Below are 576716 nucleotides of genomic sequence, written 5' to 3'. Positions count from 1 at the left end.
ACTCTAGATCTGGCCAGGGCATGACCTTACACTCCAACCTGACCCAAATCATCTGGACTTTGGGGCTCCCTATGGTTCAGCTGGGGAGCTATGGCAGTGTTAAATGCTGCAGCTCTGGGATCTGGCCTGCAGGTCAGAGGTTGAACACCGCTGGGCTAGATGACCTCTCAAGGTTCTTTCAATCCCTATTTTCCATTAAACCAACTGGATTTTGTGACTTTGGATTAAACTAAGGACTAAGATATGCAACAAATATAAGCAGGCAGTTGCTAGTCTGAAGGACATGCAACCATTGCCCTTATCTGTATTAGCTCATAACAAAAATTTCTAGGCCTGGGACCAGCACAGTGAAATATATTTCTTTTACAAAGCAGAAAAAAGATGGAATGGAGAGAGTCGAGAGATTTCTCTGAAGAGCGTGAGATATTCTTGAAGAAAGGGAGAAGAGAAGTTGAAGAAATATGTGCTCCACTACTTGATTTTAGCACTTTTATGTGTTCAAGGCCAGAACTGATTTAGACCATCACACAGCTGTCAAAGGGTAATGACTTTCAGTCACTATTGACTTGGCAGAATTTTAACTAGCGACCTAGAAGTGAGGCTCCTTGTCTAATTACCAATCTCCTAAACCATTTATTACCTTGTTGTAATAATTATTGGATTTCTATAATGATTGGTAGCTATTACTTTATAAATATCACATGCATCATGCTGTTATCTATAGAAGTGCTGATTTCTTTTCATATAAAAATGCAGTAATTATCCTTGCAGCAATTTATTCAGAACAAGAGCAGATAAAAAGGAGTGAGGAACAGACACACTATTGTCATCAGGGACAAGCAGAAAATAAGTGAGCATTTTAGTTAGAAAACAGACGTTTCTTGTAATAAACCCATTTCCATCCTGCTCCATCTGTAGGAAGGGATGAAGCATCAAGGATTGAGTCCAATGAACAAAGGCTCATATCTGTCACTAAACATTACTATTACCTGTGTTTCTAAGGAAGCATAACAGAGCTATTAAAAAATGTGCATTACGTACAATAAATTTCAATAACATTTCAAAAGATCCTGAAGGTTGAAATGGTTGGTTTGTAGTGCTCTTTTTGATGGTGGTAGAAAACACATACAGAATACAGTGGGTCCAAGAAAAAGATATTTTCTACAACCTATGCCAATGTTTTGTATGTTCCCTGTTTGTAAAAGTCTGTTAGGGAAGCACGAGATTAAAGAAGGCATTTAACTTTTCTTATGAAATAGCAATTTAGGGTGTGATGCTTATTTATTGACACTAGAAACAATTTCATCAATGGAATCTTTTAAAGATAGCATGAGAAGTATCTTGCTTTGAAATACTGTGGTGATAAGAGCTGAAATAAACCCGATTGTGAGGTTGTATTGTTCTTTAACAGTCTCAGGAAAACAGTCACTCATTTCTGGAAAGGGGAACTCTTATATCTCTCTGAAAACTATTAGATGTTTCTTATTAAATGGCTGATACCTCTGTGAGCATACCTGAGACAATGGCTGTCTAAAAATGCCATTATTTGTTTCAGAAGAAAGCTGCATCCAGTGTTTCCCAACCTGATAGAGAAAACATAATTAACAATATTGTTACCTCTCCATCACCAGGTCGGGACAGTAACCTGGTATTAGCATGGGGGATCACCTGTTTTTCATCATTTAGTTCAGTATTAGCTGAAGGGTGCAGTCTACTAGATTGGTGCCAGGGGCAGGCACTCAGATGAATAGCATTTACCATTCTACTATGCAGCAGATGATGATTTCAGGTATATCCCTTATTATTGCTCTCTAAAGGACCAACATATTCAATGCTCCAATACCATCCAATTTGCCTGCATTTTCAGGCATTTCCTGATCCTATGCCATGTGGGGAGCATGGCTCACCATTCTTCCCTACCACCACTGTAATGACAAATAGCCAGAATGGGAATTTGACTTTTCACATCAAAGAAATGTGTGTTTGCTTAAAACACCAGGGTTTCAAGAAGGGACTTAATGTTAGGGATTTTGGAGTGTCATAAGAGATAACATGTCCCTTCTGAATAGTCTGATAGGATCAGAGTCAGGAAATACTGTCTCTTGAAGGAAAAAGTGATCTTTGCTTTTCAGAGAGGAAAGATGTTCTTTATACCTTACCATTTTTATCTGTCCCATCTTTACATATTTTCATGTGTATGAGAAATAGGCTTAGAACTAGTCTCATGAAATATACATTTTTGTGTTGACGTATTTCTTCTCAAGGTTTTTTAGTTGTGCAATTTAACCTTGTTCTGGAGATATCAATAAAATAAGTGCCAATATTTTAACAGATATAGAATGCCTGAGTCTGAATATTAGACTTTCTCTGAGCACAGTAACAAAAAGAATATTGCTTAACTAAAACAATATCTCTTTGCCTCAAAATCATCTGGCATGTACCTAGCTGTACCAAAAGAGCTACAGCTTGATACTTGAGAGCTACCAGGAGGTCAGAGAATGGACTGGAGGTTATGTCTGTGGTATCTAAAGGCCACCTGACCAAAATAAATTGGTATAATCATCTGGGAAGAAAGAATACAGGTGAGAACATTTACAATAGAAAATCAACATCACAGATATAGTGGAGCAGGGAGGATCCTGTGAGCCATGCTTTGTGCACAAATTCTGCTCAAGATTGAACTCCATATATAAAATGTGCTCATGTTTTGCATTGCATTTTTGATTGAACAAAGATTAGCTCTTCATGCAAAGACATTCTGTAGGCAAAAAAGTTGAAGCCAAAGTATGCAAATTTATTTTTAGAAGGTTCCTAATCAGTAACAATAGTTTATTCTAGCAATAAGCCCTTTAGAATCCGTTATTACCACTATTGATGACTTGCTAGTTAGAGTATTAATGGGCCATAACCAAAAACTGCTGGTAATGACCAATTTCAAAAGGATTATTGCTTAATTAATGATACTCCACCTATCCTTAGTCAGTTTTGTAGGTATCCATTTTATTGTCTATTTCACGACACTAAAACTAGTTTATTACATGTGCAGAAACGTCACACGGGCAGATAAAATAGATGTTAATTTTCTGGTTGCTGTCAGCTTTGCATTTAGTAGCCCATCAACTAAATTGTTTCTGAATTTACTTCTCTGTTAGTAATTCCTATTGGGAATTTTATGAGAATGTTGTACAGAAATGTATTGCACTTTTTTTTTTGTGGGAAGGCTGAAAAATTTAACATATTACAAATTTTCCCATTTTAAATGTTATATCTTATCCATACCTGACTTGGATGACAGTATTTTAAAATATATTACTTTAACATGTCAGAGTTGTTGCACATTTTAAAAGATTTATGTTAGATTTATTTGTAATCTACACTCCTCTTCTGGTGAAGAACACAGCTAAGGAAATGACCTGAACCTAAATGCTATGGTGGTGAGTCAATAAAAAGGCTTACTGTAGGGAGAGAGATGATTTCCTTTCACTAAATAAAGTCCCTGTATTTTCTTTTTTCTGAAGAAGGTTTCGTTTCTCTTGCATTCTAGAGGGTTGCTGAAATGCCTGCCCCATGCCTATGTTGCACCTGAAGCATTACACAATCTGGGCATTTTCTAAAGGCCTATCCTGATCTGTTGAAATCAGTTGCATGGTATGTGTTCCCTTTAATACTGTAAAATGTGGTCTTACACACTGATCCTGCAAACACACCTATGCTTCATTTTACATACATCAACCATCTCTTTGACTTCAGTAGGGCTTTTCATACATGTAAAATTAAACATATTTGTGTTTACAAGCCTAGGGTCTTACTTCCCCTTATCTATTTGCATTATTTCTCATATAAATAATCTTTTTCAACAAATACTTCTACTGACAGTAATGGGATTCCTCAGGTGAATGAGGTTTATTACTCATGTAAATATAAACCTGGGTATGAGCTAAAGATTCAACTGAGAGAATCACCAATGTTCCATTCCTTTTCGATGGAAAACTGCAGACAGTGCAATTTTAACTTCTGCAACTTCAGAATGAAAAGCAATGTACATTAACCACCCATTATAGTTGCCTATTAAAGTCCATTTTGACCAACATTAGTGACTATCCTACCATATTCTTGTCTAAGGAAAGGGTACAGCTATGAACCGCAGATTTACACCATCTGTTGTCATTTAAATCAGTTATCTTCCAGTCCCATGCTAATGGTGCCAGATTGCATAGTGAGTTTGGCTAGGGACAGATATTACACATAAACCAGTTTAAGTGATCAGAAACTGGTTTAAATCTGTAACAGAACAGATGTTCAGTGCACGTAAACCAATTTCAAAATGTTTGAAACCGGTTTGAGAGAAACCTGGTTGAATGTAGTAATCAGACTTAACTTATTTGGCTCAAACCAGTTTGTGCAATATCTGTCCCAGACCTTTTGCTGGTTTAAGATAAACCAGATTCCTTTAGCATCCTGGCATGCTTTCTGGGTTGGGTGGGAGTCTCTGCTCCACAGAGGGGTTGGCCCCTCCCCTCTACTCCCTGACTGGAGCTCCAGCAGAGACCTGAAGGCACAGCAGGACCTGCTTGGCTTCCCCCTGCCCTGCCCCACCCCCTTGCTGTTTGTTGCTCAAGCAGGAAATCTCCCCCTCCCTCCCTTCCATCTCCCAGAGGAGGGTGGTATGCTAACCAATGCAGACGTGTGTGTGTCTCCAATTTCACTGGGACAAGCAGACAGAACAGTGACTACTTAGGGCTGTTTGGAGCTAATCAACAAGTCAGCTGGTAAGCTGTTTAAGAAGAGTTTGAAGTATTGGAGAGAGGCTGTTGTTTTGCTGATGGAGTGATAAACACTGTTATTATCCCCCTGCTGGCTTGCTCGCCTGTCAGTTTGCTGCGGACAGTATAAAGAAGCAGGGAGGGAGATTGAAAAGCTCCGTGTCATCAATAGATGCATGCACTGCAACCTCCCCCCTTGCCTTAGAGTGCTAGCAGGGGCCTGGGGTCTGGCAACACTCCTGCCCCTTGAGCAGCTAGTAGGGAAAAGCCTGGGATGGTGCAGGCAGACCTCCCTAATCAGAACATTCTGCCCAGGCCTGGCCACACCCTCCCTCAGCTTAGCACTGTGCAAGGGAAGGAAGGGCTGTCCTAGTGCCCCCCAGCTTCTAGCCTGAGCCACTGCAGGCATGTGCCTGAATTTCCTCTGTCCAGAGAGAATGTCTGTCTGGTTAGAAACAGGTTCAGCCTAGCCAGGTTAGACTAACCTGCAAAGATTGAATAAATTTAGGCTCAGGCTTTTTGAATGTCTGTCCCTGGCCTTTATGATTCAAGCAGCTGATGAAAAAGGACTAAATGTCTGCTACTACCTCAGCTGGTTTTAATGCAGGTCTTTAGGAGCAGGTCTACACAAGATGTTTACTGTGGAGTTGAATAATTAGCTCCACAGTAAATGTCTCAGCATTTCCATGTGTGCCCCATTAGGGTGCAGAAAACTAATAAACTCCACAGCAGGGAGTTTACAAGTATTTACAAGGCCTACCCTGCTGTGGAGTTGTTTTTCTGAGCAGCAGCACATGTGCAGACACTGACCCAGCTGGTTGGGGCATGAGAGTGTTTCAGTTTAGGAGCTGCCTGCTGACTAACCCCACATTGAACACCCTCTTGCCCCAGTCAGCCACTCTGCAGTACATTGAATCCAGTCAGAGCAGCCCTGGGCTGGCAGGCTGACCCCTGCCAGCTGGACTGCTCCAACCCACTCAATGTGCTGTGGTCTGGGTGCACGTGTAAATGGCACACCTGGGAGCTTCCTGGGAGCACTAAACTCCAGAGCAAGAAGCTCTGCAGTTTATTGCTGAGCATTAATGGCACATGTAGATGCACCCCTCATGTGAAAGGATACTTCTGAGCCCTATTAAGTCATGTCATCTAGTCTCTTGCATCCATCAGTCCTTCCTGTATTTCATTCTTTGTTTTTCCTGTGCACAAAGATTTTAAATTAAAGAGATGGAGATAAACAGTATGTAGATGTTTTATCACAGAGGATGGCAACCTATGGCCAATGGGCCAAGTCCAGGTCATACAATCATTTGATGAGACCCACAGACATAAGGCTTTAACAGCAGTCACTTTCCCCAGCCTTTGCAGGGAAAAGTGTTGGCTGTGGAAGCTTTCCCCATGATGCTGCTGGGAAAAGCAGAGGCATGTGGCTCCTAGCACTTGCTTGCCCACCCATCTCTGACCCAAACCGGATCTATCCGGCACACAGCCTTAAAAAGTTGCTGACTACCATTAATAAATTTACTTTGCTCCTTGACACCAGTACCACTGTATAATCTATAACTTTAGTTTTCACATATAGAATAAGTTATATTAATATTCCCTCCCATGTGGAAAGTAGCCTTAAGCTGATTTTAATTCTAAACAAAACATATTTTGAATCCATTTTAGTGAGATGTTTTACTTAACTAGACTACTTGTTTTATCCCTGTGTACTCAATGCAAATTAATGGAATTTAGCACACATTCTCTGTGCTTTGCTGCTGTTTGCAGCCTATGGTCCTATCTCCCATCCCACACCTTGCTCTCGTGCAACCTAACTATGGGTGGTTGAGCCCAATCTATTCGAGTAGGTCGGGGACAAAAGGGTTCGGGCCTTTCCTCCTTCTTCTGTCTCTCCCTCCATCGACAAAAACACACCGGGGAGGCAGTGAGATAAGAAAAAATCACTTTTACTCACTATTCAGGCAACAATCTCGTACAGCTGTGTTTGGAATCTAATTCACCGATTCCTCGGGAGCTCTTGAGCATACTCGGGTGGTATACCAAACTGTGATGGGGCCGTCCAGGTTTTCGTGGACGCAGGACCTCCGGCGAGGGTGATCAGTCCTCTCCAATATTACGCGGGTCCCCCCCGTTGTTTTGGCGCACTCCCCTTTTAACCGGGCAGCGTCTGCCCGCCCCCTGCCAATCAGCCCGAGTGGGAACGCTGCTAACCGCGCCCATCACTCCTCCTCCCCATGCTATGAGCACGGCTTGCTCTCATGTTGGTATTTGGTCATATCTTTTCTTATTTCTTTACCACATGCCCCCTTGACCAAATGCCAATCTCGAGCATGGTTGGGCTCAAGAACTCCCTTCAAATACAGACAGCTGATACAGGTATACAATAAAATACTAAACAATGACTAAATCTAATCAAGTCTATCTAGATGCAGCACGACGTTTCTGCTGGGAGGTCATTGCCAATGGGTTCACTTGTGGCGACGAACCTCACATCGTGTTATGCATCGACGACTTCATGCCGCTTCGGGCTGGAAAACAAAACTCGGGGTTCATTAATAACATGTACTAAACTGTACTGTGTCGACTTAGCCAATTATAATGAGCTAAGACGGTGCATGTGGGTGTGACTGCTTCAAGGGAAACAAGATAGGTGTTTGGGTACTCGCCGGGCTCGAGTACGACACCGGGAACTGGAGTCGGACGCTTACTGGTAGCCGTGGGGATGGTCAGCCACACTGTTTCTTGGGATGAGTAACATGGCTTCCAGGCCGGACGTGGCACTGGGGTATGTTCATCCCACAAAGCTTTAGTGGCGTTCATGGCAATTAGTACATCGTTATTGTACTTGGTCCAGTTCTTAAACAATCCGTTTTCCCTCAGTCTTTCCTTGTACAGTCCTATCTGGCGCTCCACGACACCATTCGACTGCGGGTGGTAAGGTAGATGATGATGCCACTGAATATTGTGCTCCGTCACAAACCGCTCTAAACTTCTGGAGTTAAAAGGTGGTCCTCCATTGGAATGTATGACATGGGGTAGCATTATGTGCTGTCCCCGATTGCCATGGTCCAGTGAATCATGTGCCTAAAAACTTGATGTCCGAGGACGGCTCACTCATGGACTTTGTCGGATTCACTGTCCATCCTTGATTGCTCAAGTGGTCTTTTAGGTCTGCAGTAGTGATGTGGACCGCGGCACGGTCATGCCCCATAATAACAACATCATCGACATAAGTCCAGATGTGGACATCTGCAGTCTTTGGGCGAATACGGACAAAACTGTCGATTGTCCCATTCATTGCTGCAACTGCTAGGGCTGGTGCATTGCGGTAACCTTGGGGACAAACCTTCCAGGAAAACATCTGTCCGCCTACACACATATTAAGAATCCCATACGGATCATGTATAGGAATCGAGTAGAACATGTCCTTTAAATCTAGCGTGGTGGCAAACCACTCTCCGCCTCTCTGTATCTCGGCCATGCCGTCGAGGATGTCCGAGACAGTCTGCATGGTGGGCATCTGGAGTGGCTTACAGCGACTATTCGCTTGTCGGTAGTCCACCACTAGACGAGCCTCCGTCGGCTTTCCTGGTTTGGGGATTCCCCATCCGGCTGAGAGGTAGGTGGAGGACTTCACGGGCTGGATGCATTCTCGCTTGCACAAATCAGCCAGAAGATCTTGGATCTGGAGCTGCAAATCAGTGCACGTCGGGATTGGCTGATACCGCCAGGGTGTAGAGCTTGCTAATGCTGGCTGGTGTTGTTCCCCTGATGTCACAGTCAATGAGAGTGCTAGATATATGACCTTTTTTAAGGCTAACATCTTTATCGCAGGGATACCCAAGATATTTATGCCCCCTAAGACTCCATGCAATACCCTTTTGTTGATCCAAAACTTGACCACAAGCGCAGATGTCATGGCATTCAGCCCTTGTACGAAGATGACCTTGGATGTCTTAACGTGGGGTGTCTCAGATCTCAACACATTTACTTGAGCTCCTGTATCTAGCAAAAAGCACACAGGGGTAGGGGTAGAATCTGCGGTCGTGCTCGCATCATAAGTTGCATGCAGGCTTTCATCATCGGTAGGTCAGCCGTTGTTGCCCGTCTCAACGGCCGCTACTTGTTTTTTTCCCTGTCTAGCTCCTGCTCCCTAAGCTTGAAGCCTAGGTTCAGTGCCAGTGTCCTTTGCCTCTCATCTCCTAACCCACAAAGCTGATTCTTTGTCAGACCGCTCTTGCTCAGCAGGAAACTGAACATAGCACGTTCCTTAAGTGTGCGGTCTGGTGGTCGTCCACGCGGTGAACGATCAGTTCGGGGTTTTCTGGGCGTCGCTTTCCACGTTCCTATGGCCTGTACCTCCTGTACTATTGCTGGTGAGGTAGGCTTATTTTCTGCTTTACGCGCTGTGGTGAGCTTTCCCAAACTGCTAAGAACATTCCCTATCAGCCCCCCTACCAGTGGGTGTAATAACAAGCGGAACATGGGTGTATTCGTACCTCCATAAATCTCAACGCAGGCTTCCACTGCTGACGCTGATACAGGAACCTTACCAGGATCCCTGCACCAGCGATGCGGCCAGACATTGCTCGCCTGAAGTGAAGTCAGGGTTAGTGGGTCCTGTCCGGCGTCCCAAGTCAAGTAACTGACCCCCACTATTGTGTACAGTAGCTGTGCGGGTGATGGATCATCGGGCGGGTCTGCATGCCAAGCATGAGTTCGGCTCAGCAGTGCTGGAACCGTGGCGGCACACAGAGGGATTGGCCAAGCCTGATTGCGCAGTACTTGAGTCGTGTCGCTACACGCTCCTCCACTCCATGCGGGCTGGCGCATTAGGATAGCACACTCCTCAGGGTCTACTAGGTCTGCCCCGTGCTCTAGTATCAGTCGTCCTAACCATACTGCCAGTGTTTCACCCAGATTTAGTCGGGTATCCTTTGTTAATTCTTGGAGTTCCCCTCTAGTGCGCATGCAGAAGGTAGTGAAGGTGCGGGTTCCCGCGCTATCGATGACAGTCTTCACTAGGGCTGCAGGGTTCGCATGCAGAACGGATGTGCCTGTGTCGGTGGGGAGGGCTGAGCGTGGCTCCGGCGGGATGTTATATGGAGGCGGTTCCTCGGGCGGGGCCGATGGGGTCTCTCTAACGTCGGGGTTTCCCACCCGGGGCTCTTTGGCCACGCCTTCTTCTTCGCCCATGGTGCCACCTTTAAGCGGCAGCTCAGGCTGTGCGGCGTTCTGCTGCTCAGCCGTTCTAGTCAGTGTATCTATTATGCTGGCTTGGTTTGCCACATGCCGCAGCAAGGTAGTCACTGAGTGAAACGGGATATTAATCATTTTTCCCTTGTTCCACATCTGTCCCATCCACCCCACGGCATCCCGTCCATTGACCTCAAGACTCTCACGGAGTGCTGTTAAGATTTCATTCTCGGTACCCCCGAGATCGAGATCGGGGCAGCTGAATTTATCGGGAGGGGTTTCGTAGCCGCTCCCTTCCTTTAGGTACTGTATACACTTGGCATACCCTTTTGCGGGAATACAGTCATCCGTGCCTGCGAGCCTGACACGGCTAAGCAACGCCTTGGGCTTTTTATCGGGTGGATGATAAAGAACTGCGGGGCTGGAAAGGAGACATCCTAGGGCCACGGGACTGAGGCCCGACACAACCCATTCTTTAGGCGGCTCCTCACTATCTTCAGTCAGGCGGATGGAAACATAGCCTCCCATCTTCCTGTCCTGCCCAGCTTGATGATACACCACATGAGCCCATAAATCGTCGGCGTTCGTGGTTGGGGGCTGGTGATGGTTTCCCCATGGGCAATGCCTAATTAACTCGTCGGCATCTCCTTCATTTCCCCTTTTCCCCAAGGATCCCATCCTCGTTGCCATGTGCAACCTAACTATGGGTGGTTGAGCCCAATCTATTCGAGTAGGTCGGGGACAAAAGGGTTCGGGCCTTTCCTCCTTCTTCTGTCTCTCCCTCCATCGACAGAAACACACCGGGGAGGCAGTGAGATAAGAAAAAATCGCTTTTACTCACTATTCAGGCAACAATCTCGTACAGCTGTGTTTGGACTCTAATTCGCCAATTCCTCGGGAGCTCTTGAGCATACTCGGGTGGTATACCAAACTGTGATGGGGCTGTCCAGGTTTTTGCGGACGCAGGACCTCCGGCGAGGGTGATCAGTCCTCTCCGATATTACGCGGGTCCCCCCCGTTGTTTTGGCGCGCTCCCCTTTTAACCAGGCAGCGTCTGCTCGCCCCCTGCCAATCAGCCCGAGCGGGAACGCTGCTAACCGTGCCCATCACTCCTCCTCCCCATGCTATGAGCATGGCTTGCTCTCACGTTGGTATTTGGTCATATCTTTTCTTATTTCTTTACCACAGCTCTTGCACAAATGATTAACTACCTCAAGAACTTATTTCATCATAAGTGGCCTTGCAAATGCCTTCTACACCAGAGAGAAGTGGTGGGTGAATCAGCACAGAGCCATTTCCAAAGGTGTCAGTAATGTTATTCCAAAGCCATTAATTCTAGTAAATACTTTATGCAATAATGGAAGTTAGCAAAAAGAAAGCTAATTTATTCTTAAAAATTCTATTTCACTTAATACGCTATCCCTTTAGCAGGGAGCAAGAAGGGTAACTGGCTACAACTAGAAATATATAGTTTACCTTCTCAATGAAAGAAAAGGCAGGAGTTTAGGGATGAGGCAGACTGAAGCTCATTTCACAAGAGAACCTAGGTAAAGACATCTTAGTGTTAGAGTATGAGAAATGATATTCTGGGAACTGGACTTAACTCAGAAGGCCCCATTCCATTCTGTTTCACAGCTACAATATACTGTACAATATTCCCTTTGACATCATATTCCCTACAACCTCTTGTTCTGAAAGTGTTAGAGAGATTCCAGCCTTTAATGCCACATCCACTCAAATTCTTACATTGGCCCAAACATCCTGCTGCCTAAAGGGAGATCAATTGATTACTGGCTATTTAACCAATTGACACTCTTTTGCCAATTAGTTTCATTAAATTAACTGTTCAGACCATGCAAATGGACTTTTTTAGCATAGCACTATTGATTAACCCTATTAACAGACAGAAAAAGAGTTTGAGGAAAGAAAAAATATAAGTTTCCTACCAGGCTTCCTACCCTATTTATAGTATTGCAGAAGATAGCCATAGTGAATTTGAAGTCTGTTTATCAAAATGAGTGCTTTTAAGGATATAATCACTAGAGATGAGGTGTTACTGGGAGAAACTGAGACACCATTTCTTAGCATCTCTGAAAAATTGATCCAAACCAGGTTTCCTTCGGAAAGATCAGTTAGATAAGATTCAACGTCCTGAGAAATTTAACAAAGGAGTCTTTATATCTAGTCTCATTGTTAACTGGGGACAACTATTTTGGATGGTGCCTACTGGCCCATAAATTGGCTTCGTCCTGTACCTGAAACACTTAACACATTTCACATCTCACATTTCATAACAAGGATTTTAAAAATTCACTAGCATTCCTATTTGTTGCGTCTTAGACCAATGCTTAAAATTAAAACTACAGCATGTATACACATTTGATTGTCTTCAAATAGTACAATACCAAAATGAATCAAGTGCCTATTGACTGGTGTGCATACTGAGGTGGTGGGGCCTGGTGAAACTCTTCCACAACTTGTGGCACTCTGGAGAAGTCCTTGAGGACTGGAAGAGGACCAATGTTGTGACCATCTACAAGGGCAGGAGGGAGGACCCAGGTAACTATAGGCCAATCAGCCTAACTTCCACCCTAGGGAAAATCCTAGAGAAAAATTCAAGTAGTCTATCTGCGATAAGCTTGCAGAAGGTAAGATTCTGAATGACAGCTAGCATGGCTTTGTCATGGGCAGATCTTGCCTTACCAACCTCATCTCCTTCTATGACCAGGTAACTCACCACCTGGACATGAGAGAGCAGGTTGATGTTGTATACCTTGACTTCCAAAAGGCCGTTGATCTAGTATCCCATAATGTCCTCATGAGAAAATTGGAGGATTGTGGGGTTAACTCCGAGACAGTCAGGTGGGTGAGAAACTGGCTGCAGGATAGGACCCAGAGAGTCATAGTGGACATCCTGGTGAGAAGTGGACCGTGGTGTCCTGCAGGGGTCAGTGCTTGATTCAGTACTTTTCAATATCTTTATTAATGATTTGGATGTGGGGGTGAAGAGCTCACTGTTCGTGGATGACACCAAGTTTTGGGGGCATGTGGTCACACTTGAGGATAGACTACAGACACAGGTGGACCTAGACAGGCTAGTAAGTTGGGCGGATTGGAATCTGATAAAGTTCAATGTTGAGAAATGTAAAGTGCTCCACCTCAGGACAAGCAACCCCCAACACACCTACAGGCTTGGTGGCACCAAACTGACTAGCACCACGAATGAAAGGGACCTGGGGGTAATAATAGACCATAGTATGAATATGAGCTGGCAGTGCGATGCTGTAGCCAGTAGGGCAAATAATACTCTGGCATGCATCAATAGATACATCTCCAGCAAAATTAAGGTGATTATTCTGCTCTACTTAGCATTGGTGAGACCGCAGCTGGAGTACTATGTCCAGTTCTGGGTATCATACTTTAACAAGGATGTGGATAAGCTTGAGAGAGTCCAGACAAGAGCTACTCATATGATCAGAGTCTTACGTGGCAAGCCATACGAGGAAAGGCTGAGCGATCTGGGATTCTTCTGCCTCAGGAAAAGAAGGCTGAGAGGGGACCTGGCAGCAGCTTACCACTACGCTAGTGGAGTACATCAAGGGCTCAGTGAGCAACTGTTCCCCAGGGCACGCAAGGAGAAAAACCAGGAGTAATGGCCACAAACTCCTGGAAGATCAATTCAGGCTCAGCATTAGGAGAAACTTCTTCACATTCAGGGTGTCCAGATTGTAGAATAAGCTCCCTCCAGAGGTGGTGCAGTCACCTACCCTGGAAATCTTCAGAAGGAGACTAGGTAGTCACCTTGCTGGGGTCACTGACCCCTAGTTGTCTTTCCTGCTTGGTGCAGGGGGCTGGACTCAATGATTTTCCAAGGTCCCTTCAAATCTATAAACCACTACCTCAGTCTGATACACACACACTGTTTTGTGGGAAAATTCCAGAATTGTGAATGCTTTTTCAAAAATGCAGTGAAAAGAAAATTGGTGAAATTTCCCATAAAATAAAATTCTGGGAAAAATAATCTCTCTGCTTGCATAAATCAGATACATTACTAAAAGTCAGGCTGTAAAGAGTACCCAGTAGGTTACTTTGGAGTAGGTTACAGAGGGAAGGTTGTAGAACCATATGAGTAACATTAAATCCCATTCTTGGATTCTACTCTTAACCTAATTGATTATTTCTTTGGTGGTAGTGCGTAAAGACTCCTATTGGACCAGGGCCTCTTTGTGAATGTCTAGATTGCCTCCATGTTACCTAAAAAACAACACTGGGAAGTATGCCTCTCCTAGTTCTATACTGCATATGCCAAAGCTTGGAAGTGAAGAAACTACAGACCAATCATTCTGAATCTATATCTAGAAAGATCATGGAGAAGGTCTTCATGGAATCCATCGTGAAGCACCTAGATGAGCACAAGGTGATCAGGAACAGCTAGCAGAGAATGTGATATACCTTGACTTTAGTAAGGCTTTTGACACTGTCCGTCACAACATTTTCATTACTAGAGAGCCTAGTTTTCTAGGATCTGTGTGCAGCACTGTGGACTGCCTGCTGCAGGCTCATGCTCCCTGCCCTGCTGCCCTCCTTCAGGGCCTCCACAGCCTGGTGGGTGGGACTGGCATGGCAGGGCAGAGTGGGGCCAGGTGGGGAAGCTTGTTGTGGCTGCTGCAAGTCCTGTGCTTCCCTGGCAATGTGTCCCCTTCTGATCCTGGCACAGTGGGGGAGGAAGCACTGGCTTGTGCCCCTCACTGTTCTTAGGTAAGCAGTTGTTGTATCTCTAGGGCAGTGCAGAGCTTGCAACATCTGCAATGAGCTTCTCTGCCCAGCCCCGCTCTGCCCTACTGTGCTGGTCTCACCCACTGGGCTGCAGGGAGGAGGGAAGCAGGGTGGGGAGCCTGGGCCTGTGGTGGGCAGCCTGCAGCCAACCCCTACCCTACATGCGGATGTGGGGGGATGTGCCCCCCATCACTCTGGGAGTTTGTGCAGTGGCAGGGATCCAGCCCCTCCCCACACCCCCAACCTCTGGATGAGCCGCCCGTGGCCCCATTCCACTCTGCACTGGGGCCTTGTGGCCATGCATTGTGGTCTTGGGCCCCAAGCCCCACTCACTGCCCAACTGGGCAGCAGCCCCAGCCCTGCCCTGCCTAACTCCCTCTCTTCCTCCCTATGAGGACCTCAATTCCCACTCCCCCACACACACACACTTACTTGTGGAAGCTGCTCTCCAGGCTGCCTGGTGGCCATGTGCGTATACATGTACATGGCACCCCCTGCCTGACCAACATCCTCCCACTCCCCCCAGCCCCTTGCACACTGGAACTCTCCAGCCTGCAGAGAGCTCTTTGCAAAAGAGCAAAATACATGCATTTCTCTGTTAAAATGAAAAAATACATGTTTTTCTCGGGGAAAGGGGAAAATCCATGGTTTTTTTCTGTTTTTCCATGGGAAATGAAAAACCCAGATCCCTGCTCATTACTAAATTAAGGAAATACAGACTAGATAAAAGCACTGTAAGGTGGATACATAACTTGTTGGATCATCGTACTCAATGAGCATACTCAATGGGCAAGATGTTTACCGTGAATGACTCATGCCTCTGGCAACCGGGGGGGCACGACAGCAGGAGTGGCAGGAGTGTGGCGGCAGTAGATGGGGGAGCTCCTGAAGATGCCGCTGGCGCTGTTGGCAGCAGGGAGTGGGGGGTGGCGAGCGCTGATCAAGGGTCAGCAGCCACCCACAGCCACCGTCAGCAGGGATTGTGGACCACCTGCAGATGCAGCTGGCAGTGCTGGTGGTGGGGTGACAAGTGGCAACTGCCTGCCGACACTGTTGGCAGCACCTTTTTGTTGGGGGCGCACTGCCACACTCGGGGTGCATGTGCACCTGTGTGTACCTCCTACATGTTGCCCCTGCTGTTTACTGTGGAGTTGACTAATTAGCTCCACAGTAAATGTTGCACATCCACACATGCACTCCTATTAGGCCACAGGAAACTAATTAACTCTGAAGCAGGATAGTACTTGTATTTATAGGATGGTTCTTGTATCCTGCTTATCTATTTCAAATACTATCCTGCTGCAAAGTAAAAAACTCTGCAGCAGTGCACATGTAGATGCTGGATGGACTGCCTAGGATATGAGAGTGCTTCAGTGTGGGGGCTGCCTGCTAGCTAGAACTACATTGAAGCATCCTTGTGCCCAAGCCAGCCCCTCCACAGCACATTAAACTGGTGGGAGCAGCCCTGGACTGGCAGGCTGACCCCCCCCCCCCCCCCCCGCCTCCCGGGCTGCTCTGATCCACTTCAATGTGCGGCAGTCCTAGGCACATGTTCAAACAGCATGCTCAGCAGCAATAAACTCTAGTGTGATATGTGATAGAGTTTGTTACTTCACATTAATTGCATGTGTAGGTGCATCAAATATGTAATCAATGGCTTAATTTCTAATTGGGAGAGCGTATCAAGTGGGATTCCTCAGAGGTGTGGCCTGAGTTTCACCTGTTTAGTGTCTTCATTAATGATTTGGATGATGGGACTGAGTGAACACTTGGTGTGGATAACACCAAATTGGGTGGAGTCACAGACACTCTGGAAAGTAAAGCTATGATCCAGAGTGACCTGGATGGAGAAATGGTGTGCAAGCAACCAGAGGATATTCAACAAGAACAAATCCTGCACTTGGAATGGAACAATTGCATGCACAAATATATACTGGAGAATGACTGGGGGTGGGGGGAATGCTGACAGCATACTGGGGTATCACTTGCAAACCAAGGGAAGTGATTCTTCCACTCCATTCAGTACTGGAGAGGCCTCCCCTAGAATACTACGTCCAGTTTTGGGCCCCACACTTCAAGAAGGATGTGGACAGTTTGCAAAGAGTCCAGCACTGAGCAACTAAGATTATTAGGGGCCAGGTAGGCAAGACTTAGGAGGAAAGGCTGAAAGAGGTACAATTATTAAGTCTGGAGAAGAGAATCTTCAATAACTAGATTTTATACCTGGAAAGTTATAACACATTTATAAAATGTCCATATATAGAATCTAATTGTTGGGTGGGGGGTCATCTTATATTTAGGGTTATCTTATATTTGAATAAATATGTTAATTCAACCTGGAATTTTTACTATAGGAAGGACTGAGTCATTATGAGTCAAAGCAACTTTTGTCTGTCATTTAGGCTACAAAATTATAGAGCTTTTTTGCAAGCAACATATAAGGAAAGCATGTGATGGCAGCAAGGGATTTACTTTTGTTTGTTTGCCAGTACTCTTTTCCAAGGCAGAAAGCAAATATATTCAGGAATATACACATGTGGGGCTTCATGATCCATTATACAGTGTGCAACAAAGCTGAGCTCTGTGGAAAAGAGCCAGTCATGGGCTAGGGGACTGCTGCTGCTGAAGAGAACAGCTTCCTAAACTACTCTGACACTAAAATTAAAAATAGACAAAGCTGGGCTTTAGGCAGAAGGTAGTGTAGGGTAGAAATTTAGAGACTACCTCATTCAGGCAGCTTACAATGTGCTGTTGTATAGCACACACAAAACAGTTGGCATATTTCTTACTAGGGCTACTTATTCGTTGTAAAATAAGAGCAAATTCAGTTACATTTCATAAATATTATTGAAATACAATTGTTTACAAGACATAAGAACAGCCAATAAAGGCAAACAAAGCTAACCCACTGAGTTGGGCGAGGCAATACTTATATTTTTAGTGATTTTTCTTCTACAGGTTGGTGGAGTAATCTACCTACCTCTAAGGCAGTGTAAATCAGTGCAAGTTGCACCTTGTAGAAAGAGGGAAAGGATGTGGTAGTAGCAGGAAAAGCAATCAACAAGATGGGTGGAAAAGAATATAAATCAGGATGCTTTATGCCTTCTTCCACCTGGCTCTTGATTGCTTTTCCTGCTACAACCCTGCCCTTGTGCCCCTACCAGCAACTCAGCTTGCACTAGCATATAACTCATTTGAATGTAGCAAGAATAAAAATAAAAATATAGTTTATAGCTGGTGGTTACAGCCTGGGCTGAATGCTGTGCATATGTGACGTAGAGTCATTTCCACATTAGATGTTACTCATCCTTTCATTCTTTTCTTGACAAGGGAATGTCACACTCTAAGGAAGTTTCAAATCAATAACCAGTCACTTTGAATACACTCAGTTGCTGAGTTATGCTAGTTCTGCACAAATGCTAGCTGGGCCTTGCTTTGAAAATCTCTGAATCTTAATGAGGCCATTTCACTTGGGAGCAAGGTTGAAATGTCTTCTGAAGAAACCCCATGACTCCCGTGACAAAAATCAACCCAGCTCAAACTGTAGGCATAGTTTGAACAAAAGAGATTATACACAGCAAGTAGCTTCCGATATAGATTGTTTTAGCACTGAGACAAAGAGTGAAGGTGGTACTGCCTACTACCAGATATGCTTTGCCTTTGAATTACTATATGTTAAATGCTTGCCTTAGGCCCAGGTGCAAAATTTCATATTTTTTCTTTTTAAGGAAAGTTGAAACACCTGCTCTGAAGAGGAATACCAGACAGAAGTTTTGATGGCACCTTGTTTTAGATTTAACTTCTCCCACTTCCTCACGCTCTGTTTTAAGAATTTGGGCCCCAGGAACTAGAACACAGCTCAGACATGGATCTCTGAATACCTGTATAACAGGGTGTGGGGCTGTGTGTGGCAGCTGCTAACTCTGTTCTAGTAACTCATTCTAAAAGTTCTAAGAAAAGGACCACTGATCCTAAAGGTAACCCTCTGCCACTAAGAGACTCCACCCCTTTTATAAACAAGTCTGATATATTTCCAACATGTATAGTAACACAGTGTCTCCATCATACTCCTTCTGATTGTACTATAATGGAAAACTTTAATTCTGTCCTTATGGGAAAAATAATATATATTAGTTTATCGAGACAGCAAACTATCTTACACACACACACACACACACATTTTCTGGCAAATGGATTTAAGGGTTTGCATTGCAATCCAATAGCAAAGACCTTGATGCATGTAATTATGTTATATAGATTATGTTAGACGTATATTGGACTTCATTTGTAGAGGACTGTATGCAGTCAATTAAAATGGTGAATGCGAACTATAAGGAGTTAGGAGGGAGCCCTGAACTGCAAACTTCCTTTTCTGTAGGTTTTGGTGGGGCTCTGAATAGTCTTAACTATTTTATACAAAGTTATTTCTATGTGGAAATAAATATATAGAGGTCAATTCACTTTAGCAGTATGTTTTGAAGCAGAAGATCTAACTATTCCAGGTCAGTTTCTTTCTCTACATCGCATGGCCACTTCATTTCTCAATGTGGTTTATTGAGATCATATTTTAGAAAGCTATTTAGGTGGTATCACGGTTTTATGTTGAAACACGAACATCGCTGTTGTAATGTAGCCTGATTTACAGAATGTCCATGAGGACAAGAGAAAGCAACATCACATTTCATGGATTTTTCTGTGGGGAATCAAATAGGTTAAAGGAAATGAAATATAGTGAAGCCAGACATGGGATTGTGGAGTTCGGTCCTTTGTTATAAATCATACAGTAACCTCTTTACTTTGAGGAGAAGAGATCTAGTTTATTGGTGATCTCTTTCCAAAATGATGTATTCATCTTTGCTTTAAAACATGCTGGAAGTCTCACATCACAGGGAAATGTGTTAGGTAGCATCTGTCAAGGGCAATTTTTTGTGTTTGGGTTGGCTCTTAGTTCTTGGCATTTGGATGAGTCTGAATCAGTTTAAAATCATAATACTTGGTATATCATCTGGGTATCTTATAGTGCTGAAATATGATTGGGTTTAGCTTTTAGCTTTTGTATGAAGCAGATAAGTGCTTCATTCTCATTTTATGAATGAACTTATTGGGGTATGGAAAAGTTACATGATTTGCCTATAGTTCATATAGGAAGGTTGGGCAGAGCCAGGCGGAGAACTCAAATGATACAAATACTTGCTTCTTGTAGATTTTGTCCTTACAGGAACTCAGCATGTTCACTTCCTAGAAACCTTTTGTAGAAAAGACCAAAACATTTTTAAAAGATAAGGAAATGTAGCACTCACATGGATTTTCTTATGGCACCCAAAATAGGCAGAGCATTTCCTTTTTACATTTTTTTTTTTTTAAATACAGACCAGAAAAATCTTCCCAAACTTGAGTTGCATTAGAAGGTAGTATTTACCCATTGATATTTTCCTCATTAAAAATATAGTCTTGTTAAAATCATGTCTTTTTCACTTATCCCTTGCTATCACTTCAGCTGTACAGCTTAGTACAGAGAAACAGCAGAAAATGGACAAGAACGAATATTTCTTTTATTTTTTTCTATGCATACTCTCAAGGGTATGACATAAATTACTGTGAAGTTAACAAATACAGAGACCCTTTGGCATTTGACACAAGAGCCTTTTCTCTTTAATTTGGCATCCTAATAATACTCAGTGTCCCTTCCTTTGAGCAAGTCACTGACAGATGCTTTATTGTGTCTGTTGTTTCTCCTCTGGGGCTGTACATTAGGTTAAAATATCACAAATAGCTGCTATTAAAGTGTGAGTCACAGTAGCTATAATTTTTCATGACAGCCAGAGGAAATGTGACATGTTTAGGAAACCCTGTCATTGATGCTAACACTCAGATCTTCAGGCAAATGTTTAATGACATACTCAGCATGCTGTGCAAACTTTGCTATCTACCAAACAAAAGGTTACTACTAGAGAACTATAAATATTCGGAAATGTCACTAGACAATAGCATTGCAAGGTTCTTTTCTTCCTGATCACTGAAGGCAAGATAAAAATCAGACAGATATGAACTGTGAGAAAGAGACTTTTTGTATATCCAGTTATTTTTGTTTAGTTTGTTTGTTACAAATATTCTGCTGTAGAATATCCATGCCTCTATCTGTGTTTATTTCAGAGCTATGGGCTTCCTCATTTATTCTGATAGAAGCTTGTGACAGTATAGGAGCCCATATTTACTATCATGCATCTGCTTTTATTCAGTTTAATGAAGTAGCAGATAAATAAAATATATTCCTAACCAAGGGCTTAAGAGAGGAGGAGAAGGAATCCTTTCACTCTGGAAATCACAAGTTAAATCCTATGTTAACTTTATGCTGCAATGCTGTTCCTATCCAGACTGTGAACCCTGTTATCCTACACATTCATGGAATATGCCAGTTTACTCTTAGGGTCTCCTGGACCCCTGACATTTAGGGGCATCTACATGAGACGTGTTAATGTGCATTAGCCTAATTCAATGTGCATTATGGGCGCGCATCTACATGTGCGTGCCCTTAGTGCACATTAAAAGTGGCAAAATTAGGCTAATCATACCTAAATTGGATACCTGCATTAGTTAAAGCTCATTAATGCACATGTAGACGTGACCTGGCCTGCCCAGCTGCTAGGGGACACATGGCAGGGCTGCAGGGACTTTGCACTAACTTTAGTGCCAAGTCTCTGCACATGTAGACACCTGCCAAGAATCACTTAATGTGCATTAGCTTAATGCACATTAAATTTAGTCATGCTTAAATACACATGTAGATGCACCCTTATTATCTTAAATTAAAGTCTGCATATTTATGTAATTTTTATGATAACTCTAAGGCACCAGGGCTATTCTGGTAATAACCAAATGAACACTAATGTTTTCAGAAGACCTTCACTATGACTGATGGATTTTAACATGACTAAATGAAAAGTGCTCCATTTTGGATATAAAACCATAAGGTCTTGTATACATTAGTGGGTAGAAATGGGCATTTATGGGCATTTAATGTCAGTTAAGGATTTAAATTAGTAGTGATATGAAAAGGAAAACTAATTATTCAAGTGGCTCAGAGAAGGTCATCACACTGTAGACTGCATAAAGAGGTATGATAAACAGGGCAAGGGTAATTATGCTGTCATAGTACAAGGCCACAGGGAAGGCTCTTTTAGTCTCCTGTTATGTCAGGCAACTGGCTGCATCTTTATACACAGGATCATTTCTGGTTCAAAAGTTTAGGAGGGTCTTCATCATGGTATTATTACAGGTCAAGAGTTTAAACTAAGGTGACAGTGCATTCTGGTTTGGCCAGGACAGTCCCAGATTTCATAGGCCACTCCCAGCCAGTTGGTGAAAATTGAAACAAAAGTCCTGGAATTGTAGGGCCATAGGGTGCAGTCCAGCAGGGAGACAGAGCAGAATGGTGCACCAGGCAGGTAGGCAGGCAGGCACCACAGCTGCTATGCAGGAGTAAGGTGGGCAGACTGGAGAAGTACCCAGCCTAGCCCTCCCCCCGCTTCCAGCCGCTGCTCAGGAGGAGCCAGGCTGGGCACATGCAGGCAGGGTGGCACTGCTCCTATCCCCCTACCTTGCTCCCACACAGCAGCAGCAATGCCTGCCCACCCGACTCTCTGGCACATCATGCGCTCCGTCTCCCTAAGACTGTGCCCGGGCATCTCTGCCTTCAGCAGCACCACTGACTTGGGAGTAGAGCAGTGTCCTGGATTTCCTTAAAAAATAATATGGCCACCCTAGTTTAAAACTATTCAGCTTGGTGAAGATAAAACTGCCCAGGATAGGAACTCACTGCAGTATGGTTGCTTGCAGACATTAAAAAAAACCCCAAACCCATGCTTTACCGGAAGCAATAGTGCATGACTTCAACTCAGCTCTGCAACATCTGTAAAGATTGGGTACTTCAGTGGGGCTTTTTGGTGCTTTTAGCTAAAGCTGATTCAATTATCTATTAGATAAAAATGCCAAAAAAGGCCCACTAATATGCCCAAACTTTACAGACATTGGGTGAGCTGGGTCGAAGTAAGGTGCTGTCTTTTGGCATGTGCGGGGCTCGGGGTGGGAACACACCAAGTTTAAAGTAAAGTTCTGGGGTGGGGGGGGGGCAGGGGCGGGAAGCATATGGATCTTTCTGGAAATTAAAGCAAAGGAAGTAAAGGGGTTTCTAGAAGGCAGTGATCATTTATTGGAATCCTGTGCTCCCAGAGACAATGGCAATCTTCACTTCACTTTCATTCTATGAAAAAAGATACCTTATTCACAGGATTCACATTCTCAGGCTCTAATCACATGGGTGTTGCCCCACCATACCTCCCAATGAAAGCTGGAAGAAGATGCTCCTCCTGCTCTCATTCTGTCCTTCCTAAATGGACCAAAAAGTTTGACCTCTATATGATGGAAGGTCTTACCATGGCAGATTAGCAGAGCTGGTTAAATAAGATTTTGTGTTTTCAGTTGGGTTTTGTTTTAAACCTAGTTGTAACATTGTGTGTATTGTTCATCCTATGTTGGGGCTACACACAAACCTAAAAAAAAATAGAAATGGCTTTGGCACTTAAAGAGGGATTTAAGTAGAACTTAGGCACCAAAGTTTATCCTGAAAACTACTACACAGCTTCTGCTTAGCCCTGGACTTGCCTAAACTCTGTAGGCACCTTGCTTTGCTTCTGCATATACCTAGAAGCATCTCAGCCTCCATAGAGCTGAGCAGCTCAGCACCTCTGCAGATCATTATGTATTTTATCCAAATTACTTTCATGAAAGTAATGCCAGAGCCTCTGTCTTACCACTCTCAGATAACCCAGCAAAAGGGATCCCTAACCTTCTCCCTTTTGATTTGTCTCATTTAGTGGATTCTGAATTATTTTGTAGAGAGTTGAACAGTCTCAGCAACAAGGATGGAAAGTGGCTATGTTCCATAGCCCTCTAAAACAGCCTACAGTGTGGTGGCTGTGGAATCCCCTAGGAGATATGTTATTGAAAGCAGTCAAATAAAAGAGGGACTTGATGTGGCACCCATATACCAGACAAATACTCTCACCAAGAGGTGGTTGCTTAAAAGGGGTATGGGAATAGCACCACCACCACCCAACCCTGTGTTTTAACAATGTGGCTCTTGAAGGCATAGGCACCTTCTATTGGGAGAGGGTTTGGGGCTCTGGATTCCATTGGGTGGATGGAGGTGCCTCCCTGCAACCTAGAAAGAGCTGAAAATTAAATACACCCTATTTGCTAGCTTTAGGTGACTCCATGCTAAGTGTTCTGGCATTACAGAAGTATATAATCATAGAAAAGTAGAGTTGGAAGGGACCACAGGAGCAGCCTAACAGCCTGGGGCTGCTTCCCATGCCCCCCCAGCTCAACGTGCTGCAGAGGGGATGGCTGGGGCATGAAGGGGCTAGGTAGTAGGTAGCAGAGAGCCGCCGCACTGAAGCACCCATGTGCCACAGCCAGCCCCATCAGTATCTACCCATGCATTCCTGTGTAGTGAATAACACTGCCACAGCATACTACTTGTATTTACAAGTACTAATCTATGGCGGCGTTATTAGTTTACTGTCACCTAATAGGGCTGCACATGTAAACATGGAGACTTTGCCAATTAGGCAGCTCCATAGTGAACATCTTGTGAGGATGCACCCTGACAGTACTGTCCTACAGTGGAGTTAACTAGTTTACTCTGTCCTAATAGCACTGCATGTGTAGACGGTGACATTTTACAACAGAGCTAATTAGTCAGCTCCATAATAAATGTCTCCTGTAGACACTATCTGTGTGGTGATCTCATGTGTGCCCTGCCCTGCCCATTCCCTCCTGCTCAGTGGCTCTGAGAGTGTGCACCACACAGCACACTCAAGACAACCTGAGAGCAACACTGGGCACACTAAGGCTTAGGGCTGCAATAAACTAGCCACACTGCTGAATTCTGGGCTTTGCATTTATATAGCAAATGTAGTAAAGGTATATGGAATTATAAGCTCAACCACAGTTTTCTTCCTTGTTTGGAAAACATTGAAAAACATGAGCATTAAACTTTTCTTTATTCACTTACCCCAATTTTCTGTCCCATAGAAATGCAAGTGAGGTCTCTTTTTCCCTTCTGCCCTGAGAAACTACAAATAGGATTGTTGATGGGAACCTAGAAAAGAGACACCTTTACAGGTTTCTTTCATTCTTTTTCAGTAACCTACTAAGTTTCAAATGGTGTATCAGAGGGGAAACATGGAGGAAGTTGTTCATGGGTAAGAATATACCAGAAAGAGGGCTGCTCCATAGCTGAACTCAATGCAACGATCTCTAAAACTCTAAAAATTGGCACACACAAAGAACTGGGAGAGCCAAAGCCCACCTGCTGAGCCTGTGGAGATCTCCAGTGCCCAAATGCTTATAAAGAAATGCACTTCTGATATTAAGAATTTTTTTGAAAGTAATGGGGGGGGGGGACAGTAAGGAGAGCTGAGGACCCACTGAGCAGAAGTCCCTGTGGCCCAGTGTTCCACTTGCAAACAAAGTACAGTGGTGAAAGATTGGCAGACGTTAGAGAATTACTGTCTCGAATAACATCAATAGAATCTTTGATGCAAGGCTCTTTAAGGGATTTACAAGAAAAGGTAGAGTGACTGAAGTTGAAGCAGGCTTACACAAACATTCAGATGTAGTTACTTATTTAGAGATGAGAGATTTCACTTGCTTGAAAGCAAGGAGATAAAAAATAGATGATTTTTGAGAATTGGGTGAGAAGCAGGAGCACAAGATTGAAAAGACTGGACTGACAAGGGGAATGAGGAAGTCTTAGAAGAATATTGAGCTCCTGCTATAGGGAAAAAAGGAAGGAAAGGGAGGAGAAACAACCTTATGTATATGGAAACTGAGTTTATTACATACACTGCAATCAGCTGTGAGGTCTCAATGTGGATAAGGTTCTTGTACAACATGAACATGAAGATAGTGATCACTTAACAAGAATCATTAAAGAATGATATGCCTTGCTGGAAGAGCAAGGACAAAGCATTGCTTTAAAATATAACACCCATTAAAAAGGAGCTGTGGAACTTATTAGAAGGGAGGAAAGCTAGTTAGGTGGAAAACAGTTCATGGCCTGTAAAAAAGGTTGCCCAGAGGTAGGGAACTAAGATTCGGCTTCAAGACCCTAGTGTTTCACAGATTTCTTGTGCAAGTTTTTTAGAGTGATAGCCACTAAACATATAATTACCTAAAACCTGAGTAGAGCAATGCTTTGTTTTTAGGCACCAGGATCTAGAGTGGAATCCAGACTCCTTGTTAGGTGTGTAGGTTTCTTAGACAGTTCATGTATTACACTAGAGCCATCATGTGGTCAGAGAACTGCCTAGGGTAACCAGTGAGAAATACTGAGTCAATTGTTAGAGTACTAGCCCAAGAAGTGGGAATCCTGAGTCCTTTCTCTGTTTGAGGGCATTCAAACCTATGTCCTAACTCCTGGTAACAAACCCTTACCACCTGGTCAAGGCTATTTAGGGGGCAGAGAGAGCATTCTCTACTCCTGCAGAAGCTGTGCTGCTATAGAGAAATGAATTCAAGATTTATGGATGGAAAAAGAGAAAGGAAGATAGAGTCCAGAACTTTTTATTCAAATATTTTACACAGAACATATTGGATAAATAGAGATCAGTTCCTCTCCATAGCCCACACAATCTTAATGCTTTAACACAAGGGGCAGAGAGTGCTGTCTTGTGGAAAGGTCTATGCCTGGTTTGTTAGAGCATGCTCTTGGAAAATAGGAACCGTGGGTTTGAATCCCAACAGACAGAGGCTGGAATTGAACCTGGGCTTCTGACTTGCTGTACAAAAGTTTGAAACATTAGACTGTGGCATAAACTGAGTGTAAAAGGAAGTAGCAGCTGCCACTGTATTTCTGGAGGAACCCAATCCTGATGGTGGATATTAAGCCTATTCTGAGAACAGTCACCCAATTGTGCTCTTCAGAGGATGCAAAAGGAAGGGTGCCTAGTTTCTGGATCCTGAGCAGCCATGGGTCCTGGGCCAGGCAGCCCTGTCTAGCTGGAAGAAGTTCTGAATATGCAGAGGAACACATTTGGTGCTTGGGGATCCTTGAAGTCAAAAAGCAATGAATTTATGGAGATTGGGTTTCTCCAGAATCAAGCAGCAGCTAAGCTGGGGTGTTCAAATTTTGCAAATTCAGATTTAGGTGCATAAATTCCTCCTAAATTATTCATCAGATCTGGCCTCTTATTCTGTCTGTGCCTTAGTTACTTATCTGTAAAGTGGGAATTGCAGTTTTTCCCTACCTCACCATGGTGTTGTGAGGTGCTCAAATGCTTTTGTATTTAGGGTACATAAGAAATAATCACCAAATCAGATTGTGATTTAATTATTTCCATTAAATTTAAGATTGTGTGATTAAAATGAACTAGCAGATGATCTTCATTGATGTGGCAGAAAAATCAAGTCCTAAGGGTCCTTTAACCAGCAAAGCCAAATGAAATAAATGTTGAACAAGAGATAAGGATGTGGTAGAAAAGAAAAAGTAAGAAAGAGAAGAACTTTGGTCAGGTATTAAACAAACGAGGGCTTTGACTCCAAAGCTTGTTAATTTTGTTTCTTAGAACCTTAGTGAATTTTGAAATCAATGGAAGCCCACACTTAATTGCTTTGAAACCTAACAAAGATAAATTTGATTTTGCTAATCATTGGCCTATCTGTTAAATATTGATGAATAGATATTTGCCAAAATGTTGGCTAATAGGCTGGAGTCTCTGCTGCCATGATTAATAAGTAGAGACCAGACAAAGTGAATTCAATGTTGTTAATTAGTAGATAGTGTATGAAGAGTTTAAGAGTTATCCATTTAGCCCAGTCGAAGGGCATGTCTGGCCTATTACTGTCCCATGATGCAGGGAAAGCTTTCAATAGGATTGAATTAAATTATTCAAGAAAAGTACAAAATTATGTAGAGAATGGGAAAAAAAACCCTAGATCAATAGATACAATCCTTTTATACAACCCCTGTGGACAGAGTCAAAGCTAATAATAGTTCCTTTGAGCCTTCAGAGATGCACCTGGCAGGGACAGCTTCTCTGGTCAGAGAACCTTTTGCACAACAAGCTAAAAAATAAAAGGCAATATCCAGGAGGTTTGAGAAAGAAAGTCACACTATATATAGATAAAGTTTTAATGCTGATCCTTTTCCCTCATATGCTCCTATTATGACATATAAAACTTAATAAAGACTTGGGGTTTAGAGTCAGTTAGACTAAATCTCAAGTACTGTATTTATTCACATACCACACACACCTCCCCCCCCACAAAAAAAAAAAAAGCCTTCCAAAACTGAGGTGCGTGTCATAAGAAGGAAAGCTGATTTTCTATGCAGAATAGAAGCAGGAAGATGATATAAAACAACTGCTGCTTCTTTTTTGTCCAGTACCTGCATAGAGGGAGGGGTAGAGTCTAGCAGAGGCAGATCTGGGGGTGGGGTCTAGTCATATGTTTACACACCCATTAATTTCTGTTCCAGCCAAAGTTTAAAACCAAATGCCCAGCAGCAGCAACAGTGGCAGCAGCAGCAGCAGCAGCAGCAGTAGCAGTGACATTTCTATTCAGGTAGCACTTCAGGAGTCAATGGACTTCATGGTTCATTATAACCTACTTGATTCCTGCTAATCATTCTTCATTTTACGGGTGCTAATGACCCCCTTTTTTTTTAATGATCTTGATGGTCCACTAACTCAGCCAGCCTTTGTTTGGTAATTTTGCTATTTGTTAGCTACTCCAGGTCTCTCTCCTCTTATTTCACAGCCTTGTTTCTAGCTCTTTTCAAAATCCTATGTCTGCCCATAGAATCTAGTCTTTGGCAGCAGCTACAGTTCCTGCTTTTGACTGAGCAGCCAAGAGCTACTGATAATTTAGCTGGGACAAAGTTAAAGCAGTAGCTTTTGCCTAAGTAGGAAAGGGAAAGTGAGTGATCTGTCGATTGGGTTCTTTCCCGGCTTTATAAGCCCATAATTCTGGAAATTTCTTTTTCTTTATTCTGCCTTTCCACAAACAAGATACATGTCTTATGGGGGGTCTGTAGGAAAATATGGTATTAGTATATGGAGTGAATCCAGATACCAAAAAATCATTATAAATTTTAGATGGGCAAAAATCTTAATCAGATACTTAAGGTCTGTAAATCCCAGATACATTGATTCCCATCTGGGAAGATGACATGATGCAAATTACAAGTCTCTAGTGGAAAGATTTTAAAACTATTTAATGAGAAGGGACAAGCTAATAACATTTTAGTGTTAGAATCAGAATGGTAGAAATAATCCTTCTCCATAAATTTACCAGTATGTTCTTCCTGATACTTTCAATGACACTTTAAATACTCCAAATATTTAAAGACTAATACTGTTTCCAGTTCAGATATTATTTGAAGGGGAAAAAAAGTCTTCTATGGTCCTTAAATAATCTAAAATAGACCAGAATTGGAGGAAAGAACAAAAGGCAATTAGGTGCTTGATTATCCTGACTGTCAATTAATTAAGCATCTACCAATTATTCACCCCTTCAAAAATCTCCTCTGTATGGAATAAATACAGCCCCTGAATCAGCCATAACTGTGATACTTTTCACAGTGCTATAATATAATTAAAACATAGCAATGTTTTTTTTTCATTTTTTATCTACTCCAAAATCTGCAAAATATAAGAATGATGACCCAATGAAGAATGTCTTGTATTTGAAAGCTTGTATTCAAACTCTATCATAAATCTGCAGGTGGTCCAATACAAAATTTCACCTGAAGAAATCCTTGCCTTTTGAAAAGTAGAAAGAAGGCATGGGCACTTGTACTGTGCACATCTGTATTGTATCCGCAAGAGTCCTGAGGGTACCATTGAGAAGTATGCTTCTGTCAACCTATTCCTACTCCACAAGTGCCAAATCTGGAAATGTGGCGGTGAAGCTAACTTGAGGGCACCCCATCCCTCCTCTCAAGCAACCCTGCAGCAGAGACCTGAAGAGCAACACTGTGGGGCTTCATGCCCACGTTTACAGAAGTGGTAAGTCTACAGCAGGAGAGGGTGACTTTCCCAGTGGGTCTCTCAGGAGCATTGTGGAAGCAGTATAGGTATACTTTAAGAAGCTCCCTCAGCAGACATTATGGAGCTGCCCAGGTAATTGAACTTCACTCCTATGTAGAAGTTAGAATCATAGAATAACAGAAATTAGGGTTGGAAGGGGCCTCAGGAAGTTATCTAATCCAACCCCCTGCTCAAAGGAGGACCATCCCCAACTATATCATCTCAGCCAAGGCTTTGTCTAGCCAGGTTTTAAAAACCCCAAGCATGGAGATTACATCACGACTCTGTGTACCTTGTGCCAGTGGTTTACTACCTTCCTAGTGAGAAAGTTCTTCCTAATATCTAACCTAAAGTTCCCTGCTGCAGCTCAAGACCGTCGCTCCTTGTTCTGTCATCGGTCATCACTGAGAACAGTCTAGCTCCATCTTCTTTAGAACCACCCGCCAGGTAGTTGAAGGTTGCTATTAAATCCCCTCCCAGTCTTCTCTTCTCCAGACTAAATAAGCCCAGTTCCCTCAGCCTCTCCTCAGAAGTCTTGTGCCACAGCCCCCTAACCATTTTCATCATCATCCACTGGAATCTCTCCAATTTCTCTTACATCTTTTCTGTAACAGGGTCCCAAAACTGGGCACAGTACTCCAGATGTGGTCTCATCAATGATGAACGGAGGGGATTAATCACTTTCTTAGACCTGCTGGCAATGTTCCTACTAATGCAGCCCAGTATGCTGTTAGCTTTCTTTACAGCAAGGGCACACTGTTGGCTCATATTCAAGTTCAGAGACTTTGAACTTATTCATTTAGGTTTTTTTACAAAAAACCTGAACACTTTATATATAAATAAAAATGTGCAGTATTTTGTAGTAGAAATAGTAGAATGGTTGCAAAGTGGAGACATTTCAATGGTTTCAAGATGAAATGTGTTCCTCAGCAGCTTGCTAGAAAGACTGTCACAGAGCCTGGGAGTCTGAAAGTTTTTGAAGACAGACAGCTGAGGGATAGGCCAGCATCAGAGCCAAATGTCTGGGAAGTCAGTCAGTCACAAATCAGGCTGTCCTCAGGAACCAGCTTCTCAGCTGTGTGAAAAAACTCAGAGAGCCCCCAAAAATCATCAAGGAACCAGGGAGAGGATCTCAGAGGGTACCTCCTCACATAGGAGAGGATCTTAGTGGGCACATCTACACAAGACACTTTATTCAAGATTAGAGCAATTACTGTGCAGTAAGCACCACCGAGTACACATGCAGACTCTTACTGTGCTGTAATTTTCTCTAACCCTCAGTAAATTTGCTACCTGTAAATACAAGTAGCAAATTTACTCCCAATTACTTAATGTGCAGTAGCACACATGTAGACAGCCAACCGGCATCAAATGTGGGGAAATTACTCCCTGCTCCGAGGAGCTGCCTACTGCCAGGCCTGGGCAGAGACAATGTTCCCCTGTCCCAGCAGTAGGGATCTCTCAAGCCCTGCTTCACAATCCGATCAGGGAGCAGGGACTGGGAGATTCTTATCACCCAGCCCTAGCTCCACAATTGCTGAGAGATAAGAATTTTCCAGCCCGCAGAGCTAGGGCTGAGAAATAAGAATACCTCATCCCTGGCACTGTGATCATGGAGTGGGGGCTGAGAGCTCCCTGCTATTGGGGCACAGGGACATTGTCCCCACCCAGGCTCCAATGGTGGAGCCCACCTGGCAGCAGGCAGCTCCCAGGGACAGGGAGTAGTGTCTCAGCTGTTGTCAGGAGCCAGTTGTCTCCTGGCCCTGTGCTCCCTGCCAGCCCCTGAGCTAGCACCTGGGGGAACCTAGAGCTCCCCCTGGCTGCTGCAGGGGGCCAGTGCAGGGCCAGCAGGGGCAGTAGCAAACTGCTGCCATGAGCAGCAAATCTGCTACTGCTTCCCCACACATGTAGATGCTTGCCCAAAGTAAATTACTCTAGTAAACCCACCCCAGAACATTTGCATGCATAGACATGCCCAGTGAGACTAGGTGCCCAGCAGCTCACCATGGTGAGTTGCCAAAGATGCTGGGTGCCCGAATGCTGGATGTTAGTTCTATAGCAGATTGCTACATAAGTTGCCTAGGAGCTGTGAGGCAAGATGACTTGAGAGTCCTAGGTCCCATGCTGCCCACTAGGTTGACTGTTTAGAAACCACGGAAGTCCATTAGAAGTTCACTGAAGTTTACATGTTGTTGGGTACTCTTCTGATTTTGACAAACTAACATTTTCTGGTAGGACAAAAAATATATACTGTAAAAGTTCTAAACACCTGTAAGATTCTATAAGATCACTTGTAAGATAACTATGTTGTCACAGAGCATCACCACCTGCTTTTTCTGCAAGTTGTTCAACTCTCTTGTCTCTACTAGGATGGTGCTTCAGGAGGTCAGTGTTTGATAAATATGACCAAGGAAGCATTGAACTTTTTTGCATTGTAGCCTAAAGCTTCAACCTTTCTCTGGGCCATTTGGGTGGTAGAAAGATATGGGTGTGACAGGCTAATCACCCACCTGAGGAATTTGCCCTCCATTTCCCCAGGGAAAGAAGAGACAGAATACCCTGTCTGAAAAGGAGCACTTTGAGTTGGAAACATCTCAGGGGAGTGGCCATGAGCAGGTGACCTAATAGACTCCAAAACCAGAGTGGTACAAAGCTGATGCCATAGCTATGGCTCCAGTGACAAAGGCCTTTAGTATCTGTGATGGATAGTGCAACATGCACATACTATTTCTTAATTGCCAGGACATTAAATATACAGTTTGCCACAAGATCATGTCCTTTATGCATAACTGTAAACTAGAATTTAAGACTTTATTTCAAACACATATTAATATCCCAGACCTACAATTGGGCCCATGCATGCAGAGCCAGACATAGTTCTTTTCAGTACAATTTGGTTCTGGGTGGGCCCAAATTGTGACTAGATTTAGCGCATGAGAAGTAAGGACCAGATTCAAAAAAATATTCAATCATCTATGTCAGGATTTCAGTTTCCTAGAGTCAAAACTGAAATCCAAAAAGGCCTATGGCTTCACAGCCACTGAACCCTGGAGAGTCTTAACTCTCTGGCACTGTTTGTTAGAGCTGTAAGTCCCCAAGATTCCTGTAGTCCTGGTTCTGCAGCAGAGGTAGAGGAGGGGTAGTAACATCCATATAATAGTCTCGTGGAGAAGGCACTCATACAGGAAGAGGGCGTCCTGGATTTTGTTTTATGGACCCACCACTTGTTTTGCATTTTATGTTAGATAATCCTTGAATAAGGCCCCAGACATACATTACACTTGAGATGTGATTAACTGTTAATCATGTCACAAGTAGTGACCTAGCCACACATTCATTTAATTAATGGTGTGATAAAACCAGGAATAAACAACAAAATTATTAACCAAAACATTTAGTTGGTTCCTGTCAGGTCTTTAATTGACTGTATGGCCAGTGCTCCCAGCCTCCACAGCACACTCCTCTGTCCACTCCCATGTGGTCTAAAGGCTAGGAGCATGGGTCAGCTGATTAGAGCTCCCAGCTGGAGGACCACAATGAGCTCTCCCAGCTGGGAGGCCTGATCAGCTGACAGAGTTCCTACCCATGGGAGCCCCATCAGTGTTGCAAACACATATTGCACCCCCATGGCTGGAGGTCCTGTCAGTGATTGGATCTCCCAGCTGTGTAGGGTCACACCATGTGCTCCCATGGGTAGGGGCTCCATCAGTCCATCAGGCTCATGAATCTGGGCTCCCCTTGCACTGGCAATATCACATGATGGGATCTGATGTTTGATACTACAGTATTCCCAACAAACTATTGTTGGGATCACACATCAGATCCCATCACACCTTCTTTTTAATGTCTCTTAGTGGCCTAAGAAACAAAAGTAGCAGGGGCCAAGAAATGAGCTAACCAGTACCACTAGGCTATACAGCCAGCTTCTTACTTGTTCCAGGCTCTGGGTCCCAAGTAAACAGAGGCCTCTTTCTGCAACCCTGACTCAAATTCCTAAGTTTGAAGAGGGGTGGGATTTCAGACACACCCCTGTGCTCAGTATTCCCATTGGGCATCTGGGCATGGCTCCTCCTCAGGACACTATTTGTGTTGGCTTTGAGGCTCTGACCTGACCTTGCCTGTGCAATCTACAGGAAAAGTAGTTGTCTAATTTTGGTGTTTGAAATCCACTCTGTGGGCTGGTTGCTTTAAACTTAGGCTGTCTAAAGTTAGGATTTATTGCCTATAGACTCCTAAAACCAATCTATAGTCAGCTGCTATTTAAGTGGCTGCTAAGTTTTCATCATCAGTCAAGTTCCCCAAGCACATAAATATCTGCTTCTTCATGCAACCAGCACTGACAGTGCTAAGCATAGGAGGATCTAGGATTTTGAAAAGGAGGGTGCAGATGGTGTGGTGCACCAGCATATATAACATAGTATGTATTTTTCTCCAGTTAAGGAGAAACTGGAAGATATGCTAAAATGCTAGGAATCCAGTGCTAAATTACTCATAGATTTCATAGATTTTGTAGACATTAGGCCCTGAAGGGACCTTGTGAGATCAGCAGGTCCAGCCCCTTTCCCAAAGGGAAGGAAGTTAGCAAGGCTCAGATCACCCCAGCAAGATAAGCATCCAAGCGTTTCTTAAAGGTATCCAGAGTAGGTGCTTAAACTCAGTTTTAAATCAAAGAAAAAGAAATACCACTTCATTGGAAAGTGCATTGATTTGCTAGATTAAGTTTTAAAACACAATAACCTAGGCAAAAGTAGTCAACAATATTGTTTTATTATTGCGGTGATGACAGTTAAATATACAAAACTTATTAAGACTTGTAAAACTCTCATCTTCTTCAGCATCTTCACAGATCATTCAACACTTCACTGTTTATCATTGTCACACCTGAGTTAATAATTACCATTAACACCTGTGAGTTTATCTTTTTAGCTAGAACCAAAAACAGTCTGAATTGCTATGAAATGGAAGAGAGATTACTCTGAATGGCTAACAGACTGCTAAGCTCCAGAATAAAGGATATTTTGATTGATCAAACATCAAGACCATTAAAAAGGAGAGAGGGTTGTTGACACATGTGAAGTGAAGTGAGATTAATGGGAACCAGGTAGATTATAATGAGCCCTGAAGTAAATTGACTCTATTAGCCCTGCCTGAATAGAAATGCTGCTGCCACTGCTAGGCATTTGGTTTTAAAGTTTGGGTCAGACATATTGGATCAGATCCCACATCAAACATCACTTTTACCCAGTAGCTTAGTAGTCAGAGACTCAGTGCTGTTATGGAAGACATAGAATTCCCTCTTTTTCCAGAGGGGATATGAATCTCTACTTCCCACTTATCCGTGAATGTTCTGCCCACCTTCCCTCCCCATAGCAGTGTATATGGTACCAAGAGTTCTTAAACCCTCCTATTCCACTTTGCATGGACTAATTATAGATTCATTGTCAGGGAAGGAGAGAGAACAACTCTATAATCAAGTAGGTAGGACAATGAAGAGACCTGCATGCTGGTTTCTGTCAAAAAATTATTTCAACATTTATCAGAGTACAGACTGGCACCCAGCCCCCACCCTTCCAAGAATAAAGCCCCATCCATTGGGTTGAGCATTTGATGAAGTAGACTGTAGCCTACAAAAGCTCATGCCTCTTTGAACAAGTTAGCACACTTCATAGCAGACTCAATTAATCAAGTCTGCCAGAGTGTGTTAATTAATGTGTTCCAGCAGCCTCCGTGTCACGTCTATTCAGCATTCCCGTGCTTCAAAATGGCAGCAGGGCTGCTTGAACTAAAGCTCATTGAATGAGTTTTAGTTCAAGCACCCCAGTGTAATGTTGAAGCACAGAACACTGAATATATGTGACGCTGTGGACACTTTAATTAGAGCAGCTCTCAGAGCCACTCCAATTAAAATACTCTGCCCTCCATCCTGGAGCATGTGTATAGTTGCTCTAAGGTGCCACCTTGTCTCTCCTCATGCTTGCTTTCTCCCTCCAACCCACTGAATATGTAATTATTTTGTGCAGCATTAAAGGGAGCATCCCTTAGAGTGTAAACAGACTCATTTGAAATGGTCTTGGTTGTCCCAGGTCTTGACTTTGATCAGAACACAGTCCTCTCTACAGACATAACCCTTCCAAGCTGCATTACTGTTCCTCTGCCAGTAGATGGTCAGGGAGAGCACACAGCCTGACACCCTTGTTCTTTGAATGACCCACAATTAAGTTCAATGAGCCACAGTTAACTCACATGCCCAGAAGGATACCGAGGAAGTGGTGGGGAAGGTATGTTAGCACATTTAATCCAGCATACTTCAATTGTAGTTGAAGTGGGACAATGAGTGTGAACATCTGTAGGATCCTGAGACAAAAGACTTTCTCCTGGGGGAAATGCAACATCTTTTTATAGCCTTATTGTAATACCCTAGAGAAGAGCCATTCAACTTCTAAATGGCTGGAGGACACATTCCTTGCAAGCCATACCAGCAAGGGCCACACTCCACAGAGGCTGCAATAGTATGAGCTGTAGGTCTCACCATCCCAAATTCACTATGCGTGCAGGTGGCCCTCCATCTCTCTGGCAACAGGCTACCCCACTACACGGCATTGCAGACTCCCCAAGCACTGCAGGCTGCACCAGGTCACACCACCCCCTGGGAAAGGTGCCAGAAGTAGAAGTCAGAGAGGAAGCCTGGAATATGTCTACACATGCAATTTATGGCCACATGAATAAACTCCAGAGCTTATTGCTCCAGAGTTTTTTGCTCCCAGGTGCAGTTTGAACATGCACCTAGGAGCAATTAACTCTGGAGCAATCAAACTCTGGAGTTCATTCATGCACAGCACGTGGAGCCCAATCAAAGAATCATGAACTGGCAGGGGACTCTGGGGGTCAGCCTTCCAGCCCGGGGCTGCTGCCTCCAGTTCCATGTGCTTCAGAGAGACTGGCTGGGGCACGAGGGAGCTTCAGTGTGGGGCTAGCCAGCAGGCAGTCACTGCATTGTAACATTCTTTGCCCCAGTCAGCCGGCTCAGCTTCTACACATACACTGCTGTGCACAAAAAAAACTTCATAGCAGGGTAGTACTTGTTTTTACATCCTTTAGCATGTAAGTAAATACAAGTACTATCTTGCTGTTGAGTTTCTTAGTTTCTTGTGCCCTAATAGGGGTGCACATGTAAATTCTGAGACATTTACTGAGCTGTTAATTAGCCAGCTATGCAGTAAACATCTAATGTAAACGCACCCACTATTTCCTATCCAAGGATGAAGTGGCTTCATACCTCTCACTGTGGTTTTACTGGACTCCATTCTTAGATGCATAATGTTTCCTCCAAATACATATATGAGGAACCTAGGTGTCTCATACAATGCTGCAGGTCCTATTAGGCAGTAAGGAGCCTAAAAGTTAGGTACTACAGCACTCAACACTGTGATCCCTAACCTTTTGAGGATCTAGTTCTGTGTTCTTTATCTTTGCAGTGGCAAAGATAATCTGCCAGATGTGTATCAAGTGTCAGCCAACGCATCACTTTCATCCTAGGTGCAGATAGCTTGAAACAACAGATCTGAGGATTGAGAAGTCTTACTCATCACAGAGGAGCAATAACTCTGACAGTGTTGTCAATTAAAATGTTAATATGTTAGCTCTTTCACTGGCTAGTCTTTTTAATAAAAACATCCACCAAATGTGCTTATTCCAGAGTCTCAAACCACTTCCAAGCCTTTCCTGGTGACAAAACTATACAGTTGCTTAAACCTCCATCTTGCCCTGATAATGATTTTTTCCGGTGTAGTTATGCCAATGCCAGTACATTGTAGCTGCACAGAGAAAATGTGGGCACAGTGTAAAATAAATTTAATTTACTATAGGAAATAAGGTAAGGTATTCTCTCTTGGATTATTCATTGTTATACTTAATGCAATAATAATCTCAATATTTAAAATTTACTTGAAGCTGCAATATTTCCAGTCTGCTACAGTAAAGTGTCACAGAATCCAGGGGACCTTACTGCATTATTTAGGCCCCATTTGTCAAAGAGTATACGGGCTTTAGTTATAGTTGGAATTATGGGGAAAGAGATAATTAGTGAGATCTATGGTAACTTCAAGGTGGTTACTACATGGGAGCTGCCTTATAGCAGGCACTGAAAACAGGGGCAGTGAAAATCTAATTAGCATTCAAAAATACTATAAGCAAGGGATGTCATAGTCACTCTAGGCAGGAAGCGGGGGATACTAATACTTCAGCCTTGCTATATAGCTACATAAAATAGTCATATAAATGGTAATAGGCTATATTCTGCTTGTAAGAAGCCATTGAGTAAGAAAGACATTTAATTGCACATGCATCTTTTGATGTTAGCCAATATCTTTGGAACTAGTCAGCATCTCAAAAATGCATATTGAGGCCCAAACTTCTGCATAAGTATATTGTTAATACAGCAGGTCTTATGCTATAAATTCATTTTGAGGAACTGAACTAGACATTTTTAACATTGTCTGTAGGAGGATACATACGGACGATGTTGTGGCTGGCATGGTAACCAGCTCACAATGTTCACCACTAAAAATTAAAGTTATGAATTCCTCTGAGAGAAATGTGAATGACTCAAGATTCTGTGATCCCACAAAGAAAGAGGACAAAACCTAGGAGAGCCCCTGAGCACAAGAACGTAAGTGAATATTTATTCAAATCTCTCTAACTACATAATATATCCTGTCTTGTGAGACTGCTACCTGGACCTCTCACAAGACAGGATGTTATATTATTTATTTTTAATTGACCAGATTAACAATATTTTTATTTAAGATTATTTTAGCATCACACTGTTTGTGGTGGTAACAACTGCAGACTATTATTGGAAACAAGAAAATAAGCCTACAACCCTTGGCCAGAGATAGAAGAAGACAAAACATAGTTGACTGGGTTGGATCTAAAGGCCACTGAAGTTTCCACTGATTTCAGGGGCATTTGGATCAGCTCCTTAAAAAAGTCACTCAAATGCATATAGCAAATATGACTGGTTCTAGCAAGCTCTAGTTAGTGTCTGATGCCCATAAACAGGGCAGGAGCAGCAAGGGGTCAATGGTTATACCTTGCCTTCTGAAGGAACAGGTGATCTACCCCTGCCTTAAACACTGGAGCTCTTTCAGATCACTGAAATGTAGCCATTTTTGGCAATGTGACAACAATTTAATCATTCTGAACACTCTTACATGTTTGAGCAATTAGCAAATAATAATAATAATAATAATAATATCATGTTTAACTAACTGACGGGGCAATTAGCCAGGCAATATCCCAACAAGGAAAGGTTTGTAATTTAAAATGTGGTCTTGGTAAAAGTAAATGTGATGCAGCTTCAGGTGTCAAGATCACCATGTCCTCATTGCTCAGGTGCGTGGTGTGACAAGGACAGAGAAGAATATGCTGTTCCAAATGTTTTGCTCAGAATTTCTTAGTTCTAACACTCCTTATTTGAAAAGCATCGGAGTGTTTACTTTGACATTAAGAAGCTTTCTAACACCGTTACAGAAAATGTAACCTCAACTACATGTAGCCTGACCAAAGATAATTGAGTTCACAGGTCCTGACATAGATAAGGCCTCTAAACTGCTAAGTGCTTTAATGCTAATTAAATTATTTACTCATTAGAAATGCCTGTTACTTAAAAAGGGTCAATGATGTGTGTTCATAAAAGCCCCTTTATGTGTACACACACACACACACACACACACACACACACACACACACACACACACAGACAACCAAGATGAATGGGACTGCCTGCATCTTTCAGGCACAGGGGTTAGGAGTAGCTGGAGCAGCCAGGAAAAACTGAACTAGCAACACCAGGAGAAAGCTGCTAGAATGGGAGGACTGGGATCTTTAGTACAAGGGAGGCTTTTGGCAATGTGGGGCTTCTTGACTTTGCTAATAATGCAGACAGGATCTCCTGGCTGGGGTTGAAGCTAAAGAAAGTTGTCCCAAGGTGAGATGTGGGTTTTTGGCACAAAGCCTCGAAGCAGAGTTTGCTATGGGAGTGGCAGGCTTCTAGCATCTTAGGGTTTGGGGGATGAGTCCTTTCAAGGTCACAGTTTAAATTTAGATTATGGGGAATTCTATGGTTTGGGTGTACAAGTAAAGAAGGCATGGCAAAGTAGTTGTGATGGCCCTGTCTGGACAAAGTTTCCTCCCCTTGTTCATCCATCTTCCCCTTGAGGGTACAATGCTTGCCTTACTAGGTGCACCTTATTTATGTTATACTTAATTAGTCTCTGCTTCAGGGCTGCTTTTGCAAACCTATATTGGCATTTTTAAAAAAGATTTCCCCCTTCCTCTAGTGCACAACTGGGCTTCTGTGTGTTGTGTTTTGCTGTGTTTTCCTTGTACTGTCCCTTTAAGGCCAAAGCTCCCATGCTCAGCACTGCAGGGTTCAGTTGCTTTATGCCAGTTTTGTAGCACTGGGTCTCCCTGTTCTCTGCCATGTGGAGCCAGGGGCATCCTTTGTTCCTCTCCCTCCACAGGACCGGACTGGGTCAAGTCAGAGGTGAGCAGGTATAAGATCTGCATACATCTACTGATGCAACTGTTGAGATCCACCCTGGATGTGATTCCAGAAAACTGTAATAAATAACCGTTAGTTCAACACAGCAGTGTCCAGAGTGTTGTTGCTGAACTCACAACATATCACTGGGTTTGTTTGGGGTTTTTTTGCCTTTTTCACATCCTTCCTCCTAAGAATCAGAAATTGGCCAGAGCTAACAGTGGGAAATTGGATAGGATACGTTGGTGCCTCTTATGGTACTGGTAAATCTCTCGAATGTCTGGCAATTATTTCTTGCTTGCTTACTCAGAGTGAAATTGAGTTCTAGATTTGGAATCAAGAAAGAATCTGCCTCAGGTCAGATTGTCAGGGATCACTTGCCTAAGCAATGTTTCCTCTAAGGAGCAGCAGTCCGTGAGTGCGCTGCCTCAGTCTGGCTTGAGACACTTACCGAAGGGGGATGGAGGCCAGGGGCCGAAAGCTGGAGCTGGGGCCGAGGGCCAGGGGCCGGGAGCTGGGGGCCAGGTGCTGGAGCCGGGAGCTGGGGGCCAGAGGCCAGGGGCTGGAGCTGCGAGCTGGGGGCCAGGGGCTGAAGCCGGGGGCAGTGGCTGGAGGCCGGGGGCCAGGGGCTGGGGGCTGGAGCTGAGGGATAGGGGCTGGGGCCAGGGGCCAGGGGCCGAAGCCAGAGCCTGGTGCGGGATCCACCAGCTCCAGGGAAGGGCTCCACTCCCCTGCATCAGGGCCAGGGAGTGGAGCCCTTCCCCAGAGCTGGCAGAGCCTGCACCAGCCCCCCCTCCCCAGCCTCCATCCCTGCCTTGCTTCACCTCGGGGAGGAGCTGCTGTCTTCCCCAGTGAGGCTCTGGTGGCTCCGGGGAGGTGCTCCACTCCCCGGCCTTGATGCGGGGGAGCGAAGCACTTCCCTGGAGCCAGCAGAGCCTGCGCCAGGTTCTGGCTCCAGCCTCTCCTGGTAAGCGGCCTTGAAGAGGCTGTGCATGGCTGCACTTTTAGTTGTGCGCGACCATGCACGTGCTCACCTTAGAGGGAACCTTGTTCTTAGGAGCCCCACCTGTTCCTATGAACATATTTTTCATAAAAAAGGTTTTACCTTCCTCCCCTCCCCTCTGCAGGGGCCCATTGGTAGCAGTCTTAGTGTCTTCTACTTCTTTCTTGTGGAACATTCTGGTTTTCCAGGGCTTTTGTGTTTTTGTACTAAAGATCCTATATTTATCGTAAGCTGCAAGGGATACATTTATCATAGGGTGTGGTTTGTGGTGTGAAGAAACATCTAGAGTGAATGTTTTTTGTGGCCATTTTGGACTTACCGTCTACTACACAGTTGCCTGTGACTGCAGGGGAATAGACTAGGTAACTCAGATGGTCCCTTCTAGTCACTTGCTCCTGTGTTGTGTAAAAAGAAAAATGATTTAGTAACAAATTAATTCTGAGTATGAGGGCCACAACTGTCCTGGAAGTGGGAGGGAGGCACATACACTCTCAGGAGACCTCAGGTGCCTCTACACTAATGCTCATAGTATGGGGAGTAAGCAGGAGGAACTGTGCCTTCTGATTGCAAGTAAGAACCCAGACTTAGTAGGGCTCACAGAAACCTGGTGGGACCCTACTTACGACTGGCAGTGGGCATTTGGGGATACACCCTATATAGAAGAGACAGGACAGAGAGGAAAGGTCGGGGTTGCGCTCTATGTCGAAGAGCACCTCACAACATCAAGGATTAGTTTTGGGTTAGAGGAGGGCTGGGCAGAGGCACTATGGGTCAAACTACAAGGGGGGCATGGCGAAAGGGACCTTATGGTGGATGTCTACTACAGACCACCCAACCAGGGGGAAGAGCTGGACCAGGACTTCTTCAGTCAACTTATGGAGGTGGTTAGGTCAAGGGATGTTATTGTCATGGGTGACCTAAACTACCCAGACATTTGCTGGGAGGAGCAGACAGCCAGGTCTGACTGCTTACATAGGTTCCTGGCTGTATTACAGGACCTTCACCTTATCCAGGAGGTGCACAGCCCCACTAGGGGTAATGCCTTGCTGGACCTGGTCCTGGCCATAGGGGATGACCTGGTGAGGGGACTGTAGGTCCTTGACCACCTGGGCAATAGCGATCATCACCTGCTGGATATCACTATCTGACGCAAGGCGTCAAAGGCTCACACCAAGGCTAAAGCCCTTGACTTCAGAAGGGCCAACTTCAATGAGCTTAGGAGACTAGTGGGGGAGGCGCTGAGGGCCCAGAAGGTAGAGGAGATGGGAGTCTGTGAGGGATGGTTGTACCTTAAAGGGGCGATCCTCCAGGCCCAAAGGATAACAGTCCCTGAGAGAAGCAAGGGCGGTAGGAGTGCTCAGAACCCCCCTTGGCTCAGCAAGGGGATTCAGCAATGCCTGAAGACTAAAAGTGGGGTGTACAACCAGTAGAAGGGAGGAACTATCACCAAGGAGGCGTACTCCTCCTCGGCCCGGGATTGTAGGAGGGCTATTAGGAAGGCCAAGGCAGAGATGGAACTCAGGCTAGCGTCCAGGATTAAGGACAACAAAAAGTCCTTTTTCAAGTACATTGGGAGCAAGAAGAGGGCACCAGGCAATGTAGGGCCCCCGCAAGACACAAACAGTAATCTGGTGGCTATGCCAGACAAGAAAGCTGATATTTTTAACAGTTTCTTTGCCTCTGATTTCTTGAACAGGGACCGGGATATCCCACCTACCAGAGGTAAGGACAATCTTGGGGATAACTCTATCAGGCCTTCAGTCAGTGCAGATGTAGTTAGGGATCTTCTGGAAGGGCTAGACATTTTTAAATCTGCAGGTCCAGATGCCCTCCACCCAAGGATGTTGAGGGAACTGGCAGGGGTCATCGCAGAGCCCTTGGCCTGGCTGTATGAGCATACGTGGTCATCTAGCCAGGCGCCAGGGGATTGGAAACTGGCTAATGTGGTCCCAATTTTCAAGAAAGGGAGGAAGGAGGACCCAAGTAACTATAGGCCTGTAAGCCTCACCTTGGTGCTTGGGAAGCTCTTGGAGAGAATCATCAAGGAGCACATCTGTGGGGGGCCTGCACGGGAGATCATGCTCAGGGGCAATCAGCATGGGTTCATCAAAGGCAGGTCCTGCCTGACCAACCTGATTGCCTTTTATGACCAAGTAACTAAATACTTGGATGATGGTGTCACCGTGGACGTGGCCTTTCTGGACTTTAAGAAGGCCTTTGACACTGTCTCTCACCCTATCCTCATCAATAAATTAAGCGACTTTGGCATTGATGCCTGCACAGTTGGATGGGTAAAAAACTGGCTGATGGGGCGCACCCAGAGAGTAGTGGTGAATGGGTTGTACTCAACCTGGTGAGATGTGAGCTGTGGGGTACCCCAGGCCTTGGTCCTTGGGCCCGCACTGTTTAACACCTTCATCAGTGACTTGGACGAGGGGGTGGAAAGCACGTTGTCCAAGTTTGCTAATGACACTAAGATGTGGGGTGTGGTGGACACACTTGAAGGGAGAGAGAGGCTTTAACTAGATTTAGACAGACTACAAAAGTGGGCAGACGAGAATAGGATGGGGTTCAACGTAGACAAACGCAGGGTGCTGCACCTTGGGAGAAGGAATCCACAGCATACATACAGGCTGGGGAGTTCCCTTCTTGAAAGCACAGAGGTGGAATGGGATCTTGGAGTCATTATTGACTCCAAGGTGAACATGAGCTGCCAATGCCAGACCACAGCCAGCAAGGCCAGCCATACCTTGTCATGCATCCAAAGGTGCATCTCAAGCCGGTCCAGAGAGGTGATACTCCCCCTCTGTGCGACTTTGGTCAGGCCGCAGTTGGAGTACTGCGTCTACTACTGGGCGCCGCACTTCAAAAGGGATGTGGCCAGCCTGGAGAGGGTTTAGAGGAGGGCCACCCGCTTGGTGAGAGGGCAGCAGGACAGGCCCTACGAGGAGAGACTGAGGGACCTGAATCTGTTCAGCCTCAGCAAGAGGAGGCTGAGGGGGGACCTGGTGGCTGCCGACAAGCTCATCAGGGGAGATCAACAGCAAATAGGTAGAGTCCTTTTCTCCCCGGCACCACCTGGGGTGACAAGGAACAATGGTAATAAGCTGATGGAGAATAGGTTTAGGTTAGAGATCAGAAGGCAATATTTTACAGGTAGGGTGGCCAAAATCTGGAACCAACTTCCCAGGGAAGTGGTCCTCGCCCCTACCTTGGGTAAATTCAAGAGGAGGTTGGACGATCACCTGTCTGGGGTCTTGTGAACCCAGCATTCGTTCCTGCCTGTGGCAGGGGGTCAGGCTAGATGATTTGTTCAGGTCCCTCCTGACCCTAGCTACTATGAAACTATGAAATTATGAGAAAAATGTTGTAGACCTCATCCAGCCACTAGCAAGAAAATCTTTAGAGTTTCTTGAAATTATAATGATAATTTTCTAGCATAAAAGATATTGCACCCAATATGCACTCAGGGCTTTGGTCTCTACTGCAGGAGCCAGAAACCTAAAAGTTGGTTATTTAAATGGGAAGCATTTGGATGCAGCTTTATATTCTTACAGAACAGATCTGACAATAGTTTTATTTAATTTATTCTTTGTTCTGTGCATGCTAGCTGCGGGGAAAAGAATAAAATCAGAGTAAAATAGTCCTTCTTGGTTCTATTACTGCTGGTTTCTTGGGGGAAATTAATTTAACATTTTTTCTCTTTTAGTATGCTTCTTGTAATCCCTTTATTTCCTTTCACAATTTGTGGATCCTTCATTCTGGAACAGCACCCTTTGCTTGATTGTATTTTTGATTCCACTGGGATCTCAGGCTAAATCGTGTGGAACATGTGCTGTTGTAAGATTTGGCTGAGAGGTATAATGAATACAATATTCTCTAAAGTCTCCTTACTGTCATAAGTATACTGAACAAAGATATCAGTAATTCAGCAAACAGTTTTCAAATTGTACACCATTGTTTAAGTAAAAAATCTTATTTTTAGTGACAAAATGCTATCATTCTATATCGGGGCGGGCAATTATTTTGGGCAAAGGGCTGCTTACTGAGTTTTGGCAAGACATCAAGGGCTGCATGACAGGCAACCCAGTGCAGATAAATATTAATTTTGTAAATTTTTTAGGGGCCCCACAGGCCAGACAGAATGGCCTGGCAGGCTGCATCTGGCTCCAGGGCCGCATTTTGCCCACCCCTGTTCTATATGATTCACAGTGGAGACAGAAAATAAAGAAATGGCATTTTCCTAACTGCCATCTACTTGATGTATAGAGTCAAGTGGTTAGGACTGGGTTTTGGAGACTGGGTGGCAGAGAGAAACAAATGTTGCATGAGCATTTTCTTTTAAAACTTTACTTTTAAAAGTGCACTTTACTTTTCTTTACGTAAAACGTAAGTTTCACAAATGAAGTGTCATTCTTTTAAATGAAAATAAGAAGTCAATTACAACTTCTTCTTGCCTGTACCTTCTACCCAGAGATTTAAAAACATTAGTCTATTAACTACTATACCATGCCAGTGAGACCAGTGAGTAATTATTATTATCTGCATGCCAAAGCTGAAGAAAATGGGGTATAGGAAGATGAAGGCTCAATGGTAAATGCTTTCAGTATTAATTGACTTTATTTTTGGTTGATGGTACTCAGTGGGTGTGTCTACACATGCATTTGTTCTGGGAGCAGTTTTCTCATGAGAAAACTACTTGTGAATAAACACTCCCAGGCAGGCATCTACATGTGCAGGGTCTCAGAAGTAGTTTTGCTGCTCGTGGCAGCAATCTGCTCCCATACCCGTCAGTGTCCCACCAGCCCCCTGCAGCAGGCAAGGGGAGCTCTAGGCTTCCCCTGCATGCTAGCCCAGGAGCTGGCAGGGAGCACAGGGCCAGGAGACAACTGTCTCCTAGTTGGGGCTGGGACACTGTTCCCTGCCCCTGGGGGGCTGCCTGCTGGCAGTGTGAGGACAATGTCCTCCTGTCCTGGCAACAGGGAGCTTCTGGACCTGGCTCCTTGATCAGGGGCAGGGAACTTAGAGCTGCAGGGTTGTAGCAGGTCCCAGCCTCCTACCCCAATCCACCAGTGGAGTAGCTAGCAGTGATCCCTGGCTGGGTGGGGATTCCCCGCACAACTGGGGGCTTACTGCTACCTGCCCCACCAGCAGATGGAGCAGGAAGCTGGTACCTGCCTCACCCTGCAGCTCTTTACAAGTCCTGTGCCTTGATTGCCTGATTGGGGCACGGGGCTGGGACCTGCCCCTGACCAAGACAGTTCCCAGACCTTGCTTCATGATCACGGGATGGGGGCTGGAGAGCCTGTTCCCTGCCGAGCTCCACAATCAGGGAGCTGGGTGGGGAACACACTGGAGATCCCAAGCTCCATGACTGTAGAACCCAGGCTGGGAGATCCTTATCTTCCAGTTCCAAATGCATGGTCATAAGGCTGGTGCTGGGAAATCTTTATCTCCCAATGCAAGCCCTGTGGACTTGGGATCTGGGCTGGGAGACAAGGATCTTCTAGCCCCGGCCCTGTGATCACAGAGAGAGGGCTGAGAGCTCCCTGCTGCCGGATTATGGGAACATTGTCTGCGTGCCTCAGCAGCAGGCAGTTCCCAGGGGCAGGGAGCAACCTCCCCACTCCTCACTGACTCTGCTGCCCAGATGACTGGGAGCACATTTGCTCCTGATTAGGGGTCTACATGTGCACTACTGCACAGTTACTACTGCACAGTTACTAATCTCAAGTAAATTCGCTACTTGCATTTGCAGGTATAACATTTACTCATGCTTACGAGCCAATTACTGTGCAGTAAGTGCCTATATGTGTAGATGCAGATGCTTACTGCACAGTAATTAGCTCTACTGCACAATAAAGCATCTCATGTAGACACATCCAGCTTCTAGTAGGTTTGGAACTTATGATACCTGCTCCCTGTTGAACAGAAACTTCCCCACTGTACTCTATCCATTTTATGTACTGAATATTAAATGCAAAGTACAGTGGCTTGGTGGTTCAAGCACTTGCTGGAAAGGTGCCTGTTAAAATCCTCACTTGAACATGGATTTCCTTCTTGGCTGAATGACTGAACCACTAGGCTACTGGGTTGAAATACGTAAGGGCCCTGCTCTTCAGTTATGCCAGGCTACAATTTTGGGAAATAGAATCATCAAATCATAGAAAGTTGGGTTGGAAGGGACCTCAGGAAGTCATCTAATCCAATCCCCTGCTCAAAGCAGGACCATCCCCAACTAGATCATCCCAGCCAAAGCTTTGTCTAGCCAGGTTTTGAAAACCTCCAAGGATGGAGCTTCCACCACCTCTCTGGGTAACCTGCTCCAGTGTTTTACTACCCTCCTAGTAAGAAAATGATTCCTAATATATAACTTAAACTTCCCTTGCTGCAACTTGAGACAGTTTCTCCTTGTTCTGTCATCTGCCACGGCTAAGAACAGTCTAGCTCCATCCTCTTTCTAACCCCCCTTCAGGTAGTTGAAGATTCCTATTAAGTCCCCAGTTCCCTCAGTCTTTCCTCATCAGACATGTCCTCCAGACCTCTCACCATTTTTGTTGCCCTCTGCTGGACTCTCTCCAATTTGTCCACATCCTTTCTGCAGTGGGGGGCCCAAAACTACACGCAGTACTCCAGATGTGGCCTCTCCAGTGCTGAATAGAGAGAAATAATCACTTCCCTTGACATGCTGGCAACATACCTACCAATGCAGCTCAGTATGTTGTTAGCCTTCTTGGCAACAAGGGCACACTGCTGGCTCATGTTGGAGCCATATTCCTTCCTGGTCAGAGCTCAGCCTGATACGTATGCTCAGTGGCCATGTAAAGACTTGTTTTTCCACACTGCATATGGAAAAGGGTTGTAAACTGCATTTAAGTGCCAAACTGGCAGTTGGGTGGGTAAGTGCCATTAGGGGATGTAAAGCAATATAATATTTTGCCTCGATAACATGAGTTGTTCTCCAAGAGACATACTCCTCTTCCTGTGTGCAATTGAATCTCCTGTGACTAGTGTCTCATCATCAGACCATTACTCTCCAAACATATAACACCGAAAAACTATTGGGGTAAAATGAATCCAGACTACGTATCAAAGGATTGAACTAGAGTAGAATGGCATGTGTAGAATAAATAAAGACTAATCACAGATTGATGAAAGAGTTTAAGAATTCATAAATGATATGGAGTAAATAGTCCAATAATATAACTTTGGGTTGGGAGAAGCAGGGCACCAGCTCAAGGCACTGAATCTTAGCGGGTGCCAGAATTATACTCCCCTCAGGGAGTCTGAACCGCTGCCACCACTGCTGCTGCAGCAGTCCCTGTTCAGCCCAAACTAGTACCACAACTGTGGCAGCCCCTATGTAATAATATAAGTGCCTGATTGCCCTTTCCCCAAGGTGTCCAAGGCTCCAGAATGTCAAGGTTACCCCTCTGGACTAGTGCACAGATAAAGTTAACACCTTTCTCTTAAGACTGTGACTCACAGCAGGCTTGGCCTGAGTCCTTACCTCATGAAGCAGGATTTCCACAGTGAGAACTTTTGCAAAAGTTCTAATAAACAGTACTTCAGATTTTCTTCTGGTGTCTGTTTTGAAAGAGATAGGCCTGGCAAAGTTGGTCAGCACTGTCAGAAAGGTTGCTGCTGGAATTTTACCCACCCTTTGATGACTAGTCCCAATATCTGGCATGATGTGAGCATGCTCTCCCCCTCCATTTGCTTTAGGTTAGGCATTCATCTCCTGTGCACGGCTTCATAAAGCTGTGGAATAGCCTTTCTCTGAGAGAACTTGTGAAAAAGGAACATAGTAAAAGGGGTTAGTTGTAGCCATAAATATGATGAATGGCTTGCTGGAAACTACATTAAATAGCAGCAATATCAGCCCAGAGATGAGTTCTGCAACATTCTTATTGCAAGCCTGTGTAGATGGATGATTCACTATGTGCTTGCTTTTCATGGACATCCTTTAATGGGATGTTCTATGTCACCAGTCATTTGCACTCCTGCTACAGAAGACTCATGTGCTGCTGTTTAACATTTCATCACACTTTCCTCATCCGTCAGACTTTTATTAAATGATGGGGAAGGATATCAGAGATGGTACACCTTTTGCCTCCCATTCCCTTTATATTCTTAATCTCTGGCCTAACCATGCTTTTTGTTCTTTGGTCTGGGCAGGCAATGAAGAATTTTTTCTTGTTTGTTTGTACACCCTAATCCTCTAGAATCACTATGGAATCATTAGTATCCGTTGACTGACACGTGGCAGGCAGGGTGAAATGCCCAACATGCAGGGCATGTGTAAAATCACTGAAAAATAAAGCCGATATTCTGGATACATCTGGTAGCACTGCAGGAAGAACTGTTGACATTGTGTTGCAAGGACTGCGCACTCCTTCAGCAGGGAAATCAAAAATAGGAAAAGGTTCTGACCTGTGTCTCATGTTAAATTCCTACAGTGTCTATACTGCTGTGTATTTTTGGACAGGAAGGTGAAACAGGTGGGGGAAATGTTTCACTTGCTTGCTGCTGAACTCATTCATACAATATGTAATAAGAGAGCACCACATAAAGTACTGAATGGGAATGAAATGAAGAATGAAAATTAGGGGAAAGAACAAAACAATCAAATGACTAAACCTAATCTATGCTTGACAAATTCAGATATCTTATGGTGAAAGTTATAAAAAGAAAAGCAAATCTTAGCATGTACAATGAGTCAGTTCCTCTGATGGGTACAGTAAAGTGCAGGAAATATTACAACAGCATTTGCTCTCGGTTCAGTCTTATCATAATCAAGTGATTGTAGTAGATGGTACTTTGGGACATTTGTAGAAGAGGAAGTTCAGAGGCAGATACAGTACTGTAAGTTATCAATAAACAGCCCCAATGTGCCTGATCTCCTCTCTTGAAAATCCCAGTTGTAGTCAGTCATGCTTGTTTACATTAATACAGACCAATTTTGTTTGTAGTAGTACTAGTATCCTACATTCATATTTACTATATGCTGCTTCTTTCAGCCAATCTTTGACCTCAGATTGACCCAGGTGTTTGTATGCTGTACACCAAGGTGTTATTATTTCTGTGGCTAACATTATGTGGCTAACATTAACTTAAACAGACCTGAAAAGGCACCAGGGGCAATCTAGAAAGAACTGGAACAGCCATATTTAATCACTGTTAAAGGCAGTTATATTATTTACAACATTTCAATAAATATTTTTATACCTCAAGGCATCCATAGCAATTACTCAATAATAGTGTGATTATTATTTCAATCCCTCATTACAACATTTTTGACAGCATAGGTTATTGCATAGAAATTATCACTAAGTAGATCATAGGCCTGTTTCAATATGTGCAGGTGACATGGCTAAGCTTTGGCCCCTGAGCCCTATTTGTAAAATCAATAGGGTTTATTGGCTGTGATCCTTTAGAATCCATCTATCTATCAGGACTTTTATATAAACCTCTTGTCCCCTTAGTGTCTAAGCATGGTTCATGGAATAAAGCAAACTGACAGCTGCTCAGATGGGCAATTGGCTTTCTATATTTTTTTGGATATAATCTGAATGCATTGGTGGTAATGTTTTGCCCTTCTGGGAACTGCATAGCAGAAAGAGTTGTATGCATGAACATGGTGAGAAAGGAATTCCTCCTGAATTATTTTTGGAGAGTTTCAGGGTGTTCCAGGGTACTGTTTGGCAGACTCTTTATCTTGCCCCTCCAATCTATTTTTCAGTTTGCATAAATGGAGTAGGCTCAATAATCATGAGACAGTGATTATCATACAGGTTGCCTGGGGTGCTCTGAGATCTTTTTAAGGGTCCCACGCGTTGCTACGCAATGTTTGCACCGTTTGCACAAGAAGAAACCACAGATTTCAAATAGGAATTCATAGTTTCAGAACATTCTGGCCTACTGTGGTCTTTGTGCATAGGCGGTGGAAGGCAGGGGCTAACAGGGCTGAGCCCCCCCAAATGCAGGGCAGTGGTAGGGTCACAAGGCAGCCCAGCCAAGGGCTTCTGGCAGCTTCAGCAGTGGTGGGGAGAGAGTGGGGCTGGGGCTGAGGCTAGGGGAGGGGCAGGTGCTGCATAGCCAGCGGGGTGCAGGAATGAGTTGCAAGCGGTTCATCTGGGGGGCATGGCTCTTGCTGCTACACCCCAGGAGTCATGGGGGCTCCAGATCTGTGCACAGCAGGATGGTCTGCCATTGCAGGCTGGGGCCAGGGCTTCAGTGCCAGCACTGGGAGGGGACTATGGGGGGGTGCAGTCACCTCAAAATACACTGTAGCCCCCTGAACCTATTCCCAGCGCCACCCCCCCCCCAGCACACCACTTTCCCCTCCCCCCTCCCGGGAAGAGCCCAACATTGCCCTGGTCGCAGCCCACAGTGTGCCCCCCATAAATCCCAGGATGCATGTAGTGGCAGGAACCACCACCACCTCCCTGCACCCCCTAGATGAGCCACAGCTTTGTCCTGTGCTGGCCTGGTGGGCATGTGGGTCCAGGGAGCTCCATCCCGTCTGACCCAGTGGCACAGCCATAGCTGCTCTGGCCCTTGGCTCCAGGCCTGCCCTCCCAGGCAGTGTGGGGCTGAGGCCATGGCCAGGGCCAGGGCCAGTGTGGGGTGGCAACTGGGTCCAGTGCAGAGTTGAGGGGAGGTAGATTCATTGGTGCTGGGGGTGCTGGCATCAGGCAACAACCCCAGGCACAGGGGAAGTGGTGGCTGCACAGGTGCCGTGGGCTCCAGCCCCGATCCCAATCCTGTATTGGCTCCACTCCCTCTAGATCCCTGCCCAGCCCCAGCCCCACTCTCTCTCCCACCCCCACCCTTCACAGCCCCTTCCCCTCCCCCTGCTCCTTCCCCCACAGGCTTTCCCAACCAGGGGGGGCACACACACATGCACACACATGCTCAGCCCACCCCACAAAAAAAATCTCCCTCTGCCTATGTCTTTCTGAGTTCTTTGCAATGGAAGAATTGCTCTATTATTCTTTTGCACTCAAGAAATGAGTGAAAACAAGGTGCTGGCATTTTCTGAGGAGTTACTTGAGTCTACTGATGTGTGCCTAGAGACTAAAAAGGTTGAAAACCACTATCATAGGAAAAGTTAGACAAAAGAAGGTCTTTGTGAAAAATGGGAGCTTATCTCATTGATGAGATTGTACATCATATCCATTTATTTTAACTGGATTGTGTGGGGAGTGAGCGTGGCCAGACCCCGGCCCCGGGGAGATGCCAGCCTAGCATAGCCCCCTAAGGTGAAGGGGGCAGAGAGGGGGTTTATTCCCCCCCCTCCCCACTTGCCACCCAGGGAACCCCAGCTGGGGTCTGCCCAGCCAGGGTGTAGCAGCCCCTGTCAGGGTCTCCCCATTTGCTGATCCAGTGGCAGGGGTGGAGGCATGGCCAGATGCAGGCTTGCATGATCCCCTAAGGTAAAGAAGTCAGAGAGGGGGGACCACATCTGGGGTCTGCCAGCCGTGCCCACCACCTCCACCACTCATCCCCAGCCAGGCAGATCCCAGCAGGGGTTCCTGAGGAGGAGAGGAGAGGGAGGGAGGAATAAATCCCCTCCCTGCCCACTTCATTTCAGGAGGCCATGCCGGTCAGCATCTGGCCATGCCCCCACCCCAGCTGCTGGAGTGAGCAGATTAATTGTGTCTGCTCCTATGTGTGCTAATTACCATGCATCAGAGCAGGCACTGGGTACATGTATAGGTGCCCTGTAAATGCCTAGTGTATTTATATATTGTTTTGTAAAAGTACTTAGTGTAACTTATGTATGACTACTGCTATGTAATATGACATTTTGTATTACTGAGGTACTTGTCAAATGTCCTTATATCTAATGGAAATATGGCATGTGATTTTGGTCTATGTACATTTAAAGGGTATTGATAGACATCAAAGAAGGACATAAGGGTAAAATAAAGGAAAGGGAAGTTTAGGTTGAATATCAGAACACATTTCTGTAGTGCAATATCCAATCTAGGTGCTTCACCATCCTGCACCTTGCACAGTCCTTTGTATCAGGGATCAATAACCTCTAAGGAGTGGTGGGCTAAAATAAGGCAGCTAGGACCAAAGGTGGGCTGCATTTGTGACCTGCTGCTGCCATGCCAGCCTCTGTGCTCTGTGCTGAGCTGCTCTTGCACCCATTACTACAGTTGCTGCCACTGCTGACCCTTACCTCTTGCTGCCAATTCCCATAGCCACTGACTGCTACCAACAATGAATTTGGCAGCATCAGTGGCGGCTGAGAGAAAGAAAGGGAGTAGGGAGGGCTGTGCTGCAAAAACAATAGTTCAGAGAAGAGGAATGCATGGAGCAAGGTGGTAAAGGAGGAAACACCATATGAGCTGCACTGCAGAAAGCAAAGGGAACCTGGAGGTATTCTCTCTAGGTCAACACTGGTGCTCTCATTACCTACCCCTACTTACACTACTGAGCTCACATCTTGGGCTTGTGGGCTGGATACATTCTCTTGGTGGGTCAGATCCAGCCTGGGGGCCATAGGTTGCCAACGCCTGCTTTATGTTCATGCAAATTGTAAAGCACGTATACTTTGCTTCCAAATCCAACAATGTTTTACATTTGCTTTATGAGGTTTTATTGACTACACCAATCATTAATCTAGGCCAAGACTGAAAGAATCTTTTAAGGGAAGTACTTGGCACATTTTTAAAATGAGGCTGGATGAAACATGTCACACTATACATCAGAGAACAATGCTACAGAAAACAGGTTGGTAACCTCATGTCTTCTTCATCTCTAAGTTCAGTGATTCAGGAAACTGGGATAGGCACTGAATTAGGCCTAAGAATGACAAATCCTGGAGCTGATCACCTCTCTGGGTAAAATACCAGTATAAAAGCTTTTCCAATAGTTCTGACAAATAATTTTGACATGAAATTCAGGAGCTTCTCTGAACTCTCGCTGATGTTACTGATAATCTTTATTACTGCAAATGTCAAGGTACTGTCCCAATCTCCTTACTCTGTGTGTATGTGCGTTGGGATGTGTGTGAGTTAAAAAAAAATTAGTTAAGGGAATTTATTTTTCTTGTATGACCTTCCACAAGATTATTAGTTTGCAGAGGTCTGCAATACTTCAGAGGGTCCAACACAAGCTCCCTGTGGTGACAGGACAGTAAATGATTACAAATTCTCTATCTCCGTAAGCCATATGGTAGGTGATACGAAGACCCTTAAAATTGCTCCGTCCTAGAGTTTCTTTTCCCCTGATGTTCCTCTTTAATCTTTGACCTGATCATCTAGGAATGAATACTCTACCTGTCTTCCTGAGAGGCTTCTGGGAGCTATATTCAAATGTCGCTAACCCATCAAACTCCTGTACAAAAGGCTGATACTTAGTGTGCATCTGCAGAAACCTGATATATTGATACTTCTTTTGAATTAAGGAAAGTATAGGATCTTTTTCACTGCTTGCTTGGCTATCAACGGTATCAGTGACTTTATTGGTTTATTCTGGTTCCCAGGGATTCAGATTGTATGTTGGGATCTTAAGAATATTTCTTTGAAAACCTTAGGCAGGCTTTAAGTGTGTGGGGGGGTATATTTTCCTTTATAAAATATCTAATATGCCTTTATGGAGGGTAGTTGAGGGCTTCCTTTACCACTGCCTTGCACTTTCCTTAGTAATTTATGCCTGTGCAACAGTGGGTGAAAATACTAGGCCTGGGTATTTGACCGGTCAAATAAAGTTCAATCAACTGATCAGTCAGATATTGGTCAAGAATTCTAAAATTACCAATAGGTCCAAATAATACACAGAAAAAGCACAAATTTTCCATTAAGGAATGTTTCAACAAACAATAAAAAAATCATATTTCTGTCAAGAAACTACTAAAAATGTAGGCTTTTTAAAAATGTTTACTATAATCTTTGATCAGTCAAAAGAATGTAGTCAATAGGCTTGCCAACCCTAGAATATACTGCTGTTCTGATTTTGTAACGTTTGTGTGAAAATCTCACAGTCCACAGGCAAAAATGACAAAACAAGGTTTAAGAGAATGGAGAGCAATGTCCAGAGCATGAGTAAAGAGAACTCTGCCACTTGTCCTGATTCACTCAAGTGGGAAAAATCAACACCAGGGCATTGGGTAGCCTGGTGTCTGTCACTACTTGCATTGACTGGCTGGCATAGTTCACAAGTTTCATCGGTGTTTTCAGGGAGCCTCCAGATGAGGCAAATATCAGAGATCAAGAACAAGCCCTAAATATCTAATATTTTGTGGTGCTTCCTCAATTCTAACTTCAATAAGTCTCACATGCATTGTCTTTATCCCTTTGACAGCTAATACAGTTAACACAGTTTCTTTAGTTCCCGTGTTCTTAATACAGGACTATCATATTCAAATGTAATTCTTAACCATTAATATGCACAGAGTTGAAATATTAACCTATTTCATCTCTCTAAGGGTATTATAATCAGCAAACCAGAGAGGATTTAAAATGTATGTCTTATCTGCTAGCAAAATTGTAGAGATTGCTGCAGTGCACAACATACTGACTTAATGACTTAAACACGTTTGGTAAAGATGCATTCTTTCTGCAGATAATTTGTAAACAGAATTAGAATTAGAAATAGCATCTTTAGAGATTTTTCATAGTGGCACATTAAAATGTAAAAAAGCTACCTGTGCAATACCATGCATTGCTTTTCTCCAATACTCTAATATGGAAGAAACATAAGTTAAAAAGAAATATCATAATGAACTTCCCACATACATGGGCTAAGTTGAAAGAGAACTTACACAAATATGTATTATGCAAATCCTCTTATTCACGTCTCCCATATGCTTCTGCACAAAACACCAATCTTGTTGCCCTGTATTGTTCTTCCATTTGTTTCTTGTAAACAGGAAAACATATTGTTGTGGGAAGCATGAACTTCAAAGAGCTAAAATATCTCTTCAAATCTTTGGATTAGGACTTCATAAAAAGTTCTGCTTTGTTGAGAAAAAAGGAAGACAATGAGCTTGGTCACTTGGATACCAGAATGCTTTTGTGACCGCTGGCAGGGGCAAGTAATGTGTATTGGAATTTATATAAGTGGTTGAAGAAAACTGTTTTAAATGTTGTAAATGCTAAAATTGTAACTCTGTTATTAATGTCATAAATAAAAAGGCATGAATAAAATTTAAGCAGAAGAAAAATTCTTGGAGACAGTCTTGATGTACTTATTTGTGTATAGCCCCTTGTTGGAGTTGGCCAGACACTAGCACAATATGGACACAGCCTGTACACTACAAAAAGTAAACTAGAGAAGTATGCAAACTCTGTATCCTGTTTGTTAGCTTCTAAGTGTGCAGGGTACTGGGTCGCCAGATAACCTTGCAAGAAAATTAGTTAAAGCATAAGGAACACCACCATTTATACATGTTTTTTGTCTTTCATGTATCTGCCAGTGTTTTAGATGTCTTCAGATACCATTATTTCTGGAATGCCCATGACACATGGTCCTGATAATTAAAAGAGATATCTTGTCCTCAACCTATCATTTTCCCAGTGAGTGTGTTAACATGAAACATTACCCAATTGTTAAGTTGAGATATTGATTATTTCAGGCCGTACATGTGCTAATATTGTTTTCATTGTGGACCAGACTAATGTGTTTATCCACAACAAAGGATGAACACAGATGTACATCTTTTGTTTGTGGCCTAGAGATTAATTTTCAGAAGGAAAGTGGGCAAATGACTTGTGATACCATTAAGTTTTTTTTTTCATTCTTTTTCCCCTTGAGTGCTTTAGTTACAAAACAATACTTCCATTCTTAACATGCTAAAGGTAGGAGCAGCTGCTTCCATGGAAGAGGAAACACATGCTTTGCAGAATAAAGAAAGCTTGTGCTCTTTTTATTAAAAAGTGCTTTTTACAACTGAAATATAATCTGCAGATGGAGCAGCTGATATGGCTATTTTGCTGGTTGTTAAAGAGTTTATACCACATTAAATTGACTCCCATGGGTTTAATTTTTCAGTGCTGTTACAACCACCAACCTTTCTTATTGAGAAGGTCAATAGGCACAATATGAAGTCTTGTAAATCATTGCCTCACTATTTCTGTAATATCTAATGTGACCCTATTCACACACCTTAAAAATTATAAACCACAGCACATACTGTATATCAAACAAATAAATCAGCTGCTATAAATATAGTCTTCCTTTTGGTTCTGGACAGATTAATTCTACTGCATTTCATATGTTTTAAATGTTTTTGGCTTCACAGGCAAGATCTCCTTTTGTATTCAGAAAGCAGAAACCCTGGATTTAACCTATTTAAAAAACTTAATAGAGCCAAAGTGACCCCTAAAGCATTTTAAAAAAAATCATTCCATTAAAATCCTTAATGATATCAGATAAAACCTTTGAAAGGTAAATTTTTGAAAGAGGATAAGGAAAATGAGAGTTATATGTAAGGATGACCTAATATCCATTCTATATCTCAGATACATTAATTTATGATGCACATTTATTACCCCTGCTTCATATTTGAATGGAAAGCATTACAAATATGACAGCCTTTTATGTGGATTGTTTGAGAGCATTACCTAGTTCACTTTTCCATTTGTTTAAGCCAACTGCAGAGTACTGTAAATTTTCTGTTACGGTGTTTGAAGTAAATTCTGCATTTGGCTGAACAAATATAGACACACTATGGGCTTGCTGACATTAAAAAAATACAAGGTACTTGACTAAAATATGAATGTACGTGTATATGTATACATGGAAAAAGAAACAACAGAAATGAACATCCTTTACCTGCACAATCTAAAGACATTTTGGGTTTTTTTTTTTAAATAAAAGATGGCCTTCAGAACCTTTTGGCCTTACTTTGATAAAAGTTGAGGACTAGCATTTGGCAACACTTAGGGAGTTGTTGCATGTGCTAAAGGCCCTTTGAGCTTCCCCTTGGGACTCTTCCCCTTTCTCCTCTCTGTCCCAGGGTTCCCCCTCTGCACTCTCACCTCAGATCCCCACTCACCACTAGGGTGGCCATCTTAGAGGACAGTCCAGTCCGGTTGTCCTCAATTGATATGAAACCAGATGCCTTTAGGTCCTCTGTTTTTCAGGACATAAAGGCATTGTGTTTCGTATCAATACAGGACAGAGTAGCAGAAAACCAGAATGTCTTCTATGATGGCCACCCTACTTACCATCCCCCAGCAGCTCCCAGCTTATCTGCAGCTTCCAGCACTGTCCCGGTGAAGCAAGCAAAGAAGAGGTGCCATCACCTCTGTCTGGGCTGGGCTCATCCCAGAGAGAAGCTGCAGCATGGCAATGGTGGTGGAAGCAGGAAGGTTCCCCTTCCCTACTTGCTGCTCCAGGACAGTACCAGGAGCTACAGGTGAGCTGGGGGACATGGGGGATGGGCACAATCAGTGAGGGCTAGGGGGAAAGGGGGGGAACCCTGAATGGCAGAGAGGAAGCCCAAGGGGTGGGAGGGACAGGGGTGCAGTGACTGGTCCAGACCAGGCTGGCAGAAGGGGTGGGAGGGGGAAAATAGGCTCTATCCAGGTGGTGGGTGGTAGCCAGGACCCAGATTGCAGGCAGACAGGTACTGGCCGGTCCAATGAGATCCTACCAGCACCCAGCTGCCTACAGTCTGGGCTGCCTTCCCTGCCCCTGAAAGCAGGTGAGCTGGGCAAACACAGAGCCAGATTAGCTTTGAGCCACATCCCAGGTCACTGACCCTCAAACAGCAGGTCAGAGCAGTGCAGGTTACAGGAGGCATTAACCCTCAGTATGTGACTGCTCAGTGCATTTGTTAATTTTAACACCAATTAAATTAGCACATGCTAAGTGTAATATGTAACAAGGCCCTTATGTACTGCCCACTCTGAATTGTGGTTGAGTGATTTCCTGGCGATACTACCTGTGCAGTAGGCCTATGTGAATAGGGAAGCATTCGATTTGGATTCGGAGTCGGACGATTCAGAGGACCGTGATTCAATTCGGTGATTCAAATCACTGTCCCTATTTGATTAATCTGAATCGGTTTCGAAAGATTCAGCACTGATTTGGAGAAATTTCGTGATTCAGATCAGCCAGGAGAGGCTGGGGCTGGGAGGCTGGGGCCAGGCAGGGCAGCCATGAGGGCTTCCCCCATGGCTCCCTCTGCCCAGGGAGAGGCAGGCACAGAGGAGAAGCTGTGGGAGAACCTGCAGCTGCCTGGCTATACCTGCCTCTCCCCGGCCAATCTGATTCTTTGAATTTGTTCTGAATCTTTTCCAAATCAATTCGGATGTTTCAAATCAAGACAGAGCTTTTAATGGGTCTCTTGATTCAATTTGAATTCATAGATTTGGCCCCTGAATTGGGCCGAATCTCCTCCAAGTCAAATCGGTGACCGAAGCTTCTCACAGCCCTACTGGGCAGTGTACTATACTATCTGATAGGGTTAGTATTCTTGAGGGATTTGAAATCAAATGTTATCATTGGCAAATTGACTAGGTGCATCTGGAAGCCATAAGGAATCAATTTCTTTATCAAGGTTAAGGTTTAAAAAGCTGTGGGTCTTATTATTTTGCTTTGTGTGTGTGAACCTGCACATTGTACAGGCAACACATGGCAGCTGGAGAAAGTTCACTGGCATTGCTTGGGTTGCCCCTGAGGGTCAGATGGCTTGCCAAGTATCTAACACCAAGGTGTTGCAACACAGATTGATGGGGATGGTGCAGCTCTGTTGGGTTGGCCATGTCATACATAAGAGTAATGAGCATACACTTAGGCAGCTGTTGAATGGAGAGCAGCCTGGTTGAGGAAGTGTTTTGCATGTCTGTTTGTTCAGAGTAGGATACCAACTGACTCTGGGATTTCAGTGATCACTGTGGGCAATCTACTGAGGACCTGACTTATTAGCTGTGCAGTAAAACATCCCTATCTACACATGTGGTGCTATTAGGTCAGAGTAAACTAATTAACTCTGCTGTAGGATAGTACTGCCTGACAGAAGTACTATCCTATGGCAAAGTTATTTAGTGCACCACAATGCATGTGTAGATGGTGACCAGAGCTGACTGGGGCACAAGGGTGCTACAGTGTGGGGGCTGCCTGCCAGCTAGCCCTGCACTGTTGTACCCTTTTGCCCCAGCCAGCCCCTCTGCAGCATGTTGTGCCACAGTGGGGCAGCTCCGGGCTGGCAGACTGACCTCTTGATCCCCCTGCCAGCCAGGGCTGCACTGCTCTGGCTCAATGTGCTGCAGTCCTGGCCACATGTGTAAATGCTGTGCCTGAGAGCAATAAATTCCAGCATGAACTGCGCCAGAGTTTATTCAGCCACTCTAATTACACATGAAGGTGTGTCCACTGGGTTCAATAAATACAGGCATATAAGGAATGAAAAGAACTAACAACAATGAACTTTATTGTGGAACAATAGGCAACTTCTGTAACTAACTAGCTACTTAACTGAAGAACCATCTCCCAATTATCAGCTTCTTTGCTATGGTGACATATCTGCTAAAAATAACTGTGATGCCGGGATGGCACGGTAACAGCTGTTACTGCACTGTCATTTAGTATTTCCTAAAGTAAGTACTAAATGATGGCACACTAACAACTGCTCCATAGGGGCCACATGTAGATGCACCCACTGAGTGTATTGCATCCATGAAATGTATTCTAATGTCAGGTCTTTGTTTCTTTTCCGGATAGATCAGACTGTTATGGACCTAACCTTAAATCAGTTTCAGTTTTGTGGGGAGCAGTTTAGGATGGGAATTTGTGTTCATTTTTTCATTTTACATCTTTCTGTTCTTTGGCTTTTTTTTTTTTATTTCCTCTCTAGTCTTTTTTTCTGAAATAAGGTTTTCATGGGAGGGATTCTTTTGCACTTAAATAAAAATCATGCTTAACCCTTAGGGCAGATCCCATTTACTCATCATGCAGCTAAGTGGCATTTATATGACCACATTGCTACAGTTTTTGGCACATAGCAGGTTTTGAGTCTATTTTTCTACAAGGGGAAATCGGATTGCCCTGCTCTTAGAGAACGACCCTTCCATCTTTTAGCCCAGTAGTACACTAGTTAGAGCATTTGCCCAAGGAGCAGCTTCTACATCTTTGAATCTACCTTTCTTGGGTCTCAGTGAAGTCCTCTAACCAGGCCAGATACTATGCATTATCAGCCCCTTCTCCCTCCCTCTTTTGAAGTTTGCTCCATAAAAATGGATTAATAACTGGTAAACTCGCTCCCCTATTGGGAGCAACAGGCAAGACTAGAACTGTAGCCCTTCTCCTTCTGGGGAAGCATTCTTCTCACCAAACCACACACCCTATGGTTTGTATTTTTCTGCCTGACCCCACGTATGTCCCTATCTTGGCTGCCCACTAAGCTATTGATGTACAAGAGGTAAGTCTTGTCATAATCCTCCTCTGGAATCTAGCTAGTGATGATTTTTCTCCAACTAAAATGTTGGGACTTTCCTAGTTTTCACACATATACTTGGACAATTATCTTTCCCTTGGAAACCTGCCACATCCTGGACTGTGTGTAAGTGCTAAAAACTGCAGCTAAATAGCTATGTACTTCTTATTTAGGCACATGAAACATGGGAACTACCTCTTACTGTAAACTGCTCTTTTCATCTTCAAAAGCTTTGAATGGTGGTGGACTCCATTGGACTCAAGCAAGTCTTTGGGAAAAGGAAAGCAATGCCATCTCCCATATTTACTCAAATCTAAGACAATCCTGAATTTAAGACAACCCCAATAATTAGATTCCATACACGGACTATTTATAAATGTTATAGTTTTCCATGTATAGAATCTAATTATTGGAGGGTTGCCTTTAATACATCCCTCCCACCACTGCAGGGGGGCAGGCAGTGGGGGGAGGCAGGTGAGGCAGGGATATCAAGCAGCTTACCCCTTGCTTATGCCTGCCCCCCTGCCATCTCAGCCCCTGGCTGCTCCCCCACCCCCTCCACAGCCTCAGGTCTCACTTCCCATCAGCCTCTACTCTCCCCTTCCCCTGCCAGCTTTTGGCCTTTGCCAGCAGACTCCATCCCCATTCCAGTCTGAGGCACTGAGCATGACCCCAGCCCAGCCCCCGTAGTAACCATGAAGGCTGAGTGCCCTGCTGTGGGGCGAGGCTGGGGCTGTGCTTAATGCCCCAGGCTGCAGTGTACATGGCACCTGCTGCCATGGAGAAAGGTAAGGTGGGGAGGAAAAGAGGCAGAGAGGGGAGAAGAGGTTGCAGTGTGATGGTAGCTGAGGAGAAGAGATTTCAGGGGGCAGTTGGCCAGGTGTAGAGTTGACAAGGGAAGCTGGGGAGGCAGGCAGCAGCTGTAGCTATGGCTCTGACCCCAAGTAGGGGCTGAAGCCTGAGTCATAGCGGCCGCCTACCCCTCTACCACCCTTGTATTTGATTCTAACACAAGGGGCTTTATCCCCATGCTAAATGAGGAGAAAACCTTGTCTTAGAATTGAGTGCATATGGCAATATGCATGGGAAAGGTGTAAATGGACTCCCCTGTACTGTTCTGCAATGCCCCACACACTTGGGAAAAGTAGCATTTCTGTGACCTTTGAACTTGCCTTGTCTTTCTTCAGTGCAAGGATTGTGATTGTGTCTGGCTTCCTGGCTTGGTCTGTGTGGCTTCATATTCACTTTCCTGTACAGGGCTAACCAAAATCTGACCTGTGATGTTAGAACGCATTCATATAGGACTGTCATTGTATGTACATCTAAAGATTCCTTATGGGCTGCTGGTTGCATGGTAGCTTTAATAATTTTCTCAGATAAACTTAGTTTATCTGGGAAAACCATTTACAGTAAAAGCTTTGTTATCTGGCACCCATGGGGCATAGGGGGTGCCAGATAACAAAATATGCTGGTTAATTGAGAGGCCTGAACGGGCGTCTTTGCACTTCTCCCGCTGCGTCCGGGGTGTCGCCCCCCCTTTCCGCTGCATTGCCGACCCTCCCGCCACATCGCCAACAGTCTCGTGGGTCCCACAGGTGCTAAGGAACAAGGAGGTGGGCCCTGCACAGCCTACTATGCCCCCAACCATGGGGGCTCAGCAGCGCAGGTTGCTTTGCCCTGGGCCGTGGGGGCTCAGAGAAACAGGAAGTGCCACGGTGGGCGCTTCTGGTTTCACTTTACCTTTCAAGCCAGCATGCTGGTTAATAGAACATGCCAGCTTGTAAGGTGCTGGTTAATGGAGCTTTTACTGTAATATATTACCACTAACTGTCCTACAAAGATTAGGGACACATAATCATTATGCAACTATAATGAAACTTTATTTCAGGACAACACGGCTTCTAATAATTCCTGAGGTTTTATACAGGTTTTTTTAATGAGAAAATTTTAATTCAGTGTTCTTGTCACCAGATCATGTTCTCTTGCATTACATATTCTTGTTGTTACTAGTTGGATTTTTTTTTTTTTAGGTAGCACCATCCCGTTGTTCCTCCCTTTTCTTCTCTTAAGATAGCAACCTCAGAAGAGTTCATATAAGCCCCATCCATTCTTAGAATTTTCAGTAAAATTCCTTAAAATATGTAAATTAAAACTGGGTCACAATCTGATTTATGCATTATATTTAATCTCAGAACACTTTCAGTAGGGCAAAGCTATAATACAAAATGCTGGGAGTCCGTGAATTATAACACCTGAAACATAGATGTGTTAACCAGAGTTCAAAATATCTATTTTTTGTCACATTGTAAAATATATGTATTTTACAAAGAGAAATAAAACTTTCTTTACTGAACTTCTACATCTAAGATCTGGAGTGCAACACTAAGTATTGCTTGATTTCAGTCATATTTGGAGAGTTAACATTTTAAATATAAATGTCATTTTTTTAGAATAAAAATTTTCCTTTTAGTTTAGGAAGCCTAACTAGACATTATATTTTGATGCTTATCTCTATGTGAAAAGGCTTAAGTGTCCTTTGGCCATTTGACAGCCTGTACTATGTTTTTTTTGAGTCAATAGATATATTCCTATTTATAATGTAAATGCCTTTCCATATTTGATTGTAATCAAGCAATCTTTCATTATGTGGACTTAATCTTAGTAAGATGAATTCAGTAAAGTATATTTTATTATTATGTATTATTTGTTTTGCAGTAGTACCTGGAAATCTCAGTCATGGACTAGAACTCTATTGTGCTGGGCTATTGTGGCCCCTGCCCTCAAGGACCTTAAAATCTGAGTACAAAACAAGAGACAGCAAGGAAATATGACAGATAGATGAGGAAGCACAAGAAAACAGTAATATAATATGGGTAAGAAGATTTGGAAGTAGTCTCAAAACTCCAACTGCATAACTTTTGGCAAGGCAATTGTTGGTAATTGCTTTAATTTAGAAAGGTGGGGGGGGAGAATAGGAGACTTTTTTAAAATCCTGAAATGCATTTAGAAATATTGACCCTTATTCATGACCTTACCTACCACTTAAGTTTTGAAGAAAAGATCACTTTTTTATCAATAATTTTTACCAAACTAAGACTTGGAATGATAGGCTTAATTATAGATCAATTTCGGTATTAAAAAAATTCTGGCATATCAAGAGCTTCATTTAAATATTTGTGGAAATTTTGAAAAATGTTCCTTCAATATAATTTCCCAGTGGAACAGAAAACAGGTTTAATCACATCACATAAAGAATAAAAAGAATAAACAAGTGAATATATACTACAATAATAAAACTCCATGTAGGCTTTCTGGGAATATAAACCATAAACATTAAAATCAAGTTCTTTATTAACAAGAAACTGAAGGAAAATATTTAATATTGTCATAATATATTTTGTATATCGCAGTATAGTATAGCATAATAAATACACTATTTGTGAATCATTTTCTATTCACATACTATGTATTTGGAAAACTATATTGAACATTATTGCCATACCAATAAATGAGGTAATTTTAGTATTCATATGGTTTGTTTGGTTTTTAGCTATTCTAAGATTTTAGAAGCCATTGATTATAATAGTATCATTTTGGTTCTTTTAGTTATGGAACAACCATTTGACTTTGAATTACATTTAAAAATTTGAAAGCATGAACAATATTAAAATATTCAGCTCTTAGGGCTTTTGAAAATGGAATTTGAAAACCCTGCTGAAAAGAAGAGAAGATCTAATACATACAATAGTGTTACTAGATTATTACATAATTTAAAAATGCAGTTCAGTATCCAATCTAACCTGCCCTCTCTAATCCTTGATTTAAAGGCTGTTGGATGTTAAAAGAACTTTGTTAACCAGAGCAATGTCATATTGATTGAGCATAATAGTCTTCTGGGAAATTTCTCAGATGTTTAATCACAACAGCAGATCCCAAAGGCATGGGACAGAACAGAACCTCTGTATCCTGCTCTGTACAATGGTCAGAGAGGGGTTCCTTTACTACTCCAATGAAGGATTCACATAGTGCCATTGATAAAGTTTTCTTACATTACATTTTTCTTGTTTCCTTGTTTTTTCTTCTCCATCATAGCATTTACTAAGTATAGCCTGAACCTTATAAGGTGCTGAGTACTTTCCCTGAGCTTGTGAGGGCCTGATCTGAAAGGATATTGAAGTGCCTAGATCTCACTGAACTCAAGTATCTTTGAGCAGAACTGTCCATCTTCTTCAGACAAACAATGCCAGACCCATCCACAGGCGGGCCGCGGTCTGCCTGGCAAACTTCCTGCTGGGCCAGGCCAAGATGGCCACCCTGAAGAGCTGACGAAATCAGCTCACCGGGACCGGGATGGTCGACGCCCTGCATCTCTTCCGTCTGCTGGTGCGGGCCCGCCTCTCGCTCGAGTTCAAGCATGCTGTCCTCCGGCGGACGGTGCCCGCCTTTGAGGAACGCTGGGCCCTCAAGGGGGCGCTGTGCTGAGTCGAGGCAGGATGCCTGCTCCTTGCCCTGTAACATCACCGGCTGCTCAAGCTGCAGAGACGCGTCCAGCGGGCTGAGGCCTTGGACTTTGTTTCACGCGGGTCGACCCCTGAGGCCCCCATGGGTGTCCCCGCTGGCAGAACTGTAAATATGTAAATAGTCCTCTTGTTTGCTGTGTTTTTTTAGTCTAGAGTGTACGGGCAGGCCTTGCAGGCTGTGAGCCCAGGACCATGTCCGTGAGGCCCAGGTGTTCGGGCCAACCTGTACATACTCTCTACTGGCCCCGATTTGTCACCCTCCCTGGAATAAATGCCTCTTAAAAGTCAAAGTCTTTCTTTCTTTCTTCCTTTCAAGATGGCCGCCGACAGCTGAAGCCCTTCTAAGCTCCTTCAGCTCGGGTGCTTTCAGCTCGTTGCCCCGCACTCCCTGCCCCCCTTTTCCTGTCCCCCCCCAAAAAAACCCTTGCCTTTCCCCACCCTGTCCCTGGGGACCCCCTCCCTGCCCCTTCCCCCCACTTTCTGAGCCTTTTTCCCCTGGGCTCTGGCAGCCTTGTTTGCCTCTGCCCCTCCCCCACCCCCGCCTGAGTTCTCCCTTTGATTTCTGCTGCCTCCCTCCCCCAGGGCCCCTTCCCTTGGTCCCTGCCATCTGCCCCTGCCTTGGGGCTTGCCCTGAGCCCCTGCGGGGTTGCTTTACCCCACCCTCAGGCCGATTTTGGGGTGTTTTCAGCCCCCTCCCAGTCCCAGTCCCCTGTGTCAGCCTGAGGCTTTTTTTTTTTTTTTTGCGCTTTTCAGTTTAACCCTGTCCTGGTGAGGAATGGCTGCTCCTACACCTGGCAGCTGGCATGAGGATGTCTCTCGGGACCTCCCACTGACTCATGGCCTGAGGGTTCATACCCCTCTCCATGTGGGGCTCGAGGTTTGCGTGGAGGCTCTGGCCACGCTCCTGGGATGGCTTACCATCTGCTATGCGGGGTGTGTGAACACGGTCCCGCTGATTTATTTGAGCAAGACCGCCTTGGTTGACAGGGTGTGTGCGGAGGGCCTGGACATTGTGGGCGTCCACTACCCTGTCACGCCCCTAGAGACTCAGGCAGTGAGGGTGCTGATCTCCAACGTCTCACCTCACGTTTCTGATCGGGAGCTGGCCAGGGGACTCAAGGCCTATGGGGTTCCTGCGAATCCTTTTCGCCGCCTGCTGATGGGAAGCAAGGACCCTCAGGGGAAGCACGTCCTGTCTTTTTGGAGGCAGGTCTTAATGCTCCTCAAGGAGGGCCCCCAGTCGCTACCTCGCTCCCTGAGCCTCACGCTCGAGGGTCAGAGGTTCATTATCTATCTGTCTGTGGGAGAGACCACGTGCTTCAAGTGCGGGGGCTCCTCCCACCTGCTGCGCAGTGCCCTCAGGGCAAGGTGGTCGGATCATCGCCACCTGCGGCAGTGCCGAGAGATGGCGCGTCAACCTCTGGGGCACGCGGCAGGCCCAGGGAGGCTGGGAGCTCTTCCTCCCAACCTCCTTCCACCCCCATTCCATCTCAGGGGACCAGGGTCTCCAGTGGGAAGCCATCGCCCAGCCGAGGGGCTGGTGCTACTACCATGGCCCCACCACCCCCTCCCCCATCTGTGGTGCCCCCTGCCCTCTGTGCGGCAGTCCCACCGGGTGGAGGGGCAGACGCTTCCCCTTGCCCCCTGCCTGCCCCAGCCGAAGTGGCTGGGGTGGGCGGGGACTGCGGCGCTGGAGCCTCATCGGATGATGGGGCTCGGGCCTCCTCCCAACCACCCAACAAAGAGAGGGAGATGAGGGGGGGCCTCTCAGGACGCCCCATCCGTGACAGACCCCTCCTCGGCCAGTGCCGAGGGCCCCCCCACTACAGAGCCGGACCCCACTCCGGCTGCCACACCACCCGCCCCGTTGGATGTAGCCATCGACGGGGCAGACTTAGCAGGGGGGGAGGGGCCTTCAGGGGTCCCCCTCCCCTCGCCTGTCCCCCAGCCTCCGGAGTCGGGCGGCAGCAGGGATAGTGGCGAATGTCTCTCTTCCAGTGGCCTGGCCCCGGGGGTGGCGGGAGAGCCTGCTGCCCCTTTGGTCACGCCCCAGCCTAGCGGATCAGATGGGGAAGTTAGCGAGATGGAGATCCAGCTCTCTGAGTCTAGCAAGAGACGTCGTGAGCGGGATGGCCCCTCCCCCCCCCAAGAAGACAGGGAATGTCCTCGCGGAGCCGGTCCTTGACTCGGACGAAGAGAGGCAGCTGATGTGCCTGGACATCGAGGGTGTCGACGCTGTAGTTGCAGGCGAGCTCCCGCCGGGGGTGCGGCCTCGCCGCTCTTCCGTAGGCAACATCCACCCCAAGCTGGCAGAGCCCCCCTGAGTCCCTCCTGACTATGGGGGACTCCTGTCCTTGCTGAAGCTAACTAAGGGGCAGAAGAACGTAGCGGGGCGCATCACTCAGTGGTGTGCAGACCCCAAAGTGTTTGTCAAGGCTGCCAGGGAGGCAGCCAAGCTCATGCAGCAGGATCGGGGCACACGCCAGATGGCCTACTGTTTGGAAAAGCTTGCCCAGAGGGTGAGAGTGGAGTGGGGCCTGGGCGGGTCCCTCGACTAGAGTAGGACACGGTAGGCCTTCCCTGACCTGTCTGTATTGCCTTGCTCTGCTCCAGGGTGCTCGCTCTTCCACCCGCACTTTGCTTTGCTCTTCCTCTCCCACACCCACACCCATGGCAGCCACAACCATTGGCACCTTCAACATCAACGGCTGTCGAGACTCGGTGAAGCGTGAGGCCGTCCTGGAGCTCCTGCGACAGAAGAGGCTGGCCGTCGCCTTCCTACAAAAGACGCACTCTGACAGGTTCAACCAGGCGGCCTGGCGGGCTGCCTGGCGAGGACACGTGTTCCTGAGCCATGGCACCAACCTCAGCGCTGGGGTTGCGACACTCTTATCGCCGCAGCTGCAGCTTGACGCTGCGGTGCTGTGGGAGGTTGTCCCCGGCTGCCTGCTGACCGTCTGCGTCACCCTTGCACAACACCGCCTGCTGCTTGTCAATGTCTATGCGCCCTCCGATGGCCAGCAGAGGGTCGCTTTCTTCGAGACCTTGGCTGCCCTCCTGCGCGACGCTAGCGAGGATGATGACCTGCTCCTCCTCGGTGGAGATTTCAACTGTACCACTGCCCCGCGCCTCGACCGCACAGGGCCTGAGCCCCACCTGCCCTCCACTCGCAAGCTGCAAGCTGCCCTGGAGGGGGCAGACCTCGTGGATGTCTGGTGAGCCCTGCATCCTGATGCGCACCAGTACACCTGGGCCAAGATGGGTGCCGGTGGTCTCACCATGGCTCACCTCAACCGCCTTTATATCACCAGGCACCACCTGCCACTCCTGCGCAGCAGCCGCATCACTCCCTCGGGTCTATCAGATCATGGCCTGGCCTTCAGCGAACTGAGCCTGCCGGGGAGAGCCTGTGCACGGGCACTGTATTGGTGTTTCAACGTCAGCCTGCTTCAGGACTCTTATTTCCGGGACTGCTTTGCCCACTTTTGGCAGAGGTGGGAGGCTGCGAGACCGAGCCACTCCTCCTGGAAGCTGTGGTGGGACGTGGGCAAGGTACAGATCCGAGCCTTCTGCCAGCAGTACACCCAGCTGGCCGCAAGTGAGACGCACCGCCGTATCCGGGAGTTGGAGGAGGACGTGGCAGAGCTCGAGGCTGCTCCGCTGGCCACTGGCAGCGACGTGGCACTGAGCGAGAGCCTCCGGCTCCACAGGAAATGTCTGCGTGACTTGGCGGAGAGCGCGGCCTGTGGCGCGAGGGTCCGCGCCTGCTGCCAGGAGCTGGTGGAAACTGACGCCCCGACCCGCTTCTTTTTCAACCTGGAGCGGTGGAAGGCAGCGAGCAAAGTCTTGGATCTCAAGACTCCTGAGGGCCGGGTCATTACAGAGCCGGGTGAAATACGCGAACGTGCCGTCGCCTTCTATCGCGACCAGTTCGCGGCCGAGCCGTCGTGCCCCGAGGCCACGTGGGAACTCCACGAGGGCCTACCGCATCTCAATGCCCTGGAGGCCGGCGAGCTTGAGCAGGACTTGTCCCTGGAAGAGCTGGCAGCCGCCACGGCCGGCCTCGCCTCCGGCAAAGCGCCGGACCTCGACGGGCTGCCTGCCAAGTTTTACAAGACCTTCTGGCCTCTCCTCGGCCCCGGCCTCCTGCGCGTTTTCCAGGAGAGACTTGCCGACAAGGTCTTGCCGATCAGTTGCTGCTGAGCGGTGCTGACCCTGCTGCCCAAGAAGGGAGACCTGGGCTACATGAAGAACTGGCGGCCGGTTTCCCTGCTGTGCGCGGACTATAAGATTCTGGCCAAAGCGCTGGCCACCCGCCTCCGCGCGGTCATGGCTTCTCTCACCGGGCATGAGCAGAGCTACTGCATGCCGGGCAGGACCATTCAAGACAACCTGTTCCTGCTGCGGGACCTGCTCATGGCTAGCGAGCTCTTTGGCCTCGACGTCAGCCTCTTCTCTCTAGACCAGGAGAAGGCCTTTGACCGCGTGGCCACGCTTATCTCTTCCGGACACTGGAGGCCTTTGGTTTTGGGCCCCTCTTCACCGGGGCCCTCCAGGTCTTGTACCGAGACATTTCCAGCCTGCTCAAGGTGAACGGGGTGCTTTGCGCTCCGTTCCCCACGTGCAGGGGCATTTGCCAGGGCTGTCCGCTGTCGGGCATGCTCTACGCCCTGGCTTTGAGCCGCTGCTACACGCGCTGCGCCGCCGCCTGAGTGGCGTGGCCCTGCCATTGGCCACAGGCCCGTCCGCTGGCCCTCGTCTCAGGCTGTCGGCCTATGTGGACGACGTCACCGTCTTCCTCAACACCCAGGAAGACGTGAGGGCTCTGGCAGATTGCCAGCGGGCCTATGAGCGCGCCTCCTCTGCCCGCATCAACTGGGGCAAGAGCGATACTCTGCTGCTTGGTGCATGGACTGGCACGCCTCCCCCAGACTTGCCGGGGGGCCTCGCCTGGCGCCATGAGGGCCTCAAGGTCCTGGGCGTGTTCCTGGGGCTGACAACCTTCATGGCGCGCAACTGGGACGGCCTCGAGGAGGGAGTGGAGGCCCGCCTGCAGCGGTGGAGCTGGCGCCTGCCCAGCCTTTCCTACTGGGGGCGCGTCCTTGTCATCAACAACCTGGCGGCGGTGACCCTGTGGCACCGCTGCGCGGTGCTGGACCCTCCGCCGGAGCTACTGGAGAGACTGCAGCGACTCCTGGTGGATTTCCTGTGGGACGGACGCCACTGGCTCCCACGAGCTGCCCTCTACCTGCCCACCGGCGAGGGGGGCCAGGGCCTGATTGATCTGGCCAGCAGGGTGGCCGCCTATCAGTTGCAGGCCCTCCAGCGGCTCCTGTACATCGAAGGCCACCTCCCATGGCGACAGCTGGTGTGCCGATTCCTGTGGCAAGTGGGGGGCCTCGGCTTTGACCGGGAGCTGTTTCAACTGGACGTCACCTTCCTGAACGGGGCGGTCCTTCCCCCGTTCTACTGCAGCATGGTGCGGGCCTGGCGGGCGGCCTTCCATCTCTGTCCCCAGGCCAGGTGCCTGCGGTTCCTGAATCTGCTTCGAGAACCCTGGTCCACAACCCGGCCCTGCAACGTGTCGTGCCGAGCCTGGCCTCTGCCAGCCTCGTGGCAGCTCTCATCGAGGTGCGCTCCACCTGCCTGGAGCACCTCCTGGACCCTGCTCGGTCAGACTGGCTGTCACCCAAGGCCCTGGCTGCCCGGCTGGCGATGCGCTCCATCCGCACCGCGGAGCGGCTTCTGTGGGCCGTTAGGGCCGCCCTCCCGATGGGGGCAGCGACCGCCCTGGAAGTCCATCTCCAGACTCGCTGGCCCCTCCCCGCCACGGACGCCGCAGAAGACTCCTTCCCACCACTACCCGTCATCCCAGCGGTACTCGGCTAGCTGGCCGAGCGGCCCAACACGCTGCTCAGGCTCCCGGTGCCCCCCAGCAGCAATACAGGCTGCCCTTTTGGCACCCTGCCCCGCAAGGGCCTCTACATGTGGGTGGTGCACACCTGGCACGCCCAGGTGCTCGCCGGCCGCCCTGACACCGGGTGGCGGTGGCGCCTGGCGCGGCCCAGGACCCCAGCGTGGTGCACGCTGTATAAGGTGCCCACCGCCAAGAAGACCGGCGACCTGCAGTGGTGACTCGTGCACGGCATCCTGGCCACCAGCACCTTTGTGCGTCACCTGGACCCAGCGGCCTCAGCGGCCTGCCCCTTCTGCCCGGAGGTGCTGGACAAGGACATTTTCCACGCGTTCCTCGACTGCCCCCGGCTGCAGCCTCTCTTTGCCACCCTGGGCACACTGCTTCGGGTGCTGGGCTGAGACTTCTCCGAGGACACCTATATCCACTCGTTTCCATACCAGGCGGCTGAGCGGGTCACGGTCAGCCTGGCCAACTTCCTGCTGGGCCAGGCCAAGATGGCCACCCTGAAGAGCTGACGAAACCAGCTCACCAGCACTGGGATGGTCGACGCCCTGCAGCTCTTCCGCCTGCTGGTGCGGGCCCGCCTCTCGCTCGAGTTTGAGCACGCTGTCCTCCGGCGGGCGGTGCCCGCCTTTGAGGAGCGTTGGGCCCTCGAGGGGGCGCTGTGCTGAGTCGAGGCGGGATGCCTGATCCTCGTACTGTGATGCCACCGGCTGCTCAAGCCGCAGAGACGCGTCAAGCGGGCAGAGGCCTTGGACTTTTGTTCATGCGGGTCGACCCCGGAGGCCTCCATGGGTGTCCCCGCTGGCAGAACTGTAAATACTGTAAATATTCCTAATGTTCGTTGTGTTGGTTTTTTTTGTCTAGAGTGTACGGGCAGGCCTTGCAGGCCATCAGCCCAGGCCTTGTCCATGAGGCCCAGAGATTCGGGCGTACTTGTACATGCTCTTTACTGGCTCCGAGTTATCACCCTCCCGGGAATAAAGGTCTCTTAAAAGTCGAAAGTCTTTCTTTCTTTCCCTCTCTCTCTCTCTCTCTCTCTCATTTGTATTTCCTTAAAAGGTATGTTATGCACTGAAATAATACTTGTAAAGTTTTGTCACACTGTATTTCTTCATCCTAAGAGGAAATTTGCCTTTCCTTGGACATTTGTCCTTTAGTCACAGCTGTGTAAACAGGGAGCCTGTAAGTTGTGAAATTGAAAGTTCCTCCCTCGGACAGTATTTCTGAGAAAATTAAGAGCTTTAATTGTGGTTCATGTGCCAGTCTGCCTTTTTTCCATGGTAAATCGTGCTTTATTGAATTCAGTACCATGTAATAATTATGAGCTTCTTCATGACAGAAAGGGGAGCTGAGGTTTGTATGTGTTTCAGTGAGGTATGTTATAGTAGATTTCACAATCAACTTCAGTCACAAGGGTGGGAGGCAAGGAAAGCCTAGCAGAGATAGCCTTGCTACAGAAAGCTGTAAAGAAAACAAATTAAAAAGCCACCTCCCTCGCTTCTAAGAAGATTCAAATCAGTGCTGCACAACTTCAGACTGAATATTATTAAAAAAAAAAAAAAAGATATACACATGGCTGGAGTTCTGACAGCTTTTTCAAAAACAATTTTTATTTTATTTATTTTTAGATTCACAAAAGGTGCCCTATTGACATATCTCAGAGCAGTTTAATAAAACACATACAAATCTGCCTCTTTTCAAAGACAAAAGGTGAAAAGATAATCACCAATAAACCTCTTGTTCCCTTCCCCCATCTCGGAAAAGAGATAGCTTTACCTTATAGCTCTGCAGACTACTAAATGCAGGTTCTGTCTGACTTACAGCAGAACTGCTCCTAAGGCCTCTTTCCACAGAAAGAATCCTCTGCCACCATTTAAAGACAGGGACTGTTAATCTGAACACACTTTGTATGACTTCCATTGCTGCGGTTTATTGTGGGACCACTTCAGGTGACTTCCACAAGGCGGTGGCACCCAGGGCACGAGCCCTGGGTGTTCTCTTGGAGGGGTTGCAAGAATGGCAGCTGCTGCTGCTGCTGTCACAATTATCCCAGGTGCTGCTGCCACTGCCATCACCCACGGCACAGAGACTGAAGTTACACCACTGGTGATCTTCCAGGCAGTTATGGTCAAATCCATATATGGCTTTAGTATAGATCATTATGTAATACTTAAAATTTCACCCAGAATTGAATAGAAAACCAGGGCAGTTGTCGAAGAACGGGTTTCTTGTATTTGAGTTAGATGCTACCAATGACCAACTGGGCAGATACACTTGCAATTGTTAGGCTTCAGGAATTACCCTGGTAGACTGCATTGCACAAACATAGGCAAAATCTAGAAAAGACGACTTCAGCAGTTAGTGGGACACGGGTGGAATTTACACATATACACTCAAACAGTTATCTTGAAAAAACATGCCCAGCTGTTGTCTAATTCTGCTGCCACATACATTTTTTTGGTTTTCCAGGTGTCGAAAATTCTGGATCTGTGCCTGCAAAGCAGTGCTTCAGTTTTGACAACTCTGAGCAATTTGCCATATAGTTCATTCTTAACCCAGACTGCCATCCAGAGTAGGTGCTCATCTGACTCAACAGCCTCAGGGGCTTGTTCTCATAAGTGATCTTCAGAACACACCTAACCCACAGCTACAAGATTTGGTTCTACACAAAATGCAGTGGTGGCCACCCCTTTCTTTTAAAAGCCAGAAAAACTTTCCCTCCCTTTAGACATTAGTTCACTGTATAATAGTCCAAGAAATAGGAACAGTGGTGATGCATAAGGAGTGCACAGGGGGTGCACGTGTACCCCTTGAGAGTGCCGGTGCACTCCCTAACTGGCCACGCTCACCACTTAGGCAACGGGGGTGGGGGCAGGCAGGAGCGCTGGAGCCCCCACTGCAAGCACCGGCCGGGGAGTAGGAGCACCACAGCACTCCCAGAAGCAGCTGCAGCCACTTCCGGAAGCAGCTTCAGCAATGGGCCGCTTTGTGATCGGCCACAGGGTACTGCCTCCCCCCCCAGTCGGCAGGATTGGCCACAGGGGGACCATTGGCTGACTGGTCACTGGGGGGGGGGCACATGCCCCCCCTGACTAAGGCAGCATCAGTTGCCCATGAATAGGAAGCCAGGTTAAAGTCCTTCATCTGTCTAAAGAGATTCAAACTTACATTCAAGCCTATATCTTCTACCTTCTAGTACTGTTTTCTAACCACTACATTTGTATGGTATTTTGAGGTGAGGAAATGGCATATTCCATCCTTCCTGTTGAAACTCTTCCACTGTGAAGCACAAATTCAAGACTGATTGGGCCAGAAAGAGGGCTGCTTGACTAGGCAGCTCATTGTTTAGGGAACTCAATGAGGATGTGGAAAACCTGGATGCCAGTCTCTAATATAAGGGCAGTTTATGCATCTCATCCTATAATTGCTTCATGGAACACACACAGGCAGCCTTTGTAAAAGGAACGAGAACTCAGGACTATCCCATACCAGATAATTTCCCCAACCATTAGGCTACAAAGACACGCTCCCTCTTCTGTTCTTTTTCCATATCAATGAATCTTAAATACTGTCATGTACAGTGACACTACTTTAACAGAAGTGGGGGTGAGTCGGTCCTGCCCCCAAGAATAACCAGTAATTTAGTATTCAATTCCCACCTCTAGGTGGGCAGTCAGGGTAGGTTTGAATCACTTCGAGAAGAGGAGAGAATTGAATCTTGGTCTCTTCCAGCTTTGCCAGGTTCTCTAACAACTACACTGTTGAATGAAATACGTTGGCATCTCAAACGGTCTTCACCTTTTTTTTTGAAAGAAAGGTCAAAAGAAACTGCTTTTTGGAAGGGTTCCAGTGTTGATTCCAAGTGGCAGGGCACTATTCCCTGCAGCCCTGAGTAAGGCACCTGGGCCAAGAGGGGCTGGGGTAGGTGAGGAGGGATATAAGGCAGTTAAGATTTAAACTCCCCTGTTCTCAGTATTGCCTGTTGACTAGCTGTAGGTATTCAGCACCCAACTTGTTGGCTTTAGAAGCTCCTTGCTCAGAAACCAAGTTGTTTGGCATCCCATTCTGAGGTGCATAGTTGTAGGTCTGTACATTGCAAGACTGTACTGTGTGAAGATATCCAGGCTTGCTCAGCATTTGCTAGGTCCTGAAGCAGGTACAACTGCTCACAGAGCTTTGTGCGAGCATATCTATTCTTCTTCCGGTACAGGAGCTGGACTACACAGAGTCAACCTGTGTACCACTACATAGGCACCTAACTCAGAGCTCTGGATTTCACTTGGGGGACCATGTATCTATAAAGCACTGTTGCATTTATTCCCCTTTCTGGATCTGGCACATAATCTAGACATTACGAAGGTGTCAGTAAAGGCTAACTTCAAAAGAAACAGAACAGCTGTTGCACTAGATGCAGACTGGAACATTATCAGTCCAAAATGTTGGGGTTTTTTGCGGGGCTGGGGGGCAAGGTTGTTTTTTTTTACACGTTTCAGAAATAAAGGTCTAGGAACCCCCTCCCCCCACAAATTGTGATGCTCTTAGATAAAGATGAGGGAGTTATCCACAATATCAGACCAAACCTGTTACACATACCCTTTCCTGCTCGATGTATTTTCCTTAACTCACTAGTATCACCTTTAACTTATCTAAGTCTTAAATTCAAGACTTAAAACTAAGTCTTCCACAGAGCATCACTCAGATTGCATTTGATTTATGAAAAAATCAGCTTTCAGCCTTGTAAATAAGTGTAGAGCCAAGCAGTATGTTATTGAAAGGAAGTTCATACCCAGTTCTGACCAACTACCTTCCCCCCTGCCCTCCTGCCCCCAAAAGTATAATCCACAAAGTGGAAAGACTTCCCTTATATGACTGTACAAGAATGCAGCTGCATTTTGTTTCATTCTACTTAATATAGTGTTTAAAAGCAGAGTTTGTATGCAGCGTGGTCTGATGTTTATTGTAGGGTACTGCCTCTTCCTGACACTCAAAGCAACAAACTTTGAAAACCAAGCCACTTATTTAATGGGCAAAATAGATTAGATGCTTTATTTTAAGTCATTGAAATTTTAAAATTTCAGCCTCTTTCCTTGAAATCTTTAGGTTTTAGTTTTCCCTTTGATAAAATAGAAATGCTATTTTCCCAGGTATTTGCAATTTATTCAATGAATGTCTGTGAAATGCATTAAGACCTCTATTTTCACATGATTATGCATTTATTTTATGTTTATGAAATCACCAATAATATTATAATATGCAGCTCAAAGACACTTCTACTGTTTTGAACTTCCATGTTTTGGATTTTTTTTTTAAATTGTATATTTACAATATATGTGTATGTTTATCAAAGTGCCACTGGGAAATAAAATAACACGTGAAACTCATTTTTTATTTTCCAGTAAACTTCATAACACTCTCCCAGATTCCATCCTTCAGATGGATTTCTAGTTTATCTTATGTGTGAGAAATGACCTTATAACCTACGTGTGACAGTTGTTTGGGTTTTATTAAGTGCCCTGTTCGCTAGCAGCATAGGGGCATTACTCATAGATATTTGTGTGCTACCATAGTAAGCCATGGAAAATTATTTCTATATATTTAACTACAGTGTCTTTCTTTTCCTACATGTCATTTAAAAATGGCTCATATAAGGGAAAGTTTGCCAATCCAATTTTATGTTATGAAAGAAAATAGGCTTATTTTTCTCTATAGTGTGTTTTGGTCTTCATTACTTTAGAACATGCACTTTCCAGTCCTGAAATGTGGCTCTATAGCTATTTAATTGGCTTCTGTTTAAATGAATATTTATATGCAGAAGCTGTTTCTGGTGCATGGATATAAATTGATTTCTATGTGGTGTCCAGGGAAAAAAAGTCAGGAGAGGGAAGAGTAAGAGGGGAAGCCCTCCTAAGGGTTTCAGCAACTCTCCAGGGGAACTGCAGTAGGAATTAAATCTAGATGGGCGTATTAATAATGTTAATTTGAAACGTATTTAAAAGATTCTTCCTGCTATTATTACAACAGTGTTTTATTGTAGTTTTCCCTGTTTTTGGTCTCAAATGCCAGCTATAATAATACCTTTTATATCAATGATACTCATTATATTGCTCAGGGCTAACATACCACTTTTAACTTCATCTCTGTCTCTCTTGCTGTTTTTAATTCAGCATTAGGTACAATGTGATTGTCCTCATATGCACAAGACTCAAGTCATTACATTCATGCTCTGATTTTTTAAATAAGCTTGAAATCTGCATCTGAAAAGGCAACTTTGGATACAGTGATGATTACAACAGCAAAATCACCAAATTCATAGCACCATAGTTGTGAGTAAATTGGAAAGGCTAATGGTCTAAGCAGTGAATGGGGAGGTGAATAAAACCAAAGTCAATTATTATTCCAAAAACTAATGGTGTAAAACAACAAACAGTACAATATTGTACCCCAAATGAATAAAAGGTACTGTGATAAGGTTGCTACTGCAAACACAAAGCCAGCTTTATGCAGAACAGGCCTGCAGATAATTTATATTTCATGCCCTTTATTAACTGATATTTAATGAGAATTATTCACGTTTTCTTTGTATCTTATCAAGAACTGCTAATAAAAAGCCCCACTATTTTGCATGTGAGTTGCATCATTCCATAAATTTTTCAGCAGCCTATGACTCACTAAATAAAGTTGTCACTCAAGCCTCATTTCCCATCTGAGTGTGAGGAATCAAAATGGACATTGAATTAATGCTGCATATTGTCTGCATTTGATAAGGTCTCCGCAAGAATCTTTGTTCTGTCACCTTTAATGCACTCTGCTTGAGGGACTTGTTATCTGATTTCTTATCATTTTCAGGGAAAGATGAGATATTACAAAGCTGTCCCTGGCCTCATCTAATTTATGCCTTTGAATTTTTTTGCAGGAATGAAAAGAACATTTAAAAATGGGGAACTCCATCTTTGTCTTTTCAAAACTGTGAATCAAAGAGGCCTTAAAATGGGGAAAGGGTTAGCATATTGTATTTATGTGAAATCAGGTAATAATTGAAGTGGACATCACAAGTCATGTTTTAAGCAGGCACCTTAGCCCTTGAAAAAATGAAAAATACAACCTAAAGTAACAGATATCTCTTTGTATCATATATCTGTGAGCACAGAGAGACAGATAGTATGCTAGGCTTCTTATCATCACTGATAATCTCTCCCTATGCTCTTTTGTAGGTCTGTACATTGCATTTGCACCCTGTATTTGAAGTCCAGAAACATATTCACTCACTCGATGTTCCCATACATTATAGAGGAAGCCAGCTGGGCACTTATATTTAGGTTACTTAACCCTTTTCATTATAAAAGATTTTTGCAGTGTTTTCTTAGAGAAGCTCTCATATCTGTATTGTTTGCTGCAGGCTTTTGATATTCTGTGGGGAAAACATCCTTAGGCTACAGAAATGCCGCTTATTTGTTATGAAATTCTGTTCAGCTTTTGTTGTTGAGATATAAACTGCTAAAATCACCAGCTCTCTGCTGTGCCTCAGAAAACTTTCTGGCTTGCTGCAAAACAGCTATACATATTAGCATTCTAATGCTTGGCCCACAAAGCCGCAAAAACAGCAGTAGTACATGCTCCATGAAGAACTCCCACTGATCACCTACTTCAAAAGCCCATAAGTCCATCATCCCTCTCTTTTCCTGGTACCACCTAATGTCACTAGCCCTGGAGTTCTCATGGTAGAAGTCACTGAGCTGAAGCCTGTGAGGGTCAGCACCGCATACATAAGAGAGAGAGAGGCTGTTGCATTTTTCTCCTGGAAATTTTTTTCCCAAAGAAATGATATTTGGGAAGGCTCTGTTAAAATAGTGTTTATTAGGCTACAATGTCAAGTAAATACTTGGTTTGTGGATAAATGTTTGGTTTGTGGATAGATGAGGTGGGGACAGTTAACAAGCTTCCCTAAGAGGTGCAAAGTTTAACATTTCAATACAGTGATATGGAGCTGGGTTGAACAAAAAAAAAATTAGTATTATAAGCATCTGCTTTATGATCTTCCTACCAAAAATGCTGCATTGTCTCCAGCCTTTATTTATCTAGAGTGCTTTTTCTAGGAATCATAGCTGGAGTTCACAATTAAAACCATGTTCTACAATGTAGGCAATTTCAGCTAATAATAAAAATATTTGATGACACAGGCCTTATCATTGGATAATATACACAAGGGGGTTCGTTAACCATCCCACGTTTTGCCTCAAGCTGTGTAACTACCTTGCAGAAGATATTAATTTAATATGTTAATGTTTGTGTCATCAGATGTTCTTATTTACACACTGGGACCCTCCTAATTTGCACACTATGCTTTCAAGCATTGTTTTTATAGGTTTTTTGCATTAAACATACAGCTTTGCTGCTTTCATTAATGAAGGCATCTTCACAAATAGAGTTTGGCCAGCCTTATATGGTATTTGGACCTGGCTAACTATAAAAATTGCTTGTGGTAGCTTGGGAAATGTATTAGCATGCAGTTTATGAATTCTGGTTGAAGAAATGCTACTGTTGAACCAAAAAATACCAGTAGATAGGGAGTCAACCATCTGCTTTCAGGACTGTAGCACATCTCATTCATACCAGGTGCAACAGTGGTTTGTTAGAATTCAGTAGCTGTTTGTTCAGGCAAGAATGCCTTGGGATAATGGCAACAATAAGAGAACCATTTTTTTTCAACCTGTCTGCAGTGAGAAACAGAAAATTCCCAACCATGTAGGATTGTCTGGATTTATATTTTTTCTGCTATTTAATATATGGTAAACTCCTATACAAAGCCGTGTGTGTGTGAGGTCACACACTAGTCAGCTGCCCATGAAAGTGAAACTATGAAGGAAAGTACCTAGCCAGTTGGACTGTGGTAAGAGCTGTACTTAAGTTACTAAGGCATCTTGAGTACAAGCACTAGTTCTGGGGACATAAAACAGTTGGGCCATGGCTCCCATTTCTGTGAAAGAGTAAGAAAGTTTGTGCTAAAGATGTGTGCTGGAGAGGACCTAGGAAGAAATAGTGCTGCTGTCCATTTGAGCCAAGAGAAGCTTAAGAGCAGTTGGATCCAGGACACTGGGACCCAGTACAGCTGCCTAGTAAGTATTTTGCCTGAGAAGCTCTACTAAGGCCATGTATGTGTGTGAGAGAGACATAGTACAAACAGTATAATCACTGTGGGTGTGTCTATACAAGATGCTTTGCTGTACATTAAACTAATCTAATGCTCAATAAAGCATCTATCATCTACATGTGTGCATTAATTATTGCACATTAAATTAGTCTAATGTGCCGTTTGCTAGTACCAATACATATAGGTACTAGAAAAATGGTGCATTAACTAATGCACCAAAGCACATGTGTAGACCCTAGCCAGGAGCACTTTGCTCCTAGGCATCCCAGGCAGCAGGGTGCTACAACTGTTGCCTAGCTAAGCCCTGATCTATGCAGGGCAGGAGGAGCTGTCCCAGCTCCAGGGTATTTCCCTCCCAGCCATGCAGAAATTAGGGTGGGGGAAAGCTGTCATGGCTGGGAGGGAGCTGTCCTGCAGCCAGAAGAGCTTCCTCCAGCCCATGGAGATTAGGGCCAGCCCCAATCTCTGTGCATCTGGGAGGGACCTGCCCTGGAGCTGGGACAGCACCCCCACCCTGTGAAGCCCAGGCCTGACCCCCATGCCTCCTGCCAGCCTAAGGATGGCATCTGGGGGAGCCTGGAACTCCCCCTCACTGCTGCAGTGGTGTAGAGCACGGCAGGAGCAGCTCTGGGCTGAACTGCTCCTGTTGAGAGCAAATTTGTTCTCATTGGGCACACGTTCAGATACAGCCCTGGGCACAGTTTAATGCACCTGAATTTTCTGCACAGAAAATTCAGGCACATTAACTGCATTCATAGACATGCCCTTGTGCTAGCATGTATGCTTGTTAAAAAGATGCTTTGGTATGGAACCAACCTAAGTTCTAGGAAGCTTTAGAGTTTATGGATCCAGTGGAGCCCGAATACAGTAACCTAGGCCATTAGTGGGATCTCTGCTAGGACTGTGGCATGACTACATGCTGAAAAAAGTGTAAAATATAATTACTTTTCAGTTCATGATAAAAAATTTGAGATCCTTAGCTTTTTCCATGCATATAATGTTTATTCCATTAAGGCAATCTTATTGACTACCCAATGGGACTCCTCATGTAAGTAAGGATTACTTACACATGCTAGGTTTCACAGTAGATGAGGCCCTAGGTTTCTAGATTGTGTTGTCATGAGCTCTACAAATATCTGAACATGATTTGGGTACTGCTGGACTTAGAAAATTGAACAATGTCCACACCTAATTTGATTTGCATGCAATCCCCAAGGTGGAACTTAAGCTGCATTTGATGTGGCTCTCACAAAGAAGAGAATTAATATGCCGCTAATCACAGATACACACAGATCTGGACAGTGTTCAGATTTAATGCTTCTCTGTTTCTAATTTATTAATCCAGCATGAATACACCTGTTTCTTTTCAGTAAAATTCTGTTCTCTATCCAGGTTTCCATCTGCATCGCCAGAGGCACAAGTAGGTCAAATGGCTTGCCAGAATTTACACAATGCACAATGGTTGAATAAGGATTAGGCCCCAGAAACAGCCATTCTCAGTCATAGCCTTCTTTTAAAAAATATCTTACAACATCCTACAATAATGGCTATGACCTTTACATCAGGGTTAGTATACAGCTGGAATTGTGTAAGGGAGGGAGATTCTTTGTTTTCTGTTCTGGATTAGGAGTCACAAAACCAGCATTTATTTCCTGGTTCTGCCTCAGAGTTATTATGTGACCTCAGGTAAGTCATTTTGGCCAAAAACTTTCAAATTTGTATGCAAAAAGATACCTAAATAGCCTGAAATCTAAAGGAGTATTAGCTAGTCAGCATCACCTAACTGACAAACACAAGCTTAGCCATGGCCAAGCTGTGCTCTTCGAAAGATGGTGTGTATGAAAGAGAGAGACAGGGGGCTTCTATACACATGCAAGGAGGCTGCTCCAATGTGCTGTAATTACAGTGCATCGGAGCAGATTTAATTAATCAAGTCTGCTGGAGCGTGGTATTTACTGCACTCCAGCAGACTCCAGCATCACATGTATCAGTGTCCCTGCGCTGAAAAATGGCGGTGGGGCACTTTAAAATAAACTTGTTTGATGAGCTTTAGGTCAAAGTCCCCCACTGCCATTTTTCAGCACGGGGACACTGATGCACATGATGCTCTGGGCACTTTAATTAGCACAACTCTCAGAGCTGTGCTAACTAAAGTGCTCCCCCCCACCCTCACTTCCTGGAGCATGTTTATAAATACTCGGGGAGAGGAAGTGACTTTGTAAATCCTGTAAATCCTGGGGCAGTTGAGAATGAAAGTTAGAACAGTCTCAGGGCTTGCTTATTACTGGCTGCTGAGGCTGACTGCTTCCCTTTCCTTGTGTGAGCATTCCCAATTTAAACATAAAATCTGCAGGGCAGGGAACTTGTCTTTATATCTATCTGCAAAGTGTTTAGCAAATGATGTAGGTGCTGAGTTAACAAAAGATACACTCAGATTTGTGTTCTGATGACCTCTCAAATTTACAGTGAAACTCAGCCCAAACTGCAAAATTTCCATTTCAGCCCTCAGTGGGCACGTGTCAACAAGTGCACATGTGCAGTTTACAGTGCCTCAGAGCAGTCTGAGGCACCACAAACTGCACGTAGTGCATGTGCACCCATTCACCATGCTGCAAACTTGTAGTGCAGCAGGTTTTTTTGACACCTGGCAATTTTTTTTTATCCCAGAGTCAAAAAAAACCTGCTGCTGAAAAAAGCAACATGGTGCATATGACAGCGCCATGCACCAGCAAAAAGGGAGCCTAGCTGGCCAGAGCCACATTTTGGCTGCCGGCTAGGCTCTATGCCACTGCTGCCCTGGGAGGCCTCCAGGACTCCAGGTTAGGCTGTTGGGGCCAGCACAGGTCTTGGCCCCAAGTTCCCCTATCTCATGAGGTCACTTTGCTGCGCAGTGGCACTCACATGCAGAGGCATGCCTGGGGACAATTAGCATTGGCACAAATATGTGTTGCTACCATTTGTCCCATGGGAAATACGTGCCCCTGCACGTGTGTGCTCAGTGGGACATTCCCAGTGAGAGTATTTGACCTTGTTCTCACTCAAAACTCACCTAAAAAAACATTCTGATGTTTAAAAATTTACAAACAGCTCTTGTGACGAGAATGTCTGTGCCTCTTTGGGATGCACTGTGCACTTTTAGAGGCATGACTAGTACAGGTGTAGAAAATGAATTAAAAATATACATTAAATCCTTTAAGGATTTAATTCAATTCCAGTTTTACAGACTGCAGCCAATTGCATGAAAACCTTTGATGTACTGGCCAGGAATTTGAGAGATCCAGTCCAATAGCTACATTGATTCTGTGGATAAACACTGCTATTGGGCCTCCAATTAGGCTATGGTGGCAGAGCAAGGCATCTTGTTGCAGCTCCAGGGAAATGAGTTTGAATGCTCCTCTGGACTTATACGAAAGGTTGGTCCTAACTGACAGAGCTGTAAATGGGTATCTGATCACTCAGGCTGTAGAATCAAAAGGAACTGGACGTGATCGTAGCTTTTGTCATCATTACTTATAAAAACTGATGTTTCTTCACCATGGGTTGTTTGGCTTTGGCAGACCTCCAACTGTTCTTATTTGCCCTCTAACTCACTATTACCAAAATAATCCCCATTACTTTTGTAAATTCTACAAGTCACTACCTACCTCCTGCATTAAATGCACAGTCTTAATGTTTTACAAGATTATGTAATCAACAGGATAACTAGTAAGCCAAAGAAAGACCACAGCAAAACAATAGGAGCTTGTTCTTTATGCTTTCACCCTTTGTCAGATTCCATGCTAATGAAATTGCAATTTGTTTTAAATAAGGACATGATCAGTAAGCAAACTTGCAATGAAAATCAGCGTGGAGTGTTTAAACCAGAGTGGATTAGTTACATCAACTATTGAAATAGGAACTCTGAACAAATAATCTACGTACATTTTGCTCTTGTGAGTAAAAATATTCTGCCCCTTAAAAATATGAATGTTATGGACAGCAATGAAATAAATACAACATTATGCTAGCATTGTAACTAAAGAGTTTCTGAAAAATAACAAAATGAAATGCATTAAAAAAACCTTTGCCCCAGGCTATTATAATGAAGAAAAAGTGTTCCAAATGTGAACTAATGAAGTACAAAGTAATGAATATTTAATTTGTATAATTTACCGAAGTGCAGTTAGGAACCAAAGCTACATTCTTCATAAACATAATGTTCATTAGGCCTTTAGTACAGCTTGCGTGTAGTTATTACATTTTTCCTGTACAGCTACTACTCCAGTATTATACAGAGGTGAGCGAACATCTCTTGAGAGTGCCTGGAAAGTTCAGGGGAGAAGGGAAAAGAAGTGGGCTGCAGTGTCTATTAAATTTGAATAAGCTACCTGCTTACAGTGAAGAAGATAAAAGACTATGCACTGGCAGAGGAGCAACAGAGAAAAGGAATAGAAAAGGTAATTGAGTTTTACCTTAGCAGGCTTCTTCACTTGTCAGTATGAATATTATTGAATTAGCCCCATTACTGGAAGGATTACACAAAAGCAGAACAGTGTGAAGGCTTGGTATGAAACTTTAACAATATCAATGGAGGTGAGATAAGTGCTACCAAAACTGTGCACGGTAACATATCAGATAAAGGATATCACTAGTTTTCAATAGAACTAAACTATGATGTGATGTGAATTTTAATATGGGCAAAAGAAAAAATGAAAATTTAAATAGGAAAAGAAGCCCATGCACAAAGTGAACAGTTCCACAGACACATCTTGCATAGTAAATATTAAGTGGCAATTTTTTTGTATAAAGGAAATGTTCTTTATGCCACCATTTTATTTAATAGAATATCCTTTGCCACATCTTCACACTCCCCAGATTGCCAATTGGATAATGACATAAGGTCACATTTTCATTTGAAATAAGAACTTCACATTTTTATAGACTCAAAGATGAATGAATTTAAATCATCAAAAGTGGATCTAAAAGTCACAGCTGAACCTTTGTTTTAATGCAGTAAATTTAACTTGTTCTGTTTTGTATTTCTCTACATTCTCTCCAATCTTTTTTTTCCTTGTACTTCAATCCTAAATTATTTCTGCTATCTATAACTTATTTGTTGAAAACCATTAATATACATGGCTACAGAGCAGCCCTTAACTGTATTTGAAATAAGACTACAGCATACACAATATTTCACCCTCCTCTTCCAAATGACAAGGGGGAAATAATGTAAAATCCACTTCCTTGGGGATCAGTGGTTGCAAAAAGGCTGCTTTTTTCCACTCTGCAATTCAAAATTAAGAGTGATATTATTGAACAAGAGAAGTTACCCTGACACCAGGGGGCCTGAATTACCATAAGAACTACTGGCGCCTCAGGCTGGCAAAGCAGTCTAATAAGGTATTAAGGAGAACATGATTTTGACAAATTATATATTCTTGGAGTATAACTATGCATCATGCTGCGTTCCACATTTTGTCTTCTTCCTTCCTGAATGAAAGGGTAAATTGCCCTTGCTATGGGTCACCCCCATCTATTCCCATTCCTTGTGTAGTGTTGTAAGTTAGCAAAGTAGTCCAACTGGAACTGTTTTTGGACAGCTGGCAAGCACAATCCAGAAGGAACCCCCTGCCTGTTTGATATAACTCCTGCCCACTTGAAGATAGAGTGGGCAGATATTTTTATAGCCTCCAAGGAGATCAGCCTTGGCAACCTCAGGTATCAGCACATAAAGAGCCTGGCAGGGTTCTGAACCCAAATCCCTCCATTTAGCAAGTCATTTGCAAGAAGCAGCAGGAGGCGAGTTTACTTCTGAGTAGTAAGAGGAGGAACTGAAAAGGGAGAACATGACTTCTGTTGTGTGATCTGTGAATTGATCTAGGGAGTCTGTTCAAGTTAAAATATGCAAATAATGAGCCAGGAGGGATTTTCAGCAAAGAGTAAAACAATTAAAAATACTAAATAAGAGAACAAACTACTGCCAAACAGACAGGTAAAAGTAAATGACAACTCCTAAACTTTAGCTAAAGATAAGAATTTCTCAAAATTGCACAAATTAATCTCTTGTGACCTACAAAGAATGAAATAAAAAGGTGTTTCCCGTTCCTCTGATACTCCCATTCCTGCTTGTCCTTTAAACTGTTGACTCAATCCCACTCCTGTGTCAACTAATGGGTAAGAACAATATAGAGCACAATTATTTTAGGGGCTGAAACCATGTTTTTGGAAGTTATTTTAGAAATGGTTTTCTAAAGAATAAGTTAAAAATCTCCATCACTAAGGAAACAAAAGAGAAGCACTAATGAATAGTAAACAATAGGTCAACATAGCACAGAGGAAATGAGCATTCTTACTTTGTAATTGGAACTGGAAATCAGCTGACTTCACTAATCTCTAGAGCATGAAACATTTTGGCACACTAATTGCTCAAAAGCAAAATTGTCAGATACCAGAAGACTTTTTCAACTCGTTGTCCCAATTTACAGTCAAGGATCATGAACTATGTGCATTGAGACCAAATGTCTGCTCTGAGAAAGAGTGGGATTCTGAACACTTTACTTAGACATAATTTCATGAAGATAATAGGAAATATTGCCTTGGTAAAAAATATGCAGGATCAGTTCCATTATCTGGTGTATTCTGTTACAGCAGGACTGTCAGTGTCATTTTTTTGAAAGCCTGATACCATTTTTAATTATGTTCCATGGGCTGTGAAATAATTCCAGACTTAATACTCCTCTCCATCCATATCTGATTTCCTACATATGTTAATGGTGAGTCTGCACAAAGATCAAGGCCCTTTGTACTCATTACTATCTTTGTTGTTGTTATTTCAGATGTCTCCGTCTGCATTATTTGGTAGGAAAAATATTTTAAGTTTTCTCTGCCTTTTGTTGTTCTTCCTTCTACATCCTTTCTGTCTCTGTTTTCCTCCCCATCTCTCCAGTCTTTGATCTGTATCTTTCTCTTTTTTTCTATCTTTTCCTCTTCTTTGCAGCAACTCTAAATCCCATTGTCTGGCCTTTGCTCCTATTTCCAATCTCCATTCTATATGATACAATGATGAGTATGGCTAAGAGTAATATCCACAAAGTAACTTCATTAAGTCTCTGAGTTAACAGTCCACTGGTGGCATCGAGAGCAGAAGAGTACAGACTTCCCAGAACCATTTCTTCACATTTTATCTAGGGTCAACTCTACATTATTTAACACTTATGTCATAATTGATAGCCAGGCACCTAGTCTTTTAAAGACAAAAAGATAGATTGCGGGTCATGCAGATCCTAAAGATACTATGCAAGATCTCACTAATTGGCTGGGTGTTTATAACTTCTTATTTATATCATGCACACAGTGTTAAGGAAGTTATGCTGCTATCATTGGTGGGGAGGAGTGGGGGAGAGAGAGAACAATCTATGTCATACTCCCTTTATATTCTTCCTTTAAAATAGTTTGTGGATAGTAGCAAAATAACAGTTTAAAATACAGCTTGCAAGACTGAAGAGTAAGATAATTAGTCTCCTCAAAACCTACACACTCTTCTCAAACCTGCACCCTCCAGGTACAAAGCAGGAATAGAGAGGAAAAGAAATATGTATGTGAATAACAGCCACAAGAAGGTCTGACATGAACTGGGCATAAGGAACAGGGAGAAGTGGATCCAAACCAGCTGGTGCCACATACAGAAGGCAACTCCTCCTCCTAACTACTTGGCTTCAGAAAGGGATTTGAAAACACATTTTTGCCAAAACCAAATGCCAGAATTTGGGCTGAAATTCAGCCAAATGCCTATTAGTAGCCCAATTCCTATTGAAATAGCAGACGAACACTGATGAGGAAAATAGCAGATGAGCACTGATGTTGTATGGTATCCTAGACATGTGATCTCCTGAGAAGAATATAGTACAACATGGAAAACTTCATTACTGTAGTTGGTCTAGCTATTACTGAAGTGCCAATATCAGATCATAACAAAAGGAGTATCAAAATTACTTGCTACCACATGTACTGTGCATTCACTGTATACATTGTTTTCTTACAAGCTTGTTATATTTCATTTTTCTTGTAAAAAGATATACAATATACAGATAGAGTGGTACATTTTAGGGTGGAGGAAGGTTTTTTTCCCTTTTCTTTTGAAACTGATTCACAGCCATTTATGTTGGAAGAGTTAGTGTCTGGGCATATTAAGGCAATGAAGGTCCATTTCTTCCACCCTGACACACAGTGAGAAGGATTTTGTTCCTCAAGTAATTCCATTGCTAACTAAAGGGCTCAAATGTGATCCCTTCAAATGGAAAGGTATTTACACATGTGAGTCATCCTGGTGGACTACTTATCTAGGGTATGGACAGATGTTATTTGTGTTGGGAGAAAGACCTTTCTTCTGGCACAGAAAGAGAGTACCACCATTCAAGGACTTTTTTTTTCCAAAAGAGAACCAGCTCTTCTGAGAAATAAATGGGAGTGCTTCCTTCCAGAAAAATCTCTCTTTTCCCACCCCAGCTTGAGCAGCTGTATGTTGCTCCTACGAGTGGCAGTTCCCCACCACCCAACTTCTCTCAGGAACTGTAAGTAGATGAATGGCTGCTGCCCCCGACACTGTCCCCAGGCCACTCTGGGGAAGATGCAGCAGGAGCAATTCCCTGAGACTGGAGCTCAGTCGCTACAGGCGGCAGTGGCTGCAGTCTGGGATGCTGTTACATTTGTCCTTTTGTCAGGCTTCCTAGAAATTTGCAGGATAAGAAATAAGCACCTATCCCTAGCCTAAATAAATGCCTGAGAAGAGCGTTCATAATTTGGTGCAATAGGCTGCTTTGGGTAGGTATTTGCAGCAACAGCTAAGGTGGGAAAATTTGACTTCTTCCAGTTGCAACCATTTTAAAAGGATGTATCATTACCATAACTACAGACATGGAATAAACTAGATTAATGATTTTTAACCTTTTTCGTTTGCAGACCCATAAAAAATTTCAAATGGAGGTGCGGCCTCCTTTGAATTGTAAGTGTGGGAATTCACATATTTTTGATTGATCATAGTCATTTTTCATGGACCCGGGCCCCTTAGACATAGGTCTGCAGACCACAGGTTGAAAACCACTGAACTAGACTGATGAGTAAATCATTTGTATTGTAACCAGTGTCAGTCAGGATGGTAGGGTGAACCATTCACTCCTGTTCCTCTTCCCACGTGGTAGAAAGTGCTAGGAATTCACTGCTGAAGAGATGGAATAGGTGAAAGGAAATGAGTGTAAACTTAGGGTAAAAATGGCTCAGATAGAGCATTTTTCCTGGAGTCATTTTCATATGAATGACAAATTGGCTTTAATCTTCATATCAATATTAGAAATTTCATCAGTTTATTTTTATCATGTATAAGCATATTCCTTCTCCTTCCTGGCCATAAATGAACTGGTTTAATCCCAGCCTTTTAATTTAATAGAATTATTATTCCTTGTGCATCTCCCCTGCTGCTTCATATCACCACTGAATGTTTGTTAAGTACAGACAAAATTAATAGTTTTTCCCCACCTCTTTTTTTGCTTGCTTGCTAGGTACAATATGTGGTAGAAAGGATGCTAAAGAAATATGTTCGTGCTTATTCAACAAAGAGTGTTTAGGTAATACAGTGGTCTTAGATCTTACAGAAAAGCATCACAATTGTTTGCATGGAACATTTTTCACAGTGAATGAGCCCGGTCCTGCAAAGTCCTGATGTTCTTGACTTCCACTGAAGAAAATAGGATATTCAAATGTGAAGACAAAGCATCCTTATGCAGCACCTCAAAAGAAGCAGTTGGCACTAATAGCACGACAAAGCATGTAAGTTGGAGCCCAGTTCCTCAAAGGTGTTTAGTTGCTTAATTCTCACTGAAAGAACCTGGGTCTAGGTTACCAGGTTAACTGCACTGACATTCCTACAATTAATACACTTCCAAACCTAAAAACCGCAAAATTCTTTAAAGAAGGGATTGTGCTTTTCAATATATGGAAAATATCTAGTCACTCATTGTAGGTACCACTGGAAAACAGATCAGCTTTTAATATTTAAGTGATTTTACATTAGTTTTATGGCCGGGTTTAAATGATATTTTATGTATATTTAAAATCTTAAGTCTGTAAAAAATACCCCAGTTTAATTTTAAAATACTTTATGAAGCTCAAGAGTCAACTGAATGGCCAAAAATGTGCCTGAAAGATCTCCAGTTAACATAATTTAAAAAATCCCCACCTCAGTCATGTGAAACCTAAGCAAATCATCAGTTCAAATCCAGGTGAAAATGATACTGCATCCTCAAATCTGATCCCCAGCTCCATAAAAAATCAATATTTGAAAGTCTTTGTCTTTACAAGAATTTTAAACTGTCAGTCCAGAAAGAAATACAAGTTTTGTAGGCTACTTGAAAAAAATGCATCTTCCTTTCCAAAAACCAGAAAATGACCCAGAATGTGGTTATCGTTACTACTTTTTATGACAGATGCACGAGCTTCCTATTTTGCTCTAGACTCCAGCAGAAATAGAGCTGCACATATGAATTCAGTGGCAGATCTACCCATGAAATTAGCCCTGCTGAATAAACTCCAGCACAGTTTGCACCAGAGTTTATTGCTCCTAGGCACAGTGTTTACACATGTGCCCAGCCCAGAAACACAAAATATTGAGCCAAGGCAGAGCAGCCCTGGCTAGCAGAAGGCCTTGAGGGGTCAGCCTGCTGGCAGGGGCTGCTCCGACCCAGCTCAACGACAGCCTGCTGTCGAGGGCCTGGCTGGGGCACAAGGGGTGCTATAATGTGGGGCTAACCAGCAGGCAGCCACTGTAGCACCCTCATTCCCCAGGCAGCCCCAGTCAACATCTACACATGTATTGCAGCAGAATAAATAACTGCCATCGGATAGTACTTGTATCAACCAGTACTAACCTATGGTAGAGTTAATTAGTTTACTGTGGCCTAATATCTCTGCACATGTAGATGGAGACTCTTCACTGCAGAGCTAATTAGGCAACTTGTAGTAAGCATCTTGTGTAGATGCACCCAGTGCAATGTATATGCTTCTATTACTAAGGAAAGATGGCCTAATGGTTCAGGTGCTAGCATGTAATAAAATTGTAATAACAATTAGACCAGAGGGAAGCTCTGATAAGATTTAGAGCATTATACTTCATTTAAATTAGGCTTTTTACACACACACAATGTCTGTATAGAAGTGCAAACAAGCAATTATGATGGATTTTGTTCATGCTTTTTTGCTTATATAGGGGCACACAAATATGAGCCTATATTTAAATATCAGTGTTATTGACTGCAAGTACACAAATATGCATATATTAGTATTTAAGTTTTTTTTCATTCTCTGATGGTGGAGCAGGCTATCTATTTTTCTCTTTATTTTTTTGATGTCATAAAGCAGATAGAGGGATAAGACATTAGCCACATACAACCCCTGGTTATAATGGCTATCCATAACACAGAGAGAGAACATGCACACACACAAGGCCTGTCTGATAAATTAGAGGAGATACAATACTTTATCTTCATCAAAGTGGTTCAAAAGATAGTAAGATTTGTGACATGGTGTTTGGAGGACAGATATAGAATATTTTATTAAGGGAGACCATGTTGCAAAACAATACTACTACTTTTCCTTTTTTCTTCTTTGGGAGGTGCCCAGAGGTATGACCAAACGATGCTACAGAGGTAATCCCAGAAGGTCTTGTGACCTAAGTGGTATACAAGACAGATATATGCACCATATATAGGGGGAAGGAAAGGAAACACTTTGATTATAACTATGTGAGTACACAATTACTAACATTCAATGGGGTTCTTTTAATTAAAGGAACAAAAATACTTTTTCATCTAGGGATGAAAAATTAAGTTTTTAGAAATGATCTGAATGAGATGGATGTGGAGGCTTGCAAATCTGGTCATAGAAGGGTCTTCTAACTATAAAGACTAATCTGGAAGATGAAAGGGTATTGAGAGATGTATCTTTGAAGGGAATAAAGGGCTGAAGTGATGAAAAAGAGATCTCAATGAATGTATAGGTAGGAGCAGTATGTCATAGGGACTTGAAACTGTAGACTGTGAATTTGATGTTATGGGGAGGCAATAAAGTGACTCAGAGATATTTGAAATGAAAGGTAACGGGCTCAATGGGGAAGTAAGGTAATTTCAACAATGGCTTTTTGGAGGAAATTAATAGTTGAAGGTGATGTCATTGAGACCAATGAGTTAGCTATTGGAAGGTAGAGAAAAGGAAATTTTATTAACAGCAATAGAGGAGAGGGAGGAAGAGGTAGTTTAAGGAGAGATATTAGGAGTCTGGTTTTGGCTACTCTGAGTTTAAGAACATAAGAAGTGCCATGCTGAGTCAGACCAATGGTATATCTAGCCTAACATCCTGTCTCCAACAGCGGCAGAAGTGAATGCTGTAGAGGAAGAGCATTGCACTGGATATATCTACAGTGATCTATCCCCTACTCAGTGCCCTCCCTGGCATCCATTATGAGTTTAGAGATGCCAGAGGAAACATCTCCAACTGCTCTGTTCCATAGCTATTAAAAAAATCTATCATCCATACATTTATCTTGTCCCTTTTTTGGATCTGGCTAGGCTAGCTGCCTCTACCACCTCCTGTAGCAATTAATTTCACATGTTAACTATGCATTGCTTAAAAAGTACTTTCCCTTGTTAATTTTAAACCTGTCAAGTTTTTTATATGATGGCAGGCAATCTAAGATGAAATGTAAGAACAAGGAAACGTGAACTTGAACACAGAAAGAGAGCGAATAGGCAATTTTGTGTGCTAAGGTAGATTTGAGATTCGTCAGCACACAGACAATAGCAAAACCCATCCAAGTGGATGAAGTCACCCAATTATATAGAGTAGACTGAAAAGAGTTGAAAGCCAAAGCAAGTTTTTTACATTTCCTTTGTGTTCCCAAAATGTATTCATTTGCCCATGATAGAGGTCTATAAGCTATTCAGCCAATAGCAAAAAATGAAAAGGGGGGAAGAGATTAAGGATACAAAATAGGGCAGCAGACAAATGTATTTTTAAGAAAAAAATAATACCTTACTGTATGGATCTTTGAATATGTTCCCAAAAAATTAAGCTGTAGTCCATGCTCATCATCTGAGCTTGCAAAGGCCACTAGCAACATGTTGTCATTGGCATAGGTCCATGTCACGATGTCCTATCTGTGAAATCCTTGTGGGATCAGATCTGACCCTGCATGATATTTGATTTTGAGGTGACTATTTATTTTTCTCATGTTCTATTGACTGAAGTCACCTGCTAGAGGATTGACATTTTATTGCCCTTTTCATTTCAACCAGGTATTTAAAAGCAAACAATTCACCAGATGATAGCTGGATCAAAGTGCCATTTATAATGAAATAATTGAAACGATTAAAAGTTTTTTAAAAACCCAGAAAAACACACATTTTCTCTCTGTCTTTAGTTTTCACCTCTTTAAAATTAACCAGTTTTAAACATCTCAAACTCTAAAGTAGAGCAAATCAGGAAAGAAAAGCAAAAAAGGAACTGAGAGAGACTTAAGAGGATGGCACCAAACCAAATGACAGATCACAAACCCAGGAAATCAAGCAATATGCAAATAGAGGTAATCAAGAAGGATAACAAGAAAAGCATGATCAAAGCTAAACACTTCTGATGTGAATGGCTCCTATGGTATTCTAGACTTGAACTGACACCCTGTAACCACACTAAAGGAGCTTAATAAAGTAATTCATATCAAAGTATATCACATAGCAAGACAGAGTGCATAATAAAATAACAAATGGTGATGAGACTCCACCTCCTGCTTACAATTAACTCCAGAAAGTACAGAAAGCAATTACAGAGACACTTGCCATTTAAAAAAAAAAGGATTTTAATAAAAGAGTTGCAATATTTAAAGGAGCATTGAGAAGAATGAAATATCCCTCATGGACTCTTGCTGTGCTTAGAAGGTTTTCCAGCACCAATGAACATTTTGACAAACCAATGGAAAGCAACTCAAGACTTACTGGGCATGTCTACATGAGTTGGTTACTGTGCATTTAACTAATTAACTGTGTAACGTCTCAGCAGGGCCAGCAGCTCTGGTTGGATTACAGGGCTGGGTCAGGGGTGCAGCAAACTGCAGCCTTTTGTGGCACTTACCTGTGGCCAGACAGCAGTTTGGGAGGGGGACAGCCCAGGCCCACCGAGTCTATGGGCTGTCCATAGGCTCAGTGGGCCTGGGCTGTCCAAGGGGCACATGGGGCCTGTTGGCCTCCTGGACAGACAGCAGCTCCTTCAGGCTCCCTGTGGTGTGTGCCCCAAGGCACAAAATGGCTGCAGGCTTTTATACCTGGCAGCTAGGGACTACCAGAGCGCAGTCATCCCAGCCACAGGAGAGGGGGCCAGGCAGGAGCCCTGTGGCTGGGCTTGGGCTGGCCCGCTAGTTGCTGGGTGGACCCAGCCAGGAAGTTCCCACGTTACTGCACAGTAAAGCATCTATACGTGCATTGTGCAGGTAGCAAATTTACACCCAAGTCAGAGTAAACTGACATACTTACTGCACAGTACAGGAGTGCACAGTTAGACACGCACCTGTACTGCACAGTAATTGTCAGTTATTGTGCAGTAATTTAGGTTACTGCGCAGTAAATGTTCACATGCACCCTTTATTTCTCTATTGTTCTGCAAGGTAAAATGTGTAAGCACTTTTTTCCCCAGGAAAATCACAGCTCATTCAAGTTAACTGCCATTCATTCCAGGGGTATCTATGCATGGAAAGGGATGTATTACTATTGTTTTGTCCCAGGTTTTAACTCAAATCAGTCCGTACTGCCTCAAAGGCAACATCTGTTTTTAGCCATAGCAACAGTAGGAATCATGGCCAAACTCTGTTATGGGCACTGTACATACGTGATTGAAGGGCAGGTTAATGGAAGGGTAGATATATATGTATATATGGACAGTCCAGATGTCAAAGGATGACAGGACACGTGAGAGATGTAGGATGTAAGTGTCAGGGTATATTATGGCTGCTAGGAAAGTATGGATAACTGGAAGTAAAGAAACAGTAGAGTATATGCCAGTGTAGCTCAGTATGTAGTCATTTTAAGATGAAAGATATAGAATCATAGAAAAATTGGGTTTGAAGGGACTTCAGGGGGTCATTTAGTCCAACTCCCTGCTCAAAGCAGGATCACCCCAATTAGATTACTCCAGCCAAAGCTTTGTCTAGCTGGATCTTAAAAACTTCCAAGGGCGGAGATTTCACCACCTCTCTGGGTAACCTGTTCCAGTGTTTTCCTACCCTCCTAGTGAGAAAATTCTTCCTAATATCTAACCTAAATTTTCCTTGCTGCAACTTGAGACCATTGCTCCTTGTTCTGTCATCTGCCACCACTGAGAACAGTCTATCTCCATCCTCTGTCGAACCCCCCTTCAGATAGTTGAGGGCTGTTATTAAATTCCCTCTCAGTCTTCTCTTCTCATGACTAAATAAGCCCAGTTCCCTCAGTCTCTCCTCAGAAGCCATGTCCCCTAGCCCCCGAAACATTTTTGTTGCCCTTTGCTGGACTCTCTCCAATTGTCCACATCCTTTCTGTAGGGGGGTGCCCAAAACTGAACACAGTACTCTCCAGATGTGGCCTCACCAGTGCTGAATAGAGGGGAATAATCACTTCCCTGGACCTACTGGCAACACACGTACTAATGTAGCCTAGTATGCTGTTGACCTTCTTGGCAACAAGGGCACACTGCTGACTCACATTCAGCTTACTGTTAACCATAACCCCCAGGTCCTTTTCCTGCAGAGCTGCTGCCCAGCCAGTTAGTCCTCAGCCTGTATTGGTGCATGAGATTGTTCCATCCTAAGTACAGGATTTTGCACTTCTCCTTACTGAGGCTCATGAGATTTCTTTTGGCCCAATCCTACAAATTGTCTGAGTCACTCTGAATCCTAGGCCCTACTACTCCCCCTAGTTTGGTGTTATCTGCAAACTTACTGAGGGTGCACTCTATGTCATCTTCCAGGTAGTTGGTGGAGACATTGAACAAAACCAGCCCCACGACCAAACCCTGGGGCACTCCACTTGATGCCAGCTGCCAACTAGACATTGAGCCATTGATTATTACCTCTGAGCCTGATGCTGCAGCCAGTTTTCTATCTATCTTATAGTCCATTCATGTCAAGTTGTCAAGAAATGTCTGGTTTTTTGGAATTCTAGGGAATAAACGAGTGGATGGTATGTATAAGAAGTATCTAGGTATGTTTAATGTATATAATAGCATTATAACCAAGTATGAGAGCACTTTGGATTAGGTGTAGCTGTGCCTCTAAGAGAAATCAATTAAAAGGTTTGGGGATAAGGATATGTATCAGACAGCGTCTGAAAAAATGGCATTAATTAGAAAGCTGTTATTTCCAGAATTTTCAAATACATAGAATGTCTCAAGTAGATTACAGGGGTACTTGTCAATGAGCATTATTTTCAATCTTTTTGGCTTGCTTTTAGTGAGCAATACAAGATTTAAGGACAAGAAAAAACTGGGATACAAATTCCCAAACATATGAAGAATACAAAAAGCAGAATTGAAAGACTTTCTCAAAAATGTCAACTGAATATCAGTGGTATGAACTAATTTAATAACACTGAAAGATATTGCAGAAACCAGCTTCCAGCTGAGACAAGCCAAGAACATTTCCTACTGGCTTGGTATTTTGGCTCACCTAATGAAGCTGCCACCAGGGTCCCAGGTGGAGTTTTGGTTGTGGCCATGTGCAGGACACGCATAAGAAGTCCAGCTACCAGATGGGGGACTTTACTAACTGCTTACATCTGCTCATGTGTCTGGCCACCAGCTGGCAAGCACAGTAGTATCTCCAGGACTTTTATTAAGCTCAAAAAATGCAATGGCAATAAGAAGGCAAAACACACAATAGAAAAGTAACTCTGGTTTCTTTTTTTTATAAGTATTTGCCTCAAATACAGATTGAGACCATCAGCTTCCTCTGTGGAATTTGCAATAATATTTGTGTGTGCCACTGTCAGTGATTGAAGCTTGGCATATAAGGAATAATATATACACACACTTGTCTATTTTTAACTAAAATTACTACAATGCAGAAAAAGTTGTTGATGGCTTCAGATAATTCTTTGCATTCCTAAATCTCAAAAGCTATTAAGGAAGGATAAAATCCAGATTGGTAAATGAATTGCCTAAATTCAATGTAGGCATAATTTAGATACCTAATTCCCGAGAAGCAATTCAGTATCAACCCTGCTCCAATACCACAATACCCCTCAAGTATGTATGTTTATCTGGCATTATCATTTTGGACTGTTTAGGCACCTAAACTTAGGACCTTGTTACACATTATGCTTAGCACGTGCTAATTTTAATAGGTGTTAAAGTTAGCAGGTGCTTTGAGCAGTCACATGTTAAGGGTTAATACTGCCTGTAGCATGCACAGTTCTGTGCCCGCCCAGCTCATCTGCTCTCAGGGACAGGGTAGGTGGCCCTGCCTGCCTTGCCTGGGTTCTTGCTTCCACCCAAATCCCAAGCCCAAGCCCACTGTCCCTATACCCCTCCCCCCCCTTCACCAGCCTGGATTGAGCCAGCTGCTGTCCCCGCAAACCTCTAGCCACCCAGGGCCTCCCAACCCTCCCCGCCCCCCATGTTCACCAGCTTACCTGCACTGCTGACTCTGTCCCAGGGGAAGAGGCAGGGAAAGCGAACTCACTTGCCTGGCCACTGCCACCACTGCTGAGCCACTAATGCTCCCTAGGCTGAGCCCAACCCAGAAAATGGCAGCAGCACCAGCAGCGGATCTGTTTCTCTTCCCTGCTTGCTCCACTGGGACAGTGCTGGGAGCTGCAGATGAGCCAGGAGTTGCTAGGAGTTCAGGGGGTGGCATATTTACTGAATTTTGCTTTTCTGTTCAGCTTTCTTCAGCTTTCCATTTCTTGTTTTTGTTGTATTGCTTGTGGTGAGTGGCACAGAGCAGCCTACACTCCCACACAAAGTAGGGTTTTCATATACTGATTTTCTGTTTTTCACATTGAGAGAGGCTCTTCAACCCAGCAATGGCTGCTTTTTATAGAGAACAGGATGTCCATGACTGTGTTCAGACTGCTCCTGAGCTCCAGTACCAAACTGATTGAAAATTTCACAGAGAGCAGGATCTACAATAGGTGTGTCCACCCTCTAAGTGGCAAAGGGCCGAATGCCCTGCAGGCTGCATCAGCAGGTCTGCATGTCCACAGGCAGGGGTGAGCCATGGGCCCCTGCCTCTGCTGCAGTATGAACCCACACACGCCCTCCCACACCATGTACCCATGCCCCTTCTTGCTGCACTGCACACCTGCGCAACCCCAGGCTCGCCCTCAACTCCCCCGTCTATGCCATGCTGCGCCACTGTGCCCCCTGGATGCAGAGGCAAGGCAGCAAAAGCTGGAGGAGAGAAGGGGAGTCCAGACACTCCAGCTGCTGTGTTAACCAGAGCACTGGGGGTGGGAGCAATGACCGAACAGGACCCCAGGAGCTGCAACTTAGGCTTTTTTGTGGGCTGCATGAGACCCACAGGCTGGACAGCTGGACAGCCAGGTGTACAGCCCTGATCTACAACCTGGGTCACAGTTGTGTTTGCAAAGACAGGACCCTCAACACAATAACAGTTGCTTTACCCAAGGGGCTGCCCTATGGGAAATGGTTCTGCCATTTCAGGAACTTTGCAGCTGGACAATTTCACAGCTCTTAGTCATTGACAACAGCAGCTGCTTTGGAGGGGACCCTGGTCATGAAACTGCTCACATAAACAGTTTCACAGAACTTGACAAGCCAGCAGCTGCTCTTATTATACTACTGTGTAATAGAGAGGATGCTGGGGGTTTTTTTCCTGAAGCTTTCCTATAGGTTCAGGAGTACCTGGTCCATAATAAACTAACAGTTACTAATTCACCAAAGATCTAGGTTATCAGAAGTTATGATCTCCCGCTGGATTTCCATCACAAAAACCAACAATATGATTCAAAACTCTATAAATGTTACCATTTTGCTAATTAACAACATAATTACACAACCCCCAGATGGTCTGCCAAACTCTCAGTAGGTTCCATTTTTGACCAACCACAATTTGCGGGTTTTAAGTTAAAGTCTCAGAATGCAAATATTTTGAGGGCAATTATTAATTCATTAGAAATCAATTAAATAATTCATTGACTTTGTAGAAAAACTTCTGAAAATTTAAATTTTAGTCAGATTATTTGCTGAAAATGTATTACACTGCAATTTGCACATAGAAGAAATCAATTAAACTCCCACCCTAAGCACAAAACTGAACATCACTTTAACTATGGATATAGAACAGGTACCAGTATTGTATACTTTCTAGCCCATGAGACACACTCATATTGAAACAGAGTAATACAGAGAAAACAGTAACTGAGTTTTTCCATACAGTGTTTAAATGAGAAAACATAAAAGGATTTGCCTTTGAGGTTTGAAAAAAAAATGTTAAAAGTGAATCAATTTAGAAGATCACTTTTACCAGAACAGAAAATACAAAGAACCTTTGCAAATAATTAAATATTGTAATTCTAGATTATCTTTAATTAATGAAGAGAAAGGCATGGCACCTCTAGAGCTTTGGAAGACTGCGCTGTGATTATGTCACAATTGATCTTTATTTAATTGTTCTGTTTGAGGATTATTTATCTTCTTTCCTCATGATGGTATCCTTCCTGCTCATAAATCAGAGCCGGTTATCAGCAATAGTTGCTAATTTCCCCTAAAGATGGTCTGAATTTTCATACTGAAATACTGAACATGCCGTATTGTTGATAATTTTTTTATTGTTGCAAATTATTTGTTTTAAAATCCTTTTTGCAAGCTTCAAAATGATCCAATTCCATGTCTGAGACTAAAGAATTAATCTGTTTCAAAGGGAAGATAAATACATTTAAGTAACGCCTCAGGGACGGTATACAAGTTCTAATAAATGATTCTGTGCAGCTAAAATTAAATGCTCTTCTGAAAGGCCTGAAGAAACTGTAAGGTGCATAGTCATGAGGAGGCCAAGTTGTAATGTTCACATTCGGAATGAACTACAAATTTAAATGTCCTCAAAGTCTCAAGACACTTTAAAAAATATATATTTTTTGCAATTTCTCAGTTGGTCTAATAAAAGGTATTGTGTCTGAACGAAGAGTTTGAGGTTTTTGCATTTCTTTTTGTCTCAGACCAACACAGCTACCAAATACATCCCTGAAACATGGAAGATGCCTTATTTTAGCTGATTTTGGATGATAAACTTCATTGCTGAACAACACATACCTGCCTTCCATCTGACACCACCAAGAAAGGAATCCCGCTCGATCTGCACAACAAAGAGCAACCCCACAAAGACACTCTCATGGACCCAGAGGACCAGATTTCTAGCTTCTGCTTCCTCTGTGCAAAAATGAAGTTTATTTTCTACTTATAGGACTTTTTACCATCTTTAACTTTCCCTGAGCCCATTGATGGGCATGTGAGCCCAAAAGCTTGCTGAAATATATATATATTTGCAATTTCTCACTTGGTCCAATAAAACATACCATCTCTGAACCACGAGTTCTAGATTTTTGCATTTCTCAAAGTCTGAGGGTATTAGCATTTAGTGTTCCAGTACAAATTACTATAAAGGTAGCCAGTATCTTCAGTTTTGGATGCTGATTCAAATTTTCCTGACATACGTTTGAGTTTTGTAGGAACTGTGGGGAAAAGAGGTAATAGGAGCTTTTTGGTTTGGAAAATCAACATGCCACCCATTCCATTGCTTTATCCAGAGACCCAGGCTGTACTGTTAAAATCACTACATGCAAAAGAGGAAACATCCTGCAGAGGGCTGGTCCAAGGGTAATTGGCATCCTAGGTGAGCTGCATACCTTGGTGCCTCCACCACTTCCAATATAGAGGAAAATAAGAATTCTAGAATGAACTTTTACAGCTTGGTAGGGAAAGCAGCCAGGAGACCATCCCCAACAGCCCCAGCGCTGGCCCTGACTCCAACTCCGGCCCTGCCGGGTGGGTGTGCTGAGCAGAAGTGAAGGGCACCACTGGCCTGGGGGGCAGGGGTTGCAGGTTGAGAGTGAGGGGCATGAGCAGGGCTGGGGGTAGGGCTGGTCCAAGGTGGAGCCGTAGCTGGCCAGGGATGTTATTTAGAATGATGTTCCTGTTATTTTTTCTGTGTATAATTTTGGCACCCTAGGCAGTCACCTAGTTCACCTAATGGTTGGACAGGCCCTGATCCTGCAGCTTCCACGCTGGCCCGGTCTACTTTCCAGCACCCTTTTCCAGAACTGTGCAGCACAGAAAACAGGAAGACAAGGCAAACTACAGGTTGCTAATAGAGGCAGGGATTTTATGGAAGGGCATGCTCAGGTAACTACTAAAGTCACCAGAGTTATGTGTAATACTAAAGATGTAATATACTGCAAAAATGCACCCAGTGGGTGCTCCTACACATGTGCCCAACTTCACAGGTGTTACTGCTCAGTCGTTTAGTACTTGCTTTACCATCTGACTTTAAGTAAGTACTAAACGACTGTGCAGTAACTACCAGTACTGTGCAGTCCCGGCACTGCATGGGTCATTTCCGACCCTACTGTGCAGCAGTGGCAGCATCATAATTCGTGTTTGCTGATGCTACAGTGCCATAGTGATGACCTACGTCACCGTAGCTTGTCACTATGGCAACATAGCTTCTTGTGTAGACATGCACGCTGATCATACATTCTCTATTCTTGTCCTCAGCAGCACCATCACTGCTGTATCAAACCAATGACCTCTCTAGGTCATCACAGGTGTGCTATCCAAGAAAAAACATTGGTATGGGCATAGGTATGGCAGAAGCAAGAAGTTCAGTTCAAACACCAACTGTATATACATATTGGATTGTGACCTCATAGCATATAGTTTTAAAGTCACATGATCTACAAACCAGCTGACATTTTCCTCTGTGCTGTTTTGGAAACATGGGGATTTCAAGTGCAACCTTCTTATAGCTGGCCAGCCATATTCCCTTGAAATCCCATTACATAGTATCAGGAGCTCCCTAAGAAATGCACGTAAACTGAAGTGTATGGTTTTATTAAAATGTACATTACCTTGTAGTCTTCTTATGCTACAGGAACAGTTCTATATTTTAATACATCTGAAGTAAATATTTTATTTATCTTGTTTAACGTGTTAAACAACTTGTTGTAATCTTATTTATTTATTTATAGAGATTTAGAGGTTTCATTTTGCTAGCACATGCACATTCTCCTGGTTTGAGTGCAAATGTTTGTATTTTCCATTACAAGAAAAAAAACAGTCAATCATATAATAAAGAAATTCCTCCTTACAATGCATATATTTCCATAAAATACCAAAAAATGAATTTTAATATATATATAATATTTGTATTTTCTGTTCCATTAAAGTGAATCAGACCTCTAATCTCAGCCTTGTCTTGATTCATATTTTAGTGGAATGCACATAAATGAACATACATATTAACTTTGCACTTTCATCTTGCATTGTATGCATATTTTCCCATTTCATCTCTAAAGTTCTCTAGTTTTATATTTTTGCTGTTTTCCTCATGAAAGGAACAAAAGTTCATGTATAAAATATTACAGTACACTAAATATACCAAGATTCATTTCTGCTCTCTACTTATTGGGAAACAGAAATGTTTCCTCCTTATTAACATTTTCTGTAACACAGAGGAAAATGGAAGAATAGCATTAGCTAGTATTTAATAAAGGTTATAGATGGTCATAAGAGAGTGCACTGGACATGTACGCCATTATTATATTAAAAAGTGGCTGAATGACATTTAGAAACAGAAGGAAATGGAATTGGAGGAATAGGACTTACTTGGCAGGCTAACTAGAAAAGTGCAAAGCTTTGGGGAAAGTAATAGCACCAGAATTAATGTAACCAACCATACTGCAACAATCTGCAACTGTGAAATGGGTTCTGGAAGAAAGGGGAAGGATTGTATATGTTTTTTACATATAATGGCAGTTAATTTCCTCAGATTGCTGTTGGAGCAGAAACCATATTTCACACTAATATCACTTAATATGTTATTCATTGCCCTGGGCTCCAGAAACAAGTAGTGAATTAGGTCATGGTGAATAAATGCCTATCATTGTCCATCAAGTGACATTCCTCATTCCTTTTTCTCTTTTCTTCTTTTCATGTGGCATCAAAATCTCATGCTTTTGTTTATTAGGCTCTACATGACAGACTACACCTTTTAGGAGTAGCTATAAATATATAGTTGTAGCCAAATTATAGTTGTAGCCAAATTTAGCATAAACATAAGACTGATATAAAACCCAAGGGAGGATGATGAGGATTATGGATTGCTATGTCAAATGAACATGGTTTTTGAAACAATAATCTTGGACTAGGTGCCTGTCAATGAGGGCCTGATGATCAGCTGGTGTAAATCAGTGTAACTCCATTGATTTGAAGGGATCTGTACTAATTACCAAAAGCTGAGAAGCTGGTCTCTAGGACAGTGAAGCATCAGTCCTTCATTTGCGGTCCCCAAACTCAACAAGATGACTTTGATTTAATTTTGGCAAATATTGTCTAATAGACAAGAGCACTACAGCTGCTCATCAGACTGAGTCACCTGCTCCTTATTATTTTAAGAAATGACCCCGTTTTCTTTTTATGTGGTGTCCTTAGTCTCAGACAATTGTTGATATATTGCAGTTTTGATGTACATTGACATATTGCTCCTGAAGTGCTAAATAAGTGCAGCAGGCTACAGCAACAAAGTTAATTTATACCCTGAAGACACAACCTTAATGCCTGGCAATGACTGGGTTGCTCTCAGGTGACTCCTCATGTTGTTTCAGAGGTATTTTGTCTGACTGTAGCAACTTTTGACAATGGATGTTTAACAATCTAGCTAATCAAATATTAATTAGAACATTAGTGTTAATAGTATACTGGAATAATTTAATGATAATTAGCCATTTAGAATATTTTAGTTGTTTTAATCAGATTTATAACAATTTTTAAACATTTATCTTTTAGGAGTGTCCAGAGAAGATTGGTGCCTAAGTGTAGTAATCTTGTGTCCGTTGATCAGTTGCACACATAAATCCCAGTCTTGCAAACATTTTTGTGCTTAACTCTATGCTACTAAATCCCAATAATTTTGTTGGGATTGCTGAATATGCTAAATGTTTCAGTTTATCAGAAATTGGATTCTCACAAAATTACCAATAAGAGAACTAACTAGTGTCCTTTAAAATTGTCTGGGATTATAGATATCCTTGTTGTCTTCTGGACTGAAAAAAAATACTATGTTCTTTGCTTGATGCTTTCAAGCAGATAAGCACATAATTGCTGTACCTCTCCCTCAAGAACTGACTTTAGCTGTGTGGTTTCCCTATAAGGACAAAGTCACTTTAAATATCTAGTTACAGACCCATTACTATGTTAGAGAAATGCCCTGAAGACCCTATATTTTCTCTTCTATTTATGCATTTATACTGCTTTAGTTAAGGCTGTGGCAGCACTTCTATCATGCCCACTTTATTTTCCAAGGCTGGTAAGATTTTTTTTCACGCTGTAATGAGACCATAAAAAAGAGCTTTGGGCTGCAACCTGCATTACAAGATCTCAGCCTGCAAGAAGACTCATTGGCCAAAATTTAAAAAAAAAAGAAGGTTGGCTGCTTTTAAATTACATCCATGGTTTACTAATTTGGATGTGCCAGATTATCTCTTGATGTGAGATATTAGAAAGTCTCAAAAGGATGCAGAATAGCTTATTAAGGGATAAAGAACAACCAGCTTTGCAAGGTGTTCCATTCTTTAATTCAAGGATATTAAAGCCAAACATATATTTTGATAATGACCTTGTAATTAATGTAAGTCAGGAAAGTCAGATGCTCTGTATTAATTTAACTTATCCCAAAGCTGGAATCAGATTCTTGTGTGGGGAGGGTTTGGTGCCTATCTTCCCACGCTACTGTTAAAATATAAGCATTCAATTTGCATTTCTTTACTTTTCAGCTTCTTCTACAAATACTAGTGCTACTTAATGCTAGATAAAAATCTGTACCATGTAGGATTACATGGACCCACCACCGGCTAGAAGTTTTTCAATGCCAATAATATTTTTAAGTACCCATGATGATAATCTTACTCATATGGCAGATTTTCAGGGGGCTTCAAAGAGGAAATATGATGGCAGTATCAGTTCGGATTTGTGAAATATCAGATATTGGTTTGCTTCACTCATTTGATTTGATTGGTTTATAGTTGTGCTTTTCAATTTGAGATTCAAAAAGCTGACAGTTTCTAGCACATAGTACAGCATTGTCTATACTGCTTAGGCAAATGTTTCATTCCACTCTCTCATAACATGTAATGAAGACAGCCTAAAATCTTCCTCCACTTCACTCATAGAGTCTTGTTTTTAAAGAGGTTGTTAGGAAACTGGTTGTATTGACCAGACACTCTTTAAAAAGTTAAGATAAACCAATTAAAGTTGTGAAGAAACTGCATATAAATAAATGCACATTAAACCCTCCTTTGAGTGTTCCAATTAAAAAGTAAAGTCCTCTTGCTTCAATATAGCTTAATCCTTAAGGAGCTTTACATTATGAGTACTGGCTTCACACCTTTAGTTGATTTGCTTTAACTTCCCTGAGTATTCCATATAGACAAGCCGTATTTGACTTTTCCTTGCTTATGAGAGGTTGTGAATCCAGATGATGTATTTGTGGTTAATAAAGGTGGTGTGTCTACATGTGCTATTAATGCATTGTAAGCTGACTGCGCAGTAAAATATAGTATTGTACTGCACAGTAAGCTTTTCAAGGGAGTGCATTTACACATGTGCCTGTAGGGAGCAAATTTGCTCCTGACAGGAGAAGTTCAGTGTAGGGCTACTCCTGCCCTGCTATGCTTTCCTACAGCTGCTAGGGGGAGCTCCAGGTTCCCCCAGGTGCCAGCCCCAGGCTAGAAGGGGCACTTGGGTCAGGCTGGGCTCCAGGAGGTGGGGGGAGCTGTCTTACCTCTGAGGCAGCTGCCTCCCAGCCCTACACCCCTGCCCCAGGCAACTGCCTCCTTCCCAGCTCCTGCTCTGAGATTGGAGAGGAGGCAGGGACACCGTCACCTACCCCAGGCAGCTGCCTGCTGCCCAGCCCCCACTCTGATCAGTTGATTGATGGGAGCGGAGGCTGGGACACCATCCCCTACCCTGGTCAACTGCCTGCTGCCAGCCTCTACTCTGAGATCAGAGTGGAAGCTGGGACACCATCGCCTGCCTCAGGCAGCTGCCTGCTGCCCAGCCCCCACTCCGATTGGCTAGTTAGAGTTGGGGCGAGGCACCAGCAGCTGCCCAGGGCAGGGGACGGTGTCCCAGTCTCTTTTCCAATCTCAGAACAGGGAGTGGGCAGCAGGTACCAGCCCTCCCACCCCCTTTGATTGGCTGATCAGAGCGGGGGGCTGGCTAGCAGGCAGCTTCCTGGGGGATGGGACAGTTCTCCTGCCCCCTGCTGCCTGGGCTGATCAGGAGCAATTTGGCCCCGGTCAGCTGTCCACACCTGTGCTACTGTGCAGAAACTACTGCGCGGTAAATATACTACCTGTATTTACAGGTAGTAGCCAGGAGTCAGGAGGGACCATGCAGTAGACTAATTTACTGTGTAGTAAATGCTGCACTCATGTAGATTTTGATGCTTTACTGTGTGTAGATTAGTCCACTGTGCAGTAAAGTGTCTCGTATAGATGTACCCAGTATAGCTAGAAGCTGTGATAATGAACTGCACTTTTAAATGTGTCCTGGTAAAGAGTCAAATCCCTTACTAAAGGCAAACCCCATTGAATTGTAAGGGAAAATATTAGGATTTGATCTCAAAGGGTATATTTTTAAGGATAAAAATTTTGGTCCAGTGACTGAATACATTTTCAGATGTAAGGAAGTAGATGAAAAAGTGAAATAATTGGGGTAATGTTTGGCCACATATTTCCTGGTAAACAAAAATCAATAGAAAGGATTGAATTTATAAAAAGTCAGTGTGGCTATTCAACACTACTGAAATATCTACATAGAACAACATGGAAAGATCTGCTTCCCTTTACTTTTTTGTCCTTCCCTGTTTGATTAAAGATAAAGACCTATGTTAGAATTCGCATGGACGAGGCCAGATGCAAAGGCTGTTTGGGAAATTCAGACTGAGACAGAAACAAACCCTGCAGTTGGGGGTCAGAAACGGTTATTTTTCCCTAAACTTCCAAAGAGGGTGGGAAGACTTAGATGAGCTAGAACTGCAAATAGACCATTTTTGGTTTACCATCCTTCTTCTCTTATGCTATGCTAAGAAAATGCAATGAGTTTTAATGAAAGTTACTGTGGTCTATTAACATCCAGTCACAGTTTCTGAAGGGAAGACTTTTAGGTTCTGAGCCAAGTCAGACCTCACAGTAGGTATCCCACAATGCCATGTAGATGGCAGGATTAGTGAAGTTCTACCCTACATCAAGTAAAGCAAGGGAGTTAAAGATATGGCCCGTGGATCCCTGTCACCACTTATGCCACCCCTGGGTCTGCTTCTCCCAGGACACATGGTGCCTGCTGTAGCCAGTCCATGACCTGGGGGTATGATTTGGCCTGTGGACTGGCCCCATGCCATTCATCCAGTCAACAGGGCCAGTTGAGTTTGACCCACCTGAGCTAAAGGAAAAGTCATGACATGGTAAGAGGGTACACTCAGACAGTCCAGAGGGAGGCCAACAGTGCAGCTAGTCCTGGAAAGTGGTATCAGATGTGTTGTGCCACCAGTTAAACAGGGATACTCTATTAAATAAATATCATAGCTTCTGGTTTCCCTGCAGTAATTAATTTTTTTTTAACATCTCACCACAATGTTTTGCAAGTAATCTGCTGGTTCTATTAATTTTTGGTACCCCAGGATATAAAGTTATATAAGGGGATTTTGACTACGGAGCATCTCCAGCTTATACATATGTTTTCTATACATCAGTACAAACATATTCTTTAAAGACATTGACAGCATAGGCTTGGTGAGCTTGTCTGGTTATGCTCTTTACACTGTTATCATAGATAATTTGCATTTCCCTTTGTTTCAAGAGCTTACTCTCTGCCTTTGAAGGACTTTGAGCCTGACAGGGTTCAGGCTAAGCTTCTTGAACTTAAAACCAGCATGGCTATCCCCTGACTGACTCAGCTTTACCTTGAATTGTGCCTCTCTAATATTTCATACCATTTCAATTACACTCTATAGCAGCACAGGACTATGTGAATTCTAGTGCTAAATTTAATCAAGTGTTCCTTCAAGGTGGAAAAGAACATATCTTTGGAATTAATGGAAAGAGACAAATGAAATCAATCCCCAGGATCTTGGTTCTGTCCACTCTGTATCAGAGGACATTCCAGAGAAAAGACCTTCAGTAGTAATTGAAGCCTGAAGCCTGATAATGTAGAAACTTAAAACTGCAAAGTATGAAACCTATGAAAAATGGTACACTTCATCTAGACTGTAGAATCAACAAGAATTTAATAAAGTTAATCAGATCATCGTCATCTGAGTGCACATAAATTTGAATTGTTTCCCCATTATGAAGTGCTTGTCGGTAAATTATTGCAGAGAAAGCCATTTTCAAATTAATGTTTGAGCCATTAGAAAATACAAAGGGCATTTTCATTAATTAGAGACAGCTTTCCTTCCTCTTGCTTTATCATTACCTTTGCTACCCGGAATCAGTTTAGTGCTCAAATTTATTGACATGTATGATTCACTGGCACTATTTGTTTAGAATTCATCCTATACCTGGTGGAATAACCTAATTAAATGTAAATGAATAGTTATGTAGTCATCATCTAAAATGAGAAAGTGCAGTCCTCTGAAGTCGTTATAATGCTTGGGAAAACAGCTGGAATAAGAGACCCTGTGAAGGTTATAGCTTCTCCCACAAAGCTTAAACAACATTCATCTCCCTTTCTGTCTCAGAGTGGAAGCCCACTCTGTTAAAGACAATGGGTCTCTTTCTTCATCAAGAGTCAGATGCTCTCTGCTTTACTGGAGATGTGTAAGTAGTGGGTGAGGTGGTCTATAATCCTGCTGTCACACAATATTAATATGGAAGCCAGGGTACTAAAAGATAATACAACCAAGCATTATATGGATTTATAACTAAATATTAGATCAACATTTCTGTAGTGATACAGATTCTCATCAGAAAGACTTTGGCTGTAGAACTCTGTGTCACTGGGACTCAGGAGATTAGGTCTTGTCTTTAGGATAAAATGAAAACCTCATCTCTCTTCCTTACCTCAGTAACATTGTTTACAAGGGAGATCCTACTCAGACAGGGAGTATTAATTAAGGTGTGAGGAATCTGGCCCTTTTGGGCACACCCAGGTGAGTGTGCACGTGCATTTCTCTGGGGAAAAATAGCAGAGGCGCATAGTTTCATAGTAGCTAGAGTCAGGAGGGACCTGAACAGATCATCTAGCCTGACCCCCTGCCACAGGCAGGAATGAATGCTGGGTTCACAAGACCCCAGACAGGTGATCATCCAACCTCCTCTTGAATCTGCCCAAGGTAGGAGCAAGGACCACTTCCCTGGGAAGTTGGTTCCAGATTTTGGCCACCCTAACCGTAAAATATTGCCTTCTGATCTCTAGCCTAAACCTATTCCCCATCAGCTTATAACCATTGTTCCTCCTCACCCCTGATGGTGCTGGGAAGAAAAGGGCTCTTCCTATTTGCTGATGACCTCCCCCTCAGTCTCTCCTCATAGGGCCTGTCCTGCTGCCCTCTTACCAAATGGGTGGCCCTCCTCTGATCTCTCTCCAGGCTGCAAACATCCTTTTTAAAGCGCAGCGGCCAGTACTGGACACATTACTCCAGTTGCGGCCTGACCAAAGTCGCATAGAGGGGGAGTATCACCTCTCTGGACCAGCTTGAGATGCACCTTTGGATGCATGACAAGGTATGGCTGGCCTTGCTGGCTGCGGTCTGGCATTGGTAGCTCATGTTCAATAATGACTCTAAGATCCCTTTCCGCCTCTGTGCTTTCAAGAGGGGAACTCCCCAGCCTATATGTATGCTATGGATTCCTTCTGCCAAGGTGCAGCACCCTGCATTTGTCTACGTTGCACCACCTCATTGGTTGCACTACGTTGCACCACCTCATCTCCACATGCACCACCTCATAGTTGTGCTGCTCCTACTTACAGATTCATAGATTCATAGATGTTAAGGCCGGAAGGGACCTCAATAGATCATCGAGTCCGACCCCCTGCATAGGCAGGAAAGAGTGCTGGGTCTAGATGACCCCAGCTAGATGGTTATCTAACCTCCTCTTGAAGACCCCCAGGGTAGGGGAGAGCACCACCTCCCTTGGGAGCCCGTTCCAGACCTTGGCCACTCGAACTGTGAAGAAGTTCTTCCTAATGTCCAGTCTAAATCTGCTCTCTGCTAGCCTGTGGCCCTTATTTCTTGTAACCCCCGGGGGTGCCTTGGTGAATAAATACTCACCAATTCCCTTCTGTGCCCCTGTGATGAACTTATAGGCAGCCACAAGGTCGCCTCTCAACCTTCTCTTGCGGAGGCTGAAAAGGTCCAGTTTCTCTAGTCTCACCTTGTAGGGCTTGGTCTGCAGGCCCTTAACCATACGAGTGGCCCTTCTCTGGACCCTCTCCAGGTTATCTGCATCCCTCTTGAATTGCGGCGCCCAGAATTGCACGCAGTACTCCAACTGCGGTCTGACCAACGCCCTATAGAGGGGAAGTATCACCTCCCTGGACCTATTTGTCATGCATCTGCTGATGCACGATAAAGTGCCATTAGCTTTTCTGATGGCTTCGTCACACTGCCGACTCAAGTTCATCTTGGAGTCCACTAGGACTCCAAGATCCCTTTACACTTCCGTGTCACCCAGCAGGTCATTCCCTAGGCTGTAGGTGTACTTGTCCCTGGGAAATGCTTGTTCCTGGGGCATGTGCACTCTGGTACATAGAAAGTTGCCCCAGGTGGGCTAGGGGAGGCTGAGTAGCCTTACCTGGGGTCCTGGGGTCTTTCTGGGGCTTCAGCAGCAGCAATCCAGCATGCAGAGCCTGGCCAGCAGCCACAGCATGGCCCCGACCAGCAAGGCTCTGGTTTAGGGGTGGCACACACTATCTCCACATGCATTACCTCATTTTTTTCAGGGGCAGGTTTTTTTTGACATGGGGGGAGTGGAGTGGGGAGGGAACCTCCCCATGTGAAAAAAACATACTGTGCTGCAAATATGCAGTGCAGCAAACACCTGCGTGTGCAGTGCATGTGGTTTGCTGTATGTGTCTGTTTGTCTGGATGTACCCTTTATGGAAAAATGATGCTGTTTTTACCTATATAAGTCTGGTATAGATATTTATGGTTCTTATCAATTGAAATAAAATAAGGTAAGTTCGATACTGGGAAAACATGTTTTACAACCTGCATATTCATCGGTGAAGAGGAGCATTTTTCTAGAGGAAAATGACAGAATACAGGGCAGAACACAGCATTTTCTAGATCCATATTTTAACCGTTATAGGTGCTAGAATTGTTTCAGTTTACCACTAGGAAACAAAGTAAGGAACCCCAAATGATGTTTCACCTTGACTTGGAATATTTTAAGGCACCAAATGCTAACATGTTTAATTATATAACTTATTTAAAAACAAAATGAATTCCAGTGAAATATGCATACAAATGTTGGGATGCCTGCTGCTGGGAAGATGTTGCACTCAGTGGTCTGTAGTAAAAAAATGAAAAAAAAAACAGGCCTGCAAACCTGTTTCTGTCCAGTTTTCTTTGTTCACAGCTGCCAGCAGCTCCATTACTAATTTCTCACTTGAACATCCTTAATAGGTTTAGTAAGCATGCTGTACATGATCCTTTTTCTATCATGTGCTCACATACAGAGATTTTTTTGTGACAAGTCCAGAAACCTGTGTGTAGGAAATATCTGATATTGGTGGTGTTTGTTACATTGCCTGCAGAACCCATTCCAAAATAATAACTCTGTGGCTCATTCCACCTGGATTTGCAATCTTTGCCAAGTAAAAGTATGGCAGTTACCTTGTAAATATAGAACCTGATCCAAAGCTCGTGGAAGTCAGTAACAGTTTTTCTGTTTTATCACTGATAACTTCCTCTGGTTTATTTTTCTGGCTCAGGAATATGGTAATCAAAGACTTAAGGAGACATTTAGAATGCAACCAGTGAGACATTTTTATGACCCCAGTTACATTTGCTTCAATTAGGAATGGAGAATTGTTTTATACAGAGCATTAAATGGCACATTAGCAAATATAAATGCTTCCATGAAATTAAAAAAGGTTACTTTCTTGTTGCAATGTTTTGGAGGGTTTTTTTTAATTATTGTTTTTTACCACAGTTCTTTTGCAGTTGTATGATTTTTCAACCAAGCAGGCTGGAACTGAACCAACTTCTTTTGTGCTCAGAGGGCGCATTTACACGTGCCCCTACAGCGTTGTTGTTACTGCACCATCATTTAACACTTCCTTTTGAAAGTACTAAATGATGGTGCAGTAACACCATCATTACTGCGCCATGCTGGCAGAACACAGTTATTTTTAGCTCCTGTGTTGCTCCTATACCAAGGGAGTGCGTCACTAAAATGACATAGCTGCAGCATCATGGTTTGTGCCTCCCAACATTACGTTGCTGGAGCGTCACGTGTAGACACTCCCAGTAGGTGGGTTTTTAAGTGGTGATCAAATGTTGCTTTTTTCTGTGAGCAAACAGAATCAGAGAGGTGAACTGTTGTCTTTTGAGACAGCACAGGTCAATTTTGAGCAAAAATATTTCAAAATCCTATCTTCTAAACTATCCTGGCAATAGTTAATGATCTGCTTTAAATTCTGCTCCAGCATCATAGGTTTTGTGTTGTGAGAATGTGTCTTTGCCTCAGTAGTAAGAAAAGGAAAATTGTAGAAAAATATAATAGATATTTTTACCAGTTGGAAGAAAGAAAGATGCAAGCAGGTGCAAAATGGGTGGCTGTATTTGGCTGCAAAAGGTAAAGATCACTCCCAGAAAGTATTGGTGCATAACTACCCTATTAGAGAGTAGTTCTGCACTGAAGAGACTTAGTAGAGATCAAAAAGTCAGCAAGACAGGTGCTGTTGGGTGATGTGCATGGCAGACAAAGGCCTGGGAGAACTCTGTTCCATAGTATGGCTTGGAAAGAAACAGTTATTTAGCGTAGATCACAGTAGTTAGACCTCTCTTACAGTTAGACCACTGTTCTGCATAAGGATCCAAGGCCAACACTATCTCTAATGGGCTATGTGTGGGTACTGTATTATAAGTCTGATGAGTTGATAGCTCCTTTTAGAGAAGGAGTCCTTCTCTGGACATTCAGTAACATAGGAATTGGGAGTGGGTTTGTGGAAGGTGTACAAAGGCAGAGCTCAACTGCTCTATGACCTGTTTCTGAAAGAGCTTTTCCAATCCTGGAGGAAAAGGTTAGTATCATAGGATATGGACACATGGTGCATTTACACTGGTATAATTTACAACAGTTTGTATGCTGATATAATTTACTCTAGAGTCACTCTATAGGGCCTCTCTCCTGTGGCAGCTGCCTGCAGTAATCACTGTAGCAGCTGGTCAGTAGGTAGTGCAGAAACCAGTAACAGCCTGTTGACATTGAGCTACCACAGGCTGGCATTGCCTAGAGCTACAGGCACACAATTAACTCACAACTGGTATGTGTAGTTGCTCCTAATCTTACTGTGGGATAGAGTGAAAGTAATCAGGGTAAAGGCAGATCACACTGCTGTATTTCCATCATATGTCCACCCACACAATTACTTGTATTATAGTAGTGCCTGAAAGCTCCATCTGAGCTTAGGGGTCCTGTGCTTATATGCACATAAGAGGCAGAGAAAAATAGAGGACATAAAGGTGTCAGGTTTTGTATCAATAGAGGACAGAGTAGCAGAAAACCAGAATGTCCTCTATGAAGGCCACTCTAGGTGGAGCAGTGGCAGTATTACTTGCTACAGCTGCGGAGCATGCAGGACAGTGTGCGGGGTTAATGTGTGGCTGAAGTGCCAGGTCCATGGACCCAGATCCAGCACATGGTTCCAGGTCAGTGTGCAGGGTCAAAACCAGCAGGCAGCTGGAGCCTGCATGCCAGATTGGGCCCTGCTCTGCCACATACCCATGGAGCTGGTGTTCTGGATTGGGGCAAGCTATGCCTCATGCTCTAGTACCTGGACAGCCCTCAGCCCCACTGTGAGTCTCTCAGCCCCCAGCCCTGGAGACCCCAGAGCTCTGCTACTAACCCATACTCTGTAGTAAGATTTTTTTTTCTTCTTCAAGCCTTACCAAAATATGATGTGTGTTATATTTGGGGGTATGGTATATTAAAAAAAATATGGCACTTCTCTGAGCTTTTTCTTTGCTTGCTGACAGGAAACAAAAAATGATGGTAAGCCTGATGTTTACATTTTTATGGTTTTCTCTTAAAGGCTCAATTTAACACTTTCTGTAAAATCCAGTGGGAGCCTGAAAATGACACAGAGTTAGTCATGAAGTTTGCCTAAGGATTTTCTATTATATGGCTTGGAAAATGGTCTTACTGCAATGCCACAGAACTATCAAGGTGACAAGGGGAAGTCAGGGGAAAGGAAAACTGAAACATTGAGTTGGGAGGCTGGGACTGGAAACCAGAAGGGAGAGAGACAAGGACTTGGGTGAGAAGAATGAGTCTGAGAGCTGGAGATGGGAGGGGGAGGCTGGAACTGGCTAGGCAGGGAGGCCAAGAAGAGGGGCTGGAATTGGGAACTGGGAACCATGAAGTCGGGGAAGGGCAATAGGAGCCACATTGGGTGCATCTACATGAGATGCTTTACTGGGCATTACGTTAATCTAATACACAGTAAAGCATCACTGTCTACATGCACAGTAGATTAATATCTCTAGATACAGGTACTAGAAATCGGCACATTATACTAATGTGCCAATGCACACGTGTAGATGCTGAACAGGACCAAATTGGTCCCAATCAGCCAACAGCGGGCCACAGGAGCAGGGAGAGTTGTCTTGGCTCAGTCTCTCAGCCATGTGGATCCCACTTTCCCTGTGGCTGAGCGAGCTGTCCCAGCTGCCAGGCAGCTGCATCCCAGCCACATGAAGATCAGGATGGGTCTTGATCTGTGTGGGGCTGGCATAGAACAGCTTCCACCCCCCTGACCCATGCAGACCTAGGGCAGCTAAGGGCCGGCACCAGGGGGAGCATGGCACTCCCCCTGGTTGCTACAGGGGGGCAGAGCAAGGCAGGAGCAGCCCTGGACTGGGCTGTTCCTGTCATGTGCAATTTGATTCCAACACTGGCACACGTATAGATGTGTGGCTTGGAGTGCTCTAATGAGCCTGTATTTTCTGCACATTATTTGCATGTGTAGATATGCCTATTGTGTAGGGAACAGGATGCCATGACGAGATCACAGATGCACCCCAAACAACCATGGTGTCCTCAAACATACATTTAGATCCATGCAGTTTACCACTCTGACTAGAAACAGAGTGGACACATCTACACGTGCAAATACTGCTGGATGGGTTTACGCCACAGTAACTTACTGTGGTGTAAACCCACCCTGGGCAGGCATCAACACATTCAGGCAACTGGGAGCAAATTTACTCCCAATGGGAGAAGCCTGGAGAGGGCTGCTCCCACCCTGCTCTGCCCCCCTGCAGCAGCCAAGGGGAGCTCTTGGCTTCCCCTGGGTGCTAGCCAAGGGTCTGGCAGGGAGCACAAGGCCAGAAGACATCTGCTTCTGGTGAGGGCTGGGAGATTGCTGGTAGGAGCCCACCTCCTACCAGGGTGGGCTCCAGTGACAGAGCCTGGGCGGGGACAATGTCCCCCTACCCCAGCAGCAGGGAGGTCCTGACCCTGGCTCCCCAACTTGAGGGAAAGGGCTTGGAAAATGCTGCAGGGGCAGGGCAGGTCCCAGCCCCCTGTCCCAATACATGGTGGTGCAGCTAGCAGCTGGGACCTGCCCCTCTCCCACAGCTCTTTCCAAGCCCTGTGCCTTGGTCACCCAATCAGGGCACAGGGCTGGGAAAATCTGCTGGGCTGAGACCTGCCCCTGCCTGGGAGAGTTCTCGGCCAGCCCTGGGCTGTGCAGGGAGGTCAGCACATGCAGCCCAGAGCTGGCTGAGGACTGCCTGGAATGGGACAGCTACCAGTCAGTTCCGGGCTGCACATGTAGACTTCCCCGTGCAGCCCAGGGCTGGCTGGGTACTGTCCCAGTCTGCACATGCAGCCCAGAGCTGGCTGGGAACTGCCCAAAATGGCACAGTTTCCACCCAATTCCAGGCTACATGTGCAGACTTCCTTATGCAGTCAGGGCAGGAGGACATTGTTCCAGCCTGGACTTCAACACCAGCGCCCACCCTGGCAGCAGGCAGCTCCCATGGGCAAGAAGCAATCTCTTGCCTTCTGCTGCCCAGCTGACTGGGAGCAAATTTGCTCCTGGTCGGCCATCTATATGTGCATTACTGCACAGTAACTCCTTGGCAGGAGTAATTTGCGGAGTAGAGCAAATTATTGTGCAGTGACTGCATCTACATGAAATGCTAACTGCTCAGTTGTTACTGTGCAGTCATTTAGTACTGGCGTACACAAGTACTAAACGACAGCGCAGTAATCAGTGTTACTTTGCAGTAGTGTCCCCACATGGCTTTTTGGTGACGCTGACTGCGCAGTAGCTCATTACCACTGCAAAGTAGCATCGTGTCAAACTTCATGCCACATGACACTGGGTTAACTCAGCTTGTTCTCAAGGTGGGCCACCACCACGCTGGCACCAATGCACTGCTGACCTGGATGCCTCCCTGCTGTCAAATTGCCAGTGATTTCCCCTGACAGTAAATGCTACTGATATCCCAGTTTCACAGGCAGGTTGGAATCACTTGGCAGGCTGAATACCGCCAGCAGCCTGTAGTTTGCTGACCCCTGCTTTAGAGCAGCAGTCAGAGCAATTGAGAATGAGCTAATTAGCACTGTGGTGTGTCAGAGCCAATTAGGCCTCCTCTAGTGCTGTGCAGAAGCAGTTACACTCCTTCCAGTCCAGGAGCTAGTGAATGCAGAGCCACAGCAGTATGTGTGAATGCACTACTGCTGAGCATGGTGAGCTGGTAAGCTAGACATGCCCTGAGATTGCATGAGGAGCTAGGAGAAAGGGACAGAATTGGGACCGGTTGGACAAAGAGCCTGGGAAGATGAACCCGATTGGGTAAAACTCTCTCTTTTGTATGGCATCAGATATCAACTTCCAAAACTATGAGCCAGTATCTGGTATTATCGCTCAATTTGTGGATTCCATCTGCCCTGTCTGCAGCTTTTTTATTAAGTGCTGTGCTGTTTGTTGGACACTGCATTCACACAGGGGGCTGTCCAAGAGGTTCATCTTGTGAAGTGCTGTTCTGAAGCGTCCATATCTAGATCTCAGTCTGTTCAGCTTGATTCACACTTCTCTATCAAGGTGATGCCCACTGTGGGACTTGTTTGATGTTGGTATAAATCACTGTAGGAATAGGTCTGACATTTCCCAGCAGTCATCTCACTCCATTGCTGCCCATAGGCTTGGCTCAGCACAGTGACTTCTCGTGATGCCTCCTAAAGTTTAGCTGTAAAGCAAAACTTTGTCACTACCAAGTCAATCAGATTTCGATAGGGTGAAAGTGAAACTGGGCGAAGAGCCTGAGGAGGGACTCTGGAACTGGGAGATACTGTTATTCAGGCAAGAACATGGGTTGGCATGGAGCCTGGAGGCAAGGACTTAAGGATCTTGTTTTGCTGCAGGAATTGGAAAGTATATTATTAAGAAGACAGGGATGGCAAAAAGAGGCATAGTTCAGACAGTGGTTAAGTAACTAAAGGCTTTATCACAATACATATGAACAAAGGGCCTAAGTAAGGCTGCTTATGAAGTTTTAAGTCTGGCACATGCTCAATTTTGAGTACTTGACTCTGAAAACTTAATAATATTCTTTAAAAGTTGTTTTTGTGTGTACAATATAGGAGTGTGATAATACATATTGCTATATGCATAAAACTATCTCTGTAGTTGGAAAAAACCCCCACCCTGATACAGTTGTCCAGATGTTTGTCATTCAGACAGTCCTGATACTTGGGTTTGATCATTTTCACTGAGAACATCTTTATCACAGAGTGGAAGACAGTTTTCACTCACTTATATAGAGCACTTGAGTTGTTTAAAGTCTGAAATACAGAATCGTGGCTTTCAAGTGGATGTTTGTTAACATCTCCATCTCTAATGGACTGATATTGAGATGTAATAGTTCATTCAGGTCATAAATATCATTTATTCAAAAATGTCTGAAGAAAAGCTTACTAAGTGCATCAGTTTCTTAAAGCAGTTATTTTTTAAACAACTGTCCTGCTCATGTGTATGAAGCTGCTGTTTGATTTTATTCTTTTCACAAAGATTTTTCCATAGCTGTCATGTTTTCTTTTCATTTTAGCTACCCACATATCCAACTTCACTTTGAATGTTTTTATCATGTATTTTTCATTGTATTTATCATGCATGTCTGTATTTTTTTTCAGTTTCTTGGCAACTTTCATGTTAATTTATGTTAGCAAAGTCAGCCAGAGATCACTGTGGCACCTGAGTCAGGAACTAAGGTAGTATGGTTTTCATTTCTAGGTTTGAAGAATGTTCTGCTTTCTGATAAAAGGTGGAAAAAAAACCTTAGTAAATGATAACTTTACCCTGCATCTCATTCATCCCAGTGTACAGAATCAGACTGTTAAAAGCTGAGCCATGTTAATCAAGCAGCCTTTGAAACAAATGATGATAGAGGCTTCTGATTCAAATGGAGTTAACAGTTTTTTTTACCTCTGCTCCCATAACATGTTTCAAGTCATTCCCTTTTTCACAAAGTGCTCACTGATGATTATGAGCAATGAAGCTTTGGATCCAATCATAGCTAGTATTTCCATCTGTTGTTACAGAAACCAATTTTATCATCATTACTTTCTTGTTAATGACTTACTTCTTGAACTCATTATAGATACCTGTCCCTTTTGTTTTCTTCTTCATCAGTAGTGTCATCAAAATAGCTGCCTCTACGTTCCAACACCCTGAACATAAAAATTACTGATTGAATCACATCAGTCAGATGTGCTGATTTGCCAAAATGGAGAGAAAGTAATACACATCTATACAAATCATTCTCTGCTTGTTGACCCACATCATCTGGCAATAATTCCACTCTTCTAGTCACTGCATGTACAGAGTCTCAAGTCACTAATGACATAATTTATTACTTATTAGGGGAATTTCTGGGTAGGCACTCAGCTTCTGTCAGTACTTTCTTTAGCACAGCACTACTATTTAAAGTCTTCTTATGGTTTACAAGTACATAAGAAATGCTGAAACAGTCTGATGAGCTTTCAAGGATCCCTTAACCTCCTCATTCCTTCAGGGTTCTTTTTTTAGGATACTTCTCTTTACATTTCTGGTGAACTGTGGTGAAGCAGTACTCCAAATTACCTGGCTGCTTAGCAGTATTACATGGCATTTGGGATTGATATGTTTGTCTTTAACCATCACCAAAAAAATTTATAATCCCACTATCCATAAAAATGCTGTATTTTCTCTTTCAGTAGCAGAACTCAGAGTGAGGGACCAGGGCATGAACATGGGCATTGACTATGAGAAGGGTGGCCCCAGAATGGAGGCGAGAGGTAGGCCACTCGAGTGGTGGCAGGGCGTTGTGCTCTACCTAGACTCACTCAGGAGCGTTTAACTCTGGCTGTACAGACCTCATTCCTCCTGCTATGCAGCCAACATCTACCATATTAATCTTTTCATAGACGCAAACAAATTAAGGCACAGCCAAGATCTACATACAGGTTGGTTGCAGCTGTGAGAGGTTAATGCAGAAGCTGTTGAAACAGCCATGTCTCCCACAGGAGAGGGAGAGTGAAGCTGACAAGGGGACTCCACCTCCAGTCTGCATGGCTGAGTTAACAGCCCCTGGGTGAGTTCATGCCACAGCAGATAAGACTGCCTGGCCCTTGAATCTCTCTTCTCTAGCCTTCAGCACAACTCACTTCCCCCTCCTCAATGCCCTCTGCCCAGGGAGCCAAACTAGCGAGCTATACCTATGCACGCTAGATATGTGTCTTCTTCGGGACTTGAAATGAAAGCTTCTTTTTTCTCCGTTATGTAATGCATATATACAAAAGAGAAAGAACTAGTATCACTTTCCCTCATCTTTCCATGCACTTTCCTGCATCTCCTTCCTCATTTTCAATGTGCAAGGGATCAAAAAAAGAGTCAGGAGTCTGTAACAGTAAGGTCTTTCCTACTTACAACATGTGGACAGGGGCAGCCTTTTCCCCTTCAACCTGGACTTTCATCTGTTCCCTCCACTATCCCAAAATGTCTGCATTTAGCAGCACGGTAGCATCTGTATGACTTCCTCGTGATACTGCAACAATAGGAGGCAGTACTGTAAAAGGAGGAAAGAAAGCTGTTGACCTGTCTTACATAGCTAGGGACTTACTGGAAGATCCTAATTTATTTTTGAAAACCTTGACCTGCACTACATGCTTCATAACTCTATTAAACTGGAGCCTGTATCTTCCTTAACATCTGAAGGGAAAAGAAGGGTGAACTTCACTGATACATAGTAGCTCTGACATGACTGACAGGATTATTTTAACTGGGTAGATGAATGCATTTCTCCTTCAGAGGCAACAGGGAGAGGAGGATTTCATGTGATCTTTCCCTTTTCCAGTTCCATTGAAGCATAGGGGATTATTGTTTTCAGACAAAGAAAGAAATATTTGAGTCTGACAAATCAGCAATCAATTTGCCTATAATTTTACATACACTGTGTTGATCTTGTTTGGATGCATGGTAAAGTTTGGTCTGAAAATGTCATTAAAGATTTTAAAATAATATAAAGAAGAGGCCTGTAACTACTTTTGCTTATTCACTCCATGCTTAGGATGTACATAAAGCTCTTCCTTCAATTTTTCTGAAAACAAATTGACAAAGACTAGGCTGGAATGAATTCAAGCCAGATCATACATATGGTTAAGAAGCCTCATAATAAAACATAGAGATAAGGCCTTTCATCACAGAGATGCAATAGAAAGTCCTAACGAAAAATAGAAAAATCATTTCTTGTCTCTTCCTCCTTAATCCCCTTCTGAAGACTGTACCTATTTGACCTAATCTAACTAGGTTTAGCTCACTTTGTTGTTACTGGAACATATTACTCTGGATGCTAATACCAGTACATCTACTTTATTGATATAAGCCTGCACTATGGTGACAAGAATGCCCGCCTCTCTTATCCTACTGATAATTTCTCTATTTCTTAATCCTTATAGGTTGGGATATTGTTTTCTATCACATTACTTGTGAATGTTGACTTCAAAAATACTATAACAAAAGTAGCAGAAAGTTCATTGAAATCTCATTTTTTTAAAAAGCAGCACAGAACATTTGAAGGAATTTGGGGCTGTGAACAACAATACTATTTACTCAAAGCTTTACCCTGATGGCTAACATAAATGAAAGGACTGGGTTGCTTTGTGCAACCATTTTTATCATGGTTAAAATGAAATGGGTAGTTTCAGGTACAGTGTATGCACATGATTGTTTCTTACACCTTGGTAAAGCTGATCAGAAATTTGCCATTGGAAACATTTTGGGATGGAAAATACCCTTCTCTCAAAACCAAAAATTTCCATATGAAAATTCAAGTTTGCCAGAAAACTGTTGATTTTTCCATCAGAGATTTGAAATGCTGCTTCTTCCTAGAAATCCCAGAGGACTGGAAGAGGGCTAATGTTGTGCCCATCTTCAAGAAAGGGAAGCGTGAAGACCCGGGAAACTACAGGACAATTAGTTTAACTTCTAGTCCAGGGAAAATCCTAGAAACGTTCATCAAAGAGGCTATATGTGACAAACTTGCAGAAGGCATGATACTGAATGACACCCAGCTTGGCTTCGTCGCAGGCAGGTCTTGTCTGACAAACCTCATTTCCTTCTATGATTAGGTAGGTGACTCATCACCTGGATGAGAGAAAAGCGGTTGACATCATATACCTCGGCTTCCAGGAGGCCTTTGACCTGGTATCCCACAAGGTACTGATCAGAAAACTGGAAGATAGTGGGCTCAACTGTGGGACTGTCAAGTGGGTGTGAAACTGGTTGCGGGGTAGGACACAGAGTCCAAATGAATGGATCGTTGTTGTCCTGATGAAATGTAGGCAGCGGTGTACCCCAGGGGTCTGTACTTGGCCCAGTGCTGTTCAATATCTTCATCAATGACCTGGGTGAGGGGGTGAACAGCCCATTGGCCAAGTTTGAGGATGGCACCAAGATATGGGGTTGTGTGGACACACCTGCAGGTAGGCTACAGATACAAGCAGACCTAGACAGGGTGGCATCTTGGGCAGAACGGAACCAGATGAGGTTCAACGTAGAGAAATGGAAAGTGCTGCATCTGGGAAGGAAGAACCTTCAGTACACCTCCAGGCTGGGCATCACTAACCTGACCAGCACTACAGATGAAAGGGATCTGGGGGTAACAATAAACCCCAGCATAAGTATGAGCTGGCAATGCAATGCAGTAGTCACTAGGGCCAATAAAACTCTGGCATGCATCAATTGATGCATCTCCTGTAAATCCAAAGAAGTGATTGTCCCACTTTACTCAACATTGGTGTGGCCGTAGCTGGAATATTGTGTTCAGTTCTGGGCACCGCACTTCAACAAGGACGTGCTAAAGCTCAAGAGGGTACAGAGAAGGGCAACCCATATGATCAGGGACTTGCATGGCAAACCATATGAGGAGAAGCTGAGGGATCTCGGACTCTTCAGCTTAAAGGAAAGAAGGCTGAGAGGGAACCTGATTGTGGCTTACCACTATATCAGAGGAATAAATCAGGGGCTCGGTGAACAACTGTTCACCAGGGTGCCCTGAGGGAAAACTAGAAACAATGGCCACAAACTCCTGGAAGATTGTTTCAGGCTGAACATTAGGAAAAATTTATTCACAACTAGGGTGTCCAGACTATGGATCAAGCTCCCCCCAGCTGTGGTGCAATCATCTACCCTAGAGGTCTTCAAGAGAAGACTGGATGGTTACCTCGCTAGGGTCACCTGACCCCAGATGTCTTTCCCTCTCATGAAGGGGGCTGGACCCAATGATCCTTTGGGTCCCTTCCAGCCTTGTGATTCTATGATTCTTGTATGGAAGGTTCTCTTCAATTTAACTTTCTATCTACAAAGCAACATTGAAAAGAGCTTTCCAAGCAGGCAGATAGTCAGGGAGTCGCAACGGAGATGAGAGGGAGGCACAGAGGGATTTTATTTCCTTTTGCACACCTAAAAGTCAGTCTTGTAGCCACATACTTGGAAGTGTTTGGTGCATACTCCATACACTTCAGGACAGCAAACATGCATGTGTGGACTGCTCAAGGACCAGGCACATAAGTGACAGGGAATGGGTACATATACATGTCCATTCTGGATATGCAAGTCAAAGATGTAGCAGCCTAGAAACCCACAGCTAACAGGAGGAGGAGGCTACAGCACTTATCTAGGTAGCAGAAGACATAGATTGCACAGATTTCATAGACATTAGGGCTGGAAGAGATCTCCAAAGATCATCGAGTCCAGCCCCCTACCCCAGGGGCAGGAAGTCAACTGGGGTCATAGGATCCCAGCAAGATAAACATCCAAATTTCTCTTGAAGGCTTTCAAAGTAGGTGCTTGAACCACCTCTGGTGGCAGGCTATTCCAGACCACGGGGGCTCAGACAGTAAACAAGTTCTTCCTTATGTCCAGCCTGAAACTGTCATGGAAGAGTTTGTGACCATTTGACCTTGTCACCCCTTGGGGTGATCTGGTGAACAGATGTTCCCCCAGATCCTGGTGAGCACCCCCTATAAACTTATAGGCAGCCACCAGATCATTCCTGAGCCTGAGCTTTTCCAGGCTGAAGAGTCCCATAACTCTAAACCTCTCATTGTAAGGTCTGTTTTCCTGACCTCTGATCATGCGTATGGCTCTCCTCTGGACTCTCTCAAGCTTCTCCATATCCTTTATAAATTGTGGACCCCAAAACTGGACGCGGTACTCCAGCTGTGGCCTCATCAAGGCCAAGTACAATGAGAAAATGACGTCCCGGGATTTGCTTGAGAAGCATCTATGGATGCAAGCCAGCGTTTTGCTCGCTTTACTAGCCACAGCATCACATTGATGGCTCAAGTTCATCGTGTGGCCCATCATGACCCCCAAGTCCCTTTTGTCCATAGCGCTAGCCAGTGTAGCACTGCCAAGCCTATAAGCATGCTGCGAGTTTTTCTTCCCAAGGTGGAGAACCTTGCATTTTTTGGTGTTGAACACCATTGTGTTCTTGTCCACCCATTTCCTGAGCCTGTCAAGGTCAGCCTGGATTTCCCTCCTGTCCTCAGGTGTGAACCCTTTACCCCAAAGTTTGGTGTTGTTGGTGATGTTGGCCAGTCCCCTTCTGATACCAATGTCCACATCATAATGAAGATGTTGAATAGTGTTGGGCCAAGGATAGAGCCTTGAGGGACCCCACTGGTCACAGCGCACCACAATGATTCACTTTCATCAACCACCACCCTCTGGGTCCAACCACCAAGCCAATTCCCCAGTTAGCGGATTGTGGTGAAGCCAAGGCCGCAGTTGGCCAGTTTTACTAAGAGATGATCATGGGATACCAGATCAAAGACTTTTTTAAAGTCAAGATATATCACATCAATCTCTTCTCCCTTGTCCAGGTGATAGGTCACCTAGTTGTCGTCCCAGCCACCTGCGGAGGGTTCGGGATTGAGAGTGTAGTCAAGGGTAGAAAGGTAAGAAAGGTTTATTGACTTAATAAAAACACGACTACGCACAGATAACAAACAACAGACAGACAATAATAATTCACGTTGGTAACTTATCGGCAGTCCCCTCTGATGCCTGATGTACAACAAGTTTCTCTTCTGCAAAGCTCAGCGAAGTCAGGTGTCCCTGATCAGCGCTGTCTGAGGGGTACCAAGGACCCTGGTATTCAGTCTTTGGGCTCCTCGAGGTCCACAGGCCCACTGATCCAGGCCAGCAGCTAATCTTATATCAGTACTTCTTTCACAGAGCTACATCTTCCTTCAAAATGATTTCCAGATGTGCCAGCCAATTTATAACTTCTGAGCTATGCTGATAAGTTACAGCCATTCAGATTCTTTTTACTTCAACTGTCCTTAGACTGACCAATAGCAGTACAAGCCTTGCATTCTTTTGATAAGGTTAATTTTAACTACATCGCAGAGCCTTACTACTTTAAGGCTTTGCTAAATTTACTAGGCCTTACTTCATACAAGGCCTTACTACATCTTAAACTTAGCAACAACATATAGCTTAATATCTAAACAAATGACAGAAAAACACTTGGTCTAATCTTCATAGAGCCTTCAGCAAGCACCTTTATCACACAGACAATATTTTCAGCTGTCACAGTCGTAAAAGGAAATAAGATTGATCAAGCAAGACCTACCCACAACAAACCCTTGCTAGCTATCCCTCAGAGTGCTGCCATCAGCCAGTCTGGTAAGAATGGTCTCTTCGATAATCTTTTCTAAGACCTTCTCCAGGATACAGGTCAGGCTGATGGGCCTGTAGTTTGCCAGATCCACTTTCCTCCCTTTCTTGAAGATAGGCACCACATTGGTCTTCTTCCAATCTTCAGGCACTTCATTAGAGTGCCAGGAGTTCTTGAAGATCCATACCAGGAGTTGAGCTATGATGCTTGCCAGCTCCTTGAGTACACTGGGGTGTAAACTGTCAGGGCCGGCTGACTTGAAGGTGTCCAGCCTCTCAAGGAGCATTAATGAAGGGCAGGGAATCTCAGCATTGATGGAGGGCAGGGCATCTTCCTCACCTGGGCCTCCCTGTCCAGTAATGGGCAGGGGCATCCCATGGGACTGGTGAAAAACCGAAGCAAAGTACCCATTTAGCAAGTTTGCTTTTTCCTGGGTATTGGTTGTCAGTTATCTCATCTGGTTTAGCAGGGGTCCAATGTTACCCTTGCTTTTCCTCCGGCTCCTCACATATCTAAAAAGGGACTTTTTATTGTCCTTGATACTTGTAGCTAGTTGGAGTTCAGTTGCAACCTTGGCTTTCCTGATTCACTCCCTACAGGTCCAGACCAGTGCAGAATATTCTTCCTTGGAGATGGATCCAGTCCTCCATCCTTTGTAGGTCTTTCTTTTTAGACACGGGAGGTCCGCTAGTTCCCTGCAGAGCCAAGGGGGCTGCTGTGCCCTTTTGTTGCCTTTCCTCCAAGACGGAATAGACTTTGCTTGTGCATCCAGGATCACTGTCTTGAGAAGCAACCACTCATCCTGAACTCCCTGCCCCTTTGGGTCTTGGTCCCTTAGGGCCTCACTGACATGGATTCAAGATACGTCTTCCATAGTCAGGGTTTAAACTTGTATCTTTCTAACTTCTTATTACAGTACTCTAACCGCTTTGCTGTTGGTTAGGCTTTTCCTTGTGCTAGCTCCAGTGCATCTTTTCAAAATGGCTACCCTGGGCAGCCAAAAGAGGGAAATATGAGGAACCAGGAAGAACAATGCAAACTTGAGAAAAGGCAGTGGGTTCTACCCTGGACCCTTGCTCTCAATGAGGCAGACATGTCTGCACTATTCTTCATCTATTTTATCCAATGACCATTAAATATAAGGGAAAATGGCTCCACTTTCAAAGCAGTACTCCTCTTTCTCCTCCTCCTTTGCTCCCTCTATGTTTTGTTTTTTTTTGGACAGATGGTTATTCACATATGCAGCCATATATGTGACCAGCCAGCACCTAGCCTACTGTACATACTGAGTCGATGCAAGCATGCTTTATGCGTTCATGCTGCAGGGGTAATAGAATAACAACATGTGCACCAGTGCCAAAAATGTGATGTGCATTGTGCATGCTGGAAAACTGCCATGTAGGTGCGCAAAATGAAACAATTTCATGATGAGTCTCTGCCAGTGCATCTAGAAGGTTTCTTCCTGTAGGAAAAAAGGGAAATTGACAATAGCCCCTGGATGGGCAGCCAGTACACCTTGTAATTCCCCTGTTCCCTCCCCCATACACCTCTAATGTGTTTTTTGGGGACAGAACATTTTTTTAAACCCATACAGTAAATTGAGGAACTGATTTCAATTTTCTGGACTGAGGTGTATCTGCCAGAATGGGAAGCTTAAATTTGATTTGGGAAGCTTACTTCCTTGTCTAGGTTTTGCTGCATATGCTTTTGTAAAAGGAGTTAGGTGTTTTATCCAGGTGAACTGTATGGAATTCAGTCCGTGAGGTTAAGTGCCATCTTTGGAATCTAGGGAATATGCAAGGAGTTCTTACCAAAAGAGTCTAGACAGCAAGGATGAGCATTCTTCTCTGTGGGAGCTCAAGTGTCTCTTGGAGATCCATGGTGGGAAGAAGAGTACATCAATGCACCACTGCCTTACCAGGGCATTTATAAGTGTAACCTGGGTACACCCAAGGGTGTGCCCTATTTTCAATAGGAAGGGATGGGTAGACAGGAGGGGGTGCTGTGAGAGGGATGCCAGAATTTTGAGCAGATCCCTCTTTCCTCTATAGAGTTAGCCCAAGCCCAGAGTTCTTAACTATATACAATTTATTGAGTTATGATATACATAAACATAAAACTAAATATCATATACACATATTGACAGTGAACATTAACCAATAACCAAGGTCAAACCTGAAATAACACTATTTACAACATCACAATACAACATTTCAATTGCAAAATATAAGGCGCAAACATGAACAATCTTAAAAATATTTATTTCCTTAATATAGTCCCTGACCCATGGCACGAGATAGCCCTCTTTCCAATGGAGTCCCTTGGGGGGTGTCCAGGAAGCACCAGGGGCCCCTCCCCTTAGGGCCTTGACTAGGCAGGGCGGGGGGGCTGCTCATCCAGCCCGTTCTCTGCATTTGTCCGCCCCAAAAATCTTTCCTATGTGGGACCCAAGGGATCAATGAGTCCCATCCCCTCAGGTGGCAGTGGTCAGGGCACAGCTCAATGGGGTCTCTTCTGCTGGAGCGCCTCTCCAGGCCTCCCCTGCACCACTGGGATCCTCTCCACCTTGTGCCCCGTTGTGGGCACTGAGGGCTCAGCTCCTCTCAGCTGCTGCTGACTCCTGGGTGCTGAGCCTCACACTGCAGCACTACCATTTCCCTATGTCCTGGCTTGGCACTGAGGGCTCTCTTAGCACAGGCCGGGCCCTTCAGGCTCTGACCAGCTGTCCTCACGCCAGGTGGCTAACCCAAGCAGCATCTGTTGCTCCCTGGCTCCCAAGGCTCGGGCCTGTGTGCTGCCCTGCACACCATGGGACCTGGCTGCTTGCTGGGAGATGAGGCTGGAGCTGCCTCACTGGGGGCCCCAAGGCCCTGCCAGGGTTGCAGGCTCAAGCCGCCGCTTGCAGCTCCCAAAGCCTGGGCTCTGTGCACCAAACTGTGCACCGTGATGGGTCCAAGCAGTCTCATACTAATTGAATATGTCTGCATGGCAGAATGCAGTGCTGGGACAACTCATGTGATTTAAGTTAAAGCAGATTGGTACAAACCGGCCTTTTCTACACAAGACGTTTACTGCACTGCTGACTAATTAACATCTCAGTGTCCACATGTGCAGCCCTATTAAGGTGCACCAAACTAATAAACTCTGCAATGGGATCCTACTGCAGAGTTTTTTGTGTGCAGCAGCACATGTGTAGAAGCTGAGCTGGATGGCTGGGAGACAAGGGTGCCTCAGTGCCAGGGCTACGTGCTGGCTAGCCCCACACTGAAGCATGTTTGTGTCCCAGCCAGCCCTCCCCAGCACATTGAGCCCAGTTAGAGCAGCCCCAGGCTGGCAGGCTCACCCCCCAGGCCCTCTGGCAGCCAGGGCTGCTTCAATCCAGCTCAGTGTGCTATGGTTTGGGTGCACCTGCAAACCTCACACCCTGGAGCTTTATGGGAGCAATAAACTGCATATATGAGACACTTTATTGCACAGTAATTGGCCCTAATCCTAAGTAAATTTGCTATCTGTAAATGCAAGTAGCATATTTACTCAAGATTAGTAACTGCAGTTGCTCATGTGTAGACCCCTGACCAGAAGCAAATGTACTCCAGGGAACCAGGGGGGAAGAAGATTGAGCCCTGCCCCTGGGAGTTGCCTGCTGCCAGGGCACAGAGACAATGCCCCCTGCCTTGGCAGCAGGGAGCTCCTAGGCCCTGCTCTGCAATCATAGGGCTGGCACTGGGAGATCCCAGCCCAAGCTGTGTGGTCGTGGGACCCGGTCGCTCCCCACAACTGGGGAGCTTATTTCTTGCCCAGCACCGTGATCATGGGGCCAGCACTGGGGCCAGTGCTCCTTCTCTCCCAGCCTGAGCCCTGTAGTGGCGGAATCCGGGCCGAGAGATCCTTATCTCCGAGCACCAGCTCTGAGTTTTGGGGCCAGTGCTGGGAGATCCCCAGCCAGGGGCTCAGTGATAGTTGCCCCACTGGTGGATCGAGGCAGAGGGCTGGGACCTGCCCCTCCCCTGCAGCTCTTTCCAAACCCCCTTCCCCTAGTCAGGGAGCTGGGTCCCTGCTGTCAGGGCAGGGGGACATTTTCACCACCCTGGCAGCAGGCAGCTCCTTAAAGGCAGGGAGTAATGTCCCAGCCCCCACCAGGAGACAGCTAACTCCTTGCCCAGGGCTCCCTGCCAGTCCCTGGGCTACCACCCTGGGGGGGGGGGAGGGGCTAGAGCTCCCCCTGGCAGCTGCAGGGGACCAGTACAGGGCCAGTGGGGGCAGGAAATCTGCTCCTTAGACCCTGAACATGTAGATGATTATCTGGGAGTATTTACTCATGAGTAGTTTACTTGCAAGTTAACTGCTCCCAGATTAAATGCACATGTAGACACTCCCACTATGGAACAATAAAGTCTGAAGTTTATTGCTGCACATTAATGGCACATGTAGACACACCCACTGTGCTTCCTGTGTAGTAGGGGGCATGGTCCTCTACCTGGGATCTCTTGAGCCTATATTAACAACTTTTTATAGAAACAGGATGTTGACTGCTGTGGTCTCCCTGCTTTACCTGTGGGAGGTTAGCATGCTATGTCTTGTGTTATGTCAGGGTTGACAGTAGTTTTATGAAATGTTTCTATTATGGATTCGTATAGGATGGTTTGGACAGGGATGATCCTGTTTCATGGAGTTGGTTGCACTAGAAGACCAATGGAGGTCCCTTCCAGTCCTATTTCCCTATGATTAGATGATTTTCTATGTGCAGGTTTACAACAGTGGGGCCTGAAATTTCAAGTACGTTCTCAAATACTGCAAAGTGCTATGTTTTCAGCTATCGCTGTGTCAAAGAGAAAACTCATGTTTGCATTACTCCATGGTTTCAGGTTTAGGAACTAATCTACAGTGAAAAAAAATGTAGTGGAGGAACACAGCAAGGGTCATCTCTGGCTTTTGTGATGTTATCTTTGATCACATAAATGACACATTACATGTTAATCTTCCACTACATCTTTGCAGTTAACAAAGAGCAGAGTGGTTTATAAAAGGTTTTTCAGAGATGATGGTAGAGATATTTTAGTAAAAACAGTTATACTCAAGTAGTTAGTCTGTATTTGTTAAGATTTGAGACACTTTACTCAAATTCTCAACCATCTTCACCCAGGTAATGGTCATTAAAATAGTAAAACAGCTACATCTATAATATTTGGTCGGGTTGTGAATGGTTATATCCAGAGAGGATGACAGTCAGTTTAGTAAATTAATGATCATTGGTTTTAATTTTTCAGTGTTTATGTTTTCCTCAGTTTATCATAATATTGTAGAGAATAATTCTTTGTGAAGGGTACCAATCTCTTAGCTATGTGATAAGTGTATTTCTTTACACATTCTTAGTTGTAGGCATTTAGTGAAAATTAAAAAAGGAAAAAAAACTCTAGCAATATCCCTTACCACCCGAGTGAACACAAAAATTAATAATCTCAGAGAGTCTGTATTAAACCTGACACAGCGAGCAAGGCAATATGGTACAAAGTCTATCTTTACATTTATTTGCAAATGTGTATAGATATGCTTCATATAAATTAATCCTCTATTTCATTATAAGGAAGGAATTATGTCTGTGGTCAAAAGGGTGGGGTACAGTTAATCTGATTTAGCACAGCATGTGAAAAATTAATTGAAAGTCAGAACTCCATAGTGTTTATTATAAAGTAATTTCACACCAGTTCAGGATTAGCATGGTAACAGGTGACAATAGGTCATTACTATGTTAATTGAAAGACAGCATGCTTTTGTAAAAAAAAGGAGAAAAAAAAAGAAGGAAAATATTAAAATGCAATATTTTATCTTAGATTCAGTTGTGGTTCTGTGGGATACATAAGAAAGGGAATATATCTTCTAGAAAGAGCTGGTTGGCTTTCTGGTGATAACCTAGCATTGTTCACAGTGACTTGAAGCATGGCAAATATTTGTGTGACACTGTTTCTTTCTTCATACCAGTTAGCTGCCTTGGCTTCCACAAGAGAAAGAGAAAGATATATCCCAAAAAACATTTAGAGCCTCCAAATTTTGGCCATGAATCCAGTAAAGCTGAGCAGAAGGGAATATTGACTAAGTTTTCTCATCTCTTGCTTACTTGAAGCCACTATAGTTCCAATAGGTGCAGACAAAGCTCCTGTCACTAGGAAGCAATGCAATTTGCACTAGTGTTTAACAGAAGGAAACCCCATTTTGCTCCTCGACAAGAGGATTAATAAAATAAAATGACTGGCAAACCACCAATGGAAAATAACCTGTCACTTTGACAGCACACTGAAACATGAAGCTAAGGCAAACTCATCCTTCCACTTCAGCTGTAATTCCATTATACTGATTCTGAATGGGAATGGGTGCCTCACCATTCTCTGCTGTAGTTCTTTTGTGAAAAATGACAGACAAGGATGTATGGGCATTTCCTATTACAGGCAGAGGATCGGCATATGCAGCACTGAACCACATGCCTCATTCCATTGAGTGAAATAGGGTAGCTATTTTCCTATTTTATTTGCATAATGGTGAAAGGTGTTAAATCAGTTTCATGGACAGAAGATCATTCCACAGGTCCTCCTGGTTGACAGAACATAAAAGACGGTGTGTGTGTATGTGTGTGTGTAAGAAGAAGAAAGGGCTCTCTATTAGCTGCGATATCATAAAAAGGACCTTTGCTAATGGCCCGTTATAATTTAAACAGGCATCCACTCTGGAAGAAAATAATACAACTATCTAATGAAGCCAGACACCTTGCTCAAAGTAAATGGAATTCAGAAGCACAGCTGGGACCTGGAAATAGGGAACTGTGATTTTATTTCTTGGAAGAAGAATTTAACTTCTTCCGATATACTCCTGCAGCCTGATATATGAGTTGCTGAGGAATGTGACCTTTCTGCTCACCCTTCTTCTGAAAAGTTTGCAATCTAGCCTGACACAATGTGTTGTAATATGTTAATTTCAACACGGCACTGCCACAAATACTAAGCATGATCTCTAAGACCTTTACCCTGAGAAATATAGTCCTTTCAGACATAGCTCTCAGCTCTAAATATCCCGATTAAAGGAGCCCCTCCCTCCCTCCCTTTCTAAATGAAGGTCAAATTGAAAAGAAAAAGGAAAGGAAAGCATTAGAAGAAAAATGTAAATGCCACTCTTGCCCTTTACTATAACGAAAGCAACACCGTTAGAAAATGGTGCCTTGGCTTTTAATGGAGTTTAATGTACAGTACAAAGTGATGGGGTCCTCTGGGAAAAACATCAAAAGATGAGAGCTGTCATAGAGTGTGTGCACCATGCAGCTAAAATAGCAGTCCAATGCAAATCTCTTAGCAGCAAGGTAGCTGGGGTAAGCTTACCCTCTATGTTTAGAAAAAGCCTACATGATAAAAACTTGCAAAAGAAGCTTACAGAGGAAGTTAGAAAGAAGTTGTTTTGGCTAGAGATCTGAGCATAGCTAGATTTGAATTTTTCTGATAAGAGGATAGTCTTTACTGAAGGAGAGATGAAAGGGACAGGGCTCTACCTTCAAGGCACTTTTCAAGAAAGTGTGTCTGAGCCCAGCATGTTTGTCCAGTTGTAATGGTGAGCTTTTATAACAATTTACTCAGGTATTTGTTTGCTTGTTTGGAACAATAGGTTGAGATGAAGAAAAAGTAAAAAGACAACTACCCCTGCCAGGAATTATAGTTAGCATCAAATAGAAGAAACATTAACTAATTACACTTCGCAGCAGGTGAGCAGGTCAGCCTTATCACCATCATCTCTCTGTGATGGATAGAGAAACTCAAATAGGAAGGTGAAGTGCCTTTCCTAAGGTCACACAGTCATTTGGCAAAGCCAGGATCAGAATCATCAGCCCACTGATTCCCAGCTCTGCAGGCATTCTTCCAGGTTACTCATCTCTTACAAAAACCATTACATTAGAGACAAGAGATTGTCTTGCAGCCTCCCTGCCAGCAGGGTCATAGAAAGCAGATGGCTCAGAATAGCAGCCGCCCCTTAGAAATCCACAGTGTCTTTTGTAGTTCTCTAATAAGTATGCCCTGAGGTGAGATGGCAAGCAGCTCAGAGTAGCAGCTAGCTGCTAGGCTACATACTGAGAAGCAGCTTAGATAGTATTGATGAACATCAGGCAGCTCTGAGTGGCAGAAGGTTGGGAATGTTTGAGAGTTTTCATGCAGTGCAGCCAAGGAGAAAGACCTTCAAAGTCTAAGGGTATATCTTCATGGCATTAGCCAGAGTCCTCAGCTCCCTGATATGCCTAGTCCAGATGTGAGTAGTCACCTTGCAAAGCCATACCTTAATGACTGTGTCCTTGTTCATGCTGCATTCATTCATGTGCTACGAGAACCTTTGGGAGTATATTGCATGGCGTTTTGGGTTGCAGTAAGCTGAGCTATGCTATGATTCTTTCCCAGTGAATGATGAAAGAACTTACCTGTTCTTCTGGTCAAGAAACATGTAGTCTTATTCATTACACAGCTGGGCTGGGTAGCCTAAACTGAAAGCACTAGTGAATTCAGGTGAGAGATTTCTGTGTGTGAACGGGAAGGGTGTTAGAGGCACCGCCTCGTAATAATTTAAGCAACATTGTATGGTATTCTGTGTCAAAGATAACCCAGAGCATCAGGTCCTCTCCCATTTGGTCTGCCACTGTGAGGATTGTGTTCTGACAGACACATAGGGCATGTCCAGATGAGTATGCATGGGTAGTATGTGGCACTGCAGACTGGTCTGCGGCTCTGCACACCACATGCACTGCACACATGCAGTCATTCCCCATACGGCTAGTTTCCAGCACAGGGAGGGGGAGGTTTGACAATGGGAGATTCCAATGTCAAAAAACCCCACACCTAAATGCAGGGCAGCACACATGGCATCAGCACGTGCTGCCCAAAACTGGAGCCTGGTTTACTTGCTTTAGGCTTAATACCAGAAAAAAATCCTTCACAGTCAGGGTGTCCAGGATGGAATAAACTCCTTCCAGAGGTAGTGCAGTCACTTACCCTGGAGATTTTCCAAGAGGAGACTGGACAGTCACCTCTGTGGGGTCACTTGACCCCAGTTGTCTTCCTGTCTAGCACTGGGGGCTGGACCTGATGATCTGCAAGGTCCCTTCCAGCCCATAATAATCTATGAATCTATAAATCTGACTGGTTGGAGCCACACTTCAACTACCAGCCAGGCTTTCTGCTGCAGGATCACTGTGGCTGCAGTCCCTGGAGGCCCCAGAACCACACATGCTGGCTCCAGCCTCCCTTTCCCCACCCAGGGCAATGTGTGGTGTGTCAGAGCACGTGTGCATGGGAATTCCCCAGGGACAATTACCAGTGACACATATTGTGCTGCTGCTGTTTGTACCCAGGGAATTGCACATTCCTGCTCATTGGGATGCACCCTCAGGCAGCACCTAATCACCAAAGGCAAGAACCAAGGTTAAGAACTTTACATTGGGCAGGTCTACGTGTGCACTTTACTCTACAGGGGCGCTTGTGCACATGATGAAAACTGCCCTTTTTTGCAATGTAATTGTGTTACAGTTTTCACATATGTGGGGTTTTTTTGGTGATTTATATATCTTCTTTGTGATTCAAAGTAAAACACATCCCAATGTATTTTAGTTTCAATTGTCGCAAATATTAGGTGACTAGTAGGGGAGGCATGGGGTGGGGGAGAGGGGAATGTACCCCCTCAACAGGGCCGTCCCCACCGCTGCCGTCTGTGGGTGCTTGCCAGCTCCATCCCTGCTGCCGCTGCTGGCTTCTGCAGGTGCCCCCCCAGACTCAGGAGGCACCAGTCGCTCATGCCACAAATTAAATTGATGCATCCGTGTATCTGTCATGTGAAAACAGAAATGTACTCAATGACATGTAGTGAGCCCCTTTGTTCACCAGATGTTGCTTCAAATTGCAGATAGAAGGGGAAGAGGATACCTACAGTTTTTAGGTACTTTGGTGTAATGTGTTCTTTCGGATGCATGCCAGGTGTTGTGGTACACCCAGCCCAACATTAATCAATCTTCTGTTCTCCTGCATTGACAACTGTTCCCCTCCACCCCCGGTCATGGCCTGGACTGGGTGACAATGGCCCCATCACCATCACCATAATCTGCATGCAGCCTGTAACCGCCACGCAGTCGTGATTGTACAGGTTTACCCCACAGTCAGACCCATGGGTGCTTCTGCAATGGCAGTAGGCAGCCCTTTACTGACAACATCACCGCCACTAGTGTTAACACATTTCCAGTTCCAAAAAAGTACTGCACAGGCCCTGCCCATTCCAGTGTGCCTCACTCCCAAGCCAGACACCCCTGGCCCTGCCACTGCCCCTCACTCCCAACCTGCAGTTCCCTGCCCCCCTGTGCCATGTTGGTGCTGCTTGAGGTATTTATTGTGTACTGTGTACACATGTATGACAATTACATCAGAGTCGACTAATTTACTGCACTGTCAGATAGTCCCATCAGACACAATTGCTATCTGACAATGGAGTAAATTACTGTGCTTAATCACGTGTAGATGGTGACATCTGGATTAATTTACTCTGACTTAATCTGCACTGGAGCTTATTCAATTGCATTAATTTTACACGTAGACATGCCCAATGACACCAAATCCCCATAGGCAGAAACACATCTTAGGACCTGAAGGTGACATAGGTTCTTCCACCCCCCTTAATTTCACCCCACTTTTTATCTCAGCTCTGGTATACACTGCTCTCTTCTCAGACCCGCCTCTATTTAAAAAAGACATGAAAAAAAAAAGATTAACAAATGTTCAGCAATACTGGCACATAGATGGTGGTAGGAGTGCAGTATAAATATGCTAGGGAGATCAATGAGATAAAATAGATCAGGAAGCTGCAACAAATATGAAGCTGCCACAACAAATGTAACGGTGTGCTTTCCCAAGGGTAATATTTCCCTACACATTTGTTCTCTGCTGTCTTTCCTTATCTATTTTGCCCTCCCTTAATCTTAGCACTAATGGTCTAAATTAGACTCTAAACTCTTTAGAGAAGGGCTTATATCTTCCTACCTGTAAAACATAATATATCTGTGTGTGTCAATGGTACTACATCCTTTATAGATTTGGATAATATCAATACCTGTATGTGGCTTGGCTTTAGCTCAGTGACAAAACCTGAAATGGAATCTGTTAAACTAATATCCTCAGCTACATTGGAGACAGTTTCTTCCTGATCAGGGGTTGTTTTTTGTTTGTTTTTTTTTGTGGTGGGGAGGGGGTTATTGTTTCAAAGTGTCCCAAAAAGAGCAGACATAGCAAAGAAGCTTAAGAAGGTGTGGATTTTACTTCATGGAAATTGAGAATCCATGAGCTGACTTCTCTCCTGGGATAATGAAATTTCACATGTAGCATTTGTTGTTCTGGGATTCATAAAGGTTATCAGGCAGGCATTTATAATAAAAGTTCTTCCTCCTTTTCCTGGTATGCATTGGGAAGATGGGAGTGCTATCAGTTTGACATTTCTGTCAGAACTGGTATTTGAACTACTGGATGATTCTGACAAATGCCACTGCTGTCATCTGCTGCTCAGTTTTAATTATATTTGACTGAAGCTTTCAATGGCAGCAAGCAGAAAACTTAATTAGTTGGTGTAAAGGCTGATGTTCAGAGTTTGAGGAATCCAAACAGCTTTGCAGCATTTATGTACAGTATCTGCCATTTTCAGCCTGACAACGCAAGTAAGAAGAATTAATGGTCCTACTCAGGAAAGGAAAAACCAGAGAAAGATTACAGGAATATACGTCAACAAAAGACAGCATTGCTGTACACAACCTGTCAGGGAGCCTGCCCATTTTACTTTTAAAGCAACTTGGTGAGTAACAAACTGCTGTGTTGGCTTGTGGAGAGGTCCAAGACAAATGTTAATGGAATGCAGGCAAAATATTATGAGCTCCTGGGATCACGCAGCAAATGAACATCTGCTACCTTAAAAAGAACGTATGCATCTATTCGGCACCTGATGGCAAGTATCACACTCTGGAAACATGGAGAAGCAGGCATTTTCTCACACACCAATGCACTGTTCACACAGGCTGCTTTAAAAGATTTTATTAACAATTTATAGCCCCTCACTGTTTGCTTTCAAGGTGCTAATGTGATTAAACTGCTATATTATAGTTTGGAAAAAACAAGCTTTAGCAAGAAGCAATGTCAAATTGCTAATACGATGCAATTACAAATTAGCATAACATTTGCATGTTGGTTCCCCCAATGTTGCCTGTGGTGGGGAAATATTTTGTTTCAGAAAACACAATGCTATTACGGCTGCTTTGGACACTTGATGTAGTTGCTCCAGTAGCTCCAGGTAGGGTAGATGTGCTCTGAGAAGAAAGCCTTTTTCTCACCTCTTAGGCTGCACATTACCCTAGGGGCCAGCAACAGTGCTGGTTGCAGCAGCCTTCTGGGGACCTCAGGGAGCTGCAGCTGCAGTGCTCCTGCAGTAGGGAGCTTGGCTGGCAGCAGGACTGTGGCTCCAGCCAGCCAGGCTCTAGTTTTGGGCAGTGTGTGCTACTGCCAGGTGCACCACCCTGCTTCTTTTGGCATGAGTTTTTTTTTTTACCCCAGAATCTCCCAGCATCAAGAAAGCCCCCACGCTGCAAAGTAGTGTTGTGGAGAACACTTATGTGTGTGGCATTGCAGATGGGCCTGTGGCACATACCACCCATCTGTGCTCACCTGGACATGGCCTTAGGTTGCATGGTTGGAGCTGTACTGCTGTCTGTTTTATCTTTGTAATCATACATATGAACAAAGCATATTGTCTAGGTGATATTGAGGAAGACTGTTTTATTTCACAGATAAAATGTGACAAGGTTCTACATCTGTGTGCTACAGTCATAATCCCACAGTGCAGTACAACTTTTATAGCCAACAGGATTGATTTGCTGTAGTTGGACTTGTCTAAGACTGTTGCAATACATTACGTTTGTCACACGTTAAATGAGTATTGTGTGACAAATCATAACATGGCAGATATTAAACTAGTAAAACTGGCCATTTGTACACGCCACAGGGGTTTACTTCAGTTTAATTGTCCCTAAATTAAAGTGGTGGGTTTTTAAAAACAACCCTTCAATTTAGGGCAAAGTAAACCACCGTGGCATGTACACAAGGGTTGGGCCCAATCCTTACCTGCCTCTCTGGTGACAGGGAGGGGAGGATGAGTTGCTGGCAGGCTGAGTGGTCCCTGACCTGCGTGGGGGGGGGCTTCCCTCTGTGGCAGTGGCAGTGCCCCTTAGGTGGCATCTGCCTGCAGGCACCTAGCCTGGGTGGTCCCAGAGGGCAACGCAGCCGTGAAGGGAAGCACCGAGCCCCCACAGAGCTCAGGCAGGCAGGCAGGCTCCGGGGAGAAAAAAAAAAGACCAGGCTTGCCGCTTTTTTTTCCCTTCCCTTCAGTGGAGCCTGCCTACTCGGGCTGCTGCTGGGCGGCCTGTACAACCCCTGAGCTGCATGGTGCCTGGTGCTTCCCCCCGCGGCTGTAAGGTAGCAAACTAAAACACTTCGGACATGTTTTATTTCACTGCATCCCAAAGTCATTTAATGCACATTACGTTGCCGACGTGTAAACAGCCATGCCATAAGGGCATTACACTGCCAACATGTGTAAACAGCTGCACCATTAAAGTGGTGCAAAAGGGCATTAAGCAACTTTAAAGGCCAATTTTGTGGTGTGTACAAATGACAACTCTGGATAAAAATGGTGGATAAGCCACAAAGTTTATCACTGAAACAGTAAATTCTTTTTGGGGTGAAAGCATCCTACAATAATTTTAACATGTGACCAGTTGGCATGTTACAACTTGTTGTGCAATACTCACATTTCACACTCAACAAATGTGATGTCTGTCAGGGGCCTAGAGTTGCAAAACTTTTAAGCTATAATTTATCATTGATGGTTTAAAAAAAATCTGGATAAGGTTCCTATATAACACCCTCCCCCACTGCCAGCTCTGAAATATCTGTGTCACAACCTTGTCAAGCTCCTTCTGTTTAGACAGTAACCAAGCTACTACATTGTACTAGACAGTAACCAAGCTAGTACAATCTACTAGATCCATGTGATCCATACTATCCTTCCCCATACTACCTTTTCATCCACACTGAAAATCCCTACATTTTTTTCAGGGGCAATTACAGCTCAAGCCCATGCCCCTTGCTTAGGGCAGTGGTTCTCAACTGTTTAGACTAAATGCACTCCTCAGTAGACTCAAGGCAACCTTGGAAAATACCACCTCTTAATTTTTGCTAATTTTTTGACTACAGAAAAATAATAGAACAATTCTTCTGTTGCAAAGAACTCAGAAAGACCTCAACAGGTCAGCATGTTTTTAACACTATGGATTCCTATTTGAAATCTCTGGAGTTAGCTTGTAAATCATGTTTTCCCATCTAACAGGGTTAACAGGGCAGGGCACTCTGCATCACCCTTGAAAGGATCTCAAGGAACCCCAGGATGTTACAGCATGCTAGCTGAGGATCACTGACTTAGGATCTGAGTGGGTGCATCTACATGAGATGCTGACTGTACAGTAGCCAAATAATACTGCACAGTAGTACATCACAGCACCAACAATGCTAATACACTACTGCACAGTATTATTAGGCTACTGCATAGCAATGTCACTTAAAAGGTGTTCACTGGTGCTACTGCGCAGTAACTATTGTTACTGTGCATTTATTTAGTACTTGATTATACATTATACATATAGTATACATATTATTAGCTGTGCAGTAACCTGATTATACAAGTACTAAATAAATGCACAGTAACCACTGCACAGTAGAGTCTTGTGTAGATTTGCCCAGTATGTACCTACCTCAGCTGCTATCCACCTCTCTACATGATCAGTAGCAAAAAGTTATTGCTGCAAATACAAGCAATCCTCCATTGGCATTCCCACAGTTCCTGCAACTAGTCTTACGGCCCTTCTGCATACTCCCCTTATAATTTAGAATTTCTTGGCCGTGTCTACAGAAGACGCTGACTGCACAGTAGCCTATGACGACTGCGTAGTAGCCCATGACAACTGCTCAGTAGCCCGTGATGACTGTGCAGTAGCGTCATGTAGCAGAAAGTGGGACATGACGCTATTGTGCAGTAGTCTTGGATTACTGCACAGTCCACATCATGAGAAAGCCATTTGATGATGCTACTGTGCAGTAAGTCTGGTTTCCGCACAGTCATTAGTACTTGTTTATACAAGTACTAAATTACTGCAGTAACTACTGTGCAGTTAGTGTCTTGTGTGGACATGGCCCTTGAGCATCTGTTGAGAACAGCACTAAATAGGATCCATATTCAGAAAGCTGTGGACCTATATTTCTCTATTCAGGTCCACAACTTTCTAAATCCTTGTTCAGAGTTTAATCCCTCATTTTCCTTGTGGACTACTGTAGATGGGGAGCAGAGCCACTACCAGCTTCTGACTGCCAGTTATCTCCTGTTTTGCCAGGCTGGGGCTCTGCTCTCAATGTGCAGCTAGCTGGCATAAACAGCAGTCACATATTGGTGAATATCTGAAGGAGATACTCTAAGTGCTAGGATTTCCATTGCAGCAGCAGGGTTATTCACTGTCACAACATCATGCTGAGCCAAAGTGCTCTGTAGGGCATGCATAAGGCTGAATCAGTGTACCAAAACCAAATAAAATGATTGTTGAAAGATAGAGGATGCCAACTAAAAATGTAGCAGTGCCTTCAGCCTGTGCCCCTGATATTCACAGCTTGCCAAACTGGTTTCCTGAGCATCAAACCTGCTGCAACTCCATCTATGAGAAGAGGCCTTTGTTTCAGAAAGGAACAGTGAGAAGATGCTCTCACAGAGGTGTCCCAAATGGGAGGGTGTTTATGATGCTGTAACCTTTGGGAAACCCATAGCAGCCTGCTTGGCAAGCTGTCACAGCCAGTATCCTCAGAGAATTCTTCCAGGATCTGTTCAACTGCAGAGGTAGAAGCAGAAAAGTACTGCCCACCATATTTATTACAGTTTTGAGGGATGTTTGGGTATAAAGAAAAAGGAATTTTCTGTTAGGCCAATCAATTCACACTTAGTGGGTACAGCTACATGAGACTCTGCATCACAGTAGTGACAAGCTGAGGTGGTGTAGAGTTGGTAGGCACTAACCGTGACACCACTGCTATGTTGCTGTAGTGATGAGCTACATCACCATAGCTCATTGCTATAGCAATCTAGGGTAAGAAATGACCTGTGTGCCACTGAAACAGTACAGTACCAGCGGATACCAGCTATGCATTTGGGAGCACGTATAGACATACCCAGTAAGGATTTTCGGTTCCCTGTGGTGGGATCAGCTTTACATAAGGATGCAGCTACTTGCTCTCTCACTGCTGTACCTCCTCCCAGCACCATCAGACTACATTTTTTCCAAGATGACCACCAAGAAGAAAAAGTATGTAACCACACAAGCTGAATGCTAAATGTTTCGTGGTGTTTCAGTATTGATTTTGGGTACAGCTAACAGTCACGTGGCACTTGAGCAGCTTATCATTCTTTTTCCAGATCTGTGCCCTACTCTTTTGCACAACTTGCAAATTTGTCATACACAAGAAATTGTAGTCAGCTTATCAGATTAGTTTGTAGGGAAAGCTTTGCTACCCCAGCTCTGTAACCAAGAATCTCTCATTCCCTTATATATTTTGCTGTCACCTATCTCTTAAAAAATCTCCTCTGTCCAGACTGAGGGAACTCCTCCACTGTCCTGGATTGTCATGTTTCTTTTGACTTCAGTAATTTCCAAAATGTTTATACACTGGACAGCTGACCAGCCTAAAAAACAAAATTAGGGAACCCATCTGGTAGAAAAAGCTTCCCTCCCGCACTGCATTGTGGGCAGGCAGTTTGATCTCCACTTAAAGGTTCTGAACATTTAAATTTTTTTTTAAAGAAAAGCAGAAGGGGAGGGACACTTACTATCTGATCTTGCTAATTTTTTGCCTACTTCCTCCAAACATGTTCATAAACAAGAGGATGGCATACAAAAAATGAGAAAAAAGGCCAACTGTGGCATCATAGTGGAGTAACAAGGTCATTCCTTACACATGTAAAATAATACTGAGCAGATTTTTTTTCTTTGCAGGCATTCTGAGATCTGAAGTGCCAGCAATCCCACCCAGGAGCCTAAGTACAGATATTGCCATTGAAGGCAAAGAAAGGCGCACACAAGTAATACCATTGCAGAGCTGCACAGCAGAAGTGACAAATCCAGGGAGATATTGCAAAGAAGCTGGGAGAGGTTTGTGGAATGGGAGACTACAGGAAAGGAGTGGAACAAGAAACTTCTTGAGCATCTGTTGAGAACAGCATGAAATAGGACCCAGTGCCTATATTTCTCTGTTCAGGTTAATGACTCTGTGCAGACCTCTAAGTAGGGCAGGACCTTGTACAGTGTCCAGCAAGTATCTCTTGCAACTCAAAGGGCACATCTACATGTCACCCTGCGGCAACATTGTTACTGCACCATGCTCATTAACTGCCCATACTGCACAATACATGTGGCACATGGTTAGTTTAAGCCACTACTTCGCCATAAAGGGACTGTACTACTATGGTGAAGTAGCTGCCAGTCACGTGTAGACTCACATGATCACTATGTAACTGTAGCACATTGTATGGTGATGTAGTGCATCTCTATGGTGAGGTAGGGTGACACATAGAGGAGCCCAAAGCCCTCTCTCTCCAAGAGCTTAGTTAAGCACAGGGTGCTTTCCAAATGCCTGTTTCTCTGGCATATATTGTAATCTGACGACTATCCAAAAGTTGGAATCGTTAGTGATTACCTTGGAGCTGGACAAAGACAAGCAATTCCCTCTTATACAACCCTATTCAGAACAACATCTTAAAAGCAGAAGGAAAAGGAATTGTAAAGGGTGCAAAGTGGGCAAATATCATTACCACTGAAGATCACAAAGTCATAGATTTCATAGATTTCATAGATTTCATAGACATTAGGGCTGGAAGGGACCTTGGAAGATCATCGAGTCCAGCCCCCCGCCCAAAGGGCAGGACGTCAGCTGGGGTCATAGGATCCCAGCAAGATAAGCAAATGTCAAAGTCAAATGTCTGCTTAAGCCTAATGGCCCTTCAGGCAAATGTGGTTAAGACATGCCAGTATCTATAGCCGAGGGTCACGATAGAGGCAGTGATACAGCCATCAGTGGCAGCAGTCTCTTGAGACAAGGATGACAGTCTTTTAGTAAATAAGGAAGTCATCATAGAGTTGGTAGATGCCTGAGGAGGCTGATCCAAGATTTACATGTTTGACTGCAGACAGTAAATAGTTCTAGGAGAAAGGAGTAGATCCTGGTGATGTCAGGTCACAGCTCCTTCCCTTTGTCTCTCTCATCTTTCTACCTCCATAATAAGGTGAGTGGAGATACAGCCAACTCCACACTTTCAACCCCCCCCCCCCCCCCCAGCCTGAAAGACCAGGTTCCCAATTACAACTGGGTTAATTCAGCACTACCTTCAGCGTGAATGCCAAACAGACGTCAAACTCATGCCCCTGGAGTGATAGCGAAATATTTGAAATGCTCTGCTACTCTACCCAGCCCTACTGAAGGTGTCCGCATTTTTTTCTGCAGACCTCACTATTTAATTTATTTTGTATTGTGTTTGAGTGCTAAAGCAGCACATTTACTCTGTGTTAGCATTTGCATTTCTTTGTGTGTATATTTGTGAGTTTAATAAAGTCCTCTATTTATTTCAGCACTTCTTATTGGTTGCCTAACTGTAAGGAAAAGGGAAGTGGCACCAAAGGATTTCCTGACATAAAAAAACCAGCAAGCAACCTACATAAGCCAATAAAATGGCACCCTGTGTCTCCAAGCACAGAGAGTTACATTTAAATTGATATTTAATTTGGCAAATAAATCACCCTTACCCAATGCAACCCATAAAATTAATCAGGCACAAAATACACCCTCCAGATTTGCATCCCTTTACCTCAGAGGTTTAAGAAACCAAGCACACCCAGTCTTTAAAACCCTGTAACATATCAGCACAACATGTTCCATAGTATTTCACCAGTTCCAAAATAGCACATGCATTAACAATTGTTTTGGCACTGGCAGCAATCCCATGATTTGAGGATGATACGTACCATGGCTCATTGATGAGTTTTGAGATGACTTAATAGTGCAATCCTTGAGCCCCAGGTCTGGCAACAGAAGTTGCAGGTCTTTCAACAGGGGAGAGTAGGTCACCAGCCAGGATTTCTCTCCTTTTCCTTCCTTTGCTCTCTCATCTCTGCTTCAAGGGCAAAATCCCTTACCTCAAAGTAGGCTGCCATGAGACTGTGGCACTATCGGAGTCAGTCAGCAGCCAGCTCCTCCCAGTTCTTGATGGCCATTTTCTTTAGGCATGCCTTCAATCTGTCCTTGTAGTGTTTCTTCTGGCCATCGCTAAAGCTCAGGCCACAATCTGGGTATAGAGCATTATTTTGGGAAGTAATCATTTACTCATTAAATTCACCACATGTAACACAGATGTGCATGCATCTGGCATCCCTAATTTCCCTTATTTCCCTTGACCCTGGACCCATATTATCTATGGAGTGCTTTCTGGTTGGGCAAATCAGTTAAGAAGGCTATTGGTATCCAGGGTCCACTCCACAGAAAAATACACTTTGGCAGAGGAGGTCAGGGCAGGCCACAATTAAGCACAGAGCATTTTCAATGCTGGCAGCCCAACAACCCTGCCTTCAGGCTTCAAATCTGCACAGCACCACCATGCAGCAGCTGCTAGGAGTGTAAGACATGTTCTGAGTGATTCCTTGTTGTCAGGAAATTCATAAGTTATGACAGAAGAGAATAGGCAGGGTCTCCAAATCTTGGAGGCACCTAAAATTCAGATCTCTGGGGCTGGGGGAGAATAAGGTCCCAGCTGACCTAAGCATGTAAATGCCAGCTTTATGCTTTATCCTTGCTCCATATTCCTTGCCACTGCTATTGACACTGAACTTCCCTGTGTGGTCCATCAAGCCCTATAGAAATGTGGAGAGGGACCCCCTTACAATAAATGTATTTATTGCCTCTGTTAGGGGAGCAATGAAATGTTGTGTGTGTTATCAATGGCTGAAGTGTGGTTTGGAATCCCTTTTCTCTGAAAGCTAGCTATTATTACAAGTGTGGTCCTGATGCTCACAAACTATAACAACCTCTGTTATAGCAGCACAACCCTCCACAATTGCCAGTCTGACAGTTTACTGATTAGAGAGGAGCCTGCAACTGTCTGAGGAAGCTAGTTTCCAGATTAGTGATAGCAATCCGCTTCTGCACCATTGTAGATTCTTTCAGTCTCTTCCTCTACCCTGTCCACATCCAACATCCTGGCACATTTCTGTAATGCCTGAAAGGACTGCTAGCATTCCTCTAATGACTGTTTCACATCATACACTGGCAGAAGGAGCTCCTCTATCAGTTATATGGTTCTGTATCACTGCTACAAATGCCCAAAACTAAGTGCAGTGTTGCCAAGAGTAATTAGCACTTGGATCTCATAGGCATCAGTAGGCCTGAGGTAGCATGACTTATACCATGGAGTTCCTGGTTTGGACGGCTTCATGAACAACCAACTCACCTGCTGGGAATGCATGGGTGAGGCTAGTTCAGGGTCCTCCCCAGTGGCCACTCTCTAGCACACTGTAGAGAGAATGCCAGAGGTTGGCTACAGAAAGCTGTCCCAAGGTGCCTCCCTAAGGCTCTCCTTCATCTCTGAGTCACATTTTGGGTTAGTCTGGCTGCTCATTATGCAGTCTTTTCTCTCTATTCCAGAGAAGGTCAGCACAGCTGTTAGCAGTCTGGCAGCATGCTTCCTTAGGCAAGGTATCACTCAAACTGTCAGCATCAGTCAGTCCTTGTCTAACCTAACTTTCTGCTAGCCATCATAGCCCAGACAAGAGACCACACTGTTATCCCCATTGATTTGCTATCACCATATCAGGAACTTCCAAAGAGTTCTGGGTTCTATGGACATGACATGCTAACAGACAGAGGAGGAGTGCCCATGTCTATGTGAACTGGCGAAGAGCCTAAATAATCAAGAGGACAGTGCTTCACCGTCATGGAGACTACCAAAGTGGGTGCTAAGGGCAGAATTTTATTTCACTATTAAGACATATAGGTATTACTTATGCAATTTTAAGGTATCTAAGGCACCTAACAACATTCTGCATCATCTTGCATAGTTGCCTGAATCATACGTATGTATCTATATGATTTATGCTTCTATAATTTCATCGTATACAGTATGAATGCCCAGAGGTATCTAAGTCCATTTATACTCTGTTGTAATTCAACTTAATTATGGATGCACAAAAGTTCTGTATAAATACCCAAATTTTTGGGTGACACAGACCATAAATATTGACTGACACTGATCTGAGACTGCAATGGTGGTCAGTATCTTAGTGGTTAAAGGCTCTTGCCATCGACAGGGTGGACCTGAGGAATCCAAGGGTACACCAAACACCCCCAAGAGGATTTCACCCTGGCTTGCTGTGTCATAGAACAGCATCCTAATCACGAGGCCCCAGACTACCTTCATGTTGAAGTTAAGCCACTAGGCAGCCAAGAGTGAAAGCATCCTGTGCACAGGAGGAGAACAAGCAAGAGGGAGCCTTACTCTGTGGCTCAGAGAGGGAGTTGCTATGGCCTGGGTGGGATTAGCCCTATCTTCCAATGTTGCTGTTCACCTCCCCCAGAATCCAGGTTATCTTTATGCTATGCTTGATGCAAATGATGTTGCTATTCCCTTTAGTTTTGGCAGGTGACCAGCTACCACCTCCAAACCTTACATCCCCAGGTGGATTCACACCTGGTATCTACAGATGGAGGCACACCCACTGCAACTATTCATTTTAACTACAGCTCAGTAGTAGGCAAAGACTTTGGCATCCTGAAAATATGCTGGTGATGCCTTCAGCCTTCCGTTGATGCAAACCTGTATAGCCCCAAGAAAGTGAATTGGATTTTGTGCTGCAGTAGGCACAATATAATCATTCAGCTATATGCCTTAGGGCCTAAAATGAGTAAAAAAAGTCCTGTAGTTGGAGTCTGGGGAACCCGTTATGCTTGTGGAAGAGTGAAAGAGAACTACATGAGACAGTCAGTCAGTCAGTGTGTGCATAATTGCTGAGCCGTGTGATAACATCCTCAGTGGCCATGTGCAGTTCCTGTAGTGCATCACTGAACTTAGTCAGCAGGCAGTCATCAACAATATGTAACATGGTGTGTGTTTTACCACAGCTACAGTCTGGGTTGTCACAAAGATCCCAATGGTCAAGGTTAACCATGCACAGACCTTGCTCTGTCTGGAACCTGTTCAGCAAGGTCCACTGACAACATGGCAGGTTGAATCCAGGTAGGCAGACTGCAGGATTTGTGATAAGGAATATGTTTGGTGGTGATGCTGACCTCCATTCCATGCAACAGAGGGTCTCTGCCATGTGGTCCTGGTGCAGCAGTTTGGACCAAAGTGGGTGTCATGATGGTAGATGTACAGCAGGTGGATTTAAGAGATTATCGTATAGCAGCAAACTGGATTGGCATAAATCCCCAGTAGCTTGCTAGTGACAACTTCCCATCAGATATGAGGGGGAACAATGTTGTTCAGGAGTGGGAGCCACGGTAGAGGGGTTAGTCAAAGAGTTCCCGAAATGATGCACATTGTCGAAGATAGCTGCACATCAACGAACTTGGTGTCTAATGACCAATTCCAGACTGGTGCACAGTCCTCTACTGCAGAGTACGAGATGACAAGAGCTGACATCTTTATGGTTGAGGTTTTTGCACCCCATGATGACCCTGCCAGCTTTTTAAAGTGGTTGTTGCATTTTTTAACTTTCATTGCTGTTTTTTTCAAGTGTTCATGATAGCTCAGTGTCTGGTCTAGCATCACACCCAGGTAGGCAGGTTGTGCTACCTGGCCTCTGGCCATCCAGGTAGATGTTCAGCTCCCAGGAAGCATTGGCATTGTGTAGGTGGAAAATGCTAGAAATTGTCTTAGTGACACTTGGCTAGAGATGCCCAGCCTTGCAGTAGTCAGCCAGCTTTGCAATGTCACTGTTCAGAATGTGTTCTAGCTCAGAGAAAGTCCAGGCCTGAAATGCATAGCAGATGTCATCAGCATAAATGAATTTCCATGACTGTGCATGAGACGTGTGAAGCTGCAATTCTCTGTTTCCATCTATGGCTCTCCTTCATGTGTTGCTGCTTTACTCTCCCCACTGAGTGATGATCACCTGTCCCTACTCCACATCTTGGCAATATGTTCAGCTCACCAGCTCTTGTATCTGGATTCAAAGATGTAACCCATACAAACAACTTGCCTTAGTTCCAGCACTAAGAATTTCAAGGAACTAGATTGAGAATGGGGGCTTATGAGCTTTCCAGTCCCTAAAAGGAGAATTACACAGACACCACAGAAGCAAACTTTTCAGTCAAGGGGCATTAGAAGATTGCTTCTTAAGTTCCTCCACCCCTAGGGCAGCCCAATAATGGACAGCCTGCATGCTCTCCTATCGGGGAAGAAAGCAAGCTATAAATGAGCAACTGCCAAGGAGAACCTCTCCACCCCCCAAGTGTGGAAGGGGGTGGGGTGAGAAAAACTGCTCTCTTCACCCCTCCCAGCCCCATCAGATTCCTGATGCCCCTTGAATAGTCCTAAGGAGTCCCAGACCTGTTAAAGGATAGCAGGAATTGGTGCTACTGCTTGAGTGGCCATGGGACTCTCTGAGGTTGCTCAAGTGGCAGAAGCCATGCCACTATGCCTCCCTAGTGCTATTCAAAGGATGGAGGGAAGTGAGGCTCTTTCTGGAGTTCCTGCAGTATAGCGAGGCAGCTCTGGTCACTGACCCCACTCACAAGAACCAAATTGTTCCTGAGCCTGTGGACAGACTGATTCTTGCCCGTGTTCTAGCTGTGGAGGAGGGGCTTCTTGCCATCACTGTCAGAGCATGGGCAGCCATGGTAGCACTGTGGGAGAGTCCTGCCCTCAACCAGAACACTAAGCATGTGGCAGATGACTGGCTAGAAGAGCTGGAGCTCTGCTTGTTTGTACCTAGGACACCACAAACTGCTTGAATGCCTGTGTGCTTACTTTTTACATCGAGAAAAGGGCATACTTCCTGACACAAATATAATAGCTACCCAAGGCCTCTGTCTGCAGAGTTGGTGCAAAGGGGTGATCTGTAGGAGATGTGCCTGCCACTGTATCATTTTCACCATTTTCATATAACAGGTGTACTTAGTCTTTCTTCAAATGCATTTCCCAACAGCCACCTAGAATATCTATGTGAGGCTGCCCATCAGTGTGTGGTAGTCTCCTCTTTATGTCTGTTGCAGAAATGAGTTCAGTATTCCCTGCGTCTCCAGGCTACCTACAGTTGCATTCCTGCTTGGCACTAAGATACAGAACACCTGCCCATGGACTGAAACAGACAACTAGGCATGTACCTGGGGTGAGATGAAAGCAAGTATTACCGCTAAGAGTAGGCATCTGAGAGGCCAATTGGGTTCTGGGCCAGTATCCTCAAGACTGGACAGCTCATCATCATACATGTATTTCTCATCACCAAATAAAGTAAGGAAGCATTATCCCATTGTACAGATGGGGGAACTGAAGCAAAGAAAGATGAGGCCCAGATCCTTACAGATATTTAAGTTTCCAAGTCACTAAATGCCTTTTGAGGATCTGGACCTAAGTGACATTTCCCAAACACAACTCTAACCGATGACCTATCCTTTCCTTCAGCTGTGATAGTAAAAGTCTGAACCCTATTTCCACTTCAGAGTTACCAGTGGAACTGCACCAGTGATGAATGATGGCTATGAAGTTTGCTTGTGCAAACTCAGCCTTTTAACTCAACTGTCATTGTCACTCATCCTGCTAATGCAGTTACTTCCTTGTAACAGAACACCATTTTACACGGAAGAGTGTCTGGGTAAAATATTAGCTAAGGGGGTCCTGAGAATAGTCTGCCTGCCTCTAGCAAAGGAGACTGTATGCTTTTGTCTTTGAAAAGTCCCACTGGTGCTTCCTTTGTGAATGGTTGTAAATTGCTTACTGGAACCAAAATGCCACTTTTTTGTCCAAGTCTTCCTTATTTTACCCTGGAGGTGCATAGCTTAGGTTGATTAAATTGCTTGTTGTGGCTTTCTGACTGAAAGACTGTCTCTACATGCTTGTTTTGGCATAAATATTCAGTAGCTGCTGAGAAAAAGGAATTATTCATCTTCAGTGATATGGACATTCATTCTCTCTTTGGAGAGGTTTAATACATGGTAAGTCTGCAACAGCCTAATTCCCTTACACATAAATCTTTTAATTGTGGAAGAAGATAGGAAAATCTTATGGAACATCTTTTTTTGTCCTGGGGAATCCATTGCTGATGATGTTGCTTTAATAGGACACTTAAGATGAAGACTAATTGTGATTCCTGGAAGTTCATTAGAAATCTTCCCAGCCTTTACCAATGTTTTCACTAAACACCTGTTTTTCCATTTCCTGATCTCCACTGAGCAGAGATATAAAATGAACAAGGTGTCTTGTTCCTTTTCTTACCACTATGAAAATGGTGTGGCATTAGAAACTGCACTTGAAATGGCAGGTGAAATAGCAAGCATCCAGTAAATATAAAGCCTTTAAAATAAAAGGATATAGATAATATTAAAGTACAAAAACTGTTACTGACATGAATAATTCACTGACTATAGCATGGTATAAGTCACCAACTAATGTGCATTACGTGCCAGTTAAAAGTGGATGTGTCTGAAGAAATATGGAAATTGGAATACTTTAATAACTTTCTATATGAAAGATGATGAGACTGCCTAAATGATTAAGAGGAAGATATGTTATAATGAACTAAAGCCACTCGAGTGTAAGGTAATTTTAATTTAAATCTCCATCTGCTTATGTATAATTAAGACTCATTTAACAAGTTAATGCCTAACAGAGAGAACTGATAAGTTTGGTATTAAAGAGCTTAAGAGAAGTAAATTAAACTGTCGAGTTTGAGGAGATTTCGATTTAATTTCTTACACCTGAACCAAAACAGTGTTCCAGAGGGTATTTCTTTACTCTAACCATGCAGCCAAGTGCCAAACTTGAGGAGAAAAGGAGGAACAAAACCGAATATCTTCTTTATATTTAAATTTTTGATATCATGTCAAGCCAGGAGTTTGACAGCATCTTTGCTGACATGAATATTTATACCTTTCAACCTGCTCACCGTATAGCATCCATACACCATTAAAAAGACACTTTGCATGCCATCAAAAATATTTATGCATTGGAGAGATTGCCAGCAGGGTTAAATAACCTGTGAAAATATGAGGGATGCCTTTGAAGTGCAAAAAAAGTAATATTTTGATCTCTGGTAAATTTCATGTGATATTCCCCCTGCTTAACTTCCTATTTCATTCTTTCTTCAGACAGCTCCTCTAGAAGGTCCAGCAGTCAAAACAGTGGCTTCAACCTTTTCATCTTTTATCATACAATTTTAATTCTCTTTTTTGGCTTCTTATCCGCTATGGAGATGAGTTTCTTACATTCACTTTATACTTAAAATTCTCTCTACTCTTGAATTTTTGTCAGCAGAGCCAGCCATTTATTTCTGAATTGCTCCTAGCACTTGTCAATATGTTAAACCTGGTTAGGAATGCATTTTTACAGCAAGTGCTACTGTACACCCAGTTATTTCCTTCTGAATTAAGACAAAATGGTCATTCACTGAAGTATTTAAAATATAACAGAGATGTGGGATCTGCATCTTGTTAGTTTTGCATTGGCAGACTTGGCTAAGTCACTTTGAGAGAGATTAAAATCAGGAAAATTGCAGAATGATTTATTAAAAAATAAGTAATAAATCCAACCTAGTAGAAGGAACACATTCTGGTTTAAGTCAACAGAAGGTATAGCAGACTGACACCTTAGATACTAACTGGTTCATACAAGAGCTTTTGAAGGCAACAAGAGCTTTTGGACTTCATTTGATGCTAGGGCCCTGCCTTCACTTTTGCCTGACAACAGACTAACTTGGTTAACCAGCACTGTAAAATTCAACAGAAAATAAAATGTTCATATATAAAAATGTGCAGAAGGGACATAACACATAACATATTATTAACATTGTATAGCCAACTTTTACATTACAGCAACTTTAGTATTTTCTATGTCAATGTGCCTAGTACAACAACACAACTTAGATATTTAAGGAATTCTGGGCACATCTACACATGTGCTTTAATGCGCAACAGCCTATTCTACTGCACATTCAAACAGCATGTAAAAAACCATGCTAACACACTAATGTGCAGTAGAATAGGCTACTGCACATTAAGTGTCACCTGAAAAGCGTGCACTTGCACTATTGTGCATTAGCACCGCCTAATGCACATTTATTAGTACCTCATACTGAAGGTACTAAATTTAATGCGCATTAGGAAAAGTGCATTAATACATGTGTAGACATGACCTCTGTCTCCTTATTGGTTCACTGCTGTAGGAAGAGGCTACATAAAACATTGGTTGTACTTGTATGGTTGAATTCACCCAAAATGCAGGAGATAAATGCAAGCAATTCTCAAAGGGGTAAGAGGTACACTATCTGACTTTTAGTAAACAACAGTCAATTTAGTCTATAAGGCAACCAACTTTAATATTGATGAGTTTTTCCATGCCAAAAAATTCCCCTTTTTCTGGAATACCTTAATATTGAAGATCTTCAACTCTTTTGAACTTTAAAAACAAATTCCAAACATTTATAAGCAACCAGATCTGACTGTATCACAACCCAAAGAGGTGAACAAAGAGATAAGCTTAAATGTGAACCCTGAATATGCCTGCACATTAGACTATGGAGGATTTTCAGCACATATCTTAGTTTTAACTAATATTTATATAATTCTTCACCTTTGTGAAACCATGCTAGTACTTCCTGTTATCACTGAAGATATTCCAGAATCCATTCTTTCATGCAAGCTATGTAAGCTACAGAAGTATTGTTTATATGAAAGCATTGTGAGGTGGATACATAATTAGCTACATCATGAGTAAAGAGTAGCCATCAGTGTCTCAATGTCTAACTGGGAGGAGATATCAAGTACGGTTCCCTGGGTCTAGTGCTGTTTAATATATTCGTTAGTAATTTGGAGGATGGGATTGAATGCACACGTGGCAAATTTTCAGATGACATCAAGATTGTTGGAAATGCTTTGAGGGCTTGGATTAGGATGAGAATAACATTGACAAATTGAAAAAATGGTCCAAAATTGATTAAATGAAATTCAACAAGGGCAAGTGCAAAGTCCTGCACTTTGGAGAAAATAACTGCAGGTACAACTACAGACTGAGGAATGACTGGCTAGCAGTACTGCAGGAAAGGACCTGGGGGACTACAGCAGACTTTACACTGAATATGAGCCAACAATGTGCTCGTTGCAAAAATGCTAGTAGCCTACTAGGCTATAGTAACAGGAGTGTCACCTGCAAGTCAAGGAATGTGATTCTTCTATTCTATTCAGTACTAGTGAGACCTCACCTGGAATACCATGTCTGGTTTGGGGTGCTACAATTAAAAAAAGATGTAGACAAATTAGAACGAACCAAGGTTGACATGAGGTGGATTTTGCCAACAGTCTTCAAACAGAACAAAGCAGCTTTACTGAGGATGGTGACAGACTAAAATTACAGGGGGCAAGACAAGGAGCAATGGCCTTAAATTGCAGTAATAGACATTTTGGTTAAAGAGTAGAGAGAACTTTCCTATCATGAGGATGGTTAAGCATGAGAGTAGGCTACCTACAGCATGTGCTGAATAGCATCAACTTAACAGTGAGATTTGCTGCAAAGCATTTGATGTGTGGCAATTGTCCATCTGGCCATACTTATTCTTAGGTAAATGAAAGCTAAGCCATGGCAGTTTATCTGCAATTATGCAAGGTCAAGTTGTCCTTGTTTAATTTTCAGTTACCATGAGGCAGGAACAGTGAGATGGATAGTTACCATTCATCAGCAGCTCTACAGTGAGCACCTTCTCTCTGTTAACTCACAGAAAGTTGATTATTTGTCCATACCCTTCCAGAGTAAGAAAAAAGTTACATATATTTTATCATCTATGTACATAAGATATTTTGGTAAGAAATGATTATTGTCTATGTAGGAAGCTTCTAATTTTTTAAAAAGTCCCAAGGATCCTACAAGTTTTCCCCATACCCATGGCCAATATTTCTCATTAGGCAGTTGAGGGATGTTAGAGGGCATGTGATACTCCTTCCCAATAAGGTTGAGTGGCTGGATTTGGATATTAAAAAAATAAAATCCCATGATTTGGCATCTTTTTAGTTAAAAGGCATTTTTATTTAGGTTCCTTTCCAGAAGAAAATTGTTTTTTACTAACAGAAAAGTCTGTGACAACATGACAAATATTTTCTTTACATTTTAACGTAGCTTCATGCAGACATGTATTTTAACAATAAAAATTATGACATTTTTTGCTTAAAGAAAAGTTCATGAGTAATGTCAGTCTTTCATCTCATTGGACAAGAATTGTTAATATGGAGGGAAAAAACAGAGTTCAGATTTTTATGGAGACAGAGTGAGTCCAATAGGGCAGCAACTGGACCTCCTAATGACAGCCCAAAATCATGTTATGCCTCTTCACGGTCAGTCTGATTTAAAGTTAGAATTTAGCTTTGCTGGCTCACTAAATACTATCAAAATATTTAATTAACCCCCCCCCCCACACACATACACTTTTCTTTTGCCCTTCAAAGACCTGTACAAAAAAGAAGTTAGTCAATAATCTAAATTAATTATACTGCAGAGAGGAAACTAGAAGAGGGACTTAGGGAACCATGAACAGGCCCTAGTGAGGCTTCTTCCATGTATTTTGGAATGGATGTTTAGGAAGAGTGGGTGGAAAACAAGACAGAAATGGAAGGAAAAGAAGTGAAGGGAATCTGAAGAGGGTAATAGATAAAAGGGGAGGTGTGCTTGTAGGAGGGGAGATTGGTTATACATTTTCAAATCTAATCCATCTATCTCTCTTCTCTTCTTTACAGGACAATTTGTGAGGTGCCCTGTGTTTGCACGGGCATAGATGTCCTATCTGAAAGGAGTGAATGAGCCAGGGTTCCAAGGGCAAATAAATATGGCAGTGTGTGATATTGACTCTACCAACAGAATCAGTATTACCTGGGCACTTTTGTCTAAGCCTAGTGCTGGACTTTGTGACCCTAATAATGTTTTTAATGTAGTTTTTGCAGCTAATATTGATATAAATCTCAACCAGTTTTCATGCTGTTGTGTGTAATTCTCTAATATGACAATATAATCCTTTCTGATCTTGCTGCTTTTCTCTTCAAGAATCAAATATTGCTGAACAACACCTTAGCTTTCCATTTTATCTCAACTGATTTTGGTCCATTTCTCTTCACTTAAAAATTCTTCATACATTATTCTGCATAAACATTACTTATTTGCTTCTCTGAATGGGCAATATTAGTATAAAAACTGTCAGATTTTCCTATTTCTTATCTAATAAGTCAAGTTATGCAAACCTTTTCAGATTTTCCTCATTTTCTCTCAGTGATTAAATATTGATATTAAATCACATTAAAATTCACCAGATTTCTATTCTAATTATTGATTGAAATAGGATTTCCTCAGTTTTAGGGAACTATTGCCCTGAATCATTGACTTGGTTATGGGGAGAAAAATACTGGGTGCTAAAAACCTAACAGAAAGGCATAACAAGGATCAATGGCTGGAATTTTAAATCAAATAAATTCTAACTGGAAACAGGGACACTTTTTTAAGAGTGAGGGTGACATATCACTGGAATAATCTGCTCAAAGGAAACAATGACTTCTCCATATTTTGATATACTAAAATGAAGACTGAATGTGTTTCTGAAAAGCTGTGTTTCTGTCAAGCTCAACTTACTGGGCTGACTATAGACTTGATGAAATTCTCTGATCATTGTTAAACAGTAGACTACAGTAGAAGTATTAATGGTCTCTCCTGGCCTGAAAATAATGGTCTCTCCTGGCCTCCATCCTTGGCAAAGTCTTTGAAAAAATTATCAAGGCTCACATATGCGAGAGCCCGGCAGGACAAATTATGCTGAGGGGAAACCAGCATGGGTTCATGGCAGGCAGATCGTGCCTGACTAATCTAGTCTCTTTTTATGACCAGGTTACAAAAAGCCTGGACACGGGAGGAGGGGTGGATGTCGTATACTTAGACTTCAGGAAGGCCTTCGATACGGTATCCCACCCCATACTGGTGAACAAGTTAAGAGGCTGTGACTTGGATGACTACCCAGTCCGGTGGGTGGCGAATTGGCTGGAGGGTCACACCCAGAGAGTCGTGGTGGATAGGTAGGTTTCGACCTGGAAGGGTGTGGGCAGTGGGGTCCCGCAGGGCTTGGTCCTTGGACCGATACTCTTTAATGTCTTCATCAGCGACTTGGACGAGGGAGTGAAATGTACTCTGTCCAAGTTTGCAGATGACACAAAGCTATGGGGAGAAGTGGACACGCCGGAGGGCAGGGAACAGCTGCAAGCAGACCTGGACAGGTTGGACAAGTGGGCAGAAAACAACAGGATGCAGTTCAACAAGGAGAAATGCAAAGTGCTGCACCTAGGGAGGAAAAATGTCCAGCACACCTACAGCCTAGGGAATGACCTGCTGGGTGGCACGGAAGTGGAAAGGGATCTTGGAGTCCTAGTGGACTCTAAGATGAACATGAGTCGGCAGTGTGACGAAGCCATCAGAAAAGCCAATGGCACTTTATCGTGCATCAGCAGATGCATGACGAATAGGTCCAGGGAGGTAATACTTCCCCTCTATCGGGCGCTGGTCAGACCGCAGTTGGAGTACTGTGTGCAATTCTGGGCGCCACAATTCAAGAGGGATGTGGATAACCTGGAGAGGGTCCAGAGAAGGGCCACTCGTATGGTTAAGGGCCTGCAGACCAAGCCCTATGACGAGAGACTAGAGAAACTGGACCTTTTTAGCCTCCGCAAGAGACGGTTGAGAGGCGACCTTGTGGCTGCCTATAAGTTCATCATGGGGGCACAGAAGGGAATTGGTGAGTATTTATTCACCAAGGCGCCCCCGGGGGTTACAAGAAATAATGGCCACAGGCTAGCAGAGAGCAGATTTAGATTGGACATTAGGAGGAACTTCTTCACAGTTCGAGTGGCCAAGGTCTGGAACGGGCTCCCAAGGGAGGTGGTGCTCTCCCCTACCCTGGGGGTCTTCAAGAGGAGGTTAGATAACCATCTAGCTGGGGTCATCTAGACCCAGCGCTCTTTCCTGCCTATGCACGGGGTCGGACTCGATGATCTATTGAGGTCCCTTCCAACCCTAACATCTATGAATCTATGAATATAGTAATCTATGAATTTAATATAGAAAACCGGAAAAAATTCTCAGTATATATGAACAGGCACATGTTAGCAACGTTTTATATTTCAGAAGAAAAAATCCTTGTATGATACATAGATTGCTATGATAAGTGTTTATTTTTCTGATTATTGGAGTAAATCATTAAACAACAAGGAGTACCATTAAAATTGCTTAAGGGACATATTTTAAAAGGGTTTAGGCATCTAAAGGTATAATCTAATTTGCAGATACCTAGTGGGATTTCCAGAACTGATAATCTATAATCAGTTGTTGATATAAGTGGGAGTTAGGAGTCCAGATAATCTTTGAAATTCTACAAGATGAATCTTTATGACATAAATATCTTGAAAAATCTAACCCTAATTAGATGACATGCCTAAATCCTGTTTTGAAGAACACCTGAATTATTTCAGAACCAAAGTTCAACTGATGTTTCCAAATGACTTAGGCAGATGTGGATATAGGACTTAGATTCTAAGGGTATGTCTACACGTTGCTGTATGGCAATGTTGCTATAGCACCATTCTTTAGTACTTCCTTTTGGGTGAGTGGCACACTGGGGTCATGCTGTATGCAAGCGGCAGCCATGCTGTACAGCCCTGCAGCAGCTCTGGCATTGTGCTGCACAGCTCCATGGCAGTGGTAGTGGCAGTGGCTCCAGGGCCGTGTTCTGCAGCCTTGAGGTGGCTTGGGCATCAAGGCTATATAGAGCTGCTCTGCAGCAGTGGTGGCTTTGGGGGCATACTGCACAGCTCTGGAGTGACTGCACCAGGACCGTGCTGCATGTAGCGCCCACTCCAGAACTAGACTGCAAGGCTGATCTATGAGTCCCAACTGGCCCATGGACTGGCCCCATGCCACTCATTGCCAGATGAGTTTGACACCCTGCCCTAGGGTAAAGAAGACAGAGAAAGTATGTTTGATGAGCAGTTATGACTTACTTGTTTGAAAGATCGGAACACACTGATTGTACTTGTTTAATTAACAACAATAACAATAACAAAAACAACATCATGGGGGAAAGTAGTAATAACTTGGGCTCTTATGTGTGTTCTTATAGGTATACTCTGTTTTCTTACTAAGCAAACCTCCTGAAGTTTTGTATGAGGAAGAAAAGCAAGACTAGGTCTACTGAATAAAGTTTATAAGAAAATAATGGTAGGAAAAAGCTGTATCTGCTTTATAGGAAATACTGATTAGTGCACTGTGTCCTTTAATTCTTCATTTAAAAAAATTACATGTGGAAATAAAGTAATCAATTAAACTCAAGGAACTCTTGATATTTTTTCCCCTTAAAGATAAGCAATAATTTATTTCTCTTTCATCTTCACAATTATCACATATTACCTAGCTACATGAAGAATGCCACTACATACCACAGGAGAATTGCCCACCTACATTTACTTGGACAAATACAATTGCAATTTACAGGTTAAATGTACTGTACAATGTGTTGGTGGAAAAGGTCATTCTGATCCATATGATGGGATGTAGGACATGACTTATTAACAGATGCAATTTAACATGTAAAAGTTTAACAACTTGTTATGCCTAGAAGCAAGGATACTGTATAAAACATTTTGTTTTGGTATTGGATTTTTACTAAAGTAGAAAAAAGAAAACTATAGAAATAAATCCAGATCTTAACTTACAATACATACATTAAAGTAAGAAATTGAGTGGCTCCTCCATTTTTTAGTTTTACTTTTCTTTTTTTTATACAAATGAATATTATGAATATATTGCATGGTAAAGAAAGATTGCCCACTAAGGAAGGTACCATTATATGAAAAACAAATGAAAATTACCAAGTTATTTTGCTTACAAAAAAGGCCAAACTATAAACAGTCACAAAATATATAAAAATGCCACATTGAACGAGGCAATCAGACTCTACCTAAACTGGTAGTATACTCTTTGAAACAGTTGTGTTCATACAGTAGTAACTGATAGAAAGGCATTGTGCACCCTTGTGCCATCTGGAGACTTAGCACCATGTGTCATTAGTTCTTGGATTGTCATCCAGTTGTCCAAAATTTTCTTGTTCCTCTTTTTCATCATCTTTTTGTGACTGAGTTCAATAATGTTAATTTCTTTTTTGCCCTCGCTGCCACTTTGTGGACTTTCCTTAAGACACTCTAACCTGCTCCGCATCATGAACTCTCGCCGCCGCCTCTGCTCCTTGGCTCTCACCAAATGCTGCTTCCGCTCCTCTTTGCTCCAGTAACGTCCCATTTTCATTTCACTCATCGTATCATCATCCGTTGTCATTCCGCTGCGCTCCTCTTTAATTTTTAAGGCACGTTCCTTCAGGATTCTGTCTCGTACTGGTCTCTTTGTGATATATCTTGTTCCATCACTTCTTATTTTCACTTTCCATTCCATCTTCGGTTCTGTACACTTCGATGAATCTTTGCACATGCTCACTAGGCTGAGCTGACTTTGGGCATACTCTACAGCAGATTTCTGTTGGATCAGCTGCATATAGCTTTGATAATGTTTTGCATGTGCAGGTATATTCCCATATCTGTATGATGAACTGTGATATGGAGATAGGTAAGGAATGTGCTCAGTGCTTTGCTTCTCCTGGTCTGTGAATTTGCTGCTTTCTGAAACCATTACCTTGTCTTCAACAGTACTGCTTTGCTCAGTAGTTTTGGTTTTGGTTGGGGTTGCCTCCCTGCTACTCTGTCCAGAAGACAACTGGTTAGCTACAATTGTACTTCTCAGGTTTTTCCTATTGGTGATGCTGATCATTCTCTGGAGTGAGCTATCAGGAGATCGGTCAACAGTCAGTGGAGTGCTCCTGCAGCTTTCTGCTGTGTTGTAAGCACTGGAGCTATCTTTGTCAGATTTCTCAGGGTGCTCTATGATATCATCCAGTTTACCTCTTTGTACATCTATGCTGGTGTTATAATTCCTGAATCCTCCATCATGTAAGGCCCAAATATCTCCATACTGATCCCTCACCTTTTGAAGCCTGTGAGCCTGCATAATGTTCTGACACTCGAGTTCAATATTCCTCAATTCCTCATTGAGTAACTGTAGCTCATGCTCCACTCCATCTTGTTCCTTTCTGTTACACTCTATTGTACTGCTTGAGTAATATAGGTCATATTCACCATGGTTTCTAATCTTGCATTTGAGTTCCAGGAGTTGCCGAAACCTTTCACAGTCCTCATCTTGGTTTCTAACAAAATCTGATTCAATATATTCCCCAGACACAAAGCTTTCATTGCACTGGAGTTCAACACTTCCTAAAGTATCTTGGCTCTGGCCCAGCTCCCGCTTGCTTTGTAGGGCAGCAGTGCTCTGCTCCTCAGGTGCATTCTCCTGCTCCGAGCTCTCATCATTACGTAGACTCTCATCTGTGGGCCCCACTCCACTGTCTTTCTCATGGTTGTTGGATGATGAAGTTGCAGTGTCTGTTGTGCCATCCTCTTCCTCATGCTTCTTTGGCTAAGGAAAAGAAGAAACCAAACAATGACAAGATACAAGCCATATTAAATGTAAATATTTTCGATCTGAGTTTTGCTTAAACAGTTGAGTTCTAATTTAACCTGAGTGAAAATGGTTGACTGAACCGTATCCCTACTTGCTTATTCCTTTTAAACCTCTCTGAGCCTCATGCTTCAGTCTCCAGAGCCCACCTGGATTTCTGAAAGTTGGGAGAAGAACGGTGGAGGAAGTAGAGCACTGTTAAACCACTGACATATCTTCCAGAGACAGGAAATAAATACTTCCCTCCCCAGCGAAGCCAATTTAGCTCAATGCTTAAAGATAATGATCACCATACAGTGCATTGCTTTTAGCTCTGGATTATGGCCAGACACTGGTGGAGCTAAGCTCTTCTCAAACCTAAGGCAAACATTATGCCTGCATAACTTCAAAAATTAGATTAAGCTGCTCTTACGAAACATAGGATGTTACAATAAGGATTATTTTTACCAGTGGGGCTATTATATTGTGTCTACACATACTGTACTTCACTACCAGCAAAAAAAAATATTTTTGCTCTTGGCTTTTATTTCACTCCTGACTCATGGTACCTTCTTATTTATTATGCACTTTAGTGCCAAGAGTATTAGCAAACATTGTACTGAAGGAGTGTATGTATTTCCTTTTTCTAACTGAATGTGCTACAGGCATTCCCACTCCTCCCTTTTCTCTAACACTATCATCCAAAGTGCAATTTACATAGCCTATTTACTGTATGCCTAAGTGCACCCAGTATCAGCTTAAAGTGCTTTCCCCTTTTAAAGGTGTAATTACATAATTAAGCATAATGGTTAGCAAGATTAAAGAGAGAAAAAAGGTACAGTGCACAAGTAACAGGAAACAAAATTCAAGAGGGCACACAACAACAGCTGATTCTTCTAACGTGAAAGATACTAGAAGATACAAAAAAGGCCCCCACCTACCCAGTGTGCCATTAGTACTTTAGAACAATGAACCCTTCAACTATTTTCTTTTCGCTTATTAGAAAAGAGGGGGTAAGTAGGTGGCACAGTTTTAAAAAAATAAACAGGTATAAAGTGTCAGGAGTGAAGCAAATTCAGAATAAATCCCATCACCAGCAGCAAGCAAGCGGTCATAACAGAGTTATCAAAAATGAGAAAAGTTTCTCTCTTACTAGCTGGAAAGCCTTGTTAGGAAAGTGCTATCCTTACAGCAGTATTGCATATTTTAAACATACACATCAGCTCAAAGAACATATGTAGCGATAGTGAACTATATACCAAACATAGCCTTGCCTTTACCCACTTGGCCACCACCCATACCAATTGCAGAATCAGCCTCCAGAATGTAATTTGTTAAGAGGTTAGGGTAAGTGTCATTTAACCCTGAATAGGTGAGAAATTAAAAATCTGATATTTCATGGCCTTTTAGGCCAGGAAACTTTTGGAAGGCTCCCAGATACTAGAACTTAAAACTGCAATGTTACTGTGGACATGAAAGGTGCTTGCAAATGTAGCCCCCCCCCCCCAAACTGCACTTTACCGGGAGAAGCAGTGCATTACTTTTACCTAGCTCTGCAGCATCTGTATAGGTTGGGCACTTCAGCAGGGCTTTTTCGCACTTTTATCTAAAGCTGATTCAACCAGCTATTAGATAAAGCACCAAAAAAGGCCCACTAAAGCACCCAATCTATACAGATGTTGAGCGAGCCGGGTCCAACTAACACACTGCCTCTTTTGCGCATGTGCTGGGTGCAGGGCAGGAGTGAACAGTTAAGTGCTGTTTTTGTTCTTTTTTTTAATGTCTGCAAGTAGCCAGAAGTATTATAGTGTAATTGTTAGAGGTTTCTAAAATTTATAGCTATGCATTTTTCTCTCTGAGGTCTTTACAGTTCTGCTTAGAGCAACTAAAGTATTTTGGCTTTATAGGAAGAAGGAAAATGAAACACAGTATCAATAACATTTTAAATAGCTCTAAAACATTTCTGAATTAGTTCCTTTAAAATGTGAGGCATACATACAGAATATATGCTGGCATGTTTCAGTGGTATATAGAAGCTTTATCAATAGTCTGAGATGTAAGCAACGTTACCGTTCCATGCTTATGACAATAAATTGTTTTTACCACACAATGTTTTCTTTTTTTGTAATATTCCTTTATTTCTTCTTCCTCTGTGTGGCAGATACATTGCTGTGAAGGACTATGAACCTCATCTAAAGACTTTTTAAGATTTCATACATTTTTCTAACATACCCATGGAACCTTAGTTTCAGTTTCAAAAGGAATTCTAGAATTCCGGACTTAGTAGCAGTGGTTTTTCAATCCCATAACCAATTAAAGATTTAAAAAATATTACCTGTCTGCACCAGAACAAAACCATCATCTTTAGAAAGAAGAAATGAGGAAGACTCACTCTGAAATAGCCTAGTGCTTAAAGTACTCCCCTCAGATGTGGGAAATCCATGATTAAGCTTCTGCTTTGCCATCTCCCTCATCTTGGTAAGTACCCTAACCACCAAGCCATTGGGACGGGTTTCTCTCTGCCTCTCCTATTGGACACATCACACTTTATGTGAAAATAAACCTTCGTTGGGTTGTTAACAAGGCACTGGAAGGAGGAAATATGCATTTCTGCTTTTTCAACTCCTATTCAGTTTGTCAACTTTGAAGAAACTAAATCATAGAAAAAAGATATTCTTTCTTCACCTGCTGGCACTAAAAACAAAAGTAATCAGGATAAATTTAATTATATTATATATATATATATTCTAAATAACAGAGACTGACATTTGTAAAAAAAATCTAAATGTCACTATTTGCTCAGTTGTAAAGACTGAAAATAATTGAAGCGGGGCACTTCACAAGCATGGTAGGGGACCATGGTATTTGCTTAAAATGGTATTTGCTTAAAATGCAGTACATGATACTATGACATATTTATAAATTACCCTTGGGACTTAGACTTCTGAGTAACAAAGTTACTTTTTAAAACTTTACACATTATTTATTGAAAATTAATAATCCTGTTTTTTAAATGCACATTGACTGTTGCTCCACAATTACTTCTGTTTGAAAGACCAAGGAACTCAGTAAATCTCATCTATAGAGAAAGAACTACAGATGATGAGAATCCTAACCTGGTGGTACATATAATCTAGCAGTAAGTGAACCTCAAAAAATTCTGTATTTCAACTTGGATAAGCACTCATTCTTGTAAGAATGGCTAATCTTGCAGACATTGCTCTCACTCTGGCTTTACAATATTTATTCTCTAATCTAAACTACAACATTTATTCTGTAACCTAACATCTAGAGTGCTGTTAAAGTTTGAAAGTAGAGAGTCCCAGTGCAGAGACTGAATCAGTCCTGTTGCTCCAAACCAGGAGAGTGGGCTATCTTATCAGCCTCTGATGGCGAATGCAATAGTGACAGAGGCGTAGAGAGCTGCCAGGAAGATAAAGAACAATGTTGCACATGCCACTTACATGTGTTAAATGCATTTAAAATTTTAGTGTCCATGTGATCAAGCAGCAGATAACATGTTAAGTGTGCTTGCAAACACAACTTTTTGGGTAATGGGTATCTATAGATTGTATTATGTTCAGCTACCATCAGCCTGCTCTATAGAGATAATAGGAGTAATTTGTGTTCCTCCAGTATTCCAGAATGTATCACTCCCAGCCCTGGCCACCCAACAACTCTTGCTCCAGGGAATGATCTATTTACCCACCCAAGCTCTACTGCTCAGGGGGGTGGTGCTAATCCCAAAGCAACACCTGTACCCACTCCTAGGTGTGACCCTGACCCACATGGCATCACTTGAGCACCCACTGTAAACAGCAGTATTTGCCAAGGCCTGCCACTTTTGTTTGGGCACTTTGGTGCAGACAGTGAACACTTGGCTTCATGAACCAATCCAAACCAGAGAAGGTCCTCCTCAGACTCATCAGGAGGACTGTGATCTGGACTTGTGATGAGGTGCTGGACTACATTGTGATCTGGGATGAGGAGAGAATCATTGCCAGCACTGCCAAGGTCAGGAAGGACAGCTGACAAACCAGATGGTTTATGAGTTCATCATTGCCTAGATGGTGGCTTGGGCATACCAGCAGGACTAGCAGAAGATCCACATTAAAATCTAATGCTGGAAGTCACAGAATGATTGGAGCAGGGATGTCTTGAGTGCTGTCAAGCATGGTCCCCTACCATGCTTGTGAAGTGCCTTGCTTCATCCCCAAACTGGCTTGTCTAGCAATGGCAGCTCACTGCCCCACTTTGCCCATGCCCTGGTCCCTTCCTCACTCTCCAAATATTCCGTGCACAGTGGGGGCTGCCCTGGCCTGTGGATATTGGTTATTGCCTAGGGACAGGCTCCCACCCTCACATCCAGGGTCTAACCCCCTGGAACAGCTTTTTGGGGCACTAACACACAGAACTATATAATCAAAGACTCTTCTTTAGCTGTATCTGAGCACAAGCAGAGATGCAGAAGAGGGGGTAAAGCCCTGAGAGGAGAGCAGGTGTTGAATAGACCATAGGCCCTGCTGCCCTGCATCCCTGCACCCCCAAAGGCACTGCTGGTATGGCCGGGGCAATCCCATATTTTCTTCTGTGGGGGCCCAAGACTGGTTCAGTGCGACGCTGTCATTGTTCAAGTCCTGGCGTGGTAGCCACCTCCATCACCCCAGGGGTACCAGGCACAGCCACTTCAGGTGGCAGTTAAAGCTGTCATTTGTCAAGATTTCAGGTGCCTCTCACAGCTTGGAGTCTCAGCAATAGCTAGTTTGGTGCATTGGGGCATGGTATGGGATGGGGCATTATTCTTCAGGGGAGAGCCTGCGAGTGTGGAAGAGTGAAGTGATCAATGCCTGATTGATCATTGCTTTCATTGGTAGGAGGTCTGGCAGAGCTATGAAGCTATAACACAGGCACAGGAAGGTTTCCAAACTTCACGCACATTCCATGGAATCACTATTTTTCCTGGGGAAACACCAAAATTGGCTCCTCTCTTCCATGATTCTAGGGACTGCAGAAGCAGCAAGGCATATCTTGCAGGTTGCCACTTTCAGGAACACTGATCAGGCAGGCCAGCCTGGGTCAAATTACCACCTACAGCATAGATCATAGATCCAAGGGTCAGAAGGAACCTCAACAGATCATCGAATCCAACTCTCTGCCTAGGCAGGAAAGAGTGCTGGGGTCAGATGACCCCAGCCAGATGACTATCCAGCCCCCTCTTAAAGACCCCCATGGTAGGGGAGAGCACTACCTCCCTTGGAAGCCCATTCCAAATTTTGGCCACCCTTACTGTGAAGAAGTTTTTCCTGATATCTAGCCTAAATCTGCTCTCTGTCAGTTTGTGACCATTGTTCCTTGTTACCCCACGAGGGGCCCTGGTGAACAGAGCATCTCTGATCCCTTGTTGCATCCCCCTAATGAATTTGTAGGTGGACACAAGATCACCTCTTAGCCTTCTCTTGCAGAGGCTGAAGAGGTCCAGGTCCCTCAGTCTCTCCTCATAGGGCTTGTTCTGTAAGCCCCTAACCATCCACGTGGCCCTCCTCTGGACCCTCTCGAGTCTATCAACAGCCTTCTTGAAGTGCGGTGCCCAAAACTGGATTCAGTACTCCAACTGCGGTCTGACCAGTGCCACATAGAGAGGAAGTTTCACCTCCTTGGTTATATTTGCTGATGCATGATAATGTGCAGTTAGCTTTGCTAATGATTTCGTCACACTGACGACTCATGTTCACCTTGGAGTCCACTATATCCCTGTCCGCTTCTGTGCTGCTGAGAGGGTCACTTCCCAGCCAGTAGTTGTGCTGGATATTTTGGCGCCCTAGGTGCAGCACTCTGCATTTGTCCTTGTTGTATTGCCTCCTATTGTGTACTACCCACTTTTCTAACGTGTCCAGATCTGCCTGCAATCGTTCCCTACCCTCTGGAGTGTGCACTTCACCCCACAATTTAGTATCATCCGCAAGCCCCAGCTAGTGAACTCTACCCTAGCTGTGCAGCAACAAACATCCTGATTGGCTGCTGGGAGCAACACCTTTTCATTTAGCATAAGCTGGGCCCTGGAGTCTGAAGGACAGTCAGCAGTTCTGCGGTGGCAAGCTTCCTGGTTCCTGACCCCAGTTTTTGGTTTATTTCTGCACTTTGATTTGGGATTTTAATGTCTTTAAGGTCTTTATTAACAATGTGGACATCCATCACCGAGGATAGGCTGGTGATCCAGGCTGACCTTGATAGGAAGATAAAAAACTGACATTCAATATGGAAAAATGCAAGGTACTCCAGCTTGGGGAAAAAAACCCTCATCATGCTTATAGGTTCAGCAGTGCTACACTCAGCACAACGACTGAAAGGGATTTGGGGGTCATGATTGACCACAAGATGGACATGAGCCACCAATGTAATGTTGCAGCTGGTAAAGTGAACAAAACCCTGGCTTGCATCCATAGATGCTTCTCAAGCAAATCTCAGGATGTCATCCTCCCACTGTACTCAGCCTTGGTGAGGCCGCAGCTGGAGTACTGCATCCAGTTTTGGGCTCCACAATTCAAAAAGGATGTGGAGAAGCTTGAGAGAGTCCAGATGAGAGCTATGTGCATGATCAGAGGGCACGAAATCAGATTATGATGAGAGGCTGAGAGCCATGGGACTCTTCAGCCTGGAAGAGTGCAGGCTCATGGGTGACCTGGTGGCAGCCTATAAGTATATAAGGGGTATATATCAGGATCTGAGGGAACAACTGGTCACCAGAGTGCCCCAAGGGATGACAAGGTTAAATGGTCACAAACTCCTCCAAGACCATTTTAGGCTGGATGTAAGGAAAAACTTCTTTACTGTCCAAGCCCCCAAGGTCTGGAATAGATCCCCCTCAGAGGTAGTGTAAGCACCTACTCTGGACTCCTTTAAGAAACATCTGCATGCTTATCTTGCTGGGATCCTTTGACCCTAGCTAACTTCCTGCCCCTGGAGCAGGCTCTAGGACTCGATTATTATTACTGGACTCGATGATCTTCCAAGGTCCCTTCCAGCCCTAATGTCTATGAAATCCCCTGTGGTTGTTTCCTGGCTTCTGACCTTGGTTTGGCTTTGTTTGTACTTTTCCCTGTGGACTGCTCCTTGGATTGGTACTTGGCATCTGACCCCCTGTATCCTGACCCTGGGCTGGGTTGTGGACTCTGCTTCTGGATTTCCCTCTGGCTTTGGTACATGGCTGCTCCCTTTGACCCAATTCCAGTCCCTGCTTCCCCTTGATGGCCTAACCATTAGGCAAGACTACCTGTGCCCTGGTACCTTACAGCCACCTTGCAACTCAAAGAGCTCTTCTCTGCACTGCTGGGACACTCTTGCCAGGCAGATACCGGCCAGAGAAGCGGTGTTCTGAGACAGTGACAAACAGACAAGTTAGCATGGGGGGGGGAGCTCCCCCTAATGGGAACTTCTTGGGGACGAAGAAAGAGGAGGCAATAGCTAGCTAAGAGCAGATAGCTGAGAGACTGCTTACCATGGCAGTTCCAATTTTGTCCTGGTTGCTCACAGAAGTGAGTCTGGTGGGACAGCAAGACACTCAAGCCTTCCCTCACAGTACCTACAAATTTGTAACCATTTCTAGGTCTGCCCTGCTTTCAAAATACTGTTGTCTGCACACTTGCAGAGTATGTGGGAATCCAGAACTGGCATGTCATCTGCTAACTATGGAAACCCGGTCAAGATCATGTCTACTAAGTTAACCCCTCAGAATTAGGTCCAGCTGGTGACACCTCAGGAGGGTCTAATACTGATGCTTCCCCAAGTACACAAAGGGACACTCCTACTCAGCGGATGTCCTGTAGCTAAAAATGTCAGTGGGACCAGTGAGATCAGATGCTGGCAGACATCATGGAATCCTCCACACATTGAGTCCACAGTACTGAGAGCTGGTTTGCTGCCTACAAGCACTGGCAGAACTGGGTGGAGGAACTGCTAAGAGCTCTTCAACAGACTTTTGTGCCTTGGGACTGCTGGCTCCTGGATTTGGTGCAGGGACTGGTAAGGGATTCAGAGAGGGTCCAGGAATTTGCTCTCCAGATCCAAGCAGCCCTCTGGTCCATTGTGGAGTCATGCACATCCTTCCTGGACAGGGTGGCTACCACTGCAGAGTCATGAAGGTCCTTCCTGGTAGGGTAGCTGTCACTGCAGAGGAGTGTGTTCATGCCACAACAGTGAGGCAGCAGGCACCTGTAGCCACCTCCCCTCACCCACCCAGCCAGTGGCAGTGGCACCAGCCTCATACCAGCTTGGGCTACCATGAAAACTGGCCACCTCTTGCCTGTGCCACCCACCACCCTTGTCTGGACAGTAACTGGTCAGTGGGAAGAAGGGGAGACTGGCCAGGCACACCATGCCATATGCATGCCTCCCCATACTCCAGCTGCTCTGGCTAGCCAGAGCCTTGCACTCACTGGCATGGCTGAATGCCAAGCATAGAATGCCAAGCACAGGTCTGAGTGGCAGGTCCACTGAACATCACAGAAGGGGCAGCCCATTTCTTGCCTGGGGCAGCAGGGAATGCTACCACCTCCCAGGTGCCTGAATCTGAGCAGCAGGGGGACAGTGCCACAAAAAGGTACCTGAAATTTGATGATGAAATGGGAGGAAGGTCCTTGGTGCTACATGCCCCCCTCCAGCTCCCCAGCAGCGCAGTGCTGGACCTGCCCAGGGAGATGCAGCTTGGAGCCATCTGGCTCAGAGTTGAGGGGCATACTTCCATGCCATAGTACCCTCAGGGACCCTCAAAGACAGCCAAGAGACCTGCGGATAAAGGACTTGGGTAGACCCAAAACGACAGCACATTTTGTGCAAATGTGCATTTTGCTCAGTTTGCATGGTTCATTTGAAGAAATAAAGCTTGCACAGTTATGAAATCTGTCCCTGGTGTGTTTGCTGTCCAGGCCTTAGCCTGACCTAGTCTGCAGTCTGTACCTTGGTTTCCCCTTCTCAGGTAACCCTCTCAAACTGAATGCAGCATCTGCACGAATCTTCCAGCTCTCCTGTTCCTTGGTTTCCCCTCTCCATTTCCCTCACCGAGGCAGCGTTAAGTCCAGCAATTAATATGAAAGAATTTTACCAATATTTTGGAAAAGCACATTAAAGGTACAGCACAGTGAATGAAGGGTTCATAATTGCTCAGAGGTCCCCTCACCCCCTCCCACCCAGCAGAATGCTGTCCCAGAAAGCAGGAAGCCAAGGCTTCCCTTATCAGTATCGCTTGGTGGTGATTTTGTCCTGGACACTCTGCTGGGAATGTCACTTTAGCCTGGGCACCATCTAAAGTGCTAGGGGCTTCCCTCTCCATGGGTCCATCTGGAGCTGGTCTGATTTCCAGGAAGGCTTCCTCTCTCATCTCACACAGTGTGGAGAATGTAGGCAGCAGCCACAGAGCTGGGAATGTTCCTTAGCCTGAGTTCAGGGAAGACCACTAGGGATCTCCAGTGTGCCTTTAGGTGCCCAAAGGTGCACTTCACCTTCTGAAACATGCTCAGCTGATAACTGAAGAACTCCTTCCTGGGGAGCTGACCAGTGAGTGGCTTTATGAACCTGGGGAACAGCAGGGTAGCCAGGTCCTTATAATGATCAATAGGGAAACAGTTGGCCCACCCAAAACCATGGTAGGAGCCAGGGATAAACTCCCCCACTCCATTACCTTTGGGAGGCTGGAGTTCCTGAATACATGGTCATTATGTACCTGGCTTGGCTACACAACACTGATGTTAGTGAAGTGGTCCAAAAACTCCCTGAAGTATAGTGGAAAAGAACCCCTATGATTTTTGTAATAAGAGGCACAGTGAGGTGTGTACAGAATAGGTATGTGGATCCCATTGATGGTGCCCACACAGTTCATGAAGCCCAGCTCTTCAAACCCAGTGATAACCTTCTGTGGATCCTTGAGCTAGATGAACTGAGGCCCCAGCTCCTCTAGTATGGCATCACACACTTTGTACACAGTTATCACTGCTGTTCGTTGGGTCCATGGCAAGCTGGTTGGTGACAGAACAGAGGCTGACTCTGAAATAAGCAGGGCCACATGTCTCTCAATGGACATAGGGTGCTGAAGCCCAATGTCTTGGTGCTGGAGCAGAGGCAGCTCAGTGAAAAGGTTCATGAACATGCCACGGGACATCCTAAAGTTTCACCGCCACTGCTCATCATCCTAGGTTCCAAGCATGAGCTGCTCCCACTAGTCCAAGCTCACCAGTAGCACCTAGCAGTGATGAGGTGGCATCTGATACCAGGCCAACAGCACTTCAGTTTGTGTGGCATTGTGTCATGCCTCTTTCAAGTGGGCCAGCATGATGCCCATGGCAGCATCATGGTCCTCAAAGCAGCACTTCATTAAGGCCAGGAGCTCGTGCTTCCAAAATGAAGAAGACCCATGGATTAGAGCAGTCAGGGCAAGGATTTGCTTGGTTCCACCTCTCATCATCTCCAAAAAGCCCCTGGAGATCCGATGCCAGCAGGAACGGCCGGTCAAGGAGAGATTGGAATTTGCATCCTTACATCACCTCAGTCATTTGGTGCTTTTGTTTCTGCTCAGCTGTTTTCGGCCACTGTCAGAAATATGGGAAAAAGTCGCTCCAACACTGTATGCTGGAAGGCCTGCTCACTGACCTTCTAGTGGCAGAGCGCACACTGTGCATGCAGGGTGTGTAGTAAACCTTGCTGTATGACTACTCTGAACATGTTCTAACTTTAATACTAGATACCATTCCACAGACCTAACACATACCCTGTGTGACAACGCCCAAAGATAAATACCATTGCTTTGACTGAGGCTGGTAGAATAATTTAAATAATGCAACAAAAGGGACTGAAGGATTCCTCTTTCATATGAAAATTGAATTTCTGAAACAGGTCTTTTCTTTCAATATATTTTTTCTCTCAGAAATTTTAGCTGTTTGTACATTAGACCAGGGATGCTCCACCCCTGGCCTGAGGGCCAAATCTGGCCCCTGATGCTCTGTTAACTGGCCTGCAGAGATCCCCAGGGGTCCGTGGGGAGCCCCATGGGCCATGGCCCTGCACGTTCAATTGGGTGCACAGGGCAGCCTGCAGCCTGGTCCTGGTGTACAGGTCTGGGCAGTGTGGGCTCCAATCCTAGCTCATGGGGCTGGGCGGGGAAGGTGTAGGGCTCCAGGGCGCCGATACCAGCAAGCAAGCACTGGCAAAAGCAATTCAGGGCTCAATCCTGGCGTGCAGGGGTGACATGGTACCCAATCCTAGTGTGTGGACACCAGCTGAGGCCGCGAAGGGCCAAATGTGTGTGGGCCTGATTCTGGTTCATAAAATCTGATCCAGCCTGTGGACTGCCCCCAAGGCACTCATCTGACCCATGAGGCCAAAAGGTTGAGCACCACTACAATAGACATTTATTATTTTAACCAATGCTTTCCTGTACTGGACTTTTACTTAGGATAATTGCTTTATTCTACATATAAGGGTTTGGTGGATATAAAATATGTTATATTCTTTTGAAAGTTGTTTCCAACTGTCCTTATAGAACTTGACATGGATGAAGCCAACTAAGTTCCACAAAGATAACTTCATGAAGAACTGAACTGAGATTATAACCTTCCTGTCAGTTTAGTGAGTTGTTCCATAGGATTCTAAAACAGGGATACAATTCTTTACTACATTCCATAAAACTTTTCAAAAACTATTACAAAAAATGTAATTCTCCAGTCAGTTCATTTGCAAGATGGTTGTTTCCTATTATAAATTCTGTATAGAAATTTTCAAAAACAGCCTGTAGTATAGGTTAAAGATGGCATCTTATAACACAGACTCACATTTAGAAGTGAAACTTCAGTATGTATGGATTCCAGGAGCTAAGCAAAATTTGTAACAAGGGCCACAGAGGGTTATGGCTTGGCTTTCTCCACCAAGTGCCTCTGAGGTGAAAACTCTTTAGTCAACCTGTAAGCTGATGCCCCATTACAAACCAAGATCCATTTGTCCTAGTTTTGCCTCAGACTCCTTCAAAAGTTGAAGGGACACTTAATCAAGCAGATACACCTACATTTTTCCATAAAATCTGTGCAATTTTAAAAGCATCCGTGGTATGTACCATCACTACAAAGTTCTTGCCACCAACTAAGAACCATGTCAGGTCAACAACAAAGTTGGTGATGAGATTAAATCACGCATAAGCCACAGAATGGGCTATCAAACCTCTCATTAAGCAAACCCAGCGGCCTTAATATACCGTACAAGATCTACAAAGGGATTGCAGTCAGAACTGGTCAGAAGTTTTCCAACAAAATGTCTTTTAACTGGAAAATACTAATTTGTCAAACATAAAACTACTCTCAGGAAAGTATGTACCATTCTTGGAAGAAAAGACTTCTCTTGTTCAGGAATTTCTGGACAGGAATTTCTGACCAAGATTTCTGGTTTCTGATCCTGCCCCAGAATACTATTAGTCCCATACTTCTGACTCTCATCTGGAATATGGAATAATGAGGTTGAATTGCCTAGTCCAAGTCTCAGAAAACAAGTTCTTACCCACCAAGCTATTAGCAATTCTGAGACTGGGCTCCCACCCTCCTTTACTGGGCCTTTTTTCTACTTCATATAAACATCTAAATAGACCTGGTCTCTGGCTGCCTCAGTGCACTTACCCACTTACCTCCCTAATGCACTTCTCACTAAAAATTGTTTGTAAGGTCTTCATTTTTTTTGCCAGTGGAAGATGAGAACATCTTTGAAGTCTTAAACACTTTTTGAAGATGAAATATTCATTTCCTGCCCAGCTCTACATGTAGTCACTATTCAAGCCCACAGATGGGAACAGATTTCATATCTTCTATACCACTGACCCTTTGCATACATATCCACAGAATAGCAGGGTAGCATATGAGCAAAGACATTTACCTCTTACACAGTTTATTGTCACTGTTACATTCCATTCATCTATTTTAAGTATGTATTACTTTTTAAAGTAAGTACCTATTACTATTTTAAGTACCTATTACTACTTGCCTTAAATTCAGATTGTAAATTCTCTGGGGCTAGAGCAGTCCTGATAGTAAGTTTTATGTCTTAGCCCTACAAGGCTGTGTCTTAGTTAGGATGTCCAAATGCAGCTTTTAAAGTTCATAAATTTACGTGAGAATGCTTCAGACTGACAAATAGTTCTGTATTTTAGACACTAGTCTAGAAATATGAGAAATCAGGGGGAAACAAGAAATCAGTGCTTTACTTTCTTCCGGTCTTCAAATATCTTCCCTGTTACAACTGGCTTTAAAAAACTATTGTTCTCATTTTCCTTCTCTAAAATGAACTGCAGTTGATAGAGCTTTGTCACTAAGATGCGATCAAAGCCTTTAATACAAATTTTCAACTTAACATTTCATTCTCTATTAATAGAAAAGAAACACCTAGAAAAATTTCCAATGATACATTTAGCATGAGTCCTACCTGCTCCACCTCATTGGCTGTGTACTGCATTGCTTCATTATGCTGTTCTTCCAACATTTCTAAGTTTAACTCCTCTAAGAACTCGTTCCTTTCATCATCCAGCCACCCTTCCTCCAGCTGTAAAGAATACATTAGTGCTTTATATTATGTTAGCAGGGACACATGCTAAAATAGGGTAAACCCAAATGGCAATGCCTGACTAGTTCTTTTTATCATAATGATTCTTTTCAGAATGCTAGGCTCCTTCAGTTTGGTTCTCTACAAAGAAGAAGAAGAAAAAATTATAAAAAATGGAACTCTTAGGCCTTTTATCCTTTCTTGAAACAGTATGACTGATTTTCTCTCATAATGAAGGAGATTGCGCAGCACAGAACATTATTTCCTTTCAAAATGTATGAAAGGCATACTGCATAATCCTGGTGCTGTCATGTTCATTACCTCCAAGAGCTCCAGTGTTAAAAGAACTGCAATGATACTAATAGGGCCATGAGACAATTGGGCTCTTTCCTTTAACAACCTCTACCCCGGTGTTTTTCTAGTGCCTGAACTTCAATAGTACCTCACTCAGTATTTCCATCACATTTCTTGCATTGTTCTTTCAGGTAAACCTACGTGAACAAACAAACAAAAAAAGGATGATCGAATGATGGAATGACTTTTAGAAAGTTATTTTGTTCTTTGGATGTGTCTTTGAACTGGCTTCTTTTAAAGAATATAATATTATTTTAAAATATGTCAAAGACAGCGCTGTAAAAAGAAAAGGGCTGATGCTAAGGTTTTCAATTAAGTGAATGGATTGTGGCTGTACACACCTGCACACTATAGTGTATATACAAACTGTGTGTCCATTTGTGCTTATAATCTCTTTCCAAATATCATGCTGGATGGATTAAAGAAAGAGAAGCCTGTTCACTGATGTTTAGGACTATGATTGACAGGGAAGTATCAGCAGGATACAGGCAGCAGTGTTGATTCCTGCCCAAGTCCATATTTTAGGGGTAATTATGAGCAGTACAGAAGGGAGGTGACACAGAGCTGGTGAAGGATGGAAGCTGAAGTATTAGACAACAGTGATACTCCTAACTATGCTATGCTTAGAGAGAATATTGTTACCTGTAAACTTTTATGGACATCAAAGAAGCTACAAAACATGTCATTGTATGTAGCATGATTAGGGACCTACTGAAATAGAGGACACAGGCAGGCAAATTCATAGGTCAATTGCAGCACCTGCTGCCATTTTCGTAGTGTTTTGCAGCAAGATCCCTCCCCTTGCTGCTCATTGGCTGAGAGGTCTGCCCTTCAAGAGGCCCCATCCCTCATTGCTGGTTGGCTGAGGGATGGGGGCGGTTCCACCATTCATGCAGTTCCACCCCTCGCCACAGATTGGGGAGGGGGCTACACAATGGGCAGCCCTCTCAGCCAATCAGCAGCAGAGGGAGGAGGGCCAGCCACCATCTTGGCTTCTTTTTTGTGGGCCAGCAGCCGTGAGAACTGCTGGCTCCCAGTGGGGAACCAGCATTTCATTTTCAATAAGTTCCGCCCCCCGCCGGCAAATCTGCTGAAAATCGTGAGGAATATTGCTTTTCATGGAAATTGCCTCAAATCTCCATTTCTGTGAAAAACATGAAATAATGATTTAAGTAGGTCCCTAAACATGATATTCAGTTACTTTGTGGAGCAGGCATGCACAGCTCTATTGAAGCCAAATCCACAAATAGCAACATATAGTATAAAAAACTGACTGACTTTTACCCTATTCTAGTATCTGCTTAGAACAACTATACAGGTATCTTTAAAATGATCCTTAAAATCTTTTTTACTTCTATTTTACAGTTAGCTTTTTGACCTTATCAAGAGTATGAGCCTCCAGGCTTCTTAGCACAGAAAACCACTAGGGTTAGGGGGAAACTCTCCCTCCCCACCACCAAACGGCATTAAATTTTACAATTGTTGTTAATGAGTTTTTTTAACCTTCATCTGAAGTATCCAGCAGCAGACAGTATTGGCTCCATGCAGCCCTGATCTGACTGAATACAGCAATTCCTAGTATGCTCCTCAAACACAAATACACACGTGCAAATGTGTGTGCACACACAATAGTTTATAGGGTTATTTGTATGTGCTCTTGCAATACTCAGTTTTTAAAGCTAACCCATTAATAAGTAACACTGATGGTATGAAGATATTGTAAAAGATGCCTTGTTAGTTACTGTATGGTCTGGCAATGAGTCCATGGGAGCACAGCCATTATCACATTCTCTCTATAAATAAAAGGCTGAGGCCACAGGACTTGATCACACAGATGTTTTGCCAGGTAAATAGGAAGAATTTTACTAGTTTTACCAATTAATCTTAGCAGTGGTGACCTGATACAGTTCTGCCAGATAAACCTTGGTGGTCCTGGAATAAGAAGGCTTTTGCTTACTATCCCCTTCCAAGGTTAAATAATCTAAACTGAAAAGGGCTGTTATACCAGAAAAAGTGTGTCCACATTTAGAGTTATCTTGGATTAATGTGGATCACATTTTAGCTTATACTGATATGATGATATAAATAATGTAGACGAATACTAGTGAAGGCAGAAAATGGGCTTTTGTTTGGCCCCACCTTGCAAATAGATGACCTCTGTGCTTGTTGAGGTCCTGCTGAGATGAAATCTTTTAAATACCTTAAGTTGAAGGCTCAAACAGATCTTTGAAAAGCAGTGGAAACTTCCTTAGATCACTAAGGTTGTAACCTCGCTACATAAACCTCTGATGAATAGCTCTACTCTATAGCAGTATATAGCCAGTTTTATAGAAGCTATTTACAATGGCTAAGAACATAAAAAGAAATATATGCTGAAACTGTTATCTTGTATAACGACTGGATTCAAGCAGGGATTCCAAATGACACTGAATTACACTTGCTCAATTTAATTTATAGAGAGTATGTAGTTACCAAGCCTGAAAAAATATCACATCAATAGTATGGGAAACAAATGGCCACATAACCAAATTTGTTTGAACTACTGACAGATGGTGAGAACAGTGACAATATAATGTCCTTTTTGCTTTGTGGTGGGGTAAAAAAAGAATATAAAAGGAAGTACAAATAACACTTTTCTTTCACTATTACTTCTCCTTTACCGTGATGACCAGTCGAACATCGTCCACTGCAAAGGTATAAAAAATTTCTTTGCAAGGCATCATTACTTTTTAATTCAGGAAGATATTTTTGCTACACAATTTCTATTATATGATCTGGGTTGTTCTTACATGACCAATTTCCCTTGAAAAGACCTAGGACTGGTTTTGCTAGTAATCTAACAATGTCCATTATCAATATTTAAATGGATAGTTTGCTGAAAGGCTGTGTAAAAAGAGCCATGGAGCCCACTGTATTAGTAGTATAAGCAGGTGAAAACCAGAGAGGGGAGGACAAATGCTTTGCCTCAGAAATCCTTAAGAATTGTCCACCAAATACTAGGTATTTTAAGGTTCCACTTATGCTGATTTAAGCATCATATTAACAGTTAATAATCAGCTTTGCTTATAGGTACATCTACTATATTTACTTGAATAATTTAGCTAGTACAATGTGTAATAAGCCCCAAATAATTTAGCTTTTCTTTCTCCTTCAGTTACAGCTTGGCAAAGATTCTTTTATTTTACTGTTTTTGGCTTTTTGACACAAACCTCTGGATTCCTATTTTTCTACTGTTCACTACTCATAAATGCAATGGACGTACAGGATAAGCTAGTCCCTGACTCAGTGCAGCTATTTATTCTAACCTGCATCTCAGGTCTTGCAACCAGCAACACAATTTTCTTGCATTCATCGCTGGAGAGCAATGCCACTGCCTCCTCTCGATTCTGGATGTCTTGGCCATTTATCTAGAAAACAAATGAAAGTGGCACATTAGTTTCTATTTCCACAAAGCAACACACAATAAAGGGCAAATATCAGCTCATTTGCGGTAAATGTATGGACAATACAACTTGCACAATGGGCTCATCTTCAGCCCCTCAGTGGTAAGTGCCTTCACTCAATTATGCGCTTACTGTAAGAGCTGTATCGATCGCTGAAGGATGGCGGACATCAGAGGAAGCAGTTATGTTCATAAATGTCCAACCTGCGCCCTGACAACATACATCTAGCAACACAATTAACCAGCCCCTGACAGGTGACGTTCATCTTTCTCCGTTCAGAGTAATGGAAGTGTCATTCTGAGATAATAGTGCTGGTGGAAGCAAGACTGGTAATACTACAGCTGAAATCAGTCATACTGTATGCTTGTAGAGAGCCAATTAGAGGGCTACAGTATTATCTCTCACCAGGCAATACTTACAGGCCACTGCTTATTGCTGTTTCATTTAATCATTTTATATTTGTGTGTGCAACTCAGTGTCCAGGACCCTACAATCACAAAAACATAAGCCCTGCCCCCAGTGGGATAATCAAAATAAAAAATAGATCATCAATAAAAATCTGCTTTCCTACAGCTTCTCTTTGTATTGCTGTTAGTGTTTTAAAACAATCACACTAATAACTACATGTATTTTATAGCCCTTTTGAAACACTACCATAGATGCTGCTTAAGAAAATCAGATTTCAAGTACAAATCATCTTGTTCTGAAAATGAAGGCTTTTTTTTTTCATTAGTTGAATGACGCAAGAAGTGGATTTTCTTTGTGATGCCAAATAGCATCATCAAAAAAGCGTTTGGCTCATTTGAGAATTACTGGGGATAGAGGTAAAAAGGGAATGATTTTAATATTTTTGTGGAATAAAAATACTTTCCAATGCTCAGTCCGATTAATCTATTTCCCCACCAATGACACTCAGTTTCAAAGCTTGTAGCAAAGGAAGACTGGGAAGGGGTGAAATGCATAGCCTCAACAAGTTGCTTTGAAGACACAGTTTTACTTAAGACTGAATAAAAAGCCATATATATACTAACTGTCTGACTGACAGAATGCAAGATGTAGATAAAGCAAATTGTGGACTGTAAAAAAATGACACCTATTTAGTTGTATACAACTACCCTGATCTTAAATTCAGAAAAGCAACCACAGAGACCATGGACCAGGTCGTCAGCTTGAGTAAAATGACATAGTTCTTGTGAGTTCAATACAATTGGTCTGGTGGCTCAAGGTAGATCACTGTATGTGCATACCTGTAGCAGCTGGAGGCTGCCCTATCATAGTGAAGGTGAATGGGACTGCAAAATACTCCATTTCATCACAACTAGAGACACTTATTTGTGCAAAGTTTGGATGTCCATTAATAAAAGCCAAACAATATTAGGCAAATCTCATCACAGTCATCCTTGCAGGGTCCTTCCCTTCATTTTACAGATTTTGCTGAAAGGTAATTAGGCTATTCTCATCTGCTTAAGGAAACAATATTGGCTGTGTGCAGTATGTGAGTTTCTAAGGCCCCTGGCACATGTTCATTTAAAGGCTCCATGGGATCTGATCCTCAATCCCAGCAATCCCACCTCCTGTCATGATACTTGTGAATGGAATCAGGGAACAGTTCCAATTGTACCCTTTCTCCTTGCTAGTGCGTGGGGAGCCTGAGATCATGATTATAATAATGATTGTGATCCTGTGTTCCCCCTGTGCTGGCAAGCTGCAAGACAGGTGCCCACAGTCCTGCATGACCAAGGGCTGTCCCAAGGCTGGAGCCCAATAATCAAGTTGCGATGGCTGCTGGTTTGTTTTAGGGCTTTCTCCTCGGAGTTTAAACCCTATGCCTGGCAGCCCCACTGGATCTCATCAGTTTCATCAGGGGGAGCTAAAGGACGTTCCTTGCCAAGGAATTGATAGTGCATGGGATTTAAAGTCTCCTGTGGAGGAAACTCTTCAGCTCCCCTGCTGGGAGTCTATGATATCTCCCCTGTTGGGAACCTGTGATGCCTGGCAGTTCTGGAGGAGCTGCCTAGTGCAGGGCTTTAAACCCATTGGTAGGCAATCCCAATGGCTCTCTGTGCCTGACAGTCAGTGTATATTTGGCTTTTTATTAAATTTCAATTAAAACTGAGCTCTAAAAGCAACAGTTGAAGATTGTTGGCACTGCCTGCTCAGGATTGATTGCTGAATACCAACAGCCCTGGAGTTTGGACACACCAGAAATTCAATTTAAGGTACCATGCAAAACAAACATAAACATATTCTACATTATATGTGGAACATTTTTATAGCTGGTTTACCATTTTTTGGTGCCTTAAATTGGGTGCATGTGTACCTTCCTTGTAATTTATGGTGCGATTAACACATTAATCAAAGCATAAATGTAACATGTAGAAAGATCTAAAGGAACCAGTTCCATGCTCTATGAGGAAGGCTGCTATACGTCTCTGACAAATGCTCAAACAAGCATTCTCCCCCATTCCCTTAACCAGAGCCTCCTACTACCTACTCAGGGATTATGCTTTTCCAAACTTGAATGTAATCCCTATATAACGACATTGTCATCTTTCATTTCTCTGAGTTACCTCATCAATAAGAGTATATAGAGGGCCAATGCATTTTCAGATAGAAAAGAAAACCCCACATAACTCACTTAGTGTTAACTTTAATGATCAAATTCCTGGCTATATATCAGCACTGGAATTACAGTAATGCTATTCAGCTACAAAAAATGCAACAGAATCTTCTTTTACTTCTTGAGCCTTGAATTATGAGTGATATGAATGTGATGGTCTCAAACTACTATCTGCTGGATGACTGTCTGCACTGTACCTGGCAGTCTAATTCACCCAGAAACTTTTAAAGGAATAAAATAGGATCAGGAATGAATATCATATACTATCCATTTAAATATTTCAATATGCCTTAAAATGGGAAGGGTTTTTCAACTATGTAGAAACAAACTAGAATTTAATATCAAATACACTGGTTTTGATTTAGACAGTTAAATCAACATTATACCCTGTTTCCTTTTCATGGAAGACATTCTATAGATACATGTGAAACATAATTCATTGACTTTTCAGTTTCTAAACAGATCTCTCCATAATCCCATCAAATCAAAGATCTGTTATCTTTTTATAGCATGAAATGAGACTTCTGTGGGCACAGTTTTTGTGGTGTGAAAAATGTGTACCTTTTGGACTATAAAGAGAATAGGCCACAGGCACCTGCATGAGGCTCAACGCATTAAAATGTAACTTATTTCCTTTCTGAAATAAGGGCCACTTTAGACAGCTACCTTGTAGATCCTATTGTGCTCAGATTAGTTTTATTCCCAAAGCTGATATTGGGGTACAAAATACAGCTATGTTTTTAAGCAAAGATGTTTCCTGAGGAAATTAAAAAGACAGGCAGGATGGAATCAGATTGATCTTGCAACATGTCCCTGAAATAATGATTGGCAGTTACAAAGCTGGTTATTGAGAAGCAACTTGCCATTACCTGCAGTTACCACTGGGGCTTCAGTGAAGAGAAGTCAAAATGTAAGGGTGGTTGGTTAGAAAAGTGTGAAGGGAGCTCACAAGCAGCAACATGAACTGCAGAGGGTTACTGAAGTCCTGAGTTTGGGTGTAGTGATGCATAATTTCAGTAAATGTGCTTCTCTCTGCACTGAAATCTGCTTTCCTTCTCCTCTCTGCAGTTGAATTACATGCTTTCCTTTCCTGCTGACCGTACCAGCTATAATTTCCTTCTGATTGAACTGGGAAACTGAAAGCCATGAGGTTCACAATTAAAAGGACACCATCAGGTTCCAAACTATTGCCTGGGAAGGGAACACAGCTTTGTACATGCTTGAAAATGTGGAACCAAGTCACTATCTCTTCCTAGCTCTACCTTCCCCAAGGTCAGTTTTCAGTTTCTCTCACCCACATACCTGGTGGCTTCTCAGCTAAAAGTTCTGAATCCAAATAAGGTGTCTTATATAAATATGAGGTTTGATCATAATTTAGTGTAGTAGCCCATGACAATTCTATTTTAATGTCATCTTGTTAAAAAGAAAGAGAAATCCATTCCTTTTTGAATATCCTGTTTGGCTAACTAACACCTCTCCTCCTTTCAAACCCATGCTTTTTCAATCAGTTCTCTGAAACATGTGCTTGTGGGTGGATACTCTCAAATACAGACTGTCTTGTTGGTTCACTCCTCAAATATTGCATACACAAGTCTTAATACTGTTTGATGAAACACTTTCAGTTGAATGTGAACTACATTGTACCCACGAGCACCTGAACTGAGGTGGCCAAGGTTTGTTTGGGCAGACAAAGCTGAAGCTGTTCATTATCTGAGATCTTTATATTGCTCATTTGTTTGCTAATCCGCTGTTATCAGTATAACCTCCTTTTTCTTTTCCATTATACAGCAATCTGTCTTGTTGTTGCTGCTGTTGAAGGCACTGCTGGTGTGGCCTGCTGAGAAGCACTGTGCTTTATTGGAGGAACCTATCTCAGATCTGGAGGGTAAATAAATCTTAGATGCTCCTTGAATGGATCATTAGAAACCAAGAATAAATAAAACAATTGTTTTCATGGTGGCTCACCAGAGAAATCAGGAAAGTTCAGTTATGAATGATGGAGGCAAAAAGGTGTAGGCAAAATTAGCCAAGCTCCTATCTCCAGTACATTAAATAATCTCCTTTACAATTAGTCCTTCTTTTCTATGAAAAGCTTCTTAACCATGCTAGGTATTACTTGAAGTTTTACCCAGATTTATGCTACTAATGAATAATCATCAGGGCACTGCCTCCCATATTTATGTTTGCAGCAGCCCTATTTAGAATTTGACAATGAGAGGAACAAATGAGAAATAATATTTGATCATAAATATGGCAAAAAAGATGCAGGGTAGAAGTACATCAGCCAGAACAAGTTTGTCATTCTAGTTTTTAGTGCATGCCCTTTAACTCCCACCCATAGTGTGTAAAAGACAGACATGAATTTTCCCATCTCTCACACTAACAAAGAGAATTATCATCTGTTGTTAGCAGTCCATAGAAAGATGATAGCTATGTACATTTTTTTTAGGAAAGAGTTCAGGTAAAAGTTTATCAACACACACCTGCAAAATGCGGTCTCCTTCTCGGATCCGGCCATCTCTAGCAGCAATACTGTTTGGATCAACCTGCACAGAACAATATTCAAAAACCAAACATGAAAAGATTGTAACCTAAGAACGATTACATTTGGAGGACATGCTATTGCTTACCTTATGCAAAAACAGATTACATTTTTCTTCAGTCAGATGAACACACAACCTTCCCTGAATAATCACTTTGTTTTAGAAAACCTTCTAAAACCTTGTTTTAGAAAAAGCCTAGACAGTAAGAGGTGAGAGCATATGCTTTTCAGACCAATATTTTTCCACACGACTGTCAAGCACTAACCTTCAGCTGTCATGGACTGAGTATTAATGATTGAATTCTTAGGCTCTGGAAATTCACTTTGGACTGCAGTGATTTTGGAGCCTCGCTAATGAACAGTTGAGATCTCCACACAGACAGGTCTGTTCGCTTAAGAAAGGGCATTCTCCTTTTATGAACATATTTTCTGATAAATTATTCTAGCGGTTACTAATTTACCTTTTTCTCTAGATTTTTACATTCCTAAATAAAATTAAAAATAAACCCAAAGAAGCATCTATTGTACACAGATTATGCATTGATGCAGTATACAGGTTCTGGTTGGAATCCATTATTTTAAGTTAGTTTAACCTAAGTAGATGTTTAGGGATCCCCTAACAGTCTATCAGAGATACAATATCGCATCCCTGAGCAATGACCAACTATTCATAGGGGTAATACTATCTATCTCCTTTCACTTGATGGTTATCTTAAATCATTTATTTTGCCTTGTCATGCCAAGAACCATTTTTCAAACTAAACATTCTGAGTGTAGCATTTGGCTTGCAGGTTATGTCCTCTAAAGATGTTAGATATTATTTTCTTATTGTGTGTTGTCAGAACAGATACTGATTCTGAAGGGCTTAATCAAGTATGAAAGATAATATAATTACATTCCCTTAAAAGGAAGGGGCTGAGAGATTTGAAGCAGAGCAATGCCCTCCATGTAGGAAAAACAACACATTGTAGATATAAGGGTATGTGGTATTAAAAGATTTCTTTACCTTTTTCCTCCTCACAAGGTCAAACAGATTTTAACAGTAGTGCTTATATACCTATGGGAAGAGTTACTCTCAACTAATTTTGTAGCAATTCCTTATTCTTGATCTAAGGCTGTTTTTTTTAGCTTCTTTGACACTGCTTTTACACTGTTATAGAGCAATCTTTTTCTCCATTGCCATTTTTATATGATTCATTTTATTGCAATACAGAAGAATTCTTTCTATGAAATTCACTCTCTTCACGATCTTCAGAAATCTGTGATATATGTCACCTGCAGGTGACAAACTGTGCATCAGATTCAGCCAGGACAGCCAATACCAAACTGAGATTCATAAATATTTTTCCTTTTTCATACAGGAAAACAATCCTTTTTAAAATGGTTGGAGAACAAGGCAGCTGAAAATCTTTTTGGGTTTGATACTACAAAGTATTATATGTGTTCTGGAGAATGAGAAGAAGGGGAATTGAGGGTGTTCAACATCTTTCAGGATCAGATCCTCCATTTGTTAGTTAGTAAATTTGTGAAATGTGACAGGATAAATCAGATTTTTTGAAATACTCAGTCCCTCTCTTCTTTGAGTATATAAGTTAAAATATGCAAGAGGCAAGGACTTCTTAGGGTATCTTTCATTGGAACAACTGTGTAGCAAAGCTAGAGAAGTTTCTGAATGCAAGACATTCCTCATCAGGTCAAAAAGAAGGCATTGGTATTGTTAACACGACTGCAGTAATGGGAGGGCACAGAGGTGTGGGGATCAGAAGGTTTGCTGATTAAGAACTCTGCCTGATTTTCTCTGTACTTGTGGGATTTCATTCAAATCGCAGACAACTGTCAGACTTCTTTGCACTTTGCAAAACTGTGATGTTGTATTTACAGCATTCATATTAAACAATCAAGCTGGTAATAATTACATTACTTGGATAACATAATTTACTTTCCTAAATTTATCTGACAGGTGTTGGTTAAGGGGCCGTATTTCTGCAGTTAGGTCTCAGAACACTTGTTCTTATTTTTCTATTGAGTCCTCCCAAAAATCTTTACCTCACTGACATAGATTCCTGTATCTTCCTCATCATCCGTTCTGTAACAGACAGTCAGCCCCAACTTCTCTTTACTGCTTACACGACAGAGCTCAACCTCCTACAACAAAACACAGGAACAGTGTGGCATTTATATTGGAAAGAAAAAAGTATGCAGCAGAAATGGAGAATTAAGTCACTAACATTGTCTTGGTCAGCCACTGAGGAATTTAAATATTAACAGCCTCATAAAATCTTAGTGTTAGCCAATTCCCTTTTTCTAATAACTAAAGCAAATCATGAGAAGGTAGACTGTACCATGCAGCAGCCACGTAAGTACACGGGAGTGTGTATTTTATGAGTAAAACAACACTTTGAAAATTCAGGAAGAAAGTCCAAATGCATAAACGTTTTAAGCTACGTAGGAACAGTTTGGTAAGTCATGCCTAACCTCAAGAAATATGGGTGTGCATTGATTTTGCAGTTTTTTTCCTTTTGGATAATAGAAGCTGACTTACAGTATATTACATAGTCATTTTGTTCCTATCACACCAACTATGGATTTATAGGAGAGAGGACAGACTGACTACTCATCAATCAATCCATCACACATGAATGTCATTCTTCCAACAGCAAGCTAAATGATAAAGCAAAACCATAGCCTTCTGTTAATAGCATAATTCATCCCCTAGCCAGTTCAGTTCCATGGTTTCATTGTGGGAGTTTTAAGAGGATTATAAAATGTTTCAAGGAACCTCCTGTTGCATTGGACAGCCATGGCAGAAAATGGCAGCCATTTCTTGGTGCAGAAAATATAATCTGGGGGCTGGATGCTGCTGCAGTTGTGTCTCTTGAAAAGCATCAATTTCACAGGCACCTGACATATTACAACTGCTACACTAGTAGGACTTAAGCATCTCACAACTTTGTGTGGGTGAAATATCTTGAAATAAGTAAGTTTAATAACAATTAATCCATCAGAAAACAGTGTCCTCAATTGTTTGAAAAAGGGTATCCTTAAGGCCTTATTAATATTAAATAATAACAACATATTTACAAACAAAAAACATATGCACTTGATTTGTAGCTGGCATTTTGTGTGCTGTGAGAAGAAAAGAGAAGGTGAAAAGAAAAGCTATAGAAGCCTCTCCTCCCCTTATAACTTTGCATGCAACACTAGTCATTGCATTCATGAAACACAAGGACTACCCCAGAGTTGGTACCTACAGTAGCAGTAAACTTCCCAAAGGGTGAAGGAAGGATAATGTTAATCTGTGTTCTCTTTATTCATCTGTTCTTGCAGTAGCACTTGGAAACACCATGAGAAAGATGAGAATAAAAGCTGAATGTGTGAGGCAGTCACTATGGTCCAGAGATACTGCACTGACCATGGATGCAATTTTTTCCAAAGAATGATTTTGTGGCTAGGTCACTGGACTCAAACTCAGGGAACTTAAATTCTCAGTTTAGCCACATACTTCTAGCGTGGGCTCCAGGACAAGTCACTTAATCTAAGTTATACTTCAGTTCCCACTATGAAATATAGGGCTAGGATTGCAAGCCTTTACTAGAATATCACAAGGATAAAATTCATTAATGATTGTAAAGTGCTTAGATACTAAGCAAACAGCCAGAATTGTTCCAGCTGGGATAACAAGGCAATGGCTCAAAATCATGATTTAGTCAACGATCTTCATGTCGTCTTCGTTTTTCTTAGAGACATTTTATAAAAGGGCATGGTTGGGCCACTGTTTATTGTACTCCTGTGCCTCCCCTTGTATACAAGCATATGGGGGCTCAAAACATGAACTAAATCTATCTAAAACCATCTTAAGACATTCCATATTTTAAAAAACTTTTAGAATATGAACAAAGCCCCAAACATGTAGGACCCCCCTTCTCCCCCTGACCTCCTGCTTTGAAAAGCAAGTTAGGCGCTGAGAAGTGGAATTAGTCTATATTCCATGGTTTGTATGGTACATTTTAAAGTAGAAACACAAAACCTTTTTCACTAAGAAAGAATCACAAATAGTGACCTGATTTTGGCATTGGGAGTAAAAGTAGGTATATTGAATAGAGGCCTATTTAAAACCCATAATAATTGATGCCTCCAGAGGGAAAGAGCACTTGACTAGAACTGTAATATTAGGAAGGAATTACAGTAACAAAATGGCTTCAATTACAGCAACAAGGTATACATTTAAGGACTAAAGAAGCTTGTGGTCCCTTAGAGGCCTATAAGGAAGCCTAAATACACCATAAAGGACTGAGACTGGGACCTTTAAATCAAGGCAAATGAGAAGCTGTGCACAAGCTGAAATCCATTGACTTTCACTGTCCTGCCAATAGAACCTCAGAGTCTCCCTGAACTGAGGATGGACAGGGACCCTAAGGACTGCTCTGATCATAATTGCTTGAGTGTATAGTGACCTTGAAGTTCTTTTGGATGATTCGTCTCAAGATGTTTGCTATAATAATGCTGCATGAATAGTTTACATTGAAAATGAACCGAATCCTTCTGGATGATATTGGTTACAAGAGCAGAATAATTTATATATTTAGCTATTTAAAACATGAAACAAATGAGCATAAATGGCCCAAACTATGGATATTCCAGTCATGCAGTCTATAAAGTTTATTTGGACTGGCTGCTTATGTAATAATAATTTGCATATATTTGATTTTCATTGCTTACAGGGTCAAATGCATCAGGTCCACTTGTGTACAACACTTGAACTGCTAAAGCTGGCTGAGTGAGGAACCCCAAACTCCCTGCTTATGGAGAGGCACCCGAGATTCCCCAGGGTGCTTCTCTGTAAGGGGGGAAAGTGGGCAGGTGCTTAGGTGGCTTGAGGGCCCCTCAAGACTGCAGAGCACCTGACTGTGGTGGCAGGAGAATGCCAGCAGCTCAGGTTGCTTGTATTCTTCCAGCACAGAGGTAATAGATGTCCGCTGGGATAAAGCAATAAAGAGTCTATGAAGCACCTTTTGTTGTGCTGCTGATTTTCCTTTCATGTGGCACAAGAAAGGTTATGGATGTTTATTTGCTCGGTGTTTGTGCCACCATAAAAATGTTTGTGGAGGCACAAATGTGATGTCAGGCGATGTCTATTTCCACCCTTATTTTCATCAGAGTTCCAGTGTCTTAGGAATCTTGTAAAAAAATAATGTAATATTTGGGAATTTGTGATGTGCATTAACCTAAGAGGTGGTATCAGAGGAGCAGAAGATGGAAGTTGGAGAACTATTAGGTCTGTATCCTTTGATGGGCAGCTACGTCTCCCCACAAAAAGTCTTCTGCTGAAGTCACTTTCAGTGACTGAAATCAAAATAACACCAGGTTATTAAATTACTGAGTGACTTCTGCTTTTCTTTGGGTGGGCAGGACAGTAATTCAGTCCACTGGTACATTTAATTTAGTGAAAGCAGTACCATTCATTTCTGCCATAAGTGATGTTTTAAATGCATTTAAGTAGATTTGTTTAATCACTCCATGAAACATGAGAAAGTGAATTCCCAAGGTAGCTCACTTCTTAAGCGTGGAAAAGATGGCTAAGGGGAGGAGGTCATTCTTTTGAAGGGCTCAAGAACAGGTTAAATTGGTCATCCTCCAAAATGATGGACTAGTGGCTTCAGGGCTATAACCTTCTGCCTCCAGGTTAAAGGCCACCATTCCCTTTAGTGATGGAAAACCAGTTTAAAGGCTGTCAGCCTGGGGAGACAGAAAACCAAGTTAGGAGCTGTCACTTCTTTGGGAGAAGTAAAGCTAGGTTAATACTGTCATTTCTTCAACTGATAGGAAACTAGGCTATAAATGTCATCAACTGGATTGTTGGCTTTCTAGAAGTGATGAAAAAGGTTAAGGGCTATTAAAGGAGACCTTGTAAAGTTTGCACTAGTTTGCAGGTCACCGAATTTTCATATGGAGAGGTACAAGGTTAAGAAAAATTTTCTCATTGAAAACAAGTGAACAGTCCCAAAACAAACTGTCCCTACTGGGACTTTCTTCAAAGAGACAAAAGCTCTGGGCCTTGCAAGCTATAATTCACTTGAGAACATTAGAATATATGTAAGAAAAAATCTTTTTTCCCCTCCTTGCAGCTTCAGTTCAACAAGAGTTATTAATCCAGGGGAAACTGAAACGGAATAGTAATACATATGGAAAAAAATAATTCTTTCCTTTTTGTTCGTCCCCAAAAAATGGTTGGTCAAGTCCTGCCCCCATTTTGTTTGGAATTCTCCAATCTCCTCTTTTCGGCATTAGTTATTTCCAACACACTCTTCTCCACTCTGAATTAATGTAAAATGCTGCTGCCAAAATGATCTTCCTAGCTCATCATTCTGCCAAGGACACTCATTACCCTTTTTCAAAGTTTCTCCATTGCCTCCCTTTCTTTCGCAACCACAAACTCCTCATCTCTGTCTTCAGAGCCCTTCACTAACTCACCCTCCCCCTTGCAATGTTTACACTGTCTGATGCCAGCCTCAGTCACCCATTTCTCCAATTCTCTCCCAAGCATTTTCACACTTCATGCCATTCTGATCTAGTGACTAGGACTCTCTATCTGCCAAGACACCTTATTACTTTCCTTTGTGTCCCACTTTATAATCCACGTTTGCTCTAATGGCTACAGAAGTCTGCCACCTCATATGGCGTATTTGTTTTGTCTTTTTACAATATAAGCTGTACTGAGTAGGGCCAGTCATAGTCTGAAGTGCCTAGCAGAAAGGGTTATCACAAGTTAAGAAAATAAACTCATACATAAGTTCATAGTAAAATAGAAATCTTGTAAGTATACTAGGGGTTTGCAACATTTTGGGCAGAGTGCCGAAATCATTTGCAACCTTGACTTGTAAGATGTTGATGTGCCAAGAGCAGATGCTGGGGGAGATACGAGGGGCCCAATCCTTTATGTGGCAGCATAGCCTCAGCCTCTACCCAAAGCATGTGTGCCAAGCAAAATGCCTTTGCATGCCACTCTCTGGCACATGTCGGGGGTTGCCTACCCCTGACCTATACAATAGAAGTTGACTGAAACAGTGGAGCTAAATATAATGAAATTACAATATACAGTTGGTTTGATGCACTCTTGTTGGCCAAGAAGAGGCAACTTGCAACACTCGGTATCAGTGAAAGTGTCTTTGCTATAGAAAGGGGATGGCAGGTAGAATTTGAGCTGTGACTGGGTGGTTCTGCAGATTAAAATGCATTCAAGTCTCCATGTGAACTACAACTGAAGCAACTGCAAGGAGAATGTGCTGAATTAGAATGCCACTTAGCTACTATGGAATGACCACTTCCAGGTCCCACAGCAGACCAGGAGCTATGGGTGCTTTATGGCTTCCCATCACCCCTTCTGATAGACTGTGCCCTGTTTCATGGGTAAAGTCATTTTCTATCAATGTAGGCCAAGCTGAATTAATCCCATTAAGGGCAACTTCACTGCACAGAACAATTATAGTTTATTCAATATTTAAAATAATTGGAGATTTTTAAAAACTTTAAAAATTATCTATGATGAACTGGACATATTCTGTTGATAAAGATAGCATGGGTAGCAATGCTGTTCTACTGAATTCTTGTCAATGACAGCATACTTCCTTGGTTGCTCTGGTGTAATTCTAGTAAAAGACATAAAAAAGAATGAAATTTTTCCTTCCGATCACTATAAATTTTAATGTCCTGCCTTACATTGCAGATACTGAATCATGTCTCCTTTTATGTCCACTTTCAGTTCCTTCCACTTACTACTTAGGCTTCCATTTCTGTTTGTGAAATGCATTAAGTCTAGTGTACTGTATTTGCAATAAAACTAAAACATGCATTTCAATCACTTAGGAGACATGGGATGGCTCCTGTTCTGATAATATTCCATGGTATGACAAATGGAAGGTCTGTATTTGTCTATTTCATATCTAATACATGGCATTCTAGACTGGAAGACGCCTGATACAATGTTGACAAAATAACCTTGTCAAACCCCTTTCAAACTTTTTTCTGTATGAAAACACTGGGCCCATTTCCAGCATATATTATTTAGGAAATGTAGAAAGAACAGATCACCATAGCAAAAGTAAGAGGAAAGACTTGTGGACAGAAGTCATCTTCTTTTATCAACTGGTGACTGAAGCAAGAACTAAGATTTTCTGATAAGGCACTGGCCACATTACAGGCAGCTGAGCATATGCATGTGTCTTTCTTTGATGATATACTAAAATGAACTGGAGAATTTTCCCCTACTTTATCTATGACAATTTGGTTATTTGTAATGAAACTGATAAAACCCAATTTCTCAGATGGCTTTTCAACAAGTTTCCAGATGATTAATTTTTCCCCCTAAAATAAGGCCTTAAATAAGGCATTGAGCAAAGAGCATTATTAATATCTACAAAATAGTCCTTTTTTTATTTCAGTTTAGAAATTAAATATTAATGGGGAACAATTCAAGAACAAATCTGAGATGCACAAGATCTGGGTTCTAATCCTTTATTTCCTGTAAACTCTGTGGGTGTGATACTTACTTTTCTGTGACTCGACTGCTGCTGTGTAAGGTGATAATTCATAAATATATCACAGGGATGTTATGGAGCTAAGTTAATACATGTTTATAAAATGCTTCAAGGCAACTGGTTAGTAATGATATGGAAAGTTCTTTAAAAATATTTCAAATAGTGAAGTTCCTAAAATATTCTTCTGATATCTTTTTAACAAACAGGTGTGGCATGACAAAAAAAAACCCAACCAAACCAAAACCAAAATTATAATTGCTGCCATGATCACTCAGTCTGTACTACAATATTTTACATCAATGGTACTAAATGCTGTAGCAACTTATTATAGGCTATAGTTTTGAGGACAATATCAACTTGCACACAATGTGTTAAAAGGAGGAAGTGTAAACCATATTAAGTAATACTAACATTCTTTTTATTTCTAAATTGAATTAAGTTAGTAAAATCTGGTTCTCATCAAAATGGCAGAACGATCATACTGACTAGACCCCAAAGCTTCAATATCCTTGATAGCAGCTGGCCTTTCTACCGAGGACTTCACAACAAAGATAAGATGCTCTGGAATAGGGCTGTCCAACTGGTATGGAGGTGCCCTGCACATGGTGCAGTGGCAGGGGCATCTGGGTACACAATACAGTGTGTGTGTGTGTGTGTGTGTGTGTGTGTGTGTGTGAGGGGGGTGTGTGTGTGTGAGGGGGGGGGTGTGGTGGAGGGAGCAAAGGGGTGCAGCAGTGGCAGGGGCATCTGACTCCACAATACAGTGTGTGTGTGTGTGTGTGTGTGTGTGGTGGGGGGAGCAAAGGGGTGCAGCAGCACAAGCACCTGGGCCTACTGTGCAGTGCAGGGGACATGCAGCTTTCACTTACATAGCCCTGGCTAGTAATAACCCTGCTAGTGGGACCCAAGGGGCATGCAGCCTCTGGCCACTTACACATTGGACAGCCCTGTTCTGGAGCAAAGAGGAAGCTGGAAGGAAATGGAATGTCAAGGGTGACTATGTTCAGATACATTTTTATACCTTAGTGTGCTTATTCAAACCGCCTAACTTTAAACTCATCTAATAATTAATGGTAGTTTTAATATAGCCTAATCACTTTGTGCTGTCATCTTGGAGTGTAAGAATTGCAATTCTAAATTAAATCAAGGTCTGTTGAGTCCTGAAACTATTTTGCTTCAAGTACTGGCCCAATACCTGATGTTTTAGAGAGAGAGTAGTAGTTTTCCCCACAAAGTTTAAGAAGAAAATATAAAGAATACAAATGAAGCAAGATGGACATTATTACTGGTATTTCAGCTCTTCTTTCCTAGCTGAAGTAAAGCCTGAGAAGCTGATTTAATGTTCATCCTGCTAATGGCATCATTGACTAAACTATTAACTGAAAAAGAAAGGGCCAAGAGCAGAGTAACTTAAAGAACAACTGATGGAAGAATGAGCTGAGAATATTCATTTCTATGTATTTTAAAAATTGATTTTTTGTTTATTATAGTGTTTCTACTTAAAAAGAACTTCACAATGCAAAATACATTACTACATAGTACGGGTACTGAGGAATAGATGAAGTCAATCGGACAATTCATATCCTTAAGTCAGGCATGTGCATTAGTACCTTTCTTGGTCAGTAACAATATGGGGTAAGATCATCTTCTAGGGTCAGTTATGATTTGACTGTCCCCCATTTTTTATCAAGATTACCAAAAAGGGTTGCCATGAAACAGGCAGCTTAATGTTATCTGCTTCTTGCAAGTGGTCTCTATAAACCTGTCAAAACCAAGTTTTTGGTTCTTGAGAACTAAGGCTCTCTGCTAGTCTCAGAAATTTGTCCAGTAATCTTATGCTATTGTTACTTCTTCTATTCATGCTTTGTAATGGTTTGAACACACTGATTAAACAGCCTTCTAGGTGGAACAGTTATTGATAATATCGCTCTAATGACACACTGCTTCTCTTTTGCCCACATGATTAGAGGCTACCTTTTTCATACTGCAGAATCACCTATCATTTAGGTGGCTGCTTCTTGCAGCACTTAGCCTTCATATCCTGCTTCTCAATCATACAAGTTTATTCTCATTCTAATAATCATGCTGATAAAATCAAAATAGATATCACAAACACTATATGAGATGCATTCTCCTTCTGAAGGCAAGTAAAATGAGTGGAGAAAAAGATTGGGGAACAGGGCTATCTGTTCTTCTACAATGCACCCTATGCCAGGGGTGCTGAACATACAGCTCAGTCGTTCTCAGTTAGGGAGGTGCAGCATCCTGGGGTGCCATGAGACCCCCTTAGACATGCTGCAGCAGCAGCAACCAAGTGAAACTGCCCCACACACTTCTCCTGGTGGGCAGCAATGCTGCCTTGTGGTGTGCAGCGCTTCCTGGTCTGCAGTCCCCTTTTTTAGAAATGTATCATTCTTTATAAGAGCAACTTCTATCCATGGAGATAAAGTTGAAGATATAACAAATATAATTTATTAATTCTATTTTGGGGCTAATATTTTAGAAACCTTTTAAAATATTTTCATGAACCTATATTATTGGTCAGTTCTGTAAAATGTGCCAGTGAGGTTATTTATAATATGTGATGATCTCCAAAGGCAGTCAGCACTTGACTTATTAAAAAAAAGGATTGTACAGACATTTAAAACTACATTTTGGGGAATATTCCTAAATTGCTAGACAGAGAAGGGTGGATGGCCTAACAAATTTACTGGATCACCTTATGTGATCTATATATCCAAGTCTAATTTCTATTATTATATGATAAATCCATCTCAGAAATACTAAGTGTTTACTAAAAATCATAATATCAGAGACAGCAAAAGGCAACAGAAAATTTTAGTCCACTGGAAAGGCTCATCATTTATCACCTGTAAGATCAGTTAAAGATGAAAAAGCTCTGTCTAATACTTCAGCTCTGTCAGAACTGTTTGTTCTGTGTGGGCCAGGGTAAAGAAACAGTTTACAGGAGAGATTATATAGAGGAAATGACTATGAATGGAGCTTTCTTAATTGGTCCAGTCAAAAAAACCAGAAATGCTTAAGATTCTACAGGGAAGGTGAGGTATAATGAATGCAAACAAAGGTTCCACAGATCTAAGAACTATAGCAAGGCTGTTTACACATATGATGTCTTGTTAGAGGATTTTCTATGAAATAAATTAATGTCTATATGACAGAGGCTAATTGTAGGATATGCTTAAAAATGTTTAGTATACAAAATTGTGCAATGTATCTAGCATCTGCTCAGGAGGTCATCATATATCTTTTATTTCATTCTTTCCCCAAAGAGTAAGTTTAAATGTAAATGTATTCTGCAGCTTTAATTTACAAACACTGGCCCCTGTTGTGTTTAAAAAGCAGTACTCTTAATCACAAAAGCTGCACTCTTACTCCTCCAACACCTTAATTGCAGAAGGTAATGAGTATCATAGGATTTTAGCAGCACCCTTTCCATCCACCCCTTGGGCTTTTCTATTTCACAGAATTTACAACCTATTCTGCTAAACGCCTACAGAGAATTGGTCAAGTTCAAGATTTCTCTTTTAAAGCTATTGAAATTCTTCAGTTGTGAAAATAAGTTAATGAAATAGCCCCCTTTTCCCTCTCTAACACTCTCAATGTGCTCTGTTATGCAGATTTTACATAGACAGGCACATCCACAATGTATTTGGGGGCTATTTGGATGGAAATAGAAAAAGCTATGGAGCAAGACAGAGCCAGTCTAGATGTAAACAGGCTGGAACTGCTGGCAGCTATACTGTTACAAATAAAATTGCATTCCCTACTGTCTTCTCACTTATCAATTTTGACAGAAGACTGTCCTGACTTCTCATAAACTGCATTGAAAAGGACAAATCACATTGGATGTCAGATTTGCTGGAATGGATTTGGTTGGTAGCTTACCACAAAGAAACTGAGGGTTATCTCCATTCCACATGGTGGGGAAAGACAATACTCTGTCTAGGCAGTGGGGGCTGTACCTCATAGGATAAAGTATCATTTAATCCCTATCTTTTTTTGGTCAGGTCTAGTTTTGGGGATATCTGACATGAGAGATATAATTTTCTTTTACATCCCAGCAGAAGTGCCATATTCCAGCATGTCTTTTGCAAATACAAGATCCAAATAGAAACATAATCTAGCATGGAAGACAGATTTAAAAAATAAGATTACTTTCCTCTCTCTCATTTCTCTAGGTACAATTAGGGTCACAACATTGCTTTGTCTCCATGTGCAAGATTCCCTCAGATGTCAGCATATGCTAGAAAACAGTACCAGTGTTAGAAAATTGGTACCAGAAAAAAATACAGCATTTGAGTGCTTATTAAATTTTTCATTCCACTATTTTGGATGAAGAATTTTAATAACTTTTGACCTAGACAAATAGGTGACAAATCCCTGGTAATAAGCATGCAATACTATATCGGTAGCTATTATCTTCCTGAGGCTTTTGTAGAACAAACTGCCAGCATATAGCACTGTATTACACAGAAGAGCCAAACAATGAGGTATCCCCTGAGGAATGGCTTCTGCAACTGGCATTGTTATATGGTTTTCTATTATATAGGAGATGCACCTGTGTGTCAGCTGTTTGCAGCAAAAGACTAGCAGGTTGGCTTGCTGGGCAGGGGCAACAGGTGGGCAACACCTGATGGACAGGTAGCATGAGGGAGAAAGTGGGTAGGTCTGGTTAGAGAGAGAGAAGCTGTGGAGCTAAGTGTGAGAAGAGAGCCACAGCTACCAAGATCACCAAGCTATTCCTGATGCACAAAGTGAGTACTGCAGTAGGTTCAAAGTGTTAAGAATACAGGAGAGGAACACACAAAATGTGAAATGCTGTGAGCCCTTGTAGGGCTGATGAGGCCTTGCTAGCCTGCTTTTAAATTTAAGCCCTGAGTTTGAAGAACTCATGACAGACTTTCAGGGAGTGTGTCTCATAAACAAGTCAAACAGAAGGAACATTGTTTCAGGATTATACACTAACTGGCTACAAAAGGCTCAAGAGCTGTCATCACATCCTCTAGTAAATCACAAACATCCACTTGAACTCCATTCCCCTCCCCCCCCCATTAGCTGACAGAAGTATACTAAATTTCCAAATCCTTGTCAAAAGACTAAATCTCAATAATCACTCCTTATAGCATGTATTAAACACACAGCACCTTAAACTCTCAAACAAAAAGCAAATGCATTACATTACCTTCTGGACAGCTATACATACTGAAAAATAACATGCCCTCAGCTTATTTTGTTATCTTAAATAAAACGAATTTATTTTTAGCTTTCATTATCTCTCATTTTACCATCTTCACTAACACTCCATCTCAGGAGCTACTGCAGTCTTTGTTACTTTTTCACATTAACTTCTTTTTCTAGATTTTTCTTTTATCCTCAGGCAATTTTCCTTGTTTCTGACACTCCACATGGCAAAATGCCCACGCTGTTTTTATTGAAACTAACTTACCTGGGACATAAAGTATTTAGATCCACTTGTGGGATGCCCTAGGATTGAAGGGCCCCTCAATGAATTTGAACCTTCCTGTAAGAAAGAACCGGAGGGCAATGCTGGACTACTGCTCACATGCAGCAGACCCACAGCACTATAGCTTGTACCACTGAGCAGCTTTTGCAAGCATGAGAAAGAGATGTTTTGGGCAGAGGTGCTCACGCCTTGGAGTCAGGACAGCTCTCCTCTGCCCTGTGGAGATTACCAGCCCCAATCGCCATGCAGCTTGGAGGGAGTTGCCCTGGAGCCGGGACAACTCCCCCTACCCCGCCATAGCCCAGGCCTGACCCCCGTTGTCCCTCGCCAGCCTGGGGCTGGCACCTGGGAGAGCCTGGAGGTCCCCTTGGCTGCTGCAGGGGGGCAGAGTAGGGCAGAAGCAGTCCTGGACTGAACTGCTCCTGATGGGAGTAAATTTGCTCCCAACAGGTGCACATTTAGATGTGTGTCCAGGCACAGTTTAAGTCCTGAAAAGCAATGCTTTCTCATCAGATTAGAGGAGTGTTTTGGTAATGGCAGTATCTATTATAGAAGTTATGAGATGTACTTTAGTCAAATTGATTTAGATCCTCTACATCCTGATGAAGTCTTCACTGTTCCTGGATGAAGCTTATTAGAAATTGTTTCTACCCTCCTAAAAATTTTGATGAAAACAAGAAAAAATCATTTTCAAATAAATTTATTGTGAAAAATATGACTTTTCAAAAAAACTGTAAAACCTGCAAACTGAAATTGCTTTCCCTTGTATTTTGAAAATGAAAATAACTGGCAAAAAATATGAAAAGTTTAAACTGAAAGCAAAAACTACAACTTATGCCTTTCCTGAGTGCTACTTTGATCTCCCTCCTCTACCCAATCTGCTGTTCTGCCTCCTGTTTCCTACCTTGTGCTTCCTGCCTGATCTGCTGCTCTGTTTTTTTGCTTCCTGCCCTGTGCTTTCTGTCCAATCTGCTCTAGTTTCTGCATCCTGCTCTATCTCCTCCCCTGCCTGCTACCTGCCACCTTGTTCTAAAGCATCTACTACTGCTGGAGACTGGGCTAGGGGGACCATTGTTCTGAACCAGTATGGCACTTCTTATATTCTAGAGAGGATAGGAAGGATTGGGGTCCAAAGTACATACCAAACACTGCTTACAGATGCTAAAAAACAAAACAGTGCTTTACTTTAAACTTGGTGCAGTCCCATGCTGGGCCCAGCACATGCCTAAAAGAGGCAGCACGTTAGCTGGACCAGGCTCACCTACATCTGTACAGACTGGGTGCTTTAATGGGGCTTTTTGGGCACTTTTATCTAATAGCTGATTGAATCAGCTTTTGATAACAGCTGTGAGAAATTTTCTTTTACAAGGTACAAGTGTGTGGCAGCTGTTCCTGAAACAAATTCCCAGCTCCATTCAAGTATATTTAAAAGCCCAGTCCCTTAATCTGCAGGTTTCTCTAAACTGCAATATGTGCCCTTCTCTAAGTGATGAACTTCAGATGCACAAAATCCTAAAGTCTATGTGGCTCTCAGATTTCAAATTTAAATTAACTGAGAATCAATGTGACATAATTAGCTTCATTTTTTACAATCTATTTCACTTGTAATGCATAAAGTCACACTTTATCTTTGCTGTATTTCAAAATGTTACTGCCCAGCACTTGGCTCTGTAAACATCATTATTACTGCTGAGTGCCTGCCTTGGATTTGAAATGAGTGAGAAGATTTATTTGCCTCATCAGCACATTCTAAACATCCATCCAGCCAATCAAAATGCAGAAGATACAACAGATGTTCTAGCATCTGCTACGAAGAACATTTATGCGGCCAAAAGACTATGCAGCTAAATTTTCAAACCTTTACAGTTTCACATTTTAATATTCTTGATCTAAAACTGTGTAAATGGTATTTGGAATATTAATTAAATCAAGTTACTGAACATAATGATTCAATTCTAGACAGATACAAAAAATTAACATACTTGCCTGTGTTACAGTTTATTATTTAAATATGCTAAATGCAAAAGACTATGAAAAGGCAATGTTAAGACTGTACCTTCAAAAACCCATGGAAATGTGTAAACCGAAATTCTAGAAGCAAAACAGCTCATTTAGATTCCTGTCTACCTTATACAGATACAGGCACACAAAATGATACACAGTGGGCATGTTTACATGTGCATTAACGCACTGTATTTATGGCGCATTAAGTTTAGTACCTGTGGGAATTTTTACACGTGTAAGTGCTGTAGCGCCAGGCACTTTGAAAAGTGATGCGCTGTGACGCTTGCAGTTATATAAGCGGCGAAATGCATGTCAGTGATGAGAAAACTGCAGTGACAAGCTTTTGAACTAAAACACATTGGAGGTGCTTTAGTTCAAAAGTGCACCGCTGCCATTTTTAGCGTGCTGATGCACATTTTGCCGCTTATACAACTGCATGTAGCACAGTCGAGTCTACTCCGAAGTGGCGGATTTTCGGCATGTCACAGGACAAAAAAGTATGTGTATAAACGCTCTGTAATAACAAGTGCTAACTCAATGCACAGTAACTGGCACTACTGAGCAGTAGCACTGACACACTATCAGTGCTACTGGTGCCAGCAGTAGCACAGGTGCATGCCTTTTTAGTGCTGTGATGTGCTAATGCGCAGAAGAATTAGTCTACTGCACATTTAGCATCTTGTTTAGATGCGCCCAGTGATTTTTTAAAGTTACTTCCATTTTTTTCTTAGTAGCAATATGACATTGATGAGTACACTGTCCATGCTGCCTTTCAGCTGTCTAAATGTCATCCAAATATGCTATAGCCCTCACTCCAAAACACAGAGGTTGATGGTGACAGTCATGAGATTAACTATAGAGGAATGTTATAAACAAACCTTTTGTGTTGTATACCACTAACTATTTCACTTACACTCTACCCATGTCCTCCAAGACTGAGTAAAATATCCAAAACTCTCTGACAAGTTGCCTTGGTAAATAAATTAATAAACAGTTTTTCAGAAAAAATCTCTTTTGGGATTTTTCCTTTGTGAAAGTGACTTTTAAGGCCCAAGGCATGCCGTTTTTAATCATAGTTTAAGGTTAATCTCATTGGCAGCCATCAGTCTCAGGAGACCAGAGAGATTATGTCTCTGGTGGGTTACTGAGTACCACCACAACTTCTTGAATGGCTGAGGAATACAAATGCATGACAAGCAGATCCTCTGACAAGTTGCACATACAAATTCAGTTGAACTTGCACTGGCATACCGAGTACCATTTAGTCTTGCCTGCCTCTGACACCTCTTCTCTAGATCATCATTGACCCTCTCCCTCTCAAAGCGATGTAGCCCTGCTTTATGGTGGCTTTCTGTTTGCGGTAGTTGGAAGCGATTGTTTCCTAATGTTGTCTAATGATGTGCAGCTCATGAAGGTTTTTCTTGCAGACAACAACATGGAGTTAGGACCATCCAAGTTGATGTTTTCCAGTGGCCAGCTCACCATAGAGTATGTCCTTGGGGATTCAGCCATGGCTCATACAATTCACATGTCCTAACCAACAGAGGAGTCTCTGTCTCAGGAGCACAAACATACTGGGTATCTTGGCCCGTTGCAGAAGACCAAAGTTGGGGATTTTGTCACACCATGTTATGCCTATCATACAGTGGAGACACTGAAGATAGAAACTGTTCAATTTTCTTTCTTCCTTAGCATAAGGAGTCCATGTTTTCCTGCCATACAATACAGAGCTAAGTATGCAAGCACTGTAGACAGTAATCTTTGTCAACAGAGTGAGTGCTCTGTTTTTACAAACTCTCTTTTGAAATTTAGCCATGGTGTTGCTTGCCTTTGCAATGCGAGCATTAATTTCAGCTCCAAGCCAAGATTCTGTGAGATGCTGGAGCCCAAGTAAGTGAATTATAACTCTTCAGGACTTAGTATCATAGGAAAGGAGAGTCCCAACTTCCCAGGAGAAGTACATACATGTTTCTTGGCTTGGAAAGTCCCAATACATTATTGACCAATGATATTATTCATACACTGAAGCTATTTAAAAATGTTTGAGTTATATTTTAAAGTTATGTTTTCTTTCCTTTTAAGTCCATGAAGTTGAGTTACATGATACTGGGCACATCTACATGAGCCAGCCACTGCACAGATGTTACTGCACAGTTGTTACTGCATAACCAAGTACTAAATGACTGTGCAGTAACTGGTGTTACTGAGCAGTAGTGTCCTGGCACAGTTGCCTAGTGATGAGATGCGTCTACTGACACACATCAACTTTGATAGTGGAAGCGAGTGAACAAAAATACTGAAGTACTTAAAAATTCTTGAGCTACCTAAAATAATTTTACTGTAAAATATGGGCATATAAAGACTACATAAGGGTGTGGTATAATGATAAAAAAGTCTACAGATAAAACATCATTAAAATGGAAGATTTATAATCCACAGAATCTCACAAACATGAAAATAATTCAAGCACCTTGTTCTTCATTCTCCAAATGAAAAATAGATGCCATATATTGTAATGCTGCCCAACAATAAGGTGCTGAAGAACTAAGCTCACTTTTCTTCATTTTCTTGGGAAAACATAAGCTGTGACAACAATGAGGAAGAATTTTTATTACCTTTCAGGTGAAATGAGGAGTAACCTTGTGTTTGTTTTATGAAATCATGAAACAAAATGACTATCACTGACTAGATATATTTTCCTCCTATTTTAAACCACAATGAATGGCAATAACTTTGATAAATTTGCCAGTGTCATTTTTGTGTCCTTTCTTCCTCCACGTGTAGTGATGCTCCTTAGTTAGGAGCACAATTCAAGTCAGTAAATTGGGATATTCATTACTAGTGACAGCTACAGAAGACAGCAATTTCATCTGGTTTGAATGTCAGCATTTTGTGGTGAGTTATGCTAAATACATAAAAAAATATTAAGAACAAACAAGCACAACAGCAAGTGGCCTGACATCCTACTTTATCTAAATGATCTTCACATCAAAAGAAAAGGTGGAAGTGTGATTTAGGGGCTAAAACAAAAATGCAACTAGTCAGGACTTCAGGGTTGTATTGCCAGTTCTGTCATTGACTGGCTGTTTTATCTTGTGCAAATCATTTAACTTGTGGGCTAGGGACAGACATTCAAAATCCTGAGCCTGTATTGATTCAATCTTTGCAGGTTAGTCTAACCTGGCTAGGCTAAATCAGTTTGTAACCCAGACAGACATCCCAGAAATGTAGGCACATGCTTGCAGTGGCTCAGGCTAGAAGCAGGGGGGGGAGGGGGGAGGCACTATAAGAGCCCTCCCGTTGCTTCCACAGAGCACAGCTGAGGAGGGTGTGGCCAGGCCCCTGCAGGACACTCTTATTACTTCCCCACCTCCTGAGCTGCCCAGTGGGGATGTTTATCACCCCTAACTCAGTGTGTATCAACTCATTAAGAAAGCAAAGCCTCTCTCCACTAACTAACGGAGCTTTTCTTAAACAGCTCTTCTAAGGAAGGACATTAAGCTACCTGTTGATTAGCTCCAGAAAGCCTGTCTGCTTCTGTCCTTTCCCACAGCATGGACTGTAGCCAACATGTGGTCTGCTAGCTAATACACAGACACCTCTCAGCAAGGCAGAGGGGACAGGGGAATTCCTGCTTAGCAGGGAGTGGTGAGAGGGAGAGGGGGAGCAAACAGCTTTTCTTAAAGAGCTTTTCCAAGGAAGGGCATTAAGCTACCTGTTGATTAGCTCCAAAAAGCCTTTCTGCCTTGGATGTCTCCCACAGCATGGACTGCAGCTAGCATGTGGTTTGCTAGCTAATGCTGAGGTGTCTGAGTAAGGAAGAGGAGAGGGGGGGAAATAATCCCTGTTTAGCAGGGAGAAGCCAGGCAGATGCTTTGTGCCTGCAAATCTGTGCCAAGCTCCAGCCAAGGAGCAGAGGGGAGGGGCCAGTCCTGCTGTGGAGCAGAGAACCCTGCCCAGCCCAGAGAGCATGCTGGGATGCTGGGGGGTGTCTAGTTTATCTAAAACCAGCAAGAGCCAAATCAGTTAAGTCTGATGCTATATTTAGCCAGGTTTATTTCAAACCAGTTTCAGCCATTCTTAAACTGGTTTATGTGCACTGAATGTCTGTTCTGTTACCAGTTTAAACCAGTTTCTGATTACTTAACCAGTTTATGTGTAATGTCTGTCCCTAGCCATGAAGCTCAGTTCACCTACTTATAAATTACAATGTTGTAACAACAGTGGCTATACTTCATTAGGGTTGTGGTAGGTTTAATTAATTCACATCTGTAAAGGGAGTGTGCCATTCTAAACTCAAAGGTGACATTTTAAAAGTAAAGCATTATTCTGTTATTACCTCTTATGCAGTGTTCTACTGGCCATATTTAGCCAGAAATTATATGCATATTACTGTCTTTATGTAAATCATGACTATTTAAACCTCAAGAGCCTTCTTAATACGAAAATATCTGAAAAGTGTTTCCTTGTGCTACTGGGCCAGATGTGTGCTAAAAGCCGTTCATTTTAATTACTATTCTGGATTATTCAAAGAACTACAGTAAAACCTAAGGCCATGCCACTGTTTCATTTTTAACAGTCACCCTTCCTTTTTACAGTCTGCACTGGCAGTCAGACAATTCACAGGATAGGCATTACAATTATAACAACACAAGACTCCTCTTGAATCAAGGAAATATTTTTCTATAAGAAACCTTGAATGGGAACTATGTAATATTTTCATGTGTACAACTGAACCAATTTATAGTATGCCATTTACAAACTAAAAAAGATTATTTAAGATGATTTTTAATAAATATATTTAAAATGAAATCCACCTTTTTCTGTACCTCTGTATATTAAAACTGGTAAGACTGGCACGGAAAAAAAGAAGTTAGTAAAACCAGAAAGACTTTCTTGTGACTGAGATTACAGACATACTCATTATCTGTCATATCATTCTTAATACTGTAGATTTAAAATGAAAAATTTACATTCTATACTTAAATAACTGTGTTAATAAAATGCCTGCATAGAGTAAGGTTTCCAGGTTTCAGTATTAATTTTTGGGCTATTTTGAACGGTTGTTCGGCAAATACATGGAATATTAAAAAGCCTAGGTTTTCCAAACCCCTTCTGACCTGCCTGTCAGTTCAATACCACCCCCTCTCGTCAATGCGATTAGCAGCTGCATAAAGCTGACAACTATGGGTGTAGAGATGAGGCATGTGGTAAAAAATATCACTCTTCCATTAAAAGTCTACAGTATATTTACCAGCAAGTCTGATTTATATCCTTTCATCCCAAGAAACTGGTCTAACTGCAACAGAAAGTTACAACATTTTTCCTGACTTTGGCTGTGGCAAATACATCTTTAGAGCAGGGGTTGGCAACGTTTTTCGACAGAGTGCCAAGAACACCTGCAAAATCAACTTGCAAAATGTTGGTGTGTCAGGAATGGATGGTGGGGGAGCCACAAGGGGCCCAATCCTTATTGTGGCAGGGAAAGGCTGGGGCTGCACTGCCGTCTGCCCTGAGGTGCACGTGTCATGCAAAATTCCTTTGTGTACCAGACTCTGGCACCTGTGCCAGGGGTTGCCTATCCCTGCTTTAGAGTCAAGCTAAAGAGCACTGTATTTCTTGAAGTTTTCACTGTTTGATTATTTCTGGTGGCTGCTGAATTTGAAATTTGCCTCCTATTTGCTAATGGCTCTTTTTGATTTATTCCAACTTTTAGAAGGTTCAAGTGAAAAATTGATCCCCGGAGGAAATAAAGAAGGAAAAAGGACAGTACTACGGGATGTAAATAAGGTATTATAGTGACTCTGTTCATTTATACCACTTACAAAGTCCCTAGCAAGGCATGATCTCTGTCTCCCCTTCACTTTTAGAAAATTAAATGTAAAATATGATTTAATGCTTGTAACAAGATATTTCATGCTAAATCAACAGGCTTTATCACAAACCCCTAAATCAGAAATAGCTCCCAGTTTGGTGGCCACAAATTATTATATAGGTTAGTTTCTTTACATAGATACTGTAGTTCAAGAATCAAACAAAAAAGTTATGTGTTTAAACAAAAAGTGACTCTGCATGTACACTAACTACTTCTATGAAAATGGTATTCTATTTTTAGCATTCATGAGCTCCAGTTACACTGAGAGCCTTGTTACACCTTACACTGTGAGCTGCACTAATGTTGATTGGTGTTAGTGTTAGCTTGAATTTGGAACAGTCACAGTTCTTCCAGCAGGGGCTCAGAGGACTGAAAGGTAAGAATACCCTCCACCCCGACTTTCCATTATAGGCTTTCCCACTACCGCCTGGAGTTTCCCCTTGGTGCCTGGAGTTCCACATCATCAGGATAAGGAGGGCAGGTCAGGTGTTTACACTAAGATGTAGCCTAGTGTGGCTACATATTAGATGTGGCTATGCCTTAGTGTAAACATGAGCTGGGTTACACAGATCAGAGATAATTGTGCCCTGGAGTGGTATAATTTTGAGCCTCCTAACGGGTGCTTAAAACCAGTTTCAGGTGTTAACGTGTGGACAATCCAGGTTTTAAGAGCTTCAGAACCCACTTAAAATGACTGTGCAACAAGATTCTGACACTGACTGTAATGTCTGTAAAAGAGTGTTTGCAGGCTATCACAGCTCTGAAGGGAGCTGTTATAGGTTATCAGATCAGTAATCCTCATGTTAAAAAGTCATGAGGCAGCTCTCATTTCATCTAGTGTGTTAATAATAGACCATTCAGAAAGTCCCTAAATACTTACAGAGTTCACATTTGACCAAATCCCGATATATCTATATATCTATATATAGATATATAGATATATATCTATATAGGGCCTAAGCCTGAAAATCCTTACATATGCAAGTGACTTTACTAGGTTTTCTTTGACTTCAGTGGGGTTGCTTCAATGGCATAGTTTCTCACATATATTCTTGTATTTTCACATCTTTAAATAATAGCATTTGAAAGAGACGGAAATCCCTTTCTGGCAATGGGGTGGGGAAAAAACAGTAAAAGAAATTAACCCCCAAAATATTAATGTTAAACATGTGACTACAACAAAAATATGGAAATTTACATTTAGAGCTGATGCTTCATCCTCATCTCATCACGATGGCCTTAGGGGCCCCAAACAAAAGGAATATGATATTGTTGAAACATTCAAACACAATAAGACAAATTAAGGACAGAGAATTAAATGCTCTCCCTATTGTATGGAAGTCAATGGAAGCTTTGCCACTGACATCAAGGCTAAGGACAGAAGTTACACATAAACTGGTTTAAGTAATCAGAAACTGGTTTAAACTTGTAAAAGAACAGAAGTTCAGTGCACATAAACCAGTTTCAAAATGGCTGAAACTGGGTAAGATAAACCTGGTTGAATGTAGTATCAGATATAACTGATTTTGGTCAACCCGGTTTATGAAACTTCTATCCCAGACCTTTCCTGGTTCAAGTTAAATCACAGTCCCCTCAGCATCCCAGCATGCTTTCCAGCCCTGGTCTGGGGTAGGCTGTGCTGTCTGCTCCAGCAGAGAAGGGCTGGGGGAGGAGGGAAGACAGGGACTGCCCCCCCCGCCAGTCAAACCCTGGCTGGGGTCTAGAGCCAGGGAGGGGGGTTAAACCCTGCTTCCCCTGGCTAAACCTCATTTCCCCTGAGTACAGAGCTGCCCTGCTCTGCTAAACTTATTGAAAATTACTGCTGGCTGTCAATGTGGACTACAAATCCCAGAGGCACCTGGAAGCAGGAAGAGGACGTGATGAGCAACCCTGCAGAGTCCTGTTTCTATGATTCTCGACCACAAATCGCAGAGGCCTCAGGGACAGCAGGAAGAGGAAGTGAATACACAGCCCGTGCTGGCTACATGTCAGAGATACATGAGCTAGCACCCTCTAGCTTTTGGTCTGAGCCACTGCAGGCATGTGGCTGCATTTCCTGAATCAAAAGTGAATGTGTGTCCAGTTGGTTCTCAATTTAATCTCTGCAGTTTAGACTAACTTGCACAGACTGAATTGATTCAGCCTTGGGCTTTTTGACTGCCTTGTACTTAGCCCAAGTGACACAAGTTACACTCCTCCTACTTTAGTGAAGGAATATAAAAAATAGGATTTATTCACATTTATATTTAACAGATTTGTGCATGCACATACTTCCCTACACATTTAAATGAAGGGTTATATGTCCATAAAAGATTGTTAGTGCCTTCCAAGACGCATGTTCCTGTTATGGATGCAGCTGAAAAAGTGTCTATAATTCACATAGCTGAAGCTCGGACTTAAAGCTGTTGTCTTTTGTCCCGAACAGTTAGCTACAGGCTGCTTTGGTTAGGAGGAGAAACTGATGATGGAGTCAAATATCTCTGATAAAATTATGTATAGTTGTCATGATGGTTTTCCTCAATGCAGGCGTAATCAAACATTAGGAGACAAGCCCTTTGTTCACATTTGATACTTTTTTCAGCCAGCACATCACAAAGTCTCTTATCATAGATTCATAGACAATTAGGGTTAGGGGACCCCAGGGGGTCATCTAGTTCTAGTCCAGGTGTGGGCAATAACTTCGGCTGGAGGGCTGCCAATTTTTCTTTGCACCACAGGTGACAATGACATTCCTCACTTTTGAAATATCTTGATTTTCCACTAATAAGCTATCTTTTCTATGATTTGCTTGCCTACTATCCCTGGTCAATGTCTTCTCCAGTTTCACAGACTTTAATCCTTTTTGTAACTGCACATCTGAAGAAGTCAGTGGCACATCTATATGTGTCCCTAATGTGCCATGGTTACTCTGCTGTCATTTAGTGCTTCCTCTTGGAAGTACTAAATGATAGTGCAGTAACAGCCCATACTGCACTGTATTGGCACTGCATGGTTATTTTTACCCCTACATCACCATAGCAATGCACTATAAGAAGGAAGCGCGTTGCTATGGCAATGTAGCGTCACATGTAGATACGCACACTGTATTCAAAAGTTTGACTCAGTCTATCCCAACCATGCATTTAGTCCAATAAAATATATCACCCACAGAAACCCTCACATATTTCCTGGACCATCCCAGCTACAACATCTCTCCCTAACTACCAGACTCCAATTATAATTGCCAAGTCCCAAACAAAAGACACTGAGACTGGTCCATCCAGCTAAACTCTATCCCTTTGGCTTGGTGTCAGCACCTCTTGCCCCATTTTCTGATATGGGAAAGCAAATTTTGCTAGGCACTTGTGACACACTTTCCCAATGAGCCTTAGAAGTGTAACTGTCCAATTGTTGTGGTAAATTAAGTACCAACATTAAAATGAACTACTTCACTTACTTTTTGCACTACTGACATTTCCCCTTGTTTTACCAACTAAATTTATCGCTTTTTCCTAGACATTAAAAAATGTCATGAACCACATTAGAATCCTGTTATTAAATATGGAACAGGGCTCATAGGGTGTGTCCAGACAAGTGCAGCCATGCGGTATGTGGTACCGCAAACATGTCTGCAATGCCACATACTGCACAGCATGCGCTGCTCCATTTTTTTCCCCCACAGGCTTTTCTGACCCCTGGATATTCTGCAGAAAAAAAAAATTGGAGCAGCGCATGCACAGGCAGTGTACACTGCTGAAAAGCGGAGCCAGGCTGCCCAGAGCCATGCTGTGGCTGCCAGCCAGGCTCTGCCTGGCAGGATCACCACTGCTGCAGCCCAGGGAGGCCCTCAGGACCCCAGGTAAGTCTTTCCTACCACACCTGGGGTAACTTGTTGTGCCACAGCTACTTGTCCTGGAGGAACCAAATGTCCATGCTTATCTGGACGTGGCCATAGAGATAAACTTTCTTACTCCTCATTAGTAATTCATCTTTCTTCAGGTGATCTAGTACAAAGAAAGATTCAAGTTTCATGTAAAATCCTGCAACCTCTCTCTATGCATCTGGTTTATTTTGCTTATTTAGATTTTCAAGTTCAAGTCCAGCTGAAAAAGTTTAATTGATCTATTGCTACTTTATAGCAATAGATGTCTCCTGGGTCCTCTGACAGATCAGGATAGTTCTCTTCTTTCCCATTCCTTCTAGCTTTCTGCTGTGTGCTGAACAGATCAAAATTATGATGGGCTCTCAACAGCATCTAGGAGTATATACTAAATCTTGCTAATTCTTGAAAGAGGGGTACAATCCTTTTCTAGGCACAAATTCTGCAGCACTTCCAGGGCTAGGCCACACAACACAACTAGTTAATCTCAACAGCCATTCATTTAAGCTGTGATGTTGAAATGATCCAATTAAGTCTCCAACAGAGGTTATTTTCCTCCCACAAAGATAGTAAACTTTAGCAGTATATGAATTACCTGAACTGGGAAAACCTGACCTCACTCTTCTGGAACTCTGTGGATTACAGAGTAGAAAACTACTATAAATATCCAGTTTTACTCAAGGCCATTGTCTGGCCTAAAATCATATCCAGGTGGCCTTTGATATTATTCTCCAGAAGACTGTTCAACTCTTTACACACTTGTTGCAGCTTATCTCTATCAGCTAGTACCAGTTTAAGCAAAGTTCTTCTGACCTTCTGAATCCACAAGAAATATTCTGGTCCATGACAGTCAGGTTACTGATTACCTCATTTATCTATCTTGCCATTCCAAGTCATCTTGGAAGGCAAAATAGAGGCCTCCACCCAGACAGAACTCATGGTTCCATCCCATGAAGCCTCCACCTAGATGGAACCCATGGTTCTGGCCTCCATTCAGGCGGAGCCCTTGGCTCTCAGCTGTGGGGGCTCCATGGCATGACTCCAGGCACATGAGATGAGGAGCATAGCAACCTCCCCTTGTGAGGTTTGCTCCATAGTGGAGTGTTTAGAATCCCAGACAGTGGAGTTCCAGACCATGGTGCAGAGGCTGCATGCCATCAGGGATGGTGAGCAGAAGACTGACTCCTACTGCCAGGCCCTTCACCCCAGGAAAGAAAAGGGAAGATCGAGGTTGCTTGCTAGAAGCAGGGAAGCCAAGAGGCACTCCCATACTGTCCAGCCAGGGGGTTGGACAAAGGTCGTCTCTGGCCCCAAGGCTTACTGTACTAGGGTCACCACCCCCCTGGATCTCTGCAATAGGTATGAACCTCTTGCAGCACCAATAGAGACTGCAGAGTTGCCAGCTACTGCAAGTGAGGAAGAAACACGACCACCTATCATCCCTAAGATGAAACACAGAGTGGTCATTGTGGGAAAAGGGGACAGAGGGAGAAATCTGTCACCCCAACCCCTTAGCTCAGGAGGTCTGCTGCCTCCTAGGAGCCCATATCTGGGATGTGGCTGAGAGGATCCCAAAACTTATCCAGCCCCCCGACCACTACCCTATGCTCCTTATCCATGCGGGCACAAACGACATGGCCCAGAGCAATCCCAGCTGGGTCATGAGTGGCTACAGGGCTCTGGGAGCGGGACTCAGGGGTATAGGGGGACAGGTGGTTTTTTCCTTGATCCTTCTGGTTATGGGTCATGGGCAGAGGAGGGAGAGACGAATCGAGGCAGTAAACAGAAGACTGCGGCTCTGGTGCTACCGTGAAGGCTTCGGCTTCTACAACCACAGTCCACTCTTCGGAGAGAGAGACAGTAGTCTGTTGGGAAGAGATGGCCTCCACCTTATTCCATTGGGGAAGAAGTTCTTCTCAGCCAGAATGGCTGACTTGCTTGATCTGGCTTTAAACTAAGCTCACTGTGGGATGGGTGGACTACCACCAGAGCAAGCTCACCAAGCATCAACCACAAAACCAGCAGGTTAGGATGCTCAAGGGAACCCACTCCTACCCAAGCCCAGGAACAGAGCTTCTCCATGGGTATAAGGAAGCCTAGGGCCTCCAACAGCACACTGACCTGCCTGCACACTAAAATGCTAGGAGTTTGGGGAATAAACAGGGAGAACTGGTCCTTCTGCTAACAAAAACTACTACAATCTCATAGGGATCACAGAGACCTGGTGGGACTCCACCTATGACTGGACTACTGCTATAAATGGCTATAACCTGTACAGGAGAGATCGTGCTGAAAAAAGGGGCGGGGGTGCAGCTCTCTATGTGAAGAAGAGCTACATGTCCCTACAAGCTGAGACTGGCACCCAAGGAGGATAACTGGAGACCCTTTGGGTTAGAATACAAGGGGAACATAGTGAAGGGGATACAATGGTAGAAGTCTACTACAGACCACCAAACCAGGAACATGTGCTTGACCAAGAATTTACCAGGGAGCTGGCTGAGGCTGCACGCTCTCAGTGCATGGTCATGATGGGCAATTTTAACTACCTGGACATCTCATGGGATGAGCACTTGGCCAAATCCAATTGGTCACAAAGCTTCCTTACATGCGTGGATGAGCTCTACCTGCCTCAAGAAGTTTATGGGCCAACAAGAGGAAAGGCACTGTTGGACCTGGTACTGGCCAAAGAGGGTGATCTAATCAGCAACCTATGAATCAAAGGGAACCTGGGCGATAGTGACCATGAGCTGATCATTTTCACCATCCATCACAAAGCTGGCAAGTCAGCCAGTAATGCAGCAGACCTTGACTTTAGGAAAGCTAACTTTCATAAGCCCAGGAGGCTTATTCTTGAGGCCCTGAGAGGCCATGATTTCACAGGGAGGGGAGTTCAGGATGAGTAGTTGCTCCTTAAGGAATTGATCCTAGAAGCACAAGGGGAGTCCATCCCAACCCGTAGGAAAGGTGGTAAAAGGGCTCAACAACCCCATTGGCTCAACAGGGAACTCATGGATCTCCTACATCTAAAAAGAGAGGAGTATAAAGGATGGAAGAAAGGAAACATCACTAAGGAGGAGTATACTGTACTGGTCCACACCTGCAGGGAGCGAATTAGAAAAGCCAAGGCTGCAACTGAACTCTATCTGGCTATGCGAATTAAGGACAATAAAAAGTCCTTCTTTAGATATGTAGGGAGTCAAAAGAAAAACAAGGGCAAAATTGGACCCCTGCTAAACCAACACTGGCAACACTCAGGAAAAAGCCAATCTGCTTAATGATTACTTTAAGTTGGTTTTTCACCAGCCCAAAGGGACTACCCTGTCTAACATGATGCGGGATGACCAGGGTAAGGATGAATATATGCCCATCAATGGCATGGATCTTGTGAGGGAGCATCTTGAGAGGCTGGAACCCCATAAATCAGCTGGTCCAGATAGGTTGCACCCTAGAGTGCAAAAGGAACTGGCAGACATCATAGCACAGCCACTGGTGAGGATATTCGAGAACTCGTGGCACTCGGGTGAAATACCTGAAGACAGGAAGAGGGCCAATGTGGTGCCCATCTTCAAGAAAGGGAGGAAAGAAGACCCAGGAAACTACAGGCCAATCAGTTTGACCTCAATCCCTAGGAATATTTTGGAAAAAAATATCAAAGAACCCATTCTTGACAGGCTAACAAAAGGCAACATTCTAGGGGATAGCCAGCATGGGTTTGTTGCGGATAGGTCTTGCTTGACCAATCTTATTTCCTTCTATGACCAGGGGACGTATCACCTGGACTAAAGGGAAGAGGTTGATGTCATATATTTGGACTTTAAAAAGCCTTTGACCTGGTGTCCCATGATGTCCTCATGGAAAAATTGGGCAACTGAAGCCTTGACTACTCCACAGTCCAATGGCTGGGGAACTGGTTCCAAAGTAAGACCCAGAGGGTGGTAGCTGACAGAACTGAATCAACACAGTACTCAGTGACTAGTGCCGTCCCCCAAGGCTCTTTTTTTGGACCTGTACTCTTTAATCTCTTAAGAAATGATCTGAAAACTGGTGTCAAAAGTGGACTAGCCAAGTTCACTGACAACACCAAACTTTGGTGAAGAGTGCTCACACTTGAGGATAGGCTGGTGATCCAGGCCGACCTTAATAGGCTTGCAAGGTGGGCTTATGAAAACCTGATGGCATTCAATACAGAGAAATGCAAGGTGCTCCACCTCAGGAATAAAAACCTGCATCACACTTATAGGCTTGGCAATGCTACACTCATTAGCACCAGGACCAGAAGAGACTTGGGGGTCATGATTGACCACAAGATGAATATGAGCCACCAAGGCGATACCGCAACTGGCAATGTGAATAAAACAAACTCCTGCAAGACCGTTTTAGGCTGGACACAAGGAAAAACTTCTTTACTGTCTAAGCCCCCAAGGCCTGGAACAGGCTTCCCGCAGAGGTGGTGCAAGCACCTACTCTGAACACTTTCCAGAAACATTTGGATGCTTACCTTGCTGGGATCCTTTGACCCTAGCTGACTTTCTGCCCCTTGGGCAGGGGGCTGGACCCAATGATCTTACAAGGTCCCTTCCAGCCCTAATGTCTATGAAATCTATGAAATCCCTCTGTCTTTCCTGGAAAAAATTCCAGATGCTATTCTAGCTCCTTTTAGAAATAGTTTCCAGCTGCTTTATGCTTTGGTCCAATTCCTGTTGTGAAATCCTCAGCTCTTTTTTTAGGTATTATTTCAAACGCTCTTGGCTACTTCTGACTTCCATGAATGCTTCCATTATTTCTGACATCTTGGTTCATCAGGTACAGCCATTCAGTATTTGAGAATCGCACTCATCTCCTGATACCAGTTTTCTCTTTTTGACACAACTTGTTGGCCAACATTCAGAGTCCTACAGTTTTCCATTATTAGGAAAAACTGCTAATAAAGTCCAGTATCTTTAATACAATTCTGTTTATTTACAAAGAAAGTAAAAAGGCATGTTTCCCTGAACATATGCAGAATCAAACAACAAGAAATATTTTCTTTGCTCACAATTCACAACCCATTATACTAATATATACATTTAAAAATAGGGGCTGTCTTTTGTGTTGGGAGGCTCATTAGCTACAGGGTGGAAGATACAGGCATTTCTACCGCAAAAGTTCCAAGTTTTGAAGAAGAAATTCTTCTCTGTAGAGGCCAGACAACTTTCCTATTTAAATTTCATGTGAAATATTCTTTATTTCAGTCACTCAGTGGGTTTGCCTGGGGCAAGTGAATCACAGCTGACAGTAAATTAATGACTACAGTGGTGTGATTAGTAGAGATTACAGGCAACTGAGAACCTGCCTGAGCATTTACCACTGTCATAATACTTATGCCGGCTATTATTATGGATTAATAATGGTCATAAAGAGGACATGATTCCACTGTGGTAGACTCTATATAAATGTAAAATCTGTCTGCATTTTAATATCTCACTGATATTCTGATTAAATGGGGGAAAAATCTTTAATTTTTATAAAAATTAAAATTTTTATTATGTATTTTTGCTAACCAGCTATTTTATTAATTTATCTAAACCTTAATAAACAAATAGTCTCTCTCAGCTATAAGGCAGCAGCAGGGCAAATAAACACATTCAACAAAGAATTTGAAATTATATAAGCCTCATAAAAGCAAAACCAAATTTAAGATGAGAGACACTTTCATTATTGGAAACTACTCTGAAGGGCAATTGGAGGAAATAATGATTTCACTAATCCCCAACAATGATTTTTGAAGAGTTCAAACAAGAGTTTGTTTGTTCTGAGTGAGGTTCACCAAGTAGATGTTATTTGATTTTTCAATTTCCTTGGGGAGGAACTTCGGATTTCCTTGGTTTTAAGGGGGTAACAAGAACATTTGCTGAACTTGTATGAGAATATCTTAACTGTTAAAGGACAAAATAAAAGTGGACTCTGTGCTTGTTTACCAAAGCTTCCCCATCCATTTCATTTCTAAATATCAAACAGTAATCTGAAACCTTTAGAAAATTATTATGTACTATTAAAGGACAGCAAATATTAGGAAAGGATATTTTCATACTTTCATGTAAGCTACTGAATAATTTATATACATGTTATTGAAAAGACTAAACTCTATAAGGTTATGCAAAAGCTGAATATAATTTAATAATAAAAAATACCATGTACTGTTTATGGTTTCTACTAGAAACATTTTACCACTGTATCATAGGAAGGATGAAAAGCTAATGACTGACAAATAAGAAGAATAGTTAAACTGTGAAATTCAAATCTAATGAAGGGCAACATTACAAATGACAAGTTATCATTTTGGGAAGATACACATTACAGTTTTTCAGTCACTCAAAAAACCTTCACTCCTGTCATTCAAGTGTATAATGAATGTACAAGTACATAGTTATAAATAGTACAGAGCACAATTTGTTGTAAATTCAATCCTTACAACTTCAAATATTAACAAACAAGTTACAGAAATTATACCCAGTTTCAAAGTCAGAGCCTGATCTCTCATACATTGAAGCATGTGCCTAAGCATCTGCAAGACTGCACTCTTAGGTGGTAGAAAAAAAGCCAATTAATTCTGAAAATGAGAAGAAAAACCAATTAAGCTTCTAGTAACAGTTTTTTGATTTAGGAAAGGCTTTCTTTAAAGTGTCAAAACTGCAAAAGCAGAGAAGTTGAACTATAATTTCCATTGCACAACCATGATATGTGTGTAATAAGCTTTCTGAACTCATAATTAGGCATGCATAGCAAAATCTTGCTTTCATTTATAACCATACACTTTACTGAAGTCTGGGATATTGAATAGGTATATGTGATGGCAGAGCTTGCTACTTTATTTTTTTGTTTTAAATGAGCACCCCTGCTAGTATTTTTCTCGCAGCAGTTGGTTATCAGCAGTGCAAATACAAGATCTGTAAATGTAAAAAGAAATGCTGCGGTATGCCAGTCATCTTACCTCATACTCAAAGTCTTCTGTTCTATCTGCATCAGCAGGCATGCTGGAAAGATAGTCGTTACCTTCGTAAAATTCATGCTCCACTGGGTGAAGCGAATGGCAGCTATGTGAAACAAAGCAGTACAACGGAAATAGATGAGACAATAGTTTTTCAAATTAAAAATGATAAAAAAAATTTTCTCTGTAGTTTTCTCATCTCTGAAATTCTATTTGGAATTATCTGACAGTCCAAGAAAATGGAACTAGGAAGGATCTGGGGTTCTTTCAAATGCACAGAGACCAGTTAACTACATCTTGTTGGGTTCAGCGACTAAATACCTTTTGTCAGATGTATACATGATTATTTCTGAAAAGTGATTGAAGCAGAACATTGTTTTTGGCAATGTGCTTCAATGATTAAAATATCTGTGATTTCTCCTAGTTAAACATACCTAAGCTGTAGGTACGAAGGCTATGTCTATGTGCACCCAAAAACACACTTCAGATTAGAACAACACTCCCCTTATTACCATTTTACCACCTTAAATCCCTTAACTGAAGTCTCAAATATGTGCAATCTTAAGTGAAGTAACATGCACTCTATACCCTTCTCTAGGAAGAGTCAATAGGTAAATGTAATGATACTCTTCAAAGCATCAACAAAGAAAACATTTGCATTGGTTGGATAAAACCTACACAGAGCTTTGTGTCTGTGTGCTTGTGAGAGGTGGAAAAATGATGTAGAGTCTGCAGCTGTGCTTCTTGGAGGCCCACAGAATACGGGGCCTTCAAGGGGAACACTGTAGTATCACTGCAGTTTTGCCTGTAGCACAGTGCAGGACTAAGGTGGAAGGGAATAAGTGACAAACTATTGCAGTAACTCATGGAGGTGAGGATAGAGTATAGAGGACGAATCACAGAAAATTAGGGTTGGAGGGGACCTTGGAGATCATCTAGTTCAACCTCCTACTCAAATTAGGATCATTCCCAACTAGATCATCCCAGCCAAGGCTTTGTTTAGCTAGGTCTTAAAAACTGCCAAGGATGGAGAGTCCACAACCTCTCTGGGTAGCCTGTTCCAGCACTTTACTACTCTCCCAGTAAGACAGTTTTTCCTAACATATAACCTAAACTTCCCTTGCTGCAACTTGAGACCATTGCTTCTTGTTCTGTTATCTGTCACCACTGAGAACAGTCTAGCTCCATCCTCTGTGGAACCCCCCTTCAGGTAGCTGAAGGCTGTTATTAAATCCCCACCTGAGTCTTCTCTTTTCCAAACTAAATAAGCCCAGTTCCCTCAGCCCCACTTCAGAAGTCATGTGCCCCAGCCTCTGAACCATTTTTGTTGCCTTCTGCTGCACTCTCTCCAATTTGGCCACATCCTTTCTACAGTGGAGGGCCCAAAAGTGGACATGGTACTCCAGATGTGGCCTCACCAATGCCAAATAGAGGAGAAGAATCATTTTCCTTGATCTATTGGCAACACTCCTACTAATGCAGCCCACTATGCTGTTAGCTTTCTTCCCAACAAGGGCACTTCACAAGTTTTGGCTTATATTCAGCTTATTGTCCACTATAATCCCCAGGTCTTCTTCTGCTGACCTGCTGCTTAGCTAATCGGTCTCCAGCCTGTACCACTGCATAGGATTTTTCCATCCTATATGCAGGACTTTGCATTTGTCCTTATTGAACCTTATGAGATTAGCATAGATAGGATGGATCCCTATTTTAGCATAACTATTCTAGGCCAACATTTAAATCCAGTAAGTTTCAGGTAGAGATTTTACTAATAATTTATTACATTTTGTTTGCTATTTGGCAGGTGAGATTCTAGGTTTAATATCTATACTTTCAGTACAGTTTTGTTGTAAGAAAGCGAACTTTCATTCATTTCCTTGCTTCCTCTTTTGTGAGACATAAATAGTAATAATAATGATGATGGTAATGATGTATGCAATAACAACAAAACAATTCTTTATCAAATTTTATGAACCTTTTGGCTTTCTCCCTAACTAGGATTCAATTAGTATGAAGTCTTTTTTTTTAAAAGAATAACTATGAGTATGAAATAATCAGAACTGGGTTCCTCTAGTCTATGAGTGAAGTTCAGGACTGAAACAGACACTGCTCTAGGCCAGTCTAGAGCAGTGGCTATCAGTAAGTGTTGTGTAGAATAAGATGAAAATGCTCCAGTGGCATTTTCCAGAGAACTGTGGAACTAACACTGCAACTAATTCTTTGGTAGCAAAAAAATCTCTTTGAAACAAATACAGCAAAAACTGTGTTAACCGGCACTTTATTAGCCGGAAAACTCTATTAACCGGCATCCAAGGGACGTGTCAAAAGCAAAACCGGAAGTACAACTTCCAGGGGACTTCCCGTTTTGCCACCGTGAGCTGAGTTTTTCTTTGCCACTTCTTCGGACCATGGCCCAGGGCAAAGCAGCCTGAGCGGGGCCCCCCTTTCTGTCCCCCGGTACACTGACGCTGGGGAGAACACCAGATGGTGCATATTTGATTAACTGGCATATCTGATTAACTGGCATCCCTCATTCCTGGCGGATGCCAGATAACAGAGCTTTACTGTACCGAATTTTACTAAAGATAGTATCTGACACTGACTGGAAAAATGGGAGAAAAACGTAAATCATACCTGTCTGAAAGTAAAAAAGGGCAGATATCAGGTACTGGAGGTGTGGATGGCCTAAGCTTGGCCAGAGCCATAATGTGCTCGAAGGTGATGTCAGTCTGGGTGCTAGCATCCACAAGCTGCACATCCTGTGGGCAACTATGTGCTTTATTAATGGGTGCTCTCCGTAAAACCTGAACTACAATTGGCTCCCTGGCATTGCGAAAAGCTTCCACCGCCTCTTCGTGTGTGGCTTTGGAGAGGTCCTTCCCATTGACCTAATGGAAAAGAGAATATTATACAATTAGTAGTCAGAATACAAAGTATTTTATAATAATAGAAACATAAAACATATTCTATAAATTATTTGTAAAGTATATTAAAACATATTCTGATGTTTATTGTCCTCTGTGGCAATTCATGCAACAGATGACATAAAGACTGGGTAGGAAAATAACTTCTTTGGTCTTTGCTGAAAAATGAAATGCTAGAACTATTAAAGCAATGTCCTGCTAGAATTAGAAAGGAGCAAAATTAAGTATTTTTTAATTTAAATATATTATAAACTCTCCTTGTAAATTATTTTTCTGGCTTATAAAATGTGTATGTGTATGTGTGTATGAGAAAGAGAAACAGAGTGTATAAACCAAGGTCTTATTTTGTTTGGCATTTCAGAATCTTCTGTAACATGAATATGACACTATTTCTGGCAGATATTCTTATTAATGCTGATGTCAATAAATATGTGAAGGGCAATGAGGCCAACTTTAAATGTTTCGTCACTCATCTATTATTGTTACACTGTCATTAAGACTTCAATCAGATAGAAGATCTAACTGACATAATCTGCATTATAAATCAAATGTAAACTTAAGTTACAAGGTAAAAAAACAGAGGGTCAATGAGTAAGGGAACTGTGTACAGTACAAGGTAAAAATTTTTTTTGCCAGCATAGTTGTATCAGCAAATTGTCTAGCATAGCTAAAATGAGAAGTTTTAGGCACCCCTCCACACATTACAGGTCGGCAGCAGCAGCAGCAATCCCTTAAAGTTGAGGATGATCAATTGACCATGGGTCAATTGAAGGGTTGTATATGAGTCCATTTTTTCTATCACTGCAGGACTTTGTAGAAGTTATGGGTATTGGTAATTGGTTATTGTGGTAGATGTTGGATCCAGTGAAAAAAAAACTGTGTGTAACTTGTTTTACATGAGGAGGCCATTATGCGGAGGATAAACCTGTGCCCAGTGGCAATGAGATCCAAGATGACTGGGGTTACTCTTCCACTGAAGCCTTCATCTGACTACTTAAGCATTGAGAAGAATGCCTTCTTCAACCACCTCCTCCACCACTGAGGTCTTTATGTTACGTTATGCTGGACTGCTCTTCATCTGATACCTTACCACCATGCGTTACCATTCCAGGAGTACAAGACTCCTGATGGTGTTGCTCTTAGGGTCATTGGTACATGCAAGTCTCTCCACACTGGGAAGGTGGCAGTCCATGGAGAGGACATTACAGGTATCACACAATTAGCTGGTTAACTATGCAATTACCTGGAGACCAGCTACATGGGCAACCATAAAAAGCTCCAGCCAGCTATAAAGTTAGACCTCAAAAATGTGTACTAATTTTATAGTTGGCTGCTATAGAGTTTGATTTGTACATGTTGCAGGCTCTCCCCTGCATCTGAAAACCCTGTCAGCAGAACGGGCTCCCAGGTGCAGGGGTGTACCTTGCCCAGCCAGGGCTGGGAGTCTTGCAACTGAGGGGACTCTTAGCTCCAGCAGCTTCTGATTCTAGGTCCCTGCAGCACCCTGCAGTTTCCAGGACCCAGAGTCTCATAACTGCAGATGCTGGTTCGCACAGCATGCCTCCCTGTGCTTGGACCCAGCTGGGTCCTGGCTGCTGCGAGGCACGGCTGCCATCTACCAGCTCCGGGGGTGTGTGGAGCCCTCAGTGTGTAGCAGAAAGCCCCCTTTTCCTCTTGCCTGCAGTTGCTCTCCCCTTCTTGGATATGTTTTTCCTCTTCTACCTTTTCTTCCTTCCTCTTTCTTTCACTTTAAGATAAGGAATTGTGTTTTAAAATTTGTATGTGTGCATTTTGTATCTCCCCTTGCATTTTGGTATTTTTATCTATTTGTGTGCCATGGCATTACTTTGGTAGCTTATATTTTATACTCCTCACCTTTCAACTAAGTGTGTTTAGTTTCAGAAGTAAGTTGTACATTGTAACAATGTTAACAAGGGCAGGAATCAAACTGCCGCTTCCCTGTATCAGGCAGGCCCCTGAAAGAGCGAGTAAATCAGTGATTGAATGCGTAACACAGTAGCAGGCAGCAATTAACACCTAGGAAAACCGCAGATCCACCAACGGAAGAAATCAATAGAAGACAATGTAGCAACCGGGAAATCTCTAAACGTCACTGTTCAAGGGCTAGAAGCCCTGGTCTGAGTTAATCAATGCCGGGGACCAACTTCTGGGATGAATATCTCCAGATCAACCGCTCCCAGAGCATTATTCAAAATTCATCAACGGACTCCCAAACCTGCACATACATGCGGAGGACCCCTGGGACTGACAGATGCCGTCCAGTAGCCACAGAGGGGGAAGTCTCACGAGGGTCAACGACCCCTGGATTGGGCAAACCTGAAAACTGGGGAGTCACCAAAGTCTGCCAAAGACAGATAAAAAGCAGTGAAAAGTGACCCTCAGCGGCACCCTTTTGATCTCCAACTTGACCAGCACCCGACCTGTCCAGCCAGAAGGACCAGCCGGCAACCCCCTTCTGGAAGATAACACCACGCTGAAAGAAGCCTCGACGGCAAACTCCAGCGCCTGTGGGATAGGTATACCTGACTCTTGTAGCTCGCTACTGTGTGCGCGCATATGTGTGTGTGTGGGGGGGGGGGGAACCAGCCCCAAGGTTTATGATTTAACTTCATTACAGTGTTTCAATCCGCCTAATAAACCAGAATATTAAGGATCCTGAGTTGGACATTTGTAGCCAACAAGTGCTGTGAAATGCAGCTGCTCTGATGTCTGAGCGCCAGGGGTTTCTCATACTCTCAGGGCTCATCTCTGGAAGGCCATGGCAACTGAGGAGCTTCCAGCCACAGGTGTGCCCAATGAAGTCCTGTGGCTGGGAGCCCCTCAGCTGAGATGGGGCCCCAGCTGTGGGAACTTGCTTCTTGCTGGTAGGGAGCGGCTTGATCTTACTGGGATCAGGCTCCCCCTGCACTGGCAATAAGACACAATGAGATCTAATGCACAATCCCACAATGATTCCTCCTGCTGTGCATGTGTGACAAGCCAGGAGGCACGACTGTGTGAACTGCACACTAGATCTCATTGAGCCTTTACCTACACATGGAGAGGGGCCCCAAAGGCTAGATCTATTTTACTTTATGTACCCAAGGCACATACTAAGCTTTGTAGCTGCACTTATACTCACTTTGAGATCCTAGTGTGTTGCAGTGCGGATGTCCAAGTGTCTACTCAGCTAGTGCATGTTCAGTTGTCTCTACTCTGAATGGGTAGGCATGCAACACCATATACACACCTACTTAACATCCCAAAATTGTACTTGGGAAAAATCCCACAAATGGTGCATATTAGACAGAGAAGAAAGGCAGCTCTCCCACAATTTAGTTGAATCACCTAGTGTTAGGCCACTCACACAAGGAGCAAGAGATCTAGGTTCTAGATTTCCTTCACCTAGAGAAGTTTCAAAACTGAATCTCTTGCTTCCCATCCCTGTCTAACCAATGGGCAAGGGCAGATCCAGAGCAGGTGTGGCAGCACAGCTGCACCCTCACTATGGCTGTATTGTATGTGAGCTCTCAGCAGGGGGTCTGGACAAAACCCCTGCTTTCATGTGGCTTCAGAGCCCAGGGGTGAGTGCTGCCACTGCTCATCACCTCTCATGAGCTAGGGACATATATTAAAAAAGCCTGAGCCTGAATTGATTCAATCTTTGCAGGTTAGCCTAACCTGCAGAGATTGACCTGATTTACAAGTGGACAGACATCCATATTTCATTCTGGAAATGCAGGCACATGCCTGTAGTGACTCAGGCCAGAAGCCCGGGGATGCTAGAGAAGCCCTCCCTTCCCTTCCACAGGGAAGCTGAGATGAGGCAGAGGTGCATTCCCAGGCCCTGGCAGGCTTGAGTAAGATTAAGGAGGGGTTTAAACCCCAACCTTCACTTGTAGGGTTCAGAAGGTGAGGGAAGAGGGAGCCTGGCCAGACAGGGGTGTGGGAAGACCCCTGTAGCAGGGGAGGATGAGGAGGGGGACAGTCCTGCCCACAGCAGCAGCAGCTCCCTAACAGCTGGGAGAAATTTGGGAACACAGCTCCACTGCCAGCCCCGGCCCCTGCCTCCACCTCCGCAGCTCACCTGCAGACATGCAGACCCTGCTTGCAGTTCAGAGGAAGAAGGGAAGAATTAACACCTTCCTGTCCAAGTACTTAACAGGGTTAAGTTCAGACACATCTGGCCACACCCCCACCCCTGCTTAGGCCCTGAAAGCAGAGGGGCAGGGCCAGCCCTGCTCTCTGGAGTAGACAACACAGACCAGCCCAGGGCTCAGATAATGCTGGGATGCTGGAGGACTCTGGTTTAACTTAAACCAGGAAGGGGTCTGGTACAGGAGTTGCATAAACCAGTTTGACCCAAATCAGTTGAATCTGGCACTACATTCACCCAGCTTTATCTTAAAACAATTTTGGCCATTTTGAAACTGGTTTATGTGCACTGAACTTATGTTTGGTTACAGGTTTAAACAAGTTTCTGATAACTTAAACTGGTTTATGTCTAACTTCTGTCCCTAGCCCTAATCTGCTGCTGAATTCAGCAGGGAGGGGGAAGGAGGGAAAGATGAAAAAGCAGCAGCATTAACCCTCTGGGCTCCAGAGCTGCATGAAAGCAGGGGCTCTGCCCTTGCCACAGTTCAGGTGATGAACTCAGAGCTCACTGTGCATCTGTGGGATAGCCAAAAAGCTTGTTGAACACCGCCTTACTTCATTCCTCAATCTGTTACTGCCACCAGGCTACAGGTTGAGCATTTTCCAATCCCCTCACCAGAGATCTTCTTAAAACTGAGCTACTGCATTTACTATGTATTGGCCAAAACAGATGGGAGAGCAGTGAGAGCTTTCTGAGAGCAAAGGTCTCTGGGGCCTCTCCCGTTGAGAAACGCATTCCACTGAGCCATACTCACAGTAGCTTTTTCTCTTCTTCCTCATTTCATGTCTGAGGCTGCCTAGAAGGACAACTAAAAGGAGAGGATTTGGAGAGTATTCTGGATAATGCCTAACCTATGATCTAGGGGGTCCAGCACTGTGCTGGGAAGTAGGAAATGTAGGTTTAATCCCCCACTGTGTAAGGGGCTGGGCATTAGAATCTGAGTTCCCAGTAACAAACCACAAGCTTATTCAGACAAATAATGGAAGGGCACCTAACCCTTGGATGAGTTTTTGCCAGCTACTATTTCCAGACTTATATGCATACCCAAGTGAGCATATAGCGTGGAGTATCTGCCTGGCCAGACAATACCTTACTGAGCATGCATAGTAGTTGTGCAGATGCTTGGAGGTCTATACTGTGCCTGGAACAGAATTCCAAACTGTGTGCAAGTGCTAAGAAGAGGAGTTAGGCAGCTGGATAATCCCATCTGGACCCATAACCTGAAAGATTCTAGTTCTTGGTGTTTGTGGTGTAATGTAGATTGCTACAAAATCTGTGGGTTGTTAAATTCCTAGGTGTTCACCTGTCTAGAGGTGAATTTTCAAAAATAATATGTTAAAATAATGGGTGAATTGGGCAGTGGCAGTCAAAGACAGAACATATGACCTGGAATTTATTATATTACCCTACAGAAAACTTTATTGTGGTCACATTCAGAAATCAGGAAAATATTGCTGAATGTCATTAAATTGCTATTAGCCAAGGGAGGCTTGATGTGATCTAATTTACACTGTGACATGGTAGAAGATAGGTTTTTGTTGTAAAATATAAGATGAGCTGAAGGGTATTAATCCCAGTCTTCTGCTTTATTTTACAGCGTCCTTGACTGCTTGTGTTGATATGAACCTTCACCTTTCACCATACAAATATTTTTCAGCTCCTCCAACAAGTTCATTTAATGGCATATCATTTATACTATCACTTAGGTCATTTTTGAGTGTGTTATCGACACAGCAATAGAAACACATATTGTTAAGGTGGCATACCATTTTCCATTACAACCATTACATTTCATTTGCTTCTACTCTTGCCAAATAAACTGTAGACATTGTCACTTCCCATGATTAGTTTCTGCTTTTTCCTTTTTTTGTAATCTCAAAAATCAGGACAACTTAAAAAAAGGAAATTGTGCCCATGTAAAAGCATATCCAAGCACCAACAGACTGTACATGTTCACTCCGTCCAAGTAAATCCACCCGGAGTTACTTGAGTTACTCAAATATCACCTTTGCACACTCGTAGAATAACTTCTGCTTTTTTCCCCTAGTGAACTGAAACTGTGCCATGCTGCATGGAGCATGCTTCCAAACCCCAGGGTCAAAGAATCAGAATTCCAAACTGGGTCAGACAAATGTATCCTCATTCAGGTTTTCCTATCAAACCCTATGATAAAAATTATAAATCCTACCCCTTCATGAATATGCATTATGATACCATCTTTAATCCCCTGGCAAACTTGTAAGAACGGAAATGTGAGGCAACCACAGTCTGATGTAGTTACCCTCTCTGATGGGGAAAATTTATATTTTTAGCTAACCTAGATGCTACGCCATTGTAACCTACTTAAGCCGATTTCTTGCAGCTGTTTCTAAGAGTGAAGGTATTATGCTGAGTATCTAAGAATTTCTGAGGTGGGATACCAATGTGAATGAAACTGGGATCAAATAATATCAACAGTTAGCACACAAAATAGTCTCTTGGACTCTGAACAACATGTTCTACATCACTACATACCCAATATTTTTCTGATAATTTAAGCAAGAGATGCTTAAATAGTGGCTCTATTAAAACTGCACCCTAGAGGGGGGGAACTATACACAAAGGAATTCTGTGAGTGGCATTACTGGGCATTAGGTGGGGGGGATGGTTCGATGGTGCTCTAAAATATATAAAATGGTAGGAAAATCTGAGAAACTTCACTAAATAGCAAGATGCTCTAAATGCTTTTGCAAATGGATAAAACTAAAACCTCTCTTGGCTGCCCAGGAGGCTGTAATCAGTGCTTGTGAAGAGACACTTGGATTCTCTACCAGGAAATATCAAGACCGGTTTGATGAGGATGTTTGGGAGATTCAAGAGTTGATCATTCACAAGTGCAAGGCCTTTTGTACTTGGCAAAATGACACCAACATAAAGCAAAGAAATTGAATCTCCAACATGCCAAGATAGAGGTCCAAAGGAGGACCCGTAATATGAAAAAAAATGGTGGGAAGACAAGGCTTAGGAGATTCAATATCTTGTTGGCATTCATCTTAAGGATCTGGAATGAGGCAACAGTATGCCGCAGACCAAATCATGAATTGGACAGAAACACATGTGCAAGCTGCATTAGAGTCTGTCAATCCCACATAGGCCTCATCAGCCATCTTTGGACACACAGATAAGACAATCAAGGAAAACAATAATCTTTGACTGTGAGGTACTGCTGAATAAGTTGAAATACTAAAATGTCAGTTTAATCTAACAAAAACAGTTCTTAGTAATGCTTTAGATCTGGATATTTTAGCCACTGCTGAGTTTCACCACTCTAATTCCTTTTTTCTTTCAGGGACATAGATTTATATAGGCCCCTACTTCTGTATGTGAGATTTCCCCATTTAAAGTGCGGGGGCTTACAACTGTCACTTCAGAATGTCATGTAAGTCCTTAGCATAACGTTCACCCCTCATGTCCCTAGTCTACCTTTAATATGTAAAGCAGGTTTTCCTAACTTCTCATCCTCTTGTCTAAATAGTTTTGATGTTTATAAAAGTCTCAGGTTAACACATTCAAGATTCCCCATTACAAGTCTATGTCTGGAAATACATGCTATGTTTCATAGTTTCATAGTATTATGAACTACTGGCTGTATTACAAGACCTTCACCTTATCCAGGAAGTGCACAGCTCCACTAGGGGTACCACCTTGCTGGACATGGTCCTGGCCAAGGGGGATGACCTGGTGAGGGGACTGCAGGTCCTTGACCACCTGGGCAATAGCGATCATCACCTGCTGGATTTCACTATCCAATGCAGGGCGCCTAGGGCTCACACCAAGGCTAAAGTCCTTGACTTCAGAAGGGCCAACTTCAATGAACTTAGGATACTAGTGGGGGAGGCACTAAGGGCCCAGAAGGTAGAGGAGATGGGAGCCCATGAGGGATGGTCGTAACTTAAGGGGGTGATCCTCCAGGCCCAAAGGATAACAGTCCCTGAGAGAAGCAAGGGGGGTAAGAGTGCTCAGAAACCCCCTTGGCTCAGCAAGGGCATTCAGCAATGCCTGAGGACTAAAAGGGGGGTGTACAACCAGTGGAAGGGAGGAGCTATCACCAAGGAGGAGTACTCCCCCTCTGCCCAGGAGTGTAGGAGGGCTATTAGGAAGGCTAAGGCAGAGATGGAACTCAGGCTAGCGTCCAGGATTAAGGACAACAAAAAGTCCTTTTTCAAGTACATTGGGAGCAAGAAGAGGGCACCAGGCAATGAAGGGCCCCTGCAAGACACAAACGGTAATCTTGTGGCCACGTCAGACAAGAAAGCTGATATTTTTTACAGTTTCTTTGCCTCTGTTATCCTGAACAGGGACTGGGATATCCCACCTACCAGAGGTAGGGACAATCTTGGGGACAGCTCTATCAAGCCTTCAGTCAGTGCAGATGCAGTTAGGGATCTTCTGGAAGGGCTAGACATTTTAAAATCTGCAGGTCCAGATGCCCTCCACCCAAGGGTGTTGAGGGAGCTGGCAGGGGTCATCACAGAGCCCTTGGCCCAGTTGTATGAGCATTCGTGGTCATCTGGCCAGGTGCTGGGGGATTGGAAACTGGCTAATGTGGTCCCTATTTTTAAGAAGGGGAGAAAGGAGGACCCAAGTAATTATAGGCCTGTAAGCCTCACCTTGGTGCTCAGGAAGCTCTTGGAGAGGATCATCAAGGAGCACATCTGTGGGGGGCCTGCAGGGGAGATCATGCTCAGGGGCAATCAGCATGGGTTCACCACAGGCAGGTCCTGCCAGACCAACCTGATTGCCTTTTATGACCAAGTAACTAAATCCTTGGATGATGGTGACACTGTGGACATAGACTTTCTAGGCTTTAAGAAGGCCTTCGACACTGTCTCTCACCCCATCCTCATCAATAAATTAAGTGGCTGCTGCATTGATGCCTGCACAGTTGGATGGGTAAAAAACTGGCTGATGGGGCGCACCCAGAGAGTAGTGGTGGATGGGTTGTACTCAACCTGGTGAGATGTGAGCAGTGGGGTCCCCCAGGGCTCAGTCCTTGGGCCTGCACTGTTTAACATTTTCATCAGAGACTTGGACGAGGGGGTGGAAAGCACCCTTTCTAAGTTTGCTGATGACACTAAGATGTGGGGTGAGGTGGACACACTTGAAGGGAAAGAGAGGCTGCAACTAGATTTAGACAGACTACAAAAGTGGGCAGACGAGAATAGGATGGGGTTCAACGTAGACAAACGCAGGGTGCTGCACCTTGGAAGAAGGAATCCAGAGCATACATACAAGCTGGGGAGTTCCCTTCTTGAAAGCACAGAGGCGGAAAGGGATCTTGGAGTCATTACTGACTCCAAGATGAACATGAGCTGCCAATGCCAGACTGCAGCCAGCAAGGCCAGCCATACCTTGGCATGCATCCAAAGGTGCATCTCAAGCCGGTCCAGAGAAGTGATACTCCCCCTCTATGCGACTTTGGTCAGGCCGCAGTTGGAGTACTGTGTCCAGTACTGGGCGCCGCACTTCAAAAGGGATGTGGCCAGCCTGGAGAGGGTTCACAGGAGGGCTGCCCGCTTGGTGAGAGGGCAGCGGGACAGGCCCTACAAGGAGACACTGAAGGACCTGAACCTGTTCAGCCTCAGCAAGAGGAGGCTGAGGGGGGACCTGGTGGCTGCCTACAAGCTCATCGGGGGGATCAACAGCAAATAGGCAGAGCTCTTTTCTCCATAGCACCACCTGGGGTGATGAGGAACAATCGTCATAAACTGATGGAGAATAGGTTTAGGTTGGAGATCAGAAGGCAATATTTTACAGTTAGGGTGGCCAAAATCTGGAACCAATTTCGCAGGGAAGTGGTCCTCACCCCTACCTTGGGCAAATTCAAGAGGAGGTTGAAAGATCACCTGTCTGGGGTCTTGTGAACCCAGCATTCATTCCTGCCCCTGTGGCAGGGGGTCAGGCTAGATGATCTGTTCAGGTCCCTCCTGACCCTAGCAACTATGAAACTATGAAGTAGCTAGGGTCAGGAGGGACCTGAACAGATCATCTAGCCTGACCCCCTGCCACAGGCAGGAATGAACGCTGGGTTCACAAGACCCCAGACAGGTGATCATCCAAACTCCTCTTGAATTTGCCCAAGGTAGGGGCGAGGAGCACTTCCCTGGGGAGTTGGTTCTAGATTTGCCCACCCTAACTGTAAAACATTGCCTTCTGATCTCTAACCGAAACCTATTCTCCATCAGCTTATTACCATTGTTCCTTGTCACCCCAGGTGGTGCTGGGGAGAAAAGGGCTCTATTTGCTGTTGATCTCCCCTGATGAGTTTGTAGGCAGCTACCAGGTCCCCCCTCAGCCTCCTCTTGCTGAAGCTGAACAGGTTCAGGCCCTTCAGTCTCTCCTCAAAGGGCCTGTCCTGCTGCCCTCTCACCAAGTGGGTGGCCCTCCTCTGAACCCTCTCCAGGCTGGCCACATCCCTTTTGAAGTGCGGCGCACAGTACTGTTGATGTTGCTGCTGTTTACATTTATATCTCATCCTATCCAGACAGGCTCAGGAAGGCTTACAATAAATGACAAACATCCCACAGACAACAAAAAGGCAACCTCCCCAGTGCTATATCAAGAGTTTTTTCCTGTTACAATTATTGTGATTATATCTTAGCTGTGTGGTAATTGAGAGCAAAAGCTGACTTTTAAAAATTGACCATTTTCCATAGATCTGTGTCAGCAGACACACAATAGTATGTGTATAATATTTCAGGGGGTGACAGTGTATTATAGTATTCTCATTAGAATTCTTTGGGAAACCTACAACCTTTTTAATTGATATAAATCAATACATATTGATTATTTTGAGGATATAGATATACATTTACAATAATACTATTTACATGCAAATTGTACTGCAAGGAACAATGTTATTGCCAAATCACATAAACATGAACATCACAGCTTGCACAAGATGTATATTTTGATTTCTCTTGGCAATTAACATGCGACTGACCTCTACTGTCAGAAAATGTTTTTTCCTCAAAGAAGTGAGAAAATCCATGACCTTTAAAACACTCCATCTTGAACTCCTTGTAAGATACAAGTACTTGTAAGATATACAACACTTCTTTTAATTGTCACTTGATGTCATCACCACAGCTAGTTAGTGTGCCTAAAAGGTCACCCATTTTTTAAATGCTACCTTCCCCTAAAGAAAGGCCATAGTTTAACTGCCAGATGCTAGTAGCTGTGCTGGCCACTTACATCACTTGATGTTGGGAAGAGAGAAATGTGTTTTTAAAACTAAAACCAGTGCAACAGACAGACCCCTGTTGGAGATCTCTTCACTTAGCTTCTTTAAGATCTTTTCACCTCCTGCATTATCCCCCACCCCAGCACTCAGATATAATCACCTTGGGAGCCCTAGACAGTTGAGTACTTATTTACTGCAAGCCATTTACAGATTCTTAGCTGGATGATTAAATAAACTCCTTGGCTTGGAAAGGTTATTTTCAATGGAAGCCAGGGTACTATTGTAAGTGGATAGGGAAATCAGTCACTTTTAACAATCAACACAAAAGACATGGGAATACATTTGTTGCAGCAGATGGGCTAATTAATCCATAAGCAACTTGTGAATGTTAAGTAAAGAATATATCTTTTCACATGTAAACCATACCACTGCCCTGTTTGATGAAGCTTCTGTTTAATGAACATTCTCCCCCTTTGGGGTAAACTGCAAAGTCTGGGCCACTTGTCAACAACTTCCCCAGAGTGATTGGTGGCCACTGTTTGGACCTGAGCCATTGCCTTTTGATTATCTCTCTAAACCCATCCACTTGCAAAAATTCAGCAATATCAGAAAACAAGCAAACAGGGTTTTTTTTTTGTCTTTGATGCATAAACAAATGCTTGAAAAAACAACTGACACTGGCTGACTGCCATTTCTAAAGCCATCACTGACTGCATACCAGTTTATTTCCAAGCACACAGGAGGATGGCAGGGGGAGTGGGGGGAGGCGAGGTGGGGATGGGGCGGGGGGAGGGAAGGGCAGGGGCGGCTGGAGGAGAAAAGATTATCCATTCATTATATAGGGAAAAAAAAGATTTAGATTATCCTTACCATACTTATTCTAAAAATATTAATTCCAGATACATACACTATTCCCAGGATACAAGCACTTCTGATCTAGACATAAATTGCCTGGAACTGTTTTTCTGCTACTACTGATTTTCCTTAGTACTGGGGGTCAAAAATGTTGATATCTGTCTCCTGCTTGACAGCCTCAGTTTTATTTCTCACTGTATTTTTTAAAACAAAACACAAACATGTGAATTTAGTACTCATGGAAGGCATCACATTTACAGCTTTGAAGACTGCAGTCTGTTATCCACAAAACATATTTGGCACAGGCAACCTGAAAAGCAAGACACGGTCTACTGAAGCAAAATCCTTGGAGATCATCCACTTAATCAGTGAGGCCAAATACAAGACCACCTTGAGAATCTTGTTAATCTAGAGACCTCCAAACACATAGACTTCCCGGAAGAGCTGACAGAGATGCTGTTTGACATAATGCTGAAGTTTACAAGGCATGCTGTCTTAGGAGGCATCAACATCCACACAATGTCTCTGAATCAATGGCACTAAACCTCATATCTGATCTTATTACTTCACATATTTTACTCAGAACCTAAATACACACAGATGACTACAACCTGGACTGTATCCTTGATAGAGTGGATGTACTATTGATATGTAGCCATAACTGCAGGTGGAATGATTATTCATCCACTATATAGAAAAAAGCCTTTATATTATTATAAATGAACACAAATTCCTAATCTGATGATTCTTTATTGTGGGTGGAAATTTGAATCTTCCCTTGAACAATTTGAAGAGGAAGTGAAGCACAGAAAAAAAAAATTCTTTCCTTCTAAAACATGGCCTTTGGCAAAAGGAGCAGTTCTAGAAATATGAAGGACATGACATGGTATTCTCACCATTTCCCTTCATTAGTAATAGAGTGTGGAGAACATCTGCAACCATCTAGGAGACTTCTTTTGAAAGAGGGATACTAATGCTAATGCTAAAGCATACAACACTCCAAGCAAAGAAATAAACCAAAGGTGACCTGTTCATTTACTGCGCACATACTGACTAAATCATGGTTTCGGAGCAAGCTACTCTGGAAACTAGCAAATACAACCTCTAGTGCTGACTGACAAACTTAGTATCTGGGTCAGGGCTTAGGCCAGGATACAGTCAAACAGACACAGCATTTGTTGATCTGGTCCATGACCAGTCACCATTCTCATTCCTGGAGTGGTGAACTACATCATTCCTTGTTTCCACTGGATCTCTTAGTCACCTGCTCCTATCTTGCCCTATCTCCTAAGGTCTGCAAAAGTGACTCAGGTCCTGTTCCAAAAACTAAACCCAAAGTATTATGGTGGAAATTAAACCTCCACTCCCTGAATGCTATTCCACAAATGTTAGTCCTATGCAATATCTACCTGAAGCCAGTAAGGCAGTTAGTTAGATAAGAGCTATCCAACTGGCAGCCTGTAAGGAGTTAAATTGTAGCTCCTGGATTCCTGCTCCCTCTTGCTCTACTCATCACTTCAGGTTGCAGCTGGAGACTCCAGGCTCCCCCTCCCTCCTCTGGATGCCATTTCCTGAACCTCCTCAGAGGGCGGAGCAGTTTGGGGAGCCGACACGGTGAGCCTGGGGTGTGAGGTGCAGTGGGGGATTAGAGGCACCAGGGGCTGCACATATATGTTGCAGGGGGGAGGGACTGCAAGTATGTGGTGCAGTATGCGGTGCCTACATGTACCAGTGGTGGGCTCACAGGCACACAGTGCAGCAGTAGGAAGGGATCATAGGCACCTGATTCAGTGGTGGGAGGAGAGGCATGGGCATGCAGTGCAGCAGTGTGTGGGCTGTGCAGCCTGGGTGGGCGGTAGGGGGAGCTATGGCTCACCATAGTGCAGTGCAGAGGGCATGCGGCCCCCGCTGGTGCAGCCCATGGGGTGTGCAGCCCCCAGCAGCTTGGAAGTTGGACAGCCCGGGGTTAGATAGTGGAAGAAATACAAAATGAATCATTCTATAGTTTTCTCCTGGTGGACACCCCACCCCCCCAATGCCCTAGTGTATAATTGAAATTTGAAATCCTTCTAAGCAAGCTGGCAAGACAAAGCTATGCTGGTGTGCTTTCTATTGGTGTAAAAGTTGCCCTGCCTGCCTCACCTAGGTGCCATCAGCCACCAGGTCAACCTGGACAAGGAATGGTGGAAGAGGAGAATGGTGGAACACTCCCTGAGGAAGGGTTGCCATTTCTGCCTTCCCCCACCAGCCTGCCATCCTCCTGGGGCCCTTGTCCATCTCCAGGTGGGATGAGCATGTGTAGAGACCCCAGAGAGGGAGAAGTGGTGGTTTGGGGATCCTAGACAAAGGCTTGTGTCAAGTGCTGACTTTCATGATATCGCAGTGAGGTACATGCTCTGCTACATACAAAAACCTGACTCAGAATCAGATTATTTATGAATGATTTACCACCAGGTTCCCCACGAACATGTGGCATGCTATGGGTGAGAGGCGGCTCCTTTCTGTCCATGGTCTGGTCCTGACATGAATAGCTCTCCACACCAGGCCCTGCTGCCTCACTGGGGGCAGCCAGCTACCTAGGGTGAACCAAGGCTTGACAGTGCTGCGGTATCATTACGTTTAGGAGGGGTTCTGATTTACAGGTATTCAGTCATAATCCCACAGGTGGTAGCTTCACCCACTGGATCCTCAGCCAAGCACATACACCAGATGTCTGAACCTGCAATTCCTCTTGTACTGAGCAGGATTACTACTGCAACAACACATCATTAGTAGGGTAAATCTACCCTGTCTCATGACAATCTAAAGCCAGCTCATGTTCCCTATTAGCGGGTGAACAATCCAATGCTTGGTGAATTCTGCTTCACACCAACAGGAAGAGCCGACCGCAAAGGATCAAACAGTGACATCGCTACAAATTCTTGGCCACCACAAGCCAATTATCCCTGTGGTAGCTTTTCTGACACGTCCTGCTTTAAATCCATAAAATTAGAGGGATCATGAGGCCCTGCTTTCACGGTCTGTACTCCGTGAAAATCAAGATCAAACAAACTTTTGCCCTTCTGCTCCACAGGAGTTTTCTGTCTTCCCTGAGCTCGCCTTAGGACACCTCATTACAATCTGACAGGTCTACTGCCCCAGTCAAACTCCCCACCTCACACTGTCGCTAGGTGCTTAGAGCCAGAAGGATGCATCTGCATCAGGTTGGGGTAGCAGGGGTGTCCCCAAGATGGCCTCCTCCCTGTTCAGTTGGTTCTACCCCTTCCTCAGAGGGAGGAGACCTAGGAGGTGGGAGACCTGAGTTATATGCCCTCAATCATAGAAATTAAGGACTGGAAGGGACATCAAAAGATCATTGAATCCAACCCCCCTGCTCTGGCCAGGAATACTGCTGAGATCAAATGATCCCAGCAAGGTGTCTGTCCAGTCTCCTCTTGAAGACTTCCAAGGTTGGAAACTGCACCACCCCCTTGGGAAGTCTATTCCAGATTCTGGTCACTTTTACGGTAAAGAAGTTCTTCCTTACATCCAGCCTGAAACCATCCTCTAACAGTTTATGGCCATTGCTCCTTGCCCTCCCCTGAGGCGCCCTAGTGAACAACTTTTCTCCCAGCTCCTGATATTCACCCCTTACAGACCTGTAGACTGCCACCAAGTCCCCCCTCAGTCCTCTCTATACCAGGCTGAACAATCCCAGATCCCTTAGTCTTTCCTCATAAGGTTTGTCCTCCAGGCCCTTAATCATTCTTGTGCTTCTCTGGACCCTTTCAAGATTCTACACATCTTTTTTGAAGTGCGGTGCCCAGAACTGGACGCAATACTCTGGCTGGGGTCTCACCAGCACTGAGTAGAGGGGAAGTATCAGTTCCTTAGCCCTGCTTACAATGCATTGGCTAATGCATCCCAGTATGCTATTTGCTCTGTTGACTACAGCATCGCACTGGTGGCTTATGTTCATCCTGTGATCAGCCATAACCCCAAAGCCCCTTTCAGCCATCATGCTGGCCGGGACATCTCAACTAGTATCAGGAAAGCAAATCTGAAGAGATACAGCCATGTCCCGATTTCTTCCTTCCTCAGAGAGATTTGTTTCTTCAAATAATTCTTGTGCACTGAAATCAATGATGTATGAACAGTTACAACTTTGCACAGTACTCCCAGCTGCACAAGGAGTTTGCCTTTATTGGTACAGGGCCCAATCCAAACTCCATTGATTTTAATGGAGTTTGGATTGGGCCCTCATTTTAACAAGTGAATGGAGATTCAAACGCACATAGCCTACTGGGCAAGGGATTGGCCTAACTGGTAGGTTAAAAGCTATTCTGGGTTAGGGGCGCTGTCCTCACCTTTTATTGAAACTGTCACTGTCTAGAAAGGAATTCTGGATTAGGTCAGGAAACGAAAGAGGGCAGAAGAAGGAACATAAACTTTCTCCAAGGACCATTGGTGCATTTTGCATTGAACAGTCACTGTATACACATACAGCGGTGACAGCATGGACATGAACTCAGGAACCCACGCTTCCTGGTTGAGTGCCTTCAGCACTAAACTGCAGAGTTAGGTTTCCTCTAGTGTTCTCTTTTCTGATCCCATGAATCTTGCTTTCTTTCTTTCATTGAAGGGTTAGAGGGTGCCTCTCCCCAACCAACCTAACTCATGCATTGTAATTACAACATTCCCCTGGGAAGTGGTTGCTAGATCTTTAAAACTCCTCAGACTAAGAGTGGCATAGAACCCAGATCTTTCATGTCTTGTCTGTGCTCTAACCAGTAGAATATTATGTAAAATATGGGTAATCATACTGCTCCAGTACTCATGTTTAAAAGAAGAAGCAATAGCTATAGGAGTACCTGAGGTCCATAAGCCCAGCAAGGGATGGAATTTCAGATATTCCCCTCTCTTTGATGTTTCTCATTTGCTAATTTAGGCTTCCCCCAAATCAGCATGCTAGCTGTTGTCAATCCCATGCTTAGGAATCCAAATACAGGTTTGTGGCAATACTGAGTATCACCATACCTCAGCTCCTTTATGGATCTGGTCCCAAGTGGTTATAGGGCTCAGCAGATATATGTAAAAGATCTTTCACCTCTAGGCTCTTGAAATATCCAGTCCAGACCATATTTCATAGATTTCATAGACATTTGGGCTGGAAGGGACCCTGGAGGATCATCGAGTCCAGCCCCTTGCCCCAGGGGCAGGAAGTCAGCAGGGATCATAGATTCCCAGCAAGATAAGCATCCAAATGTGTCTTGAAGACGTTCAAAGTGGGTGCTTGAACCGCCTCCAGCGGCAGCCTATTCCAAACCTTGGCAGCTCGGACAGTGAAGTTCTTTCTTATGTCCAGCCTGAATCAGTCGCGGCGGAGTTTGTGACTGCTCTATCTTGTCATCCTTTGGGGCGCTCTGGTGAATGGACGTTGCCTCAGATCCTGATGAGCACCCCTGATAAATTTATAGGTGGCCACCAGATAACCCCTGAGCCTGAGCTTTTCTAGGCTGAAAAGCCCCATGGCTCTCAGCCTCTCGTCATAAGGTCTGTTTTCCTGACCTCTGATCAGGTGCGTGGCTCTCCTCTGAACCCTCTCAAGCTTCTCCACCTCCTTTTTGAATTCTGGAGCCCAAAACTGGACACAGTACTCCAGCTGCGGCCTCACCAAGGCTAAGTACAATGGGAGAATGACGTCCACAGATTTGCTTGAGAAGCATCTATGGATGCAAGCCAGCGTTTTGCTCGCTTTACTAGCCGCAGAATCACATCAAAGGCTCATGTTCATCTTGTGGTCAATCATGACCCCCAAGTCCCTTTCATCTGTAGTGCTAACCAGCGAAGCACTACCAAGCCTATAAGCATGCTGCAGGTTTTTCCTCCCAAGGTGGAGAACCTTGCATTTTTCAGTGTTGAACACCATCAGGTTCTCGTTCGCCCATTTCATGAGCCTGTCAAGATCCAACTGGATCACCCTCCTATCCTCAGGTGTGGATGCTTTACCCCAGAGTTTGGTGTTGTCGGCAAACTTGGCCAGTCCGCTTCTGATACCAATGTCCACATCATTGACGAAGATGTTAAATAGTATTGGCCCTAGGACAGAGCCTTGTGAGACCCCACTGGTCACAGCACACCAAGACAATTGGCTCCCATCGACCACCACCCTCTGGATCCTACCATGGAGCCAATTCCCCAGCCAGTGGATCATGGTGAGGTTGAGGCCGCAGTTAGCCAAGAGGTGATCATGGGATACCAGATCGAAGGCTTTTTTAAAGTCAAGATATACAACGTCAATTTCTTCCCCCTTATCCAGGTGATAAGACACCTGGTCATAAAAGGAAATTAAATTGGTCAAGCAAGACCTACCCGCAACAAACCCATGCTGGGTATCCCTCAGGATATTGCCTTCAAGTGGTCTGTTAAGGATGGTCTCTTTGATAATCTTTTCTAAGACCTTCCCCAGGATAGAGGTCAGGCTGATGGGCCTGTAGTTAGCTGGATCTACTTTCCTCCCTTTCTTGAAGGTAGGCACGATATTGGCCCTCTTCCAATCATTGGGCAATTCACCAGAGCACCAAGAGCACTCAAAGATCCATGCCAGGGGCTGAGCTATGATGCAGGCCAGCTCTTTGAGTACTCTTGGGTGTAAACCATCAGGGCCAGCTGACTTGAAGGTATCGAGCCTGTCAAGGTGTTCCTTCACAAACTCAGTTTCGATGGAGGGCAAGGAATCTCCCTCATCTGGGCCTCCCTGATCCATAGTGGGCAGGGCTGTCCCATGGGACTGGTGAAAAAGTTATCAGTAAGTTATTTCTTTTTATTTCGACGCTATTTCGGTGTTTTGGCCATAGGCTGGATTGGAGAGTGACTAAAATGCCTGTAACTTTGTCATATCTTGCCTGATTCTGACTAAACTTGCAGGCATGCTAGCCTCTTCTGAGGGCATGAAGCCTGCCAAGATTCAAGGAGATAGGTGCTGGGGTTTCTGGGAAACTGTACCTCAAGGTGCTGACAAGCAAAACTCATGACGTGTAACTTTGTGTGTGTGTTAAGGCAGAGCAGGGTGAAAACAGCAGGCATGGTAGCCCTATGGCCTTCTGTTGCTCCACCAGCCTCTTGAGCATCAGGTATGTGGAATTCCAATGAGTCTCCACATCCTGCATGATTTTGTGCCGAGGGATACTCAGCTCTGCCTGTTTCTCCTGCAGCATCTTGCCCTGCTTGATGCTCCGGTGGAAGCAGCCTGCCACCTTCCTGCATTTGGAAATGAGCTTGCTGGTAGTGCTGGCACCATCACCAGCAGCCCTGTCCCCTTCCAAGGCATCCCTGACAATGAGGTGGAACTTATGTGCCACATAGCGGATGCCAAAAAGTTGGCATCATACACCCCTTTGATCATATTGACCCCATCGTCGGTGACCATGAACCTGCGGGGGAGCTTGCCCTGCCCAGCGAGCCACCCCTGCACCAAGTGTTTCATGGCCCCCCATGATCTCAGTTGCCATGTGGGACTCATTGATCATGTTAGCTTGAAGGAGAGCTCACCTACGGCCTTACTGGTTGCACCAGTGCCCTGTGAGGGAGAGGTAGGCATGATCTCCACCTCAGCTGCTCCAGATGCCCAAAGTGAAGTGTAAGGCCACCTGCGGACCGGACCTGCTTTGTGCAGCTCCTCCCTCAAGTACTTCCTGCATGCCTCATACAGGGAGGGTACCATCGTCCTGTTGAAGGCATGTGGTGCCTTTGTATGATGGGCCACGAGCACCATGACCTACCTGAACCCTGGCCGCTCAACAAAGGACAAGGGCTGGCCATTGACACCAAGCATCTTTCCAATGCACTCACCTTGGGAACATGCCCCCCTGTGTGCCCACCTTTCCCCCACTGTTCCAGGGTGGCCTGTCTCTGCTTCGGGGCAACAGGGGCTTTTGAGTGATAGCAGGACTTCTTTTGGGGCACATACTCACTGGTGCCAGACTGACAAGGAGCAAGGGCAAGGGGGTGATGCCTGCAGAGATGCATCAGCATCCCCGTGGTGTCTGTGTGTGCAATCTATTTAGTCTATGCTGTGCTTTCCTGAACAGTGCCCAGTGATCACACTGTCAGACAAAACACAGATTTCTTTTTCTTCAGGTAAAAAAAAAAAAAGAAAGAATAATTTCAAAGGAATGGATATAGGAAAAAAATAAATGATATAGGGATAACAATACTAGTATTGAAGTTAGGCTAGTATAGCTAAGCTGTCAGTGTAACCTGTAGCCTATCCAATCCTTTGCAAGTAGAAGACACACTCCCTAGCTAGACAGTAGCAGCTAGGAAGCAGTCAGAGTCAGTGCTTTTCAGATGCTGCTCTCTGGCAAGAGACAGGTTGACAAAGGCTGACAGCTTAGGCACTCACAGGCTTATACGGTGTTTTAAAACTTTTTAGGTCCCTCCCCCAGAGCACTGAGATTGGAAGGGACCTCAGGGACAGTTGGCAGACACTGGCCAGCTACAAAAGTCAATCTGTTCTCTCTTTTCCCTCCCTCTCCTTACTTCCTCTTTCCCTGCAAGCCCAGCTTTGAAACACCTTTGAAATGGCGAAACATCTTTGAAACACTTTGACTTGTTTTGTTTCATTTAATTTCATTTAGAACATTTTGACATGTCTCCCGTTTCGTTTCAGATTCGGAGTGGAGTGGCGAAACGCTCGAAACACCACCAAAACGAAACAGCGGTTGAAATTTTGCACAGCCCTAGTGGTCAGTGCTTGCCAACCACTGGGAACCAACTAGGAGAGAAAATCTGTGTGTGGTCCCCAACTGGTGGAAGGGGAAAGTGGACATTTGGGCAGCTGACCAGTGGCCCTTGGTGCCTCGGAAGTCCATAGGGGGTCACACCAGACCTCGATCCCTGACTTGAGTTCTAGGAGCCTGGCCACAAATCCTGGTTTGCCCCAGTGACCAACCCAGGTGTCCAAACCTTTGAACATGGTCCCACGAGATATATAGGGAGAGGGTAGTCAGTGCTTCCCAACCGCCATCTGCCACTTAGGGGACCAACCTGAGCCTTGTCTCTGACCAATGAAAGGGGGAAGGTGGACACCCAAAGGGGTGATCTAGGGTCCATGCAGGACTTAGAAAATTTTCTACTGGCCACCAGGTTACCTTCTTATAGGAATCCATGGGTTGACGTGGTGCCCATGGGGAACTTAGAAAAATTTCCACTGGGCACTAGGTCAGCCTCCCATAGGAATGCATTCATAGATTCATAGATGTTAGGGTCGGAAGGGACCTCAATAGATCATCGAGTCCGACCCCCTGCATAAGCAGGAAAGAGTGCTGGGTCTAGATGACCCCAGCTAGATACTCATCTAACCTCCTCTTGAAGACCCCCAGGGTAGGGGAGAGCACCACCTCCCTTGGGAGCCCGTTCCAGACCTTGGCCACTCGAACTGTGAAGAAGTTCTTCCTAATGTCCAGTCTAAATCTGCTCTCTGCTAGCTTGTGGCCATTATTTCTTGTAACCCCCGGGGGCGCCTTGGTGAATAAATACTCACCAATTCCCTTCTGTGCCCCTGTGATGAACTTATAGGCAGCCACAAGGTCGCCTCTCAACCTTCTCTTGCGGAGGCTGAAAAGGTCCAGTTTCTCTAGTCTCTCCTCGTAGGGCTTGGTCTGCAGGCCCTTGACCATACGAGCTGCCCTTCTCTGGACCCTCTCCAGGTTATCCGCATCCTTCTTGAAGTGTGGCGCCCAGAATTGCACGCAGTACTCCAACTGCGGTCTGACCAGCGCCCTATAGAGGGGAAGTATCACCTCCCTGGACCTATTCGTCATGCATCTGCTGATGCACGATAAAGTGCCATTGGCTTTTCTGATGGCTTCGTCACACTGCCGGCTCATGTTCATCTTGGAGTCCACTAGGACTCCAAGATCCCTTTCCACCTCTGTGCCACCCAGCAGGTCATTCCCTAGGCTGTAGGTGTGCTGGACATTTTTCCTCCCTAGGTGCAGCACTTTGCATTTCTCCTTGTTGAACTGCATCCTGTTGTTTTCTGCCCACTTGTCCAACCTATCCAGGTCTGCCTGCAGCTGCTCCCTGCCCTCCGGCGTGTCCACTTCTCCCCATAGCTTTGTGTCATCCGCAAACTTGGACAGAGTACATTTCACTCCCTCGTCCAAGTCGCTGATGAAGACATTAAGAGTATCGGTCCAAGGACCGAGCCCTGCGGGACCCCACTGCCCACACCCTTCCAGGTCAAGACCGACCCATCTACCACAACTCTTTGGGTGCGACCCTCTAGCCAATTCGCCACCCACCGGACTGTGCAGTCATCCACATCACAGCCTCTTAACTTGTTCACCAGTATGGGGTGGGATACCGTATCAAAGGCCTTCCTGAAGTCTAAGTATATGACATCCACCCCTCCTCCTGTGTCCAGGCATTTCGTAACCTGGTCATAGAAAGAAACTAGGTTGGTCAGGCACGATCTGCCCGCCACAAACCCGTGCTGGTTTCCCCTCAGCATAATTTGCCCTGCCGGGCTCTCACAAATGTGAGCCTTGATAATTTTTTCAAAGACTTTACCAAGGATGGAGGTGAGACTGACTTTCAAAGACTTTACCAAGGATGGAGGTGAGACTGACTGGCATTAGTTTACCTGGTGTCCCAGGAGGCCTCGTAAGGGGTCATTCAAAGCCATCAAAGGGGTCATTCAAAGCCCCAATACCCATCTTTGGTTCCAGGAGCTCGGATATATTTGCTGGTTTGCTCCAGTGATCAGGCCAGGTACCGGGGATGTGGAAACTGTCGAGAAAGGTTCATGGGGATTTTCAGTAATACGGTTGTCAGAAACCTCTGAGAACTAGGAGCCACTCAGGGGACAAATCTGAATGCTATACCCAACTGACAAGAGGGAGAAGGCAAACACTTCAAGGTGGGATTCCCCAGTTTGGCACCAGTTCTCTTGCCTGATTCTGCTTTTCCTGTCATTTGCTCCACACTTCCAGGGACATTTCTATGACACCTAGGGGACCAACCTGCATGTTGTACTGGACTGAGTTGGGGAGGGAGGGGAAGGTAGGCATCTGGCACCAGTTTTCCTGCCTGACCCGACCTGCCCTGGCATTCACACCACATTACCAGGGACACCTCCACGCCACCCAGGGGACTAATCTGTATGTTGTATCGGCCCAAGAAGGGGGAGAAAGCAGAAGACCCCAGTCTGGCACCAGTTTTCCCACCTGCCCTGACCTGCCCCAGTGTTTGCACCGCACTACCAAGGGACGCCTTCTCCCAAGGGGACCTACCTGTTGTACCCGACTGGTGGGGGGGGGGGAAGGTAGACACTTGCGGGTGAGAGACCCCAGTCTGGTACCAGTTCTCCTGCCTGCCCTGACCTGAACTGCCATTCACACCATGGTACCTGAATCTGCTCTGTGGATTCCCCTCACTCTGCCATATCCCACTGTGGGTCAGGCTTATTGTGTGCCACTTCCCCATGATCTTTTATGGGTGTTTGTAGGGCTGCCTCTCCTGTCAGATTTTGGGGCCTCTTTACTCCTGCAGTTTCAGGCCATGCCCTGATCTGCCTCATACTCATTTTAGAATTGATGTAGCAATTGCAGTCATATTGGGCAGAGCTATTTGTGGGTCAGTGGGCCCCCTGCCAGTGTTCAGGTCTCTCACCTCCTAGGTTAGTACTGTACTCACTAGCCTATTGTATAAAAGTTGTCTGCAGGCTCTTCTTTCCATCTTTTTTTTCTGAACTCAATATTACATATTAGAATGGTGCATGTTACAAAAAATCTTTGCAGGCAAATAATTCTACCAAGACTTTTTTCACTTTAGTGCATAGGAGGAGAAGAGGTAGCTTTATGAATCTCTCTGCATTTAGGGGGTAATGAAAACAGCACACCAAATTTACTGATTATCACATCTTCCCAGCTTCAGTCCTTTCCCTGATGCTCCATCTCCTTTCATCCTTTCTTTTTTCACCTTTCTCATCCTGGGTATTTCTGCTTTCCTTGAGGTCTGTTTTTACTTGTAGGAGGCTATAGGTCTAATTGCATGTCTCTCACTCTTTCTTGGATTCTACTTCCCCCATTTTCTCATTTGACTAGATTGACTTCCCCACTTCTTTCTCCATACATGGACACATTCCCCTTTCCACTTAATCCACTCTATCCAAGAGTGTGAGAACATCATCATGCTGTCATTGTACCATTGCAACAGCCAGACAATTTGAGCACTTGTACAGTCTGCATTCAACACCACTTCTGATAATATTCCAAATGTTAGGCTTTCCTAGATGGTGATGCAACAAGGCTAGAGTGTATTTACTATGTAAATTACTTGTGATATTGAGAGACAGGTTTTCTAATATTACACTTCTGCCTGAGGACAATAAAGATTAAACTGTATACATACCTAAAATGCATAAAGGTATTTCTTGTCATAATTCATATTAATGTATTAAGTATTACAAACTTTCAAAATGGCTTTCTTCTTGTAGACAGGTAGGTGTAGAAAATTCCCATAAGGTCTGACATATACAACAGCCCTTTTATGGTAAGAAAAAAAACCTATTTAAAGGACAGCATTTGTGCTCAAAGCAAATCAATTTTGCCTGTAAACCACCCCAACATCCCTGCAATACACCATTCCCTTGTAAACTTCACAGCTTCTCTGCTCTGGCATAAAATTGCTCTTCAATTTCTATTCCAGGACATGTAACAGTTTTCTTAGAGAATGGGCACCTAAATTGGTAGCTGCTATTAAAGTTTTATGAGATCAAATTAGTGACATATTTGAATCATCTACAATTCCCAAAGAAGAATGAATGGCACTGAATGGCTGGTTTCATAACCCCATAAATCCAAAAATGACTTATTGCATCTTGTTTAAAAAAAAGTCTTTCCTGTTTTCCTTAAAAAAACAAAACAAAACAAAAATCTTCCATGAGCTCTACAGCAAAGACTGGCATTGCCATGTGAATGTTATACTTATCACTGTCATAACAATTCATCCATGTTCAGACATCTGAAACGCCTGGTCTCCTCTGAACTGAGCAGTTTAAAAAGATAGATAGTTGCCTTCTGGCTAATTGTGGGGGGGGGGGGGGGTTCATTACTATAAAAAGACTTTTTATATCTCATGTGACTTTATAAGCAGTGAATAATGAGACTTAAAGTCTTTGGAAAAGAGTCCACCGATCAAATGGTAGGATAACTTATGGGCATAGTGACCTTTTCCTCAGTAAGATACTCCAAACTGCTGCTGGTGGCACGTTATTAACATTTCCTATTTAAGGAGTTCACTTAAGTATGTGGCAGGTTTTATTTAAACAAAAAGGAAAGAAAATCCAATATCAGGTAGCACAGAGAAAATTGAAAATCTCACAGTCCTGGAGCTAGATCCTGCCTGCTTTTGCAGCTGTGCAAGGGCAGGACAGATGGACCAGGTAGTATAAGCAGCTGGGCAGAGCGTTTTGGCACAGAGCCCAAATATTGTGCCAGCGCAAACTGCTTGCTTGGCTTTTTAGCTGTGGGACATGCCTAAACTCCAAACAGGTAGGATGTTTACTGCGCTTACCCAAGTGTTAGCTGGGGGAAACATTCATGCATCCTTTAAGAGCTGAAACAATGTATACTTTCCCTGCAGCAGGTCCAGTGGCATTTTGTCTTTGCCAATAGGATTCCTGGAGCAGATGCTCCATCTGCCAGTGTTTCACTGGGTAAAAAAATCTATGTTAAACCGAACAGCAGCAATGTAGCATTGAGTTATTGCTACCACCTCTCTCCTAACTCAACCCCTGTGGCTGTTCCAAGAGTGTTGAAACCGCAGATACTGCTGCACAACTAAACAAGCCATATGTCCTGCTGCCACTCCTAAACACATCAAGCAGCACTAAGGACAGCATGCTACCCACACAGTTGGCTTTTCTTTCTTTTTATGTTAATGCAATGTGAGTTTTTACTTCATTTCTTTTGTAAGTCTCATATTAAAGGAAGAAAAAGTTCCTCCTGCCCCTGAATAAAATATTTAAAGGATATTTTTATTTGTTTTGTTTTCACATATTTGAACTCATTCTCTTCCCATGTTTGCTTTATGCTGATGTTGTTCTTCTGGATTTCTGTTGAGTTACTCTAAAGCAGCATTTCTCAACCCATGGGTCACAACCCAAAAGTGTCTTGTTGAACAAGCTTTAAAATGGATTAACAAACTTTAACAATGGATTCTCTTTTAAAGGAGAAAAATGTGGGAAACCATGGCTTTTCCCTTGCAGGCTGTCAGAATTCCAACTTGCAAGGGGCTGCTTGGAGCCCCCCCATATCCCACACTCCCCCCACCCACACACCCACCCCCTGGCCCTACACACTGGGGGCTGGAGACTGGGGGTGGGGAGGAGTGGGTCAGGAGTGAGGGGTACTGGGTCAGGACTGGCAATCAATGTTTACAAATGGGTCCTGGTCCAAAATAGGTTGAGAACACTGCTCTGAAGAACAGTAATGAGGCATTCTGGGTTTTTGTTTCTATTGGCACAGTAAAGGTTAGTTATAAATCCTTCTGACTTTTTTATGAGCTTGGATTCCTGAAACTTCCATCTTTCCAACTTAGCTCTATTTACAGTGGAATAAATATAGGGAAAGATCACAGCCATACTTATCTTATAGACATTATTAGGGCTGGAAGGGACCTCAGGAGATCATTGAGTCCAGCCCCCTGCCCCAGGGGCAGGAAGTCAGCTAAGGTCAAAGGATCCCAGCAAGATAGATGTCCACACATTTCTCAAAACAGTCCAGAGTAGGTGCTTGCAACACCTCTGGAGGTAGTCTATTCCAGGCCTTGGGGGCTCGGACAGTAAAGAAGTTTTTCCTTACGTCCAGCCTAAAACGGTCTTGCACGAGTTTGTAACTGTTTGGCCTTGTCATCCCTTGAGGTGCTCTGGTGGACAGGTGTTCCCCCAGATCCTGATGTACCCCCCTTTGTATACTTATAGGCAGCCACCAGGTCCCCCCTGAGCCTGCGCTTTTCCAGGCTGAAGAGTCCCATGGCTCCCAGTCTCTCATTATAGGGCCTGTTCTCCTGCCCTCTGATCCTATGTGTGGCTCTCCTCTGGACTCTCTCAAGCTTTTCCACATCCTTTTTAAATTGTGGAGCCTAGAACTGGATGCAGTACTCCAGCTGCGGCCTCACCAAGGCCGGGTACAGCGGGAATATGACATCCTGGGATTTGTTTGAGAAGCATCTATGGATGCAAGCCAGAGTTTTGCTTGCTTTACCAGCTGCGACATCACATTGGTGGCTCATATTCATTTTGTGGTCAATCATGACCCCCAAGTCCCTTTCAGCCATGGTGCTAGCAAGCGTAGCACTGTCGAGCCTATAAGCGTGCTGTAGGTTTTTTTTCCCAAGGTGGAGTACCTTGCATTTTTCAGTGTTGAACGCCATCAGGTTTTCATTCAACCATTTTCTGAGCCTGTCGAGGTCAGCCTGGATCACCAGCCTATCCTCAGGTGTGGATGCTTTACCCCAAAGTTTGGTGTCATCGGCGAACTTGGCCAGTCGCTTCTGACGCTGATGTCTAAATCATTAATAAAGATGTTAAAGAATATAGGCCCAAGGACAGAGCCTTGAGGGACCCCACTGGTCATGGTGCACCACAATGATTTACATCCATCTATTACCACTCTCTGGGTCTGACCTCGGAGCCAATTCCCCAGCCATCAGACTGATGTAGCCTAGGCCACAGCTGGCCAATTTTTTCCATGAGGAGATCATGGGACACCAGATCAAAGCTTTTTTAAAATCAAGATATATTCTCCCCTGTCCAGGTGATATGTTACCTGGTCATAGAAAGAAATGGGATTGATCAGGCAAGACCTACCCCCAACAAACCCATACTGGCTATCTCTCAGGGTGTTACCATCAGCCAGTTTGTCAAGAATGGTCTCTTTGATAATTTTTTCCAAGATCTTCCCCGGGATAGAGGTCAGGCTGATAGGCCTGTAGGTTCCTGGATCTACTTCCCTCCCTTTCTTGAAGATAGGCACCACATTGGCCTTCTTCCAGTCTTTGGCCACTTCACCTGAGTGCCATGAGTTCTTGAAGATCTGTGCCAGTGGCTGAGCTATGATGCTTGCCAGCTCCTTAAGTACCCTGGGCTGTAAATTGTCTGGGCCAGCTGACTTCAAGGTGTCCAGCCTCTCAAGGTATTGTGGTACCCTAACTTAGTTTTGTTCACTGGAGCCCTGGCAAAGGAAATACTTTGGTTTCACTTTCTGTAGAATAATGGGACCACTCACCTGAATCATAAAGGGGAAGGGTGGTCTGGAAATAAATTTTATCTAAGCACCAAGAGCGCAAATAACTATCCCAAGCCAGTATGTAATTTTAAATATATGTCCACTTTCCACTTGTTCATCTCTAAATTTGGGTCTCTCATTAATTCTTAATGGGAAAAATGAGGTAAAGAAATAATATTGGGACCATAACAACTGCTTTTTACTAATACAGAATTATTGCTCTATACAGGGCTTTACAAATAAGAGTTAGTTCCTACTTGACTTGTAATCAATTACAGCTACTTTTTCTGTCCTGTTTCTATATATGTACTCCATCTTGTGCTTCCCTCTTTCCTTAATCTGCATAACTTCTCCTTTAACTTCCTTTTCTCACCGGGTCAGATTGATTTTCTCTCCCTCGTAGTTACCCTGTATGACATAAGGGAAATCCTATTGTATTCCATTTGCCTTTTTTGCTTTCTTTCCTTGTCATTCCCTTGTTCCCTTCATTTCCTTAATCACCATCTTTTTAGTCTCAGGGTTAGACACAAAGCAACAATGCCACACTTGAAGGAGTTGCAAAAGGAATCTTTTCTCTGTATTTGTTCTATATGGAAAATGCTTTCATAACAGACGCAGAAAGAAACCAATAGCTTCCTCCAACACCAAGCTCACTTCACAGCAAGTCAGCTGCAAAGGGAAATTATGGTAACTAATGCAATTTTTCAGACAACTCTGTGCATATAGCAGGACCATACTGAAGCACTGTTTAAACTACAGGCTGGCTCTCCAAGGTAACATCAAAGCTGATGAAGAACAAATGGCTGAGAACTGTGGCATGAGGCATATACATGGCTGGTGGCCAATGCTGTGTTATAGTTCTGCCACCTTAATACACTGTGTGAGCCCCTCTTCTTGTAATATTATGAATGCCATTGAAATCTGAACTGCTTGAAGCCTCTCCATTTATCCATTCAGGGACAGATTTTGTCTTTGGTTGCATGGGGGTGGCTCTTGTTGATTTCAACAGCTTGGCAGTGGCAGCAGACATCAGAATTTAGTATACCGAGTATGAAAGTCCATTCCTACTTCTTTTTACAACAGAGTTACCCCTTAATGCACAACGAATAAACAGCCAACTCTTGCATTTCCCTAAACGTTGTCTGTCTTTAGAATAAAAGCTTTTATGGGCGGGGACTATTTATTTGTGGATGTACAGTACCTAGAACAATGGAGTCTAAGAGTGATTTGGGGCTTCTGAGCAGACAAGGTTACTTGGGTAGATGTGATATCTTTTATTAAGCCAACTAAATCATTGGAAAAATTGCAAGCTTTCAGGCACAAATGCCCTTCTTTAGACATTTGAAAAATCTATATACATACTTGTCTGTCTATGTCCTTAGAGCAAAACGGCTACATCCAATAACCCTTGGGGATTCTTGGCATCTCCACAAAATACGTAAGTTAAAGATATGCTGAAAACTTAGATGATAAATTATAAATGGACGTGGATCAAAAAAGATGGATTATAAAATAGTTTAGAGTTTAGAAATTAAGAATACTTTAACTATGGTGCCTTTTCAGATACCGAAAAGGTCATTCCATATTTTTGTTACCTTTAACAGCTAAATAGTTTTTAAAAAATTAGATCACGTTGTATAAATATATTTATCACTCACGTCGAGGGTAATTGGCCAGGTGGCCACCTAGCGACAGGATAAAAAGCCTGGCAGGAAGGAAGCCGGGGGAAGAGGAAGAGGAAGTGACATCTCCAACTGGCCTGGAGGGGTCAGGGAGGTCCAAAGGTCCTGGAGAGGAGGAGACGTGGTGGTACCCTAGGGGGGGAGCCGTGGAAGACAAGTCAGGCCAGCATGGATGGAGGCCAGCTGCAGCAGTGACTGGAACACCTATGGAGATAATGAAGCCAGAACCCAGACACAGACAATGGGCAACAGGTACCAAAACTGGGAAGGGAGTAACCCGCCAAGGGGACCTGAAGCCCAGGCGGAGCCAGACCCCATGTGAACTAGGGAACACCGAAGGGCAGTGGTTGACGCTTGGTGCCAGTGCCATTTGTAGTCCACAGCTGCAGCCCTTGAGAAACTGAGCGTCAGTGAGGACCAGAACACCGGCCCTGAGGGTTAACATCATGGTTGGTGTTAGGTGGGGCGTAGGGGAGGTGGAGCCCCGAGAAGCAAAGGCCACAAGGACGACCAAGGGGAGGTTCCAGGTGAGACAGGACCACACACCTTCCTCCCGCTAGAAGACTAAGTACCATCAAAGATGTGGCAGACGACACCTCTGGGGGAGCTGATGCAAGGCTGCTCCCAGTAGCCCCACTGTGCAGTCTCAAAGGTGACAGTGAGGCTCAAAGGGGACCCAAAGGCGTGATACTTGGGCAGATAGGCACAGAAAGCTACAGTTGGCAATAGTCAGCAGGCTGGGAGATGTGTCTTCCCACCTACTGGCACCCGCCACCTCGCACTGGCCTGGACCAGTGCAGGCCTCCCCCTGCCTTTCCCAGTTGAAAACTGAGTGTTAGTTCTGTTGGTTATTGATTCAACCTACACAGCTTAAAGGAAGCTGCCTAGATTGAACTGATTCAGGCTCAGGCTTTTTGACTATCTGTATTTAGCCCTAGGTTTAGTGTTTTTTAGTACTAATATCAGCAATGTCCTCTAGGAGGTGGGAGAGATCATAATGAAAATGTGACAACTTGAAGGGTTTGAAGATACAAAATTCAATATAAACAAGAGACTGTTGAGAGGCATGACATTTTCATTTAGATATTGGGAGTTTAGGGATTTTTCTAGAACTGGGACTACACTGTTATATAGGAACTAACTAAAGAATATGGATGAGGAACCAGCTTCTAATTCCAAACCTCCTTAAAGTTTAAGTGCATCTAAATCCAGTGGGTTAGTTTGGGCTAATTCCTAAAGAAAAAATAACTTGTTTTTAGAAGATATTAATATTAGTTTTATGCTTAAAAGGACCCAGCTTATAATGTTGGCCAGCCATGATTGGAGAGCAGCTCTTGTGCTACTAGAGATGTTTTGATCCTTTAAGAGGAGCAGGTCCTTCACACTTTTATTTTGGTCTGATTCCAAATCCAAGTGCAATGCTGTAGTAGTGTAAAGTTCTTGATGAAAAGCAGTAACTGTTCAGTTCTGTGACTGAAAAGCAGATACTTCCTATAAATTGAGAAAGGCCTGATGCCAGTTTGAAATGGCAGGAAAAATCTAAGCAACCATTTCACAGCTGAGGAGAGGCAGAAGTGCATAAATCATTTTCGACAATCAATTCTGGTATTTGAATTCATTCTGACACTTGTTGGGCTCAGTCACTGACATGGAACTGTGGTAAAAGGCCAGGCCACCAGGGAAATTTGGCAAGTTTCCACATCTGAAAGTAAACCACTTGACTTCATGCTATTTAACCCTCTTAGTACTATTTTTCACTCCTAGTATAAAAATATCTGCATTTTATATACGGCTTAAAGCAATGAAAAAGTATTTGGTTCTTCTTTTTGGAAAGTAAGGAATTGCATAACAAATTTTCAACAAGAAACAATTTAGATACCTTTTCAAGTACACAACTCTTATTAAACATAAATTAGTTACAGTAATATTCAGGGTGCTGTTTCTTATCCGAATTCTTCTGTGGTCAATTACTGTAAGAGATACGAGCAGTCAAGAGAAGGGATTTCAGATTTCAAATTTACATAGGAATTCTTTACATAGAATCTAATTCTGATCCTGATGGGGCTTCTCAGGTGAGTAATGAGATTCACGAGCATAAGTGTTTGCAAAACTAGATGCTAGTTATGATGCTGCCATTAATAAATCATATTTCCTTATTCTTTATATAATTTATAACACATTGAAATACATATATTCAATAAATAAATATTTAAAACATCAGGTTCAGTAAAAATCAAACTTCTCTAAACTAGGAAATTAAAAATTAAGAAATGCACCCATGAAATCTTAACTTTCCTGGAACTGGCTATATATAATGGGAATCATCTGCTAGCATTCCAGCTGCATTCACTGTGTTAGGTGTGTATATAGGAGGGATTAGCTGGAATAGCTTTGGCTGTATTTGCAATATGAAGTGATCTGGAAGGATCGTGTCCCTTTGAGAGAGAGTGATCCCTTCTGCCTGACCTTACATATGTGACCAAAGGAAAGAGGCATATATGCACATTGAGAGTTTCAGCATCCTCATTCTTGTGCTGCATTGGATGATCTGCATCAGCAGCAGGGGATAGGGGCCATCTTGCCATGGGGATTGTCAGCAATGAGATGGTATGCTTTTCAGTTGGTACACTAGGATGAGAGTCACTTGCGAGTTCAGTGACTGGTAAATGAAAAGCTGCTGTGAGATGGTATCCTATACATAAGAGCAAAGGGGTTGTAAAATTTAACAGCATGCATTGTTGACTGGGGAGGAGGCTAACTGCTTGACTATGGGACAGATGTCGGCAACAGTGTTTGATTAAATCCAGACACAGTGAGAGTGTGTGTTATGGGAATAATGGGGCATGACTCAAGACAGCAGTTAAGGTGACTTGAGTGTGTATCTTAACTCTTCATATTATGGTTTGTAAAAGTTTAACTTCTGATCATACCACAGGGCAACTTAAACACTTCATAAGTTTTTGACATTAACTTTCCTAGTTTTCTCTTAACAAAATGAGCTTCTTTTCTTTTCTTTTTAAAAAAAATATAGTTGCTTATGCAGCTGGTGAGCAAAATCACAGACATGGTCTAATTTCCAAGATTTTGACACCTTTTAATATGAGATAATTATAGCAATTGTAAGCATGAGGAAGTCTCTCTCCTTGTCCCTCCTCCCTCCCACAATCTCCATCAACATCTAGTTCCCCCCTCCCTAGCCACCTAACTGTACCTCCTCTTCCTGTTCCATTAAGCCATTAACATTTTATAATCCATTAGCACATAAGAAGTTGTTCCTTGCTGTTTAGTGTCACCTATTGCTTTGTAAATATATCAGTCACCATTTTACCAGATAACCAGGGAAGAGCATAACTATCTGGATTGAGCTGTACACTGAACCAGGCCACATACTCTCACAATATCCCTATGCTAGTTGAACATCCCTCCCCTGCGTCAATTAAGATTCTCTAGTCATGCTTTTGATCTGCTTATGTGTCACCCCCTTTACCTATACCAGGCTAGTTTCCCCAATATAGAGAACACTGAGGAAAACCTTCATTTTGTATTTCCTGGTTGAGGGTAGATGAGTCTGAGCCATTCCCTTTGCCTCTATGCACATGCCAAGATCTGGGGAAGCCCTGCCTCATCCCAGTGTCATCTAATTTTCTTTCCTGCCCCCAAATAAGAGTCAGGATCTGGGGGGCAGTGGACATAACCTGGATTTAAATCTTTGACTCCCAGTTGAAAGGTTAGCATCCTCCGGATCACATCTCCCATGTAAGTGCATGGAGGGAGATCAGACATCCTACATGCCCCTTTTAATCCCAAGTTTATCTGGGCTCATATCTAGGACACAACTTTTTGTTGAATACTACATTCAATATGAGTCATAAAATAGTGATAAAGCCACATGCTAGATGGGGTATTTGTCAAGAGACAGAGATTGTTTGGAGACTCATGAGTCATGAGACATGTAGTGTGATTCTCAGGTGCGTGCAACAACCCAGGGGAATACACCAAAAGAGCCCAGCCATAGAAGCCAGGCAGTGTATGAGGAGGTGTCAGGTGAATGCCTCCTCACATCTCCCCAAAGATTTTTGTTATGGGAGATGAAGGTCTTTGCCCAGTAATGTAGCTAACATAGGGGAGAGAACAAGGCACTGGGGGCAGCCCACAAGAGGCACATAACATGTGGCTGTTAGAGATGAATACTGCACACAAGCTGCAGCAACTCCATGGCACTCTCCAGTGATCAACACTCTGCCTAGGGCACTGCAGAAGCCTGCTGTACCTCTGCAGATTAATACCCCTGACTGCCAAAAGGTTATGACTACTTCAGCATCCCTGAGGTCACCATTAAGTTTTGCCAGAGATTTAAGCACATGCAAAGTGCCATACCGAATGGGAATGTATTTGAAAATGTTTTGCTAATTCAAGGTTTATGTGAGTTAGGCCTAGTGTGCACTACAAAGTTTTGCCCAGAGAGCTCCATTTCTGTCGGCAAAACTGTCTTCACACTCAAAGCAGTGGCAAAACTATCCTTTCTGCTGGCAAAGGTACATCAGCTCTCCTGAATCAAGTAAGGCTTTTGCTGTCCAGCAGCTAGCAGACGTGCCCATGCCTTCAGCTGCTTGCCTCAGTTCATTCTACAGCTGATGCATGGCCATGGTATACATCACACTCTGGCAACACAGCTACTGAGTGGAGCCACATGGAGCTGCCAGATGCAAAACATGGCAGCTGCTGTTGGATGCCAGAAGTTCCAGTAACAGAAAGAGGTGAGCATAGGCAGGGCATTAGGCCATGTCTATGCTCAAATCACTTTGCTACTAGTCTAGGAACAGCAACACACTCCTACAGTTAGACAGCCTATATCAGCAAAACTGTACTTTTGCTGGCAGAGCTTGTTTCAGCCCCCACCAGGAGAAGCTACACCAGCAAAAATGCAGCTTTGCTGTTGTAACTGTATTATGCTAGGAGCCTGGATTATGCTATTAGGACAGCTGGGTCAGTCAGGGATCATGCCTTCTCTCTGCCCACACTAACACAGCTATGCCAGCAGAAGTTTCATGCAAGGCCACACAGAATGGCAGTTTCCTTTTCCCTTTTATCCCTCTTTGTCTCTTTCTGTAGCTCCTTTGCTTTACTCTTACTCTAGCTCAGTGGTAGCCAACCTTTTTGCAAGGCAGGTTGGATTGACCCAGCCCAGCTATGGGCTGGATCCAGCCAGTGCTTCCAATCTGGTGCCTGCGTGGGCATGGTAGGCATTATCTTGTCGCATGGGAAGGGGTGGGGGGGCAGGCCAGCCCCAACACAGCCCCTTGGGGGAAGAAGCTTCACTCAGCTCTGTGGAGAGGAAAGGGCCCTGGGGAGGGGTCTCGGCCAGGCCCTAACCCAGCCCCACAGGAAGGGAAGGAGATGTGGCCTGGCCCTGGGAGTGAAGAGCATGTGGCCAGGCTGGAACCTGGTTCTGCAGAGGAAAGGGGGTGTCATCAACCTAGTGTCACCAACCTAGCCCCATGAGGAGGAAAGGGAGTATGGCCCAGCCCTGATCCACAAGCAGGAACAGAGGGGTAGTTTGGGCCTGACTGGCCAGGGGAATAGGGGTTGGGAATTTGGTAAGGGGGGGAGGGAGGCCATATTAATGGCCATTGCACCCTCGCTGACACATTTCTGGACCCGTGGGGAGCCACATGGACCAGATGCAATGGCTCCATGGGCTGCATTTGGCTCACAGGCTGGAGATTGAGCATCCCTGCTTTACCTCAACAAAAATGTGCCGAAATAAAGAGTCATCTGCTTTAGGTGTACGCTACAGAATATATGCCTCTGTAGGAAAAAACACACCCTTGTGTGAATAGAGTTTATGTCAGAAAATAAAGTGTTTTTGCTGGTGGAGTTTATTCTTGTTCTCCAAGTAAAATAAACTAAATCAGCAAACGCACTTTTATGCTGGCATAACTCAACCTGCACCACGGGTTTGCTGGTACTGAAACATTATGAAAAAGATCAAGCCCATAACTGACACTGCTGTGGATGTCAGCATTTCATGAGTGTCCAAACTAGCTTTTATAAATGTGTTAATTACCTAGAGTTAATTAAAAAACAATAAATTGAAATTACAGTGCTTGTGTAGACAAGCCCTATAAAGCTTTCCTTTAGATGCACACTTCATGTTCAGTGTTTGTCACAAACCCAGTTCAGCCTGGAGCTTAAGTGGATTAGATTAGAGACTGACAAACAGTGGGGCATGAGCTCTCAAACTTTTCCTTCCAGTCCTCCAGTTGGTTTGCTACTTTCCCCTCCCTCCCACAAACCACTGGCTGAGAGATAGTTCAACTATCAAAGGAGCCGAGAGGCTATTGTTCAGTTTAGCAAGTGGGTCCATAAAGTTGAAACAAAACAAAACAAAATCCAGGCTGGTGTATTTGTGTGTGCTTAGACACTCTCACTTGGGCCAACTGGTTCCCAGGCTACTTGAGAGGCATATAGAACACCCTCTATTAAATAGTTTAAAACCACTTATACATATCTCTAACTTAGCACCTCATATGTTGTTATTAATACTACTTAACACTTTCGTTTGCAGACCTCAAGTACTTTATGAAGGCAGAAATTAGCCACATTTAGATATGGAAACAGCCACAGCAATACGTATGGTAATTTTTACAACACTGAAATAAAGGTCCCAACCCATCACACAAGGCTCAGTCCTTGGGCCCGCACTGTTCAATTTCCTTATTAGTGACTTGGACGATGGGGTAAAAAGCACACAGTAGCAGAGAGAGAACTTGGAGTCATTATTGACTCCAAGATGAACATGGGCCGACAATGCGAGGTCACGGTCAGTAGGGCTAACCGTACCTTGTCGTGCATCCATAGATGCATCTCAAACAGGGCCAAGGAGGTGATCCTCCCCCTTTATGCGACACTGGTCAGGCCGCAGCTGGAGTACTGTGTTCAGTTCTGGGCACTGCACTTCAGGAGGGATGTGGACAGCATTGAGAGGGTCCAGAGGAGGGCCACCCGCATGATCTGGAGACAGCAGGGAAGACCCTATGAAGAAAGACTACGGGACCTTAACCTGTTCAGCCTTCGCAAGAGAAGGCTGAGGGGGGACCTGATGGCTGTCTATAAACTCACTAGGGGGGACTAGCAGGGTTTGGAAGAGACCCTGTTCCCCCTAGTACCCCCCGGGGTAATAAGGCATAATGGCCACAAATTGTTAGAGAGTAGGTTTAGACTAGACACCCGAAGGCACTACTTCACAGTCAGGGCGGCTGGGTTCTGGAATCAACTTCCAAGGGAAGTTGTGATGGCTCCTACACTGGGGGTCTTTAGAAGGAGGCTTGACATCTACCTGGCTGGGGTCATTTGAGCCTGGTTTTCTCTCCTGCCCAGGGCGGGGGGGTCGGACTTGATGATCTACAAGGTCCCTTCCGACCCTACTTCTATGAATCTATGAAGACTCTGGGACATACAGAGATGAAGACTTCTGTAAATATTCTCTCACACAATTTTATTCATGCAGGCAGCTGCATATCACTGAAACTACTGGTATGAATGAAGTTACTCATGTCATTAGGCTTTGAAAGTATGGGCCCTTCTCATTGAGTCTTGTATTTAAAATGTAGATCCAGATCTTTAACAAGGGATTAAGGGTGGTAATGCTGTGCTTTAATTCTGGGCACCTAGCTCAGAATGCATAAACACATATTTGTCACATAAATACAGGCAATGGGAAAAATGACATGCCTCAGAAGGAGTCACAACCCCACTGGGAGGATTGTGGGAAGGAAGGAGAAGAGGGCAGTGTCTAAGCTAACCAATACAAAATGGAAACCAGGGAGAGAGGTGGAAAAATATCTTAAGGGACTCCTATCCTCACATCAGGTAAATGCCCTCATCACTACATTAGAATCACACCTCTTTCTCTGGCTCTGGAATCTTGCATTCCTTTCTTCATGGGGGCAAGACTTCAGTGAGAGAGGTGGATGGTGCTCCACCTCAGCCCAGCTGACAGCCAAACAGTCAAGACAGTGGTGCTCACTGCTTTGGCCCCAGAGTCGAGTTGCACATTTCAGGCCCATGTGGCCTCTGTATGTTGGGATAGATCCCTGCATACTGGGATCTGGCCCAAAGGGCCCTGTGCCACCCCTAGTTGGCTCTGCACACCAGAATTGGGCCCTAAGCTGCCTTCACCCATCCCATGTGCCAGGACTGAGGTCTGCAGGGCTCCCCAGAGACCTGGCAGATGAAACAGCATTGGCAGCTGAATCTGGCCCCTGGGCCAAAGGTTGAGCACCACTGAGCTGAGGCACTCTCCTTGGGGAGACGAACAAGAGTTTGAACCTCTTCAGGCTTGGTCTCCCACTTCCTTGTGAAAGTGATAATCACTAGGATATTATATAATAAAATGGGCCCTCTTGCATATGAAAGCAGCCATGGCTTTCTGCTGACCCATTGTTCCTGGCATGTATTAGGTAGGATATAAGCATATTTACTGGATATGGAACTTCATGAGATAGGCACTAAAGCACTCAGCATGGCTAACATGGTATTACTTCTGGCAATGTGTAGTAGTAGAACTTTGGGTTCACAAGTAACTTCAATGGCCAAAACATTGGTGCCTCCAGCCTTCCAGTGCCTAATCAGTTAGTTGGGGATTTTGTGAATTGCTCACTTGAACAAAGATAATGTTCAAGTGAGAAACCCCATCTAATTTGCAACCCATGTTGGAAATTCCACTTAATTTGCATTGTAGGGGCTAGATCCTAATGCAATCCTATTCCATCCTGAGTCTTTAAAAACAGGTTGGTGGGCCCTGCTCATTGTGGCTTTTCTATGACTTAAGTCTTAAGTCTAAAACAGCAGCATGGAAATAGGATTGCATTTAGGTGCCTAACAACTGGAATAGGATCTGGTCCTATGTATCTTAATCATTTTTGGGGATCTGGGCCCAATTACCAATATCTCTCTGGAGGGCTGGAAGGGGAGTCTTTGAGAATTTAGAGAACAGGCAGCAGATCAGACAAGAGAAGGAAATAAGGCTCAAGAGGGAAGATAGCAGATGACGTGGAAAATGGGAGATTTTAAAACTGGGAAAATCAAATATAGCTGTCACACTAACTTGTAGTTTGTCATAAATTAGAGACAGCGTCTTAATTAACTAAAAAATAGAAACATTAGTAGTGCTTTTCAATACTTTTTTCCCAGGCTGAGGCTTCATTTATATATTCTTGGTCAGAATTCAGTTTTTAATTATTTTTCAAAAGATTAAAAATAAATCTGTTCAGTCATGGTTTCAAGTTACAGGAGAACAATGCAGAAGAGACTTTAGAGCTCTTGATGCCTTATATGCTCCCATAAGTTAGCTCAAAATGGTTTAATTTTTTTAGAGTAATATTTTACAGGCCGTTAATCCAGAAAGTGGATTATTGCCTTTGGGTATTTTGTGGAAAAATAAAATTGAAAACAACCGAAGTATTTCATTTAGAATAGCTGTGCTGTGCATGGGCAATCATTTCTTTTTCTACCATAATATATTAGGCTTCTCGGCACTTGGACTTTCTGAAGCAGACATGGTTGGCTGTAAGTGCCCCTCAGAGCTGTTATGGTCTGTCATGTCAATTATCTGTGAATTTAGTAGGATTTACACAAAAGATCATAATGATTCTGGGTTTGAAGGAAGCCATAAAGATGTGGAGTATTTACACTGTGGACTCGAACAGCTTTAATGGAGATGTGCAATGTGTCAGCTCCCATATTTAGACAATATGGGCTTTTTCGCTTTTTTTCCTTACAAAAATTGGGGAGGGGGAGTATGCAAAAGGAAGGAAGTGTCTAACAATTAAATGGAGAACTTGGAAATGATCTGTCTCCGCCTCTGCTTTACTCTAGGACCTTGAAACAGTCACTTAATCTGCTTGTCCAGATTAACTACTCTGCAATTTCAGAATGCATGTAATATACTAAATGTAAACCTCCTGAACTCCACAGAAAATGGGTGGTGCAGGGGCAACCTATACAGTGGATGGGAAAAGGATACTCTCCTGCAGCCTACATTATTGCACAACAGCTAATCCCATTTCTGAGGCATAACAGTAACTACACTCACCATGCTTGCTTCACCTGGGAGTGAAACTTGTTCCACCTCCGTGTTTCATCTCCTCTTACCATTTCACCCAAAAGCTTCCCTCTACGCTGCTGCAAAAATCACCACAGAGCCTTGTTTTAGATTATGCAGGAATGCTATGCTCCCTCAAAATGTGCAGCAGATTCACACAGCTACCAAGTATTTCTGGCATGCTCATGAATGATGGATCTTGCCCTCAAGAACATAATTCTTGTTGTAATTCTATGGTTCTATTACGGTAGTTTTCATGGGTCCATGATCACTGTCTGACAGTACAGGACCGTGTAAAAAATCTGTATGTAAGGCACCAGGGCTTTTCCCACCTACCAGAGGTTCTCCCATGACAGCTAGCAACAACAGCAGACTTAAAGGAGGTCTACTTTTGAGTATCTGGACTGCTTTTCACACATACAAATTACTACAGGAAAACTTGAGGAGAATCTTCCCTGTTTACACATTTGGATGTCTGGTTCACGGAGGGCGCCATACACGAGCGGGGAGGCTGCTTTGACACGCTGGAATTCCAGTGACTTGGGGAAGACTTGATTAATCGAGTCTGCTGGAGCCTAGAAATTGCCGCACTCCAGCAGCGTCCTGCATCTTGTATATCACTGTCCCTGCGCTTAAAAATGGCAGCGGGGTTCACTTGAACACTTTAGTTCAAGTGCCTGCACTGCCATTTTTAATGGTGAGGATGATGATATATGAGACGTGGTGGCACTTTAATTAGAGTGGCTCTTGGAGCTGCTCTAAGTAAAGCGCTATCCCTCTCCACCCCTGGAGCAGATGTGAAAGAGCCCAGAGAGAATAAAGGCCTCAGAAGGTCAGGTTTCACTCTGATCCAAGGTAGTTTTCTTGGCTGAGGAAAAGACCTGGGGCTCTAGCACACTAGCAATTATCAGTCTTTTTTACCTCAAATATTAGATATTTCAGATATTGTTGCTGCTGCTGTGTAGCAAAACCCCCAGGTTTCTTTTTTTTATATATATATAAACTTAAAAATACATTCCCTCCCCTTCCCCAACCATTTCTGACTTTCTCTCTGCCCTCTCTTCCCTTAAAAGTAATTATAAGTACTCATAGGTAAGCTAAGTTTGTGTATGTTATTATTGTAATAAGCCACTTTTTATATTGTAAATAGTGTTCTGTTATGTTTATATTGATTTTTACTGTTATATATTGAATTATATTGCATTCCTATGATTTCTGCACAGATGTTTATTGTTTCATATTAATATTGTATGATTTAGGCCAGTGTCTGTAAAGCAGTGTCAAATAATGTCAAGTTTCCATTCTGTATGTCAAGCCTCCATCTTGTGTCCCCTGCCCAGGTATAACCTATTGTATAGTATGTTGTAACTGTGATTCATGTCTAACCAGTTTCATGTAAATTGATTCCTGAATGAATCGGAATGAATGAGGGTGCTTAAGACAAAATGGTAGCAAGCCTCTACTGAATGATCAGTAATGACTGGACCATCAACTCAACAACCCAACCATTGCCTTACATTGACTCACCCAGGAACCACAGACCTCACCCAGGAACACAGACAAAACCCAGCATTTGAAAGACAAAGAACTAACAGGAACCCAACATTTGGAAGACAAAGACCCTACAGAAACCAGCAACCCCACCATTGTATCCCACCAGACAATGAGGACACCTGGATCTGCACGTATGCATCTGAGCTGGACTGGCCTTGCCTGGACATGTCTTTCCCATAGGAGACAAAGGGAGCCCACTCCTATAAAAGCAGTGGTAGAATGTGATCTCTTCGGGATGCCCTCTCACCTGGACCAGCACTATACCACATCACCTATCCACCCAGAGGCCCTGCCGGTGACCCCCTCTGGACAACAACTTGCTGGAGAAGACCCCAACTAGCCACCAAAGATCAACTCACAGCCCAGAATAGGTAGCTATCACCAACCTTCCTTCCCCAAGCAAAAGACCTGGACTCTATCTCCACACACCATGACTTGAATCCCTCCACCAAGACTTTCCTCTCCTGCTACCATTGTGTGTGTGAGAGTGCTTGTGTGTGTGTGGAACCAATAACTTTGTGAGCTGTATAGTATATTGCCTGTCTAATAAAACTGATATTTTTGACCCCAAGTTGGTCTCTGTCTTGCTGCAGGCTTCCAACTAACCCCCGTCTCTCTTACCTCCCTCTGGGCTTCGTTCCTCTCTGCCGCCTCTATCTTCCCTGGCCCGGGCTTTCGTCTGCTGTCTCCTTGCTCTCCCACTGCCTCTCTAGCCCAGCTCGGCTTACTCCTGGGTTTCTCCTGCAGCCCTGGGTTTCACCTGCTCTCTCCTGGCCTTTCCAGCCCCACTCCACCACCTCCTGCAGCCTTCTGGCTCCGGCTTGCCACTGCTGCTTTCTGGCATTCTTTCCCAGCTTTGGCTCCCTTTGCCTCTCAACTTTCTCTCCCTCTCTGCTGACCTCCCAGCCCTGCTCTTTAGTCTCCCAGCTCTAGCCCCCACTCTGCCTCCCTCTTTCTCCTCCTTGATTCCCCAGCTTCCCATTTGTGTCCCGCCACCTCTGCCTTCTCTCCCCGATCTTTCCTGTCCCTCTTTCCATTCTCTGGCTTCTCCATTGTGTCCTGTCGCATCTGCTTTCTCTTCCCAATCTTCCCTGTTTCTCTCTCTGTTCTCCCCATTGTATTCCACTGCCTCCTGCAGCCTCCCAATTCTTGACTTGCTGCCACCGCTTTCTAGCTTCCTTCCCCGGCTTTGGCTCCCTCTGCCTCCTGACTTTCTCCCCCTCTCCACTGCTTTCCCAGCCCCCAGCACCTCCTGTAGTGTCCCTGATCTCCCAACTTTTTCCCCAGTCCTGGCTCCTTCCCCATGCTGCTTCCCAGCTCCCCTGCTGTCTCTTTCCTCCTGGCCCCTGCGTTGCTCTATTGCCCCTCACTGCTGCTCTTCGATCCCCTGGCAGGGGATTACCTTTACAGCCTCCAGTGGCTCTTCACTTTCCTCCCCAGCACCTGCAGTCTCCCCCCGGCTTTTCCCCAGCTCCCCGGCCAGTTCCCCAACCTGGTTCCCAGCATCTGCAGCTTTCCTGACCCGGACCCCAGCTTCCCTCTCCCCCATACCTCCCTGCTCCCCCAGCTCCCCCACAGCCTCTCTACTCTGGCTCCAGCCCCCAGCTTCTGTGCTGGTTTCTCCCTGCCATTGCTCCTCTGCTCTACCGCCTCTTGGCTTTTCCTTTGACCAATTAACCTCAAGTAACCCCGGGGCCCCAAGTGACCCCGAGTAACCCTGGGGCAACTTGATCTCGAGTAACCCCAAGCCCCAGTGACCCCAAGTTACCCCAAACACCCCCTAGTGTTCACACGCAGCCACAGAAGTCTGTGTTTGTGTATGTGAACTCATAGTGGTGTACGTGTTGTTTGTGTGTGTGTAGTGTGGGTATATAATTTTGTATCATCTCCTCCTGTCTAACAGCACAATATTGAGATCCTAAGTGTTGCTCTGGTGTGTGTCAAGTCAACAGCTGTTGCTATTTATACGTTATATTTCTATGGTCTATTATCAATGCCACATATGTGGTTTAGGCACGATATGAACTGTCTAAAGCAAGGGTTTCAAACTCCTGAGTGGCACAGGACTGCTTCACAGGTCAGATGAATCATATGGGGTTGGCTGGATTCCACCCACGAACCAACCCCTGCACCCTTTGTCCCCAGACCTCTGAATGCCAGGTTCAATGCATTTGGTACCTATTCCAGCTGATCAAGGGTGGGCACCATGTGCAGAATGGGTGTTGGAGCAGGAGCCATATGCGGTGCAGTCTTAGACCAGTCATACTAGGCACTAGATCCAGCATGCAGGGGACCCATGGACCCCACCCACATGCTGATTCAGTGCCTGCTCTGGCCAGTTTGGGACTATACTTTATACACTGCCCAGTCCAGCCACTCTAGGACCCACACTGCATGCAGCTAACATTCCGGATGAGCCAGAGCAGGCACTGCATGCAGTGCAGTCCAAGACCAGCTGGACCGGACACCAAGTGCAGAATGCACATGCCACGTGGCTCAGCTTTCAGACCAAGGGGCAGCTCTGGGGGCCAGATAAGGGGGTTCTGCAGGCCAGATTCAGCCCCCAGGCCATATCTTTGACACCCATAGTCTAAAGTAAGAGATAATTTGTTACATTACCACTAAGATGTGGGGAGAAGTTTGCATGCTAGAAGGGAGGGACAGGCTGCAATTGGATCTGGACAGGATACAGGGGTGGGCAGATGAGAATAAGATAGGATTCAATACTGACAACTGCAGGGTACTGCACCTAGGGAGAAAGAACCAGCAGCATACCTACAGGCTGGGGAACTCCCCTCTCGTCAGCACAGAGGCAGAAAAGGATCTTGGAGTCATTACAGACTCCAGGATGAACGTGGGCCGCCAATGTGGGGACGCAGTCAGGAAGGCTAACCGCACCTTGTCATGCATCCACAGATGCATCACGAGCAGGTCCAAGGAAGTGATCCTCCCCCTCTATATGACACTGGTCAGGCCACAGTTAGAGAACTGCATCCAGTTCTGGGTGTCGCACTTCAGGAGGGATGTGTACACCATTAAGAGGGTCCAGAGGAGGGTCACCCGCATGATCAGGGGGCAGCAGGGCAGGCCCTCCAAGGACAGGCTACAAGACCTTAACCTGTCCAGCCTCCACAAGAGAAGGCTGAGAGGGGATCTGGTGGCTGTCTATAAACTGGCCAAGGGAGACCAGCAGGCAACGGGAGGTCTCCGAGCACTACTGGGAGTAACAAGGAATAATGGCCATAAGTTGACGGAGAGTAGATTCAGGCTAGATATCAGGAGGCACTACTTCACAGTCAGGGCAGCTAGGATCTGGAACCAACTTCCAAGGGAAGTGGTGTTGGCTTCTACTCTAGGGAGGTCTTTAAAAGGAGGCTAGAGAGACACCTTGCCAGGGTCGTTTGACCCCAGCACTCTTTCCTGCCATGGCAGGGGGTCGACTTGATGATCTGCTCAGGTCCCTTCCGACCCTACCGACTATGAAACTATGAAAGAACACTGCACAATTTAACTGAATTTGTAAAACAATTTTAGAATCCTGAAAGAAAGATTCCAACCACAAAGCGTTCCTAACAGGACATCTACTATAATTTTATCAGAGCTGCAGCTCAAATCAATAATAGTAAAGACATTTAAAGCTAAGGCTGATACTGGTTTTTAACTCAAGTCAGGTGTTTCCTAAATGGCATATGGTCTGAAGTGTTATATGCAGTGTGAAGTGCACTGTTGTACATAAGCAAAATAAGGTAAATTTAACATGTAACCACAAGCACTGATGCTGAACTTCTAATTTATCTCACAACTAAAGAAACCCACCAAAAGCCTGGTCACCATTTGGCAGATACAGTTGGTGCCACAGATGTAACTGGCTCCCAGGTGCAGCTTCTTGAAAATATAAAATCTGCAAAGTATAACTCCCAGCTGAGCCAAGCTTCACACAGCAGCAGGAGGTTCCTTTTGGCACAGGTTGGAGCCCTGCTGTCTACAGAACCTGTTTCCTCCGGAGGTTTCTAGATTAAATCTCAGTTGTAATAATGTGAATGTTACGGCACCTAATGTGACTCTAGTTGCAAAGTTGTGCTTATTTACATATCTTGTATGGTTACTGCTAAGCAGAATACTACTGCTTTAGTTAACTTTCTACATACATGTATTCAGAGTTAAGAACTACTCATCTTTGTAGATTTGGAATGACCTTTTTGGTCTGTCAAACCACACACCAAGTGCAATATCTGATAAACCAGCTTTCACATAACATTCAATGTTTCAAGAAGTATACTGTGTTAAAAGGGTGACTGATGAAATCCACAGGATGAAAGAAACCTCTTTTAAAACAGCAGCAAAGAGGTGTAAGCAGTTTTTTATGTTGAATTTTTTTAAGTATTGTATTTTACACAAACTACTCAAGCAACTACTGCATTTTAATTAGCATGCCTTGAATGCAAATGGAACATGAGACATAGGACATTTAAGAATGACCTAATTAAAAAAGATAAAAGTTTTATGGAAAAAATACATTAAAGGAATTTGATGGGATGCTAAAATATTGTTGCCTGAAGTAGATGGGTATTTATAGACCAAGACGTGTGCAACTGTAACATAATTTTGCCAAGTACAGATTAAGCTAATGTACCATTAAAAGCTAGTAGCTCATATACAATAAAACAAGATACTAGGACACGGGCTGTACTATCACAAACAGTGATATGGATGTAGTATGTAATGTCCAACATGCACATTTAAAACACAATCACTGACACTCAGTTCAGCTGGGATTTGTAACATGACCTTACAACCTTTCTTATGATATATAGAAGATGAGCTTTACGAACAATAATTATACTAATCCAAACAGAACCTTGCTTTCTTCTTGGCCTGTTGAACCTACAAAAATGAAGAATGGGCAAATCAGAGTAACATAATCTGAAACCAATTAAAAGATAAGGCAGTACTTTTGGGAAGAATATTCCTTACTTCATAAATAATAAAGCCAAATTCTGTAACCCTTGCTCATGTTGAGCACTACCTTTGTCAAGCATGAAAACCTAAAAGAGGGAGCTTGTCAAGGAAGAAAGAAGGGCAGATGACATCCAAAATCAGGTACAAAACAGATGGCACATTTGAAGCATTGCAAATGTAGATACCCTTTGAAGCACTCCAACAACACCCAAAATGGTCCAAAATAGTACCTGTTGGAATGAGGTATATCTCAAGACTGTCTACTGTATGGGCTATGAAAGAGCCCCTGAGTCCTCCATAATGCTCCATTCTTTCTTTCCCCCTCCACTCTTCCCCTCCTGCCCACAATCCCATTTGTTACCATCTTTCTTACTTCCCTAGTGGCATGCATTTGAGCCACCTGCAGTGACATGTGCCCCTAAATTAACCCATCGCCCTTTCTCTTTCTAGTACTGTGATAAACAGCTGTAACTCCTCACCTCAGCTGAAAAACTTTCAGGCACTGTCTCCAAAGACAAGTGGCATTTCCTACGTCTTTTTAAGAAAAGTTTCTTATCATGAAGCTAAACATTATACTTAGACTATAATAACGGCTCTTAAAATGTGGGCAAACTTAAAATGTGAGCTCATTAATTCCTATTAATTGCCCCTTCAGCCTCTTAAAGCTACACCACTTCAGGTGACAGTTAGCCATGGGCTGTGCTACCTAGCTCATGTTAAGGTAACTTCCATCTGCTTCATGGAGATCTGGGGCATTTTTACACATGGAAGTGCCACAGCACCTGGCACTGCAATGCATCCAGTTGTATAAGTGGTAAAATGCGCATCAGTGCTGAGAAAATGTTGGCAACATGCTTTTGAACTAAAACACCTTGGAGGTGCTTTAGTTCAAAACTGCACTGCTGGCATTTTCAGCGTGCTGACGTGCATTTCACCGCTTATACAACTGTATGTGGTACAGCACAGTTCACCTCAGTTCGTGGGCAGAGCAGACTCGATTAATGGAGTCTGCTCTGAAGCGGCAGATCTCTGGCGCGTTGCAGGAAAAAAGTATGTGTATAAATGCCCCAAATGAGCAATGGGTAGCCCTAGCATCCCAGGATGCACCACTCCCCAACACCTCCTACCCAGAGCAGCGATAGAGTCCAGGTGCCCTGGCTCCTAGCCACACCTCTGCTTGCTAGCCCTCTACTGGCAAGTCAGAGCTGTGCAGACAAGAAATTAACCCTTAATGCACGACTGCTCACAGCACATTCTGAATTTAACACTGCTTAATATTCTACACATTTAGTATGCTCTAAACGTAATGCACACCCTTAGCTGACACCGTTGTTTTCCAAAGATGCCAGCTGAAGTAGTTTCAAAATCATTGAAGGTGGGGTTTTCAAGTGCCCAGGGGACATGGCTTCCCTCAGGTGCCTTTCCAATCCTAAATTTACTTATCAATCATTAAAAATGGAAAAGAAAAGAAAAGATCTCAAACAAGTCAGGAGGTTCACTTATTCAGTACAGGAGTTGAATGTAAGCACATCTTGAACTTGTATCTTAGCTGCTAGGGTGCTTAAATGGAGCTAAATAAACTTTAAGTCCTGTTCCCAGACAGCCTACACCTCAGGGGAAAAAGAAACCACACAGCCTGCAAAATTACATTTCTTTATCTGTGTAATTGTGTATCTCTGATTTTGTATCTGTGCCCTTGCTGCTGAAGATTTCACTGTGTTTGGTAGCTATGCCTTTTTCTACATCAAAACAATTAACATCTGTGGCCTTCTGAAATTATTTTCAGCAGATAAAACAATTGTGCCAAGGTCTGGTAACAACCTCTCCACTGTTCCATATCTGAACAAATTACCTTGCATTTTAGATGATTTTATGTACATTTAATCACTAAAGATTAATTAGATGGCATACAGGATCCAGAGAAACACTGAGGAACTAACTTCAGTTTAAGTGCACATGCAGCTAAACTTGTGGCTTTTTAGAACAATTTTAATTAAAAATACTAGAAAAATCATCCAGCTGAAAACATTAGGAGCTTTGGGATGGGCTTAGCATAGCTAATTAATTGTATATTTAATCAAAGCAGCCGTTGGCTGTAATTAATAATCTATTTTCTTCTGGTAATAAATATAGTAATTCTGTGAAACAGAATATATAATTTACAGAATGTACAGAAGAGTAATGCTGAACAAAGATCATTTCAACTCCTAGTGGCAGAAAGAAGGTTGTTTTCCTTTTAAATATGTAAGACTTAAAATCAGTTTTAAATATCATGTCATAACAGCAATTTATCAAATAGATGCCTCAAATTGCCTTGGATTTTTCTGAGCAGGAGAGAATAATCCAAGAAAGCAAGCAAACAGCATCAAGTTTGAGGCTGATTTTTTCAGCAGACCTTAAAGAGCTAACCATCTAAAGGAACTTTACAGAGCAGCTTTTTAAAATGAGTATTGGGCATAGACCTGAAAGATATTGTTGATGCTTTGTTTGTAAGTGGCAGAATAAGACAGCTGGCAAATTTCTACCTCCCACCAACCAGATCAAATACTGGACTTGATCCACACAGCCAGATAAAAACCTCCTTACTAAAGCAGCACAACCCTTTCTGCTTGAAGAGCCAAAGAAATACCCCTTGGTCCACCTGCAGAATGAAAGCCAAGAGCTGCTAGAGCATCAGATATTGCTTTCATTTGTATGACACAAATTCCCTACTGGTGCTGTTGTGACATGTTTTTCACATGGTCTTGGATTGAATTATCTTCACTGAGTTACTGTTAAGATGCAAATTCAAGTATTCCTGAATATAAAGCAGATGAGGAAATGTTATATTAATTTAACATGATGCATCTTCCACTCTGGTAAAAATATGTAATAGCCTAATCTAAATAATAGCTTTGCCACTCTGTCTGTTTAGTTAATTTAGAAACTACTGTATTTTATCTGAATTAAAAACACTTCACTTGTTTTTAACAGTAGAAGTATTTCCTCACACTTTATTTGCAGTTAGCACAACAGATTGACTAGAAAACTATCAGCCTCATGTATTCTCCCAATACAATTAAATTGGCAAACAGATTAGATATTGATTATCTGGTAAACAGATGCTGATGAACACTAGTTTATTGGGAATTATTGTTTAAATGCAAACTGGTGCTTCATTTTATAGATATCCTGTAAAATGTGGCCATTACAAACTGACTGGAGTAAACTAATAGATAATTATCCATCATCAAAAAAATAGTAGTGCAGCTGATAAAGTTAGATCTCATAGTGCTACAGGTTCTTGTAAGAACTTCCCAAAGGAAGATCTGACACTTATTACGCTATCATGTTCACTATCATGTTCTATTTTTAATTCAGTCTCCATCTTTTTTTTTGTCTATTTCCCTCCAGTTTAGCATCTGTGAGCCAAATTCTGCTCTAATTCACCCATTATCTTCAGTAGGCCATTCAGATTTTTAACTGAAGGCAGAAACTAGCCTCAAAACCAAAGTTACTGTATATTTTCTAGATGCCTTTCCAAATGGTTGCCCAAGGATTACCCTTAGGCCTGATCTTACGATGGGACTTTTCCTTGATGTATGGGTCTGCAATACTAGGCCACATATGAAAGCCAGGGCCTAAAACTCGGTGTCTATTATAGCCATGATCTTCCCTGTTATGATGGTATAATGTTCTGATGTGTGACTTAGAGAGGATAAAGGCCTCACAGGGTGCTTCTACATGTGAAAAGAATGCGACACAATAAACTTTGGGGCATTTTGCATCAGAGTTAACTGCTCCCAGGCGCAGCATCTACATGTGTGCCTGGGACAGCAGCACTTTGAGCTGGGGTAGAACAGGCCCAGGCTGACAGCAGACTCAGGGAGTCAGCCCCGAGTTCTGGGTGGCAGTGTTGGGGCTGAATGTAGCATGAAACTGCTGAACATGCAGAGCCATGTGACTGGCGGAAGGCAGGGGTCTGGCCCCATACTGCCTGAGCTGACCAGGCAAAATTTATGCTCAGGCCACTCCTTACACATGCATTTCGCTACAGTTAATAACTCTGCCATAAGATAATACTGTCCCCAATAGTCCCCAACAGTACTACCTTATGGTGAAGTTAATTAATTTCCTGTGCCCTCATACTGGCACACATATAGACAGTGATGCTTTGCTGCAGACCTAATTTGTCAATTCCATAGTAAAGCACACGTGTAGATGCACCCACAAGGTCCTTATTCAGATTTCACTCTAATACTTGGTAGTTTTCTATGACAAAACTAGTAACATTTAGGGCCCTTTTTTCCATAAAAAGTCATTGTTTTGTTTGGATACAAAATTGAGTTTTAACCCTGACATTGACTTAATTCAGTTACAAGACTTTTGCCATAGCAAACAGCAAGTCACTCACAACCATCAAGTCTGACATCTGTACCCATACCTATGCAGAAATGCTCCTTTTATTTGCTGATAACTTGCTATTTTTAATTACTCAAGCCAAAGACGCTTGCTGCACAGGAACTTAAGAAGTGCACTACTGGGTCAGAACACTGGTCCATTAGCCCAGTTTTCTGTCTCTGACCATAGCAGGGATGGATCCCTATACAGGGAGAGCATCCAACTGGATACCTTTTGAATGAAAAGTTGGAAACATCTCCAACCATTCTGTTCAATAGCCATTAATAGATCTATAATCCATGAATTTATTGGGTTCCTTTTTGAACCTGGCCATGCTATCTTCCCCTGTAATCTCCTGTAGCAATGAATTCCACAAGTCAACTATATGTTGCATAAAAAGTACTCTCTCTTGTTAGTTTTAAACCTATCACCTACTAATTTCAGTGAGTGTCCCCCTAAAATAACAGGGCTTTAAAAATGAACTTGAATGTGAAACAAAAAAATAATTTACAGACTGGATTGTGTTAATGATGGTCTGACCAGGGACCCTGAATCCTTACCACCATTATCTGGACTAGCTGTTAATTTGTGTCCTTCAAGGGACAAAAGTTAACAGTTATGCCAGGTAATGGAGGTAACGTACAACTTCCTCCTTCATCTCAGTTGATCCAATTAAGTTACCCTCTACCTCTCTTAGCAGTATTCCCTCCTCCTGTCTCTTTTCCTTTTATATAAAACCCTTTCTTTCTGCCAGTCCTTTCATGGCATCTGATTAGGTAGGTTGCTGCCTATGAAAGCTCATGCATCTCAAAACCATTTGTGTCTCAGGTGCTACCTGTACCTACCTTCTGCCTCTTCTAACATTAATATAGTTACCATTAAGAAGCTGCTTCCAGCCTTCAGAAATATAATCCTTTGCTTAGTTTTGTCCCATCTCTCCCAACTACACGTCCCTTGTCAAATTTTTGCATTGCATTATGCTAGGAGAAGACTCAAGATACTATAATGTATAAAACAACAAATAGGTTAATTTTATAGCTAAGTAGGCAGCCATGCCATCACACTGTTTTGTGCACCATGAGTTACTAGTATCAGTATCTGCTGGAAATTTATCAAATGAAGTTGAAGTCTGCTGCTGAGTACAAGGAGTCATCTTTGCATCTAATAATGCAATTTAAGTATTTTTCTCTACAATACTTCCCTGCACATAGAGTTAAAATATGTTGCAGCAGTAACTAGCCTTCCTGCTACAAAAGCATGGTCTTTTCTGCAACCAACACTGGAAACAGAGCCTCTTAAGTTACAAGACTACAAAATATCATACCTCATGCCCCAAAACTGTAACAAAAATTATCTGAAATAAAACAATTTATGTACCATAGTAGCCAGCACCAACTATCAAAAAGGGAAAGGACAAAACAGCGATTTTGCACTGAACTCCACACTGGTGACAGCCTCCTTTAGTGCTTTTTCAATACAACAATGCTTTTAGATTTCCCTAAATGTTAAATCTTATAACGACAAGGGTAAAGAGAACCCCCTTTTGTAGTAGAATATTAAGGACGGGTACTGGAAAATAATCAATAATGCCCATCATTTCCACCAATGAATTTTTCACAGCCAGCTGCTGGTATAATATAAGAGTTTGTATACTGCTAATTAGATGATGACAAAGAGGACAGATGCAACTGTTTTAGAACACCAACTGTATAATCACCAATTGTGCACATCACACAGCCAGAAACAAAGAGGAGGAAAAAGTAGGTTCTTCTAGGCACCTCAATTGTAATACTTAACATGCAGAATCCTAACTTAGTCAGAGACAAAATTTATACCTAATATAATGGGAGATCAGGCAAAGGAGGAAAGAAATAAAATTGGAATCCCTATACCATGGTAAAAATTGTAGATCGATCAGACAGGCACATCTGGCACTAGTGGCTGTTACTGGAAATAGTGACAAAAGTCACAAAAATAAATTAATATTATTCAGCCTTTTATGCTGTACCTATCAACTGTTACTACTTGCCTCTGGAACCCAAAACACAACTTAAAATATCATTAACTCTTCACGTCTATCATATTAAATATGTTTTGAAAGGTCAATGTATCCATGTACACTCCTTCAAGTACTCACAGGCTCCCTGTGGTCTTAGATAATATTGAAAACATGAATTTAAATTATTGTAGTGACCAGGAGCCTGCTATGCTAGGTGCTAATACTAAAGCAGAACAAAAAGATGATCCCTACCCATAGACAAAACAAAAGATGGATACAGATGGAGAGGGAAGCAGAAGGAAATAGTGACTATTTGTGAGTTTAGTCTGAAACATTTATTTTCAAAGAAAATTAGCAGCCTTTATTGTTTAGCCCCAGTGACCTTGTAACCCAATCCTACACTGCCCACAAAAAGCAATGAACTGTTGTGGGCTTGCTCCACTCTGCATATCTGGAGGATTTAGTCAGAAGCTTAAAAGGGGAAACCACAGCTCAACTGATGACAGAACAGAGCACATTTTCCTGAAGGCAGGAACTTTCTAGGTGACCTCTGCTCTTTGGTCCTTTCTCTAAGGCCCAAAACTGAGTGCTCTGGGAGTATTAACACACATTTCTGAATATCTGACTGGGGCTAGTCTTCCAGAGACTTGTTCAAGGAAGAGAATCACACCACAATCATGTTTTAGCTCATTTGTGTTTGGTTTCCCTTTGACAGTTGATAACACCAGAATGGAAGACCACTATATATGCAGCTGGTGAAGTGAGTCTCTCCTATGGTGAGACCTGACAGCAGATCCACTCAGTATTACAATACTGTCCAAGAATGGTTTTCAGTACAATTATTATTATTATATCTCATAAATATGTGTACTTTTTTTTATCTTGGACCAAAAGCTGGGCAACTGCAAGGCCTTGTCATACCTCAAACATAACTCACATACCCCAACAGTCAAATTAGCAGAGATGGGTAAGAGGCTGGCATACCTCTGAGGTACACCTATCATATCTTTGTCTCTGGGGTGGGGGTTAAAAGGAGATAAGGCAGTCTCCTAATATCATCCAAAAAGGCACTGGAGAATGCTATGACTGTCTCATATATTAAATACTTGTTATCAATTGATCCCTTATTGGGACCACATGGGAGAGCCCAGGCTGGGCTGCAGCATGTCTAGCTGCCTGCTAGCATCACAGCCTGGTCTTCTGCCTATGAGTGCCATAGATCAGGGTTTCAAGCTAAGGGTCCCTAACACTGCCACAGCCACTAAAACAGAGGCATTAGGCAGGTGTGTGCATTGAGAGGGACAGGAGGGAAAGGAAGATCACGCACACACCCAAGTGTATTTGATGTTGCTCCTACTCTCTCGTTTCTGATTAACAGACCTGGCATTTCAGGAGACTGAAATCTCGGAGAACAGGGGTGCCAAATTAGTTTGGCCCCCTGGGCTGGATCCAGACTGTGAGATCCCTTGCAGGAAAGATCTGAACCCACCTGCATCAGCAGGGTGAATGCCATTAGATGTTAATGCAGCCATCACTCGCTCCCTGCTGCCAATACACATTTTTGATGGGACTTCCATGGATTTTGGTGGTGGGCCCCACTCCTATTTGCACCTCCAAGTTCTCCACAAGCCAAATGGACCTGACTCTGTGGGGTGTACCTGGGGGCCATGTTTCACACCCCTGCTATAGTAACTTGAGAAAAAAGTTCAGTACAAGCAAAGTTACGTTACCAGGAAATTCAGAATTATAGTTGTCCCTTTCAAGGAATTAATTTTTACTTAAGATATATCTTATCCCTCCTCACCCTTTCTGCTCTATGATTGATGACTTTAAAGGTTTTTAGAATACTGTTTTCCATGTAGTGGAGTGACAAGACCAGAGAAAATACTCACAACCCCAGAATGTAGTGCTAGCCTGAGGGCTACCTCCATTATAGCCAAATCCAAAATTACTTCAACGCAGGCCAGGGAAAAAGAAGGGGACAGGTAAATTACTGTATTTACTTGAATCCAAGATGAAGTTCTTCCCCCCGCTCCACCATTCCCCTCCTCTTGTTTTGGATTAAAGTACAAGGCTGTGCAGCAGGCGGCTGCTGCAGCTCTGGCTCTGGCCTTGACCTGGACTCAGAGTCAGAGCCACAGTAGCCCCCTGCATCACCTCTTTCCAACCCTCCCACTCCCTGCTTACCCATAGTCACAGCTCCATTCCCAGTCTGGCTGGGGGCATAGAGCATATTGTGGCTTCAGCCACAGCCCAGCAGCAGAAACACCTCCAGCCCAAACTCTAGCTTCAACCTGGGGCCAGGTCCAAAGCTGCTGCCTCCACAAACTCCGTTGCGTGGCTGGGTGGAGGCCACAGCCACCATGTGTTCCATGGCCCCCAGAGGGAGGGTGGAAAGGGAAGGGACCAGGGGTGCAAGCACAGGGTATACAGGCACATACTGTGGGGTGGGCAAGAGGTGGGGTGGAGAGTAGGTGGCAGGTGGAAAGATGCAGGATGGGAAAACGGGTTGGAGACAAGTTGCTTGACTCCTCTTTTGCTTAGACCCTGCCAAAGGTTTCATGTTTTCTCTGCTGCAGTGGTGGGGAAGGGCCACATTTAAGATGACCCTCTAATAATTAGATTCCAAACATGCAACATTATAACAAATTTATAATTATTCCATGTCTATTATCTAATTATTTAGGATTGTCTTAAATTTGAAGTTATTCTGGATTCAGGAAATACAGTATCTGCTTGAGATTTTTGTGGGAAAATTATAGACTTAAGGGCAATTTTGTAAATGAAATCCATCTATTTGACTTTTGATTTTTGACAGGATGTAGCCTTGCTTTTAAGTAATATTTTTTAAAGCTGAAGTCATCCCATCATTTTTAAGAATGCCTTGTTTGCTGTTTCACTGTGGCATATTGACCTCCCCCCAGTGACATTTTCTTTTGTTCTGGCACCATGGGAACAAGCAAAAGAGTAGGCTGAAGCACTTACAACAATCTATATGGTCTAGAGTCAGTAGACATGGTGCGGATGTACCAGAGACTAGCATACCTCTGAGACAGGCCTTCCTGTTATGTAGATTTAGTTATACAATTGGTTTGGTTTCTTTTGTAGAGGAAGTTATCATATTAAATGGTTTCTATTGATTAAAATCAATCAGACAATAAAAAAATTACATGTCATTTTTCTAAGGTTCAGACACTTACAATTTCCTATAAAACAGAAATAAAAAGATTCACTCTGCAATAACTATAAAATCATATTAACTATCTGGACCTGGCTAGTTTGAGGTATTATTGAATCCATTGGTACAAAATGTCATACTACATCACAGGTTGGAGCCCTGAGATAATTAATCCCCTTATTAGCATGCTAGAATTATTTGAGGAAATTTGAGGAATTACTGAGGAATTCTTGGCTGCAATTATCCATGCAAAGATACTTTCATCTACTTCCCTGGATGATGTCACTCTCATTTTTCTTGTTATGTCTCCAGGGCCATAAAATCTCAGGAGAAAGCATTTTCTTGAGAAATGTCCTCTTTAATTTGGAAATGCAAATGTCTTAGGCAGCTTGGATGAGCAGATGCACTTTGGGATGGTTTGGCACTTTTGGATTCGTATTTGAATGGGACATGTTCATAGAAATATTTTTCATGGTTAGGCAGAATTCCCTTTGAAATAAGAAATAATCTTTTATTACAATACATTATGGATGCTTCCTATTGTTCAGTGGAAGCATGTTTTTCCTCTTGAGTGATCCATTCCCAAAGAGTTCTATGCTAAAGGCAGCGCCTGACTATAGAAATGACATGAGTTAATTCATCTCTTTTTATAATGAATGTTGGACCCAAGCCTTTGAAGTAGGTACTCATGGTCTCTGTTCCAGTGTAGAGTAATGCAAGCACAATTAGGTTACATGCTTTTAAAGTAAGAGGAATAGTCAGACCTACTAGAAGTCTACAGTAGCTTGTGTGGTCCCACTAGATGCAAATTTATTTTTAAACATTACTTTCAAAAGAACTAAAGAATAAAAGGCAGCTAAAAGGATATGCAAAATGAACAGAAATATTCATACCAGACACTTTATTCTGTATAGAGTGATAACTGCATAGTTACCTGGCACCAGAAGATACCATAAAGAGTCCACAGGGAACAGTACCATTCAAATTATGTCTCACAATCCAATTAAATAGCTGGCAGAATTCTTAGAGACAATGTGGCCATTGCAAACACGTGTCTTGCCTGGGGACCCACAGAAAACACCGAACTATAATCCTTAGGGCCAACTGGGATGCTTGGCAGAAGATATCTGCCTTATCCTGTTTTCCAGTACTACTGTTGTGCCTCAAAGCACTACATCATGGGTACTCCTGAAGCAGGACGGAACTGTCCAGCACTGACTAAGGAGTCATGTAGGTATGTAAGTGGGCACACTTATGTTCCACATTTATGGGTGTGGACTAGACTGAATTTGCTCCCCCTCACAGACAGATTGAATACATTCAGAATTCAGAGAGGACATAGGCTTTATACAATTAGCAGCACTAACAACAACAAAAAATTCTTAAAGTCTGAAAGGAAACAATACTGGCAGTAAACCACAGGGGTGGGCTGTGTGAGTTGCTCCATTCAATAGAATTTAGAAGAATTACAGAAACGTGAGGTAGAAGGATAAGAAAAGAAGTAAAAATGACAAGAACACAGCAAGCCATTGTGGGGTGCCAGAACAAAAATGACTACTGTGCCTGCTATTTCAAGCAAAAAATGGGTTCAAACTGAGGAATTCATGCATCTCAGCTCTCAACGTTTAGGAATGTTTGAGTACCTTCATAGGCCTTCTCTAAATTAGACACAGCAGCATGATCAGTTGTAGCAGATTACAAGGGAAACCCTGTTGAGAGAGACTGAGCTCATTCATTCTTGTTGTGGTCCACTCACAGGTTCACTTTGCTGCTCAGATCATTGTTAGATTTCATCTTTTAAAAAGTTATGTGACTTCTATTGGTGGGTAAAACAAGAACAGCAGGATTCATCTCATCTCTCCACAGCACTTTCATCTCCTTAGGCAGCTATTACCCACTTTTTCTGAATGGAGAATGGGGGAAAGTTCAACAGCAGACTGACATAATAATGAGGACACAAAATATAGATGAAAAGAATACATGCCCAAATGTCTGATGAAGTGATATTAGCATATAAATGCAATGTATGTACAACAGCAGCCTTTGAATTAAACCACAAAGAACACTGTCTACTTGATTAGTTGTTTATTTTTTTCTTTTGAGGGGACACATCAGAGCCATGTCTTGATGCTTTAATAAGGAACCCAAAAATCTTTAGCAGAGATAAAAAGGACCTGGAGTTAGATGTTATAATTTATGGCTACAGATTGTGAAGGACTTTTGAAAAGAACCATTAATTGTCAATGTGTAACTACCTTCTGAAGTCACATAGTCAATTTAGTCCTAGTTCTTATAAGATCTGGTAAGATCATTAAAAAAAAGCTTGAGGCTAAGCACTGATAATAGGAGCATTTTAATATTCTTGGTACTTTTACGAAGGAACAGCATACCCTTCATCAATTCTGTGTACTGTGCCTAATATTTCTAGCTGTATTATCCTTTTTCCACCTCATTTGCCATCCAAGAAAGGGAGATATTGTGAACTGCACTCTTTGTCAGACCTTGGGTATGCTAGGAATGGAAGGAAAGCCAAATATTTCATATTTCCTTGCTTTGAGATATCCATCATTCACTGAACTATCCTGGAAATTTTGTATGCTGGTCTACCATATAAGCTGATTTTCAAAAACACAAAAAAGGAAAAAAAAAAAATTAAAGCAACAGGTACCTTCTCTCCTGCCCATAAATCCTTAGGGGTTTTAGAAGGCAATTTTATTCTTTTTGTTCCATGGAAATTTAGGATTTTGAAACATCAAGGTAAGCTACAACTATATTAGGGTTTTACCTCAGTGGTAAGAGCGAGAGTTTATTTGTGACTTTTGGGCAAGGTCTCACACTGGAGACAAGACAACACTCCCTTCAGGGGAGCTTTTAGATACAAAATGACTACTGTTACACCTTTTCTGGGATTGTATAATGATGTGCTCAAGGGGAAAGGTGTTTTCATGCTCCCTTAGTACTGCATTTTTAGCTGGCCATAGCAAAGACATCGTAGGGGTCTGGGGCATGGGGAAAAAGCTTCCTAACTGTCCATCTTTATAAAGGCCAAACAGAATCTGGGCCTGATTAATGGATTGGCTTATGAATATTACTGTAGTAAGCAGGAACAGTGGCAGAGTGGTTAAGCTATCTTTTTGTAGCTCCAAAGATACAAATTTGAATCTTGCTTTGGATTTGTTCTGAAGGTTGCACCCAGAGATCTCAGCTACAAATGAGTATCTAGTTATTTGGGCAGGGATTTGAAAGATAGACAGGTACCATGGTCTTTCAGTCTCGTATGTGCCAGTCATTACAAAAACTAGCATACCTTAACCATGCTAGCCTGAATGGCTGTCAGGTTTGGGAAGAACTTTGACACAAGGGATAAAAACCTGTCCCCATTAAAATCAGTGGGAATTCTGCCACTGATTTCTGTGATAACCATCTGTCCAACAGGAAGCAGATATCAGTTAGTCACAGCTCATATGCCATGTGTAGGGTTAATAGCAAATAGTCTAATACGAGTAAAATAATATCATACATTTAGCCAACAGAAGCCAACAGAGGTAATCTAGTCCAAGGCCCTGACTAAGGCAGGATCATCCCTATGCAAACCATCCCATACAAATCCACTGTCTAGCTTTTTAGCAAGACTGCAGTCAACCCTGATGCAACACAAGGCATAAGAGCCTAACCTGCCACAAGTAGAGAAAGGGGACCATGGTGGCCAATGTCCTGTTTCTGTAAAAGTTGTTAATATACACTCAAGAGCTACTAGAAAGAGGGTATAATCTATACCAGGGGTGGCCAACCTGTGGCTCCGGAGCCACATGCGCCTCTTTAGAAGTTAACATGCGTCTCCTTGAATCTTTGCACAAGCACATGTTGACCAGCTGCCATTTGGAAGCTGATCACTGTGTGCTTGTGCAAAGATTCAAGGAGATGCATATTAACTTCTGAAGAGCCGCATGTGGCTCTGGAGCTGCAGGTTGGCTACCCCTGCCCTATACCCTCAACTACAGAGGAAAGCAAAAACCCCCACCCTCCAAACTAATGTTCTTGATCCCAAATATGGTGATTGGTCTGACCCTGAGTAGAGAGGTAAGACCCTGTAGCCAGGAACCTCTGGATTTAAGTACCAGCAGGAACATTGGCACACCCCAATTAAAATCTCCAGCCTTGGCTGTAGTCAACACTCAGTGCCTCTGAAGAAGTCTTAAAAAACTTTCTGACACATATAGCAGAACAGGTAGAGGTAACAGGGGGAGGGAGGAGGATTTCCTCCCAGCCCCATGTGGGAACCAGCAAAGCCCAGCAACATGGGAATAGCCACAGCAGAACACATACATAGCTATGCCTAGATCACCCCCAACCTGTGCCTGTCCAACCTCTTCTTGAACACCTCCAGTGATGGGGAGTTTACAACTTCCCTAGGCAGTCTGTTCTGCTGCCTCACTCTTATAGCAGTGAAGTAGTTTTTCCTCATTTCATTTCTTAAATAGTTCAGATTTCCACTGGTGTAACAATTTCAGAATGTGGTGTATATGCTTCTATAGGCCACAGGCATTTTTTTTAAGAGGCAGCTGCTTTTCAAAGTGAGACAGAAAAAAATTGACAGGAAGCTTCAAAACTGAAAACAATCTTCTGTTCATAAAGAAGGAAACAATGGCTGAAAAAAAGGTTTAACATTTCAACATTCTCTACAAATTCCCTTGAGGTTGGCCAATTAATTTTTGGTTGCAATATTTTCGGAGAATACAGAACCTGCTTTGTTTACAGCTCATTCTATATTATTCAAACACATTATCATTGTTGACATCACATTAATTAAACAAGCATAGAGACAGATTGTTCTAGCCTTAGAAAACACAGTGAATAAAAGACCCCACAAGAATAGATTTCTCACTCACACATTCTGAACACCAAAACAGAGCTAGAAATATTCCCTGTCAGTCTCATCAGGTACCAATTTTTCAGCATCTGAGCAGTTTCTGTTTTGATTATGTACAAGTGCATAATAGATATAATTGCTATAAGTTACACAAAAATATTTATTAAAAACTGGCATGCTGCTTTCCTGTTTTTTTTTCTCTACAACATATTGATAAACAGCTTCAGGTTGACTTATTGGATAAGTATCTGAAAGAAAACTTTGTAAAGTTGTAGTGTGACCTCCCTCTGAACAACCTCTCACAGCAACAGTGAAAAGCTCTAAACTGGTGTTCTGCTTCTCTTGCCTTGGGAAATAACATGGGATTTAGAGAACACAAGGGACAAAATCATGGCTAAATAAATTTACTGTACATTGAAACCATCCTTTTTAAATGTACAAATTATTAGGACTGGACAAGTTCTCCTATGGCACATAGCCTTCTGTATTCCTTTTCCAATTTCTGGACCCGTTACACAACAATATGTAGTTATCACTGTTGTCTGAAAAGAGAGACCTTTCTTTGTCTCATGTAGTGTATTAACGATCCTGTTGTTTATTTTTTCATTCAATTTATACATCACTGTTCCCAAAAAAAACCTCAGAGAAGCTTACAAGAAGAGAACAAAATGACATAAAACTGGGGGAAAAACAACTTAAAAACATGTGGAGTAACAATATAAAGCAGAACTGAACAAGACCCCAGCCTAGCTTAATTTGCTAAATGCTTACCCAAATAGGAAGCTGAAGAATGACTACCAAGAATAACCTCCCATGAGTTTTCATCAAGTGGAGTTAGCACATTGATGGTACTTGCAGGAGATTGCTCTGGGCTGATGGAGTATAAGAAGGAAGGTAGTCCTTTAGGTATGTAGGGCCCGAATCTTTTAGGGCCTTATAGGTTAAAACCAGCACCTTGAATTTCACCTGGAAAGCTATTGGGAGCCAGTGCAGACTTGTGATACTGAAGTTACATACTCCTGGCCACCCAACTCTGTCAAAAGGCACACTACTACAATCTACATCAGCTGATGCTTCTGGATGGTCATAAAAGGCAGCCCCACATAAAGAATATTGCAGTAGTCTAGCCTTGAGGTTACAAAGGCATTAATGATGGCAGCCAGATCTGAATCTGAAAGAGAGGATCGTGGTCTTCTCATCAGATGGAGTTGGTGAAACCTGTTTGTAGCCATTGCCACCACCTGAAGATCCACATTCAGTGGAGGATCCAGGATCACCTCAAGGTTGTGAACCTGAATGGCAGGGTCAGGTTGAACTCCATCAATGATAAATGTTCCAGTACTCCCAAGGCAAGCAATTTGCCTAGCACCATCGCCTCTGTTTTCTCTAAATGCACTTTCAATTGGCTCACCTGCATCCAGTCCTCAACTGCAGCTGGGAAAGGACTAAGATTGCAGGGCCTACGTCAGATGAGAAAGAAAGGTAGAGCTTTGTCTCATCAGCATAACTGATGGTATATTACTCCAGATCTCTGCACAGTCTTGCCCACTGGCTTCGCATACAGATTGAATAGGAAGGGCAGCAAAATGGAACGCATGGGGACCTCACTAATAAAGTCCTGAAGGGATGATAAGCAACTACCATTTGGAATCTTCCTGGTAGGAAAGAGTGGAACGAATTTAGAGTGGTCCTATGAATACCCACCAGGTTATGTAAACACTTTATCGCACCCTGTGATCAACTATATCAAAGGCTGCTGAAAGATATCATAAGTTCAGCAGGGCACAATTTCCCCTATCTGTCTCCAGGTGAAGAGCATTGACTAAGGCCATGAGCACAGTCTCTGTGCTGTAGTCAGGACAAAATCCAGACTGACAAGGTTTCAGGAATCTGATGGTATCCAGATGCTCTTAGAGCTGTCAGGCAACCACCTGTTCAATAACCAAAAAGGGGAGGTTGGAGACAGGGAGACTGACTAGAGAGTCATCAAGCAACGATTTCTTGAGTAAGGGCTAGACAGTCAAAGATTGTTAATGGACTAGCATATTTTGAAAGCATTTATCATTAGTCAAAAGCATACTTCTTTCTGGCTTACCCTCTTGTCATCCTTCACTACTCCATTGCATCTAGAACACTGCTACAAAAGTGTCACCTCTCCCCACTGCTCTTAATTATCATCTCTCCTATATTAGCATCAGGCTTCACATATTTCCCTCAAGGCTCTCCATAATTCTGCTGTTGCTTACACTTCTGTTCCCTTTTTCTTCTTTTGACATGTCTTCCTCTTCCCCTTCATATCTTCAATTAACATTGTTTCCTTCTTCCCTTCTGATGTTATTTACTACCCATAAAACTTTCTCCAATAGTGTCTCCACATCTGGCTTGCACATTGGGCTTCCTGGAATAAACTGTAAGTTCCCTGGGATGGTGTTACTGTGCCTTCTAGCTGTGCCACTAATGCATAGTAAAAATTGACATTTTAACATGTATAATGTATATTTTAACATTTATAATTCAGTGCTGCTACAATAAAAACTAATATTGAAACCTGGTTTTGTTTATTATAGGTGACTCTGGACAGCTGGGTAAAGACATACATTCATGAATATGATCTTACATTGTGAAGATTTGTCAGCCTTTTCTTGGTTATTACTCTTTCAATATGGAGAGATAACACATCCTTTAGAGGACTCCTGTGAGAAGTAAACTTGGAATATGTTTTTTTAAATATTCTTGGTGGCAAGAAGCATCTTTTTATTTTGTGTTGGAATAGTGCCTTGCACTGTTGGTCCCTAGACCATGATGGAAGCTTCTACATACTACCCCAGTATAAATGCTATGATGATAAAAATAAAAAGTTGGTATTTTAGGTACCAAGTAGGCTTCTTAAAGAAATAGCTCCAGGAAATGAGGCAACATGTCTTAAATGAACCCTGTGGATCTTGTATACTATATTAAACCATATAAATCTATTTTTGTCTGTTAGGAGGTAAAATTCACCCTGTTTACACAATATTGTAGATATCACTGTGCTCAGTATCACAGGGAAGAAAGTACTGGTACTTCCATGTAAACAGTGCTTATCAGAGCTGTATTTGCACATCCCTGTTAGGAACCTGTTGTAAAGTCACAGATACTTATTGAAACAGTCTGCACTTTATGTTACTTGAATTATTGATCAAATACAAACAGATCACTAACAACTATGAATCCTTAAATCCCTATACTAATAAATCAGGTAAACAAATAAAGCACTATTAGAGTGAATACATACTCTTTTTGCTCTCTTTTCTCTACAAACACTATCGAAAGTATTGAACTAACTCATTAATGCTAACACTACCTACTAAAGTAGAAAAGACATTTAGAGAGAAAAGAGTGCTTCCCTGGATATTGGTTCCACCACCAACTGTCACAACCCAAGGGTGTGATTTGATGTGTGTGTGCTTCGGCACTGCTAAATTATTTCCCGCCACTCGGAGCTTTCTTTGCAGGGTGCATTTCTTAGTTGCAAAGAGAAATGCACGGTGCAAAGGAGTTCCCGCCACCCGCATGCAAATTTGTGTCCCACTATTGGCCAGTTCTAAATTATTCCCACGTGGCGGCTAGTGATTGGCTTGCTAGCCGTATAAGAGGCTTGAGCAGTTTCCGCCCAAGTTGCAGAACTCCAAGGAGAACCCCGCAAGGGAGGACTCCACAACCACCTAGTGGAGGAGGAGGACTTCACGTCTCGTGAAGAACTCTAAGCGCTGCGGAGCCTAACGGACCCAGCATGTACCTTAAGAAGGCTATAGGGGTCTGATCAACCTCTGGCCTCTCCCCGTCGTCGAGCGATCCCTCGACGAACCCCTTCCCTGCGCGCAAGTTCCACGGAGCCTAGCAAACTTTGTGTGAGTATATCCAGAGCTCTTCTCCGAGTTGTTTTCTTCGGTTGACGCAACGGGCTCACATTTTTAGAGCCTTCAGCTGGATTGAGCTAGAGTTCACGAGGAAGGAACTCTTGTCCGCTCTTCTTTCCTATCTGTAACTGCAACTCAAGCAAGTTTTCCTGCCTGCACCGCGACCATCTATGGTGTAAGTAAAATAATCTTTAATCAACCGCTACGCGTCTGTGCCTAATTCTAGTCTGCCGGCCTGCATTCCCCGACCCGCGTGCCAGGGCTGCTGGCCACAGCCCGCCGCGCGCCCCCGAGGGCCTCGGACCGCTCCCGGCCCGCACACCAACAAGAAGTTTATTCTCCATAATGTATGCTACCACAAAGCAGCCCAACATAATAAGTGAAGAACTAACAGACTGTCTTTTTCTTTTATTTCAAATTAGTTTATTCCACCTCTTTCACAAGATTAATTTACTAACACTATGAAAATGCACAATGCTTGCTGAAAAATGTAATGAAGTCATCCAAAAATGTGCAGCATGATCAACAAAGCAAGACAAACATTTAAGTGATTCTTTACAGCCGGTAAGATAACCATTAAAGAAGAACTGACACTCCAAAACTTTGGCAAAACTTTCTGTGTAGAGCCAAATCTGGAAATCTCACAAATATGTTCTGTATTCTGTTGCTATGCCGTTATAGTGTAGTAATACACTCATTATTAAGGAAGAAATTACTTCCTCACAGGCATTCTTAGCTTCAAAGGGCTCCATGTCTACATTTATTAGCAAAGAGAACTTGCTTCAGCAGCTGCTTGAGTCATGCCGATGGAGAGGAAGACATGTTCTCTATCTCCAGAAAACCTGTTGGATGGCAGGTACAAGTTATCCTTTATCCTTGTACCTCAAGCATAAAAGATGAATGTAATAGTCTCTCCATGCTAGGGATATCCTGAGGGGAACTTCTCCCCAAATTAAAAACTAAGACTAGCATGGCTGATTGGCACAAGGGGATTTTATTCACTGAAATCTTAAATACAAACTTTGAAGTGAATCTACAAGGATGACTCATTTTTAATCCCTCACAAATCAGTTCATGTTTCAGTTTGTGAATAGCAGCATAAGCCAAATCTATCAGGATTCACAGATCTCTAATTTTTGCAAAAATGTGATGTTGGTTGCTTAGATACCCTCTTAGCATTTACATACTTTTTATTATTATGCTGCTTTATCCAGACTGTATCCCAGGCACTGAGCACTTTATATGCAATTTTACCCAACACAGAAAAAAATCACAGTAACATACTCTCTAGTAACTGTGATTTTTCAAGTATGTGACAGCGTAGATCCTGCTACGGGGGAACATGCACTCTGTGTGTGTGATGTTACATTTTATTTAACAGCAATGCCCACTGCGTTACACACATCTTTATACTATAGGATGTATAAGGCAGTTGGCAATTGAGCTTTAGGAGTATCCCTGAAAGCATGAAGATCAGATTTCTTCACCAAGCAGGTTGAAAAAACACTGATTTACAGTCTCTGAAGAGAGCAGCACATTGTATTCTGTTTTGTTGCCATGGATGGTGAAAGAACTGACAGAGAAACAGATGTCTGCAAGAGAGCATGTGAAGTTAGAGGCTGTATATGTAGTCTTGAGGGAAAAAAGCATTCAAAAATATAGAATCTCACATGAGTGGCTGAGTGAAATTAACCCTGACATATATTCAAAGAAATTAAAATAACTATTATTCTAGTTATTCATGATTTGTTTTGCTGTAGTGCCTGGAGGTCTAAATGGACTGGGAGCTCACAGTGCTAGGTACTGTTCTAATACCATGGTTTTCAACCTTTTTAGGCTCAAGGCACCCCATGTTAGACTCAAGGCTGCTCTTGGGAAAAATAACAAAGCAAATATTCTGTTGCAAAGAACTCAGAAAGATCACAACAGGTCAGAATATTTTTAACACCATGGATTCCTATTTGAAATCTCTGGGTTTATCTTGTGAATCATGTTTATACATCTAACAGTGCTAACATTGCATGGCAGTCTGTGGCACCCTTGAAAGGACCTCAAGGCACCCTAGGATGAGGTGGCACCCTGGTTGAGAATCACTGTTTTAGTACATTAAAAAAAAGAGTGCCCAAAAGAGTTTGCCATAAAAATGCAAGACAGGAAACAGCGAGGGGATAATCATTGCTTAATCATTGCATTATCTATGTCCCCCATCTGATGTTCTGACTATTTCTGTTACTTTACAAGTCCATTCATAACATCTGATGCCTTGAGTAGTTTGCAGCCTATGGAGGTCATGCCTCTCAGAGTCAATTTATAAGATGACTCTCCTTGCCCTGCCTTCTACTTTTGTTGTTACAGAATTCTATTTGACACCACAACCAGTTCTGCTGTAACAAAACATGTTGCCACAGAGAGAATTATAAATGTATTAATACAATAAGAGGCAAAAGCAGTTGTATCCTTAATGAAGCTGAATCCTATTTTAAGCAACTGTCCCTTGTTACCTTATTTAACCAAATCTAAGGCAATTCTGAATGTAAGATGACCCCCGAATAATTCAATTCCAACACGGAAAATTTATAAATTTATTATAATTCCTAATGCGACAGAATAATGGGTAGTATGACAGGAGATCAGTCCAGCTAGACAGGCTAGAGCTCTTCAAGGAGCTGAAACTCAAAATGAAATCTTATAGAAAGTGGAAACTTGGTCACAGTACTAGGGAGGAGTGTAAGAGTATCATATTGCATGAGTGTATAGGGAGAAAATTAGGAAGGCCAAGGCACTATTTGAGAGACAGCTGGCAAGGGACATAAAAGGCAATAAAAAGGGATTCTATAGGTATGTCAAATGTATGAGGAAGACCAGAGATTCCACAGGTCCATTAAGGAGTATGGAAGGCAATCTGGTCACAGACAATGCAGCAAAGGCTAAAGTATTTAATGTCTTTTTTACTTCAGTTTTCACAAATAGGTTGACAAGTCCAGTTGGCACCAGAGATAGAGAAGGAGACAAACAACCTAGTGTCATGACAGAATAGGTTAGTGATTAAAGAAGCTAGATGCTTTCAAGTAGGCAGAGTTGGATGGGATACACCCATGCAGAAAATAGCTGGGGTAATTTCTAGGGGTCTACCTCAATCATGGGGCGACTTACCAATTTTCACGGGTTGATTGTGGCATAAAGTTTTAATTCAGTGGTCATTTCACAGTGGTCTGCCCCTCAGCACTTATTGGCAGAGAGGACCCAGAGGGAGGAGGGACAAGGAGGCAGCCACCATAGTGATTAACTGGCTGCCCTTCATCTGGCCCTGCTCCTCAGTGTTGATTGGTAGAAAAGCCAGGGGGGTGGGGGGGAGGGGGGAGGGATAAAAGGGCAGCTGCCATCTTGTCTGCTATCATTTGTGCCAGCCTGCTACTGGCAGCTAGCACTGGGGAGCAAGTGAGTAACCCTTAATGGTTCAATGTCTATTTGGAAGGAGGTATCACATGGCATTCCACAGGAGTCTGTCCTGGCTGCAGCATTGTTCAATATCTTCATTAATGATTTGGTTACTTGGATCAAGTGTATGCTTAACAAATTTGTGGGTGACACCAAGTTGAGTGAACTTACAGACACACTGGAATGACCTGTACACACTGGAGAAATGGTCCACAATCAACTAGATGAGACTGAACATGGACTTAAAAGTGCAAAGTCCTGCACTTGGGACAGAATAACTACATGCACAAACATAGGCTGGGAAATGACTGCAGAGAAGGACCTGGGATTAATGATGGGCTATAAGATGAATATAAGCCAACACTGTGCTCTTGTTGCAAAAACAGTCAAGAGCATACTGGGTTGTATTAACAGGAGTGTCACTTGCAAAACAAGAGAAACGATTCTTATGCTCTACTCAGCACTGGTGATGATCACCTGGAATACTGTGTCCAGTTTTAGGACCTACACTTCAAAAAAGGATATGGACAGTTTCAAAAGGGTCTAATTCAGAACAACAAATATTATGAGGGCCCTGGGAGACGAAATATATGAGAAAACACTGAAAAACTAGGTTTATTTACTCTGGAGAAGAGAAGACTGAGGGGTATTTGATAACAGTCTTCAAATACCTAAAGGGTGATTATAAAGAGGATGGAGATGGGCTTTTCACTATGGCTACAGGGGACAGGACTAAGAGCAGTGGCCTCAAACTGCAGCAGGGTAAATTTAGGTTGGAGATTAAGGCAACTTTCTGACTTTGAGGGTGGTCAGGAACTGGAACAAGTGACATAGATTTGTGATGAAGCTCCATGCTTGGAAGCCTTCCAAAGCAGGTTGACAGACACTTGGCTGAGATGGTTTAGTCAGAGATGTTCCTGCCTTGAGCAGGGGACTGAACTGAATGACCTTATGAGGTCCCTTCCATCCTTACTTTCCTATGGTCTTAAATTTTTACCTCCCTCACCATTGCAATGGGGCAGGTGGTGGTGAGGCAGGTGGCAGGAGAGTCAAGGAACATGCACCTTACCTCTTGCCACCTGTCACCCCCACAACTTGCTCCCCTGCCTACTTGCCACCCCTGTGGTGCCTGCACAACATATACCTACCCCCATGGTGTCAGTACCCACTTCCACCTGCACCTTTATGCTTGCACCCTTCCCACCTTCTTCCCCCTGCACATTTCCTGACCCTGCTTGGCTCCTCTGCCACTTGCCTTCCCCTGCTACCTGGTCCCTGTATCCCCTGCTACCTGCCCTTCCCTATAGTGCCTGCACCCCAGGCAACTGCCCCTCCTTCCTCTTACCTTCCTTTTGCAGCTCTAGCTCCTGCTGGGGCCCCACTCCAGCCTGGGGCAGGGAGCACGGAGCATGTGCTATCTCTGGCCCCAGAGCTGCAGCCACTGATGCATGGTCAGACTGGGGCTAGAAGCAGTATGTGATCAGTGTTCCCAGCCCACAGCTGACGTAGGACCCCAGCAAGGGTCAGAGATGTGAGGGGAAGGTAAGTGGCAGTGGGGGGCAAAGGTGGGGGGAACAGAGACTGCAGGGGGAAGGAGCAGCAGCTACAATTCCAACCTCATACCTGGGTGGAGGTTCAAGTTGCAGCCCCCCTCCCCCCCCGCCCTTCCATCTTGTACTCGAATCTAAGATGAGGGGATTCCCCACCCCCGTGTTCAGTGGGGGTAACTTGTCTTTGATTTGAGCAAATACGGTATTTAACTAGGGAAAGGGGAAAACAAAAAATATATGTGCATGTCAAACAAATGGAAAATGGAGGCTCTGAACATGGTGCAAGACAACCATTTTTGTGGAGAACCTCTCTTTCACAGTGGCTCAAGTCCAAAAATGTTTCAGTAATCCCCAAATGAACTTATTATCATGTCAGTTTCCAGTCCTTTTGCAAAGAGGGTAAATTATTCACCATTACATATTTACTGTTACCACAAATGAATAAATGTGATAAAACAAGGGTATGTATCTGATTTCTGGCCAGTCTTTTGTTTGCAGCACTTGTATAGAAAAATCTTATTTAAAAAAAAATGAGGCTTTAGATGAAACATCAGATGGTTTTATAGCAGATGGTTTCAGAAAAATGCAGGTGTTAGAGAAGAGAAAAAAGTATGACATAGTTTAGAATTATGCACAGTATATTTAGGGACTGATTCTCCTATTATTCACACTGCTTTTACGCCTATGTAACTCCACTATAATTCTATTGAATTACATTAGCACAACCATGAGGAAAAACAGTTCCCTGGCAAGAGTTAGATTCACTGAATGTGAAATTATATCGCCTGCACCATCTAATTACCTGGCAAAACAGGAAAGATTCACCTACCATCAGGGAGGAAATAGTGGCACCCCTGCTCTCCCCATGAAATCTTCTGCTAGGGGAATAGGATAAGGAAGTAAGCAGCTTGAAGTCAGGGCATCAGTGAAGTCCAGGAAGCACAGGCTGCTGAGGAGATGTATGCAATCACTGCACACTCCAGGCCCCCACTTTCCTTGTTCATCTCAACCTCTATAGCACAGGCTCTTTGAGCTGCTACGGTTTAGGAGTTCTGGTAACTTTCTGACTCTAAACTTCTTTTCCATGTGAACTTACCATGAAGAGGAGGCTCTGCCTGAGGTGAGGCCAGCAAAAGCTGCATTTGGCACAAAGAATGTAATGAATAGTTTATTTTAACCCAGAGGCACACTCCATCCACTTCTCCCAGACTACTGCAATGTACTCTCATTATCAAAATATAGGCTGCAATATTATGCCATGCTCACTGTGCATCAGACAACAACAGAAAGGATCAACAACTTACCAGCCTGCCAAGGATTTTAAGGACAATAAAATATTCCTTACCTGAAAAACATAACAGGAAGCAAAAGCTTAATATTTTCCCATCAGAATAATGAGGTATAATGAATTTTGATAATTGCTGATGCTTAAATAGCACACAAACTTAATGCTCTCAAAATATTTTGAACCTTTACAGTACTTTGCTAATTTATTGTTCTGTGAAATGTCTGAACCACAGGAGAACATGTACAGAGGATATCTGCATGCGAGGAATTCTGCTCACCATTCAGCCTATGCCCAGACCAAGAATACAGAGAAGAAACTTGTGACCCCAGGACTCTCTAATATTAACATTTTCAAACTTTCTTCCTTTTTATTCCATTTTCAACATATATGTGCCAACATTTCTTGTAGACAATTTCACCTTCAATTCTGCTGAGGATCTGTCCGCTAATGACCATAATGAAACATGCTTTGTGTGAGAGCCTGTTCATTTATTTTCATTCCCGTGAGTGCCTTCAGAGACCAGTGTTGCAATCACGGCTACTTACTATTTAATTCCCAGCCAAATTTATGGCAAAATTGAAAAATGAATGCAGGCTGCTTGATGCAGGATGCTTTTGTGTGAAGTGTCCTCATGGAATCATTATACTTGCATTAATCTTTAATCTGCAATTAAACAATCAGTTCTATGTAAAAGATAGCTGCTAACAGATCTCTGAATGTGTATTAGCCAATATATCTTATGGGCATGTGTACATGTGTATTGTGGATAGAATAGGGGGGGCGGAGGGGGGGAGTTGGCTATTAGCATCAAATCCATCACTGGACCCCAGGTCAGGAAAAGGTTATACAGAGGAAGAAAAACCTACTATTGTACTGAATGACTTCAATGCATTCCCAGAACTCAGGGTTTTTTCTCCACTGGGTGAAAGGCACATGGTAAAATGGAAAGAAAAAACAGGGGTGGGGGACTCAGGAAGGGGAATACAATGGATTAAGGCATGGTTTAGCCGATAAATCTGTCTTGGCAGAAAATGCAACCTGCTTTGAATCAGTTTTTTTCCAATTAAGAGCCCTGCTTCCAGCTCCGGCAGATGCTTAATTGAAGACTGAGGCTGCCAGGCAGGCACCAGCGCCACAATAATTAACAGGTATTTTGAATCCATTAAGGTGCTCCTGCTTGTCTATTTCCTTGTTATATACCCTTCTCAAAAACAAGTATCAAATAGACCTTCTTCCTCATGAAGGTGAATACATCTAGTTGGGAGAAGAGTGTCTGAATGCTGAACAACTCTACTCTGTTCTGGCATTATTACATTAGCACCCAAGGCATTTTATTCAGTGGGGGACATAATGGATCATCCTGTCTAGTGTCAGTGTAACATTAGAGTGGTACCAAATGGCTACCACAATAGGTAAGCAGAAGGGCATCTGTTTCAGATTTGACTAAAATTGTGTAATTAGATCTTGGTGAAAGATATGTTTGCTCATATGTAGTTTTATCTAATTGATCTTGGCTTGATCCAAGAAAGGAACCATCCCTCAGAAATCAGTTGTAATTGTTCATAACAGAAACTTGGGTACTACCTTAAGGATTCTGCACCTGTGCAGAATATTCAACAGTGATATAAGCTAGTGTCAATAATCTAGGTTTTTAATTACAAAGACAAGGGAACAAAACTATGATTACCCCTTTATTACAAGAGACGCACTTTTAGTAAAATGTAGTGTTAGCAAGCTGCAGAATGTTTTAGCAAAGAACATAACTAGATTCATGTAAAAAGGTGATAGACATTTTTGTTTTAGGAAGGTCCCTATAAAATTTCACTATCAGGACATTCAATGCAACACAGAATTCACTACAATATACCACTTATGGTTTACACGTTAAGCAATCTAGACAAACATACACTAATTGAGGACAAGGAAGTAAAAAGGCTTGTATTGATTGCAAGTGCTGAAGCACTAGAAAACTGATTAAATATATATTGTTAAGGAGTTAATACATGATTTAACTCTCCCATGCTATGCTCTGTGTACATTCAGGGCTAAGACAGCTAAATGGCAATCCAATGCTTTAGTCTTCTATTATTTTCAAAGGGCTAATCTGACATACAATTAGAATGTGGTATTATCTGTGAATTGCAACTCTAGCATTTTCACTAATACAAGTCTTCTTTGAATGAAGAACACCATAAACAGAAGGCAGAGGCATCACACCCTCTAAAACTGGGATGGTCAACCTGCGGAATGGGTAACAGTGACACAGGTATCTGTGTGAGTGGCAAGCATATCAAGAAGGGACAGACAGCACAATAGGAGACAGGGGAGGAAACAGAAAGCATAGCAGCAAATTAGACAGAGGAAAAGGACTGGAGTGGCACTCAGGGAGGGTGTGGAGCTAATTGGTATAATGCCTCCCAAAAAGACAATTTGGAGATTTTCAGAAAAAGTCAAAAATATAGAGCTCAGGGAGAGGTCTATACCACCACTCTGTTACTCCCAAAAGGGACCCAATATGCTCTGTCTATTTGCCCTTGTTTGAATACACCAAAAGCCAAAATGAGGCAATGAGGCATGTTGTCCAGAACATAGGCCCTCTATGGTCACCCTTCGACTTTCTGTTTCTGCTGTGCTTGTAAGTGGCTGCATGGTGAGTCTATGGAACAACTTCCTTTTGGGGTTTGCATGAAGGTGGGAACAGTAGGCTGGGCAGGGTATTCTCATAACTAATCTTCCCCAGAAGGATGTGTTGATATATCCCCCAAGCCCAGAGCCTCCCAGCATTCTCTACTGGAATGATTCCTTAGAAGCAGTGATGGAAACATAAAAGTTCAAATGATAATTCTACACAGTTATAAAAGTGTTACCTTTCTTTTATTTAATTTTTTAAATTAAGGAATGGACATCTTGACCTATATTATATATCTATATATAAAATCAGAATGATGACAACTGATAGGCAAGATCAAACTCTGCATTCCCTGAACCAATCTATACTTAGCCTGTCTGACATACTCAACACAGAAATTAACTGAAGAAGCTGAGAAGCTCTAGGGTACTTACATGGCTTAAATGTCTTGATTTATCTGTTTCCATATATTGGCCAGAGGGATTACTCTACTCTCCAAACCAGTACAAAAAGACTATACAATAGCAGAAATGTACATCTATAGAGCTGTTATCCATTCCTTTCCTATTCCAAAGGTTTAGGCTGGGTTAATAAAATGGCAAGATGTGACAGAACAGAAATAAAATACCCTGTAACAAGAGTTTAAGAACTTAAACAACAGAATTCCTAGGCTACAAACAGATGTTGCATTTGTCCCAAAATAAAGAATTTTATTCCAGGAAAAAGTGTAATTGTTCAGACGTCCATGTTCACCATCTTGGGATAAAGCCTAAAAAGGTTCACAGGATAAAAAGTACTACCAGTTTATTCCAGGATATCGCAAAAAGCACCTGAACTCTGGGAGTGGACCATTGAATCAATGGCAGAAAAGTGGCAGAGCTTTCAGTTGCTCGCTAAACCCTGATTAAAACGAAGTATGTAAATGCCAAACTCAGGATATTCTTCTTCTAGGACAAACAAAGGCAAAACTTGTCCAGGGATAAATGCAATAACTGTTCCTAGCTGTACGGCAGGGCTGGGCAAAATATGGACCATGGGCCAATTCCAGCCCATCAAGTGATTCTATCTGAGCCATGGCAACTCCCTTGGCCCCACTCAGCCCAGGCAGAAGTAGCCCAGGCCCTGGCGTTTGTGGCCAGTCCCATCACCCCTGGATGCTCAGTGGGACAAGAGTGGTGCAGCTGACAAATTCAGCTTCCCGGCAGCCCTGGCAGTGGTGGCTCCTTCCAGCTACCACTACTGGTGTCACCATCACTGTCAGACCTGGCCCTGCTACCTGGGAGCCCTGGTCTATCCACCCAACAGCCACTGCCAGGGGCTCTGGATGGAGCAGGTGGGCTGGGTTTCTGTGGTGACTGGCCTGGGATCCCTGTGGGCAGGGCATGGTTGGCCAGGCAGATGGACTGGGGCTGTGGGCGGGTGCAGCAGCATCTGGGAGTGAGACTGGCAGGCAGGGCTGGGGCTGGGATCATAGCGGGGTGACAGCATGGGGTTGGGGACCAGGGCAGAGCCACCATCCACTCTCTGTACTCTCCTGCCCATGGAACTGGCACCCATCATAGGACTCTGCCCCAGCCTCAGCCCCGTCTTCCCATCAAAATTCCCACCTACCTGCAACCTCATTCCATCTGCTCAGACAAGCATACCTTGCCCACGGGGGTCCCAAGCCAGTCTCCTGGCTCCCAGGCCAGCGATGGGTACAGGGTGGACATGTCCAGGCCAGATTTGTCAATTGTCATTCCCCCTTCCCCCCACAACCAGTTCAGCTTCCACCCCTGCTGTGCCAGGACCAGGTCAGCACCCCCCTGGCCTGCAACAGCTTACCAAAACTCTCTAAGTGGCTCTCCAACCCAAATCATTGCCGACCCCTGCTCTAGAGTCAACAAGGAAATACAAATTTGCATTTGCTGACCATGATATTCATCCCAGACTTCATGGCTGTGACACCCTACCATTGTCTTATGTGTATAAGTAAACCCAAAGATTTTTTAATGAATTCTACCATTACTATTTGGATTATAACCAAAGTCACTGGTAAAACAATTGGCTGAGTTGCCCCTATGGTTACAAGCTAATCACTCAACAACAAGCTGCTTATGCTTCAGTGACTGGATGGCAGTGTGAGATAAGTGGGGGCCTGTGGTACTCTAGCAGCACAAAGGAGACAACCAGGTGTCATAGTTGCACAGCCAGAAATTTCTTATATAAAACGAGATGCTATCTTTAGTGGTTAGGAGCTCTATCCTAGCTATAGCTTTCCCGACCCAGGTACAGCATGAGTTACTGGGTGAGCTGGGAGAGGGATGTGGTGGAGCTGGAGAACACTGCACTCCATAAAACAGAAGTCCATACACTCTTACTTATGCTGTGAGCAATTCTCTTCCCCAAATAATGTTGCATGTCACATGTACTCACTGAAGTCAGTGGAGTATACTATTCTTATAGTAGTACTTTCACAATAAACCATACTAGTAAAAGCATTTGCCTGATAGGGCCCTAACTGCACTTGGGTTTTCCTGAAAGTCTAACATTTGGTATATGGAGTTTCCAGCCACTGAAGAGACTTAATGGACTGAAAAATTAAATTAGACGGACACAGATCTGTGGTGTGGCTATATCAGAGAAGTGCTTGTTTGCTGCATTCACTAAAAATATATTTGATATTTAATAATTATATTGTGGCAATGTTCACAGACCAGAGTTTGAAACAGGAGCATGGTAAACCCTTGTAAACACACAAAAGATAGATCAGGTAGGTATAATGTGCAGACAAAGGTAGCATAACTCTGAGATGACAGGGAAAATTTTAGTATTCTAAGAGGCAGTCACAGCACACCCATCCAAATACTCTCAAAGAGCTTTTCTTGCATCTGCTTTCCTTATCACATTCCTGTTTTTATTTATAGAAGATTATATAAAAATAACTGTTTTGAAATTTTAAAAAATCCTTATTTTGTGATATAGTAAATGGAACTGAGGAAAAGTGCAGGATGATAGGTGGACATTTTGCTTATCTTTGGGTCTCCCTCAATATTACTGAAATATTCATGTATGTTCACCTCTCAGATTAGGAAGCAAAGCTTTATATGCCGAGGCATGCTGCATATCCTTAAGCAGTAATGTAATTTCTCTGTGAGTACTCTACTACTTTGGCAGTGTCAAATTTAAACCAAAATGTGTACTACTTCACATCTGTAAATCATATTATGCTTTCTTCTCTGTAAGCCTATCAAAGAGAGAGCAGTGGTGAGTGGTCATTCAGGTTACAATTTGTGCTTCATCTACTACTCAGCAGGCTACATAACTTTAACTAGGAAACTGCATGGATAAGAGACAACATACTTTGCCAGAAAGTTTAAAATGTACACAACTGAAAGATGACTAGGAGCCAATAAATGACAGATAAAAACTCTGTTTGCAACTCAGAGTACTTATACATCTATTAATAAATGTGTCCTTTTTCTACTATGACATCAACAATACAGTAATCTACCAATGGAAAGTCACACAGAGGTTAGAAGAAAACTCCAAGTAGTTATCCACCTTGGGAGCTAACAGAAATGTTTTATTTGCAAAATATATATTAGCTAAGTTATGGCTTAATAAAATAAGGCCAATTTCAGTAAAGCATTTATACATACATGTAACTTTAAGTACTGAAGCAGTCCCAGTGAAATCAATGAGTTACAGAAATGGAAAGAAGTGATATGTTGATGAATATATTAGTTTTTAGATAGAACCTTACAGTTATATAATTATTTGCATTATGATAGTAGCAGGAAGCCATTTAGGTAAGACAGTGACCCCCTTCACATAAAAACTTCCTTAGACATTGTTTCCAGAACCTCAAGTCTCATTAGCTAAATTATTTAATGATGTACATGATTACAATACAAAACAGTGGAATTTTTCCACCTCTTATAGAAGGCAAAATATTTTACTGTTGAACACAACTTAAATATTATGTTCAAAGGTATACACTTCATTTACTATTAATTGGGACACACTATAGGTTTCCGATGTCACAGAGCATAAAATATAGCAGGTCTTCTAACTAATGGCAATTTAAAGTTTAGCTTCTCAAATTCTAGAAACAATTAACTGACATGATATTAACTGTGAAGAATTCAACATCTCAGAGAAAGAAATGCTTTGCAAGTTACAAAGTGCCTTTATTTTATAAAAATCAGAGTTTTCTATCATACTGTTTAACTAAAATGCGTTTGTGCTAGTGAAATAACTTTTCTGTGAGTAATACAAATTCAAAGGGCTGCTGGTGGAATCACAACAGGTCAGGTCCATAACCTTTTCTACTGGGATAAGCAATGCTGTTACAGTGACCACGAGATGATTGAGTTCAGGACCCTGAGGAAAAGACGGATGGAGAGTAGCAGAGTAAGGACCCTGGACTTCAGAAAAGCAGGCTTTAACTCACACAGGGAATTCATGGGCAGGATCTCCCGGGAAGACAGCCTGAGGGGAAGAGAAAGGAGCTAGACTGTTCTCAGTGGTGGCAGATGACAAAACAATGAGCAATGGTCTCAAGTTGCAGCAAGAGAAGTTTAGGGTAGAAATTAGGAAGAATTTTCTCACGAGGAGGGTAGTAAAACACTGGAACAGGTTACCCAGAGAGGTTGCGGGAGCTCCATCCTTGGAGGTTTTCAAAACCCGGCTAGACAAAGCCTTGGCTGGGATGATCTAATTGGGGACGGTCCTGCTTTGAGCAGGGGGTTGGACTAGATGACCTCCTGAGGTCCCTTCCAACTCTAACTTTCTATGATTCTATGTTGTCCTGATCAGTTATTTTTGTAGCCTTTTGCTATTCTAATGTGATATACTATACAGATATATAGGATCAATAAGGATTTGGGGCATACAGGTATATGACAGTGGTGCACTTTGAAATAAAACACGTTCGATGTGCTTTAGTTTATAGCACCCTGCTGCCATTTTCTCAGCATGGGGACGCGCTGCACCATAGACAAACGCGATGTGTGGGCACTTCTAATTAGTGCGGCTTGCTAATTAAAAGCACCCGGTGCTGCGTCAGGAGTACATGTAAAAATGCCCATAAATGTTATGACATATTTTGCTTGACTGCAGAAACAACACATAAATCAGTGGGGACCAACATTTTTGACAGATATGCCATAAGGTAAGCTCCTCCCTCTCCCCAAGTGTTGCTCTGATCCCTTTTCCCTGAAGAATCCATTGCTCTGCTCTCTTCTCCCCTCCCTGCCCTATCTGCCACTGACTTTGCTGGCCAGTTTGTTGCTCTGCTCTCTCCTGACACCCTATCTGCTTTTTTGCTTCCTGCTGGATCTGCTGCATATCACACAAAGTGGCTAAGTGTGCCACTTGTAGCACACATGCTTCAGGTTGGCTACCCTGACCTAAATATTTCTAGGAACCTGATCAAAAGTCCACTAGTCTTAATGAAAGGATTCAGTGGGATTTGGATCAGGCCTATGTGCATTCGTTCTTTTACTGTTTTAATACTTGCATCAAGGGGAAAAAAGTCAACTTAAAAAAAGGGGGGAGGGGGGGAGAGATCTTACAATTTTCATGTGAAATGCTAATGTATAAACAAAGCTATATACTAACTTTGTACCCGGAAAAAAACCCTATACTTCTATTGCTATAATTATTTCAGTTGTGTTATTAAATCATGCCTTTCATAGTATCTGAATGTCTTTGGACAGTGATTTAAACCGGGGCTGTGCAAATGGTGGGCTATGCACTATGCCTGCTGCTGTGGTAGCCAGGTTCTCATAATTTGAGTATTACATTAATCTATTACATAATGTATATTTTGCACTAAATTGTGTGGTGTATAATATTAACAGAATATTGAATCTTCAGTAATAAAAATTTTAGGAAAGAAGAAAAATAGGGCAGGGGAAGGACCTCAGCATGCCATCTGGTCAAACTCCCTGTTCAAGTCAGGATCATCCCTATTAAAACATTCCAGCCAAATATTTTGTCGAAGGGCACCTCGGTGGTCTGCTCCTAGAGGGGAGAAACTGCCAGGGAGAGAGAGAGAGAGAGTCCTGGCATGTCATAACGAGTCCAGCTGAGGGTTGCCAGGGTAACAAGCGCAGCTGCGGGTTGCCGGAGCAACTAAGGGGAGCCAGCTGCCTGTAGGGGGCAGGGCCTGGCCCTTATAAAGCCCAGGGCTGAGGCCAGGCTGGCAGTTTCCTGCTAGCAGCTGGAGAGGCAGGAGCTCCCTTGGCCGAGAGATGGGTAGAAGCCCAATGGCCAGTACAGCTCATGAGAGCTCCGAAGGTCGGAGTAGTGGTGCTAAGTTATAGCCAGGTGGCTTACTTTGTAGTGGCTAGGTGCCATAGGTTTTAGTTGTAGCCAGGAGGCTTGCAGTATGTTTTGTGATTGTTTATTACACCGGAGGTTTGGGTGAGGCTGTAGGGGTTGGAGGAGGCCTCATAGGGACCCCATAGGGGCGGGGTGCCCTAGCGCCAGTGAAGGCGCAGTCCTCATAAAGGGCCCCACGGGAGTGTGGGGACCCCAGCACCAGTGAAGGCGCAGCTTACGCGCCAGTGCAGGTGCAACTGGCAGTGAGGAGCGCAACCAGTGGGTTGCGGGTGCAACTAGTGGGTTGTGGACGGGGGACACAGACCCCGGGTTGTGTGCAGGGTACGTAGATGCCAGCCCCAGAGAGAGGGGCAATTTTATCAGGGAGCCCAGTGTGGGCATAGTGAGCCCCAAAGAGGGGGCAGCACTATTGAGAAGCCCAAGGTGGGCACGGCGAGCCCCAAAGAGGGGGAGTGCCATATTGGACTATTGAGAAGCCCTAGCGTGGGCACGGCGAGCCCCAAGGAGGGAGAGTGCCATATTAGGAAGCCCAGGACGGGTGTAGTAGACCCGGTAACAGGCCTGCACTGCAGGGAAACCCAGGATAGGGGGCAGGGTGCTGCAGTGGACCCAGACAGAAAGGATTAGCGGTACAGTGCCCCAAGAGAAGGGCGGTGCTGTGGTGGTCCCCAGGAAAGGGGATAGCAGCACGGTGTGCCCGTACCAGAAAGGGTAGCAGTGCGGTGGGCCTAAAGGACCGGAGACCTGCTAGAGGGTCCCTGAGTGGGACCACACTTTTAGAGAAGGACCAGAGTGGGGCTCAAGAGTCCCGGTGAGGGGCACTGTATTAGGGAGAGCCCAGGAAGGGGCACTAGTAGAGAGACGTACGGAGAAGGCCCAAGAGTGGGCTAGATTACAGGAGAGGACCCGAGGAAGCGGGCGTGTATTGTGACCGGACAACGTCTATCCCATCAGCGAGGCTTGGGGCGTGGTATTAGGGGTGGTAGGAGCCACGCATAGCCCATAAGGCTAGGGTGCCTGTGGAGCACCCGTTACACCGGGAGACCACAGGAGTCCGGAAGAACCGCGGGGACAAAGGTCCCGAGTAGCCATGTCCAGGGAGTCGTAGGCAGCCTCCCAACCATATACAAACATCAAAGACGTGGCGGGCGAGAATAAGAGGGTGCCTTGGGCCGGCCTTGACACAGAGCGAGGGACCTCGAGGAGATCATGGCCCTCCCACAGGACCCCGCCGTGACATATTTGTCTAAAATACACTTCAAAATTTCTAAGGATGAAGACTTCATTTTGCAACCATTATTGTACTTAGAAGGTTCTTCCTAATATTGAACCTAAATTTCTCATGGCAATTTAAAATTACTATATCTTGTCCTGTCTCAATATACAGACAGAAGAGTTGATCATCATCCTCTTTATAACAATCATTTTGTATTTGAAGATGGTTACCAAATACCTTGCAGTCTTTTCTCCATACTAAGTGATCCCAGTTATTCCAACCTTTATTCGTATGTTATTTTTTCTAGACCTCCAATCATTTTTGATTTTCTTCTTTTTTCATTTTGTCTATATCTTCCTTTTAAAAAACTGGACACAGTACTGAGACAAAGCCTCATAAGTGTTGACTAGGTTGGAAGAGTCACTGCCTATGAAGTGCTGTTAATACAGCCGAACAGGCTATTAGCATTTTGTAGAAATAGTAAACTTTTGACTCATATTCAACTATAACCCCCAGGCCCTTTTCTACAACCTAGCCAGTCATTTTCTGTTTTTTATTTTTGTATTTGATAGTTCTAAGTGCAGTACTCTGAACTTATCCTTGTTGAATTTTATCAGAAGTTACTGCATACTAATATGGAACAATAAAAATAGAGATGGAAAAGACTTATTAGTCTTTTAGGTTGGGGACAGAAGTTACACACAAACCAATTTAAGTGATCAGAAATTGGTTTAAACCTATAATAGAAGTTCAATGCACATAAATCAGCTTCAAAATGGCTGAAACTTGTTTGATAAAGCTGCTTGAATGTAGTATCAGGCTTAACTGATTTAGGTCAACCCGGTTTATGAAACTTCTGTCCCAGATCCCTTCCTGGTTCAAGTTAAATCACAGTTCCCCAGAATCCCAGCATTTTGCAGCCCTGGGCTGTGCTGTGCTGTCTGCTCCAGAGGGCAGGGCTGGCCTCACCTCTCTGCACCCTAGGTGGAGCAGTGAGGGCTGGCTCACTGACCTCCCCAAGCAACCCCCTGCTGGGTTCTGGGTCCAGGGAGGGGAGGTTAAATTTTCCTTCCCCCAAGTACAGAACTTCCCAGCCCTGCCTTGCTTATTTACTGCTGGCTGCGAGTGTGGACTACAAATCCCAGAGGCATATGGAAGCAGGAAGAAGAAGTGATGAGCAACCCTCTAGAGTCCTGCTGCTGTGCTTCTGGCTTGAGCCACTGCAGGCATGTTGCTGAGCTTCCTGAATCAAAAGTGAATGTCTGCTCATTTGCTTATTGGTTCAATCTTTTAAGCTTGACTAACCTGCAAAGACTGAATAAATTCAGCCTTGGGCTTTTTGACTGTATTTAGCCTTAGTATAGATTTGTTTTGTACATTCTCTTGTCACTGAAGGTTTGTTCATTGCTACATACGTTTTGGCTCTTTACCATTTAAATGATTCATCTAGTAGGACTTCTATCTCTTCACACTTCTGAATACAACAGTTAGCCTACTATAAAAGAATATCCCATTATTCCTCTGTATATTCTCAAACCAATATTCCTTTTTACAGCTCTTTGCATCAGTCTGTGCATTCATTTACTTTGTGGCAGAGTGTAAAAAACTTCAATATGATCTGGCAATGTTTGACATTCTCTTTGCACTGATGCCAATTACTGCTAAGAATCAGGTCAAAGATTTACTCCTCTCAGTATACTTCTATTAAACTTTCAGGTACCTGATATCTCCTTATTCTCTCATTTCACCAAGCAGTAGACACATACAGGTTTGACCTGTCCTGAGAATTGCTGGGCATTAGGGTGTATTCGATCGCTGGTGAAACAGGCTGTATTTGATTCAGATTTGGACTGAATAGGGGCAGTGATTTGATTAGTTGATCCGGATCACTGTCTCTGATTCAATTCAGCCAAATCTGAATCCGAAGATCTGGAAGTACTTCCAGTCCACTGGGGAGCATGTGCCACCCCTCCTCCCCCACACCCTCCTGGCTCAGTGATCAGCCATGGGGGGATCCCAGGTGCCCCACCAGACCCAGGAGTCACCAGTTGCCAAGCCGGGGGGGCCCCAGCAGTGGACCGGAAGTGTATCTGGTCCACTTTGGAGTCTGCTGCCGAGCTTGCTGGGGAGCTCCCTGTGCTCCTGCGGGACGCTCCATCTGCTCCAGCACGGCAGCATTCACGAGTTACCTGCTACCTTGAGGCATGTAGAAAAAAACATTTAAAGCTGTGTCTATGTCCAAATCGCCAAAGTTTCCAAATCTCTCTGAATTGATTTGGAGGGTTCCAATTCGATTCAGAGAGATTAAAGGGTCTCCTGATTCAATTTGGATTTGGAAATTCAGGCACTGAATCGGGCCAAATCTCTGCTGAATTGAATCAGAGACTGAAGCTTCGCACAGCCCTACTGGCCATCCTCCAAATTGCATGGAAGTCAAACAAGCCCATATTTTCTCAGAATTGGCCTCTTAGATCTTTTAATTATTAATGATGGCCCATCAGTCTATTGATTTTTGTTGATTTTTTTCTAACCTATCAAAGGTTTTGCAATACTGAGATATATAAAATGGACTAACAGATTTGCAATACTGAGATATATAAAATGGACTAACAGATTCTAGGTATAGATTTAAAAGTAATGTAGATGTTTGCTGAAGGCCTATGACCATCCCAACCCATGAAACGCATGACATGCAGTCCCACTTGCATTGTTGCCACTTTATCTAATTGCAAGAGCCTCAGAGATGGGGCCGTGGATATCTTCAGATACAGTGTCTATGAACTCGGGTCACATAAGAGCAAAGGAAAATTAACCAGGAAAACTACCATATGCAGGGAGAAGTGATATTAAGGAAACTGTGGGTTATTTATTAAACTAGTGAGGTTACTTCCTTGCTTTTTGTCTCTCATTGTCTTTCAAGTTAATACATGGTAATCACAGATCTTGTGCCTATCATCCACGTATACATTCTGTGGCTTTCTGCACTGCAAAAGTGGATGATAGAGATCATGATTCTGGTGACAGATTGTAACTTGAGTTGAAGGTGACGTCTGCAGTTGTCTCTGTGTCATAGTTTTTTATGTCTCTGATTTGTGCTGGGTTGAAGACTGAAATATACCTTCCTTATATTATCTCTTTCTTTCTTTAAAAGTGAAGGGTTTTTTTAGGGGAAGGATATATGACGAATGCAGCATAGCATAACATGCATCCTCTTATATTTTGCTGACAAAAAGTGCAGAAAAAGAAAGAATAATAGGAAAAATCCACTCTGATTGTGTTAACATTTCACAGTCTTCAAGAATGTCATACAAGAGTAATGTGCAGATACTGCGTTTGTGATATTACACATGGTATAAAGTATAACTGACTAGAGAGCATCTAACTGCATTTCTAGCAAAACAAATGCTATGCAAAAATAACTATGGCATTTATGTACTCTTGTGTGAGTTATGTTGCAACAAACATTTTTTTCCCAAAAATCAAATTTTAGAAATATTCTTAGCTCATAAAGACAAACAAAATGTTGCACTCCTCACCTTTTCTTTTTGTTGCATAAATATGAAACTTCCCACCAAAATACCATTATACAGACTTCTGTTGCCCTTAAATGTCATTGAAATGATACTAATAATATTTGTAGTTCGATATGACTCAGTCATCAGAAGCAAAGCTATTTTGCACTGTAATGCAAATGACTGCATTCATCAAATGAGCTTTGTTAGTTATTCATTGTGTTCCTTATCATTCCTTTCCAAAACCTCAGTGCATCTGCTATGAGCACAGAGGTGTGTCAACAGCAGCATCACCCACTGTAAAATGTATCCTTATCAGACAGAGCAGGGCACAACGGGAATGACCTGCCAAGTCACGGCATCCTCTCTTGTCTTTCTAACCCCTTTGTGCAGAGTGTCGCTCTTTGTCCTCATTATGTGATCTGTCTCTCCCAGCCTTGCTCAAAGTGCAAGACCCTCTCCCACATCTGGAAGAATTATTTGAAATGTAAAGGACTTGAGAGCTTTTCCCACTTCCTTCCTGTAAAGCAGACTACTCTGTCCAGCCTTCCAAATGGACTTGCCTTTTCAAACAGCAGCAGCAGCAACAACAAAACATCCAAGGACACCATGACTATTTCAGCTGCCAAGTATGACTGGAAAGATGGAAAATGATATTGACAAGTTTAGAAAGGAACATACACTGACTCCAATACAGACAGGCACTTGGGGCTTTTTTCATTAAATCTCTCATTGCTTAACATACTTCAACGTATCATTCAGTACTCCTCCAGAGAAAAGCATTTTTGGGCTGGCATTGGAGATTAATCCTTTTGTAATTTCTTCTGCTGCTGGCTTTAGTAACTGCCAAGGGATTTTTGTGGGAGATAATGGCAATGTTAACTTGGAACCTAGGTGTAAAAATGATCTGAATAAAACAGGGATAATCAAACCACACAAATAATTGCTGCACACCATATTTATTTAATGCAACATGTAATAAAGGAGGGTCTATCCCACACTGTAAATAATAGCATTTGGGGATACTGTTTGGAGAGTGTCATTCACAATAGTCAAGCAGTCTGTTTAACCTTTAACCCAGATGTAAAAACAGCTTTATTAATGGCCCTGGCCTGGGTCTCACCAGTGAAAAATGCAATTAAAAAGGGCACAAAGTGTGATATAATTAAACCACTTTTGGGTGATTCTGTTAGCTACTCTATAATTAATGTTTGCATAAAACAGGTTTCGTTTTTTTTGCAGGAACCAGCAGACAATAAGTAGGTGAATATTAACCTGTTAGTACACTTAGATTTATACTTCTCTACCCACCTTTCTGTGAAACATACTGTTAACACCATGAGTAATTTTCACAAAATGGTTCTCTCTCTCCTGTGTTTATCCCTAAAACAGAATCAGTGGCAGATCCAGGGGATCTGGCTACATCCCTCTTCCTCTGTAAAGCACGGGTCCAATGAGCTTTGAGGTCACTGACTTGTCAGTGTGGTTCCAGTATCAAGGGAGTGAACACCACTGCTGCTCACTCTATCTTATCTATTCCCTTTCTGCTTTAAATGGATTTCCTTAGATCCACCCATGCATGGAAAAGTTTTTGTTTTGTTTTTGAAGGGTAGTACAGTAATCAGGGCATTGGCCTGGAACACAATATACCCAGATTCAAGACTTGTCTCTCTGCAACAATATCCCAGGTTTTGGATAATATTTCCCTGTTTGTCAATGCCATTTTGAGGATCTTTACAATAAAGATTCTGAGGTGTTTTGATACTGTGGCAATGACAGTCTTACGATAACTAAGACAGTATCACAGTATGAGTTAGAATAGTGTGCAAAGTACGTACAATTATTTGGGGAATTAAGTGATAGTGGGCATGTCTACACATGCACTTTAATGCACAGTAGCCTATTTTACTGTGCATTAAACTATTATGTAAAAAACATGCTATTACGCTTACTGAGGAAATTCAGGCACATGTCTGCAGTGGCTCAGGCTAGAAGCTGGGGGGAGGGGGTGCTAGTGCAGCCCTCCCTTCTCTTCTAGAGTGCTGAGCTGAGGGGGGGCATAGCCAGGCCCAGGCAGGACAGTCTGATTAGGGAGGTCTGCCTGCACCATCCCAGGCATTTCCCCACTGGCTGCTCAAGGGGCAGCGGTGTTGCTAAACCCCAGCCCCAGGCTAGCACTCTGAGGCAAGGGGTGTGTGTGCAATGCATGCATCTGTTGATGATACAGAAATTTTCAATCTCCCTTCCTGCTTCTTTATACTGTCTGCATGGCAAGCAAGCCAGCAGGGGGCTGATAAGTGTTTATCACCCCATCAGCAAAACAATAGTCTCTCCTCATCAGTTCAAGATCTTCTTAAACAGCTTTTTCCAAGGAAGAAATTACCAGCTGACCTGTTGATTAGCTCCAAAAAGTCCTAAGCAGATACTGTTCTGTCTGCTGTCCCAGTGAAATTGAAGACACAGACACCTCCCAGCATTAGCTAGCATACCACATGCCTTGGGTCCATGGGGCTGGGGTCCATGCTGTGGGAGATGGGAGGGAGGGAGGGCAGGATCCCTGCTTGAGCAGCAAGGGGGATGGGGCAGAGGGGAAGCCAGGCAGACCCTGCTGTATGTGCAGTCTCTGTCAGAACTCTGCCCAGGGAGCAGGGCCACTCTGCTGTCTGGAGCAGAGAGCCCAGCCCAAAGAGCATGCTGGGATGCTGGAGGCGTCTGGTTTAACTTAAACCAGGAATGGGTCTGGAACAGACATTGCACAAACTGGTTTGACCCAAATCAGTTAAGTCTGATACTGCATTCAACCAACTTTATCTTAAAACTGTTTCAAAATGGTTGAAACTGGTTTATGTGCACTGAACTTATGTTCTGTTATAGGTTTAAACCAGTTTTTGATCACTTAAACCAGTTTGTGTGTAATTCATAGATTCATAGATTGTTAGGGGCTGGAAGGGACCTTGAAGATCATTGGGTCCAGCCCCCCCACTCTAGGCAGAAAGACAACTGGGGTCAAGTGACCCCAGCGAGGTGACTATCCAGTCTCCTCTTGAAAACCTCCAGGGTAGGTGACTGCACCATCTCTGGCAGGAGTTTATTTCACAGTCTGGACACCCTGAGTGTGAAGGAGTTTTTCTGGTATTAAGCCTGAAGTGGCCTTCCAGGAGTTTATATCCATTGGTCCTGGTCTTCCCTGGGGATGCCCTAGTGAACAGTTGGTCAGCGAGCTCCTGATGTACTCTTCTGGTATAGCGGTAAGCCACTATCAAGTCCCCACTCAACCTTCTTTTCTTTAGGCTAAAGAGTCCCAGGTCCCTCAGCCTTTCCTTGTATGGCTTGCCTTACAAGTCCTTGATCATATGGGTGGCTCTCCTCTGGAACCTTTCAAGTTTTTCCACATCCTTATTGAAGTGCGGCACCCAGAACTGGATGCAGTACTCCAACTATTGTCTCACCAGTGCTGAGTACAGTGAGAGTATCACTTTCTTAGTTTTACACGAGATGCATCAGTTGATGCATGCCAGAGTGTTGTTTACCCTGCTGGCCATCGCTTCACACTGATGGCTCATGTTCATGTGGTGGTCAATCATTACCCTTAGGTCCCTTTCAGTCATGGTGCACGTCAGTCTGTCACCTCCAAGCCTGTATGTGTGTTGAGGATTATTTGCCCTCAGATGGAGCACCTTACACTTGGAAGTGTTAAACTTCATCTGGTTCCGGTCTGCCCAACTCTCTAGCCTGTCGAGGTCCACCTGTATCATCTACAACCTATCTTCTGGCGTGGACACACTGCCCCATAACTTGGTTGCATCTGCAAAGTTGGCCAGTGAGCCTTTCACTCCCCCATCCAAATCATTGATAAAGATGTTGAAAAGCACCAGTCCAAGCATGGACCTCTGAGGGACACCACTGGCCACTTCGCGCCAAGATGACATAGATCCGTTCATTAGAACTCTCTGGGTCCTACTCTGTAGCGAATTTTCCATCCACTGAACCGTCGAACAGCTGAGCCCACAATCTTCCTGTTTTCCCACAAGGATATCATGGGATACTAGACCAAAAGCCTTTTGGAATATTATATATATATCTATATATATATAAAACACGTTTACCTTGTCTCCCATGTCCAGGTGGCAAGAGACCTGCTCGTAGAAGGAGATGAGACTGGTAAGACAAGACCTACCTGTTACAAAGCCATGCTGGCTGTCATTCAAAATCTTACCTTCTGCAAGCATATTGCACATAGATTCTTTAATGAGCTTTTCCAGGATTTTCCCTGGGATAGAGGTTAGGCTGATTAGCCTATAGTTGCCTGGGTCCTCCCTCTTCCTCTTCTTAAAGATGGGCACAATGTTGGCCCTCTTCAAATCCTCAGGGATCTCCCCTGTGTGCCACAAATTTTGAAAGAACTTTGCCAGGGGTTCCGCAATGACCTCAGCCAGCTCCTTCGGCACTCTCAGATGGAGTCCATCCGGTCCCGCTGACTTATAAATGTCTAGCTTTTTTAGTTGGTATTGCACCCACTCAGCATCTGCAGTGGGGAGGCTGTCAGTCCTGGCATGCCACCTATGAGTCTTATGTCACTTGTCTTTCCCCTTGGTCCGGTGAAATACCAAAGCAAAATGGGCATTCAGGAGTTCATTTTTTCCCAAATGTTAGTTACCAGCTGTCCCAAGGTGTTAAGCAAGGGTCCCACACTTCCATTTGCTTTCCTTCTACTGCCTACATACCTAAAGAAGGACTTATTGCCCTTGACTCCCATGGCTAACCTAAATTTAGTCACCACCTTGGCTTTCCTGATCATTTCCCTACAAGTGCTGACCACTAAAGTATAGTTCTTGAGGACCATCCCTAGCTTTCACTGTGAAATACCTCTTTTTCTCCTTATTTAAGAGGACCACAATGTCCCTGTTAAGCCAGAAGGGCTTGCCAGCCATCCTGCTACCATTCTTCTTTGCAGAAACAGTGTTCTTTCGTGCTTTGAGAATCGTGTCCTTGAGCAATGACCACTCTTTGGGAACCCCATTTGCCTTCCCTTCCTGGTCCCTCCCCTACTAATACTCTGAGCCTGTCAAGTCAGCATTCTTGAAGTCCAGGACTTCAATCCTGCTGGTTGATTTGTCGACCTTGTGGTGGACAGTGAACCTGATAATTTCATGGTCACTATCACCCAGGTTACCTTCAATGTTCATGCCACACGCCAGATCATCTCCCTTGGTCAAGACCAGGTCCTGGACAGCATTACCTCTGGTTGGCCCTTGCACTTCTTGGGTCAGAAAAAGCCCCTTGACTGCAGTAAGGAAACTGCATGAATGATTTGACCTAGTCAAGTGTTCCTCCCAGTCTATGTCTGGGTAATTGAAGTCACCCATGACTACCAAGTCTCTTCTGCATGCAGCTTCTGTCAGTTCTTGAGAGAAGTCCAGATCCAGCTCCTCCCCCTGGTTTGGTGGCCTCTAGTAAATCCCCACAGTTGGGTCTCTCTTACCTTTCCCCCCCCACCAATAGCTTGACCCAGAGAGTTTCAAACTGCTTATCTCTGGAGCTAATGTCAGCCTCCAGAGAGGTGTACTGCTCTCTCACATAGAGAGCTACCCCTCCACCTTTTCTCCCTACTCTGTCCCTTCTGTGCAGAGTGTAGCCCTCTATGGCTATGCTCCAATCATGCTAGGAGTCCCACCAGGTCTCTGTGATTCCTACCAGGTCATATTGCCCACTAGAGAGCAGGAGGGCTAGCTCCTCCTGCTTATTCCCCATGCTCCTGGAATTGGTGTACAAGCAGCTGAGGCCCTCAACTGACACTCTGTCCCTAGCCCAGAGGTACTAAATTTAATGTGCATTAGGAAAAGCACCTTAATGCACACATAGCTGCATCCAGTGTGATTCAGTTGCCAGTGCAATTTGGGCATGTGTAACTTTCCTTTTTGGAAAACAGAGTAAGAGGAGAACAGACCAGGAGTGGAATGCCAGGACTTCATCAGAGTTAAAAAGAAAATAGCAAGAAATGAATCAATAGGAAGTACTTCCCATTGTTATATCTGGCCCACATTTAACTCTGGTTTTCCTAACTTGATATCATGCTTTAGCCATAGTTGCCATTGTAAACTTGTAAAATTTTGTAACCTCCTATTGTTCATAGTAATTTTGTTTTGCATCAATGATAAATGGTTCAGAAGTAACTATACCCATGCTTGTTAGTTATTTATAATTTGTTTTACCAGGACAGGACACTGACTAGAGGGTAAGGCCCACTATATCAGGAGTTTAAAATTGAGTCTAAACTAAACTAGGCCTGGACTGGGTAGCCAAAGACCATGAATCAACAGTCAGCTTCCTCCACTGCCAGTGTGCTTGGATGATACTGTTACTGTTATTATTCATTTATATTACAGTAGTGCCTAAGGATATGCTAGAGACTATACAAACACAAAGTAGCAGACAACCCCCACTTGAAGAATTTACAAACAAGACAGCTATAACATGGAAGAAGAGGGAACTATATCATGGCTACAAACAAGCACTATGTTAGTTCCACAATTTTTATGGCAGGTTTAGTTATAAGGAGATTACCTAAAGGTAAGGGAATGAGAAAAACAAGGCAGAGTAAGGAAGGAAGGTAAGCAGAGTAAATACAATGTAGCTAGGGTCAACAGACTGCTCTGGGGTGGAGTAGGGAGAAGGTGCAGGGGCACAGCAACCAAAACAGGGCAGAAAAAAATCAATCATAACTGCAGAAAGTTCTCTCACAGACTGAAGATCCTGGTTTGGCTACTTTTGCAATCGTTCCTGCCAAATGGAATCCATAGCTGCTTCATCTCTGAGCTCCTCCCAAAGCCCATGATGGAAAGAGGCAGCGAAATGGAGGGAGAAGCATCACTCCATCGTAGCTTCCCTACAGCATGCATCTCTTACCCAGTTTTGGGTACTGGAGGGTGCTCTCAGGAAGATGACAGCAGCTGGCCCCACTATGCCCCCCTCTTCACAACTGTAAAGCAGTCCCTTCTAGTTAGTCTTGCCCTGAATGGACTGGGGATACCTTGTGGGAAAACCTGCTTTATAAAATCTGTTTTATGGTTCAAGGTTTCACTTTCCAATCATGCTTATTTGGGATCATTTAAAAAGGCATAACATAAAATTTTTCAAAGAACACAGGGGCCAGGTATCCAAATGACAATGAATATACAGTAAAAGTTCCATTAACTGGCACCTTACAAGCTGGCATGCTCTATTAACCAGCATGCTGGCTTGTAAAGTGAAACCAGAAGTACCCACCATGGCACTTCCGGTTTCTCTGAGCCCCCACGGCAAAGCAGCCTGTGCTGCTGAGCCCCATGGCCCAGGGGCATAACAGGCTGTGTGGGACCCACCTCCCTGTCCCGTGGGGCTCGCAGGACCCCACAGGAGAGTCGGCGATGCCGCAGGAGGGGCAGTGACACCCTGGACACAGAAGGAGAAGTGGCGGCCCAAACAGGCTCAATTAACCGGCATATTTTGTTAGCCGGCATCCCCCATTTCTGGGGGATGCCGGATAGTAGAGCTTTTACTGTAGTGGTATTGGATACTTAGCTCCTGTACACACTTTGGAATATCTCAGCCTAGCTAAAGAAATTCACTAAGGCTAGGGACAGACATTACACATAAACTGACTTAAGTGATCAGACAGTGGTTTAAACCTGTAACAGAACATGTCCAGTGCACACCAGTTTGAAAATGGTTGAAACCGGTTTGAGATAAATCTGGTTGAATGCAATATCAGGCTTAACTGATATGCCTCAAACCAGTTTATGCAATGTCTGTCCCAGACCCCTTGCTGGTTTAAGATAAATCAGAGTCCCCCAGCATCCTGTTATCTCTCCTGTTGCTCTCTGGCTGGGTGGGGTTCTCTGCTCCACAGCTGGGCTGGCTCCTCCCATTTGCTGCCTCGCTGGAGCTCGGCAGTCTCTGCAGGCATCTGCCTGGCTTCTGCTCCCTCCCTCCCCTCCCCATTCTGTACTAAGCAGGCATTCCCCTGTCCCTCACAAACACCTCAGCATTAGCTAGCAGACCACATGCTGGTTACAGTCTGTGCTGTGGGAGATGACAGAGGCAGACAGGCTTTTTGGAGCTATTCAACAGGTAGCTTAATGTCCTTACTTGGAAAAGCTTTTTAAGAGCTGTTTGCCCCCCTGCACTCTCTCACCACTCCCTGCTAAGCAGGAATTCCCACCCTCCCCTTTGTCTTGCAGAGAAGGTATCTGTGTATTAGCTAGCAGACCACATGCTGGGTCCATGCAGAATCAACAGGTACCTGGTAATGTCCCTCTGTTTTCTTAATGGGGCAATAAACACTGAGATAGGGGTGACACTATTATCAGCCCCACAACCCCCAGCTTGCCTCAGTTTGCTGCAGACGGTATACAGAAGCAGGGTGGGAGATTGAAAAGCTCCATATCATCAACAGATGCATGCACTGCACACACCCCTTTTGCCCCAGTGCTAGCTGGGGGCTGGGGCCTGGCAACACTCCCACCCCTTGAGCAGTGAGCTGGGAAAAGCCTGGGACTGCAGGCAGGCTGGAGGTTTACATCCCTCCCTAATCAGAGCCTCCTGCTGTGACCTAGCCACACCCCCCTCAGCTCAGCTCTGGAAGGGAAGGGAGGGCTGCTGTAGCACACCCCTCCTGCCCCTCTGGCTTCCAGCCTGAGCCACTGCAGGCATTTGCCCGAATTTGCTCAGTTCAGAGGGATTGTCTATATGGTTGGAAACTGGTTCAGCCTAGCCAGGTTAGACTAACCTGCAAAGGTTGAATCAATTCACGCTCAGGCTTTTTGAACGCTCGTCCCTAGCCTAAAGAAATTACCTCAAGTAAATCCAGCAAAATAATATATATTCTTAGAAAGAAATCTATAAGTAGTATAAATTACTTATTGGTCAATAGCTGTATCTGGATGGATAGATAGACATTTTTCAAAAACATCTCTGGCATCAATACATAAATTCATCAATACACAGAATATAAAAATTCTAGGGGAGGAAAACATTGGACAACTTCTGTCAAAGATGATCAGAAGTGTTTCTCACATCCAGAGTTAGCTGAATTAGGAAAGAAAGAAGAAATAAACTCCACATGCGTATTTTGCAGTTATATAAAATAGGTGTAAATTGTATCAACGTACAGCAAAATATCAGGACATATATGCAAAAATGAGAAGGAGAAAAATGAAGCATTAGATATTCTATTAGGGGGAAACATCTTTCAAAAGGCCACAAGCTTCACCATACAGAAGGTTATATTTTAATAGAAAATGATCAAATCAGCAGAAATCCAAATTGATAGTTCTCGCGCATAGTGAAAAAGCAATATTTTATTGAGAAGACTGAATCCCTTACATGCAACATAAAAGCACACCGCAATAACATATAGTTCTATAACAATAGGTACTGAGTGCATAATTAACTATTGCTAATATGTGAATATTTGAAAAGAAGAAAAATTTATTCAAGTGGGATATAAGCTATTCATCAAAGCTGTAAAAAATATATAAATGAAACCGCTACAGTGAAAACATGTACTAGTCAGAACATGTTTATGATCTCCTGACAGAAGATGTATAAATAGGAAAAATTTACCACTCATTCACTAGGGGCTAATGAAGCAGAACTAAGATCACATGAACACCATCACTCAAGTGTAAGACATTTGCAACTTCTCAATTTCATATGGAACTGCCTGTTCAAATCACACACACTGGAACAAAGGTAATTTTTTTTTGTTTTAGTCTAACCAGTAAACTGTAATTGGTCCAGAAGTTTCATTTTTCTTAAGCTAATGTTAATTTAATGAGTATTCTTTCCACATTCCTGAATATATGTGATGAAGGACTTTGCTTTTTTAGAGTCCCGGTATCAATCAGTTCCATATAGTATGCCATGAAAAATAACACTTAATTGATGTTTCCTGTTCTGCAAAATGATTTATATTCTTCAACAGTCACAACTAAAAAGCTTTGTTTTTTCTTTATTTCTGTAAACGGATATGATTTTAATCATGTTCATTTTCTTTGATGCTATGCAAGGCATTGCATCTATTTAGATATCAGAGGTATTATGATGAAAATAGCCCAATACATAAAATAAAAGGAAATGCTTATAGTTCTGTAAGGGATAATCAGAAGTTTGCACTCTGCATGCAGGTGTAATTAAAGACTAGATTCCCAAACAAAGGCATGCTTCCAATTAGTGAATGTTCATTTTTAATTCAGCAATCTGTGTTACTCTTTTGGCCAACAGAGGCATATGGATCATAGATACACTCAGTTCTCAAAGCTGCACATTTGCCACTTTTAATTGTAAACGTTTTAATGAATTTCATCGTCATCCTTTTCAGATGACTTAATTTATCTGTTTCTTGTAGTATTTTCCAGAGGCTGTTTGGTGTGTGAATGAAATACAGCTTGGGGCATTTCACATATAGAGAGATTTAAAATATTTCCCTTAATTTTACTTTGGAAAAGACACTAAAGAAATAGCTGTCCTATAATTTCAGTGACTGGATTTTCCCTGATACAGTAGCTTCTTTCTCCTTTACTTATATTACAATGCACTACACAACACCTTAAACTACAATTTACATATGTTTTAAGGATTAAAATTTATTGTGTCAATGCTAAAATACATAACTATGGGCCTGTTCTGGAAAAATGTTCTGCTAGAGAAAATAATCAAAGAACACATTTGTGCAGGCCCAGCAGGGGAAACGATGCTGAGGGAAAACCAGCACAGGTTTGTCACAGGTAGATCCTGCCTGACAAACCTTGTAGCCTTCTATGACCAGGTCACGCACTGCCTGGATGTGGGAGCCGAGGCTGATGTCATCTTCCTGGACTTTAGGAAGGCCTTCGACACAGTTTCCCACCCTATACTCATTGGGAAGCTAGCAGACTGCGGAGTGGATGCCTACACGGTCAGGTGGGTGGGTGGCCAACTGGCTTAGGGACCACACCCAGAGAGTGGTGGTGGATGGTTCCTTCTCAGCCTGGAGGGAGGTGGGCAGTGGGGTCCCACAGGGTTCAGTACTTGGACCGATATTATTCAATATCTTCATCAGCGATTTGGACGAGGGCGTGGAGAGCACCCTCTCCAAGTTCACTGATGATACCAAGTTATGGGGCAAAGTTAGTACACCGGAGAGCAGGGAGCAGATTCAGGCCGACCTGGACAGGTTGGATCAATGGGCAGAGAGAAATAGGATGCAATTTAATAAAGATAAATGTAAGGTACTCCACCTGGGAAGGAAGAACCCCCAGCACACCTATAGGTTAGGGAGTGTCCTTCTCAGCAGCTCGGAGGCAGAGAGGGATCTTGGAGTCATAATTGACTGTAAGATGAACATGAGCCGGCAGTGTAATGAGGCCATCAACAAGGCCAATCACACCTTGTCGTGCATTAGCAGGTGTATGACTAATAGAACAAAGGAGGTGATGCTCCCCCTCTATGCGACACTGGTCAGGCTGCAGTTGGAGTACTGTGTCCAGTTTTGGGCGCCGCACTTCAAGAGGGATGCGGGGAATCTCGAGAAGGTCCACTCGCATGATTAGTGGCCTTTGTGATAGACCCTACGGGGAGAGGTTGAGAGAGCTGAATCTCTTCAGCCTTCACAAGAGATGGTTGAGGGGAGATCTTGTGGCTGCCTATAAATTTATTAGGGGAGGTCAATGGGGAATAGGGGAAGCGCTGTTTACTAGGGCGCCCCAGGGAGTGATTAGGAATAACGGGCGTAAACTAGTTGAGAGTGGATTTAGGTTAGATATTAGGAAGAAATTTTTCACAGTAAGGGTGGCCAGGATCTGGAATGGGCTTCCAAGAGAGGTGGTGCTATCACCTAGCTTGGAGGTCTTCAAGAGGAGCCTAGATAGTCACCTGGCTGGGGTCATCTGACCTCGGTCCTCTTTCCTGCCAGGGGCAGGGGGTCGGACACGATGATCCATTGTGGTCCCTTCCGACTCTACAATCTATGAATGGAGCAATAGTAGTTGAGTGTGTGCAACCAGCAGCATACTATAAATGTCTTTGCTGGGATAAGTATTAAAAGCATACTAGCCAAATGGCTCGGGTATGGTGGCAATTTACATGATACAAGCATATCTCACAGTAGTTTAAATATATACTATATTTTATAGAACCTTTTACAGATGTCTGAAATAAAAATAATGATTCTAAAGTAACTGAAGCTCCAAATAACTGAGAAGTCCATAATGCTTATGTTATCTCCAAAATGTATAGCTCACTTAAAATACCCAAACTTATTACCCAACTCTGAAGAACAGAAATTTAGAATCTGTGACTAAAGACTAGTTATTGAAATCAGCTATTTCTCTTAATTGCCAAATCTTCAACCTTGGAGCCAACAGATTCAGTATAAAATTGAAAATCATATCTATTTTAGTACCTGGACCAGCAGAGTGGAAGGGAAAATATGTATTTATTGAAGCACTGCTTTCCAACTAAATCAGTTGGGGCATTTTCTGCTTTTAAAGGCACAGAAGGACAATTCTCCATGCTGGTATAAGAATCAGATCTAGGAACCATAAATAAGGGCTGCTATGAGCTATGGATCACCATTTGGCCTCAGTCAGGGTTCTAACTACTCTTTATCTAAGTTTCTACATCTAAAATAGCCATTTAAAATGCCTCTTCTTAGTTCCTTGAGGAGAGAGGACTGCAAGGAAAAATGATTTTTATATTGCTTAAAGAGCTCCAGATGAAAAACACTATTAAAGTCAAAAGTGGTATAATTATTATAACTAAAGGCATACATACACCAACTCCAAAAAGGTAAAAGTCCCTTGTCACTTTAGCTTATTTTAAACTAACTGAATAGAAGACAGTAAAACTTTACATTGCATAATAAAGAGTGCTTACAGATGTTACAATTATAAGTTTGGGAGGTCAGATTGGGTAAAAAATGTCTGCCCACTCTAATTCAGTGATTATTTAGGAGCAGGATCTAAGGTAAGTTGGCAGGATGATGGCAGGATGCAGGACCATGGGGGAGGGCTTGGCAGAATTGGGGGGCTAGCAGGGTCTGCAAGGGGATTTGAGGGAATTTGGGCAGCTTACAGGGTCTATGCGGGGAACAGGGCTTGGGAGATTGGGAAGCTAGCAGGTCCATGTGGGCTTGGTGGGATCCAGGAGGATTTGGCAGGATCAGAGGAACCAGCAGGGTCTGCAATAGGTTTGGGGGTGTCAGCAGGATTGGACAGCCTCTCTGATCCCACCAAACCCCTCCCCTATACCCCATCAACCCCTTCCTTCCCACCCTAATCCAACTAAACCACCTCCAATCCTGCAAACTTCTCCTGGTACCAGTTTCACGTGTTCACCACTGCTGGGAGCCTGACCAGAGTAAGCTGGGGGTGGAGGGGAAGGATAGGCAGACTGTAGCGGAGGTAGAAACTCTGCAGGGGCGGGGAGAGAGTTGGTGGGACTGGGGATGGCAGCTCCATGGGAGGGTTGGTAAGTTTTGGGGAGAGGGATTGAGAGGATAAGGGGTGCTTTCCCCCCAAACTGGGGACTTTGTTTAGCCCCCTGACCCTCCCCCCCAGATGAACAACTCCCCCCTTCAAACCAAGCCCCACCCCTCTGTTCCCACCTGCCCCTCCCTCCACCCCACCTTACTTTGATTGGGCTCCTAGCACTAATATATGAGTCATTTTTTGAGGAATCTAACCTTATGGGAATGTCTGTATAGTTCGGCACTTAGATCAACCTAACTAGGGATGCAAGGGCACTTGTACACATGCATGTACTGCAGCAGTGGGTTCTCTGGCACATGCAGCTGTATAAGTGGCAAAATACCCGTCAGCACTGAGAAAATGGTGGTGGCATGCCTTTGATCTAAAACACATTGGAGGTGATTTAGTTCAGAAGCACGTTGATGCTATTTTCTGTGTGCTGATGTGCATTTTGCCGTTTATAAAACTGCACGCGATGCAATGTAGTGTGAATCAGCACAGTGTGTGTCAGCTAGCATGTGGAGCAGACGTGAGTCTGCTTCAACGTGCTGGATCTCTGGCACATCCCTGCACAAAAATGTATGTGTATAAGTGCCCTAAGTGCATTGAAAGCATATGGGTGAACCAAGTTTGATCTTTTTACCTGATCTAATCTCCTGTATATCTGTACACACCATAAGTTCCTAAAGCAACAGTGTGTTTTGTTGCTTAATAACAGACTATACAGACTACATACTCCTACTTGTACTATTATTAGAAAAGTGATCCATCATTGGAAGTTATGAGAAATGGCAATTCTGAGATCTATTGTAACTAGAGGAAGTAAATTTACATCCTATACTGCTGCCTATATCAAAAATACCTGCACGTTCTACATAATTCTGGTAAGTATGTAACTTGGGGGCAGGAGAGAGGCATAGGGGACATTAAATAAGCTATTAAATCAGAATGTATTGCTCATTGATGCTTTCACTTACATGCTCTTCATCTGAAAAATCCCCACTGTTGTAAAGACCTACATAACTACTTCAGAAGTTAATGCCATATGGGTTAAAGTCATTACTGAACTTCAGCAGTATTTCACCACAGATGACACTTAAACTTGTTGTCAGTCTTACCATTTTTTAATCAAAGGGTCAGCCCTTTCATTTTTTATTAGCTTATAGTGGAATTGAGTGAATTCTACAGAGTACTCAAAAACCCATGTATACTTCATCTTTTGGTTCACCAGTGAAACATAAAAATTAACATAACCAGAGGCAAGGCAACAAACTAGAAAGGACAGACAAGAATAAATATACTGTAGAATTCTTGGAGGGTAAAATAAATCTGGGGTCTTGGTCTCTAGTGTTCTTAAGATCAACAACACGGAGTATCCTGAGAGCATCTTCACCGCCTCACTTATAGGTGTGTCGTGTGCGAATTGGTAGCAGATAGAGAAGCTAAGTTTTTGGCAGCAACATCAAATGCAGCAATGAGGCAGTGCAGACATGCCCCTTTCTTTTTTTCTGGTCATCTTAATTTCTTTTTTTAACAGAGATTTAATCTGTGGCTTGTATATATAAAAGCAACAGTGTTATACATATTTACATAATAAATAATAATTCCAAATAATAAATCCTAATGGATCACAAAGCTCATGAAAAATGGATGTGCAGCTGGCTATACCCACAGTACATCACACTGTGCAATCTGAAGGAGGAAGCCTAAGAAGAAGAAATTCTGGGGAATGACACCCAGTCACATAAAGAACACCATTATCTTTAATTTATACACAAATCTCAAAGTTATGGGTAATTTAAAAAGGCTGGACAGTAGAGATATGGATAGGGCACTTGCGAAGTTAATGTTTATATCTCTGTACATATGCAAAGTGGATAGGACAGGCCATTTAACTGAAGTACCTGAAACCATTCAGGAGCAACGGGTTGGTAGTTGCTCAGGAAATGGTTATTTTTCCATGAGCTGGAGAATAAGCCCCCATTATAGGTGCAGAATCATAAACATATGTAATTTGAGAACTTAGCTAATCAGAGCTGAAGTAGAGAGAATAAAGCAGGGATTTGATACCATCCAGGTGGACTCAGTGGATCTTCCTGATCAGCAGGCCCAGGTGAACCTTATCACAGGATACTAAAAGAAGTGGCAGAAGAGATTTTGGAGCCCTTGACAATGATCTTTCTGAAGTCATGGGAGATGGGCCAGGTACTAGAGGACTGGAAATGGACCAATGTAGTGCCCCTCTTTAAAAAAGACAAAAAGAAGGACCCAGGGAACTACAGACCGGTTAGCCTCACCTCAATACCTGGGAAGCTACTGGAATATATCCTACAGATTTAAAAGCATCTGGAGAAGGAAAGCTTGATCATAAGCAGCCAGCTGTTTATTGCTGACTGGTGGGAAGGCAAAAACAGTGTCATGTTTAAAACCATGGTTTTAGCTTCCCTGCTGATCAGGAGTGGCAGGGTCCTCAGCTAATCAGCAGTGGGGAGAGGGGGGCAAGAGGTGAGGTATGCACAGGGAACACATAAGATTAAAGGAGATGCTGCACACTGAGGGAGCTGAGGGAATGATCAGAATACGGGGAAATCGAACCAGGAGCTGGGCAATCTCTGCTGCACAACCTGGCTCCATGCCAGGGTCTTTTCCCTGCCGCTGCCCACCCTGTGCAGTCCCAGATCTCTGCTCCCTGCAGAGCCAGGTCACGTGGCAGGGACCAGCACTGTCCTGCTGTGCAACCTGGCTCCTCAGGGAGCAGAGATCCGCACTGGGGTGTCCTTGCTGCCGCTGCCCACCCCACACAGCCCCACGTTGCTGGGGCAGCATGGGGTGGGCAGCGGTGGCAAGGAGACCCCCGGCATGGATCTCTGCTCCCTGCGGAGACGAGTTGCATGGCAGGGACCAGCAGGCTTGCTCGCCACTCTGCGCTGCTTCCCTACCCTATTATCCAGCATGACAGGGATCAGAGATCTGCGCGGGGGTCTCCTCACCTGCACAGAGGGCAGCGGCCCTCCCCCGGATGAGCCACCCACAACCTCATTCTTCTCCCCGCTGGGGCCTTGCAGCCTCTGGCCATGCAGTCCCACCTGGCTGGGTACAGCTGTGCAAAGCTTCCCTTGCAGCCCGTTCGAAACAGATTTGGAGGATATTTGGCCATGCAGAGTCTCTGAGCTGAATCAAAAACCGAATCGAAACAGTCATTTCACACAGCCCTACTGGAGATTCCTGGCTAGAAGTTCTTGCTCCTTCACTTAGGGTCAGACCAATCACCATTCTGGGAACAGGGAAGAATTTTACCCCATGATCAGATTGGTATGAACTGTGGGGGTTTTCACCTTCCTCTGTTGTGGGAGGTCTGGCCCTCTACTGGGGATCTCTTGAGCATATATTGACATTTCAGGATATTGACTATCATGGTCCTCCTGCTTCACCTGTGGCAGGTTAGGTTTGTGTTATGTCAGGGTTGACAGTAGTTTTATGTAGAGATTAGATTATGTTTATGTGGGATGGCTTGGATAGGAATGATCCTGGCTTAGGCAGTGGGTTGGACTAAATGACCTCTGGGGGTCTCTTCTAGTCCTGCTTCTGTATGATTCTATGACTCTAAGCTTGATCAACCACACAGCATGTAAGATAGGATCATAAACTGTGCATAAGAAAAAAATGGAAGTTACACAGCTGGCTAAGTACCACTTGGGTGCATCAAGAAAAATAAGATTCTGCCCAAACTGCCTGGGAGTCAATGCAACCAATCCGAAAGGCTATAAGGCTGAATTATTCCTTCTAAAATCCGACCTAGCGGATACAGACTATGGACATGCAATGGTTAAGTGCATCATAAAAGAACAGGAATGCTTCAGTTTTGGAGCCTGTCATGTATGGACATGATACTGTTGGGATTGGGTACAAAGATAATGTAATAGGTGTGAGTGAAGGAATGTCGCTTCAAAGGATCCACAGCCCAAGCATTAGGTCAGAGCCTGTGGGTATGAAGAACAGCTGGAGAATGACACAACCTGGAGAACCTCAACTTAATTTCTCTTTGAATGGAGAATCTGGCTAGAATGAACACTATATTGCTGTATAAATAATAAAACTTAGGGACGCCTTGGGATTCTCTCTAGATTTATTACGTAACATCTCATGACATTTAACAAGGTTGGAAGATTTAAAACACTAAAAAAGAAATGGTACGAAGTATGCATGTACATACCATATTATGTGTTATTTCTCTATCTTTTTACTTAAGAGGAAAATAAATATTGCCCTTATTCCCTGCCCTCCTAGAAAAGAGGAGCGAGGTGGTAGCAGGAGAGTAAAGATCCCGCCCCCGCCCCCGGTCCCCTTCAATCCTCTTCTCTCCTAAACTGGGAGAACAGGCTTGGAGATAGAATTTGGGTAAGATAGTGATAGAGAATCTAACAGGATTCAGAACAGATACTACTTTACAGCAAAAAAGAGTGGTGGATCCTGGTTGAGGGGACACTTTCTCCCCCCATTAGATTTTTCTGTTTCTCCATCCACTACTGGAAAATGCTACGAAATCCAGAGATTTTATTAGGCCCCTTCTACTGTTCCTTCTTCAGATTCTCCATCCCTGTTAGTCAGCATTTCAGCCAAGGTCCCACAGGCATGCAAGAAAAAAAGGGGAAGGTACACAAGTTTCATTTACTTTAACATTGGACATTTAAAATATAACCCTTATAGTACCTATGCCACCCTCCAGCTATTATTTCAGTCATTTTTTCTTTTAAATCTGAATGCTATTGTCACACATTTTCCAGGTTGGAAAATACCTCAGTGCCTCCTTTCCATCTTCCCTGCCAAATACAGTATCTTACAAAAGTGTTTCTTTTATACCAAATATAGTTTTGAAGGCATATTAAACCACAGGCTGGAAATTCCCATAGGAAGGCTTTTTTTCCCCCCTTAAACTTCAAAGATAACCACATAGTTGGTTCAATAAAAGATATCACCAACAAAAATCATTGCCTCTCATATATTTCCTGACCTCATGGCAACAAAATCTCTTTAACACTACCATAATTAAACAGAATTTTCATAAACAGTTGAAAAATATTTTCCCATTCTACAATGTGTTGAACACAAAGCTAACAAGAAAAGAAGGATTAGATGCAGGAAATTACTAGGAATCCTGAACTCATTAATATTTGGCAATCAAAAAGACAGAGGGGCGCTCATCTTCCTTTCTTGTCTGATTCAGGAAAAAAATCACACATTATTGGCAATGGTCAACCGAATTAGGAATTTCATAAAAATAGCACATATTTTTACCTAAAAGCATAAATGAATATGAAAGTCAAGTAAATTAAGAATTTTCTCATGGAGTTTAAGTGAACCCCATGGAAGTGAACAAAGAGTTGCTATATGGTTTAAAACTAATTCTAAACTTGATCAACATAGCAACCATAAGTTATAGAGATAAGAACAATTGTCCTTAAAAACAAATAAAACAAACTCATACTGATTTAGTGTCAACATTAAAGTGTTATCCAGGCCTCAATAAAGATGCATTACCATCCCAATTCAGAGCCTTAGAATAAAAAACTAGGACAACAGAGCAAAAGCCCTTCAAGGCCTATTAACCAACATATTTAAACAATGTTAAACAACACAGAAGTAAGTTTCCAAATTTACAAGCCCTCCATTGACAGTGCCCAACCCCCACCAAATCATTTTTTGGGAGTCTAAAAATAGAGAATCCACTCATTCTCAACCACCTTCAAAGCATGACACTGAGACAAACTCTGAGAAACTCAGGACTCATAGCATAAAAGTCTCTAAAAAATCAAAAACATATTTGAATTCCACATTGAAATAAACTCATATGCACAATAATATACTCCTGATATGAAATACTACCAAGAACACAAATGGATGCATTCTAAACTAGCTAAAGTTTTTAATATGTTTTTAAAGACTAGGATTACAGTATTGCAGGCTAGGTGTGATAAGGGTAGTGGTGATTAGGGAAAAACTGGGAAAAATCACAGCCTTCTTGAGTACTGCAGATGAAAATATATCATTGGCTCATGTGGCTACCTGGGATTCAGCAACAAGTCCCAAATGCTTAACCTGAGTAACAAATAGCAAGCACATTTCTCAACCAAAGAGGATATTGCTTCTGTATTTCCTCTGGCTGTCTTCTGCAGTCTACCTGTATCACTTCTCCCTTTTCTAGACTACATTTCAAACAGTTCTCTGCCATCTGGATCCCAATCATTGGCCCTACACATTTGGGAATCAGTGCAAATCCAATTAATTATATACATAGGACTGTGTATCAACATGAAGGCCTTTTACCACGTTCTTTCACTGACTGCCCTAAAGAACCATAAATTGAATAAGATATATCACATAGTAGAGAAGGCAGAAGGTAGGATATGGTAGCAGGTAGAGTACATCAGATGAACAGTAGCTGTATACTATTCTTAGAGTCTTCTCTGAGAGAAAAAGTGAGCCATTCAAGTATAGTTCCATCTTTCCTGAGGGGGTATTCAGGCATATAAACAGTATCTCATGGTCAACAATATCAACATCTTCTGATACATCTGAAACAATTAGTATGTATACTCAGTAACATGAAATTTCAGGACACGAGCAGTGAGTGGCATAAACTTGCCAACTTGGTAATGTGTTATCAACAGAACAAGAAATAGAAATAAATTCTAAATCTACTCTGGATCCCAGTAGAGTCTCATTTGCTCTTTCAAAGGCATAATCAGCTGAAGGGCACATTTTTCTTCTCTTTGTTCTTTCCCATCAATTTTAATGGGTGCAGAACATCAGTCACATGAAATGTAATGGGACAAGAAGATGGATGAGTACATTTGAAGCTACTAGTCACAGGACAGAAAACGTCCTGATGAAGTGACACTGGCAGCATAGGGTTCAACAATAGAGCCTAGACAATATTTACTAAGTGATACTACACTGCTACATGATTTGGCATTCTCACTGGGCAAAATCCATTCCCTGCCACTATTCATCATGTTTCTACAGGTCAGATTTTCAAAGTCATTCTCCATTGAACATGACCAAATGACATTTTTAATTCAAAAAAATGAGTAAAACTAGGGACAAAGAGGTCATTTGAAGATGAATGGGAAAGACCTCCTGTATTAGAAACATAAAACTCCTTCACCAAGAAGACTTTAAATGGTTTAGTAAAGGTGTTTGCATAAAATCTGAAATCCATCAGATTCCTAGATGAAGGTTTATTCATGCACTGTGCTAAACATACTGTATATAGCCAGATTCCACAACCAGTTATAAACAGAAAACTGTTTTTGGTATTATCTGAAGAAAGTGATTCAATACAGTAAATATGTTTTTATAAGTTGCTCCATTTTGAAAGGCCTCCACACAGTATAATAAACAATTAAAATAGGTAGAATGGCCCGTTAGTTATCAAAGAAAAGGTACTAGGGAAATAGCAAATTAAAATTCCTATTACTACTGACCTTCAAGCATAAAGTATAGACTAAGTCCATCCTTTAATAAATTCAAAACTTTAATGGTTTACACAGATATAGGATTTCATAATATTCATACAATTAAGAAATGTAATGAGACCTACTGTGACATTCCATCTATAGTTGTATAAATAATTGCTTAAATGAATTGTTCCACCATGTTTGATTCCATATTTATGATGCTCATCATTATTATTTGATAATGCTCATGCTCTTTCACTAGCTATATGTTATTCAATATGGTTACTATTCATCTTTAAAGCCTTAAATAATATAGGATTTGATACCATTTACTATATGCTCCATAATAACACTAATAATCAGTAAGGCAGTTTGCCTTATGATGACTATTCCTGCACAATAACACAGGAAAATTCTTCAATTCTATATCCATAAACATTTAGATGATCAGTGTTAACATAACTAAGGCTGCAATCCTACAAGCTGCTCGTCATTAGCTGACCCATTTCTAAGTGCATAACTTCTGATTTCTCTGGGGCTCCACATAGGTTCAGCAATCCATCCAATATTACAAGTGGCAGGATTAGGGCCTAAAACTAATACCTATCTAGCTTGTACATAATGTTTTTCATCTCTATTTCTACAAGCCCTTTAAAAAAGGAGCTTTTTATCATTACTTCCACTTTTCAGATGAGGAAATTGAGGCGCAAAAAAGGGGGAGTAACTTATGCAAGGTCACTAGTATGCTGTGGGCTGAGTTGGGAATTGAATCCAATTCTTCTGAGTCACAGTACAGTATATTATGCACTAAGACAAACAACATCCCTAAATAATTTCCCAGCAATTGTATGTCAGTGTACTACACTACTCCATTTAGACAATGATACTAACTCCAATAAAACACATGCACAGTAAATCTTGTGTAAAATTTGTATAAGTGTCCCAGGATCCCTCAGGAGAAAGACAACAACATTCAGGACACCGACAGAAGTGAAGTTTGCCTTATGATACACATAGACAGCTGCAGCATGCTTTAAAAGTGCCCGATTGTGAGACAAACCAACCCTCATCTAATGAGGGATTAGGTGAATACGCTTCAAAGTGAAGAACCTTAGGGGACTTCTGTTCCCTAGGTTCAGTCTATAAGTGGTATCGGGGCTCCCATGCCCCCAGTGCTATCTACAGAAAGGGAGTGGAGAGAAGGGAGTGGGAGGGAGCTCCAGGCTGGGGTTTGCCCAGCCTGAGCTGGAGGGGATGCAGGTGGATTGGAGCCCCTCACTTCCTCCCCATCTAGATCAGGTTGGGCAAACCTCAGCCTGCAGCTCCATCCTGCTCCCGTCTCTCCTTTCGCTTCCTGCAGACACTGGGGGAGCAGGGAGAAGGGCTAGGGGAGAGAGGCTGCAGGCAGGTACCTCCACTGGATCAGCTGAAAAGTAGAGCTTGATCCCTGCCCCCTGACCCAACAGGCAAGTGACCATTAGGAAGTTTGGGGGTGGGGGAAAGAGAGAGTCACTCTAACTCACAGTGCTTTATGTGAAGTGCCATGAGTTAAAGCAGGGATCTGCACACCTGTCAGGATCCTTAGAGTTCTCGTTCAGACCTACAAACCTCTCCAAACCTCTCCCTTCTTACTATAGTTAGTTATTTCATCAGTTAGATCTCTAGAGGTATATGCAGTAGGCACAATGAAGCTTTCACAGTTCAGCTGAAACTTTCAGAAACCAGAGAATATGAGGGGGGCCTGAATCATAGAACTTATGACTTCAGGAGATTAGGAGGAACCAAAGACTTATTGAGTTCAAAACATGGTATATTAAGACTCACACCTTCAGGCAAGCCATAAGAACAGAGCAAAAAAATATACAGTCTCATAGGCAGGGGGAAAAGGGATAGTTGCAAACAGACATAAACCTCACATTCCATCCAGATAAATAGCACAGGCTAAAAACACACTGTCAAACATCAAGAGCCCTCTTTAGTTAAATTCTGAAAACAAATAATGATGAAGATCATGTATGCTAGACCAGGTTTAGTAGTTTGGGGGATTCGATCTCTTTTAGCATGCAAAAGAACTTGATCTGCCTTGCTGATATTGTCTTAGAGGTCAGGCATCATGGCAAAGACCTCAAGGGAATAAACAGCTACTGAAACAATCAGACCACAGATGAAGGGAGAATGAATGTTTTCTTTGTTTTGCTTTGTTGATTATTGGGGTTTGCTTCTGCTGTTAGAACCAGGCAACCTTCTTCCCTGAGGAAAAGGAATGATTTATTTTTCCACCTGATAGAAGACGGATTTTTAAGGTTTTCTAACTTCCTAGGAGTGCAGCAATAAAGGGCTATGAAGGTCACTTTAAACCTTGGATGAGTTGATATCATACTATTTTGTATGGATGTAGAGCCAGCCAAGTATTTGATGCGACATTAGCACCTGCTTACAGCAAGATCTGAAACTTAAAGACAGTGCTGAGCAAAATACAAAATACTACATAATACAGACAGCTCTGTTTTATATGGACATATACCAGCTTCATCTTTAGATTCCACTAATAATAGAAAGCACCTGGAATAAATGTCCTTATTAACTGCTACAGCTTTTCTACAGTATGTAGGGCTTGACAGTTATTTATGTAATATCTTCTCTCTACACACAGCCAGAATGCCAAAATCTGTCATTGTAAGGAAAACTGATGCAAAGCTTGTTATAAACAAAAGAAAAACTGGCTAATCCATTTTTATATATAGTATAAACACTGAACTCTACATCATATTTTAAAAAATCTTCCAGCTTTAACAATCTGGGAGAGTGCTTATAACCTGGGAAATTCCTTTATTTTGGAAAAAATAGTGTCTTTTTATACCTGACAGTGTCCCTGAGAAATTCTCAACTAACCGAGGGCCATATTGTTCCCTAACTACTCCAATAAAACTCCACTGCATTACAGTTCTCATTAGGATGGTAGTAAAACACTGGAACAGTTGTGGAATCTCCATCCTTAAAGGTTTTTAAGACCTGGCTAGACAAAACCTCGGCTCGGATGATCTGGTTGGGGTTGGTCCAGGTTTGAGCAGGAGGTTGGACCAGATGACCTCCTGAGGTCCCTCCCAACCCTAATTTTCTATGATTTCACAGCCTTTTTTGAAACAATAAATTGGGAGTCCTAAATAACTATGATAAAAACTACTTTGAATGATATCCTGGCAAAGATCTCAAAATGTTCTGTATATTTAATCTAATAAAACCAAGCAGGGTAGAACTACTGGGTACAACCAAACTACGTTCTACAGGTTTTTGTTTCTGAATACATAAATTCCTCTCTCATGTTCTAACTTCTCAAGAAGGAACACATAGTTTAATCCCATTTTATCAAATTATCAATTCAAAATAACTCAGGGCAAATATTTAGCATTATGTTCAGACAACATTTTCATTACCTTCCCTGCATGTTTTTCAAAACAAAATTTGGGTCCACTACAGGCTGCTCTTTGAAACCTAGAAGCTCTGCAAATGCTGAGGATATCAACATTCATACATACCACTGACATACAGGGCTCATACGAAGATATGCCTCCACTTAGGTCTGAAGTTTGCCTTAAAAAAGCCTCATGCTAAATTAATTTTAAAAATGAGCCAGCTTTTCTTTTTTTTAATTGCTAATTATCAGAAGTATGCTTAACGTCCTTTGTTAAATTACAGGAAGCAAGATTATGGAAAAAATTGTGCTGCGCCATGCTTCATTTATTTTTATATTTTTGAAAAGTTTTTCAGCCCCCTGGAGGTCACCGATATATTCAGAATGCTGCCAGATAGGTGCCATTATTCTACTAATTTCCTGAATTCTTATCTCATATACCATGGTCTGGTTGCTTATCTGAGGACTCTTCTTTTATATATTGTCTTCAGGGGGGACAGTAAGTCTACTTCTATGTAAAATGGACAATTGCACCAAATGAAGTCCTGACCCCACTGAAGTAAATAAAAAGGTCTCATTCACTTTAAAGGGCCTAGGACTTCACCCTGAGAGGTTAAGTCAGTTACCTAAGACATTTAAGGCATTTATACATATGCTCTAAGGGGGCGCTTTGATTAGCATGACTGAGAGCTGCGCTAATTAAAAGTGCCCAGAGTGTCATAAGTATCAGTGTTCCCATGCTGAAAAATGGCAGTGGGGCACTTTGAACTAAAGCTTGTTTGACGAGAGTTAGTTCAAAGTGCCCTGCCGCCATTTTTCAGCATAGGGACACTGACACTCGTGATGCTGTAGTCTGCCAGAGCACAGTAATTACCACGCTCCAGCAGACTCAATTACTCGAGTCTGCTCTGGCACGCTGTAATTACAGTGCATCGGAGCAGCCTCCTTGCATGTGTATAGGAGCCTTTAGGGCCTAATACAGTTTGGTCTCAAAGGCACCTCAATTAGGAGCACGCATCACTTGCATCAACTACACTGAATTTGGATGGAAAAACAGGTAGCAATACCAACATTTTGCCTACTGGTTATAGAACTCACCCAAAATAGTGGAGATTTAGCTTCTAAGCCCTTTAAGTATTTGAACCCATCTTTCTCACTTCCCAGAAGTGTACCCTAAGCACCAAGATTTAAAGCAGCCTAGCTGATATCACTCTCCTTGTGAAGCTGGCTCAGGAGACAGTCAAGGGAGCACCTTTCATGGGGTCAGAAGAAAAGTAAGCAAAAAGAGGCTTGACTTTGTACCTAGTAGTTACACTGGGGACCATTTTTAATCAACAGTTACCTAAAACAATGCATAAAGAGCCCTGAGAACAGGGACTAGAAACCAGGATTCCCTCTTCCTCAGGGGAGTGCCATAACCACTAGACTATAGAGCACTTCTCCCTCTCTCCACCACTGGGGAGCGGGGATTTCAGTCTCTGGTGATAAGTGTGTTTTGTTGCTGCTGAATGTTTCATGCTTGGGCTCGGTGGAAGGGGATGAGGGGGGAAGCACACATGCTTTTCCTCTTTTACTTTTCTGTTTTTAAAATTTTTATAATAAAGTTTTAAAAAGTCAAAAGTCTCTCTCTAGACTGACTATCCATTTTCTAACAGGCTCATTGGGTAAAAGACAGAAAAAGCCGTGACAGCAAGGATCTGGAGTCTGAAACACCTCCCTTCCAGGGAAGTGCTGTAAAGTATGGCTGTAAATTCACCCTCTTGTTGACCTTCTGGCTTCATGACTTTTATTCTTTGCTGCTCAGATTCAACAGGAGGGGTACAGGTGCACTCTGTCTAGCCTCTTCCAACCCCAGTACTTAGTGCAGTCTCCTGGGAATGGGAGATATTTATTCAAATCCCCTTAAACTGAGGAAAGTCTGCAACCTGGGCCACCCATATTCTGTATGAGTGCTCTAACCACTAGGTAACTGGGCAAAAAGTGGGTACCACCACTATTGCTGAATGCCTCCCTCCAAATACCATGCAAGCTGTAACATTACTCTAACACTAAGAGGTCCAAGTAGAAATTAGGTACCATGGTCAAAACTGGAAAATGCCTGCTGTTTAGCCTGGCAAGAACTTAAACGCATGCTTGTTATTATTGTTTCCAACCTTTAGCTTTTCCAGTTACCCTTAAAGGTCCCTACATCTCCCCTTTCTCTGTATAAACTACTTCAACACCTATATTTAATTAAAGTGCTATCACTCTTTCTCAGCATCCAAGTTACCTCTGTCCAGTGTCCATCTAGGGGTTGACTGATAGCAGAGGGAAGAGAAATGAGGAAGGTTGGAATCAACTAATCTAGGTTCTGTTGTCCAACTGCAAGACCCGGTTCATGACTTACAAGAAAAAAAAACATTTATGGGAAATCAGTTTTAAAAGTCAATTTAGTTTAACAGAATCCCTTTCAAGTAAATTCTAAGCAAGCAAGTCTCTCAGATGTGGCTTGAAATATATAACAAGCTTTACATGATCATATTTTTACGGTAAATGTACTGCTTCACTACTATGAGATGATACAGCTGCAAAAGGAATTATTCAATCCCAAATCTAACTTTGTTCACTTTAAGCAAGAGAAAAAATATCTTATACAAAGATTCTTGGAAAACTAACCGGAAATCAATGGTTTCACAATCATTAAAAACTACCACCAGAAACCATCTAAACTGGCTGTGTTTTATTCTCTGAACAAACCTAAACTTTTTCAATGTCAGAACTAGTAGTCTGCATATTGCAATATCAGGATGATAGCCCATCTTCATTCAACATATTGCTTAATACGGAAAGGGAAGATCATCCATATAAATGAAGAGTAGTCATTTACGGAGAACTTTTTGGAGAATACCCTTGTTTATAAATGGTTATACAGATACAATTCAATTCCTTAAATATTTCAAGGGGAATCAAAACTCACACAAAATAAAAGCATACCATTTGTGGCATACTGTTCTGTTGAGTAGCACCTATACAAAGTAGACTTTCTATGTCGCATCTTGCCATGTGTGTCATTCACTTGTATTTTTAAGGTGACCACTTTTTAACCATGTGATTGGTATGTAAATATGTGACTAAATGTTTGTTAAAATTAAATAAATGAGAAAATTAATAATGAGAAAATTTTACATTAAGAATTCTTTAATATAAATATACATATATTATGACACTAGCATATTGTTATACTTTATTATTGGGGATATAATAAAGTGGCTATGGGGTGATCTGGTGGCCACCTATCAGTTTATCAGGGGTGCTCACCAGGATCTGGGGGAACGTCTGTTCACCAGAGTACCTCAAGGGATGACAAGATTGAATGGTCACAAACTCCTCCATGACCGTTTCAGGCTGGACATAAGGAAGAACTTCTCTACTGTCTGAGCCCCCAAGGTTTGGAACAGACTGCTGCCGGAGGCGGTTCAAGCACCTACTTTGAACGCCTTCAAGAGACATTTGGATGTTTATCTTGCTGGGATCCTATGACCCCTGTTGACTTCCTGCCCCTGGGGCAGGAGGCTGGACTCAAAGATCTTCCGAGGTCCCTTCCAACCCTAATGTCTATGAAATCCATGAAATCTATAAATTTACAAACATTTTGTATCTTTAGCATTTTGAAGTGAACAACTAAGTCAACTAGCCAATTCATAGCTACAACATAACATTCTTTGTTCTATGATCTCTGAGGACCAGACTATATCTTCCTAGGTGTTTATATGGCACCCAATACAATGGGGTTCCCAACCCAAATAGTGATTTTTAACAGTATTCTAATATATATCTATTAAGAAAGAGAGCATCAGCTGCTCTAAGTTGCTTCTTGGAATAAATTTTCACTTTCTTGGTTAGTAGACTCAGCCTCATTAGCCATGAATTCTAGCTCTACCACTGATTTGCCAGAGACTGCAAGTTAAAATTCTAAATTCTTCTAGTTAACAGTCCATCATGAGGCAGAGTGGCCTCTAAGTCTGGAGTGTTTTTAGGCATATCAACATTCGTAGCCAAAGCATACAAGATACTGATATTGCTAGGACCATGTCCAATTCTATCTGAGGACAAGTTCCCAACTACAGCTAAGTCAACTGGAGTGGCCCCTTCACCATTAGAACAGAAGAAAGCTCACACTCACATTTCTAGATCTATAGCAAAGCATCTGAACCACTTTGATATTGTACCCTCATATGACTTGTATGTCTTGCTGTAGGACTTGTATGTCTTACCACTTGTTCCCCTCCTTCCCTGTCTTCTATTTTTCTTATTTATGTTCTATACTTCTGAGGGTATGGATTACCTTACTACATATCTATATGGTACAATCTCATCCAATTTCTCGGGTATGGATTGCCTTACTACAATCTCATACAATCTCATCCAGTTTCCATATCCAGGGTATAGATTATATTACTACATATCTATATGGTACCCAGTACAATCTCATCCAAGTTCTTTAAGTGCTATATCTCTGCATCTCTTTCTCTATGGTAAATTTTAAACTTTGAAAATACTAAACAAAAGTTAACAGTAGGAATGGAAAGACTTGCACTGACTTCTTTGGGCTTTTCATAAGATCCTTGATGTAACCATAAGGACCAATATGGTGGCTGAGGAAAGCAAGGAGCCTCGTGTGCTTCTGCCCCATCTTCTGTTGCTCTTGGCATGACCCTACAAATACACTGGAGGAATCCTTATCAGTGCATTTAGGGTGGTTTTAAAACCATTTTTGCACTTCTTCAACAATACCAAGAGTTCTTTGTAAAGACCAAAGAATATTGATAATGATGCACTATCACCCTCACTGGCACAAATCTATCAGAAGGTATGTCAGAAACTGGACATACATACTTCATTAACTCAATGTCGCCTGTATAGTACACAGGAGATGTGGGTTGCTAAATAAAGCTAAATAAATAATTAGTATGCAGGGCTGTGAATATTATCACTGTAATTTCTATACTGGTATGTATGTATGTGGGTAGACTCATGGGAAGAACCCATGTTATAATTCTGTGCCTGAAATGCTCTTTAAGTGCTGTAACAACACAAAGCTGAGCATTTTAGATGCACTAAATACAGAAAAAGAAGCACTCTGAATAATCATGGTGATTCTCCAGTATTCAGTCATCTCTCTCAATACTTTTATTCATTCTTAAAAGTCTTGTATTTGACTTTTTATTTTTAATCCTGATCTGCACGTGTAAGACTGCTACCAAAATAAAAGGTTACTGCATGCAAAGAAGTGCTGCGCTCTGATTGGTTACCCTTGTTCTCTGACCTGCTATCTCATTGAGAGACTGATTCAGATGTGAAAATGGGAGAAAAATTATTTTAATGATGCCTTCATTTCTCAGAAGCACTAGACTACATATCACTCCAAAGCTAACTATGTTACAAACAAGCTCACTACAAAAGTAACAAAACCCTTGCGAGTATTTGCATGAATTTTCTCAGCAAGCACACTCTTCTTTTTTTTACTATATCTTGAAACACAAGAGAAAATAGACCACCCATGTTATCAGGTAGCCCAGGATCTGAAAGGTAAGGACAAGGCTAGGATTGCTTTCCTTGTGTGAATATAAATAAACTGATCCACATATATCAGTGAGCCACTGCTCATCCTCAGTCAGTTCATGTCACTGATAGACTAACTTGTTCCAAGCCCTCCAAAAATCATGCACATGAGAAACCCAAGGCTATCATGTAAGAATTGTAATGCCATACTATTAAAAATGTTTTTTGACAATCAGCAATTAATGTCTGATTTCACGATACTGCATTCAACTATTGTTCCAACTTCTAGTTTTAAATCAGTACTGTAAGCACTGATGTTATGGTGGCAGTTGGTAAAAGGCTTTTACTGTTGTTACTGGTTAAAAAAACATGCTCACAGGTATGTGGGATCTAACCTGAAACTGCAACAAGATAGCAACTAGTTTATAAATCCATATAGGGCCACACATGGTGTCAAAAGTCACTTCACTGTTCTCCTTTGATAGCTTATCAGTGACATTTCTCCAGCAGTATAGGATGCAAAGCTGGGGGTTGGGAGCCTTAGGAAACTAGAGTCTTCTAGTTAATATATTTTATCTGGGCAAATACCAAAGTAAAAGTGGAAAAGTGAAAGGAATAATTCATTAACGGCCACAAACACTGCCTCCGCACAGCATAAGAGAGAACAGATGAAGGCAAAAATTCCTTTGACATCCCGTAACAAAATCCTGGCATTGTTTGGGATTTTATTAGCAATGTCTTTACAAGAAATAGTCTAAAAATGAAACATCTCTGAAATAGATGTAGCCTATTTCTTTACATCATTTAAAGTAAATCTAATCCTTTTTTATAGCACAATCTGGATCCCTTATTTTTCAGCTGTGTAGATGTAAAGCAGGCAGTATCCTACTACCCTCTCTCCATTTTGCACTTTCAGATCACTTAGGTAATTCAGAGCTGTGGAGAATATAGGTTGGGGGGAGTGCAGCTTTGCTTTCCCTTGTACTGTTGGTGTATAATGATGAAATTATGACTAACTACTAAACTAAAGGAAAGTGTTCCACCTAGAGACCAGCTTCATGCCTCAAAGCAGCTGACAGGCTATCTGCAAATGAACATCATTTTAGGATTGAATATACTTGCTAGTTTTGTGCTAAAAATGATGCAGAGGTATTGCCCCCAGAAGTAATTAACAATGTTAATCTTTTTTTTCCTCTCTATGGTGATAAAAAGAGTCATTTTTATATTTAATTAATGCAGAGGATCATTTTGGAAACTGGCTAATGAGGCACTGATCACATTACCATGAAAATGTGCATTAACACTGCAACTGAGGAGGCTGTTTCATGTATAGAGAATCCACTTTGTAATTAGCCCACTGTGAAATGAATCATGTCAAGAACTCTAAGGGAACCAGTAGGCAGTGGACACTTAGCTACTGCTGTGCCAATAGACCACCAACATTATAAGCTGTTTTCTCCTCAATACTGCCTGTCATCCACAGTGCAGTCCAAAACTGTAAGTGTTCAGCCTCTGTCAACTATAATGTATCAAAGCTAAGACAAATTACAGAGAAGGAAAGAACAGATGCTAAAAGGCACTAAACTTTAGATTGTTAGATCCTGCAATGCCAAAAGAAAACAAACAAAAAGCTGTAAATCAAACAGAGATTCAATAAGATCTGTGTAAAATTATGGGCTATTATGGTAAGTGCTTGTTTCTTTCTCTCTCCCTCCCACCCCCAACCCTTATTATGAATAAGCTGGAAACACATGTTAACAACAAACTGCTACAGTAATATTCCTGCTGCTGGAAAAGGCAACAAAATAATTGTAAGATATTATGATCTTTGTTTAGTGATAAACTAAAATAATACACAGTCTGCATAAAAAAGAACTGAGAAAACCATTATCCTTTAAATCTATTCTATTTAAGTCCTGTTCAGAAAATTCAAATGTATATTAAGATCATTTTTATTTCAGCAATCATATTAATCTATCAATCATAAAATTAAATACACTTATTGACCAGCACAAAATTGCCATGAAAACTTTCTTCCATGAGTTAGAAATACCTGAGATTGCAGACCGGTTAAATCCTAGCACCTGCAGAAGCCATAGCATAACTGATCTGAAAACACAATCCTATTACTAAAGCTAAGGGTTCCCTTACAACATTACTGATATGGTTCAATGAGAATTGCTGTTATACAACTGGCATGTTGGCAGAAGATGCACAAAAATGTTAAAAGGATCCCACAGGAAGTCATCTGAAGGGGGAGTGGCAAAGTAGTAGAAAACAACAGTCACCCAAAAATAATAAAAAGGAACAACTAAGCTAATAATTTCCACAGGGGGAAAACACCCCTTTTTATTTAATGTTTTTGTCAGAGCACAAAGTCTGAGTCAAGAGACACTAGCAATATCCTCTGCACTCACCTGTGAAACTTCATAGAGCAGTTTGTAGTGTTCCTCTCTCTTCTGAAAAGTGCACAGATTGCAGCCCATTCTAACAAGCAAAACAAGAGCAAAGCTTCTAATTTTCCCAGAACTGAAAGGCAAATGCACTGACAGGGAATCACCCTCCAGACTTGAATACTGTTTTTCATCAGTCACTCCAGCACAGAAACACAGACACACCACTGTTAGCTGGAAGCACAAGCCAGGGTACTGTGTAGCAGCATGCTCTTCTTCCCTTTCCCTAAGTATCTTACACTCACGTATACACACACACAGAGTTTCGACTCAGTTCATGGCAACACTCCCCCTGTCTCTGCATCAGTGCACATGACTACACAGATTCTGACTCATGAATATTAATAGAGCCTCATTGATTATTTATGACAGAACGTGTTAGCGGGGAGGGGTGTCATAGCTGCTGTTGATGACAGATGAATATTCACTAATTAAGAAGCAAATGTAGTGTGGTTAAACAAAATTCACTTGTGTCAATACCATAGCTGTTTATAAGGATAGAAGGATTAAGCACAGAATATTTCAAAGAGGAATACACATTTGTCTTTTAATTTTATCAGTAATCATAAGACTAATTCATGACTAAGAATTTCCTACGCACAAAACCAAGTCTTAGGTTAGGTCTCCACCTTGTGCAAAAGGAATTATGAAATGTGTTTCAGGAATATTTCTTACACATTTAAAAAAGTGATTGTGAAACCTGAGCGTATGTTGTTGAATATCTAAAGCACCAAAAAAAAAAAAGAAGGAGATAAAACAAACCCAGATGGTTATATTACTACTATATTCACTTTTGACAGTGCCAAATCTACACAGAAACAAGGATACCATAAGTGTGAGTCTATAATGTGTATGTGTAAATATACAGTCCATGTATAGATGCTATGAATATAAGATTAGATCATTTTTCTACATACATATACACATTATATATGTTCACTACATGAATATCCTACAGAGTTACACTTGTATACTTACCATGTAAAACGAAGATTAAGAGAGTATAGTATAGTACAGTAAATCTTATCAGCCTGAAGTTTTTCAGGAAACTGAACAGGTATGCCCTCTTGGACTTTTAAATATTCAATGGCTTCTATAATATAAGGCCTCAGTGGCTAATTTTACCATTTATAAATTAGATTATAATAGCTCAATAATTCTCAATATGTGTGTAAAAGCAGGGATGCATTTAAAATTAAACCTACATGTTAAATGTTAAAGGTAATGGAAGTCAGTTGTACTTCCATGCTTACATTAATTCCCGTATTTTACAGCATGTGATCTAGCTGTATGTTTCTTAAAGATAAAAACCTTGACTGTAACAAACCCAGGCTCCCCTTCATCTCCCCCACCCAAAGCAGGCAAGAAATAAACATCAAGATTTCTTCTGTCTCTATAGTACCTTATCCAACAATTCTACTAATAAAGAAGTATGTCCTTCTTCCAAAGCATCTTTAAACTGGATGGGATAGCAGGTGGACTCCAAAGTAAAAATAATTACTCAAGAAGCCAGGGTAACCAGTTTAGTTAAGATTGACACTGGGCTCTGAAGAATTTTAATTGCTAGACACTAATGTACAGCTACTATTTTTGGGTGCAGTTTCCTAAAAGTGCTTTGTCAAACATTTAAAAGTCGATAACAGGAAATGATTCTAATGAGTACTAATTGTTAACAAATTGGCTTTGCATCTAGCAGCACCTCAAACACCACCAGTGCACAGTAGCAAGTAGATCAACAATCATCTGCTGCTTTTCAGTCCTTCCCCTTGGGATGTAATAATCCGATTTTCTGGGCCTTAATTTTACCTAACGGGCTGGATGAAAGCCAAGCAGACAGACCTACAGGAAAATAGCATTATTACTGTGGACACTGAATATGAGCAAAGTTTGTAGAACCCTTATGCAAATTGTGGATGTACTGGTATCAAACCTTAATTAAAATTCATTTCTTTTAAGAAATGGATGGGGTCACGAGGAAGAAAATAGTGACCATGTACAGAGCAGATTCTTTTTATAGCAGCCACAGGCACCATTCATGTCAGACACCACTCATATCTATTTTCATATGGACATGTCCTGAAGCCGACAAATCTGGATCAGAACTTTCCTGAAGTTCACAGGGTTAAGTTTGAGGTTTTGGGAATGGGCTTATCATCACTAGCAAGTCATGACTTCCAGTTCTCTTCCTCTCGACTGATATACCCACAAAATCCTGTTCAGAACAAGGTCCACATACATGAAACAAACATTAGCTATGTCTTGGAAGGTTTCCGCACTGTGGAACTGAAGAAGAATTCTCAGGTATGTCAATTTCGAACTTAAGAAATTCAGATCAAAGAATCAGATAACAGTCATGCAAGGACAACCATGCCATCTTTTGATGAAAGTGCTTTCTTCAGCTGCTGACAGAACTTCTTCCTATGAGTTCTGAAAGCTAAACTGTAAATTTAATGACCGGGGGGGGGGGGGGGGGGGTTGCATTATTTACCATAGTTTATAAGCCCCACAATTAGTTTGTAAGTACAAAAATATCACTGCAGTATTTCACTTCTTAGTTCCAAAAAACAAAACCAAAATAAAATAGCAGATGAAATATGCAATTGAAACATGCAGTTAATCTTTCAGCAGTTTCCCTTGGCTGTCCCTTTTTCATTACCACTCCTCTGGTTTTGTTTCCTTCCATGAAACCCACCTAGGCTTCCCCACTCATTTATCAAGTGTCTGCCCCATGCCCATATGTACAGTAAAGGTTCTACTTTCTGTTCCTATATCCTTCTAATGGGCACTGGCTATAGAGCTAAGAAGATTTATTTCAGAAGGGAAAGAAATACTTCAGAGTACTTGAATTCCATTAAAAATGTTCTGTTTTGTTTTCACCTGTGGTCAGAACTTTAAACTTTGTGCATCAGTGTGTGAAATTTGAAGCAAAACTTGATCAAACTAATGATTAAATTGAAATATATTATGCACTTTGGTCAAGTTGAATTTGACTTTAGGAAGAAAGTAATCTCCTTTTTGTTTAATGCCCTCCCACATCAAATCTGTAGCTAAAGGGAGAGAAAAGATATTAAAACATAATCAAGTATTTTTTATTCTATATGTAATTCAAAGATATTTGAATTATTCAACAATCTTCTTGATTGTGGAGTTCCCCCTGTTCATCATCCATAATGTAATGTCACTACAAAGACTACAAAGGTTCAGCAGGGTTTACAGTCAAACTAAGAATGCAAGAACCACGAGCCAAAATGCAAAAGATGATTTAAATTTTAACAGTGTGACAGTAATATTCATGAATAAATTTTCATATGTGACAGTCTAAGTTGAGCACCATGCTGCATAAGAGGCACCTAAGATATGACTTAGGTCACCTAAATTTGGTATATAGTTGTACCAACGAAGTCAGTTAAGTGCTTAATAATAGGTAAAAGTGTTTAGATAGGTACCTAGTGTTTCTCTAGCTAAACCTATCAGGAAGGAAGAGAACTCAAGAGTAAATTATTCCAAATGGACCCCGTTCTAAAGGGTGGTCCTGTAGCTTTAAATTTCACACAAAACAGAGCTTTGTGCTATACTCCAAAATTCTACCCGAGTGAGGGAAGCTAAGTCATTAGTCCAAACTAAGCGAGTCTGAGGTGGTTCAACTTACATTTTCTTTTAGACTACTCAGCAAATAAAATCCACCAATTTATATTTTGTTAAATTCAGACTCTTTTTCTGAGATGCTAATATTATAAAAGCTTTAGTCTGTCTGTCTGTAATGCTTTATTTGCACTCTGATTGATTGTCTCAGCAGCCAATCAGAGTGTTCTGCACAGACAGAGGCACACAGCAGAGCACTGCCATGGCAGCGGGGAATGAGGGGCTGGAGGGGGGCAGCAGTGCTTCATCCCCCCAGCTCTGTTCCTTGGAGGTGGAAGTGGCGCGGGGTGCTGGTGGTGCAGTGCTGGCCTCGTCTCCCCACACAGCAGAGCGCCACCATGACAGTGGGGACTGAGGTGCCACTGGCCTCACCCCCCTCCTAGCCCTGCTCCTTGGAACCAGGGGCCGAAGCAGGGGGCAGGGAGAGGGAGGAGGTGCGGAAGAGGGAAGGGAGGGAGGGAGGGAGGGAGGGAGGGAGGGGGAGAGCTGGTGGCGGCAGCGTGCGGTCACCTGCTGCGGCGCCAGCTGCAGGAACCCGCCACCACCGCCTGCAAGCTCCCCTCCCCCGTATTCCTCAGAGGCAGTGGCGGTGGCATGAAGGTGGGCGGCTGCAGGGGCCCACACCTGAAGCAGCAAGGGGGAACCGGACTGAAATGACAGGGGGAGGGGGATGTGGGCCTGAACCCAAAGCAGCAGGGAGGAGGGGGGGAATGAGCCAAAGCCTGAAGCAATGGGTGGAGAAGGGAGGGAGCGGACCCAGACCTGAGGTGGTAGAGGGGAGGGGCAGGGCGACACAGGCCTCTGTCCCTGCCTGCTCCCCACCCTGGTCATGCTTGATGGGCAATTTGCTAGTATAATATAAATCCCACTCAATCCCTCTGAATTTGGTCTCAAGAGTCTAGATGTCAAGGGACTAAAAGAAGGATGTATACCAAAAGCAAGCAAAGCATAAGATAACATGAAATAGAAAAAAATCCATTGCTCCTTGTGCCTTGCCATATATCATATTTTCTCACACACAACATGCCCTAGAATAAGATACCTCATTTTTGAAAGGCAGAATGAAGAAATAAAGGAAGAAAGGTCTTTTCTTGTAGTAGGTAGCTGAGTAGCAGGAGCTAAGGAGCCAATCCTGCTCGTTGTTTTGTTCTCTGAGGAGTGGGCACAGACTTTACTTTCACTTTTGCTCAGCAGAATCTTAAGCGGGAGAAACTGCTGTTACCGTATTTCCATGTGTGCGATACACACTCCAATTTCTAGCAGATGGTTTTTGGGGAAAATATGTATCATAAATGCGAAAATATGGTTTCTACCATCCCAGAGTGAGCCAAATTCAGAAGTGCACTGGCATCTCTTGTGATTTCATGCACATCTCAACAAAACTGTTTTTATTAAAGCTTCAGCTATTGGAATCAAAGGTTTATAGAACAAACTCACTTTACATTAGGAAAAAAAGGTTCTACCCTTCATGTTTACAAAGAAAAAAAAACAAGTGCACTCTAGGCACTCAGGCACTGGAAGGCAAATAACAATGCCCCAATGTATTTTTAAAAAAGAGAAAACAAAACAAAACAAAAAACCTGATGATTCTTGAGGACCACACCCTAACTTTCAAACACTTAACAATATATGAAGGAACGTAAGTTGCCATTGTAAATTTGATGGGAAACAGAAGTTGAAACTGCTGCATTGCTAGGGATACTGAAAAAAGGTGCAAGGTATGTGACCCAAGACTTATTGTACTAAATAGAACCCACTGAGTAAATGGCTTTGCATGAGTTTAAGTGAGGGACATGAAAAGAGGCAGATCTAGGATATTGAAAAAGGGAGGAGGATGTGCAGACGGTGAGGTACATCATCCCATAGAACACAACACACATGTTTCTCCAGTTAAAAAGGAACTAGAAGCTTCACTAATAAGTAGAGGCCTATGGTTAAATTATTCAATTTAAGATTGAAGCAACCCTCCACCACCACCCCCCGCACATACTTTATTTAAACATGCATCAATTTGTTATATAATCTATTTATATGTATGTGTGTATTATATATTTATGTGTGTGTGTGTGTGTGTGTATATATAAAATGCAACAAATTAGGCAAAACAAAGGTGTTGTTTCACAAGTCCTGGAGTCATTAGAGTTAAATGTACATCTATTTCAGATTCATAAAACAAAATCAAGGCTTCTTGAGTGTCTGGACAGTCTCCAATGCTTCACTGAAAGTGATTTTCACCCCTCAACTAATGTTCACCTAAGTTAATATTTCTATTAGCTTATGTATTTATCTAGAGGTTTTAGCTAGAGTTAAAAAGCACTTTCACAGCAGGGCTGTGAAATGGGAGAGATGATTAGCAGTGAACAGACAGCAGCACAACAGAAGGAAGGAGAGCTGGAGTAGTGGGACCATTACAGACCATTTAAAAGGAAAGAGGGTTGTTAACACCCATGGAACGAAGAGTTTAGAAGGAATCAAGCAAATTATAATGAGCTATGAAGTCAATTGACTCTGCTTGAATAGAAATGCTGCAGCCACAGCCAGGCAGTTGGCTTTAAACTTTGGATGGAGTAGGAGTGCCCCCCCTAGACATGAAGAACTACAGAAGATCTGTGACAATTTAACTGGGAGCATCATCACTGGCAAGGCAAAAGAAAATGGCAAAGAAATAAACTGAATCCAGAAATATGAATCCAGAAAACCATCAGAACCCACATGCAAAAGCACAGAGTAAATATCTGAGTGAGGAAAACATACATTACGGATCAACACTCTCAGGAATTTATGTACACAAAAATAAGTAAACAGAAGTCTTCTGAAATTCCTGACCTTATTGCTTTAGACTCTGAGGTTTTTGGCATTATCAGAAATCTTGCAGAACCCAGACTACGGGCCTGAAAGCAAGCAAGACTAGCTAGCATAGGACAAGGAATGCCTATATTCTGTGCATCTCTATAGACCTCCATGTCTAGGATCCTTTGGGGATCAGACTTAATTAAATAGGTTCACATTTCAGCTTCAGTGATCTCTCTGATACTGGAGATGATACACGGGTGACGCAAAGTACATTCATTTTGTCTTTTATTTTATATGTTTAATTGAAATGTCTCGAAAACACAGAAATGCAGGACACCTAGTACATTCTGTAAATACGTTTCTAGAGACAGATTGTGAGCTAAGCAGAAGGCATGCACAAAAAAATCCTTTCTCTGCAAGGACTTTTCACCATAGAAAAACTGCATGGGTTTAAGTGAGGAACATGAAGATCTCTGCAAAAGATCTGGAAAAGTTTCAATTCCTACTTTTTCACATCAAATTTACAATGGCAATTTATGCTCCTCTATATATTGCTAGGTGTTCAAAAACTGCTTCGATAGAAAAACACTTTCCTCCCTAGAAAACAAATTGCTTAGAAAGTTTCATTCATTCCCACCTGCAGAGCCCATGTAAAAGGGCTCATACTTCTTTATAAAACAAGAAATTCTATCATTCCCACTTCCTGATTAATTACATTTTTTTCCTCTACCTCATTCCTATCCCACAGTTTCAAACACTAAATTCTTTTTCACTTCAAGTCTTAACTTATTCCATAGTTTTCCAGTGTTCTGTTAAACAGCCATTGCAAGCAAACCTTGAAGTGGCTGCAGATCAGTGAGTGGTGGCTATACAATATATCCCTATTTATTTTAAGACCTTAGGGTTATCTGAAGCATAACTGAAGTTTGATTACACTGAGACACTTATTCTTATAAACTTATTCTGGCCCAATAATTTCCAACTAAATTTGGGAACTGGGGAGAGTACAGTAACTGCTAGAGTATAAACCTTCTGGCCTTCTCTCCTCTTCAAACTTTAGAACAGCCAGGCTGTCTTAAGAAAGTGGGCAAGTGGCTTTTCACTGCATGAGAGAGGCTCTGCATTTTGCAGCAGACTACAGTTATACAGGACCAACTTTCAGTAATCCAGCTGAACTAGATTTCAGTGTGTGCTTACATATACCACAGGTGTTATAAGGCTTAACTAATGCTTTCTAAATACCTTTGGATTTGAAAAATGTTACAGAACAGAACATTTTGCTACTGTTCAAATTATTTCTGAAGCTTTTTTTTGTCTTAGTGACATGCATGAGTAAAAAATTTGAAGCCAGTTTTCTATTCCCTCCCCCATGTGTAAACAATCTAACCATCTTTCACACGAGGGGGGAAAAACCAGCTTTCCAGAATTGAGATCTTACATGCCATTTTTACGCCTAGATAAAAATGACAGAAATAATGGCCTGGAAAGGGAGCTTAAATAGAAATTCTACTGTATCCTCTGAAGCAGCATGAACTGACATGTTGGAGATGTTTTCTTTGGCATCCCTAACCCAATAAATGGTGGATGGCAGGGAAGGTATTGAATAGAGGATAGATCACTCTAGAGATATCCAATTCAATGATCTCCGCATATAAAACTCACTTCTGCCATTGTCAGAGATTGGCTTACTTGTTGTGGCAAGGGTATCATGGGCCTTAGCCCACCAAGAAGACTATAAGCCTCTTTCAATAAGGGATGCCACTGGGAATGCAACAACTAATTAGAGAGTTGGCTTTGACACACAAAATGAAAATTTAAGGATGGGAGCGATGGTTAGGGATGCATCGATAGAGATTTGGGGGGCTGATACTGATAGCCAATTTTTAAGGAGGCATATTGGCTGAGACCAATCCAATTTTTGATACAGCTGCATGCAGCAGGTTAGTATCTTTTGGTGGAAGGAGAAGGGGAAGGGAAGGGATGTAGAGGGCAGATCAATGCCCTCCGTAGTGAGGGAAGTAGTGGGTTTGGGCAGGCACTGCCCAGCTGAGGCAGGGTGTAGGACAGAGCCGTGGCTTGTCCAGAGGGTGTGGGGGGTGGGTGTGTGCCCCTGGATCTGCACGGGTTGGGGCAGGGTAGGCTGCAGCTATGAGCTGGGGCAAGAGCTGCACTGAGCTCTTCCTGGTGCGTGGGGTGCAGGGTTGCGCAGGGGCTGCGCTCAGGGTGGGCAGCAGCAGTGCTGGGAGGGGTGACTATGGGGGGCTGTGGCAAAATTGGTGCCTGCCCCAGCCCCACTCCCTCCCTCACCATGGGGGCCTTGATCTGCCCCACCATGTGCCTTCCCTTTCCCCTCCCCTTCCACCACAACAGACTTACCAGCTGCACGCAGCTCTCCACACTGCCGTGCTATGCTTCTCGCTGCCTCCATGCTGTGCTGCGGCTGCGCGCACACATGGGCATTTATCAGCCAAATTATTGGCCACAGCAGGCTGATTTCCTATACAGTCAATTTTCTTTATAATGTTGCCAATCCAATATTGGACTGATGTATTGATTCACCTCTAGTGATGGTCATAAAGAAATGAGAGATCCAAAAGGTAACACCCAATACAGCGCACTGGCCAGCACCCACTTTCCCCTGAATGAATCCAAAGAGCCTGGGGATGCTTACCAGTAAAACTCTGCCTGGAGATGTAAGCTGAGAAGCAACAGGAAAACAGCCTTGCATTTGCCCAGGTTACCTCCAGCCAGAGCTTCCTTCCTGGTCTGATAGATGTACAGCTTGGCCAGAGCCAGGAGGAGGTTAATAAGGAGGTCCCAGGATTGGGGCAATGAACAGGAAGAGACAGGATACTGGGCTAGATGAACAAATGGTCTGGCCCAGTATGGCTTTTCCTATGTTCTTATGACATGCAGAACATCAGACCGGCAGCTGGATCTCCTTGCTTCTGTTCTCCGCTATGACACTAACCTCTATGAAGTTCTTGTAATCTGCAAGGATATTGTGAAGATCAATACTTTAAGTACTTAAAATTCTTCAAATAGAATATGTTGTCTAACTCTAAGGGTATAGGTGTATTAATTATATTGAAGTATTAATTACATCAATAAAAGAAGATACTTATAAAAGCTGATATGATTATGTCTGAAATATTCTGTAACAATACAAGTGCAGCAAAATGGCTCTAACTTTAACCCTGCTTCATTCAAGGTCAACAACAGGGTGATTTAGCTTATTTGTGTTGCTACAGAATCATGTAGATGTAACAGTTACAACATCATAGTGGATAATGGTTTCTGGGAAGCAGTTCCTAGTGCCCTTTTAAAGTGGCTAAATTATACATTTGTCCATACCCAAGACAGAGGTCGGCTTGAGTTTCCTGGCTCCAGCACAGCTCCCCACTGGCTGGAAGCTGCACCCACGCTGCAGCTGGGAGTGGAGGGAGGTTGGAGGGGGTGAAAAAGCAGCAGCAGAGCAAACAGTTTGCAGACACCCAGCCCTGGTGCAGCTCCCCTCTGGCCAGAAGCTGCACCCACACTGCACTTGGGAGTAGAGGACTGGAGGAAGTGGTGGCAGTGAGGATCCAGGCAAAACCCACCCCACCAACACTACCCAGCCCACGTTGGACCGTATCTGGGAGGGAGAAAAGTAATGACATCAAAGCAGGCACAGCCCTGGTCCCAGCATCAGCACAGCTCCTTGTTTCCTGACTCTGGTGTGGGCACAGGCAAAACTTCTGCAGGCCACATCCAGTGGTTCAGACCCAGGCCATATGTTGCTGACCCCTGTCCTAGGTACGTCTCTACCAATTCAAGTGGTTTTACTATGCCCATCATCACAGTGTTTAATACTGAAAAAATATTATTATAACCACTGGCATTTATTACTTGTCTGCATCCACACTATGCTAATCACTGTACAAATATGCAGCAAAGAACAGTTCTTGCCTGAATAACTCATGTATTAAAAAGAGAAAGATATAGAAAGAATTGGAGAATTAAGTAAATATATGATAGCAAAGTGGTTATCCTGGTGGTTGAACACATCTTGGTAATAAAAAGTTATTACATTTCAGTGTTTTTCAGTTGTGCCTCAACTTAGCCACTATTTGTTGGCTTAAATCTAATGCATAACCTCATGGTAGGATATGAAGTTACAGAGAATAGCAGTCCATAGCATAAATGTTACATTATAATCACAGAGATATGCTTAGTGATGTTTTGACTTCAGGGTCTGGTCTCAAAGATGGCACTATTGCCAACTTAAAACTGATGTTAAGAGACACATTTAGTAAAAGAGTCAGTCAGCTTAGCACTTTACAAATGCACCTCACTCTTTAGGAGGCTTTCATAGCCTTGAATGGACTTCCAAGGCACTGAAGTCCAAAGAAGGTTGTGCTGAATCAGGACATAAAAAGGCAGTTGGCTTACTCTGTTGCCAAAATATAAAGATGTTGTAACATCACTGTTAGTGCTTTATGTCACTGCAGCCAACACTAATATTTCAACACAGAAATAATCTCTGTCTCCAAAGGAGGAGGAGAGAAGGAGAACTGTTTTTGTAGGTGGCACATTGTGACTTTTCTTCACTACATCATTCATAGTAAGCAGTATACATGGTCGTAGAAAAAAAATTTGACTTCCAACTAATGATCTGATAGGATGATGGATGTAGGGGTAGCACTGTGCATTATCACAGAGAGGAGCTATACATACAATTCAAGGGTCTGACAGCTGGCTAGTTTGATTTAAAATTACAATTTGAACAGAAATCAACTCTGTTTCTTGACAGTCATTAACTGAGAACCATAAAAGTGCCATTAATTCTGTAGTAGTCAGCAAATGTTTTGTAATGATCTAACACTAATACACCCTCTCCTATAAAGCCCCCACAGCAGCAATGGTTTACTGTATACTACTTGGGTTTTCTAAAGCTGAAAATCACTGCCAATGCACCTGCTTTCCAGAAGATCATTAGGTAAAAATCCCAATGTAGTCCAATCAACCTGGCTTTAGTTACCTTACCGTCTGCTCTAGATGAAAATTAATGTTATTAGATGCGTCTTTCTCTCAAGATCGGCTGGTGTTTGGTTACCGTGCCAGCTGTCTGAGAGGTGCTTAGGTCTGTTCTACGCTGACCCAGCTCATTGTCTGGGTAGGGCCCAAGTCCCAACATACTACACTAACGTACTGACTGGAGCCTGCACCAGCTGTTACACTATTGTACAGGTACTTAAAAGGATTACAGCACACTAAACCACAAGCTTGGCAGCAGACACTCTCTTGTCAAACCAGAGCTCTGCTGCAATTCTCACAGAGACCATTATAAAATGGGAACACTGAGCTCAGGTATAAATGAGTTAAAAAAAAACCTGGGGGGAGGTGGGGGCAGGGGGGACGGGGAAACGGACAACACAGGGTGAGAAACTCCTGCAGTCACATGGATTGCAGCAAATGAAATCCGATTAACAACTCTTTCTTTTATTACAATTTCCTGTAGAAAATACAAATTAGCATAGCAAATCCTGCTTTATCTCCAAACAGAATTACAGATCCTTAATCTGAAATCTGCTCTTTCCTTTTGAAACAAAAAGTCAAACAGGAGAACCTGTCAACTTCAGAGGAGAGATTTGTAACATCTCAGTAGTTCTAAGGGGGCTGATTGTTTTTCTGGGCATTGGTTTCAGATAGCAGTGGTTCCCTCTACATGTACACAGTATCTGGGCCACAACCACAATTCTCTAGTCTACAAGATGCATTTTATTTTGTATACCATTTCTATGGTACTGCAAGTTATCAGTACTTCCTATTTGTCAGTCCAGCCTTCTGGAAGCATGCAATAAAACTGCTTTTCTTTTAAATAGCTGATAATGATGACATTTACTACACAAAAGTAGCCATGGAGAAATGCAAAATACCAAAAACAAACTCACTTATTTCAAAAACAGAATGCTTCTATTAACTGAGCTACTTTAGTAATATTCTGCACAAGGAATGTTTTAAATTGTCCATTCATAAAGCCTTCAGTATACCCTTATATCACTTAAGGGAACATTTTTAAAGTGGTAAGTAGGGATTTTGCATACATGGATCCCATTGACTCTACCAAGATTCAAGCTGCTAAAACCCCACACAGTACTTTGAAAATGGACCCCTTAGGGTCTTTCTCCTTCAGTAAATATTAATAAAGTAGCAGAAATACCAGTGCAATTCATTTGGGATCACAATCTTTTCCAATTAAAGTTCCATACAATAAAAACACTATCTCCCCAAAGTTTGGGTTTTTTTCCTATTTGGATTTCCGATTACACTTCTGTTAGAACACACACATACATACATACAAATAACACCCCCCACCCCCCCATGTATTTTTGATGTTGTCAATAACAGTCATAAATAAAGACAAATCAAGGTCTAGAACAGAAGGGTGCCATGAGAAAAGTGTAAAAAATCTTGCACACACAGCTGCTACTTTGTAATTCCGTGTTGACTGTTCCGTCCACGGTCTTAAGTTATAAAGGGAGAAGTCTCCTTACAGTTCACTGAATATATGTATATAAGGGCAAATGTCCCCCTAGTTTTTATTTTTAGTGTAGTGAATGTCCTCAACACACAGCTACTGCATCTTCTAATAGACACCAAAGGTAGCAAATGTCATTTCTAGAGGTAAAATATCAAATTATCATCTCCCAGAGTATCCTTTAGAGTTCGTTATCTCTAAGTTCAAAGACAGATTGCACAATATTCATCAGCTGACAGAGGAACTGAGATCATGGGCTTACATTTGGAAAAGTTTATACACATGTACCCAAATATAGCTGAAGCAACCTGCTGCAATATAACAGGATAAAACTAATCTCATACACTTCAAAGCCAACTCTCTCATGACCAGATCATTTAACCCTGGTAGAAAAACAATGGATTTTAGACCCTGTAGGCATCTCCTGTGGTTAAATCTGTCCAAATTTCTAGTTGTACATAAAAACATAAGTTGGCCCGCACTTTTTCAACTCTGTCATGAGAGAGGAAAAGAAAGATTCTCTTATTTACCACAGGGGAGAAAGTGACATCTGTGAAAAATGAATTTACTTATCAGGCTTCCAACTATAGTAAGTATTCATGTGAGTTGGTGTATACCAGAGGGAAAAGCTGAAAATGAATTTTGTACATCTGTACATACCCAAACCACATCTGATTGTTTTTTTAATGGGGTCACAATTCTTTAAAATGTAAGATCCTTTTTAAGGATGACAATATTTCTCCTTCTCAGAGTCAATGCTTAGCCTCTCTTCCATGATCGCTTCCATACAGATATGAAAGATCACAGTAAAATTAAGCATAAAAGGCATGGTTTTGAGTTTTCTGTTGCTGCTTTGTTTTGGGGAGAGAGGCTGGGGGTTGGGTTTTTTATTTTGATTTGGTTAGATTTGAGGGGGGGTTTTCCCTGTAAAACACATGTTAACCAGCTAGGCAGAAGCAGTTTCATTTCTATTCAGTTTTTGTGCAGGACACTGGGATTATATATTTCAGCCTAATTTAATGATAAGAAAATCCTTATATAAATCCTACCATGTGGGACAAATCTGTCAAGATCTTGATTATCAAAACAAATGAACAGACAGTAAAATGTGACACATGTAGCATATATTTTACATGATAAATTAGCCCTCCCAAAACTGACAGACATACTGTAACTGGATGTTAAGGTTGCTATGGCAAACAATGCTTTTCCCCAGCTATTGAATTACAAGTTTCTGAAAGAGCAACTGACTTCTACACAATGGATTTTCTACTGGTAAACACTGTCCCAGTGTAACAGACATATTTCTCTACCTCATTTTAATCTTCTTTAAAAGTCAGTGTGTTATTAGTGACAGGACTGCCTTAATAACCAAACATGAGCAATCAACGTTGCTGTATTTTCTTCCAGGAAATATGTAGTTCATGTAGTAATGGATGAACCTATGGGGGGAAAAACCCCTCTTACCATGTACTGAACAACAACAGTGTAGACTTAAGAAAAAACAATCCTGCCTCAATGAACTGAGGACCTGAACAAATGAATCAGTTCATAAAGCTATCCAAAAGTTTAGCTATTGCTGAATCTTTAAATTTGGGCTAGGGATCACATAAAAATATACCTATTAAGGGAGTTCAGATTTCTTTCTCTTCATGCTAAGAGGATGTCATCCAGTGGTAGTGTTTTGGCACAATTTTGGGGCGCAGATGCCTCCAGGAGTTGCAAATGCAGGAAAGAATAATAAATACATTTTAAAGAATTTTAACAATCTTAGTGCTAGAGTTTACCACATGCTTAAGCATGCTGAAGCATAAGCTTAAGATACATTTAAGGTAGGCAGCCATTAGGCCATAAATATAAGCCTAAATTGTCTTTTAAATACAAATCATCTTAAGCACATGCCTCAGTGCTTTCCTGAAGTGGAGCCTTTAAAGCTGCAGTCATGGTGGGCTCAATATATAGTTGGGTTTTTTTAGAAACTAACTGTGAAATTACAATTTAATCCTGACAAATTCACTAATCTTTAATTTCAAAAGAAACCTCTGGGGGAGAGTTAGTCAGAAATTTAAAACTGTGAAATACTTTCCTTCTAACTCACTTACAGATGCTCATTAACTTAACACACAGAAGGCAGGGCAGGGTGGCATTTTAGAGACTACCTTGTTCAGAAATGCATAGGTTTTGTGGGTGACAGAGTACTTTGTCAAATAGCATCTGAAGTAGGCCATTGCCTATGAAAGCTTATGCATGTCTGAACAAGTTAGTCTCTAAGGGCACTTTTACATGTGCTCCGACACGTTCTAAGCAGAGCACTCCAGCGTGCTGCAGTATCTCCTGTATTTAGTGTCCCCACATTTCAAAATGGTGGTGGCGGTGCTTTAACTAAAGCTTGTCAAATGAACTTTAGTTAAAACGCCTCCACAGCCATTTTGAAATGTGGGATGTTGAATACGTGAGGCATTGCAGATGTCTTAATTGAAGTGGCTCCCAAGAGCCACTCTAATTAAAATGTTCCCCCACCCAAACACCAGAGTACATGTATAGGTGTCCTAAGGTGCCACTCTGCTCTGCCTTCTACCTGACTTCAGACTAACACAGCTAACTACCTCTCTTTTCTTAGTGCTATAGATTATTTGGGCTGCGGAGGTATGAGTGAAGGAGCCATTCTCTAAGCTAAACTTCTAGTATGGACTGTAACTCCCTCTGGCTCTTTGTGTCCATCTTTCTCTACACCATTGGTTGGTAATCTTTTTAGGCTGTGGGCCACAGTAACCCAGTTCAGGTCAAAGAGAGGCAGCTGGGGCGGTGCTAGGATCCAGACACACCACCAACACTTTTCCTGTGGCAACACAGGGAGAGAGCATTCCATTGCACAGGAAAGTGACTATTGCTGAAGCCGACCCTCACTGCTGAGTGCTGCCAAAACCCCATGTCCGCAGGCCGTATCTACCAGCTCCATGGGCCGGATCCAGACCATAGGCTGTGGGTTGCTGACCTCTGCTCTACACTATCAGTGATTTTCAAACTGCTAGAAGCAGGACTGAAAAGTCTTACTGTGCAGCCAGGCTCTAAATGTAATATTCAGAAACAAACAAGACTGCAGTATGACCTACTTGGAAAATGATTCATTTTTGAGTGGAATACATGTGGAGCATGCATATTAGCAGAGGGAGAAGGGGCAAAAAGAAAGAAGAAAGAAAAATAAAGCATAGTTGCTTTATTTTGTATGCATTCATTACTATTATTAATCTATTATTAACTTTTTATTAATTACTATTATGGACATTTTACAAATGTCCACAATTCAATTAATCTACTTAATCATTTAAAAGCATTTCCCCTCCAGTCTTCTGAGTCCCAACAAGGAAGTACATTTGTAGTAGCAGTTAAATAATTAAATAGGGAACGCAGGCAAAGATACTGAAACACCATGATCCAACGGGTAGTCTGTCCTCTCTCTCTCTCTCTCCTTGATTCTAGTAAGGAAAAAGAAAATGTATACAAAGACATATTTTCTCTTTGAGAGTAGATTGTTTTTTTCCCTCTGTGTGAGGGAGGATAAGTTCTTAAAAGTCTGAAATCCTCTAGCTTGTCACTGGAACATAAAAATACCACCAAACTCTTTTTTAGAGCTTTTGATTAATTAGTTGATAACCAAATACTTTTCAAAGGATGTCAATATCAGTATCACCACTTTTACAGATATAGAGAAATAATGTGGAATCCTAGAGTGCCTAGGACTGGAATATCACAGTTACTACAAACTGCCAAAGTTCAATAAATATTCCCAAAGACAATACCCCATGTCACTTAAGGAACTGGGAACTACTAAGCCCCTAGCCAAGACTGTATGCATGGATCATGGGACTGGATGGGAGGTGTATGATTGTGATATAGATTTTAATTAATTCTGGTATACTTGTTTTGGAAAACAGTACTTTTCAAGCTACATTCAAAACTTCAAAAAGAAACAAAATAGGGCACAGGCCCATTAAAAAAATAAAAAAGTATTTTAAAATAAACCAGAGAACTTGCTTACCTAAACAGGTATAGCACTAAATGAAGAACTGGGAACAAATGCAGTTTTCTCCCATTTTTATCCAATCTTTCCACTGTTGGTTGGTGCATTCTCACTTAGGGTGTTTCTCTTATTCCCCTGTGTACCAAAGGCTCCAACATCATTCTGTGCTTTATTTCCACCCTCCCACCCTGGATCTAAGAGCTGTTTACCTGTTCCTCTCTTCTGTCCATATCCTCCTCTTCTGTGCATTTCTGTCCATTTCTGTGCATTTTTTTCCACCTCCATCTTCCAGGCCACATCTGCCTCTTTTCACCTGTGGAAACAGGTTTCCTCTGTCTTATCCCTCTCCCCCCCATCTCAAGAGCTTAACACAGAACTGCAATTCCTTTCTAAAGCTTGAGGACAAGGAGTACTGCTACTGCAGGGAAGGTTAGTTCTCTCAGTCTTGTTTCTGGCCTTACGATGATCACCTGTGAAGCACTTGGTGTGTGGGGACCCAGGGGAGCTTACGTTCCCAGCTGTTGTGAGAAGAAAGGGGTAAAATTACTAAAGCAACATAGCAGTGTAGTAGGTCAGAAGCACTTAATGCGACTACTTTCTGGGATTTTATTGAAACAAGCTTACTCTGGTTTATAAATCTTGACTTCCCTCAAAACCAATATGTAGTCACCCAATGCTCACCAGCTAAGTTCTTTAGAATACTCACAGCTCTTAAGTTAAACCATGGTTAAACAGCTATCTGCTTTGCTGTATACTATGAAATAAACCAGAACGCCCGTGTCACAAATTTAATTGATTTTTTGTCTTCACCCTGCTTCAGAAGTCTGTTTGATCAATGCTATTTCACACTCTCCAGTGCAAGTTTTACTGATCTAACCCCTGACTAAAAATAGATTCATCAAAGAAACACCAGGGGAGGCAATATTTATCCCCTTAGCACACAGGGAATGTCACGTTACAACTTCCTCTTCTCTTTCCTGTTTTTATTGAGAGAGCTGGGGGCAGGAGGAGAGGAAAGGAGGATTCATACTACTGAAATGAGTGCCAGGAGTGGAAACTGATGTTGTGTATTTATCCATTTACATTAAGTATGGAAGAGGCAAGTCACAGTTCGTGCTCCCCATAGTGCTCTTGCAAATTCTTATCATTTCCATCTTCCAGCCGGTGACAGAAAATAGCAGTTACTGACAAATACTGGGAAAAAGCACAAGACCTAACCAATAAATAATAAATTCATCTATATCTCTGTAACTCCTTCCTTCTAGACTGGATAGAATATATATCAGAATCCCCATAAGAAATAATGAAAGCTGCTGATTCCATGCAAAGAAGGTGCTGGAAACAAATTACCATACTTCTTTGCTGATTTCTTCTAATAACCTGAATAAATGTAATCAACTAATAATGCAATAAAATGTATTCATGCTGCCATGAAAAATGTAAATTTCATTTACTGCTGACAAAATGCATGGGTACCAGGGCAGATAACTGCAGTGGCTTCAGAGAATATTTTGTGTGCAATGAACATTTACAATGCTAATAAAAGCAATGCACACAAATCAGGAGGAGATTGTATGCCCTTTGCCTTTTCATCTCAACTCACAGGTGCCACTGTACAGAGGCTGTACCTGCATAAAGAGGTTGCTAGCTGAGAACTTTAGCAAGTGTGTCATGGGCCTGTTGAAGAGTCATGTGTGTTGCTTCATCTTTGCTCCTTGCTCTTTTCTACACTTTCATACAACTTTTGGTTAATCTCAAACTATATCTCTTTCCACCTGTCATATCAAATCTGTACATTCTGTAATATCCTTAGTAGCACCAAAATGCATATGGTCTTCCCATATCCAATTAAAAAATCCTTGTTGCTGCTTTAAAACACTGCTCACCTTGATTACTTTATTTCCTCTGCCGTGAGTGAATATCCCCATTTTAAATTGCTTTGCTACAATCATGTTTTTTACCACATTGTGTTCAAGATGCTCATCCTCAGCACCACAGACTTAAATGATTTCTGTTATTTTGTCCTGCAAGTACCTCTCTCTCCTTACTTTTCCCTGTTCATCTTTCTCCCACTCTCAGTTTTGTACCTTTATTCATGCTGTGCCCTAACCTTAGAACACGATTTTATTTCTTGTCTGTCAAGAAAATCCTTCCCACCTCCTTCCCAGGGCTCCAAAAATCCATTTCTTTCCAGGAATCCCTCATGCATTAGTTTCTTCCCAATGAAGTCTCTACTTTTCCTGCAACTAAACTGCTATTCTATTTTTCCATGTTTTTGCCAAATTCTACAATCTTTAGGTCAGAAACCACTGTAATCTCTCTCCTTATCTCTCCCGTAGGCCCCTGCATAGTAAAAAGACTTTCTTTTCTTTCTCTCACACAACTTTACCCAGCTGCCTCCAACACTTTCTTAGAAAGTTGCTTTGAAACTAGCTACCTATCCAACTCCAAAGTGCTGTAAACTTGGACTGTTCATGGAGGAATGAAACACGGGATTCTCTAAAACCTTAGCCCCAAGTCCAAGATTTAGCTGGAAGTCCTGCAGCTTAAGTGACTAGTGAACTAAGAGTCCAGGAATTACTACTTTCAGGTATTTGTGTTATTCTGCGCTATTAAAAGCTATCTTTTCCAGCCAAGTGCAGTCTATTGAGAATCTGTTCTTCACTACAATCAAATCAGCTCTCAAGACTGTAACAAAAGGTTCAAGAATCTCAGGAACCTATGCCAGTGCTTTAAAATTAAATAACAAAACTGTATTACTTATCTAAGAAGTGTTTAAAGCCATGACCCTCAAAGACCTTGGTGTGACCTTAGGGTACAGAGCAAGAGTGATCACATAACCTTTTTGTTTCTTATGCTAAGTCACACAGTGTCACTTTACACAGCTCCTGATCTAACTGGGACCCTAATTCCACTTTAAAAGGCTGCTGTCTTATGTGCTGAAAACAAAGAATGATTTGACCACTCATCACCCTCCTTGACCTCAACTGGGCAGATGTCTTTAAAACTTGGGCCATAAGGACTTGTGTGTTTGTATGGCATTATGTGCTAAATGAAATTAAAACATAGTATAACAGTCAGTTGGAAAATAAACACTTTATCTTTGTGCTTCAAAACCAATTTACAATGAGAAAATAAACTACTATTGTAAATTATGGGAACTCACAGCTTTCAAATACTTGTATTAGAGTAATAGGAAATACCTTTTCTTAAATTTTGCAATACCCCAATCAGCAATGACATCTTTACTCTCCCCAAGCCTCTGTTCTATGTGCTTTTTTTTACAGCATTTACTTTCTAGAGATGTTATATTAGTAATTTTTTTCAGTTAAAATTGCCATGGTAATTACTAAATACTTCTCTCTGCACAGGTAGCCAGGAGCTCAGTTTTGAAAACTTGTTATATTAATAAACAGCACAATGGTGTAAACTAATTGTATATAAAGTCAACGGGTGCATGTTTAAGAATTTTAATTACTGTTCCATGATTGCTTTATATTCAATACATAACATTCAGGTAATACAGCCTTTATGATGATAAGCAGTTTAATTAGAAAGCAAAGATAAGAAAAAAAATGCCTTTAAGTTACTGAATTTGTTCATGCTGGTCATGTGATAACTTGAGCACATAGTTTCCCTCGGTATTTCAAAACGTGAAATGCTAATTCTATCTAAACCTTTGTTTCCTCACACTACAACTGCTTTATATGCCATTTGCTTCTCTCTTGCATGTATGTCAACACCACAGTTTTAATTAGATTGCAAACCTGAACTTGTCTTTAATCTTTGCGCCAGTCCAAACAAATAAATTCTGCCTCACACTCTTACACTGGCATAAGTATCACAACAAACAGACACAAATGTAAGTTGCTTGCTGCCAATAGGAAGCTTACCCTTTCAACAAACTGTCTCAGAGGATGGCCATTGATTTCCTAGTTATTATGAACATGAAATTATTGAATGACAGATGATAGAGTGTTAGGTCCTACAAGTATTTTCCCAAATGGGTTATCTAGTCAGGGTTGTCATAGCAACTGAGCTGTTTGACAGAGCTTATGACAAAGAACTCTTTGCTCAAAATTCAGCTACAAAATAGCTCATTGCTTCTTACTTTCCACTCATGTAAATAAGAGAACTCTACAAATGAAAGGTATATGCATCTTCCCAAGCCCACTGTAACAACCTGACCAACACCCCACTGCAAGAGGTCTAGTGTAAAACTATAAGCAAGTAATGGGTTGCTCCAAGTCAACATGTTTCAAAGTTGAAGGCTATGCCCATGGCTGGACATTGCACTTTTAAACATGATAATGTTAATCCCTATCAGATAATTAATAGATCTGACAGCCTTCAGCCTATGGGGAATATACGTTCTGCATCATGGCACACAGCTGATTAAACTGAAGAGGAACAATGCTAACCAATCAGTCATTGCTTTGCACAGTTAAAGGTAAGATAATCTCTTGCCAACATGATGCATATGCAGCAGAGATCTGCTGAACTTCTGGTTTACATCTTTCTTTCTTTTTTTATAGTAATAAATTAGATTTTCATACTGAATGGTTTGTTTGAACAGGGATTGTTTTTCATAGGATTGGTCTCTTTCTCATCCTAACCTGCCCTATCCATGAAAGGAGATATTTATATTTAATTATTTTTAAGTAGTGGTGTTCTGGTTGAGTGCAGGACTATAATTCTGCATCAAAACAACATATAAGGGATGTTGCAAAGGCTCAGGCCAGATGAAGGGCACTGTGCATTAAACAAGCCATTTCACCCTGGAACAACTTCTCTTCTATGAAAGTCATAATAATTCTCTCCATCCTCAAGGAGAATTTAGACTTCAAGAAAGGTGTTCCTCATCAAATCTTGGTTTCAACAGCAGTCTTTTTCTCTCCTGCCATTCTTTCATTTGTATAAGAAGTAAATTTCGCTCAAAGTTTCATTCCTTCCTTTTGGCAATTCTTGATCTTTGGTACAGATACATAACAACTTGAACAACTTGTCTTGAGTCTTGCCTTAGCATCACACTATGCCAAAATAAAATGTGGTCTATGTGCCTCTCCCAACTATGGTAACAGTGAGCATTCAACATTTAACAACACAAGAAGACTTCTCTTCCTTGAATTTCTAGGAGTTAAAAGAAGTCACTTTAATAAAAAAATAAGCATACATAAAAATCTGAAATGTATGGATCTTAACTCTATAGGAATAGGTCATTTTACCTACTTAACTGACTTTCAGATTAATTCTCTAGTCCATAACACAGTCACAGATACTTGATAAGGACACACTGTGGGCCAGATAATGAAGCCCTTATGCATAGTAAGCAAGCTGGCAACTGATTGTTTCCTTCATTTCAAACTGGTTATCAGCATAAGAACTTCAAATTCTTTCCCTTAAGCCATTCATTCTCAGTAACTATACCACAATGAATTCTGTGGACACAAGTAAATTTTCATTTCAGACTTTCTAGGAAAGTCATCAAACCATCTACCACTTCCATACCCCTTCATTTTCCATATGCAAACACAATATATAGAAAGTAATCAATTCAGCACCAAACTGCAGGCACATAACCGAGTTTGCTAAAACTTTCAGGTGGAAAACAGTAATCATGGGACTAGGCCACAGACTCATTGGAGAAGTAGTGTTTAAATGAATCTAAACATTTTTACAGAATATGAAACTTTCTACCCCCAGGCCCCTGATAAAAACAAAGTGCATAAGTTTCTTAGCATGTGCAATCTTCACGTACTATAAGATGTGTAGGTCAAAATGAAAAAGGACACCAAATAAGGTTAACTGAAGTTAACGGCACAAATGCCAGTAAGCAACAACCAGACCATGTAGAAAAACAAGGGGTCAAGATTTCAGCAGGAAAATTGAAAGATATGGTTGGGTTGAAGCATAAGTAATCAGAGGGCCAACTAGAGTTTTCCTGTCCAGGATTGTTTTAGCCACAGTGACGTTTTTAAAAAACATTTACAGGCAGTCCTCGACTTACAACGTTTTGAGTTACAACGTTTTGCGTTGACGTAATGGTCGTTTCAACTTGACAACGTTATTTCGTTGACTTTACAATGCTTGATCAAAGTGACGTCACATCCTAGGGGTGTCTTTATGGGTATATGGTAGTACGGAACAGTCTGTACAAGTACGTATTAGGGTGAATTTGTAATGATTAGGGTATTGAATGGATAGGGTAATATGAGAAATTTGTAATATTAGAGAGACTCAGCACTGAACCCTTCAAACAAGTCCTTACGAGGAATTAGAAGGTCATAGGAGGTCTTCAATTCATTCAAATTTTAAGATGTAGACTGCTATGTACAATATAAATACATGAATGTAGGCTATATTACTCATCTATATTGATTCGAGTACAAACTTTCTGGGGTATTTTTAGTGAAAGTGGTATTGTGTTGTATGGTTCAGGACAATCCCCTTTATAACAGTTGTTTCTTATAGGAAGTGGTTCAGGGCTGCAATTTTGTCTGGAAGACGCAGATTTCAGGAACCAATGTGTGTCGTAGTCGAGGATGCTGTAATTTGTGAATTAGATTATGGTAGTCTTAATACAGTATCTATGAACAGTTCTCAATGAGCTCTCATATAAGCTGTTCTGCATAATGCAATAAAGGCAATGAGAATGATACATGGAGAAATCAAGCTTTACACTGTCATCAGACACATATATTTCACTCTCTTCATTATAGTTTCTATGCGTTGATTAGATAGTAAATGTATAATAGGCTGTGTGATAGTCCCAGAGGAAAAGAGAGCATATGTACTATATTTGTCAGATGTGAAAAATGGATATCTTAATTTCTAAGTGTAGTCTGCCTAAGGTACTTCTTGACACTACTCGGGCTTGTGATGCAAATCACTTTACTCAGATTACTCAGCATAGATGATTTATAGGTAATTGGGTCAGTGAATTTGGGTATTAGATCAATTGTCATTATTGATGTGTTGAATTGGTATGGGGCGAGTGTCATTCCCAACTACACTAAATATTTTGCTGATTTACCATCAAATGCATTTCAGGGACTGGGGCAGAGATAATGTCCATTACAAAACGGTACTATGGGGTTTCGATGTCAATCTAACTTAAATGCACAATAGGGACTGGAAAGCTGCTGCAAAACTGCAGATTCAGGAGATATAAGAAACAAAGAGAACATGTTTGTATGCTGCTCTAACTCATTTGTTTAAGCTGAAAGATCTTCAAATATAAAAGTGAAAATACCACAGAAATTCACATGAGCCATGAAGTAAGAAGAAAGTCAAGTGGTCTCTAGTCCTTTCTCTAATGTTTTCTGTAGACAGAAAAAAAAAATTCTGGGTACTGAATCCCTGTCATTTTAAATAGGAGAATAGTTACCGAAACTGTTTTCAAAAGAATCTTCTCTTTCCCTTCCTCTCCAATCAGATTTTCATGACCTATTTGTTCTAAAGACATTTAGGTGGTTAGATGGCTCAAAGCACTGGTTATGGCTACAAAGCCCTTCACCTATAGTTCACTGGTTTGATTTCAGCCCTCAGTTAGCAGAGGCTGAAAGTCATTATGATGAAACAGCTGTTCAATGGCCTATCTGCAATGAGCTGGTAAACTCAGTCTAGTTCCTACTGGACAGGTGTTGAAATCATAAAAACCATCTCTACTTTCAGTACCCTTGCTGGCAATGTCAACAGCGAGGCCAAGGACAGAACAGATATAAACAATGAGCTATCTTTTCATTTTAAGAGGAGCTCTCACTCAAATAGCACTGAGGCTTACTGATGAAGTATCACCTGTAAACATGCACTATCATTAATCCTGCTGTAGTTGTTTAGAAAAGAAAGAGCACAACTTTAGGCTTCCACAAACACTACTGATTATCATCATCATCATCACCACTCTCCTCATCACCACTCTCCTCCACAAAAACGTCATTTGTTATTATTGTAGGCTTCCATAAACATTAGGTACAACTGCTGTCGTCGTAATTTCCTAGGAAAGGCTAAGTTGTCCAGGTACCATAAAGAGCTGAAAAAGATTATACATTTGCTATATACATTCTGGTTTGAATATTTTATATACATTTTTAACATATGACACATACTGATACTTAGCATGTTCAAGCACTCAAACCAGGGTTACCAAATGAAAAATAAAATACTTGGAAGATAGCAGGAAGTGGGAAAGTAAAAACAAAATGTTAGTAAAACATATTCTTCCTTTGAGAAACATGAAGGTGTGCGTTAATTATTTTATTGATTTAAGTTGCAGTAAAGAATCTATTTAGGTACAGTGGTAATGAAACAAAAGCTTTGTGCAATGAACCAGCCTGGCTACTTACTTCAAAACAATCAGTATTGGCACAACACATTAAAATGTCCATAAAGGAAAGAGATAAGCTACAGTATTTTTAGCTACAAATAATTAGAATCCTAGGACATTGCTTATTGAAGTGTGTCAATAGCAAATAAAACTCCAAATTTCCACGTTTTAATCATGGACTACCTGATATTTACAATTCAGTTTCATTCAGTCAAGAGAATAGTCTTAATGCAATGACGACTCCAGATCCATTCATACTGCGTTCACACTTGACACAAAGATATACCTGTTTGTTGGCTGACCTCTATGAAGATTTTCAATATGTAACAACTGGACAAGAGAGAAATTGAGAAATGCTCATTTGTACTGTAAGGAAAAGAGTTTATTTTTAAAGCAAAGGTCTATATAAAAGCTTTCAAAGGAGTGATGACTCGGTAGGTTTAAAGGCCATGAAGGGAAAGAAATCATATATTGCTATCTTGGGAAGAGATATGCCAAGAAACACCTCTATTTTATTTAAAATGGAAGGTTTCATTGGATTATGCCACTAACAGATAAATTAAAAAGTTTCTTTGCTTAAAACCATGCAGTTCAAAAATATGCTTACAACTCTTACAACAACTCTGCATTGGCAGCTGGCTCATTTTAAAGATAACACTGGGTAAGCTTTTTTCTGCTATGGATGATCCCAGTCAGCTTTGGAAACAAAAAGAAGGTATTTGCTCACCAGGCAGATTTTTCCTATAACACATTCCTCCAAATTCAATCCACTGTTAAAAAATTACTCCATTCTAAAAGCAATTAAGTAGGGCATTTTCCCCCTAGCTTGACTTGTCAATCCTATTAGACCAAACTCTAATTAAGGGTGAAAAAGTAGTTATTTTATCTGCCAAATGAAAATAATTTAGTGCAAGTTAATGAGGACTGGCTTATAACTGATTAGTCATTTTGATTCTAGCTTATTACAATGGTAGAAATTACCTTCAAAAGATACAGCAGGATCAGCAGTCATTTTTACACGTCGATAAACAAACAGCACTTTCTTTTGAAACCAATTTGGGCACAAAAGTATCTGAGAACAGGAACAAAAAAAGGCAAAACAGCTTACACCTTGGAAAACATAATTCATTTAGGAGAGAATCAACTTTCCTGTATTTTTCTGTGCCATGTTTGCAACAAATAGACTTAAAACTAATGAGAATGAAACAGCTTGTCATCCTGCAAGCCCTTACTCCTACGAAACATCCTTAGCCACAAAGAACCCCAGAAGTATGATGCTATTTCCGTAAGTTTTCAAAATAAACTGGCATCTATTACCAAGTATAAATTTTCAAAACTAAGCATGCTACATTTTTAGTAGGGCTGTATGTCAAAATCCACACACTGCTTAACAAGTTTTACCTCTCACAGCAAGCAGTAAGCTACCAATTCATACAGCTGAGAATGCACCCCAAGGCAGTCTTCAATTTGGAATGCTAGGAAACCAGAGTGCCATACAACTACATACCTTAAAAATAGGTCATCTCCAGCAAACTCATCTGGGAAGTGCCCAAGTTAATTTCCCAGTTCCTACACTCTTAGGGCGCATCCCCATGTGCGGGACTATGCATTTCCCCAGGGACAAATAGCAGTGGCACACATTTGTGCCACTGCTACTTGTCCCCAGGGAACACCCCTGAATGCATGCTCTGGTGCATGGCAAGTTGCCCTGGATGGGGTAGGGGAGGCTGAGCCAGCACCTGGGCTGGCCCCAGCAGCCTTACCTGGGGTCTCTCAGGTCTGCAGCAGCAGCGATTCAGGCATTTAGCCTGACTGGCACCTGACGTGTGGCTCTGGCCAGCCAGGCCCAAATTTTGGGCAGCATGCACTGCTGCCATGTGCACTGCCCTGCTTTTTTTCTAGCACATTTATTTTCGACACCAGGATATCCGGGTGTCAAAAAAACTAGCGTGCTGCACATTAGTAGCATGATAAATGCCTCGTATGTGCGACATACGTGGTTTGCATTGCCGCAAACCACACAAGCATGTTTGTAGGGACAGCCCCTTAGAGTAAAAACAGACATAATTTTTGTCACCTTTGCGCTGCCATAAACATTCTTATGGTGGCCCAAACTGACAGCAAATTGATGTCCATACCTTTGTTGTGCCATAATGTCACTGTGACAAAAGCGGGTAATAAATTGTCTTGCCTTGCTACAGTGGATGTCTATTTGCTTTATGGTGGGAGAGTGCGGGCAGCCTGGAGTTCTCCCACCACCCAAGCAGGCACTCCCTGGGCTTAAGGGGCCCAGTCCTGCCCAACCTGCGAATTCTTACATCGGATCGGGACCCTCAAGCCCAGGGAGCACCTGCTCAACTTTCTCTGCTCCCAGAGATGCATCTTGGAGATCCCAGGAGCACATCTCTGGAAGCAGAGCCTGAGCACCCTGGTGTGATACCCAGTCCTGGGTCTACGGTTACCAGTCATCCATAGGAACACATCACCTTTTATCCCACAAGATCAACGGGGTGGGACAACAGTTGACGTGTTTCACCTAATGAAGCAGAAAAGCTGTACCTGGACAGCTGATCTGCTTCATTTAGCAACATCTATTTCTAGTCTTACACATTTGTTCAACTGTCTGCATTTCATAATAATAATTTAAATTCCTTTTATAGGTTCCCTTCTAAAGGTCTATAATGCTTTAATAATATTTAATGTATATGGCACATGCTTCATCTTGACATACATATAAAATTGCCAGATGATGAAATTTTAATTTAAAAATTCTAGATTTTATAAAAAGATAATGTCATCAAATAAGACTCTAAAACCAAACCCTTTTAAAAAGTTCATCTTAATTTCTCATATAATGAAGAACCCAAATGATTATTCGACTTCATAAAAAAATGCTGAATTGGTCATCATGACATGTCAAGTGTCCCACTGAATAATAAGTGTCTCAAAATAGTAAAAGTTAAAAGAAACCAAATCTGTGACTATCTTAATGTCAGGAAGCAGAACACTCCACAAAACTATGGCCCATAAAACAAAAGTCCAGGCAGCAACTCTCCTATCTTTGCAAATCTCCAGAAGGAAATGCTCCTGTGTAAAGATAATGACAGTTTGTAGCTAATACCATAAACCTGTAATGAGAGATATCTCTAGCTGTTGTACAACATAGTTAAATAATTTGACCCCACACTTCGATGTCATAATATTTAGAAACTGATTATTTATAAAAAAACCCAAAGTAATAACTGGAGCACAGGTGCACGTAGAGTGGAATGGGAACTCTCTAAGATATGAAAAAGACTGACATCAAGATTTTTACAAGTACTTAGATACCTAAAGATACAAACGGGTGCCGTACCTTTGAAGATCTATGTCCTAATGTGGTTTTCAAATATTTCTTTCTGCAACTTCAAGCATCTAAATACCTTTAAGAATCTGGCCCCAACAAAAAAATTCCACTTTTTAAATTTACAAATTGCTAAAAAATGTGCTGCTTTCTCTGTTCTCAGCAATGACTTAAAACAAGTGTCATGCTGACATTTCATAGAGCTTAAATTTCATTATTGTACAAAAACATACTACATTTATTAATCTGCATAGAGTATTACAGGTAATTTAAAGTTGTGTATAATTGACAGAATAAATATATATTTGGGGCTTCATTTGGGGATTTGTTAGTTTACAGCTTTTTTTTTTAGTTTACAGTGTACGTTAATCCATTAGTAAAAATTAACAAGATTGTTCAGGAATCGGCAAAGCCTTAAAATTACCCTTAAAGCCTTTGTATACATTATTTTGAGGGGTATGTTTTACAAAAAGATGTAAGCCCTGTAATGGAAAAATACATTAGGCTTGGATTTGTGGAAAAAAATGTTCATAAAGTCCCATGATGGGATGGGTCACAATCTAAGATCTGACCCAAAGATGCCAAGCCAGTGTAGTACTACATCCCTAATTTTCAGGAGTGCTACAATTTGTACCTGGGCCTTCCAATCTGTCAAAATGCTGGCACTTTCAATGCTATATTGGATTTACCCATAAAAACTTGTCTGCCTTATTCTACTAATATAAAAAAGGAAAAGAAACTTGTGTCATTTTAGTTAGAATATTTCCAGTCTGAGTTTTACATTGCAGTTGGTGAAACAGATATTTCTGATTTAAAACTGTACAGCAACTTCATTGCTCTTTAATTTTGCATGGTCCCCCTGAAGCACTTTGCTTCTGAACGGCCTTTAATATGATTTGAAGCAGATACTACTCCAGGGCTTTCTCATCTTCATCACTTGTTTGTTTTGACCTTGACATTTATTCAATTAGAACCGATTTGCCAATCATGCACAACGCTTCTTAAAATCAGTCTCCTTATGCCAGCGAATAGGCCCATTCAGTTAGTAATGATTTTCCAACACACCCACAGTAAAAATATACAAACCTAGCAACATACAAAGTAACAGGGGCACCTGTCTCAAGGAATTTGCTGTTTCCCCGCTTATTACAGCTTTCAATAAACGGCAAATGAAGCAGATCCATAAAAGATCTGTTAGCAAATAAGCAGCTCCAACACAGTCAACACTGTCATATTATCTAATCAGTTCTTTGAAACTTGCCTAAGTGGAGGAAAACCTCAAGTTTGCTGAAGCAGGATTCAGTCCCTGATTATCATGTCAGTTCTTTCACAGCTGGAGAACAGAAGAGAGCACACAATCCCTATCACATGTCTGTCACACATTGAGCTCTGGGAGAGAAGGACTTGTTAAGATTGTCAAGTACCATTCACGAATTTATGCCTGTGGAGTTGTTCCTCCTGGAAGAGAACCAAATAACTCATACTTTTTGAAAATTGCTTATGACAGCTTTTCAGTCTGCTTCAGGCTGGCGCTCAGTGGTGATTTGTATTTTCATATACTTCTCATACATTAAGAAATTTACACCTGTCAGATCCTGACAGAGTGTCTCCATCCCCAACCTTTTCAGGGGGGGACTCTTCGGTTGCAGACATTATCCAAATAAGTTTCTATCAGAAGTATGGGTGACATAACAGGTGGAAGGATAAGAAATATGGTGCAGACTGGTATAGAATTTTAATGGGAGACAGGGAATTCAGTGCTCTCATAAAATGGGATGAAAATTACCATACTGATCCCTGACACTTTAAACTGCATATCAAGCCCAGGGTAATTGTTAGGAAAAGACATGAATGCTGTCATATGAAACTTATTTTATTGTCCATGTGGATATCACAATTCTTGTTTCTGTTTATGAATCATGTTTCAAGTTAACCAGAGAAGCTCAGAGAAGAACAGACTTACAAACAGATAGGAGAAGAACTTTTGCTGCATTTGCCTAATGAAAACAATTCCTCCTTCCCCCCTCTCCCCAAATACAACGAGTGCATAGGACACAGAGATGCAAACTGCACTGGAACGCTTCTGAACTTCAGTGAAATCAAGAGATGGATCACCAGTCTAAGCTGACACCTGGCATGCAGAACCTATAACAGGACAAATAACTCCCTACATCCCAAACACACTACGCATGGGCACATTCCAGTCCAGATCCTAACTTTGAGACCCAGGGCTTAACATCATCATCTTCATCATCATTATTGTTATTAACAGTAACAGTAGCAATAATATTAATGTGAACTTTGCTTCTGGATATTACAAATACACTGGATAGAATAAGATGCATTACTAATGCTTTTTCAAAAGTCCAACAAAATGGCAAATCTGATAGAGTAATTTGTATCTACTCTGTGAAGCCACTCAATTCACCACCTCACAAAGTTTTCACTGCAGGGTATGTGACTAAAATATTTCTCATGGGCAAGCCATACTTCACAGTTATAGCAAATATGATAAGAGGACAAAAAGAGAGCTAAAAGGGCAGTGCAGTTGGCAGTCAACCTACCATTTATAAAGAAAGTGCTCTGGGAATCTTTGACTCGAGCACACATTTCACAGTCTCAGCTGACTCGTTCAAAGACACGGGGTGTGTTTACATGAGACACATTTACTGTGCTGTAGATTAGTCTACTGCAGGGTTGCCTACTACCTATAAATACAGGTAGATTAACCACACGGTAACTACTGCTCAGTAGTGCACATGTAGACTGCATATGTAGACTATGACTGGGAAAATGTCCCTGCCCCAGCTGCTGCTTCCCAGACCCATTCTCTCATCAGCAGATCAGGACATGGGGCGGGGAAACTGTCCCCTCCCTCAGACAGCTGCTTCCTAGCCCTAAATTCTGATCAGCTGATCAAGGCATGGGGCTAGGAAGCAGCACACAGAGGAGGGGTCAGTTTCCCTGCCCCATGCCCTGATCTGCCAGAAGTGGGACAGCTTCCCCTACTCCCCTCCCCACCCCCCAGAGACCAAGGCTGGAGTCCAGTGCCCCCTGAAAGCCTGGGACTGGCACCTGGGGGAGCCTGGAGCAACCCCTGGTTCATGAAAGGGGACGTAGGGCTGGAGTAGCCCTGCACTGAAGAGCTTCCCTTGCGAGCCGAGAAAAGCTTACTGTGCAGTATTTTACTGCGTAGTAAGCTTACAGCACATCAACAGAATGTGTATACTGAGATAGCATGGCAATGCAAAGTGGTAGTGTGGACAGTAGAAGTGGCACTGCACTTTCCTCCCAGGGCTTTCTTTCTGATCTACTTTCATTGACAGGTGAATAGGCCCTGTCAGTAATAATGGAAGATGACTAAGAAGGACTTAATGCTTCTCTCCTTATTTTAGAACAGAAGTGAAGTGAAGTGACACAGTAAAAGGGAACAGGTGACAGTAGGCTAATATTAGAAATTTAGTTATACTGAGATATGAGAAAAAAAAGACAAAGACCGATATGTGGGGGAAAAGGACAAAGACCCCACAGGCACCTTTTCTCACCACCTTACAGGACTCAGTGAGTAAAAACAAAAGGAACAGCCCAACTGCCCCACTTGCAGAGTTCAGGGCAATATCATGTAGCTCTCTGGGCTTGTGTTTAGTACAGAAGACATGTACATTCATTTAAAAATTATAAAGCAAGTTGTTCCACATCAGTCTCCACTGTAAATAACTGTAGTAGCACTGTTGGACAGTAATGCTTAATTACCACTGCTCTTACAGTCTAATAAATGGTTGGATTACCAGTGTTAAAAAGACACAATTTGTCAACTGTAAATTAATGTTATTCAAATTAACTTTAGACCATAAAGAGGGCTTTTAATGTCATTCATCCATTCAAGATTTACCATCCCTATTTTATAACTAATGTACAAACTGCTGAATTATTGGATTTCTTTAATCTTTTTTAAAATTCTTTATTACTCAGTGCCTTCTGTTATACTTTAATGATCTATCATGCTCAATATCATTAAAAGAAAAGGCCTGGTTAACAATTCAGTGGATTAATTTTCCTTGTGATATAATTCTTCCTGACTTCACTGGGAATAGGATCAGGTCTGTGATATGTATATCAGCTCCTGAAGTTATTTTCTACTTGTTTGGGGAAAGGGGTTCATGGTTCCTAGTTTCCAAGGTAAGAGTACCTGAAACATATATACAGACATTGCTTGAGTCAGTGAAAGCACTTAAATACTTCACCAGGCAGGAAAAGGTCATTTTAATCCTAAAGGCGATCAAATCAACCCATTAAACAGAACCACAGTCAGTTGCTGCTGGCATTAACTTCTACAAAAGGCCATTTTTAGGTTTGGGCTACTAAATATAGATAGATTTCAGCTTCATTTCATTCAGAAATGATCTAAAAACTTTTGTTTCTTGATGTGATGATTTTACGAGCTTGCTGCCATATTTAGACAGGTTGGTTTTTTTTAAGGTGCTGTGTAATTTAGTAATTAAATCAGGTCCAAAATAATAACGTTTCTGAAGGCAGATCAGCCGGGGCAAGGAGGTAAAACACTTCATCACCACAGCTATGCTGCTGCGTCTGAGGAGGCAGCACCCCCTTGCCCTTTTTCCTCCTCAGCCTGGCACCAGTGGGAGCATGCCCAAAGGGAAGTCTCTCGCTCACTCTGAAGTCCCCATCCCCCCAAAGCAGAGGCAGGCCACCCTGGAGTGGTGGGGGAAAGCTGCAGACAAAGCAGGGGCTCATTGCAAGGGCGAGCAAGATCACCCAGAGCACTGGGCAGATGTTTGCTCTGGATGGCCAGCCCTTCTCCATAGTTGAGCGGCCAGGGTTCAAGCAGTTCATGGCACATGTGGAGGAAGGAGCTGGACAAGGCAGGGTCGCAGGTAGCCTTGCAATTCACCTCGGACATTTAGAGCAGTTGGGGTATGGATCATGCCTACCTCTCTCTCACAGGGCACTGGTACAATCAAGTCAGGCCGTTGGTGGGCTCTCCTTTCAGCCAAGGTGATGGGCGAGTCCCACACAGCAAGGGAGATCATGGTGGCCATGAACCTCATGGTACAGGGGTGGCTCATTGGGCAAGGCAAGCTCACCCGCAGGTTCATGGTCACCGACAATGGGGCCAATATGGTCAAGGCCATCCATGATGCCAACTTTGTTGGCATCTGCTGTGGCACACAAGCTGCACCTCATAGTCAGGGACACCTTCAAGGGGCACAGGGCTGCCGGTGATGGTGCCATCACTACCACCCCCTGATTTCAAAATGCAGGAGGGTGGCAGGCTACTTCCACTGCAGCATCAAGGGAGGCAAGATGTGAAAAGGCTGGAGACAGAGTGGGTTTTTTTGTGAGAAATGTGCCCCCATAGGTAGTTGGGTATTCTTGTTTTTGAGAGATTTTGGTGTGCAGTTTGTGGGGGTACTGGAGATTGTTGGCAGGTTTTGTGTTTTGAGCTGTAGGAAGTGGCTTATGGTGATGAGATTAGGTTAGCAAGGTTCGGTGCTTGTTTGAATTCACAAACCACTTTTCACAGCCAGGCCTATGAACTGCACTTCATCAACCTCCTATGTACAGAAACTCATGGACTCAATATAGACATTGGAATTCTGACACACTACAACTGCCAGATATCTGGCTCCCCAAGTACCCTTCCACTTTTACCTGCACTGCTAGATCCCCCTTCCCCCCCACCCCAGTCTGTCCCTCACCCTCTGTCACCTCCATTTCTATTTGCACTGACTGGCTTTCTTGTCTGCATTGCATGCCAGCCTCTGGCTTCTTTACTATTCCTTCCACCCAGGAACAGCACACGCACACACACCAAATGCAGGTGTTTCCTCAGCCTGACAAAGCATTTTTCAACATGAAAGCTTGCTAAGATATATTTCTCTAACTATCCAGTTGGTCTACTAAAAGATACTAGATTGACTCAAAGGACCTTGTCTGCCAGTGCCATGTCCTTAGACCAACACCCCTAGCACCTGTCCCTGGTCAGCTGACCAGAAGGATGCAGGGCCCTAGGCACATGTAAGTCCCAGGGCTAGGGCTGGTAGGGAGAGGTCTCTGGCAGCTGCTGGAGAAGAAGCTCCTGCAGGAAAGGAAAGAAAGGCTCCAGCCTGTCACAGTTTGGCTGCCTGAAATGCTGCTGGTGCTACTGTGCTGCAGTGAACTGCTTATTAGCTGTTGTTATTTAAAGTGGTGGACCAGACTGAGAATATAGGGGAGGAGGAGGCCTCATTGGGGCACACTACGGTGTCATGTAGAGGCCCCAGCGCCAGTGAGGGTGCACCTTAACACACACACACACACACACACACACACACACACACACACACACAGAGTGAGGGCGTGCCTTAACACACATGCTGTAGAAGCAGCTCCTGCAGGACAGGAAAGAAAGGCTCTGTCACAGTTTGGCTGCCTGAGATGCTGCTGGTACTAGCTAGTCCACAATAATTTTTTTATTACCTGTTGATATTTAAAGTGGTAGACTGGCCTGACACTGTAGGGGAAGTAGAGGCTTCACTGGGACACACTACTGTGTCATGTAGAGGCCCTGGAGCCAGTGAGGGCGTGCCCTAACACACATACAGTGTCACCCATGTCATGAGTTTTACTTGTCAACAGCCTGAGGTGGTTTCCCAGAAACCCCTGCACCTATCCCCTTGAAAGCTGGCAGGCTCCATGGCCTCAGCAGGGGCTAGCATGCCTGCAGTTTTCACCCCACTGCGCTTAACACATATGTGACATGAGGTTTGCTTGTCAGCAGTTTGAGGTACAGTTTTCCAGAAACCCCTGCACCTATCTCTTTGAAACTTGGCAGGCCTCATGCCCTCAGAAGGGGCTACAATTCCTGCTGTTTTAATCCAAATCTGCCTTAACACACACACGTGACAAGTTTTGCTTCCAAGATTTTGAGGTGCAGTTTCCCAGAAACCCCTCCACCTATCTCCTTGTAACTTGGCAGGCTTCATGTCCTCAGAAGGGGCTACCATTCCTGCAATTTTCTATCTCAATTGGCCAAAAAATGACAAAGTTGTAGGTATTTCAGTGATTCCCCATTATAGCCTATGGCCAAATCCCCGAACCTCTCAGAATCCACGCTGAATCTTCTGAAGCTGATTCAGCCAAATCAATTCAGGACAGTGACCCGAATCTCCAAATCAAATCACTGTCCTCCAAATCAGCTGAATCCGAATCCAAATCAAATACTTCCCTTTTGGCACAGACCTAACATATTCTCACACACAAACATACGTATTTCTCTTAAATTATATAATTTCTTATCCTATGGTTTTGTACTAATTGCCAGAATTTTTAAGACGCGTTGATGGAAAGGATCAGCTGACTATAGTCTATAATTATTTTAAATAAACTAAAAATTCCATCTGTGCAATATGTTGAATCATTACATCCCCCCTTAGACATCTATATGTAGCCCTCTCAAAAGGATTTGTGACTGAAGCCTTTTCTCATTCTAAGACCAGTTGGAAGCATTCCTTGAAAAATGACATTCAGATTGACCTGGACACAATCACCGTCACACCTGAAATGCAAAAATGGAGGAAGACATATACACATACAAAAATGGAAGAAACAGTAATTCATCAAATTGAGTAATGTATAGAATGATGTCATGGGACCTTCCGTTAGGTCATGTTTAACAACTTTATTATCAAGAACACCAAGTAAACGATATGTTAATGTAGGGGTTTTCAACCTTTTTAAGGAGTATACCCATTCTGGATACACCCCTTCCGTGGGTTGCACAGGCACCACCCAGGCCTGCTGGACTTGGGGGCGGGGGGGGGGGGCAGCAGCCGGATGTGGAGCAGGGTGGGGCTTGCATATGGTGGCATGGGGTAGGCCCCCCAACCACATCTGGCTGGTTCGGCAGCGCCTGTCCAGCCCATAGAAGGGGGCCACTGCCCTCACCTCTCCCCACCTCCAGCCCTGCTCCTGGGAGGCAGTGGCACAGTGTGGTGGGTGGCGGTGCTCCGCCGCTGCCCACCCACACATACTCCCTAGCACCTTTCCAAGTACCCCCTGTGTTAATGCAATAAACAGTGAATATTACATGAAGAGAAGTTATTAATGTCAGTGAGGAAAAAATTATTAGACGTGGGGACCTAGAAACATTAGAAATATGTGAAGGAAATAAAATGAGAGTCAGTCCGGGTAAAGACAAACTAATACATCTGAAGAAAAATAACCTAAAGGACAGAAGTTTATGGGAAAATAGGCACTTGAGAAAAAGAAATGTTGAAGTAAGGTTGATAGAGAACAGTAAATTGTATGTGGATTAGTAATATATGGGTGCAAAAAATCATGTTTGTCACAATTAATGAATGACCAGTACATGCCCATGATGCAGCAGCATTTACTTTGTTAATGAGCTAAATTAGATACTATTCTGCTAACTGAAAAAGCTCTTCCTTATTTCAACAAGAGAAGTTGAATTCATTCACCTTATTTCCCAAAAGACTGAAATAAGACCTACAAAGAGTCCTCTCTATTAACTGCTGGTAGTAAATGGTTGTAGCTGCATTGTGATGGTAGTGAGTGACTGGTTATATGCCATTTGTTAAGCATTTTGCAATCCTACAGAGTGAAAAGCATAATACACATACAAACTTTGCATTTCACTCAGCTCACTATACTGCATATGGACATAAAGGCACCTTTATGTTTAGCTAGTTTTTGGTTCTCAAAATATAAGTACTAAAACTCAAATCAGAGAATCATGAAATCATATAAAAATATGTTTTGAAGAGAACCCAGTCCAACCCCATGCTCAAAGCAGGATCATCTCCGTCCAAATTATTTGTCTCCCATCTCTCCCCATCATTATGTTTCTCCTCACATTGGGTCCTGTCTGGAATTAGATTGTCATATCCTTATACATGAAAGTCATGTTTCTTATCCATGGGTCCATGGCATAATATAATGGCATGATTAGGACCTGAGAGGCCAGATGTGCATGGAAGAATGCACAATGTCTGAAATGGAGCATAAAATTCTTCAGGATGCTAATCACATAACTGTCAGGGCCAAATTAACTGAAATGGGACCCTGGGCTGCCCAGTCCAGATCCTGGGGCCAGGACAGGGGGTAGCTATATTCTGGACCCCAGGACTGCCCCATACCTAATCCTGATGCTCAAATGATCATCCAGATCCCCCAGGCTAACAATATGAATGAACTTTTTTGTTGGAAGGTAAATAAGCAAACACACTAAAACAAAATCAGTAAAACGCACTGATTTAAATCAATCCACCCTGAATCAAAAAAGTATTTTTCAAAGTCGAGCAAAGCCTCCACTGAGGTCAAGCAGAAGAGCTTCTAGACCTCAAACAAAATGTAGTTCCTCCTTCCTCAGAGGCTGAGGCTCACAAGCCCTTACGGAATACACATGGACTGAGCACATCCCCCTCCCCATACCACTAAAAAGAAGTGCAAAACGAACACCCTTTCCCTCCTCCTCCTCTTTCTGAACTGCTGTGGATTGAGGGAGAATCTTGGTCTCATTTTGATGTATCAGCTATAGTGGTTATTGAAAGCCAATAATTGCTTAAAACTCAGGTAAGGTTCTTTGAGTAGATGTGATATCTTTTATTAGACCAACTGAGTAGGTGGAAAAAAGTTCTTAGCAACTTTCGGGCGCAGTCACCCTCTGTCAGGCATAGGGAGTCTCTGCTGGTCTATGGCTCCCAAGGAATGAGAGAAGCGAAAAGTGTGGCTGGATGTCAGTGAAAATGTAAATAGGTAGCAAGACAAAAGGTAAAGCAGGGGAGGGGAGGGGGAACAGAGGAGGGGAAAGAGAAAAAAAAAGGTCAGAAGGAGACAACTGTGACAAAATACAAGGTGGAAAAAAAGCTGTGAAAAAGGGAATAGCTGGAGATCAGGAAAGTCGGAATGAGAGAAGCTAAAAATGTGACAGGATGTCAGCAAAAGTATAAATGGGTAGAATTAGAAAAGCAAAAGGTAAAGCAGGGAAGGAAGAGTGAGGAAAAACAGGGGACAAAAAAGGCCAAAGGGAAAACACTACTGTGGTAATAATAAGTTTTAAAAGAGGCTATAAATAAAAAGGAAATGGTAGGGAATCTGGAAGCAAAAGTGCAGAGAAGAGGGGTGGGGAGGAGAGAAGAGGTGGAGGGAAAAAAAGAGATGTGAGAGATCAGGTCAGGCAGGTACCTGGTGAATCAGATGTCAGGCAGGTCATTATGTGTCATACATCCAATGTCTATATTGAGTCCATGGTGTTTAGTATCCAGTAGGTTGATGAAGTGAAGTTTGTAGGCTCATTTACAAAAGGTGTGTTGTAAGTTCCCTTTGAGGATTAGATTTGAGATATTGGAGAGGGAGAGAGGGAAGCATGTTCCCACAGGTAGTTGAGTGTTCTTGTCTTTAATAGATTTCTGGTGTGCATTCATTCTGGTGCACAGCTGTTGTTTAGTTTCTTGTACATATTTTCCATCAGGGCATTTGGTGCACTGGAGGAGATATATTACATTTCTGGAGGTGCAGGTGTAGGATCCAGGGATGGTGATGGTTCTGTTGTGGGGTGTAGTTATTGTGGGAGTAGTGGAGATATATTGGCAGGTTTTACATGACTTGTCCCGGTATGGTCTGGATCCATCGGGTGTGGTTTGGGTCATAGGGAGTTTGTTTCTGGTGATGAGGTTAGCAAGGTAAGTAAAAAGAAGGCACAAGGTGAGTAGGGAATAAAAAGAAGGCACAAGGTAATGTGGGGCCTTGCAGGACATGCTTGGCCATCTGGTAGTTGCACCAGACAAAAAAGCTGACCTCTTTAACAAATTCTTTGCCTCCACTTTTCTGAGCAGGGACCAGGACATCTCCCCCATCGGGGTTCCGGACAAACTCATGAGAGGCACTGCCAGGTCTAGGGTCAGGGAGGACCTAGTTAGGGAACTTCTGGTGGGGCTGGACATGTTTAAATCAGCAGGTCCAGATGATCGCCACCTCAGGGTGCTGAGTGAATTGGCAGGTGTCATTGCGGGGCCCCTGGCACGGCTTTACGAGTACTCATGGTGCTCTGGCCAGGTGCCAGAGGACTGGAAAAAGGCCAGTGTGGTCCCCATTTTCAAACAGAGGAGGAAGGAGGACCCAGATAACTATAGGCCCGTTAGTCTTACCTCGGTCCTGGGGAAGCTCTTTGAGAGAATTATCAAGGAACACATCTGCGAGGGACCAGCAAGGGAGGTGATGCTCAGAGGCAACCAACGTGGGTTCATTAGGGGCAGGTCCTGTTAGACCAACCTGGTTGCCTTTTACAATCAGGTCACAAAATCCTTAGACACAGGTGTTGCGGTGGATGTAGTCTTTCTGGACTTTAGGAAGGCCTTCGACACTGTCTCTTACCCTATTCTCATTAAAGAAATTGGTGACTGTGGCACTGATGCCTACACAATCAGATGGGTCACAAATTGGCTGGAGGGCCACAACCATTCTCGACCTGGAAGGATGTGGGCAGTGGAGTCCCCCAGGGCTCAGTCCTCGGGCCTATACTGTTCAACATCTTTATCAGCGACTTGGACAAGGGGGTGAAAAGCACCTTGTTCAAATTTGCGGACGACACTAAGATGTGCAGAGAGGTGGGCACGTTAGAAGGGAGGGACAGGCTACAATTAGATCTGGACAGGTTACAGGGTTTGGGAGATGAGAATAGGATGGGATTCAATACTGACAACTGCAGGGTACTATACCTAGGGAGAGAGAACCAGCAGCACACCTATAGGCTGGGGAACTCCCTTCTCATCAGCACACAGGCAGAAAAGGATCTTGGAGTCATTATTGATTCCAAGATGAACATGGGCCACCAATGTGAGGACACGGTCAGTAAGGCGAACTGCACCTTGTCATACATCCACAGATGTATCAAGAACAGGTCCAAGGAGGTGATCCTTCCCCTCTATACGACATTGGTCAGGCCACAGTTGGAGTACTGCGTCCAGTTCTGGGCACCGCACTTCAGGAGGGATGTGGACAGCATTGAGAGGGTCCAGAGGAGGGCCACTCGCATGGTCAGGGGGCAGCAGGGCAGGCCCTACAAGGAGAGGCTACGGGACTTGAACCTGTTCAGCCTCCACAAAAGAAGGCTGAGAGGGGATCTGGTAGTCATCTATAAACTTACCGGGGGGACCAGCAGGGAATGGGAGAGGCCCCGTTCCCCCGAACGCTACCTGGAGTAACTAGAAATAATGGCCACAAGTTGATTGTGAGTAGGTTCAGGCTAGACATCACGAGGCACTACTTCACAGTTAGGGCGGCTAGGATCTGGAACCAAGTTCCGAGGGAACTGGTGCTCGCTCCTACCTTGGGGGTGTTCAAAAGGAGCCTAGATAATCATCTTGTCAGGGTCATCTGATCCCAGCATTCTTTCTTGTCCATGGCAGGGAGTTGGACTTGACGATCTGCTCAGGTCCCTTCCGACACTATCAACTATGAAACTATAAGGTTCGGTGCTTGTTTAAAGGCTATGATGGGGGATTCTGGAAAGATCTCTTTAAGAATGCGGTCTTCTTCTAGTATGGGTTGCAATTGTTTGAGGATTTTCTGTGTAGGTTCCAGGGATGGGTGATAAGTCATCATCACTAATGTCATGCGATCTGTGGGGATTTTCTTTTTGTACTGAGCAAATCTTCGCATGGTATCCGGGTGGCTCTTTCAAAAGTGTGATCTCTCTCTCTGGAGGAGTGTCCTTTTTGGCTGAAAGCCCTTTTGAGATGTGTGTTGTAGCTATCCTGGGTGTTCTCATAAAACAAAAGATCACTGATCCCTCACCAAAGGATTTACGGCTCACTTAAGCAGGTAGATGCAGTCTTTCCACTTGTGAAAGACATGTAATTCCAACAGTAGGACAAAAAGTCCTTTTGTATTATGTTTTCTTCAAAAATGATGTGTCAATCATTATGAACACAGGGTGCCCATGTTCTACCTTAGCCTGAGTACACTTGTTAGTAATTTATCAACATACTTTTTCTTCACACATAACTGGTTGCTTCTCATTAATGTGTCACCATGGTGCTTCCTAACAGAAGGCAGGGGAGAAACTGACAGTCCAGGTGCAGCCTGCATGAGATGCATGTATTCACTACAACAGCTACATTCACAATGTGAGTTTGTCTGGTCAATTCATGCATTGAAAAAGCTGGGCCTGCTTCACCACTGAATTACTCCAGCTTCATGCCAATAAAACTGTAATGGTCAGACATCAAATAAACTGTTCACAGGTTTTGGGCTTTGTATCTTTTTTCTTCTTGCAACAAGAAAACAATTTATTAATGCATACATTCTCAATCTTACTGTAGAATTAGATAGTCTGGAATGAACAGGATAGGGAGATCCTACCCAGTTTTCCAATGGTTCATTTCATAAGAGGTAGAGAGCACAGCAAACAAAAGAATATTGCATATTCTTTTAAATAATCAAAATGCTCTTGCTCTCTAACTTCATGCTGATTTGTTTTGACCCTACCTTGCATGCTAACTGACTTCTGTCAGCCTGCAACCAGTAAATAAAACTGAGAATGATCCAGTCTGAGCCCAGGTGGGATGAACCATGCAAAACTTCATGAAAGGAGAAATAGGAAGAAGAAAATAATCTGATAAGGGAACCCAACCCAGAGCAAACGGTACTACTTCAGGATTAAGTCTTTAGAGATCTATTCTTGTAATCAGGCAAATGAACAGCTCATAATATTTCCACTTTGCTTGCATGTCTAATAGCTTATTCCTCTACCCTGTTCTCAGCAGGTCAGGAATGGACATGGGATTCCCCAGCTATCTTCCTCCAGAATTGGTTGCAGCACTTTGCCTGTTCTTCATGATTTCTTCACACAGATTTATAGCACAAACCTGCATCCAGACAGACATAAAAGTATTTTCATTGAAGATGACACAGAGTTTCACCAGGAAAAAGTAACTGCTTCTGCTCTGTCATCTCTGAACATTCATTTGAGGGGTATGCAGTCCATTTTTCTTGCCTGAGCCAAGGGACTGAGAAAGGTAAAAAAAAATAAAAATTTATAGTCTTCAAAAAAAGGTCTCCAACAGCTTTAATGGTTCTCATAGTCCTTCTCCTGTCCCTAATACTGGGCAGGAGGACTGAAATGGAACTGCGTTTATTTCCTTACTTGAATGTCCGATCGGCGACACTGAAATGCCACACATTTTTAAAAATGGGCTAGCATGAGAATATATGGCAATGGCTTGTAAGTCCCCACTGTACTTGAACTAATCGTTTGCCAAAGGAGAATAGAAAGCTTTCTTTGCTGAGGACTAAACTATCAATTTCTGAAAATATATGCCTACAATGAAAACAAGTCTAGGTCTTACAATAGTGGTGATAGTCTTCCAGATGTGACCCATGCAGTAATGTTTACCTGAACCTGCAGCATACAGCTCCAGTGCCTCTGATCCTTCTCATAACTTTCCAGAGAGAAGAGCAATGTTAACAAAAGAGCAGAAAATACAGTGAACTGTATTGATTCAAGGCCAATGGTACAATTTGGGAAAACAGCATCCATCACAGCAGGCACTAAAATACTTAATGAAAGACAACCCAAAATGGGTGCTGGCAATAGGGTAACAACATGTATCAGGATCTCGTCTCCTCTTCCAACAATCAAGAATCTTGGGAATAGTTGAGAAGCAAAATAGTAAAAGCAGCTCCAGAAAGGGTGAAGGGGAAGAAATGATAAACTGAAAGTTCCTCTTCCTTTCCAGGTGCCAGAATGGGAAAAGGTTTTAAACACTGGCAGAGGCTTAAAGGAACCTGATACAAAAGCTGGAGCAAGGTCTAGGAATGAAAACATAATAGATGTCCTATCAAAGACAGAAATACCCAATTACCGGGGGGGAGGGGGGGAGGGCACATTTCTCACAAGAAAACCGTTCTCTCTCTAATCTCTCAGTCCTGATCCTCAAAGGAAACTTACAAAACACTTCCCAGAGACGAGCCTACGAACTCCATTTCATCCACCTCCTAGATACTAAAAATCATGGACTAAATATAGATATTGGATTTATGACACATTGTAACCTGCCTGACATCTAACTCCCCAGGTATCTCTCCACTTTCATCCCCCTTCTCTCTCCCTCCCCCCCAGCCTGTCTCTCACCCATTGACTCCTCAATCTACATTTTCACTGACTACCTGTCTTGTATGCATACCAGCCCAGCCCCTGGCTTCTTTACTTTTCATTCCATCCAGGAAGAGCACGCACCAACTGCCGAAACTTCCTTAGCTGGACGAAGGGTTTTTGAACCCGAAAGCTTGCTTAATAATTATTTTCCAACTATTTGGGTTGGTCTAATAAAAGATATCAGATTCACCCAAGGAACCTTGTCTGCCTATGACCTTAGATCAACATGGCTACAACCTACACCCCTGTAGTACATGTTCCTGCACTTCCTTCATTTCCAACACCTGAAATGTTGGGCTAGTTAATGTGTTCTGATTGTGAACTTCACTTGCAAATCCCTCCCCTATTATCACATTAAACTCATAATTTTAATGCTGATCAATTTTTACTATAAGATTACATAATCACTTCTCTACCCTTGCCATCTAAAATGAACTTTGATACCATTAAAGGCAGAGGAAGGATTTGAAACAAACAGCTATAAATCGGTTAATTCAACAAAATTACCTCAGCCAAGCAAGTGGGTGGCAACTTAAAAGCAGATAAGACAAAAAGAGACTTCTACTGTCTATGTAAAGTTTCCTGGAAGCCACAGTTTGCTACTCAACCATGGACTCAAAACCATGGAACTTGTGAAAAAAGAATTTGCTAATCACTCTGAATTCCTTCCTCAAAGACTACTCTTTGATGGCACTGGTTTCTTCCTAGCACATTCCAGATATAAATAAACCAGGTTATTCAGTATGATTTTAAGATTCTGAAATAGATCCTTCCTCAGTCAGCTCAGCAAGGCATGAGCTGACAACAGTTTCCCCATTCCAACAAAAAAAGACATGCTATCCAGCTTCAATTGGCTACAGAGAACATGGATATCCATAACAATATTTTCTGATGCAATTCTTAATTCCGGAGCAAGGTTCTATGGACAAGGACTTTTTCTTCAGACTAGTATTTAAGCTTTTACCTTTCTTTGTCTACTATTTCTGCTCTGTCAAACCTGGTAATACCCATTTTATTGCTAAAAGTCTTATAAAAAAGAAACAGGTTATCCAAAAAGGAAACATTATGGTCTATCTCATTAAACACAGTAAAACTTTAAATCTAACATAAAAATAGGTCATCCAATTACACGGTAAAAGCATCATTTTTTCATTGTCCAGTACACAATATATTTACAGGAAAATTACCAGAAACCCTTCAGCTGTATCAGATCTGAACCTTATATTTAGATGCAGTCATATATTACTGCTGATAATGTGATGTCAGTGAATAGATTGGAATTTTTCACTGTCCTTTATCAAGATAAATTGTTCTGTCAATAGCAAATGGCTGGCAAGTATTAACACTCTGCACACTATATGACTTTTCATTCCAAGAAAAAATTGTATTTAATGCTTTTGCACAAAATCTATGGCCGTGACTATCCCTATTACCTATTTAACTACCTTTTAAAAGGAGGATTTATTTCTGCAAATTAGGACCTGGGTAACAAGATGGTATCATGCATCATAAACTTTAAGTCAATACAAGGCAGGACACTTGCCGTTCAAATGGGGAAATACCTTGCTGTTATCACTTGGTCATCCAATAGTATTATCAAGCTGTGGTGGGAGCAGCTGCTCAGAGCAGAACTTTATCTTGGCCTTCTTCCATCTACACTGCCACAGTGTCCCACAGTAGCAATTTGCTCATTGGCCTATTACTTTCAATAGGTATTCCAGTAATTGGCTATTTCACACTTGTAAGGCTTGAACTGGCAGAGTGCAAAGGCCAGCCAACCAGCCTGTCAGGGTCCAGCAAGCTAGTCGTTCATCAATTATTATCAGCTTCTACAAGAATGAGTGAATCCTCCAAAAACCGTGTTTGCTCAGATCAGCTTTGCTACGAGTGTAATTTAACCAAAAAATGTGCTAAGTTCCTATTTCAGAAACAAGAAGATTGCCATGGAGTGACTAATGTATTTGTTAGCTAGTGCGTGTTTGCGGTGGAGATAGGGAGAGATGTTGATTACCAGTACTGCAGCTTCTGCTGGTTTCTGCAGCCACCTGCTGTCCTACATATGTTCCCTCTGCCAAGCAATATTCAAACCAGATAAAAATACTTTGTCTCATAATGGCTGATTTAAAGAGAGCCATAAAAAAAAATCCTGCTTATAACAATTTGAGGCTTGGACTGGTCAAGACAGCTCTCTCCTCTTCTTTTAAGGCCGTTAGAAACTTGACATTTGAAGTATAAAATTCTGCATATACATTTATAACAATGAAAAATACTTTGGTAAGGAAGCCAGTCTGAAGTGGTCAATTGGTTAAAGAGCTGTAGTGACCCAAAGTGGCTCTTGTTCTGCAAACTATTGGGTAAAACTTCCTTAGTACTTGTCACAAGAACATTTTCTGCTATACAAGTTCCTGATTGAAGGAAAATGATTAATAAAAACACTCTTAGCTGAAATTAGGTTAAAGAAAAGAACAAAAAGAAAAGAAAAAGAAAAAAGAACAAGATTTTCGCCAACCTTTGTTTCTATTTCTATTCTATTTCATGATACATTCCAATTGCAACTAATACATTTCACTGTGAGATGTCTGCTGCCTGCCAGCCACTAGCCCCTCTGATCTCTGTACCACAGACCTATGATATTTCTTCCCAAAGGCCCATTTGGTCTGTTGACCAGTTAAGTGACAAGGTGATCTGTCATCCAGCAATTGCCTTGAGCAAAATGAGTAAACCACAAGACAAAAATTATATTTTATTACATATACTAATAAAATCTCAAGTATTAAAAAAGTGCATGTAAAGAGCAAAGTGATTTAGAAAGCTGTTAAGGATGTTCAAAAAAAATCAATTCCAAATTTTGAGAGGACATGACTAAGGCTCTTAATAAATCTACCTCCAAATGGATCTAAGAGTTATACACCCTTACTAGTTGAATAAATGAAGTGACACTGAAGCATATCTAATTGTAATACATCACAAGATAATCTGTCAAGCCCCAAGTGTTCAGGCCCTGTCACCCTTCTCCATCCATTATTTATACACAACCTTCATTGCCAGTGAAATCCCTATGAAGTATAGCACAGCATCTATGACTACGGTTTTGCCACTTAGCAGCTACATTCAGGAATCTTACCTGTAAGAGCCCAAAATAATTGTTAGTCTTTTAGAGAAATGGTTCTGAGAGGAACAAATATGCCAGAGTCAGAGAAGCTGCAACCATTATACATTTTGCTTAATTGACTGAAGCACTACCCTGCTCCCTTTGCCAAATGCAAAGTACACCTTGGTATACTACATTGCCAAAGCTTTATCTTCATCTGAGTATAATCAAGCCATCATGACTCCCTGCTTCTTTATTCTGTACCATGAACAGAAACACTTGTCTAGAAACACAACTCAGTGCCTTTAACAGCATCTGCTACAGTAATAGGCAAGCTAACTAATGGAGCAGTGCAATATTTTTACTCCAAACTTGCCAAAGATGTGTGAAGGGCAAACAGTTGGACATATTTACATACGTTCATGATCCAGAAAGTCTCAGTTCAGCAGCTGCTACAGAAAAGGCAACCCTTTTTTGTGAAGTCTGCTCTGTGAACACAGCTCTGCTGTATATCCTATGCAGAGGAATGGGCTCTTTTTAGGGAAAACCTCCAGGGCAAAAGCTTCACTCTTTTGTTTTTTAATAATTTAACCCACATACTGTACAAAATGTTTAATCATGGCACTATTTCAGAATAAATGAGCTTTGTTTCTAACATGATTTTAAATAATGAGAAGGAAAAGTGAACATTTTAAAAGGCATTTTAAGAGTGCATCCAGGGCCCCTGCCTTGCTCATAAGGGGGTGATAACAACAAGAATCTGCTTGAGGCATGCAGCACTAGAAAATTAAAGGTCCTGTAAATTAGGTGGCTATATTCCTCCCACAGTTCAATTACAGGCTTTATTATTTGTCAATAAAGTACCAAATAAAAGGCTATCCTCCAGATAAGGCAGCTGTTGCCATTTGGCTCTGGTGATTCTTTATTTATGTTCCATAACTTTGCAGCCTGAAAACTGCTGATAGTGCATGTATATTATTAACAGGTGCCCCTATGAAAAGTGCTCGTATCCCCAGGCCCAAGTCTTAAATATTATATTTCTTTTTCGGTATGCAAGCAGCCTACTCACTGTACAGTGCAACCCATTTCAGTGCTTCATTCCTTTTTAGTATTTGTTCTAAAGTGGCAGACATTTCTTCTCAATTAACAAAGTGATCCATAGTAGGATCGATCCCTCCTCTTGTTCTATTATTTTTACTTTCTGCCCTTTCATAGAATACAACAGACCTTATGCTCAACCCCTGGCAATGAAATACATAGGATTTTTACCACTGACATAAAAAGGAAATAGGACCAGGCCTATAATCAGTGGCTTTCTCCTGATGAAAGCTCCTGCCCATCACTCCTTCTCTGGGCTAGAAGAATTACATACTGCATGCCTTTGTTGCCCATGTACCACCCTGGCTCTGAGCCTGCAGAATACCTTGCGTGTAGCAGAGGTCACTTTCTTCCTTCCCATCATAAGGCTGCATATGCCTAATTAGCATGGGATTGCTTTATCATGTTAAAAAAACCTGTTCTCCCTCTTCAAAGATTGCTCTGTGCTCCATACATTAGCCTCACGCTGCCAGTTCTCAGGAACCAAGACACTGACACATAACTGCACTATCATTGTTTAAGGCATATTTGTTTTTACCTTTCAATTCTATGCACTCCCTACTTCCCATTTAGGTTTTAGATCCACAGAAATATGCAATTAATAAAAGAAAGTTAAACATCTATTATGGTACACTCTGTAGCTATCAATAAAATCAAGGGATGCATTGCCACTTGCTGTTTCTTGCACAAACAAATAGATGTTTTTTAATTTTTGTTTTTTACTTTTTGGGAAAAATAAAATTCCTACCTTTCACAGATTATGGAGGAACTAAAAATTAATTTAAGATGATAATGCTACATGAAATTAAAAGCCTCTTCTGATTGAATTTCAAGGACTCTTCTGTTTAACTAGCTTCAAGAGTCCTTTTTTTGATCATAATAAAATTATTTGCCATATGGTTCAGATGCTTCTGATCCTTTCTCAATGAGAGGATTATGCATGAAATATAATGCCTACTGTAGCTGCAGCCAAGCACACAGCTGGCTCTGATAATGCCAACAAATGGCTTCATCTATCTCAATGTCACGTAGGAGCTGGTGCGATGAGAATCAGCCCGGAGTACAATTAAAATCTACATCATCTGTGAGAAAGGTGATGGAGGTTCTGACATCAGAGCTGTGCCAGATTCATCCTCTTTCCATTGTAACAGAAGAAACACGTTGCCCCTTTCACCCTGTCACACTAATGATGTGCTTTGCACATCCCTTCCCATACACATTAAAGGTAGTAAATCAGGAAGACTTCTATTTAAAAGCTTCACCTTTATCTGACATTCAGTAACAAGAACAATTTCTAAATTTAAGTGTATTTCTTGCTCCCCTTTCTCTGATGAGATAATGCCATTTAGGTCTGCAAGTGAAATACAAATATAAGAGTTTATGATCCATGTGGCCCAAATTGTGACAGTATGCAAGAATTTCCATTTTAGTTCCACAATGTTTAGTTGCACTAATAAAAGCAGGTCTGCAATCCATTTGTTCCAGCAAGCCAAACCTTATTGTAAAAATGGCTATAATTCACAATAAACAAGCTTGATACCAATTCACCAATGAATCTCCTCTTCTAAGCTTTCAATGCATATGACGGGGGGGGGGGGGTGTTTGCAATGATTTTACTTTATTATATAATATTTATTAGTAAGAAAACTCACAAAAATATTTTATTAGAATTTCAAATGACAACATAAATACAAGACACAATAAAACTTGAAACTCAGAGAGAGGTAATTACAACTAGAGGGTTTATTAAAGTATTTTAAGCTTTTGATATTAGAAATGTCTGAGACAACATGGCAAGCTACTAGCTGATGCTGTCTTCCTCCCCTCTGTCAATTTAAAAGTACCACTCTATGTGGCACTATACGAAGAGTATTGCTAATCAATGGAATGTAGGCACTGGAAAATGAAGATATGCAGGTTTACACTCACTCCTGATCTTTACTGGGGTTTGCATGCAATCAAAGTCTATTTAAAAATCTTTAATCACACAATATGCATGCAAACCATTTTCAACTATCTTCCATTCAGGAATTCAGTCAAAGTCCCTGTCAATGATCCTTTCTTACCCCAATAAAAATGTGTTTTAAATGTTTATACTTTTTGTATCAAATCAGACATTTGCCACTGTGTGAGCTCCAGTTTTATACCAGTGTATACCACTGTTAAATTGATATTATGCAGTCAGGAATCTCTCTCTCGTGTGTGTATGTGTATGTAGACACACACACACACACACACACACACACACTTTTAACTAAAAGTGTTTTACTAGAATGATTTAGTTAATTTGACTGATTTAGACAAAGCCACAGGAAGACCCACATCCCCCAAACCAGAATACCAAGTCTTATACTTGGAGTGGCAAGAACTTTCAACACAAAACAATCATAGGCTTTAATAAATAATATAAAGGAACTTGTTCAAACAATTGGTGTAAGCGAGCAAAAAAATATTTAACTTGTAAGACCAAAACCAAATATCAGCTTCTAATGCATAGTGAAGAATATGGGATAGATGGTCAACTAAATGTTCAGGCATTTAAGGTATTACCTGCAATGGCTCCCAGATAGAACCGATATAGATTGAACGAATGAGGGAAAAGAAACACAACCCATGACAGATTAACCTAAATAATGACACAACACAAACTGTGCAGTAAGACCTACATGTTTCATTTAAATAACATTCCATCTTTCCACATTTACCCATATTTTCCCCCCAAAAGGTCAGAGTCAGCTAGTAACTGATTCTGTCAACTTATTATTTTAGAATTCAGATTTAAAGCACTAAAACACAACTAAGAAATCAGTCTTCAATGATCATATACATAATCTTCTTTAGTTTAAACTTCATTCCCACACCTGAACAGGAAAACGTACAGCAATGCATTTGCAAGTTCGAAAATGAATTGCAAAAGATAATAAAAGCATGTAAAGGATTAATTGCCATTCCTTATGCATCTCTAAATAGCTCTGAAATAGATAAGTCACACCACATAAAAGAAAAATAGGAAGGAGGAATTCAGAATATCATAAAAGGTGACTCCTGCATTACCATCAGCAATGCTTTGCAATCAAAGATGATTATCTTCCATGATGACAATCTGTGGGTCCAAAGATGGCTGACAAGGCCTATCCAGGATTAAAAGACTCTGTTGCAGCTCAAGCATACATTTCTGTGTAGGGTGGGTGGCTCTGGGTTTTTGGTTCAGTCTGCAACATGCTGTTTCTGCAACTCCTGTTTTTTCTGTCTCCTGTTGTTGTAAGGTTTCAAAGTGCTGATACCCTTGCAAAAGACACTTTCTCCGTTTGGGGCGGTCCTGGGTGATAGTCTCCCATGAATTGATGTTAATATTTCATTTTTTCAAGCTGGCCTTGAGGACATCCTTGAAGCACTTCCTCTGCCCTCCCCTTGAGCATGTATCTTGACTGAGCTGGAAGATTTGCTTCGGGAGTCTGGAATTGGACATCTGTATAACATGGTCGTCCCAGTGAAGTTGATGTCAGATGATCATCACCTTGATGATCATGGTGTTTGCTTGTGAGAGGATGCTAATGTTGGTGTGTCTGCCTAGCCACTGGATTCAAAGGATCTTCCACAGGAAGCATTGATGGTACTTCTCCAGCAATTAAAGGTGTCTCCTGTACAATGTCCATGTCTCAGCTCCATACAGTAGGGTGGGGATCACAACTGCACAACTTACACATTGCTCAAAATAAAGTCTTGTGTATTGTGTGAGGGTGTGTGCGTGTGGGGGGGAGGTTTGTGAAGGAGTGTGGGGGTGTGGGTATATGTGGAGTTTTATGGGGGACTGTGAGGGGTTGTGGGGAGAGTGTAGGAGTAGGTGTGAGGTTTGTGGGGGCTGTAGATGTGGGGTGTATGGGAGTGTGTGTGTGTGTGTGTGTGTGTGTGTGTGTGTGTGTGTGTGTAAGTGAGCTTTTGGGGGGTGGGTCTGAGGTGCAAAGGGTTAGTGTGGACCCCCCACCACATCCCTCCCATGGTGCACAGTCCTTGCTGCCAGTGGCAGCAGCAGGCCTTCAGAGTGCTCCTGGCCTGTTGCAGGCCGAGTCATCCAGTGGTGCATGGCTACGCTAAGTCCTGGGAGCTGGATGTGGCGGTACAGAGCTGGCCTGGCCTCCTGGTACATGACTTCAAACTGGACCGGACTGGCTCCGTGCCAGCCTGTGGGGCTCCTGGCACTGCAGGCAGGAGCTGCATGCAATTGGGCCAGGCTAAGCCAGCTCCATGTCTCTACATGGGGCTTCCAGAACTCTAGCAGGGAGCCACACATGGAGGCACAGAGCCCACCCAGCCTAATGACACACAAACTGGGAGCGACAGGGAATTCTGGGCCACTAGGCCAGGCAGGCTCCATACCTCCACGGATGCTGGTACATGTCCTCAAGGAGCACATGCATATAACCATCTATTTGCCCAGCCAATAGGTAACCCACTACACATGCTCAGTCTGCATGCAGAGTGCACACAAACTCTTATGGGGCCAAACCGCTCACTACCTGAACATGCATGCCAAAACATGACACTTAGATGATCAAAAAACCTGCCATTTACATGAAAGGGGGAACAAATTCTATCCTACCTAAACTTAGGCATCTAATAGGTTTTTCAGTTGCTGGAGCAGAAGCATCCTGGATTCCTTTTATTGATTTGGGTGCCTACAATATGCCTATGTACTGTTTTAAACACCTGAAGTACCTTTGTGTACCTCATCCCTAGTTGTTTTTTTTAAGCAACTAAGAAATGCACCTCTTTTAGAAGAAAAGGCCAAAGTACTTTTCTGAATATGCCTCCAATTCCTGAATATGTTGCATGAAATCCATCAAAATAGGAAGACAGAGAAAATCACTATTACATATTTGGGATGTAAGAACTGTCCTCTAGTAACCACATGGAGTGTGTAAGCCAAGTGATGTGCTTCATATTCCTCTCATGAGCTCAAAACACTATAAAGTATTTCAGGTTATAAGAGACTAAACTATTACAAGATACATGGAGGTCGGAAACAAACAAGTCATTTAAAGAAATCTGTTAGTATGACACTTCCCAACCCTAGATGCCCTCAGGTGCACCTTTGAGAGACACTTTAGGGTGTCCTTACCCCTTTGCCCCAAATCCCTCACTGCCATCTGCTGCTTGACCACTGGGAACAGACTGAGATTTGACAGGGGTCAACTCCTTGACTGATGGCACCTCAGCCTTACCAGTCTCACCCAAATCTTGTCAGCTCTTAGCAGAGTGGATTCTGTCAGCTAGAAGAATCACGCCCTTATCCTCTCACACACAGAAAAGATAGCCCCCTCCCCTTCCTTGGAAGAGGTGTACCTGCATGATCAAATACTCTAAAATCACACTTCCCTTGAGAGTAAGTAAATTAGAAAGATAACAAAACATTTATAATAAATAAAAGATTAAATACTCGAAATCAACAAACGTATGTCAAGATACAGACAGAGATATAGGAATAAACAAACCAAGGAAAATATCAAACCAATAATTTGATTTCACCTTCCATGTTAAACTCAAGAATGCAGTTTATAAGCCGCCCACTAAATGAGGGAAAAATGCACCTTATACCCACAAAGCTTTAGACAAAAACTGCTCTCAAGGCAAAGCTAGAGTATGGCTTCTTATCCAGTCATTTACCTATAATTCCCCATTGGATTCTTAGGGAGCTCACACTATGCATATAACTTCCTGGCCTCAGAAGTGCATGATTACCAAATTTAAATCTTTCCTTATCTAATTAAGACCTGGAGAATATTTGCATCCTTTCAAACATGAAAACTATTAATCCAATATCCTAAAGATACTGTCTCTCACTTAATTTCCCTACAGTGAGAAATGTACTTCTAGGTGGTATCCTAATGGGTCTCTTCCCTTGAATGTAAATTGAGCATGGTCTAAAATGGCCTGTTTTGTGAGCAAACAAACTCATGTTAAATGCTAATTATCTGCAATTATTTCTCCCAATAGTGAACAGGTAAGGAACACTTGAGTTAATCACTGCCTTACTAAACATTCTTGGCTAAAATTTAAAAAAATCTACATTATATTTATATCAAAATACTACAATTCAGGCAAACATAATGATAGGGCTAAGTGCAAGATAATGCTACATATATGTAGAGACTACACATACCAACCATATCAGTAGAACAAACCCAAGGAAACATGAATGGCATCCCACAACCCCACTCCCCGCAAGTTTGTGACAGTTATAAATTCTTCCTATTTTTTCATATCCCATTAGTAATTTTCTCCACAGTATGATGTTCTATGCCCCCCCCTAGGTAATTTGCAAGCATCAAACTGTTTAGAAACTGTTTCTGAGTTAGCCTTGTGAATCTATTTTAGTTTCTATTAATTCACTTTTCAGGTACCCAGAATGTTTTATTGTAGGGTTTTAACAGTGGTTGCCACTGTTTATAAAGCCCACTTTTGCCCAGTGCTGCTTCATCACAGCTGGCTAAGCACACACATACAGACAGCACCAAATGCTACTATAAAGAAAACACTTTTTTTATTAAATAGCATATGTTTACTACAAAGGAATAGGATCTTCTTTGAGATGTGAAATATTTCTTCAGTTATTTAAAACAAAATATATACACGTCTTCTCCTTTAAAGGTGTAGCACAACTGATAGTGATAGGCAGAAGACTAGCAATGCACAAGTTATTGCTAGTCTATATACAGTATTTCTCCTTGTTATCTTGTAGAAAAGCTCTCATCAGAGACTCACACACAGAATATTGCAGTAGGGATAAGAGGGCAGAGGAGGAGAACTTGAAGTCTTGGAGCTAGCTTCAGTGAAACTTGGAGTTTTAAGATATTCTATTCACCTCCCTCCACTTCCAATTTCATCATGTTAGGCCCAGCTGCCTGCTGGTAAGACTACAAAGATATTACTTACTACAGTATCAATTTTTTGGTATAGCATTGACAGATTTGAAAAGGTTGTAGAAAAACAAATGCATATATGCAAATGTTTTGTTATTAAATGGAAACATTCCAAGAACTCAAATGATCCATGTGAAATTTTAATTATAACTTAACAGCTGTTTGAGCTAATTGAAGGATATCAGAAAGGTGATTTCCTTCTCATTGTAATTAAAGAGTTAAGCCTAATTTACTGTTGTCAGAACAAGACTAAATACCAAGCTGGTCTCCCTAATTACATTAAAAGGTAAACAGGAGAACTCCAGGAAAAGAGCTAGAACCCATCTTTAGAGAGACAAGTTGCCCAGGGTTTCTTCCCCATACTTTTTCTGCTGGGAAAGAAAGTGAGTAACTCTTCTCAACTGCTCTTACTCTGACTAATTCTGCTTCACTACCCCATTTATTAATTTTCCCTGAAGACTATTTTCACTTCCATATTTCATTAGTCTAAGGCCTCATTGTTTAATGCTTTGGCCGTTCATAAAGATAAACATATGTTTTGTATTCACTAATGCGCTATTATCAGCTATCAGTAACACAAAAACAACATAATGGAGTATTTATGTTTATAAAAGGATGATGTTTGGTATTCTCCTTTATGCTGGAAACTTAAAATATAAAAATTAAAAAGGAAACATTTTCAAACAAATATATAGTAACACATCTACAGTATTTCAATTATATGTAAAATCCCATAATTCTATCACTCTTGGGGTAACAATTACAGCATGTAATTTATGCAATCAAGTATTTAGTATCCCCATGAAGAAACTGAAAGGACCCCCAATTTCTGAGAGAGAGCTATCTGGTAATCTCCTACTTCAAAGTGTCTGCTGATCAGTTGAAGGACCCATGTTGGACTAATGCCAACCTATGCTGTATTTGTTCTATGGATAAGGAACTTAAAGAGTTTGACTGAAAGCAGCAAAAATAAAAATTACTTTGAGAAAGAAAGAGGGAGAGAAAGAACTGAAAAGGGGAATCATTCACCAAAAACATCAGAAAGCAACTTGCATTTAATATACCTGCTGCATTTTAATGCACAAGAATTTTTACCTCAACTCAAACAGCTACGCACAGTTCTTTTACACTCAATTAGTGTGACTTAATCGAGCCATAAGCGGAGTATTTCAGATAACTAAACTGAACTGGGATTCCCTTCCTCTTCATATTCTGCTGGCTTCTCTGACCTTGATAGGTCTCTAGTAGAAAGCTATAAAGCACCTAGAGGCAACCATCTTTCTAAATAGCAGAAAAGAAACAACGCACTGCAAAAAATTAATGAGGAGTCATGATATTTGATCTTACTGGGAATCTTTGCCTGACTCATTAACTTCAAAGCAGATCATAAAAAGACAGCTATTTTGTTCACCATGTTATTACATACATGCATTTTCTATATTTCATTTCAGTGGACATGCCTCCTCTATAAAGCAGGACTCAGATACCAGGTCAATATTAAATAGGTACAGATATTTTCATGGGCGGATCCAGGATAATGGAAATGTGGATGTGACCACACCTGCTTTGGGGATGGGGTGCATGCACAGTGAAGACAGCTCATTGCACATGTGCTATGTTGCTGAAGGGGATGTGGCTGAAGTCCCCTGCTGTGATCCTAGATTTGGTGTGAGTTCTGAGTTCACTGGTACAGGGTCCCTGTTTTCAAGTAGCTCTAGACTTTGCTGCTCTTCACTCTTTCCCACCCTCCTCCCCTTGCCCCCTGCTGAATTCAGCAGCAGGGAAAGGATGACACTAGACAAGCAGTGGCAGCCACTAGAACCTCCAGAGCTGAGTGAAAGCAGGGGCAGGGAAGGAGAGAAGGGAAAAGCAAAGAGCAGCTACAACACAGGTACTCCAAGAAGAGCCTGTGCTGACTAGGAATGAGCTCATAGAATTCACAGCACATGTGCAGCTCCCAGCAGGAGTTTCCTTGTTGTACTGGTGAGCTCTGAGAGCTGACTGCGCTTGTGAGGCACAGCCATAGGAGGTATACCTGCATTACTACACCAGCCCTGGATCCACCCTTGGACATTTTTACATCCTCTTTTTCCTGCACTTCTATCGTTCTGCTGGTTCTGCGCCCTTTGTTCCCCTGTAGTAAATGATTCCAAGGCAAGAATGTCCAAAGAACATTCACATAGACATTCACCTTTAAGAGTATTGTCCCACTGGCTTACCTCCCCAGATAAGAAGCTATCGGAATCAAATTATTTTACGACGCATCTTTTTTTGTCCTGACAAGAGTACATTTAATGCAATCTTTGTGATGAATGTGGCCTCATGAAAAGTGGGAGGGAAAACTAATTTGGGGGCCTGACAATGAAAAGATCATTTGTCATTACTCTGCTGAGGTACACTAGAAAATAACTAGGGCCCAGACTATCAGCCATTGCCTCTTTTCTGCCCCTTCCTTTAGCAGACTCCTCCTTCCTAATGCTTCAGTTCACTCTGAATGAAGGTTATTAGCAATATTAACCAGCCAGAGTGGCCAAGTTAGATGCAGTGGGGGTGGGTCATGAATTTGTAAGAACTAATTTGTCTAATGTTCAGTAACAAAGGGAAAGCGTCTGTGTTGTGCATTAATACAGCATCAATCACTGACTAACTGCTTCGACACATGTAATGAGAATATTCTCAGGTCAACCCCATGGTCTGCATAGACAGCTGGGGAGATAATAACCCAAATGGAATTTTTATTTTAATGCAACTTCTGTCTTCAAAGAAAGAAAGAAAAAGAACTAAAGAGATTAAACTTGGTAAATATGTAACAGCCTTTGGTGAAAGCTTAGCATGATAAAGTATTTATTTCAAAAGGCAATGCCTGAATAGCCTGAAATATGTTCAGTCAATTGTACGGTTCCCAGTCCAATGGTCCTTTTCTTTTAATTCACTGTAATAATTTTACAGTCTTTCCAGGAGACATTTATAATGATGTAGTTATCTCAGCTGATTACAATTTTAGCTTATGTAAAAAAATAAGGACTGCTTTGAAAGATCTGCAATACTTAGACGAGTTTTATTCTATCATTTTCACATTTCATTAATGGCAGCAAAAATATTTCATATTTTTAGATTAAACATAATCACAGTTTTAAAAGGCACATCAGGGTGTTACATCAACAATAGATGCCCTACTACTTCTTTCAGTGCCAAAATCTGCAACAATCTCCTACTCATTCACAAAACTGTACGTCTTTCCAACAAGATGAAAATTCAGCTATTTACTTGTAAGTTATTATTCACATTTTAAGATTAGACTTGAAAATAAAGAGAGAGATCTCTGACACTGAATATTGTTTTTTTTAATGATCAGCAATCCTAAAATTTTTCTAGTCTGGGGTCACAAGGTACATCACAGTAGATGCATTAAGCAGCCAATTGTATTGTCACCATTATGTAGCACTTGATAGAATGGCCAAAAAAGAATCTTAAAAATAGTAAGCTTAAAAAATAAAGACAAACCGAAGAAATGCATTTATTACACAGATGGAAATGTAAATATCATTTATGAGAAAAAAAGCTCATGGAATTCTGCATATACCCAGTATACCATACCCAACCTACCTGATATCCAGCATGAACTCTTCAGTTGGGGAAGCTACAGTGAAGTAAAGAAGCTGGTATGATCCAGCATTAAAATGAGGTGGAAAACAGCCCTTTTCTTCTCAAGATTTAGGTGCATTAGGAACCTACTAAACCTAAAAACATTCATCAGCTTCAATTCCACCCCCCTTGTTATTGTAATTATTGCTATATTTTTACTAATTAACAATGTAGTAGATGTCTAACAATATAGACGAGTAAGTGTCACGGCGGGGTCCTTCAGGAGGGCCATGATCTCCTCAAGGCCCTCTCTCCGCGCTAATTCGGCCCAAGGGCACCCTCCATTCTTGCCCGCCACGTCTTTGCTCTTAAGGTAAATGTAATAGGGAGGCTGCCTTGCGTCTCCTCGGGCACGTAAACTCCTGGAGCCCTCGTAGGTCTCCCCGCACAATGGGTGCTACTCAAGCACCCTAGCCTTGTGGGCTATGTGTGGCTCCTACCACCCCTAATACCACGCCCCAAGCCTCGCTGATGTACCTGACATTGGTGTGTCCTTCTCTATATAGTCTGCCCCCTCTCTGGGGTCTTCTCTCACAAGGCGCTCCCCTCTTCGGGGCTCGCCGTGCCCTCCTTGGGCTTCCTAAAATGCTGCCCCCCTTCTCTGGGGCCTTTTCTACCACTGCCCCTCTTCTCTGGGCACTCCCCCTCTTCTCTTCACTCCCCCTTCTTCTAAAAGTGTTGTCCCGCTCAGGGACCCTTGTCCACTTTGGGACTCTCACCTTGAGCCTCCGGTCTTTCAGGCCCACCACGCTGCTTCCCCTCTTGCAGGGCGCTGTGCTGCTATCCCCTTTTCTTGGGGACCACCGCAACACCCTGTCCTTCTCTTGGGGCACTGTGCTGCTAACCCTTTCTGTCTGGGTCCACTGCAGCACCCTGCCCCTGTCCTGGGTTTTCCCTGCAGCGCTTGCTGATTACCAGGCTCGCTACGCCCGTCCTGGGCTCTCAATCTGGCCCCTCTCGGGCTCCTCACATATTGCCCCTCTCGGGCTCCTTGTGCCCGCCTTGGGCTTGCTAGTAGTGCCGCCCCCTCTTTGGGGCTCACTGTGCCCACGCTGGGCTCCCTAATAAAATCGTCCCTCTCTCTGGGACCTGTTGTGCCCACACTGGGCCTTCTTAAAACGCCCCTCTCTGGGGCTGGGGTCTATGCACCCCGCACACAATCCGGGGTCTCAGTTCCCCGCTGGTTGCACTCAATTGCACCTCCACTGGCGCGCAAGCTGCGCCTTCACTGGTGCTAGGGCACCCCGCACCTATGGGGTCCCTACGAGGCCTCCTCCAACCCCTACAGCCTCACCCAAGCCTCCGGTGTAAAATACACTAACGCAAACTCAAAGCCCTATAGCTCCAACAACATTGCTCCATATCAGCGGTACTTGCTGCTAGGTTCCTCTCCGCATCCTCACTCCTGGAGCTCCTGCCTCCCTGGCTGCTGGCAGGCCACCGCACCTGGTCTTGACTCTTAGCTTTATAGGAGCCAGGCCCTGCCCCCTACAGGCAGCTGATTCTTGTTAGTCGCCCTGGCAACCCGCAGCTGTACTCATTATGGCTGCTGGGGCTTTTCCCCAGCAGCTTTCCCCTCTCTAGAAGCAGGGCAGCGAGGTGCGTCGTGACAGTAAGATATTCCATGTGGGCAACCCAACCAATACTGGGTAAAATCCTATCCATATCAAAACAAAGGAAGTTTTCCAGGTACTTGAAAGCATTTTGGACGTCACTCACTATATGTCAGACTATGTTGTGAAAAATTCAAAGGATTTACAGAAATATCATAAAATGTTTTTTAACATGAAGTTACAAAATTTAATTTATTCAACAAACTTGCCATATTAATTTATGCCATCCTTGCCTTGTTTGCAAGCACTGAACTATTAGCTTCACCTGTAAACTGGCAGTAAATGGCATTCTTCACAGGCAGAATAGAGCTATAGTTTCTAGGTTAAGAGAGTTGCATAAAATTATTACAATATGGTATAACATCTTAGAAAGATGTTGCTGCAAGATAATGGTGACAGATAGCATTTAACATGGAAACAGTGAAAGTTCTCACTCTACCTTCCAGAGGAAAGGATGAGGTAAGGAGGGATGACTAGTTACACCTAAATGAGGTAAAGAAGGATAAAACCCACCTACGTATTTCTAGCAAAGGAAGTACAGAGCAACATTTTCCTTCTCCCTGAGGAGTAGCTGAACCTCAGGGACCTCCCGAGTCCCTAGCTGCATGCAGACTGAGGATCAGGGAGCTCCCTTCCACAGCTCCCTTTACTCCATCACACCAGTGCAGCCAGCTGCACACCCCAGAGCCTGCACAATGAGAATGGAGGGCTTTTATCCCAGATCCCAGCAGTCGTAAGTCTGGCATAGCATAACATTAATCAGATCCCATCACACCGTTAAAATACCTTTTACCTGGGGGCCAAGATCTTCTAGCTAGTATGTTTCAAGGAGGAGATGGAATTAAGGTTACACCCACCCCAACTTCTTTTCAACCCCACCCTGCCTATGTGTAGTTACATGGAGGAAGAGGGGAACAACAGGGGGCCCTGTGGAGCTTCCTCTTCACCTACAGTTGAGAAACTAACCACAGTAAACCCTGCAGACTCAGAATATGACTTATTACTCCTTTCTTTGCTGAATAATGATACAATTAAGGATAGCTTCAATTTCATCCCAACTAAAAACTTTAAAGAGTTTTGTCCCACTGGTTTTGCCCCGTGATTGACCATACCAGTAAGAATTTTTTTTCACCATGGACAGTTTCAGCCCCTTAGGACACTATTAGGAATAAATAATTTTTTAAAAGTAGCCTAAGTCATTTTCTTAAATTTATGAAATAACCCCCCACACCTGTTTTGCACTTTAGGTACTTCTATGAAGTGTTTACAATGATAAACACATTTGTATATGTAATAGCTTTGATAAGATATCAACTGTTATTCTCCCTGCCAATAAAGTTGCATTGTTGACTTGATTTTCATACTGCAGAAGAGCTGTCACAAAAGTGGTGCATCATTATAATTTTCTAATTCTCTTTTGGCCTGTGAATGAAAATACATATTTTGCCAATTTCTGATTTTCACTACATTTCATATGCATTGAAAAAGATCAATAAAAGTAGCAAAAAGATTGTAATGTGTAATTTAGAATATCAACAACCAGCATTGCATTGTGCTTCTGCCTTGTAAGCAACAATTTTATTGAAATACTACAGTATAAAATAACATCAACATTCTGGTTTATATGGAAAATGTAGATATAACCTTAATGAAACAGTAAAGCTATAATTTCAATGACAATTTGAAAAAGAAAATCACATATCCTTTCATCAATGGTTTATCTTCTTTTATTTGTAGAATTAAATCCAACCCCAGTTGGGTGAGTTATCTGTGGTGTGCAAGGCAGACACCATACATTATATGCCTTAGTGAGTGACAGTATGAATGGCAGTCTTTGCCAGTTAAAGCTGCGATAAGGACTAGGTTCTGAGAGAAGTTCCTGCTCCAGAGCGATCTCCATTGTTCCAGCCATCAGTTCTGGCAGGAAGACTGATTCAGAGATAAGGAGGTGATGATGCTAAGGTTTTTACATAGAAAAATCTCAGCAAATAATCAGTTCATCTGCATTTAGAAAGACATCCATCAATTTGACCTCTTTCTTTTTCCTTTTTTTTTTAAATAAGAGCCTGTGCTGAATATTTTAAACTTAGCTGAATAATTTAAATTTCAATATTTTTAGACTTGGAGCATGCAGAAGGAAATAGTTATTCTGCACCAAGTGTTTTGGATATTTTCACTGAGACAAAATCTCCAAGGGTTACCATCCACCCACACTCTGTATGCTCACACATGCATGCACACACACACACACATATAGAGTTAGTAAATATATTACTGGTGCTTGGAGTTATCTGCTGAGTTTTTATGAGTAACACTGAGATGGTGATGTCACTTCTTGAAGTTCTAAATACCCAGTGGCTGGGGGGGTGCGGGAGGAGCAGCTGTATGGGATACATGTGCAGTTAGTAGCAAAGGAAGAGTCTTCAGACACTTTATAAGTTCGCAGAAAGAGAAATGACTGATTCTTTGGATAGGACTTGAACTCCGTCCATAGATCAACAGTTGTCTATTTTAAAAAATTGAAATAGTTGGTTCTGCACCATTGAAACAGAAGTCCAGGCACAAGCATGCTATAGTTCAGGACCAGGGATAGAACTAGGGGAACCTGATAGAGTTTGAAGGCCAGCAGCAAGTCACACAGGATTGGAGATATTCAATTTGTTGCTTCACCAGAAATATATATTTGTCACAAGGTCAACTGGGATGCGTGTCCACCAGGTGTGAGCCACTCAGACCTAAGATTAATGAAGCAAAGCATACAGATTTGTAGCATACAGTGTAACTGAAGTTATCAGAATATCCTGAACAGGAAAGGATAGGCTTCTTGAGTTTTTTGAAAGAGCAGATGAAATAGTAGGCAACACTGACATAATTTACTTGAATTTTTCAAACAGCGTATCATAAGTTTCCATCTTCAGAGACTATTAAGGAAATAAATATGGGGCACAAGACAGAGTCCTGGCATTGATTCAAAAATGTTAAATGATAGGAAACAATGAATAACAGGGAACAGCTGCCCTTCAGAATGAATAAATAGCGAAGACACCAGAGCTCTACTCCCACTACTGAGTTCAGTAGTATTTAATATATTTATTAATTACCAGAAAGTGGACGTGAAAAGCATGCCCAAAGGGTTTGTTGATGTTACTTCCTTATTTTGGTTAATAAATACTAAGATGATTTATAATAATAAGTATCTATACAAAGGGATACAGCACTACCTGTATTAGCAGAATAAAATATGCACAAGAATATCTCTGTCACATCAGAAGCAGTTCTCAAAACACAGGTGTTAGACTGTGGAATAGTTTCTTAAAGGAAAAGACGGAGGTTCCATCACCGGAGACAAGTCAAGTCATTTGTGGATTCCTTCGGAAGATCTGTGTGCAGTCAGTTCCAGGGTCAATATACTGACCCTGGAACATACAGCATTTGACAGAGGTTCTTTCAGAAATATTCATTTATTTTACATGATAACCTCTTCACCACAGGGATCATACCTTCTGGTATTTTAGTTTAACATATAATGGGCACTACCAGGATGAAAAATAGCAAAATGGGATAAAATTAATAAATATAGTTAACTCTATTAACATGAAAATATTCATAGGACTGGAAGGGATCTTCAGACCACTGAGTCTAGTCCCCTTCATTTTCAGGCAGCCATTTGTTCCAAAGGGTCCACGTGAACATTGCCTCCCAGCCCTCCCACATACCACAGCTGCAAAACACTTAACAGAAAAGGGAAAAAAATGTTCAATGCCAAAATGTACAGGATTCATAGAGACAAAATCAAGATGGTTTGGTGTATACCCAAATGTCTTTAAGAGGAGGAACTGCAAACTTTGAAATGATTTTGTCCCAAAAATCGTCTTCTGGGAAAAGTTATAGGGAATTTGATGAAGCTATTTATGATTAAGTAGGACAGAGTGAAATCTGATCTTTTTACTCTTATCACATAGTTTAAATAAAAAAATCAAAAGGAACTTTCAATTAAGGTGCAATAAATTTAAAAACCATAAAAGAAAATATATCCTTCATAGAGCCAAAAGAACTGTCTGCTACATGAGGTCACGGAGATAAATACCATCGCTATGTTTTACAAGGAACTGAATAATTTTATGATGGCTAATAACATTTGTAGCTATGCAAGCTAAGATAATAAGGGTAATCAAACATCATGCTTCAGGGTGTAAGACAATCAACTGTGAGGTTTAAGAAGACGTGTGTAGTGTTGCATAAATGAACAGATCCGGTAACACTTTAGGGAGGGATTTTCCTTCTTCTGGAATATCAGGAACTGGCCACTGCCAGAGGCAGGACACCAGACTAGAGGGACCTGTGGTCTGATCAAGTATGCCAAGTCCTTTGTTGCTATGAATTTGACTTTGATAGACAATAGATTCTCCTGAGTTTAATAGAGCTGAATTCAAATTAAAAGCACATGGTCTTTGAAAGTATAGCTTGGAGGAAGAATCTGAGGGACAGATCTGTTAGCCAGTAATTAAGAATCCTGCACTGCACTTTCTGGCAGTAATTATTTTAACATAATTCTTAACAGAGTCTATTAAGGAGGAAATGCCAATTAGCATTAGGTTACTGCACAACAAAACAATGACTGCAGATATAATTTACTATCATAAAACATGTAGAGAATTGACTACTGAAAGTATGATCCAAAGATTAATTAAACGTGGGGAAAGTCTATGCACTCAGCCTTCATGAGTCTGATGAGTTTTCAGAGGAAACTTCAGATCCTGCAGAAAAGGTTCAATTCAGAATCATACTAAGCTCTCTATGCCAAACAAGTTAAGTGGGTGTCATAAAAAGGAAACCTGAAGTGCAATTTGTGGATAAGGTTCTTAAAAATTCACATTTTCCACCTACTAATCAGGTAGTCACCTATGCAAAGTAACCTGAATTGCATTTCAAATAATTGTGCATGAAAAATTATGCCCCCAAATTTGCATTTATAAACAGGAGACAATGAAAGGGAGGCTTGTTGGGCCAGGTGTTAGCATAGAATAAAATTCTGCTCTATATGTAGAGTAATACAGAAATAATCTACCTCAGTGGCGCTCAAACCTCCGGCCCCTGTGGGCCAGGTTGAGCGGCACACAGCCACTCCACAGGCTGGATCAGGCTCTGTGCTGCCTCTGCCTGGACCTACATCCCAGATTGGGTCCCACACCAGCCCCCAACATACCAGGATTGGGCCCCAAGCCACCGTATATGCCTGATCCAGTGCACAGGGTCATGCTTTCTAGCCCCTGGTCCAGAAATTTAGCAACAGGAAGTGGTGCCACTGCTCCCCCACTGCCAAATTCTCAGACCTGTGGGGACTCCATGGGCCAAATGACCTGATGCCAGGGGTCAGCTGTGGCCCATAATGGAGGCTGAATTACTCTGAGCTACCTCAAGAACTATTTGTTACCTTAAACTTTGACAGCAATCAATGCAGCTGCCCCATCCCTGTACTGTAGGTCTGACTTTTCTATCCAGTATCCATTCTGTGCATAATCTTTTGTATCTCCTCACCTAGTTAGACAAAAACTTAGATATCTATCACTTACACATGCAACTAGTTGTGTATGCAAACTTCCAGGTGTACAGTTAATAAGGCTACAGTTACTTTCACTGCTGCCATCAGAGCCAAGACTTAAGAACTGAAACGTTCAAGAATCACCTACATGTTACATCGCTACTTTTAGGGTCTAAGAAAACTATGAACAGCAACAGAAATAAACACAAGAATGATCTAAATTAGTCCAAATAGAAGCTGGGCAGGAACAAAGAACAAGCAGTCAGAAGCCTCCACAGAGAAGATACAGAAATTGAAAGTCTTCCATTGCCACAATTGGAAGGCTCCAAAGAGAAGGTGGTCAAGGAAGATTTTTCCTTCTAGCTACCTAGGGCAGTGGTGGGACTTCAGATTATGAAGATACCTAGTTGCCAAAGCTGATATAAAAGCTGAAGCTACCTGGCAGGGTATACAGATAGCAAGCCCAGTAGTCACCTTCCTTGTAACTTGGGATGGCTGTACAGAAAAGGAAGAATCTTTATCTTGTACATCCGATTAACTAGTGTCTTTCCAGCCCTGCATTATAATATTCCCATAAAAAATTAGATGGGGCTGATGCTTAGGCAAGAACATTAAACTGTGGCTCATGAAGCTGGTAAAATGACAGTGGTACATTTGAAGTGTAATAGTTGGATAAAGAAAGGAATGAAAATAAAAAAGTGTATTGTTAATGCCAAGAACTTCAGGTTTGCTGCTTTAGAATAGTTTGTCTATGCTACCACCTAAAAGCTTACACATTTCTGAACAAATTAATCTCTAAGGATCCTTCCTTCCTTCTACCTAAAAAATAGTGATTGACAACAAGAATGGAATTCAGGAATCTCTTTAAAAGGGGAGGGGAGGGGAGGGGAAATAATAATAATGTTCTGTATGAAAGACAAGGATTTTCTAGTGATACCTTTTGTTGGACCAACAGTGTAAATGGGAGAGATGTTAGACTAGCTTTCATAACACACAAAAAAATCCTTGACTCAGATTTCCTGGACCAACAGGGCTGTAAGATTCCAACTGTGAAACAGTGAAATAAGCTTAGGATAGACTCTGTGTTTGGTGAAAGGTAATTTACCGAAACAATATGCCTCCACACGTGAGGCAAGGGAAGAGCTTTCTACCCCCAACCAAAGCTATGGCTATACTCAGCAGTTCATCTGGCAACAGGCAGCAACCACTGTGGCTAAGCCACCAAAACACATACACGCCATCATACTTCTAGCAGTTCCATGAGACCCCATTGCAACAGCCAAGCTGTCAGTATGAACAGCATTCTGGAAAGGCACCAGCTGCGGCACAGACTGGTGTAGCCAGCTGAAGGTGCAGGAGTGTTTTCAAACACCTTCGAAAACCTGACTCCACTCAGCAGAGACGGATTAACTCTGCCAGCAAAGCTGAAGTTTCTGCCACTACAGAAGTGCTTTGAGTTGGCAGTGAAGCCTAAGCAAGGTCCTAGTTCTTTCACATTTGGAAAACACCTTCCTGTTTTCGCAATTTTCCCTCCAAATTTGAAGCCCATTCTGACATGGAAATGTGGAATCTACATGCTGAAATTTTAAGTCTCTTAAGTTTTAGACATCTCCTGCCTAAATTAATTAATAGGCAAATCAGCCTCTAAAGAAGGACTCTAATTCAACCCTGTTTTGTTTCTCCACCTCCCAGGGTGAACTCATGCTTTCCAAAGCCTCAGGTCACATGTAACACTGCAGGAGATACTATGTAATTACTGAAGAACCACCTGATTGATCTGTTTTCAATTCAGATGGGTTTTAACCCTTCTCAAGAGAAAACCTATTACGTTGGAATAGTTATCTTAAAAATACTGTGAGCTATGATTGTATTTTCTATTGCAGTACTCTGTAATGACACAATGGAAAGTGATATTTGATCAAATTAGAAACAAAATAATGGTAAGAAATATTAAATATACTGTCACATATCTTAGTTGATGCAACAAAAATGTTTGCTATTAAAAGGAGTCTGAGACTGAGGACAACCAATGGCAATATATTAAATTCATTCCTCATCCTAATTTCTACTGTACAGTGTTAATTTGCTGTTACCAATACAACACATTATAACAAAAGCAAAAGAGGCAGATTTTTAACACAAGGTATCAGATCCTGTTTTTAGTCTACTTAGGGATGGACATCAATCAGCAACCTGTATTCCTTGTTGTAATAAATCTTTATATATACTATCGCTGTCCTGAATCGATTTGGCCAAATCTGATTCAGAGATTCGGCCACTGCCAAATTGGCCAAATCTCCAAATCGAACAGGCCCCATCCCCCTCCCATTCTCTCAGCCCCATCAATGGCTGCCCAGCCTGGCCCCAGCATCCCAGCACTTTAAAAAGATTCAAATCATTGAATCGACTCACTGTCCTCCAAATCAGCCAAATCCAAAGTGAATACTAGCTGCTGCACACAGACCTATTATTTGCCCTACTGGCTACAGTGTCACGCTGTCGGCTCATGTTCATACTGTGGTCTATTATTACCCCCAGATCCCTTTCATTCGTGGTGTTGGTCAGTTGGGAGCTGCCAAGCCTTGTAGGTGTGTTGGGGGTTCTTGTCCCGAGGTGAAGCACTTTACATTTCTCAACATTGAACTTCATCAGATTCCGATCCACCCAACTTGCTAGCCTGTCTAGGTCCGGCAGTATCTGCAGCCTATCTTCCAGTGTGACCACACTCCCCCATAAGTTGGTGTTGTCCACAAACTTGGCCAGTGAGCTCTTTACCCGCACATCCAAATCATTGATAAAGATGTTGAAAAGTACTGAACTAAGCACCGACACCTGTGGGACGCCGCTGGACACTTCTCACCAGGATTACACAGATCCATTCATTAGGACTCTCTGGGTCCTACCCTGCAGCCAGTTTCCTACTCACATGACTGTCTCAGAGTTGATCAGAAGTTGATCTCACAATCCTCCAATTTTCACATCATTTGATCGTTCCTAATAAACTATGTATTTTGCCTGTATGTAGACTATTATTACCACAACTGAAGAGAGTAGGAAGCTATCACTTAACTACCAACGGTCTGAATTAAAATTATACAAATTTTACATATTTCTATTCTTATTTACATGCTTGTCTGAAAAGCTGTTTAAAGAAAGTGAGCACACCTTGCCCCTGCAAATCCAATGATCTACATGGCAAAAGCTATTGGAAATGAGACAGGGGGTTTTTTTCTATCAAGTTTAGCTATGAGTAGTGAAAGGATATACCTGACTAAGCAATTAAAATAGTATTTGGACTACTCAAAGAGCCTCGAAGTCTAACGACAGATAATGCAACTCAAAGTAAGCTTCTCAAAAGCAGACAGTCTTAGAGATTTATGCTCTGTATTTAAGGAAATGTTTCTTTGGAGATTTGGCTAACATCAAATATATTACTCTTATGTGCCAACATTTTCATTCCTCTTGTATCAGCCCACTCCTCTTGGGCTGGCAAAAAGTATCAGAAGATAATATTTATTCAAAAGCTTTCTCTACAAACCAATTGCATGCTGCTTTTAAATGAAATGACAGTTGCTCACTTCTAACTCAACTATGTGTGCAGAACAAAAGGTCTTCAGTAGGTAGGGAGGGAACACTTCATAAATAATAATATAATCTAGTAATTGTTTGATAATAGCATATCAAATGGAAAAACAGGGTTGTTCTATTGAACATTTTCCATGTCATTAAATTTGACCAGCAAGCTGCTTTTTGTTTGTAGTAAATGACCTTCCATTCATATGACAGTGATGTGAAACTCATCCTTCCCCTCCTCTCGCCCATGCTGTCAAGTGGTTTACTGTTTTGTTACATATGGTATCTTAGATGATATTATTCATTTTTTAACCTTGTCTGCTGTGTCACGAAGTTATGGACTATTACATCACTGCAATGTTTTGCTCCAGAAATGGCTGCATTCCAGTAGTGGAAAAAGGATGTCTGTGTACAATTTTTGGTTGCATATAGTTTTAGAATTCTTCATAATAAAAAATGCCATGAGCATATTACATCACCTTCTACCTGGTTTGCTGTGGCTTGGCAAGACACTGTGAACAACTGGTTCTAACCAACAGTTGAAATGAAGGGTGGAAAAAAGGAAATTAATTCCAACCTACTTGAGAAGGCTGAGGAAGAGACTGGGGTTGTACACAGTTGACCAAATACCACCTCCCCCATTTTCGAAAGTAGCCTTAACCTTGCAAAAATCCTAACTGCTTGGTACACTCATGTCTGAGTGCTGCATTTCCCAATGCAAAGAGAGCAAGTCAATATTACTTAGGAAAATCATGGAAGGGAGTCCAAGGGGCATCCAAGCAAATCTCATACATGGAAGTTTATCCCCTTCAACCCAAGCACTGGCTACAGCTATTAATTCACTTTAAATTTAGACCTCACTGGATCTTATCAAGATTTTCAGGCCAAACAGTTTGTAAAAAAAAGGTAAAAAAAAGATGTCTTGTTACTTCTCCCCATACTAATGTAGAAAATAACTGGAAGGCTGGAGTTGAAAGAAAACACTTTCCTGAGAAATGCTTTGGGTTCTGCTTCTAAAATGTCCCCCAAAACCCTCTGAAAGGAAGATACAGGCCTCTCAGTTTAGGTTCCCAGGAATGGGAATGATTCTGCAGAGCATCCTGGGGATGCACCAGTACCTAACCACATGGAATCCTTCATAGTTTCATAGTAGCTAGGGTCAGGAGGGACCTGAACAGATCATCTAGCCTGACCCCCTGCCACAGGCAGGAATGAATGCTGGGTTCACAAGACTCCAGACAGGTGATCTTCCAACCTCCTCTTGAATTTGCCCAAGGTAGGAGTGAGGACCACTTCCCTGGGAAGCTGGTTCCAGATTTTGGCCACCCTAACTGTAAAATATTGCCTTCTGAACTCTAACCTAAACCTATTCTTCATCAGCTTATACCATTGTTCCTTGTCACCCCAGGTGGTGCTGGGGAGAAAAGGGCTCTATTTGCTGTTGATCTCCCCTGATGAGCTTGTAGGCAGCCACCAGATTCCCTCAGCCTCCTCTTGCTGAGGCTGAACAGGTTCAGGTCCCTCAGTCTCTCCTCATACGGCCTGTCCTGCTGCCCTCTCACCTAGCTGGTGACCCTCCTCTGAACTCTCTCCAGGCTGGCCATGTCCCTTTTGAAGTGCGGCGCCCAGTACTGGACACAGTACTCCAATTGCGGCCTGACCAAAGTTGCATAGAGGGGGAGTATCACCTCTCTGGACCAACTTGAGATGCGCCTTTGGATGCATGACAAGGTATGGCTGGCCTTGCTGGCTGCGGTCTGGCATTGGCGGCTCATGTTCATCTTGGAGTCAATAATGACTCCAAGATCCCTTTCCGCCTCTGTGCTTTCAAGAAGGGAACTCCCCAGCCTGTATGTATGCTGTGGATTCCTTCTCCCAAGGTGCAGCACCCTGCATTTGTCTACGTTGAACCCCATCCTATTCTCAGGTGTACTTTTGTAGTCTGTCTAAATCTAGTTGCAGCCTCTCTCTCCCTTCAAGTGTGTCCACCTCGCCTCACATCTTAGTGTCATCAGCAAACTTGGACAGTGTGCTTTCCACCCCTCGTCCAAATCGCTGATGAAGATGTTAAACAGTGCAGGCCCGAGGAGTGAGCCCTGGGGTACCCCACAGCTCACATCTCGCCAGGCTGAGTACAACTCATCCACCACTACTCTCTGGGCGCGCCCCATCAGCCAATTTTTTACCCATCCAACTGTGTAGGCATCAATGCCACAGTTGCTTAATTTATTGATGAGGATGGGGTGAGAGAAAGTGTCAAAGGCCTTCTTAAAGTCTAGAAAGACTACGTTCACGGCGACACCATCATCCAAGGATTTAGTTACTTGGTCATAAAAGGCAATCAGGTTGGTCAGGCAGGACCTGCCTTTGATGAACCCATGCTAAGCAGGAGTGGAGTATGAGATAAGCAGGCAAGAGAGCTTGCAGTGTGTTGCACATAGGCTTACATTCACACTCCCTTTCCTTAAGGAAATCTGATTCCAGAATGAAAAGTAGAGAAAGATTATTCAGGAACTACCTTTATCATGGCTGAAAGGAGGTCATTAGAGCTAGTAAGGAGGGAGTATAAGATATGGACATCAAAAAGAGAAACAAAATTGGAAGCTTCAGAGGCCTGAAAGCCTCAAAGGTTTATGGATTGGGATTAGAAATTTTCCTCAGGGAAAAAGAAAGAGAGCTTTCAGTGAGGAGTTCCAGAAAGAATCATAGAATCATAGGACCAGAAGGGACCTATAAGATCATCAAATCCGGTCCCCTGCCACGGGCAGGAGATTACTGGGCTCAAATGAGCTCAATTAGGTGCTTGCCCAGCCTCCTCTTGAACACTCCCAAGGATGGTGACTGCACCACCGCTGTTGGAAGTGTGTTCCAGATTCTAGATACCCTTACGGAGATGGTTTTCCTAATGTCCAACCAAAATCTTTCCTCAATTAGTTTGTGCCCGTTGGTCCTCATCGTCCCTGGAAGTTCCTTTCTGAAGAGTTGCTCCCCTAGATCTTGGTGTTCACTCTTGACATACTTGGAGGCAGCTATCAAGTCACCTCTCAGTCTTCTCTTGCTCAGACTGAACAAACCCAGTTCACAGAGTCTCTCCTCATAGGGCCTATCCTCCAGGCACCTGATCATCCGGGTGGCCTTTCTCTGCGCTCTTTCAAGTTTATCCACATCCTTCCTGAAATGCAGTGCCCAGAACACAGTACGGTAGCTGTGGCCTCACCAACTCTTAATAGAGGGGGAGCAGCACCTCTCTGGATCTGTTCACAACACATCGGCTGATATACACCAGAGTCCTATTTGCCTTGCTGGTGATTCATCACACTGTTGGCTCATATTCATCTTCTGGTTGATTCTCACTGCCCATCATACAGATATGGTGAAGGTTTTTCCTACCTAGATGAAGGACCCAGCACTTGTCCCTCTTGAACCTCATCTGATTGCATTCAGTCCATAGGACCAGTCTGTCGAGGTCATCTTGGATCCTTACCCTATCCTCAGATGTGTCCACATTTCCCTACAGCTTGGTGTTGTATGCAAACTTAATCATTGTGCTTTCCACTCCCTCATTCAAGATATCGATAAAGATTTTGAAGAGCACGGGCCCAAGTACCGATCCCTGGGGGACATTACTGGAGATGGCCCTCCAGGATGTGGCCATCCCCTCGATTATAATTCTCTGGGATCAGCCTCTGAGCCAATTGCCAACCCACCTAACTGTAGACTGATCTATGCCAGTACCCTCCAGCTTAATTGATAGGATCTCATGGGAAACAGTATCAAAGGCCTTTCTGAAGTCTAGGTAAATGATGTCAACCTCACGCTTCTCATCCAGCTGATTAGTTACCTGATCATAAAAGAACACCAGGCTTGTTAGGCATGACCTGCCCTCAACAAATCTGTCATGGTTGCTTCTTAATACCCCACCAGTTACAAACTTGTGGTTTAAGGCCTCCTTGACAATTTTTTCAAAGATCTTTTCCCAGGACTGAGGTTAGACTGACTGGTCTGTAGTTTGCAGGATCTTTTCTTTTCCCTTTCTTAAAGATGGGTACCACATTAGCCCTCTTCCAGTCATTGGGGACCACTCCCGAGTTCCACAACTCTTTGAACAGCTTTTCCAGAGGCTCTGCTATGAGCTCAGCAAATTCTTTCAGGACTCTCAGATGCAGGTCATCTGGCCCAACAGACTTGAGCACATCCAGATGATGTAAGAGTACCCTCACCTGTTGGGGGCTGATTTTATGTGGACTGTTGTCTTCCCCATAATCCCTGAGCCTCTGGACAGGTGAACACCTCCCATCTGATTTCAGGAACACCGATGTGAAGTAAGCATTTAGGAGCTCTGTCTTTTCATGGGGATCAACTGTGGGCTGCACCCCCCATAATTCAGTAGGGATCCCACAGTCTACCTTGATTTTTTTCTTGCTCCCTATAGAAGCACTTTTTGTTGTCCTTCATTTCAGATGCCAGCTTGATCTATATGCCTGCCTTGGTTTTCCACGCCTCATACCTGCAGACCCTTGCCATAAGATTATACTCCTCTCTGGATGCTGAACCATTTTTCCGTTGCTTATATGCTTCTTTTTTATTTTTCAAAAGTTCCCTGATGTCCCTATTAAGCCAAGCAGGTCATTGGCCCGTTTCCTGATTTTTGACCGCATGGGGATGGCCTCTTTTTGGGCAGTGAGAATTGCCCCCTTAAGGAAGTTCACCAATCCTGAACTCTCAAGTCATCGTCAGGTTTTCTATCCCACTTCAAGGTCCTCAGGGCACTGGTACTCCTTTGTATGTCCCCTACTTGAAAGTCCTCCCTTGGGTCACCTTAGCCAGAGGATTTGTGTACAGCAGTGAAATCTACCCTCCCTCCCCCAGACATCCCTAGTTTAATCCCTTACCTGTTGTCTCTTTCCATTGTTCTGGGGTGTCCTGTCCAGATCTAGATGGAACAAGGGAACCCAAGTGAAAAGATAATACAACTTCATATTGTGTGGAGGATCTGAGGTGTAGACAGAAAACCAGTTCTGAAATCAGTTCCATATTATTGCAACTAAGAAAACACTCTTTGTTATAATTTTTCTTTAAATCCTAGTCTTGAAATATAAACAGCTATGTCTCATTTCATCTTGTTTATGATTATAATGTATATTAGTCTTGCTTTGTAGTTTTTCACATACAGGCTACTTCTATTTTTTTTTCCTTAAATTGGACTGAAATTTGAGCATATATAAGCAATTGTAGCTATCAAGACTGCAGTACTTGGAAATACTTTTTAGTTAATCCTGATCAACAAACTGCCAAAGGTCTAAATAACACAACACTATACCCACCACACAAAACCTTGTATCCTTTCAAAAACAGAAATATCCAAGTCCACTAGATTACCACAGATTTAAGAGATGTACATCCTATTCTAGCAATATCTCTATGCCAGTGTATATTATGACATCATAATGGCTACATCAGCTATAATAAAAATGAATTCCCCTGACATATATTACTCGTAAGTGCAGTCTTGTAAATAAATGATTCATGTAAGTTCAATTACAAGGGTATGATGTCTATAAATGCTAAATACTTGCAATACAGAAACACTACAGAAAATTAACCCAAGCACTGTTAAAAATGCCTTCCAGCTAAATTCTCTGACCACACCTTTTATCTCTTTTTGTGACATATAAACATGCTCATGTTAACAATTTGTTAAAAGATGTTAATATAGTTAAACAGCATGGTTGCGTCTATCCCTTTAAACACAAACAGAAAAATAAATCTATCACTCCTCTGCTCTTCAGAAAATAAAGAAATACAAAAAATAATTTATAGAATAGAACCTAATAGCCCATTTGATGCATGTCTTTCAGCAACCTTGTTACCATATACATGGCTGGTAGTTAAAGATTCTGGACATTATTAGCTCTACCATTATCATAATATATGCATAAATTATGAAAAATACAAAGTTTATAGCTCTTTATAGTTAATACAGTTTGTCTCAATAAAATGTGGTATGAAGCAGAAAATATATAATTTTAAAACAGAGTTAAATAAAAGCATGCATAAGGTAGGAGGTGACTCAGACTCTTAGAGATGACATATTTAATCTTAAATGGTAACTATTATCCTACCAAGACCCAGATCAGGAGCAACTGAAAGTTTTTAGCCAAAGCAAAATGAGTTGGTAATTTCATATACAAACAGACAAATGTTCACAACACACTGATTGGCATTTTTTACTCCAAGTTTTGAATGGACATGGAGACTGACCTCTCTGAGTCACCTGGAGGGATGTTCACTTCAGGTCAGGTGCTGCTTACTTGATGTGTTGCCCTACTTGACGCTCCCTGCTCTGTGATCCATGCCTGCTTCCTGCACTATCTGTGGTTGTGCTACCTGCCCCCTCCCCAATCTGATGCATGGAGCACACAGAGGCTACCTGTGCCACTTATAGCACTTGTGTTGCAGGTTGACCACTCCTGCTTTAGAGGCAGGAGCATCTAAAGCTGTAACTACATGGGCTATTCTGCCCAAATATCACTGTGTCACCCTGATCTAAGTGACAGGCTGAATGAATATGCCTCCTTTCAAAATAATACAGCTAACCACCTCTACATTCCTCAGTCTCTTCAGTCCAAATGACAGAAACAGCATAATTCAGTAGTCTTATGTGCACTCATTATAATAGTGTCTCTAAATATATGATCACATGAGATTTTCTACCCACAGAATCCATACTCATTACAACAGGGGTTGGCAACTTACAACCCATAGACCAGACACAGCCTGTGAAGAGGTCCAGTCCAGCGCAGGGGATAAGTTGGTATGGAACTATGCCTTGCTGTCCATTGCCCCTAAAGTGTTCCCCTCCACTACAAAGCTTGCTGCTCTACCACGTCCATGCTAACACCAACTGCAGAGGGGCAGGGGATCAGTGACAAGGGTAAGCATAAGCTGGTTGCTCTGGAAGGGGGAGGGAAGTGGAGGGGTGTGAATGGGGGCAGAGATTTGTGGCCCACAGCCCACAATGGCAAAAGGTTGCCCACTTCCACACTAAATACAAGAGAGGGATAGAAACAAGGAAAATTAAATACTGCCTATTCTTTCCTATCTGGCATTTCTTAGCTTTTGACCACCTGACTTTACAATCCACATAACATCTTTTTAATAATTTTTTGAATATGAAACATCTATACCACTACAAAAACTGCACTCAATACTGCAACATTTTCTGTCTTACACAGCCTGATTTCAAGCCATTATATATCACTGAAAGAGGGTTCCACATATACCTCCAATGATAGCTTCTTTTGAGCATCATCAAAATTCAAAAGGCCAGTGGCATGGATCAAAACTTCATAATGCGGTGAATAATTGTAGACAAAAAGTCAAATGTCAGTTTGCTTATTTCACTGTTATGACCATGATGGTACAAAGAATAAACTGAAATTGATATATTGTTTAGCAGAGGATTCTCTCACTGTTTTGAAACAGACATGTATGAGAACCAGGACAGACAGAGTGCATAAAATGCTACTCTACAATGGACAATATATTTAACCACATCCAGGATATCTGTGTCCAAAAAGGTTGAAGACTGAAATTCAGAGGCCACTTCTATCACATGCAATAATGAGAAAACACTTCTCATAGGTCTGAGTCTTATTTGAAATTAAAACATCAAGAGACAGATGCAGAGCCTGAAAAGAAAGTTGCAGTACGTTTTCTTCACTTTCTTTACCATATGGCTGTAAACTATTAGAACTCGCAGCAGCTGCTGCTGAAAAACATAAAACAACAAATCTTTAAGCTATTAGAAATGGAAGCTGCTAACCCCCTGCTTAAAAATAACACAGTTGAGTGTGTACCTCCCATGCACTCTGTTGAAAATATACTGGGAAGAACACTTTATAAAGTATCAGTGCTTCATTATTTATTCATGAAATCCAGAATGACCCTCCAAGCCATCTTTTCAAACATGCACAATGTCTTGATTACATCCAGAGACAAAAACAAATAAAAAAAAATGAAGGAACTCAATGATTTGCACCCATCACTGTAGTACAAGAACTCCCTCTGCAGCAGCTAACTCATAGGAACGGTAAGATATTGAGCTGATCTTCTGAAGTAACATGCACTGGACTTGCTTCTAAATTTTTTTTTTTTAACAAAGAAAATTAGTGTTGTTTGAAATAAATTTCTCCCCATCTTTTAAAAGGATTTCAAGGTTGAGCTTTAAACACACCTCCCCTGAAAGTTGTACCATATTGCAGCATTTATCTTTATGGATTCCAGCAGTGCTTTTTAATTTCTTTTTTAAGGAGTGAACACTACTATAGTGCTATATTAAAAATATATATAAGCAATCAACTTGCTGTATGTGTAAACAAAAGCTACCCCCATTGATTCTGCACATATATTATTTGCTTTCAAAGGACCAAAAATGTGGCAAGTGGTTGTTTTCTGGATTTTTTTTTTTTAATTTAGCACTATAATTATTTCAGTGCTAGCTTAAGAAAACACAGCCATTGTACAACTGAGACTTAGGTGGATGATGTAGCCAGTGTTTGTTAGCTAAGGTTTCTCTCCACAGGGGCTTGTTCTAGAACAGGGGTGGGCAAAATGTGGCCCACCAAGCCATTCTATCTGGCCCACAGGGCCCCTAAAAAATTTAGAAAATTAATATTTATCTTCCCCTGGCTGTGTGTCATGTGGCCCTCGATGGCTTGCCAAAACTCAGTAAGTGGCCCTTTGCCCGAAATAATTGCCCGCCCCTGTTCTAGAATGAGGCATAAAAACAATGTTCTAGGTGCCCATTAGCAGATAGCCACCTATACATAAGGTGTCACTTTGGGTATGTACCCCTTCTCTAACTTCTTATACTACTATATACATGTAATAAAGAAGTAGCACTTTATGTCACTCCAATAGCACTGTACTCTATTCAACAACTTAAAATATATTGTTTTGTGTTCTAGGTTTTCATTTTTCTTCCTTTTTATCACACATACTTCCTCTTCTGCTTTCCTGTCCCTTCCACTCACACATCCCTTAGAAATTGCTATATACCCCCAGGAGTAAGTGTACCCCAATTTGAGAAACACTGCTTTAGAAAAATGAATCAGGACCTTGAATAAGCTAGAGAACCAGCTTCAAAGGAACATTAATTTTAAAAACCTAATATCCCTGTAAATGTGCCATACCCCTTTGAATTTTTCTGATCAGTTATTTCATCTTTCTTGCTCCTTCTGCTCATAATTTGCTACTATTCTCAAAATTAATACTGCTTTAAAATTAGCTCTCTCAGGTACTCTTAGCAGCAGCATAGCCAAAGTCATATGGGATGCAAATGCACCCAAAAAACTGGCCATCAGCATGTGCTGAGTTCTGTGCTACTTCAGCTAGACTGTTTCTAGTAAGCGAGCTAATTTAAAGCTAGCTTGGGTGTGTCTATATAAACTACAGTCACTGCAGCAAATACAGTGTAGACATACTTATTGTTAATTAAAGAAGAAAAAGTAAGTGGTGTGGTGCATCAGAGTACAATAGAAAGGGTAAGTGGAATAGACAGTTTAAATAGGTTTGGATACACAACCCTTCATCCAGGTTCGGGTGGCATTACAGGAGCTGATTTCAAATTGGGGGGGGCTTAGGCTCTAGCCCCCATCCAGAAGCCTGGGCAAATTTCACCTTTATTGAGTGTCCTATAAGAACAACCTCCCCACTTGCAAGCAACTTGGATACTAACAGTATACAAGTTTATTAAAAGGGAAAAAGAAAATAACTAAACCTTATCCTGCATAATAACTACAGAATATCCCAACTATTAAATGCCCTCAAATAACAAACAACCCCAAACAGCAAGCCCTCTGAGTCTTTTGGTGTTAGTTTCTTTCTGAGAGGCTCCCCAACCCAAGAAGATGCTATCTCTCCTGGTAAACAGAGGTAAAAAGAGTGTCGCTGATTCACTGGGGAAGATCTTGATCTGCCAGCTTCTGCTTGGGATCATCATTGCTGGGGCTGTCACTGAAACAGGCCAGGGTAAGTTCAAGGGTGTGGCATCTCAAGGCACTTTCTGGCTCGCTGCCTCTCACAGCTCAGGGATGCTGCCTCTGCTGCTGCTCTGGGGAGCAATGAAGCATGCTGCCTGTCTGCCATCTTCTGAATTCCATGCTCTGCTGCTTCTTGCTGTCAGGTTTCCTGTTGCCTCTCTCTAAGCACCATTGGGGTCATTTGAGGTGTGCTGCCTGCCACTCCAGGTCACTACTCAGAGTGACCCCTCTTTGGTTTCAGCTTGGGGTCTTGCTAATGAGATGGCTCTCCATGTCTCTGCACAGTGAGAGTTACGAGTCTCTTTGAGAATGTCCTTAAAGGGGGACTCTACTCTGTAGTACCCTTGGGCTCTCTGGCCCCTCCAAGTCACAGCCTTCAAGCTTTTCTTCCTTAGCCCTCCATGGACCCTCACCCTTCCTACTGCCACCTATCCATCACAGAAACTTCTCATCCTACACACTTAATGAGGGAATGCAAATCCACAGCAGAACAGAGCTCTAGTACCAGAGCATATGAACAAAGTCATTCTGTATTTACTCAAATCCAAGACAAAATATATTTTCCCCCACTTAACAAGGGGAAAAAAAGCTTCTTTTCTTGGGCTCAAGTACAAGACAATGAAGGAGGGAGGGGAGACAGACAGGTGGCTACTGTCTCCAACTCTGGCCCCTAATTGGGCTCAAAGCCATAGCCTCTGTCCACCCCACTGCCTCTGCCCATCTCCCCCACTCTGGCCCTGGCCCTGGCCCTGGTCTGTGACAGCAGATCTAGCCCAGTTCCATGGCCAGAATAGCTGCAGGGCCAAACCGAAGCCAGTGTGAACATGTGCTCCATGCCCCAGGTTGGAGTGGGCCTGAAGCCAGCTAGAGCCAGAGCCAGAAGGTAAGATGCAGTGGTAGAGAGAATAGGTGTGCAAAAAATAGCGGGGGAGCAAGCACTTGCAGGGCAGGCAGTCTTGGCACTGGATTTATGACCCAGATACTTTGTTCCAGGCAGACCCAAACCCTCAGACCAACCACAGGCTCTCCACTTGATAATAGGAAAATTTTATTGATACACATGATAACAGATAAAAATAATGCAAACAATTCTATATCTACCAGTCTCGTGGTTCACAGAGTCAAGGTACATCTGGCCAGTATGGAAGCTTCACTCTGAGGTTCTCTCTTGAATGTCAGATGTTAACAGCCTGGATGTCAAAGGCTGAGGCCTCCCCCCTCCACCCAGTGGGGTGAAACTGTCCACGTTCTGTCCTGTCAGCATATTCCTTTGTTTCACAAACCCATCACATGCACACATCCTAATTTGGGCTTTACCAGTTTCTCTTAATTTGATCCATCTATCAAAACCAGAAATCCCAAGGGCTCTGGAACTGTGACCTGGCCAATGTGGCAGAGTCCCTTATGGAACAGTGTGGTACATGTTATGTAACAGTGTGGTACATGTCTTCAGTTTCTCAGCCTGTGTGTCTGCTTGCCTGTGTCAGACACAGTGTGCCTTGTAGGAAGCTGTCACAAATAGGCTTTTAGAAATCAATTAACCATTGCTGTGACCCTGGACCATTGTTCTAATGCATCTCTACTTTACCTACATGCTAATTCCCAAAAGAAAACTTCTAAATCCCATTTTCTAGCCATCAAGCAGGAGGGGGAACTGAGAGGTGGTGCCAGAGGGTATAAGCATTGCAGATGCCAGATGGAACCAGATGAGAAGGAGTGCAAGTGGAGGGGGGCATATGCCAAGGCATGAAGCAGGCACCAAAGTGGGGGAGACAAGTGGTGCAGGGGGGTAGGGTGCGACAGGCAACAGAAGTCAAGCCACTTCATTCCCCTGCCAACTGCCCCCTGCTGCTGCTTGCCCCACCAGAGATGTGCAGGGGATAGAGATTTAAGATGACACCCCAATAATTAGTTTCTATACATGGAAATTATTTTAGAATTTTTCCATGTATAGAATCTACTTATTAGGGGGGTGGGGGGGGTGGAAGTCATTTTAAATTCAAAGTCACCCTGGATTCCATTAAATACAGTGTATGCATATAAGCAGGGCTACAGGTACAGTTACTCCAAGACAAACATTTTCAACTTGAGCTTTTGTCCTGCAATTTATATAGGCAACAAGGTTACCTGAGTAGAGCCCAAATAAAATCAGCTAGACTCACTGTAGACAGATGTATGAATATTAAGGCAACTTACACCAATTTTTTTAGTTAAAAACTTCTAAAATTAGGCTGAGATTCACCAGATAGATGCAGCAGAAGGACTTCCTAACACGAATGGTCAGGAAACACTAATGCCAGAAATACTTAGTGCATCAAGACACTGGCAGCTGGCAGATATGAAATGGCTCTATACTAGATTTTTTTAAGTGTTGGCACTGGTGTTCAAGCTGCCCAATGATTCAACTAATCTTTCTAATGATGCTCTGCAAGAGGCAACTACAAAGGTGATCTACCTGTATCTGTAGCTGTAACAGGCAATCTGGCTCTAGTCTGCTATAGTAGCTATTTTCTGCATGACTATTATATCTGTAAATGCATCAGTATTGAAGGTGGTAGTATATTACTGCAGGCAACACATTTCAAACTTAATTGATTCCATTCTCTAATGCCCACTGGATCTGTATCCTTGTTTTCACCTAACCCATGTCTGTCTTGTATCCAATATTTATCCTGTGACTTTGGGGTATTCAGCTTAGGGAGAGTCCTACATTAAAATGTTTATAGGATAATTGTGGACAATCCATATAATTTTTCCTGTGAATAAAGTATTAATAAAATTCACTGTAGCACCATTTTAGAAAATCTGAGTGCTACCCCAAGAACTAAAAAACAGCAGCAATACTTTTCCATAGAGCACTGCTTTCATCTTGAAATCTGTTCTTTACTTCTTAAGTAAGATCAACAATTGATTGATTACTTAGCAACCTAACTGAGTCTGGTGGAGTCATGCTGAGATAATGGAACTATCAATGCAGTTATAATGTACTTATATTCTGTAGACAGCACTTTCAAATACAGCAACATTCCCTTCCAGCCCACTGCTTCTTTGTAAGGATACAAGGGCTTCTAAAGACTGAATACATCTCTTCAAAAACAGCAAACTACAAAGTTTCATTGACCATTAGTCTTTTGTCCGTTACATTAGATTTTGTCTGTTACTACAGTAACATATACTGTATTCATTTCAATCTCCATTTATTTATTCATTACAATTTTGATCACTTTTTAAAAAGCCTGATAATTTTTGGAGATCTTGAGTACTATAAAGTTCATTACATTTATATATTGCATAATAACTAATGATAAAGCAACTTTTAAATGACAGGGTAACATGCTATCATGTAACACAGTCCAGACAGAACATATTACCTCTCACAGATAAAAGTAGCTATATTTTATTTCTTAAAATACCATTAGTATGTATGCATACCACCACAAGGGAACACATGGTACAGCAGCTGTACTATGTCACCATGCTACAATGCAAACCAAAAGCTATTTATTTAATAAGCCCTTCTGTGAAACATAATTAAAAAGTTCAAATTTTTAAAGTGCCTAAATGACTAAGCACTCTAAGTGTCAGGAATCAGGCCAGCAGGCAGACAAGATCCCAGCTGGTTGCCTGCCGTCCCTGCAGCTGAAAAAATGTTTGGTTATGGCTGCTGTATAAAAGCAAGAGTCCTTGCAGTGCTCTGTAGGTTCTCAGCCAGGAAGGCTTCCCTTCTATCTAGCTACAATGCTCTTGAGTCCTCATCCTGATGACTTGCTGCTCCTAGTCCTGGTTCTCCTGGATTCCTAGTTGTGATTTGTAGTCCTGATCCCTGTCTCTGAATACCCTAGTCTAGTTCCCCACCTTTGCCTCTGTGTTCTCTAGTCTGGGTCCTCCTGTCCCTCTTTCCAACTTGAATCTTTGGTCCTGCCTGACTTTTGCCTAGGCTGAAACTGTACCTTGCTCCTACACCTTAATCCTTGCCAGGTTCATGGCTGCCTCTGCTCCTGCTCCCATGCCTGCATGCTCCAGTCTCAGATTGCTCCAGACTTGCCTTGTCTGTCCTCGACCATTCCTGTGCCTGGATTGTACCTCCCAGCTTGATCAACAGCTTGCCTCAACCACACACCCATTTCAATCATCAGCTTGAAATCTCTGGGTGCTACCTGTTTTGTGATCCTCTGCTTCAGCTCTCAGAATCTCAGTATTGTGACCCCTTCACTCAAGACCACTTTGGCTTGTGACCCCTTTTAGTTCTTGGGCTCCTGGTTTGTTGACCCTTGGCTTTGGTTCTCAGACTCCTGTTATTATGATCAGGCTCTGATCTCCTAGCCATGTGCCATTAACCTCTGAATCCCACCCATCTTTGCCCCCACCCAGATCTGGGTCAGCCCATGATACTAAGCACCATTTTCAAGTGACCTGAGAAATTAGGTCCTTAGGAGCCTATGGACCTAAACATGCATATAGAAACCTAGTGGGATTTTCAAAAACACCTAGACACTTAATTACATCTTTAGGTACCCAGAAGAGAGCTTTTAACAATAATTAAGTCTCTTAAAATAGGCAGAAGAGGGGCCATCCTCACTGCCATAAAAAGTACATAATGCAGTCATCTTTATTTTTAGATAGGAATGACTTAATTTGGTTCATCTTAAACATTATCCTAATCAATTTATGCTATAGTGAAATTAATCTGGTTAAGCAAATAAAGAGCAGCCTCAATTCAACCACTTTAATTAAACTTGCATAAAATAATATCGTAAGTTCATAGATTCATAGATTCATAGATGTTAGGGTCGGAAGGGACCTCAATAGATCAAGTCCGACCCCCTGCATAAGCAGGAAAGAGTGCTGGGTCTAGATGACCCCAGCTAGATACTCGTCTAACCTCCTCTTGAAGAACCCCAGGGTAGGGGAGAGCACCACCTCCCTTGGGAGCCCGTTCCAGACCTTGGCCACTCGAACTGTGAAGAAGTTCTTCCTTATGTCCAGTCTAAATCTGCTCACTACTAGCTTGTGGCCATTGTTTCTTGTAACCCCCGGGGGCGCCTTGGTGAATAAATCCTCACCAATTCCCTTCTGTGCCCCCGTGATGAACTTATAGGCAGCTACAAGGTCGCCTCTCAACCTTCTCTTGCGGAGGCTGAAAAGGTCCAGTTTCTCTAGTCTCTCCTCGTAGGGCTTGGTCTGCAGGCCCTTGACCATACGAGCTGCCCTTCGCTGTACCCTCTCCAGGTTATCTGCATCCTTCTTGAAGTGTGGCGCCCAGAATTGCACGCAGTACTCCCACTGCGGTCTGACCAACGCCCTACAGAGGGGAAGTATCACCTCCCTGGACCTATTCGTCATGCATCTGCTGATGCACGATAAAGTGCCATTGGCTTTTCTGATGGCTTCGTCACACTGCCGGCTCATGTTCATCTTGGAGTCCACTAGGACTCCAAGATCCCTTTCCACCTCTGTGCCACCCAGCAGGTCATTCCCTAGGCTGTAGGTGTGCTGGACATTTTTCCTCCCTAGGTGCAGCACTTTGCATTTCTCCTTGTTGAACTGCATCCTGTTGTTTTCTGCCCACTTGTCCAACCGATCCAGGTCTGCCTGCAGCTGTTCCCTGCCCTCCGGCGTGTCCACTTCTCCCCATAGCTTTGTGTCATCTGCAAACTTGGACAGAGTACATTTCACTCCCTCGTCCAAGTCGCTGATGAAGACATTAAAGAGTATCGGTCCAAGGACCGAACCCTGCGGGACCCCACTGCCCACACCCTTCCAGGTCGAGACCGACCCATCTACCACGACTCTTTGGGTGCGACCCTCTAGCCAATGCGCCACCCACCGGACTGTGTAGTCATCCACGTCACAGCCTCTTAACTTGTTCACCAGTATGGGGTGGGATACCGTATCAAAGGCCTTCCTGAAGTCTAAGTATACGACATCCACCCCTCCTCCTGTGTCCAGGCGTTTCGTAACCTGGTCATAGAAAGAGACTAGGTTGGTCAGGCACGATCTGCCTGCCACAAACCCATGCTGGTTTCCCCTCAGCATAATTTGCCCTGCCGGGCTCTCACAAATGTGAGCCTTGATAATTTTTTCAAATACTTTACCAAGGATGGAGGTGAGACTGACCGGCCTATAGTTGCCCGGGTCCTCCTTCCTCCCCTTTTTGAAAATGGGGACCACGTTAGCCCTTTTCCAGTCCTCCGGGACTTGGCCCGTGCGCCACGAGCATTCGAATATTCCTGCCAGTGGCTCTGCAATGATGTCAGCCAGTGCCTTCAGCACCCTCGGATGGAGCCCATCCGGGCCTGCCAACTTAAAGGCATCCAGTTCTTCCACGTGACTCTGCACCACCTCAGGATCTACGTGTGGAAGTCTGGCGCCTTGCTGCTGCCTCTCTACAACCCCAGTGAGAGACTTGTCGTGCCCCTCACTTAGGAACACTGAGGCAAAGAACTCGTTGAGGAGTTCAGCCTTGTCCCCCCTATCTGTCACCAATTGTTTCTGCCCATTTAGCAGCGGTCCTATTCCTCCCTGGGCCTTCCTTTTACTCCCAATATATCTAAAAAACAATTTCTTGTTGTCCTTTACTTGGGATGCCATCCTCAGCTCCATGGTAGCTTTGGCCCGCCTAACTGCCTCCCTACAAGCACGAGCAGAGGAGGTATATTCATCTTTAGTGATCTCACCCTGTTTCCACTTTTTATGTGCTCCCCTTTTGGCCCTTAGGCTGCCCTGGATTTCTCTGGTCAGCCATGGAAGCCTCCTGGCCCCTTTCCCTCTTTTGCCTCGCTCGGGGATCGTCTTGCTTTGTGCCCGAAGGATCGTTTCCTTTAGGCACAGCCACCCTTCTTGGGCTCCCATCCCATCAAAACTCCTACTCTGCAGTGCTTCCTTGACTAATCGCCTGAGTGCATTGAGATCAGCTTTCCTAAAGTCTAGCACTTTCACCCTACTAGTTACCTTACCCACTCGCCGTCTTATGTTGAATTCTATTATAAGGTGATCACTGTCTCCCAGATAGCTACCGATCTGGAGGTCCCCTATCATGTCATCTCCCGTTGCCAATACCAGATCCAGTATGGCATTCCCCCTAGTGGGACCATGCACCTCCTGTGTCAGGTGGAGGTCCTGTACACAAGTTAGAAACCTGCGTGAGCGATGGGACCTTGCTGTCTGCGTCTCCCAGCAGATGTCCGGGTAGTTTAGGTCCCCCATGACTACCACCTCTTTAGCTTTAAGTTAAATGGGTGCGATTCTGCATACAAACCTAAGGCCAGCGCAGTCATGTGCAGAAGCACTGTGGCATCCAGGAGTGGACAGACTGCTATTTTCACAAATCAAAAATCCCATTTGATACCCTAGAGCAGAGCTATGATCAAAAGTGGATTTAAGTCCATGACTTACATTGACACACCTTTCCCAGAGGCCAGGCTTTTGTTTCAAGAGCTGCATATCAGTTGTTCCTAGCCAGGGTTATCTGCCTGGGTTTCCCAATACAGTATAACCATAGTGTATTAAACAAAACATTCAAACTTAGTCATTTAATAGTTCCTTCATAATCCTAACAAATTATGAGAGTTAACAAATTATCATTGGTATTATACCTGTCTATTAATTTCCAGGAAAACCTACCAGTCTGACATTTCTTAATCAGAGCCTGTTTTCTAGGTCATCAGTTTCATTTACCAGTGTTTGCCTATTTTTAATATTCTTTATTAAGATAAGAGACAGATGATTATTATTTTTTACCATTAGGTCTTCAGTCCTCTCTCTTCCTACAGCCTTGAACCATACCTTTTTTAATTGGGTCCAAATAACATGTGCCAAGCCCATGACCAAATCAATCTAAGATGGCTTGGTGAGTCAAATTATATTCTTCAGAATAAGTAAAACTGTAAGATCACCTTTTGATGGCTATGAGAAGATAGAAAACAAAGTGCTGAACCTTTGTCAGACCTAAATTATTACTTTTCTTTTTAAGGGATTATTATTTCTAATATCCTAAAGCAGGGGTCGGTAACCTCCAGCCCACAGGTCAAATCTGGATCACTAAGCCATTTGATGCAGCCTGAGGACATAAAGCTTTGGTAGCAGAGGGCTTCAGCAGCAGGAAAGCAGTTGCCAACTGCAAAAAGATGTGCTGGCCGCTGGCACTCTCCCCATGCCACTTCAGGGAAAAGCAGAAGTGGTGACCAAGGCAGATGGGTCCTAACATCCCACTGTCTATCGACCTCTGTCCTAAACTGGGTCACTCTGGCCATCAACCTAAAAAGGTTGCCAACCACCTTCCTAAGGTACAAGGCCAAATTAAATTATATTTTGATAAGCAAATTAAAGAACTGAAACCAGCATTGCCTTACCACATACACACTACTAATTCTGATGTGCAGCAACCCAACAAAGAATTCAAGCATCTGGTTAAAGAGTCTGAAGAATCCCATTGACTTTAGAACAAACAAAATTAAAAACTAAGCATATGATTCACTGCTTTGTTTGACAGTGTCCCTGCAAGATAACTTTGAAATATGTTGCATCTAATTTCAAATGCACCTGTAGAGTGTACATTTAAATGTAAACAAGATAGGTGCATGAGCAAATTTTATGGCTATGTATGTATATTTTGGATGTATACCACTGGCAGTCTATCAGCTATCACAGGCCTATAATTTTACATATGCAGACAGGATGGATTTTTTTAAAATTGTTTATTTTTAATTTTTTAAATGTAAATTATACTTAAGGTTTCCTTTTTAAAAATATACCATCTTAACGTATTCAAAATAAACTCTGACTGTAGTAAAGCATAGGCTATGGTATAAATTTTATATAATATATTAAAATAATTCAAATAAAATCTGTTCAGTTAATGAGTCTTTACTAAAAACTCTAGACAAAGGCTGACTTTCTTCCACATAACAATGAGGGGAAAAACATCTAACTTCTGAGGTCAATTTTTTTAAAAACGGCACAATATTTCATGTGTTATGAAAGAAGTGGTCAATTACTTGGACTGTAGGGCCATTTAAGGAGTTTCGGTGAGCTACTGCATGGCGAGAGGTGGGGAGGGGGCAATTGATCCCTCTGCCCTGCACCCACCATCAGGAGCACACAACAGAGTGCGCAGGTGGCCGGGGTCCCCATGGACACCAGCCTGGAACCCATGCAGGCAGGGCACACTCAGCCGGGCAGATGGGATGGAGCCACTGATGCAAGGGGAGTGGTATCTGTGGCAGAAATGCCACTGTCTGTGTCCCTCTCCAGAAATGTGTCTCTGCCAGCGTGAGAGGCTGGTGTTGAATTCCTCAGGGAGGGGGATCTTCCTCCCTGCCTACATGACAAAAGCCTGGTGCCTCGGATGTGGATTCTCTGGTCACCTGGGGAGGGGGAGGGAAAAGCCCCGTTCACCGGCCCAGGTAGCCAGTGATGCTTTTGAAATTGGTTGGCTAGTGGCCAGCACTGGCAGCTTCAATTGGACCAGGCTGCTGAGGTCAGAAAGGTTATTTAAAGGCCCGGTCCAGGAAGAAGGCAGCCATTAGCCATGCGGTCATCGAGGTGAATCTGAAACTGGGAGAGGAGCTTCACCATCTGAAACAGGCTCTCTCCTCATAACCGCATGCTCAAAGAGTGACCTGCCTCCAGAGGAAAACTCCACCCACCTCTTCATGATGCGTGTGAGTAAGCTACTCGAGATTTGACTAGATATTTAGCTTACAGTAACTCAGATGCGTGATCAAAAGGCTACCTCAGCCATACTGGTTTGCTCTATAGGATCCCTCTGATATTCCTATGATACTGCTCTACCTTTTACCCTGTTTTCACCCTACCCCCTGTAATCAATAAAGTTCTCCTTTGTGACCGGTGTGGGAGACTTATTGAGGGGTGGGTCTAAATTATGCCAAGGAGGCCCCTTAGGTCTGTGGACTAAGAGAGACTTTCCTATTAAGCCCCTGACTTGGGAAAGTGCCCCAAGTGCCTGTATTGGGTCTAGTACCCATTGGACGATCAGGTCTGTGTTTTCCAAGGTGCGCAGAGCCTTGGACGGTGGCAGTGGGAACCCCAGGCTAGCGGGTGTGCTCCAGGGAAGGGGTCGGCCGGACGTGAGGAGCCTGGAAGGTGGTCAGGCGCAGTGAGGTGGGTGGCTTAAGGCAGGAGTGCCCCCTACTGGCCCGCCACAGCATCAGGGAGCGAGATGGGCAGCCGGGGCCAGAATCATGAAGGGCGACAATGTGGGGATGAGACCCAGATCAGAGACGCAATCCATTCCCTACATGACCCTACAACAGGCACTGGTTCCAGGTATCTCGTTCAACATGATACACATGGCGCTCCGAGCACCTATAAATAGCGCGGCTCTTGGAGCTACATTCGTTAAAGCGCCCCCCCCAGCACATACCTCCCAGAGCACGTGTATAAATGCCCCTAGTGAATAAGAAATATATTCCGCCATTTTATAGCACACTAAAATGTAGGCTTTCTAACAATACAAACATGTTTTTTATGTATATCTATATGTACTCATATATGGGTACATACAGATAGATAGATAGACAGACAGACAGACAGACAGACAGACAGATTGGTTTGTGTACTGAGAAACATAAACCAATTCTAATGTAAAAATTGTATTTAGTTGTAAATCAACATGTTTTTTCAACCAATGAAAATACACCCTTCTTTAAAAAGCAATACACACACAAACATACATACACACACACACTTGGAAAGTTGATAAATCAGGCTTTTGGCTGACTGCTTTAAATCATGATTTAAATAGATGATTTAATTCAATCCACCCTGATTACAGATGAAGAGGGAGACAAATAATGGGGCTATTTGGATTTTAAAAATTCCCTTTAAGACTCAGAAGCTTCAAACTTTCTTCACAAGGAAAATAAACCTCAGACATATGGCAAAGGCCCATGAGAATTTTCCCTAAAAATCTCCTTTTACATTACACTTCATCATATTTTTGCCAAGGTTAACAGTCAACTAGTGGTTTTATTGACTTACTGTCCAGCGTTGATTAAGATAGGAAAATAGTGGGCTATCTGGTGGCAGTAATCATAAGTGCATGAAGTCTTTCCCCAAATCCTTCATTCTAAAATATGTGCCGATATTCCATCTCGAACTTATAAAGGAGGAAATCAAACCATTTGTGAAAGAAGAATGTTCCTTTCCTCCATAAGGTTCACTTTACTGAGCAGCACAACAGCCATTCTTCTGCATCTATTTATTCAGTAAGTTTTGCCCATCACAAAACAAATCAGCAACCTTGCACACTATAAGTAACCTATCATATTTACTCAAATATGAAACAACCTCCAATAATTAGATTCTATAAATGAAAAATGTATAGATTTGTTATAATTTTCCAGATGCAGAATCTAACTATTGAAGGTTTGCCTTGAATTTTTCCCCCTCCCACTTCTACAGACAGAGAATGCCATCTTCCAGCTGGATCCCTTTGCATGGGAGGTCTGCTGCCTTCCAGGGACCCATATCTGGGATGTGACAGAGAGAGGATTCCAAAACTCATCTAGCCCTCCGACCACTACCCCATGCTGCTCATCCATGTGGGCACAAATAACGCTGGCAGGAACAACCCTGGGCGGGTCACAAGTGACTATAGGGCTCTGGGGGCTAGGCTCAAGAGGCTGTGGGTACAGGTCATTTTCTTTTCCACCCTCCCAGTCAGAGGTCAAAGGACGTGGAGGAACAGTTGTATTGAAGAGGTCAACTCGAGGCTCAGAAGATGGTGCCACAGCAAGGGTTTTGGATTTTATGATCGTGAAATGCTGTTCTGGGATAGAGGCCTGTTGGGAAGAAATGGCAGCCACATCACACCAAGGAGGAAGAAACTGTTTTCTTCCAGGATGACCGACTTGCTGGAGAAGGTTTTAAACTAGGCACATCAGGGGATGGGTGTCCTTCGAGAATACAAGCTGGGGGACACACAAGCAGGAAGGACATAGAGAGGGTGCCCAGGGAGGTGTCAAGAGGCTGGAATGATGCAGGGGCAGCAGGGAACTGGAATTTATCAATGAGGGACTTAAGTATCTTTACACAAATGCTAGGAGTACGGGGAATAAGCAGGAGGAACTGCCACTCCTGCTAGCAACTACAGAATATGACCTTGTTGAAATAATGGAGACCTGGTAGGATGCCATGCATGACTCAGCTGTATGCATAGCAGGCTACAGTCTGCACAGAAGAGATCCAGTAGGGAAGAAGGGAGGACGTGTAGCTCTTTATGTAAAGGAGTGGTATGCCTCCTCAGAGACCCAACTGGTTCAAGAGAAGGGCAACTCAAGATTCTGTGGATCAAGATATGGGGACGGATGAAAAGAAGAGGACTTGATGGTAGGCATCTACTACAGACCACTACACCAGGTGGAGGAGCTGGATCTGGAATTTTCCAGACAACTAGGGAGGCTCCATGTTCACAGGACATAGTTATCATGGGTGACATCTGCTGGGAGCAGCACTCAGCCAGATCTGACCAGTCATGTAGGTCAGAGGTTCCCAGATACCAGACTGTGGCCTGATACCAGGCCATGGCAGATTGGTTTCCAGGTCATGAGCCCTCCACTTGGTCCCCCGTCTGTCCGCCCTGGTGAGCAGCTTCTAGATTTAAAGCTGTACAGTGGGGCAGACCCAGGAGGGAGCAAGCCGGCTCCATGCACCTTGTCCCGCTCCCACCAGGTCACAGTCTAAAAAAGGCTGGGAACCACTGATGTAGGTTTTTGACCTACAGGTCAAATGGTAAATGGGCCAACCAGGGAGAAGGCTTTGTTGTATTTGGTTTTAGCCAAAGGGCATGACCTGGTGGGAGATCTGAGAATTGAGGGTAATCTGGGAGATGGTGAATTCTATCATCCCATGATCACTATCTGTCATAAGGCAGGGAAGGCAGCCAGTAGGGCAGACGTGCTTGACTTCAGGAAGTCTGACTTCAATGAGCTGACTTTCATAGGAAAATAGTGGGTTGAGAGGGACTGGAGGGGGAGTTCAGGAAGAATGGTCATTCCTCAAAGAAGTGATTCTCAGAGTGCAGAAAAGGTCCATTCCCGTGGTAAAGGGGCCAGGAAGCCCTCTTGGCTTACCAGAGGAGTCAAGGAGTGCTTAAAAAAGAAAAAGGAGGCTTATGGACAGTGGAAAGAAGGAGTAGTCACCAAGGAGGAATACACAAGTATAGTCCGTATTTGTAGAGAGAGGATAAGGAAGGCAAGGGTGGCAACTGAGATCAGGTTGGCGACCCAAATCAAGGACAATAAGTCCTTCTTTAGGTATACAGAAAGCAGAAGGAAGACTAAGGGAAATGTGGGGCCCCTGCAGAATGGGATGGGACAGCTAATAACAGACAGTTAGGAGAAAGCTGAACCTTTTAGTGAATACTTTGGATCGATGTTCCTGCATACAGATGGTGGTTGCTCATCCGGTCAGATACTGGATGGATTGGGGGGGAGGGGGGGGGAAGAATTGTCAGTCAATGGTCAGTGTCAAACTGGTGAGGGGGCACTTAGAATGGCTGAACATCTTCAAGTTCGCAGGACCCATTGGACTACACCCAAAAGTGCTAGGGTACTGGCTGGAGTCATTGCAAGACCATTGGCAAAGGCATCTAAAGACTCATGGTGCTCAGGAGAGGTCCTGGAAGACTGGAAAAGGGCCAGTGTGGTACCAGTCTTTAAGAAGGGGAGGCGGGAGGATCCTGGAAACTATAGGCCAATCAGTTTGACCTCGCTACTAGGTAAAATTTGGAAAAAATTATCAAGAAGTCCATTTGTGAGAGACTGGCAGAAGGCATGATGCTGAAGGATAGCCAACATGGTTTCACTGAAGGCAGGTCATGTCTGACCAGCCTCGTCTCCTTCTATCATCAAGTAACAAACAGCTTAGATGGGGGAGATGTCATATACTTGGATTTTAAAAAGGCTTTTGATATGATTTCCCATGACACTTTTATAAAAAAAAAACTGGGGGATTGCGGGCTGGAAAAGCGCTCGGTCAGCTGGGTCAGGAACTGGCAAAGGGGTCGAACCTGGAGAGTGTTAGTGGACGGGTCTGTATCATCTTGGAGGGAGGTGGCCAGTGGTGTCCCACAGGGTTTGATTCTGCTGTTCAACATCTTTGTCAACAACTTAGATGAGACTGTGGAAAGTACGCTGGCCAAGTTTGCAGATGATACTAAGTTATGGGGAAAAGCAGTCATGCTAGGGGATAGGTTGTGGATCCAAGTGTTGAACTAAAGTTAATTTCCCTTTATATACTCTTGATATTGCCTTTATAATATGCTTTATTGCTTTGTTAACTATTATTTTATAACCAATATCCATTTTAGTTTGCTCAAATAACTGTGGAATTTAGCCTTAGTTGAGACTCGATTTTTACATTGTTTAGCATAAATGTAACAGTAATTTTGTTTTGTGATTTTGTAGGTTAAATATAGTATAAGAGAAGTAGTGTGTATGCAAGGCCTGTGGTATGTCTGGGATGTTTGAAAAAGAGGTAATGAAAGAATAAACAGTATGTGTGAAAATGCAGAGTGCTTCATCTGGGGAGAAGTAACCAGGAACATAAATACAGGTTAGGAGGAGATGCCCTGGCTAGCACAATGGCTGAAAGTAACTTTAGGGTTATGGTTGATCACAGAATGAACACCAGCTGCCAGTGCGATGCTGTAGTCAACAGAGGTAATAGCATACTGGGATGCATTAGCCAATGCATCACAAGCATGGCTAAGGAAGTGATACTTCCTCTCTACTCAGTGCTAGTGAGACCCAAGTTCTTGGTGCCGCACTTCAAAAAAGATGTGGAGATTCTTGAGAGAGTCCAGAGGAGGGCTACAAGAATTATTAAGGGCAAAGAGGACAAATCTTATGAGAAAAGACTAAGGAATCTGAGACTGTTCAGCCTGGGGAAGAGAAGACTGAGGGGGGACTTGGTGGCTGTCTATAAGTATGTAAGAGGTGAATATCAGGAGCTGGGAGAAAAACTGTTCACTAGGGCATCCCAGGGGAAGACAAGGAGTAATGGCCATAAACTGTTAGAGGATGGTTTCAGGTTGGATGTAAGGAAGAACTTTAGGGTAAGGGTGACCATAATCTGGAATCGACTCTCCAAGGAAGTGGTGCAGTCCTCAACCTTAGAAGTCTTCAAGAGGAGACTGGACAGACACCTTGCTGAGATCATTTGATCTCAGCAGTATACCTGCCTAGAGCAGAGGGGTTGGACTCAATGATCCTTCGAAGTCCCTTCCAGCCTTTAATTTCTATGATTCTATGATACAGCAGGGAAAATAAATCTGGGGGGTCAGGTAACCCCCTTGCCCTCTGCCCCACCAATTTCTTTCCCCTGCAGCTCCTTCGGCCCCCGCCTCCTTACTGTCAGACCCTGCTCTCCCTAGGCACATTTGAAAAACCTGACCTTGAAATAAACATAACTATAACAGGTACCCATAAACTTAGTTAATCCATACTTGATGCATTTTACTTTTTTTGAAACTGCAGCAACTTTTAGCTCAGGCATTCCCTAAATACATTTTTAAGCTGCATTTTTTGTACCTACTTATATATAGTATAAACAATGTGTTTTTTAATTAATTTCATGTCTCTGGCCAAACTAGCCAAATCAGTTCTGAATTCTATCAGCTGAGCAGAGCTCAGTCATTCAAGTCTCCGTAGTGTTATCAGAAAACACCTACCTCCCAGACTTTTCAGCCTGAGGCTTCAGATACTCTCAAATCCCTGGCAGACATCTTACATGCAAACCCCAAGCCCAGAGGCCCTCTGAGTTCAAATACCTGCTAGTCTCTTTTGCCCCCAGCCAAAAGGCCATTGGAACAAGCTAGAGAGAGAGTTCAAGAGTAATCCCCCATCACCATTAATTTTATAGCCAAGATCCTTCCACTGGGAGGCTATAGTAAACTCTTGTAGGGGTGACTGCAATGCAGTGGATAGGTCTCCACCCTCAACTACACCATCTGAGTAAGATAAGAATAGGGACTACACTTGATCTGAGCCAAAAGGCCAAGAAGCACACAATGGGCATTACTGTATATCTTATTCAGATGGGCTGCACTAACCTATTCTTGTGGTAGGGGAGATACTACCATGAGGTGGTTTTCAACCTAGGTGGTTTTTGCTCATCTGGAAGAGGAGATACTCTTCTTCTCGGTCTTGAATGACATGGTGCAGTTAGAGCATAAAGGCCTGTTCCTTTCACTGTGGCAGCCTGGCCCCTGCAAGAGTCTATAAATGCCTCCAAATGTGAGGATCAAAGCTACATAATTTATGGTGATGGAGGATTGCTCTTGGGCTTTCCCTCTAGCTTACTCCTTCAGCCATTTGGCTAGACGCAAGAGAGAATAGGAGACATCTGAACTTCAAGGCCTCTGGGCTTGGGACTTGCACACAGGATGCCTGCCATGGATTTGGGAGTATCTGAAGGAAGCCCCAAGCTGAAGTGTTTGGGAAGTATTGCCAGTGATAACTCCACACAGACTTGAATGATTAAGCTCTGCTTAGTTGACAGCATTTGGAACTGATCTGGTTAATTTGGCCCGAGACAAAATTAAAAAACAAAAAAAATCAGTATGTTTGCCCAATATAGGCCATGTCTTTTTTAGTCATGCTCAGTGTTGGCTGCATTTAATCCACTTCATAGTTGGTTTCCATTACTGAGCACATACTGCTTTTGGCAGCAATTTAATGATAGACAGTGTATATTTTATCATGAAGGAGAGGTTTCCTTATATGTGAATATAAAATGAGGGGCTTTTCCCCCCATGCTGATGGGGGGTGTGATGTGGAAAAACCCCATCTTGCATTACAGTAAATACAGTATTTTATCATATAAACAAAAGCGAGTTTATAAACCTCTTGGATCAATCTAATGGAAGGTCTCTGTCTCTTTCCTAAAGCTTTAAGCTGATACCTATTAAATCTATGTCACTTCTCAGAGGTTTTGTTCAAGCATCAGGTGAGTACAGGAAAGCTGCAAGTTTCATTTAATTTTCTAGCTCACACTATATTCATTCTTTGTTCAAAGACTTCTGTATAGTTTCTTTGATCCTCCAGTCAATTGTATTAATTCTTAATGCAGGCCGAACCCATAACTCACTTTATATCCCAGTTAAATATAACAAGCTACCTGTGTACTTTCTGGTATATTATTACCTCCAGATACCAACCTCTTCCAGCTATCACAGCTACAAATCACTTCTGCTGCAAACATAGCACATATCTTCTCATCATTATCTCAAGTCATGTTTGACCAACAAAAATGAAATGGTCAAGGGCCTGGGGCACATGACTTCTGAGGAGTGGTTGAAGGAACTAGTCTTATTTAGTCTGGAGAAGAGAAGACTGAACAGGGATTTAATAACAGCCTTCAACTACCTGAAGGCTAGCTCCAAAGAGGATGGAGCTAGACTATTCTCAGTGGGGGCAGATAACAGAACAAGGAGCAGCAAGAGAAGTTGCAGCAAGGGAAGTTTAGGTTAGATATTAGGAAAAACAGTCTCACGAGAAGGGTAGTAAAGAACTGGAGCAGGCTATCCAGAGAGGCTGTGGAACCTCCACCTTTGAAGGTTTCTAAGACCTGGCTAGACAAAGCCTTGGCTGGGATGATATAACTGGGGATGGTACTGCTTTGAGCAGGGTTGAATTAGGTGCCCTCCTGAGGTCCCTTCGAACCCTAATTCTCTATGACGCTATGATCTGATCCTCAGTGACATACAGAACAAATGCAATATGATTCTTTTCATAAAAATATGACAACTGAAGACTATGTCCACCCTGTATTAGAGAGTGGAATAATTACCCACTGCACACAATAATCACATTAATATATCCCAAAATGACATTTACCTTTATTGAACAGCATCATACTGTTGATTCATATTCAGTTTGTGGGTATGCTATAACCCCCAGATCATTTTGCATGGAACTCCCGCCTAGCCAGCTATTCCTCATGTTAGATCTGTGCATATGATTTTTCCACCCAATGGAGAGCATTTTGAGCATTATGAAGTGTTTTCAACCCTTTCCTAGGTTGGCGTCATCTTCAGATATTATAACTACAGATACTTTAACTGTCTATTCCAGCGGTGGCCAACCTGTGGCACTCATGCCACAAGTGGCATAGGCAGCCTCTGTGTGTGGCACACAGCAGAGCAGGGAGGGGGAGGGACAGGCAGTGCAGACCAGGGAGAGGACAGATAGGCTAGCGGCAGATAGGTTAGGGAGCAGAGAACAGAACAGGGGCCCTTGAGGAGGGTGTGGGGCATATTTGTGGCACACCTGCCAAACAGATTGACCCCACTAGTCCCTTAGATCATCTAATTCATTAATAAAAATATGAATAATACTGGATCCAGAAACACCTGCTGCTGTCCACACTTGATAGGTCATAATATTGGTAACTACTCTTTCAGTTATGGACATAATTTCTGGTAACTTCATCTAGATGATATTTTCCTAGTTTGCTTATGAGAATTGTTATGGGAGAGAGTGTTAAGAAACTCACTAAAGTCAAGATATAGCTACTGCTTCCTCACATCTTCAAGGCAGTTATCCTATCAAAAAAGCCAATTACATTATATCTGGCAAAAAATATCCCTGACAAACAAGTTGGCTATCATCTTATTGCCCTCCATGCACTTATTAATCTATTATTAAATAAATTGTTCCAGTATCTTTCCAGGTACTGACGTTAGGCTAACTGGATTATAATGCCCTACATCCTCTTTTTTTTCTCCTCTCTTTTAAAGATAGGTACTACTGTATGCCTTTCTCCAGTCCTCTGCGACATCTCCAATCCTCCATGAGTTCCTGAAGATAACCACTGATTCAGAGATAGCATCAGCTAGTTTCTTACGCTCTCTAAAGTAAACTTTTTCAGACCCTGCCAACGTGAATACATTGAAGTCATTCAAGTATTCTTTAACCTCTTCTTTTCCTATTCTAGCTTGAATTACTACAATAGTGCTATTAATTTGCCAAATATCTGGTCACAATTAACTAATTTTTTTAGGATGTGAGAGAAAAGAAAGAAACTTTACAAAAAGTTTAATTGTGACCATTGGTTTGATGATTAAAATTAACAACAAAGGTGTTGGCATGAAGAGCAGAAAAGGGAAAGGAGTAGTTAAAAAACAAGTAGGAGGTATTCACTTAGGAAAGCCAAATGATGATGGCTCTGCCAAGACTACTGCTAATGACCTTGAGAGAGAAACAATCCAATCACAATACTGGAATTCTGGTTCTGACTCTGTCTCCTGTATAGCCTTGCCCAGCTCCTTAACCTCCCTGCCTTAGCTTCCCTTCCTATAAAATGAGAATAAAAATACTAAAACATCAGTAGTATCTGAATTGATGAGACAAGGACAGACTTATTTGGCTCTGGACAGACATGTATTTGAAGTACTCCAAATCAAATCAGATCCAAGAAAGTGCTCATCTCTCCCAGGGCTAACTGCAGACAGTAGAACAGAAACATTTTTGACATCCATTTTTCCCATTTGTATTTTCATTTACTGAACTTTACAACAGAACCAGCTGCAGAGGGGGCTCTTGCCCAATTCTCATTCAAAGAAGCATTAATGCCACATTAAGGTCAATGTCTAAAAGTGGGCACAAAGTTGTTTTTAAAATATAGTAGACTTTTTTCCAAACTGAATTTATCCTTCAAAAATGAATTATCTCAGAGACTTTGTCCTATTCAGTGCTGGTGAACAAAGCAGCAAATCAAACATTAAGCTTGTATTCTGGTAACCTGTATCTCTTGGTCATTGTTATTTAGAGAGTTGTATCTGAAAGAGTCTTTCCTTTTAAGCTTTTGAAAATGATCACAGAAGTCTAGATGGATGTAAGGGTTCCAAATGAAACATCATTTGGGTGATATTAAACAGTGGGACTGACTAATTATGTGAGGTTGGTAAGCAAGATTTGAAAAAATGTATAGGAACAATAAATGTTTATCATGGCCTTTGTGTTTTAGTGACCAATATCTGAGAAGCCATAGAGATATCTGAAAAAAAAAATCTTAAATTAACATGTGGAAACAGGGGAATTCATGAGGTTTTTATATCCTTAATGTATCCCAGGGATAAAGAACCCTTTATTTGGGGCCATTTTTCAAAGAAAAGATAATGATCACTGGGAAAACTGGAAACCTATTATTTTTTTTTCCCTCAAGATGAACTCTACATATAATGAGGTGTTTACAATGCATGGTTTATTTTAATTGGGGTATTTCTAGAGCTGCTTTCAGGTTATCGAACCTTTTCAGTTTTAACAAAACATCACTAGAAACTAACTGCTGCATTTAGGGGCTTGTGAAACACAGGTCATATTACAAATCATTGATCTGCCTGGCATGGACTGTGCCTACATGTAGCATAATTACCTAAGAAAGGTATTAAACTGTATATATATATGAAAAGGAAACTGTCCTCAAAGAGGTCAACTGAGGGTCAGAACAAACAGCTCAGTGATTAAACGAAGATACACATCCACAGTCATTATACTAAGCAGCATAATATCAACCTATTGTTCTGCATGGCTTCTCTGTTCACTACATCATTAGAAACCAATAATATTTATTATACAATGTTATTACTATTTAGAGGAAGAATATACAAATTATGCACAATATTAATAAATAACTACTCCTAAATGGTTTTTAATGATAAAAATTGCTGACCCTATTCATGTACAAGTTGTAAATCCAAGACAACACCATGTAATTAGATAAACACTGCTAACAGGCATGGTTTTAAAAAATGCAAAAGAATCATGACCTTCAAAATTATACATTTTTCTTTTATCAGCTATTCTTTCATCTGAATAGCCATTTGCATGGGCCCCATCACCCCAGAATCTGAGTAGCTCACGATGAATACGATGAGTTTGTCCTCCCCAAACCTTTGGTAGGCAGGGAAGTATTTTTGTCCCTATTTGTGGATGTGGAATGGAGGCATAGAGAAATTATACTTTGGGGCACATTATAAAATTGAATCATGTGCAAATGAACTGTTTGACTGAAGTTCTTAAGCACACAAACAGCTCATAATGTATAAGCATGTAGGAATGATGGTGGATCAGCTGAAGAACTGATGCAAGCATCCATTCTAGCAGTATTGTAAGCTGTTTTACTTGAAGTATCTTAAGCTATGTACAGACATTCAGTTTCTCCTGAGAAAGTTGCTGCTCACCCAATAGAAACCACAAGTAAATAGATGTTCACAATTTTTTCCCCAAAGCAAAAATGGCCACTCCAGAAGAAAAATAACTCAAGCTAAATGATTCCCAGGAGAGCAAATATGTGTACATGTTCCATTCTGAGAAAAGCCACAAAACAGTCCCCCAGGTTCCAAGGGGGCTTTGCTCCCACCCCCCTACAGAGACTCTGTCACTCACTGGACTCTACTGCTCCAGCCAAGCAGAGAGCAAAATATGCCCCCTTCATAATCCCTAAAATGTGCTGCAGGGGAGACAAGCTAAGCCTGAGCAGTCTGGGTCAACTAATCAGGGATGCCCTGTGCACTGCTTTCATCTGTCACTAGGCAGACTGAAAGAGCCTGCAAAGCACATTAAGATGTGCACACAGAGGCCCCCTCAGCACTGTGCAGCCTCAGTACTGCAAGCTCTCTGCTCTTCTAGGACTCAGCATTCAAATATCTGTTCAGGTGGCTCCTGGTAAGTTTTTCTACCAACAAAATAAACCTTGGAGAATTCTCCCCAATCATCTGAACATATATAGTCAGCCTTAGCTCATATCCTAGAATCCCAAGCCCAGCTCCCAAAAACAATAGTTTCTGGGATATTTCAGTGCATCATAAATCAATAACAGGAGAACTACTTGCACCTTTAAGCTTATCTTCATCGCACTGACATTAAGATTCAAATGGAAAGTTTAAATCAAAATGATTCTTAAACCTGATTCAAGTTTAGTTTAAGCCAATGAGTTTAAGAATATGAGGTATACTACAAGACATTTAAGGTATGGGAAGATGCACAAATTATACTACATATCAGGTGCTCTGCCATAAATGCTGTCTATTTATTCCTGTCCTAGGCCACAGACAGACATTCATTTAGCAGGAAGAATTGCAGAGAAATACAGACATACAGTACATGCATTCCACCCCCCTGGCTGGTGAGCTACACAAATGAGCTGTCCAGCCAAAGAGCACTAGAAAGCTGCTCTCTGGGTCACCCTCACCTTTTAAGTCCATTAACTGACAGCCTGTCTTCTCCCCCGCATACGAAGGCAGTGGGCTGTCAATAAAAACACCCCCCTCCCCCCACCCTACCCCTGGTTTTTAAATCACTGTGTATGCAGCCAAGACAGATGACGCACAGGGCGATTTACCACCAGAAGCACGGGGAAGTAGATTCAGGGAGAGCCTCCCTAACTCCAGTTCCCAACTTTTAAATTGCTGCATATGCTGCCCACCTGGGACAGCCTCAGTCCCAATGCTAAAAATGGACAATCAAGGGAGCAGGTTGCAAGGTTCCCCATGCAGGAATCTCATAGGGAAACTTGCAACCTGCTCCCTTCTCTACCAGGAGCCTTGTAGTCCCCACACCAAGCAGTCTTTCCTGCCTTGTGTCTCACAGCCCCCATGGGGACTGTGGGGCACAGCACTTTAAAATATCGGCTCCTTGAAAGCCAGCATTTTAAAGTGCCTTGCTCTACAGCTAGGCCAAGTTCCCCCAGCACTGCAAATTCAAAACTGTGTCTACTGCCCAGGGGCAGGGCTGAAGGCACATGGCTGTGCAAGTGCCATGACAAGGAAGGCTGATTGGCTTCCTCCCACATGGCAAGTTAAAAGCCAGGCCCACAGATCCTCTGGACTGCACAGGTGGGTTTTGAAGGTCTCAACACACAGGGACCTTTCAAAGCCATGTGTGTGATTTTTAGACTTACTGTGCAGCGAGAACTTTAAAAACCATGTGTGCAGTTTTTAAAGATCCTGGTTCACGAGAACCTTTAAAAACGACATGTACAGGTTTTAGGCTTCCCAGAAGACTGAGACCCTGGGATCAGGAGAGGCTCATATTATATATCGCATGGAAGATCTGCAAAATCTACATTTTATTTCTTTTGATTAAACAAGTTCCACTGGGATAATGCAAAAATATGGAAGCTATAATGATATAGCTGTAAGTTTCCAATAAGCAGTATGGTTGTATAACCCTGAAGACCCTGTATATATTGCACAAGACTATTAGACACATTCCTGTCAAGTCTCAATCTATTTTCACAGAAAGAGTACTGGAGTTGTCTGAAGAATTCAGAGCAACAGAACAGGCAGAAATCTAAGGCAGAAAAAAACCCACAAAACAGACTTCACAAGTTAAAAACAAATGTCCTATAAAAGTTTATTTTGTGATATGATATATTTTACACACCTTAAAATAAATTTGAAAATTTTCAAAGGCTTTACCAAAAAAGATAAAATAATAAAGATTTTCAGCAGGCATGTAAGTCTGACAAAAGAAATGAGATAACAACTACCTAACTGGAATTACTATGCAGCATGAGAAGAAATAGCTATGGGATCATAGGAAAGTAGGGCTGAAGGGATCTCACAAGTAGGGCTGAAGGGCTCTCACAAGGTCATCTAGTCCAGTCCCCTACTTAAGACAGAATCATTCCTAACTAAACCATCACAGTCAAGTGTCTGTCTAACCTGCTCCTGAAAATTTTTGAGGATGAAGATTCCACAACTTCTCTGGGTAGCCAGTTCCAATGTTTGGCCACCCTTGTAGTCAAAAAGTTCCTCCCAACCTCCAGCCTAAGTTTATCCTGCTACAGTTGGAGGCCATTTCTCCTAGTCCTCTCCCTACAGCCACAAAGAAAAACCCATCTCCATCCTCTCTGTAATTGCCATTCAGGTCTTTGAAGACTATTATCAAATAGTCTATTATCAAATATCTATTATCAAATTCACACTTGGTCTTCTCTTCTCCAGACTAAATAAACCCTAGTTCTTTTAGCCTTTCCTCACAAGTCTCGTCTCCCAGGCCCCTCATCATTTCTGTTGCCCTGAACTAAACTGTTTCCAAAATGCTCACAACCTTCTTGGCGTGTGGAGCCAAAAAATGGGAATACCGTACTCCAGGTGAAGCCTCACCTGTGCTGAATGGAGTGGAAAAATCACTTCTCTTGATTTGCAAGTGACACTCCTGTTAATTCAACCCAGCATGCTGTTTGATTTTTTTTTTTTTTTTTTTTTGGAACAAGAGCACAGTGTTGGCTCTTATTCAGCTTATAGTCTACTGTTACCCCCAGATCCTTCTCTACAGTATTGCAGCCTAGCTAGTCATTCCCTGCTCTCCATATGTGAATGCAACTATTCTGCCCCACGAGTAGGACTTTGCAATTATCCTTGTTGAATCTCACAACATCGACTGCAGACCATTTCTCCAGTCTATGTAGGTCATTCAGAATTCTAGCCCTGCTCTGCAACTCCATCCAACTTGGCATCAACCACAAATTTGTGAAGCGTGCCCTCAATCTCATCATCCAAATCTTTAGTGATATTAAACAATACCAGACCCAGGACAGACCCTTGTGAAACCCTGCTTAATAACTCCTCCCAACTAGACATTGAGTCACTGATGAAAATCCACTGAGTACAGTGATACGGTCAGTTATATCTCCACCTTACAGTATGGTTGAGAAAAAGTAAAAGCCTCATGTTAAAACAATAGTATACTTTTGGAAAAAAACTCTTTTAGAAAGTCAAGAAATTCCAAGAGCTCACTCCCCCATATCACAACCAATGTTCCACCCAATTAAAAGCCACAGTTGCAACAAAAAACTTAAGGATATGTTCTAATAGTATGTTCTCTACCAACATAATGATTTAATCCAGAATCAAGTTCCAAGCATAGATTGGAGATTGGACACTGCAATACAGAATACAGATGTGTTCATAGGAAATGGGCAGTTGAAATCTGAGCTTCAAATACCTTATAAAAGACAGAATTTCTATAATCATCTTATGTCTATCATAGTGTTCAGCTGGAAACCAACCCAAGAGCAACTGCTACTGAGGACCATCTCCATGTCAAACCTGATCCATCACTAGCAATGGGCCTCAATAAGGGGAACCTTTTGTGTTTTCAAGTCAGGTATTCAAAAATGAAAGGGATTAGGTAACTAAATAGCCATTTCCACATCCCACTGCAATAAGCATCCACAGATGCTTCTCAAGCAAATCCCAGGACATCATTCTCCCATTGTACTCAGCCTCGGTGAGGCCGCAGCTGGAGTACTGTGTCCAGTTTTGGGCTCTGCGATTCAAAAAGGATGTGAAGAAGCTTGAGAGAGTGCAGAGGAAAGCCACACACATAATCAGAGGTCAAGAAAACAGACTTTATGATGAGAAGCTGAGAGATATGGAACTTTTCAGCCTGGAAAAGCGCAGGCTCACGTGTGATCCTGTGGCAGCCTATAAGTTTATCAGGGGTGCTCACCGGGATCTGGGGGAATGTCTGTTCACCAGAGCACCCCAGGGGATGGCAAGGTCGAACGGTCATAAACTCCTTCAGGACCATTTCAGGCTGGACATAAGGATGAACTGCTTTACAGTATGAGCCCCCAAGGTCTGGAATAGACTGCCACCAGAGGTGGTTCAAGCATCTACTTGGAACACCTTCAAGAGAAATTTGGATGTTTATCTTGTTGGGATCCTATGACCCCTGCTGACTTCCTGTCCCTGGGGCAGGGGGCTGGACTCAAAGATCTTCTGAGGTCCCTTCTGGCCCTAATGTCTATGAAATCTATGAAACTATGCATACAAGATCTGCTATGCTTTCACAAAATACATATTTTTCTAAGCAGAACTTTGGTTTTCCATTTTGAAAGTCTGGTTCTAAAATATCTATTTCTATATAAAATCTTTTTGAAGATCCCATTGGAAATTTACACTCAAATTCTTATTTCAAGAATTCTGAAATATTTCCTTTTATTTAAATAATTTGTCTGGGTTCACTCCAATGTAACTGGAAGTAGAAATTAGCCCACAATATTTACCAAGGAGTACCAATGTGCCACATGTACTATATATCTTTATTTCTAAGCTTATTTGTATTCAACAGTTGTAGGTAGCTTTCCTTATGCAAATATTTATAACAGGTAATTTGTATGGAAATCTAAAGTACAAAATTTGAAAAAGTCATAAAAAAAAACAAATAAATCTGATGAAAGAAAAACAAACGGCAGTAACTCAGAAATGCTGCTTTACATTCCAAGAGCCAAGGGTTATATTTAAACTCCAAGGTAGCCCTAAGTTGTGATGTGGCTTTTATATTGTTCAAATTCCCCATGCTTCAAACTGACTCTGGAAGTTGAGTAGTGTATTTGAATTAAAGGGATGTAGAGAAGGAATGATTGTTATAGAAACATCTGGATAGGTGTGGAGTCATGGTATGTGGATGTCACATAGCAGAGAGGATGCAGGGCTGTTGTTTCTATCACACCCTCTCCTCACAGGAGAATTAAGATTCTCATTTATGTGTCGAGATTTGAAACACCTCCATCGATCCTTTGACCTACTGGTTAAGATTCTGGTTACATGTGCAGAACTCCCAACACTTTCATTGAAGAGCCCATACTCAAAGAAGCTACAGAGTTCAACTACAACACTCATTTCGTAAAATGTCCATCTGTCATTATCAAAAAAGACTGCAAGAGAAAGAATCCTATCTATCTGGACATGCTTCACAGAAAATCATAACAAAGATTTTGAAAATATTTAAGAATATAAGACAGTACTGAGGTCACACTAATTATTTTCATCGGATTGCTGTTGCATCCCTTTGGAATGGGTATTGTGCAGAGTCAATATTAAAAGACTGAGTTCAGAAACTGTTGCTTGAATGAGAAGATACCCCAAATTCAAAAGCGGTCCCAGTTTGGTCCCATCTCAGTATGCTTTAGTTTTATCTGTTTTTTCTTGAACTAAGATGGAACCATGCATCAATTATTTAAGCGCTATAAATTAACTGCTTTATTATTATTCATTTTAATTTCAAAGTAGCAAAAGCAATCAGTCATGCTACAAACAGATGGCTTTTAAAAATTTCAGCTTCCCAAAACAAATCTTTTTTGTAAATATTGTTATTCATTTCAAATATACACTACTATTATGAACAAAATATAGAGTAAAATATAACAAAGTTTTTGCCATCCCAAGATTTAAGGACAAGATTTGTAAGATCCTTCAGACCTTTAATGGAACTGACTAAGGCCAGATTCTATTCCACCTATTAGGCCCATAAATGGACTTTTGCACCTAAGTGCGATTTTATTCCATCCTGGCCAAGTTCCTGAAAAACTGTTAATATAGCTGTTAATATAGTGGGAGAATATGGGTAAGGGCTTGCACAGGAGTGTGTGCGGCGGCAGTTTCTGCCACTGTAAACGCATACCCCTGCATGTCTAGACATGGGCTAAGAGCTTAAAATAGGTATACTGTAGCAAAAATTAAATCTATGAAAAGAACCAAATCCAAGAACTACATAACGTTCTTTTTCAACTCATGTCAAAGGGCAATGCACTAGTGTGCCAAGGGAAGTATTTCTTCACAGAGTAACAATAACAAACTCTCTTACTCACTCCACTATGTGAGCCAGGGTACAGGGGAACAACCTAACTACACATTGGGTACATCTACATGTCACTCTACAGTGATGTAGCAACGTGTTAGGTCACCATACAGCGCACTATGGAAATGTAGCAATCAAATGTGTCAACACATGATCACCAGCTACATCGCCATAGCAGCACACTCCCCAGGTATAGCACACAGCTATGGCAACATAGTGGCAAAATTTAACCGTGTGCCATGCATGGCACAGCAACTGCCCACACTGCGCTGTGCTTTAGTACTTCCAAAAGTACACTCAAATCATGAGTGAAAGATTCTAAAAGGAAGTACTAAGGCATGGCACCATACCAACATTGCCATACGGCAATGTGTAGACATGCACGGTTCCTCTTAGATGAAGGTAACATCAGTGGTACAGCCACTATGTTCTTCTCCCCAGTCCCTAGTCCTGCCATGGGTCTGATGGCATGCAGCACAACTAGACAAAGGAGAAACTTCATTTCTTGTAATTCTTTCTCCACCCCATTATTTGAAGTTGTTTGTAAGACAGAAGCCCCAGGGGTTTTGTTGCTGGGTAGTCATAGCACTGGATGTTTACAGATAATAGACTGTATTATCCAGGAGTTGGCAAAATGACACAATTAAAATATGATGGCAAACAATAATAGTATTTGATATATTTTGACTGAGCTGAGTTTATAAGCTTCCTAAGTTACAATACAAGCTAACAATTGCTAGGATATTAGATTGTGTTTACCCCAGTAAAAGAAGTACTTCAAAACTCCCTTGCTCAGGTTTTTATAAGCAATTTCTCATTAGCTGTGCAAACCCTGATCGAGAAAAGAGATAAATTTTTCATCCTAATGTGTCACATTTGTTGGTGCCTTTGCACCTTGCTTAGTTATTGCTGCTTGTGTAGAGTGTATATAAATTACCATTCAGATTTGGGCACATCCACTTTGCAGAGGCCTCAGTGTTCACACAAGGGGATATTGCAATAGAGACTACTAACCCAAGGGAGGATCTTTCTGTGGCTATGGAAAAAGGGAGGGGCAATTTCAGAAAGCTAGTATCATCACAGCTAATACTTTATGCCTGCCAAAGATGGAAGTCTTCAGCTCCCAGACAGAAAATCTAGTACCTGGTAAAAGCATGCATTCTGCCAAAGAAAATAAAGAAAAAGAATTGCCTCTAGAACTGCAGTGCAAGCCTACATAAGATGAAGTCTCATATCCCACATAACAGCTGCTATTTCCTGCATATTATCTTCATGGTTTACCTCATGTATATTTCCCTCCATACATGGAAGCTATAACACATGGTAGAAATATGAAGTTAAAGCCCAGTAAACTCCATCAATTGTTGCAAAATTCAGTAAATGACAATAGCTTCTCCAAACTGAAGTGCTCAAAATAAAAAGTAAGGACAAGGCATCATATAATGGATATTGTTAATTTATTTAGACATTATTATTTAGCAGTAGTAATTGTTTGTGATAATACCACATAATGTGATAGTAAATGTACCATAGTGTATTTTGTAAATATAATGAAATCTTATTAATATGAGACCTCACTACAGCTCTCTGGTATTAAATCTTGGCTGAGAAGTCGGAAGAGTCCATCTTCTTACACAAATAATGAAATGTGCAAATTAGGAAAGTGTGGATTAGCTAGGTTCTACTGTACATCTTCTCTGAGAGCTGCACAACATAATGCTATCCTCAGTGGAAATTAAAGAGAAATTAATAAATGTGAAATAGCTCATATATTTTAGCAAAGTTTATACAAATATGTTTTCTCAAATTTTGCATAATCAATATAGGTCTGTTTCTACCTATTCTGTGTTGCCACCATCTGGACCATTTGCAGCAATGATTAGCTGATATATACACAGACTGAAGCTTCAGGAAAGACAGTTTTTACAAAGGAAACATTAAGATAGCCCTTAAGCATGTAAAATGAAAACAAAATGTAATTGATTTTACTTCCCTACAAAGATAACTGCAGAGCAGAGCAGGATGCCATTCATGGCATTCTCACAGAGCTACACTGCAATGTATTTTCAAAAAGAGACATGAAGCCATATTGCAAATAGAGACACAAAACATCACAGAAGAGCTACAGTTCCAATTAGGATAAAATCAGCCACTCTAGGCAATAAAACAACAGGAGGCATCACAACATCGATACCTGAGAAATACTGCCACTTGTTATCTAACCATATCGCTCACTCAAAACATTACCCAGGAGATTCAGAGCCAGTCTAAACACTTCAGAAACCATCCAGAGCCGTATGGCACTAGATTCTTTCAGACCTCAGGAGTAAAAGTTAGCCAGAGCCCTCTGACAAACTAAAATGATTTATTATCACAAGGCAGAACTAATGCATTCTGCTTTACAACTCTCCTGGTAGTCTAGGGGAGACGTTGCATTTATTACCTACAGTACATAATGCCCATTGCACAGTTCTGTATTATTCATAAGACTGGCTCTTTTGTGCCATCATAATGCTGATAAATTATGAAAAAATGCATATTTTATTTCAATTTCTAACATATTTTGGTATACATATCAATACATCATGTTGCTGCAGGAGGCGTAAGCATTATTGCTGATAGCTGTTGACATGTTCACCTCAATAAAAGACAAAACAAAAGGGCTGCAGAGATCATCCTAACTCATTTCTCCCATTCCACATAAAAAGCTTGATTCCTTCCTGTTTTAATATTTGGAAGAGGATTTGTAGAAATGTCAGTGCTGCATGAGAAGGTGGGGAGCAGAGAAGCTTCTGAAACACAGAAAGCACTATTTATAATTTTCTATCCAAATGCACAGGGAGATCACTGTGCTAACAGGGAGGCTGCCTACAATGAATCTCATCTCTTTGAACAAGGTGAGGCAAGTCTAATTTCTGAGGCAGCAGACCTGCCAGGCTCCTCTGTTATTCCTGTTTATATTGTGAAGCACAATAAAGGTGGCTGCTGGGCAACACAGCTACAAATACATTTGGGACTGAAGAAAGAGGGGGTGAAATTTTCACACACACTTTATCTAGCAATGGTCTATTTCCTCTTTTTTCTTCCTTCAATTGTGATTTTCTTTAATAGTAAATTTTAGACTGGGAAGCCCAGTTAGAGATATAAATATATTCACTCCAAGTGCCCCCATGTGCAACTTTTCATTGCTCATCAACCCTTATTATAAACCATTCCTGCTAAAATGTTACAGTGGACATCCTTTATGGATACTTATTTGTTTACAGAAGTGTCAGTGTTAGACAAAGGTACAAAATATTTGTGGGTACTAGTATATCATTTCATAGTGGTCTACATTTACCTTCGTCAGTGGCCCCTCTACTACAGCATTCTAGCATTAACCCAAAACACTGGAGCACCACCCTTCAAAGTTGTAGTGGTTTCTGTTACCATACAACACTGTTAGACCTGGGATACACAAGAACATGCTAGCCTAATCTGTCATAATAAAAATATGGAACAAAAAACTACAGATTCTGTAGTAGAGATCTTTTACAGAAGGCTAAGATTTCATTATTCATTATGCTTTCAATTGATTTTTAATTTCAATCAAACAAACAAACGTAAACCTAAAATTTGAGTCGGCTCATCCAGCAATGACTTAATTTTATTCTTAAATTGTTTTTCCTTCTTACTATTTTCTGATTATATAAAATAAAAATGCTCTGTTTTAATTTCTTGTGTACATATCTTGAGTGCAAGCCGAGCTCTTTTATCTACACTGAAATATTCTGTGTGAAAGTGCTATACTGACATATGGCCACAGCTTTTAGATCTATGAGACCATTAACATAATTGGTTTTTGGATCAGATTGAAAGTTGTTTGCCTTTAGTCCTAGCAGCAGACTAAAATATCTAACTAATATCCCCCCTTTTACTCTATATTGTTTCTAAAATTAATATAATCTCTAGGCATATAAACAGGCATTTGTACTTCCATTCAGTAAACTGCTAAACGTTAAAGAAGCAATTGATTTCCTTTAGCAAGTGTAGCTTGTCCGGATCTAAGGGAGTGGATAAAGCCCCAGCATGTAACCTCCAGGATCCCAGCCCGAGTTGCTCTACGACCCCAGTTCACTTGAAAGTTTCAGTCAAGTCCCTATTACCAGGAACCATTCATATTACAAAACCGTTATGTGACATTTGGCACCACACTCAGCAGAATGGCAAGTCAACTATCCATCCACCTGCAACATGCACACTTTCCCTATTGTAAGGCTAAGGTCACCATCTGGCTTGGAGTGCCTCACCTGGCCTTTGCAAAAAACATTTGACTTCATTTTTGAGTCTCATAAATTAAATCTTAATGACAGGTGCATAACTACAACCTGCAAGGATGTATGTCTATATATACACAACATATTTAGGCAAATTTACAAAGAGAATGAGAGTGTGTTAGTTGAGAGTACTCTTTCATTATCATAAATAATACATTTTTAAAAATCCAAACAACAGGGCAGCCTGAGCGGTTTCTTTTATGAAACTTTACCAGTTAGACTAGGATATTCTGCCACCTGCTGGTAAAAATGTGGGTTGTTGTAAACACAATAGAAAAGTTTCAGCCCTTGAAGTTTTCTAAAGTGTCTGGTATCACTTGTCTCCAGTCAGACGGTCGTGAGTTTGTTTCCCATATGAAGGCATAGGGGGAGTTTTAAAATTGGCACTGTTGTGGGGATTTGTGGGAAGTCATGAACAAATCAGAAGCACAATGTTCTAACAGAATTTACAGTAAAATAGGGTTCCTTGTCTTGCCCATCACTGGTATAGTGTTTTAGAATGCTATGCTCAGAATGACATGTATAAAAGAATATGCAAACTGTTACATTTGTAAAACAGAATATTTAAGATATATGTCAAATAAGTGGCATAAAAGCATTTAGCCACAGGGATATATTCTAAGTATTATTTAATAGGAATATTAATTATAATAAACTCAACATTGATAAAATCTACAAAAATCCTAAATCCTGCATAACAATTTCAAGATTTCAGTGCCACCTGATAAAGTTTGTTAATAAAGGTGTCACTTCTGTGAGCAGATCCCTTTGTCTTCAGAACTAGCAGAATAGACCCACTTTCTAATAACGGTCAAGACACAAGTGTTTTGAAAGTATTATTTCCCCAGGTAGGCTTGAAGTCTCACAAGAACGTCCAACTCTCCTGATTTTATCCTGATTCTCTCAAGATTTGGTGCTCTTCTCAAAACCCAGCTGCTGGAATCAGAAGACTGCATGAAAAACACAACTTCTGTTCTTTAAAAGTAAATTTTTAGAAGTCATGGTTGGAATGAGATGCTTGAAAAAACAGACTGGAGTGCACCCTAAAATTAAAGCAAACCAAAAGTCAAGAGACTAGATTAAAAAAAAAAAGTCTGATGATTTTACTGTTCGAATCACAGTTCGAATCTAAGTTAAGTAGCTAGGGTTGGCACTCCAGTCAGTAAGAACCAGATGAAATAGCCTGACATGGTGCATAAAGGTTTCACAAACTTTGCCATCACTGTGTTAGGGCAGATCATTCTTTTCTAATTTTTGAATGATAGAGGTATCCAATAAATTCTCTTTCAATTCATACGTCTAATACAGGTTTTCTCCACAACATCCCTTGAGAAACTAACTATTCCATAGATGTTTACCATGAATGGACTGGTGAGTTCACAACTGGCTAGGGATGCCGTATAGGCCATGAGTAACTCTGCTGAACTGTAACCTAGATGTTTTGTTTCTTTAAGGGAAACTCTGTTTTCCAGATACCACCACATACGACTTATAGTGATCACACAGTTTAATAAACACAGGTATACATAAATGAGAGGAACTAAACAACAGGTTTTATTATGGAGCCAGAGGTAAGCTCTGCAGAGCCTTGGTCTTTCTTTAACTCCTAGCTACAGACAGACCAAGGGTCTGCAGAGCTTGCCTACGGCTCCATGATAAAACTTACCATTTAGTTCCCTAAGGGACCATCTCCCATTTTCCTACTCTCTCAGCCTTCTTTTATAGAACCTGTAAATTACAGCTTCTATTATTACATCTTACCTCTTAACAATAATTACAAAAATCAATTAACACAAAAATAAACTAACATCCATCTACAGGGGAGAGTCTATTAGCACTTCAGTCTAAGATGAGTTTTTACCATTCACTTTCCTATTTCCCCATTCCTGCAGCTCTGTTAACAAGTGTCTGCGAGTCTCTGGTGGAGAATGAGAGAGACTTCTCAGAATAAATATATGCATTGTGAAGCACCTAATGGTAAGAGAGTTAATGGCTCAAGAATTAAATAGTGACAGCACACAATTGCATCAAACTCTTAAAACTCTAGGTGTATAACAATAACAACAATATAATACTAATGATAATAAAATAATAATTTTTAATAATAATACAGGAAACGCTCACAATTTGCGAGTTCGGCATTCACGATTTCAAATATTCGCGAATTCCAAACCTGCATCTTCAATGCAATTACAGGAGCTCCTTGGGAGTTTTGCGCTTTCCACCGCCAGGTTCCTGCCACTGCCAGCACAGCTGTGCCTCCCTCCAGCCACCAGGGGCACTGTGTTCATGACGTTCATGAACTCAGTGCCATATTCGCAGATTTTGCCATTCACGGGGATTTCAAGGACGTATCCCCTGCGAATGGCAAGGGTCACCTGTATTACTGATACACTTTAAGGTTTAGTGGCTTCATATTTTCCTCATTGCAAAAAATAACTTTAAATAACTTTTAAAAGTTCCTTCATTGCCAGAACATTGTTTCATTACTGTTAAATAAAGAAACAAGTCATCTAAAAAGCAAAATGGCCCTGGACTCCCCAGTTGATTAGCTAAAGATAATTTATAAGCTTAATAAAGATACCATAATATGCACAAAGCATCATAACTACTTATTGTATTTCACTGGAAACGATGTCAGAATACCAGCAATTGTATCTAACACTTAGAAAAATAAAGCCTATTCAGAAAATGCATTATTGAATGATTATGGACTGCTATATACAAAGGAAATTAAGATGATAAAAAAATTTTAAAGTTTGTGCAGCCTAACCTGAAGGATTCCAAACTACTGTACAACTCTTAAAATACAATTATGAATACGACTGTTCTGAAAGGCAGACAATTCTGAGCACTACTTCAGTAGCACCACAGTAGTTAAAGTTATACTTTGAAAATACTGGAGACAGTAGCTAGATGGACTGTAACTACCAAGCTAGAATTTTTCCAGGAAAACACCTTTAATCCTGTACAAATTGCTGTGGGCTTTTAATTACCACAAGGGGTAATCTGTCCTACATTTAATAAGAAAGATGATACTTCTACCAGTACATTGGACCCTGCCTCTGGTTGGGTTAGTATTGGCTTAACAAAAAAAATACCACTTATAGCTATCTACTTGCAGAGTTCTAGCACAAAAGCTAGGTGCAAGACATCACCGTAAACTCATTTTTCTTTGAGTAATGAGTTCATAAATTATATTTTGAATGCATGGTATGCATCTTTTATACATATCGTTTATAAGTAACAAACTCATTTGTGTATGCCAGAATTAATTCAAACTGCACTTCAAAGTACAGTCTGGGTAATTAGATACCATCATCCAAGAGCTTTTTACAGATGAAATACTTACCACAAATAACACAAACACATCACAAGACAAAACACCAGTAAAGGATAAAACTCAAAGTAATAATGAAATATGCTCCATAGATACAGTCCATATAAAAACAGATCACCTCCTTATGGAAAAAAATAGCTGTTACTTTATTCATTTAGGTGCCTTGCACTTCACTCTCCAACTCAGGATTGAAGTAAACACCCTAATTATCTAAATAAAAAGAATGCATCACATTCCCAATACAGTACATGACTGATGTTAAAATACTGAAGTACCACATCTTGAATTCCGACCCCTTTTATAACAATCTAATAATAATCCAAAGGGAGCTATGATGGATAACGTATTTCCACAGATTCATAGAAATCATCATGTGTTAGGCCAATGGTCTCCAACCTTTTTAAGTAGGAGATCACCTTTGACATTTAAAAGCAACCCAAGATTTACTGTGCACCACCACCCTTCCCCCCTGCCCTGCCCAGCAGCTAAGTCTGTGGGCTCAGGGGGAGGGCAGATCAAGGCAAAAGGAAAAAAAATTATTTGGGGGCGCACTTCCCCAGCAGGTAAGTCGCACCCGGCCAGGGCTCCACTCAACTTACCCCTACTCCTACCTCTGCAGCACTGTCCCTAGCTACAGGGGCCTCGATCTAGGCCTCGTCCCTGCCCTCCCCCACACACTGATCTGCTGCGCTAGGGCACATGCACGCATGCACGTGGGCACTCAGCCCCCCACCCCAGCCTTGGATCGACTCCAAGAGGCTCTGAGATCTACCACAAGAGACTCCATGATCCATCGGTGGATCGAGATCCACTGGTCAGTGACCATTTAGTTAGACCAATCCCTTTGATCCAACAGACGTTACCTGTTGGATTGGGAGGATGGAGGATTGGCTCCAATTTGGAGTTGATACAGGGAGAGAGGCTGTGTCTTCCCTGAGCTGCTCTCTCTGGATGGAAAGTGGGGAGAAGGCAGGGGAGGGATGTATTCTGGGATTCTCAGCCCTGGTGGAGTGGGGGGAGCAGGTAGATTGTGGCCACCCATTCCCCTCCACTGAGGTGAGGGGCTCTAATCCATCGCACCCCTCCCTCCAGTGGGTCTGAGAAAACCACAGAAGGGATTTCCCTCCCCTGCCTTCTCCCCCTCCCATCCAGTGACAGCAGCTGCATCTCACTGTGCTACAGACAGAGCAGACAGAAATTAAGTTGCTCCACTTAGGAGTGGTTTCATTTGAACCCTCATATTATGAGGGTTAATTTGTCACAGGATTAGAGGGCTCTGCAGCCATGCTCTTCTATTTAGGTATGGCTTTCAAGCAATTTCAAGGGGCTGATTGCTCAACAAATAAAATTTCTGTCTATGCCCTTAAAGAGTAAATACATGGGAGAAATGTCTCTAAAATGGCACTGCTTGCTGAATTCAGCAATGAAAGCTCTCTGTAAACAGGGGTATAAAAGCAAATGTTAAACTGTATCTGTTATCGAAACTACCTAGATATATGCTATTTCCTTGTTTCGTCCCCATGGAATATTCATGTCAGTGACAATCCATCCTTTAAGTAACATACTCACCTCTGTCTTACAGTTTTAGAAATTTTCTTTTCAGTGAATAGGCACCACCTAGTTCTCAATTATTAGACCTGTTTCTACTCTGATGGTTCTTAAAGGCCATTGTTGAAAATTTCAAAAAAAGTGCAGAGGACTACATTCTTAGCAATGCTTCTGGGATCCTTTGACCCTAGCTGACTTCCTAGACTCAATGATCTTACAAGGTCCCTTCCAGCCCTAATGTCTATGAAATCTATGAAAATCTAGGACAGAGTCCTTGGGTTTTATTTCCCAATATCTATAATTGAGGGCCTCCTACTGGGTGGGGGTGGAAATCTTGTCCCACTTTAATATTACCACCAATGTTTTTATGTAAACCTTCATTTATTAAATTAAACGTGAAGCATTTATTGTCATGTTGCTTTAAACTGATGGTATGAGGTAGTTTGAAAGATTAAACATATTTTGCAGACAGTGATAGCAATAGAGATCAGAGGATTTGTATTCTGCAAGATTTAAGATTAATTATCCCATTTAGCATAGCCAAAGGAATCATACAAAATACCGCTGTACAAGCAAATAATAGAACACTGACATGCATGGTAGAGTAAAATGAACCAACTGAGAAAGCACAGTACTGACTAGGAATATTAAAGACACAAGGACCTTATATTTAGATTGTAATGGCTCATACATTCTGGAATGTTCACTATTTTTAGTGGACCCTCTCAATGTGCTTTATGATAACTGAATATGAGAAAGTTTAAAGCACACGGTAAGTATTGGACTATAATCAACCTTTTACATGTTCTCCTATCCCTTCCTACTTTTAACCTTATTGAATACAAAAATTCTTAAATAGAAATTCCCCACCCCACTTTTAAAATGAAATATATTTGAAGTTATGTAAAGCAAAGGAAAAAACACCTTAGAGAGGCTTCATATTTCTCATGTATTTTTGATGCTTCAAAGTGCGAAAAGGAATGTTTCCATGACAGTGGAAACATACAGACTCAGTGACAACCTCCAGGCCCATCATTACATCATTATGATGATTTTCTTACATTGTACACACTGTTCTTGCTCTTAACCTGTATACTGTTTTAGAATTTTGCCCGCCTCCAGATGTACTGGATATTGGTGATAAAGGAAAGTGTAAATATTTGTAAGTAATCTGCTTTAAGAGGCACTTAAAGTTGTGACCCTTTAAAGCATGTTAAATAGTTGCAAAGATTTAAACACTCATTTTGCTAGACGAACAGCCAATTATTGGCAAGTTGGTTATTTTTCCAGTATGTCAGTTAGGTCTGTTCTAAAATCAATATATACCATTTGTCAATTGTGCTTCTTGTGCCTTCAGTCTGAAAACGGTCATTAAGAAAGAACAAGTCTAACAGCACTCACTGTAAATTATGTTTCATGCTGTCAGAAAACAAACAATTTTTGCCATATTATGAGCTTAAATTCCTAGTTAAAAGTTGTAGAGAAAGTTCACCTGTAAAAAGAGGTAATGAAGTAAAGTCTTTAGTCTAAGAAAAATTGCTCAGACGTTTAGTCTAATAAATTCTAAAGTAATGCTGCCTTAAGAATTCCATCATTTCATATTTTTAATGTCCAGGATAGGCATATGAACCTAGAAGAGCTCATTCTTGGAAAGGAGATCTAATTATATAACACCATTTTGATTTCAAGAAATAAAGAATACATCTAAGAATACTTCAGCAGTTGGCCAGAAGAGTAGTGGGGAAATGCCTTGAATTTTGCAACAAAAATGAAACAACAGTTAACCCTTGTGTTTCCAAATTAATTTTTTATATCATCTCATGACTCTTCACAGCAATATAAGAAAATGAAAATTAGTATTTCAAAGACAGATTTTCTATTGCACTATAACTACAAAGATGATGAAAATGGGCTGAAGACGTGTTTTATTTCCATTTTTTTTAAATAGTCTCCAATGATAAACACAAGTGCAATGAGTACAGCCTACGCTTACTAACATACTGCATTTTCAGTAACTACCTTACAGCTGCAAATGTGAACTGTCATCCCTGATTTATGCTCATTAAATCACAAAAGAAAATGCATGTGAGCACAGATTTGGGTTCCAGGGTGTAGTCTGTAAATGTGATCAATCACAGCTGATTGGCATTTTGAGTCAAACTATATGAGAATTCAGAAGAGCAGAAGTTGGTTTGGAATAAAGGAAAAGAAATCAAGGCCAAGGAGGTAGAACTTTAATTGGTATGATGTAAACATGAAAAAACAGGTTGAAAAGCTTGTAATTTTTGTGAAATGAGAAACCAATTATGCGAAAACACAGTGAAGCCATTTACAACGTTGAGCACTTTCAGTGGCAGCTATATTCATGACCAATTAAAAGGAATGCTACTGAAAAATCACCACGACTATTGTTATAACTGCCACTTGAAGGAAATGGTTTAGGAGATCAGTTTGTTAGTCTGTGAAGAAATGAGGAAAACAAGCCTTCGATGTCAGTTACTAAGGTTAGTGATATGCATACACACATACATACATACACACACACAAGTTAGCATTAAAAGATACTGCATACAAGTAGATGATCAGATAGGAGGCCATCCTATTCATAAAAGGTAACTTGAGATGCTTGCCAACCATTTATAGGTACATTTAACTGGAATATGTATCCAAAGTACAAGCAGCAATATAAATGCTACAGTGCCTGAGAACTCATTTCAGTTTCCCTATACAATGCACTGAAAGAAGCTGGATTATCTATTGCCACCCTTTATATTCTTTGTGCTCCACTGACTTGAACCATCCACATAAGATGTCTCATTTGTTTTACAGTACCTGTGTGGAGGTGACTAGAAATTCCACAAGAAACTATAATCAATAAATGTTAACCTGTCATCAGTACTGCTGCATTACCTGCTAATAATGCACTTAATAGCTTGTATCAACACTGACTAGAAGATAAATTTGGAATCCCTCATTTGAATCTTCATCTTGATCTTCTTTTGATGTATAGAGCATGTAAAGTATACAAAAATTAACATACTGCATGCAGCTAACTATGATTATGAAGGAATTATTCATAAGGCAAGCACTGTGCCAATGAGCAAATGACCAGGCCAGTAAAAAATGGGGGACAAGAGATACAGACATAAAAGCACTCAAACAGAAGTTGCACGGCCGCACATCCTTTCAAACAGGACATGATAAAGGCATGTTTCAAAACTCATACATACTTCAGTTCTCTGGGCCTGAAGTATGCTCCAAGGGCATGGAAAGGGAACAACTGGAAAAAGTTACAAACTGTTAAAGCTAATGTAGCCCTGGGAGCAACACTACATGTGCCCTCACCTGAATAATGAGATCCTGGGGTACCCGGTAGCCAGTAGCCCTGCCCAGCCCCCCCTGGGAAGCTGCTGCAGTGCCCCCCAAGCGGAGAGCCTCCCCTTACAATCAACACCCTTGCAGACCATTCTCAAACTATTTACAAGATTTAATTATTTACAACATAACAAATAATCATTAAATACGCACATGGATATACCGACTACTAAACCCTCAAGAACTTATTTACACAGTCTCTCACTTGCACACGGTGTTCTGGGAATCCCGCGTGCACTGCCCCTGGTGGGGTATCTCAGGAAGCGGGACTGTGTCCCAGCACGTGGTCTGTGGACGCTCCCTGGTGCTGGTGCCCGTCTCCGCGTTCCTGGGGTCTCCGGGCAGCAAGCAGCAGCTCCTCTACAGTTCCTGCAAGACAGCCTTCCCCTCCCTTTGACCCCCTTCCCTGGTTCTACTGTGAGCAGTGTCTGGGCTGCAGGCTATAGCAACCCTCCTGCCCCACACAGCCTTACAGCCCCGGCAAATGCAGCCCCTCCCTGGGATTTGCCTGCCCCTAGAGCCCCTCACCCAACAGGGAAACTAGGGCAGACTCCGGCAGTCCCACCCAGCTGTGCTGTGCTCACCCAGCCACACCAGCTGCAGTCAGGTCTCTCCAGGCTTGGATTCTCCACACCAGCAGTCCCTGCCTGATCCTGCTGCACAGCTTCTCCACTGCTGCTCCTGCAGGCCTCTCTCAGGGGCTCTCCGAGGGACCACGGTGCTGAGACTCTGAATCCGGTCTCCAGCCTGTCCCTCAGCCCCCTCTCTCTCTCTCTTGTCCCCCCCCCCCGTGGGAAAAACTGCTCCCCCTTTTATCCAAGCCTCTCAGCCAATCCCAGCTCACGGCCCTTCCCAGGCTTTTACTAACAGCACTCTTTCAAAACTTTGCTGGGGTTACATCACCCTTCCCACTTCCAACAGGGCTGCTCCCAAAACAGCTTCACTTGCCCTCAGAGCCTACAGTGTCCCCTCTGGGACAAACTCTGTCTCTCTGCCCTCAGCCCTTCCCATTCTGTTCAGGTGGGTCCATTTTTTAAAGGCTGCTACAGTAATAAAAACACTGTATACTAAGAAACAGTCTGCAACCGGTGGGTTGCGTGCGGGGTACGGTGACCCCGGCCCCAGTGAGGGGGCAGCCCCAGTGAGAGGGGGCGGTGGTGAGAGCAACCGGTGGGTTGCGTAGCCCCGGTGTAAGGGGGCGTTAGTGAGATCAGCCCCAAGAGAGGGGGCAGTGATGAGAGCCCCATTTAAGGGGGGAGGAGTGTGGCGGAGCAAAGGGTGCTTCTGCCACTCGCAACCAGTGGGTTGCGTAGCCCCGGTGCGAGGGGGCGGTAGTGAGAGGCCCCGGTGGGAAGGGGGCCACCGATGAGGAGCCCGAGAGGGGCGGTACATCGAGCCCGGTAAGGCCAGCACAATGATAGGCCTCAAGGGGGCAGGGTCCTGCGGTAGCAGCCCAAAGGGAAGAGTACCCCTCGACTGGCCCATGCTGGGGCCAGGACCAGGATGGTCAAAAGGGCCAGGGGCCCACCACGAGGGACGCCCAAGAGCCAGGGGCCTGGGGTCCCGACTGGCCTTGAGGTGGGCCAGGGCAAGAGGCCGAAGGTTCCGGGGGAACCACACCCGAGAGGGGAAGATAGCTTCGGGAAGGGAGAGAGCCGGATGGTGAGCCCAGTTGGGAGGTCGGTAGTGCGTGGGGCCTATAAGACCAGAGGCTCGAATATGGGGAGCCCCAGTGTGAGGAGGCAGTGATGAGAGGCCCCAGAGAGGGGGCGGTGATTTAAGGAGGGGAGGAGTGTGGCGGAGCACAGGGTGCTCCTGCCACTTTAAGGGCCTGGAGCTGGCAGCCTCCAGGTGCCTGATTAGGGCAGCCATTTTGGGGCCTATATAAACCAGGCAGTTTGGCTGCAGGAGGTCAGGCAGCAACACTGCCTGGCCTTAAGGCTGCTGTGTATGACCCAGAGGTAAGGGGGAGCTGCAAGGGGTTGGCAGGAGGCTCTTGGTCCTGGGCATGACCTGAAACTGCACCCTGCTGGGAGTGGGTGGTCTGGTGGGGCTCTCAGTGGCGCGGGAGCCCCCAGGAAATGCCAGGCCAGTGATCACCCCGGTGAAAGGTGGGTCGGGGTGCCTTAACCCGTAGCTCCCACCACCACCGGGTGGGTGACCCCTGAGTTGGATGAGGGCTGAGAGGGCCAGGGTTATTGGGGCCGAGAGGGCCTGTGTTTGTGAGGGGCCCAGAGAGGGCGGACCCCGAGAGTGGGAGTGATGTGGGCAAGGTGCCGCGGTTGCTCCTAGGAGGAAGGGAGTAGTGGCATGGTGAGGCCCAGTGTTAGTGAGTGGCTAGAGAGACCCAGCCCAAAAGGGAGAGTCCCCTCGACTAGCCCATGCTGGGGCCAGGACCAGTGAGGGTCAAAAGGGCTGGGGGCCCACCGCGAGGGACGCCCAAGAGCCGGGGGCCTGGGGTCCCGACCGGCCTTGAGGTGGGCCAGGGCCAGGTAGCCAAAGGTTCCGGGAGAACCACACCCGAGGGGGAACAAGGCTTCGGGTGGGCGAGGTAGCCCAGATGACGGCGGAGCGGCCGCCTGAGGAGAGAAGACCATAGTGGGGTCTTGCACGGAAGATTCTGGGGCCCAGTGTGGGGCCGGTGAGATGTTGAACACCATGATGCCATCTGCGAGGCTTGGGCTGCGGTATTAGGGGAGGTCGGAGCCGCAGAGCGCCCCTGGGCATCGAGGCAGTCGAAGGGTAGCCTCCCGCTTAAGTAACATCCTAATTGAATTCATTATCATCAAAGGCGTGGCGGGCGGTTGCCCAGAGACAGGTGGGCGGGCCATGAAGAGCTCGGCCCTGAGTAGGCCCGCTGTCATGGTGACAGGCGGGTGGGCCACTGAGGTCGGCCCCGGGAGGCCCCCTGTCACACAGTCATACATGTTATTAAAGACATTTAGAATCCTGAAAATGTTATATTAGGCTATATGCAGGTATTTAGAAATATATAAATATTTCTCTGCATGATTAATTGTTAATATGCAATGCTGTTATATTTTTATCCTCGATAATAACAAGGGCAAAATTAACAGAGTTTTTAAAAAACAGGATATTCCAAATGTTGAAAAAATCTCTTTTTAGTAAGATACTGAATTTTTAAAATCTTTAAGATTCAAAACAAGCATGTTCCAATGTTTGTTACACACACAAAATTAGGAGCACAGACCCTCGTGGAACAAAATAAATGCAAGCCAGCAATAGGTAAATCAAGAACAACATCAGAGTTCAAAGCAGAAGACAAATGCATTCAGGTGACAAAGCAATTTATCTGCACTCCAGTGATTGCAGGACTCTTCCATTCTATGTGACAGCTAAAAAACATACATGCAATTTTGGGCTTAGATTTACCATACTTGCTTTTGAATTTATCCTATATACAAACCTAAGCAGTTAGCTGAACATCCACATATCTTACTGGTTCAGGCACTTCTTTTAATTACACTTCTTTAAATACACTTCTTTTAATTACAGTGAGCTTCCTCACTGTTATTTACAATTGAGCTTTTATCCTTTGAAAATCTGGCTCTCACCTCACCAACAGCATCACTGTGTACTGTAATGAGGACTGCATAAAATGGCTAATGATTGAGGCAGCACAAATGAGTGATTTTTGCAAAACCTCCCCTACGCTGGAGGAAGTATGGAGGGGGAGCAAAATGAACCATATAGCTATATCCTCCTTTATTTTGTGTGATTAACATAGTGATGATCACGTTTTCTTCTTTTTGATGGGACCAAATAGACACTAGATGACCTTGAAGAAAATACTCATGACAACAATTTTTTAAGCTGATGTACCTGGTGGACTCAATCATTTCAACCAACAACCATTTAGCAACCATGCATTCTCCTTGGTTTTATACTCGCAGGTCATCTTAACTTATAACAGAAGAGTGGGAAGACAACTGGTATACTAATGACAGAATTCTTATCATCATTCAGTTCACTGGCAAAGAACTATGGCTGCTTGCAGTCATGGAAAAAAAAATAGTGTTTTACTTTAAACAAGGCACGCTCCCACGCTGAGCAAAGCACATGCCCAGAAGAAACGGTGTGTTAGTTGCACCTGGCTTTCCCAAAATCTGTTGAGATCTGGTGATTTAGTGGGGCTTTTTGGCACTTTTATCTAATAGCTGATTGAATAAGCTTTAGCTAAAAGTACCAAAAAACCCCAGTGAAGTGCCTAATCTATACAGACACTGTGGGGCTGGGTCAAAGTAATGCGCTGCTGCTGCTTTCAGTAGACCATGGATTTTTTCTCCTTTCCACATCTGTCAGTGCCCTATGATGTATTCCATACCAGTAGTGAATAATCTTTACTCCAGTTAGACTCCATCAGCTGCAGTAACAAGTGTCCTTTCTGTGGCTTGGAGCCTACCATTTGCCCTATGCTAGGGCTGTCCAAAGTTGGTATGGGCTGGGACCATATGTGGTGATGGCATGCAGGCCCTGGGCTGCACTCGGCATGGGTCATATACTGCACAGCAGTCGTGGGCCCATGGGATTCCCTCCTTTCCCCTGCCCCTCCACTACATGGGCAGCACTGGTAGGATGTAGTCCTCCGTACCACCACATGGCAATGGAAGAGACAGCTGCAGGGACTCAGAAGCCACATGTTAACTGCTTGTGGGCCACCAGGTAGACAGCTGTGAGCTATGCAATTCTATAGCTGTTGTTTCCAATTCCAGAGAAGATTGAAGGAGCTAAGTTTAGGAAAAAGTTAGGATGTTACAAAGGGGAGATTTGCTGTCCAGTTAAGTAGAGTTGTGCTTGCCATACCCCGGTTTCAGTATAGAGTAGAAGAAGTTTGGTTTTCCCATACTTCTGGACTTAGCTGGTCACTGCATGAGACCAGGAAAGAATTCCAGAATCCCCCTTCCCTCTGTGGCTCTGGGTCAGAGTAGTTTCACCTTCCTAGAGGGTCTTGTCAGCTGGCATGGACTGCAGGGGGTTTCACCTTCCTCTGTAGCAGGGGGCATGGCCCACTTTCTAGCATCTTTTGAGAGTATTTTAACAACTTCTGTATTTTAACAACCATAGTGACAGGCCTCTGACAATACCTTCATTGCACTGTTTTTCCTGTGGCAAGTTTTTTTGATATTTTGAATGTTGTGCCTGGTAGTTGTGTGAAAGGGCTGTTCACAAAGCTTTCAAAAATAGGTTTAACCATAGATGCCGACTTTGGTTTTTGTCAGTGAGTGCTTTTTATTCTTTTTTTTTTTTTTTTTGTGTTCCCACATGCCCAGAAGAGGCAGCACTTTACTTCAACCTGGCTCATCCAATGTGGCTCATGGGTGCTAATTTTTTTTTCAGTAGGTGCTTGAGCTCTAGACCCCCCATGGAGTTGGTACCTACGGGTTCAACTCCAGGGTGCTGCAAGATCCTTTCATGGGTGCTGTGGCAGAGATGCTGCTGCAACCAGGTGGACTGCTGCCTAACCATATACCTTGTGCAAAGCCAGACTGGGAAGCAGCTTATCTTATAAACCTAATGCAGGCAGAAGCACATCTTCTTGATATGGCCTTTCCAGTCTGCCCCTGTACACTACTACTGGAAACAGAGGTATGTGGGACAGTTCAAACTGGTGACAGCATGGCAGCCAGGAGATTTCTGTGCATTTCCTTAGGCTGCCATGCTGCTGCCAAGTGAAACCATACTATGCAACTCTTGTTTCCATAAGGAACATGTAGGCCTTGACAAGAAAGGGCTGTGAGAAGAGTAGACGCTCCTGCCTGCATTTGGCTTATCAGATAAACAAAATGCAGGCAGAAGGCCCTGATCTTGCCACAGCTGCTTCCTGATCTGGCTCTCTTTGAGGCTCGCAGGGCAATGGCACCCATCCCCAAGCCTCGGCTACAGCATAACCAAGCATATCTGCAGGGGGAGCACCCAGTCTAGGAAGGAAAGTAGTTAGGCAGCAGAGGGGAAATAGTCCAGTCAGGGTTCAGTTGGGAGAGGGGGAGAAGAACAGCACATCCCCAGGATTGTGGCAAGTGGGTGGGATTTCCTAAGCATTCACAAGGTCAGGTTAATTCTTGCTACTTTAGGTTAATCCTTTATCAACCGAAAGTTACCGTATTTACTTAAATACAAGTCAAGATTTTTTTCCCCATAGGAAAAATGGGAAAATACACCCCTCATCTTATACTGACATACATGTAAGCCTCATTAAAGACATTGTCTATCATTAAACTGATGCCAAAAGTAGCATGCCGTCACTAATGGAAACCAACAATGAAGTTGATTAAATGCAGCCAACACTAGGCATGACTATAAAACAGATGGCCCAAATGGAGCAAACATACTGATGGGAAACCTTTTTGCATGTGTGTCATCCTTAAAAAAAAAAAAAAAAAAAAAAAAAAGTGTCACCTGCTCCCCTAAGAGGGCAGGTACTGCAATACCAGGAGGTACTGCAATAACCAGGCCACCACCAGAAAGACCAGAGCCAAACCTGATACTCTCCCCTTGGTGCCAAAAATGCAACATTTGATATTAGCCAAAAAAGCCAAAGGTACCACATCATTTTTTTTATTTTTTTTTTCAATTACAAGTCTTGGGCCAAATTAGCCAAATCAGTTCCAAATCCCACCTACTGAGCAGAGATCAGTTGTTCAGGTCTGTATGGCGCTACCACTGACAAGTATCTTACCTCCTAGACTTTTCAGCCTGAGGCTTCAGATACTGCCAAATCCATGGCAGGCATCCTACATGGAAGCCCCAAGCCCAGAGATCTGGGGGTTCAGATGCCCCTGCACCTTGCTTGCCCTTAGCCAAAAGGCCAGAGGAGAAAGCTAGGAAGAAATCCCGCATCTCCATAAAATAGTTTGTAACCAAGATCCTCCCAGTGAGGGAGTACAGTAGACTCTCATAGGGTGGCCTGCCTGCGGTACAAAGGACAGGTCTCCACCCTCCACTATACAAAGGCATTCAAAGGTCAGAAAAAAGGGATCTTCCTTTTCAGTTTCAGCAAAAAACCACCTAGATCAGGCTTACTTTGCTTTCCAGGAAGGTTGTTTATTTACTTAGGCAATCTCATTCATAACAGCTTTATTAACTGCTACTCACTTCATCCAGCCCTAATCTAATGTCTTCCATTTTTGGCCAGCACTCAGTTCCTTTTCTTTGATATAAAGGTCCCTGCTTTCAGGGCAGAGAAGCTCGTTTCCCTTAGCATCCATTTCAATGTGGTGATGCTTGTTTAGAGTAACTCATCAGAATAAAATATATAGTGGTGCCCACTGCTTGCAGTCCCCCTGTGCTGACTCTTTTTAAAGTTATGGTGAGCCACTACACTGAATACATTTCAACTCCCACAGCTGAGCTACACCTTTCTTCCCCATTTCCAATGATTCCTGTTTTTTCACCAGCCTTAAATGTCTCACAAACATCACCAAATAGGGCCCCAGTTAACTCAAAATCCCTTTGTTGCCCTATTCTCAGCCTGTCACACATGATTATTGCGGCCCTGCCCTCCATGAGGGGGAGCCAGATGAAGCTGTCCTACACCTTATCTGCATATAAACGTTTGGAGAATCCCAGGACTCATGACAAGAACACCCAATACTAGTCATGAGTGGGGGCAAATTAGAAGATGAATCTTTTGTGGGAAGTATCTGGAGTAAGCACACACGCTGAGCAGTGCTAAGATGTGGGGTTACCATGGCTTGACATACTGATGGCTTTGCTGGAGCCCAGCCCAATGAACTATATGATAAGTCATAGGCTTTTGGCTTTGGACTCATATCATGCATTGTTTATACTATATGTAAGTACGTACCAAAGTGTTGCTTGAAAGTGTGTTTATTGAGTACCTGTGCTAAAACTTGCAGCAGTTTCAAAAAAGGTAAAATGCTCAGGGAGAGAAGGATCTGATAGGAAGGAGGTAGGAGAGGGACTGCAGGAGGAAGGGAAGAAGTTAGGAGGGCAGAGGGCAAGGGAGCTACCTGGCCTTCCAGATTTATTTTTCCTGCTGTAGCAGTGAAACAGAAGCAAATTCATGGCAAACCTCCAATAATTAGATTCTATATCTGGAAAATTATAACATTTATAAATTTTCCGTACATAGAATCTAATTATTGGGGGCATCATCTTAAAGTTGAGTAAATGTGATAGTTCACCTCTGAGATGAACTAACTTTAGATCAGGTGCACATTTTTAGGTCAACCTAAGCCTCATGAATACTTGCACACTGGGCCACTTAGACTGCCTAGTAATGTGCAAGTAATACATTTGGATTACCCTAACCAAGGTAATCTTAGGTTAGGACAATCTAAATATAACACATGCACATACCCAGAGAGAGCACTAGCTACTCATCCACATTACAACAATCAAAATATAATTTCTATTTTCTGAGTTACCTGATCTACTAATAGGTTCTTTATGATTCGTATAGGATGCAAGTGCTCTAACCTGAAGCAACTAAACAGGAATGCAATCAACCTTCTCTTCCTCAGAGTTCAATATCCCCAATGCCTAGAGCCAAGGCTGCTGTGGTTATTATGGTTCTGAAGCTCAAAACAGTATTACTAGTGTCCATGAAAATGAAGAAGTAGCTATAAAAATGATTGACATGTTTTAAACTTCTGCTGTCAATCACTTAAATATGACTCATTAATCACACTATAAACATCTGACAGATGAGTGACAATAACAAATTTTCCACTGAAAAAGCTTGAAGAGCTGCTTATTAATGCTGATCCTGATTAAGCCAAGATGTTATGCAATGCATAAAAAATAGCTAGTAAAGCCTCACCGTGAGGCACAATCCTGAGTTTCAGCTGTGCTAGATATCACCTTAAAAGTTTTCTTCCTTGTGCAAACTAAAATGTAAATGCACAGCTACTTTCCTGTTTGCTGAAGAGAAGAAAACACACATAATTTCCTACACATTCTGAGAGATGACTTCCTGACTGCATGAACTGCCCCATTTTCATTTAAGCAATTAGAAATATGTGACTACAACAAGATAAACATTTACAATTAAGTTTTCTTCATAGCAAGAAATTTATCAAACCAAATCTGCTATTTTAGGCTTCTCTACCAGCTTTGGAACATTTGCCTCCAAGTCTCTCACTCAGGGATTAATTCTTCTAGCAGGACAAGTTCTGTGAGTAGGGCTCTTTGAAACTATTTTGTCTTCCTAGAGGGTCATAAATATCAAATAAATCAGCATAACTTTTGTTGTGTATTACAGGGGTGGGCAATTCTTTGAGCCTGGGGACCTCACAGAAAGTTGTGATGAGTTGTCACGGGCTGGGTCAGCACCTCATTCCACAACAACTCACCAAAACTCCCTATGTGGGATGAGGCCACATGTGGGTGGACAAGGGTGTTCAGGAGCAGGGTAGGTGGGCAAGGCCAAGATCACAAGGCAAGGTTGCAGGGTGATGACAGAGTGGGGCTGGGGCCCAGAGCAGAGCCGCGATCTGCTTCCTGCACACCCCTGCCCTGTGGAGTGGGTGTGATGTGTTCCCACCTGGCAGCTGCTCTGCACTCCAGCCCATGCCCACTGGCCCAGCCCTGGCCCCAGCCAGCACATATAGCTTACCAGCAGGGCTGCTCCTAGTGGAGCTATAGCTGCCCAGGTACTGTTCAGCTCCCCTTGCCTCTAGCAGCAGTTTCTCCTCCTCCTGGAGAGACTAGAGAACCTGGACCTTTTTAGCCTCCGCAGGAGAGACTAGAGAACCTGGACCTTTTTAGCCTCCGCAAGAGAAGGTTGAGAGGCGACCTTGTGGCTGCCTATAAGTTCATCACAGGGGCACAGAAGGGAATTGGTGAGATTTTATTCACCGAGGCGCCCCCAGGGGTTACAAGAAACAATGGCCACAAGCTAGCAGAGAGCAGATTTAGACTGGACATTAGGAAGAACTTCTTCACAGTTCGAGTGGCCAAGGTCTGGAATGGGCTCCCAAGGGAGGTGGTGCTCTCCCCTACCCTGGGGGTCTTCAAGAGGAGGTTAGATAGGCATCTAGCTGGGGTCATCTAGACCCAGCACTCTTTCCTGCCTATGCAGGGGGTCGGACTCGATGATCTATTGAGGTCCCTTCCGACCCTAACATCTATGACTCTATGAATCTATGAATGAATCCTGCTCCTGTTGCACCACTCCAGGCAGTGAGGAAGCTTCAGCTGGATGCACCACTCCAGGGCACAGGAAAAGGCTCTGGCTCCCAGCTACCTTGCACCCACTCAACTGCCTGTGCCAGGTGGGCAGAGTGGGTAGAAGGCATCCAGGAGCTAGAGACAGAGCAGAAGCCACCCAAGACAAGCTCCTGCCTGCCTTCAACCCACTCAGCCACCCACACTTGAGGGGTGGAGAGGGCGGAAGGCAGCCAGTCCTGTGCGCTGAGGCAGCAGTCATCCAGCTGAACCTCCTAGCTGCCTTCCACCCACTTGGCTGCCCGCGCCAGCTGGATGGAATGGATGGATGGTAGCCAGGAGCCAGAGCTGGAGCCAGAGCTGAAGCCTCGCGCACTGGGGCAGAAGCCACCTGACTGAATCTTCTTCCCCACCCAGAGTGGCACAGCAGGAAAAGGAGCTACCGCTGGAGACAAAGGAAGACGAGCAGCACCCAGGCAGTTGCAGCCACACTGGAAGCAACCCCACCAGGATGCTGCGTGCATTAGCCCAAACTGGGGCTGGCAGATGTGGGCTGGCACAGTGTGGGCTGCCCCAGGTATGGCTCAGCCCCAAGCAGAGCACTGTGGGGGCAGCCATGGGCCAGATCCTGTAAATTGGCAGGCGGCCCCTATGGGCTGGATCCAATCAGCTGACAGACCAGATCCAGCCCATAGGCTATATTTTGCTCACCCCAGTGTATTAAGATAGAGTGATAGGAAAGAGAACAAGTCAGTTTATCATTTTCTGGATCTGGATCATGAAACAACCTATACTCCAACTAGAAGAACATCAATTCCATATATATTAAACATAATCACTTGCATAATCAAATTTCCCATTTAAAAGCTGGAGATAAAATAATGTAAAAGCTACAATCTAATTACAACATAGCCATTAAGTTTTAACTTTCATAGAAAAATAATTCAAATTTATTCTTCACACAACTGAAGGGAAATTCAAGTATCGCAAGGCCACTTTTAAAATATATAACAAATAACAGCAACCATACACGACTTTTTGCAGCAAACCTTTTAAAGGAAAGCTGTCAACTAGCTCATTTCTGTTAAGAGGCCCTGAATTTTGTCTGAAATTTCAGGCATACTTCCTCCTAAGTACTTGTAAACTCTTGTCCTTGAAGTCATAGTGTAAGGACCATTTATTCATCCAGCTTCCTAGGGAAAATGAGTTACAAAATCTGAAATATGCTAATGTAGTAGGTCCATCCTAATTATTTTCTGATTTGTAATGCTGAAGAAGCTGGTTTGGTCTGATTTAGTTTGGTTTGAGTGAGTTTTTAAAGCTATAATGTAAATCAAATTAAATAATCAAATATACCAGTAGTTTTCATACCTATAGTCTCATTTCCAGTTTAGAGCAGTGTGCTAGAGTGCCACAAGAAGCTGAGAAACAGCAATGACTAACAGCTGAAGCAGAAGTCCTATTAAAGGGCAACTATATTGTATTAATGTGTATTATCCCACAAGAAGCAGGATGCAAGTTTCAGCTACTGGTCATTTTAATAGTCTCTCTGTAGACCAAATAAAATATTTTTTTAGGCTGAGAAATCAACATTTGTTAAATGTGAATCCAGAGAATAGCAGTCTGAAGTTCTCATGCAAATCATAAAGGAAATTGTTTATCTCTCAGGCCTCCTTATTTGCCATCTTTTTAAAGATACACCCTAGGGCTCAGACATTCCTTTCTATACCAGTCAGTGTGTAGATCTTTGGCAAAAACCATAAACACATTTTCACAATGGAATCACTTATAACCAGAAGCCACTGATAAAAATAGACCTGACAGAGAAACTGTAAATAGCTCTGGGACTATTTATATATACTTGCTCTGTGTGGTTCTGAAAACCAGAGTTCTTCATCTGTGAACAATTATTAAAAGACTGGATCATTCAAGTATGGGATCTGGATAAATGCCCTACCTCCACTTCAATATTTTTAAAATAAAGCAGCTAAGCAATCTTCTAACTTGACAGGGGATATGTGAGCGGATCACTTGAGAAACTAAAGCAAATTTTCTCTTGCAAAAATATAGCTCAGCACCATGGGTTTATTTGCAGAGTAAATCTGATATTTAAATTTCAGTTTGTATTCATAATTACTTACCTTTAGTCTCCTTCTGAAACAGAAGTATGACATACGACATGCTGGCATCAGCTGAGGCAAAACATATACATTAATTATGCTTATTATATTATAAAACAAGAGATTTTCTTTTAGCATTAATAAAAATACTATTGGTTAGTGCTAACATAATAGATTAAACACATTCCCCTCCCCTAAGCATCCTGAGCGTTACACAACCCACCCTAAATGCGTCTATTCAGTAACATTTACAAGAAAATTATAAACTTAAACATTTTTCCAAACTGAATTTGATCACTCTACATATCTGAAGAATATGGAGAGGTATTTTTTCAATACATTACATTTCAAAAGTAGATCAGCCTGCTAGCTCTGAAAAAAGAAATATGACACACAAAGTTTGGATATAAAGCAAACTAACATTTTCTGTTCATGTTAAACTTATATTTAAAATGAACCTATACCCCCTCTCACACACACACACAATCAAAAACAAGAATCCTTAACATTTACTAGTGTGGCATCTTCTAAATTACCTCATAACAACTCAATGAGACAGGTTAAATTATCCCTGTTTTAACAGAGAAAACAGAAATTACAATAAAAAAAATTCAGACTTGATGACTAAAGATCTAGTAACCCAGATTTCAAAGGCAGTTCTGTTCAGCAGCTATTGATCGTAACACTTGTTTTTTGTTTTGGTGCCTTAATATGATTTACGTGCTTAATTTTAGCCACTCATGTTTGGAAACTTTTGTGTATGTAACCTGACCAAGGACACAGGGCAAACTACAAACAGAATAAGTATTAGGACTCTGCAACCTAAGATTCCTGGTGCTGGCATCATCCTTTGAATCAAATTGATTCATCGCATTTCCATTGGAAAACAGTCCATGATGCCTGCTCAAATTAACTAACTTCCTAATTCCATATTCTACTAATAACCTCATTAACACAACCCTTATAATTAAAATAGGCTTGAGCTGCCCTATTAAACATAGAACAAACAGATCAATTTTGTTACCTAAATACTTATATCAGTTCTCTTTTGCTACCTAAATACTTATACCATTACTCCTCCACAGGTCAAAAAATCCTATTTCCTTGCACTGATTACTTTTTCTCAGCAACAGAACAATATTACATTGCCCTCTAATGGATTACCTGGACTACTGCACAGTACTGTTTGCTGATAGAAACACAGCTCAAAAAGTAAGCCTAGTAGCACTAGAAATGGAAAAATAATGTTTGTTTTGCTTTGTTTCCACTTTTCCCCATCTATTCTTTCAGATTTGTGGGGAAGTCAATTATAGAACCTATCCCCCCCTCCCCCCCATCATAATGAGTGTATAAGCCATAAGTGAACTGCAGATAAAGTTTGCAAAATTGTGAAAGAACTGAAGTTGAATTTGACAACTGTAAATAAAAGAGGTTGGTTGCTATTGTTATTTAGATCATAGGTTAATTTTTTGCTGGCCAGGAAGAAAATTTGACCTAATATTTTTTATTCAGGTTTTAAAAGAAACCACTAGAGCTGGAAACTAAACTTGTCAATTCATCATGGGCACATTTACACAAGACATTTACTACACAGTAGAACTAATTAGCTGTACAGTAAATGTCATGTGTCTACACATGTGCCCCTATTACGTGGAGTGAACTAATTTACTCTGTAGCAGAATAGTACTTGAATTTAACAAGTACTATCCTACTGTGGAATAAAAAACTTCAGTAGCGCATGTGTAGATGCTGCCCCAGCTGGCTGGGGCACAAAGGTGCTTCAGTGTGGGGGCTGCCTGCCAGCTCACCCCAAGTCAGCCCCTCCACAGCACACTGAGCTGGGTCAGAGCAGCCTGAGACTGGCAGGCTGACCCCCCCCCCAGCCTCCTTGCCAGCCAAGGATGCTCTGACCCGGCTCAATGTGCTGCGCTCCCAGGAACATGTGCAGACATGGCACCCAGGAGCAATAAACTCCAGAGTCTATTCATGCCAATTAATGGCATGCCACCCCATCTCAACAAAACAGAAGTCATGCTGAAATTATTATCTTTGTTTCACTTCCAACCTCACTCTAAATAAAAGTACTCACACCCTTGTCAGATGGACAGGTTCATTTAACTGCTAAGCACACTTAGCCATAGGTTTTACATATCTAATATAAATTTGATATGAATTACTAAATAAATACAAAGGTTAACTGGATTAATGCTACTATACTAGGGAGCACTATCATACTGTAGTTGAAGATTACAATTTATGTTATCACTACACAGCTGATATAAGGATTTCAATTTCCTTTCTAAGTTAAATAAAGGGGTTAATAGGTGCAATACCCTAAACAGACAAAATAAAATTATGCCCCCCCTCTCACGCACACACACACACACACACACACACACACACACACACATTCAGATATATAAACATGGGTATCAAAAAGTAATATTACCCAAGATCATCTGAAGACACAGTAGATAGAGAATATCAACTTGTATATGACAATTTACAGAAGCTGGATGAAGTTAAAAAATGAAGGCCATCAATTAGCTTTGCAAACAAGAGGACATGTTCCAAGGTTCTTAGCTTCTTTACTGTCTTCTAATTGTTAGCTTCTTTACTATATTCCAAGTGACTTATGAAAATTATCAGGGGTGATGCGTAGGGGGTGCACATGCAACCCCAGAGCATAGCGGTGCACCCTCTGCAAAAAGGCACCACTGACACTGTCAGCAGCACCCACAGGCAATCACCGCAGGCCACTCTACTGCCGAAACCACCGGCAGCATCTGCGAGCAGTCCACAATCCCCACTGGCCACTGCTGACACCACCCTCCCCCCACCAACAGCACCGGCGGTATCTGCAGGAGCTCCGTGCTCCCACCGCTGCCAGCACAGCCATGCCCCACCAGCCGCCGGGGGCATGCATCATTCATGGAAATTATGTGGATCAAGGGACAAAATAAATCCAAGTAAGGTCTTTTGTGCTGCTTACATACTTAAGGTCTGCAGCTTGGCAAAGGGAAAGGCAGGTGTATAAAGCGGATAGCTTTGGAGTGGTAACCTCCAAACCTCTTGAGCATAGCTTAGACATGAGGGGAAGAGGTGGTCAGGGTCTAGCAATGAGAGGGACTAAGCAACAGAGACTTGCCTGGCTCCAGTGCTCTAACAACTTCAATGTCAGTGTTGCAAAGAGAGCTGGTTCCTGGGCATTACGCAGATCTACAAGCCAATACCTGCTAAGGGATACAGCCACTCCTCCTTCTCAGCTAGCACATAGTTCCCCATACAAAGCCTGTTTGCATGGGTTATGGGGTGAATGTCATGGGTGAAACTCATGTTTGGAACAAACATGACTATAATGTCAACATCTTGCTGCTGTTATGCAAACAAGAATATGGTTCTATAGATAGTGCTTATGGTGGAATGCTGGTTTCTATTCTGTCTATACCACAGTGGTGCCCAATCTCCAGTCAGCAGGCCAGATATGGCCCATGGAGCTGGGTCATCCAGCTTGCAGGGCTCCCAAAAGGTCCAGAAATTTGGCGGTCAGGAAGCAATGACAGCATTAATTGCCACTCCCATACTGCCAAAGTTCTGGACCACAGGAATGTTCCATGGGCCAGATAACATGATCCTACAAACTGGATGATGCTAGTACACAGTCAGGCCAGTGCGTACTGCTGCTCCACAAGGGGATCTGGCCCCATGCAGGGTCAAGACCATATGGAGTCAGCTAGTGTACAGCCACATCCAACATGCCAGGCAAAGCTGGCATGCTGGGTCATACCTGCAGACTGATTCCACGCAGGATCAGGCCCATGGACCAACCACAAGCCAAACATTTGGCCTCTGAGGCCAGAAGATTGAACACCAGTGGTCTATACCCCTAGCTGCCTAACTGGCTGAAACTTTGTGGGCAATGTAACTCCCATTTGGCAGAAAGCAGTGTATCATTTCTTAAACTGGTTTGTGATTTGAATAATACTATTAACCAATGCTGTCTAATTTATTTAGACCGTAAGTTCTTTTTCTTTTTATCCTGTGTACTTGTGACAAAGAAAACAGGCATGAAGGTGACAGATCCTTACTGCAAAAGACTATGCCCAACATGTTACCTCTGTTACGACAGAGCCTGCACGAATGCAAGTATGTGCGCAGAACTACCTTGTGCATCCTACCACAGGTTACTCAAAAACTTTCGCATTGGCACCTATTATGTATGAAGTATGCAAGCATCAACTGCCACAACAGAAGGACCTCAAGGTTCAGGTAGTCTAACCTCCTTGCACAAATGCAGGATTCACTATTTTTTTTATATTATCCTGAGCATTCACTCGCCATACTTCACCAATACAAACCAAGAACTTATTCTTAAACAAACTTCCTGTAGCATCTAATATTATACAGTACTACATTTACTAGCATACCACACACACACACACACACACACACACACACACACACACACACACACACACACACACCTTCTTCCTTAAAAATTCACGCACCAAAGCCAGGGTGGGTATTTTAAGCTGATTTCCCTGCTGGAATGGAGGCATGAGGATGCTGTAATAGCTGCAAGGCACTGGCTGCAGGCTGGGCATGCAGTAGGGGCACAGCCCATGCCTCAGTGTCACTTACTCTCTCCTTGCAGCTAGAATTTTAATCCTGTCACAGCCACTGTTGAACTGGCAGCATCTTTCTGCAGTGGCTATGATGGAGTTAAAGCTTTGGCTGCAAGGAGGGAGCACGTGACATTGGAGAGTAATTGGCTTATTTTGGGCTTGTAATATGAGAGGAAATATAGTGTTGCTTTAATTATGGTGGCCATTTGTAACTATCACCTTATAAATTGCCTACCTGCTTAACATGAAATACACACTAGGGCTTGTCCACACATGCAAGCAAATGCACTTGCAGCAGTGGTGCAAATTTGAGGCGGGGCTTTTTGCTTCAGCACAGGTGCTTGAACATGCACTTTGTTGTGGAGCAAATTGTGCCACTAGGAGCAAAATAACCCTGCCGAATCTTCAGTCAGGGAAGCTAGAGCCTGGGGCCAGCACTTGTGCTATCCCCAGCAGTATAAAAAACTGCCTTGTCCTGGCCCCAGTAATACAAAAAGCTGCCCTGTCAAGTAGCTCAGGGCTACTCACTCTCAGGAGCTTCTGGGGCCCAACCAATTGGTACCTGGGGACACTACTCCTTGTGCCAGCTGGGCTGCTGAAGCAGCCCTGAGAGTTCCCTGCATCCTCTACCCACTGCTGCAGTCGGTGGCTTCTGCCTGGCTGTGACCTGCTGCGCACCTGCCAGACCCGGATGGGGACTGCACAACCAGCAGAGGCATCTGTCCCTCTGGGCCAGCTGTCACTGGACTGTGGTTCCAGGGTTGGTCTCTGTGCAGCACTACTGCAACGTGTGCCCCCTGTCCAGCCATCTGGGCAGCTATCACCCAGAAGATGTTCCAGGTGTGGTGGTCTGCTCTGAACTATCAAAGCATGTCCTCCCAGCCTCATTTGACCAGGTCAGCCACAGCCAGCTGGGTCCAAGGTGCCAGCTCTGAACAGGCAGCGTTCTGCCACTTGCCTCCCTAGCAGGAATTCTGGTGTTCCCTATTGGAAAACTGAAAAATCCCTGATAAAAAAAATCCCAAAGTCACTCTGTAAAATACCCCCAAATCCATGTTCCTCTACAAGTAAAACAAAAGACCACTATAAAGCGAGAGAGAGAGAGGGTGAGACAGAGGCAGCGATCAGTTGGGCAATGTTTTATTGATAGATCTACAGTGTTAAAGCAATGTGGAAGCCTACCAGTGTCTCTTATCATAATAATTAAGTGAACTATAAATACATGTATTCATGAAATAATGAAACATGAATACATAATTTTGCTGCCCTCCCACAGCAGCTACGGCCCCCCACACAGGGGTTATGGCCCCCTAACAGGGCCTACAGCTCCCACACAGGGGTTACCACCCCCCTCTGCAAGGCCCACATGCCCCACCCTAGCCCCCGCATTGCTGCCCCACCTGGCCCCATCCCCTGCCAGCTGCTGCAGCTCCCTGATGGCTGCCCCACCCAGCCCCACCCCCTGCTCCCCCAAACCCCCCAATGGCTGCCCTGCCTATCCCCATCCCCCACTTTCACCCCCAGGCCCCCATGGCGGCCCCCCAACCCCAGGCACCATCACTTTAAAAAGAAAAAAAAAAAAGAAAAAACACACAGAAAAGGCCTCTACTTACCCTAGAAGCAGGGGCTGGGGGGGGCTCTGGCGCCTCCTGGCAGAGCCCCACTGGGCAGCACAGGGCAGCGGGGGGCAGGAGGGCCTGGGCTGAGGCTGCTGGGCCTGTCCCTCTGCCCCGCCCCAGTGACCCAGATAGCAGCTGGACTGCCAGTAAGTGCCTGGGGGGGGGCGGGTGTTGGGTGTTTTTTCAACTGTTGGGATGCTGGGGGGGGCAGGGGATGGGGACAGGCAGAAAAGGGATCAGGGGGACTTGGGGGGCAGGCAGGGTATGGGGCCAGGCAGAAAAGGGATCGGGGGCCTGGGGGTTAGGCATGGGGTAGGGCTGGGCAGGAAAGGGATTGGGGGCCTCAGGGCACAGGTGGGGGATGGGGGATGGCTAGAAAAGGGATAGAGGGCCTCGCGAGTCAGACAGGGGATAGGGACCAGCACAAAATGGATCAGGGGGTTAGGGGGCACAGGTGAGGGGTGGGACTGGGCAGAGCAGGGATTGGGATGGCTTGAGGGGTAGGTGGGTCTGGGAGGGCTGGGGGAGTGGGTGGGGCCACTGGGGATCCCCCCCACAGTCCCCTCCCCCCTCCTCCAGCCCCCCCCGACCCCTTACTTACCAGCACTGGAGCCCTGGTGCTGAAGCAGATGCCTGCCGAGCATGGGCAGGCCACATGCCCCAACACCAGGGCGAGGGGCCAACCACCAAGATGTTCTGGCAGCCAGAGGATCTCTGTGGAGGACCCATGTTCCGGTTGCCTGCCCCGCTTTTTTTAACTCTTTTTTTTTTAGACCCCTGGATATCCAAGGGTCTAATTTTCTCCCCGTGCTGCAAGTTTGCAGCGCAGGGAACATTTTTTCATTCCCGCACATGCCTCTTGCCCCATCTCAAAGGGGTTTGAGACAGGGCAAGAGGTATATGCACACTCATCTGGACACGCCCTGTATAGGCAAATAAGGGAGGGTGAGAGAGGGGGATTGAAGCCTTTTTGGAATTAACTAGTATAACTGATATCAAGCAGACAAAAATTCAATTAAATCAGACTTCAAAAAAGTAATTATCTAATATTAATATTTACAACAGAGTTCTTATTGTCCAATCTCATCTGTAGATTTTCACTAGACATTCAATACTTTTCTTATACATACATGCTTTTTCCAAATGACATCACCATGTGTTCAAGGTAAGAACAACTGGAGAATGGATAAATTCAGAATGAATACGAGGACTTTGAATTAGGAGTTAAACAAATAAATGTGCTTAGCAGCTACCTAAAAGGAAACTTTACCAGAGAAGTTAACAAGATCTTATCTTATAGCTATAAATAATTCAGCTTTAAAGTATGAAGAAAAAATAGGAATGAAGAAAATGGCCCTTGCAATTCAAAGCTTCTATAAACTACATGACTAGTGCTTAATATTATCTGATTCTGTTTGCAAGAAACATGAGAACCTATTGGGTTGGCAAGGTGAGAAGGGGGAAAAGAAAGAGAGAGAGAATGATATGCATTATAGTGAATTTTTTTCTGATTCTATAAAAGAGGGAGAGAAATGTCAACATGCTAACATTTCTAGTGGTACATGATAACTAACCAAACTAAAATTTATATCATGAAACTAAAGCAAATCACAGCAAAATTGCAACTCCTCTATAACCACAGATTAAAGCAACAGAGGTATATATTTATTAGATAACTAGCCAATTGTCCGTCGAGAACGATGGGGGGGTGGGAAGTGGGGGCGGGATGGAGCCCTGTGCCCTGCCCACCCCAGGCCCACTACCCCCTTCCTTCCTGCTGTTTGGGTTCCTGGCCTGTTCCCTCCCTCCCCACTATAGGGGAGGAGCGGGCCCAGGCCCGATGCAGGGGAGGACTGGGTCCAAGGGTAGGGAGAAGCCGGGTCACTGCAGCAGGGTGGCAAGCAGTAGGTGTGGGCCGACCTGGTGGCAGTGGCAGGGGGATGGGAGGAGGGGGCTCAGGGCTGACACAGGGGAAGGGGAGTGGGGAAGGAGTGGCCAGGACTGAGGTGGGGGGGAGGAGGCCTGCTCCTCCCCTCCCTCAGCTGCTGCTGGGTCGGGCTGGGCCCGCTGCTCCCCCTCCACCCACGTTGGGCCTGGGCCCAGTCCTGTCCTTCCCCTACTGCCACTGCCGCTGCCACTGCAGCATGCCCACTTATTCCCCGCCTTGTTAGGACCACTCCTCCACCCACCACCACCAGGGTCAGCCCTGCAGGCAGCAGTGACAGAAGGAGGAGGGGCAAACTGAGGTCAGCACTGGTGACCTCGCCCCCCCTGCGGCATCCCAGCCCTGCTCCCTCCCCACGCTGCTGCCACCGTCATCTGCAAGGGTGGGGGGCAAGGCCAGCTCCAGGGCCTTGTGCCTCCCCCTCCACTCTATCATCACCACCTGCAAGGAGCAGGGCAGGGGGGGTTAAGCCAGGGCTGCTGGCCTCGCCCCTGCATTCCATCCAGTCCATTGCCATTGTCTCCAGAGAGCAGTGTGAGGAGTGAGGCCAGCTGTGCTGGCCGTGCCCCCCCCCACCCCGCTCAGTCCCCTGTGTCCCTGCCATCATGGTGGCACATTGCCACCTGTCCCAATGTTTCTTCACACTCTGATTGCCTGTTTGTCAGCCAATTGGAGTGCAAATAAAACATTATGGAGAGACAGACGGACAGATTAAGGTTTTAATAATATTAGAATTCATTCTTCATTTACTACAAGATACTGGATTCTAGTCAGCATCTGAAAAACAGTTCCACTTTATTCTTGCAATGTAGCACAATTTAGTTAAGTCTAAAACACATTCAAATACAAACAAGTAGTCCTTCTGGTAAAATTTAACCAGCAAATAGAGATTTCAAACTAAAGCAGTAATAACTCATATTGGAACTTGTACAGTACAGCTAACAGAACTCAGAGAACTGCAGAAAAACTACACAATTTCAAGTAGCAATTTCAAGCCTGTTCTTGTCAAACTGAAATTTTAAACTCACAGATTTATATTAGGAAGCTAAGAAAACCACTAAGCTGGCTATGGTCTTTTCACCCATGACACTCATTCCAACCTGTGGTCCTGAATATGATTTCTGGCACATCAGCTCAGAAATTTCAAGATCATAGCCCACCCAGAATCTGGCAGTCTGTTTAGGAGAAAAATAAGGCTAAGTTACCATGAAAGCTACATCATTGCATATCTAGGTATAATACGATCCATCAGTGGTCAAAAATATGCTATTTAGGGTCTGCAAAGAAACATAGGCTTAAAGAAGAAAAATACTTCTCCCTTCACCCTCCTCTCCAAAGTTACACATCAGACTAGAGTTCAAAAACAGAATTTTAAAGACAAACATTTGTCTGAATAAGGGCAGTGTCTAAAGCATTTTATAATGAACTGCTTTGTTTTTAAAGAAGAAAGAAAGAAAGAAAAGAAATTGCTTGATTATGAAAAGAAATATAAACTCAATATTCACATTTTTTAAAAATGGAAGCATTGGAAAGTAAGATGCAGCAATAGAACTTCACTAGGGAGACTGTTAAGCAACTAGCAAAGGAATGCAACAGATTGAAAAAAAACACTGTCAAGCAGATGTGTGACAGAACAATTAGACTAGTAGCAGAACACAAAATTGGAAGTCAGTATACAGTCAACTTCAGAGTGGAAAACTCATTACAAACAAGGAATCGTGGGAAAAGACGAAGGAAAAGTACACTCAGAAGAATTTTAAGGACAGTTAGCATGACAAGATGAGAGACATTTCAAACTCAAGAGATGCTGCTCTATTTCAACTGGAAGAGGTGTAAAGAAGTAGATATAATGTGGGGTTAAGTAAAGTGTTCAAAGAGTACCATTCTAGGAACAAATTCAATGTCTAAGAGGGGTATATGATTCAGTGTGAACTCCATGAGAACATATAAAAATAGAGACAGAGACCTGGAAGTTTAAAGCAGACACCAAAGTAGATTTCTAAAGAGATGCTTCTATTTAGAACAGGGGTGGGTAATTATTTTGGGCAGAGGGCTGCTTACCGAGTTTTGGCAAGCTGTCGAGGGCTGCATGGGTATCCCCACCCCTTGACAGGTGCCCTGTCCCCTGGTCACCATCTTGGAACCAGAAGTCCCACCCCCTAACTCCCAACCTTTGCCACCAAAAGTCCCTCCTCTTGCCCCGGAAATACTCCTTTCAGCAAGGGCTTTTGGCATCTCAGAACCAGAAAAAATACCAAATTATATTCTAGAAATCGAACATCAACAACATTCATTAATTTGATTTCAAAAAATATTTTTGTCCTGATTTACATGTGTTAGTGTAGTGTACACAGAGGTGATCGCACAATAGCTTAAAATGAAGTCTTACTTTTGTATATTGTGAGAGGTGGGAATAGGCTTGTGGGGGGCTGTGGGTGTGTGGGGTTTTGGGAGGGTGTGTGCAGGGGTTTGTGGGAGAGTGAATAGGTATGGAGGGTGTGGGGTGAGGGAGCATGTGGGTGTGTGGATATGTAGGGTGTTGGTGGGTAAGGGGTTTGTGGTAGGATGTAGGGGGAGAGGGTGGCTGGGGTGTGTGAAGGGGTGTGGGGGTGGGGGTCTGCGTGTATGGTAGTGCGAGGTGGGGAGTGGGTACTTATGGATGGTGGGGTGTGCATGTGGGACTCGCCCTAGGAACAAACACACACACACACAGTTCCTCCCTCACCAAACACACACACACACACACACACACACACCCCTTCCTGTGTCAGGCAACCAGATGGCAATGGTAGCTCACTGTGAACCAACCCACTCTACCACTACCCTCAATATCTGTACAGAACCCCTGATGACCTATCATGGAACCCCAAGGTTCTGCACAACACAGTGTGAAAACCACTGCTTTAATAAATAGTATCTCAGAAGCCTTGGAAATGTAAAAATCCTCGGAATGAAAAAATACTGATGGCTAACTTGATTGGGATATATTAATACTCATTCACATCTCAAAAGGCTCCTGGTAACAAGACTTATTCACTTTTTGGTAAGGAAGCAATTATTCTATAAAATTAATTGCATGCTCCAATTGGCAATGAACTACCAAGTGTGGGTTACAGTTACCATCCTCAGGATTTTCAGATAAATACTACTCCCCCATACATAAAGCCTCTCACCACTTCTTCCACTCTACTTCCTGACTCTTGTCATAGAGCAGGAGTCAGCAACTCCTGGCATGCATGCCAGAGAATGGAACACAAGGCCATTTTGCTTGGCACACCAGAGCAGGCCCAGGCTCTGGGCAGCTGCCACTGGTCACAGCAGGCCACCAGGAGGCTGAAAACCTTTCTACAAGCAGGCCAGGATTCATGACTGGCAACAGCTGCCCAGAGGCCAGACCAGCTGCAGCCAGGAGGCTGCAAACAGCTGCACTGGGCTTGGGAGCCCCAGGTAGGCTCCGTGGCAGCAGTGGATGCACACGTCTCCAGGTGGATGGTGTGGGACAACCCTGGCCCGTCTCCCAATGTCCACCCAGAGACATGCAGGCAGCTGCTGCCACAGAGCCAGTGTCGGGACTCCAAAGCCCAGTGCAGCAGTTTGCTGCCACAAGTATTTGGGCTTGTGATTCAGAAAACAATCAACCAGAGATTCCACAGGTCCACATGAAGGTTAGAAAAGACTTTTCATTGCCTGACTCCCTCTGGCATTATGAATCAGGATAAAACTGCATAGTTTTTAATTACTTTATTTCTTTATATGTAAGTAAAAGATTAATAAAATCCATATATAACGCTTCTCACACCTGGATAATTAATTAGTCCGAATATATAAACATGAATATTCACCCAGCTGTATGGAAACATCACTTGGATAACAAACCAAGCTTTAAACAATCATGAAATTAACTCTGTCAGACAATAACTCAAGCAACAGAAACTGCATGCCATCTCATGCCACCTCCAGAAACAGAAGCTCAGCCTTCCCCCCAAAAATCTTGTCTAATAGGTGGCTTTTGCTACATGTTCCCTTAATCACAGAGATCCTTTAAAGACAAAAAGAATCAGTGTACACTGTTAAAGTTCTCACTGAATATCAAGCTAGTTTGTTGAGTAGTTTTGTTGCCACATTTACATCCATCAGAATTATATGAAAATTATGGTACTGAGGTTGCCATAATCTGGGTAGAAACTGATTATTAAAATATATCAATGTATGGGTCCTTTTTTCTTCTTTTCAATATCAGGTACCATTCAACGGTAAAAAAAAGATAAAAGTTCTGATAGACTTTTAGTCTGAACCAGTTTGGCAAATCCTGTGTTCCAATGGCACTTTACCATTATTCACTTCAGCTTTTGGTCTTCATATAAATTATATTCTATCTATAGTCATGACTTCTGTTGGGACCGAGGGCGGTCTAAGGCTATCGCCAGTAGCCCGGACCGTCAGGTGGGGTTTTTCCACGACGGAGCAGAGTTAGGCATGGAAGCATATCAGTTGTATAAAGAAAGCTTTACTTACACTGCCGATGGTCACAGTGCAGGAAGTAAACTTGCTTGAGTTACAGTTGTACACAAACAGAAATGAGAACTCTTGTCCAACCGAACCGAGATGAGTCGTTGATGTACGACTCCGCACGCTCAACACGGGGGGTACGTCAATCTTTCCACTATGACGGGGAGTGGTTAGAAGCTGATCAGGCCCCTATGTCCTCCTCCAAGACACACGTGGAGTTTGCTAGGCTCCACAGCGCGCTTAGAGTTCCCCACGAGATGGTTGTGGAGTCCTCCAACTTGGGCGGAAACTGCTCTAACCTTTTATACGGCTAGCGAGCCAATTGCTAGCTGCCACATAGGAATAATTTAGAATTGACCAATAGTGGGGCACTAATTTGCATACGTGTGGCTGGAACTCTTTTGCACCGGGTTTTCTCTCTGCAGCTGAGAAATCCACCGTGCAAAGAAAGCTCCATGTGGCAGGAAAATTCCAATGTGCCGAGGCACTAAAAATCATTGGGTTATGACAACTTCAAAGTAACTTGACCATGAAACTGGGTTATTAGCTTTTCCATGATGAAACCCCATTTCAATCTGTATAACAGCAATAATTAGTTTCAGCTGCAGATAATCTGGTTAACCACTCTCACTGAATACAGCCATCAAATGTAAACTCTAGAGCAGTGGTTCTCAACTTTTTCTGTACCAGGACACATTTGTAAATCAGTGGCCAGTCCTGTCACAGTAAACAGTTTAAACAGAAAACAGCCCCCTGGCTTTGCTGGTGCCCCTAACTCCTAACCCACAGCCCCCCATCCCTGCTAGTGCCCCTCACTCCCAATTCACTGCCCCTCACCCACAGGCTCCAGCCCCTCAGTGTGTGCGGTGGAGGACATGGGGAGAAGTGCCCGCCCCCCCCAGATTTGTACACCCATGGTGGGCACAGGGCTGCAGACTGGTTGGACTGGCATGAGCAGGAGCTGCCTCCGTGGCACAGTGGGCAGGACTCAGCACAGGAGGGTGGAGTAAGGCAAAGAGACTCATTGGTGCTGCTGCCACCAGGATCCCACCACCAGCCACACAGCCAGCAGTGTGAAGAATACTGGATGGGAGGAGGGGGCTGCACTGCCCTTACCTTCTACTGACACCAGCTGCTTGCACACTAGGCCTTAACTTTCCCCTATAGCTATGGCCTGGCCACCACTCTCCTCAGGCTACAGCTCTACCCTGGAACGGAGGTGGGGTGGCAGGCAGTGTTGCTTGTGCCCCCCAGCCCCCCTGACACATCATCTCTGCACCCCCCCACCCCATAGACTTACGTGCGGGGAGCTGCAGGAGCTGCTCTCCATGCTGCCTGGTTGCCATGCACATGTGTGCGCATGCACATGCACATGGCCCCCCTCCCTGATCACCCTCCTCCCACTCTCCCCAGCCCCAAGCAGCCCCTTGCAGGCTGGAACTCTGCCAGCCTGCAGGGGGAAACCCATGGTTTCCCACATTTTTCTTCTTTAAAGAAGAATCCATTTTCAAAGTTTGTTTCTGACCTTTTCACATATTCTTGTGACCCACTTTTGAGTCGTGACCCATGGGTTGAGAAACGCTGCTCTAGGGCAAAGTAGTCTCATTTTTCACCTTTCTTTTTGTAAGGTTAACATTTGCCAGGCTAACATATGAAAAGACTGAAAGTTGACTGTTTAGAGAGCACCCTTCCAACAACTTGGTTTTCTTTAGCATGATTTACCCTCAAAATACATATTCCCTGTTATGGGTCAGACTATCAAGATTATGCATCACAGTTCAACAATCATTCATAATCCAAACTGCAGGCCTGTACCATATTTGCTTCTAAAAAAGTATTGACAAATAAGGTATATTATAGCTTTTTGGTGCCATTTAAGTAGTTACTTCCTCTTTACAAATTCTGTCAACTTAATTCCTTGCCATGAAAATCAACCCTTGTTTATGCAACACAGTAGAAAGAACGAACAAGTTAAGACTGTGGTAAAACAACTGGAAAGATGACCCATGGCCATGGAATTAAGTACTAGAACATTTGTTTCTGTGGTCTATGTTTTAGCTCAGCAGTCACTGCAGAAATTTCAAATGTGTTGTCCTGTATGTGTGTCAGGTGCTAGAATTGAAATTCAGAGGGGAAAGTGACTAAATCCAGAAGCCACCAAAGGCTTCATTATGATAATCAATCTTCTTAATGAAGAGCTAGATGGAAAAACTGAGTAAGAAGATGCTGAGTTTGCAAGCGATACTGCAAACACCTGAAGCAGGCAGCTTTTAAAGTTCTACCATAGCTCTGTTTCTTTATTCTTTTCATGCTGGGCTTCAGTGCAGTTTTTTTAAATTATGAAAACCTTATGCAGTGACTCCTGATGTTTGAGGGTCTATAATGGTTTGTTCTTTAAATGTTACTATCAACTCAGTGCCAGTTCCTCAGGGATTCTCAGTCCCTCTTAAACAAACAATTTATTATCAGTGTGTTGGGTACACAGTTCCTCAGGTCTTTCATCCGCTGTTCTTAGGCATGACAAGTATAGGTTCTGCGTGAAGTAAAGCTCACGTAACAATATGCAAACTCCTGGAAAATTATCAATAGCATTGTTTTTATTTCTAATTTTTTCAGATGTGTTTATCACTACTGCCTAAGCACACGAGTTTATTATAATGCACAAAAACTGGGTAATTACCTTGATTAAAATCACAATTAAGTTGTTAAAATAAATATACTCCATCAAATCTGAACTGGTAGTTTAAATAAACCAATGGGTTTTATTCATGCCACTACAGAGTTACAAAGCTCAGATTCTACTGAAGGAGGCAAACTCCCTTACTAAAGATACCTTTACCACCAGACCTTTGAGATTTACGGAATATTAGTGAGAGCATATCAGCTGATCATGTCTGGTATTGCGGTCACTGAATATAGAGAAAGTATGAGATGGCAATAAGAAAAGATGATGTGGCCCTAGATACTGATGGAAATCAATTACAATAGATCTAAGCCACCAGCCTGAGATTTGAGTGACAGGTTTTTCCTTTGAACTTCAGATATATGAAACAAGGGTGACAATTAGATCTTCTTGAAGTGGAGAATAAAGTCCAACAAGGTGCAAAAGAAGTAAGAATAGTTTTATTTCTTTCACATATTTGGAAGAAATTTTCTTTAAATGTAATTGGAGTCTATGATCTGTTGTGTTCTGGGAAAGTGGGTAAAAACATTCAGCCAAAAAAGGATTATGACCATGGATGAATTCAGAATGTCTGATGAATTCAAGAAAACATTACAGCATTTAAGACTTCAAAGCATTTGTACCACAACATTCAATCTCCAGTAACTTAGAAAACTTTAAATTCTACCTTATTTAACCTTATTTGTATTTCTGCAAATTTTGAAGTCTTGCAACTAAGCTAAGCTTTGCTTAATTTATTGCTTTGTTCATAAGGTATTTTTAAGGTACTCACACAAGGAAATAAATTATAAGTAAGGCTACTGAACCAGAAGGACATAAAATGCGCTCTTAAAAGCCATTTAAGAACAAGTATTTACAACTTTAATCAACTGTAGTTGTTCTGCAATTGTCATACATTTCAGGCAATCCCGTTTATAATAAACCAAGCTTTTACTTCCTCAAGTGGCCCTGGGAGCTGCTGTCAATGTCTGTGGAACCTGACCTAAGTGCCTGGCAGCTGTAAAAGAAAGATCACATGGAGGAACAGAGCCTCAGTAGCAGAAAGCTGCCAAGGGAACGTGGCTGATGATTAGACAAACAGAATTTGTTGAAGTAAAAACCTGTCAATGACCTAGGCAGAAGCAGAAGTTTTCTGGAAAAGCTGTTGGCAAAATCTGGTAACAGACACTGATAGCACTGGTTTAAAAGAAGATAAAGAAAAAACTTTCTAGTAATAATATTTAGTTTATCCCTGTGAACAGCAATCTTGTGTTCCTAATTTGAATTGCCAAAAGCCACAAATGCATATAATTCATTTGATAGGCAAACAGCTCATTAGTCTTTCTTGTTTGCAAAATAAATGTATTGCATTTGATTCTGAAATAGCATACTTTAAATGTGGAGTTTTAGCTTATTTTATATCACATTCCTTCCCCCTGTTTAGATGAGAGAGAGAGGAAAAAATTCAACATCAGTTTAAACTCTAGAGCTGCAGAATATAACAACAGAAGATCTTTGTGGGTGAAACACGCAACTAGATGAAGCCAGGGGATTCAGTGGAGACAGCACTTATCCTATGCAGAATCCCAGCACACAGCCTAGCCACTAGCTTGCACCCTTGAGGATGCAAGGATTTGAAGGGTATCAATAACTATGATTGGAACATAGCATGCACACCAGAATGTTTCACACATATAGCAGACAGAATCTGATGAAGCAGGCTATCACCTGCAGAATACAGAATCATCCATCTTTCTTTGCAGCATTTATTATTGGTAGGAAACTATTCTAATCACTTCTATTTATGAATATCTGTATTGGACTCAAAGCACTTCCCAGAAAGAGCACTTCAGTTTTGTACTGTCCAAATATTCTGATGTAGGTAAGGTTACAAATCACTCACGCAGGAATATTTTATATGTACAATAAAAAGGAAAACAGTGGAAAAGTCCATCTGAAAATTCAGATTTTTGCTTCAAAGTGATTTACAGCAAATGTTTCAAAATATCCCCTGAAAGTGCATAAAAGCAATGGACATATGTTCTATATTTAACTGTGACATCTAAACATTTCCTGTCTATTGCGGAATGTAATATTAGTATGTAAGCTAGGTTATAGTTACCTCTGATGTGATATAAATCACTCTGCTCAAGGTTATTTTATGCTATATTAATAACTTCTACTTGGATTTGTAAAACTTCTTTCACTACAACACACATGCACATCTATTTTAAAGTAATATGGACTTTTTTGCTTTGTTTACTTCATTCCTTTCTGCAAGAATGCAAGCTGTCTTCCAGATGTTAATTTTTTTGGTTAATTATTGTACATCAAGTATGTTTTGTTCTAGATGTCAAAAAATGCACATTGCAATCATTTACACAAATAACCCCAACTGCCTTTATTTTCTTGACAGTCTAAAATAATGATTAATTACTGGCAGTTTGAGCTTTATTTTTTAACTTTGAATCTAACTTTTGTTAAAGCTAACTGAACCCACAAGTTCACACAAGCACACACACAAAGGATTTTCACTGTTAGTTGTGGGGTTTATTTGTATATGGAACTAAATTTTCAATGTTTTTATACTGCTCAGACTGTCAAAGACTACCACAGTATCATAGTATAGCTATTACCTTGGCATAGATAAAGAAAATAAGCATTTGCATGTCTTTAAAACATGGTATGCTTGACATGAATACCTAAATCAGTAGGAAGACTTCTATAACCATTATTGGGAGTGGGAAGGGCATGACATCAGGAAGGTTTCCTCATCTATGAAGTTACAAGTATGACAGCCTTCAAAGGTTTTAACAAGAAGCCACTGTATCGTATTTAAACTCCAGATATGATGACTTGCTAAAGCTGAACAATAGGATCTCCTAACTTTCTGAATGATATCCCTTTATCTATCATAGTTAGGCAACTGACTAGCATCTTTCTTTCTAAATGACTGGTTTCATGCGTGTCACTTCCTGTTTCACAATGGCTGCCTAAAACAACACTCCTGCATCCTTCACATCTGTAAAATCTCTCAGTATATGGACCAATGCCAAGCTCTTGTGCAGCTGAAATACCCAGTGACTGTACATGTACTCTGCCCTTCTGAGCAGATTACCTGCAGTCTTCTATGCATTTCTAAACAAGCTCAATCAGAAAGTGCTTCTGTGAACACAAAGGCTATTTGTTTCTCTTCCAGAGAAGCATATAATACTTTTTCATCTCTTGACCTTGGGTACACTGTTTTTTATTTTCTTTCCCAACTTGTTTTCATGTAGGGGTTACACCACTAATTGTACGTGAAAAAGGAATGTGATACCAAAAACAGTAAAAATATCAAATACAGCAAAATAATTGTGAATGTAGAGGCAATCTCCACTAATCTAAAATATGCATTACAATTTCAGCAGACAAAACCACTGTGTTCATAGAATGTTTCCATTAAAAAAAATACTGTGAATAACAATTTATCTTTGACGGGTCTCATAAAGCTGTAACAGCAATGCATGTCAATTTATACTGTCAAGATTATTTACACACACACCTGTATACAATCTGATTTATGCAATCTGTATGCCTTGGAAGTGGTAGAAAAGTCCAAGAATTACAAAACATACATGTTTGAGAACTTTAAAAGAAAATTCAGTATGAAGTCACAACACTGCAAAAGAGTCAAATATAATGGAGCATAAAATGAAAACATGAAACTGAGCCAGCTGTTCACAGGAAGTTATCACTGAAACAGAAAATTGTTGGATGAAAAATAGTTTGAAAAAGTCTGTTAACACTACACCCTGAGGCTAAGGGCAGAAATTACACATAAACCTGTATGGCTAAGTACAGACAGTCAAAAGGACCGAGGCTGAATTGATTCAGGCTTTGCAGGTTAATCTAAACTGTAGAGATTAAATTGAAACACAAGGGAACAGACATTCAGGAACTGCAGCCACATGCCTGCACTGGCTCAGGCCAGAAGCCACAGGGCACTAGAGCACAGTTCTGGCATGTAGCCAGCAGGGCTGTGTGTTTGCTTCCTCTTCATGCTGCCCCCAAGGTCTCTGGGATCTGTAGTCCAAAATCACAACAGCCAAACTCTGCAGGGTTTCTCATCACTTCTTCTTCCCATTTCCAGGTGCCTCTGGGATTTGTAGTCCACAGTGGCAGCCAGCAGTAAGTTTGAGAGGGGGAAGGGGTATTTAACGCCCCCTCCCTGGCCCCAGACCCCAGCCAGGCTGTGCCTGGGGGGACATCCTCCCCTCCCCTTGAAGAATGGGCTGCACCCCCAGCTGGACTTGTCAGCCAACCCTCACTTATCCAGCTAGGGAGCAGAGGGTTGGGGCCAGCCCTACTCTCTGGAGGAGACAACACAGCTCAGCCCATGGCTGGAAACCATGCTGGGCTGCTGGGGGACTGTGATTTAACTTGAACCAGGAAGGGGTCTGAGACAGAAGTTTCATAAACCAGTTTGACCTAAATCAGTCAAATCTGATACTGCGTTCAATCAGGCTTATCTCAAACCAGTTTCAGCCATTTGCTATTGTATTTTTGCAGTTGATTAAATGAAGTCAACAACAAATAAGGTGCATGTTAGTATCCATTGAGCACAATCCCCCTCAGCATTGACTATTTCAAGTCATGGTGAGCTACTACATTGCATACAGACTTCCTCTTCACTTCCACAGCTGAGCTCCACCTTCCTTTCCCATTTACAATTATTCCTGTTTCTTAACTGCCTTAAATGTCTGGCTAGCCCAATCAGTTCACCCAGAATCCCTCTGTCATTCCCCTCTCTGTCTGGTGTATATGATTAGTGTGGCCCTGCCCTCCATGAAGTGGAATTGGACTGGATTTGCCTGTGCCGCACCTACATTTAAATGTTTGGAGCATACCAGGACTTGTGACAAGAATATATAGATCCAGTCATGAATGGGGACTAATTAGCACATGGATCCTTTGTGGGGGGGCAGGAGAGATACCACCATGCAGTGGTTTCTTGCCCAAGTGGTTTTACTTATGTGGTGGAGGAGATATCCTTCTTCTTGGTCTTGAATGATTTGCTGTAGTTAGAGGGTGGAAACCTGTTCACTGCAATGCAGACAGGTGCCACTATCAGAGACTACAAATGACCCCAAGTGCAAGGATCTTGGCTACACAATTTATGGTATTGGGAGATTGCTCTTGGGCTTTCCTTCTAGCTTGCTCCTTTGGACTTTTGGCTAGGGGCAAGTGAGAATATGGACCAGCTGAACTCCAAGGCCTCCAGGCTTGGAGTTTGCAAGTAGGTGCCTGCCATGGATTTGGGATTATCTGAAGCCCCAGGTTTAAGAGTCTGGGAGGTAGGATACTTGCCAATGCAAGCACCACACACACAGACTTGAATGATTGAGCTCTGCTCAGTCGACAGAATTAGGAACTGATTTTGCCTGAGACACAAAAGTTTTTAAAAAGTGTACTATATAAGCAGGTAGCAAAGTGCTGCTTAAAAGTGTGTTTACGGTGCTCCTGTACTAAAACTTGCAGCAGTTTAAAAACAAGGTGTTGCAACATTTTTACATGAATTAAGTCAATAGGTACTATACACAGGGCTCCCTATTTTGAGGTTAGTGTGTTCAGATTTGCTCCTTGCTTTCATATGTTCAGGGAGAGCAGTCTGACAATAAGGAGAGGGGAAAGGGGAGGAAGGGTGGAAGAAGTTGCGAGTAAAGGGCAAGGAGGCTACCAGAACCCCTGATTTATTTCCCTGCTGTAGCAGTGGGAGTGGGGACAAATTCAAGGCAAACCTCCAATAATTAAATTCTGTACCTGGAAAATTACAACACACTTATACATTTTCCATATATGTGTAATTATTGAGAGGTCATATATATTCAGGGCTGTCTTTTGTTTTTGAGTAAATACGGTATGTCTACTAAGAGTTAGTCAGATCCATCTGACAGTCACTTTCTTTTTGTCAGTAACATGTTCACTGGTTAAGTCTCCATGTGGTCACTCTTGAACTCAGAGGTTCTGTTTCTTTAAACATAAAATTTGATTTCACTGGGAACTTTTGGTGCTTAGTACTTTCGAATATCTCCTACTTAAACTGGTTTCTAAAGCTTAGGCTTATGTCCCTATCATAAAGGTTGTTTTCATCAAGCAGAGATTAAGCATTCTTTCTCCACTTGAACTTCATCAAATTGATAGTGCATAATCTGGAAGTAAAGACTGAATTTTCTGGGGCCGGGGTTGAACTAAGTCTGTTAGTTTTTAAATCTTTCTAGTGGGATTAAAGATCTATATCTGAATAGCCACTCTTTCAGTTGGTATGTAATATGCATATGAATGGGAGAGACTGTAGTAATGATGGGAATTAAGTTACAGACTGTCTTTAGAAAGACTGTTATTTTCAGCTGCGCTCTTATTTTTAGGAAATTGGCAAGTAGTGTATGCCACAAACTGCCTCAAGGAGCAACTGCTGAGGCTCCTGGAAGAGAGAAGTTCCAGGTTTCAGTGCTAAGCTGTACAAAGCTGATCAACCTCCTTGCTGCTCTGACTGAAGCTCTTTCACTCTGTCTATGGACAGGCATATTATCTGTGCTGTGAGAAACGCCTTTTTCCTGGCACAAAATGTTATTGTGCAGGCATGCAAGTGATCTGGCTCTTCCATAAAGTAAATTAGCATGTCCAACCAGGAAGATCTCCCTGGACACCTATAGGGTGTAGGAGGGTCTGTGGCAATTGCTACTTTTTAGCACAGGGGTGGGCAATTATTTTGGGAGAAGGGCCACTTAATGAGTTTTGGTGAGCTCAAGGGCCGCACGGGTAGTCCCGCCCCTTGACGGTTGCCCCACCCTCTGTCACCATCTTGGGGCCGAAATTCCCTCCCCTAACTCCTGACCTTTGCCACCAGAAGTCCCTATCCTTACCCCTCTGAGAAATACCCATTTTGGGAGGGGGGTTGTCTTCTTAGAACCAGAAATAAACCAAATCATACACTAAAAGTCAAACACCTACTATAACATACAGTATTTTAATTTCATTACAAAAATATTTTGTCATGATTTCTGTTTGGATAGTGTATACAGAGGTGACCGCATAATAACTCAAAAATAAATTCGTAGTCTTGTATACTATGGGGGGGAATGTATGGTGGAATGCGAATGTGAGTGTGGGTGTGTATGGTGGAGCATCGAGGTGGCTGTGTGTGGATATGGTGGGTGTGTGTATGTGTATATCTGTAGTCCATATCACCAGTGCTCCCTGCCACACATGCACAGCCCCAGTGCTCACACAGCACAGGAGGGAAGCACTGTGCACTGGAGCTGGCTGCCTTCCCCACCAGGGCTTCACTGCAGGGGAAGGAAGCCACAGCACCTTCCCCTGGGGGGCAGGGAAAGCAGCCAGCTCCAGGAACTGAGGCATCTCTCCTGTGATGCACAGCTCCAGTGGGGAAGGCAGCTGGCTCCAGAACGTGGGGTTTCCCTCCCATGCTGTGCAAGTGCAAGGTCTGCATGTGAGTGGCAGGGAGTGCCGGAGATACAGACTGCCCAGTGAAGGCTACAACCCTCATTGCAATGTGCAGTACTGTCCAAAGCCCCACCCTACTGGCCACCCATGCCCTAAGCACCCCCACCTGCTGCTGCCACTGCCACTAGCACCACTGTTTGCCAGACCTGCGCACCATAGGGGGAGTGTGGGTATGGTCCCCATACCCCCCACCATCCCCCACACCTACACATTGCCCACCCAAGCTCTGCATTGCCACTGCCCCTCCTGGGTACGGGCTCTACGCTACCACCAGCCCCTGCCCTACCCTCCATGCTCCACACCGCTGCCCCGCTGCAGCCCCACCCCCCGGTGCTTCCCTACCTGCTGTGCGGAGCCAGCAAGAAACTGGGGAAGCAGAGCAGGTCCCTGTGGGCAGCAGCAGCAGTGGCGGCAGCCCCATGCAAAAGCTGCATGCTGGCTGGGCTGGGCGCTTCTGCCAAGGGTGGGAGCAAGGCAGTATGTTTGGAGCTGTGTGTACATGTGGGTGCCTTGCTCCCAACCTTGTGAGCAGAAGGGCTGGGCAGGGCACAAGTTGGTAGTGTGTGCCATGGGCCGGATGAAAGGACTTGGTGGGCTGGATCCAGCCTGCGGGCAGTACTTTGCCCACCCCTGGGATAGGGAGTTCTCATTCTTTGATGGGAAAAGCTGGAAAATAAATTTCTGCTTGTGTCTTTTTGTTGTTCTTATTGATGTTGTTTAGGGAACATTCAGAAGAAATAAAGGAGAGAAGAGAGGAGGTTATGGAGAAGGGAATTCTAAAAATTCAAAAGTAAATACCGATAATGGAGTTAATTATGTTTGTAGTAATACTGAACAGCACACTTCTATACAGTCTTTCCTTACAACTATAAATTACTATATATTTTATTTCTCATTTTCTCTTTTCAAATTGTATAGTAGGGCCTGACAGTGTATGTTCTACATATGTTTTTACTAATAAGGTAATATGGCTCTGTGTTGTGGTCAACAAAACCTAGTAGAGGCAGGTGCAATAAAAATAAGTCACTTCTGAGACCACTGAGACTTACTGATTGAAGCAGAAAGGGAAAAGGAATAGCATTTTGAAACAAGAGTGCTGAACCAGAGAAAGGCAAGATGCCCACTAGTAGGGATTAATTGGTAGGATCTGTCTCACATTTTTAAGACCAGTACAGATAAATATACTTGCTGTTGCAAGTAAAGACAAATAGGATGTTATTAAATTTGGCAAGGAGACTAAAACATCCTTTGGCAAGGGATTAAAGAGCTGAATCAGTTCAGAGGAAAACTTTGGCCAATGAACAGCTCCAAAAAAGGTGTAAACCCGGTCCTTGCTTTGGATAAATCAAGAAACAGTATCAACATAGCAAACTATGGTAGAAGTTAGTTGTTGATTACGAGGCAGATAGAAAAGTTGTACTGTACTTTTGGAGAGTAGCTGGAAAAAACAGGCAAAGACAAAAACTAGTCTGAACCTTCTGACACAGGAATAAAGTCAGTACATGAAAATATGGAAGAGCACAATCCTCAGATGGTCTCTCAGATTAAGGATACAGAAATGTAATTTCTGCTCCATGCCCAAAATATTAACAGTGTACTTATGCAGTATTATACATGCCAGAACAAGATCTGAAGGCTTTGGACAGTGCCCATAAGTATAGTATCTGAATGCTGCACAAGTAAGTTAAATCTAAATGTAAATGTCAAACATGCTTTTTTCTTCTTCTTGAAATGACCTTTACTATCTAGGGAACCATTCTCTACCTAGAGATGGATATGTCCACCACCACTGATGTATTTGACCACGGTCTAGTTTTGACTTCCTAAATTGTGTTTTCTAGGACAGTCTAACATTGTCACCTGGGAGAAGCCAGTTGCACCTCTCAGATGTTTCCAGGTACTGGTAAGGGACCTGTCCCACTAGTAGGAATTAGAGACACTGATGCACGTGCCCGACACCTGCTCCAACAGGTGCTAACTTGCATATGTTGGAGCAGACTCGACTAATCAAGTCTGCACGCTCCAGCAGCCTCAGCATTAGATATATTCAGCATCCTTACACTTCAAAATGGAGGCAGGGGTGCTTTAACTAAAGCTCGTTGAATGAACTCTAGTTAAAGCACCCCCACCATCATTTTGAAGGACAGGACGCTGAATACACAAGATGCTGCAGGTGCTTTAATTAAAGCAGGTCACAAGAGCCACTCTAATTAAAATGTCCCCCCCCCCCCCCCAACCCATACACACACTCCAGAGCATATGTAAAGACACTCTAGGTTCTCAAATAGAATTGCTCTTAATTACTCCATGTAAAGGCAGATTTTCCACACTAGCTGCAGCAAGGCAAAATGTAATTTAAAACTGCTTTGATGCAGCAGCTGAGAATTACAAAAATGCCTCTCACCAATGCAGAGGTTGTTGTGTAGCAAAATGGCCTGCAGAAAATCCCCTAAGGAACCACTGACTTTGAAGTATACTAGGCTCAGGTGGGAATCTTTGGCCAGAAGGTAGAATACTACCACCACTGTCCCCACACTTGTCAGACTGGGGAGAAACTGAGAGGGCAAAAAGATCTCTCTCACACATTAAGAGTTATTGTAAAACATATTCTCTTCACTGCCATTGCTGTACTAGCATAAAATTATATTTTCAAACAATGTTTTATACCCGTCCTTCTTCCCAATTGATATACTTTTAATAGTCAACAGTATCATCAATCTGTCCATCTAAAATACCACCGACAATGTAAATCTAAAGCAGGGGACTGGTCTTCTGTTAAAATATTATTCTGGGACATTCGCATCTAAATGTTTTGGTCCATGGGCTACAGGAAAACACAGGAACAGTTGGAACCCTATGAATCCAGGAATATATCTTCCATAGTTACACAAAGTGTAATGAAAACATTACAAGGGATTGTGAAATCCCCAAAGCACTCAAGTGCTTGGCAAAGAATCCTCAAAGAGGCAGATCCACATCATCTAAATGCCCAACACACTGCAGAAAGATCTCTCCAAACACTAGAAAGAACTGGCAATGGCAATCCTGAAGGACTGGAACAAAAGTGATGCTTATGTACCTCTTTCTCCAATATACTTAGTGCTGCAAAGTCTGGCCATACTTATTTTGTATAAAGGGGATTCCACAAAGAGAATGAAGGGGAAAAATTATTAGAAGACATCTTGCTAACCAGTGATCAAAACAAGCTGATGCTAAACACAACTTGCTGCATTTACAGTAGGTGAAAGGTACTCTTTAAATCTGTGTTACTATTAAGTAATACATTTAAACACAAGCATTTTCTAAGTCTAAGATGCCTACTCTTTGGGGTAGCAGCTCTTAAAGTTTCTCAACTCAAAGTTAGCCTCACCCGACTCTTTTAAGCCAGATATATTTTCAGAAAAGATCTATTTTTATAATATTTAGCTATTTTAAAATAACTTCAAGTTATAAGAAGTAATCTCAAAAGAAAAAAATGGTTAAACATATTCCAGACAGTAGCAAATAGCTTCAGGGGCCATTTCCTTTAAAAATGATGCTGTCTTTTTTAGTGTAGTGCAACTACTTATCATTTGGTCAGTTTCTCTTAATATAGTCTTTATTTTCCTGTATTTTTGATCCTGCAAGAAAAGCAGGAAATGAAAGTTCTTTGATGAATAAAGTCGAACAGATGTTGCTGCGTATCCCTCAATGTTAAAGACCCCTTATTTGATCTGGAATTAAATGGATGGCAGGAATAAGTTTGGCAGTTAGCATTAAATAGCAAGCAAGATGATGATATACAGCATAGTAAAGGAGGGGACAGTCACAAAAATGTTGTTGCAAGTTATCTGGTATACAAAAAGATATTGCTAGCTTAAATATTAGTTAGCTGCAGTTTCAGTTTTATGCAAAATGCTGTTCCTTGATGTTACACAATATTACCACCCCAACAGTTTTCATAGACAGTAAAAGATCCACTAAATGGTCTTTATTGCAACTTTAAATTACACATGTAGTGATTTCAATAATCAGCTGCTTCACTTGGCTGATTATGCTTCTGGCAGTCCGACCACACCATTTATTTCATTTTATTTTGTAAGCTTAAGAATCATCATGGAATATTACACGGCTGTAAATCTTTATGTAAAATAATCAAATTCATATGGAGACATATGGGAATACAGAGACTGCGACTGACTTCAAACCTCCACCCCCAAAATTATCAATACAATATGTTACAACTGGTTTGGTGAGGGGTTTTTTCTGCATCATATTTTTTCAAATAAATTCATTTCCTACTGAAAACTGCTCTTTTAATTTTGAAATACAACTGCTGTATAGTTAATTATTTTTCATTTTTTGGCAAGCATCCAGAACCCTCAGGGCAAAGGGGATGAGGAATTAGAGAAGTGTCTTTTCTTTAAGATCACTGGTATCTGCCTTTGTTAGCAGCCCAGGGATGGAAAACTTCTACAGCAGTCTCCTAACGTATCAATGCAAAAGCTGCACAATGTTAAAGAGAGTGTCTAGCATAACACATTGCTTAGCAGGACAGATCTGAAGCTCTACAAGAAGAATAAGCACTTCTTTCAGGCTATTAACTTAAATGGATGAGGCCAATAAGCTGAAAAGACAGAAAAACAAATTTATTTTAAAAAGTCCATCCAGCTCCACAAAAAAGACTCATATTATTAAATGTATGTGCCTATTAAACCTCATTGGGTGCATCTACATGTGCAATTAAGTAATAATATCTGGCACGGTTTGCACCAGAGAAATAAACCAGAGAAAACTGCTCCTATGCACAGTGTTTACACATACAGCAATTCGGGCTGGCAGGGGGTCCAGTGGGGGGTCAGCCCTGGACTCCAGGTAGCGGTGTCAGGTGGCAAAGGGGATGGCTTGAGCAGAAGGGTGCTATAGTACGGGGTTAGCCAACAGGCAGCCCCCGCCCTTTAACACCCTCATGCACATGCTTTTGAAATTTGAAACAAGACAAAAAAAGCGACAGAAGGGTCAGAAAGCCAGTGAAGTTTAGATGTGGTATCCTATGGGGCAGCTTGAGGGGCTTAAGAACAGTTTATTGTGCCATGATGCCGCTTCTCCTTCGTACAGTTAATCAGTGTATAATTTTTAACAATGTATGATTTTTGTACAGTCTTGACTTAATTTCTTTTGTTAGACATGAAATACACATTGCATTTAGATACAATGTAAAACTCTCACAAATGAGCAAGAGGAAAATTGTGTGGAGGGGTGTGGGGGAAAGGGAGTTCTAGCCTCTCCAAATTTAGATCTACCCTTTATGAAGCTACTGGAACAATAGTTAGTTAGCACATTTTGTGGACACCTGAAACAAAATGAACACTCAAAACAACTGGTCCTTTATCACTTGATGTCATCTTATGAACCATATTTTCATCTTGTGCTGCCACCTGGCATGCAATTTCTATTATTGTTGGTCCCGTGTACATGATATCATCATGGTCTAAAATTCCTTACATAAATGTGTAGAGTTTTACTATATCAGCCCCCATCACAGTCTACATGTGCATTTGATCACCTATAATTACTCTGCCATAAGACAGTATTGTCCCTGACAGTAGTATCTTACAGCAGTTAATTAATCTACTGCACCCTAATACCAGTGCATGTGTAGACTGTGAAGCTTTACTGCAGAGCTAATTAGTCTACTCTGCAGTGAAGCACATATGTAAATGTACCCATTAAGATTATTTTAAGCCATTTATGAAAGTACTACTATATTTTTAGATCAAATCTGGAAGATATGGTTTGAGGCAGGGTCTGGGCATTGTCCTAATGATGTTCTTACCACAAGTGGGCAGACAGAGGCAGCTGCTAGGTAGAGATTCTGCCTGTAGAAAAAGTCCCTACCTGCACCTCTGCTTCATGAAGCCAGACACGTAGGGGCCTAGGAAGCGGAACCCAGATTTATAGCACTGCTTAATTCATGTCTGTACCAAAAAAAGAAAGCATGCTAGGGACTACAGATGTCCAAGTGCTTATTTTTATTTTTAATGTGCCATACTGCGATGCAAGAAAAAAAGTGTCCTTTGCCTTAGCTACTCCAGGCCCACTGCTAGAATATGCTTCTTCCCCTAGCTGGCCTCTTTAGCCTACCTTCTCTCTCCTCTGTGGCAACAACCACCTATCCACTTATCACAGGTATACAATGAAAGGAGAACCCTGCTACTATATCAGAGCCAATGAGCAAGAAGCCTCCTGGAGCCACACTTTAGAGACAGCCCATGGCTACTTATGCTGTACACTACTTCCTCAGCAACACTTTGGTCCCCTTCCCCACTACAGAAACCCAGAAGATTTTCTCCTCCTCCAAAAGCAACATTGAGACTACTTTCCAGCCAGTTAAACCTTTCCCTGGCTGCTGTCTATAAGATCTTAGTTTAAGGGCTAACAAAATGGAGTACAGAGAGTTCCATGTGCAAAGCAAAATTAAATACGGTCCCTTAGCATCATCTTGGCATAATAAATTGATTGTGTTCATTCCAATTCCGTTTCTGATCTCTGTACATCTCAGGATCTGTTTTGCACTACTTGAAATATGTGGCACAGACATATTATACATATGGAAATATAGACTACCAACAGCACACTGACTATTCTTGAATAGTCAGCCAAGTCCCTATTCAGCTCTTAGTTAGGACTGGACAAACGATTCCACAGGAAAATCAAACCATTGTCATTAGTCCATCAATATGGGGATGCCTGCCTTTCAGCAAACAGGAAAGTCATCAGTGAGTCTCCAGATGACTGAGGAAGCCACTCTGAGATCTGCACATTCAATTGCAGATGTGGCAAATAGCTCTGGGAGGAAGCAGTAAATCCTGATGATGTCATGTCACAGTTGTTTCCCTTTGTCTCTCTCAGCTATCCACTTCCATAGTGAAGCAAGTTTTCCCAAAGTGATTGATACTTTGTTGTACATCCTGGCACCATCAGAAATGATTTGGTGCTTGAGCCTCCCAGAAATTAATGTTAATATTGCATTTCTTCAGATTGTCCTTCAGAGTATCTTAGAATCTCTTCTTTTGCCCACTTCAAGAGTAGTAAGAATCAGTGAGTTGAGAGGGGAGTATAGGACCTGTTTCAGGAGCTGGTTTTCAGGCATCCTTATTTATGACATGCCCTTTTCATAAAAAAGAATTAAAATATCATCATGTGATATCACACTTACAGCTACAGAATCAGCAAAGTTGGAAAATTTAGCTCCTTTACAAACACTTCTGCCACTTGAGCTACTGGTGTAACTAAGAGCAGTAGTAGTACACTGTCCTCTCTGAGAGGAAAGGAGAATGAGAGACATTCTTTCAGTGGATTTCAGATATCTGATGACAACAGAAGAGTGGGGAACCTGGGAACCTCAGGTTCCATTCCAGTCTCTTCTTCTTTTCACACCAATCCCAAACTCCTTGACCAATTACTCCCAGCTCCCCAATCCAAGGAGACTGGTAAGACTGGATCTAACAAGGTGCTAGGTGTTACAGGAGAACTGAGCTGATGTAGGAAAAGCCGTACAAGGAGAGGCTGAGGGACTTGGGACTCTTTAGTCTGGAGAAGAGAAGGCTCAGGGGGGACTTGGTGGCAGCCTACAGTTACATAAGAGGGGTACATCAGGACCTGGGAGAACAACTGTTCACCAGAGCTCCCCAAGGGATAACAAGGTCTAACAGCCATAAACTCCAGGAAGGCCAATTTAGACAGGACACAAGAAAAAAGTTCTTTATGGTGCAAGTGTCCAGGGTCTGGAACAAACTCCACACAGAGGCAGTGCAAGCACCTACTCTGGACTCTTTCAAAAAAACAGGTGGATGCATTTCTTGCTGGGTCACTTGATCCCAGCTGACTTCCTGCCTATGGCAGGGGGGCTGGAGTCAATGATCTCATGAGGTCCTTTCCAGCACCTAATGTCTATGAAATCTATGAAATCCAGAATTCTAGTTTCATCTGTCTCTCCACTCCCCACAACTGGTTCCTAGTCCTAGTTTCCCTTCCTGGGTTCCTCACCAATCTATTTGCTACATCAGCTCAGTTCTCCTCTAACACCTAGCACCTTCTTAGATTCAGTCTCATCAGTCTCCTTTGTCCAGTTTATTTCTTTCCATCTATCCCCCCATGGCTGATCACCAAGCCAGGGGAGCAGCAGCCCCCCCCCCCCCTCCCCAGTGAACCCAGAAGTGAACTGGAAGTACCTCCAGTCCACTTCCAGATTTGCCACTGAGCATGTGTCCCCCTCTCCCCCCGCGCTCCTGTGGGACGCTCCATCCACTCCAGCATCACAGCATTCATGAGCTGCACCTGGTACCTCAAGGTATGTAGAAAAAACATTTAAAGCTGTGTCTGTGTCCGAATTGTTGATTCTCTGAATCAACATCAAATCTTCAGATTCAGACTTGGCCAAATTGAATCAGGGACAGTGATCCGAATCAACGACTCAAATCACCGTCCCCAACTCAGGTCGAATCTGAATCGAACAGGGCACATTTCGCAAACCCCTAATCCTTTTCTCCTTTACATCGACCAATAAAAGGACAAAGCACAATCAGAGCCTCTCCACTGTCTTGAATATCCAGTTACCTCTACCCTAGAGCAGTGGTTTTCAACCAGGGGTATGCATACCCCTGGGGGTACTTGAGATGGCCTCAGGGGATGCTCAGCAGCAGGCACCACCACTGCCACCACGCCACTGGCACTTCTGCCACTGTCATGCTGCCAGCATACTCAGCGATCATCCCCCTCCCCCCTTCACTCCCCCTCGACTGGCTGCCGGGTGTGGCGAATGACTCCTTCCTTCTCGATGGGCCACCGAGAGTATGGTGACCCAAAAAGGTTGAAAAGCCCTGACCTAGAGCCATTATGGAATGCAAGAAGCACCAGGGATAGAAGATATGGTCAATAGAGTTGTCCACCCATAGAAAAAGAGATTGGGACAAGCATTTACCCCCCTCTGCACTGTGGAGCTCTTGGAAGGATTTTGTTCCCCAAGACAATATAATTTCACAATGCCCTTAACATATGACTGTGTATAATAGGCACAATCTGGCCCCAATATTTTTATAATCTTTCTTTTCCTTGAAACAGCCATTAATCTAGACAACATTTATGAAGAGGCTTTCCCTGCCATCTTGCTGCTGAGTTAGGGTAAAGACAGGATAAAGGCTAAGTGCAACAAAAAAATTAGTTTTCTGGCAGACTAGTGCACGCTTTGAAAAAACTCATTCTCCAACTTGTCATAAGATTCTAGCTACTCATTTCAAATCTAAGATGTAAAAAAACAAGGAACTTGTAAGTTGCTGTTCTATTTAGCATGTGGTTGTGCTGTGCTTTAATCAGCAATACAAAGAAGCTCCAGCTAATAAATATAACGGATTATAAATGTATAGCCTAGGAAACCAACATAACATGTATCAAATAAACTGAACCACATGCAGCTCATGGCATGAATTCCAAGGTCACTAACCAAGTGTATTCCCACTGCCTGGTTAACAGCTGTAGGTCACCCTTACTTGGAGACAAGTTTTGTTAAATGTAGCCAGCAAGTAAAACAAGTATAGAAAAAAAGAATAACTAACAATATGAACATAAATAGAAAGTAGAATATAATGCAATGCAAGTTTACTAAAGATAAACCACATCAAACTGACCTGTTATCTCTTTTTGATTGGATAATTTATTTTCTAAAGTACTGGTGCGCAACCTTTTGGCCTGCAGGGCGGATGAGTGGTGCAGGGCCAGCCCACAGGTCAAACTGAACCCCACACACTGGGATCAGGCCCACATGCCCAGATCAGGCCCCACATTGCCTGAGCTGGCCCTCTGAGCTACAGTCAAGTTATGCACCATCCCCACATGCCGTGATCAGGCCCCACAGCCTCAAGCTGCCTCTGCCCAGCTCCACATGACAGAATCAGACCCTGTACTTCCTCTGCCTAATCCTATATGCTGGGTTTGGGTCCTGCACTCCTCCGCATGCAGAATTGGGCAGTGGGGGCCCAGCACCACGTCCATCCATCACTGGGTGGTGGGACCAGGCCCTGTACAACCTCCACCCAACTCTGAGTGCCAGAAGTAGGCCCCAGGACCCTATCCTACCCCTCACTCTCAGGGCTATGCACCAAAAATCAGGCCCCATGCCACCCTGCACACGTGATCTAGCATGGAAGGTCTCAAAGACCCTGGGGAGCCCTACAGGCCAGATGACATTGCAGCGGGAGTTGGATCTGGCCCATAGGCCAGGGGTTGAACATCCCTGTTCTAGACAAAAAAATTAAGTACATCTAATCTATCAAGAGTCAATATAGTGTCACTTGGGAAAATTTAATTATGGAGAAAATGGGGATTAGTGCAAAAACTGTAAGGTACCAGCTTAGGGAGATGACAATGGATTGCAGTAGAAGAGGTGTGAAGTTCCTCAACTCAGCTTTCAGACCAATCTGATTTAGCATTCCCATTTTAGACCTTGCATTAAAAAGTAGGACCGCACTAATGATAGTTGCCAACAACAAAAACTCAGGAAGCATCTCCAATATAAAGCAGAACCAGGATTTTATACAGGAAGAAATGGACCAAATCCAACTATATACTTTAGATGGGTAAGCAGCACTTACACAACTAACTATAGCCACATACGTGGCATTTCAGACCAAGTACATGGATTCTAGAACCCACTCCCTCGTGGGAATGTCCAGTCACTGGAGGAATAGGTGGAGAATGAACAGTAACACATCCAGTTGTGCATTTTCCCAGGGGAAGTAAAATCTAAAATCCATGTAGGTAACCCAAAAGTCTGCTCAGCAACCTAAAGGGGATTGGGTTTTGCCCTTAGTAAGTGATAACTAGAGTTTCTGCTATAAGGTTGGACATCATCATTTGCAAATAACAAAGCCTCCCAAAAGGGTAATGAGAAGAGGGGGAAGGGAAGAAGGAAAGAGGCATTTCTTTTTTTGACCTTTTAAACTTTATTATACAAATATTTTTTTAAAAATGAATCATAGAATCAGACAGAAGTAGGGCTGGAAGCAACCTCCAGAACTCATTTATTCCAGCCCCTTGCCTGAGATGGATAATCCCTATCAAACCATCCCATACAAACCATAATCTAAACCAGGGGTGGGCAATTATTTCAGGTGGAGGGCTGCTTACTGAGTTTTGGCAAGCTGGTGAGGGCCACATGGGTAGCCCTGTCCCCTGGTCGCCATCTTGGGACTGGAAATCCTGCCCCTAATCTCTGGCCTTTGCCACCAGAAGTCCCTCCCTTTGCCACTGGAAGTACTCCTTTGGGGAAGAGGGTTTGTCATCTTTGGGGGGAAAAAAACAAATTATATACTAAAAATCAAACACCCATAATAACATATTTTAATTTAATTTTTAAAAGATATTTTTGTCCTGATTTGTGTGCATTTGTGCTGTATATGTAGAAGTGATTCCATAATAGCTCAAAATGCAATCTTACTTGTATATTGTGTGAGATGTCGGTGGGGGGGGGGAATATGGGTGGGTGGTATCCTCCATAGACCCCTCCAGCCCACACCCCGCCGGCATTGAACCTAGGACACCGGAGCGGGCCCCGCACTCCTGCCCAGCTGCTGCTGGCTCCTGCGCGCCCGCTCGCTCCCAGCTGCCAGGCAGTGTTTGCTGCGGCTGTCAGAATCCTGCACCACGCTAACCTGGGGTGCAGCTCCTTCATTGCCACTTGTGATCTGCCCAGCAGGGCTGCTCCACACGGCCACTGCTGCCACGCTGGGAAGCACAGAGCCTGCACCCCAGGCTAGCGTGGCATGGACTCCCAGTGGCTGCAGTAAACACTGGCCACCGGCGACGAGGGGGCCGCTTTCCTTCACCCAGATAAGCAAGTGTGAGGTCAGGGGTGTGCATGCTCGTCCCCACCTGCACTGTGGGGCTGGGGTGGGGGGGAATGGGAGCAAGCAGCCAGGAGCCAGCTACAGCTGGGCAGGCGTGCAGGACTTGCACCAGTGTCCAAGGCCCAGAGCAGAACAGCAGGAGAGCGGGGTCCCGGCCAGCAGGGCCTCTATGGAGCCGGGCCAGCTTCCCTCTCTCCTTGCTGGCACAGCCCAACCCAGCTCCATAGACCCCTGCTAGCCTATGCCTTGTACTCCTGCCACCCCACTCTGGGTCCCATGGGCACTGGCCCTGAAATACTGGTGCAGGCCCCGTGCTCCCACATGCCCCTCATTTCCACTGTCCCCTGCCCCCCCCCCCCCCCACCACCACTTTCCTCACTTCCTGGCCCACCCGTCAGCCACTCTGCACCATGTGGCTCCCAGCTGCATGGCCGGACCGCAGGACTCAGCAAGAGCCAGCCTAGCCCCAAGGACTGGGGCAATTGCCCACGGTCCAGACAGGCACAAACAGCCCCACGGTCCCAGGCCAGAAGACTCTCCTAGGCAGGGGCTTCCAGTTGGGGAGCAGGGCCAGGCAGGCCTTGCTGTTGCAGAATCCTGCCGTGGCTTCCCCTGGGTCATACTGCCCCGGCTCCTGTCATCTTTTACAAGCAGCCAGGGGCAGATAAATATTAATTTTCTAACATTTTTAGGGACCCTGCGGGCCAGATACAGTGGCCTGGTGGGCCAGATGCAGCCTACAGGCCATATTTTGCCCACCTCGATCGAAATTTTCTACATAAGATCATCAACCCTGACACAACACAAGCCTAACATCCTAACCCGCACAGGCAAAAAAGGGGAACCATGGCAGCTCGTGTCCTTTTTCTATGAAATATCATCAATATATGTACAAGAGATCCTAGGAAGAGGGTCATGACCCTGCTACAGAGGAAGACAAAACCCCAGGCAGCCTATGAGGAAAAATTCCTTCTGACCCCAAAAATGGCAACTGGTCTGACCCTAAGCAGAGGGACAAGACTCTCTAGCCAGGAACCTCTGACTATGGTTGCAGCAGAAAAACTGTCACACCCCAGTCAAAATCCCCACCCAATGCCTCTGAAGGTACTAAAACCACCCTGGCAAAGGTAGCAGAAACAGGGGGTGGGGGCAACCAGCAAAGCCCAGATGCATGGGAAATGCCCACAGTAGAACACACCTTCAACAAATTCCCTAGGCACTCTATTCCACTGCCTTGCTGTTCTAACAGTGAAGAAGTTTAGATTGGGTATTGGGAAAAACTTACCTTGCTACTTCAAGACATTTGTTCATATCTTTCTGTTTGCAAAAACAGAAAAAAGGTACTTTCCCTTTTCTTTATGGCAGCCCTTCAAGTATTTGAAGACTGAGTTCATGTCCCCTCTTAAGTGGCTTTTCAACAAGCTGAACACACCTAGCTCCTTCAGCTTCTTCTCATATGACTTGCCATCCAAGCCCTTTATCATCCTGGTTGCCTGACCCTAAACCCTAACTTCTTCATGTCCTTTTTAAAATGTGGAGCCCAGAACTGCACACAGGGCTTCAAAAGGGGCCTAACCAGTACCAAGTATAGAGGCACTATCACCTCCTGTTTTGTACCTAATCCTTCTATTCATGCATCCCAAAATCACATTCACCTTTTGTATGGCTGCATCATGCTGCAGAGTCATACTGAGTCTGTAATCTACCAAGACTCCAAAGTCCTTTTCCACAGTGCTTCCATCCAGCCAGGTGTCACCCATTTTGTATTTGTATTTTAATAATAAATTGAATTGAACTGAATTGGTTATTCTTCCCAAGGCATAGCCCCTTGCATCTATCTACACTGAACTTCATCCTGTTAACTCTAGCCCAGCTTTCCTTCTGAGTTTCACCCGCATCCTCCAATGTGTTTGCAGTCCTTCCCAGTTTTGGTATCATCTGCAAACTTGCTCAAGTGGCTTTCTATACCAGCATCCAAATTATTAATAAACATGTTGAACATTTAAAGTCCCTGCAGGACTCAACTCGAAACCTCCTGTCATTCTGACACTGACCAATTAATAATTACCCTTTGCTTGTGACTACTGAGCCAGTTATCTATCCACCTTATAGTAGCTTTGTCCAGCCTTCATTTCTCCTATGAGCAGGTTGTGCAGGACCTTGTCAAAAGCCTTGCTGAAGTCCACATACATCACATTCACAGCATTCCACTCATCCACCCAAGTACTCACTTTGTCAAAGAAGGAGATCAAATTTGTTTGATATGATTTGTTTTTCATAAATCCATGCTGGTTGCTTGTGATTAAGTCTTTTTTCCTCCAGATGCTTGCAAATGACCTTCCTTAGGATATGCTCCAGTAGCTTCCCAAGTATTGAAGTGAGGCTGACCAGTTTGTAGTTTTACGGGTCCTCCTTTTTGCCTTTATTAAAGAGGGGCATTATGTTGGCCCTTTTCCACTCCTCTGGTAGCTGGCCCATCTTCCACAACTTCACAAAGATTACTGCCAAGAGATCCAAGATCTCCTCTGCCAGTTCCTTCGGAACCCTGGGATGAAGTCCATCCGGTCCTTCTGACTTGAATTCATTTAGACCTATCAAAAGCTTTCTGACCATCTCTTTTGCCATCTCATTCCTCAGCTTGCCCCCTTCCTTATTCAAATAATCCTTATTAGGTGTTGGCTGCAGCTTAATTTTTTTGTGAAGACTGAGCCAAAGTAGCTGTCGAGTAGCTCCACCTTCTTTGCATCTTCTGCTATGAGTTCCACCTGGCCTGTTTACAGGTAACACACAGCTTCCTTGGTCCTTCTTTTCTGGCCAGCATATTTATAAAACCTCTTCTTGTTGTCATTAACATCCTTTGCTAGGTGCAGCTCATTCTTCATCTTTGCCTTCCTTTGTCCCTGCAGGTTCTTGATATTTCTTAGTATGCTTCCTTACTGACCTGCCTGTTCTTCCATTGGCAGTATGTTTTCCTTTTGCATTCAAAGCATTCTAGAAGCTCGTTGTAGAGGTGCACCAATACAACAGTCCCATATCAGATCGACACCAATATGAGGAAAAATGACAGTATCAGCAATCAGCGTTTTTTTGATGACGTGGCCGATAATGTGACCAGTAAATGCCCCATGCAGGAACGCAGCCACAGCACAGCACACAGCTGGCAAGGAGCACATCCTGGCAGTGTGGAAAGTAGCCAGGTCCGGCTGGTAAGTGTGCTGTGGGGGAAGGGGTGGGGGAAGGAAGGGACGAGGGGAGGGGGGCAAGTTGAGGCCCCCATGGTGAGGGAGGGAGTGGGGCTGGCACTGAGGCTAAGGCAGGGGCAGGTGCTGCCTAGCCAAGGCAGGGGAGGGGGAGGTTGGCTCCCACCACTGTGCGCACCCTGGGAGGGCACGGGGAGCATGTGCTCCCGGATCTGCATGTGGGGGTAAGGGTGGGCTGCCACTGCAGGTGGCCCTGAGCTCTTCCCAGTGGGTAGCTGGGTTGGGCTGTGCACAAGGTGGGCAGCAGTGGCACTGGGAGGGGAAGTTAGGGGTCTAGAGCCACCCCAAAATTCACCATAGCCCCACTCCCAGCCCTGAGAGCAGCCTGGTCCAGCCTCCACCAGGAAGAGCCCAGCACTGCCCCCAGCCCCAACCTGCAGCAGCAGCAGCTCGCCCCACCCAAGCAGATCTGGGGGCACATGCCCCCATGCCCCCCCAGGGTGTGCATAGCAGCAGGAGCTGCCCCTCCCTCCCCATGCCCCCTGGATGAGCTGTGGCTCTGTCCCATGCCCTGCCCTGGCTGGGCAGCACCTACCCCTGCCCCAGCCTCACCACAGGGGTCTCAATCTGGTTCACATTTTGTTACAAGATAAAGTGTCCAAATTTAAAGTGTAACACATGCTTGAACCAGGAAGGAGAAGAGTTAGAGGGGATTGTAGGGACTGCACCCTGTAAACTGGCTTCTGTGGCTTTTCAGCAGGAAACTGGCCAGGCAGTCGCACTCCCCTGGGCCACGTAGTATGGGATAGAAAAGATGTACACAGTCTTGGAGAAATCTGAGTCCACTGCACCAAAAAGGGTCCTGAGGGCAGCAAAGAGAGTCCACAGGCAGGGGCAGTCAAGGAAGATGTGGAAGAAAGTTTCTTCCACCTCCTCCTTGCAGACAAGACAGTCTGCTAATGCTGTCAGGTCTAAATGTCAGACAAAGTTGTCCATGGCCAGGGCTACATGCAGCAGCCACCACTGGAGATTGCCAGTTACCTTGGCAATAGATAGCTTGTACAGGGTGTGCCAGGCCAGGCAGGCATGCTCTGGTGTTGCTGCCAAAAAGCACCACATCTCCAAGCATGCATCAGGGAGGATGTTGAGGACACAGGAATGATGCGCCTGACTGTCAACATTTACAGTGCTTTCCTAGGTAGGATCTCTAAACGGATCCCACCACCATTCTCAATGGACAGCAGGTGCCAGGCCCGCCACTGTAATTGGTATCCACAGCTGGACAGGCAGATGATAGAGGGGTCTGTTTAGTGACCTGCCAGAGGGAAAGGCTTATTGTGTATTGTGGTGGTTTTCCAGGGCAGCAAGTGCATTGAGAGAGAGCAAGAGAGAGAGAGAGAGAGAGAGAGAGCATGTGCACAAGCTAGTGAGTGAGCGTGCACACACTAGTGAGCATTTGCACCTAACTACTTTTAAAATGAAACTTTATTAAAGGGATTTCACACAGTTGTGTGTGAAAGCAAGTGATAGAACTCAGTTACCCAGGAAGTCCTTTACAATCTTGTGCTCTCAAGCAGATCTATTTAGCAATTCAGAGTGAAGGATAAAATTAAACACTGTTCTATCAATGGTTCCACCCCACACGCACTTTCTGTTTCCTCTACTTTTTCTCTACTATTATCAGACACCAGACTGAAAACTTGAGCTCATGCCCAAGGTCAAACAACAAAATGCTTTAGAAGGAAAAAGTGATTCATTTCTTCTAACTTGTGTTTTGCAAGGAGCCCATCTATCTTGTCATCATGAAAGATGATCTGGATAGGCATCCCTAAAAGGTTTATACAGAGCAGTGTGTTTATGTAACCCTCTAACCTCTTCCAGTATAGACCAGTGAGGACACTTATACAGACCATTGGCTGGCTTCAAAGCTTATGACTGAAAAAAAGTGACAGGAATTTATCCTTCCTTACCTTCTCAGCATGTCAACTCTAATTATTCTCATATTTACTGACTTCCGTGCCCACTTGCCTTTAATTTTTACTCTCTTTGAGGACACAGACATACTGGCTCCATCTGCCATAGACTTAAAGAACTCTCTCTCTCTGATTTCTGTATATTCTATGAACTACAAAATAGAGCCCAGAACCAATCCTTGTTCTCAAAGACTGAATTATTGTCCTGATCCCTTTCCAAAGGAAAACAACAGGAATTTAGACACAAACTTAAACTGGAGCATGAGCAAGTTTCATTTATCACCATTGGAGTACAACACTATGGTGAACGTTCATATCTTTTTGAAATATAATTATGACATTTTAGTTTAAGGACAAAATTCAGAAGAATTTTTCAGCAGATCTATTTGACCCATTATGCACTTTTAACTAGTGTGTGTATGTCTCTATTTTGCAATTTCAGATAACACTATAAATCTGTTACATTGATACTTACATATTACGAAAGCTCAAGGAAAACAATGTTTTAAGATAACATGTAATAAATGTTCAAACCTATACATCCAGACAGTACTGGTAAGAGCGTTATCTCCTAGAGGAGCATTTTAGAAATTCATCTAAATCAGTGATTCCTATGGGGTATGCCATGAAGAGTGACACAAATATGCCACAAACTCCCCCAGTGGAAGAAGGTAAATGTTCTCTCTCATCTGGCACTCTGCCTCTGTCTCTGCAACTCCAGCTGCTCTTCTGGGGACACTGTCACTGCTGCTGCCTTCCCCCCACCACTCTCCTCCCCAGTCCCTTCCCTGCCTCCAAGCAGCCCTTGTGTAGACCCACACCACACACACAAGCAGCATGCTCTACTGCAAGTGGGTGGACAGGCAGACATGAGGATGGAATCACACTTTGCAGTGAAGTATGTCACCAATTTTAAGCCAAAAAATAAAGTGTGCCCCAGGTATCAAAAGTCTGGGAAACACTAATCCACACCGTCCAATACATTTAAATATTCATGCAGCCCCCTACTTCCTCCTTCTTGGTTAAATATACATATTATTATTTCGACACTACATATTTTCTACTAGCTAAAGACATCTTTTCCCATACCAAACTACTTAACACTACATTAGATGCCACAGCTAAAGAAAATCTAATATAGATAGACAACATGTTATTTATTATACTGCTTATGTAACACATCTATCCTTTTTCTTAAAAAGAATATTGATACCAATAACTCATTGTAGTGGTATGTAGAAAATAAAGACAATTTCAAGCTATATTTGAAATGGAAGAATAATTTTAAAAATATACATGCGAATTGCCTGTGGCTTGGAGAGAGGGGTTAACTTTTTCAGGCATCTTTTTCAGTTTCTTTTCAGGATATCTGGTTGCTGTACTAACTGAAAGGTATATTTTACCTCTTAGCTGCCTTGTCACAAAACAACACGAGCCTGTCACCACTGGAATGACTTCACAGCAATAAAATTACAGCAGCCTGCAAGTCAAATTGAGTTAAAGAGTTACCTGTACAGATGACAAATAGTCATAGCTTCTTTCAGCGCCCCCCTCATAATGAATTGCTGTGCAATAACCTTATATACCACTCTTGATTTCTCTCTTTTGCTTTCTTGTCATTTAACCATTTGCCCTCTAAAACAGCACAATTTTGCCCTTATGGGAACTATATGAGAAGGTAAGAAATCAAAAAAATTAATAGGATCCTATAAAAATTTCTGAACAAGGTAAATGTATTTATGGAGAATGAAATCCCCATCACTTAACACCAGCATCAGGGTAGCATACGCTAGGACTCCCCTACAGGTCTTCATAACCTACCCTACCTCTTCACATAGCACAGTCAGAACACCACTATATTGCTAGTAAACTGATAAGTTTAAGAATGGGTTTATTTAAAAGGGACTAGATCAAAGCAAACTAACTCTTCGGTTGATCACAAATGATGGAAAACTATTTTTGTGGGAGGAACACAACTATCCCCAAATAGACTTTGTATGCATTGGGGATCCTTTATAAAAACTGAAACTACCCTTATGAAAAGTAGTCTCCCAAAAGAAATATGACAATCCAGTGAGACTTTTTTAAAGCATTTTAGTCACTTTATTTAAGAACTTGTAAACAAAGAAGTTGACTGGCCAGAGGATGTAGACATCTTTGTTTTTAACTTCAAGTGATACCCACAACACAAAAAATGGAACTTTTTCACCAATAAAGAGAAGTGCTCACAGTATGTTTGTCTTAACATATACATATTAGCCACTTCTACCTTTGACATTTGTGAAAAGGCCATTGATCTGAGGTTTTTATAGCTTTACAAAGTGAACAGCAAGGCACATTTAGAACCCAAATCCAACAGTGTTTGAGAAAAATCAGAAGGTGAATGGCTGTCACAGAAACGTGACAAGGTCTTCTTCATATTCATCTTGTTACCACATGTTCAAACCCTGAGCAGAAACACTAAGCTGATTCCTGATGACTGAAGGGGAGAGGCTCTCAGGGCAGCATTAACTAGTTATTGGACAGAGAGGTCCCAGAACCCTAGGAACAGCTTGGGGACAACCAGACATTTTTTTAGGACAGGGAGTAAGACAAGGTTCCTGAGGCACATACACTGCACACTACCTCCCAAACTAGAAGTAACATAGCCCAAAACAGAAATACCGTGACTGGACGCAGAATAGCATAACTGTAATCAGCAATCCAGTGTGGCCTCATTAGCATAGAGCTGCAAGCCAGTTACTTAGCTCTGAAAAGGACTAGGGCTAATTAGATAGGCCACAGCACCATGACACTACTTCTAGTCCTAGATCTGGCATGCACAACTCCAGATAATTCAGTAACTCTGCTTATAATTGTCTTACAGGCTCATTAGCCTGGATAACAAATATTTTCTTTTGTATTACACAATGATAAAGAGATTGACAGAGCTGTGGCACTGCACTAAGGCAGCAATACAGCTTCTTGCTGGAGAAGTAGTGGGCATAGGGTCCTGCAGCCAGATGCTCTCAGGCACTGGAGGAATATATGAGAGGATCAGCTAACTCTTGCTTACCTTGTATCTGCCCCCTGGAACAGCCTGGCTGCAGAAGGAGGAAAAAATATATGCTGATATTTATGTTGTGTGTGTTGTGTATTGAGTGTCTGTATGTACAGTCTGCACTCTAGTAGCAGAAAGAGCTACCCAAATGGCCTTATTTTGTGTTGCTGTTTGCTGTTCTGCTTTATCCATATAGTTTTGGGAAGTTATGAGCTGTTAAAAATAGAGGTGCACTGATACATCAGTCCAATATCGGATCAGCACCGACATAAAGAAAATTTTCTGTACTGAAAATCAGCCCAATGCAGCCAATAATTTGTCCGATAAATGCCCATGCATGTACGCAGCTGCAGCGCAGCATGTAGGCAGTGAGGAGCAAAGCCAGCACTGTGGAGAGCTGCCTGCAGCTGGTAAGTCCAGTGTGGTGGAAGGGGAAGGGGAAGGGGAGGGAGGAGGTGTGGGGGGTGCCGATCAGGGTACCCGCGGTAAGGGAGCATATGGGGTTGAGGCTGCGACTGGGGCTGGGTTAGGGGCTCCCCAGCCAGGGCCAGGGTGGGCACAGGATGGAAGAGCGGCTCATTGGGTGGTGCGGGAAGCGGGGAGTGGCTCTTGCCACTGCTGTGCTTGGCTTGTCTGGTGCTAGTCTGGTGGCTCCTGCCGCGCTGCTCCCACCAGTTGTCCAGGAGGACGCGCGGGGGGCGGGGGGGGGAGGGTGCCCCAGGACCAGGGCGGGGCGGGGCGGGGTGGGCTGGAGCCAGGCTGTTCCCGGCCGGGCAGATCCGGGACCCCATGCCCTCCCAGACAAGTGGCAGGAGCAGTGGCAGGAGCCGCCAAATGAGCACCAGACAAGCTGCACCCGAGGGCAGGAGCCGCCCATCCTCCTGCACCTCCCTGATGAGCCATGCCTCTGTCCCGCACCCACCCTGCCCTGCCCCTGGGTCCAGCCTGAAGCTGCAGCATGCCCTGTGCCACCCAGATCCAGGGGGCACATGCCCCCACCCCCAGGACGAGTTGCTTGTGGCTCTGTCCCACGTCCTCCCTGCCCCGGCTGGTCAGCCCTTGCCCCTCCCCACCTCCAGCCCCACTCCCTCCCTCGTTGCAGGGGCATTAATCTGTCCCCCTCCCCCCCCCCCCACCAGACTTCCCAGCTAGACACAGCTCTTCAAGCTAAAGAGCCCAATCAGTATCGGCGGATATGCACCCTTAAAAATTGGCTATCGGTATCGGCCCCAAAAATCTCTATCGGTGCACCCCTAGTTAAAAAAGATGGTTCCCCATTCTCCTTGTGTGAATTCCCTGGGACAAGAACCCCACAGATACACAAATGTATGATTGCTAATTTTAACTGCCAATAACCTTTTTAACAAAAAACAAAACGAGGAAGAGCAGTAAATTGGTGCACCAGGCTGCAAGCCTCCAAGTATCTCCATATATTTAAGCTTTCAGGCCACAGGAAGCCCCATGAAAGTCAATCAGTCTGTCTACTCATAGCATGTACAGTTACAGCACAAACAGAAGTCTTTCTAGGATCAAGGTCCTACACACTGGGTGCATCTATACATGCAAAAGACTGCACTGAAGCAAGTACTAAATGCTATATGGGTCATTTCTGACACTACTGTGCAGGAGCATCAGCATCATGGTTCATGCCCACTGATGCTATGTCACTGTAGTGATGAGCTACATCACCATAGCTTGTTGCTATGGTGAAGTAGCATCTCATACAGACACACCCACTAGGTGGAGTTTTGTCTTTGGCTCTGCAGTGAAGCCAAGATTTCTCTCTCTGTATTTTGTGCTAGTATGCAGTAAGGATTCAGCCCTTCGTAACTAAGCTATGCCTCTTTTATTTTGATTTCCAGGCTAATAACCTGAAGAGAACTGAAACCCACACAAGGTATCTATTCAGTTTACCCCAATATAAATCTAGATTCAGTCTGCCTCCATGCTCATATAAACTAATCTGAGGGCACAATGTAGCACAAACTTCAAACTGATGTAAAAGAAGGCCTATACTACACTTACCAAAAATAGCCCAGTAAATAACAATGTAGTACCCCTATTCTTCCAGGAATGATCAACTCCAGTTTAGTTTGTCTGGAATCCTTTATCTCACCAGCACCGATTCATTGTCTTCCATTTAAATGAAGGTGCTATTAAAAGAATAAGATTTTGTTCTTCATTTTTCTTCTTTTTGTTTTTTGCCCAGTACATCTAACCACTTGGGAAGTGATAAGAACTACGCTGATGATAGGAACTACATTAAATTAGTCTGGCACTCTGAGAATTAAACCAGTAGTTCTCAGCCAGGGTTCCCTGAGATCCTTTGAAGAGTGAGGTGTGAGAAGACAAACAGATAAGCACAGACTCAGGCTTGTCCCTGCCTGCCTGATCCCCAACCCCAATGCCTGGCCCCTCTGCAACTGAGTACTGTAATACATAAATTGGTTTTTGAAACTGGGTGCTGCTCAATTCACAAAAGTTATGGAGGGATGCCTCAAGTCCAAAAAGGTTAAGAACCTCTGAGTTAAGAACTACAAAAAAAAGAAAGAATGTATTGTTACGTTCACAGCTTAAAATGTACATCTCCCTGTATAAGAAATATGTATAGATTAATGCAAAAAAGAAAAAAAAAGAAAGAAAAAAAGATATGTAGTTATACTCCAAAAGAGATGGTATGATTTCAATGAAATCACAGTATGAAGTTGGTAACACAGCAGTCAGCAACTTTATAAGGCTGCAACCCAGACTGACCCCAACTGGGTCAAAGATGGGAGGGTAGACAGGCACTAAAATTCATCCAGTATTTTTCCCAGCAGTATCATATGGAAAGCACCCACCCTTGCCACTTCACCCTGTGGCAACATGGGGACAGCACTTCCCTATGGCTGTAGAAGAAAGCAAATTCTGCTGGAGCCCCCCCACCATGGAATACTGCCAAAGTCTCATGTCCACAAGGTGCATCAAATAGCTCTAAGGATGGCATCTGGCCCTTATAACATGATAATATGTTTCTCTGAAACAAAAATTATTAAGCTACTCAACAATAAGAAAGTAAACAGAAGAGCTGAAATGTTTTTATACTGTTTCATTCTATAATAGAAATCTCACAATTTGGAAACTAAGGTACATTGCATCTTGGGAACCTTTAATCTCTAAATATTTATCTATTCTGGGATTTACCAGCTCAATACAATATTACATAGTCAGCAGGGAGGCAAGGAGAAAATACCACAACCAACCAAAACCAAAAAATAAATGTGTATACATAGAATATAATTATCAAGCTAGAATCTGAATCAGGCTCTAGTTAACTGAAGTGCTAGCAGGATGCTTAAGTGACAGGACCTTGATTTTACATTTCATCTAAAGAAGATCAGTACAGCACCAGTAACACTATAGAGCATCATTAATACCGACTCTAAGGCTAGAGACAGACACTCAAAAAGACAGAACTTGAATTGATTCAATCTTTGCAGGTTAGTCTAACCTGACTAGAGTGAACCAATTTGCAAGTGAATAGACATTCCCTTTTCACTCAGGTAATGCAAGCACATGCCTGCAGTGGCTCAGGCCAGAAGCTGCGGGTGCTAGAGCAGCCCTTGGCCACAGAGAAGCTGAGCGGGGGAAGGACGGGGGGGGGGGGGCACATGACCAGCCCCAGCAGTAACCTCAAGTAAACTGGCCAGGGAGGGGGGTTTATTCCCCGCTCCCCTCCGTGTCCCATTGACACAAACCTGAGTCAAGGTCTGCCTGACGCTTCCCCCTTGCTGCTCGTGGCAGACACCAGCCAGCATGTCCCCCAAGGCAGATGGGGCAGGGAGGGGATTTATTTCCCCCTCCACCCTGGGGGACTGCAGCCAGGATCTGCCAGCCCCGACCGCTGCCTCCGTTGATCACTCCCTGCACAGAGTGAGCAGTGGAATAAGCTCCTTCCTTGCCCCCTCCACCAGACGCCAGAGGGAGAGGGGAAATAAACTCTTCGGAAAGCCCCTCACCTAAGGGGTCCAGCTGGCCTCTGACTGTGCCCCACCCCCTGCCACTGCAGTGGCAAGTGGGGAGGGACCGTGACAGGGGCAGCAGCCCTTCTCATGATTTCCTGGGAGTGCATGCCTCTTCCCGGCAGCGTGGCTGTGTGGCAGGCAGGAGCAGAGCGGGGCGGGCAGAAATGCCACAGACTGTGTGGGGCAAGTGGCAGCACCAGGGCTCAGAGGAGTAGCCATAGCCCCCCAAGCCTCCCCTAGCACTGCTGCCACTGGCCCCATGCAGTCTGTGGCAGCTTTGCCCCTGCCCACAGTGCAGCCTCCCTGCTGGGAAGAGGCTAGCGCTCCCTGGGAAACCATGAGAGGGGCCCCCGTCAAGTTCCCTGCCCCCTCGCCACTCCAGTGGCAGGGGCAGGGGTGTGGCTAGAGGCTGGCCAGCATGGCCCCCTTAGGCAAGGGGGCAGCAAAGGGGGTTATTTCCCTCCAGCATCTGGCAGAGGGGGTAGGGAAGGAGTTTATTCCACTGTTCACCCCTGTCTGGGACAGACTTTTCATAAACCGGTTTGAGCTCAGTCAGTTAAGTCTAATAACTACATTCAACCACTTATTTCAAACTGACTTGGGCCATTTTTAAACCTGTTTATGTACCCTCAACTTCTGTTCTGTTACAGGTTTAAACCAGTTTCTAATCACTTAAACCAGTTTATGTAAAACTTCTGTCCCTAGCCTTAAGGAAACTGACTCTATGACCTGAAGGCATGGCAGGGATACCACCTTAGAAACTAACTGGTTCAGAGAGGCATACATTTTTATAGGCAACAGCCTACTTCCTATGAAAGTCTATGCCTCTCTGAACCAGTTATTCTCTAAGGTGCTAAGCTGCCCTGCCCTAGCCTAATTGTAGAATGGCATGTCTGACTAACTCTCTCTATTATCCACTGGGGGACCTTTACAACATCCTGAGTTTCTCTACCATGACCATGCTAAAAATCACAAATCTAACTTACAAAAGGAAACTGGAAAAAAGCCTTTAGCCCTGAAAATCTTGTGTGTATTTAAAAAACCTAGAGGATTTCTCCTCTGACTTAACTTTCTATCAAAATCAAGCATATTATTTCCTTGTTACAGATTGATATCAGAGTCTGCAAGAATTATACCAGTAGTCATTCACTACCAGATGTGAAGGGGGAGGGGGGAGAGGAGAGGGAATGATGAAAAATAGATTCTAATGCTGTAACATCATTACTAATTCCAATTTCAAAAAAAGTGATTTTGTGCTTAATGTAAAATACTATTCATAGATGATGTGGGGGAGGGGGAAGGCAAAAACTCAGAAATTTTTTCCTTAACAGTCTGTTCATCTGGCCCCCAATATAAACTGAGAGTCACTGGAAAATAAGACAAGATCTTAGAAGCTTTTTACTTCAATGGAGGACTACTATTAACACACAAACGCCAAGTTTTGTACTGTCATGCATGCAAACCACTAAGATTGCCATCACTGGGAGTTGCACATGTTCTTTGTTCTGACTGGAGGCAATCATATCTATAAATGATGATCAAAAAATTGGTGATATTTTACTCTTTTAGGCTATGGAAAGAAATGACACAATCTGGAACAAGTGATCAGCAGGGATCCAGGTTTTCTGTTTCCTACAGATAAACAGAAAAAACCATGGATGTCCCATCCCGATTTTATTGGATGAAAAAAAAAAAAGATTCTCCCTTTTAGTAGAGAAACCTGTGGATTTCCTGCTTTTACAAAGAGCTCTGCAGGCTGGCAGAGTTCCAGCCTGCAAGAGCTAATTGCAAAAAGGGCAGGAAACCCCCAGCCCTGCCCGGAGGGGAGGGAGTTGGGGAAAGGGTGGGGCCTGAGGCACTCAGTCACCCAAGGCTTGGCTGAAGCTTGCTGTTCATTCCTGGAACCTGTCAGGTAAGTGGGGCTTGCAGGGGGCTGCCTCTGGCAGGGATGGGGGTTGCAGGTCATGACTGCGAGGGCCCAGGGTAGCAGGTGTGGGAAGCAGGTGACTGCCAGAGCTGGGGGAAGAGCCAGCAGGGCAGGTGAGAGGCAAAGCATTCATGTGTGGCTGGGGGCTGAGGGAGCAGGCAGGTGTTGGGGGAAGCCCCACGTGGAGTGCCCACCCACCCAGCAGCATGTGGACCTGGGGCAGTGCACTATCATGAAGCCAGGCTTGGCCAGGGACAGGGCATGGGGCCAGCTTGCAGCAGCAGCACACAGTCCTGGGAGGCAGGAGGGACCTGTGCCCCCCCAGATCTGAGCAGGGGCAGAGGCAGGGCAGGTGTGCACTGTGGGCTTATACTCCCAGTCCTCCTGCTCTCCCCCGCAGCCTCCGCAGCTCAGCGTCTGCGACCTGGCATAGCAGGGCACAGTGGGGACACACACAAAAGCTGCCTGCTGCTACAAGCTCCGTGCTACCCGGCCATGCTTACCCTGAAGGTTTGGGCAGCAGTGAAGGGCACAACCCTGTGCTGCTGCCCATGCTGCTCCCATGCACACAGAGGAAGTGTGATCAGGGAAGTTCGGAGCTTGAAGTGGCAGGCAGCTTTAATGCACGTTCCCGCTGTGCCCTGTCATGCCAAGTCACACACCTTGTGCTGCGGAGGCCAAAGAGGAGGGCAGCAGGGCTGGGAGCATGAGTCCACAGTGCCCACACACCCTGCCCCCATCCCCAAAAAAAGTTTGGGGGGCATGGGTCCTTCCTGCCCCCCACGACTGTGAGCTGCCACCAGAAGCCACCCCCTCCTCTGGACAAGCCCAGCCTAGTAATAGCATGCCACTCCACGTCCACGCACTGCCAGCTAGGGAGGCCAGCTTCCCACAGGAGTGCCCGCCTGGCCAGCAGCACGTGGATGCAGGGCAGCGTGCTATCAGCCCTTCAGGGAAGCTGCACACAGCATACATCTGCCCTGGCCCCATCCCCCACACAGAACTGAGGGGTGCAGGTCCCCCTTGCCCCTCAGGAGTACATGCTGCTGCCTGGAGCTGGCCCCACCCCCACCCAAGCCCACACCATGGGGAGTTGGCTCCATGCTCCTTCTGCTGATGCCTTCTGTTGGGGGCAGGGAGCTGCGGACATGGGGCGCTGGCCCCATAGCCCTGGCAGCTGGGAGGCCCTCCAGCAGGGATGGAAGGCAGGGGGTGTGGGTGGGGGACAAGAGGCATAAGCAGGGCTGGAGGCTGTGTGGGAGGAGTGAGGGGTACAAGGAGGGCTGGAGGGCTGTTGTGGGGGAGTGAGGGGCACCAGCAGGGCTTGATAAAAAAAAAAAAAAAAATTAATAAAATTTATGATTTTTTATCAGATAAAACCAGGATCCCTGGTGATAGGAACCTGATTCACATCCATAACACAACAGAAGTTCAGTGCACATAAACCGCTTTCAAAATGACCAAAACTGTTTTAAGATAAACCTGGATGGATGTAGTATAAGACTGAACTGATTTAGGTTAAATCAGTGTAGTGAACTTCTGTTCCAGATCCCCTCCAGATTCAAGTTAACTCACAGTCCCCCAGCATCCCAGGATGCTTTCCACCTCTCCCACAACCCCACCCCCCACCATAGAGTGGGCAGGCTAGCCCAAGCTGTCTCTTCCAGTCAAGTGGAGATTTGTGTTTGAGCACCTGCCAGTTTCTGGCCTGAGCCACTGCAGGCACGCAGCTGCATTTCCAGAAACAAAAGTGAATGTCTGTTCACATGCTTGTCAGTTCAATCTATGCAGCTTAGACTAACCTAAGAAGACTGAATCAATTCAACTCTAGCTTTTTGACTCTGTACTTATCCTTAAACATTTTTTTAAAATCCTTCTTTTGCATCTTTACTTCTTCCATGTATTCTAAGGAGAAGAAAACCACCTTTGTTACTACCTTTGGTAACAAGAATCTCAGACTCTTCCCTTGAAAATTTAAGGAAGCTGAGAAACTGAGAAAATGCTTAACAAAACCAGTCTCCAAATCTTCCTGTTTATCCTTATCAGTAAGTCTTGAAGTGTGAATTTTGCATACTAAAGAAAGCCTTTATATTAGGAAGGGTAAAAGAAAGCAGGAAAAGAAAAAACACAAGGATTTTTTTTCTTCCCAGTTAACATCTTAACTCATAACATGTTCTTACTTGAATGAAGTTAGTACATTGTTTCAAACATCAGACTTCAGAACTTCCACTTTGCCAAATTATTGGGATATTAAATCAAGCCTTTCACATTATGCCATTCAGATCCTTTCTGAACCCCCTCAGATTTTCAAAAGATGTTAAAAAAGATTCTGCAGTCAGTCAGTCTAACTTTTGACCCTACAATTTGACATAGCTAATTAAAATTAACCTAGAGCACAAGCACTAAGCTATGAATTTCCCTACTGTATTGCAAGATCATTACTGTGACAAGTGAATGGTAAGATCCTGATGAATGCCTGCCACTGTTCAATAGACTGAAGAAGGACTTGAAAATGTCTTATCTTTGCTCTCTGATACAGCCAGATTAAGGAAAGGGTGGATAATAACCTTTCATATTGCCCTCAGACACAGGATTCATTCTGTCTGGCTCCATGCTACGTTATTGCTTCAGTCTGGGCTACTGTCTATTCTCACGACATTGATTTGAGAGAGAGAAAGAGAGAGAAAAAAGATGTTTTAGCTCTCATTTTACAGGACAAAAAGTATCATTTACAAGCTTCTAAATATTTCATAGCAGAAAAAAATCATTTAACTAAGTTGCATCAATTAAAAAGGCGATAAAGCACATATTATGAATGGCATCTAGTTCATTACTGACTGGGCACCATTTTCCACATCATTATTTTATTTAACATCTTTTTTATTTTAAGAATGTTGACATATTTAGGCATGCTAATGTGAATTCTTGTTAAAAAGTTAGAATATTTAAATTACAAAAAATGTCTGTATCCCTATTTCCTTGCTAATGATATATAAAGAGTCTACTTAAACGGAATTTTTCTCCAAATTTTTACCTTAAAAATCCCAGGATTTTTCTATCCTGCTCGGGTTAACCTTAGAGACCCCTAAGGACAACTCAAAAATTTTAAGATTTTGGTAGAAGAGAAATTTAGCAGATTTCAATCTCTTCAATCTCATCTGTCTGGTATTCTAAAAGGACCAGAGAAAAACCTGTTAACCCTGAAAAACCTTGCCCATAAATAAACTTGTGAGCAATAATGCTGTATTTGTGTGTTGTGTAGTTGGTTTGTATCCCTTTTAACTGTGGTAACTTTTTCAAATTTCATTTGAAGGAGGTGTTATGTACCTTCATACTTTCTCTCTGTACTCCTTTTTGTAAGTATAAAGGTACACAACACTTCCTTCAAACAAAGCATTATTGCACCCAAAATTGTCTCAGGGCGCGTTGTCTGAACATGTGCTCAGACCACAGCACATTGAGCCAGGTTGAAGCAATCCCAGCTGGCAGGGGGACCCTCGGGGATGAGCCTGCCAGTAGGCCTGTGCGAAGCAGCTAGTATTCACTTTGGATTCGGATTCAGTCAATTCGGGGGACAGTGATTCGATTCAGTGATTCAAATCACTGTCCTGAATTGATTCGGCCAAATCTGATTCAGAGATTCAGCTGCTGCCGAATCTCTGAATCACCTGGGCCCATCTCCTGCCCACTCTCCCAGGCTGGAAGTGGCTGCCCCGCCCACCTCAGCTCCTGGCTCTTTGGGAAAAAAAAGCCATGACTCACTGGGTGCTGCTGGGTGGGAGGCAATCCCCACTGCCCCCACACTGCCCCACACTGCATGGGAGGCTCTGCACAAGTCCCCCAACCCTCCCCCCGCTGTCCTAGCCCCCCCCCCCCCAAGGCTGCCCTGCCCGCCCCAGCTTTTTTTTTTTTAAGGGAAAAAAAAAGAGAAACTCCTCACATTCACCAGTTCCTGTCTGGCAGGGTACAATCCCTGCTGTCCCCCGTTGCCCCAAGCCATATGGGGGGCTCTGCAAAAGCTCCCTGAAGCCCTGAGGCCACTGCAGGAATGGCAAGTCCCAGGGTTTTTTGTGGGGTTTTTTCTTAAAGGGCCGGAGCTGGGGAGGGCTGGGCAGTCATGGCGGGGGCTGGGAGAGCAAGGGAGGGTTGCCGGCTTGTGCAGAGCCCCTCCCCACCCCAACATAGTGTGGGGGAGTGGAGGGCAGCAGGTTCGCCCTCCCCCACCTGGCAGCACCTGGCTTTTTTTTTTAAAAGCACAGGGAGCTGGAGCAGGTGGAACAGCCATGCAGGGGGCTGAAGGAGCAGGCAAGGGATGGGGCCTGGCAGGGGTCCCCCCATGGTCCCCTCCCCGCTCCTCCAGCCCCTCCTCCTGCACCCTCCGAATCTGGCTCCAGCTCCCTGCTGCAGTGGGCAGGGACTGTCTGAATCACCAAAAAGCTCTCCAAATCTTTTCCAAACTGATTCAGACCTTTGTATTGGTTCCCTGATTCGATTCAGCTTTGAAAATTCAGCCACTGAATCAGGCCAAATCTCCTCCGAATCAAATTAGCACCTGAAGCTTTGCACAGCCCTACCTGCCAGCCCTAAGGCTTCCCCAGCTTAATGTGCTGCAGAGGGGCTGGCTGGGGCACGAGGTATTTACCACTGTAAAAACTGGGAATGTACTTGTATTTGCCATTCCTGCTGCAGTGGGAGTGGGTATGAATTTAAAGTTACCCTCCCATAATTAGACTCTATACATGGAAAATGATAACCAATTTATAAATTATACATATAGAGTCTAATTATGGGGAAGGGGTTGACTTAAATTCAGAGTTATCATGGATTTGGGTTAAAAGCTTCTAATGTCAGTACAGTAAAAGCCACGTTATCCGACATTTTATTAACCGGCATGCTGATCGACGCAGCAAAAGTGAAACTGGAAGTCCCACTTCCAGTTTCGCCAAGTCCCACTTTGGCTGACTTTGGACCACGACCCGAGGCAAAGCAGCCTGCATGGCACCCCACTTCCTGTCCCCCAGAACACTAACATGGCAGGAGGGGCAGTGGCATACCAGACACGGCAGGAGGGGTGGTGACCCAAACAGACAAAGATGCCTGTTCGCGCCTCTCAGGTAACCAGCATAATTGGTTATCCGGCATCCCGCATTCCCCATGGGTGCTGGATAACAGAGTTTTTGCTGTATTTAAAGTTAGGTACTTGAATCCATATTCAAGCACCTAAATATAAGAAGATTTATTTTTTAAATGTCTGGACCACCAATGCTTCATTTGGAGTCAAAGCAGCAAAGGTGGCATACTTTAGCTCCCAACGAACAGGAAGGTGATATAATAGGTCACTGTTTAAGAAGACACTATGTAAGAGCCATAAATACCTCCACATTCTGTAAGTAGGGATGTAAATAATAATTTAAAGTACTCTTTTAAACTCCCCTGTTATCGGTTAAATGGTTAACCAATAACAGGCATCTACTAGGCTTTGGTGCTTGCCTGTACTCATTCTCCAGGTGGCAGCAGTGGGCTGGGGCCCCCCACTCCCTGCTGCTGTTTGCAGCTTTATGGGACTATGGCAGGGCTTGCTGCTGCTGCCTGCAGCCAGCCCCAACCCTCAGGCAGTTGCACAGCAGCAGCAGTGGACTGGTAAAGTCTCTCATCTGCTGCTGCCACCAGTGCATGGCTACCTGGAGACTAGGGCTGGCTGCAGGCAACAGTAAAGCCCTACCACAGTCCTGGTGAGGCCATGGGTGGCAGCAGCAGGCTTGAAAAGTCCCTTGCCCACTGCTGCTGCTAGCATATGACTGCACGTGGGCCAGGGCTGCAAGCAGCTGCACCAGGGTCCACTGAGCCCCAGCTTGGCTCATTGACAGCAGCATGTGCATGCATGACTCATGGCAGATGACAAGGGAGTCACAAGGAAAACTAATCCCTCTTGTGGTTCTTGTGGCAGCACAGCCCCAACCCCTTCCCTGCCATCTGCTCTGAGGCATATGTGCACTAACTGCCAGCAACAAGCCAAGCCAGGGCTCCACAGACCCCAATGCAGCTGCTTGCAGCCTCCCACCAGTTGCCATAACAGCCCAAGCTCTGTGGTGGGCTGCAGAGACCTGCCTAGAGCCCTGGCTGGCTGTGGCAGGCAAACGGGAGGCTGAAGGCAGTTACATCAAGGTCTGTGGACCACTGACGCAGCTCATTGCTGGCTGCACATGTACATGCACCTCGGGGTGGACAGTGGGGAAGGGCCTGGGGCTGTGCTGCCACAAGAAGAATCAGCCCTCGCTATGGCTCCCCCGCCGATTTCCCACCATACTACTTACTAGTTCCCTCTTCTATGTCCATTCTCCCTTACACCTCCCTCTCTTCATCCTGCCTGCCCTGCCACCTTCAGGGCATCATGCCACTTCCCTTCCCCTCCTTTTCTGCCAAACTGCTTCCCACCCCGTACCAAAGTATAACAGGTAAGGTATTACCAGTTATCAATAGGTGAACAGTTAAATGTTTAAATGTTTAACTGTTCACATCCCTACCTGTAATGTGCCTCCTTCCTGTTATCAAAGCTTATATCCTATACTCTAGCCTTCAATTATACTCCTCCAACTCCAAATTAGGCCCAGTTTGATATAAGCTGCAGAACAGTCTCAGTAATTGAAAACAAGAAAATCGGGGAATAAAAAGTTAAGATTACACTTCTTAAACAAGCCACCCACCTCAACTCTACCCATGTAAGAATGTTTTTAGGCATTCAAAACTTGGCAATCTCTATATCTAACCCAGAAGTGTCAAACTCTTCCAGTCCCATGGGTCAGGTGAGTGGTGTAAAGCTAACACATGGCCTAGATCAGACCCACAGCCTCCTTTCCCTAACAAACTTGATATGGTGGTTGTTCCAGCTGGTCTGGCACCCCTGCTGTGCATGCGCCATAGGCAGGAAAATCTAGCCTGAACAGCAGTCATGTTGTATATGATGGCCACTCCTGCTGGACTGTGCTGCACGCAGCACCTACCCTGGCAGCTCTAATACACAATGCCTGCTCCAGATCAGATGGAGTAGATGCCATGTACAGTGCACGTTCCAGAGTGGCCAACCCTCCTGGAATAGTTGAGTCAGGATAACTACCATGTCCAATATGGCTGCCACTTAAGCTGAATTACACTGCACGCGATGCCCATTCTAGCCACTCTGGGATCTGCATTGCTTGCAATGTGGGTCCCAGCTGTCTGGAGCTTTCGCTGGATCAGGCACACTGGGGCAAGGGGAGCAGATCTATGGGCCAGATCTGGTCTGTGGACTGGCCCTGCATCATGAGCACATGCTGTGCCCCATATTGGTCTGTTCAGACATTTACGATTTTACAAACTCAGCAGATGAAAAAATCCTTCTCTGCAACTGTTTGTGCTTCATATATTTTGTTGGCAGGTGTCCATTTGAAAAAAAAACTATAATATATTTCTTTTAAATGAGTCAGCTTTATAACGGCTGGTTGGAGAGATCTTTCATTACAAAGTACAATTAAAAGGTTAGCAGCAGCTAACCAATAGACTCTAGTCTGACACTGTAGAAAAGCCCTTTCAATTTCTTATGGCATTATTTAGCCAACTATGATTTCTTATTTTTTGGCCACCTTAGCCAAATAAATGAATACAATATTCTAATATAATAAAAGGCTTAGTCTGTCTGTCCATATGGCTTTTGGACAACTGTGCATGCACCGCCAAGAGGGCGGGCAGCAATTGGCTACATAGCCTGGGCTGTGTGGACCCAAGTTTGCATTGCTACCAGTGAAGTTTGTGGCGGCAGCAAACATACCCCAGCCGCCCAAGCAGTGGAACTTCCCCCTGCCTCCCTACCTAAGGGCGAGGGGGGGATCATGGTGGTGCATCCCCCTGCTGTCTGGCCCTGATGCCCCCCAGAACAGCCAGCAAGCAGAGGGAGGTGGTGGGCAGAGAGGGAGGGAGGGTAGGGGAGCCAGGTGGATGCAGGCCAGGCAGAGCAGTAGGTTAGAGCAGGGCTAGACACAGAGTGTAGGGAGGGGGGTGGGTGAAGCAGGACCAGATGTAGGAGGGCAAACGGGGCAGGCCTTGTAGTGGCAGGAGGGAGGGGTAGAGGTAGAGCAGGGCCAGACCTGGAGCAGCGGGGAGGGAGTAGAGCAGGGCCAGAATTGAAATGGCAGGGAGGGATGTGGGTGGAGCGGGACTGGACTTGGAGCAGTGGGGGGAGGGGAGGGTAGAATGGGGCCATACCCCTAGTGGTGGGGTGGGCATGAGGCAGGATGCATGGAAGGGGGTAAGGGCAGGACTGGGCCTGGAGCAGTGTGGGAGGGGCACGGGGCTGAACATGGGGGGCCTAGAGCAGGGCCAGACCTAGAGTGGCATGAGGGCTGGGGTCGGATGCTGGAAGAGGTAGAGAGGAGCCGGACTCAGAGCAGTGGGGAGGCATGGGGGTGGAGTGGGGCTGAACCCACAGTGGCGGGGGGAGGGGGGCTAGAGCAGGGCTGGATCCGGGGCGGGGGGGGGAGGGAGGTAGAGCAGGGCTGGATGCAGGGGGGGGGGCACAGAGCAGGGCCAGACCCAGAGCGGCAGGGGGGAGAGGGGTGGAGCAGCGCAGACCCTGAGTGGCAGGGACAGAGCAGCACCAGACCTGGAGCAGTGGGGGCTGGGGAATGGGGCTGGACCTGGAGCAGTGGGGGGACAGGAGGTTTAGAGTGCGGCCAGATGCGAGGGGGGGGGGGGGGAGTAGAGCAGGGCCGGACCAAGAGTGGCAGGGGGAAGGGGGGTGCAGTGGCGTGAGGCCACACATGGGGCTCTGTGCCTGTTCTCCATCCCCACCCCCCACCATTCTCGATGGGTAATTTGCTAGTATATCAGTAAATGTCACACTTGGAATGCAAAATCTTGATGACAGTCCATGGCGAGTAAAATAAAGTCTATGCCAAAAAATTAAGCCTACGAAAGACAAGCTGATGATAAGAATTAAACTAATTAATTTACCACATAAAAGTTCCAGTTAAATTGTGAGAAACCTCTTACTGTTCACCAATAAACACGGCATTTCTTCTTTTCACTCAAGTTCACAGTACAGTTGGTCCTATCAGTGTCCTCCCTGCCTCTTGCAATAGGGGCTTCCCTCTTGTTCAATAAGCCTTTGGTAACTATAGACCATACCTTAAAGAGAAAAATCACTTTTATTTGTAAGAGTTTCTTAATTTCTAAATACATATTAAAGAAGAATTTAAAAGGGCATGAGAAAGAACTAATTGTTTTCAAATCAGAATTAAGACTCTAAGAGGCCAAGAGATACAATAGGGATATTCCAGACAGCAGGATATCCAGAGCAGAAGTGGGGAGGAGTACAATTTTCAAGGCATTAAAGGACTTCTGACCAAGGCCCCTAGAACACATTCATTTAAAGGTGTCATGGGATTTCATCTTCAATCCCAACCATCGCATCTCTGGGCATCCCACACAGAAGAAGCACAGAAGATTCGATTTTGGGATGATGCATCAGATCCCATTCATGCCCTTTCTACTTGCCAGTGCAGAGGGGGGCAAGTATCATAAAAGCAAGTTGAAAGCCAGGTCCCATGAGTCTGAGACTGGGACCAGAATCAATAGATTGTCAGCCCTGGTCCACACCTGTCACCCATTCAATTAAAGGCATCATACAAAACAGGTATAAAAATGTTCTTATATGTAAAACATTTTTGTGTCTGGTTTGCTATTTTAGGGCACCTTAAATTAGGTGCACATAGTTTCATAGTAGCAAGGGTCAGGAGGGACCTGAACAGATCATCTAGCCTGACCCCCTGCCACAGGCAGGAATGAATGCTGGGATCGCAAGACCCCAGACAGGTGATCATCCAACCTCCTCTTGAATTTGCCCAAGGTAGGGGCGAGGACCACTTCCCTGGGAAGTTGGTTCCAGATCTTGGCCACCCTAACTGTAAAATATTGCCTTCTGATCTCTAACCTAAATCTATTCTCCATCAGCTTATTACCACTGTTCCTCATCACCCCAGGTGGTGCTGGGGAGAAAAGGGCTCTACCTATTTGCTGTTGATCGCCCCTGATGAGCTTGTAGGCAGCCACCAGGTCCCCCCTCAGCCTCCTCTTGCTGAGGCTGAACAGGTTCAGGTCCTTCAGTCTCTCCTCGTAGGGCCTGTCCTGCTGCCTTCTCACCAAGCGGGTGGCCCTCCTCTGAACCCTCTCCAGGCTGGCCACGTCCCTTTTAAAGTGCGGCGCCCAGTACTGGATGCAGTACTCCAACTGCGGCCCGATTAAAGTCGCATAGAGGGGGAGTATCACTTCTCTGGACCAGCTTGAGATGCACCTTTCAATGCATGACAAGGTATGGCTGGCCTTGCTGGCTGCGGTCTGACATTGGCAGCTCATGTTCATCTTGGAGTCAATAATGACTCCAAGATCCCTTTCCGCCTCTGCTTTCAAGAAGGGAACTCCCCAGCTTGTATGCATGCTATGGATTCCTTCTCCCAAGGTGCAGCACCCTACATTTATCTACCTTGAACCCCATCCTATTCTCATCTGCCCACTTTTGTAGTCTGTCTAAATCTAGTTGCAGCCTCTCTCTCCCTTCAAGTGTGTCCACCACGCCCCACATCTTAGTGTCATCAGCAAACTTGGACAGCATGCTTTCCACCCCCTCATCCAAGTTGCTGATGAAGATGTTAAACAGTGCGGGCCCAAGGACCAAGGCCTGGGGTACCCCACTGCTCACATCTCGCCAGGTTGAGTACAACCCATTCACCACTACTCTCTGGGTGCGCCCCATCAGCCAGTTTTTTACCCATCCAACTGTGCAGGCATCAATGCCACAGTCGCTTAATTTATTGATGAGGATGGGGTGAGAGACAGTGTCAAAGGCCTTCTTGAAGTCCAGAAAGACTACGTCCATGGCAACACCATCATCCAAGGATTTAGTTACTTGGTCATAAAAGGCAATCAGGTTGGTCTGGCAGGACCTGCCTTTGATGAACCTATGCTGATTGCCCCTGAGCATGATCTCCCCTGCTGGCCCCCCACAGATGTGCTCCTTGATGATTCTCTCCAAGATCTTCCTGAGCACTGAGGTGAGGCTTACAGGCCTATAGTTACTTGGGTCCTCCTTCCTCCCTTTCTTGAAAATTGGGACCACATTAGCCAGTTTCCAATCCCCCAGCACCTGGCCTGATGAACATGAATGCTCGTACAGCCAGGCCAAGGGCTCCGCGATGACCCCTGCCAGCTCCCTCAACATGCTTGGGTGGAGGGCATCTGGGCCTGCAGATTTAAAAATGTCTAGCCCTTCCAGAAGATCCCTAACTACATCTACGCTGACTGAAGGCATGACAGAGCTATCCCCGAGACTGTCCCTATCTCTGGTAGGTGGGATATCCCAGTCCCTGTTCAAGAAAACAGAGGCAAAGAAACTGTTAAAAATATCAACATTGTCTGGCGTAGCCACAAGATTATCGTTTGCATCTTGCAGGGGCCCTACATTGCCTGGTGCCCTCTTCTTGCTCCCAATCTACTTGAAAAAGGACTTTTTGTTGTCCTTAATCCTGGACGCTAGCCTGAGTTCCATCTCTGCCTTGGTCTTCCTAATAGCCCTCCTACACTGCCAGGCTGAGGAGGAGTACTCCTCCTTGGTGATAGCTGCTCCCTTCCACTGGTTGTACACCCCCCTTTTAGTCCTCAGGCATTGCTGAATGCTCTTGCTGAGCCAAGGGGGTTTCTGAGCACTCTTACCTGCCTTGCTTTTCTCAGGGACTGTTATCCTTTGGGTCTGGAAGATCGCCTCCTTAAGGTACAACCATCTCTCGTGGACTCCCATCTCCTCTGCCTTCTGGGCCCTCAGTGCCTCCCCCACTAGTCTCCTAAGTTCATTGAAGTTGGCCCTTCTGAAGTAAAGGGCTTTAGCCTTGGTGTGAGCCCTTGACGCCCTGCGTTGGATAGTGAAATCCAGCAGGTGATGATCGCTACTGCCCAGGTGGTCAAGGACCTGCAGTCCCCTCACCAGGTCATCCTCCATGGTCAGGACCAAGTCCAGCAAAATGTTACCCCTAGTGGGGCTGTGCACTTCCTGGATAAGGTCAAGGTCCTGTAATACAGCCAGGAACCTAAGCGAGCGGTCAGACCTGGCTGTCTGCTCCACCCAGCAAAAGTCTGGGTAGTTTAGGATGTAGCACCCTTGAAATTTATACCACAATTAATATATTATTTGTGGCATAATATATTAATTGTGGCAAAAACGTAATATGTACTCTCTCTCCGGCTCAAACGATCCCAAGTAACATTAATGGTCTTGAGTAGTAGCTATCCACAAGTACACAGAAAAAAAGGTTTTCAAATTCCTAAACAAGAAAATAATGAAAAAAAAGTGTACATCTTCAAAATTAAATAAGCTATTTCAGAATATTAGAAAATATGGCAAAAACCTACAGGGAAAATACAAGAGAAGCATTTGTATAGGTCTTTATCCAATTACAAGTTATTGGAAAATAAATTAACTTAACCAATTTACACATCCTGTGCCAAACACTTTTAACAAAATCCTGATGGTTCTGTAAAAGAACAACTGTAGAATAAAAGGAACAGTGTTGTTTCTTTTGAGCACAACTCTGCTATCAGTATCTGGAGTGAGTTCTCTTGATAAGCATTTCTTGTCAAACAAACATTTACAAGAACTACTCTAAAAGCCATATGCCATACTTCAGAATGTTTTTACAATTCTTTAAGTCATGAGCTAATAAAATTGTAAGTTGTTGAGATTTCTCACAAGCAAATGAATTTGTAGTTTATTATTGACACATTAAACCCACTGAGCCAATAAACTTTTGGTAGGTTAAAACAAAAGGACAGCAAGGAAAGAAAACTGATTGCAAATACTACAATACTAATCTATTTTGTAGCGACTGACAAGGTTTCAAAGTCCACTTTCTTTCTGTCACCAGCTATGAGAGGGTTCCTGGCCCCGCTAAGTGCAAGGGCCTCAACCATCAATTGCTGTAAAATTTTGGGAGAAATCGTGTGACAACCTTCACTGAAAAGATACTGAATGTAAACTGATGCAGCGATATAGTCCTGAGCCCAGAAACAGATCATTGTTTCTGCTTTTGCTCAGCGGCTTCTCAAACATCTGCTTATCAGGAATCACTCCCTTGTCTAAGCAATGGCATAAAAAGGATTCAGGTTCACAATAGTGAAACTAACAAGACTCAGGTTTAACAATGATATTCCTAATTCTTAGGGAAATTGTCAAGAATACCAGTATACCAGTAATTTTAATGTGGTATTGCATGGAAGAATAAACAAGACTGGAAAAGCATTTTTGCCTACAATTAATTTCTCAAACAGGTGCCATTAAATTTTGTAAAATATAACTTTTAAATCAAAAGATACAGTTTTTAGGCCATATTCTTTTTGAAAAAAACCTTCTTCACATTTCACTCAAATGTTAACTGTTGCAATGGTGTTTTCTGTGCTTAGATCAATACTCCCAAGTTCATTAATTAGCTAATCTCACCGATTGTCATCAGAAGTATTTTTTTTAATAAATGTGATGAAATATATTACTTTATAATGCAACGGCAGTGACTTCAGACCAACATCAACAATACATTTAAAAAGATACATCTTGATTAATTTTATGTTACAGGGGTCAGTAGTATATATAGCAAATTAAGTGTTAAATAATAAGAGTGAAAGTACATGTGATCTACCTCCAAACAAATTCCCAAGCAATCTTACTATAGCATGTTCTGCCACTGCCATTATGCATGCCCTAAATACTCCTGTGAAATTTTTCAAAGAACAATATTGATTTGTAACCTTCCCCATAAATGTGCTCAGCATATCATTGAAATCAATTGGGGGGAGGGGGGGGGTTCATGCATATCTCCACTGAATAGTCTGAGACAGATCCTCAGAGATTCACTGTTTTCTTAGGTTTGGATTGCTCAAGCATATACTTAAATGTCTATACTATTACTAGACCTAACCAGCAGATTGTTCTCCAAACAAAAAAGCCATTTACAAATAGACAGCCACTTCATAGCACGTGTCCACACAAAGCTACATGTCATTTACTATCATACATCTAGTCTTACACTTTGAACTCAGATTTGTCTCCCTAGTAGATGGTTTACAAGAGACTACTGAAATTATTTGATTTTTCTTTTTATTTCATTACTAACATATACTAGCTCCCATGAGGTGCAGTATGTGCTGATAGATTGGATGTAGTAGAAATGAGCCTAGTTTGGGATCTAAGTTTGCAAACACATTTTGTAAATATTTATTCCCAATGGTTTCTACAGTTAGCTATTGCTCCAAATGAAGTTAATGGAAGCATACGCAATTGCCATTTCTCAGAATCAGGCCCGTAATTACATGCAGAAAGAATGAAAATAGGGAAATCATTTTCATTTATCAGTTGTGAGCACACAGCTTGAAAAGCTGATGCACTGTTTCTACACGCAAGCTAAAAGCCAGCCCACAACACCCTAAAGCACCAACTCTTGCTTCTGCATTTCCAGGCTGTTGCCCTCAACAGCAACCCTCAGAGCTGCATGGCAGGACAGAAGAACTGTCTTCCTCCCCCTCCTTCACCATAGAAGCAATTGATGAATGTGCTTCTACTGCAGACAAAACATTGCACAGCTTCTGACATAATTTATATGAAAACAGTCCCCAAGCTATCCTAGTTACTTTTCAAATAAAGGAAGACAACATGCTTGCCCAATAGACCATTTAAATAATAACTAAAGCTGTAGCATTTGTTGGAAGCAGCTAACCCAGGGATGGGCAAAATGCAGCCCACGGGCTGGAAGCGGCCCGCCAGGCCATTCTATCCGGCCCGCAGGGCCCCTAAAAAATTTAGAAAATTAATATTTATCGGCCTCTGGCTGCCTGTCATGCAGCCCTTGATGGCTTGCCAAAACCCAGTAAGCAGCCCTCTGCCCAAAATTTGCCCGCCTCTGAGCTAACCGGTAAGCACATCCCAAGTGAAGATATAAAATCAGTCTAAACAAATATATTTAACAGATAATCCTACAAATGTTCTTTATAGCTAATCATTTCTTGCCTTCCTTCCTCACCTATATTTGCCCTTTAATATGTGAAATTAAATGTTAAACTAATATCCATGAAAAACAAAAAATACTAAAAAACACAACCAAGAAAAGAGTCAAAGTGCTAAACCATCACTAGTGTGGTTTTTCTCAAAAGTAATGGAACCAATTTCTAGGCACAGATAATAATTTTCTCTCTTTATTACATTTTTTTCTGGGAATGTAATTCAACGCGACTGAAAAGCAACAAAGCACAATCCTGTCCTGCTAGGTTTGAATCATTGTTTCTCCCCCTCCAAAGACATATCTGTAATTTCACTTGCTAAAAATTATAACAAGCATTTCAAGACCAGCTACTATTTTTCCTCCAGAAAATGACAGAAAACAAGGTTCCCCAATTTCTAAAATATCACTATGAACATTTGAAACTACAATCTGGAAAATGCTCTCAGCTGTAACAGCTGTTCATGTCATTTTTTCCACTTCAGCAGGGGTGTGATGAGCTACAATAGCATATTGACCATCATTTTATGGGATGCAAACTGCTCTTAAACAGTTTGGAATCACTTATCTCCCTCCTGAGCGTACAGGTTGATGAAACTGAACATGACATGAAACCACATAAGTGATTTCAAACCAAGTCTCTGAAGACCCAGTAGTCTACAGGAATATTTCAAGTTAAATCTTCTCTCTTAATAGTTTTTGGCAGAAAGGTTGTAGCCATGTTCCTAATTTAGCTAATAAAGGTTTAGGGTACTTTACTTTTTCATTACCAAAAAAAAAAAAAAAAGGTTCACAGATTCAGAACAGACCACTAGACCACTAACTATCTTAAAGGAAATGAATGGACAGCTTATCACCCACAGCAGCCCCCCTTATCACCTCAAGCAGCTTCCTGATCAATTCAAGGGAGTCCAATTATGCGCTCGGTATATATTCTAAACTGCCGCTTTTAAAAATGGAATGAGATACACAAAAATTATCAAAATATGGTATATTCTCACTAGGCGATCCCTGAATGAAATAAAAGATGCAATACATAATATTCTGGCTACACAGTAAAGAGCTATCACACAGAGGTCACATATCATGGGAATTCAAATTCAACAGCAAAAACAGGAAGTTAAGTCATATCATGAGAATTTGAAACTCACAAGGAAAAAAAGGGGTTACAACAAGAAACACCACCACCTCTACCTCTGGGTTTCTCAGCATGTTCTAGCTTCTTTGGAGCCGTCTAATTTTACATTACTAGTCCATTATTTCAGTGTTCTGAACATTGCAACGCACATTGTTCACACTAAACAAATGAAATACTATTGAATGGCTTGGTCCATCCATATTTATAATTGTTTTCTTAATGCTTTATTCAGTAGCAGCATAGTCAGTTCATGCACAGACTGACCACTGCAATAGTAGCACACGCTCATGTACTCTGCAAGCAAGAACCCAGATGATGACATTATAGTTCTGTTAAAACATGAAAGGTGGAAACACAAAACACCTGAAGTGTTTCCAAGCATTATGGGCTTGCAAATATTTAAAAAAATACCATTTCAGCTGCTGGACAGACAAACAGCTCTTGTCACACCTCCTGGCTGGAACACTTCAAAATTGCTGCTACTCTGCTCCCCACCGTGGGGGGCAGAGAATGGAGCAGAGCTGATTTTAATAACTGCTCTCCTACCACCCAGCCTCCACTTTCCCAGAGTGCCCCTTTCCCTTGCCAGAGCACGAGGTGGGCTGGAGAACCAGAATCCTGTCTCCAGCAAGATAGGCCATGGGCATCTCACGGTGAGGGATGGTATCTCCCAGCTCCAGTGGGACCCTGGGAGTGCCCTACCTGGAGCCCCAAACTGTGCACTTCCAGCACTGCCACTCCTGACATTTGGGGGCAAGGAGTAAGGAGGCAGCAGCAGCAACAACTTGAGTGCTGGGGGACTGGGGCAGGGGGAAGGGGAAGCACTGTACTGTGGGATGAAGGAGGACTGACAGACCCACACAAACATATGATGGGACAGAACAGTGCAGAATAGTACTGGCTCCCTGCAGAAGAATGCCATTTGGGATGTGATTAAAAACAGCAGAATTAAATATTCAGTGCAGAATTAGTGTATGTGATTTAAGACTGACATTACATATGCCACATATTTCACAGCACTCTAATCCGGTGGTGCTCAACCTTCCAGCCCCACAGGCTGGTTGAGTGTCACAGGGTCAGTCCGCAGGCCAAATTCCATGGGCAGGGGCAGTCTACAGGCTAAATCCAGCATGGGATTGGCATGTAAAGTCAGTCTGTGGGTGCAAGATAACATAACCCTGCATACCAACGTAATCTGGTGCAGAGGGAATTGTCATCTGGCCCACAGGGCTCTCCATGGATCCAGAAATTTGGCAGTTGGGGAGGGCTGACAACAGTACTTGCCATGTCTCTGAAAGCCACCTCGCACTTTGGCAGGATAATTAATGCTGCCCTCACTTTCCCCACTGTCAAATTTCTGGACCCATGGGTCGCTCCATGGGCTTGACAATGTGGCCCTTTAGGACAGAGGTTCAATACCACTGTTCTAATCTATTATTAACAACCATGAAAGCAAATCACGCTTATTTAAGTCAACTGCTTCTGAAAGAAGGAAAAAGAAAGCATGGAAGAGGTATTTTGATTTTATGCTGCATTTTCCAAACATGTATTTAACAATGAGGGATAATTTGGGCCCAATGGCAGGCAATGAGATGACAGCATGCAAAATGCCACCAGTGAAGGAGAGTGTCAATCTGGATGAGAAAAAACAGGGGGAAAGAAAAGATGGAAATAAGAACGAAAATTAAATTATTGCTTTGTCAAAAAAAATTAATTCAGAGAAAAATTTAAATTAAAAATGTCACAAAGATGTATAGCAGTTTTCAATCAGATTGAATTAATGCATTTCATCAGCGTTTACCTTCTGAAGTAAACACTGTAATGTTGATTGATTTTATTCTTCTTCTCCCCACTTTCTTTTTTAACTTGAAACACACTGTAAAAGCACTTCAGCAAATAGCCTATTAGATCAACTGCTCTTATTCCCTTCACGGAGGTCTCTCAGGAAAGGATAGAGTAAAGATCCCTCTGACAAGTGTTGAAGTGTGATAGTCAGAGCTAAAATGTAAACAGCTTTGAGAGCAATTTGCAATACTGAAGCACATATTTATACACAAACTCTCACTTATTTAACAAACAGGCTCCCAATATATCCAAACCTCGGCGCTTAGATATGCAACAGTATTTAAACTGAAATATCACATTGCTGTAGCAGTTGATAAACACCCATACTCTGAAAATTGGAAGATCTCCAAGATGTATTAAACATAAGTATGTTTAATGCAGCACTCTACAACCTCTTGGGTAACAAATGCGAAGGATGAAATTGGCAGTACTAAATGTCTTAGAAGATTCCGGAAGCAAAAATTCAAGACAACAGCTAACAAAAATCTAGTACAGCACCAAAAGAGAAAAGTGTTTCTCTGTTCAATCAGTTTATATCTTATGAGGGATATTATCCTCGAAAACAAAACAAAATGTATGGATAGGTAAGTAGGTGTTCTCTTACCTTACATTTGAGATTGAAAACTATAAAGCAACAAGGATCGACCACACTAGTCAACTTTTAACAGAACTTGTGATCCTCAGTGCACAGGATTTCTAGGTAAACAGAATTTTCCACACAGAAATAACATTGCAGGCATGAGCTGTCCTTGAAGGCAGTTTGTCACTCTCCAATAAACCTAAAACTAGTGTCTTCATTGTGAGTATTTACATTCTGCTGCAGACTGGTTGCTCAGGGTTCTTATCACCTTCCTTTTGGACATATTTCTACGGGTGTTAAAGGCAATTATGCTGGGAGCTGGAAGTAGGTTTGGCATAACCTAAAGTAAATAAGATGCAGAGAGAAGGAATGGGGGTGGGTGGAGGGGAAGGCAGCTATACATCAAGTATACTAGCACATTTGGCAAAAGCAAATGTCTGATTTGGATCAGGGGCCTGCTCATTTTTGGAGTAATGAAGGTTTTTTGGCTTTCAAGTTTGGAGAACAAGGTGACCTACTTACAAACGTAATTAGCCTATTAAAGGGGGAGAAAATTTTAAAAGCCCTTGGAACATACAGTCCGTGGACTATAGCACCTACTATTCAAAGGAAGAGGGGAGGTGAACAAAGTTATGGGTGTATGATGAAATGGGTTGCTGATAGCGTAAGGTCTATACAGCAACACTTGCCACGTGTTTAGAAACAGCCCCGGTCAATCAAAATGCAAGGGAGTTAACAGCTGCAGGGATCTAGCAGCTTTAATTCACACAAGAAAGCAAAACTCCTCCATCTAAAATATATACAAAAAACTAGAACTCTTGGTTCCAAAATGATATCTTTTTTTAGACCAACTGAAAAATTGTCCTTTTCTGCAAGCTTTCGGGATCAAAGTCCCTTCGTCAGGCTCTGAGGAAAGTATAGATGGTACAAGGTGGTAAAAAGTCCCCATAGGTAGGAAATAAACTTCATTTTTGCAGAGAGGGAGCTGGAGATGGAAGGCTGTCCCTCTCGGTGCTTCATCTGAAATAGAAAGACCTTCCTTGTAGACAGCTAGGAAGACTTGAGCCACCAAGTGGCTTGATCTCTATGCCAAGTCACAGATTCTACTGAGAAGAAAACATCCACATTCTAAGCCACTAATACAGCAGATCTGACCTGAGGCTAGCCCCACATGAAGCCTGTTCACAACTTCCCTTCCTAAGCAGCCTCCTTAAAATCTTCCTATTTGCCATAGACTTGAGATATCCACAAATGTTTCTCTTCATAAAGTAAATTGTACACACTTGGTAGGCTTGATGGCTTCATAGAAAAATAAAACATGAAGCATAATACCTATCTCAAATGGTAAACTAATTTCTTAACAATTGCCCTTGTTGGATTTGGGGTTAGACTTTTATTAGACAGTTACTAGTGTACATTAAACTCGCTGCTTGTCCATTTTTAAGTGCAAAACCGCTAAACACAGATACTTGTAAACTTGTATTTTGCATACCTTAAAAGCCAAAGAGAGAATGAAAGGACTTCAGCACATGGTATATATTAAGATTTTCACAATTTTAATTTTTAGTTAGTATTTAGATACGTAGTTTTGAAAAGGCAAAACTCCCAAAAATAATATGTTACTACTAAAATACAGGTTTCCCTTGCTTTATGCAGGTTCTATACGTGCAAATTCTCTTTTATGCGATGACCCTTTTTATACCAAAAATTCATTATATGCAAAGTAAATTCACTCTTATGCTATTGGTGTGGTGGAAGCCTGCAGTCAACTGCTTTTGTGTGGTGCATTATGGGAGTAACACACACCAACCTTATAGTCTCCTGCGTGGATCTATGCTCCTCGCTCATTGACTGCGACAAGCGTTTCTGTAGTTGCCATCCCCATTATGGTAACATTCACCACCACCCTGTGCTTGTGTGCACTGTCTGCTGTTGGTGAGTACCAAAACTGTCTTGTCAAAGTGGTAGAAATGGGTCTGGGGGTCAGTACAATCGAGGTCTTGAAACATATCCCTATTTGTTACATTGTAAAGTGGGTTCCCTTTATGCAAATTTGAGTTATGCGCCATTTCCCAGGACCACATGTACAGCATAAAGTGAGGGAAACCATACAGAATAGCTATATATAGTATAGACAGTATAATTTCTACTACTTGTGCTCTAGGTCTAACATTTTATACAGAAATGAGTTGTAAACTTCAAAATAACAGAAACTATACAAATAAATAGTGACCATTATCTGTTTTCTCAGCACTGTCTTTTGCAGAGCCTTGGCCATTAGCATTTGGTCATTAGCATTTGTTGAAAAGTGGCAAGGCTATACTGCTTATTGAGCATGCATTTATCCTTTGTCCTGGTGCTTTTGAGTATAGTTTACCTTAAACAATTATTACAAATTGGCAAAAGAAACTTTTGCATAGAGCCTCATCACATGAAGGAAGAGAGATCCAAACTATCACACAATGACCTTTTCTTATCAGCAATGCAATTAAGTTGGGCATACAGATAAATGTTATTTATTCAAAATCTTTTTCACTTAAATAAAACCATATACATTTACCAAAAACAAATATATTTTTGTCCTTTCCAAAGCTTCAGTCCCTCTCACCTAGCCACCGATGTGCTTGTGAACAACACAGCATATACAGGTATCTGCCTAAATGCCCTCAGGTGTTACCAGCTCCAATAATGTAAACCTCAAAAGAAAATCTGGGCTGCATACATAATGACCCAACTTGGTCACCAATGGAACCACTTCAGCACATATGATTTTATTTAAAATGGACTTTGGTTGCACCTGCAAAATACTACATCTGATCTTTCCAATTTGAGAATAACCTGTTCTAATGCTGCAGGGTTTTCAGCTCCACAAAATCCTACATTGTGGGAAGAAGTCTTCCATACAACAATATCTTTTGCATACTCCATTTACATTTCAACACATTTGAAAAGTATAAGCAGAATTATTCATGTGCGACTATTCATGAGTCAGATGGAGTGGCACTCACTAATTCAATGCATTATAGCATCTCACAGCAATCTAAAAATCAGGTTATGAATCTTAAACACCCCCTCCCCCCCCCGCTGAAGTCATGAACAATAATTATTCTTTCTGAGCATTTCTGCATTGGTAGACAATAATAAATCTCCTTACTTAGCCTCTGATTCCAGAGAACAGTCATTAGCTACTCCTTACAAATATAATTAACTTATTACGAAAAAGGGCAGGGAAGATCAAAGCTCTTGGGTATTACAGCCTTTGGATTGCAACAGCAATTAATTCAATGGGTTAAGAGTATAAAACACCACATTCACACAAAACATGTCAACTGTCTCCCCTCTCATTGTGAAGCTGTCACAGTCTACAAGAAAAAACAATCTTTTATCAAAGGATAAAGAAGGTACCATTCGTTTTACTTCATGAACACACTAAACCTCTGCTAGGAGTACAGAAGCATTTGTTCTCTTCAGCCTTCCCAAATTTCCTTAAGAAGTTCTAACCAATGAGCTTAGTGTGCCAACCTCTTAAAGCTCACCAGAACCATTCACAGCTGAGTCTACTGTTAAGTATTCCAATCAGTTCTCATCAGGTGGACTTCAAAGACCAAGCCTGGTTAGTCCTTAAATGTTCTCTGAATCTTCTAACTTCGAATACTCACCAAGTGACTTACAAGGTTAATGAACATGGTCTGAAAATGTCTTTCATCTTCTCAGCTCCTCTGTAGTTACCCAGGTTGTTTCAGTTCTATATGGTTCTATATGGTGGCCCATGATTTATCTAACACAATGAATGTAGACTGATTGATAATTTACCTCCAGTGGCCCAAAAGGACCTCCTAAAATAAGGTTAATCTGTGAAGGAGATGGCTTTCCTGGATGCTGGTATGTAATTGTGGAACAGACTCTCTCAGGCACTAGGGGCCATCACAAGCCTTATCACCTTCTTTTCAAAATGCAAGGTGCATTTCTTTGTCTGTCTTCTTTAGCAAACACAAAGCAACCTGGCATTTTACACATGTAGAAAGCAATTCTATAAATAGAGAACTACTGTATATTAAAAAATCCAAACAAAATACTCCATTTACCCATACATGTCTACCCTTGGGAAGGAGATGAAAGACCAAACATGGGACAGATGTCAGTCATGCTACTTAATATGTTACTGGAAGCATTCAGACACATTTTTTAGTGCCATATTTTTGAGTGCTACAAAGGTTCAGACACCTTTGTAGAAGGGAGTTCACTGTTTTACATTACTTCTAGTGATGGACAGTTTGGAATCCTTTTTCCTTTATAAAAGGACTGTCAAACTGGCAGCCATGAGCAACATGCAACCCACAAGGGGCCAGTTTGCTGTCTCCAGGCTCCAACCTAGTTGCCATTCTGCCCATTGCTTTTGTTACCAGGGTCTCCAGGTTCTCACTCCCATTTCCACAGCTTCTGGTTCCTACTCCTGCTCCAAGGGGTGTGGCAGTGGAGCAGGAAGGAGCCAGGCTGCATATACCACATGCTTGGACAAAGAGGGAGCCAGGCTGCCTACCCTGCACATGCTGCATATAGGGTGAACAGTAGGTGCATAGGGGAGAGAGGGGTGAGGTACAGCAGAGGTCTGAGCTGCACACGGGGAGGGGCTGTGCTGGACCTATGCAAATAGTGGTAATGGTCTTGGGTCTTGAGAAGGAGGCAGTCTCTGGGTTGTGCCACAGCCCCCAGATCTCTGTCCAGCACCATGTGTGGCCCCCAGCTACTGAGAAGTTGGACAGCTCTGCTTTAGAAAGTTAACTGAAAGCAAGATTTAAAAGCAAAGCATAAGAGAATGAGAAAGGAAGAGGTGACATTCAGCAAGGCAAGCTCAAACAGTAGAGTTAAAAAGTGGGTTTGAGGAGTTGCTAACACGTATTCCCCTTGGGAAGTAGATAAGTGACTAGGTTGCACCCAGTCCTTGTGAAAGGACTGGGTGCAACCTAAACCTCCTACACAGCAACAAAACCATCTCCAGATCTGGAAGATCTCTCTTGGAAAATCAGCTCTTCCACAAGTTTACTAACAGCCCTTCTGCCTCAAGAACACAGCTAGTTCAGTGGCTGTGCTATCTGTCCACTCCAGTTCACATCACTACACACTGTTCTATCCTGAGATGGGTATAACATGAGAGCAAGTAAATCTCCGGGTATATTCCATCATGTTCTGGAGAATGGCTAGTATGCAGCACTGCTAGCCATGTCATAATCAAGATCCAGAGAATCCCAACTACATACTGGGCACGTCTACATGAGACACTAACTGTGCAGTAGCATATCACAGCTACAAACAATGTTAATAAAGCTACTGCACGGTATTATTAGGCTACTGTGAAGCAGCATCACTAAAAAAGCATTCACTAGCACTACTGCGCAGTAACTCTGGTTACTGTGTATTTATGTAATACTTGATTATACTCTCCTTTGCCTGGATTACATTCTCCTCTGCCTGCTTTTCACCAATCCTCTGGTTTTCAACCAAATTTTGCAAGGCTTTCCCTAAACTTTTGTTGGACAGAGCAGAGAATTATAGGGCAAAAACTATTTAAGATCCTAAATCAGCAGCTAAATAGCTGCATGAATAAAAATGTTACAAATAAATACAGTGATAAACAAATTCAAATATTTGAAATTGAGCTTCCATCATTATTTATCTGCCAGCACCTTACTGTAGGGGTTGGCATTTCTCCTTCAGTAGAGGAGGATACCATTAACACCTGAAGGAGAACAGAGAACAAAAATCTGTATGCTACACTTCGTAAAGTGGTTTGCTAAGAGAAAAAAATACAGTGGACCAAATTCTGCCCTACTGTATACTTGCTCACAAGCAAAGAGAAAAACATATTGTCTGCTATCTTTGTATCAAACTCATTAAGGTTTGCAAGTCTAATGCTGTGTTTTCTAATGCTGTAAACCAGGGGTGTGAAACACCCCAGGCCCTGGATCAAATCAGACCTTAGGAGTCCTCACAGGCCCCAGATCCATGCAGCCAAAAGCAGACAGGAGTGGGGTCAGTGGCAGGTGAAGGTGGAGCCAGGGCCACAGGGTAAAGGAAGGCATACCAAGAGGCCATAGGCCAAGAGGCTATGGGGGCAAGCAGGGCTATGTTGACACAGACCTCATTTGCTCCCTGCTGCCATGTTCAAAAGGGTCCCTGGATTCTGCAGCAGCCCTCACCTGCTAGCTTTGACTCCAAATTCCCTGGCCTGTAGTGATCACTGGGTTCAATAAACACAGGCATACATGAATGAGAACTTAACAATTCAATTTATTTGTGGAGCAGCAGGCAAGCCTCAACAGTCCTTTATTCTCTCAAACTCCTCTAGCCAAAGGACTGTCTTCCAATTTCTAGTCTTCTAAGTAAGGGAGTTTCTCTGAAGTATAACTTCTATCACAATGTGCCCATAAGCTTCAACTTATAAACAAGTCAGCTTCTTTTAAAATCTAACAGAACTTAACCACATGGCCACAAATTAAATATCCTTCTGTTACTAACCATATCCTACAGGTCATATCATGAACATCTTTAATTCACAACCATTCCAAATGTGCTTGCGCTGATCCCAGCAAGAATTTATTTAAATTCACTCCTACTTATGTACTCTTGGATCTGCCCCTTCCCCCTTCCTTAAGGCAATGAATTCTCAGCAGCAGAGAACCTTTCCCTCCCCCTAGCGCACACTGCCGGAGAGAGCAGGAGAGAGAAAGATGCTTTTCCCTTTCCACGAGAGCTCTGATAGTTTCCTAGGACACCTGCTATCCAGTGATGTTATGCCAGGAGTCACAGAACTGTTACACTTTTTATAAGTTCTTTTTCATACCATGTGTACAGCAAAACATCTTAAAGGCAGTGCTGCACTACATGCAGGTTCTTTGGGTGAAATAACTGAGAGCAGTAGAAGGGTTAGCTCTCTGCCTTTATCTCCTCCATCTTGAGGCAGAGCTGTTCCCTGGGTAACTGAGCAACAAATAGGCAAAGGGGTTGTCCTGAGCTTCCTGCAAGATGGAATTGCCTTAGTGCTTTTTGTAATGGCACTGTTTAAGGACAGATTTAGGTATTGTAAAAAACATGCTATGCTAAGACAACACTGTCATCATCAACTTCTTAAACAAAATAAAACTTAAATACAAATATAACACCCAGAAATCTACTACCCCACAGAGAACAGCAACAACGCCAAGGCCTGAGAGAGTCCAGCGATGAAACCGTGGCAGAAATATGTCTGTTGACAGAAAATGCTGGGTTTCAACTAGTCATCAGACTGTTGCCATGCAATTCCTGTTGGTGAGGGTCCCCTCTATACTCACTATGAGCTAGTATTAACTAACAGACATCTACTGAATTTTTCAATTTCTGGAATACAAAGACAGCAAACTTGAAACTCAAGTCCATGCAATGCCAGTACTTCTCAGCCAGTAAAAAAAGTATAGATCATACTGTTCGCCCTTCAGGTACACTGGTTTCACTATCCTCTCAAGACATCAGGCATTCTGTATCACCTTTCCTCACACTTACAGAGAACACCTTGACAAAGAATTCAGACTTCTCATCTTGCCCTCCTTGCAAATACACTTGCAATTATTAAACAAAGTTTCTTCTGCATTCAGTTGTGACCAATGGGTAGTGAAGAGTGTCTGTTAAATCTGTCACAATTCACAATTCCAGGTGCCAGTGTCACACTACTGTGAAATTCATTAATCCTTTGAATGGTCACCTGAAATTTGCACAAGCTCGCCTTGTCAACCATATGCAACTAACATTTGTCAAGCATCTGATGGAGCATTAAAACAAATCGCCTTTTTTATTTAGCCACATGACTCAAAAACAGACAGTGATACCAATGTTTTGCTAATTTAATGGGTTATTTCTGTGCATTGTCCCATTTGCAAAGCGCTGTTAAAAGCTACACTGGGCTTTTCCAATGCCAGTGGCATCTATTTCAATGCCAAATAATTGATTAAAGTCATTACAAAGTCACTAATCTACATAAACTCTTCTGGCACTTGATTGTTGCAAAACAGCCTCTTAAAACATGCACCTACTATTATCCATTTGACTTGATCACTGAATGACTGTAGAAAAACCAAAAATAGAGAAATCTGGTTTCCATCTACTCCTCACCAAAACTCACTCTCATTCTGTGTATCTGCAGACATGTGTGAAAAAACACACCATCTGGCACAGTTCCTCACAGTGGAAATATTCATGTTGATCCTTTAAATAGCAAGAGTACAGATCTTCAGGGCATTCCAGTGTGAGAAGACATTGATAGCTACACATTGCCAAAGTGAATTTCAACCTTTTGACTCCTGATGTTTATAGGGGCAAGGTCACCACAATACAGAAAGTTACTGCTTCAAATACAGTTAGAAAGAGTGACGGTGCCTTATTTCTCCATTTTATTTCATTCAATGTTTTTAATAAACGGTTTAGCTGTTCTGAGATCTTCCTGGATATTCTTAAAATCCTTTTCCAGAATACAGAAAAAAAGTATTATTAAGTTAAAGCGGTATATAGTGTTATGATGCCAAAAAGATCTCCCTTCATCCAAGCAGCATAAAATTATTAAGAAGCATAACCCCATCTCTGCTTAATTTTATTTTTACGGAAGTCAGTTTCACATGGAACTGAAATCCCCCCATACCAGTATTTATTAATTTATACATGAAAGTCTAAAAAAATCTAGCTTTACTCAACAGCAGATGTTACAAGAAGAGTCATTATACTTTAACATTGCTCTATGTAATCTTTCCTTCATGTAGTTCCTTCTTTTTCATTAAAACAGAAATACCTTGAAAAAACCGTAACAAGCAAAAAGATTTCAGTAAATGTATAAAACATTATGGCAGTTCAATTTTTAGCAAGTACATGAAGAGTGAAATGTTAAGATCAGAGGACAATATATTTCTGTTTTCTTGGCTATAGTGCTGATGCTAGAAAAAAATGATAACTGATATCCACGTAGATAAAAGCAACATTGCAAGTTCAGCTTAACTTCAGCCACCCTGCTTAACAAGTATATAACTCAGTTCAAGAACCTGTGTCCCACACTGCAAAAACAAAAAATCTTGTTTGGCATACTGCTCTAGGATTCCTCCACTGAGAGCAATACCAGCAATCAAGCAACTTTGACACATGCCATGCTGCTATCTACTCCTTAATGATGAAATTACGTAGGACACCTATTACTGAGTATCAATCTTTTGATCCAAATTTTTATTGTTCTGTTTCGAAATTACTTGTTTAGCTGACAACTTAAAGCCATGCTTCTGTACTTTCAAGGCCAAAATGCTGCCACACTAAGCAATGGTAAACAAGCATAACAGCCACAGTTAAGTGCTATGATTAAAAGACTGTGACCTAAAATTCGACTATCATAGCACAGCTAGGGACCCATTTCAGTAACAACTTTTCCCACATACATTGCTGCATCTTTTATAGTGCTAATTATGTTTACAGATCACTGGCAGGGTTAAAAAAAAACACTTTCAATACAGCTTCAGGTTGGGTTTCTAGTTTTGTCTTTTTAAGACAAACACTTTCCCGTTAGTAAATGTATATACAAAGTTGTGTGTGTGTGTGTGTGTGTGTGTGTGTGTGCATACACACACACACACACACGGAGATTTTAATATGACCATAATAGCTTATTTTATGAATGGGGAAGACCTGCAATGGTTTAGGTGGAAAAAAAACAGGTACACAATTAAGTTGATCACATACAAGAAAAGAGCACTTCAGGCTGTTCAAAGAAGTTCCCCAACACCATTTATCAACCCAGATCCTTTGAAGTGCCTCAAGTGCAAAACAGCAATACCACTTCTTCAGAACTAAAAGCAACTTCACATAAAAATCGTGAATTTGTGAAGAACCATTTGTCTCTCCTCTTCACACATCACAAAGAAAACCAGAAATGCCATTTTTGTTTAGTTGTTCACTTTCTACACTACAGCTCTTCCTGGTAAAAACTTAATCTTTATATTAACATATGTACATACTTGGTTAGTTATTAGGGAAATCTATGCATCTTTTCATCTAAAAGGATTCTATCAGTTCAGTTGATTCATGCCATCACACACGAATCAAGAAAAATTGCCCCCCTCTGTGATGTAACAAACCATCACACTTACGTGTTAATTCAAATGCATGGTTAGTCTGCCATTATTAGATTAACATGTTGTTCCTCATCTTACCTCCATGATCTTGTCATGAATCTGCAGGCCTTCTGCCTTGTCAGCAGGTCCATTTTCCAAAATTTTTGAGACATAAATTCCTTCACTGGAAGATTCTTCCTGAATGTTCTATAACAGGTAAAAATTAAATTGCAAAATAAAACAGGGCTGCATTAGTACAAGAGAAAAGAATGAAAAACACTTCCTGCTGTTAACTCCTTCTCATACCTTAAAGCAGAGCTATCAAACTCACCCCAGGCTGTGGGGCCAGATACGGACTGTTGCAGCCCCTTCCAGACCAAATTCCAGGTTGTCAGGGGCTCCTCCCAGGCCAGATCCATGGGGCCACATTAGGGCAGAAGTGACTCCAGGAGCATGTGGCTGCATAGAGACACATTCAGGCAGCACAGAACCAGGGGCATGCATCAGCAAGGAGCCTGAACCAGGCAGCAGTGCTGAACTCTGGCCAGACAGTGGCAGAAAACCAAAGGCATGAGCTACAGAACTGCATTCGGGCCACACAAAGCTGGAGCCAGGGGTGTGCAGCAACACAAACACAAAAATTAGTATGGGCGACAGCTCCCCAGCTCCACACCACCACCCAAACGCTGTGTTGCTGCCCAGCCACAGCTCCATCTCAATGAATGCCCACCATTCCACAATTCCTGACCATGACTCCATGCCATCACATGCCCCTAGCTCCGCAATGGCACATAGCCCCGACACTGCTGACTGCACAAAGTTCCATGCTGCTGCCTAAACGCAGTTCCATGCACCTACACTGTGGCAGTGCCAGGGCCATGTGGCAGTGTGAACCAAGCACACACACTTCTAGTAACCCACTGGACTACCAGTGAGCTGGATGCAACAGTACCATAAGCCAGATGCAACCCATGGGCCATATGTTTGACACCCCTGCCTTAAAAGCCTCTAAGGCACAAAATACAGGGTAAGCCACAAACAAAAAATTCAGTGTTCCAAAGCGATAAACAGGCCTGTCAAGTATCCATTTCAGCTGCAAGCATATGAAGGGGGAAGACTTTAAATAAACAAAACTATACATGGGGGGGCAGTTAGAATACAAAAAAGGACTTATATTATGATTGCATGAGGGATCCTACTGACTTTTTGCTAATTAGGTAGAACCAAAGTGTCACAATTTGCCACTGTTAGATGTTGCGTTGTATACCATAGGGCATTGATGTCCCACCTCTCTGGCTCCGTGGGCTGGGTTTGTGGCATGAGGCCGGTCTGTGGGCTAGATTCCACTGGAAGGATTGGTCCGCAAGTGCAATCTAGCATGCCGGTATGCAACCCTGCTACAATATCATTCCACACACTCGCTCACACTAAGCAGCACACACGGACATGGAGTGACTGCATACCGGCATGATCTGGCATGCAGGGTCATAACATCTGAACAGCAGTGCGCCCCATGAGTCCAGAAATTTAGCAATAGAGAAGCATTAGCATCAGCAGTGCCACAGCTCTAGGAGCAATTAACACTGCTTCTGCTCTCCAGCCAACACATTTCTGGACCTGTGGGAAGCTCCATAAGTGGGATGACACAGCTCCAGGGATTGAATACAGTTCACAGACCAGAAATTGAGCATCACTACCACGAGGCATACACAATCCTTTGGAAATCCTTGCCACCTGGATCCAAAAATAGTGACATGGGGATTCTATGAGACAGATCTACAACAGGCAGCACAAAAACTGCAGCTTGGAAAGTGGGATTTGTGGAAGTAAGGTAGCTTCTGTAGTTTACCCTAATGTTTGCAGCACTGTTTGAAAGCCAGGCCTCCAATGCATCTCTCTGGCCCTCAGTACACTTCCTACAGGACTTCCAGTCAGGTCCTCAGAGCACACCTTGTGGCAGTCTCCACCATGTGTACACCAGAATAATTCCCAGAGCCAGCCAGGAAAAATGAGATCTTAACAGTGTCTAATTAAGACAGCATTTCATATCCTTTGAAACAAACATACAAACCTCTGACCTTATTTTTTTCTGGGGAGAATGGGGGGAAACCAGAGATGTGGAGCAGAAAATTTTCCAGTGCTTTATTTTTCCATGGGAAATTTTCCATTTCTAAAAATTCATTGTTTCATAAAATTCATTAGTAACAATGAATGGATGCCAGTACAATATTAGGCAAGCTTGGCAGTTTCAAAGCTGAAAATAATGTTTTTCAGGTGATTACCCCTAGGAAGTGTGTGAGAGAGTATATATATGTTTTATTGATTTGTAAACAGGAGGGTAAATACACTCACATAATAATCCAAACCAAAAATAAAGTTATGAATTCACATAATTAGCTGTGCAGGTCATATCAAAACCACAGCTAAAATTCTTATTTCATCTCAGACTGCAAGTGAAAGCAAAACCAAAACTAAAACTGTGATTAATTTTTTGTTTCATTTTCAGTTCAAACACAGAGCAGCATATCATTTCTTTTCTTGAGTTGAGGAAGTTGGACGTGTTTGCATAAGAACTGTTAGATTTTTAGTGCTTTTGGTTTGAAGTAGTCATAATAATGTCTAATCAGAAAAAATAGTGTGTGGCATCATTATAGTGAAGTTCAAGTAACTGAAGAAAGGAAGAAAGTTGGTAGGTGTAAATATTGTGGGCAGGAGTATGCTAACAATGCAACAAGAATGAAGAAATATTTAATAACATGTAAAAACCATCCTGAAAGTGTACAAGCCATATGCAGAAAGCTAATACAACAAAGTGGTGGAAAAACATAATCTGAGAAAAGTCTACTACAGGAATCCTATGCAAGTAAACAAATTAATATGTTAAACAACACACAGCATAGACTAACATCTATATTGTTTTAAAACATTAAAATTTTAAAAGTTGTTAATGCAACTCTGGACTATTATTTATCTATTTATTTAAAATATACGTATCCTGCTTTTCTGCTTGCACTACGCACCCAAAGTGGCTTAGGCTTAACAATATTTTTTTTAATTACACAACAGATAAATAGTTAACTATTTCAACACAGCAGAGCAAGCTTAGTCCTTTGGCTGATGGCAGAGACCAAACTATACTTCCCTTTGGCTCTGCAGTCTCAGGGCAACTGAGCAGCAAATTGAGCAGCAGAGTGTTCTTTCTGGCAGGGAGGGGGGAAGCAAGCTCCCTGCTGCTTCTCCTTCTGATGGATGAGGCCAGACTAGAATAGGCTAAAATAAAAATCTTTTCCCCCTTCTGCTGCAGGAACTTGGTAGCTCAAGTGAAATAGCAGATTTGCAAAAAAATGGAAAATGAAAATGCTGAGCTGCCAGATCCAGGGGAAGAAGAAGCAGGATCCTCTTTCAAGATCACTGTCACTAGATCCACCATGAGTAGCTGTTCAAGACAGTCAAGCTTTTTATCAAGCTTTGTGGACAAAATGAAAAAGAAGATGGGACATTAACTCGAGCTATATTTGCAAGTGGTACACCTCTTTCCATAACTGAAAATCAATACTGGAAGGAACATTACAAACTAGTTTGCCCATCATATAAGTTACCGTCACATTATCATTTATCACATTTTCTCTTAGATAGAGAGTATGACAGAGTTCAAACAATAGTTATTCAAAGGATTGATCAAGCAGAATCACTAACTGATGTCAGATGGATGGATATTTGACAAGGAAATCCTTTATTGACCATTATGTTAGCAATACCTGAACCAATATTCCTGAAAGCAACTGCTACCAAATCTTCTCATTATACAGGTGAATACATCGCCAAATTACTGAGTGAAGAGATCAAAAGTACAGGTCCCTCCAGAGTACAAGCCCTTCTAACTGATAATGCGAGTACCATGAAAGCTGCATGGCAAATATTAAAGGCAAAGTATCCTCATTTAATAGTATCTGGCTGTCTTGTTCATGGGTTGAATCTTATGGCAAAGGGACATAGTAAGTGTGAATACAGTGAAGATAATATTGGCAAACTGCAAAGCAATTGTGAAGGTATTCAACAGTCATCATGTTACTAATCAGACCTTGAAGAAATTACATAAAAAGAAGCAGGGGAAGTAAAGTGCACTTTTATTGCCGAAAGAAACTAGATGGGGCTCAGCTACAAAGTGTTTACATAGTTTGCTGCACACAAAGAACTGTTTGCAGCGTGCTTCAATAGATGAGACAATATCCCAGATTATTCCCGCGAACATTCGGAAGCAGATTCTAGACAACGTGTTCTAGGTTTGAGTTCAAGGAGCATTCAATTTGTTACTACAGTTTCAGTGGCTATCAAGAAACTTGAAAGAGATAACACCAAGCCTTTCAAATATTCCAGACATATTCAGACAACTGAATGAAAGTCTAATTGAGCTTTTGCCTTCTTCATCTCTATCCAAAACAAGGAAGTTTCCTAAGAGGTCTGAGTTTTGCTCTCATCCGGTTCATCTGGCAGCAAACCTTTTGGTTCCTCAACACAGAGGACAACATTTAGCAGAAGATTAATTATTAACTGCTCTCGATGCAATTATGGAAGTAGCTAAGAATGTCTCCAACATCGACAAAATAGCTGTGATGACAGACATTGCCAAGTACATCCAACAGCTGTCCAGGATTGCTCTAAGGATCCTAAGCATTCCACCAACAGCAGTTTCTTGTGAACGGAAGTGAAAGGCTTTCAGCTCATTCAAGACAAAAAAGAGGAAAAAACTAACAAATGAAAGCACCACTAAGCTTGTCTCTATTTCTCAAAATCTCTTGCTTCTGGGGAATTAGTCAGAAGCACAATTAGTGAAGAAGATGCAGTGTGATGAAAAGCTGCCTTTGCCCATAGACTCATTGGTAAAACCATCCTTTAGCAAAAGAAAATGTGGTTCAAGTAGTTCTGAATCAGAATTGCCTCAATGAACTAATAAGTAGTGCAAGTGATTCTACACATAGTGACAGTGAAACTGGAGGTGCCGCAATGACCTCAGTGGAAGAGAATTAAACTCTGTTGAAGTAGATGAGTGGAAAAACACGGCATACAGGTCAGTCGCATCATATGTGCATTTAACTTGCGCAAATTCAACTATATGCGGGGTGGGGGGGCGGGGCTTGAGTTTGCACACGGCGCTGCTGCTTACCTGGAGGCCCATTATGGCGGTGATGGCCACTGCCTCCAAAACCTCCCGCTGTTGCCATGGAGCCGTGCCTGGAGCTGTGTGGCCGGCCGCCGGGCAGCAGCAGCAGCGTGGTGGTGGCCGGGCAGCACACAGCCATCCCCATCACCACCCCGCACTGTGCCACTGCCGCTGGCCGCACAGCTCTAAGCATGGCTCCGGGACGGCGGCAGGAGGTTTTGGAGGCAGAGGCAGTCACCGCTAGTCAAATCGCTGGCACGGTAATACATGATTTGACTATATGCGATTTTCGCCTTACACGCTGACTTTAGAACGTAACCCCCGCATGAGATGCAACTGACCTGTATCACGCACAGTTATTTGGGTGTGCTAAAATTAGCGTGTCAACAGTTTTCAGTGCCTTCGTTTTTTTTCTTAAATTTAAACGAACAATGTAAGGGAAGTGCATGCTATTGTGTACTGTCTTTACAGTCTTACAAGTATTCCAATAAAATAATTTCTTTCCACATAAAGCTTTGAATTTGTTTGAATATAACATTTAAACCACATTAAGTGTGCTGTATTTGATTTTTTTCCTAATCAAATATTTCATTTAATATACTTGTGGCTATTGGGACATAAAATTAACATTGAAGTACTTTTTTAGTTTTGTTTACTAAACACAAGTCAAATAAACATGCTAAATGTAGGGCATTAGAAAATTTTCCAGAAAAATTTTCCCATTGAAAATTTTCCAGGAAACCCACATCCCTGGGGGAAACAATGGAAAAAAAACCCCTGTGTGTTACAAAATGAAATACAGATTTACATACAGATGCATGTTGTATGTAAATCTAACAAACAAACAAACATGTTTATTCCCTAAACCACAGAGAAGTGCACACTAATGCAAAAGGGAAAGATTGTATTCTATTGATAAATACAACAACAAAATCTTTGGCATAAAAAAATCTGTCATTTGCAGAATCAACAGCATAACTGAGGTATTGCCCTTCTGCATAAGCTACGGCAGTTGTTCATTCACACACCATTTTTCTCTGAAGAACATGAACAAACAGATTTCCTGCAGTTTAAATTGAGCACAAGTTCTTTTTATCTTGGCACTTAACAATTCTTGACACACTGCTGACATTTGTATTTTGGTAACAAAAAATAATCTCTTAATGCCACTCAGTCTTCAGTCATCCTGCTACTTCCCTTGACGTTAGATATGTTGAGTCACATCCACCTTATGCTTGATATCTGAGAATTACTGAACTCTAATAATCCATTCACAGCATTCACAGTTGCTACAGTTACAGTGAAAATAATCAAATTGTGAATTCACACCCAAGATTCAAAAATAAGGTGAACTGGAACTCATTTTATCCAATGTTCTGACCTCCTTCCATAAGTTTGCACCCAACTTCCTTCTCCTCCAAACTGATGGCAGCTGATTCTACATAATAGCCATTCCTCCAATCAACAATATCTACTTATCTTTAGAGATCAGTGGAGCTCAACCCTTCAGAATGGTGAGCTGGGCCACGTGCTTACGATCTAGCAGCACCATGGAGTTACCACTCTCCTCCAGTAGACAGAGAGAGAGAGGTAGAGAGGGGAGGGGGGCGAATGCCAATATCAGAGGGTGGGGAGAAGTAGGAAGAGAGCTTAGCTTCAAACAGCAAAAGGGATTAATGGCACAGCACTGGGTAGGGAAGGGGATATGGCAGGCTAATCTGCTTGCCACTGATCCCCCAAGTCATGGACCAGATCCAGTCACTTTGGGGGCCAGATGCAGCCTGCAGGCCATAGGCTGAGCACCACTGTTAGACAGCCCTAAGAACCTTAGTGGATTTATCACTTCCCTTTCAATTTTCTAGAATTTTTAAAGCTTTCATTAAGATCAATTAGAGCTTAATATTTCCAGCACCAAAACTTTTTCCAATATAAGCTACCTCTAAGTAAATACTTGAGGGTGCATCTACACATGCAGTTAATGTGACACTATGAACTCCAGAGCTGTTTGAGCCACAGTCAGCTGTTCCTAGGTGCAGTGTCTACACAGGACAGCAGCGGTTTGAGCAGAGGTGGGCAGGCCTGGACTGGCAGCAAGGTTTTAGGGGTCAGCCCCAGGCTCCGAGTAGTGGGATCAAGCAGTAGAGGGGCTGGCCGGGGCATGAGAGTGCCCAAAGTGCAGAGACATATGACTAGACAGCAGGCAGGAGTCTACCCCCCTGCTGCCTGGGCTGACTGGGTGCAATTTACACCCAGCTGTCAGTGTCTTCACATGCCTTTCAGTGCAGTAAATTACTCTGCCGTACAATAGTACTGTACTATCCCTGACAGTACTGTCTTATGGCAGAGCTAATTTACTGCGCCATAACACCGGTACACATGTAGATGGTGACACCTTACTGCAGAGCTAATTAACCTATTCCACAGTAATGTGCACATGTAAGTGCACCCTCAGAGTAGCAAAGAAAATTCAAAATAGGAAAGCCCAATAAAGTCAAAGCAATGTTTTTCTCTGTAAAACCCTGAATTTTTCTACAACCCTGAACTACAGAAATCACACTACTAACCAAAATAGAGATTTGATGGACTTTGTCATTAAGGCATTGAAAATATGTTATATATTGCAGTATATACATTCCATCTCTCAGATTCCCACAGTATTATCATTTCCACTAAGAAAACTTACAAACTAACTTGGACTTCTTTATAAAAGGCACACGATACCTGCAAGTCTTCTTATTTACCTAACAGCATAACAGTGAAATTCTGCAGAGTAGGCACTGTACTACTTAGGCTGTGGTGCTAATGAGAACTCCTTGGCACCATTAACAATACCTTTAGAACAGAAAAGTCGTAGACCAAGCATGGAGATCCCCACCCCCCAATTATATTTTCCTGCTAAAAACCGGTTAGTTTTCATATTTTATAAACCTGATTAGTACATTGTAATTAAATTCTATCAAGTATTTTAGTCAACTACTAATTTCCCAGTTTAGTGAGTTTCTTTACTCTTCAAAAAACATGACATCTTGATTAAATACTTTTATAAGAATAAAGGTAAAAGAGAGAGATTGATATTCTATTCTAAATGTCTTCCTTAACCAAGAATAGTAATTGCTAGGAGCGGGCTGGTTTAGGATACAAGATAAATGGAAAATACAATTCAGATTAAAAAAAAAAAATTGAATGTGTTTACAAGAAGGATTACATTAAACAATCAACTATTGGACATTCTATTGGACATGGAGTGTCAAAGAGATGGCCTGCAGCCTGTGGAGCTGTATCATCCAGCCTCTGATGCTGCCTATGGGCCTGGGACTGGCCCCACACACCACATGCAGCAAGCACACAGAGCCAGTCTGGTGTGTACTGTATGCAATGCACGAGGCTGACCAGGTGCAGGCACTGTATGCATAGTGTGAGGCTGGTGTGGGGCACGCATTACATATGGCTCACAGGAGCAATCTGGGGTGTGTGCTGCACACAATGCATGCACCAATCCAGATCAGGCCCACAGGCCAGCCCCAGGTACCAGATACAGTCCACAGGGCCACATCAGCACAGGCACCGCATGCAGCATATGCCCTGAACCAGACCCATGCACTAGAACCATTATGTGCCCCAAACCAGCCCTGTCCCATGCGTCTCATCCAGCATGTGGGATCAGAACCAGTGCATGCTGCATGTGGCACAAGGGGCTGGAGCCAAGGGATGCATAGGGCTGATTTAAGGAGCATGCTGGCTCTGGTGTGCAGGGTTGGTCTGTAGGACCAGTGTGACCAATGGACCAGCCCTGTGCTCTTCCTCCAGCCCACAGGACTGGATGTGTTTGATACCCCTGACTTAAACTATTATACAGAGAGCTCAGCTAGAGAATAAAATGTTCATCTCACCTTTTAATGGGGAAAAGAAATCAAGAATATTTCATGGGTATATGTTGTAGCCATGTTGGTCTAAGGACATAGGCAGACAAGGTTCTTTGGGTGAATCTGATATCTTTTATTACACCAACTTAAATAGTTGGAAAAAAATATTTTTAGTAAGCTTTCAGGTTTAAAAACCCTTCGTTAGAGGCTTCCTCAGCCTGACAAAGGGTTTTTAAACCGAAAGCTTGCTAAAAAAATTTTTCACAACTATTTAAGTTGGTCTAATAAAAGATATCAGTTTCACACAAAGAACCTTGTCTAAGAATATTTCATGTAATTCCAGGGGCTTAAACCTGCAACAGTTACTCCTCTGAGTAGTCCCACTGATTTTAATGGTACAACTGGCATGAACACAGATTACTCACATCCATTCCAACTGCAGATCAGCCCCAGGTTTGTTCTAAAGGTATTACAAGCTCTTTCCTTAGAAAAGGGGCCGCTCCAGTCCCCAAGCAGATTGGGTCCTAAAAATAGTAAGTCTAACGATAAACCTCTCTCACAAAAATGGGGGCATATTCTGTATCTATTTTCATCCAGTGCAGCTCCAAGATGTAATTCAATGTAGAAGTGCAGACTTTTTTTTATTACTACTACTGTAACTTATAATGTATTTGTTAATTTAAAATACCATTGCACAATAAAAAAGAAATTGGGTACCTGGCTGGGTCGTCCTCCTATAATATTGAATCCCAGAGTATCATTTTTTCTTTGCAGCAGGATGGTTAATGGCTTGGTTTCACCACCCTGCGAAAGAAAGGAAATCAACACTATATTCAAAATATTACTTAAAAATAAGTGCACTGATGTGTTAAAGCTCTTAATTGTGGAAAACACAAGATAAGAAGGCTCCTAGAAAATCATGTTGAAAACAGTGGTGTTACAAAACATACAGGAGTTTACATTGTTGAGGCTGAGGGGGTGGGGAAAGAAAACAAATACCACTAAAATGTAATAGGCATTAGAAGAGCCCAAGGGTCTGATTTTCATTCAAACTAAGCCAGTGATTTTTAGATTCAGAGCAATCCCCAATGACTCAAGGCACCCCTAAGAAAATGCCAGCTCTTAGTTTTCACTCTTTTTTGACTAGGGAAAAACAACAGAACAATTCTTTTCTGGCAAAGAACTCAGAAAGACCACAACAGGTCAGAATATTTTTAACAGTATGGATTCCAATTTGAAAAATCTGAGTTTAATGCTGTGAATCATGTTTGCACATCTAAAAGTGCTTCCACTGCATAACAACATGTGACATCCTTGAAAAGATCCACAGCACCCGAGGATGTCATGACACAATGGTTAAGAATCAATGGAGTAAGCACACAGTTGTACATTTAATGGGGCTGAGGATTTGGCATCTCTGAAAATAAAAGTTCAAAATGTTTGTTAATCACTGTTTGCTAACACTGAAGAGATTAAACATATGGGGATAATCCTGAAACTTGCTTCTGTACAGATTTGACATGAATTCACAGGAAAACCTTTATTTCTCCACTACAAAACAAAAAAGCAAGAAAAAGAGGCAAGACGACATTTTTTTCTGGATAAGAATTTTTTTCTTTTAAACACACAATCAAAAATAGCAAAGAAACCAAAGTTAAATAATAAGTAAGACAGGAGAGAAACTCCTTTTAAGTAGCAATATTAAATCATTTCCTAAATGATAAAAACATTTTAAAAACTCAGAAAGTTTTAAAGTTCATTTACTGGCAGGTTCACTGATTTTGCCTTTTTCACGTATAGAAAATAGTTAGACATGAACAGACAAAATCCCTACAGAAAAAACTGTACTAAACACACATAAGCTGAGATAACCTCTACAAACTGGCAAACCAAAGCAAATATGACAACTAAAGAACATATACATTTTTAAATAGTCAAAACATAATATATAATCTGGACCCACTGATAGACATGTTTTATTAACAGTGGCAGTGAAAGTTTTTATCATAGCACAACACATTTAATTTTAAGATATATTTCTACTTTACTCATAGTTTTTTCTTTTAAGTCACTGCTTTTTCCATCATCCCCGTCTTCTAGAAAAAAGAGATTTCTCTAAGGGAGAACATAGAGCAACACCTACTGGTAGTGAGCAGGAATATTCAAGCATTACCCAAAAAGAATGCCTTCATGCCAATCAATGCAGTATATGCCATCTCCTTTTCATATCCAATCTCCTTTCCTCCCTTCTGCTACAACCAATTTTTTTCTTATATATCCTGCCCTTCTCTACACCCATTACTGTCTCTCCATCAGACCTCATATCTTCCAAGAAGTTAAGTGGAGTAATTGGCTTCCAAAGCCAATAACTCAAACCCTTTATACTAGCTATCATGAGCACTTAGCAAAATAAAAATCTAAAACTAAAAGCAAAAACAGGAAAAAGATTAAATTTTCAAGTTCCCAAACACCAAGTATAGGCCTTTCCAGGAAGATCTGTTACTTTGTTTATATTAGTCCTGCACACACCACGAATGTTAATCAGTGCCCTCAGCTTAAATCTTATGTCTAGCAGTTTAAAGTTAACCATATTGCATAATTAGCTCAGAAGTAGAGAAGGCTACTCAGGTCTTTTCTTTTGGATTCTGTTTCCCAAGAGTCATTAAAGATTTTGGAAGAAAAGTCCCTTGAGTGGAGCTTAAGTTCCATTAAAGCACTTCTCACCATGGCTGCAACCAGCAATGCCAGACCCTGCACAGCAATCCGTCGGACAGGAATTAAAGCTTTACAAAACAACCCCCGTAGCATATTAAACCAGATCACTGGGAAAATGGGGTTGTTTATTCAATCAAAAGCAAACAATTCAATATCCAAGCAAGGCCATCACGCTTGAAAAAAGACTGAAGCAGCCGTGCAAGTCTCTAACATCAAATTGCCAATCACCGTGACATTCTCCCAAATGAACAACACTCCTCTCTGCCCCTACACACAATTATACCGAAAGAGCAAACCATTCCAATGTCCTTAAATACCAAACTATTTTGTAAAGCAACTTCTTGATACTGTAAATATAGAAAGAAAAATCGGCCAACTCCACACCTTTTCCAAGCATCTTAATACTGTCAGTAAAAGATCTCAGGAAGCTGTACATATCTACAGAACTGGGACCCCAAATAAAAAAAAACAAACCTTTGTAAACACAGTATAAGCCAAGTAAACCAAGACTGATGGACTGTGGTCCGTTCTATTCTGTTCCCCCTGCTATGGAAGATCCACATTCATATCTTTTCACCAGCAGCCAACTTCAAACCCTATCCTCTCATGTCTACTTTCCCTTTTTGCTGAACCAGCAATTCTCATCCAGGGTGTCCCCGCATCTTGGGGTGGCATGAGATCCCTTTAAGGGTGCCATGCCCTACTACAACGGTAAGGTGTGCAAATACCTACACGTGATTCACAAGATAAATATGAGTTTCAAATCCCCTGGGTCAAAAACATTTTGACCTGCTGTGGCCTTTCTTCTTCCTCTTCTTCCCCCCTTCCTTGTCCTGTCGAAAAGGGGGTCACTCTGCAGATCCCGTTGTAACAGAGCTGTTCTGTTATTTTTCTTCTTCTTCCTCCCCCCTCCCTGGTCTCATCTAAACAGGCTTGCTGTGGCAGATCCTGTTATAACAGAACTGCTATTTTTCTAGAGTCAAAAAAGAAGCGACAGCAAAGAGCTGGCATCTTCCGAGGGGCACCTCGAATGTAAGGAGGGGCACCTTCAGCCTTACAAAGTGTCTAACAAGGTTGGCAATCAGGGCTGTAGGCAAACCTGCCACAAGATGCTGGTCCAGGCAACTTGCCGTGGGTGCTTAGCAGCGACTGCCTTAAGGTTTGCTGGAGCTGCCTGCTACAAAAGACCCCCCCCCCCCCCCAAATAAATAAATAAATAAATAACAGCACAAGTAGAAGAAACCCAGGGTTTCTAGCTCCCTTGTAGACTCCTGGTCTGCTCCAAAAAAAGATAAAAAAAGAAGTGTGGAGATGCAGGAATTGGACGAAGGGCAGGGAGCGGGAGGCAGGCAGTGGGAAGCGGGGCGCGATGCTGCGGGCCCGCGAGTCCCGCCCCGACTCACCTGGCAGGTGCGGGCGCTCATGGCCCGGTGCCGGCCGTGAGCCCCGCAGCCCGGCGGGCAGGGGCCGCGCGGGGCGCCGCGGGCCGGGCCGTGCTCGCCGGCCGCCACGTGGGCGGGCAGGTCGCGGCGCCGCACGCTCCGGCCCGGGTCGCACTGGCCGCGCAGGAGGCGGCCGAGCTGCGGCGGCGGCGGCGGCTCCCGAGCCGACACGGGCCGGCAGCGCCGGGGGCAGAGGCGGCGGCGCCGCGCCCAGGGCAGCAGGCAGGCGGCGCAGAAGACGTGTCCGCACGGCGTGGCCAGCGGCTCCTCCAGCACGCGGCCGCACAGCCCGCAGCGCAGCGCCGGCGCCACGGGCTCCGCGCAGCGCTGCAGGGCGAAGCCCATGGCGGGCGGGCGGGCGGCGGGGGCTGCGCGGAGTTTGCCGGGCTGGAAGTTTGCAGCGGCTCCGCCTGCAGCCACACGCGACCGGGGAGGGGGCGGCGCCGCCGCGGAGAAGCTGCGCTCTTCCCTCGGGAAACCGAGGCGCCACCAAGCCGGGGCACTGGCCCGCCGGGCAGCGCAGCGCGCCCCTCACGAGCGGGGAGGCTCCCGCCGCGCTCGCCGGGGCTCTCCTCAGCCCGAGGGGGACTGGCGGGGGCATCGCTTAGACTCCCGTTGCCGACACATGCCCGCCCTTTGCCCTCACCTCTGTGCGGCTTTCGGCCCCCACCCGCGCACGAGGCGCCCTCAGAGCCGCCTCCCGCCGTAGCCCGGGGACAACGAATGCCCACCAAAGTCCTCAAAAGCCTGGACATCCACAACCAAGGGTCCCAACCTGAATCCAGCCCCCTGGGTGGCTGTGAGGACACAGCCTGGCAGCGTACCCCAAAATAGGAAGCCCTGCAGCTCCCCCACTTAACTTTACTGTTGGAAGCACATGGCCAAATTGCTGCCCCCAGCCTTGTACACATACCCCAGCGCGGAGCAGGGAAGAAAAGCTTTGGGAGGTTTCCTCCCTTTCACCCTATGGGACTATGCTGGCACTGCCCTCGCTGCCCTCCTGCTGCTGACGGCCGTGTCATAGAACCAGGGAGCCGGGAGGGACCTGTAAGATCTTCAGAACTGGTCCCCTGCCCCAGGCAGGAAGTTATTGGGCTCAGATGAGCTCAGCAAGGTGCCTGTCCAGCCTCAACTTGAACACCAGCAAGGAGGGTGACTGTACCACCTCTGCCGGGAGTGTGTTCCAGATTCTGGTGACCCTTACAGACAACAAGTTCTTTCTGATATCTAGCCTGAATTTACCCTCTGTTAGTTTATGTCCATTGGTCCTCATCCTCCCTTGGGGTGTCTTCCCAAAGAGTTGCTCCCCTAGATCCTGGTGCTCATCTCTGACGTACGATCAAGTCACCTCTCAGCCTTCTCTTACTCAGGCTGAACAGCCCAGTTCCTGGAGTCTCTCCTTGTAGGCCCTTTCCTCCAGGCCTCTGATCATATGGGTGGCCCTTCTTTGTACCCTTTCAAACTTATCCAGGTCCCTCACCAGGACTAGCCCACAGGCAATGTGTTTGATACACTTACCTTAAAGGATTCTTTTTCAAGGCTCAAAAGGAGGCAGGACGCAGGTCTATGCCATGGAGACAACCAAGCATCTCTCTTTTCCCAGCAGCAACAGGACCCTGCACAACACATGTCTCTAAGAGACAATTATCACCAGAGATCTCTGTTAACCTCCCTACAGCCTTCATACTAATTGATAAGTAATACCCCTCAGAACATCTACAGACCAAAGTGGACACAGTCTCATTACTGAGCACCATCATCAGATTGCCATTTACCATGCCTGACTTTCCACAGAAAAACCACAAACAGGTGTTCATTCTGACTACCATGATTGTAAAAAAAAAATCTGAATTCCCACTGTACAGCCCGTCAGCTCAGGGAAAGCAACTTACTAAGGCTTCTACAACATTTAAGCAAAAAAAAATACTTCCCTTCATGCAAAAAAAAAGTATTATACCAACATATAACAAGATATATACTCCAAACATGAAATATTCAAAGGATCTAATTCTGCCTCTCTTACTTGCTTATCCTCAAGTAGTTCCAGTGATTTCAGTAATCCTACTCACAGATATTGTTTGATGTGAACAAGAATGAGAAGGCTATACAATCCTTAACCAAAATCTGTACTTCCTTCATCTATTTGTTTTGCTACTTTTTTTTTCTTCTACCCAAGCTTCTCTCCTATGGTGTTTCCTTCGTCTGCTTAGCTTAAAATGAGCTTGGCAAGACACAATTTCAGATGTGGACAAAATAAGGACTCAGTTGCTAGTAAAGAATGCAACCAGTGCCGTAGCAAGGTGGGGGGTGAGCAGGATGACCTCCCTGGGCACCAAAGTGAAGGGGCACCAACAGGCGCTGCCCAGCGGGGGCAGGGTGAGGGATGGAACCGCAAGCAGCTCGTTTGGGGGGATGTGGAGACGCGGGGAGGGCAGCTCCCACCGCTGTGTGCACTCCTGGGCAAGCATGGCAGGGCATGTGCACCCGGATCTGTGTACAGAGTGAGGGTGGGATTTGCCCCGGATGCCAAACTTTCTTGCCACTGCACTGGATGCAACTAAGTTGAAATCTCAGTGCTTCTGAAAATCAAGCCACTTATTTAGATACCTAGATGAAGATGTAATAACCCAGCATTAGGGAGACATTTTTTAAGACCTTTATCTTCACTTCTTTGCCAGCCTTTCCTGCCTTGTATCTCTTAGCAGCTTAGTGCATCAGTGTTCCAAACAGTTCTCATTAAATTCTCTTTCTTTGTGAGGGTGAGGAGCTCAGGGCACTAGATAAGACAAGGCTTATATCTAAAGTAATCTCTTAGTGAGAGAGCATGTACTATTGATTGATATATAAGACTCATGGTTCATATATTGTTTGTAAAGGGCTATGAGGAAAGTAATCACGTGCATATCAGATGTTTATGAAACAGTGCGCATCTACATGAGACACTTAATGAGCAGAAGACATTTTAACACGCATTAGCATGGCTGGCAAAAACTGTGCCAATGCACAGTAGACTTAGTCTAATGCTCATTAACATCACAAAAAAGTGTTCACCTGTGCTAATGTGCCATAGTGTGCATTAATATAGTACCTGTCATTACAGGTACTAAACTTAATGCACTGTAATTATGGCATGTTAATGAACATGTAGATGCACCCACAAAGTACTATATAAATACAGAATATCAACATGCAGAATATCGTTGTACAGAATATCAATCCCACCAGTGTGCGATTGTGTTGTGAAGACTCCACAGACTTTAGAGTAGGTTCAAGAGCTGGATTTCAGATCCAGCCTCCTTTTTAGTCTATCTGCAACTGTATACATATTTAACAACCTCTGCCACATTTCCTTTTTCTGAAGCACACACATAACCTATGAGGCAAAGCAACACAAGTTGCTGTGAAAAGAGAGTGCAGTCTGATGCTCGCAATTGCTGAGGGAGAGGGTGGGAGGAGGATTTCAGGGGGAACACTAGGGCTGAGGGAGTCCTTTAGCAGCAGGAAAGAGTGTGCATTGTGCAGCCCATGGTCATGGGGGGAATGGGGGAAGGGACCTGTCAGGCAGCACTGTAAAGGTAAAGGCTATTTGTGCAGATAGTTCTAGTCTCTAGCCTAAAGAAAGCTGAAGTTTTAAAGTGTAAAACATACAACTGTTTCTGAACAAGGTAACTTCTCTGATGGAAGAATTCACAGATAAAAATCATTGCTCTGAAATGTCGAAAATAAATTGAAAGTTATGAAGTGAAATCCACCTGGATCCACTGAAGTCAAAAGACAAAACCCCACAGTTTATACTTCCACCTGCATTTTTTTTTCTTTTTAATTTTAATGTATATTTATTTTGCCATCTAGGTCATCTGAAAGATTTCAAGTTAGATTTTACTGTCAGTGACACAAATGTAAAATCTGGAGTAACTACACCACAGCCAGTGGAGACCGGGTCAAAGCTATTTCAGACTTGCAACGCTATAAATGAGAACAGAATATAAACCTCTGTATATATTATTAAAAAGGTATCATGAGGAGTGTGGGAGGAGTGGATTTCATAAGACTTTAGAGCAAACATAAACATTAAATGCGTGCATATAATTTGCTTTTTTTATTTCAGGGAAATAGCTCAGAAGGTATTTTTTTCTGTTCTATTTTGTAATCTTCACAAGCAATTTTTCCAAGCCATAGTCTATCATTGCAGAACTTTAAGACGTTAAGGCAGCATCCCTAAGATAAGTAGGTAATATCATTGTCTGAAAGCCAACAACTGCTTTTCAAAACCTGAAAAAAATATTTATTTTCATCAGCACAGGCAAGTCTTTTCCAGACAACATCAGACAATGACTAAGAAAGTATAAAGAAATCAGGTATATCAGTCATTGATAACACATATAAAGTCCTGATATATTGCGTTTGTTTGAGGCAAATGTGTCGGTGATCATTGTAGATTAACAGGGTAAAATAAGAACAATTCTTAGAAAATAAATAATAAATGTGAAATCTGGATATTAGCCCTGGCTCTATCACAGTCTGTGTGATCTCGTGCTTCAGTTTTCTCAAATGAAATTATATTTACCTATATTCACAACTTCTAGGTTTGGTATCTGCACCCCTTTACAAAATACCCAGGGAAAGTTTGGTGCCTCACAACAGGATCCACAAAAAACAGCATGCAGAGTCATGTCAACTAGCTAGGGAGACACGTCAAGTAGCTAGTAGGAAATGCTGAGGAAGGACAAGGGTGTTGGAGTTTTTTTTATACCTAACACTCTGGTACCTTCTCCCACTCAGGACTGACAGCTTTGCACCCTATACTGGAGTAAGGTATCTTAATCTTCTTTCAAAACAGTGTTGGAGGAGAAAGTGATGATGGCAACTTCTCTTCTGTTTTTCTGAGCACTCTCTGGGATGTGGGAAACTGGTTCAATTTTCTCCTGTCACAGCATTTTAAGCCACCTCCCAGGAGAATACCTTTGCTCTTAGGCTACAGAATATATTCAACTAAAGTGGGTGTTCCCATGTTCTACCTTAGAAGAGAAGCCACTCAAGTTTCACAGAATAAGGATTGGAACCCAAAGCACACCTTTTCCAAATAAGTACCCCTGACCTGAAACTATAAAGTCATGCTCATACTCTATCCCTTACTGGGCAAAACATATGCTTAATTTTTCCATAGAAAGTAGAACGATCTCAATACAAGGCAATGAGAGCACCTACACCAGGATGTCCTATAGCCTGGTGGCTCCTGGCAGGGGCAAGGTGGAGAGGCAAAGGAGAAAAATTAACTCATTCCTCATATCTAGATTAAGTATTTAAGCTATTGGATAAAAGGACTTCTCTGTGGTTTGTACCTGATCTGGTAGGTATACCCTGGGAACACATACAAGAGAATAAGTCTCACAAATGAGATAAGTGGAGGAATGCCTAATTTGTGAATCCTGGAAAAATTTAGTGTAATCTAAGTTTTAGTTTAGATTAGTGTAATCTAATCTACTCAGTGGGTACATCTACATGAGATGCTTTTCTGAGTAAGCATCCATGTCAACACGTGCAGATGCTTACTGCACAATAATTGGCTCTGATTGCGAGTAAATTTGCTACCTGCAAATGCAAGTAGCAAATTTGCTTATGATTAGTAATTGCACAGTAGTGCAGTGTAGAGCAAATGTGCCCCAGTCAGCCAGGCAGCAGGGGGAAGGAGATTGCTCCCTGTTCCCGAGAGCTGCCTCCTGCTGGGGTGAGCTCTGCCACCAAGCCCAGGTGGAAATAATGTCTCCCTGCCCTGGCAGCAGGGAGCCCTGGCAGCAGGGAGTTTGCAGCCCCCACTTAGCAATTGCCACACCAGGGCTGGAAGATCCTTATCTCCCAGCCCAAGCGCTACAGTTGCAGGACCCGGGCTGAGAGATCCTTATCTCCCAGTGCCAGCTCCACAGTTGTGGGATCTCCCAGCACTGGCCCCATGACCACAGAGCTGGCACTGGAAGAAAAGGACCTCCTAACCCAGGTCCTGCAATCACAGAGCAGGGACTGGGAGCTCCATGCTGCTGGGGCAGTGGGACATTAATCCCACCCCAGGTCCAGTGGCAGAGCTCGCTCCTTCAGCAGGCAGCTCCTGGGGGCAGGGCGCAATGTTCCAACCCCCACCAGGAGACAGCTATCTTCTGGCCTCTAGGCTAGCATTGAGGGGGAGCCTAGAGCTCCCCCTGGTTGCTGCAGGGGATGGTTACAGGGCTGCAGCGTGTGGAACCAGTCTGATGTTAGGAGCAGCAAATTTGCACTCGTGTCTCTGCATGTGTAGACGCATGCCCAGGATCATTTACTCTCAAGTACTTTACTCAAGAGTAAACTGCTCCCAGATCTTTTGGATGTATAGAAAGCATGGAGCTATCTTCCACTTTGGCATCACTGTCCTCTGATGCTACATGCTTTTCATTAGAAGCACAGTTATGTGTGTTATGCCTCCAAGCCAGTTCATATGCATGAAGGGTGAGACAGAGGCAATAAGGAAGAAGGTGGAAAATTGATTGTATCTGAAACATTTTTTTTTTTAGTAGCAGACTTCTTTGGATCTTTTTAAACTTTGTAACCCTTCTGCCAGGCACAGGTTGGCAACAAGAAGGGCCAGGTCACATTCCAGGGTACCCAAGGAGTTATACCAGTGGCTTGAGCCCCCACCCAGAAATCTGGGAACATGAAATTTGACTGAGGTATCCTACACAGACAAATCCCCATTCTCACAAGGAGTATAAACCAACGAATTCAAATTGGGCATGTCTACATGTGCATTTAAGTGTGACTAAATTTAATGCACATTAAGTTAACACACATTAAGCAATTTTTGGCAGATGTCTACACGTGCAGGTACTTGGCACTAAAGTTAGTGTATTTAACTTAGTGCAAAGTCCCTGCAGCCCTGCCATGTTCCCCTAGCAACTGGGCAGACCTGACACTAAAGTTAGTTCTGAGTTGCATCTACATGTGTGCTAATGTGCTTTAACTAATCATTAATCACAATTAGCCTAATTTAGCCATTTTTAATGCACACTAAGGGTATGCATGTGTAGATGTATGCCCGTAATGTGAATTGAATTAGGCTAATGTGCATCAACATGTCTCATGTAGACACACCCATGTATTACCAAAACAAGCAGAAAACCCCAAATAAAGAAAACCTTAAACACAACAAACATTATCTCTACAACTACAGCTCATAAGTTGAACCCATTTAGAGAGACTGCAGCCCAGCCCAGGCCAGTCTAGGACTTGGGGCTCCCCAAAAGGTTAGGTCCAAGGTCCACAAGGACATGTCTTACGATTGGGGTTCACCCCACATCAGGAAGCTGCTTGTGGTCAGCCATTTGGTTGTGGTGGAAGGAGCTCCTTGCCACTCCTGGAGAAGTGGTAGAGTACCAATCTTTGCTCCCACAGAGAGGCTGGGGGGATAGGTGGGAGGCAGTGACTGCAGTTCCAGCCAACATACACATTCCCCAAAACTTCTGGGATGGATTATATGGCCTCCTGAAGCAGAAATTGCAGGAAAAACTTAAAAGGGAGCCAGGTTGATTACTGGCTACAGCTGGCCCCAACCACACAGCTTGCCTGGAGCCAAGGACCATCAAAAGAAATGTAGGGGGACAACCAGGGCTATTCTCTGGGCCTGGGATGCAGGTCACACAGCTCCACTGGGAGCAGAAGGTTACAAACCTCAACCCTGGCCCATAAGCTGGCAGAGCTCAAATTCTTGCCAATTTAACAGAATTAGAAACCCCCAGGTTTCAATCCACTTTAAAAACTGCCAGGCCTAATTCCTGGTCAGCCAACCCCAGGAATCAATGTTCTTCTCCCCTAGTATTAATCGCTTAAAACCTCAAAAAAGGAGGAAGAAGGAGGAGAGAGGAGATCCCAGTAACCCTAGATACTCTTCAGCCATTCTGAGACCCTTAAAAACTCTTTTTCCTCCCTCACAGACATCAAGCTGTGTGTAACTCTATGGCAACCCCCCACCATTGCTAGAGATGGTGGTATATTGACTATACACTGAAGTTTATGTTTATCCACATGCCTTATTGAGATACACTAAGCCCTGCTTTCTTGGAACTTATGATCTGGTCCATTGTTTTTTAAAATCAATGTTAAAACATGCATTGCTAGTCTACCTTCAGATATTGTCCCCAAAGATGGAGAAGTGGATGGCCGAAGAAATAGTAATGGTCACAAATTTCTTGCTCAAAATAAAGGCAATCAGAAAGAAGCTTTCTGTGATTCTTTGCTATATTGTAACATTATGGGATGGGGATAGAAGGAAAGACAGGAGGATCTAAGGGCCTCTATACATGTGCTCCAGGGCGGGGGGGAGGGGAGGTTGGTTTAATTAGTCATTCTAATTCAGGCTCCCACAGCATCACATACATTCAGCAGCCTGTGCTTCAAAATTTGATGAGCTTTAGTTCAAGTGCCCCCTTTGCCATTTTGAAATGTGGGGACACTGAATACATGTGATGTGAAGGCTGCTGGAGCATGCTACTTAGGACGTGTCGGAGCAGAGGTCCATCACATGTATACGTGCTCTAGGATCCCAGTTTGAACCGGCAACTCCCCAATTTGAAACTGGCCTCAGAGCCATAGTGATTTTCAGGCAGTCTCAAGTGAAGTGAACCCTGTTGCCAATCTCAGGGCGTGGACAAACATAAGTTTGGAGCAGTTTCAAAAGGGGAGGAGGTCCTGCTGCTTACGTTCTACATGTGAAGAACCCAGGAGCAATATAAATGCAGCAAAACTGCTCTGACTTTAACCCTAGATGAAGCAGCATTAAAGCTGGAGCTGTTTTGCTGCATTTATGTCACTCCTGACTTGTGTACATGTAACTGCTAAAACATAACAGTTGCTGTGCAGTTTGGAACAGCAGAATCCTCTCCCCCTCTCCTACTTTGTGGTGGCTCCAAACATATGTTTGTTCATGCCCTTGGATAACAACACCAAGGACTAAAACAACTGAGAAAAATAATAATCTCACTACATTCTGGCTGCGTCTACACAAGATCATTTAGTACTTGTATAAACAAGCACTAAATGACTGAACAGTAACCTGAGTTACTGTGCAGTAGCACAGTAGCGCCAACAAATGCTTTTTATGTGATGCTACTGTTCAGTAGCCTAACACTACTGCACAGTAGCACTGTATCACAGGTTTTGCCATGCAATGCAACTGAGCAGTAGGGCTGCATGAAGCTTCAGTAGCTGATTCAATTTGGAGGAGATTCGGTCCGATTCAGGGACCAAATCTCCGAATCCAAATTGAATCAGGAAACCAAGTAAAAGCTCCAAATCGATTCAAAGCATCCAAATCGATTCAGAAAAGTTTTGGAAAAGATTAGGCCAATTCAGAGATTCAGCCATAGACTACAGCTGCTAAGTCTGTTGGGGCTGGGGGAGGGGGGAGGGATGGAGCATGGGGGAGGGAAGGATTGGGGCTGGGACTGGGACAAGCTGCCCAGCTGGGGTGGGGGGGCATGTTACTCAGGGAAGGGGGTAGGGGGGGCAGGGAATGTGGGCGCAGCAGCTCTGGGAGTGGGGGCTCTGCCCTGCTGCCACTTGCCCAGCCAGGATGGGGGAGTAGGATGCAGTCATGGCTCACTCCAGGTGGAAGGGGGCAAGCGGCAGCAGGGCAGAGCCCCTGCTCTCAGCACTGCTGTGCCCACATCCCGTGCCCCCTGGACCAGCTAGAAAGTGGCAGCAGGGCAGAGCCCCACTTCCAGTGCTGATGCAGGGATGGTAGCACTGGGAGTGGGGGCTATGCCCTGCTGTTGCCTGGAGTGAGCCCTGCCTGCATTGCACCCTCCCCACGCAAGTTGGGCAAGCGAAAGCAGGGCATAGCCCCTGTAGCTCCGCCTACCAGAGCAAAGGCAGGCATAGCCGGAGGAGCCATGAGAGAAGCCCCCATGGCTTCCCTGTCCTGCCCCATCCCCTGCCTGGCCCATCCTCTTTGCACTTAAAAAAAAAAAAGCCTTGCACTCACCAGTTCTGGCAGCAGGGACTGGGGCTTCTGCAGGCTTGTGAGGGCTGTGTGGGGCAGGGGATTGCCCCCCGGCCTGGCACTCACAGAGCAGCTGCCCCATGGTGGGGGCAGCGTGGCACAGCAGGGCACCATGCACTGTCTGGGAGCTGGAAATGCTCCAACAGTCAGCCAGAGCCTGGCACCACTCAGCCCCAGTGGCTCCAGCTGTCCAGACAGTGCACAGCACCCTGCCAAGCCATGCTGCACCCACACCAAGGGACAGCTGCCATGTGGGTGCCAAGTGTGGGGGGGTGATCCCCACTGCCCCGCACTGTGTAGGGCAGCTCTGCCACAAGCACCCAGAGGTCCCCATCGCTGCTTCTGCAGCCAGTGAATGTGGGGCCTTTTTTTTTTTTTTTTAAGTGCTGGGACTAGACTGGGGCTGGGTGTGGTATGGGGTCGGGCAGGGCAGCCATGGGGGCTCCTCCCATGGCTCCCCCTGCCCAGGGAGAGGCAGACACAGACAAAGGAGCCACCTAGCTGTGCCTTCCTCTCCCTAGCCAATTCGAATCACCAAATCTGTCCGAACCAGCACCGAATCTTCTGAAGCTGATCCAGCCAAATCAATTCAGGACAGTGATCTGAATGTCCGAATGGAATCACTGTCCTCTGAATCAGTCGAATTTGAATCCAAATTGAATACGTCCCTATTCACACAGGCCTACTGTGCAGTAGTATTGTAAGATTTGACCTAGAAACTACTATGCAAAGCCTAAGCAAAAGTGAATGTTATGTGTCGAATGCCCATCTGCAATGATAAGGAGCAGACAGTCTTAGCTAGAGGAAGCTTGAAAACAAAAAACAGAATCAGAGTTACTGGAACAAAGAGCTCATTATAATACTAAAAATCACACCCCTAGGCGGGGAAGATATATGCTAATGAAACATATATGTATGTTAATAAGATACATAGCTAAAACACAGGTATAGAGACATGGTCAGTAAAGAACTCCTTGCGTCACTCCTTTATAACCAATTAGCAAACAAAGATGCTTATGAAGATTCAACCTCTTGTATATAAGGGGCTCAGTATTGAATATGTGTGTGCTTGTCTTGTGAAATTATTCCACTTGCACCTTTTATTGCTAGCAATAAATCTTTTTTATACATTCACCCCTGGTATCTTTATTGGCCTTTGCATACCGGGCACGAACCCAGACTTGAGCTGGGGCCTAACAGTTTTTGGCGACCCAGATGGGACTGCCGTAGATAGCTTTGCCCGGACTAACTGACGACCAGCTAATCTGCTTTTCCTTATCAAAAGTCGAGCGCGCCCCGGGATTCCTTTTCCCGGTGAGACTTTTGTTTCAGGAGGAGCTGGATCGCTGAGGCGGCAGTAGCCTAACGGTGCAACGCCATAGAGTGAAAGTATCAGTAACAGGCACCTGGGTGAGAGGGTAGAAAGGGCATAAGGCCTACCGTCAGTACGTCTGCCTGGGATTATCTCTGTAAGTATTCTGTCTGGCCCGAGTCCAAGACCAGTGATTTTTTCCCCTGTGAGGACAAGGACTAAGAACAGATCCCTGGATCCCAGGTAAGTCGGACGGTCAGAACCGGGAAGGCAGCCCTGAAATGAGTACTATTAACAGTAAGGTTAGGAAATTGGGTTGAGAGCTTCCCATGTCGGACTGCCCAAGCCCGAGAGGTGGTCAAGGCACTCCTACGAGAAATCATACTTCGCTTCGGACTTCCAAAAGGAATAGGGTCAAACAATGGCCCATATTTCATTGCACAAATTACTCAAAAGGTTTCTGAGTTCCTGGGAATCAGCTGGCATTTACACACCCCTTGGAGACCCCAGTCCAGTGGAAAGGTGGAACGTATGAATCAGACCTTAAAAAGACACCTTGCAAAGATTTGCCAAGAAGCTCAACTCAAATGGCCAGAGGCCCTACCCTTGGCCCTGTTGCGAGTAAGGGTTGCACCACATTCTATATTGGGATTAAGCCCTTTTCAGATAATGTATGGTAAGCCTTACCCTCTGAGTCTGCCCATGGGTACTGAACAACAGTTACATGTTTTAGGGGAGGGAATGATTAGAGAATATGTATGGACTTTGGTTTCTGTTTTGTCTTCCATCCATCAGCAGGTACGGGACGTGCTGCAGACACAGGACCAGTCTCCTGCCCCGGAAAATCAATTATTACCTGGAAGTTACGCTCTTGTGAAAGATTGCAACGAGGAACCACTTTGAGCCAGATGGAAGGGCCCATATAGAGTACTTTTAACAACCCCACAGCAGCAAACCTCGAAGGAATCAAGACTTGGATACATTCCAGTCGCCTAAAGCCGGTGGCTGAACCAGAACAAGAAGAAACTCCTGCAAACTCCAGGACCAGAGGCAGAGAACAGTGGAAGGTGGAGCCAATAAGGGACTTAAAATTCCTATTCAAAAGAAAGGAACTTTGAATAATTTGTCAATCTTTGATCAAGTTTTACAAGCCTTATTATGAAAATGTTCAAGGTTTTAATGTGGGGCACCCTGATCTGTCCACTCCTACTTATAGGAGGGGAAAATCTTTTACCACAAGAATTTGACCTTCAGGAAAATGTCTGGATTTATCTGGTCCGGGAAATATTAAATAGAACAGACTTCTGCTTGGCAGGAGGGATCAATGCTCATCTGGTTTTTACCTCATGCTTAATTGCAGTACCTACCCCTTTGAAAATTTTACAGAATTATACTATGCTGAAAGATGTAGAGAAGAAAAATACATATCAGGATATATATAAGTGGGGGACTATTGTAAAAGAGAAAAGCAGAGATGTGTTTTCTGTACGGGTTCAGGCAACAGCTAATGCTTCTGAATGTTTCTTAATAGTGAATTGTACCAATAATTGCTTTGAATTGAACCAAGGTAGAAAAATCTTCTGTAATAAGACCAGTCAAATATCCTATGTATACACACATACCATCCTTCCTCGAGGTTGGTTTCTGGCCTGCTGGAGAATGATATATTCATACCTTCCAGCAAATGCTACTGGGGGACCATGCACCATTGCCCAGGTAACTGCAGCTCTTCCAAGGAAGTCTGACCTAATGGACACTGAACAAACCCCTCTTGGTGGGAGGTTTAAACGAGCATACACTACTCTCACTGCTGATTGTGATGAGAATGATTCCCCTGGACTATTATCTAAGGCAGAATACATAGCATTAGCTGCATCTATGGTGGGGATTCCGGGTCTTGCTGTAAGTAATAGCAGAAATCTTAATGCAGTGGCCTGTGTTTTAGCAAAAGGACTAAATGCTACATCTCGAGCGCTCTCAGCCTTGAATGCTGAACAAAAACAACTAAGAGACGCTGTCTTAGAGAATAGAGCCGCTATTGATTATCTCTTGTTGCGACACAATCTGGGGTGTGAAACCTTAAAAGGAACGTGCTGCTTCAACCTCACTGATAATTCTGTGCTAATTGAAGACAAAATTGGTGCCTTACAACGATTGACACAGACGTTGAAAGAATCATCTGGCTTAGACTTTTCCTGGTTAACTTCCTGGCTTCCCAATTTTGGATGGTTGAAACAGTTATTTTGTATGGTTATTCTGTTTTGTTTTATAGGGATTATGGTTTGCTTCTGTATCCACTGTATACCGGTTTGTATCGCATCTATCTTCAGGCCTAAGGTAAATCAAATGATTTTGCAAACAAAGAAAGCTGAGAATACTAGATTTGTGTTAAGTCAAATTGAATGGAGCAATCATAATTAATAATTATGAATGCTCCAGAGGAGGGAAATGTAAGATTCGACCTAGAAACTACTATGCAAAGCCTAAGCAAAAGTGAAAGTTATGTGTCGAATGCCCATCTGCAATGACAAGGAGCAGACAGTCTTAGCTAGAGGAAGCTTGAAAACAAAAAACAGAATCAGAGTTACTGGAACAAAGAGCTCATTATAATACTAAAAATCACACCCCTAGGCGGGGAAGATATATGCTAATGAAACATATATGTATGTTAATAAGATACATAGCTAAAACACAGGTATAGAGACATGGTCAGTAAAGAACTCCTTGCGTCACTCCTTTATAACCAATTAGCAAACAAAGATGCTTATGAAGATTCAACCTCTTGTATATAAGGGGCTCAGTATTGAATATGTGTGTGCTTGTCTTGTGAAATTATTCCACTTGCACCTTTTATTGCTAGCAATAAATCTTTTTTATACTTTCACCCCTGGTATCTTTATTGGCCTTTGCATACCGGGCACGAACCCAGACTTGAGCTGGGGCCTAACAGTATCAGGCTACTACACAGTTAGAGTCTCATATAGATGTAACCTCTGAGTCCCATTGAACATGCACTGAAGTTTATGCTTATATGCAAATATACAGTTGAGGTTATCAAATAAATGTCATTAAATACCCCAGATGGAGCTGCAGAAAACTTGGCAGCTAGGAGAAAACAGAAGTGAGAGAGGGTGAAGAGCGGTAAATACTGTTGAATCCCATTGCCCCTGTTCAAGTGAATGAAAACGAGACTTCAGACTATATAGCTGCTTTTACAAGCACTGCATTCACCTAAGAATTAAAGATGAAAAGACTGTCACTTTGCATGATATTAGTAAAGTCAAAAACAGCATTTCATGAGGTAGACAGGAATGTACCTTCTAAACAGGTTAATTCTCAGTGGAGTCTCAACACTCTGACAACTGCTCAGATTAGTAGAGATGAGGTAGTGTGTCAGTGAATTCTGCTGCGTATGTGCTGCTTTCATATTGTACTAGTCAACACTAAATTGCACAGTGTGTAAAAAAACATCAATACCTATGCAGTTAGTCACATCCACATAATAATAATGCCTATGCTTGCCTATTTCTTGGTAAAAGAAAGAAAAGTGAAATATGATCAAAAGCTTAAATGAGAGATCCAAAGTGAAATATGAAGAAATAAAAAGAAAAAAAAATTGTAGGGTGTGCATGGTAGGATTTTCAGATCTCTTATTTAAATCCTTAGCTTTAAGCCTTTGAAATTACATTTAAATACCATTGCCACCAGAATATGTTTGGCCTTAGTGTAAGCTAAGCAAGCAGACTGAGGAATGTGTGAAGAGAATTATGATCACTTTATGTATCTTTACGTGACACTGACTGCAAAAACCATTAGAGAGAAAGAAAAAATAAAACTAAGATTTGAAAGCACCTATTTTTAAAGGGGAACTTAAATTATAATTATAAGTTCATGGAAACAATTATTTTGAGTATATTTTGCCATTAGTTCTCTCCTGTCAGAGATATAACTTTCCAAAAAAGAAATGAAAAATAAGTTTCTAAAGATTCAGATGGATCTTAAGATGAATGCCTCAGTATTTGTCTTGGGATTTTTTGTGCCATCTATTTGGTTATTGCCTTGATTGTTGTTTAGGTGTTTTTAGAATCCACCTCTTTTAATACAGATTTTAAAATTTATATCAGTGATCAACAGCACTTTACTCT

General features: G+C 43.0%; 1 protein-coding gene across 3 annotated transcripts; it reads right to left on the bottom strand.

The window, feature by feature from the left end:
- Positions 1-157521: 157521 nt before the first annotated feature.
- On the bottom strand, positions 157522-561595 carry PDZRN4 (PDZ domain containing ring finger 4). Of its 3 annotated transcripts, XM_059726014.1 has the most exons (10): positions 561197-561595; positions 557796-557882; positions 548154-548261; positions 220871-221124; positions 218240-218342; positions 187559-187657; positions 185454-185516; positions 180213-180314; positions 176437-176553; positions 157522-162969 (listed from the first exon to the last, which is right to left on the bottom strand). In XM_059726014.1, exons 1-10 carry the CDS (start codon positions 561578-561580, stop codon positions 161443-161445), a joined length of 2844 nt encoding a protein of 947 aa, XP_059581997.1. In that variant the 5' UTR covers positions 561581-561595; the 3' UTR covers positions 157522-161442. The 3 variants fall into 3 exon arrangements, with proteins under 3 accessions (XP_059581997.1, XP_019348165.1, XP_019348173.1); XM_019492620.2 differs by lacking the exons at positions 548154-548261; positions 557796-557882; positions 561197-561595 and adding an exon at positions 338571-338866; XM_019492628.2 differs by lacking the exons at positions 548154-548261; positions 557796-557882; positions 561197-561595 and adding an exon at positions 244021-244139.
- Positions 561596-576716: the final 15121 nt, after the last annotated feature.

The sequence above is a fragment of the Alligator mississippiensis genome, chromosome 4 (genome assembly GCF_030867095.1).
Source record: "Alligator mississippiensis isolate rAllMis1 chromosome 4, rAllMis1, whole genome shotgun sequence".
Lineage (NCBI taxonomy): Eukaryota > Metazoa > Chordata > Crocodylia > Alligatoridae > Alligator > Alligator mississippiensis.
Note: the sequence above shows the minus strand (reverse complement) of the source record. Positions and strands in the feature narration are given on the sequence as shown.

Bases quoted from the DNA above. Each gene is read 5' to 3' on its own strand.
- PDZRN4 (XM_059726014.1), bottom strand. From the start codon at position 561,580: ATGGGCTTCGCCCTGCAGCGCTGCGCGGAGCCCGTGGCGCCGGCGCTG. The intron at 557,883-561,196 runs GTGAGTCGGGGC...TTTCTTTCGCAG, and splicing joins TGAGCGCCCGCACCTGCCAG to GGTGGTGAAACCAAGCCATT. The intron at 180,315-185,453 runs GTGTGTGTTGAT...TTTGTTTTCTAG, and splicing joins AAGGAGACCGCATTTTGCAG to ATAAATGGCCAAGACATCCA.